The 415,645-nt window shown below is 44.7% G+C and overlaps 1 protein-coding gene across 28 annotated transcripts; it reads right to left on the bottom strand.

Moving 5' to 3' along the window:
• Window positions 1–30,552: 30,552 nt before the first annotated feature.
• PLCB4 (phospholipase C beta 4) lies at window positions 30,553–413,672 on the bottom strand. 28 transcript variants are annotated; one of them, XM_058287543.2, is made up of 40 exons: window positions 413,565–413,672; window positions 383,395–383,449; window positions 255,243–255,302; window positions 175,796–175,893; window positions 150,117–150,197; window positions 149,299–149,358; window positions 147,846–147,989; window positions 128,743–128,822; window positions 126,170–126,223; window positions 120,194–120,275; window positions 119,140–119,240; window positions 118,436–118,493; window positions 111,498–111,606; window positions 106,622–106,832; window positions 105,525–105,618; window positions 103,246–103,325; window positions 102,666–102,750; window positions 99,259–99,349; window positions 97,450–97,545; window positions 93,857–93,957; window positions 91,155–91,190; window positions 88,173–88,314; window positions 87,032–87,116; window positions 86,591–86,715; window positions 84,762–84,813; window positions 78,479–78,581; window positions 77,263–77,427; window positions 74,914–75,118; window positions 61,728–61,816; window positions 60,083–60,233; window positions 54,507–54,556; window positions 54,323–54,388; window positions 52,239–52,354; window positions 48,154–48,229; window positions 45,257–45,432; window positions 41,477–41,578; window positions 37,699–37,756; window positions 37,176–37,262; window positions 34,166–34,202; window positions 30,553–32,078 (listed from the first exon to the last, which is right to left on the bottom strand). In XM_058287543.2, the coding sequence occupies exons 4-40, from the start codon at window positions 175,877–175,879 to the stop codon at window positions 31,990–31,992; spliced, it is 3,621 nt and encodes a 1,206-aa protein (XP_058143526.1). In that variant the 5' UTR covers window positions 175,880–175,893; window positions 255,243–255,302; window positions 383,395–383,449; window positions 413,565–413,672; the 3' UTR covers window positions 30,553–31,989. The 28 variants fall into 28 exon arrangements, with proteins under 28 accessions (XP_058143526.1, XP_058143529.1, XP_071067648.1 ...); XM_058287546.2 differs by lacking the exon at window positions 413,565–413,672 and adding an exon at window positions 413,367–413,441; XM_071211547.1 differs by lacking the exons at window positions 255,243–255,302; window positions 413,565–413,672 and adding exons at window positions 265,379–265,481; window positions 413,367–413,434.
• Window positions 413,673–415,645: the final 1,973 nt, after the last annotated feature.

Raw genomic sequence — 415,645 nt, 5'->3', positions numbered from 1 at the left:
CAGGAGGCTGGAGAGGGCTCGAGGGAGACGTGGAAGCTGTCCAAGGACGCCCTGTCCACCCGCAGCCCGCATCCTGCGGGGTGAGGAACTAAGGCTCAGGTCGAGCACAGGCGAGAATACAATATTGTCACCTCTCTCCACAATGTACCTTCTTGGGATCCAGCTGTTGACTTGATCACTGGGTGGGGAGACACCAGGTGGCTTGGGAGATGCCCGCCAGACCCCAGCCCCTCCCAGGCAACGGGCACTGAGGAATCCCCCCTGGCTCCTCCAGCCCCAGCTGGGTGCCCAGCCCAAGGTGGCCACATGACCCAGAGGAGCTGCCCGCGGAGGCCAGCCCAAGACACCAGTGCCAGAAGCAGTAAACGGCTGCTCTCAGACCCCCCCATTTGGGGATAGTTTGTGCAGCGACAGATAACGGAATGCCAGGGCCGAGAGCAGGTGCAGCCTCCGAAAGGAGTTTGACTTTTAGTGCAGAGGGAAGCCTGAGAGGATGTGAAGCAGGTGAGTAAAGTGAGCTGGTCTATGCTGTCGAGGACCCCTCTGCTCCTGCGTGGGAAGCACTGTCAGGGCTCAGGAGGGGACCGCCATCCCGCAGGAGGCTGTTACAGCAGGCACAGAGCGGACCGTGCTGCGAGCCGGGTAGTCATCCCAGCGGTGCAGAGAAGTGGTTCAATTCCAGAACTATTTTGCAGGAAGGGCCAGTGCTACCTACTTATTGATTAGACCAGGAGAGTGAGAGGAGAGGACCGAGATGATTCTAAAGGATTTAAGCTGCGACTGGGTGGCTGGAGATGCCAGGTACCTGAGATGGGGAAGAAACACAGGAGATCTGTTTCGAAGTTATGTCTGAAATGCCCATTGTGCACCCAAGTGGCAGCCGTAAATGAACGTTCAGGGTCAGTGAGGAGGTTTTCACTGGAGGTTTGAAGTTGAGCATCTCCTAAGGATCCTTCTGGCCACTTCAAAGTGGGGCTGCGTTGCTTTGTCCTGCCCCTTAGAGTAGGGTCCGCTTTCCTCTGCAGATGAAAAATCTTCGTGAACTGAAATATTAGACTTCCACGCAGAGAATTATATCGTCTCTGAGAAAGGCGCGTGGCCTTTTTGGCACCTGTGAGCACTGCCTGTGGACCTGGGACGGCTGAGGGACAAGACGGTTCACCACCCACTCAGTGGCTGAAAACCGTTGAAATCTGGAAGATCGCTTGGATTCCATTTCAGCTGAAAATGCTGCCATTCTTTGTGTTTCTTAAAAGTCACGACATGAAACCCGGACCCAACACTACAGCCCAGTCCTACCTGCAGAGGTTTCGTTATTCATTACAGCTCCCATTCCTGTGCTCTGTCCTATTTAAAAGCTTGCAATGAAATACAGACCTGGGCTGCTAAGGTCCACTGACTTTTGTGGTCAGGACTTTTGTTGTCGGATTCGTTTCTCTTTCTCGCCCGCCAGCGGCATCCATACAAGAAGGAAAGAGAAAAAGGGAGGGGGAGGGCCTTAATTTTTTTCCTGATTGGCTAATCCATTAAACTTTAAGAATTGGTTTTTTTTGCATGACTGTCAGTTCACCATCTAATAGGGAAGAAAAGACCAGAAGCCAGGAGAAGGATGGGACAGATTCTCTCCGAGAGATCTCGGAGTGGGGGAGGCCGCCAGCAGACCCCTGGTTTCAGGCTTCTGGCCTCCAGAGCTGTGAGCCCGGAAGTTCTCTTGTTTGAAGCCACCTGTTGCGGTGCTCTGGTACTGCAGCTCTAGGAGAGGAAACCGCCTCCCCACCCCTCCCTGTGTTCCTTGGATCACTTCTCAAAATACTCGGAGTCAAGAGCCTTCTTTTTGGAGAACCACACCAAAGCACCCGGCCTCACTTAATTGCCATCTTCCCCTTCTTTAGGCCTACACAAGAACAGCAGGGCTTGTGGAGCCCCGGGGAGGGCAGAGGCCCCCAAAATGCCTCCGTCCCAGAGGGCTCAAGACCCCCTGGCTCCTTGTCCGGACACGGGTTCCACACCCAGGCTGCCATCTCTCTTGGCAGCAGCCTTCCTTCTAGAAAGGCTTGGAGAGCAGCACAAGCAGGCCGTCGAGGCAGCCAAGCAGCCTTCCCACCTGATGTGCTGCCACTGCCCAGGGAGGCTCCGAGGACCCTTCATTGATTCTCCTCCCCAAGAGCTGGAGAGCTGGGATCCCCCCCTCTCCCCCCACACTCTCTCCTCCTCAGTTCTCCTCCATCCATCCCCTCTTCTTCTCTCCAGCTTATCTGGGCTTCACCAAGGGCCTACTAATCTTTTCTGTAAAGGGCCAGATAGCAAATATTTTAGGTTCGGTCTGTCACAGTGCTTTATTTCTGCTGTGGTATCGTGAAAGCAGTCATAGGGAATACGTAAATGGAAATTTGAATTTCATATAATTTTTGAGTCACAATATTCTTTTAATTTTTTTCTCACCACTTAAAAATGTAAAAACCATTCTTAGTTCATGGTCCAAACAGAAACAGAAGCAAACTAGATTTAGCCCAACCCCGTCTTGTAGACTTTCAAAAGCAAACTACTGTTTCAATCTTAGTATTCTGCTACATGTCTCTTTGATTGTTCTTATTTAAACCAAATCTAATTAATATTGGGAATGCAGTAGATTCATCAAGTTCTGATGTATTATTAACAAATAAATCCTTTTAGGACAGGAACGCTCTTCCTCTTGTGTTTCCCATAGCACCCCCTGTAGAGGTTTGCCAAAATCAATTTATAATAGCACTGAAAGCAGAGAGCTTATTATTTGTTCTTTACTGCGCTAAGTGCATTGGGACTCACTCAATCATTTCCTCATTTGAAAAAGAAATGATAAAACTCGCACTAATAGGTTGCCACAACAATTAAAGGCATCATGGCCGTGGCAATGCTTTAACTGTGATTGTAAAATGTCAGGTGGCGGGGTGATCACAGTTTTGAGGTAGAAGGCCTGATGATCTCTGTCACATGGGTTCTATGGAGAACGGCCGTTTGGAGACTGGAGGGAAAAATGGGTTGTATTCTTTAATCACCCCTGCATGGCTTGCTGACCTTGGATACAAAAATTTCTCCACCTGACTCAATGCTAAGGGTCAATAATTGGAAGAGGGGGAAGGGGAAATGAGATTTTCCTTTTGAGGGAATGAAAACATTCTTAAGTGGTCTGAGCCGATAACAGCACAACTCTGTGATGAAAGGGAGAGCCGCTGAGTGTACACTTTGGATTGTACAAGGCAGAGGACTGTATAACACAGCGCACCCCACGGTGAACGATGGCCTTTGGTCAAGGACTAAAATAAACATACCATACTAATACATGATGTTCATGATACGGTGGTTTGTGGGAAAAATGCACCAAATATAAGCTATGGATTATAAGTAGCAGTAACATTGTCATGACGTTCTTTCATCATTGGCAACCAAAGTATCACAGCAATGTAAGGGGCTGCTGGTGGGGTGACATATGGCAGTCCTGTATGGGATGCATGACTGTAAAGTTATAACTTCTCAAATTTTAAAAAATGGGAAAAAATTCTCTACCTGTACAATGGTGACAATGATCTTGACTTGGCTGTAACATGGGGATTAAATGAGAGATCAAATTGAAAGTTCTGATATAGAACCTCATATATATAGCCATATAATATTCAATAAAGCCACCAAACCCTCTCAACTGGGAGAGAATGGCCTATTCAACAAATGGTGCCTGGAGAACTGGATATCCATATGTAGAAGAATGAAAGAGGATTACCATCTCACACCTTATACAAAGATCAACTCAAGATGGATCAAAGACCTAAATATAAGAGCCAAGACCATAAAGACCTTGGAAAGCAGTGTAGGGAAACATCTACAAGACCTTGTAATAGGAAATGGCTTCGTGAACATCACACCAAAAGCACGAGCAGCAAAAGAACAAATAGATAAATGGGACTTCCTCAAAATTAAAGCCTTCTGCACATCAAAGGAGTTTGTCAAGAAAGTAAAAAGGGAACCTACACAATGGGAGAAAATATTTGGCAACCATATATCCGATAAGAGACTTATAACTTGCATATATAAAGAACTCCTATATCTTGAAAATAAAAAGCTAAACAACCCATTTAAAAAATGGGAAAAAGATTTAAACAGACACTTCTCCAAAGAAGAAATACAAATGGCTAAAAAGCACATGAAAAAATGCTCCAAATCTTTAGCTATCAGGGAAATGCAAATCAAAACTACAATGAGACACCATCTTACTCCCATAAGATTGGCAGCTATGAAAAAAACAGAAGAATACAAATGCTGGAGAGGATGTGAAGAAATGGGAACACTCATCCACTGCTGGTGGGAATGCAGAAGGATCCAACCATTCTGGAGGACAGTTTGGCGGTTTCTCAAAAGACTAACCATAGATTTGCCATATGACCCAGCAATTCCATTGCTGGGAATATACCCAGCAGAACTGAAGGCAGGGACACAAACCAAAATATGCACACCAATGTTCATAGCAGCATTGTTCACTATCACCAAAAGTTGGAATCGACTCAAATGCCCATCAACAGATGAGTGGATCAATAAAATGTGGTATATACATACAATAGAATACTACTCGGCTTTAAGAACAAATACACTACAAACACACGTGATAACATGGATGAATCTTGAGAACCTCATGTTGAGTGAAGCAACCCAGGCATTGAAGGACAAATACTACATGACCTCAATGATATGAAATAAGCAAGCTGCCTCAGAGAGCTAGAGACTGGAAGATAGGATTACAGGAAATCGGGGGGTAGAGGAAGGATGTAAGCTGACATCTACATGAATGAAATCTATGATAAGCTGGAGGTAAGTATGTGTACAAGGAAGGGATAAAATGGCATAGGGTTACCTTTGGGTGGGGCTTTGGGGTTTGAGGGAGGCTAGGGATGGGCAGATGGGTAATATTGCCCAAGAAATTGGGGGGAGGGTGGGGCAACACACGAACATAGGAGATTGTCAGGTGTTGGTTGAGAGTATAATGCTGAGAAAACCTTTTCAAAATATAATTAGGAAAGTTACCTGTTTAAGATACTCGAAGGGGATAATCTGACGCAGGACAGACTCCTAGGGAATATCTGAATGCTCGTTTTGCCAGAGTGGGTTATACCATTGGGTAGAGACCCATATAATGAGAGTGAAGGTAGACCCACAACCTGGGGAGGACTAATGCCATCAAATAGAAGGAACTGTATCTCTCAAGAGAAATGGTGGCTCCCAGGGCATTAGGGCAGTTGAACAAGTTAAGCCCTCAACACTGTTGCAAGTATCTCTGAACATGGCTTCTCAAGAAATGAAGATTGACTGTCACTGTGGGCCCCAAGGGGAGGGGGAAATAGATATTGAATAGATGGAACGTAAATGTGAGGGCAAAAGAAGTGTTTCACAAGAGTACACAAGGATGGATATAAAACATGTAATATTACACCAAAAACATATAGGGGACAACAGACTAATAATGTAAACCATAATGTAAAACATAGGATAACTAAAAAATTTAGAAAACTGTATAGCCTGAAGTATAAACCACAATGTAAACCCAAATGTTACCTTGTTTGAAAGCTGTTGTCTCAATATCTGTACATCAGTTTCAGTAAATATGATATGAATAAGTTAAAAGATTATCGCTGTGGAAGGGAAAAGGTTTTATAATGGATATGTGGGAATATTATATTGTATATATGAATTACTGTGATCTAAGGCTCTTGTGAAGAGAAGCTCAATAATTAGGGAAAAAAGAAAAGAAAAAGATAGGATGTAGAATTTTTCCAAATCAATATGTATTCCATATCTAACCTTTAAACTCATCACTATATTCCATTTTACTATTAAGGGAACCTGACATTATATTGGGCTTCACTTTTCAGGAAGTTTTGGATCACAGAGTGGTTCAACAATGGCAGCGGAGGGATACTGGTATGGGATGTTATTGACAAGGGACATATGGTTGACAGGGAGTTATACAGGGCATGTGTCCAGGGTGCATGGAAATGTTTGGATATACTCATAGTGGAAACAATTAAAAACAACAGCTGGCGGGGTACTGGGTTCCTGGCGGGGGCGGGGGGGGGGCTCTGTCGTGGTCCCTGGGGGAGCAGCGGCAGTCCCCCAGGTACAATGACAAGGACCAGGAAGGAATGAGGGTCCAACAGTGACCCCCTGATACTAATGACTATGCTTGTGAGCCTCTACACCTGAAATAAGAACAAGGCCTAGAGCTGCACTCTGCCTAAGAGTTCCCTCCTGACAGCCTCCGTGTTACTCAAATGTGGCCAGTCTCAAAGCCAAACTCAGCATGTAAATGCAATGCCTTCCCCCCAGTGTGGGACATGACACCCGGGAATGAGCCTCCCTGGCACCGAGGGATCACTACCAAGTACCAGCTGATGACATAACTAGAAAATGACCTTGAATTAAAGGTTCAATGCGAACCAGCAGAATATCCCTGTCTACATATAATAACAGTAGTTAAAAATGCTGTTTGACCTAAATTAAGGGGGAAATGGAAAGGACAAATGAGTTTATATGGCTATGAGTCTCTAAAAAAGAGTCTGGAGGTTGTCAGAAGGATTGCCCTTATGCACACCTGAGCAGAGTCTCAGAGACAGATAAAGTAGATACAACCCCAGGTATTGGTTCTTTTGAGGGCTAAAGAGACCCACAGGTTCTATGGTCATGGCAGATGGAGTTCACTGCCATGTCAGTTGGCCCTTCTTTGAAGCTGGTGTTTCTGTGTGATGGAGCTGGACTCAGATGTGATCTCTTTTCACAAGCCTTTCATGCTACTTTACTGGAATTGTAGTTGGTGCTGGGGTTTAAGATATATGTAGGGGATTTGAATCTCTGGAGTGACAATATGATAGCCAGGCCCTGAGCCTCAACAGACTTCAGCTCCTACACTCTGATTTATTGGACTTACCCCAGTCAGCTAACATGGAGTTGAGGAATGTCAACCACCACACCATGGAGCCTAGAGTGCCTACAACTGAAAGCAGGAGGATTGCATCCAGTATCCATGTGGAATCTAAGCCCCCTCTTGACATAGATGTGAAATGGACACAACCAAGCCAAGGTCCACAGGAAGGAGGAATACAGTAAGGATTAGAGTGGACTTAATGATATTCTATTCATGAACTATTGTGGTTAATAATCGAGAAAATGTGGCATTGGTGTGGAAAAAGTGGCCATGGTGGCTGCTGGGTGTGGGGAATGGGAGGAAGAGATGAGATGTGGTGGCATTTTTGGGACTTGGAGTTGTCCTGAGTGGTGCTGCAGGGACAATTGCCGGACATTGTATGTCCTCCCATGGCCCACTGGATGGAACGTGAGAGAGTGTGGGCTATAGTGTGGACCACAGGCCATGGGGTGCAGCGATGCCCAGAGATGTACTCACCAGATGCAATGGATGTGTCATGATGATGGGGGAGAGTGTTACTGTGGGGGGAGTGGTGGGGTGGAGGCGGTGGGGGTGAATGGGGACCTCATATTTTTTTAATGTAATATTTTTAAAAAAATGAATAAAATTTTTTAAAAAATGAGAGATGGTTAAATGCTATTAACGTGTAAGATTAACTTTGACATTTGCACTCGTGTGTGTGGCAGAAATCTAGGATGACCTCCAGTAGGCCCACCCCGGGATACATACCTTGTGGAATCCCTTCCTTTTGAGTGTGCGCAGAACTGTGAGTAGATTTCACTTCAGTGATTAGATTTTATGACAAAGTTATTATATGACAAAGTTGATGCAAAGTTTTAGATATAATTAATATTCCAAGCCAGTTGACTGTGAGTTAATCAAGAGGGGGATTCTCCCAGGTGGGCCTGATCTAAATAGTTGAGGACTTAATAGGGCCGGGGCCATCTTGAAAGATTCTGCTGTGGGCTGGAAAATGGCAGCTGCTATGCAGTGACGAGGGACTTTGTATAGGGTCTTATGGACGCTTCTGTGAGCTGAGGATGACCCTTGACTGACAACCAGCAAAAAAAGAGGACCCCAGTCCTACAACTGCAAGGAACTGAATTCTTCCAGTGACTTCTTGAGCTTGGAACAGGAGCCCAAGCTTCTGATGAGCTGCCAGTCCAGTCCACACCAAGATGGCACCTCGTGAGATCTGAGCAGAGAACCCAGCTGCTTCTGACTCACTGTGAGATAAGAAAACTTACCACACGTTGCTGTAGCAATCCAAAACTAAATAATACAGTGTGACCTTATCGACTCACTGGGTAATTAGAGCAAAATAAGAGAGAAGTAGGACAGTTAAGGACTATTTGCTAAATGATGTGACCTGGCTTCCAGTCTGAAAAGGGCTGAGTGTGGTGGTATGGTGGGGCGGTAGCTAACTAGGGGGAAAGAGATGTTTCCTTGAGAAGGTGGGAACGGAGGGTGGGAAGTTTGCGGCCTTGTATTGCATGAAGTCATAAAAACGAAGGAGAGTGTTTCAGCAATGAGAAATTGGTTGATGGTATGGAGCACTGCAGAGAGGTTTGGACAACGATAGAAGCTGCTGGCCCTGGCTGGGTGGAGGTCATCCATACCTTGGGGAAAAGTCAGTAGAACAATGAACACAGAGCTAGTGTGAAGTGAGTTGAAGATTGAATGGGCAGTAAGGACATCTTTCCTGAAGCAGAGCAGGAAAAGAGGCAGTAGCTGGGAGAGGAGTTGAGTCAGGTATAGTTTTTTTTTTATATTAGTGAAGTTGTGTGTTTACAAAAAAATCATAGACAAAATATAGGATTCCTGTACACCACATTAACACCTTGCATTAGTGTGGTACATTTGTTGTAACTGATGAAAGCACAATTTTATAATCATACTACTAACTATAGCCCATGGTTTAACTTAAAGTTCAGGGTTTGTACGGTGCTGATCAAGGATGTTTTTAAAAATTTTATTCTATTACCATTTATATACACCTCACATTTCTCCCTTTGAACCACATCCACAGCATAACCATATGCTGTTAATTATGTTGCACAACGTTGTACTAACATCACCATTCCCTACCAAAACATTTCCGCCATTTCAAATAGGAACTTGGTACATTTTAAGCCTGAATTCCCTGTTTTCTATCCCTATCCCACCCCTAGTAACCTGTATTCTAGGTTCTGAGTTCGTTTATTCTGATTATTTCATATCTTCCTATTAGGTCATACAATTTGTCCTTTTGGTAACCTGTATCCTAGATTGTGACTCTGAGTTTGCTTATTCTAATTATTTCATATCAGTGAGGGCGTACCTTTTGTCCTTTGTGTCTGGCCAATTTCACTCAAGATGGCGTCTTCAGAGTTCATCCATGTCGTTGCACGTATCAGAACTTCATTCCTTTCATGGCTGCATAATATTCCACTGTACATATATACCACATTTTGTTTGTTCATTCATCAGTCATTGGACACTTGGGTTGCTTCCATCTTTTGGCAACTGTGAATATGCCACTTTGAAGAGCAGTGTGGAAATGTCTGTTCAAGTCCTTGATTTCCATCTTTTGGGTATATACCTAGAAGTGGGATTGCTGGGTCATATTTAGCTTTCTGAGGAACTGTCTTCCACAGCAGCTGCTCCATTTTACATTCTGCCTAGTAATGAACGAATGTCCCTATCTTTCCACCACCTGGCTAACACCGGTAATTTTCTGTGTGCATGTGTGTGTGTGTTTTTTTTAATAGTAGCCATTCTAGTGGGTGTGAAATGGTATCTCACTGTGGTTTTGATTTCCATTTCCTTGACAGCTAATGACGTTGCGCATCTTTTTGTTTACTTTCTAGCCATTTGTATATCTTCTTTGGAGAGATGTCTATTCAAGTCTTTTGCACATTTACTAAGTGGGTTTTTTTTTAAGTTGAAGGATTTCTTCATATATTCTGGATATTAAACCTTTATCAGGTATGTTGATTTCCAAATATTTCTCCCATTGTGTAGGTTGTCCTTTAACTTTCATGATAAAATCCTTTGAGGCACAAAAGTTTTTATTTTGATAAGTTCCCATTTATCTCTTTTTTTTTTTCTATTGTTGCTTATGGTTTGGGTGTAAAGAATAAGAAACGATTGCCTAAAACAAGGTCCTATAGAAGCTTGCCTATGTTTTCTTCTAGGAATTTAATAGTTCTGGCTCTTATATTTAGTTTTTTTTAATCCATTTTGGGTTGATTTTTGTATTATGTGTGAAGTAGGGGATCCTCCTTCATTCTTGTGTAATTGATTTTTCTATTTCTGTAAAGTAGGTTGTTGGAATTTTGATGGTATAATTCACCTGTGAAGCCATCTGCTTCTAGACTTTTCTTTAGAATATTTTTGATGACTGATTCAATCTCTTTTCTTGTGACTGGTTTGTTGAGTTCTTGTACTTCTTTAGAGTCAAGGTAGGTGATATGTGTGTTTCTAGGAATTTGTCCTTTTCATCTAGGCTGTCTAATTTATTGGGATACAGTTTCTCCTAACATCTTCTTATATTCCTTTTTATTTCTGTGGGGTCATTTGTAACCTCTCCTCCTTTATTCCTGACTTGATCTCTTTTCTTCTCTATGTTTTCTTTGTTAGTCTAGCTAAGGGTTTGCCAAATTTATCGATCTTCTCAAAGAACCAGCTTTTGGTTTTCTTGATTTTCTCCATCTTTTTTTCATTCTCATGTTCATTTATTTCTGCTCTAATATTATTTCTTTTTTCCTACTTGCTTTGGGACTGGTTTACTGTTCTTTTTCTAGTTTCTCCAGGTGTTCAGTTAGGTCTTTGATTTGAACTCTTCTTTTTCCTTTTTTTTTTTTAATTTTAAAAACAATTTATTGAAGTATCATTCATACATGCACATATATAAACAATAAGTGTAAAATAAAAGTTGTGAACTTATAAAACACACTTGCCTTAACTCATACAGGGCTCCCATACATCAATCCACTGCTAATACTTGCATTGTTGTAAAACATTCATAGCAAATTATGAAAGCGCTTTGTCAAAGTATTACTAACTATAGTCTGTATCTTACGTTTGGTGTATTTTCCCCCAACCCACCTTATTTTTTTCTGTTAATAAACCATATAATTTATCTAAAGTGTACAATCAATGGAATTTGGTATAATCACTGAGCTGTGCATTCATCACTTCAATCAATATTAGAGCATATTCATTTATCAAAAAAAGAAAAACAACAAAAAGCCTATCATACCTATATGTTAGCGCTACTAATTACATATCCTATGAAGTGCTTTCACCATTTTTATTTATTTCCAAACATTCACAAAAACCTTTTTTTTAAATCAATTTTACACATTTAAACCTTAGCTTTCATTCCCAAATCACATTTTTTTCCTCTGGTGACTTATATTCTAGCTATTAATTCCATGAATATGCTTATTATATTTAGTTAATAATAGCAAAACCCAGTATTTGTCCTTTTGTGCCTGACTTGCTTCACTCAACATAACGTCCTCCAGCTTCATCCATGTTGTCACGTGCTTCACGACTTCATTTACAGCTGAATAATATCCCATTGTGTGTATGCATCAGTTTCTTTATTCATCTGCCATTTGGCAATTGTGTTTCCATCTTTTGGCAATTGTGAATAAATAATTCTGCTATGAACACTGGTGTGCAGTTGTCTGTTCGTGTCACTGCTCTCAGTTCTTCAGGGTATATACCTAGTGGTAGTATTGCCAGGTCACATGTTAGAGCTATATCTAACTTCCGTAGGAACCACCAAAAAGACTTCTACAGTGGCTGTACCATTCTACATTCCCACCAACTGTGAAAAAGCGTTCCTGTCTCTCCAGTTCCTCTCCAACACCTGCAGTTTACTGTTTTGTTAATAGTGGCCATTCTAGTAGGTGTGAAATGATATCTCATTGTAGTTTTGATTTGCATTTCCCTAATAGCCAATGATGTTGAACATTTTTTCACCATCTGTATTTCTTCTTTAGAAAAATGTCTGTTCAGATCCTTTGCCTGTTTTTTAAAATGTGCCATTTGTCTTTCTATTGTTAAGTCATAGAAGCTCGCTTTATATCACAGATATTAGACCGTTGTAGGATGTATGATTTCCAAATACTTTCCCCCATTGAGTAGGCTGTCTGTTTACCCTCTTCACAAAGTCCTTTGAGGTGCAGAAATGTTTAATTTTAAGGAGGTCCTATTTATCTATTTTTTCTTTTGTTGCTCATGCTTTGAGTGTAAGATTTAAGAGATCCCTACCTACTAAGAGCTCTTTTAGATGTTTCCAGATATTATCTTCCTGGAGTTTCATGGTCCTGGATTTTATGTTTAGGTCTTTGACCCATTTTGAGTTGATTATTGTATAGGGAGTGAGATAGGGGTCCTTATTCATTCTTTTAGTTAGGTCTATCCAGTTCTCCCAGCACCATTTGTTGAAGAGATTGTTCTGTACCAGAAAAGTGGACTTGGTAGGCTTATCAAAAATCAGTTGACCATAGAGGTGAGGGTCCATTTCTGAACTCTCAATTTTATTCCATTGATCAATGTGTCTATCTTTACACCAATACCATGCTGTTTTGATCACTGTAACTTTAAAATACACTTCAAGGTGTGAGTCCTCCAATTTCACCCTTCTTTTTAAAAATGTTTTGGGTATTTGATACCACTTTCCTCCCAAATAAATTTGATAATTGATTTTTCTGTTTCTGTAAAGTAAGCTGTTGGGATTTTGATTGGTATTGCATTGAATCTTTAAACCAATTTGAGTAGAACTGGCAACTTCATGATTAGTCTTCTAATCCGTGAACACAGAATGTCCTTCCATTTGTTTAGGACTTCTTTGATTACTTTTAGCAGTGTTTTGCATTTTCTGAATACAGATCCTTTACATTGCTGGTTAAATTAATTCCTAGATATCTAAGGCTTTCTATTGGAATTTTTTTCTTGATTTCCTCTTAAGCTTGCTCATTGCTAATATATAGAAATGCTACTGATTTTTTGCATGTTGATCTTGTTTCCTGCCACTTTGCTGAACTCATCTATTAGCTCTAATATCTTTGTTGTAGATATTTTGGGATTTTCTAAATACAGGATCATGTCATCTGCAAATAGTGAGTTTTACTTCCTCTTTTTTTCCCCTCCCTTTCTTGCCTCATTGCTCTAGCTAGACCTTTTAGCACAGTGTTGAATAACAGTGGTGACAGTGGGCATCCTTGTTCTGTTCTCAATTTTAGAGGGAAAGTTTTCAACATTTCCCCTTGAGTACAGTGCTGGCTATGGGTTTTTTAATATATGCTATTTATCATGTTAAGGAACTTTCCTTATATTCCTAGAGTTTGCAGGGTTTTCACCCTGCTAGATTTTGTCAAATGCCTTTTCTATGTCAACTGAGATGATTATGTGTTTTTTTCCTTCATTTTTTTAATGACGTGTATTAGATTGATTTGCTCATGTTCAACCACCCTTGCATACCTGGGATAAAACCCATTTGACTGACATGTATTATTCTTTTAATATGCAGTTGGATTTGATTGGCAAGTATTTTAAGAAATTTTGCATCTATGACCATTGGAGAGATTGGTCTATAATTTTCTTTTCTTGTAGTATATCTGGCTTTGGTATTGGAGTAATATTGGCTTCATAAAATGTATTGGGTAATTTTATCTCCTCTTCAATTTTTTGAAAGCGTTTAAGCAGGACTGGTATCAATTCTTATCGAAATGCTTGGTATAATTCACCTATGAAGACAAATTGGTCCTGGACTTTTTTTGTTGGAAGATTTTTGATGACTGATTCAATCTCTTTGCTTGTAATTGGTTTGTTGAGTTCTTGTATTTATTGTAGAGACAATCTAGATTGTTGGTGTATTTCTAAGAATTTTCCATTTCTCTTAGGTTGTCTAAATTGTTGACATACAGTTTCTCATAATATCCTCCTATGATGCTTTTTATTTGTGTGGTCAGCTGTAATGTACCCCCTTTCATTTCTGATTTTATTTATTTTCATCTTCTCTCTTCTTTGTTAGTTTTGCAAAGAGTTTGTAAATTTTATGGATTTTCTCAAAGAACCAGCTTTTGGTTTTGCTGAGTTTCTCTGCTTTGTTTTGTCTTTTTTTGTTCTCAATTTCTTTTATATCTGCTCTAATCTTTATTATTTCTTTCCTTCTGTTTGCTTTGGGAATGGTTCTCTGTTCTTTTCCTAGTTTCTCCAGTTGTTCAGTTAGATCATTGATTTTAGCTTCTTTTTAAATACAGGTATTTAGGGCTATAAATTTTCCTTTCAGCCCTTCCTTCACTGTATCTCATAAGTTTTGATAAATTGCGTTCTCATTTTCATTCATTTCAAGATATCTACTTATTTCTCTTGCAGTTTTCTCTTTGACTCACTGATTGTTTAGGAGTGTTTTGCTTAACCTCCATATATTTGCAAAATTTCCCCTTTCCCACCTACTATTGATTTTCAGCTTCATTCTATTATGATCAGAAAATACACTTTGTATAGACTTTTATATTTATTGAGACTTGTTTTGTGACCCAGCATGTGGTCTGTTCTGGAGAAAGATCCATGACAACCTGAATAGAAGGTATAACCTGCTGATTTTGGGGTGCAATGCTCCATATATGTCTGTCAGGTCCAGTTCATTTATCATATTGACCAAGTTCTTCATTTCCTTGTTGATCTTCTGTCTAGTTGTTTTTCCTACTGATATGAGTGACATGTTGACATCTCCAACTATTATTGCAGAGATGTCTGTTTCTCCTTCCAGTTTTGTCAAGAGTTTCCCTCATGTATTTCAGGGTACCCTGGTTAGGTATGTAGATATTTATGACTGTTACTCCTACCTGGTGGATTATTCCTTTTATTAGTATACAGTGGCCTTCTGCATCTCTTAAAACATTTTTTCATTTAAAGTCTGTTATTATTATAGCTACTCTTGCTCTTTTTGGGTTACTGTTTGTGTGGAATATCTTTTTCCAACCTTTCATTTTCGGTCTATTTATATTCTTGGGTCTAAGATGAGTCTCTTGCAAACAGTATATGGATGGCTTATGGGTTTTTTTTTTTACCCATTTCTGTCTGACTGTATCTTTTGAATGGGGACTTTAATCCAGTGACACTGAATGTTATTATTGCAAAGGCTTTACTTCAACCATTTTCTTCTTTGCCTTTTATTTGTCATATCTAGTTTTCATCTGTCTTTTTAACCGTTTGGTTACTCTTTCTGATAGTCTTCACTTCTGCACTCTTCTCCAAGCCTGTCCTTTCTTTTCCTTTCATGTTGAAGGACTCCTTTTAGTGCTTCTGTAGAGCCAGATTCTTGTTTATGAACTCTCTTAGTTTCTGTTTATCTGTGAATATTTTAAACTCACCTTCATATTTGAAGGACAGTTTTACTGGATAAAGAATTCTTGGCTGGCAGTTTTTTTCTTTCAGTTTCTTAATTATATCATACCACTGTCTTCTCACCTTCATGCTTTTTGATAAGATATCTACACTAAGTCTTACTGGACATCCCTTGTATGAGATGTTTTGCTTCTCTCTTGCTGCTTTCAGAATTTTCTCTTTATCTTTGGAATTTGACATTTTGAATATTATGTGTCTTAGAGTAAGTCTATTTGGATTTATTGTGGGCTAAGTCCCTCCCTTTCCCCCTTCCTAGGGAAGTGGACCCCTGTGGTCCCCTCAGTCTATAGCCATTGGCCTGGGGCCAGAGGACCCACTGCTCTCTTCTCCGAAGGTGAGGGGATGGGTGCTGGCAGCTATGGCTACAGCTTTATTCATAGATCTTCCCCACTGAGTCTCCTTTTCTTTGCCCTTCTCTTTTCCGGGTGTTGTCCAGCCTTCCCCTGGTGTCCTAAGCTCTAGAACAGTTTTCTGGATAGTTTCTGCTTGTCCTCTCTTTTTCCAGGAGACAAGGGGATCTTGTGTCTCTTATAATTCTCCATCTTCCCAGAAATTCTCCATCTTTTATTATAATTTTTTAAATGTGCTTTTGGATTTGGTTTGCTAATATTTTGTTGAGGATTTTTGCATCTGTATGAGAGAATGTCTGCCATTTTCTTTTCTTGCAGTAACTTTATCTGGCTTTTGTATGAGATTGATGGCCTAGTACAATAAATTAGGGAATCTTCCCTCTTCTTCAATTTCATGTAAGCACTTGAGCGGAATTGGAGTTAAATCTTCTTGGAATGTTTGGTAGAATTCCTCTGTGAAACCATCTGGTCCTGGAATTTTCTTTGTTGGGAGGATTTTGATTACTGATTCAATCTCTTTGTAGTAATTGGAGGAATTGGTTTGTTGAGATCTTCTATTTCTTCTGAGTCAAAGTAGATAGTTTATGTGTTTCTAAGAATTTTCCACTTCATTTAGGTTATATAATTTATTGGCATACAGTTATTCATAGTATCCATTTAGAGTCCTTTATATTTCAATGATATCAGTAGTAATGTCCCTCTTTTCATTTCTGATTTTTGTTATTTGTATCTATCTTTTTCTCTTTGCAGTCTAGCTATAGATCTATTGATTTTTATTGATCTTTTTGAAGAACCAACTTTTTTTGTTGATTCTTTGGTTTTTTTTTTTTTTTCAGTTTCATATAGCTCCCCTCTAATCTTTATTTCCTTCATTATTTTCACTTGGTGTTTAGTTTGCACTTCTTTTTCTAGTTCTTCTAGTTTTGAGATTTGAAGTCATTCTTCATGTAGACATTTAGAGTTATAAATCTACCTCCAGCACTGCCTTCACTGCATACCCTAAGTTTTGGTATATGTTCACTTTCATTAAAGATAGTTCCTAATTTCCCTTGTGCTTTCCTTTTTAAACCATTGGTTGTTTAAGAGTATGCTGTATAATTTCCACATTCATGAAATTTTTATTTCTTCCTCTGTTACTGATTTCTAGCTTCATTCTGTTGTGGTCAGAGAAGACACATTGTATGATTTCAATATTTTTGATTTATTGATACTTGTTTTGTTACCTAAGATATGGTTAATCCTGGAAAATGATCCATGTGCCCTAGAGAAGAATGTGTATTCTGTTGTTGGGTGAAGTGTTCTATGTATGTCTGTTGGTCCAATTTACTTAGAGTATCATTCAAGTCATGTATTCCCTTATTAATCTCCTTTCTAGATGTTCTATCAATTATTGAGAGTGGTACATTAAAGTCTCCTCCTACTAATATAGGACCATCAATTTCTCCCTACAAATCTGTCAATATTTGCTACATATATTTTTGGGCTCTGCTGTTAAGTGCCTAAGTATATTTATAATTGATATATCTTATTGTTGAATTGACCCTTTTATCAGTATATAATGACCATCTTTGTTCCACAAAACTCTTTTTAACTTAAACACAAGCTCTATTTTGGTTACTGCTGCATTGTATATATTTTTATCCTTTTGCTCTCAACTTACTTGTCTTGGAATTTAAGGTCAGTTGCTTGTATACAGAAGATAGTTGTCCTGTTTTTTATCCATTCTGTCAGTTTCTGCCTTTTGACTGGAGAATTTAACCCACTTATATTTAACATAATTACTGGGGAAGTTCAAGTGATTGGGCTCCCATCTACCTTATAGGAAGTCCAGGGTTCAATTCCTGGGGCCTTCTGGTGAAGGCCAGCTGGCCTGCACAGCAAGCTGGCCTGAGAGGAGAGCTGGCCCATGTGGAGTGCTGGCCTGAGTGGAGAGCTGGCACAGCAAGATGAGGAAACGAAAAGAGACACAGAGGAGAGACAATAAGAGACACAGCAGACCAGGGAGCCAAGGTGGTGCAAGAGATTGAGCACCTCTCTCCTACTCTGGAAGGCCCCAGGATTGGTTCCCAGTGCTGCCTAAAGAGAAGACAAGCAGACATAGAAGAACGCACAGTGAGTGGTCACAAAGAGCAGACAACCCGGGGGGTGGGGGGGGCGGAATCCAATCAATCAATCTTTAAAAAAAATAAAGTAACTACTGATAATGATTTTCTTCAGACATTTTGCTATTTAGTCTTATAAGTCATACCTTTTAAAATTGGTATACTTGATGGTATTCCAGAGGTCTCTTGGGCTGTTTTGGCTTTTTATAATTATTTTTTCTTTCTTTTCCTCAGCTTACTCATTTTAAATGCCTTCTCTTGGAGTTCACTAATTCTTTCTCCTGCCAGTTCCAATCTGCTCTTAAAACCCTCATGGGAATTTTTCATTTCAGTTATTGTATTTTCAACTCCAGAAGTTTTGTTTGGTTCCCTTTAAAAATGTCTTTCTCTTACTATGATTCTCATATTGCTCATTCATTGTTTTCCTGATATCTTTTAGTTCTCTGTATTTTCTTCATCTCCTTGAACATTTTTAAGAATTTTTTAAAAAGTTTTTATTTGGCACATCCAGTCTTGTCTTCTTCATTGGTGTTTTCTGGATTTTTATTCTCTTCCTTTTGTGGGGCAGGTCATCATTTCCTGTTTCTTTCCTTGTCTTGTACTCTTTTGCACACTGTACATTCCAGCATTTTAAAATGTTAACTCTGGGATTTATTCCCTGAGACATCCGTTTCTTGATTTTGTAACCAGCTGCCTGTAAGACAGAGATCTTGTCAGAGGTTGGCCCAAGGCAAACACAAAGTGCGTGTCCTTCATGTCTTGCCTGGAGCTTGCGCTCATTAGCTGCTTTGGAATTCCCGTTTTCAGGAGTTTGAATGCCCACTCTATTTCTTGGGCGACAGACCTCTTCCCTTTTCCTGATGTTTCTCTTAGTACATATGATCAACACATATATATGTTGTTTGTGGGCTGCTACATTTTCATTCATTTGGTTATGTGCTAGTGAAGTCAAATGAGGCCCCCAAATGTTTAAGAATGATTAAGAGAATTGGCAGCAATTAGACTTCACTTTTTTGAGTAATTGAGAAAAGTTTGCCTATCCTTGATTTTAGCAACAGAACTCCATGGTAGCACAGTTGAACTTTTTTTTTTTTTAGTAAACAATGAATTTTATACATATATATACACACACACACAAATTGTAAGTGAATGGCTCAGTGAATTTGCACAGTGAACTCACTAGTGTACACTCAGATCAAGAAACAATGTTACTAGATCTCAAAAGGCCTTCCCTACTCCCCCCAGCTGGAACTGATATAGCCTGTGCATTAAAAATCAAAATTATTTCCAAGAGTACCTAGTCTCCAAGATGGCCAAATAAGCAATATAGGCCCTGCAGTCTTTGAATGTTCAGAAGGGATGTGAGACTGAATGTGTATTCAGGGCTGCCTCCAGACGATGTGGAAGATATGCTAATCCAAACTGGCTTGGATGTGGAGAATATGTAACTCACCGGGAGGAAATAACCTATCTGATACTAAGATCTGAAGAACCTAACCAAAGGTCTGTTTACCATCACTGTTAGTCTTCCTAATCCTATATCCTCTGTATAAAAGGGTCTGTAAAAGGCTGTTCGGGGCTCGGTTTTTATTAGGACAAGAGTCCGCCGAGCCCGGCCGGTGGAAATAAACCAACTTCCTTCTCGGTATTCTCTCGTGTCCTGTCCTTCGAAACCGCGCCTATCCGAATTTCTCCACTACAGAACCACCATAGCTTTGCCTGTTCTTGAATGTCATACAAATGGATCCACATGGCATGTACTCCGTCAGGCTTCTTTTGACCAGTGTTACTTCTGTGAGATTCATCCGTACATTTGGCATGGGTGTAGAGTTTGTTTCATTAGCTTAATTTTTAAAGTGCAAAATGAAAGTACAAAATAGCAGGTCATAAAAGCAGTTTCTGTATCTTTGATGTTATACTTAAATTTCTGTCTTCATGAACTGTATCTAATGTAACCATAAATCATTTTCACCAATATTTATCGGTGTTAATAAAACATTAATGCATGCAGTTTTATCTATGTGCTTCATTTTAAACACAGTTAACTCTCTTTGTCCTTCTCAGATATAGCCTTTACCGATTTCAAAGATTAAACTTTTGGAAAAGCAACATACGAGGATCACAGCTAAAACAGGCAATAACTTACTCTCTGCCAATGTGAGAGAACTGTCATTGCTGCTTTAAACTATATGTTCCCAAGAGGGACGTGTGTGTGTGTTTCCCTGAACAGACAAGCCAGATAGCGGTTTGGGTGAAAGCTTTCCATTTTGACACTGTTCGGTCATTTATTCAACGTGTGGACTTCTCAGGATCTTACTGTGCCTTCCCCAGTGAAAACTCAGACTCTGCACACTAGGCCCTTTGTCCACCGAGCTCGGGGTCGGTTTTGTGCTCCGCTCTTCCACTGTTCTTCTCGCCAGCTTCCTCTGTCCATCACTGTTGCCAAGAGTTTCATTTCTAACTCGTAGAATATTTGACCTCTTCTTTTTGATTACCGAATAGTTCTGTGGTTAAGACTCTTTTACAAAGTTCAGTCATTTTCACCCTCCTTAAAACAATAGGGTGAACAATAAACCTGCCCATGAAGCCTACAATCAACCTCGGTAAATGACCAGAAGCTGAGACAGTTTTTACGTTTAGGTCCTTGGTCTATTTTGAGTTAATTTTTGTATAAGATATGAGGTAGGGGTTCTCTTTCTTTCTCTAGGATATGGATATCCAGTTCTCCCAGCACCATTTGTTGAATAGACCAACAGGGATTTATTTTCTCACAGCTTCAGAGGCTGGAAGTTCTAGACCCAGGTCTCAGCAGGCCACACCTCCTCCGAGGTCCGCAGCGTGCTGTGGTGGCTTGCCGGCAGCTGGGCTCAGCGGCTGCCACGTGGCCATCTGCCCACTGCCTCCTCCCCTGGCTCCACGCCTCCTGCCATGTCATCGAGTCTCTGCCCAGCTCTTCTCCTCTGCCAAGGGCTCCATCCTCACTGGCTCAAGGCCCTCCCGGGTTCAGACTGGCCAGATGAGTTCACACACAGGACTGAGGGCGAAGGCGTGACCGTGTCTTTGCAGGGACAAGGTTCAATCCACAACAGCACCGTGGTCAACAACCATTTGCTTGTCAAAGTGTGACTTTAAACTCACTTTCGAGCTTACACTCAGCACGGTGTAATCCTGAACACATGCCTCCAGGTAATTATAAAAGGAATATATTCAGAAGAACCTAAAGCAAGGACTTGAACTGACATTTCACTGACGTTATAGTGGCATTTTTCTCAATTGCTGAAAGATGGAAACAGCCCAAGTGTCCATCAACCGATGATTGGATAAACAAAATGTGGTATATACATACAATGGAATACTCTTCAGCTGTAAGAAGAAATGAAATAAGGATGCATACAACAACATAGATGAAACTTGAGGACATTACGTTGAGTGAAATAAGCCAGCCACAAAAGGACAAACGCTTTATGGTCTCACTAATATGAACTAAATACAATGAGTAAACTCATGGAGTTAAACTATAGAGTATAGGTCACTAGAAGATAGAATGAGGATTGAGAAGGGGAGCTGATGCTGAATGTATGGAATGTTTAATAAGGTTGATTGTAAATGTGTGAAAATGGATAGGGTTGATGGCAACACATTATAGTGAGTATAACTAACACTGCTGATTGGTAAGTGTGACTGTGGCTGAAGGGGGTAGTATGTGGAAGTAAATGCCAATTGAAAGGAAGCTAGAGAATAATCTAGGGGCTGTACTGCAGTGATTTCAGTGGTGGATGAAGATTGTGGTTAATAGTATAAATATAAGCATGTTTTTCTTTTAGAAAGTCTTAAGAATACGGTGATACATGGGAAAATTACAACTAATGTAACTTGTGGACAATACTTAGGTAATGTAATATTTTTGCAGCAATGGCAAAGAAGATACTATATCAAAAGGACAACAATGGGGGGGGGGGCGGTGATAAGGGCATGACCTGAGATTTTTCCTTTTGGAGTAATGAAAACATTCTGAAACTGAGGTGATGACAGCACAATTCTGTGATGAAAATGAGAGCCACTGAGTGTATACTTAGAACAGATTGTGCAAAGCATGGGACTGTATAGCACAGGGAATCCTGGGTGGAAGCTGGACTGTGGTGAACAGAGCAACTATGAGAATGTGTTCTCATGAACTGTAACAAATATATAATACGAATACAGAGTTGGGGGAAAAATACACCAAATATAAGAGATGGACTATAGTTAGTAGTACTATTCTGGTAATTGTACAGGGCTGGGGAAATGAGGAGCAACGAGTTTAGGATTTCTTTTTGGGGTGATGAAAATGTCCTAAAATTGACTGTGGTGATGCTTGCACAAATTTCTGAATATACTAAAAACTATTGAATTGTATGTTTTAAATTGGTGACCTGTATGGTATGGAAATTATATCTCAATAAAGGTATTACATTTTTTAAAGAATGAGTTTAAAAGTTCCCATGGATGAATACATATCTCATAGACATGATTTATCTTTCCTCCATCAAAGGTCCACCTTTTGTCTGTCATTGTCAACATTATAAATTAACAAAAGAGGCTTTTGTATAACAGCTGGTTACTTGCATGAGCCAAAAACCAACTTGGCTAGACTTTGGGGAGTTTCTCAGGTCCTTTTGGTTGCCTCAATTTCCATTATCTTAGTTCATGGAATCATGAGATTACATAGGGAAGTAAAAGTCATAACAGAAAATATAAGCTCATTAAAGAGTTAACCCTCATAAGTCCTGCCTCAAATATTTCTGCATCTTCAGCAGTAGCACAAAGTCTACTTTGGGCTTTTCCCAGCAAAAGTCATTGAATGTCAATCTCAATTGTAGGATGTTGGAAATACCCAATAATGAAATGCAAATTATTTGTAAAGTCAACTTGAAAAAAATTCAAGATACTTGAGGTTCCTGAAAGTGATGCTAAAGAACTGCTCAAATCCTAGTAAAGCCACTGAAAAACCAGGAGCTGGCTGATTTTAGCTAAATAGAAAGTGAGAATGAGAAAAATTCATGGTAGGCTAGAGCTTCAAAAGAGAGTAAGTAACCTGATGATCAGTGGATTACAAGAGACCCAGGCAAATTAACAAATACTTTAAAATAAAAATGCTGCCCAAACTGTATAATATAATGAAACCTCATGTAAAATACAAATATGCATGATATTGCATATATGACTGTTTTTACAAAATATAAATACACATAAACTAGAGAGAAGGAAACAGAATAGCACCTGCATACGGTAGGAGAAGCATGGAGAGTTTGAGAGGTGATGAGTTTTGTTTGGTTTTGTTTATTATTATTACTAGAATAATACAAATGCTCTAAAAATGATTGAAATGATGAAGGCACAGTTACGTGATTATACTGAATACCATCGATTGTACACTTTGGATGGATTTATGCTTTACTAATATGTATCAATAAAATTGATTTAACAAAAATGTTGCCCAAGTTGAAATCTAAGTGAATGTTCTGTAAATGAGTCCCAAATTTTTACTGAAAAATTACAGCAAGTAAGCTGCATTTGATTCCAAGTATACTCTTAGAAATAATGAACAGTTTTAACTGGAAGTTTGTTAAATACAAGCCGAAATATCTCTTTTCATAATTTTTAGTTTCACTTTTCCAGGTAAAATTCCAAGCAAACCTATTTAATATAATTTTAAGTGGACTCTTGCTCATACTTGATGAGGATCTTATTATAATGATTCTCTTAAGTTTGAAGAACAATCATCCTCCAATATCCCATTTTTTTAGTACTTACCAAGAAATCATGTTTTCCCCCCTCATCTGTTCCTTCCTTTAAAGCTCAGCGCATTGAAAAAAGTTGCAATTCATTTCTCTGATGATATAGTGAAGAAAGATTTTATTGAAACGAACTTTGTTAACCAGTCACTAATATTTTATAATACATCTTATAATGTATATAATACACTTTTCAAAAATGTTTAAATCATGTGTTCATACTCTATGAAAAAATGATCAGATTACATGGCTTAAAAATTCCTAAAAGTGTTTCTACAGATTGTGTTGCTGTAATTTAAAAAGGTAATGAGACAGCTCTGAATGACTGCTAAAAACACCACTTGCTGAACACTTAGATGTGTCTGACGCTGTATTTCTTTCATTTGAAATCTCGTTTCATTCCCACGGCAGCCCAGTGAGGTAGGTGGCATTGTGCCCATTCTACAGATGGGCACTCGAGTTCAGTGAGGGTCAGTAGCGTGCCGAAGTCTCCAGCTAGTACGTGACAGAGTTAGGATTTAACCCCTGGTCAGTGTGAGTCTAGTTCAGATTGCTCTTTGCCGCACTGCTTGACTCATCTGTACGAAGGACGTTACTTCTGTTTTGCTGGTTGCAGTCTTAGCCACTTGCATTCTGCTCTGTACACTACTTAAATTTCCCCTTGAGATCTATGTGTACAATTTACTCAGCTTCCAGGTCTCTTTAGGTTGACAGCTTTTCTAAGTAGATCCTTTCGCTCTCTTCCTCGAAGTGTCACTTCCTGTCCTTGGCAGAGCTCCTCCCTTAGTTCAACCCCTTTTCCTGTTGCTAACTGTAGAGGGGGCATGGAAAAAGCTGGGAGAGAGGAATAAAGAGAAAATATTCTGCATCAAACTCTCAACCTCTCCCCGCACTCAGCATCGGCTTTCCAGTTCTTTCTCTGTCTCTCCGCAGAGAACAGGCCTGCTGATTTAATTTTATACTCAGAACTCTTCTAGATAATTACGCCTCTTAGCTGGCTCCTCTTAGCAACAGGCTTCAGAAATAAGCTCCGCTGTTTTGACATAATTCCTTTTGATTGTATGTGTGTGTTTTTGCATACTAAATTATATATTTAATTTTTCCCAATTACACCATGACCATGTATCTATTTTCTAATATGTTTTTTAAAAATCTGTTTTTTATGGGGACATAAAGATACAATAAAGCACGTGAATCTTAAGTGTACAGCTCAGCTGATGTTTTCCTATATATCACCCATGTAACCACCATCCAAGTCAAGCAATAGACCAGCGGCTCTAGGAGCCTTTCGTCTCAGGAACCCTTTACGTTCTTAAAGTTTTTGAAGAAACTCAGAGCTTTTGCTTATGTGAGTTATATCTGTCCATATTATGGTATTAAAAATGGAAGTTAAGAACTTTAAAACTTTTAAAGTTTACCAATTCATTAAAAATAACAATAAACCATCACGTTAGCATACAACCAACACTATTAAAATAACATTTTTATGAAAAAGTAACCATTTACTAAAAAATCATGAGCTGAGTGGCACTGCTTTATATTGCTACAAATCTCTTTAGTGTCTAGCTTCATAGAAGTCAGCTGGGTTCTGATATCTATTTCTTCATTCAATGTATTGTGATATATTGTTTTAGTTGAAGTATATGAAGAAACTCTGGCCTCCCAGAGATGGACTTGGGAAAAAGACCTCAAAGACCCTCCAAAAGGGTGTCGGGACCCTGTTGGCTCTCCAAGGGTCCTTGGTCCACACTTCAAGAATCACTTCTCTAGACCATTCCCATCATCCCAGAAGTCTCTCTCACAGGAAACAACTCTTCTGACCTCCTTCGGCATAGAGTTACCTGTCCTTGACCTTCATATACATGGAGTCACAAGGAAAGTGCTTTTTGTGTGTGTCTGGCTTCTTTCACTCAACATTATGCCATGAAACTCATCCATGTTGTGTGCAGCAGTACTGAATTCTTTTAAATTACTGTGTAGTATTCCGTTGTATGAATAAACCATGCTTGGTGATCCATTCTCCTGTCAGTGGACATTTGAGTTATTATTTTGAAGTCCCTGTCTTTTGATGGACAGATGTCATTTCTCTTGGAGTAGGATTGCTGAGCCATTGGCAGTCCAGGTTAGAGAAAGTGAAGGACAGACCCGCAGAAGGTTACAAAAGAAACTAGAATGGCACAATGAGATACAAGACACATCAAGTGTGGAGGCTTAATCTGGGGTCATTCAAGGAAAAGAAAACCATGTCCCACTCATATTAGCAATCCCAGTGGCTTTTTGTTTTTAAAGTGAAGTCTCTGGGGCCTCTTTCTGAGATTGTTTTATCATCTTCATGCTCCCCATGTGTGGCTGTATCAGTTAGCTATTGTTATGTAACAACCACCATTTACTATTTCCCATGAATTCTGGGGTTGGCTGGGTGGTTCAGCTGGTCTCAGCTGCATGCTCATGCATCCGTTGCCGGCTGATGGGATGGATGAAACATCTTGATGCACCTCTCCGAGCCTCCCACATCCTCCAGCAGGCCACCCTGTCCAGCAGGCCACCCGTGCCTGTTCTCCTGCAGTGACAGGGGTCCGCAGGAAGAAGAGAATATGCCCCTGCTTGAGTCAAGGCTGCTGCTATCCCACTGACCAGAGCAAACCACATGGCCAAGGCCAGAGTTAGAGCAGGAGGGCACTGCCAAAGGGCAAGGGTCTCATCGCCCACACTCTCATGGCTGGAGCGCTGATGGCAGGGACTTTAATGGGCAGTACTAGGGAAATAGAGAACAACAGTGGGCTCCTAATAAATAGTTCATGGATGAATGAATCAGGTTTGTTCAATACTGAAGGTGCGTCCAGTACAAAAGTTTGTGTGGCTAGTCAAGGTAGTTTAAGTGAATTCATGTTAAGAGTTGCAATCTGCAGGATACTAACCTTTTTCTAGAGAAAAGTCAATGCTAGGATAAAAAGCTGTGTGTGAACCTTGAGAAAATTAAGTGCAAACACTGCTTGAAAAGGGTGAACAATGAGTATTTTAGTATTTTGTTAGATCAGTATATTTCCTCACTCAAATTATATGATATCAAAGTTCAGAAAGGACCAAGGGTCAATTCTGGTACATTCTGATTTTTCATAGCGTTGGGTCATGGTGTGAGGAATCTGATATGCAACATGAAATTAGTCACCTTTGGGAAATTTTTCCAAATTTTATCTTGGTAGAGGCTGTAAGGTACCTCAGATTTCTGAGATAACCAGCTCCCAGAGATTATACCTCAATTCCCCAAACTTGCAAGAAAGTACTGCCGGGAGAGAAGAAATATTGTGTAATTTATCGCAATCGCCACCTAGTTGTTTCTTTCACGTAAAAGCAATGCCGCTGCTATTTTTAGCCATCTTCCTGCTCCCTCCCCCAGTATTTTTTCATTATTATAACCTACGGAGCAGAACGCTTTTCATGAAATGGTGTTCAAGGAGGTGTCTCATAAAAATTCATCCCAGAGGCACAACCGGGGGTTATTATGACATTAAAGATGCAATAGTCAGGTCTGTGCTTGGGGTGCTGTTAAATGCCAAGCATCAAGGAGAAGTTGCAGAAAACTGTGGCCTTGAGTTCGATTTCCAGTGATGAAGGAGACGCTGTTTCGGTGGGGAATGGGGCGTCCCTAAAGCAGCCTCCACGCTGAAACAGCACTCTCGTCATCACACTTAGCACTGACCGGGCCACACTCCTAAGTGTCTGCTGGCCATTGTGACAGTCACTCTGTTTTGAATTTTACACATTAAAGGATGTTAACAGTAAGATGAGAGGAAATTTGCTTTTCTTGAAATTGAGAAGACGAATTGAAGAAAAAAAGCTTCTTTCAGCCTTTCATTCAGTTTTTCAAAGACATTTCCTACCCAAGAGGCCAACAGACAGTGACAAATCTGTCTACTGGGCAGAGACGCCAGTCATCTGATGGTTCCTGGATACCTACCTGTTCTGTGCAAAAGGATGTGCTAAAAAGGAAGCAAACCTGAGAGGAAACTAGTTTGGGCTGGTGAAAAAGCCCCCGTGCAAAAAGAGTTTTCAAAGAGCCAACTGATGACCAATTATTTCTTGCTTGAGGGGAAGGATGGAGCACATTCTGGAGGTGGCATTTCGGGGTGCCTTGTAAGGCCTGGGAGGCCACCGTTAGGGGGTGTGGCTGGAGATGTGCTGCGTGTGTGTGGACAGGGAAGAGCCTCCGTACAGACTGGCTGGGCGAGTGGGCAAGTTGGGGCAGGAAGTGGTGCCCAGTCCAGTAACTTCCACGTTGGCCCTTAGGGAGAGCAGGGGAAGCAGCAGTCATGCGCAGATGGTAACAGGCACAGGGCCGTCGTTTGTGGGGGAGAGGAGTTTGTGTGCAGAAGGGATGTGAAGGGCAACAAAAATTCAGCAGAATGTTACCAAAAATGTTAGCGATGCGAGAAGTTGTAGAGGAGGAGGGAGCTTCCTAGGCAGGCAGAGTTCACGGGACTTACCAATAGGCTGGAAGTGGGAGCCCATGGGGTGAGCAGAACAGATGGCCCAAGGCTCAGCACCTGGGACGTGCTGTGAAGCAGGGAGGGTCTCTATTTCTTACTGGTTACACATAATGGGTCTTGAGCCATTTATTTAACTCTGATAGTATGAAGGGAAGAACTAGAGGTTGGGGGAAGTAAGGTCAAGTTTAAAAATACAGATTTGATAATTCTTTGTGAAGTATAAATTGAAGTTACATGACTCAAGGAAACAGTAAGGGAAAATATACAGAGAAGATTCTCTAAATGTAGCAAAAGATAGATTTCTTTCATTTTCGAGTTGCTTTCCAGGAAGCTCATTGCTAAATTTCAAACCCATTTCCAGGAGTGTCCCATAGTTTAGGCTTTATGATGGCTTTCTTATCCCCGTCTTTAAAACTTGTCCCCCACCTCCCTTGAAGACATGGTATTAGAGGAACTTGCATAAAGGTTTTGAAAATACTTTTAGTTTGTTTGCTGGGACTGCTGAGAGAAAGTACTCAAGACTGGGTATCTTAAAACGATAGGAATGCACTGTCTCTGTTTGGAAGCTAGTGGTCTAAGATCAAGGTCTTGGCAGGGCCATGCTTCCTCCTAGGTCTGTAGGGCCTGGTAGTGGCTCCCTGGCAATGCTTGGAATAACTCAATCTCGGCCTCTGTCGCACGGCCAGCTTCTGTCTCGTGTCCAAGATACAAGGATTTCCTCTCCTTACAAGGACACCAATCCTACTGATTGGAACCTACCCTAGTCCCATTTGGCCTCGTCTAAACTAATAACATGCTCAAAGGTCCCATTTCCAAGTAGGCTCAACATTTTGGACTGGAATATATTTTTCTAGGGAAAACAATGTGTAACAAGCACATATTTCATAGATTCCAAGATACACATCTTTTACTTAACACCTCTGAAATTGAGATGTGTTAAAGGATGGCGTCAGATTAGCTGGCAGCACACTTTCATTCTTTTGTGGTATGTAAAATAATGGTGCATCTTGTAATCAGTGGGTGTTAGATTTGATGAAATGTGGTACTTCCTGCCAGGTTTCCCCATTTTGGCAATCTGGCTTCTTTTCCACAAAGCCTTTTATTCCTTAAAAGGGAAAAAGCATTCTGCTCAAGGGAAGGGGAAGTACAGTAGTGTAGGGACATTCTAATCAATCAGAAACTGGCAGTCGGAATTCCTTTTTGGGTGGAAAAGAGGGAGAAGGGTGAAAATTTGAGATTCAAGTGCCCTAGATGCCACAAAGTCCTAAGAGTAGGAGAAGCAAGAGGCAGCAGAAGCCAAGCCAGGCTTGGGAGAGGCCCAGTATGAAGCAGGCTTGCTTCTCATGGGGCATCTCTCTAGAAAACTGCCTCCTGGAGAACACCCACAGCATCAGGAAAGCATGGTGCTAGTAGCTGACAAAGGGCCAAAGGAGGCATTTAGATGGATGGACTTGAGCTATCACCTGACTCCAAATAGCCTATAAAGCTCCTGGGGGATTGAGAAGTTCCTATATATCCCAGAAGAATGCTGGAATAATCTGGGCTCAGATGAGGGCTCTATTGAGCAGGGACCTCAAGACCCGGGGATGGCAGGGCCCACCTTGCAGGGAGCTGGGACCTGTCCACCAGCAGGGAGACTAGCCGCTCCTCTCCACTGCTAGGACACGGCATTTCCCTCTGCTCTAGCTGCAATCAGGGGAAAGAGGCAGGGAGATGTGAGTGGGGAAGAAACTCTGAACAGGGGATTGGGCTCTGAAGCAATAAATGTCCCTGATGTAAAGTGTTTTCCAATCTGGAAAAATGAGTTACGTTAATTGGTGATTGTTTTCCTTCATAAGTGAGGATGCAGGATTTGACTGCAATACGAAATAGAAAAAAAACATTTCTTTTTTGTAGTACATTTGAGTTGTGTATACATTTTAATCCTACAATGGAATCTTTTGGAAGGCAACATGTCTCACTACTGAGCATAGCATGGGTTAAGTCAAAACCTGGCTCAAGTGATAGCTCCAGAAAACATAAATATGGTGGTGAAGGAGGCTAAGGAGCCAGTGAATGACCAGAAACATGGGGAAAACGGAGTGCCTCTCAGAAGCAGAGAAGAAAGAGGAGGCAAGTGGTGGGTTCAGTCAAATGCAACAGAATGGAGAGAGAAGCTGGGCTCTCAGGAGAAGCCATCTGATTGGACGAGGAAGAGTCATTTGGATTTTTTGAAAATGGGCATCTAAACGTGGTGTTAAGTGCTGCAAGATCTGTAATCTAACGCCATTGTTTCATAGATAGAAAAACGGAACCGGAAACTTTACAGAATCCAGTTCAACTCATAAAAAAGACAAGTAAATTAGATTTAGGGGTCAACCAGAATCAGCGAGTCTTGTCATTTGGGGGGCACGAATAAGTCCCTTTTGAAAACAGTGAAGCCATCATGTATAGAAGAGGCATAAAATGAACTCATAAACTTCCCTGGGAGCAAGCACTTCACCGGTGTTAAATGTGTTTTAATATTTTATTAGAGAAGTTGGAAGTTTAATTTCAATATTGATGGTAACAATTTTCTCTGCTTTGTTCAGAGGAACACATACTTGAGTTGTACAAGCGTATACAACAACTCAGTTGGTGCTGTGTGTGCTAACATCAGTGATCTGCTGAGCTCTCGACTGCCAGGCTCCCATGCGCTCCTCTCAGCGTTGGCGACATGGCTCCATTCCCAACAGAACGCTTGTTCATGCACTGTCTGCCACACAACTACAGCAGGGCTTAAAGTTCATGCAGATTAGGACTGCAGCAAATTGTTTGATATTTAACAGACATAAAAAGGTTATTTCCTGATATGAAATTCTGAAAATCTGCATAAATATTTGTGTAAAATTAAGTTAATGTATTTTTTTCAAACTAGAACTCGAAGTATCAAGAATGCCCACATAAATCATATACACATATATATAGACTTTTCATTATGCTAAAAGTCTCAATAGTCAAAGTAGATTCTGTGCCATACATGAAGTTATTTGGCATTAGATTAACTGTGTCTCTATAGGTTAGTCTTAATTGGTGCTTGTGTAGCATGCAAACATAGTTCTAGTACTCCGGTTTACTAATCTCGTCGTGTGGCAATACTTAGATGACTTTGCTCTGTAACGGTGTGAATTAAAGAGTATAAATACTTCATACATGGTCACATTTACAAACGTTTGCCAAGAACCACTTCACGATCTTTAGGACGTAAGAGTGAACTGCAGTATCTGGAGTCTGCAGAAGCAGTCCCTAGAAAGCAATGTCCGATGTCGACTTTCTTACGTGTGCCCAACAGAGTTCAAAACACTGAGTTTTGGCACAGGTACACAGGTCGATTTATTCTATTGTTCTAAAAATTTCCATGACTTTTTACAGGAAATTAGCTTCTTATGGCATGGTAGAGACATGGCACTTACTGATGAGGTAACTTAGATATAGACAAATTCTGCAAAATTATTTGTCTAGTAGACCACCACTGCTGCTGATGAATTTGTAGACAGAGTTGGTTTTTCTCCCCCCAGTGCATGCACTTGCTATTAAATTGCTAATGCACTATTGTTGCTGCAGCTCAAACATGTTCTAAGGTATCACAAAGCAGACCCGTGAACGCCAAGCTCACTTACTTGTGATGGTATTTCATAGCAAACATGTTTAAGTTGTATTATCAATGGTTAAACTCTGCCTTACTGGGATAAGTAAAAATTTTTGTGGATCTGAGCTACTTTTGGTCGGCCAAGGAAAATTCAATACTCAACACGTTCAAAAGGAGTATATTGTAAGTCATTCCAAGGCTCTGGACCCAGGTCACGTCTGGTCTCTACGTAAAGGAAACGCAAAAGAAAACTGCTTTCCCCCGGGGAATGTGTTCAGCTGCTGGAAGGGGCTCTGACGTTGCATGGTTCTGCCACCTCAGTTAGCGTTCTGGAGTGTCACACCACTGTAGCTGGCCTGCGGTCCATCTCGGCTTCCAATTTCACCATCTGCTGCATCTCCTTCGCCTGTAACACCAGAAACAGGGCCTCACACGTTGAAATCCTCCCATGAAGGGATTAACAACCCCAGGCTCCCTTCTCTTCTGAATCTGAGGTTGTCACTACCTCCTTGCTACTCAGAGTGTGGGCCATGGGCCAGCATCTCAGGGGACCATGTTAGAAATGCAGACTCTCAGGCCCCACCCCAGACCTACCGGATCAGAATCTGCATTTTTACAAGAGCCCCCGGAAATGTTTATGCACAGGACAGTTTAAGATGGACTGGTCTACTCCATGCCAGGAAAATAATTTGACAAAGGGGCTGAGCCAGTCGCCTGCTATGTATGCCGTGTCACATCAAATTGTTTTTTTGATTTAGTTTCTACAAATTAACACATTGATTTGCCTGTGTGTAGACAATTTATCACTTTTAGGATAACTGTTGCTTATATAAGTATCATTTATTCCCTAAATAACCTGAAATTTAGTTCATTCCCAAAGGATCTGACTGCTGGAGATGTTTGGGTGGGAGCATATGACATTGCTTTCGCTGGAGTGTCCTGCAGCTTTTTAGCTGTGGGGGTCCTTGAATCATAGCACCCAAAACTATCCCTCTGGGCTGTCACTTCTCTGGGATAATTCATGCTTCACTAGGAAGTAAACCATGGTGAATTCAGTCTCATAAACTGGGACTATGTCACGGAAACAACCAGTTGGTTCAGTGGGGTGGAAAGGGGTCAGATGGGGGAAAGAGTCAGGTGACAGCTAACTGCTTGGCGACTTGGGAAAATCAATGGAGTCATTTCAACTTTTACCTTCCAATTGGTCATTTGGCTGCTTTCACCCAGCCTAAAGCGTGCACCTCCTTGGAAGAAAGATAAAGCTGCTTTTCCTTTTTAGTGATACAACACTTTGAATTCAAGGACATTTAAGAATGGAAAAGTGATATAAATCAGAGGATACTTAAGTGCTCTGCTGTTACTATGCTGCTGTGCTTGGGGATTCCCCTACAAGGGAGGGCTAGCGGGAGGGGCTGGTCACCTTTGTAGGCTGCACTACAAGAGCCTAACTGTCCCAAATGAAGTCCTGTTACAAATACAGTGATTTTCTTATTTTCACATCACAACTTTAAATCTCAGTGTGGTGGGGATGGATATACCACCACCAGAGAATTTTCTTTCTGCTTAAGTTTGTGATGGATGGGTTGCTTTACCCAGATATTTTCTTATGCTTAAAGTATAATAATACTCTAATAGAGAAATGAAGAAATGGAGAAAATATACAAACATGAAACTATGACACAAACAGTATTCATAAGAGATGACAATGAAACATTATCAGCACTGAAAATTAAATATTTTTATGTTCAGAAAATAGTAAAAAGATTCTCTATGCTTCTCCCTTTTGATCACTTAAAGATAATACAGGAGGAACAATGTGACATTAAAAATTATTCTAAGAGCTACTAGAGTTTTTCTAAGAATAGGGTAACCATTCATTCCCATTTGCCTGGGACCATTCCAGTTTTCCACAGCCCTGGCCATTTTGACTGGTGCCCCCTGTTCACTCTCAAAACCACCCTGGCACGGGTGGTAAGTTCTATAGTCACTGTACTTCTGAGAGGTGATTGGGGTCCTGAGCAGACTGAGCAGGAAGCACCACTATACTCGTTGAATGATGATTCTGCCCATAGACCATAGATCTGTCATTAAAAGTCACCAACCAACTGTTAGTGGCATGCTTTAAAAATCAACAAGGGCCATACTTGTTGGGAAAGATCTGACTCAGGGCTAGCTGTGGTCAGTCTTTTGACAACCACATGTAACACTGCTCTTGATGGCTCCTGCATATTCATTCAGTCCTGTCATCGGGGTTTCCCAGATCTGCAATGGGAAACACTGGCTGAAACGCCAACCGAATTCGTGGAAGAGTTTGGCCATTTTGCTTTGAATATTATATCAGAAAGCCAAGCATGAAACAATCAAGCTTTTAATTCCAAACCCTTGAATATTAGCTATGAACAGATGTGACTCAGCGATGGAGACCGCACCGAGAAAATACTGACGTAATTGAGAAGGAAAGCAACAGCTTGCTCATGATAGTTTCAGTCCTACCTTGCGTTTGGGACACTGCATGACAGGATTTCAAAAGCTGTTTGTACAAAAATAGTCATGTCAAAATTGAGTCATACATACAAAACAAAGAAAATAAATGAATACTGAAGTGAATTTGAGAAATGAATGCAAAACCATATACAGAAAAGCAAAAAGCTAAGAGTAAACATGTATACACCCATTAGTGACACATTTTCCCCAAATTGCTCTCCACAGGAAAAAAAAACAACAACAAAACAGTCAATGCCTACAAGCCCAGACTGCATCCCTCTCCTGCAGCTGAGTAAGAGCCCAACTGGGGGGACACCCCTCCCCTTTATTAGATGACAGGGCTGGGAACAAAAGTCATTTGTTCAAGCCTGGGTGTGCCAGGAATGGAGCTGCTAAGGTCTGAGATGTCAGGATGGATGAGATGTGATGTGGGTGGGCGTTCTGAGAAAACTTGAGGAGGGAGAAAACATCCCCACGCTTCAGAGGTTTGGAGGAATACCTGGCTGACCACGAAGGCAAGGCCGTAAGGTGGTTTGGGAAGTATGGGGTGGGAACACAGAAGCAGGCGCAGGCCATTACGACCTGAGTGGTTAACGCTCTCAGTGTTGTGTCGGCTAATTCAGTGGATCCGTCCCTTGCTCTGGGGAGACTTTTGTGGGGACTGTGAGCACTGGGAGACGGAGGAGGGTGACAGAATTAGTAAGGAATCCTGAAGGGGAATACTGTGGGAGATGTTAAACTGAATTCGTATCTGGCTTAGAAAAAATGTCTTGGGGTCTAACAATGGTTTGGGAGATTGTTCGAAAAGTTTAGAATCTTCTGGAGACGTAACTATTTTCTGCCTATGAACCACTTTGCTGGCTGTCACGGGAACCCCCCTGCACGGTTCCAGACGCTGTCTTTTCTGGAATCACTGTCTTTGGCCCCGTGCCGGTGGCAGTGCTTTAACGCACAGTCAGCCGATGGAGCGCTTTCTGACCTTACAGGTCCACAAAATCTACTACCCAGATCTGGGATAGAAGCTGTTACTCATCAGGCCATATTTGTAAAGCAAAGTTTAACCCAAAAACTCAAGGCCAAATTCTCCATGTGGTGGAAGCTGCGGTGTGCTACCTTGGATTCCTTTTCATTGACTCACAGTAAATCTTCATCGAATCTCAAGACTGCTCATATTCTGCACTCTTAAGCTTCTGACACTCAATAGCTACCACCCACAACAAATACTTTACTTAGGACATATTGAAAGGAATTACGTGAAATTTGGAACCCAAAGTCACTGTCCTCCCACAGCATCCTCTCAAGACAGCTGTCACGGACCTGATGTGTGAGAGCCAGCACTCTGGGGTCCTTTGAATGGACACAAGCCCCGGGAGGTTTTACCGTGTGCTCCGGCCCTGAATTAAGAACACCAGGCAACTGTGTTCTCCAGTTCTGACACACACCACTATCGTAGTCAGGAGTAATTTTTAGCATATTTACATTCTTTAGTCAAACTTGTTGCTAAGCAACACAATTTCTAAGTAGGTTCTTAATTTGGTTAACTGAACCCTAACTGCGCCTTACCTTGCATTGTGCCTTTCTTCTAAGGAGGATTTAAGAAATACTTTTCAAGACATCCTTGTCCCCACCCATCCCGGATCTCCCTTCTCCAGCACGAAAGGGGATTCGACCCCTTTGGGGATGGCGGCTTTACCGCCTGTTCATGTTGTTCATATTCCCATGTTGACGGGGGCTTTAAGCGCAAAACTGTAAGCTAGATCACTTGTACCAGAACAAGGCGTATCTATGAGTTGGTCAAATGTACTAGGCCCATGAGCCAATAAATATGTATCGGCCCCTTTGGGGATTTATGGACTGTTCATGAAAAGAAACATATGGCTGAAAAAGAAATATAAATCACAGAAGTATGTAGATGAAGAAAACTTCTGTCCACCATAAACCACCGACTCTTAAATGGGAGCTGAATATATCTGTTGCAAGTGCAATGCAAAAAGATACTGCTATTTTGCTTTGCTTTCTTGAAGGTACTTTTAGCATAATTCCTACTTGTTCTTCAGGGAGAACTTTAACTCTAAAAAAAATAACAACCCTTAAATTGAATTACTTTATAGAAAGGAGACAGTAGGGAAGTACAATGTAGCACAAGTACATATTTCATCGAAACCTCTTTAAGGTATCTATATGCAGTAAATGGTTTAGAAACAACTTCCAACCCAGTCACATCTCAAGAGCGCAGTTTTGAACTGAGGCTGGTATGTAAACTGGCGCTGAGGGTCATTTTGCCTTGTAAGCTAAAGGTGTTCCCGTCAAACTGAAATGACACCATGAAGACTGGGGGGCTGTGTGGCCCACTGGGGACGAAGCCCACCTGTCCTGGGCTCCAGATAAACATCCATTTATCTTGGTGCTGGTGTATGCCCAATGGCCTAATTAAACAGTTGGATTTTGGGTCACTCTTTGCATTTCTTTAGCATTTTGCCTTGCTGGGAAAATGCACCAAAAGTATGACAGCCACTCACATTAAGAGGTTTGCAGAGCTCCTGCGGCTCATGCCTTCAGGTTGGCTTATTCTAAGCCCTAGGAAGGTTTTTATACTTTATTTTTTTAGATTGAGGTTGAAAATGGGTGGTCCTCTCATCATTTGCTTTTATACATTAGTATCACTTGCTTATAGATTGCAAATGATGAGACTCTATAAACGAAAATGGAGAAAAAAAAGTTGCAACCTATTTTCTTTTCCATTCCCTTTCTTTAATGTCATCCTTAGAATGCCCATAATTTATTCAAATAACTTGATTCTTTTTATTCCCACGTACATACATTCCTTTCCCATTCCAAAAAAAAAAAAGTACTTTCTTTTCTTTCTGGATGAAACAGGAAAATACAGTAACACCAAATTCTTCTAGCCAACTTTCCACGCCACTCCTGAGGCCATGGCTAGAGCAGAAGGTTCCTACGGGCCACTGCATTTGCTGGCTGGCCACCTACATCCTTTTTATGCCTTATCTAGGTAAAATACCTGCTCGTTCTGTTTCTCTAGGAATTCTAAATGTTCAAGCTGGACCTTTTTCAACTGATCCATTTCTTTGGACTGCTTCATTGCAAGCTGCAAAAAGAAAAAAAAATTCTGATCAACTTTGGATTGTCATACTAAAAATTATGGGTGAGGGGTGACTTTTAGTTTACATTTTAAAATAATATTTTTAAAAGCATGAAAAATAGTTTGGAAATGGAGTTTGAACCCATAATTCTACTGAGAAGACCTTTTCTGCTAAAACCTTAGAAAATAACACAATGCTTATGCACAATTAAAACTTGGCTTCCTTTTGGGCATGACAAATGGGTGCCAAATAATTAGCTTCAAGATTTTAGTGAGAGATTTACTTTCACTTTCAGGGAGCAGAGAAGAGAAGCTGGAATGTTTAATGTACAGAAAAATCAAATTAAGCAAATTAGTTAGAAGTGTGATATCTAAGCATGAGTTTCTTGGCTCTAGTTTTTCAAAGGAAGAGTGCCAAGGAAATTATATATAAAGTACTTACTCTCTTTCTTTCTTCCAGAAACTTTTTAGTGTTGCTGCTGTTTAACTCCCTGACTCGCCTAGAAGTAATGGGCATAAATAATAGTTGGCATGATATTGAATGGAATTCCTGTTACACAAAGAAGAAAGCGTTAGATTCCACCTAACTAGGTGGATAGGATGGTTGCTGCCTTTTCCTAATTCTTCTTGTGAAAGTTTCAAAATACAATGTACAGAGGAAAGCAAACACCTACACACTCATCATTCTGATTAGTCAATAGTAATGTTCTGCCATTTACACTTTTAAAAAGGCAATAAGCTGTTACAGAGATCCTTCAAGCCCCTTTCAGTGCTTCTTGATTCCGTTTCCCTTCCCTCTGCCCCCAGAGGGGATCACTTCCTTAAACTGGATGTGGACCTTCCCATCCGCATGCCTTTATTTTCCAGGCTTCTGGGAAGAGAGTGGGTGCGGGGCTGGCCTGAGACTCTGCATTTCTACCAAGCTCCAAAGTGATGCTGCTAGTCTAGACTGTTTGGTGTATTTTCAAAAGTTACCTAAGTATATAATATATTGTGGGTTTCTTTCTACAACTTCTCACTCAGTTTTAGGTGGTAGAGATGTATCTATGCTGCCAACTACTCAATTATCTTAGTCTGCTATACGGCTTTTTCCATTTAAGAAGAGATTACAATTCTTCCCTTCTGCCATGAATGGAAAGTGGGCTGTTTCCAAACAATACTACAACGAACTGGTGCATGTGGCCTTGCCCTGCGTGGCGCAGAGCAGGTGCTCACTAATTACCTGTTGGTAAACAAACAAATGAAGCTTATGCATGTCTTCCTGTGCATATGGGCAAAGACTTCTCTAGGGTATATGCCTAGATGTGGACTTGCCAGTTCTAGACTTTGACGAGCTTCTTCATTATTCCAAAGCGGGTGCACCTGATTTGCACTCTCGTCCTTTCTCCGTATCTTCACCCACTCCTGGGATCATCACACACTTACATTTTGTCAGTCATTTGGTTCTGATCATGTTGTTTTAATTAGCACTTCCCTGTTACTGGTGAGGTGGGAAGTTCTCCCATGACAGAATAGATATAACTAATTCAATTTCAGCAATAGTTAATGGGATCTTTCAGGTTTCCTCTTTATCAGTCAATTTTGGATATTTTTACTTTTCTAGACAACTGCCCATTCCATCTAAGTTTTCAAATGCACTGGCAAGGTTTTTATAATAGCCTTGGTTTTTAAAAATGCTTACTCTATCTGCCCCTTTTCATTCCTAATTCCTAATTTGTACTCTCCTTCTTTTTTTTTCTTGATCAGTCTTACTAGAGGTTTACTTATTTTATAATTCTTTTCAAAGAACAAGCTTTTGGTTTTGCTGATCATCTGTCTCTACTGTTCATTGTTTTGTGTTTAAAGACTTTCTACTTTTTATATTTTTTCTTTTTGAGATCTTTGGGTTCACTTTCTTTTTCTAACTTTATACCTTCTTTATTTGCGTGCTTAACTCAGTTTTCTTTTTTTCCTTTTAAAATATATATAGTTAGGTGAAGATTTTTCATTCTAAATAATTTGCATTGTCATTCAGGTATGTAATGTCTTCTTTGACCCAAGAACAGAAATGTTTCCAGTTTCCATGTCTTTCTCAACAATCTGATTATACATTTTAAATAGTATTTCTTGGAAGTCTCATAAAGCCCACATCTGCTCTGTGTATTTTATCTTGCTCTACGTCTCCAGTTGTTTTTAGAGAACCTGGCTAGCCTCAAAGTTATTGTCCTCTCATTTCTTTTCTGTGTATATATGTGCATCTAGAAGGCAACTAACCCTTTGGCACAGAAAAATTAAAAAATAAAACCCCATCATTTGTAAATGTTTTGGAACTATCTACCACTGGAATACAAAGTTATAATCAGTTAAGTATATTAAGTCAAAATAAGGAAAGTAAATAAAAGCCTTGCCAATTACGTTATCAGTAGTTTAGTGAAGATAATTTTTCTCAAATGGGCTGAAGTCCCCTTTACAACATATTTTTTAAAAAAATGATAAAGTATTATTTATGAGCACATTTTTCATGTTTAAGTCTATATTTTACTCTGACAGTGTAAAGTAGTTCAAATTAATGAGTTTCTATCATTTCTGGAATGTTTTATTTTTGAGTCATGCTCTGCAGTGCTCTTTCCTTGTATATAAAGCCCTTAAACAAAGTTTCTTGCTTGAGACTACCATCCAGAGAATAGTACTTTGTTTAAATAAACAAGAACCAAAGAGATACTCCTACATGACGGTACAAAAATAAGCCATAATGGAAATGATTAATAAACTCCCTAGAGCCTTCTTATCAGACACAAAATGACACTGCACAGTGATTGGATAATTACTTGGCCAAAGTATTGAAAAGGCAATTCCAGGTCAAATTACTATATTCCATCGCTGGTCCATGAATTCCAAAGAGCATCTGACCTAACAAAATTTCAGCACAAAAAATGTGCCAGGTGGTATTATGATATACATTTACATTTCAAGTTCAACATTACTAATTGTTAAACACATGAAACATGTTTTAAAAATCAACAAAACTGGAGGTAACTGAACAGGGTTCCTGCCGAGACCACACGAGGAGGAAACTCCAGGTACCCAAGCGAGCAAGCACGAAGGACCCTGTGGATGGGGAGCCGAAATGGGGCTGCAGTTGTTGCAAAACTCCCTGGCAGTTCAGCCTTGAGGCTAACAGAGCCCCGACTGCCCTGCAACCCTAAACTTTTGTGCTTGTGTTTCCAGCCCAGGAGCTAAGCTTCACTTTGCTCTACACGGGGTAGGCCAGTGGGCCATAAACTTCCACAAGAAAGCCTCCTGCTGAGCAGACATTAGTTCTCCAGAGGAAGGAAATGCCTGTCCAGTGGGCGCACCCAGGCTCTCAGCTGCGGCGCTCACCCTTGGATTCTCGGAGGCTTCCCGGGACAGTGGTGAGCATCCCTGGTGCAGAGGCTCTTTGTGACCACTGGGATCCCGCGGTTCTCTCAACCCGCTCTTGGGCAGCCTGCCGTTGCCCTGCTCAGATCCCATTTACCACTCATGGCGAAAGGTCTGCACCTGGAGGTCACAAAAAACCCTCCCCCAACCCCGGGCCTCATAGAGGGAGGGACCGTGGTGGGACGGACATTCCTAAGTCTCCTTTGGGATCAGGCTAAAGGGGGCTCCAGCTGAGACCACACCCCGGCTCCCCCTCCCACTCCTCTTCTCCAGAGGGCTCTTCCGCAGGAAACCTCTTATGTGCCCTGCTGCCTGCCTTGGTCTCTGCTTCTTGTAAACCTAACCTAAGGACAAGGACAAACCAGAAAAATGGGGTGAGGGCTTCTGAGACCATCCCTGGTTTGAAGGACAGTGCAGAGCACATCAAGAAAAAAACAACCGTCCTAAGTGCTACTGTTCAGAAACGTGCCACCCACACTCTCCAACCTGAGCAGGGAGAGGTGCTGGCAGGAGGATCCAGTGGAAGGCGCAAAGGGTATCTTGGAATTATATTTATTATGCCGTGTTTTATATAATTTCATTTGTAAACAAGCAAATACAGTTTATTAAGTCTATTAAATGTCAATTAGTTTTACTGATAGCGGTAAACAGAAATCTTTGGAGACTCCTGTTCTACAGCAGTAATAAACTTCACAGCAGTGACAATAGCAGAAATCTTGGTTCTTCCTCAGTAAATCTCTTTCTATTTCAAACCTAAGTGTGTGTGGACAAATGTACACTCTGCTGAGAATGTGTCTCACCACGTGCATTCTCAGACTCACCTTTCCCGTTCTGCTTTATTCTTGATGGATTTATCTTGGCTGATGGCTTTGCTGTTTTCCATAGAAATCTTAGCCTGGTATGCTCGCATTTCCTTGCTTTCCCTGGGTATGAAAACAAACAAAAAACAAATGCCTTGAACCTTGAAAACATGCTCAAGGAAATAAGCAAGGCACAGAAGAACATGTATGGTATCACTTAGAGACTACAGATAGCAAATTAGCAGAGTTAGAGAGTGGACTGGAAGTTACCAACGGGCAGATGGATTGGGCAAAGGGGGTGTGTTTGGGGAAACACAGGTGAATTTCAGGTAATGTGAATTACATCTCAGTAAAGATGTTGGGGACAAAACCCCTATATAACATTAGGACTAGGTTCACTTTTTAAAAAAATTACTGCTCTTGAGTTATTTTGTGTTACTATTTTGTGGACAGGCAAGAAGGAGCCCCAGCCCCCGTGGATGCTGGGTCACGAGGAGCAGGAGTCGCTGGTGGAGTCGACACCAGCGGACTGTGAAGGGGCAACGATAGTCCATCCATGAAATACAAGGATTTTCCAGCTTTGACCCACTCGTTTAAGCCCATTCGGGCTGGAAGAGAGAGAGGATGTTTTAGCCCTCATGAGAACTTTCCTGTTTCCTGACAGCCCTGGGAACGAGGGGACAAAATGGTTTGAAATAAGCACAGGAAGTAGCAAAAATACACGTTTACAAGGACAAAGAGTCGCCGTGTATGGAAATATGTGACCAACACTCGTACCCTGAGATTATTTGTGCACACATTAAGTTTAGGGCACTAAAGGAATATTATTCACAAATAATTTTTCTGGAACCTATGGAGATCTCCTTAAAGCACTACCCCGAAGCGACTGAAGGCAGACAGGTTGCCTAAGTGCTGTCATTTGCTGTGCATCAAAAGGGACGGGCAGCCAATGAAGATGATTTTTTAACAAAAAGGGGGTGGGGTGTGTGGGCAATACTAAATGGTGAGTTCTTCAGCCACACAGGAGGAAGACAAATACAGAAACTCCTGGGCCCAAGAGAATACCTGAAAATTCTCCATAACGTGCACGTCAATAGGCCATTTCTTCACTCATTCATTCAAAGAGCATGGATCAATGACCAAATGCTGCTGGCAAGGGGGAGGAGGGCGGGATTTTGTAACCAGCAACGACGACTGTGATGGTAAAACGAAACCACGACCAGGGGATTGAGAAAAAGCTCAACTGCTGCTGTTCGTGATTTCCTCTAAAGGATGTCCATTTCTCAGCCATCTGTGCACTTGAGGACCCCGGTCTAGGCAGAGGGAAAGTCTGGGCCCCGAGGCTTCCCGCTTGGGCCACGACCCTCCCAGCCTCAGGATGGGCACAGGCCTGGCTCTGAGGCTGTGCCAGATGCTTCAACAAGCAATCCTGAACTTCTCGCTTCTCACAGGGCTGCTGGCTGGTGGCCCCACACACCTCCATTCCCAATGACCCCCATTTACCTTCCACCCACAGTCTTTTCTGCTCTTTATTAAGTAAAATCATGATTTGACCTACTGCATTGCCAGTCATCTTAGAGTTTTTATCAGATCCCTGAATGAAGAGGATGAGGCTTTGGGGAAAGGCCATTGTCTCCTTTAGTTAGTGGTTAGTCCAATAAAGAGTATCTATTTTGTGCTCTTAATTTGATATATTTATGACAGCAGTTCAAAGTCCTCTTCTCGTAATACAAAAAATGAAAGTTTATCCTAAAAAATGATTTGCAAATTGATTTCCTAGGAATTCACAATTAAATATTTGCTTAGATAACAAAAAGGGAAACGGACTTTGGCCCAGTGGTTAGGGCGTCCGTCTACCATATGGGAGGTCCGCGGTTCAAACCCCGGGCCTCCTTGACCCGTGTGGAACTGGCCATGTGCAGCGCTGATGCGCGCAAGGAGTGCCGTGCCACGCAAGGGTGTCCCCCGCTGATGCGCGCAAGGAGTGCCGTGCCACGCAAGGGTGTCCCCCGCGTGGGGGAGCCCCACGCGCAAGGAGTGCGCCCGTGAGGAAAGCCGCCCAGCATGAAAAGAAAGAGCAGCCTGCCCAGGAATGGTGCCGCCCACACTTCCCGTGCCGCTGACGACAACAGAAGCGGACAAAGAAAAAAGATGCAGCAAATAGACACCAAGAACAGACAACTGGGGGAGGGGGGGAATTAAATAAATAAATAAATCTTTTTTTTAAAAAAAAAAGAGCATTATTTAACTGAAGGAATTAAGCTGAACGAGAGCTGAGAAAGAGGGGGACGCCAACGTGAAAAAGGAAGCACTAAGCGGGAAGGAAACCAGCAAGCAGCAACGAAGTTGTGGTAGAGATGCCAGTGAAATCACTGCTCTTCTGGGAAGTCCAGCTCTTCATTTACAGCACTGTAAAAGGAATATTTCAGTTTGCTATAACAGGGAGAGACTAAAAAGGAATGGATTCTTCTTTGCTGTGGTTTCAGTTTCCCGGCTGCTGAAGTAAATACCATACAATGGGTTGGTGTAAAGAACTTACTGGCTCAGAGTTTTGAGCCTAGAAGAAGTCCAAAACCAAGGGGCCAGCAAGACGATGCTTTCTCACCAAAGACTGGCATTCTGGGGCTGGCTGTCAGCAGTCCTTGGGGTTCCTTGGATTTATGTCACACAGAGATGTCCTCTCTCTTCTAGTTTCCACTGGTATCCAGCTTTGAGCATCTCTTCCTAGCCTTTTCCTTCCATGCCCAGTTTCCTCTGCATAAGGGGACTGCCGCTGTTCTGCAGTAAAGCCCATCTTAACTAACATCTCCAAACGCCCTATTTAAAATGGGCTTGCACCCACAGGACCGGGGGTGGAGCTGGACATTCCTTCTGTGGGAGACACAATTCAATCCCCAATGCTGTTGACCAGGACTACCTTTCTAAAAGTCAGGAAAGTCCTAATCATGTTAAAAGGGAAAAGGAGGCTTTCTCCACCTTTAGCCATTAAGTGACCAGGATGGAATCTCTCTAGGAGCTGAATGGATTGGTCTTTATCTCCTTTCATGTCTTCTCTTCTGAAGAGACTCCAGATCATTTCTCAAAGGTGAATTCTAGCCCTGCCATTCTGTGCAGCATCACAGCTTGAAGAAGTTGTGGGCTGGACCCCCTTAGGTCCTGTGACACATTTGGTACTTATCACAGGCTACTTGTAATGCTGTGTGACGTTTCACGAGTGTGGTGTCTTGCCAACACTTTTAGGCCCTTTGGTGGCAGACCTTTTCTGACATATCATCTTGCCCACATCAACCACATGTGTTATACACAGAAAAGCTCTGTAACATCTGGCAAGTACGTGGACTTTACCAAGGGTATTTGGAAGACAAGAGTCACAGCTACAAGCAGTTGACTACATCAAAAATCAACAAAGGAGTCTGTCTTCAGCAATGTAGGGAGGGAACTCCTCATCCAATCTGCTGAAGATGAGAAAAACCAGAGCGGAGCATTTCAGAGCAGAATGTCCGCTTGAACTCCAGCATGAGCTCCTGCAGGACCTTCCAGCCAGCCGACCCCTCTGGGACACCCCAACTGAGGACGTCAGCATCACCCTTGCTTAAGTTTCTGGTCTACCCTACGGGATGTGAACTTGCCAGCCCCCAGGTCACGTGAGTCGTTCCTTACGGTAAATCTCTCCCCTCCCCGCCATCTCCCTCCCTGATGTCCCGTTGCTCTGGAGGGCCCTGGAGGGAACAGTGCTGCGGTGCGAGGGCCGCCGGCTGGGAAGAGGGCTGAGATCCCGAGCGGCCGCCGCTGTTGTCCTACCTGTCGTGGGACAGCTTCAGCTGCTGGGTCTGCTGCTCGTGGGCGCCGAGGAGCAGCTTCCGCAGCAGCTCGCACTGCTGGCTGAGGTGCAGGTCCCGGATCTCCTGCTCCTCGGCGCTGTGCGTGTTGATCATCTCCGACCACTCCTTGGTGTGCTGCGCCACGATCTCCTTCACCTGTTCAGGAGGAATGCTGTCACCTGGCATCCCGCAGGCCAGGCACGAAGTGAAAGCACACTCCTACTCGTATCTTAGACGCCCCCCGCCCCGTTCAGACACCTCTGACCTACTGAAAACAGTATGTGCGAACCCCTGGGAATGAGGGCGTGATTGCAGCTAAAAGCCAATCACTTTGGCTCTAAATGTAACCATGATGTCACCGTCTAACTGCCACACCCTGGTCTGTCTGTGCCCTCAGACCCTTTTCCGATTCCACTGGAATTCTGTCTCCTCAGCTTTTCCAGCTTCCCTTTCCTAAGGCCATGGATCCAGAAGGAGAGCGCCGTGATCGTACTCCTGGGCCATGATTTGCTGTGTCAACCCTAACAGACACTGGAGTAGATGGTCTTCCCTCCCCTTGCCTCTCCCATCAAGAGTTAGTTAATTTTGTGCATCAAAGGACATTATCAAGAAAGACAAACCACAGAATGGCGGAAAACATTTGGAAGCAATATATCTGGTAAGGGCTTGATATCCAGAACATATAAAGAACCCCAAAACTCAACATCAAAAAGACAACCCAATTTATAAATGGGCTACTGGTTTACACAGAAGACATGCTAATGGCCAATAACATAAGAAAAGATGCTCAGCATCATTAGTCATTAGGGAAATTCAAATCAAAATCACAATGAGATACCACTTCACACTCACTAGATTGTATATTATTGGAAAAAAAAATGGAAACTAAGTGTCGGAGAGGATGTGGTTAAGTTGAAACCAGAGTGCATTGCTGGTGGGAATGCTGGTACAATGATGCAGCTTTGTGGAAAATAGTTTGATAGTTCCCCAGAAAATTAAATATGAAATTTCAATCCTACTTTTGGGCATACACCCAAAAGAACTGAAAGTAGGAACTTAGATATTTAAACCCTGATGTGTGAAAGTGGAAGTGGCTGGAGCAGTTGAGTGCCTGCCTCCCACGTGGGAGGTCCAGGTTTGGTTCCCGGTGCCTCCTAAAAGACAAAACAGATAACAAGCAGACAATGAGCAAAAATAGCAAGAACAATGAGCAAGCAGATGAGGGAGCCATCTCATTCTGATACATGCTAAAACATGGATGAACCTTGAAGATATCATGTTAAATGAAATAAGCCAGACACAAAAGAACAAATATTGTACGATCTCACTTGTATGATATAACTAGAATACACACATTCATAGAGACAGAAGATTACAGGTTGGTGAGGGCAGAGCGGTTGGGAAGCTAATTCTTCATGGGTACACAGGTTTGCTGGTTTAAGGTGATGGAAAAGTTTTGGTAACAAATGGTGAAAGCACAAACTGTGAATGTAATTAACAACACTGAATTGTATACTTGAGAGTACACAACTAAAATGGGAAATGTTATGTTATAGACATGTTAATACAATAAACAATTAAGAAGTATTTCTCTACCTCCTTGAATCTGGATGGCCTTGGTGCTTATGGAAGTAGCAATGCTTCAAGCAGGTGCTTGAAGAGTACTTGCCCTTCGACTGCATTTGGAACCCCGAGATAACCATGTAAATGAGCCCATGGCAGCCAGCTGAAGGATGAGAGCCACCGAGAGTGAAAGAGCCAGCAGACAGCCAACCACCAGATGTGCGCCAGGCCATCCACCCCCGCTGACTCTCCGTTCATGGGTGAACCTTGCCAAATCAGCACAAGAGCTCCCGCAGCCCCAATTTCTGAATGCAGCCCCAATTTCTGACCCAAGTATTGTGAGCTAATAAATGGTGGTGATTTCAAGACACTAAATTTTGGCAAAATTTATTTAGCAGCAGAAGCAAACTGATACAGTTGTCAGGGTTTCCACTTTGCTCTTTATGTACCGCATCTAAAAACAATGGCAGGTTGAACAAACAATTCAAAGAAAGAGAGAGTGGCAACTTAAGACTTCGTGGCAGAATGGACACAAAATACAAAGCCCCAAGGAGAACTTCAGCTTTAAGTGCTGGGCTCGTCCTTGCATAGAGTAGGGTCTCCGGGATCAATGGCAGATCAAAGAGCTGCAGGTACATAAATGGACACTGGCTGGTTTGACCAAAAGCTAGAGTCTGGAACTTTAAGAGTTTTGGGGTTTTGGTTTATTTTTACCCCTTTTAAAAGACTATTATCGTTGGAAGACTTGTCTGTGTCCTTGACTGGCACTTGGTGTTCAGCTATCCATGTATCCACTAATGCAATAATGTCCCCCCCCGACTCCTATTTTCTTGTGTTCTGGAGAAATCTAATTATGCTCATCCCCCTAGAACATCACCTCTTGATTTTTTTCTCTTCCCAAAATTTCCGCAGCAATGTTAGGTTAAAGTAAATACCAAAGAGTTACTACTTAACCCCCAAACTGGTTGATTTTGTTATTTGTTTACTGTAACTTCTATAGGGAGGCATAGTCTGTTTATTGCACTGTGTTTCTTCTTAGCCTGGACATTCATCATTTCATTGACACTCACAAAAACCGCTTGAGGCAGACAATCCAGATGTTGTTAGCCTATTTCTACAGGTGAAGGAAGAGATTTTCCAAGAAATGCTTCATATGCCAGTGAGTCCAGAGTCAACATGAGCCCTTGGTCCCCTGGTTCGCAGACCAGCCCCGGGCTGCGGGATTTTTCTGGTTTATACTAGGTACTGCTTCTAAAATTAAAAAAATACAGTGTCTTCTGCAAGCCATTGCCATGATAAGAGACATTTTCTTACCTTAGATTTGTGATCTGATGTCAATGTCTGAATTTTAATTTCTGTTTCTTTTTTCATTTCGAGACAATTACTTCCTCTGAAAATGGAAAATTGCAAACGTATGCCAGAAGTTAGATATCTTCCCATTCCAATGGGCCTTTGCTATAAAGCTCTCTGATGAAGACAATACATTCATCAAACATGGAAGGCTACGGCTCATGGGGCAGCGACAGATTTTCTAGTAATAGATTTGCACCTTACAAAATATTATTTTTATCCTGATTGCTCAATTCAACCATTTCACAAAGATATTGCAGACCTAACAATTATTTTATTGCAGGGGCCTGCTGTTGTCAGAGTTCCCATTCTGGTTCTTGTTTTTCTTCAAGCTATTTTTCATTTATTCAATAAAATATTATTTGGGATTAAAACTGGAAAATAGGTCCTCAGTCTATTAAAAGGGATTTTTACAATTCTTTTGGTTTGGTTTTAGAGCCAGATTTTTATCTTTTCGACATGCCAGTGAAGGAGACAATACATATGAGGTAATTGCCCAGCAACCATTTCTGCTTATTTCTGTGATTATTTTTTCCTCTTGGAATGTCCACATTGTAGCTGAAACCAGAGCAAGTCCTGAGCTGCTTTTCAGCATGTGTGCTCTGATTATTTTGGCCTAAGTCAAAATCCTTCATTTCATTATGAACTGACAGCTCTTTTAAGAGAAATATTTCATAATCTCAAAATGCCGGGTCTCTCATCAAATATTTTACTTCTCAAAAGCTGGCACTGAGTTGTTTCTCCTTTAGGCTCTTATTCAGTAAGCTTCTAGCAATGGTGAACTATTCCCCTGGCTTAAATTTTACCCATAGTCTTACCTGTTTGGGATAAGCTAAGGAGTCCTGTAATATTAAAAATCGAGACTGTATTTTTCTCTCAGGTGTTTTAACTTTATTCTTCATTCTCTGGCTATGCAAAATGATTGCTGTGAATTTGAATTTTCCCACCTCCAGCTGGTCCTGACTTCTCCATCATCATCTTATCCCCACCATCGTAAAGACGTTTAATTAGAACACTCGGCATCAGACATAGTTATTTTGTGGTTAACCAAGAGCTGCAGAATATTTGAATAAAGCTCCCTGTTTCCACATCAATCCATGCCTTCAGGTGCTGAGAAGTAGGTAAGATTACAAGGAAACCTTTTACTCATTTTACAAACCGGTCCTGCTTAGGAAATCTTCAAGGACTGTAACAAGCGCCCCCCTTTACTGACTTGTAGCAACGTGGCTGTAGTAAGTCTAGGCAACCTTTATACATTGGTTAATGTTAAAATGAGAAACTCTTCTCAGATATGGCTGTCTAGAAGAAAGTACTTGATGATAGCTTTGAAATAATTTAATTTGAACATTTTTAATGTCATTAAGACTTCTATTGCTTAAAGAGTTTGGAAAAGTTTCATTTTGAACCATGAGGCAGCACTGAACCTGTTGAATTAGATGGTAGAGACTCTGGAACAAATTTATAAACTGGTCTTTTTCAGTCTCAGCTCCACTTCAGGACAAAAAAGGGCTCTAGTTGTTGACATCTCCAAGACTGTTTATAATCCAGATGAGGACAAACGTCTCACCATGCCCCATTTATAATAAGTGTGGTATCATCTTGCCCATTTAGGGATACACTTTATTCATTTTAAACAGATTTCTAAAGGCAGTGCTCATGATTTCTTGATGTTAAAAAATTGATGGCATTTTTCAGCAAAGAAACTTATACAGAGGGCTTGAATCGGAAATCTCCTAAATAAAAATTCTAGTTTAAAATGATGAAAGAATATTTCAGTCAGTCACCTGTAAAAATACAGCAATCTTTTTTTTTAAAAATAGTGATTTGTGAATAAATATAACTAACTTTTTGCTTCTTGGAGAGTACCACTAGTTGCCAAAAATTTGTTTTTTAAAAGCCTAGTAATAAGGTACATTTATACTCCTTTTCAACATTTAGACTGAAATATTATTGAATATGAGATGATTTACGTATTTTTATATATATATTTATACTATATATGTACTTATGCTATATATATATATTTATACTACATACATATTTACACTAAAGCTGCGGATTGGGCCAGACGTCTGGAAGGGTTCTAGCTCCTCAAAACTCGTTATATGCACCACCACGATGGCTAATGGAAGCCATGAGGTGGGCTTCTGAGCCCTGCCCAGCTCACTCGCTCAACACATACTGAAATGTTCTCAAAGCAGCAGGCCTGTGTTTCTGCCTCAGGGATACACAGAGAAAAACAACCTGGAAACAAAGTTTGATTGTACATAAAAATAGAAACTAAACAATTAGTGCCTGATTTATACATTCCTGGAGAATATAAATATAACTTTAATAAAGTGAAGCTCCCTCTCAGCTAGTGAGGCCTGAGGTTGGCTCTGGCATATGGAATTGCCCGCCATTTACCCTTTAGCCAAATTATGTCAGTTTCCCATCATGAAATGCGATCTTGGGACCTGACATTTCAGCAGTAAAAGAACCAATGTCCTTATTTGATGTTGTAACCTTATTTGAACATGGTAAGAAGCTTCAATTGGTCTATTTTCAGAGCCTTTATTTCCTAGGAATACCTTGAGTTTATGTCAAAGAAACAAATAGGAAAATATAATTCCCTTCTTCTTTTCTCTCATATCAAAGATTGAAGAAGGCAAGAAAAATCAGCAGTGACTCAAGGGAGGATATAAAAAGCAGAGGGCGCTCACTGAAGGAGGACAAATGGGGGGGAAAACCCCTCAGGGACACAGAATCTCACAGTATCTTCCCCGAGTATTTCATAATTACAAAGCACAAACCAGTAACTTTAAATTATATCATCGATGTGGAGACACGGGAGTTGCTGAAGGCAGGGAGAGGGAAAAGGAGGTGTGATATGGGGGCATTTTTGGGACTTGGAGTTGTCCTGAATGATATTGCAGGGACAGATGCAGGACATTATTTATCCTGCTATAACCCACTGAATGGACTGGGAGAGAGTGTAAGCTACAACATAAACTATAATCCAAGCTGTGTGGCAGTGCTCCAAAATGTACTCATCTAATGCAATGAATAGACCATGCTAATGAAAGAAGTTGTCGATGTGGGAGGAGTGGGGGATGTGGGGAGCAGGGTATGTGGGAACCTCTTACATTTTTTAATGTAACATTTTATGTGATCTATGGATCTTTAAAAAAAAAAGATAATAAATAAAGTCTATTTCATCTAAAATAAATACATACATAAATACCAGGCACCACCTTAACCAAGGGGCCAAGGTCTCCATCATCCACCCCTGACGGGCCAGGGCAACACTGGCGACCCGACAGGATGCAGTGAGAAAGGCACAGCATCACTTCTGGGGTGCTCTTGCCAAAAATGCTTAATTTCCATCTAATCATGAGAAAATGTCAGGCCAGCCCAAAAGGAGAGACAGCCTACAAAATGGCGGACTGGACTCTTCAAAAGTGAAAAACGGCACGAAAGACAAGGAGAGGCGGAGGAGACTACATAGTTGTGACAACTAAATGCAATGTGTGGATTGGATCCCAGAGCAGAAAGGGACATTGGACGAAGCTGGTGACATTTTGAAAATGCTCTGTGCTGAATGAACGGTATTGGGCCCCCGTCAGTTTCCTGGTTTTGATCACCGTGGTATGGATTTGTGAGAGGCTGAGTGAAGGGGGTGGGGGGCTCTCTGAACTATTTTACAGCTTCCTGTAATATTAAATTTATTGCATTAGAATTCTCAGAATGGTAAAGTATGTTTATCAATTATCTGTGGCTAAGATTTTTTTTTTTTTAACTCTTAGGAGTAATTACAAGGAATTAAAAGGTTTCAAAACCCTCTGCTGAGAGCCTTCCCCAACCTGAAGTCGACTGCCTCCTGGACCTGGTCTGATCTCAGGATATTTAAAGTGACTGCACCTCCTATTTTCCAGGAATACTTTATAATGATGAAAACAGAGCTAACTCTAAGTTCTCACTTGGCCTAAGCAGGCGGCTGAACTGTGGCAAAAGGCAAACTAAAACGGGAAAAAGACTTCAAAGGGAAATAGGAATAAAAAGGAAATTACCCCTTCTTCTTCATAGCCTTCTCCAGGGTTTTCTCGTGCGTCGACTTCTCTTTGTCATATTGTGCTACAATTTTGTCGACTTGCGTGCAGTGTAACTTCTGCATGGTACTGTGCTCCTGAACAGGAAGAACGCACAGTTAGAAGCCAGCTGACAGGTTTTATAACACGTTGGGCCGGCATAATCTGTACCACCTTTCCCATTATTCTCTTAATATGCAAAGTGATGGAGTAACCGAGTGTGAGCACTGGGAAGGACTTCTGGTCTCCCACATGACACAGTTTCTTGGAGAAGGGCAACCCCAACAAGGGAGCCCCCAGGCTCAGGCTGATGAACACACCACCTGCCAAGGCGGCCCTTACCGACACGTGTGTCTCCACATCACTGCCACGCATTTGCCTTTGTGCGTCTGTTCTGCTGTCCAAGACCTAGGTGGACCTTGCACACATTGATCTCAAATACAGCAGCCATATTCCTTTCCTCTTACATGCTGAATATAAATATTCGTCAAGTGACAGTTTCCAAATGCCTGGCATATTCTAGAATGCCTTCGAGGCCATCACTGCACAAGGAGAAGTCCTGCTGTGGGTGTCACCATCAGCTGATTTTGAATCTGCATCCCTTGATGTTTCCACAGACTTCCTTATCTAGAGACACCCGCAAGGGCAACAGTGTTCAGGAGTTTTGCCCTTTAGTTTTACAAATATTTAAAATATTTTCCTACCAGCTCCACACAATCACTGAAATTGGAATTGCAATACTTTGAAAATAAGTATTTCAATATAAATATTATTTCCCCCTAGCCAATGAGAAAGATCTTTTTCCACAGCCAGTGATTTACTTGAAATCAGATTTCTTTGGCTGTTCATCCTCTCATACATAGAGGAAATCAGCACAGCTGATAATACGTAACTCTAAATGATACTTGAGATCCTAGCCTAGTCTTTCTCTATAAAATCTTAGAGAAATGGGACTGTATTTGAGACTAGAATGAATAGATGCTGTTCAGGTTATATAACCACTCTCGTGGCCACATTTCTTTTTGCTTATTAAAAAAAGTGAGTGAAAATAAGTGACTTAAAAAAACAACTTTTAATTTCTTCCTAAGGAAGGCTTGACTTTAAGAAAGCCTAATTTATGAACGTCTTTAAAACCTGGTTTAAGGCTTGGGTCAGAGTAGAAAGAGGTGGGACTGTAAGATTAGTTAAAAGAACTCAGAAGTCCCTTCAAGTTAAGAAATTAAGATTTTCTTCCTCTCCTTGCCCTGGAAGGAAGAGGATAGTTGCAGCCATAGCTGTAATTGTTGGCGCTTGCAGTACTCCTTTGGGAAGGAAATAGGCCCCATATTTCTCTTCTCTCCTGAACATGGAGAGAGTCCATATTTTAGGGGAAACTGAAAACAGGCGCTGTTTGTGTGCTAAGATGTTTTTTATCCTACGGGTGACTACCTGGGCTGTCTCCAGCTGTTCTCCTAAATCTGCAACTAACCATTATAATCTCTCATAACCACCGTCAAAAGACCTCTTCTTATGAGTGAAAAGGAAGAAAAAATGTTTTGAAAGTGGGCCTCTGGGCAGGACTTCCACAGTGGGAGAAGGGAGTGGAGAGTTCTCTTAGGAGGTGCTACATGGTGGGAGGTCCAGGGCTCGCTCGCAGCCCCTTCCACGCACAAAATGGCAACCTATCGGCAGTGAGCAGGGGATTTAGGTAACTAGAGGCCGAAATTATCAGCTGATCTCCAGAAGTCAGGCTACAGAGCAAGATTTTATATAAAGTCATATGAGTTAAACTATTTTTAAAAGAGTGAAGCTTTGCTATGCTTTGGAAATAATAGTTAGAAATGCAGATTGCTAATCAATGACAACCAATTCCAAATGGATTCTATTATTTAATTCCATTGCTAACCAGTTAATAAGAAGGACCAGCTACTATCAGCTTCTAGGTAGTGTTTTTTGCTGTGGATAGTTCATCAATCCATCATGGAAATTATTAGCTTCAGGTTTTCACTAAAGAGAATTAAAAAAAATACCAAAACGCAACAAACAAAACTACACCCATCTCTGCACACATACACAGAACACCATACCTTTGCATGTTTCTTCTTTAAAGAATTGAGCTCCTTCTGTTGTTTCTTTAAATGCTTCAAATAAGCCTGTGGGAAAATAAAGAAGACCCAAAAAGAAAAAAAAAAAAAAATATATATATATATGGTTTCATTTCACAATATGCGTAACACAAGAGTGCTTGCAAAATAAACCAGGCAATTTTACCTTCATCTGCTTTAAATCTTCTATCCTCACTTGAGGGATAAGTTCAATACCTACAAAAAAAAAATTAAGTCACTGTGTATATTAAAAATTAGAAGAACTGATTATATAAAAGTCATAGTTTTGGAATCTCATCTAAAGACTCTGAAGCAGCTTTAGAAGAACGTAAACATTAGTTTCCTGGTACAAAGCAATTAACTGGGCGGTAGGGGAAATGCTCCTTTGGCTGGGCTCCCTACGAGCCTCGGGCAGGCATCCGTGTGCCGTGAGTTCGAGGGGCATTCCCAGCTGCAGCCGGCCTCTGCGGGTCCCCTGGACTCTCGGGCGTGAGGGCGCTAGGGCTGTGATTCCTTCTCGGCCGGCTGTGGAGGGCAGGGCAGGGCGCACCACGGAACCACCCGGGCCCTGCTGGGCAGGGCGGCGCCCTCAGCCTGGGCAGCTCTCTGGAGAAGGCACACCTGTGATACCCCCTGGCTGAGGCCCCCAGCAGCTGGGGACGGAGGGGGCTCCAGGCACGGGAACCCAACCCCGCAACAGCAGCTGAAACAGGTATTTTTATCTTTGTATTTCAACGGTCATCACACGGGCCAGCTGACTCCCAACTCCATTCCCAACTTAATAATCAAAAAAGAACATAACACTTTTTTCAGCTTTTCTCTCCTACCAAATTTAACATTTAAGCAGTACGTACTGGGCACGCAGTGCCTTTAACAGGACAGGACATAAGGAAATTAGGTCATTGTACAAGAGGAGGCTGCAGGAAGGGCCTCCAGCACTAGGGAGAGAGTCTAATAAGTCATCTTGCCCAGTGGTACTTGGCCAGGTGTCGTCATGTCAACCACGGTTGTAGCAGAATCCCAAACCATGCTCTGTTCACCTTAGGCAAACAAAGTGAATGTGCACGCTGTACCATAACTGATTTCCAGTAGAATCCCACAGGCTAGGGATGAATATTCCAGAAAGATGAGCATCAAGGCGCAGGCTCTTGTTCCAGTTTTACTCACTTTAAAGAGATGTGCACATCCAGCATGAGGGGGTAAGGCTGAAAAAGTCTTGGCTGGGAGAAGCCAGTGTTTAACCTATAACATCTCACGACGGGTGCGGCCGAGGGCCCCTGCGACCGCCGTCACACGCTGGCCCCCGCTGACCCCGCTTCCTCACAGCCAGGGAGCGGGAGCTGGGAGCGGAGTGCATCCTGGCACAGGTGAGCGCGCCCCACCTTTGGCCTCAGGTCCCTTGTCTGTAAGACGGACCTCTGGGGGTCTGGTGGTCTGCTGGGTCCTCCAGAGATCTAACACAGGACTTGGCGGATGGGGCTTGTGTGTGCTTTGGTCCTACTAACCTGGGCTAAGAGCAACCTAGGAGAGCACCCATCTCGCGCCATCTCCTGGTTTTGTATGCTGCTTTAAAAAAAAACATATTTTAATAAAGAAACCGCTTTTAAGAATTTTGGTTCACAAAAGTGCTTGAGTAAAAAGGAAAAAAGAAAACGTTGTACTGAGCAGGAATGGGTAGACGCTCAGTTCCGTCTATTTATCTAGATCAGTGCGGCCAACAGAACTTCCCGTGAGGGTGGAAGTGTCCTGGGTGTGAGCTGCTCCATCAACAGCCTCTTGCTTGGCCATCCAGCACCTGGAATACGGCTAGCGTGACTGGGCCGTCGGAGCTTTACTCTCCTTTAACTACCTTTATTAAATTGCCACACGTGGCTAGGCTGGACCGTGCTTGCGTCCCTGGTATGAGGGTAACAGTCAGCACCTTTTGGGCTCCAAAGATCCTGGTATGTAGTTTAACTATATAGTTTTTGTTCTTATCAATATAGCTCATTAAAAAGAACTCATTTTTTCTCTCAACCGTAATTTGGAAATTAACCAGGAGCTGAGTTTTCTTAATGCCTCATTCTTAACATGAAAAAGAAAAGTAGCACTGGTGCAGCTACTGCTGAGCCACGTCTTGGAGAAACCATTCAGAACGCCCTGACTCCTTGCTGCCACAGAGGACCTTCACAAATGCTGCTGGGCCCCACCCACATCCCTCGCCTCCCTGCTGGGCCCCACCCACACCCCTTGCCTGCCTCCCTGCTGGGCCCCACCCACACACCCCGCCTCACTGCCTCCCCGCTGGGCCCCACCCACATCCCTCACCTCCTGGCTGGGCCCCACCCACACACCTGGCCTCCCTGCTGGGCCCCACCCACACCCCTTGCCTGCCTCCCTGCTGGGCCCCACCCACATACCTCACCTCCTGGCTGGGCCCCACCCACACACCTGGCCTCCCTGCTGGGCCCCACCCACATACCTCACCTCCCTGCTGGGCCCCACCCACACCCCACCTCCTTGCTGGAACCCACCCACACACCCCACCCCCCTGCTGGGCTCCACCCACACACCTCACCACCCCACCAGTGCGGGCCAGGGGCCTTCTGCCTGCGCTGCATTTCCTTGCCTGGAGAAAGCACACATTAACCACACTTTTGACCAACTAGAATTGCAGGGGAGGTCAGCTCCTAACCAAACTGACCAGAGTTGGCGTAGGTATGCCCCAGAGCCCAGGTCCCTGGAGGCACAGCTCAGGTGTGTGTCCTCCACCCGCATCCCCTGAGGTTCTCCAAGGAGCCTCAGGGGTAACAAGTTGGAAGCACAGAAGCTTCCCTTCCTGGTCTCACCTCCCCCGCGCCCAGCAGTGCCCACCACATCTCCTGAAGAAACTACTTGGGGCAACTCAAATTAAGACAGTTGTCTATAAAGAAAATGGAATGGTGCTTCCTTCTCAGATGGCATTTCTTCCCCCAAAGAGCTCTGAAATAGTTTATTCACACCCGTTCACACACACATGGAGAGGAGTGGGAAGAACGCCTACAAACTTCCCTCTGTACTCCTGGCTCCTCTTCTTCTAAAAGCTGGTGGTAGATTGACTTAAGGCTCCCACGAAGACATGTCCATAATATTAATCCACGTTCTTATGGGTGTAAACCCATTTATAAATAGAGCTCTTTGAAGATACATGGCATGGACTCATTGGTGAAAGGGATCCTCTACGATCCAATTTAGATGTGGCTCAACTGAATCAGAGTGGGCCTTAATCCAGGTTATGGGACATCAAAGACACTGCCACGTGATGGGAGTCAGAGGTAAAGCCCCAGGGCCCCAGGGACTGTGGCAAGCCAGCTTCAGGACACTGCAGACTTTTGGGAGAAGTTACAGTCTTGCCGATGCTTTGATTTTGGACTTATGGCCTTCAAAACCATGAGACAAGAAATGCTTATTGTTTCAGCCAACCCACTGGGTGCTATTTGTCATAGCAGGTGGCAAACTAAGACAGCCACCGTGCAAAAGCCCTGACCCCTGACTTCTACCAGGCTCTACTGAGCCCAGCTACCAGACATGAGTCCTTCTAGGACTCACATCACACTGCCCCATGAACGCCAGCATCTGGCTCATGGTTTTCCTATGCAGGCGTTCTAGAACACCTAACACGGTATTTAATATCCATTATTAGAATCATTTGATTAGTAATTTCCTGGGTGCTATTAATAAAACAAACACCATACAATGGGCTGGCTTAAACAACGGGAATTTATTGGCTCATGATGTCCAGCATCAAGGGGCCAGGAAGGCCAGGCTTCCTCCCTGAAGACTGTGGTGCTCTGGGTTGGCCGCTGTGGTCCCTGGTCCTTGGTTCTCCTTCACTTGGCAATGCACATGGTGGCATCTTCTCTCTTCTCTTCTGGGTTCCACTGATTTCCAGCTCCTGGCAGCTCTCTGTGGTTTCTCTCTCTTTGCCCAACTTCCTTTCAAGGACTTAAATCCTATTGGAAAAATGCCCGTCCTCATTCAGTTTGGCCATACCTTAACTTATAATATCTTCAAAGAGAAAAACCACCCAGATAGCTGTAGACTCATGAGCAGATAATAAATGCTGACTTTTTAAAGATCACTGATTTGGGGGCACTCTCAGGGCTCCTCCACCATATCTTCCTGTTCATGTCAGATCTATGGTACAAGGCCCAGCTCAACTGGAGTTGTGCCCATGAGTCTTCCCTGGTGCCCCTGCTGGAATTAACACCCTCCTCACTCATCTCTGCTAGTCAGCCTCATTGTCCCCCGCCTGGGCCAGGCATTGTATGACCCTGTGAGGTCGCTGGAGGTATGTGGGCACTTCTTGTAGGGCCTGGTGCCATGACTTAGAGCAGGCTCCCGAGATTTCCAAACAAGAGGCCAAAGGGAAATAGAATGTAGACCCTCTTTCTCAAAGTGTCGGCTCGAGCAGACTAGATCAGCTGTGAGAACCACTTGGTGCCTTCACAAGTAGCCCTGTTTAGATGCAGGGTAGGGGGGCAAGGCAGTTCTAAACGCAAGCATGTTTTCTTCTAGAACGAGGATTATTTTTGTTCTCTGTAAGCTCGTCACACTGTAATTATTGATTTCGTGTACTAGTGAGTGTAGGATTAGAACTTTAACTCAACAGAAACCCCTCCCATTTTCCACGGCGTGGCTCTAAGAGTGGCTAATGTTAATAATGATCGGCGTTGGTACGGACCGTCCAGAGTCTGTATCATTATCTTGCTCAAAGCTCTTTTCCAGGGAAGAACAGAAAAACAGCTGCCGGCATAGGACCAAGTGGGCTGCTTTGGTGCAGTCTCATTTCTCATTTGTTTCCCAAACCTCAATGCACAGTTAGTTTCCTGCTAAATTCCTATGCTGCTTTGGTTTGGGCAAACCCGTCATTTTTTACCTTAACTGTAACATTCTGTGTATTTAAGTGTACAACAACTTGATTTCCTTACACCAAGGAAACTGAGTTCTTAAAAATGGAAAATGTCTACACTAGCTAAAAAACTACTAGAAGAAAAAGAAATTCTTATTAAAGAAAGTGATTGAGTTTAATACGTGATTCATGGTCAAGGAGGATATTTAAAATATGTAACTACCGTTAAGGGATGGGCACCATCCACTCAGAGTGGATTCCTGGCCAGTTAGAATGGAAGCTAACTTTAATGAACCAGTGTATTTCTTCCTGATATACTGGCTGAATATTTGTAGATGGGGCACACAATTATTTATGGTGCTCTCTCAATGACCTGTTGTTTCACCTACAGATAACCACATGGTATTAGACTAAAAGTGCCTAGCTGACAGTTTTACAAGTAATTACACACGTTACATATCTGCGTATGGGGGAAGATTATCAATAAGGCAATCAAGAGGTATCCCAACAATCCCCAAGCCCATTTCCTGTCTTCCAGTTGGCAGAATCTGGAAGAGAGTATGTGTTGGGGGGAGTTAGCTAACTTCACTACATAGTTTTACTCCATAAAGGATACCAAATTGAAACATTTTCTAAAACTACAGCTACTGAAATATTGGATTCAGTGTAATGGAGGTGAAGAGAAGACTCATTACCAAACACTAAAGGAAATGAAGCAGTTTGTCAAATCCATAAGAATACATGCTGATTTTGAGTTTTATGGGGGAATGAAAATTGGAGAAATTCACAATCCTGAATACCTTTTTCCAAGACCCTGCAGAAAGCGCCTAAATTTGCCCGGGCGGGTGAAGAGCCCCGAGGACGTGCCTCACCTTTCTTGGCTTCCAGGCCGGACGCGAGGGCGGCCGTGGTGGCCGGCCGGAGCTCGGAGCTGGTCTGCGGGGTCACGTTTGCTTTGGCAGTGCAGGCCTTGCCCTTCTTGTCATTCTTAGATGTGTCACTGGGCACGTCGGCGATGTCACTCTACAACAGAAAGGTTGGCGCAGTCTCGAGGCGTGCCGCCTCACAGTCAGACACCTCGCCCATTCTTTGTTTTCCTGACTCCAGATACTCTGTGCCTCTCGATTTCTTTCCTTCCCCTTCCCAGACTTCTTCCCTCCTAACGGAGCTCTGCCTGGCAGGAGTAAAGAGGACACGGCTGCCTGAGGCTTAAGGCCAAAGACCAGTCAAAGCAAGAAGATGCGACCACATTACAAGCAGAGCATGCCTTGTCTTTTTCTATAGCAGCTACTGGAGAAACTGCTGCTTCCACGTCAAATGGAGGAGTATGGTAAAGGGAGCATTGAAAGACAAACCAACAGGGAAGTGGACTTGGCCCAGTGGTTAGGGCGTCTGCCTACCACATGGGAGGTCTGAGGTTCAAACCCTGGGCCTCCGTGACCCGTGTGGAGCTGGCCCATGCACAGTGCTGATGCGCGCATGCAAGGAGTGTGCCCCGTAAGGAGAGCCGCCCAGCGCGAAAGAAAGTGCAGCCTGCCCAGGAATGGTGCCGCACACACAGAGAGGAGACACAACAAGATGACGCAACAAGAAGAAACACAGATTCCCAGTGCCGCTGATAAGGATAGGAGTGGTCACAGAAAAACACACAGCAAATGGACACAGAGAACAGACAACCAGGGTGGGGGGGAAGGGGAGAGAAATTTTTAAAAAATTCAAAAACTAAAAAATAAAGACCAACCAACAAAAAGTAGGCACTGGAATGGAAAAGGTTGGGATGCAAGTTTGGCAAAAAAACAACAATAAAAACCCATCAGTAAATGCTCTTTTTATTAATTCACTGTGCTGGGTTGGCTGGCCAGGTAGAGAAGACACAGTCAAGCCCCAGCCCCGGTCCTGAGGGCATGAACTGGCTTGTCAAGAGGTTCTCTGGTGACCCCACTAAGAGCAGACCTGAGTCCAGGCTGGCCTGGATCTCACAGGCCTGCAGTCCTGTGAGGAATGGAAACCTGGATGTACAGTACCAGCCACGGAGGCGAGGGAAGGAAACAGCAGCCACGGCGCAGGCAGGGCCGGTGGCCAAGCCCCAGCAGCAGGACGCTTTGGGCACTGGAGAGGCAGGGCCCGGGGTACCCTGATTTGGACATATGGGCGTTTAAGCCGATTGTGTATGGTGGTGGTAGAGCAGCGCCTGCAAGCCGAGGCCGCAGGCATTTCAGTAGCAGAAACATCCTGATTTTATGGGTTCCTGAGAGCATCGTGGGTGTTGTCCATTTCGTTTTGATGGGCAGGGGCTCCCGGCTGCGAGGTAAGCCCCTGGTGATGAGGCAGACACATCCCCTCATGCTGTAGCACTGGAGACCCTTGAACTTCTGGCTGACTTCATAAATGGAAAAAAAACCCAACCCTCGATAAACGTGGTATGTTAACTTGTTACTTAGTTGCTCGGTCATGGTCATCGCTGTTTCACGACCAACCCCCCCAGCCCAGCCGTCTTTAATCATCCTTGCTACTCACGGTTTCAATGCCCATGGCTCTCATTTGGTCTGCTCTCTTTTCTGTAATTGAAAGAAACTTCTTTGGATCTGACAGAGCATCCACAATATCTGAAAGAAAACCATTGAGCTGTCAATTTGCTATTTTACTGAAAACATCCAAAGACTCAGCTCATAAACCACAGGTCTTGGCAGGAGCTGTGCTTTCTGCTAAGCGTTTCCTTCTAGGACACGAGATGAGGCTGGAAAAGCCAAGCTAGTGGCAGAAGACAAGTAGGCAGAGGCGCCGGCCAGGGACCCCTGACTGAGCCTACCTTTCCCCTTGGGAAACACAAACGTGGCAAAACAAGTTAACTGCAGGGGTTTTGACTCCAGTTACTTTTGTGACTTTGAACGAGTCGACTAATGTTCCCAGCCTTGGATTCTCACCTGTAAAGTAGGGCTCATACCACTACTCTGAAGGGTTTTTGTGAGATTTCATGACATGGTGAATGTGGAAAGTACTTGAAACATAGCGGGTGTTACAAACTCTAACTTGTTTTTAGAAATAAAAGACTAATGCATATTAGGCGCCATTTTGTTTCTAAGGTAGATAAACAGGAAATATTTCTCCAGGGCTTTCTCTGCTGTTTTGCTCTTAAAAATGTTAGCATTTCATCTTTTTAATATAATGTCTTTGAAGAGCTCTAAGTGCTTTCAAAGAGTTTCACATACTTTTATGTAATTTACCAATACTATGGAAGGAATAATTATTCTCATAAACATAAAACAGTACATAAATTACAAATTTTATGTTTATCAATTCTTTCCCCAGCAGAGCCACTTTCATAATTATATTCTTTTTTTTTCATAATTATATTCTTAAGGTAATTTTTCTCAGTTAAAATTTTTCATTTCCACTTTACAACAGAAAATAATATATGTGCATGATAAACTTTCAAATATAGTAAAATGGAAAAGTCTTCCCCTGGAAATCCCACACATGTAGATAACTATTTAATCAATTTTTTGTATCCTTCTAGATATTTCTTTAAACTCCATATGGGTTGATAGTTTGGTTCAGCATTTTTTTTTTCTGAACTTCATATATTTTGGAAACACTTCTGTATCAGCAATATAGATCTTACTGCATGATTTTTAATGACTGTGTAAGTATTCCACTTTACGAATGGTTATAATTTCTTTAACGAGTTCCCCTGATGGACAGTTGGATTATTTCCAGTTCTTTTTTCTTACAGTGCTGTAATGAACATCCTGGCACATCTCAGTGTACCCTTTGCATATGTCCAGAGGATAAATTCCTAGAAGTTAAAACAATAAGGGTATTTGTCCTCTGATAGTGCCAAATTGCCCTCCACAGAAGCTGCATCAATTTAGTCTCCTACCACTGGGATAGAGGAAAGTCTATTTCTAGTTCTCACTTCTGCTTCCCTAAGAATTCTTTGCCTCATGATAGGAGGTGTGAAAAATTAGTCCTCATATCCAGCTCAGGAAAAAAAAACAGACTTTTTTTTGGAAGTTAATTTTCTAGGAATTCACCTCTTTTTTAACTTTTTAAAAATTAAATTTAAAACTTACACAAAAGTAGAGATAAGTTTTAACTCTTAATTATTAAATTTAAAATATACACAAAAGTGGAGACAGTAAAATAATTCCCATATACCCATGACACAGATTCAACAATTACAAATGTTTTACCAAATTCCATTCACCTAACCATTCTTCTCTCACCTCTCTCCTGAAAAATTTTACAGCAAATTCCAGAAATCATAACATTTCATTCTTAATTCCTTCTGTATGTATCTTTAAAGAAGGGGCATTTTCTTTCAGAACCAAACTAATACCATACCAACAAAATTGACAATAATTCCCTACTATCATATAATGTCCTGCTAGCATTAATAGTTTCCCTATTTGTAGTGTGAATCAAGATACATAGCCCACACCACGTGTGTGTTAATCATGTTGCTTACATCTGTTTTCATCCTGAATATTCCCTCCTACTATTTGTTTTTCATAATGCACAGAGCTGTTGAAGAGCCCTACCAGTTGTCCCACAAAATGTCCCACCTTCTGACTTTATCTCAGGGTTTTCCTTTTTGTGTCATTTGGCCCTGAGTCTTGCTTTTTCTCTAAGAACACTTCATGGAGATGCAGAGGCAGGTTGACCTCTGCATCGTGGAACTGCTCTTCTCTCCTCATGAGCAGTCAGAGGTGCGCATGGTGGGGCTCTGGCACCTGTGACAATTAGGCTAATGCATCACCTCGGCCAGGTAAGGGTACCCAGGTGTCTGGTCGAGCAAGCACTGGGCTAACTGTAATACAAGGTCATTTACAGTCCTCAGTCATCAGTGAGTTTATTGCATAGATGGTTGATTACATGGACGATCAGCCAGAGAGACTGCGGCCAGCAATGAGTGACGTTTTATCAGATCAGCTGAAGGCCTTGAAAGTGGAAGTGATTTCCGCGTGCACAGAGAATTCCCAGCTCTGCATGGGACAGCAAGCGTCTCCTGGGAACGCATCAAGGGCCTTCATCACACGCCACGGGCTTTCTCAGCAACTCTTTAGAATGCCATGAAGTGGACACTGCTAACTTTCTTCTAATTGGCAAGAAAACGCTGGCTCAAAAAGGCTAAGGAACATGATCACAAAATTTGTCCAAGCTGGATTTGGGGCCCAGCGGCGTCCACCTCCCAAATGCCTCCTCCTCCCGGCAGGCCATACTGGTACGGGGCAAAGCGAGGCTTACACTGCCTGCTGAGCTCTGCTGCTCGCCCCGAGGAGGGCCCGCCCCGCTCAAGCTTCCCGGGACCCCCCAGCTTAGATCCCTGCTCTGGGTTTCCCACCAGCACATGTTCGTGAATAACCCTCAGGGCTGGCTTGTTAGGAAACAAATATTTTCTCTTCTTTAATGATATACAATAAGTTGCAGGACTTGAAGAGTACGTGGCATTTTAGAGGGACAAATGGTGGCCCTTCCAATAGGAATAACAAACTATTGAAATATTAATCTGGGAAGCAAATGTGGCTCAACTGGTAGAGCATCCACCTACCATATGGGAGGTCCAGGGTTCAAACCCAGGGCCTCCTGACCCATGTGGTGAGCTAGTCCATGTGCAGAGCTGCTGTGCGCAAGGAGTGCTGTGCCACGCAGGGGCGTCCCTGAGTGGGAGTGCCCCATATGCAAGGAGTGTGTCCTGCAAGAGAGTCGCCCTGCGTGAAAAAAGTGCAGCCTGCCCAGGAATGGTGCCGCACACACGGAGAGCTGCAGCAGCAAGATGATGCAACAAAAGAGACGCAGTTTCCAGGTGCCACCGAGGGTGCAAGCAGACACAGAACACACAGTGAAAGGACACAGAGAGCAGACAATGGGGAGAAGGGAAGAGAAATAAAAAAAAAAATCTTAAAAAAAAATTTTCATCAAATGAAGGCAATAAAAATGAAATTATCGATAATCCTTATAACCAAGCTATTTTCATTTTTGCATATGTTTGTCTGCTTTTTCAATACATATTTTCCATGGTATACTTAAAATTACATAATTATTTTCCACTTGTTATTAGATTATATTAGATCTGTATAGTTGTGAAAATAATTTTTCATGAATGAATTTTTAGTGAAACTCCATTAAGTTTACGTACCAAACTATTCTACACTAGTAGATATGAAGATTTTTCTTTAATAGCAGATGACATTGCAAGAATATCATAGTGCAAAAAAAACTACTTCAACTTTTTTTTTCCAGAAAAGTAACAGTTCAGTTATATAATATAAGCAACTAATATGCCTTTTGGGCATTCCTAACAAAATTTGCTCCTAATAAGCTTTAAAACAATTATAGAAATGAATACTAAAAAGTAGAGCAGAATTAAGAGGACGATAAAGGCAAACATAAATATGATTACCGTCGGTAAGTGAGAAAAACATAGTCTGCTACTTAAATGTTAGGGACACCTCTTTCCTACAAAGTAAGGGGCTTACATTTACAAGGCCGGCCTTCTCACTGTTGAGAAGAACTCCCCGGCTCTGGAGACTGCCCAAGGCTCTTTTCCAGCTGGACTTTGGAGGAAGCGCCTAGAATCGAGTGCTGCTGATTCATCCTCTTTACCGCAGCAGTGCCTCGGGCTCAGACCCTACAGCTGAGTCTAGATGAACTAGTTGGTTCTACATATTGTCTTGTATTATGCAGACAAGCTGACTGGATGTTTTTGTCAACCATCTGCTGTAGGATTATGTAGATACAGCCAAAATCATACAATTAAATAAGATGCTACAGATTTACCCATTAGCTGGAGAAATATCATTACTTAAATCTATCTCCGATTTCCAATATTAGCAAACTATTAACTAATACAATTGTTAGTTCTATTAGTTGGTTAGAACTAACTAACTGGGGGTTATGCTGCCAGGTCCTAAAATCCTCTCTTATTATTTGGGATTAAATGAGAAATCTTTGCAGTGACATTACACATGTCTTTAAAATTTTTTTCTACAACGTAAGTATTTTTAAATGGACGAAAGTACCTCACTTATAAATAAGGCTTGTTTAAATTACATCACATGGGACAAAGAGAGTACTAAAGATCTAAATGCTTTGCACAGGCTTAAGTTAGCAGGTTATTTGAAATGGATGCGTTTCAAATTTCAAGTAACAGATCGTTCTAGGATGTCTAGTTTTGCTGTGTGGGGACAGGAAATCATTTTGCAGCTGGATGTATAGATCACCTGCCCACCTGGGCGGTGCCACAAAATTTCAACGAAGGTTGGAGAGCTGAGGACTAGGGATCCACGGACTGTCCTGGCCTCCCTCCAAGTCATCAGACAATTTTTCTGTTGGAACTCGGCTTTTCTTCTGTCCAAATGCACACACCCCTGAGTTATTTTTAAAAAGAGGGCTGCACATCAAAAAAGGAAACTATTTAATAATCGCATTTAAAATAACAACCAGAGAATGAGAAGTTGTACCTCCAATATCTCACACCTATTTACTTGTACAACTCTATCCGAAAATTTTATTTTTCCTTGCCTCCACCCAGAAGAAAAGATTTCTGGAAGGGGTTAGATACATTTGGCATATTTGTGGCCGCAGTTTTGTATATTCGAGTAAGGCTGGTGCCACTGACACTGTGCTGGGCTTCTTTCCTCTTACTGCGGGAACACTGGGGAGGAGAGTCCCCCTCTAAGCCCAGTGCTCTGCAGGGCGAACTACTGTGGCAAGAATTACCTTTGAACATTACAGGCTAGCACCCATCAGCACGTGGCGGTGCCCATCTGGGGACCAACCACGGGTGGTCCTGGTGCCAGGACTGAGCTGTGCACATAGACCCTTGACCCCAGACACCCATGAGGGGGCGGGACAATCCCCCAGGTCCTCAGAAAACCCAGCAGGGGATCCAGAACCTTCCTTCGAAGGAAGCCAGTTTGTTTTCTCTCATTTGCTTCTTTCTTTTAGACTTAATGGAAGTTGTGCTTATTTGTATTTTTAAAAACAAACAAAACACCAATGGTTCTGGTAGTTTAGTGCCATTTCCGAGAGGCCGGTGTGTCCTAGAGAAGACCTCCCACGTATGTTTCTCTGCTCCCCTCCTCCTTCCCGCCTGTCCTTCCTCACCTCCATATGGAGCTGAAAGCATCGATTTAGGCGTCTCTAAGAACGGAAGGGAGTGATTCCTTGGTACAGACTTTCAGATACTGACGTTTCAGGAGAACCATGTCTTGCCTGCTGAACCACTACTTTTCAAGGCCATTGCTGAGCGTCGGCTGCCACCCCGCGATGTCCCACCCTCCCTTGGCCACCCCCACTCCTGGCCCAGGTCCCTTCACGTTCCTCGCAAACCTCTTTCTAACTTATCAGGAGGTAGAGGCAGCAGAAAAATACACCCCCTCCCGCTTACTGGTTGCAAAGCAAGGCTAAGGAAGGTCAGCAAATCTCACAGCTATGAATTGGGGTTGGACCTTGTAGTTTCTACCCAGTGATTAAGCAAACTCTAGTATTTCCCAGAATACTAGAAGACACAGAAGGCAGTGAGGGAAAAGCATCCTGCAGTCAAACAAGGTTGGGAAATGCTCACACTCATCCCCCTAGGGCAGCCTCTGAACATCTCAAGCAACTAGTCAATAGAAAGCCTATTTAAAGTTGCTCAGTCCAGTAATTCTCAGTGGATTTTGCCATCAGCCGTCCTGCCCCCTTTCCTCGGGAGTTCTTAGAGTTGTAATTAATGTTGTCCATAGTTCAGACATGGCTATAAAAAGGGATATCATTGCCACTAGGCAAATCACTTTTAACAAGTATTTAATAGAGTGAATATGGCATTTAGCCTCCAGGAAAGAAAGGACAATGTGAGACCAATTTAAATGGTGTCGGGGTTACTTCTGCCTCATGAAGGATGCCTGTCCCCTGGAACATCTGACGTAAGAAGCAATTACCTTTGCACAGGGGTGGAAACCACCCCGCGAAGCTGCTGGGCCAAGCGAGCCAGGCAGATCGTGGTGGAGCTTAGCCCTAAGGGAGATCTGAAAGGGGCATGTCCAAGGCAACAAAGGGTGGCTTTACCTTTGCTTACACAGAATAGTCTGGTTGCAGAAGAGGAGACAAAATTTCCAGTCACAGAAGCAGAAAATAAGCACACGGCTCTGGGCGACGTTCAGATGTAAAGCTGATGACTCAAATATCTGGCAAGCATAGCCTCAACTCTATTTGTTCACCTCCCCATCATTCAGCGTCAGTAAAAGAAACACAAACCGTAACACCCATCCAAGGCAGCAGTGGGTGGGAGCACAGAAACACTGACACGCGTGTAACGGTTGCTAGCTCTGGAACGTCTCCTGCCGCCAGGGGCAGTGGCTACTAGCGATAAAGCTGTGATGGTAAATGCCATTGTCAGTGGCATCTGCTCCGACAGATAGTGTGGGAAAGAGAGCCCCAGTTCTACAATGCTCACTGGACTTGACAAAGGCAGAACGTACCCCAGCATCCAAGCCAGGACTTCTATTTTGTGTATGAGCTAGAGAAAGAACTTTTTTGTTCAGTGACAAAATATTGAAAAAAATTAAACCGAGGCTTCTCAATGCACTCCTAGTCACCCCTCTCCCACACTTTTTGTGTTGAGGTCTAGTTTCGGGCAGTTGAAAGGTTTCATCTTTGTTCTTCAGTCCTGAGATATTTTACCTCTAGGCTGCTTAGAAAGAGCTCTGCATGGAGCGCTCCGAAGCTCCCAGGCTGGCTCTCGTCTATTTCCTCGTGTGTCTTGGGAGTTTTGACACTGCAGGAATGAGGAGATTCAGGTGCTCTAAAACCCCTTGCTTCTGTTGCTTGAGGGGCAAGGAAAGAAAATGGGGAAGTGACGCAAGCAGAAGAGGGTCATGGCAGAATAAACGAGACAATCTCCTGTAGTGAGGGAAACGGGATGGCCTCAGGAGAGCACCGTAGGCAAGGCGTAGAAACAATCACAGGCAACTGCAAAAGAGGTCAATTGTCGCATCGGTATCCTTGGAGATTCATCATACTGTAACCATCACATGGTGACCTCATCCTGTGCTGACCTCGATAAATGGGTGTCCACAAGCTCCTGCTGACGTCCCAACCCAACTCAAGGAATCGACTTGACTTGGGAAAGCCTTTGGAACATTTTCTTGTTTCTATAAAATGATGCCACTTATCTGACATTGCTGAGATCCCCAATAGATTTTTAAAATTACATACAGTGTAGAGTTGGTGTTTAATGAAAATCCCAATAATGTTACTAATGCATGAAAGTTCTGAAACTTCTTAGTAGGCAGGGAATTAAGAGATTTTTCTTAGGATGATCAATAGCTTATGATAAAATAATTTACTGTAGCACTTTCCAAAAACTAAAGGGAAGGTTAGGGAGAAGAAACTACAACCAATGGATTTTTCTTTAGCTTGTTAAAAAATGAGTAACTAGGGCTAATGTTAATGGAGAGATTGCCATGGGAAGGGGGGTGACTGTTTTAAGAACTTGTTTAATCCTCTTATGAAGTAGGGCCTGCTCTATTTCAGGGCTGTACCTGGTGAGGATACTACGGTGGAAAAAGGCTGAGCATAACTCTCCCCAGGTCAGACAGGCAACGAGCTGTTGGGACCCAGGCAGTGTATTTACGTACGTCTACCAGGCCCAGAAAAAACATACAGTTCTTGAACCGCATCTAGATGTTGAAATGTATCTGAGACCATTTTAGAAATCATTAGAAAGAAAACAGATCTTATGAGCAAATTAAAATTGATTTAAATACTTAAGAAAAAGAATAACCCAATTTAAAAAATGGTACTAGAAGGAATTTTTCAGAAAAATGTATATAAGTGATAAAGAAACACATGAGAATATTGTCAATCCCATGTGTAATTAGAAATATGCAAACAAATAACAAGATATCACTTTTAGTACCATTACTGGCAAAAATTAACAAGTTTTTAGAATCCATAACGGACCACGGTGAGGCAGTCTCATACAAAATATGTAGGAGTACACACTGATCTAACCTAAAAGGTTGGGTAAAGAGATAGAGATAGTGGGAAACCCATTTAAGGATAGTATTCAAATATTACACAACCTTCAAAAAGAATAAGGAAGGCTTGTATATTGTATGTACTGATGAAATGCTTCCACAACATATTACATAAAGAAAACAAAAACATGTTTATGTATATAAAATATACGCATATATACACACAAACTTTATTATATTTATATGTATATATTTATGCTTACAAATGCACACACATGTAATTTGCATTTTATAACCCTGTGCAGCTACTGCTGTTTTAAGACACTGATATATTTATTACTTTTATTATAAACTGTTATCAAGAATTATCTAGGTAGCAGGCTTACAGGATGGGTTGCTTTAATTTTCTTTTCTGTATTTAAAAAATATATTTTCTAAATTTCCTCTGCCATTTCCATATTACCTTGCCATTATAGAAATATAAGGCAAAATAAAAATTATTCTTTATTTACAGAAGCCTTATATGCTTATTTAACTTTAAACAGTACAGAAGTATTAAGTGCAGCCCCTCTGTGGCAGGCCACACTAGAATTCTCTATGATGTCCCCAGAAGTTCCCAGAGCCCTGAGCCAGCTCCACTCAACCCTCTCTCCCACTCTCCAAGAGGTAACAGCTACTAACGTTGGATGTGTATCCTCCAGGCTTTTTCCTGTGCAAGAGACACACAGGCATATGTAAGCAGATGGTAGTGGGTTTTATTTTTTTGTAATAATGGGGTTGTTTTGCAATTTACTTTTTCTCCTCAGCAACATATCACTGGCATCTTTCTATGACTAAACATTGAGATCCAACTCATTAATTTTGATGGAAGCGTAGTATTCTGTAACATGGCTGTACATATTCAACCCCCAAGTGATGTGACCTGGGTTGTTTCTAATCTTTGTTACACAAATAATAACACGAACATTAGTGCATGGGTTTTCTGTTGGTTTGCGTTTAACAATTTGATTAAAGAAACAGGTAATTCCCTGGCTAAGTCTGTGGTGAAATATAAACGTTAGGACTGAATTAGCTTGGTTAGACTTAAGAGGTTTTACCTCTGTAAATGGATCTAAACTTGTGGGGTGATTTTAAACACACCGTACCCACTCCCAACGAAGTCGAGAAGATACAATTTACCAAATTACTTCATGCCCTGAAATGTGAATATTTTCTTTAAGGTGTCAAAGTCATTCGCTCTGAACAAAACACTCCACTTGCCGAGTGACTGTAGATCCTGAGGATGGCTTCTCGGACAAGCACCAGGTCTTTTCGTTTTGGCACCAAACACCCTTTTTGGGCTCCTCGGAAGGCAGGACTGAGGCGAGCACTTCCCAGTGGAGGCCTGGACCTCGGCTGCGTCCATGTCCAGAGAGAAGGCCCTTCCGCTTCTTTTTTTTTTAATTTAAAAATTTTATTTATTAAAATAATATTTATAAAAGCCCTGTCTTGCAGCTTGCTTGCTGTCTGCTCTCTGTGTCCATTTGCTGTGTGTTCTTCTGTGTCTGTATTTATTTTTATTTATCCCCGCCCCCCCCTGCAGCTTGCTTGTTGTCTGGTCTTTGTGTCCATTCGCTGCGCGTTCTTCTGTGTTTTTACTAGTCTCCCTTTGTGTCGCGTCACCTTGCTGAGTTGGCTCTCCACTGCATCTGCGGGCCGGGCGGCACTCTGCAGCATGCAGGCGAGCCTGCCTTCACAAGGAGGCCCCGGGATGTGAACCCAGAGCCTCTCATATGGTAGACAGGAGCCCAAGTGATTGAGCCACAGCAGCCTCCCTTCTTTTTTAAATATATAGGCAGATGGGCCTATATATTTACATGATAGGAAATGATTTTAAAATGTAACTATTCTTTTTAAAATATATATTTACATTTTTAAATAGTTTCCTATCATGTAAACTCTGGCCCATCTGCCTCTTCACTGCTGGGTTCTCTCCCCGACGAAAGCCCCCTCCACCCCCTCCTCAGATCAGAGCTCCAAATGCCCTGCGGCTGGACCGCCCTCTGGGCACTCCCCACGTAAGGGGTTACACCCTCCATGGAGATGTGGACACCTGCTCCTGTCTACAAGGCTGGGAAATGCTGGAGGGTAAGTGCTCACTGGCTCAACTTTACATCTCCTACCGCAGGTCATTCTAGCAGTAGGGACTAAAATATAACGTTGAATACATTTCTTCCTTTGAGAAAAACGCTTTTAAAGGAAGACATCCATGATATACTGTTTGTACTGGTTAAACTAGTAAACAGATGAGTTGTATCTGGCACTCTGCTGACGGGCTGCTTGGCGATCTGTGTCTAAAGCCTCACATGCGGGTATCATCGTTGATGCCACAATTCCAACTCAAAGACTCCACCTTCAGGAAACAACCGTGCACGCTCCCAAGGGTTTACATTCAGGGTTCCTTGATGCAATATTGCTTATAATAAAGAAAAACGGAAATCACTTAAACGTCCGCCAGTAAGTCAATGACAGCTCCCATAAAACGGAATCCTAGGCAGCCTATAAAAATATTATAAAAATATGTCATGACGGGCACATATTCTCCACCCGTTAAGTGAAAAAAGATTAGGGATCCATTTGCATAGTAAAATATAATTTTATTAAAAATAAGGGAAAGCAGCAAGGAGACTGGAAGTGAAAGGACTCGAATGGGAACAGTAAGGTTCTCCCTGGGAAGTGGACTCTGCGTGACCCTTATTTTATTCCTTACGCTGTCAGAATCCCTCTCTGGCACATACTTGGGCTACCCTTCCTTTTATGAAAATTTGTGGAATGAATGAATGCATCTATATGATTTTATTTAGTTGAATAAAAATCTGATGTTCAGTAGGACTTTTTATTTTTCCCCCAGAAAATGCTGGAGTGAGACGGCGCGGTTTCGCTTTGAGCTTGTTCCCATAATGCCCCAGCAGACAGCGATGCTCCAGCACGGGGGCCCTGGATTTCCCACCGCGCACGCGGGAGCCCGAGTGAGCGGCTCTCATTTTCAGCACTGCGGCACTGAAACCGCTGCACTGTGATTGCGCTGAGCCAAGATCAGGGATTTGGAAAGAGACGGTTCTTTTACTCTCTGTTGGTTATCTTGATTAATACCCTTGGGTCTACCCTTGGTTTTTTTACACATAAAGGGGATGACCAGAGAGTACGGAATAGACAGTCGTGAACGTCACATCTAAGGCTGGGACACTGAATCCCATCAATGTTACAGTAGCACAGAAGTTTCAAAAGCTCGGTTACAAAGTAAGCGGCAACTAACACGCAAAGAAAAATCACAAGACTATCTTTAAAGACGGCTGAAGATTAACTTGGATCAATACCTAACTGCCAACAGTAACAAGTGACACTGTGAATAGAGATATTTCCTTGGCATAGATCTTCACATTTTTGGACTCTATTTATATAAAGCGCTTGGCACAGAGCAGGAGCTCAACAAACTATTTCTTTCCCTTTTCTGTTTAAATGGCTCGTTTCCCTGGCATGAACTATAAAGAGTTTCATTTGAAACTGAACTCAGACAGAGGCAAAACTTTTACATCTTCCATGTTGTTTGAAAAGAGAACTTTCTCAAATGTATCATGGGTTATACATAAACCATGCGTGTGGGCCAGGACTGAATTCACCTGCAGAGGCCTCCCAGCTGAAGTTCAGGGACATGCAGGTGGCTTTCCTGTCTGCCCGGGGGCCGCGTGCTCCTAAACTCATACCTGCCTGCCCAGCCCACAGAAGCCCTCCCAGCCTTATTTCTCTTATTTCTGTTTCTGTACCCTGTGCCATTTACTATGTGTCCTATTTCGTGAGAAGCAAAAGCGAGGCCAGGAGGGAGGGGTCCTTGCCATGGCTTTTGAGCCTAAGAAATCCTTATTCAGGTTTACTGACATTTTGCACCTGCGGTCAGGTCATTCGAGTCCAGGACTAGTTGCAGAAAACTTGCCCTCCAGAGAAGCTAAACAAACCACAAAATATCCCACAACCTCCCAAACAAAACAATGACATGGTCCAATATAATAAATTATACACATGTCTACAGACACACACGTGGCTGAGCCCTGATGAACACTTCACGAGAACACGAAGGAGGTGAAAAGAGCTGGAGAGGCCACCTCGCTCTTCTCCAAGGCCACCCAGCCAGCCGGCCAGAGCTGAGGTTTGAGCCTTGGTTGAGCGGACACAGTTACTATGCTGTGCTCTTTCTTGAAGGATCAACAACAGGCTTGAGAATACAAAGGCTCTTGGTTTGCTTTTAGTTTTCTTGGCATAGCTGGGGATTATAAAAGGTGGATAAGTTTGGGTTTAAGCAAAATCCTATGATTTGGTTCAGGTTTGTGCCCTCCCATTGATTATCTCAGAAAGCCAAGCATGGTGTCTTTGGATTACGGCTGGAATTTTTTATGAAATTGAACTCTCACGGATTTGAAAGGAAATCCAGGAAGCTTAATAGCGGAGTTCAATTAAAACCATAGGTATCTATGGTCCCATATATCCTGTTGTAAATGGTTCCTTCATAAAATACATTTGCAAAAACTGATGAACACAAAAATACAGTATCTTAAAACAGGTCACTAGCAGCCTTGATCTCTTCGAGCCTACAAGGGTCAGTAGTATGTATGGGCAGACATCAACTTTAAGGGTGGAAGAAGGGTTTACACTCTGGCAGTTCAGGACCTTCTCTATCATATTCTGCACCCCAAGGCCTGACTTACCTCCAAATCCGTCAGGCACGTATGTTTTGAGCACAATATTACAGAAAATGGTTGGCAGTGATAAGGGTTTATTTCCTTCATTTCGAAGGGAGATGTGCCGGTAGCCCGCCTGCAGCCCGTCCAGGGGAAGGATCCTCTGGCCGATGAGCCTGTTGTTGTCGTCGTACACGGCGATTCTCAGGACGGCCAGGTCGGGGAGGATCACCTGTGGACAAGGGACACAACTGACTTCAAAATTAAAAGCAAAAAAAAAAAAAAGTCCACGGTCGGTTTGCACTTCCAAGGTGCCCTCGATAAGCTCCAGCGTCCAAGCACCGGAGGCGACTGCGTCGGGCTTCCTGGAAATCATCGCATCGACAATTTTTTATAGAATGGATGTGAAAGATTAATTTCCAACCCATTCCTACCCATGGACTGGGTGAGAACATGGAGGCCCCAAGAAATAAAGTGACTTTCCTAATCTCAGACTGTCAGCGACAGCTGTGGGCCTGGGCACCGGTCTCTGGCTTCTGAACCTGCGCTCCCTCCACTACCTGCGGTGCCTCGGATTTCGAGCTGTGCCTCATTAGAAACGGAGACGGTATCTTTGGAGAAACGCTTCATGCATAAAAGTCAATATACAGAGAGACTTGGAATTCTCCTAGGTTCTTACATTTCTCTGCTTTCATATTTTAGGATATCAAATAAAGTTGAGGGAAGTGGACTTGGCCCAGAGGTTAGGGCATCCGTCTACCACATGGGAGGTCTGCGGTTGAAACCCCGGGCCTCCTTGACCTGTGTGGAGCTGGCCCATGTGCAGTGCTGATGCGCGCAAGGAGTGCCCTGCCACGTAGGGGTGTCCCCCGCGTAGGGGAGCCCCACGCACAAGGAGTGTGCCCTGTAAGGAGAGCCGCCCAGCACGAAAGGAAGTGCAGCCTGCCCAAGAATGGCGCTGCCCACACGGAGAGCTGACACAACAAGATAATGCAACAAAAAGAAACACAGATTCCTGTGCCGCTGACAACAGAAGCGGACAAAGAAGGTGATGCAGCAAATAGACACAGAGAACAGACAACTGGGGCAGGAGGGAAGGGGAGAGAAATAAATAAATAAAATAAATCTTAAATAAATAAAGTTGAGTGGGAGCAGTTGGAAATACGAACACACTTTGAGTAAGACATCTACACATGCCAGCTCCAAACTGAATGAATAGACATGGAATTTGAGTTCAGACGGCAAAATTCCTATTCAGATATGAAAATGGCAACACAACAAAAGAAAAGTCAATGTTTTTTAATGCACTTTAATCAAGAATGTCTTTTCACTGATGAAGAACCACCAGGCAATTTTGACTGATCTAAGAACTGTGTAGAAAGCTAGACATTGGACTGATTATCTAATTATGTCTAGAGGTTCTAATTTAATTCCAATCTCATGAATATGAAAAGGAGAAATCAACCTAAAATTCAGTCACATTCATTCATTCTAGGTTTCCTCACATAGCATAGGGCCTTGTCACTCTTTCCTCATGAGATTGTGCAAAGAACAAGAAAGAAAACAAAGTGAAAGTACTTGATACAAATGAAAGGCAATTTAACTTCTGGAGAACAGTGAAGGATCCAGAACTGACTTCTTGTTTCCAGGGCCATGAAGAGCATAAAAAATTCATTCTGTATTTCAGGCCTTAACTTAGTCATCAAAAACAAAGAATGTCTGCAGTTAAGTTCCTGCAATTTTTAAAATGTAAGAATCATTTACTATGCTGAATAACCTGTACCACCAAAGGGCCAGCTAAAACCCATTAGAAAAACCAGGGAAGGAAAAGAGAATAATCACAGCTGTGTAGGCATCTGGATTTTTCCTGATGCAACTTCAATGGATGAAAAAGCAACACGGAAAAAGGATTAAGAGTTTATAAACTGGACATCAGCAAAGACAACGGTTTGTTCTTGGGACCCAGTGTCTGCAGGGCCAGCGCCGTGCCCGCTAACCCATGCACTGGGGTTTATTGACCTTAGTTCTGGGGGAGGCAGCTCAGCTGTCGCATCTAAAGGAGCAGTGCCTGATTCCAGCTACGGCCAGGGAAGAGCTCCCCAGTGCCACAGGCGGGAGGCATCTAAGCAGACAGCAAACCTGGGATTCGGACACTGCCTCGTAGGTGGACTCCTCCGTGGAGGAGTGAGAGCGAAAAAGAGGAGAGGCCAGACGGGCAAACAACCATGACAGCCCCAGCAGTTATGCCTGAGAAGAAGGAAACAAAGACCAAAGACACTGTGGGCTGAATAACTCAGTCCCTAACTGAGTAGTATCTATGCAGTAAAACGCGGCTCCCGCGTGAGCAGACTGAGCCTGACACACTGAACGTCCCACCTTGCGAAACACGAATGACTCCTCGTTGTAAACGGGGTTGAGGCCGTTGTTCATCACCATGCGAGTCCGGAACTCTTTCCGTATAGTGTCGGTGGGCAGCCCGTACATGTCCACTTCCACGTACGTACCGATTTTCTTATCTGATAAGAACTGCCCTGATATGACCTGCAGGCACACAAAAGGATGGATATCAGTGCAGGCATCAGATCAGCGGAGAAGACTAACCAGGAAGTAAATCCTCATTTTTGGAAAATTCTAATTATCTAAAGAACTAATGCATTTGCGCCTTATTAAACAAAAACGTTATGCAGCAGCAACCACGTGCAAAAAGCTGTTGTAGGCAGAGATTTTACCTTCCAGGACTGTCTGGTACCAAAAGGAGAAAACTATACATGAATCATACAGAGTCCGCATCTCTGAAGTGAGGTGATAGATGCAAAAATATGCATTACAATCTCCACGGGGCTGCAATTCGGTCCTGCCAAATGTATGACTGAATTATTTTAAAAGCCTTGAAAATAGGCACAGAGAACAATGCTAGGAAAAGCTTGCTACTCTTTATTCATATGGACACTGATCAGCTGTGACAATGTTAAATATTTTTAAAGATGAGTGTTAAATTCTATTTATTTTAAAGCTGTAGAGAGGCTATTTTTCATATCATTTTCAAGGGACTACAGTCATTAGTTTTTTCACATTATCTAATAGCTAATAGCTGCAAAACATCTTTGTTGAGGTTTAACATATGGTAAACTATGAGTTTTGACAGATGAGCACATTTTCATCTCTCCCAAAAGTTTCTTTGTGCCCTTTTGTAATCGATCCCTGTTCAGAGGCAACCACTGATCTACTTTCTGACACTACCTTAATTTGCCTTTTCTGGGATTTAGAATACAAAGAATTATATATGTACGGTACATGCTTTTTTGGCCTGGTATCTTTCACTCAAAATATCCATTATTTTTACTGTTGAAAAACGATGTATCTCGTAAGAAAAAAAAAGGGGAGATTTTCGGTTTTGCGTGATGTGGGGATTTTGCGACTGGACATGAAATACTCAGTTGTGACGTCCTAAGGATTCCCCAGCTCCCTCCTTGGCCCCGTCTATACAGCTCCGAAGAGCAGAATCGACCTGACAGTCCCACTGGCACGTTACAATGTTTCCATACTGAACTGAATAAAGATCGGAACGTGCCACCCTCCCACAGGTACTCACCTGCACTGAGCACGTGGCCGCGATAACCCCATCCACAGGAGTCTCGGAGAAGGGATCAAATGTCCGATCGGGCCGCCGCATGAAGTCTGGCTTGAGAAGGTACCTGGAGGGACAGAAGCATGGAAGGGGCTCATCTTGCAGCTGCTTTTACAAAAACTAAACCTCCCACCTACCTGAGGCACTGAATACTCCCTGACCCCTCTAACTTAGGAGTGAGGCTCTCAGGCAGAGGGCCCTGGGGACTGACAAGAACGTGCACGGGGGACCCCCAAGAGCAGCAGGGAAGGGGGGCGTTCTCTAGACTCCAGACGCAGGGACATCTTGGTCTTTCTGAAATGGACCCCTCGGGATCCTTTCTCTCACAAGCAAAAATGTAAAACACAAAGAACAATGGAAAACCAATTATATTAGCTAAAGTCATCAAAATATTTAAACTATGTGCTAGTCTACTTCACTAATTGTGCTTTATATTAATGAATTGAGTTATGAGATCTAACGGTAAATCTGATGTGCACAAAAATATTCTGAGATATTTATAACAATAGTAATGAGATACGAAAATATCTGCCATTTACATTGATGACAGAGTCAGAGGTAACTGCTAAAATTACTGTAGTTGTAGTTTACATGTTCACAATGAAACTAAAAGTGAAATTTCAGTTAGTGATATTTGAAAATAAGCATGTAGTTATTTCTCCATTTCTAGCCAGAGCAATTAAGCAAGAAAATGAAATAAAGGGCATTCATATAGGAAAGGCAGAAGGGAGAGTATCTCTATTTGTAGATAATCTATTGCATATATAGAAAATCCTAAGGAATCCACTAAAAACTGTTAGAGCTAATGAATTCAGCAAGATTGCAAGATATAATATCCAATATACAAAGTATCATTTGTATTTTTACAGATAGGATAGCAATGAATAGTGCAAAAATGAAGTTACACAAGCAACTGCATTTACAATAGCCTCAAATAATAAAATATTCAGGAATAAATGAACAAAAGAAATGCAAAACAAACAAAAATATTTGAAACATTTGAAAAATGAAATGCAAAATTTAATGAGAAAATGGTGGTGAAACAAATGAAAGATGATCTAAATAAATGGGAAGACATCTCATGTTCATGGATTGGAAGACTTAAATATTATTAAGATGGCAGTACTCCCCAAATTGACCTACAGGTTCTATCCCTAACATAATCTCTGGTTGTGTGTATGTGTGTTTTTCCCCCCTAGAACATGACAAGCTCATCCTAAAAGACATGGAACTGCAAGGGACCCAGAGTGGCCAAAACAACCCTGAAAAAGAACAAAGTTGGAGGACTCACACTTCCCAGTTTCAAAACTTGCTATAAAGTAGCAGTGATCAAGACAGGACGATATTGGCACAGGAGAGAAAGAACGATCAATGGAAGAGATCTGAGAGTCCCTGTGTCTACAGTCAACTGATTTCTGGCAAGGGTGCCAACGTCATGCTCCTACACCCACTTTCCATGATGCAGCCATCATGGAAAGATACATTGACCAGATTCCATAACTTCCCTGAAAACTGTCAAAAATTTCATCTCACTAATAAAAATGTTCTTCCTATTTACAAGTAGTATAAAGGAGTCATTAAATTTAAAATGTCTAACCGTAAGTAGAAAAAATCCCACCTAACACATGAGTAGTATATATAGTAAAATAGTAGTACCTTTTCCAAAACAATAAGGATGTTTTTAAATGATTAATAAAAATCCAAATCTGGGAGTCAAATATCTTATTTTCCTTTGGATCGTAATCCCTCCTAGTTTCAAATTTGGAGAAAGTCAAATTTATTACTAGCTTTTAAAACACACCAAAAAGGGATCATGAAGCATGATATTTTTCCTTTCAGAAAGTTTAATGTCACTTTTTTGGGTTTTGACAGTTCCCATTCATTGCTATTTTCTAGGTCTGAATCAAAAAAATTGTTAAAAAGTAACCCCACATTTGACTTTGATTTCATCATTAAAAAAGAATCTCTGAGGCATAGCACTGATTTTTCTTATCAAGGCCTTAGAGGGTTTAAAGTATTGCTTAATTGTTAAAGATGATTTTGAACACATTCCTATTTCTAAGAGAATGTAATACAAAATATTAACATAAAAGTACTTTCTAAGCACATAGAATAATTTTTTTTCTATATTGACCACGCTTTAGATTTGTGTGTGTGAGACACACACACTAGTGTTAGTGTTCTTGGAAAATGTGATACAGCCAAAGCTGAAGACTTAGAATGGAAATAAACAAGCAATTCCATGGGACGCCCAGCCCTGAGTCTGGCAGAGCCACCAGAACTCATGCTAGGTATCCAGCTCTGGGTGGCAGATGTGGGCACAGGTCAACGCCAAAGGCAACGGAGGGATTCAAGGATTCTCTCTGGACTTTCCAGGGCCTAGAAAGGGAAAGCAAGGGAGGGAGGGAGAGAAGGGCCATGAGCCAGGTGGGTGGACAGGCGCCTCAAGATCAGAGCATGGGGTCTTAAGGACATCCCCCCAATTTCATTACACCGTCACTCACACTCTGTTAATTCACTAGCACGAAAGCAAAAGGCTGTTGATTCTAATTATAAGAAGCCATGGATTACTAGACACATTCCAATTTAGGAATGTCATAAAATATGTATGCATCTTTGTCCTCAAAAGACTTTGTCAAAAGGGTGAAAAGGCATCAATGGGAGAAAATATTTGGAAATCACAAATCTGATAAGGGTTTAATATCCATGATATGTAAAGAGATCATACAATTCAACAATAAAAGGACAAACTACCTGATTAGAAAATGGACAGAAGACTTGAAAAGACAATTGTCCAAAGAGGAAATACGAATGGCAAAAAAAGGAAAAAGCACATGAAAAAATGTTCAACATGACTAGCAATTAGAGAAGTGCACATCAAAACCACAACGAGACATTTCACACCTATGAGAATGGCCACTACTAAAAAGTCAGAAAACTGTGAATGTTGGAGAGGACGTGGAGAGCTAGGAACGCTTATTCATTGTTGGTGGGAATGTGGAATGGTACGGCCACTGTGGAGGACTGTTTGCAGTTTCTAATGAAGTTGACTATAGACCTGCCACGTGATCTGGCAAAACACCGATGTTCAGAGTGGCATTATTCACAACTGCCAACTGCTGGAAACAACCCAGGTGTCCATCAATTGCTGAACGGATAAACAAACTGTGGTGTATACACGTGGTGTAATATTATGCAGTGGTAAGAAGGAAGGAAGTTGTGAAGGCTACGACAACACAGATGAACCTGGAGGACATTATGCTGAGTGAAACAAGTTGGATGCAAAAGGTTATATACTACATGACTGCCTGTTGTAAATAAAACATATTGTGTAAATTCTCGGAGTTAATAATTAGAATATAGGTCACCAGAAAATAGAAGGAGGGGAGAGAATGGAATGCTGAGGGTTAATCTGTGCCGAATTGGTAAAAAAGTTGTTTTTAAATCTTTGGAAATGAACAGAAATAGTGAAAGAGCGTCATGGTGCTTGTAACTGTATTTGTTTGGGTGTGACAGTGGTTGAAAGGGAGAGTTGAAGGTCATGTATATTACTAGGAGAGAAGTTAAAAAATGTAACTTAGAACTGTATAGCGTAGTGAAACCTCACAGAAAATACGAATATGGGTGATATTGCATATACAAGCTATTTTTACAAACTATAAATATAAATAAACCAGAGAGAAGGAAATACAATAGCAGCTGTGTATGGCACGGGAAGCACACAGAGATTGAGAGGTGATGAGGTTTTGTTTTTCGTTGTTCATTATTATCGGAATAATGAAAATGCCCTGAAAATGACTGAAGGGATGAATGCACAACTATGTGATTATACCAAATAACACTGACTGCACCCTTCGGATGGATTTATGCTTAATATGTATCAATAAAACTGATTTGTTAAAAAAAAGTAGGCATCCTTGAATCATAGAAATGTCACACTATTTAGATCTCAACCATCCGATGTTCCTTTCCAAACTTGAGAAGATTTGAGGGAGTAACTTACTCGACCGTGTGGTCAGGCAGTAGAGAACTCCCTCCTGCTATTCCATCTTTCGAACGAGCTTGGGATGAGCTACTGTCAGGCCTGATGAACCCACGCCTATCGGGCCCCACGTGCCCCCTGAGCGCCCCCGCAGAGGGCTCCTGGGTGGGTGACTGATGGGGCGCGGCGCAGTCGGGGCCTGTGCCTCCTGCGCACCCGTGGGGAAGGCTGTCGCTTGCCCTGCAGGCCCAGAAGGCACGGCCCTCTTCAGGAACGGCGTGGAGGAGCCCTCCGGGGCGCTCGGGCAGCCTGAGAGAGGCCCGCAGCCCACGCCTGCACAGGGGAAGCCGTGAACGCCCACCCGCCAGGGCGCCTCTGTCCCCGAGAGGCACGTCGCCCGGGTGACGGGGCAGCCTGGGCCTCCAGGCTGGCCGTGGGGAAGAGGGCACCGCTGCCCTCGGTCAGGACACCCCGTGCAGTCCGGCTGCAGCCCGCCTGGGGCCTCAGGCTTTTGGCCCCCTTGCTCAGGCACGTGAGCGTGTAATTCACACGCAAGTGCTCTGTTCTGGCTAATGAACTATTTAAAAAGAAGTAACCCTGTGTAAAGCAAGGCACTAAGCACACTCAACACGGCAGAGAAGAGAAACAGGGTGATTTGTTCCCCAAAAGAAACAACCTCCACGCACCAAACTCGCATCAGCGTCTCGTATCCAGAAACGAGTCGCCTCCCCGCGCGGAGCCAAGACGAGACGCCGAGGCGGGGATGGGAAGCTGTCGGCATTCCCGGGGCACGGGGAAGGTTCCAGGCCGGGGCTGCCTGGTCCCGGGTGAACCAGGAGAGCCACGGCTCCCTCCTGGGCTTCCTGGAGGCCCCATGACACAAGAGCTCAATCCCGCAAGGCGTGTGCGTGGCCGGACGGGTAGGAAAGCGTCGCTCGAACCTCCCTTTTGCAAAGGAATTTGCAGGTCTTGAAGGACTTCCACAATCACTCGCTCGTCCTAACCGAGCTGTCACCTGCGTGGCGGCTGCCGCTGTCGTCGTATCAGGGTTCAAAGCGCAACGCACCTGCCTGCCCGGGGCGCACAGCTAGTTCGTGGGGGAGCTGGTGGCTCGAGCCACGTGCCCGAGGCCAGGGCCACCTGCCACAGCTGCCCCGGGAACCACGCTCTCGGCACTCCCTCGGCTCTCCTTAGCACCCAGCGCTGGGGAACACTTTGCTTTTCAACAATGCTGAAACGTAATTTGGCCCTTTTCTTTCTCCTTATGTCATTTTTATTTCCTTCGAAGCATTCAGCAGAGGAAAGCGTCGCGTGGGGCCCAGCTGGGGGGGGGGGGGCGATTCGGGTGCGGCTGCGAGCTGTGCGTGAACCCCCAGGTGAGGCAGGCTCTCTTTTGGAAGGGCCGTTCCTAACCAGAGGGCCTAAACGTTTATCTTGACCGGCTGCTTTTAGGGATGAAAGGGTGACATCGGCCACTGTGAAGAGCTCTAGCAACGGCAGTGCGCGACAGGCGGCCCCTTGCCGGGCTGATCCAGAAGCCTTCCAAGGGCAGCGGTCCGGGGTCATTGGCTGGTGGGGTTGCTTGGGGACAGATGCATGGGGGGAAAATGCCCACTGCCCACGTGGCTTTTTCACACCTACAGAATCTAACTCCAAATTTTCATTTAACCTTCCACCGTGTCAGTGGTATTAGCACTTCCTATTTTACTTCTTGGTTTCCAGAGTCTAGAGTGCTGGTTAAGTAAACTAGAACAACTTTCTTCACACTGTTCCTTGCTAACTGCTATTTCCCAGACATGCAAAAGAAAGTCTCAAGAGAGAAGAAAGCTTTTTTACAGGCAGAATTCAGTTCGACTTGACACCCGTAACTTCATATTACCTTAATAAATTAATTTCATTTCCTTATCCGTCCTAGGTAAAATACGCATATTTGATGTGTGTCCAGTTATAATGCACAATGAGAAGGGATTATCTGCTACAGCTTATAAAAAAGCCTCCACTGCTGAATTCAAAGGTAGAGAATTAAACTCTAGAGCATGTGTGATGAAACGCTTATCTTTTGTTAAAAATAAATTGGCTAACTCAAACTGGGGTAGATAGGAATGGATATTTGAAAACAATTTATCTAGGATTCCATTTGTTTTTATCTCACCCCTCAAACCCATCTTAAATTCAGCAGCCCCTAATTAAAAATGACACAGTTTCATTATAGCTGTAGTAGGGTGTTCTGAAACGAGTGAAGACAGTTTAAATCCCATTACTCACCCGCAGGATCCATTATACTCAAATTTTCCCTGATTCAATTGCATCGCTAAATCTGTCAAGAGACAAAAATAATTTAGCACTTCACCTCCCTGGACAAAGACGACCCTGGAGGGGGTAACTCTAAGCAATGGGAACCAGACGCTGATGCGCGGCGCAAGGGTTGCCTTGACCTGGCTTCATTAACACCATAAAGTGCCACCGGGTCTGTGTGAGGCACAAACTCTTTCTCCCATGTGGAAATGACTTTGTGTTTAATTTAACATCTGAAAATGGGTCCCCATAAAGATCATGCTAGAATTTCTGATTTCCCACACTTGATTTAAAAATTGCATTCCATATATGAGTCATACAACCAATTGGATTTGGGAGCACAAGTGTCCAACCTCATACAGTTGGAGAGTAACTGGATACTGGTAGATGTGCATATAAAACTCAATTACAAAGACGCAAAAGATCAAGTAAAAATTGGTGGCTTATTCCCAGGGAGAGACTCAGAGAGAATTCTAGTGGGCGCTATGCTGGTAAAAGCGCAGCTTATGATTTTCCTCTTGCAGGAAAATAAAATCACCTTTTCCTCGCTGGCAAAAGAAATGGGTCAACTGATGTCTTTGTTCTCCTTCTTCAAAACATTGTGATTAAATCTAACATTACCGAATAAAACATGAGCTGACCTGGCGAAAAAAACGCTTTAGGATAATTCACTCCATCTTACAGATGCACTGACAAGACCTTGACTCCTTTTTAAGTAAGCTCAGCCGAGGCTTTTAATCTTATTTTGTGCCTACCAGAAACACCCTGGGATTCTACTGGTGCCTGGTTGCAGCCAAGTACAGCGGGGAGGTAAGGCAGGCTGTGCAGGGCGGTGACTCGCACACAGGCGCTTCCGGGGCTGCAGAGGCTCTGCGGGGAGTGGGAAATGCAGCAGCCCCCCTCACAGCAAAGGGCCTTCCAGCCAGCACAGGGAAGAGGGAGCGAGGTGGGAGAGGAAAGGAAAACACCTCCGAACTGGGGCATGGGGGGTACCCTTATGGTGCAAACTAAAGGACAGAAGCAGAAATACTGCCAGTTCCAAGGCCCATGCCGTGGAACCAACCACAGCATGGGAATAGTCACTCTTGGGTGAGTGACTGGAGCCTAGGATTTTGCTTCCTCTAATCTTATAACCCTGACCCTCGGCACGTAAACAAACCTCGAACTTTTCTTTTTAAATTTGTTCATCCATTTATAAAAATATAGTTCTCCCAGGGAGAAAAAAAATTACTTATATATGGGAAGCTGGCCTTTCAGTACACTTTAGAGGACCAAGCTGTAGACTAGTTAGTACCTCTAAGAACATATACTTCCTTGCACACTGTTTTAGCACAGTCTAAATATTCGGTGTGCTAATATAGGTCATGGTGTGCTAATATTCCGTGAAACTTAAAACTGGTCAGGATACTTTCCAAAGGATAAATGAGTCATAGTTACTACCCAAAGATACTAATTTTTTTTTCCCCAAATTCATCTAATTTAATTCTACCTCTGGAAACCAAGATAACAGATTTGATTTGAAAGGAATTAAAAATAGAAATATTATGACAGTCTAGGGAACAGTGTTTAGCTAAGCAGTTTTGACACTTAACAAAAGGAATTTTACTTTAAATCAAAATACAGTATCTTCTGTCATTGTTTTCTTGCTCTATTTTTGGTTTTTAATTCTGTTACATAAACCCAACAGCACCATGTTTTGCTGTATGTCTGCTTCCTTTAAAAAAACGCCCACAGCCACCGGCTGGAAACTGCTAGCACCATCCTGCAAAGCCTTCTGGCCGCTGGCCATGAGTTCCTACCTGGGGTCTGGTAGTTGAGTGAAACCATCTGGCAGCCAGCGTTCCAGAAAATCTGTGGCATGTAATTACTGGAATCGACCCGTCCTCCCTTGGGGTAAATGCGACTCATTTGCCGTTTGTTATAACTGTGCAATATATTAAGGAAAATGGAAAAGAGAATGCTATGGCAGAGACAAACAGCGAAAACAACAAAGGTCCAGCAAACATGTAGACGACTTAGAGAAAATCCCACATTTATGAATGATACTTAAGGGGAAAACAGCAGTTCTCTGGGTGGATTATAAAAACAACTCGCATTTGGACACACTTTCACAGCAGCTGTGCTCTTATTATTTTATTAGCCCAACAGCCACGATCCGACAGCAGCCATTGATCTCTTGTAGAGACTCCTGCCAAACCAAAAATGCACAAACCACTCATTTCGCTACAACTTAAGGATACTTCACAAATTCAATTGCGTGGGTCTTCAAGTAGCCTAGACCAACCGATTCATTAAAAGATGACATGTTATAATGAATATTGCGTTCTGTAAAGAAAAGGCAAGATGTACTCAGAAACCTGCCATTAAACGCTCATAGAAAGACAAGCAATAAATTTAATTACATTCTGAACCATGAGGCTTTGGAGGCAGATGCTATGGTTATCAGCAGCTCCTACTTTCACTAATGTTTTGTGAATGGTGACAGCAGACTTTAAAAAAAAACTGATGGATTAAAACTGGAGTCATTAAACTAATCATTGAACTCCAATTGCCAAAGCCAGCCCTGAAGATTGCATTTTTGATGATGATAATGGCTTCTCCAGCCCAGCAATGATTATGAAAAGTTTTAAAGATTTGGGGAGCTTAATTTTTGATTAAATGAGGTTTGTAGTGTTTATTGCACCCTAGCAGCTACAGGGCAAGGGTGTGCTAACGATCCATAGGCGCTTGGCGCCACCCAGTGGACGTGGTGGGGAACAATCCCGCAGTGCTGCTGCATGCCAAGTACATGTGGCTGCACAGCCTGAGGAAAAAAATAAGGTGAGAGAGTGTGAGCTATGATGTGGACCATTGACCATGAGGTACAGCCGTGCTCAGAGATGTATTCACCAAGTGCAATGAATGTCTCATGATGATGGAGGTTGTTGTTATGGGGGGAGGAGTGGGGAGAGGGGGGTGGGGGGCATATGGGGACCTCATATTTTTTGAATGTAACATTAAGAAAATACAGAAAAAAAAAACACAAAAAATTAAGTTACACCAAATAAATGTTAGAAATTCCTAGCTAAACAAAGTTAAATAGAGTTTGTTACAATTCTTGAGTGTTTAATAATCTGATGTGTGTGCTGAGAATCTCCAATTGTCTGCAGCATTTCTGCAACTCTTTTGTCCACACAATACTTTTTGTTCACAGAGCAAGTGAATGATACTCTGAGAAACATGTTCCAATAAAACTGTCCTACAGCCAAAAAAAAAAAAAAGGTGAGATGTGACAGTCCCCAAGCCCAGAAAAGCAAATGGCAGTAGGTCAGACTGGTAACTCATCAGCATAACAAAAGAAAGCAGACAAAAAAGGCTATTGCATTTAACCTTTAGTGTTACCTTCAGCCACATGGAAACCCTGAAACTTGACCGGTTGTGCGTAGTTGACCATTGTGGATAAATACGGATGAATATTCGTGGTAGCACCTACATATTTATAAGATGCCATCCACGCCTGCTCATCTTCTACAGTAACCAGGCCCTACAAGCACAAGGAAGGGAAAATGCATATATGTCAATGACAACCTACAGACTTCCTCACTAAAGACAATTTGCACATACATCATACACTTCTTTTTTTTTTTAAGATTTATTTTTCCCCTTACCCTCCTCCTCCTCCACCCTGCTGTTTTTGCTGTCTGTACCCATTCGTTGTGTGACCTTCTGTATCTATTTCTCTTTTTATCTTCTCATTTTTCTCCTCTAGGATTCAATGGGATTCAATCCTGGGGACCTCTGATGAGGAGAGAGGTCCCCTGTCAATTGTGCCACGTCAGTTCCTGGTCCCTGCTGCACTTCACCTTGACTTTCCCCTTTGTCTCTCTTTTTGTTGCATCATCATCTTGCTGCATGATTCACTTGCGCGGGCACTGGCTCCCAAGTGGGCACAGGCTCACCAGGCAGGTACGCTTTCTCTTCTTTTCACCGGGAGGCCCCAGTTGTTGAACCCAGGTCCTCCCATATGGCAGGTGGCAGCCCTATCACTTGAGCCAAATCCGCTTCCCCACTTTTTCTTTCTTAATTATGCTAAAGGATAATTTTAAGTTAACGTCTGTTGCAGTGCTAAATAATGCAGAAAGAGGAAATAAAATATTACGTTTATCTTACATTTTTAGGGTAGTTTTTGACTTTCAGGGGAGTTTTAAAAAATTAAGAAAGTATATTAAGCTTCATTGAAATGCCGTGAAATATGTACAATGGGTTTAGTTACCCACATTTTTCACAAATTGAGGTCCAGAGTTAAACTCTACTCAGAAGCACGCTTCAGAATCAGCTGAACAACTTGCTAGAAAACCGATTCCACCTTCAGACTTTCTGAGGAAGGCGATCGGGGTAAGGCCCAGGCATCTGCATTTTTAACTAGCTCCCAGGGGTTCATGATTCTGCCGGTCTGTGCACCACATTTTGGGAATAGCACATTTATCGTAGCGCTGCTCTAGAATTTAAGCCACATAAATAGTTTAGGGTGTTTTTTGTTTTTTTTCCCTAAGCTTATATTAATCTGACAGGATACACTGAAGTTGCATTATTTTGCAAAGAGGAGAAAAGAAAAAGAATATATTTCTTGGTAAAGCAGAACAAAAGCAACAAAATCAACCAAAAAAAAAAAAAAATGCCTTCCAAAGCCATGAATATTTTGCAGGGAACTTTTGAGAAGCTAAGTTCCCAGCATAGGTTGAATATGGCTGGACAATTTGCTGAGTCCCACGAATCAATTCATGAGAAAAAAAAAAATGGTCCAGTCATTTGTTGGCCTGAACTGATTACTTCATTTGGGCATTCTAAATCATCAAACTGATTTTGCCAATCAAATCAAATCCAGAAGGGTAGGTAATAATGTAATCAAATCAAACAGTGGAACTTTTTATTTTTACTCATTTTCTTTGTATGCGCTGACCACTCAAATAAAGGCAGGGGCAATGTTTGATTCCTTTCTTGTATGCTGAATGATAATAAATAACCTCGCACTGTGAATGTGGCACTAGGCCGAATGCTTTGCATGCACATCCTCCTCACTGCCAGCAACCCTGGGTAGTAAAGCTCGTTCCGCCCACAGACCACATGGGAAGACAGAGCGTGGGGACTCAAAGAGCTCGCGCATGGCCACTGAGGAACAAATAGCAGGAACCAAATGGCGATTTGTGTGTTGATAACTCCAATATCGCATGAACTTCTACTGTAAGACGGAAGTGGACTCGTAAAGATCTTGGAAGAGGAACAATGCAGGATTTATTCATAATTACCCCAAATTTACTATTTAGAACTTAAGAAGATAGAGGCTCATTCCCCACTAGACAGAACCCCATGCTCTGATGCTCTGACATGTGGGAATCAAATCATAACGCAAATTGCTGCCTGTGACTTGTCAGCCTCACCATCAATAACCCAGTAAAACCATAATGACCATCACGAAAAACTCTGATGAGGATTAAAAGAAGCTAAACCTGGAAGTGGACGTGGCTCAACTGATAGAGCATCCGTCTACCATATGGAGAGTCCAGGATTCAATTCCCAGGGCCTCCTGACCCGTGTGGTGAGCAGGCCCACGTGCATTGCTGCAGTGCGCAAGCAGTGCTGTGCCACGTAGGGGCGCTCCCACGTAGGGAAGCCCCTGAGCAAGGAGTGCACCCCGCAAGGAGAGCCGCCCCATGTGAAAAAAAGCGCAGCCCGCCCAGGAGTGGCGCTGCACACACGGAGAGCTGACACAGCAAGATGAGGCAACAAAAGAGAGGCGCAGTTTCCCAGGGCCGCCTGATAATGCAAGTGGAACAGAAGAACACACAGTGAATGGACACGGAGAGCAGACAACAGTGGGGATGGGGAGAGAAATTTTTTTTAAAAAAAGCTAAAACTGTAACTTTCCTTTCCTTACAATAAAGTTATTATCAAATAATGCCAAACAAAAATCCTAAAGTGTAAGCAATGTGAAATTAACTACTGATCTGTTCTCAAACTCATTAAGCTGATGACTATGTGTGCTGATGAATGAAATCTCTAATTCCCAATGAGAAAATGCCTGAATGCATCAAATACCCTTTAGTAGGAAAATCATTAATGATTTAGGCCCAGCTCTCTTACTCCCCTGCTATAGTTTCATGGCTTTGCCACCATTTAGTCGTCGTATCACTGTGTGGTTTCTTTTGAAGGCTTATAAATAGATGCATCAAGTATGCAAATATACCTCTAAGCAGGAAGCCTGAGTCCACGAGTCGAGGGCAGACAGAGCACCTCCACTTAGTACAAAACACAGAACGTTCAGTATCAGAGGGTCACAAAGGAGTATCAGGTAATGAAAACTAAGTGCACAAGGAATTAGTTTACCTTTTTATTGCTTTCATGTTCAAGGTCCTCTGAAGCCTAAATTAAAGAAAGAAATTAATTTTACTTCTCCAAAAGGCAAAATCTCAAATTTGCTAGCCATACATATGTAAATATTTAAATAAAACCTGCGTAAACTGGGAAACGGACTTTGGCCCAGTGGTTAGGGCGTCCGTCTACCATATGGGAGGTCCGCGGTTCAAACCCCGGGCCTCCTTGACCCGTGTGGAGCTGGCCATGCGCAGCGCTGATGCGCGCAAGGAGTGCCGTGCCACGCAAGGGTGTCCCCCGCGTGGGGGAGCCCCACGCGCAAGGAGTGTGCCTGTGAGGAAAGCCGCCCAGCGTGAAAAGAAAGAGCAGCCTGCCCAGGAATGGCGCCGCCCACACTTCCCGTGCCGCTGACGACAACAGAAGCGGACCAAGAAACAAGACGCAGCAAATAGACACAGAGAACAGACAACCAGGGGAGGGGGGAAAATTAAATAAATAAATAAATCTTTAAAAAAAAAAAAAACCTGCGTAAACTTTGTTCTTCTATTTGTTAACATGGACCAAATGCAGGCGCTGAAAAGACAGGATAGCCTAACTCGTCTTCTAAACCAGGAAAGCTCCTCTTCCTGCTGTCCGCCCCCCCACTTTGTTGGCAGTCTTTTCCCTATTCAGATGCTTCGTTACAGTGATTTAGGAAAGGGGCTTGGGAAATAAGTGACGGGGCGGCCGCCTGCCTCCCCCATCGTAAAGGTCACCAAGCCTGGGTGTTCCCTCTTCACCAGTTCAACACTCAAGCCCGGGCACTGACGAAGGCTTTACGTCCTAAGGCAGTGTTCTTGCGCCTAGGTGGGCACGCGATATTCTTGTGCAGTTGCAATTCCTTGAATCCGAAAGGTCTGCATATAAGAGCATGTTCCATTGGCGTTGCTCAGCAGGGAACTGCCCTCCCATCTTCCCCCACCAGGGAATCCACCCACCTGTCCTCACCACTGTCCCTCACTCATCCAGAATCCCCACTCCATCAGTGACCTCACCTTCAGCACCCCACCCACACCAGCCCCTCTCCTCCGCTCAACCCCTTCCCCCTGGCAAGTGTAATCTCCCTTTCTCTATTGCACCATTTCCAACAGTTTTCAAACCCACTCCAGATTCTTCCAGACTAAAAATCACATCCCCTTGACTCCTCAGGTCCCCTTGAGCCACCAGCCCCTTTCTTGCTCTCCTTCACAGCTAACCTGCTCACAAGCATTGTCTCTACTCATTCATACCCACCTGCTCCACTGACCTCTACCACTCCACTGAAATTTCTCTTTTCAAGGCCATCGGTGAACTCCAGGCTATCAATCCAATGGACACTCTTAGTCAATCACTCAGCAGCATTCAACGGTCAACCACTCGTCCTTCTCTTGACACTCTTCCCGGGACTTCCTTGGCATCACTGCCTGGTTTCCCTCCTCCTTCCCTGGCCATACCTCGTTGTTCTTTCTGCCTCTTCTCCCATCACCCTACCTTTAACTAGAGCTGAATTGGATCCTTTTGGTTTCCTCCCTCCACGGATCAGCTCATTTATTTCCATGGCTTCAAATACTATCTTCTGAATTTCCAATTTAGATTCTCTAGCCCAACCTCTCACCTATCTTCTAGATACAGGTGATGATGACAACAGTGGTGAGGATGAAGAAGATGATAGTATAGCAGCAGCTAACTCGTACCTTTATAGGGGTGACCATGTGACAAGCACCATTCTAAGCAATTTATGTGTCAAAAAATCACTGGGTCTTCATAGTGACCCAATGAAATAGTTACTGCCTTCATTTTGCAGATAAGCACACTAAGTAAGAAACTTACCCCAGGTTATACAGTTAGGAAAAGGTCCCAGAGAGTCAGAGGTCAACACTACATGAACATTAGGATGGCAACGCCCCTTAAATAGCTCAGCTATCTCACCCAGCCTGTCCCACTGGAACTCCTCAAACTCTTTCTTCCAGTCTTCCCCACTTCAGTAAATGGTCCCACTGTCGACCCAGGGGCTCATTATTCTCCTTTTTAGCGCTCGTTTTAATCTTCTTAGTAGCCCTTATCACAGTTTTTAATTACATAATTGCTTGACTGTTTAATTCTTTGTCCTCTGTCCCCATCCCCTGCCCCTGTAAGCTCCAGGAGGGAAGAAAGCAAGTCTGTTTGACCATTCTAGGTCACTAAGGCCTGGACACACGTGCTGGGCACGTGTTAGACGTACAGTAACGATTTCTCTTGTACGAATGGATGGAAATATTGTCACGGTTATTCTGCTCTAGGAGGGAGCTGCCGAATGACAGGGCCAGTTCCCTAAGGAGGGCTTGGCGTGAGATGTTCGGTGGTCAGTTTCCTGGTGACTTTGCTAGGCCAGCCCTTGTCCCTGGGATGTCCCTGTTGCCCCCCCACCTGGAGCACTGCAATGAAGGATGAAACTTAAAGGACAGTGGCCAGATGGGGTAGCAAGCAGCAAGAGGCATGACTAATGAGTAACTCCAATGTCCTTCCAACTTAGGTGCGAACTTCAAGTTCAGATATAAATTCTGGTCCGCCTGGAGACGTCGGTCCTTTTAAGCCATTGGGAAGGGGGAATTATCTAGGCTATTTCATCCTCCTGTGGTTGTCACTTGTCTAGCACTTCCTATCGAACAGCTGCTACCTCCTGAGTCAGGAAAGAAAAGGGCCGTAAGGGCTCTGACCTTCTTGATGCTATTTGCAACAGCTTCCTTGTGACCCAACTCATCCGCAGAAAGTTCATTTCCAAATTTGTACTCGGGGTGAGCTTCCTCCTCCTGGTCAGCTGCATGGAAGAAAAAAGGAAAATCCCCGAAGCCAAATTACTGCCAAGCAGTCAGAACGTGTCTGGAGTCCTAGGCAGAACATAAGCACTTCTGGAGGAAAATGAACCCAAGAGACAAAGCAAACACTTAAATATGCAATCCTTTCAAGGATTCGAAGTCTCGTTAACACTCAAGTACTCAAGGTCAAGGACAAAATCTGGTTTTTATTTGTTTACTTCTCCTGCACCTAGCACAGTGTCTGACATACCAGATGCTTAATAAATTTTTGTTACGTAAATGCCTACTTCCACCCCAGGACCTCACTGACACCCAAAATAAAGCTGCCAGCCCCTCAGGGATATTTGTTACTCAATAAAGGAGATTTCACTCTTCCACGACAAGAGAAAACAAGAACATGCCAGACAAGAAAATACATTTTATAATTTTGAACAAAGTAAAAATATCTACTTGAATTTTATTGAATTTTAATGGCTTTGGCCAGGAGCAGCGTGCTATAGAAAGAAAGACCTCAGAAGGACAGGACTGCTCCTGTCAACCATTTGTCACGCTCGGCTTAGGTTTAAAGACTCTGAACACGACCCTGGGGTGCAAGCTTGGTGGGAAGCTGGAAGTGGGGTGCTAAAGTGGGGCGCTGGTACCCAAGGAGCAAAGCCCAGGCTGGACACACAAGCAGAGAAGTACCCGGTCCACTGGTTCAGAAAGTGGCAGGAACTCAGGGATGCACCCACAGCTGTTGGTGGGAAAAGGACCGCCCAATGGAGAATGAGCCGTGTGTGGGTGTCGGATCCGATTCCCAACCAGCCGGTTCTGCAGGAGTCCACAGGTAAGAAACCTGCCTGAAACCTTGCCAGGATCAGCAGACACCCCTGAGGCTCAGGACGAGGCTCGAGCAAAGCCATACTGCCACCACTCAGAGAGAGGGAGCTCTCGTGAAAAAGGAAACATAATTTCTGAGTATGCACTCATTAGGGAAGTGAGCAGAACTGCAGCAGTTTTTTTGGTGGTTGTTTTTTTATACCTGTTTAATGTGTTCAAAGAGAGAATGCAAGAACAGGAGTGAATGAAAATCTGTTTCACTGATTCCAAATGCCCATTTCACATTTTAGTAGTTTTGATGCTGGCATGTGTCCTTCAATTAGTGGCATTTTACAACTCATCAGAAGCATTTTTCTTTCTCAGCTGTATAAGGGACAGCGGCATCTTTCAAGTGAGGGTATCTTGGATTCAGAATTTCTAGGTGTGGAAAGAGGCTGAAGACAAGAGAGAAAGACACCCTGCTTTCCTGGAACTGATACTCTAGGGATGGAAGGGAGGTAAAAATTAAAAAATTAAAAAGGTAGGTTGTATAAGCCCTGGGCAAGGAAAGAAGAAGGTCTGTAGAGCTGGAATGGGCATAAAATAAAATAAAATACCCTAGTCCAGGGTTTCCACTTTCCAGATGAGGAGATAGACTCAGGCATCTTACCTGTCAGTCTAGGGTCACAGAGTAAGAAAGACGTGGGCCTAGAATTGCCCACATTCTTAGCACAAGGCTCTTTCCACAATAATGGGCGGCCTCCCAATGGTCTTCTGACCAAGATTCTGAAACCTCCTACCTTTGTACGTCGCTGTTGTGTTCGTGATTCACGTCTGCCTCGTCTGACCTCCCCAGCAGGATGTAACCTACTTGAAGACAAGGGGCACGTCCCCTGCATTTGGTTGGGACTTCAGAACTACTTTCAAAGAGTCGTAGGAATGGATTTTACCATTTTCTGAGTGTGCATGAGTGCTCCGACACCCCCAGAAGCACATACAGTTTGTGGGCTCTCCACGGCTTGTCTGACGGTCCTTGGAGCCTTGTGTCTTTCTGAATAACTAAATACCGCCTAACCTCTGGGTAGGTGCTTTCATAGACGTAGAGCTTTTTCTATTTTCTACGGCCTCCAGGCATGCCTGCCCTCTTGAACTGGGCTTGGTTTCCCTCTTGCCAGTTGTGTTGAAGTATTTAAATTAGAGACTCAAGTCATTCGTGTATAATGGGATCACACCGTGTCACTGGATAATTTTGGCCAACTAGTCAGCCGGAAATAAAGCCAGGCACTGCTGAGGAAACCTAAGAACCACACACAAAACTGGTACAGCAAAGACTCTGCACCCTTGAAGAGACATTCAGGGGGATGATTCTGTCCTCTCAGACCTTTTCCTACTTGAAGACAACTGTGCCTGTTAATTTCCATCAAGATTTAATCAAAATCTCAAGTATATTCTCCAGTGGCCACAGAAACAATGCAATTCACACATGCATGTGGAAAGTGGGAGATTGGCCTCAAAACGATCAGCGGAATCACACTGACCCTCCTTTTTGATCACTGTATGTGCTCAGGAAACTTCCTATCTTTGGATTTCATTAGCTATATTCATTCTCCTTTTTTTAAAAAAACAATTTTAACAATTATTCAGTGTTATTAGGCTTTGGGGTGACTTGTTACGCCTAGCAGGTACTGTTTGGGCGTTGACTGTGGGGTACCGAGCATCTTCGGCCTTCCAGACTCTGCCTGCCAGGGCAAGTCTACGGCGGCATAACGCCTTTTCCCTGGGTTTGGATATGTGACCAGGCTGACGGTGAAGTCTGTTCCAGGGTTAGGAGTCTCTTTTAAGGGATCCTGAGTAAAGTTAGCTAATTCTCAGCTTTCCAGTTTTTGTCTGTAATATCAAATTTCCTTTTAAAATTCACTCCTGTTTTTCAGAGGTATGGGTAACAAATGAGAGGACTTCTGCACATATTTCTAAATTATTTAGCCAATGCCACTATACAAAATCGAAGGCGCTGGCTAAGGGTAGACACATGCGTGCAAGCCTAAGTCACGTTAATCATTTCCCATGATACACAACGAACAAGTAATTGGCTAAAAACATTCTGAAACTCTCAAATGATCCATTTAAAACCAAACATTATGGGCAAAGTAAAATGGAAGCAACAGACAACTATTCAAATAATTTAAGCAGGGTTGCTTTTGCTGAAATTACCTTCCTATATAGATAATTCCCATGCACTGGTTCTTTGAAGAAATTTGAGCTTGAAATTTTAATGTTGGATTTGAGGTTTCATTTCACTTTGTGTGTGCATACAAGCTAACCATTCACCACCTTTCCTTCTCCACAATTATCAGGAGACTGTTTCTGTTTACTGGAAAGGACAGCAACATGTTCTTTTTATTCCAACCCATCTTCTACAGCGAATGTGTCCAGGATTCTCTGGCTGTGACTTCCTACTGAACAGCTTAATACACAACAGGAAGGGAGATGACTAAACCACCAAGATCTAGAGCTTGATAAATCAGAGTTAATAATATTAGGAAAACTGCCAAAAGAGGGAGGTGGGGGCATGCATAAACCCCAGCCTATGAAGAATTAAAATGCCAGCGTAATATATGAAGGGACCACTGAGTCAAATCCATGTCTCTTATTTTAAAAGGTATTTTAGCAACTTAAAAAAAAAACAAACAACTCACCATTTTCTATTTCCTCTTCATTATCATCCTCTAAGATGTTAACTGGGGCAGCAGATTCTCCAGCTTCCATCATACTTTTCAAAGCTTCGAGCTGTTCTGTTATCAAAAACAAACAACAAAACAGATGGTGGCCTGTGTTAGATCACTTGTAAAATCAGGCTTTACGATCAACACTGAGAAGGAGGCGAAAAGGAAAGTAAACAGGCTGTTGGGGACCCACCAGGCATGGCCTGGGGCTCCCCCTCCCCGGTGGTCCTGGCTTCCTATGGAACATGCAACCACTGCGCTGTATACACTGGATGAAGAACTGCTAGAACATGGGTGGCTCGCCCAAAGCCATGAGTGTACGGCTGGAGAGAGGAACTCAGCCCCTGCGAAGGATCTAATGCTGGTAACAAAAGCCCGTTGGGAGAATTGGGCCCCAACCCAGTTTCAGAAACTATTCCAGTGAAGGTGGACTAAAAGAGAGGCAGGCACACAGGAAACTGACAACAGGTCAAGAAAAAAATATTTGCGGGAATGGGTGTGGCTCAAACAGTTGAGCGCCTGCTTCTCATGTGGGAGGCCCCAGATTTGGTCCCTGGTGGCTCCTAAAAACAAAGAAGCAAACAAACGGAAAAGAAACAACTCAGAGGAGCCGATGTGACTCAGTGGTTGAGCACTGGTTTCCCACATGGGAGGCCTCAGGTTCAATGCCTGGCCCTGGTACCTAAAAAAACCAAACATATATATATATATATATATATATATTTTTTTTTTTTTTTTTCTCCCCAAGTGATACAACTGAGGTTATTCTCCCCAGTCCATAAAAAGCTAATCAAATCAGTAAAATATCAAAGACATGTCAGAAAAATGGGCAAATACAAAGAGGCAAGGTACAGATGATACTGTATAAAGAGACGAGCTATCAAAGACATGGAAGTATGAACATAAGGTCAGATCTCTTTTCTTCTACTAGCCAGCTAACTGCCAGCCTTAAGGATCCTGCTGGGAAACAGGCACTCTTGTAACATTGTTGCCAAGAGTATAAATTGGTACACCTTTTCTGAAAAACCTTGTAACAAGATATACAATATAAAATGTGCATATGCTGCGACTAAGTATCTAATTGTGCCAATTGATTCCAAGGAGAAAGTTGCAAAAATGTACAAAAATAAACATTCAATCATTTTTACCATTTTTGCTTTTACAGTAGTGAAAAGCCATCAACTTGGAACTGGTTAAATTATAGTACATTCCATAATAAATTCCATATTGTATTTCATGCATTGGAATTAAATTGTATATAGATTTACATTCTACCCAATACAGGCATACTCAATTGGTTGAATGTAAAAATTAAAAATCAATATGTTTAACATGACTAGTTCTGTTAAAATGTGTGTACATGTATAAACATGTACATACATCTATCTATAATATATACATGTACATGTAAGTTAGGGCTTTTTTTATGATTTTGTGTATTTGCTTATTTGAATTTTCCCTATGGTATTATTTTTAAAAATAAGGAAGCTGTCATTAACTAACTTTTACATTTTCTTATACCTGAGGGAAAATACAACCAACATTTGGGACCCCTCCAAAATCTGGTATAGGAATATATGAACATGCTGTCCCACTCTAGAAAGCAGTTGATGTGGAAACTAAAAAATTAAATGGAAATACAGCAACCTTTCTCTGAAAAGAATATATAACATCACCCCTATACCCATCCTCTCCAAAACTGAGTGCTTTAATTTTTGATAACTGAATTGTCCAAGCACGTAACATACGCCTGCTTCCACTGTACGTGTGCAATCGCCTTACTTTTTTCTACTTCCGGTTTCAGCCGTTTATTTTTGATGAGTATTTTTCTTCTGAGGTCATTGGGGGACGGCAAGTGCCTGCCTGGTTCGAGCTGGAGATGAAGAGAAAGAGCTCAGTTAACGGCAGGCCGTGCTTCCTCCGCCTCGTTCCCAGCCCCGGGCGCGCACGCGGGCCTGTGGGTTGTTGGAGAAGCTGCTGGGCGGCAGGGGGCAGCGGCAGTGAGTTCCCGCCGCCCACCCCGGTGAGCCCACCGCGCTTCCCCGTAGAGAGGGGCTTCCAGCCAGAAACCCACGCCGCCTCCAGAGGCGGACCAGCCGCTCCCCGTTCCCCGGCGGAGCTGGGCTGCTTTCGGGGGAAAAGGGCCCTGTGGCTCCAACCTCGACACCCGGGATTGTGCTCTAAGGGTTCAATAAGGGAATGAAGAAGGCAGGGGTCCTCACGACTGAAAGCCAAACTCTACTGTGACTCATCCACTGGGATTTACTGGGATGCACGGCTGCAAAGGTGTCCCTCTTCTCTCTATTGCACCTGAGCCAAAGAACTCTCTTCATCTAGTTACGCGTTCCCCCACCCCCGGTCCCCCCCTGCGCCCCCCCAGTCATGCCCCCACCTTTCCACCATCCCTTCATTTTCCAAATGAAATTGTAGACCATTTATTACACACAAGGCATTCTGCATTCCTGTGTCTGCCTTAATGAAACCCTGTGCCAGGAACCCTGCTCCCTTCATGAGGCTTCCGTCACTGCCGACCTCCCACCAGAGCCAGCTCCCGTTGTTACGTTTTTAGGTTTGCGTCCTGTGGCCTGCAAAGGCCGGCGCGCCTCTGTGCAGGGAGCAGGCCTTGACCCCGTTTCTATCGGCCATGCTTCCCACCTCCAGGTGGCAGGTGCACACCTGCACAGAGAATGCAGCGTCTGTCCACGAGAGGGGGTCCCTTATCCAACCGAGAAAACAGTGCCCAGACTTTTTAAAAAAAGACTGCGGCTTAGCTTGGCTTCCTTGAGGGGCGGCCCTGAGTGAGGATGAAAGGGCCGTCTTTAACCCGAGAGGCGACCCCAGGATTCACAGCAGAGGAGCAGCGCCTGGAGGCCAACAGGGGGTGTGCACTCAAGCAGGCTACCTCGTGGGCGAGGAGGACTGGAGACACTGGGGAGCGTAGAGTTACCCCTTGCGGGCTGAAGGAGCTGGGGGTGGGGTGGGGCGAATGCCCTGGCACTTCTGCAGCTCCAGGACCAGCTGCCCGAGGGGAAGCCTTCAGGTCTAAGCTGCAGGTGTGGGTACCTGGAGGCCAGGCCACTGCAGGAGGAGGCACTGCCGCCCCTGGAAGCCAGGCCGCTGCGCAGGAGGGGGCACTGCCGCCCCTGGAAGCCAGGCCACTGCAGGAGGAGGCACTGCCACCCCTGGAAGCCAGGCCACTGCAGGAGGAGGGGGCACTGCCGCCCCTGGAAGCCAGGCCACTGCAGGAGGAGGCACTGCCGCCCCTGGAAGCCAGGCCACTGCAGGAGGAGGGGGCACTGCCGCCCCTGGAAGCCAGGCCACTGCAGGAGGAGGGGGTACTGCCGCCCCTGGAAGCGAGGCCACTGCAGGAGGAGGCACTGCCACCCCTGGAAGCCAGGCCACTGCAAGAGGAGGCACTGCCGCCCCTGGAAGCCAGGCCACTGCAGGAGGAGGGGGCACTGTTGCCCCTGGAAGCCAGGCCACTGCAGGAGGAGGGGGCACTGCCATCCCTGGAAGCCAGGCCACTGCAGGAGGGGGCACTGCCATCCCTGGAAGCCAGGCCACTGCAGGGGGAGGCACTGCCGCCCCTGGAAGCCAGGCCACTGCAGGAGGAGGGGGCACTGTTGCCCCTGGAAGCCAGGCCACTGCAGGAGGAGGGGGCACTGCCATCCCTGGAAGCCAGGCCACTGCAGGAGGGGGCACTGCCACCCCTGGAAGCCAGGCCACTGCAGGAGGAGGCACTGCCATCCCTGGAAGCCAGGCCACTGCAGGAGGGGGCACTGCCATCCCTGGAAGCCAGGCCACTGCAGGAGGAGGCACTGCCATCCCTGGAAGCCAGGCCACTGCAGGAGGGGGCACTGCCGTCCCTGGAAGCCAGGCCACTGCAGGAGGAGGCACTGCCATCCCTGGAAGCCAGGCCACTGCAGGAGGGGGCACTGCCGTCCCTGGAAGCCAGGCCACTGCAGGAGGAGGCACTGCCATCCCTGGAAGCCAGGCCACTGCAGGAGGGGGCACTGCCGTCCCTGGAAGCCAGGCCACTGCAGGAGGAGGCGCTGCCATCCCTGGAAGCCAGGCCACTGAGCAGGAGGAGGCACTGCCATCCTTGGAAGCCAGGCCACTGCAGGAGAAAGGGGCACTGCCGCCCCTGGAAGCCAGGCTACTGCAGGAGGGGGGCACTGCGGCAGCATGTCTTCAGCAGGCCAGAGAGAACCAGCAAGGGGAGCCGAGGATGCAAATACTCGCATTGCCTCTGTGTTTTTCGGTTCCCACTGACGGGCTTATGAAAAAGTCCTCTTTGCTAGATGGCCCTCTGGAATCAGCGGGGCACAGCCTTCCCTCACACCAGGCCTCTACTGCTTCCTTCTACCACCACTTCAGGCCATCGGTTTTGGGTCCATCTGCAGCCACTTGACAAGACTGGGGTAAAATACTTTACTATGATACAGTGTTGGATGCTTTAATTTCAATATTTCTCTTGATCCTCAAAGCATCTTGCGACAGCAGATCTTAACAATTTGGGAGTCGCAGATCCCTGCAAGAATGTGGTGAATTCTCTGGAATAATTATATACAAAAAAGTGTGTACAATTAGAATGAGCTCACAGACCCCCCAAGTCTATCTGTGGGCCCCAGGTTAAAAATTCTTTGCTGTAGGAAGGAATTAGCAGGTGTAAAACAGGGCTCAAAAATGTGTATACAATAGGGCCCAAGTTCTCTTTTGGAGTTGGGAGTGCAAACCCCTCTGCAGTGGTAGGCTCCCCAGCGCTCGGAACCCGGGTGCACGTTGAAGAAACAACATGCACTGCCCCTGTCTTGGATCAATTAAATCAGCGTCTGAGAGTGGGACCCAGGAAGAGGAATTTTTAAAGCAGCTCTCCAGTGATTCTAACTAAAGATGAGAACCACTGCTGAGTCTAGAATCTTGGCCAGTGCGTACTTGATAAAATTTCCAGATGGAGACCCCAAAACCCCCAAGACCTGAAGATCTTCCTAATTAAAATCGAAGCAGATGTTTATTTTATGTCTCTCTCTACACATCCTCTGAAGCAGGTTGAGAGCTTTCAGTATCAAAGAATTCAAATAAATATGAAGATATTTAGCATTAATCGTCCGGTAGTACTTGACCCTTTGGAAATGAATTTTAAAACAAACCCATTCATGCTAGAAATATGGTTTGCTAAAAATACCTACTGGATGTGATTCAAGTGCTTGTTTCAACAAGAGATCCCCAAATAGATCTTCGCAATATTTGGACATCTTGTACTGTTGATATTTGCTGGAGAGAAAGAACTGGCATTTGTAAATTCAAACATTTATTAACAGTCCCAGGATAAGAAACACCTATTCCCAGGCAATTAAAAACTCCCACTCCATAAAACACATGACTGTCTTCTTAAGGTTAATGAGATGTACTTTTAAATGCCACAAATTTTAATGGGTGGAATTAAAAAACAAGTTTCTGCCCCCAAACTCAGGGCTAGAAAGTAGAATAAAAAGTGCTTTTCAAGTTAACAAAGTCTGCTTTCAAATATACTGCCAAATCTTCCAACTTGACAGAACTTTAAGCAAGATATCCCAATTTCTGACATTTGTTCAGAGGAAGGATTTTTTTTTTTTTTTTTTTTTGCATAAGACTATGTGTCCTGACTGGAGAATTATTTGGTAGGTAAAACTTCACAAAATAAACTATTCAGTTATTTAAAAAGGGGGAGAGCAGGAATGGGGTTAGGAAACAATACTTAGAGACTTGGAATAGAATGAATCATTATACCTGCAGTGATTTTCAAAGGAGAGAATTACAGGATATTCAGATGTGACAAATGCAGTTTCCTTGATGGCTTGAATCACATCCTTTAAAGATAAAGAGCATCAATGAGACGAAAGAGCAAAATTTTTAAGGTACCTGAAACCATTCAGAGGCTAGTTAATTTGAGCCTTTCAGAAAGTCAAATCCTACAATTCAGACCTGGAGAGCCCATTTACCATGAGAAAGCTACAGGTTGAGTCCCCTTTCCTCAGCTCTAAGGCACAGTTAATGGCAAATGACACATTTTTCCAAAGCTTTCGTTTCTCCAAAATCACAGTGCTATTCACTTAGACGACATTTCCTCTAAACGGTATACCAGTTGTTCGCCTGTTCATCTGTGAAGACAAGGATTCAGAATTCAGCCATTCTCACTGAGGACCAGGTGAGCTTTTGGCACAGCTGTGCTCACCTCAGAGCCCTTTTTTCCTTCCACCGCGTTGGAGAAATTTGTTGGAAGTAAGTAACCTAAGGACTGCTAGAGGCTTTCTTTGTCCTTCCTCCGTGTTCAGCTGTCAGTCTTGGGCTACGTGCCATGAACTCAATGCAGACTTCTGTAATGGGGAGACAGCTGCAATATTCCTTGCTTCGCACTGGCTTGGTGGAGAAGGCGGTCACCAGGAGAGGGTGGTGGTGGTCAAGTGACACGGAAGATAGAACACAAAAGTGCTCTGGAACCACTTTTTTTTCTATAGAGCTTGAGTACTTGACATAACTCTGGAACGGGCTGAGCATGTCCTCTCTCTCTTCGAGCTCTTTGGAACAGAAGGGGCTGTCACAAATGGCTGCCCTTGCTCTCTGCTTACTTTTAGAAAGAATATCTTGTCTATTGAGCAAGGCTTCTAAAACCAGAGCATCATATGAGGTAAAAATCCCCCAAACTTCATGGTTTATAGCTAACCACCAGGCAAGTCCCACCCTCCATTAATCAGGAAAATATTTCACAAGCGTTATCTAGGGAAGTCCATTTGCAACTATGATGTCCAAAGTCAGGTGTCCTTGAAGCATTTCAGTGAGAGCTCCTCAAGGCTCTACGGCATTTAATTAGGCTTGCCTCAAGCTCTTTCCCAGGTGAAGATGACAGTAACATTGGTGTCCACTTGCGCTGCGTAAGAAATCCTCCGTGGGGAAAATCCTGGCTCTGCCCTCAGGTTTTCCTTGGCTCACCTTCAAGCTGAGGAGCACGGCCACCTTCTCAGCTCTGCTTCCTTGCTCAGGTCCCTAACTTTCTGAAGAAGACAGACCCTCCCTGTCAGTTCGGCCAACAGTGCAAACTCAGGGCTTCTCACGCCAACGAACTCTAGGTGCTCCTTTGAGAGCACATGCTTGACTTCACTACTGCTCCAAACTCACCACCGCCCTGGCTGAGAAGAATGATACGTGTGGATCCAGGGCCTGGGTACTTGTGCTTTTGAAAACAGCCCTGGTGATCTTTCACGAGGGCAGGGGGGAAAACCGCTGCGATGGAGGCCGCTAGACTGACAGAAACCAGTGACCTGACGTGCTGGCCTATTGCAGAACTTCATCTTTTTTTTTAAAAAAAAACTTATTCCTTGGCAGGATATCATTGGGCCATAAAATGCTTTTAGAAACCAGACTTGAAATCGTACCCCAATGTCACTGAAAGGCCATTACTAAGAGGGTTCCCTACGAGGCTCCTCTGAAGATCACTTTTTTCTGGCCTCAATGCTGGGATCAGCTGTGCATCTCTGGACCACTTGCTCAATTTCTATTTTGCGGCTCCTGTGAGTCACCGTGTTTCTTCCCTTGTACTGAATCCTACAAAGGATGGAGCCCAGTTTGTGGCTGGCAGTTTATCGGACTTCCTGGAACATCTCTAGCCTGGGCAATATTATCTTATTTTCTTACCTCGTGGGCACCAATACTCACCGTTTATATTTTATTTTCTGGATTCTATTTATTTTTTATACCACCTCAAAGTTTTTTAGGATTAATATAAAGTAATTAATAAGTACATAAGAAAATGAAAGACTATTTTAGAGCAAGTAGAGCTGGAATACTCTACCAGAGAAGCCTCATCTTATAGCACAGTCACCAGCTGATGGCAGGAAAAGCAACTTGAATTAAGCAGAGAAAATATTTTTCTTGATTTTCTCCTAAAAACTAGAATAAAGGAATATGACGGCAAAATGCCTAAGAAAATGAACAGTGTTTCCTTCTCTCCATATTTCTGCATTTTTGTAATTGTTTGGAAGAGGTTGTGGCTGTGGAATTTTAAAACTTACTTTGAAGAGGATGTCGGTACACATGGCTTTCCCGTGAGTTATTATTGGTTCTTGGTCTTCACCTTTTCCATCCCAACAGTCAAGTTCAACACATCTAGAAACAAAGTGAAATGACAACATTGATCCCTTGCAATAAAATAGTGTCTGCACAGGTGAAAATAAAGACATCAAATAATATGCTTTCTTACAGAAGCAGAAAATAGAACGAATTAACATCATCATTTTGTGGGGCAGATAGTTTGAAACTATTATTCTATTATTCTCTCCATCAAATGGGAGTCATCAAAGCGGGACTGAGACCAAGAGAGACTTAAGGGACATAAACAGTGTAGTTCTGGATAAAATATCAATCGTGACAAAGCTGCAATAAAGCACAATTTAGGGACAATTGGGGATATATGAATATGGTTTAAGTGTTAGGTGATGTTAAAGAATAATTTTGAAATAATTGTTACATGAGATAATATTACTTTGCCCATGTTAGAAATTGCTCTAATAGTTTTAACAATTCATACTGAAGAATTCAGAGTAGTTCATTTCTTTTAAAGTATTTCCATACACAAAACAGTAATGAATAAAAAAAAATGAAGTACTGGTTGTTGAACACCAAAAAAAAAAAAAAAGAATAAGAATGAAACGACATTTCTTAGTTTTCACTTTAAACATTTTGCCATACTTTAAACTCAAATATATGCCTGTTTCTGAAAAGGGAAAACCACTTTTTGGCAATTTTTATTCTTGGAGAACTCAATTTTAAAACTTTTAACACTTGCAAATGAAACTACTGCAGATACCCTTGACCATTTGTCTGTGACCAGCAGAAAACCTGGTATGACTTTTTAAAATACGCAGTTTTCTCTTTTGCAATTTTTGGGCATATTTTCAATTTACAGTAAAAATATCTTTTGACCCACAGGAGGAATCTATACCTTTCTGGAACAAATGTTGTTTTCTCAAGACTAAATGACAACTATAATCCATTAAAGACAAGCACAGATATCTCTTCACTGATCACTACTTGCTATTTGTCAGAGAAAAGTAAATCAAAATAAAGGGTGTTATGTACAAAAAACCAAACATTCATCCTGAGTTCCAACCTGCAACCAGCTAGAAGAACCTGTCTGTACATTTCTACCAAAGACTTCCCACCAAACTGTCGGCCGGTGAGATAGGTGTTATGGGAAGAGCTGATGAAATAGTGAGCCAACGGATGGTCCATTTCTTGGTAAAGTTCTAAGCGATCCAGGAAGACAGGGGCGTTTTCATCTGACATCAGATATCTGCAAAACCCATCACTTGATATGAGGCCTAGGGGGAAAAAGAAAATGTTAGTAGAACGTGTGGCTCTGAAGATACAAATTTCATGTTTCAGTCATGGAAGTGGAGGGAGCTCAAACAGTAAGAGTGAAAATCCCTTCGCTGTCTCTTTCCCAAGAAGCTTCATCATTCAGAACTTGGGTTGCTGAGTAATACAACACAGTTGCATATCATGAGTAACACATTCTGAACATAGGTGGTATCCTGCTTTCATATCCCTGAGGCAGAGGTACACAATTCCCTAAGGCAATCAAAAGTACAAGGAGATGCCCCTTTATGCCCACTAGGAGGGCTATTATCAAAAAATCAGAAAATAGGAAGTGTTGGCAAGGATGCAGTGAAGCTGGGACCATTGCACGTTGCTGTAGGGAATGTAAAACGGTGCAGCTGTGGTGGGAAACAATTTGACAGTTCTTCAAAAAGTAAATGTAAAAATAAAAAGTTAAAGAAATGACCCAGCAATCCCACTCCCAGGCATACGCCCCAAAGAAGTGAAAGCTGGGCCTTAGGTGTTAAACTGGCAGTCCTAGCAGCATTACTCACGAGAGCCAAGAGGCAGAAACAATCCTGGTTCCATCAAGAGAAGAAGGGAACACAAGATGCAGTAGGTCCACATAGCAGAGGAGCACTGAGCCCCTAGAAGGTAGTCCTGATACTGCCATGATGTGGAAGAATCCTGAAAACACTGTGCCAAGTGAAAGAAGCCAGACACAAGAGGACAAACCCCCTTACGTGAATTATCCAGAATAAGCAAACTCATAAAGACAGAAAGTAGATGGGAGCTTACTAGAGGCTGGGTGCAGAGGGGAAAAGGGAATTGTAGTGTAAACAAGATCAGAGTTTCTCTTTGAGAAAGTTTTGGAAATGGGTGGTTGCCAATGGTTCTACAACACAGCGAGTGTGATTAAAGCCACGGAATTGTACATTTAAAAATGGGTACAATGACAACTTTTGAGTTGTATATATATATATTACTGCACAAAAAAACAATAACATAAAAAAAGAGAAAAGCACAGTTTCCACAGTTGAGGGTAGTCCACCTCTGGGGCCCTTCTCCACCAGGGATGTGGCGGCAAGCGGTCCAGGGGACCTTTACTGAGCTCTGGCTCTGCCAGTCTCTCACCAAACACTCCTGGGCCTCAGTTTCCTCTTCTGTCAAGAGGGAAAAATACTGGAACCCCCTGCTCTCCAGCACTGTCACGAATGGTGAGAGTGCATAGGAGAACTGTTCTTTAAAAAGAGGGAAGCACACACCTCTAAGGCATTATTGCTCTCACAGGGAGGAGGGATTTTTCTGGAGACGGTGGCCTCTCTAGATTTAAACAGTTCACTTTTCCTATTTAACAAGCAGTGGGGCTTGGAGCCGGTGACGAGAGCTGAAGCTGAAGCGTGGGCCAAGGAGCTAGTGGACGCTTGGGCATGTTTTTCTGATATGGGCAGGCCCATGTGGGAGCCACAGGAGAGGCCATCAGTATTTCTGAATCTTCTTCTACCTGTCAATCATCAACAGGCTCAGCTTTCTGTTTTTATTTAAGCATTTTCTGAGTCACAATTTCAAGCTTCTAGAAAAGTACAGATGATAACAAAATAAACAGCCATGTACCTGTGCCACAGCTTCATCACAGCTTAACATTTTGGTGTATCTGTGTTACATTTTTTAAAGGGCTACAAACTTACACGGTTGGAGCCCCCCCATGTCCCTCATTCCATTCCATTCCCTTCCATCTTCTGGCTCCCATACAAACTACTATTACCTTGGTTTTTGCATTTGACATTCCAAACATGGTTTTGCAGCATTACTACATATGCGATTGTCCAAACAATTGTTTTGAATGTTTAAAAATGGATATGAAAGTTTTCCCACTGTATACTTCTGCAACTTGCTAGTTTTGCTCTATACTTTCTTGAGCCTTCTCCAGTTGACATATGTAGCTCTTTACTTATTTTTCAATGAATGTATAGTAGCCCATATATGAATCGATCAATGTGTTACCCATTTTGTTGATGGACGTTTAGGTCATCTCCAATTATAATAAAAAGTACTGAAATAAAAATCCATGTATCAATCTCCTTGGGCACACTCATTCATTTGAGAGCAAGTAATTTTTGAGGCACCGGGGTAGATGCAGTGGTAGAAGAAACAGACAAACATGCAATGCCTGTTATCATAGGTGAAAAGAAACAAATGAATGAATAAATAAGTAAAACAGGATGCCAGGTAAGTGCTAGGCAACAAATGAAGGCAGGAGAAGAAGGAAATAAAGAACGACCAGGATGCTGTATGGAGACGGCGGCCAGCCCCCGTCCCGCCGAGCAGGTCCCCCGCAGCTCCCCTCCCCCAGGGGAACCCCTTTACAGGCAGAAGACACAGCAGGTGCCAAGACCTTGACACTCAGGTTCAAGGACAGCAAGGGAGTGGCCGAGGGGGAAAAAGGAGCTGGAAATGAGGTTGGAGAAGCAGGCGGGGGCAACGTGTGCTAGGCTTTAGTCCCCCTGGGGGCTCAGACTTTACTCTAGAGTGCGCTGGAAGCCTCTGGAAGGTTCTATAGAGGGGAGGAGCATAACTGCATTTAACTGTAAAGGGTTCCCGCTGGCTGCTGTGTAGAGCATCAAGCTCAGGGCGCTGAGCGGAAAGGAGGACACCAGCTGGAAGTCGATGGGCACATCCGGGAGAGACGACGTGGGCTTGGACAGTTGGGTGAGGGCAGTGATAAGGGGCTTCTTCACGATTTATTTTGAGGGTGGAACTCGAGGACTGTGCCGATGTGCCGATGAAATGTGAAAGAATAGAGAAAATCGAGCATGATTCAGGGGCGGAGGCTTGAAAAACTAGGTGAATGATGGTGCCCATATCCTAGGCTGGGAAAGTAACAGACAGGTGGGGGTGGGGGGCCTGAAAGAATCAAAACGTGGGGTACATCGACACTGCAGATGCCCGCGCCACCCCGACGGAGCGCTCCCACAGCGACCTGGAGCCGGCGTCAGTTAGGACTGGGGAGTTTAAGGAAGCCAAATGCAGAGAAGAAACCTGGAGCCAGCAGCCGGGCTGAGCTCCCCTCAGGACCACCCACTCTGACACCCAGAGCAGGGAAAAGGGAAGCTTCTTGAGGCAGATACCCAGAGAGGGAAGTGCTGGGTGCACGAGGCGTGTTTTCCCACTTCACTAGGGACTGCGCCAACGCTCTCTGACTTGGTTGTCCCCATTTACGCTCCCACCAGTTTTTCAGGAGCCTCCCGCAGTACCAAATTCTCGTCCACACATGAGAACGTTAAAATGCACATCGTTTGTGAAGTGATGATGCGACATTCTTCAGATGTGCCCAAGGTAGTTGCATGGATTTTCACTGTTGAGGTACCGGGGCCGGGGACTGAACCCAGAACCTTGTCCGTGGGAAGCAGGTGCTCAACCACTCGAGCCAGATCCGCCGCCCCTTCAGAGATTTTTAAGACTTGGAAGGGCTTCAGAAATGCCTTAGGACCCTCCGCTATCCTAACACGGATCACACTGCTAAGGGCTCGCCAATCCGCACTTCCTTTTCCTCCAACAGCTCCCGGCTGCCTTCGAGGCAGGGGGCGTTTCTGATTCACCTCTTACTCCCCAGCTTCTAGCACATTGCTTGGCACTCAGCCCTCCACAGACCTGAAGGAACAGCGCAGGGGAGAGAAGTACTCTGTCTTGCAGCACTGCATGAACCCACCATCCTAAAAGCAGGGAAACTGAGCCTGAGCAGGAAGCGTCAGCACTCCATGAGAACCAAGGGAGCTGGCGGGCTCCAGGGTGTGGGCCTCAGGCGCTGTGGGCGAGGCGTGCGAAGAACCACTCTACCGGGTCCCCGGGGTAGGGACCTTTCAGCCATACTCACTGGTGTGAGCTCCAAAAGCCAAGAGGATCCCTGTTCTCAAGACGGGGATGGCGACACTCAAGGGCACGCGGGACAGAACGCTGGGCCCTCGACCTCCTTTCACTCTTTACTGAGACAAGCAGCCAGAGGCTCCAGGCACCCTGCGCTTAAATTAACATCATCACACCCCTCTCCAGAGGCTCCCCACCACGATGGGATTAACTCTAAATGTCCCACCCATGCCTTTCTTTTGACAAATATTTGAAGCGACAACATATTGATTCCAAAGTTTTGTTGAGAGGAGCAAATGTCCAGAAACCTCAACTTGCTAAATCTATTCTTAAGTAATTTCATATCATTTGCATTTATCTTCCATACCAGAGATCAAATAGGAGAAGGAGGGACACATCAAATCACGTATTAAATTTATTTGAGGTGGCAAAACAAAAGAGGGGGAGGAGGCGTGAGTTTTTATATGCCATGAAATTCTTCTCAAATCTGCATTTTTACATTTTAAGAATCATACAATACTAAAAAACTTAAGAGAGTACATGGTGAATATATCACTATCATGTGTTTAATGATACAGTAAATCTAACAGTATACCACAGGCAACATGGATGAATTTTGATCTAGGGTAAAAAATATACTACCTTAGAACAGGGGGAAAAAAAACTAGTCATTTATCAATCTTTGGCTCTAGAGAGCCCCAAAGTTTTTAAAGATACCTTTACCTAAAAATCCAAGGACTTTACATGTTACACATTTTCTTTCCCTTCCTTATGAAGAAAATAATTATTTTTCATTTTATTACCTTTTCTCTTCAAATCTTCATCAGGCTCATACATCTCAATGATCTGCATTGCCCTTTTAACATCATAAAATGGGAATAAAATTTCATTCAGTCGAGGGTCTCGCTGATGCTATGATTAGAAAATAACTCCATTTAGGTTGACATTTCTCTCCCTTGAGGTATTACATATTATAAAATATATACTTTTAAAACAAGATACTTCTAGACTATCATGTTTGTAGTTACAAAAATAGGATTTCACTGTCTTTGTCTTGCTCCCTAAAATATACTTCAAAAAGTCCAAATATTTTTTCTCTCACTGAACTAGAGGAGAAGCAGCAAAATATACATTTTTTTTCCCTTCAAAAGTTGAAGGACAAATATGGTGTACAAGTCAATTATATTGTTTTCTAGTTCCCATATCACAGGTAAAAAAACAACAACAAAAAACATTTGGCATAAATGTCTGTAACATGTGAGGTCTAAATCTTTAAATAATAAAAAAGATAAAAAAAGATCCCCAAAATATTTCAAATAATTTATTAATTTAAAGGCCAAAATAAGAACAAAAATAATAACCACCAAAAAATGAACAAATAGACAGGCAGTCATCATTTTATTTCCCTTCTATCTTTCTGCATCAATGCAAAGATTCCTTGGGCACTCTGCAAACTTCGTTTTACTGAGCAGGTATTTTAAAAGAATGAACCAATTGTGGTAACAATGAAAATTAATCAGCACAAGGATATTTACAACCTATTAATAAAAATTTTATTAAATATCAGTAGTTCAGAGATGTCTCTTTTATTCTGCGCTCTAACTCCGTCTGCCCGGAGGAAATTCTCTAGGCAGAGAGCACAGGAATGACTCAGGCGCTTGGGAAAACGGTGATGTAATTCTTTCCCAATCAGCACCTAAACTGGGTACAAGAGGGAGCAAAAGCAAGGCTGCTCCTGACTTCACAGCAATGGTGAACAGGCCAGCTGACTCGCTGATGACTAAGCTACAATCTTGGGTGCATCCGTGTGTGTGTGTGTGTGTGTGTGTGTGTCTGTCTACAGGTGGTGTGTCCATTAAACTCCTTGATTGTTCACTGTGGAGAAGAGGACAATACACTGTGTCCCTGGTCATCCTCCAAAAAAATAAGATAAATACAGCCAATGTCAATGGAATAATGGCAAGTCAGCAGATGTGAGCAAAACTGGGTCACGATATAGGGCCTTGGCAACTCTTTACCCAAATATATGCACAGACTTGGAAAAAAACACCGTTGAGAGGTACTTGAGAAACCATTGTTAAAAGTTCATATGGATTTCCCTTCCCCATTTGCTCTGGAATGATAATTTGAAAAGGGGGTGGCACAGCATGAATTCTTTCGGCCAGTGAGCAGGTGGTGTCATTTCTTAAACCACACGTGGCCTAGCCTTTTCTGGGCCCTACCTTCACCCCCCACCCCCTGGCACCGCTGCCGCCAAGTTAGGAGTGTTCACTCATAAGGAACCCATATCCTTTTTCCAAATTTATCCCAATGAAGCATGCTTCCGGTGTAGTCTAAGAGATCACAGCTTGCGATGGCTCACATCCATGCACGTGACAGCAGAGACGGACTCATGATATTAATAACAGGCCTTGGGGCCATAAGGAAGAACAGCAGCTATGGGGGGATACTGAGAGAAAGAGAATCTGGGAGGTGGACAATGGAATGCCAGGCAAGTGAAGGCATGCTACACCTTGATTAAGAACCGATGCTCTCATGCAACCACAGAGCCTGCCACCCAAGGCATCGACAAGCTCTGCCCCTCTGGTGAGAATGCCCTGTTTCCAAAACAAAAACCTTTCTGTCGGTGCGCTCCTTCGCCCATCTCGGTAAACAGTGCCAAGGAAGACGACGGATGCAAGATGGAAAAAGGGTCCTCTTTAGACCCGAATGAAGTTGTATCCCTGACTGGTCACTACATTTCTCATGGAAATTAAGTCTTTTGATATAAAGATATGCTCATCGGTCAGATGGGGGCTCCTGGAGATGATGGGGCAAATCCATATGAATTGAACAGTGAGAGCGAGAAGGGGTTCAGCGAAAGGAGACAGAACACTAAAATAAGGAAAAGGAGGCTGGGAACGCAGGCAGTCTTAGGTGCTCTTTATGTACGTAGGTGTGTACTCTACCACGGAACTACGTAAAGTGCAGGTGAGGCACTGGCGGCACCCCGCCCCCACCGCCACTTGTTAGAAACGCAATTTTGGGGCCCTGACCCACACTACTGGATCTGATTCTCTGGGATGGGACCCAGGAATCTGTTTTAACAAGTCTCCCAGGTGATCCTGTTGCACTCAAGGTTAAGAAGCAGTGCTCTAAAATACAAAGGTATGTATTTTAACATATTTGCTTGTCAGTCAACAAAGTACCTAAGTCCTTCAAGGAGAGAAGAATGCCAAATGTTTGAGATGCCCCCCGCCCCCAATAAAACCCCATTAAAATTTAGTCGGAGAGCATCCTGCCTATCAGAAGCAATGGCCAGGAAAACCAAACCCTAAGATGGATGTATCACAATCCCCTATTCCAAAAATTATATTCATGTTATTTACGTAAGTATCAAAAGCAGACAGTACAAAACTGCCATTTGCTTTTGCATCTGTCCTATCACATAATGTGATCTTCTGCGTTCCCTAAAATGTTCATGCTTCAAAAAAGCAGCACAGTGCTATCTAAATAATCCAAAGGCAAGAAAGCAAATGGTAGGTTGGTTTTAGAGTCACAAAACTACAATTTTTATATGAAAAAAATAATGAGAAAATCCCTTCCAGGTAACCTCAAAAATAATGAGATTACAGAGGTCCCCGTGAACACAAATGGCATGAGCCAAATGCCCTCGGAGATTCCATTGGCTATGTCTCAGACTCACTGCTGAGTGGCCATCAGCCTTCAGTGGGGATTTCGGGAAACAATGCATTGGGGACATTCGCTCCATAGTGCCCACTGGTTTATAAAATGAGGTTCTAAAAAGAGTCCAAGAACAGGTCATAAAACTGTGTCACATGAACGAGAAGATAACAGACACGACTCCGTCCTTCGGCCTTACTCTCCTTGAGCAAAGGCATAAACTGGCTTCATTCCCAGAGGCACTGGGAGAGTCGGCTACTGACATAAAGAACAGCCAAAGGAGGTAAAAAGGGGAGAAAGGGGTACTTGGCAACGGCAGGCTTCCTTGTAAGACTCTTAGCTCCTTCTCCCTTGGCCTGTGCATTGAAGAATAAGGATATTCTAAGTGGAAAGAGAGCCTAGGCCCTCATAGTCTTTCACAGAGAAAAAAAACCAATTTAGCCCTAACACGGTATGTCTGTGAAGCAGGGGGAGGTACCAGCAACAAGAAAATAAAGTAACCCTCCATCTCTGTGGCCATCCACTGTCTGCCTCTTCTTCCTCGTCTGGGTCAGTCTCCCTCCCCATGCAGCTCCCATTTCGGCAGGCCCTTTAGTAAGTCGTTCTCACCTCTGTGAGAAATCAAACAGAGAACAAGGAAGGTAAACTCAAATCAACTTAGTTTCTCATGAGGAACAGGGAATTCCTAATGCCCCAGAGTTAATGAGTCCTGCCACCAACAGTGATGCGGCCTGGCAGCTGACCAGTGTCTCTACAGCTCTACTAGACCCATCGCGGCTGTTTTCCTCACACAGGTGAAGAACATCTCAACACCAACGGAGAAGGACAGGAAACAGCTGTGGTGCAAAGGTAAGCTCTGCGTGGTGGATTTCCAGAGAATAACAGAAGATGCAATGCTTCTTTCAGATTTGTCCCCCTCCTGCCGAGCATTCCAAGAAGGAATCCAGTAAATCTGCCAGGACAGTGCTTCGCACATGTTACTGTGCACATGAATCACACGGGGATCTCGTTCAATGCAGGGTCTGATGCAGGAGGTCTGGGGGTGGGATGGGTAGAGGGGACCCAAGATTCTGCATTTCTGACAAGCTCCAGGGGAGGCTGATGCTACCAGTCCACAGACGTCATTTTGAAGACCAATGAGCAAGGAGATACAAGTCTAAAGCTACGACTGAAAGTAAGTTTGTCTCAGTCCATAGGATGGGACCAAAAACCATCTGTAGCAAAATCTGTGTTGCTGGTATAGGGACGGTAGGACCCCCACAGTAACCAAGGCAGGTGACAGCGAGTCCCTCTCTTTCTCCTTCCCTCTTCCAGGAGGTACACATGAGTAGACTGAGCAGACATTTTCACTTAAAAAGTGAAGGGATTTAGAAGCTTGAAGGCAGTGCAGGCAGCCTGACTTCTGCTAATATAAATAGGATTTTATTTCCTATTTCCTCCTCTAATTGATTAATGCTGGTATATATCTATCACTTCTGTTTTGTGGATGGTTTCTCTGGGTATCTTGCTGAACTCTTTTTAATTCAAAGAAATTTTCAATTGACTCTTTTTGATATATTCAGGGTAGGTAGTCATCATCTGTAAATCCAGGCCAGGTTCATGTGATTTGAATAGTTTTTCTTGTCTTACTGCATGATCTAGGGCTTCCAGTGTTATGTCAAATTCTGGTTTGTGGGAACTATGTGGCTAAAGCATTTTGAGCAGGTAGAGGGCCAAGCTTTTGGAGTCACAGACCCTTACATTTCAATCCCTGTTCCTTTCTTGGGTGAGCTTTCTCTGTCTCTCTTCATTATGGGTTTTGAAGTTGCCCTACCCAAGGGGTGCTTTTGATTTTGGAGCAATAAGAGGGGCGAGGGTAGGACTCAAGAGAGAGGATGCAATGATCTGCAGAACCTTCTCTAGATCTGCCAACCTTCTTCAAGGAGACATTCAGTTATTTGTCAGTTTCTTCAGGTTGAGTTAACTTGAACAGAAAAGGAAGAGATTCAGGCAGACATTTAAAACATTGGACTAAAAATAAAGGCTCTATACTTTCTTGGACTGTCTTGTAGTCTCTATGATTTAAAGAAATTTTGAATCACAACTGATTCCATCAGTCCCACCCAAAACTGCGAGGTGCTTCCTCTTGTTTATGAGGCCAAACAGAAAGGAAAAGAATGAATACTCTTGGCCACAGTAATAGTGTTAAAGTTTACCAAATAAGTAATTTATGAGAGAAGATGGAGGGCAGAGCAAGATAATGCGGTCAGTGAGATACATTTTAAATTTCAGTTTTGCATCTTAGATTCACAAGTATTATAGGGGTAAGCATTGGATAGACCAGCAAAAATAACCTACAAAAGAAAAAACGTGAGTGGAACAGGTATAGTTCAATGGTTGAGAACAACACTTGCCATGTATGAGGTCTCAGGTTCAATCCCCAGTACCTCCTAAAATAAAAATAAAAGATTTTTTTAAAAGTTGTAAGCTAAGAGCCCACGAATGCAGCACTTATCCTCAAGATATCAGAACTGTCTCTTTGAACAGCAAAACGCAGTATTAAGATCTCCGTAAGGTTTAATATTAAAAGATGGCTAAGGACCAGCTTCATACCAGAGCGCACAAGGGGCTGTTTTTTAAGGAAGTGGCAAACTGATGATGTTTTTCTCCTCTCCACTAAATGTCTTCTCTTTTAGTAGGAAGCAGGATTCCTGCAATCTCACCAAAACTTAAGATGATCAATGATCCAAAGTACATGAAGAAGCTGAGGGAAACAAAACAGTAATAAAAAAAAAAAATGCAGGTGGAGGGGGAAAGGGGTAAGGAAACATAACAAGGCAATTTAACTTCTGAGCAACTGAAGCATAAGAATGTGGATAATATCTGGGTAAAGATTATGAGCACAGTATTCGCATGACTCAAACCGAGTGGAGCGGAAAAACTTGAAATGCTGTCAAGTAAAATAAATACTGTATTGTACTGAAAGGATTATTCAAAAGTGGAGGCATCTGTGCAGATATAAGAATATCTTCTCTTTCTTGTTCCTAAAGTGCAAACCTATAAAATGGGAGCCACTGAGCCCTCCAAGGGAAAGAAAAGAACTTTTTTGGGGGCAAAGATGTGTTTTGTCTCTATAAACTGGCAACACCTCGTGTCTAGCCAGATGCTGTCTTTTCTCAAGTTTTCTTTTTTATGCCTCAAGATAATCTATTAACGATATGTTAAAAATGTTATTTTTAAATAAAAATATATTGTCTATTCTTCACTTAAAGTTGTTTTCTTAAAATATTAAGAAAAAAATTAATTTCCCTTTTTAGATTAATAAAAGCTTTAATGGATTTCACTGAAAACTTTTATTGGTATCCACAGAGGAAAAAAAGTTGATTTTAGCTGTCATAAATGTTGTAAACTTTACTGTTCTAAAATATTTTTCTCTTGTGCTTAAGCAAATTTTGTCGGCCAGTTTTGGTTAAGTGAATCATATTATAAAAGCAGCTCTGAGCTTGTTAAAAAAAAAAAAAAAAAGTAAAAATTTACCCTGCAATCTAATTGGCCTGATACATCCTTTATTTTCACCCAAGAACTCAAGTGTTCTGCTTGTTGTCAAAATATTCTATTTGAACCTATTATTCTTACATGCAATCCATTAAAAAACAAAAACAAAGCTTTCCAGTCCATGCATAGGTATGAGAAAAAGTTAGCAATGGAGGATCCAACTACAGTGCCATAAACTCAATCCATTCTTTTTCTATTTAATGAGATCAATAGAGAAAAAAAAAAGTACCTTGAATATCAACTTGCAAAAATGTAGGCACATTTAATTAAATGAACGTATTATAAAATTCACACGCACACAGAACGGGAGCTACACATCACAGCAAGGAACCAACACAAAGCAGTGTGCAAAGCCAACGTGTAGGAAGTGCATGAACACACAAGGGCAGCAGCTGATTTTTGCACCTGGTAAAGCCATAATGGAAAGATCAGCAGGTCAGAAGCAAAGCGGACGTTGGAGGATGAGGCGGGCATGCAATGAGGACGCGGAGGAGGCCAGCCACTGCACACAGACTTTATGGAGTTAATGTATGAAAAAGCTTACTTCATTTAGAAAGCTCACTAATTGGTCTACCGTTAAATAATCAGTTTTGTCTCCATTGCTGAAAAGGAATTTATTAGAAAAAGTAAGTTTTTGTATACGATGCTACAGTAGGTACGATTTACATGTTGACATTTGTTGACTGACGGTAACTTCTAAGCTCATTTTCTAACCCTGACGTAGTGGTGTATTCTTAAAATGGCCAGAAACCGCTTGTAAGAAACCATGACGGGAAAGGCAGCGCTCCCACTAGCTCACAGAACCTGTCTGCGGATTCTTCTTCCTTAGCGTTATCAAAAGATGTTAGGTTCAAAAACAACATGTAAGTCATCCATTTGAAATAACTGGGAATGAATGAACTTTTCAACAACATAATAACATTCCAAATACTCTAGTTAGTTCACGTCATGGGTTAATACCTAACGGAGCAGGTTAACATTGTAGGTAGTTAGTGAAGCCAATGCGGGGGCGGGGGGGGGGGGGAGGGGGCCCAGGTGCTGCCATTAACTTAGATAAAAGCTTCTCCAAGGCTCGAGTGACCTTGCTCGCTGATTATCTAAGGGGTGAAAGCGTAACCCTGGCTAAAGCGTAACCCTGGCTACAGACTCTTCAATACTACCACCATACTAGAGTAAAATATTAGGACAAAAATGTTCTCAGAGTCTAAAAGGACAATGACATGATATTTTCTCATGAATGGAACTTACATTTTCCTAAAAAGATCCTCTATATCTGTCCGAGGACAAATCTTTTGTGTCAGTTCATAGAACTTTTCATAGGTAAACGCTGCAGGCTCGATTTCATCATTCTGTAAAGAAGAAGAGTATCATTAATCGCAAAATACTTTCTTGCTCGAAGGGTGAGCATTGACAGGGTCGGGAAGCGAAGCGGTGGAGCTTGGAACCCAGTGTCTCTGTCCCTGATGGCTGATAGCAGAAAGGCTGTCACCCTTTAAACTATGCACGTGTGAGCGCACATTCCTAATTACCATGACTCGTGCGTGCAGACCTCTGGGAGAGCAGGGCTTGCTCTGGAAAACACCCCAAAGAACAAACATCTAGAAATATTTCCTCCTCCTTGCCTGGGGGAAGAAAAGTGCCTGCCTGCAAAAGGAACACTGAATAAACCAAGTCCGGTGTTTAATTATGCTTATTTTGTGAATGTTTGCAAGACCACATAAAGGCGCTTAGGATAAGCACATAAAATTTTACTTTTCAAGCTGGAATTTATATTTCTAATAGGACTTGTTAAAGCAGTAATAGGGTTAAATGATTCTAACAATCAATAAATTTCAATTATTGAAAATTCCAAGGATCATGGACATGAACAGTTTGTTTGGGGGGAAGTGCTTCATAAAATCCCACCAAGCTGGCGTGAGGATGTGACCTTGAGCTTGGCTGAGGCAGGGCTGGCAGACTGCTCTAAAACAACTTCCTCACGAGGTGTCATGTAAAAGGGCAGCCTCACTGCCATGCCTCTTACTATAGTTGACAAAAACACTTAAAGTATACTATTGAGTTTTAAACATTTCGGTTAAAATGCCCAGAAAAAAAAAGGAAGGAAGGAAGAGGGGAGGGAGGGAGGGAGAAGGATAGCAAGCAAGCAGGCAGGAAAGAAGAAAATTAACTGTCCTTTGTGTGATTGGATCTAATGCTAAATCTATTAATAGTTAAGATCAGTTTAATATAAGTAATCTGGCTTATTATATATGAGGACACACATAAAATGATTTTAGAAACACATTAGGAAGTTAATGATTACCTTTCCACTGGGAAGACCTAACTCCTTGAGCGCTTGAAAGATCACCTTTTCTGTTTTCCCTGATGCAAAGGTTCTAGTAATACTAGGGCAGAAAAGAAAAAGATTCAAGTTATTGTCCATTCTGTTTTCTAGAATGCAAAGATCCAGGTAATACTGCGGATGAGGAATAGAGGGAGAAGGAACAGGAGAATTAAGTTACCTTCCATTTCTCAGTGCTTTTCATTTCCCGAACTAGCTCCTGCAATAGCCCTCCCCTCTCATTGCCAGAGCTGCTCGTGCAACTAGATTCGATGGTACATGGAACCCTCAGTGCTTGTGACAATAGCATACCACAGGACAAAAATGATGATGAATTCTGACGCCACCAAATTACTTTCTTAGAAACAAGGATGGTAGATGGGATAGAAGCTCTAGAACAAATCCGCACTGTTGACAACAGCTGAATTTGGGGCAGGGGGAGAGGGGGCCCCTTAGAATGCAGGCCATACTTGTGCTTGCCCTTATGCTGGTTTGCACACGTCAATCGACGTGCATTGTCAGACAAAGATAGATGATAGACAGACAGACAGAATTTCAAGTTAAGGACCCATGAGCATTCTGAAATGTTAACTGCCTCAATCAAGGATGAGGGATTTTATTACAGAACTGACAGGCATTGGGGGCGGGGCAGGGCAACAATTACTCAATGTTTAAACAGAATCTTGGTATGCCCCTGTAGCAGTTTGATATGGTTATGAATTCCAAAAATAGATATTGGATTATGTTTGTGATCTGGTCTGTACCTGGGCGTGATTAAGTTATGATTAGGGTTTTGATTGGGCCATGTCATTAGGGCATTGAGACCCCACCCCTTGGTGGGTGGGGACTCACAGATAAAAGGCATGACAAAGGACAGAGTTGAGGGTTTTCTGACGTTGGAGTTTTGATGTTGGAGTTTGATGCTGAAATCTTGAGCTGGAGCCCCGGGAAGTAAGCTCACAGGGGAAAGAGAAGCAAGCCCCAAGAAGGGAGGACCTGAGCCAGGAGAAGAACACAGAGGAATAGAGACGGCTCCTTAGACACGGCAGAAACCTCAGGGAGAGAGACAGAACTGTTCACCTCATAGTCTGCCGCTGACCTTGTGGAGAGAGGCAAAGTCTAGTGAGCCTCATAGTCTACAGCTGACCTTGTGGAGAAAAGAGAGGAGCTGAGCCCAGAGGAACCCAGGAAGCCTGAACCCTGGCAGACGTCGGCAGCCATCTTGTTCCAACACATGGAAATAGATTGTGCTGAGGGAAGTAAATTATGCTTGTATGGCCTGGTAACTCTAAGCTCCTACCTCAAATAAGTACCCTCTATAAAAGCCAATAGGCTTCTGGTATTTTGCATCAGCACCAAAGACAGCCCTCAAAACATGGTATTTTTTAATAAAAGTGCTTTTAACTAGTTCAGTGAGCATCAAGGTTGGTGAAATGGGTGACACCTTAACGAGCATATTTCTTGTTGAGGATAAAAGTAGGGGAGAAAAACTTCCTCTTGCAAATGCATTGGTGACGCTCAAAATGCCCTGGAGGCTCCGACATGATATCCTGGAACTCCACCCTTTGCTCACAGGAGCACCCTGGTTGGAAGCTCATTTCTCACCACAATAATTTATATTTGGAAGTCCAGCCTCGACTCAAAGATAGCACTTACTATTGTCTGTGAAGCTTGGTTTTGGAATGCCTTCCCTGGGGACACAAGAGGACATTAACAGCATCTCCCCATTGCCACCCTGTCGTACTTCCCACTATTTGTGCTACGAGGAAGCTGAGCTCCTGAAGTAGCACTAATAGCCAGTTCATCTTGATGAGGGGGAGAAAGCACCACTTCAACTGCAGAGTACAACTTCCCAAACAGATCAGTAGGAACTCGCGTGAAAATCAGTTAGTCTGTGTTCATTCACAGCTTTCCTGATTCATGCTAGGTGCACGGATATTTCAGGAAGCACATCTGTAAGTGCTCGAGATGGTTGTATTCAAATGTGGAGATGCCTATGAGCTCTCCCACAAATCTACAGGCATGGGTGGCAGGTATGGGTGTGATACCAAGTAACCTGGTTGACGGGCTCCGGTCTCAAAGGTGCCACACCCACAGTGCCCCACTTCTATAAAATTTACAGAATTTTATACACTGAACTGGGATGAGATACAGTTTATGTAGAAAAAGAAATTACCTTTTTAAGTTCAGGGAAAGTCCTATGAAGTGTGTGTTTTTTTTCCAAAGCGTTATCTGTTATGAGAAATTACAGACACTCAGCAGGATTTGGGATGCGTGGCACTGGTAAGCTGAGGAAATGCAATCCCAGCTAACTCAGGCTTCTAGTAGGTTCAGGCTGCTCTGGTTTAACAAGATGTAAAGGGACTGAGATGGTGAAAAGTGGAGGGTGGGGCCTGCCTCGTGGGTGAAACAGACCCTGGGATGGAGAGAGACAAGAGTATAGAGAAACAGAGTCTTTAAGAGGCCAGGTCTGGGCCAGCAGCCAAGGGGCGGCGTGTGAGCAAGAACGCGTCCCAGGACTAGGGGCGCAAGCACCTGGAGGCCTCAGGGAGACCGGCTCGGACAGAGGGAGGCGCCTGTAAGAAATGTTACTGCGCCCAACGGCTCAGCAGCGCTGGCGTTGTGACCAGAGAGGGGCTCCTCTCAGGCCCACCTTTGCGCAAGACGACGTGCGCTGGGCATCCATTCTAAAGGAGAATGGGAGTCCCAGGATGGAAAACAGAAGCAAGCAAGTCAAGTAGAACATCTCCTGGGGACGTGACCACATTTCCTTTGTTCCAGGCAGCGTGCAGGATTATTCTCAGGCCTCACACTGGATTTGCTCTGGGGTGAGGAGCTGTGAGCCATGAAGAATGCGTCTGTCCCATCAGAGGCGCACGGGATCCGGTGCCCACAGGCTGGGAGCACGTCGACAGTGTCACGGGACCACCACGTGCCTTAGTGACCGTGCCCTGTATATACCACCCCAGGCCCATCGAGATCCATTGGGTGCTTTACAGCTAGTAGTGCTCAGCAACCTTCTGTTGACTCAAAATAAACTACCACCCCTTCCTCAAAGGCAACGTCACAAAAGCAAAGGCCCTTGGGCAGTGCCCAGTACAATTCGAGCCTGGTTAAGTTCTGAGTTCCAGGGGCCTCAGTCTTGCAGGTGACGAAGACATTACAGTACTCCCACTCGTTGCGTGTCCCCCAAATTAAAAGGGCCTGTAATTTCCCAATGGTGCTAACACCGCCTCTGCAGCAGTCACAGGACCCTGGAAGCGGACGTGGGTCTCCTGCCCCAGCGGGATCAAACCTTCCTCACAGCACAGGCAGGCTGGACCTTCAGGGCGGGAGTGGACTGGGAGGTGGGCTGCACGCCCACCCCGGGGGCCTCCCGCCTTCTTTCACAAGGCCGCCTCCTCGGGAACAGCCATCGCCTGGCTCCTCCCACTCCAGCCCTTCCTTTGGGCCACTCAGGGCCCAAGAGCAGGAGAAGGCAAGATGAAAGAGCGACCTGCTTCTGTCTGAGTGGAAGAGATGTGGAGTGTCTGAGGGAAAGGCAGCCTGCGTGAGGTATATACATGAGAAAGAAAAGAGAAGAGGGAGACAGGCAGTAAGACTTTCTTCACTTGTCATTCCTGCAGCTTCCTGGACACTGAATTTTGGTTAATGTCTGAGGACAAGGCCATTACCAAGCCACATAATGACTGTGAAGCCAAATCCTGAGACAGTGTGAGCACTATACTAACAGTTTCCATTTTAAAACTCCAGAACGAGAGTGATGAAATGACATTTTTAAAGTGTTTACTTTTTATATCCATTAAAACACTCAGCACCACTTCCACCTAGCCCTTGGCAGCTCATCCACCAGGAGATTTATCCACTCTTTTCTGGCTCGGTGTCAATTCTCCTTCAACTCTAATGCACTGCCCCCAAATAACAGATGTCTCGCGTCAAACACCTGTTAATTCTAAAGGCGCCCAAGACCCCAGGTCAAAATAGCTACGGTATTTCTACAAAGAAGCCAGTAATAATTTTGCATGTGAACATGCCAGATAGAGATCACTGGAATGAGAAAAGGCTTCAAAGCTTGTAGAAGAGCCTGATTAGTAGTATCCACAGCAAACGAAGCCAGAACTGCCGGTTAAAGTGCTTTGATCACAATCTACGTCTTTCTAGTTCATTCATTTCCTGAATCTTATCTTGGAAGGAAAAAGCAGACCGGTAAGAAATGTAAGAACAGATCCAACTTATACGTCTGTTCTTTGCACAGAAGTTAAAGTGCTTTCTGCAGTTTGGATTTACTACCTCAACACTGATTTTAAATAAAAATGGGCTATGTACTTAGCGACAGATGTAGGATGGTGGAATACATTAAAATAATTGTCCTGGTATTGCTCAGCTTAGCAAAGGGTTTTGAATAAAATAAGGATCACTGTGAAGTTTCTTTGCCAACCACCATCAATGAAGGCTGTTAACAAGGCTTTTAAAAAGTTTCTAAAACAGAACCAGAATTGACTTGCTAGTAAGTTATTAAATAAAAAGCTTAGAATTCCATAGAGACTTGTAAAGAACACAACAAATGCATTAGGTCTGAGACCCTGTAAGCTTTCAGTAAAAGATTAAATAAAAAGAATCCCGCCAACGGTCACCTTTATGATTTGAAAGCTTTCTATCTTCTCATAGATGTTTCAGTCATGTCAGAGGAATACTTCAGTTCATGGCTGTTATGGTATATGAAACTAGAACCACAATGACTTTTAGGATAAGTCTGTAAATTGTGAAAAGAGTAACGTCAGGGAGCTGAGAGAGACTTGCACGAGCTGCAGAATGGGAGTTCAGATCCCACCACAAGCTGCAGGGAACAAAGCCTGGGGACAGAAGGCAATGGCTGGGCAGAGAGGGACACGGAAAAGAGAAACGGCCCGGAGTGAGCAGCTCGCCCCTGCTTCAGCGCCTCGTCTCAGCGAAGCAGCCGGTGCCCTCTTCCGCTCATCTCTGCATGGCAGACCAGTTCCTAAGGCAGGACTGACCCAGCAGCTCTGGGTTTTATTTGTTGCTGTTGTTTGGTCTGCGTCTTTGCCAAAGTGTTGTCCAGAGGAGAAGTGAGCATTAACCCAGGTCCGGGGAAGCCCAGAGGATCACTGTCTCGGGACCCCACGGGTGACCCTGGCGGTGGGCTTGGGTTTGTGAATCCACGTCTGCCCCAGGCTTCCTGAAGACAGCAGGGGCTCCAGGACCTGATCTAGCGCCAGGAATTTCCAGGACAGGCTTAGCCGAGCAACCAGAGAGAGACGGGCCCGGATCTGCTAACGAAGCCCCATGCTGCCATGGCAGGGCTCCCAGCTGCACCCCAGACCTCCAGCATACCCTACGACCTGAAGGGGAGCGGAGGCGGCTGGGCAAGGCGCTGCACCCCACGCGGGGAGGGGCTCTGGCCCAGTCCTTGGTCTGTGGCCGTCACGCTGGGCAGGGTGAGGGGGAAGTGACAGCTCTGAAGAGCATGCAGGGTTGTGAGGGTGTAGCTGGAGAGCAAGGAGCAAGAATCCGGGGAGGGAGCCCAGGTCCCCGGCCCCGGGGAGCAGGGAGGCCCACGTGAGCTGCCTGCCGGGAGGACTGGACTTTCTCAAGGCAGGGCACGCTCTTCTGCTCAGACACACACTCAGACGTCTTTAAGGGGAAGCCAGCAAAAGGCATTTAAACCCTTAAAAAGGACATATCTGACATTTTAAAAAATGCTCCAGTTTCTTATGTTCTTTAACTTACCAACAGCAGAATTTACTGTTACTTAGCCTGAGGAAACAGGCAAATTTTACACGTATACTTGATGTACGAACATAGCATTCGACAAAGCATTTCAAACTAAGCTTCCAGAAACAGCTTTAATAAAAGCAACACGCTAACAGGTGCCTGTGGAAGGCCGTGTCCAGTCACACGAAGGCTGCTATGGGCAGCAGAAAGGAGCGAGCGACTTACCTCCTAACTGGGATTTTACCGCTTGTGTTGGTCATAAAGGCCAGTTTCATCCAACTAGAGAAACAACAACACCGGGTTAATGTTTCTTAGGAGCAACAGTTTCGACAGCCCAGAACATTCAAAGTCTACACACGCAAAGAATATCTACTCTGAAAATCACAGACAGTTACACACTATGAGAAGAATTTAAGGCTGCCAGATTTAGCAGGAAAAAACCCACAGAACTGACAGCTCAATGTGAATTTCAGATAAACAACTTTTTTAAGTTTACATATATTCTAAATATTGCATAGGGTGTACCTATACTAATAAATTATTCATTGTTTAACTGGGAGTCCTGTATTTTATCTGGCAACCCTAGATGAATAAGAAAACTGGGTGCTCATCTTATGCAAAACGTCCTGTTAGTACTTGCTCGGTGATTGGTCTCGCCCCTGGTTATCGCTGTTTACTAGTATGTTAAGGTGGTCAGACGAGCTCAGCCAGCCTTTCCAGGGCCTAAGGACTCCCAACTCCCAGCAAAGCACTGGCCAGACGGGCACCTTTCTTCATTCCCAAAGGTAAGAGAAGTCCTTTAACCGTTAGAAATGGTCATGAACAACTCCTCGCTGTTCCCCGGCTTTGGGGACACAGAGGGACCCAGGACCTTTATTTGTACTTTGTGGCTACACTGTCTTTAGCTAATGAGTCCCTTTCTCACTGTTTCCAGGCAACAAGATTCTAACAATCTGCAGAAAATGATGATTTTGTAAAGTTTGTCCTTTTCTTTTTTTTTTTTTAGGAGGTGCTGGGGATTGAACCCAGGGCCTTGTACATGGAAAGCAGGTGCTCAACCACTGACCTACATCTGCTCCCCAATAAGAACTGTTTTTTCCACTTGCTTATTAGTTTTTAGGAGGTACTGGGGATCAAACCCAGGACCTTGCACATGAGAAGCAGTTGCTCTCAACCACTTGAGCTACATCTATTCCCAAAGTTTGTCTCAATGGGTTTCCTAGAAGCACAAGTGACCACTTATTAAAGGGATGTTGTCAGGACAAAGAGGGAAGCAGAGGGGCAGGGAAAACTGCTGAGCACAGGTATGGTCCCAGCTGGCTTTCGCTCCCTCCCACGGGGAGCGCTGCAGTGTGGTTTTTACCAGAGGTGGCCCTGCTCTGAGGCAGGGGACTGGCCTTCTGTACCCGTGTCAGCCAGTCATTAGTTGTGGCTGCCCCACGAGGAGGAGGAGTTGGCTCTCCCAGGCAGGTGGTCCCCCTTAGGCAAAGGGCAGTTCTCTGGGGAAGCAGCAGCTCCGGGCCCTTGGTGAGCAAATCCTCCCAGCAGCTGGTGGACAGGGTGAATGCCAGTGCCATAAGAGGGATCTGGGCAGGGCACCAGTGGGTTCAGGTAAGACCTGGTATCCTGGTATGGATCCCCGGGCCCCTCAGGTAGAGGCGGGTATTCAAAAGCCTTTGATCTTTTGAGGCTCTCTCAGTATCCAGAGCCCTAACATACGAACAGCCAGTAGGTCTATTTCCTCTTACGAAAACATGCCACAGCAACTGTAGAGGAAAAAGGAGAAGCAGGACTACCCAGGACTACATAACTTCCCTCTACTAAGAGGACAGACAGAAAACTGGAGGGAGAGCCTAGAAAGCAAATTAGCTAATATCAAATGAAGAATTACTAAGAGCCAGGCTGTCAGCTGGGAGCCGTACGTGACATCATTTAATCCGCAAGGCAATTTTGTACGGCGGGCAGCCATCCACCTCTCGATGCAGAGGACGGTGAGGCACCAAGCTGAGAACACTGCTGGTTCATTCAGCAGCTAAGGGGCAAAGCTGGGTTGCACAGCCCAGAGCTGGGACTCTCAGACCTGCCATAGTGACAGCAAGTCACCCTTTAGCCTGGGGGCGTGACGAGTAGCATGGCACAGGGTCTGGTTTTGAGAAATGCAGGCTTATCCCAAGTTTCTCATGAGGGTGACCCCCTGCACCTCACAACTGCGTGCCAAGGGCCCGGGTGGCAGCGTCCCATGTCTGCACTCTAGGACAGGTCTGGATTCTGGCCAGGGAGCTGAACTGGGGCCCGCCTGCTGAATTTCAAAGGCACCTCGGGATTCCTCCTTCTGTGCTAAGCAGGTAGCCCCGTCCGGGGCTTAGTGCTTCCGCTCCCATCTGAGCAATGAGTAGCACTGCACACGTTTCTCTTGGCCCCATTCCCCATTCCCAGCTTCACACAATGGAAGCGTGAGCTACAGCAGGGTCCAGCCAGGCCTAAGCTCCGAAGTATGTAGCAGAAGACCCAGTCTGGGGACACAATGACCCCAGTCTAGGTGGGGGACTTCGGGCACTTTCTGCCATCCACCGTTCCTTCCACATAGGCTCTGGGCTGAGGGTTTGCCATGCATGCCCTGCCCAGGTGGCATAAGGAGTACAGGTGTGTGCAGGTCGACTCCGCCTCCAAGGTCAGGGGCACGGAGGGGAGGACAAGCAGGAATGTGCCTGGCCACGCACCTTGACTTCACCTCCTAACTGGACCATTTGCTTGAGAACAGCCAAGAACAAGGCAATGCCAATGCGAACGAAACTCACTGTTTCTTGAGGCACGTCATCGGGCTGACGTTGTTGGCCCTGAAGTTGTGTATGATTGATCTCAGGCCTTCTACCCATTGCTGAAAAAGAAAGAGAATGTTTTCTTGGTGAGCAAATCTGATGGCACCAAACAGCTTTTATTAGTCCATCTTTATCCATTTTGCATAATAAAAAATAAGCTCTTCACATATCCCCTTCCTGCTATGCAGCCATCCATGTTTTGCATGCTCATATTTTTTTAATGTTTTTAGGAGGTACCAGGGATTGAACCTGGGACCTCGTACATAGAAAGCAGGCACTTGACCACTGAGCTACACCAGCTCCCGTCATATTTTATTCTTAATAAACAGCTTTCATTCTATAGTGTCATTAAACCAGGGTTGCCACAAAGGAATGTCATCCACTGACTGATTTGTTAAGCTTTCTATTTGGAGCCTGTTTAAATATAACTCCTTTTTCAGTTACTGGTATTCTTAGTTATTTCAAAGCAAGATTACATAGTAAGTGATGACATATTTAGCTATTCCCATTTTAGAACATGAACGCATAGGAATTCATCAATTTTATTTTGTGATTCCACTTCAACCCAAAAGTTTGTTAATATCTTACCTGCCTGGGTTTTGCAGCAATGCCTTAAAAAGTAAAAAATTCCCTGATTACAAGGGTCCTATGAGCCAACTGCTATGTGCTCATATTATTCTTAAATAAGGAATTGGGTCTCAGTTTTAGTTCATACCATCACTCCTGGGATGTACAAGGAAGAGAAGTGAGAGTATGCATAGCAGTAAAGGAATGCTGGTCTCAAAAGGGCATTTTGCTAGAGAAGGTTGACCCGTGTGTTAAGGCCAGCTCTGCTCTTGGGGCCAACAACTGATGCCTACGAAAGCCAAGCCAAGTTGCTAAAATTAAAGAATTGCGCTCTTGGCAAAACACTTAGTAGCTAACTGATTCCGTGGGTTAAACAGAACTGTGATCCACACATAAGCTGGTACCTGACTGCCAAGGAAGAGACAACAATTTAGGATACAATTTAGATGTAAACTCCACTGCGGTGGTGACTAACCACGTCACTGTTTAATAAAGACAGAAGTCAGTGCCTCAGGCACGCCGGCCGCGGTTCCAGCGCTCAATAGCCATATGTGGCTTGTGGCGACCGCACTGGAGAGGGCAGATAAAGAGCATTCCCATCATCACAGAGGGCCGTCGGGCAGCGCTGCATCATGTCACGGGTCTAAACAGGAGACCTACCCAACACGGCCAGAGGGGGTGACTGAAATCTATCTGAGCCCTTTCACTTTCCTCCTTGTGCTCCAGGAATACCTAACAGCTGTCCCAGGGGAGACTTAGGAGCTATTAGAGGCAAACTTCTTTTCACCACCAGAAAAGGCCATTTCCTGAGGATTGTAAATAGCACCAGAAACCTCAGCGAGCATGACGGGAAAGTCTATCTTCTGAGGGAGAAGAAACGAAATAGCATTCAAGAAATGTCTCACTTCCTCCGTCAGGCTAAATGGGGACGATACCTCCCTGGGGAAGGTCAAATATCCTGTGATTGGACTAACAAACCATAGGTCCACGTGGAGGTTCCCAAGAGCATGCAGGAAAAGCACAGAGAAGCTGGCTGGCGCTAACTGGGAAGCATCTTCCCAACCTGAAGCCTCGCTACGTCTTCCAGAACACGAAACAAAGCCCGTGGTTTCTGAGCGTACGCGTGAAACAAGTTCGAGGTCCTTCCCTTCTTCGGATCCTTTCACTTCAAGCTATTTGCACACACACGCCACAAAGCTGCGGGTTCTGAGGAGGCTTCACGGCTCTCCTCCATCTTTCGAGGACACGAGGCTGGAGAGGAACCTCGTCTGCTGTGTGGGAAGGTCAGAGTGACCTTCGAGGCGGACACTTGACAGGGCGCCGTCCTGGCGTTAGTTGGTAGGAAACGCCACTGAGGAAGAGGGTGCTGCTTCTTTCTCTCATGGGGATAAGGAAAGGTGAGGGGGTCATGCCCAAGGTCACAGAGTGGCTGGTGCGAGGCAGAGAACTGCCTGCGCTTCACACGGGAGGTACTTTCCCCCCACCTGCCCGTCTCCCCTTTTTATTACCGTGTGGGAAGAGCCCTTCAAGCTCCCTTCCCTTTCACTGTACTCAGCATAACAAGGCTGGAAGACTTAGAAAAATGTGAAGGAAAAATGTGGGGTATTTTTTTGCGTTTTATTTTTTTTAAACATAAAATAGATGAAACGCCAGCAGGTGTCAGCAGAGCTCTAGAAAGTCAGAACCTTCCAGATTAGCAGACGCCCTGAAGGGCTCAGAAGTGTTCTCCCACTTGCTGGAAATAAGTCCGTGGTAACCAGCCATCCTTCGACGGCCCGGGGACACGTCGTCGGGATTCGGGGCCGCGTGCTTCTAGAAGGAGCGCGTCCCGGCCACACGCGAGGAGGCCCTGCCTGCCCTGGACGCCCGTCCCTGCCGACGGGGCCCAGAGGCGAGTGCAGCGGCCAGGCCGGCGGCTCCCGGCTTTCCCGCAGGATCTGCACCGCTGAAGTTCGCCCATTTACTCATCTTTTCCAGTTTTGGCTAAATGAACCCAAAGCTTAATGTAGCCCTTTTAATCAGGAAAAAAAAATTCCTCGGAGAGACACCAGAGGGCTGTGGCCGGAGAGCATCGAGGGGAAGGGGCAGCGCCGCCCAGGATTCTCACCTGCGCAGCTCCCGGGTCTCCCTCCAGCAGGCTTCACCTGCAGGGGAGGGCCTTTCCTAACCTTGTCCCAGGACACTGGGACCAGCAGACGGAAAATTTAGAGACCCCTAGACAAAACAAAACGACACCCGAAACAAGGAATTTGTACTGAACGGATATAAATTGCCCTTGGTTTCCTTTAAAAACATTTGTATGGTGTTGTTTTCAGGTTATGAAAGCTACACATGCCCTTTGTGGAAAAAATGTAAAGCAAAAAAGGTATAAAGCAAATGTACTCATTAACGCCAAAGCTATCTTAAGACGCAGCCAGTGCCACCTCGCTGTGTGGCCTTTCCCACGCACACAGCGGTCTGCCATCCCGAGGGTCCCGTCATCAGTCGGCACCGCTTCAGGCAGAGCTCCTCCTCCTTCACCTCAATCTTATCTCCAGATTTTGTTCCAGAAGCATCCCTTTTACTCTTTAGCCAAAGATGCACATTTTCAAAGAAAAAAACAAGAGCCCTTATGACATCCTCTAAGCGGGCCGTGTAACTGTCCCGGGGAAACATGGTAGCCTCTTTCTTCATTTCTTGGTGTTTGGTTCTGTGTTTCAGGGAAGACAGTTCTGACGGAGACGGTGGAAGCATCTTAACCAGGCCTGTTCAGAAGTTAACTAGGCACTTGCTACCCAACATGTCATCCAGGGACTGGCAGCCACAGCACCAACTGAGAATTTTTTTAAAATGCAGGTTCTCAGGCCCCACCTATTGAATCAGTCTCTAGGGATGGGAACAGGAAAGCTGTGAAGGAGATTTCCGGGTGACTCTTTTGCAAGCTCAGGTTAAGAAGTACTGTTCTAGACCTGTGCTGCTCAAAAGTATATCTCCCAAACAGAAGCTTCAGCTCTACCTGGGAGCCTGCTGAAAACGTACACGCTCAGGTCTCATCCCAGACCCACAGATCAGAACCTGCATTTTAACAAGATGCCCAGGAAACTCACACACACCGTGCGTGGGAGAAGTACTCATCTAGCAGTGAGCCTCCTTCCACTGTGCATCTAGAAAGATCTGAGTTTGGTTTCCTACAACACCCTCAGCTCAGGAGATCTGCTCACCCAGTGACGGCCCTGGAAGAAGCGCTACATTGCTATTTGCCCTTTGCTTTAGTCACGTCCCTCCCATTCAGGCTGAATGAACCCATGCTTGCTAGAATGGAAATTCAGGGGGCTGAAGAGGCAACCGGCTGTTTATTGACCGTCACCTTCCCTATGTATGAGCTGTGGGGATAATGACTGTGATGGGGCCACCTAAAATATTTAGAACACGGGAACACCTTAGTACCTGAACTCCAATCTTGACCTATGCAGTTTTGTTTTGTATTTTTTTTTAAGTAAATAAATGGGTATAATAAAAAGCCAGAGCATATTTTAATTGGCTATTCCCAAGGAACTTAATTGTTCTATCAATTAATTAGTTTTTGTCTGTTCATATAATGTTAAGTCAGGAACTTACATAATTTGGAACACAGGTTTTGACCTGTTTACACTATGAGTTCTGAAAAGAGTAAAGGGATAAAAGGGAAAGAAGATCCATCTCCATGCACACGGGCAAAGTATGAAGCTTTTCGAGAAAAGATTTCCACAGGGGATAATATTGTAGTAAGACATTTTTAAAATGTGCTCAGGATATAAAATTGCAACATAGCACAAGTCTTCAGGTGTACTTTCATATTTAAACAAGAAATGGTTTAGTCAGGTTCTTGAGCTTTAGACTGCGACTGAAAACAGCCAGTGGCTCATCTTCTGAAGTAAACAGACACTGCAGGTAAAACTCCGTGGTTTCTCTTATGGGCTATATAAGCAAGGGGAACGAAATCATTTCATGTCAGTTAGCAGAAGATTCGTTCGTATTGTTAATATTTAACTGAGCATAGGCCAAGGAAAGGCATTTCCAGCTGATACAGGTTAAAAGAGAATGATGGGGATGGTATATATTAATAAGACTAGACTAGGTCCCAGCTCCTGTGCACATTAGAATCACCTGGGGCGCTTGTAAGAACTCTCACAAGGCCTGACCCACTCCTGGGGATTCTGATTCACTTAATCTGAATGTATTTGGACCACTGACTTACTTTTTAAACACTGCATATAATTCCAATGTGAACCTACAACTGAGAACCCCGGAATTAGATGATGCAGCTTAAATATCTATTTTAAGTTAATGTGCATTCAGATACCCTGGGAATTTTGCTAAAGTACAGATTCTGATTCAGTAGGTCTAGTACCCTTGCAGAGATTTTGCATTTCTGAGAAGTGTCCAAGAGCTGCCATGTAGGCATCTGGGCTTGCACGCTTCTTACGGCCTGTCTGTGCAAGGATGGCAGGGCTCGCACACTTCCTACTGGATGAGAATGCATTCCTCCCACCCATCAGGCCAGTGGTTGTCAGAAGTGTGGCCCCCCCATCAGCTGCACCCCATGGGAGCTTACTAGAAATGCCAAGTCCCAGGCCCAATCCCAGGCCTACTGAAGCAGTAATTCTGTGGGTGGGCCCAGAAATCTGGAGTTTCAACAGCCTTCCAGGTTTGCATTAGGCCAAAGCACCCTGTGCTGATCAGACAGAAAGATAAGGGAAGTGGGTGTGGAGGTGGTCTCCTGAGAACAGGCTTGTCTTGTTCGGTTTCCCCTCTATTTTGCTGAGGTATAACTTACAAAATTAAAGGGGCTATGAGCTTTTGATTTGAGGTTTTCAAATGCTAACTCACCAGCTGTAGGGTGGGTACTTCAAATTTTAAATCCTCCTCTCCAGGGTCTGGATTAAAATAGACTCACCCGTGCATCACTGTGAGGGCATGAGGAAGTGTATTAGAGAAAGCTACGGGCCTTAGGCGGCCATCGAGAAGCTGGCTCACAGGATGCTCTGTAGTCACAGGAAATCCAGAGCTGGAGATGCTGCAGCATGCTATCACGCAGCAGGGAGACGGTCTGGTGACACCGGTGGGAACTAACAGCTTCCAATCACCGGCCGGTTGCTCAGGCCTGCAGGCTTCTTGGAAGAACACTCAGCTCTTTAGGTCCAGGAGACAAGGCAAATGTCTATTGCTCAGAACTGGGGCCCAAGTCGCCCACAGACAAGGACTTAAACCCACCGCCTAAGTGTCTAGTCTTCAGACCTGGGACAAAGGCTGGAGCCAGCACAGCAGGAGGAGTAACCAGAGGCCAAGGGCCAGCATTTCCAAAGTCTTGGTCCCCCGTGGCATCTGGCCCAGGTCTGAGACATGGCTCGGCCAGAGGATGATGAAATACTCAGCACTTTTCAAATAGTAGCTGGTGGATTAGAGGACAGAAAGGCTGGTGGTTTAGGCAGGGATTGACAATTAACATGAACATCTTACCCTTCAAGCATGCTCATCTAGGAGGCTAAACCCAACCTAAAATTAAAAGGGAGCCAAACAACCAGGGTTTATTTTTGTAGGTCACAGACCAGCTTTGAAATCATGTCAAGAAGAAAAAAATAATTTCCCTCTTTCACATCAACTACTTTCTCCTGGCTCTACTAGGGAGAGACAGGAGTACAACTACAGAGAACCAGTAACACAAGCTACAGTGCCAGTGTTGGAAACTCACTTGTGCCCATGGTTAGAAGGACAGGCAGTGATGGCAGTGACATGGAAAACAAAGCAGGTAAGGAAGCTGAAGTTCACCCTAACTGTTGCCCCAGAAAGAAGAGTACATTATGGAGCCTGAAGAACCTTCCGCATAAAAAGAGCTGCGCATGCAATCCTACCCACACAAGCCCCGGTGATAAATCCACGATGGAAGCTTAAATCAGTGAGCCCGAGATGATGACTCTCCTAGAAACTACTTCTGAAACTGATGGCCAGACAGCAAAGGAGTTTGTGTAAGATGAATAGAAACACAAGCTAAGAGTAATCTCAAAAGCCGTTAGGAGTCACTTAGAACCCTCATACATTCTTCAAATCCGAAGAGAAGAACTGAGAAGGAAAATAGCAATCCAGGCCTTTTTAATTGACATAGTACGAATGCCTTTCAGAACAGCCAAATTTGTGATTTGCTGTCCTCTGCCCCCAGAGCAAAGCTGGTGGAGGATTAAAGGAGCAACATGGTGAGTGCCGTTTGATTCTCAAATCCCTTTCAGAGCAGGGCGAATGAGTATGCTAACAGGAACGAAACTGTCACACATTAGGATGGCTGGCAGCGTTTGAAAGATGGAAGTGGATAAGTTTAGACAATATTTACATTTTGCTCGTCAGAATTAGTTTAGTTACTCACAGATAGTCAAAACAGCCTGTTGTTACCATGGCAACACCAGGTAGTGAGGTAAACAAGGACCTTTAAATAGTCACCAGAAAGGAAACCCAGGTTGTTTTTGGCCATTGCTTGGAAACTGAACCGCCAAACTGCCTATGCTGACTTGGTTCCGATGTGTTATTCCTAAGAAACACCTGCTGCACTGCCTACACCTAATTCTAGACATTCCACAACAGTGTCCTATAGGATCTATAGATTCTGGTCTCAAATATCTACCATACTTAATTCTAAACATCTACCACCTTAAATATACTGTTATGTACACCATAATCAGGAGGAAAAGATATACACATACACGCACACATTCAGTAAACATAATGCAGAGTGTTCACTTGTGCTTGCCTTTAGAAAACCAAAACTGTTCTTTAATGTCTCGAAGTTCACAGAGCATCTCTATTCTCATAAACCCAGAGATCATGCAAAAAGAAAATAAGGTATTTTATTTTTTATAACATGAATTTGGCATGCATTCAGATACTCAAAATAACTGAAGAATTTTTAAATTTTTAGAAAAACCAACAGCATCATCCTATGTCAGTAAGAAACCACCAGTTCGAGAGTGTTATCTTTGGTCACAACTCTATTAAATTTGCAAAAACCTGGTGGTAAGGGATGAGTACATGGCTGGTGAATTAAGTGTGCCCCTGAAGTTGTGTTCCTCCTGACCTGTGCTACCAGACAATGTAGGCAAATTAAAGCGTGCTAAAATGAATACTGTTTCACTATGAAGACACACTGTTGAGTCTCTGTGATAAATACAATGCATCAAGGAGCCCTTGGCTAACTCCTGCTTAAAGCAGCAACCAGTTAGTTCAGGTAAATCACACCTACAGACAACCCACAAGCTAAGCAGGGCTTTCAATGTAAGAGGAACTGCTACGGCTCCCACCGTGGGGCTCCAGTGTGGTGGATGATGGACTTCCTACTTACACGGGAGAACGTGGCAGGAGGGAGGCAGGGACAACACACAGAACACGCATGGTAAATGATGAGTACATGAGCGTCGAGCGGACGCCCTTGTTTGGATACTTCTGGAGACACACTGGGCAGAATGCCTGTGACAGCCCTCAGTGACTCCCTAACGCTTCGGAGAACGCTTACGGTAAAGAAGCCCGTGCAGACGAGGCTCTGCCACCCCACTAAGCATGGCACCGCTTTCCATGTGCATGGTTTTGAGGAGTCCACTTTTCTGGGCCCCCATTTTGGGAAGTGCTGCTCTATGACTACCTCTCCTCTTTAAATCAGGACCTAAAAAGTACGTTTGAACCACAGTGGAGCAGGTAGAAGGGCTGTTCCCGCCTCCTTCTCTATGCAGGGGAGGAACGAGTCATCTTGTGAGCGGCAGCGCAGCATGGTGGTACAATTCAGAGACAAGAGTGCAGTCACTGCCTGGGTTCAAAACACCAGCTGGGCTGGCTGTGCAATCTGGGACAAGTCACTCAGCCTCTCTGGGCCTATTCCCTCCTCTATGAGACAAGGATAAAATAATCATACCCATCTCATAGAGCTGTTGTGAGAATTAAATTATACTTGCCAAGAACTTAGCAGCGCCTGGCACCCAATATAGTTTTTACAAAGTTAGCTGCTGCTATTATTTTATTATTATTATTTGGCAAACTTTTTCTGTAAAGGGCCAGACAGTATCTCTATCAGGCTTTGGGGCCCACACATGGTTCTCTGCTGCGTATTTTCTGCGGCTGATTCATTTTTGAAAACTTTCAAGTATAAGCACCGGTCAGAGCACACTGGCTATACAAAACCAGGCTGCGGGCTGAATGGGACCCACAGGCCACCGTGTGCCAACTTCCGGCTATGATTCTTAAATTACTTGCTCCAGATCACGGTGCTTGGTGACAAGGAGCCCTTCCTGCCTCCTCAGGCCTTTAATTACACCCCGCAGATTAGATGGCATGCGCCCCACACGCAGCCCCGCGCGGCAGACGCACCGTGTTCACAAGTGTAATTTTGCTCGCAGTAAAAACTGGTTCTATAGGGAAAATGGAAAAGCAGTTTAAAGACAGTGACATTTTTCTCTTCCAGGGACCACAAGGTGAAATCCAAATTTCCTATCATGCTTCTGGTGCAATTAAAGTAATTCTCATGCTATGTGCCCTTGGTGGAGTCACTTGACAAGACTTGCCATTTGGGTAGAAGTCGCTGCTTTGGGCTGAGCCTAGAGCACAGAGTTCCTGCCTGTGGAGCTTGTAAGTCCCTGGAAAGCCGCGATGGGAGAGGCTCCTGTGAAATGAAGACTCCCTGGAGGACTGTCGCCTGGGAGGCGTCTAAAAGAGTCAGAGCTGATCACACCGAGAAGAGCCACCTCCAAGATACGGGGACTTAAAATTATACCGAAGTCCAAGACAAAGTTTTAAAGACCAAAAAAAAAAAAAGCACATGAAATTTTTCTAAATGATAAAAAGTAATATCGTAAGTTCTATCAACAGTATGAGCCCAAAGGTGTATAAAAGAAAACCGTGGGCACGAAAAAAAGACCCTGAAGGGTGGGTGCTGGGCAGAGGGGACCGGAGAATAACCGTTGGGTGGGCTTTCTGTGGGGTGACCTGGAACTCAGGAGAGGGGCTACCTGTGCAGCAGGGCAACTGGACTAAATGCCTCTGAACTGTGCACTGCAAAACGATCAAGTTATGTGAATTTCACCTCAAGAATAAAAAGTGCATTAACTGGGCAATTTGCTCTGGGGATCTCTGTTGTCTTCTTTTTACTCTTCTGTACCTTCTAAGCGACACCCATGAGCAATACGCCTTTCGCATCCAGGACCAGTAAGCAGCATCAGCTGCACCGCCCACACCAAGGGCTCCCGTGGCCTGCCGACGCGTGGCCTGCCGACGCGTGGCCTGCCGACGCGTGGCCTGCCGACACGTGGCCTGCCGACGCGTGGCCTGCCGACACGCTCAGGGCCGTGGGCCAGGAGCCCAGCCTCTGCACAAGGCTTCCTCCTCCCCTCCTCCCCCCACTACTCAAGGAAACCTCATGGACGAGTGGATGAAACACCCTGAAAACAAAAGAAAACCTCCTCCAGCTCCAGTGTCCACCCTCCAGGGCACGTGTTTGGACAAGCAGCTTTCCTCTTACATAAGTCCAGCACCAAGGAAATTGAGAGTGAAAAATCCACATGTGACTAGGTAAGAGAGACCCGAGCCTTCCAAGGAAGCACAGGTGTTGTCAGAATTCAGGGCAGGTGGGATGGGGACGGTACTGCAAAGGCCCAGGGGCTGACGACCTTCACACACACCAGGAGCCCACAGGAGGCCGCCTGACAGGTCCTGCCCAGGACAGCTTTAAAACAAATGCACCGTCCTTCTCCCGGACACAGTCAGCCTGCCGCTGGCAGCAGCGCCGCGCTCGGGCTACTGGACTTCCCGCTGGGTCTCCACCTTAGCCTCCGATCTCGCCTCCTCTGACACCGACACCGAGGACAGCTCAGTTCCTCATGTTCTACCCAGGGCTGCTCCGGCATGGCTGGTGGTGGCGATGCGCCTCCGATCCTGCAGGCTGGGGCTGCGGCCTGGGCTCCTGCATTTCCAGCAGGCGCCCAGACGACAAGGCTGGCCCCGGCCGTCCTCGGGACAGCGAGGCTCCCGCCCATGTGACTGCTCAGGTGCGTCTTAGCAGGTGCGGCTGGTGGGCGCCCTCCTCCACAGACAGTGCCAATTACAACCTGCCCACACTTCCGGGGTGGTGGGGCGGGGAGGTCCAAGCGCCTGGGTTTGGGTTCAAAGCAGGCCCCCTTTGCAGCCCAACTCTCCAATTTCCCCAGTAAAATGTTCCAGCCAGCCGGCGCGGTGCTGGCTCCTTCCTTCGCTCCTGACCTCTCGCTCGGGCCATCACTGCATCTATTTATTACACATCCAAGGTGTGGGTTTTAAAGTCAGAATTACAGCCAGCACCTGGCATTTCAGCAGAGGGTCCACTTGAAACCCAAATGCTAACTAAAACAGTAAGTATTAAGTGAAACATGGCAACAAGCGTCTGAATACCAGGAGTCAGGAAGGGGGTGTGAATAAACTAACATAGTCTTCCCTCGGCCATTCTCACAGTTACACGACCTTTTCTTTTTCAATTTCCCGCGGGAAACAAGCAGCAGCAAAGGGAGAGAAGGCGCAAGACTGATGCCAGCCGCCCACTGGAAAGGATCAGGTGGGAGTAGATCCCTCATGAAAGGTCTGGAGCATGTGGTGTGAGGGAAGCTTATTCTGCCATCTTGTCAAATCAGAAGCAACGCAGACCAGGGGGTCGATACTCAGCCCCATCCCAGGAATACGGTGCGTCAGAAACACCAACACTGGAACACACACAGGATGCGGCTCCGTTGACCGACAGGAGTCCGGATTTTTAGCTTAGCTACCTTAGCACTTAGCAGACACGGGGCGGCAGGCTGGCTGCGTGGACACACCGCGGCTCACGGCTTTGCCCAGACATGCAGGATGGAAATGCTGATCAGAGAGCGTGTCCACAGGCTGGTGGTTGTCGGACGTCACCCAGGGGCTCGTCAAGTCACAGCGTTTCTGAGACAGTTGGGCTGGGGCAGGGCCTGAGAATGTGCAAATCTAACAAGTTCCCAGGTGCTGCGAAGCTGCTGCTCTGGGCACCACACCTTAGGACCACAGGCAATGCCACTGAGCACCTCCCTCCCACATGGAGGTCCTGGGTTCGGGTCCCAGTGCCGCCTGAAGAAAACAGACAACAAGCAGGCAAGGAGCAAAAACAATGAGCAGAAAAAAACAACAAAAATGAGCAGACAATGATCAAAGAGAAGAGGGATTCAACTCAGGAGAAAACAACAACCAAAAAAACCCAAACCAAAAACAACAAAAAACTAGATTTCAAGAAATATCATTCTGACATTTGAACAAATGTTAAAACAAATGTATTTCTAGGTCCTAGAAGTGAGTTCACTTTGAGCGTTCTTTTTGCTGTTCTTACTTCTGTGGGTACTAATCAAGGGCTATCTGTTCATCTACAGGTCAACATACTTGTACACTGTAGTCATTCAATTTGATAAAACTTGTTTGGGCTCAACATTTGGGATTTTTTATTTAAAATGATTTGTAGGGACGCGGATTTGGCCCAACAGTTAGGGCGTCTGCCTACCACATGGGAGGTCCAGGGTTCAAACCCAGGGCCTCCTTGACCCGTGTGGAGCTGGCCCACACGCAGTGCTGGTGTGCGCAAGAGTGCCGTGCCATGCAGGGGTGTCCCCCGCATAGGGGAGCCCCATGCACAAGGAGCGCACTCCGTAAAGAGAGCCGCCCAGCGTGAAAGAAAGTACAGCCTGCCCAAGAATGGCACCGCACACACGGAGAACTGAGGCAGCAAGATAATGCAACAAAACAAGACACAGATGCTGGGTGCCGCTGACAAGAATACAAGTGGACACAGAAGAACACACAGTGAATGGACACAGAAAGCAGACAACTGGGAGGGGGGCGGGAAGGGAAGAGAAGTAAATAAAAAATAAATCTTTAAAAAATAAATAAAAATAAAATTATTTGTATGCTAAAGAAATGGGCCTCACACTTGGGCCTGCATCAGAATCACCTGGGAAAGGCTCATTATAACAGATTCCTGGGCTCCTTGCCCAAGTTTCAGATTCATTCATTCAGTCGTTCTGGGGAGGGACCTGAGAATATGCGTTTCTAAGAAGCCCCTGTGTAATCCTGAGGTCTCTGTTCCGATCCCCTTTGGGTAGCGCTGTGCGGACTAGCTGAGGGGCAGGAGGTTCTACAGATGTTAGCAAAGCCACGAGGGGGTACCCAAAAAGGACCCTGGTTTTTCTTTTTTTTCTCAGCAAAGAATAAATCCCTTCCCCAGGAATAATTGCAGTAAGCCTTCTATTCAGCCTAATTCAAGTTCGGCAAAGTGATTCTGACATTCAACCCTATTTGCTAAACTAAGGCTTTATTACCTGTAATAAATCACCTGACGGCTTTTTTGCATACAGAAAACAACTTCTATAGTAGTTATTCACGTGCTCATTTGATTACGTTGTTACAGAGCATCATTTACAGAGTTTGCCAATATTTACAACATGCATAAAGTATAATGAGCAATCTGGAAATTGTCTAAGCTCAATCCAAATCTTTGCATTTTGAATCTTCTAACAGCTTCTTTATGTATTCGAAGGAAAGTTAAACTTGGTATAAAATAAGACTTATTTGCAGAGATTTTCTTAAAAATGAGGGTTGCAATGCAATCTTAAGCATAGCAAACCTGCAATCTTTAACTTAATGAAAGACACCTAGCTCTCTTCAACCTACCAGAGACTGCAGTCCTTCCAAGCCAGTTGCACTCAGAGAGAAAAACCAGAGTTGCTTTTCTAAGGGAAGGTGTTAAAATGTTCAGTATTAAATTGTTTGCAAGGTTTAAGGTAAAACAGTGAGCAAAGAGATGAGGTGATTCAGAAAGCGGGAGAAAAGCTTTCTGTGACAGACAAAAGTAGGAGAGCCTGGGTTTGGGGTAAAAGTGGCAGCAATTTGTTACCAATTTTTCTCAATAGAGAGCTTTTTTAAAAATATATATCCACCCCCCACCCCATGGCTTTTATTGGGAGCTGTCTGCTCTCTGTGTCCATTCACTGTGCATTCTTCTGTGTCTGTATTTATTTTATTCCCACCCTCCTTGTGGCTTGCTTGCTGTCTGCTCTCTGTGTCTATTCGCCGTGCTCTTCTGTGTTCTTGCTTGTCTCCCTTTTTGTTGCGTCACCTTACTGAGTTGGCTCTCCACGGTGCTTGCGGGCCGGGCAGCGCTTCACGGCGCTTGCGGGCGAGCCTGCCTTCACAAGGAGGCCCTGGGATGCGAACCCAGGGCCTCCCATATGGTAGACGGGAGCCCAACTGACTGAGCCACAGCCGCTTCCCGTCAATAGAAGGCTTTTAAGGAGAGGAAATGAAAGCTAAAGTTTCTAAGTGGAATGACAGGGAGGAATTGGGTAAGCAGCATATAATGATCTAAACTGGAAAGCCTAAGACTCGAGTCTTATCATAGCGACACCCTGAAAAGTGACTCTGAAAATAACACTGTGGGATCTCAGATCTTTTTGTTCCCCGTAGACTATCACTGAATCAACATTTTCCCAGTCTTGTTGTGAAAAGATCATTTTACTAGCTCTTCTTACACTGAAACTAAAAGTTGAGGTGGATAGCATTCATGGATATGCATATTTATGCCCTGGGTTAGAATGTTGATTCAGTCCACAGGTATTTATTGGGCACTAACTAACTGCTGGGCACAGACTAGTCTAACGCTGGAACCCGCAGTGACCAGACTGCAGCCTTCCCGTGGTGAGGGAGGAAGACAACACGGACACGACTGTGTTAATGGGGCTGAGAAGAAAAACAGAGCAGGGGAAGGGGTCGGAAGCACGGAGGGGGTGAGATGGCCAGCCCCTGCTACTTGTATGTGTTTGTAGCTTGTAGAGCAGACTTGGGAAAAGTGAGGGAGAAAGCGTGGCAGGTAACTGGGGGAAAAGCGGGTTCCAGGCAGTGGGATCAGCATATGCAAAGTCCCGAGTCCAGAGGAACACGGGGCGGGGAGGGGGGGAGAGGGAGATGAGGACAGAAGAGGAGAGGGCCACAAGTCGCAGCTCTTTCAAGGTAGACGTGGTGGGCTTTGAGCAGCAGAGAGATGGGGTCCAAGTTACATTTTAAAAGAACCCCACTGGCTGCTGCTTTGAACATAGACTAAAAGGGACAACGCCAAAGCAAAACAACCAGTTAGGAGCCTTCTGGAGTGTAGCGGGAGAACCGATATTGGCCTGGACCAGGATGTAGGAATGGAGGTGGTGAGAAGCAGATGGCCTTGGACACGTCTTACAGGGAGAGCTAAGCGGCTGCTGAGGAAATGTTCACAGTCTTAGCAACTGAAAGGACGGGGCTGAGAGGGGGAGAGGACTGGGAGGGGCAGACGAGAAGGGTGAAAGGTCTGGGTTTAGACTGTCAAGTTTAAGATGCCGTTAGACATTTATTGAGTAGGAGGAGAAAGTTATATGGACTTGAACTTAAATCTTCTAAAGAGGGAGAATGGCCAGGCGAGCTTAGCTGCTTTTTAAGCAGAGAGGGAAACTGAAAAGTGCTACAAAGATGTCTTAGAATGACATCATTTATTGATAAAAGTGCAATATTTTCAGATTTCAAAATACAGAAAGTATTTTGTATTTATTTGACATCTCAGCTCTGAGAAAATCAAGATTTCATATAAAATTTCACTGACTCTTAAAATACTCATTTGAAGCCACTCCCCGAAGTTCAGAAAACAGATGAACTGAGATATGGATGGACGGATAGAATGATATGGTAAATGGGGAAAAGCTAAAGTTGGCGGCTCTGAGTAGCCAAGGGAGGTATGTTGGAATGCTCCAAATGGGTTTTGTATTATTTTTACAATTGTTAGAAATAAACTTTCTTCCCTAATCTCACCAGTCAAACCAAGACTTGTCCAAGGTTCCAAATTGTGCAAAACACACTGTCCATCCAGCAACTGCTGAACCCTCCATTAGTAAGCTACTTCCCACTCCAAGTGTGTGCTTACCATGAGTCACTCAGGTTTGCTTCCCCACTTGTTTATGGCAGTTGTAATAAAGAAACTACATAAACCATTTAAATATTCTTGTGGAAAGAAGGAGCGTTGTTGTTTCTCTAGCTGAACTTCTGAAAAGACTTCTTCACAGGCCAGTTGCTAAAAACTTTTTCCCCCAAGTCTGTATGGATAACTTAAAATATTAGCAAACAGGCATATCACTGTAGGGTTCTGTACTCAGACTACTCTCTGGAGTGTGTCTTTGGGGTCTCAGGTCTACATTAAAGAAACCAAACTGGGTGTCTGAGACCACACATTATGGGTGTGGTACAGGCAAGAAATATACAGAACCCAAACCAACAGACCACACTTTAAGAGACAGCTTCAGGCCTAACAGTGAAAGACTGGCCGACAGCAGCCTAACATTTGCATGCCGCAGGTTAAAACTGAAAGCAGGAGAATTGCATCCAACATCCATGTGGAATCTAAGCCCCCTCTTGATATAGATGTGGAATGGACACAACCATTCCAGGGTCCACAGGGTGGAGGAATAGAGTATGGATTATAGTGGACTTCCTGATATTCTATTTAAGAACTATTGTGATTAGTAATCGAAGAAAATGTGGCACTGGTGTGGAAAAAGTGGCCATGGTGGTTGCTGGGGGTAGGGAGTGGGAAGTAGAGATGTGATGTGGGGGTGTTTTTGGGACTTGGAGTTGTCCTGGGTGGTGCTGTGGGGACAGTTACTGGACATTGTATGTCCTTCTATGGCCCACTGGGTGGACGTGGGAGAGTGTGGGCTATGGTGTGGACCCTTGACCATGAGGTGCAGCGGTGCTCAGAGATGTATTCACCAAGTGCAATGAATGTCTCATGATGATGGAGGAGGTTGTTGTTACGGGGGGAGGAGTGGGGTGAGGGGGGTGAATGTAACATTAAAAAAATAAATAAAGACAAAAAAAAAGTACCGAAGGTCTCTAGGCATTGTTTTTCAAATGGCTACTTGCCCTGGCAATTGAGATAAACCCACCAGGATACAGCTTCTTACTGAACAGGCTAAGAGGCTTTCAGAGCCCCAATTCTAGCTCCACTCGTGTTCAAGTGGTGCCACCAACAGAGAGGCAAACACCATCTCCAGGACACTGGCAGCATTCTCCAAGTCTCACATGAGCCGACCATTTCTGAATTGTCACCATTCTGACCTGAGGTAATTACATCTGTGTGTATTTTGTACAAATCCTCTCACTCAGATGGCCTGTGTGTGCCAAGGAGAGTTCACGTACAGGGAGCTGGAACACAGCAGGGACGGAGAAATGTTTCTAAGGCTGGAACGGGTAAATATTATGGCCTGGATTAAAAGAGTTCTTTTAGGTTTTGAAATCAGGAAGTGGAAAAGATTATCCACACACATGCATATTTAGTAAGAACTTTTGTTTAATATCATCTTCAAGTGTCAATCAATAAAAAGGGCATGCTCTAATAACTATGGACTGTCTAGTTTGGACAGTGAGTTATAATGGTCTAAGTGAAATAAAAAATTCTAAGGAACAGTTCCTAGGAGGTGAAACATTTAAGCAGCTTTAATATGAGTAGGCTTAAAAAGTACTGGGTTTGAATTTTAATATCAAATTAAATTATTTTAGAGTCTACACTTTTTTGGTTAGTTGCTCTGGTATTTCAGGGGAAGAGTCCCTAAAAATAGACAAGTCTGGTTTTTCAGTATACTCTCCACCCTACAAACACACGTAAACGCTACTTATTCATGAACAGAGGTTTTCACTATTGCTCTTAAACAAACTGGGCCAAGACTGACAGCAACCAAATCACAGAAAGCAAAGTCATTCTATTAAATAGCATTTCCTGGTCCAAGCCATCCTCCCAGGACGGACTTGCAGCCTAACGCTGGGCATCAGGAGGTGTGCGCTGTAGACCCTGCCCCTACCTGCAGTGTCGCCTTAGATGAGTTCCTTTAACCTTTCTGGCTTCATTTTCCTCCTCTGAAAATTGAAGTGGCAAGAACCCTAAGTTCCATTCCAGTGCTAAAATTCTGCGACTCTGTGGCCATAACAGCCAACACCCATCAAAGGGCTTTCAACGAGAAAAGCTGTGCACTAAATACCATCGTCAGAGCAGATATGTGTGTATTATTTCCATTTACATACAAAGAAGATGCGACTCAGAGGAAACTCGGATAAAGCAAGGAAAAGACCAGATTTAGGAGGACGATGTCAGACTGCCTCTTCTAAGAGGGCCTGACTTGAAACGAGGACACGCGGGTCTACTGAGCTGTTCCTCTGCAAAGCTGCAGGTGGCTAAATATCTGTATTAGATGAACAAATCTCTTTCTTTGTGGGTGGGCAGCATGTACTTCCGGGACTGAATGCTTCTACGGCAAATAGTGTCTACAAAGACCTCCGTAGCAACCATGGCAAATCGAAGGCTTGAACTCCGCAATGCAGGAACAAGGCCTGTTCAGGTCAGCGGGGTCAAAGAAACCATCCAACTCGGTGCAGATGTGAGCAAGTAATCAAAGAACTTGAAGGCACTGCAACTCTCTTCCCCCAAAGTGAGGTGACCTGCAACAGGAGCACAAAACGGACAGAAATGCCACCGCAGGGACAGAAGCAAGGGCTCTTCTGTGACAGCAAGAGCATCCATTCTTCGCTCCAAAGCCCTGAGGCCCGGAGCTTCCCAAATGTCACTGCACGGGCAGTCAAACAGGGACTTTGCTAAAAATGGAGATTCTGATCAGTGGTGATCACTTGCCAGGTTGAGGACGTGCTAGGTACAGTTTTAGAAGAGGGATCTTAACCAATCATGACCATTACGCTTATTGGTGGGGAGGTGGGGGGCTCTTTGGATTTTTTAATCATTTGGACCTGCGCTGTTCAATGTGGCTCTTGGCATGTAGCTACCTCAGATTGAAAATAAACACCAGATTTTGTATAAGCAAAAGAATGTAAATTTCTCAATAAGTTTTACATTGATTTCACATTAATACAATGGTATGTTGAATATATTGGTTAAATAAAATATTTGATTGAAACTAAGTTCACCTGTTTTGTTTTACTTTCCAAATGTGGCAACTAGAAACACTGAAATTACATATGTGGCTCGTATTATTTGTCTACCGGACGGCACTTACCTCGACCCCTGCTGCTCTAACTGTGCTGCTCAGGGCAGCACCCTGGCACTGCCGGGATCCCAGCAGAACTGAGGCCGTGTTAGAAACGGCCCCAACCTGACCGAATCAATCAGTCTGCCTTCTAACAAGATCCCAGATCATTCCTGTGCACATGCACGTTTGAGAAGTGCTGGGCTAGTTTTTCCTACAACTTTCCATAATATGTATACATGAGTGACCTGGAAAAGGGTGTTGTGCTTACTGAATTTTCAACACAAACATTCCAGCAAAGCAATGGCAATATAGAGGTTTTAAATTAAAGTGTTATGAAAATTTAAAATATATATTACAATCATCTTCTGCCTAAAAAGTACCCACACACTGTACACAGAGAGGGCTGGGGTGGGGGTGGGAGGGAGCTGGCTGTTACACTGAGGCTACCTTAGTTACTTCTGGATTTTCAGCCACCATGTAAGTGAAGCTGATGTTCACCAGGTCGGTACCACTGCAGACACAAACTATCCGCCCTTCCAGATCATTTTCTGATTTTCCAACAGCTTCAAGAGCAGCCAAGATTTTGGGATCCTGAAAAGAGGGATACATACAGGGGAAAAGATGTATGTCAGATCACAGAGCATTAAGGAAACATGGTAAAAAAAAAAAAAAAAAAAAACTAGTAATATTTTATATACATATAGGAGATATATAATAATATACACAGAGTAAATGTTTTCTATATAAAATGCCCAGATATCTAGCATTATTCTAAAACCCACTGAGGTGAAAGCTCAACACTTCATATGCTTGAAATCATCTGATAAATTTATAATACTATTGACTTTAGCTACATGGAAGGACGTTAGAGTTTTGGTTGTAGTAATTTGTGGACCTGGAATACGGCAACAGGACGGGAAAGGCCCTGACTGGGGTCTGTTCAGGTCCCCAGAGGTCAAAGGGTCTCTCGGCACCGAGGACAGTCTGGGTACAGCTGGCATTGCCACAACCAGCTGTCAATCCCAGGTCACTCTCAAAAGCAAGACCAAGTCTTTCAAGTAGCCTGGATTACAAAGGAGTGCTCTCATCTTTAGAAGCCAAGGCATCCTCAAATGGGAAGGAAGCTGTGTGAGTTCAGCCTAATTAGGAAATAAAAGAGTGTCTTTGTTTTCCAGAAGAACTCAGGAGAAAATGCCAACACGCGGTTACCCAGAAACTAGCTCATATAGAAGATGACAGCTTTGTATGTTTGTATTTTTGTTTTTAAAGTGAGGAATGTAGTATATTTGTTTTGGACACCTAAAAGCCTGCAGGTGTATTATAGAAAAGGAAAATAATTCCACAACCAGAAAATTCTAAAACAGAAATGCCTTTTAAAATCCTAGCACCACTATGCAAATAACTTCTTATTCAAACAAATTAATCGCTGTGAAAAGGCTGATTTATACACTCTGTCATTTCTTCCTTTCTCAGGAGCAAACTGAGCCTTCCAGGGTGAGCTCTGTGAGCAGGTGCACAAATAGGGAACTACCTGAGAAATTTACACTTCCACGTCAATCACAGACCAGAAGTGAATCACTGTTGGCTTAAAAAAAAAAATTTTTTTTTAAAGCAGGGGTGGGGAAGGCTTGTCAAATTGATTTCTGAGTTAAGGGAACTGTTTCTTTAAGGCTGGTAGCACCCAAGCATCGTCTCCTTCAACAGTTAACAGCATTTTAAATACAGCTAAAGGTGGACAATGCAGTCCCAGTTAGCCAGCCGCTGCGGATAAGGCTCCTCAGTGGTGTACGTCCTCAGTGCCCAGCTGATGCGGCGCGGCAGTAACGGGTCAGCCGGCATTCTGGAAGCCGCTTCCAACCTCAGTAAGGCTGTGCCTAGAAGAGCCCACCCATCACAGCACCTTGGGTGGGGCTCCCGACCGAATACTGTTGATGAGAGAGCATTCCAGCACTTGTCCTTCCTGGAGAGAGAGAATACAGGACCGCACGTGAGCTCAACCACTGGCAGAACTTTAGCACAGACATGGTGCTTCACAAATGTCTGTGACGATGGCGATGAGAGCAAGGCAGAGGAAGGGGTGAAAAACAATCATAATCTCCAACCATCAGAAAGTCAAGACCCCAAACGTTCTATTTCAAACATATGTATATGAACACAATGCCAAATAGTAATTGATAAAATGTTAATATATACAATATTATGTATGTATATCACTAAGTTTGCACGTATAGATAAAAAAGTAAGGGGGGATAATGCTCGCTTGTTTATAGCTGTAAGTCTGTTTTTCTTAAATTCAGCTCAAGCATTCAGTAGTGGTGTACACGGGGCTGTGCATGCACTTGAGGACTGGGGTTAAATAAGGTGAACACACACTTGACGAACCTTTCCAGTGTCAGCTTGAAACATCTCTTCTTGCAGGAAAACTTCCCAGCCCCCAAGATCAAATCAGACTAGCCTGATGCTCTGGCAACCATCTGAACTTGTCACTCAGGACTCAATGACGCGTAATGGACTGGGGACGGCTGACTGTGCTCCTAGACTGGAATCTAGGAGGACGTCACTAGGATAATGTCCTTGATCCCCAATGCCTGGGCACATGCAAGTACTTCTAAGATCCTGAATGAATGAGCAAGCCCAGGCTCTGTGCCCTCCAGAGGTGCTCTGTCTACTTGCTGAGAAATTAAGTTGCCCAACCCAGACAGCAAGGTAATGCCTTACCTTGCCTTCACTTTTCCAGGTCAGAAAGAAGCCGAATTCATCCACTTTGAAGAGACAGTTGGGTTCGAACACAAAGGATTCCTGTTGAAAAGAAACATGTCCATCCGCATGACACACCATTTTGAATCTAATAAAAATGCAAATGGCTTTTAGCCCCCAAACAAGGGAAACTGAGAAATCATCTTTCAGCCTCCTGAACCGAATGGTCAGGTTTCACATGCTGAAGTTTTTTCACTGTGGAAACTTCATCCATTCTTGTTTTGGAAGACTGCTCAATGTTACACAGCGCCTCCCTTAGAAGAGGGCTACACGAAACCCACGCCCGTCCTGAAGGGCCGAAAGAAGGACGTTTCTCCAGGATCTGGCTGAAGAGGACGGGCCTCCCCATTTCCAGCCCTCTGGGCGCCCTCTACATAAGAAATGCCAAAAATCAGGAGATACGTTTTTTTTAAAGTCACTGATTTTTCTCGTCTGCCCAGTTCAGCCTATCGAGGGTTCGTGAGAACCCTGCTGAGGTTTCCGCTTTTGGAGCTTCACTTGGTGTCCTGTGGACTAGCTGCCTACTCAGTGCAGCAGTCCTTGGCCCACCTGCGTCGCCGTCACCTGGGAAGTGGACAGGCCTGCAGGGTCTCGGTTCCGGCCCAGACCTGCTGAGTCAGAGCCCCCGGGCTGGGGCCAGCGAGTGGGGACCCCACAAGCCCTCCCACTGATGCTGGCGCACACCAACCCTGGAGAATGACTGCTGTGGACTCTGACAGCAGCAACTCAGGAGAAAATGAGAATCAAAATTTGAGTCAACAAGGGACATCAGCCAAGCTTGGGGACACCAGAGCGGATTCCCAGTCTTTAGTAAGCAAGCAACCATTGTGCTCGAGAGTGCCTTAGGACAATTCAACACCAACGAGAGAGCAGGTGTTTCAGAAACGAGCCCGGACGTCCTGCGCCCCGTTTGCACTGCACCCAGACTTGGCACCCGCGCTTCCACAAATCCACTAGCACCAGTCTTCCCAGACAACTGTAATGTCCCTACTAAGGGCCCGTCTGGTAGAAGGTGGAAACAAACAGTAATCATAGGATTAAGCTTTTAAGGGCAGGTCACTCTTAGTTTCACCCACCAAAAGGCATCTCCCTAAATGCCAGGGAAGTACCAACATTCACCAAAGTAAATCCAACGTCAAATACTGGGCAACCAAACGAAATGTCAGAATTCAGAGACCTGCTGGGTCCAAGCAAAGCTAACTTCTATTCTTTCTTCCACAGCAGCCAGACTGAGTCTTTAAATGTTTACTCAGCGCACTAAAACCATTCAGGGCTTCCCATCATCTACGGGGCTAACTTCCTATTCCTATCCTTGGCCTAACAGATCCTGGACAGTCTGAATCTCCAGGTCTTTCTGGATTTTCCCTCACTGGTGCCTTTCTCCTTCTAGGTCACTAGAGCCATCAGCACATTTTTCCTTGAACTTCTCAAGCTCTTTGTAGCTTGAGGGCCCCACTGTACTTGTAGCCCCTCCTGCCCAGAAGTCTTCCCCCTGCCCTTAACCTGGGTGGCTCCTCTTCATCCTACAAAACCTCACATCACGTAACCCCTTTTCAGGGAGGCCTTCCCTGACCTCCTTAGGTAGGTCTCTCATTTTCTTCTCCATTTAAGTACCATGATATTTTCTTCCTAGCACTAGTCAGGGCCCTGCAATGGTCTCATCTCTCTGTTGGTTTACTTACTTCTTACACCCGAATGCAACCTCAAGGAGGACAGACACCTGGAAGCAATCTTCCCACCTTTGTGTTCCGACACTTAGCATATCAAAGGCGCCCTAAGGCTATGCATGAACTAAACAACTACTAAATGGTACATTTTCCCCCAAATTGGCTATTTCGTAGCAGGCCAAAATGTAAAACAAACAAGAGGTTGCTCCAGGTGAGGGGGTCAGCCCTTGGGAAGACGCTGGACAGGTGAATAAATACAAGGGCACAGGGCCCAGACTGTCTGCCTGGAGGGAGGGAAGCTTTTTTTTTTTTGACTTCTACAAACTCATCTTAGCAGTTGGGGGTGGCCTCGAGTCACCTCCCAGGAATCCCTGTTGGACCAAGAAGAAGTGATTGAATCCACTGCAAAGAAACTGTTTTCAAAGCAGGTTAAAAAATCTGGGCAAGGAAGGGAAAAAAAGAAAAAAGACCAATAGTAATATTAGGACAGAGAGAAAGGTAGTCCTCAGAAATAGCCTGGCATTAGGTTCTACACAGAACAGGCTGCCAATTTGCCTCTGGGTTCCCTAGCAACAAAAGCAAAGGGGGGCGGATATCATTTACCAGGTGCACGCACAGTCCATAAGATAAAAGCACATCACTTGTCAGGAGCAGCAATTACCTGAGGAGAAATCTGCCAGTGGGGCCAATGGGAAAGACAGGCTTCCCGACAAAACCCGGTGATAAACCGTTCTCAGCTCAAATGTGTTCCCTGAAAACTCAGCAGTGGTGAGGGTGCCTGGCAATCAGCCATAAGGGGCTGAAACACAACCTTGTTTGGGTTTCTCTTCACTTCCCACCAGCAAAGACTGACCCTCTGGAGAGAAACGTCGCAGGACGTCTATTGAACAGCAGCTGTAAGGTTCACACTGACGCCAGCTGGTCAGAACCTGGGCTCTCCCCACCCCTTCCCCTGACCAGACCAGTGCAAAGCTGTCTTAGGTGCTACTGCCAGGAAAGGTTTCCTCCTGATCTGGGCACTGGAAGGGAGATGAGAGAAGGAAGCTGGGCTTTCTCCTTGGCACATCTTTTTGCTTTGCAGTTAATAAATGGTAATACAACTCTCTGGTAAGGAAAGAGATTGTGCTAGAACTTTTTTCAGGAGCCCGGAATTCAATTTTCATTTGACTCAGTTAAAATTCCTCCCAGTCACACTTAAGAGCTCATCTAAGCCAGCTGTTTTCTTAATCCACTGGGGGAAACAGGCTAGAAGGGGAGAGGAACTCCTTTTATGAAACTACTGGACAAGTGGGGGCCAGAGGGCATTCTGTTTGAGAGGTAGAAAGAATCACTTTTGCTAAAATCACTATTGCTGGAAGCTATTTCTGGCTCAAGGATCCCTGTGCCTTAGACTGCTACCAGCTTCCAAAGATACTTACCCTTTTGCATCGAGGGCAGGATGTATTTTAAAGGTGTGTGTCTCAACATTATTTTTAGTATGTGCTTTCCCCCGATACATGCTGTTGCAGAATTATTCAATATCACAACCTTTTTCAAGGATTCAAGTTACTTTAAAGTTGACCTAAACTAAAAATATTTCTCCTTTATTTCAATTTAAGAAGTTACTCTGTTCAATTTAATCCTCTTTCTTGTAAGGAATGGCAGAGAATCCAGCAGGACCAATATCTTAATTGAAGAGGAGGGAGGTAATTGGTAGGTATTTCAGGTAATAGGTAGCTGATTTTATTTTAATAGTGATTTGTGGTTATTTCCTCCTCTCTCTCCCATCATCATTACCAAGTTAAGGGCAAAAAACTCTCTCTCCACTGTAGAGTTCAGCATCCTCAGAACTGCAGAGCCAAGGACCACTCCCAGTTGGGGGCGGTTCTTTTGGACTGGCTGATAAAAGCACCATCTCCTCTTTCTATATGCGTTAGCTGTTCAGGGGCGTTCTCCTTCTCCTGCCTGGTGGGGAGGTCGTAGAGCCAGAGAAAGGGAATGAGGAGCTTTCACATTCTCCTCCGAAAAGGACTTCCCAGGAGCAGCGCTCCGGGGGGCCTGGGCCCCAGTCCCCGTAGTTTGGGGTTCCTGGGTTCGAATGCAGGCCTCCTCACCAAGCTTCAGTTTTCTCACCTGTAAACTGGGGAAACTGATTCCAACCTCAGAGAATGAAAATTTAAAAACTGAATACCTGGGGAAGGTAAATGCCAAATAACACAACGGCGACCATTTCACTCAGGGCTACTGTGCGAAGCCTTTCACAGAGAACCCCTCATCTCCCGAGGACTCTGCGCGGTTTCAGTCTAGATCAGCCGGGTCCAGCAGACCTTGTCGATGACGGCAAGTCTAGACGGCAGCCACGAGTCACCTGGAGCTCCGCGGCATTCGGAATGCAGCCTGCAGGAGAGAAGCCCTGACCTCTCTTACTTTAATTCATTTTGATTTTCATTTAAATAGCTACGTGTGGTCTGCAGTTACCATATCGGACAACGCAGTTTTGGAGAGAAGGAAAGAAAAAAGCCCAGAGGAGAAGAAATTCTTCAAAACTGGAGTTGAAAAGCAACAGGCCTGGGGGTCAAGCTGGTTCCTCCGATTCCAGAGCCCATAGCTGTCATACTGTCCCCCCTGACAGAGGAGGCCCCCTCCCACCTCCCACCAAGGGACTGCTGATGACTCGTAGGAAAGCTGTCTCCAGGGCTCCACCTCTGGCAAGCCTGGGGCTCCCTGCCGGGCTCCCTGCTGGGCTCCCTGGCTTGATAAACACTGGGAGGCAGCAAAGGGTCCTTGTCAAGGTCGGGGAGACGGGTGACGTCTGAGTTAGGAAGAGGACACGGGGGACCTTATCAAATTTAAGTCACGGTATAAACTCAGAAGGACCTCAGAAGCCCCGGAGAATCCTGGGAGTGCTTCAGCCCGGGGGTGCCAGTGGAAGAGATGGGGTTACCATCAGATGCTCGAGTTCACGGCCCAGCCCACTCCTCGTGGCTCACTGTTTTCAGTGCTTCATTGCGGGGAACTTCCCACGCGCCACACCTAGTGGGCCCTTTTTATTCTGCACCCTTCTACCCCCCAGATAGAACTGCCAGCTTTAATTCATTACATTAAACAGAAAGCCCTTACCCTTGAACCAAGGCAGCAGCACTCTACCTGGGCCGCCCCCACCACACGAAGCCTGACTGGAGGCATGTGTGCAAATTCACTCTGCCGAGGGCCGTATTTTATAGCCACTAAAGGTGATTTCCTGACAATTCCTCAGTTTTAACTAATCTTAATCCTTTTACGACACAACTGTTAGAAAAAGAACCTTAAAAAAACCAAAGTCTTTGGTGATGGCATTCGTGCTGTCTTGGGTCCTCCGGAAGTTGAACTTACCCTCCTGGGCATGGCTCCCCCTTGGACAGGTCCAGAGTGTCACCCGTTTGCTACAAAGGCAGCTCCTTCCCCACCCTGCTTTATGGAGCCCACGTGCTCCTGGCCTTGGGCGTCGCAGCTCACCCTCGTCGGGAACGCTAGCTGGGCGCTCCTGTCCGTCCAACACACCCTCTGCAGCTTTTGCATCCCTTTCCTCGGCCTTTAAGTCTCCAAACCGATGTTCCTAATGGTTAGGATGTTTGAATTGAAGAGGCCTCTTCCCCGTCTACCAATAACTGCTGTTCCACTAGAACCCGCGAGGGGCGCAGTTCTAATCCCATGAGCAACCTCAAAGGCCTGTGGCATCTAATACACAAATACTCCTGCTACTCCCACCACTGCATCTACTATAACCAGCTCACTTGGACAGCGCTTACTAAGTTCCAGGCAGTGTTCTAAGCTCTTCGTACACATTAGCCATGAACCTCACCCCAGGCCTATGTGGGGAGCACTATTATTATTCCCATTTTACAGGGGAGGGCTCTGAAGCATGGAGATTAGGTATCTTACCCAGAATCACCCAGCTGGTTGGGACTGTTGACTACACTGAAGCACACACTGGACTCATGCCGGCGGAGAGTGGATCAGTCAGCTGAAGCGGTGCTGATGCAAAATACCAGAAACTGGTGGTTCCTATAAAGGGTATTTATTTGGGGTAGGAGCTGACAGATACCAGGCCACAAAGCATAAGTTACTTCCCTCCCCAAAGTCTATTTTCACATGTTGGAGCAAGATGGCTGCCGACATCTGCCAGGGTTCAGGCTTCCTGGGTTCCTCTGGGCTCAGCTCCTCTGTTTCCTCCACAAGGTCAGCTGTAGACTATCAGGAGAGTGACTCTGTCTCTCTCCCTGGGGCTTCTGGCATGTCTAAGGAGCCATCTCTACTCCTCTGTGGCTCAGGTCCTCTCTTCCTGGGGCTTGCTTCTCTTTCCTCTGCATGCTGACTTCCTGGGGCTCCAGCTCAAGGTTTTAGCATCAGACTCCAACATCAAAACTCCAAAATCAAAAACCCTCAACTCTGTCCTTTGTCACATCTTTTATGCCCTAATGACATGGCCCAATCAAAGCCCCAGTCTTAACTCAATCATGCCCAGGTTCAGACCAGTTTACAAATATAATTCAATATCTATTTCTGGAATTCATGAACCATATCAAACTGCCACAGGGAGTATATACCCTAGAAAAACATGCTCTTAATCAACCCATTCCCAGGAGGTGAACTCTTAGAAACAGCAGCTGCTGCTGAGGTTACTTCAGACACAGCACGGCCCAGCTGAATCAGGATGGGCCTTAATCTTATGACTGAAGGTCTCTTAGGAAGGGTGGAGAGAGAGCAAGCAAGGAGCAGCCGGAGCAGAAAGCCAGCAGAACCCAGAAGAGAGAGGAGAAGCCAGGAGAGGCTGCCATTTAACAGGGAAGACAAGGAACAAGGATTGCCAGCAGTCAGCTCGTCTTCTGGGGACAGTGTCGCCATGTTGATGCCTTGAATGTGGACTTTTCTTAGCTTCAAGATCACCAGCCAATAAATTCCCACAGTTTAAACCAACCCATTGCATGGCAGTTGTTTTGGCAACTAGGAAGCAAATGTTTTTTGTACCAGAAGTGGGGTGCTGCTCTTGCAAATACCAAAAAGTGTGGAAACTGCTGGGAGAACCGCAAGGTGCTTGATAGAAAAATCCTAGATTGCTTGAAGTACTTCCAATGAGACCTTAGAAGGAAATGATGAGTGTACTATTGGAAACTGGAAGAAAGGCAATCCTTATTTTAAAGTGGCAGAGAACTCGGCAAAATTCTGTTGTTGGACGGAAGGAAATATTTCCAACCCTACTTCAGCCAGCCAGCTTCTCCTGGGGAGTTCACTGAAAACCTATATTGGAATGCCCAGCTTGCAGCCTGCCCTATGGAATTTGGACTTGCCCATCCCCACCAGTTCCATGAGCCAATTCTTATAAGTCTCATAATATTTACTATATATTTTGAGGTTTATTATAAGAATATATGCTGTCAGCTGTGCTTTCCTGGAGAGCCCTGACTAATGCAGGCAACTGCTGTCACTCCCCAAGGAGGCTTTGCTGTCCTCCCCATCACCGCACACCAATTACCACCAACAGGGATTAGAAGGGCCTCTGAAGGGTTTCACTTCTAACTTCTGCGCTTCTAGGAGATTTACGAAGGCCTCCTTGTGAATCCCAGCCACGTACAGATTGAAACATTCTGGATTTGTGATAGGCTTGTATGGGGGAGGAGGTGTTTTCCACTACCTCATATGGTCTGTTTAGTGTAAGAATTTTTTTCCTCAGATCCTAGTACCAAGAAAATCTCTGTCTTTCCTAACCTGTTACACTTTTCCTTGCCATGAATCCTACGACTGCTTCTCTTTCCTGCACTGCTTTGACTGGCAGGAGTATCAGAAGCAAGTCTGCAGCTCACTTCTGCCGACTTTACCGAGCATTTCTGTTGCCCGTTAAGTTTTTTTTTTCCCCAAACATTGACAGACTTTATTGTGAGGGTGTTCCCACCTGGGACCCAACCTCTTAAATAAAAAAGTACATAGGAAAGAAAGGATTTAGAAGCTTTTGTAGACTATCTACAAGCTGGGCCCCCAGGGCAGGAAGGGGGGATGACTGCTCAGCGGGCTGGAGGGGTGGAGGCATGGCCCCGGCCACCTGCATGCCCACGTCCACCCTGAACACGTAGGTGGGGTGAGACGCTGTTAAGATTGATGCCTGTTAATTTTGCTCCTAATTTTTGATGTCCTTCCCCGTGTTTATTTTCCCCCTCAACCTAAACTCTTATCCTATTCGTTTCATCTTATAGTATGTATTTCTGCATTGCATCTTCCTTTGGAAGGCAACAAGCATACACAAATAAGCACAGAAACCAATTCATAACAACAGCAACTACGGGCCCTTTACCCAGGAAAGTTTCAGTAATGTGGCTGACACCACAGGCTGTACTGAGCCCTGGCTGTTTCATCTTTTTTTTTTTTAAAGATTTTATTTATTTATTTAATTACCCCCCTCCCCCGGTTGTCTGTTCTCTGTGTCTATTTGCTGCGTCTTGTTTCTTTGTCCGCTTCTGTTGTCGTCAGCGGCATGGGAAGTGTGGGTGGCGCCATTCCTGGGCAGGCTGCACTTTCTTTTGCGCTGGGCAGCTCTCCTTACGGGGCTCACTCCTTGTGCGTGGGGCTCCCCTACGCGGGGACACCCCTGCGTGGCACGGCACTCCTTGCGTGCATCAGCACTGCGCGTGGGCCAGCTCCACACGGGTCAAGGAGGCCCGGGGTTTGAGCCGTGGACCTCCCATGTGGTAGACGGACGCCCTAACCACTCGGCCAAGTCCGTTTCCCTGTTTCATCTTTAAAGCAGGCACAACAACAAGAAAACCTATTTCACTGGTGAGTTCTGGGCACTGACATAACTGAACTTAGTCAACTACTATTAATAACATAATAACACAGTAGTATTTATTAGTGTTGCAAATATCAATTAGTACTCCAAGAAACAACCCCTATCTCACAGATGAGGAAACTGATCCTAACAGTGGCTCGGCCAGTCTCCCCAGCAGAGGCAGATTATTCACTGTAAAGCTACACCATTTTTGCAGTGAATTTTTGCTACATGGGTCTTTACAGAAGGCAAATGTGTTAGCCGCAAGCACGAGGGAGAGCCATGGAGTAGAAACCATTATTGCGCGTGACTGGCTGAAAGTATGGTTTCTGCACTGGGATGTCGAGTTGCGTGTGTTCTCGCAGCCTCGGTCTATGCTTGGGCAGCACAGCTGCCACCAAGGACAGGCCATCGCAGCGTCATTTCCGCTTTCTTGCCCTCCACAGGCACGCCGGGGTGGAAGGGCTGAGGGAGAGGACCCCCAGGCCGGGAGGCCCCACCCAGCACGTCACAGCACACTACTCATGGCCAGAGGGGAGCCGAGGGAGCCTCAAGTTTTAAAGGCAGAAGACCTGCGGTCTATCGTGCCTTCTAAATTCTATAGACACAAAGGAAAATGCCTGTCCCGCAAAAAGCAACAATGAGCATGTAAAGCGCTCATTTCAGCAGTGACAGAAACACGGCACAGCTTGATTCTGGTGTCAAGAGGAAAGAGGAAATCCACTCATTTCGTTTTACTCTTATCTCAGAAATGAAGAAAATGACCACTTTGTAAGTGACCTGGCTCATATGATGACGGCCACTGAAAAGCACCGAGAGGAAGCTGCCACCTTGCCTCACTGTCCATGTTATGTTGGAGAAGGAAACTGAAACTTGTCCTGATGGTACGTCACACAGCTCTCCACTCTGCCAGAATTTGGTCAACTCAATTACGATGTGAATGTGGATGGGAAGAAGTGCTCAGCTGAGTCTGGAGAGCCAGGATGTGTCCAGTAGTGGCCACCCAGGGTATGGACCTCTACCTTCTCTTTAACTTGAAGATGCTAAGTCCTTCGGATTTCATTTTAAGGCCCCTAATTTGAGATGCCAAGCTCTCTGCACCTGTCGCTCTTCATCCACGTCTCTCATCTCTGATGTGGGCCTTTCAGGACCATTCCAGATGCTCTGGTTCTCAAACTTGCATATGAGGACATTGGGGCCATGCTCCCCGATTCTTGGCAGAGAGCACTTAGAGACGTGATTCCTAAGATATTGAGCAACTACCTCTCAGCTTGCAAAAGGAAGAAGGAAGTCCGCAGAACAGGTCTTTCCGAGGAGTAATCACTCAAAGCAACTAAACCATTGCCTTGGCCAAAACAAAGTATCTTAGCCTGAGGAACCAAAATTAGGAGAAATTACAGTGAACCAGTTTATTCAGAACTGGGGGTGGGGGACCTGGGGGAAATAAAAGGTTCTTGCGATAAATACCTATTCCAAATGTGTTACAAATCCCCCCACTGCCAACCAATAAATTCTACGAGCAACAGGAGATGCCCTTTGCAGGCTTGCTTGAAACATGAGCACAAGCCAGTAAATCCTTCTTTACAGTCAAGCATTTCTAAGTAAAACACTATTGTTCCAGAATAATAAATTACATTGTTCAAGTAATTAGAAACACAGTGGCAAAGAAGAGGCAGGTCTAGGGAAGAGCATTTTTAACTATGGCTATGTTAAAATAACACTGGTCTATTGAGCCATTGAAAGGAAAGGGAGCTCAAATAGCTTTCATGGAATTCCCCTTTGTATACATCTCCCCCTTAATCCAATTTTTAAAAAGCTTTCCTTCACAGATACCCCCTTCCACTTTGTCTTCTGAAATAGCTTATGTTTAGGCCTCAAAGACACATTGCAGAAGTTACTAGAACGTGCTCACAGGGACCACTGCCACCACCTGGAGAAGTCTGCAAAGAATGTACAGCTGGTGTCAGAAAACTCAGCAGAGGCAAGTGTCCCTCCTACAGGGGAAGGGCTGCCATGTCCTTGGGGGGCACAGGGGAAGCAGAGAGCAGACTGGGAAGTAAAAGGGAAGTGGGGGAAGTGGACGTGGCTCAACTGATAGAGCGTCTGTCTACCATATGGAGGGTCCAGGGTTCAATCCCCAGGTCCTCCTGACCCGTGAGGTGAGCTGGCCCACGTGCAGTGCTGCCATGCACAAGGAGTGCTGTGCCATGCAGGGGAGCCCCTGCGTAGGGGAGCCCCAGGCACAAGGAGTGCGTCCTGCGAGGAGAGCCGCCTGCGTGAAAAAAGCGCAGCCTGCCCACGAGTGGCACCGCACACACAGAGAGGTGATGCAGCAAGATGACGCAACAAAAAGAGACGCAGATTTCTGATGCGGTGGGATAATGCAAGAGGATGCAGAAGAACACACAGTGAATGGACACAGAGAGCAGACAACGGTGGGAAGGGAAGAGAAATAAATAAAATCTTAAAAAAAAAAAAAGGAAGTGGGAGGAGGGACAGATGGGGAGATCCTTCAGCCGAGGTTGCAGGAGGACTAAGCGCTGGGAATGGGGGCAGAGGCCGGAGGTCTAGGTGGGCCGAGCTTCACTGCAGTAAAGTGCTAGAAAGGCTTGCCCAGGCCAAGGGGGACCCAGGGGCAAAGGAGAGGAGCAGGAGCGCGGCTCTGCTATCTGCCCTGCTCAGTCCCCCACCGGGAGCCCCGGGGTGAGGGCTGCGGGCTTTTGGGGTGCCAAAGGCACCGCCGAGGGGGCTGTCCACTGACTCCACTCCTGAGAGCGTGTTTCTCTCACAAGGAGACTGAAGCGGCACCCCTCCAAGCTGGCACAGACCGGGGCTCAGTTGCCCCTTCTCCAGACCCCCAAAAGGTTCCCGTTAGATGGAGAGCTGGGCTCTTCTGGGTTCACTCTGGTGGACTAGCAGGAAGATGGTTTTATAATAAACTAGCCGCATCTTATCGTCTGCCTCCCTCTCTATCACACTCTCTCGCGTGATGGTTTTTACTCAAGGACGTTCAGTCGAGAACCTGCTGGAGCTCTTGTTTGACACCTCCTCCAGATGTTTCTTGTCTTTCCGGTATATCTGCAGTGAAGGCAAGGTTGTGCACTTGACTTTTCTATTTTACTCAATCTCAGGAGGAGGGGGAAAGGCTACTATTTTAGGATCATTTATTTTCATGGCGGCTTTGGGGAAGGGTCTAAATGAAATCCAGTAAATGGAGATGTAAAAAAGGATCTCCAGTTCCAGTTCTCTGGGAGCCCTTACAATTCCTAAAATATTAGGGAAGTGTAAGTAAAAATAAATTCGTTGAGCTGGATATGAAGGAATTGCTGGATTGGATCATAGCAGGCACTTACTAAATATTTAAGTGAGTGGATGAATAAATCCACTGCTGGATTTATAAAAACAAATTCTCTGCACTCATGGCTTACATTTGGGTGGGGGGAAGAGGGCTACCAATGAACAACAACAACAACAAAACAGCGTCAGTGGTGATAAATAAGATAAAACATCCAGAAGGGTGTGGAGGCTGTGTGTGTAGGTCTGTGCACAGCGATTCTTTGAAGGTGCTCATGGCACGTGAGCAGGACCTGAAGAAAGGGAACCGTGCAGGCAGGTGACAGACGACGAAGGGCAGCCACCAGAGGGGGCTGCTGTGCCAAGGCCCTGCGGTAGGCCTGTGCCTGGTGTGTTCAGGGTGCATGGAGGGAACAGTGAGGTGGGGTGTCATTTACAGGACCTGGAGGCCACAGGAAGGTCCCTGGAATTGCATGGCATGTGGTCGGAAGCACTGGAGGTTGAAAACAGGAGAGGGCATGCTCTGACAGTCCAAGAGGACCCGTCTTTCTTATTCCTCATTAGCGCTGTACAAGGTAGGCATGGTCCCTGCTGCTTTTCAGGCAGGGAAGCTGCGGCGTGGACGGTTTAAGACTGCCTCATGTCCTTTCTCATGAGTAGAAGAGCCACGTTTGAGCTTCTTCTGTTAAACCCATGCCCTTAACCAACTACTTGTATTACAAACGTTTGGAAAGGGCTCTTTGGCAAAGATTTACCCTAAATACCACTTAGTACAAAAGCCCTTTATTTGCAACTAACATTCTGACAACTTGGCTTTGGTGAGCATCCAAAAAATAGGCTCCTTTTTCCCTCTCGCAGAAGAGGGTTGCTTGTTCTTTTAGGTTTCCCATTTATGAGAATCCACGGCAGAGCAGCGGAGGTGCCAGCGAAACTGTCCTCAAGGTAACTCCACAGTAGAGAGGGTCTGTCCACCCTTACCTGGGAAGCTGTCCTGGACCAACTACTTCACCTCATTAACTGTTTTTGACAAGGCACCATTTCAGACAATTGCTTACTAGTTATGGCTTTCAGAGAAAGTTTTAAAACCATGTGCTCACTATCTCAGAATCCTCAGGATTGGGGAATAAAATATGGATTAGAATGGACTTACTGGTGTTCTACTATAGGCTTATTATGATTCTAGCAATGGAAGAAATTTTATCATTGACGTGGAAACAGTGGCTACTGGAGTTGCTGAAGTCAGGGAAAGGGAAAAAGAAGTATAATATGGGGACATTTTCAGGACTTGGAATTGTTGTGAATAACACTGCAATGACAGATAACAGGCCATTACATATCCTGCCATAACCTACAGAATTGAGTGGGAAAGAGTGTAAACTACAATGTAAACTATTGTCCATGCTTAGTGGCAACGCTCCAAAATGTGTTAATCAATTACAATGAATGGGGAAACGGACTTGGCCCAGTGGTTAGGGCATCCGTCTACCACATGGGAGGTCCGCGGTTCAAACCCCGGGCCTCCTTGACCCGTGTGGAGCTGGCCCATGTGCAGTGCTGATGCGCTCAAGGAGTGCCCTGCCACGCAGGGGTGTCCCCCGCTAGGGGAGCCCCCCGCGCACGGAGTGCACCCGTAAGGAGAGCCACCCAGCGTGAAAGAAAGTGCAGCCTCCCCAGGAATGGCGCCGCCCACACTTCCCGTGCTGCTGACGACAACAGAAGCGGACTAAGAAACAAGACGCAGCAAATAGACACAGAGAACAGACAACCAGGGGTTGGGGGAGGAATTAAATAAATAAATCTTTAAAAAAAAAAATTACAATGAATGTACCACACTAATGAAAGAAGATGATGTAAGGAAAAGTGGGAGGTATGGGGAACAGGGCATATGGGAATCTCTTATATTTTTTTATGTCACTTTTTACGTGATTTAAGTATCATTTAAAATATATTTAAAAAAACAAAACCATGTGCTCAAATTATCAGAATCAATATTAAGGATTTAAAAACAGGTGTCTATTGATTGAAAGAAAATATGTTCCCTTCATATAGCACATTTTACTTAGTTTTTTTTTTATTAGACTGCAGAAATTCTGGTTAATACTTTTCTATCCTTACAGGCTGATATTTATTGGTTTTAAGCAAAGAGGCATTAGCAGACCCTTTGGGGCACTTGGCGGTAAATCATGTGCAAACTCACTTCCTTCCATTCCCATTCTCCTAATAGAATCTGGTTAAGAATCCCTAAAGTGGTAGTATAATAATGATGGCTCCAAACAGATAAAGCAGGCAGGTGACTAATAGTTAACCAGATCTTTGATTCTGTTTCCATTACTGAACTTTAGAATTTTTGACAGAATGTTTTGACATCATACATATTTTAAAAATTGTTTCTTTGCCAATGGCCAATCTGAATTGTGACACAGGTAGCTGTGACTCATGCATACTCTTTTCACCAATTCATTGGCTCTGAAGTCTAGCACCGTCATTATCATACGTTGGACAGTTGGCAAATGCCCATCTGATCTGAGCTTCTCTTTCCTCCTTGTAAACTGTGGGACATAATCTCATTTAATCCTCACAGCCTCCTCAGGGGTTCTGGAATTGCTTCTCACCTCTCTGAAGCATTCAGCCCTTCGACCCTTTGGGGGAAAACAAACTCTTTCACTCAACGGGCTTTTCGGTTTTCCTTTGTCTGCCTTGCTGTCAAGAACTCTGAGTGGGTAAGCTTCACTTCCTTCTCAGTAGGCCCTGCCCTACACCCAGTGGTTCTCACACTTGAGTGGGCTTCATCAGGACCCCCTGGAAAGCTCTCAAAACGCAGACTGTGGGACCCTCCTCCCAGAGATTCTGATTCAGTAGGTCTGAGGTGGGACCTGAGAATCTGCATTTCTCACAAGCTCCCAGGGGCTGCTGACCAGGTAGGCCACTTTGAGGCCCACGGAGGCCACCTGGCACGGAATTGCTCTGCTCAGCCCGTGACTGGCTGTGAGACCCCAGGCGGGGCTTTTAGCCATTTTAATACGCACTTTCGTTACCTGTGAAGTGAGGTAAAAAGACCTACAGAGCAGTAGGTGTGGAAAGCACCTTCCCTAAAAGCCACTGCAAACCAGCAACAACAAAAAAAGCACCTTTGGAATTTTTAGGAGCAGAGGGAACTCACACGAAATTGCTTATGTTTAAAGAAACTACTTGAAAATTATTCACCTTAAAATATGCTTTCTCCCCCCTCTCATTCGACTGCTCACTAGTTCACAACTGAACGACCTCGACTTAGCCGGGGCCAGGTTGCGTGCATTCCAGGGCAATTCCAAAGAGAACATGCAAAGGGAGTGGAGCCCGCGTCCCCTGGGCCCGCATCGCCCCTGCCAAGCAGAGTCCTGGCCGTGGCTGCGGCTCACCTGCCACCCGCAGACATGGTCTGACGCAGCAAATACGGACTGTCCCGTGGGCACTGCAGGTGGAAGGAGGCAGCAGGGAACCTAGCACTGGACTTTTAACCACTGCGAAGCTCTTCAGCACAGCACAGCACAGCACAGGACTCCTCAGAGCCTTGGAGAGCTCCTCAGCCAGGGCTGGATACATGAACTGTACTGGGGGGAGTGTTCCAATCCTTCATTACTTTTTTATGCCCCTTCTACTTGCTTTGTTCTGCATTGTTTTGTTTTGTCTCCACAAGCTCCTTATCAGTCCAGGAGGACCCCAGACTCCTCTCTAGAGGAGCCAGCTCCCATCTCCTTCGCCTGTCCTTCTGCATCCTTAAGTAGCCTGAATCTCAAGTAGTAGAATTTTCCATGAGACTGACTCAGACGTTATTTCACTGGGGAGATACTTCCACTGCCCCAGGCACTAGAACTCTCTCCTACCTTTGCAAAGAAATGAAAAGCAAACCAAAAGAAACTTCTGAAAGAGAAGAAACATGAAAAGGAGAAAGGCAGGAAAATGGTGGAGAGGAGCATCCTAGAAAAGAAAGAAGGGGGGATTAACGAGAAAAGGAAGAGAAATAGACTAAAGCAAAAACAATCACTTTGTAAGAGAACACGATGAGCTAAAAGGAATGACATAAAACTGAAATGATTTCATCATCTCCATCAAAACCCCTTTGAGACTCACGGCTGGGTGGCACTGTCCCCATAGCTAGGGGTCAAAAACTACAGACCATGGGCCTCATCCAATCTGCTGCCTGTTTTTCAAAATAAAGTTTTATTGAACTATTCATTTACATTTGCCTGTGGCTGCTTTCATGCTACAACTATACAGTTGAGTAGCTGGTTGGCAAAGCCTGAAATATTTAATACCTGGTCCTGTACAGAAAAGATGTGTTGACCTCTGTTCTAAGACTGAAACACGAGATGATCTGCTACACAGGGGAACCTAACTTCACTGTGGCTGACTGCAAAACGGGTCAGAACCTTCACCTTTCTCCCCGTACCCACAAGCCCTGCACGGTGACTTTGCAGCACCTCCCATCAGGAGGCACTCAAGGCTCTGGCTTTGTGACTTGGCTAATGGAATGCAGCAGAACCTTGGCTGTGCCGGAGAGCAGAGTGGGGTGGGGACGAGATCTGCCAGCTTGGGCCATCCCACGCTCGTCAGGCCCCACGCAACTCGGTCAACCCTCGAGTGTGTCTGGCGGACCCCAGGCCAGCCTTCTGAACATGACTTGGGGACCACACGGATGGCTGGGGACTTAAACCAGGAAGTTTTGCAGCGGTTTCCTAGGTAGCAAAAGCTGGCCCAGTTATGAATAATCGAGCCCCTCTAACCCCTCCTCCCTTCACAGTCCTGCTTCAGGAGCTGCCCTTTCATCCCTTCACTCCAACGCTGATGTCCCGTCTCCTAGCGGGAGCTCGACCGGGCCTGCCCTGCCCCGTGCGCCTCCCTGTCGTTTTCCCCACGCTCCGTCGGCCAACCCTGAGCCTGGTAATTCCTCCCTGGGGAAACTGTCTATAATTCCAGCACCTTTTATTTCTCAGTCTTCCCAATTCCTGGATATCTGTCTGCACACTTAGTCCTCCTCAGTATCCACCTCATTTAACCAACCCTTCAGTGCCGCATCCAGGCTCACCTTTCCTCGTGGCAGGTGGGATGGAAGGGCGGGCAGTCAACGTGGCTACGGAAACTGCCCACAAGTGAAGGAGTAAATGTGCACCACAGATCCAGGCAGGACCAGCCCAGGATTATTCCCTCACTGGGTTAGGGCAGGGAAAGAAAGGGGAAGAGGGTCCAGGCCATCGATGTCAGTGCCACCAACAGGAGGCTGATCATTAATGCAAAGAGCTGAGCGGTAACAGCTCTTGGAGGCTCACAGGGGTATCTGTTGAGCACTGGCTGAGCACCCCGGGCAAGCACTAAGGGGCCTTCAGGCCGAAGAGGACACGCACCCACGTGGGCCTCGGTCACGCCGACAAGGACATCCTCTGGAGGGGGTACGCTGTCCTCCTTCAAGGAGAGACCTGCGCCCATGCACACAGGTGGAGGGATGTGCTCAAGGTCATTCTTTGGAAATGGCAGGGATTAGGCTCAAACCAGACTCGTCCTCAAGTCCAGTTACATTCCGGAACTCTTCAACCTAGAGACCTGATTTGGACATGGCCTGTGTGGATGACAATGAGCGCCCGGCTTCGGGGCATGACTGCCAGATGACACTACCTGCGCCGGCACGTCAAAGGCCGATCTAGAGGAAGGAACAGGGCCGGGTGTCTTTTCAAAGGCCTGGATGACGCGAGCGGGCTGTGCCTTTGAGCCAACTGATTACGTGACCAGGAGTCTGACAGCTTTACTGCGTGAGGGGGGAGTCACGGGGCCGCCACAGCAGGAAAAGTGGCTGAAGATAGGTCTGCCAAGATTGTAAGGATAGAAACTGCACTCTTCAGAGCCACCTGCCTTCACGCTCCTTTCCTAGCACAGAGGCTAAGAAAGCTGCCCATGGAGCGCCGGCCAGGAGCAGGAAGAAGGAGGAAGCCCCCGTCCTGCCTTCAAAGCCCCGGAGTTCTCGCTGCCACATGCTCATCTCTCCTCCCTGGGCTTGGAGCCCCCACCAACCACTCTCCACTGTCCACCAGAGTAACTGTTTAAAAACGGCTTCCCGATGAAATCCAGGTTCCTTGGCCTGCTCCACACAGCTGTCCTCACATGTGAGCATGCATCAAAAATCCCTTGAGGAGCTAAGACTCATACTGCTGGATCCATCCCCAGGGTTTGATTTGGTAGATGGAAGGGTTGGGCCAAGAATATGCACATCTAATGAGCTCCAAGGTGCTGCTGCTGCTGGCTTGGGGACCACACTTGGAGAACTGCTGATCAACTCCAGGGGCCTCTGCCTCCTTCCCAGGCCCGTTCTCACTGCACCTGCTCCAAAGGTCATTCTGCTTTTCCAACAGATCGAGCTTGTGCTTGCCTCAGGGCCTTTGCATTTCTGTTCCCACATCTTGGAATGCTTTTCCCTTAACTCCTGGCAGAGCTGGCTCCTTGTCATTCAGCCATTACTTCAGATGCCACCTCCCAAGCAAAGCTTCTGTCCCCTCTCCCTGCTTTCCAGTGTTTGCCTCCCATCACTTTGTGGTGGTGTGTTTTTTTTTTTTAAGATTTTTATTTATTTATTTCTCTCCCCTCCCCATCCCCGCCCTGCTATCTGCTCTCTGTGTCCATTCACTGTGTGCTTTTCATTGTCCACTTGTATTCTTGTCAGCGGCACTGGGAATCTGTGTCTCTTTTGGTTGCGTCATCTTGCTGCATCAACTCTCCATGTGTGTGGCACCCCTCCTGGGCAGGCTGGACTTTTTCTGCATGGGGCACCCCTACATGGGGGACACCCCTCCGTGACATGGCACTCCTTGTGTGTGGCAGCACTGCACGTGGGCCAGCTCACCACATGGGTCAGGAGGCCCTGGGCTTGAACCCTGGACCTCCCATGTGGTAGGTGGACACTCTATCAGTTGAGCCACATCTGCTTCCTTCCCGTCACTTCTTTTATTCAGATAGTAGCATTTAACACTAGAAATTTCTATGCCTATTGACTTATTGTCTGTCCCATCACTGAATTGCCAACTCCCTAAGGACCAAGACTTTGTCTTATACACCACTCTATCTCTGGCTTCTAGAACAGTGGTTGGTACTATTAAGTAACTCTGCTTCTGGAAAACTAAGATTATTTGACTTTGTTAAGCTGTTACATAGCTTGTTATAGCCTAATGACTTTAACGTGAAAAGTCACACCTTATACAGTATGATATACCTATATAAATTTGTACATATATACTCTTACCTCTATTTATAATCAGAGTATTCTAATTGCCATAGTGTTCTTTGCTCAAACCCTCCTGCACAAACAGGACTTCAGTTCAGACTAATGAGACTACAATATCTTCTTCCATCTAGGTTTGATCAGTAACTAATACTCGGATCGCTGGCTAATAACATGGCACCATCACTGTTGCAAAAGATAATTCTTTGGTGAGGGTTCCCAACCCTGCCTGCATATTAGATTCACCTGCACATATTTTTTGAACTACTGATACCTGAGCCTCAAATCAGACCAGTCTGATGGCACTTCAGGAGGTGCACAGGCATCGTGTGTGAGGAGCTCTCCAGGTGACCCGAACGTGAGGTCAGCCTTGAGGTGGAGATTTAGCGCATGGGCCAAGGGGTCCAACACCAGCCTTCTGCGATCCGAGTTCATGAGTGAATCCAAAAGTGGTAAGAGAGCTGTGACGTACCCACTTAGAAAATCTTGTAAGAGTCTAAAATAAATCATGTGGCATGAAACACCTCTTCCTAAATAAAGAATATTTCACGTTTAAATAAAGTGTTTCTCTACCCCGAGGAAGCAGTAGCACCACCCCTTGGAGACGCTGAGCTCTGGGGCCTTGGGCAGGAGCTCCCTCTTCATTACGCCCACCAGGTCCCCCTGGGAGTAGAGGAACGAGAGGGGAAGACACACCCATTTCTTCCCCCTCTTGGCTTGTTTATTGTGTTTAATATGTTTACTGATTCTCAATTGCCCTTCTGTTCAGTCTGTATTTCGTGATTCCTAACGTACACAAAATGCTTCTCAGGTACTACAAAAGCTATGATGCCATATACCATTTTTGATTTTGGTTTTCCCTCAAATCACTTCCAATGAATGTAGGAGGAAAGTGTGGGAAGCTCAAGGAAGTGCTGCACACGAGCTCGCAGGGTGGCCCGGGCTTCAACAGGGAGCAATGGGGATGGAAACCATTCCAGGGAAAGGACCACATCGGGGAGCCCGCCGGTGTGTCCCTTCTCCAGGGTCCTCCTTGCCTTGCATCAGAATCCCCCCGGTTTCCTGAGCTGGAAATCCCAACCTCTTTTTCTATTCCTTAATCTCCTTACCCTCTACATCCACCAGATTAGAAAACCCTCAGATTCATCTCCATACTCGAAGTCTCCAGTTAATTCCCATGTGTCTGTCTGCCCACGAGGGCCTCTCCACCCTCCCAGGTGGTCCACGTAACCACATCATCCCCGTTTTCCGCCCCTCACCCAGACCTTACCATGCCCTACTCAAAGTTCCCTAGAGCTCGCAGGGTCGAGCGGCGACGGTCTGGATGCCATCTATCACTTCAGCTCCTGCCATGTGCCCAGTGGAACTCACCATCACACAGGTGCCCCTGCTCGAGCAGAGGCTCCCCCCTCACCTTAGCCCTGGGACCCTCCGCCCACTCATCAAGCCAGCCTCCGAAGAGTCCTCCACGCACAGCCCTTCCTGTCCTCTCACATGCCGTGGAGCACACACCTCCCGCATCCTTTAGTGTCCGTGTCTGAGCAGGAAGGTGAGGGCGAGGGTGAGGGCACCTGGGACCGTGTGCTGAAGGCCTGGACTTTCAAACTGAGATGTCATATTTAGTTCAGTGGATAACAAAGTCCCATCAAAACGGGTTTGGGTTTGTTTTCACTTACATCGCGCTGGGATGCACGTTCAGTTCGCATTGGGATGGAGGAGAAGGGCTGGACGTGGAAGAGAGCGGGCCTCAAGGTACGAGGGCCTTGGCTGGACTAATTATCCAGCGGGCACTGGTAGTAACAGGCTCCGCGGGATAAAAACTCAAATTTCACTCTGATTAACTCAATTTCACCACTTTTTCTCCCCCACTCCAATTCTGAAATTATACTACTATTTTATGCCTGCTTTTAATACTTTAAATAATACACATAAGCCTCTGTTGCATGCACCACAAGTTATCAACATCATCTCCCACTGAACATCTTTCCCCTCTGGTCTTGACCCCCATCTCCCCCCAACATGGGGCTGTTTCCTTCCTTTACAGAGACAAAGCTAATGGAGCTTTCATTTATTTTGTCAATGACAATAGGTGTTTTGTCGACATGTAGGAAAACTATTGTCATGATTAATACAGTTATGATGACTTTGGAGATATCCTTCACTGACAATACAAGGGCTGTGCTACCATTTCACTTCCTACTGAGAGTCTAAAATCATGTCCCTGTAGGTACAATCTAGTTTATCTAAAACTTGGAAAAAAGATTTAAAAAATCTATATAACCTTTCAATTTTATCCTGGAGTGCTAATAAGCTCACCCAAGAATTATTTATTTCTCTAGAAGAATATACCTTTGTTTCACTCACCATTTACTATTGTTTATAGTACACTTATAATTACTATTTATTGTTTAGGGCCCAGATTCTTTGAAGTTAGATGGATACGTTGCAAGTGTTTTCTGTTCTATAGAGGTGCAAGGTATTTGTGTCTGGCAGAAGAGAGAACTCCAAAGGTTATAATTAAATTGTCCCGTAGGCTAATAGCCAGTTTTGTATCTAACTTATTTCAGCTTTGCTATCCTAACTATGTAAATTATTCCTCACAATGCTCTAGGAACTAGCTTTACCATCCTGCTGGTGTCTGTGCTGAGAAATTCAAGGGATTGTTAAGTCAAAGACATTTTGAGAGTCATGTTCTTAGCTTTTTGAAATGATCCTTGCTTCCCTGATAAATGACAGGTGGTGTGGAAGCTTTCCTGGGCATCACTGTGTGGCCCACAGTTGGAGCTCAGAACCACCGTGGAAAGAGGCCAAACCCAGCCCAGCTCCCATGCTGCCCTCCTCAGTTTCTACTGACACAGCCCCTTGATACTTCTGTGGGTCTGGCTATTCCAACCATTGCTTGTTTCAATTTTCCCGACAGGAGTTTCAAGTACCAGGTGGCTCATAAGTGTTTGTGGTAGGGTGGAAGTGGGCAGGAGGGGAGGGGAGAGAGGTAGGGAGAGCAGATACGAAAGCCAGGGCTTTGCTAGAAAAACGCGCTCCATCCGGGCAGCGTGCCTCAGGTACTCAGTCCAACGGGGAAGGACAACCCCAGCTGGGAGCGGGATAGGACGTTGGGGCTGGCCACCAGGGATCCTCGTTGTCACTCTGACCGCTGCTAAGCTGCCACTAAGAGGACGTGGCTGGCCGAAGAGAACTGTGGGTTCCGATTCAGTGAACGGAGAGTGACTTCTTTCCGTGGGGAAAGGACAATGGTATTTTTAAGATCTGGGTGTGGCTGGCTGTCTAGAGCGACACTGTCCAGTAAGACAGGCACGAGCTGCAGGTGGTCATGTAAATAAAATTAATAAGAAGCTCAGGGCCTTCCACTAGCACATTCCAAATGCTTACAGCCACGTGGCGGTGGACAGAGCACCTCCCTCCTGGCAGATGTCCTGGGAGAGCACTGCCCTGGGAGCAGGAGTGTTCTCATAGATAACGCTGGAAAAGTTTCTGCTTGTTTTCAATACCTGCATTGTCCTTTAAGGTTATGTAAAAGGGAAGTCCTCCGGAGATCTGGACCAGGGAGTATGAGGTGAAAGGAGCTACACTGTATCGCTCAGGAGAAGAGGCTAGAATTTTCAGACTTGCTCCTTTGGCTGGAGAGGAAGGGCTTCTTTTTTTAATGGGGGGAGGGGAACTTGGGGAGGGGGGAAAGAGTGAATTGGAGAGGCACTCTGGGGAGAGATAAAAGAAACAGGAACCTGCACCTGGATGGCAGAGTGGAGTGGAAGGAGCGGGAGACACCCCTAGGCAGGGCTGGCTAATGCTGAACCTCAATTTCCAGCGTGAGCTCTGAGGTTCGGTCATAAGTCTGTCCTGCCCTGGGCTTTCATTCTCCTCTGTTCTCACCAATCACTGAATGTGGAGTAAAAGTTTATTTTTTGCAACATCCCTGTGGCCCTGGGACTTGCTGATACAATGGGATTAGGGCAGGGCTTCTTAACCAGGGGTTCGTGGGCTTGAATTGAAATTCAAAAAACATTCATCTTGTAGAGACATGTTGGTGTGGGTGTCATGTATTTATTAAATAATGCCCGGTACGGTGTGGACTGAGTCAGGGGTCCGTGGTTTTCACCTGACTGGCAGAGGGGTCCATGGAACAAAAAGGGTTAAGAACCCTTTTGGGAGAGAAGAGAACTGAAGCAGCCCACAGTCCTGGTACTAAGAGATAAAAAGGCCTTCAAAGATAAGGGTATTTCCCACATAAAAGTCAGTACGGAGGACTTCTTGGGGTGTCAGCGAGGTCCCTAAAATGCCAGGGGAGGGGTTCTTGAACCCACGAAAATCAATTTAAAGGAAACTCAGGAGACCACTTGAGTGGGAGACATTTGGGTTGCAAGGGTTTTAACAGAGCTGCTCTGCCTCTCTTCTGCAGTAGAAAAATCTTTATTTTGCACTGAAGAAACTTGTAAGTTGGAAGAACCAGATTTAGAAGTGGCTTAGAAATACAGTAAAATGCCACAATGTATGCTGCCTGTTAAGTAGTTTCTGAAATTCTGATTACCAACAGAGAAACCCCTCAGTATTGCAGAAAGAATAAAATACTGCTTAAATGCAGTCGCATATGACAAAATTATATATATACATACCTATATATATACACATACATATGTGTATATATATATTCTTAATGGTGCCTAAGTTTTCTTCCCTTTATTTAAATAGTAAGTGCTCACCCATTGCTTAAAGCACTTCCCAGCCTTCTTTAAACAAGTACGTGGAACATAATTCACCTGAAATCTCAGTTTACCTGAAACTCAGGCCTCGAGACAACACCAGCCTTCATTCGATGCTGGCAAGCACCTGTACCATTTACACAAGGAGCCTCGGCTATGATGTTTTCAGAGTTCTGTTTGTTTTTTCTAATTCCTGGTTCTCCCACTTGCTGTCAGCTGTCATTTCTCACTGCTGTTCACACACACACTGTGTGTGCTTCCATTTTCTGTTGACTTGAATGTTTTAAGGGCTATGGCTGCAAAGAAATGCATCGGGTAAGGTTGGGATATCATAAGAAAAACTAGCTCTGAGCAGACTTGGCTACCCAAGAGCCTACAGTCCAGCTTGAAATATGACTTGGTTTTCTGATTTGATATTTTGTTATGAAGAGAGATGTTTACTTTATTACGTTAAAGCTTTTTTTGCCTAAAATCCTAATAAAATAGCACTTAGAAAAATTGAAATCGTGGCTCAACTGGGTGTCATACTTGTTCAAGGTTTATTTCCTTCAAACTTTATCTGATTTTCAGAATAACCTGGAAGAAAAAGCCCCTGGAAGGCTTTAGCATAGGGGAACAGTATTTTCTAAATGTGAGCTACAATGACTAATAACCCAAGAAAACCAATATGAGAAATAGGGACTCAAATGATGGTAAGGCACTGGTTCATCACACCATGCTTCACATTATCAAACATATAGTACTTTCTCTAACAGGTTTTGCTTCCATGACAGTAGGATACTCAACCAGTGATTACATTCACTATGTTCAAAATTACCTTCCCTGAATCAAGAGAAGAGCCTGGGAAACTGTCTTAGAAAACTGCAGATCTTTTGGGATGCTCTAGCTGCCCCTGGGCAAGATAGTTCTGTCATCAGCACGTGATAAAACCCAATGGCCTTGGTCTTAGCAACACTAGTACCCAACCAAGACCAAGCTTACCTGAAAGACTTGGAAGTGCACCTCACCTAGTCCTTGGCTCACTCTGCCAAGTTGTGTAAAATGGTTACAAATAGTCCAGTACAACCACCTACTCTGTACTCTCCTGACAACTATTACAAAAACCCAGAGAGTGCTATGATACAGACTTTGGAAAAACCAAAGCAGCAAGTAGTAAGCCATGTGAGCCCACAGAAGAGCCCCTGAAAAGATGTCTTGGCATCAGGCTATGGGGAGGGCCCATCAGCTTCCATTTGCATTTCACTGATTGTGAAAGGAACCGACTCTGACTCCCAATGGCCTCTCAACAAGTTTTACATAGAATTTTGCCTTAGAGGCAACACCAATTTCATCACATCCTTCCTCAGGTCTTCAGAAACGCAATACACACTGAGAAAAACAAGGTACTCATAACACGAATGAGGCTTCAACTCACCTAACCCAGCCCCTTCTAATCAAATGGGTGGCCCAAAGCCCTCTGTATCCAAAGTCCAGATCCCACCTCATACTTTGCAAGGCACAAACAATAAATGACAGAAGCAGGGGCAGGCAAAGCTTTGGTCAAACTGATATATATATAAATGAAATGAGCAAAGCAACTGAGTGGCACAAAGGTCAATTGCTGTTATTTTGATACAAAATAGAAAATTTTATGTAGAAGCATGCCAAAAGCTAAAACTGTTCCTACAGGAACCCCATTTGTAAACCAAAGATAATAATAGCAAGTAACTTAATAAGGTAGCTGTGAGGAATTAAAGTAATAGCCATAAAGGACTGACTTAGATGCCTGTCAGGCACACTGAGGCTCAATAAATTATAGTATCATGACTCTATCTCACAGCTTGCCTCTTTGAAACTTGTAAATCTCAAATGCAGGTGTTCTTCTTCATGTCAGAGACTATAATGAAAATTAAATAATTATCGGAAGGTTTTGAGAGAAAAGGTTAATAATATCTCTTTACCTCTTCATATCTATCAAAAACCGCTCCTTCTTGCAAAAAGGAGGAGACTTCTTTCTGCCAGTTAAACTCATAAGGTTTGGCCATGATTTTATTCAGACCTGAAATGAAAAAACAACAACAAAAAAAAACAAAAAAACTCATTAGTAAACAAAATTAAATAACGAGTGAGGATCAAAGGTTAATCATGTTGTATTTGTGTCTGTGAATAGTTTTCTTCATATCTTTGGAGTCTAGACATTTTCTTCTTCCCCTCATGAGAACCCAACTTTCTTCCTTCTTGGCTGTAAACCTGGAGAAATAACATCAAGAAATAGCAGAGGTGATCATTTGGGAAGCTTCCCTTTCTTCTCCAAATACCATAACAAGATATTCTTTTTGAATATCTGATGGAATCGTAAAAGGAGAAAACCATAGGCCCAAATCTACATAAAGAAGAAGCTGGCTGTACTGCAAATAGCCAAGAGTTCAGAGGTAACAGGGCAAACAGAACATGACTTTGGCATAAGTCTGGCTGCTATCTTCCAAGTGAGAGAAAGGGTGACCCGGAAGTGAAGGGCAATCAGACCACATGGCATGTCTTCCAGGATACTGAACACGAGGAGGCAGTGGGGCAATGACTGCACGGTTTTAAGGAACATACCTGTAGATGTGAAAGTCTGTGACCAATCAAATCATGTTTTAACTTTTAGGGGGGAAATACAGATATCTGCAAACTTGCCAGGAATCAGAAAGAGTTAAAAACCAACTTGGAAAGATTTAATGTATTATATATTCTGTCAAGAAGAAAAATCTAAAGAAGAGACCCGAGAAGTAACAGTGAGAAAAAGAAAAGTAAAAGAAACAATGGAACTTATTCTCCAGAAGGACTGTATAAAAAAGTGAAAGAATAAAAGAGAAAAAAATAAAGGAATACCAGTCTAGAACCCAAATAAATCCCAGATTTTATCAATATGGGAGCTCTGACAAGTGAAGAAGAGAGAGGAAGGAAGAAAGGAACAAAGGCTCATAAAATCACTTTTGGAATAAGATACGGACCCAACCCTTGAAATTCTAGACATTGATATAAAATAGAAGGTTAATATGGGTTTTAAATTTAAGAATTTTCCTATAGTAAAACAAAAATGGAAACTATAACTTCCAGTAGTGCGGGTTGGCAGGGAATGGAAGAATCTTGGGTGCTTTTTAAAAAGAAAACAAAAGGAGTGGGAGGTTAGGAAAAAACCATGATAAATGAAAAAGAAAATAAAATGACAACACAGTAATTATAATAAATATGAACCAATCAGTTAAATTCACCTAGCAAAGACATAGGCTTTAAATTTGGAAGATTATGCTTTTTAGAAACATTTACAAATATAAAAAAATTGAAAATGAAGGGATTAAAAAAAAGAAGCAACTGGCACATGCCAAGAAGGAAAGGGGACAGGTGTAACAATAGTGATTAGGCAAAATAGACTTCAAGGGAAAAACCAAAGAGGCACAGTGATATATCACATTATGAAAAGGGGCAATCAAGATGATTTAAATGGTTTTTAACACTTAAGAATGTTACCAAACAGCATCAAAACATATCATGCAAAAACTGATAAAAATACAAAGGGAAATTGGCAAAGTCACAAATGTATTGGGAAACAAGTGTCAGAAATGAAGGAACGTAAAATAAAGAATATTGAGTATCTATCACATTAAACTATTTAAATGACTCAATTTAACAAAATCGAGAGAGAATTACCTAAAGAGCTTAATTCTTTCTTTATATACATATGTTTATGTACATTTACTTCTCTACCTATTTGCACCTAGCTACCCCACATGCATATGAAAATCTTAAAAACTGATCACAAATAGGCCGTTGAGGAAGTTAGGCTTTTTGTGCTCACAGACCACATTAGTCAAACATACAAACTGATGATCAACAGAGAGTGAAAATCAATACATATGGGAATTGGACACATACTTCTAAATGAAAAACTTTCTAGAAATGAAATAGCACATTATCAACTTGTGTAAATATGCAGATAAAAATAATAAATCAATGATCAAGAAACGAGAAGAAAAGTTTTTTTTTTTTAAATATCCATGTTAGATATATCTTTGGCAAGTATTAAGAGAGGAAAAGGGGGAGGCACAAACAACATTCATAATGAAAAGTGGGATACATAACTACAAAGAGGAGAAAGAAAAAAATTTTCAAAGACTGCTATGTATATAACATTATATGAAATATTTGAAAGCCTAATAAAGTAGATGCTTTTCAGTGATAAATCTGGTTCAAGAATTTGCAGAAAATGTAAAAAGACCAGTGGCCTTGGCAGAGAAGAGAAAAAAAAAGATTGTCCTAGATGGTTTTACAGATGAGTTCTAGCAAATCTTCACGTTATAGGTAATGCTATGTACCTACCTTTTCCCAGAGCACAGGAGGAAAGAAAAAAGTGAAGCTACCTGACATTTCACAAGTCCCACACAACCCTGATATTTGAAACTAATAACGACAGCACAAGTCAACCCTCATGCTCACTGGAGAAAAAAATATATCGCTAAAATATGAACAAATCTATTCCAGATACTCAAGAGTAAAACATGACTTTTCAACATTTAAAAAAAAATTCAACCTAACTCCCTACCTAAGGGGATTAAGGAGAAAAATCCACTTTGTGTGCATGCTGGTGTACTTGACAAAAGACGTGGTCAAGCTGAACGTACTGGAATTGGAGGTCTCTACAATTAAGGGAAATAGGAAGCAACAGTGTCATACCTTTTACGTAGACACCCGCACACACACAAACCTCCAGGTAGATACAGGTTTATGTGTGCGGATGTCTAAGGAGTTCTGGAAAGACCTCTCCAAATTTGGGATCCTGCTTATTTTTAAGGAAGGCATAAGGGTTGGGGCTGATGAGTCATTTTTTGCATTCTCTCTGTGCTGGATGTTTTTACTAGAACTACCTATATTTTGTCATGTTCGCTGTTTGTGTAGTGAAAAGAGAATGTATATTTCAAAAAGGAAAACAGAAAAGCTGACGTCACACAAACAGGCAGAGGCTCTATTCTTTGGCCCCAAACCACTTAAAGTGGACTAAGCCTCTTAGGTCAGGTTTCAAGGTATCTTCTTCACAATGGCAACTGCTGCTGCTGAAGGGGGAGCGACACATTTCGCATCACTGACCAGCTGGCCCTGGGGAATGGATGAAGGGTCCTCTTAGCAGCGCAGTGGACGGAGGAATGACCCTACATTAACCCCTGGGGGCCAGAGCGGCCGGCTGCCCCAGGCGGGGAAGCAGCCGAGCTTTCCTGCCTCACTCCTGCCTCGGTCCCGCTGGCGCGTCCCCGTCTTTGGATCCCACGCTGAGTGCAGGTGGGCCTGTCTTCCTGCCACCCTGCTCCTGTCTGTCTTTCTCTGTGACTCCCCATGTCCATTTCTCAGTGTCTGTCTGACTCACACACGCAACACACACACAGACGCCCTTGACTCCGGGCAGCCTAGAAGCTTCTAGCCCAGATGACGGGCCTGCGTGCCTTCTACGCCGTATAACAGGTCTGCAGAGAAAAACAGGCTTGCATGGGTGACCTGTTACTAACGAAATGCAGGGAGCCCAGTGTGACGTCAAAGGCAGATTCAAAGACATAACCAGCCACGTGGTGGCCTCCCGGCTTGCCAGCCTGGACAACGCGGGTGGAAACTCGTACCCTCTGCAGACCTTTGCGACGTGGCCCAGGGTCTCCCTGCTGCCCACCAGCCCCCTCCCGCTATTTCCCTGTGGTTTTTACTTTAATGAGAAGGGCAATAAGAGGCCTCTGATATGGAAAGGTTATATCAAAGATGACGGTGAAAATAAAGGTTATGTCAGTTTGCATCATCTTTCCTCAGTTTAACTCTGGTTTCTTCGGCATCTTTCCAGCGACAGGGCTTAGAACGTAAGGACCCAACGCAAGATGCCTCTTGGATGTGGCTACATCCCCGGGACAGCCACCTCTAACCCTGGGCCTTTGTTTCATTCTTTGGGGGGAAAGGAAGTTGATGTGGGGAGGTGGGTAAGGGGGGAGGAGGGGGAGGAGGGGGAAGAGGGGGAGGAGGGGGGAGGGGGAGGAGGAGAACTTTGATCCTAACCTCTAAGGAGAAGGGAAGAGGCTTTTGGGCAAAGTGACAATGGAGGATTCTGAATTTTCCTAATTTTAACCGGGGCAGGGGGCTGGGGGGTGGTGCACTCTCTCTGAACTGCTTCCTGGGGTGTGGCACTAGGGCAGTGGCTGGCTTGTTTTATGCAGAGGGTACCATGATGGCCTAAGACCCGAACGTGTCCCCCCCAGCCGGGAGTGCTGAACGGCAGTGGAAGCCCAGGGACCGGTTTGGAAATGGGAACAAATGACAGTTCATGTGGCAGCCCAACCGACTCCAGAGGAAGCTAAAAGCACAGCAGCCACTTCTTTCCAAAGGCCTGGCGCGGGGAACTGGCCACTCCACGGCGCTTTCGCAATCCTCCAAAGCCCCAACCACAGCTGATGACACGCGCTCCCCGTGCCAGGCCTAAGGCCCCTGCGCAAATGCTCTAGCCTGCTCCAAGGCCTCCCAAGGCACTTTCAGGCTAACTGCCTCCTCCATCTCCTGCACCAGGGGCCCTTAACCTTTTTTGTCCCACCGACCCCTTCGCCAGTCAGGTCCAAAGCACGGACCCCTTCCCAAGTCCACACTAAACCGTGTACTATTAATAAACAGGTCACACCTGCACCAGCACGTCCCCGTGAGGATAAGGTTTTCTGGATTTCACGTCAAGCTCATGGGCCCCTTGTTAGACCCCCTGCTGCAGGCCAGCCCCAGCTCACCACCCAGAGCCTACCGGCATGGGCTGCCCTCCCCTCGAGGAACCGGGGGAGTGAAGACTTCGCACAAAGCACGGCAAGGCCCTGCACCTTCTCAGTGTCAACACCGCCAGCACCCGCTGGCAGGAGGCCAGGGGGCTTTTCCACGGCGCCTTGTCTCCAAGGCCTTACGCACCTGGAGCAGATCAGCTAGTGCTCAGGCTGCGCAGGAAAACCCCTCGTCTGTGGGGGGCTCGGTCGGGGGGCAGGGGAGGGAAGGGAGAGGAGGGCGGCCCGAGAGGCCTCGGCACATAGCAGGCAGCTGGAGCTCCTTCTACAGAGGATGAGAAGGAAAGAGTTAATAAGAGGGCCCGCGGGCTGCAGGGAGGGCTGCTGGGGGCTGAACACTCAGGCAAGACCTGCTCATTGCCCATGAGGTCGACCTGTCCCCTTCCGTGGGGTAAACTGAGGCTGGGCAGTTTTGTCCCTCGGCCTGCTCTGCCCTGCAGCGTCTTTTACTCTGCTGTCTTGTCTCCCCAGCTAAACTCACAGGATGGTGTTCAACTCTGCGCCCAAAGTGCCGGGCAGTGGTGGCAAAGCTTCAGCCACGAGGTGTCCTGGTAGAGTGGGCAGAGGGCGGTACCTGACATCACCTGGCCAAACAGGCTGAATGCCCCCCCACCCCCTCCCAGAGTCTGTGACCTTATCCCTGGAATACGTGGAAGCTGCCATTTATGGCAACAACAAAAAAAGGGCTTTGCAGGTGTGATCAGGTTAAGAACCTCGAGATGGGAGAGTATTAGAATGGGGTTCGAATGCACTCCTGAGTATCCTCACCAAGTGGAGACGGAGGGACATTTAAGGCCCACAGGAAAAGGGAAAGCAACGCGACCACAGGGCAGTGGGGGCGAGGGCCACCAGAGCGCAGGGGACAAGGGCCACCGCTGCCCCAGCTGTCAGACCTCAGCTCTGCCCACGGCCTTTGAGAAAGTCTGTCTGTTGTGTTCACACACAACACCCTGGGAAACTAACACCACAGGTCACAAAACAGGTGCCCTCCTGCAGCTGCACGTCCTACACCAAGGCCCAGCAAGACGCCGGAGCACTCTGGAAGGCGGGGAGGCGCTCTGCCTGGAGGAGAAGGGGCACTCAACCTAAGTTTGCTCAACAGAACCAAAGAAAGACAAAGATGAGCTCAGAATACAATGTCACCTTGAACTGATTTCAGATCGTTCTGTCCTTTGATTCCAAAACCCCTTTGAGGAGTAAAGACACCGTTTCTGCAGTGTATCTTTCTCAGGATCCATATGTCCTTTAACAGTTTTACACCTCAGCATAAACACAAGCTTTAAATAAACCCTGCAGTGCCCCCCAAGCCAACTAAGACAGTTCTCATTTATTTCTATTTGTGAATGAATGAATTCAGTGGAAAAGGCATTTGCTTCCACTTGATAACATCCTCCCTACATAATTTTCAAGTGAACAAAAAATGCAGCATGACTCAGTTATGAATCTTAAAACTTTTCTTTTACTTTCAACCTTATGACAAGGAAGTTCCATAAAAAATTAATCCCTTCCGCATCCAACCGTACAAATCCCATTAAACCGAATAAACCATGACCTCATATGAGCCCATGATCAGAGCAACCAAGGTTGTTTTCCAGGAGAGTTGGGATAAAATTTCCACTGACCAAAAGCAAATTAGTCAAATCTATCAAGCACATTTCAGCGCCTTGCCTGTCAGTCTTTAATAAGATATCCGTACATTTCTAAGAACAGATCAGCAGCCATCATCGGAACATCCAGAGCTTTAAAATAAACGACTTTACTTCAAGAAAGAATCTAATCTGACAATGATGTATAGCATCATTAATGGTAATCTTCCCTATCTGCTAAAAATACCTCCATTTTCATCAAGCCATTAAAAATCTTTTCAAAAAGCATATAAAGGATGAAGGACTAAGAAAATGCTGGTGAGGACTGGGGGCTAGGGCATTCTGGTATACTGTAGTGAAAAAGAATGTCAAGGTATTTTTATAGCCTTAAAATATCCATATTCTGTGGTCTAGTAATTCTATCAGTAGTGTTTACCCTAAATAAAGACATCCTGTTGTGCTGTTTATGATTAAAAAACATTGACCTTGTACGAGCATTGCTAAGCAACTGGTTAAATACACTAGAGTATTTAAATATCCTGTGCCCATTAAAAAGAATGCTTTAAAGGAATAGCTATTTGCTTAACAATAGCAAATTTATAAGAGTTTCTAAAATATTCATTTGTCCTAAAGCAAATAAAAATGCTCTCATAATTGTTAAGCATGTAAAAAAGCATGTTACAAAGTGATACACAAGCATGGTCCCAATTTATTAGTTGTTATAAGCATATTGTTTATATTTATATAGTTACAGAAGAAAAAGACCTATACCAAATATAAACTGTAGATACATCTGAGTGATGAGATTTTAGGTGAGATTTATGTTCTTTAATATTTAATTACATTTTCAAATATCCACAATGACTATACTTTTTATATTCGGGGGAAAACGTTCTCTTAAAGTAAAGGGAAGATGACATTTAAGAAGATCTTATTTTTCCATATAAATCAAATTTTAAATAATGTCTCTTTCCACTGGAATTCTTGACAAAAACAAAACAGCAGGAAGAGACCAATAAATAAAGCTGTCCTGTCAGGATTTAAAACCACAACTGTACTTCTGGACACACACCAGTTGTGACCATTTCATATTCACGACTTAGTAAAAAATTACTTAGTAAGAGTGGCTACAACCTGGATATGAATTCTGAACCCTCTACTATACTTATATTTGGAAATAAAACTGATTACAGTGGTGCTGGATTTAGCCCTTAACAGATTCTGAACTCCGGGAAACCTATGACCTTTGCCATGATAAATCTGTTATAAAGTACCACCTGATTCAAAATAATTTCCTAGAGTTATAAAAACACAAATCCAATAGGAATAAAATGAAAACTGAAGCAAACATCAGCTATTTGCCTCTGTCCTCTGAATATTCACTATAATTAAGAGGCAAGTGTAGTTTTCTTAAATTTATTAAAAATAGCTGAAAAATGTCTTTATAAGTTTTTTAGATACATTTGTGGTCATATATTATAGTTTCTTTATACGAGGACTTTACATAATTTCTAAAAAAGATGCTTAGTTATCTGGGATATTTTAGAGAATCAGCTTACCTTGAATATAATAAATAACCGTTAACATAAAATTCAGTCTACAATGATCAGTTTTCAAGGAAATTAGACTAATATCTTCCAGAGACATAGATGTTTCCCTTGGAAATGCCGTGTGGGTTCTCACGCCAGCCCTTGAAGAGCCTCCTGGGCGTGCTAAGTAGCTGAGATTGCATTAAATGTGATTGTGTGGGACTGGGGTCACCTGGCCCTGATAATCCCTTGCCACTCACCTCTTCCCCTCGGCAGGGCTTGGGAAGAGACTCCAATTTAGGGAAGCGTGAAGCCAAGGAGGGCTCAAAGGCAGAGGGTGAGAGGAGGGGGCCTGTCTATCTATAATATTCTTTCATGTTTTGCCAGTCCCTGGCTTACACCAGTATTTTGATCTTTCAGAAATACAAGGGAAGCGGATGTGGCTCAACTGATAGAGTGCCCGCCTACCATATGGAGGGTCCAGGGTTCAAACCCAGGGCCTCCTTGACCCGTGTGATGAGCTGGCCCACACACAGTGCTGATGCGTGCAAGTAGTGCCCTGCCACAATGGAGTGTTCCTGCTTAGGGGAGCCCCATGCACAAGGAGTGCACCCCGTAAGGAGAGTGGCCCAGCACAAAAAAAGTGCAGCCTGCCCAGGAGTGGCACCGCACACACGGAGAGCTGACGCAGCAAGACAACGCAACAAAAAGAGACACAGATTCCCAGCGCTGCTGAAAGAACGCAAGCAGACACAGAAGAACACACAGCAAATGGACACAGAGAGCAGACAACGGTGGGGGGGGGGGGAGAGAAATTTTTAAAAAAGACATACAAGATACCACTTGCATATTAATATTTGTATGATAGTGAATTACAGAAGTGGCTGCTAAAAAGGGCTGTTTGACAGGATGCCAGGTAGAGCGACCTCTAGTACTAGCATGTTCATGTGAGGTCATAGTCTGGGCACAGGGACATATCAATGAACAGGACTTTTCTCTGACTCCATGTAATAAGCCAGTTTTAGAATTGTTTTTGTGTTATAAAAATTCTTCAGAGTCAAGACGCCCTCTTTCTTCTCTCTCACGGCTCTGAAATCAAGTACCAGTGCTCTCACACTAAGTTGTCATGGCAGACAGAAAGCATCTGATTCCTGCTGAGTGCGTAAGATGGACAGTGCTACCGCGACAGCCTGACAAACCAGGCCACGAGGCGATCCTGGCACATCTGGACACAGGACCAGAGGGACAAGCCCCCTCCCCCCAAGTGGAAGACACACCACTCCTTTCAAGCACAGAACTAACAGGCTATCTGTTACATTTCACCCTGCACCAAAGCCACCACCTGTCCCTCCGCAGGAGGTGTTAGCCAGGCACAGGGGCCTTTGAGCCAGGCTCAGCCCTGCCCATTGCCACACAGGGGTTCTGATCAGGTCTGCGGAAAATGAAGTCCAAATAGCACCATGGACAGATTACGTTCAACTGCAGGTGGAGGGCATGACGGATGAGAGAGGCAGCTTTGCTCACGGTGTCCTTAACTGGGCTTCCTGGGAAGGAGCCTTTGTCCTTGGAAGGCCCCGGAGTTCCAGGGTGTGGAACCGTGAGAATGGGGGCTTGCACTGACCCCTCCCTTGACCCTGAAATGACCCTCAAACTACCGGCGGTAAGATGTGGATGGCCAAGGAGAAGACTTCAGGCAAAGACAAGAGCAGGTCGAGGTCCCCCGGGCTCCCCTTGTGGTTTTCTAAGCATAGCACCCGGGCAGCAAACGTGCCCGAAATGCAAATCCTCGGCCCCCACCCCAGACCTTCTCAATCATCAAGTCTCGGGGTATGGCCTGGAAAGCCATGTTTGTCCAGCCTCCCAAGTGATTCCGATGCAAGCTGAAGTTTGAGAACTCCATTGCTTAGATCAAGTCTCGATCAAAATGGGAAAAAGCCTTTTGATCTTCATCTGTGGTCCAGGCCAGCTCACCAGGGCAGGAGGCCTGCTGGGCATTTGGGGCTAAAGCTCCAGTAACAGCCCGTTTGTCTAGAATGTACACCTCTCTCAAGAAGGCCATGGAAAATCCAAGGATACAGAGATTCTGGGTCCTGGTAACTTGCCTTTCAACCAAGTCTAAGAGTAAACACTAAGGGCCTCAATTAATTGGCAATTTTCTCACCCATTTCTTTCAAGCCTCATCTTCAAGGGTTAAGTGAGATGAAACTCCTTAGGGATGACAGGGGATTTGAAGAAAGCAAATAAAGGATGACTGGCTGAGCCATAACCCAAACTCGGGGCCAACACATTTGTTTGATCTATAATACAGAGACTGAAGTCACTTAACAGGTAACTTCAAGCAATTCCTTGTTTGGGCCTAAATTTTTATAGTTACATAAATACTAGCTATGACTGTTAATAGTCCTAAGATTTCAGAAAGGAAAGTTTGGGTAAATATTCAACCAGAAAACTGTCTTATTTAAGGAGCTATGAAAATAAGCTGGGAAGGAATGTGAGCATTCTAGAAGAATCGTGCCCTTGCATTAACCAGGAGTTCATCCTCTCTCGTGTTGTCTGACTTGATTCGTGGCTCCAAACACACTGAACCTTTCGTATCTTCTTCCCTCTATCTGGAACATTCCTCTTCCCTTCTCATTCCTGAACCTCTCTCCTAAACTTGGGGATACCTTTAGGTATCGGGTAGAGAAACTGGGTACCACTCTGTGTTCTCATTTAGGCACTTGCTCTTCCCTCCTTGTCGTTATAACATAGGTAGTTATTTATCCATATCTTCACTAGACCAGGAACAATGAAGACAGGGTTCACTCTTGAGGATGTAGGTAGTATCCAGCACACAGGAGCTGCTCAGTACACACTGAAAGAATGAAAGAATGAATGGGTGGATGTCCTACTATGTGGAGGAGTTCCCGGCAACCCTGGGATAGATGGAGTCAACTCCGCTAAGTCGAATCAAAGCTTTGGCAGAAGACAAACTCTCGTCTTCTAGACGCATTTGTCATTTTTATGTATATCTGCCCTCCTCTCCAGAAAAGTTGAGATGTTGTTCCCAGCATCTCGCTCCCGACTTATACTCTGCTGGATCTCCACCTGCAGAGGGTTCCATTCTTGACCTGGCTCTGCAGTCTGACTGGGCCCATGAATAATTCCTGAGCTGGACAGCCTCCGGCCTATCCTGAGGTTCTCTTATCTCTTATGCTGGACCACCATGCTTTGCCTTCGTTTGCACTTGGCCTGGCTCTGCCACAATTACCAGGCAAAGTGTCACCAACACGAATCATACCTGGCAATGGAGAAAGCTCTCTCTCGAGGCCTGATTTTGCCTTAATTATCTAGATATTTCAAGAGATTTTTTTCATTACTTGAATAATCTGAGCCTTGTGTGTGGAGTACGCCTGAGAATTCCAGGATGACACTTCATAACACAGGGAAACCCCTTGGCACTAGGGCCAGGCACAGCTTCAAGGGCTTAAAGGATCCATCATTTTCAAAACAACTTTATTTATATAAAAATCCATGTACAATGGACTTAAATTTAATCAAGATTCCTTGCAGTGAAATAGTCTAAGTTATTTTATACAGGAACTGAAAGATGAGGATATAAGACTATGAATATGGAAACTCAGGTTCTGAGCTAAATGTTCTCCAAAATTAAGTTTTCCTACATACACACGTACATACATAGAGGGGTACCACATGACCTGAAAATACTCTTTGGCCAAAAAGATATGATCTAAGTAAACCTCAAAATCCCACGTAATTATCTCCTTACTCGTGTTCAAAATCGTTCTACCTCAATTCTTCAAAAGCTTAAACTAAGGACAGGGATGGAATAAAATAGAGACAGAGAGGAAAATTACACAGAATCTAAGGCTTTGGGAGTTTTTGTTTTCTCTATGTATTCTTTTTCCTATTTTGAAATTCATCAAAAGATTCCCAAACCTACCTTCCCTTTTCTTAAATGTACACAGTATGGGGGTAGAGATCCTTAATTTCAGTGAATTTATGGGAGAAGTGGTATCTCTTCCGTTTTTTTGGGGGGGGGGGTTTGTTTGTTTTGTTTTTTGAGGTACCAGGGGCCAGAGATTGAACTCGGGACCTTGTGTGTGGGAAGCCAGCGCTCAACCATAGAGCCACGCTGGCTTCCCTTAGTCGGCCTTTTCATTTGTCCTGCTTTTTGTTGTGTGTTCTTTTTACTTGTTTTTCAGGAGGCCCTGGGAACCGAACCTGGGACATCCCATGTGAGAAGCGAGAGCTCAACCCTTGAGCCACATCCACCCCCCTCTTCAGTATTTTTAATCCAGATGTGGCCTTAATCATTTCAAATTAATCAGGATTCTGACGGTGTGCAGTGGTTTATATAAGTGAGTGTGAACACAAAAACTAGATGTGCATACTGGACGGTCTTTGGTGTTGCCTGACAGACCTGCTGGGAGACTAACACATTTTATCTCCTTCACCATCACTGGCCACAGAAACACCAGCACCTGCATGGCACAACGGGGAGTTGGCCTAATGCGACCTCAGAAAAGTGCATTAGAAGGATCCAAGTTGCATAGATCTCTAATTTGCTCACACCCTTAAAAAAAATTGGGTCTGAGATTATAATTGCACTGTTTCCACAATTAACATTAAATTAATCTGACCTTCTACATCCTGCTGAAATGGAAACTGCATGGCAATTGGAGACAGACGACCTTGAGTCCATGTCCAGCTCTGTCCCCACCAGTGTGTGACCTTGAGAAGCCCCTTAGCCTCTGTGAGCCTTAGTTTCCTTGTCTGTACAAAAGAAGCTGAAAGCGTCATTTCCCTGATTCCATCTAGCTTAGTTTGATTCAACATTGCTAAGACTCTTAGTAAACGAAGATGTTATTTAAGAACCCATATATGGCCTTCCCGAAATATATCTTATTTCCTAAAAGAAAGCCATATTCAGATGGTTCCAAGTAAAATTAAAAACAATGCATCACTATTGTGTATTGTCGAGCAGCCGGGGCCCTGACACGGTGACATTTTCTAGAACAACTCTAAAGCATCAAAGCACGCTTTCAAGATGCCAAGAGCTTGCCCAATTCTTGTAAGGTCAACAGCCTTTCAATAATTGTCCCTTTCATAAGATGTGTGCTTTCAGTGGACTATTTTAAAATGGGGTTGCTTCCAGCGCTTACACAGAAACCGAAGACGTTCCTCACTCTCAACAAGGCCCAGGGGCAGAGGGAAGGATATCGGAGGTCAGAGGGTTGGATCTGAAGCGACTCCCAGGAATTCACGTCGTGCTTTACTTGAGCCAGCGCCTCCACCTTCTGAATCAAGCTGGAGCAGCAAAGCCCCCGCCCTTGAAGAGATGAGCCCTGGGTCCCCTCAAGTGCCTGCACTAATAAGCTGGGTTGGTAAGAATTCCCGTGTCCTCGTGTCTGCAGTCAATTACCGCGTTTCTTCAGGGGTAAAGTCTGACCCAGAATATTCTAAAATGCTACAAGACTGCAGGCAAGTTTCAAGCACACACCAGAAAGAAGTCAACGGTGTGACCCGAAGACCAGGCTGGTGCTCTCATTCGCTGGGGAAGCCAGACTTCCTGCGGTAACGAGACGTGCAACGCGGTTCCCGTCCCCACCCAGGGTCAGTGCTGACGCCCCCCCCCCCCCAGGGACTCGGCCCACAGCTCGGCAAGGCCTCCCAGTGAGGGGATCCGACATCGAGGCAACGTTTCACATGTTACCGAGTGTCCTTGTGCCATCTCTTCAAGTCTGAAACCCAACTGGCTCAATGGAGACAGTGAAGCTCCGAGAACTGAGATTCCCTCAAACTCTGGTATAACTAGAACTTAAACCACCCGGGACTTAACTCCACGCTCTGCCTGACACTGGCTCCCACGAGGAAAGGTTTTTAAACTCAGGAAAGCACTTTAGAGGGAGAGGTGCCGACCGAAACACGGCAAGTCATCTTTTCCTGGGATTGTATTTATGCTGCTTTAGTAAGAGGTAGTTCAAACAAAACTAGGGATTACTTCAATAAAGGAGATGCCGATATAACCCTCGCCATCCAATTTCCTGCTTCAAAATACCTGAACACAGAGATCCTTGTAACATCACTGGAAACAGGAAATAGTTTACATTATCCAAACGAAAAAGGAGTTCAAATTTCTATTATGTTTATTTTTGAAAATACCCACCTAAAATGATTATTTACTTTAAAAAGATCGCCATGGCTTTAATTCTTAGTTTTTTTAAAGGGTGTTCCAAACATGATTGAAAAATGTTAATTTTATCAAAACAGAAGGATCTGGCCACAGGGTCCATGACATTGGCCTACAAAGCTATTTAGGAATATTTGTAGTAGGAAAAATGGTGGTTGGCTATATTTAACACTGGTTAAACCACAAGTGTGATTAAGCCTCTAGATATTTATATTTATGTTCTGTCCTATTTGAAACTAACCCCCCAAGGTAAAATGGGCACAGAAATGGATTCAATTATGACCATCACATGAAATCAGGTTTTGTGGACAAAACGTCTGTCGCTAAGTTAATTATTATGCCCTGAAGTTTTAAAGAGAAGGCAGTTTTCTTGACAAAGAAGAAGGCTTTGTTCATCTCACCATTTTTCTAACAATATACTCACTGGTAACTGCTTTAAAATATGGATCTATCTCAAATATTCAGTTCCCATTGCCTTTCTGAACTGCCGAACCTTTCAGTCTTCAAACCCGATGGTCTTATCTCAGTGTCTTCAGTGCCCCCTTCCCGTTCTTCTGAAGCCTTGCTGCTCTAGAACTTGACTCCCTTTTTCCACCACGGCTATTCCCAGCTCCTGCCCACCCCCAGCCTTCCCCTGTGATCTGCTCTTGAGCGTTGGCTCAGTGGCCCCCTCCCGTGGACACCTGGTGGTCCCACCATTCCCATGTCCTTCCCCGAACCCCACTCCCTCAGGTTCAGCTGCCTTGACTTCTCCACCTGGGTTCCTCCCAGAGCTCAGGGCTCAGGAAGATGTGGTAAAAGCGAGTGCAGAGATTGCTGTGGAGATTTAAAAAAGGAAAAAGCAACTAAAGGACAAAGGCTAGAAGTCACCTGAAATTCTGGTAAATACCAAGCTTACTAAGCTACTGGTGAGGATGCTGAGTCCTAATGCTATCTTAGAACATTGATCGAGGATGGCAGCCATCTCCACAAACGCTTTCAGATCCCACCATCGATTAGAGTATTTTGGACATTTTGGTGCCACAGTTTTAGGAAGTGTTACCAATAAAATGGAGAGCTGGTCAAGGACACGGAAGTCATGCCATCTAAGCAACCACTGATAAAAGATTCTGGGATTTCAGGGTTAATCTGAGGCTGAGCCTGTAACAGAGGTGGGGGTAGAGGCCAAGCAAGATCCCCCCAGTGAGCCGAACGAGGTTCCAGTGTCACTGGCAGAGCTGCCAAAGAACCACCTGCTCGGATGGCCCGCCCGCTCCCCACCTTCTCACTCACCGACCAGGGCACGAGAGCTGCCGGCACGCATGTCCGCTCACGTGGAAGAGGGAGTAGTATAGATACTTGTTCCTTCAAAGGAAATGCTATGTGCCACGTAAGAGAAGATTTTAAATCAACATCAGAAAAATAAGATAGGAATAAGAAGGGAGCGGTTTCACAGACTAGATGGTTCCAGTCACTTAAGGAATTTGACTCTAGGTGGCTACAAGGGCTGTTGTGCTGGGTGGGAGATGGGACTAACTGCCCCTCTAATGTGTTTCAGAACACAGCTGGGTTAGTACACGTGGCTAGGGCACCATCAGCCTCTTTCCAAACTCCTCTGAATCAAGGGAAGTCTAAACAATCCCTGGCTTCGAGTATGCAGTGAAATGCTTTTTCATGTTTGTTCTGTACAAGAATATTGAGTAAAATTCAAGCGTTAAACAGCTAGATGCAGGGTGACTGACTAGGGAATGCCTATCTGGTTTTGCATTTGCAAATAAACTTGGAGCCAATAAAAAGCACAGCTTTCTACTTGTTAAACAGTCATCATCTCCTCCTTTATTTGTGGACTTGAGACTCCTGAAAGTCATGCCATCAAGATCGCAAAAGGCATTTCAGAAAGTAATTCACCCTGACCGCACTTTGTAAGACTTTTTTCCACCCTAAACTAGAACTGACAAAAAAATATTGTGACGTCAAAGCAAAGGGCTTTGGATTTTGGTCATTTTTGGTCATCTGTATGCAAGTCTCTGGGAAACAAAGAATTTCAATTTCAGGATACCAGTCAACATTTAAATTTGCCAAACATTCATCATTTTATCAACTGTATAAGGTACCCTTATCCAACACTTGTCAAACTGCTGCACACTGCTATGTTGCCAGACAGCTGCCACTTGCCACACCACTCCCCCCCACCCCACCCCTGCTGTGTGGTCTTTTAAAAGCTAGAAAATTTTACCAGTAAGTTTCAGGAATCTATCATAACTTCTTTTAACAGCATGGAGGCTACTGGAATTATCAAGACGGAAGGCAACTTAGCAGAAATTAAATGACAGTAGTGCAAAAACAGGTCTCTGAAAATTCTGTCTGTTCCCTAGTTTAAACTATGGCAATTACTGTTGTTTAGCTTAGAGAAAAGGAAAACACGAGAGCTGAAGAAATGAGATATATGATAAACCCTGAAATGCAGATAAATCACACGCATGCTTGCTCCAGAAAGTTCCTACATCTTCTGCAGTTTATATCACAAACTAATTTTATTAAGGTTTTATGGAAAGGTCACTATTGTATTTCTGTAATATTAAAATCTATCTGAGCATACAGAAATCCCCCATGATCCTGAAGTATTAACTCAAAACTAAGTTTATTAAGGTTTGGCCGTGACTCAATATTAACTGTCTCCAAATATTACAACCATTGCTAAATCAGATAAGCAGCGGGATATAGAACTGTGGATCATAAACATAAAATCAGGAAAATGGCATCACTGTATATTAGTTCTTAGAGACTGACTTTAAATATACTCTGAAATTGTGGGGCAGCTTATCAACACAGCTCAGTCTGTGACAGCCTGTCATTGTACAATGGAACGAGACAGAAACGCGGGGAAGGTCTTGGTAAGCGTAAACTGATATTTTTAAGACAAATTCCGAACTCAAGTGTCCAACATCCCCAGTCCCTCCTGCCTCCAGTGCCCTCATCTACGAGTTGGGAGAGGAATACCTGGGTAGGTTTGTATCTGAGTCCTCGGTCACTTCTCACATGTCCCGGGAAAGGTGCAAAGTGGACCTGATGTCATCAGACCAGCCGAAACCCATTACTTGTTCCCAAGTGAGATTACTGCTTTAAAAAAACCAAGTCTTCCCTTTAACGGCCCTGTGGGCGGTTCGGAGGCTCCCCGGGGTTGGAGAGCGCTGCCTGAAGCTGACAGAGCACCACAGCTGCCTCAGGTCTCGCACAGAAAGACCTGACAGCCCAGAGGGCTGGCAAGGGACCGAGGAAGCTGCTTGGCCCTCAACCCTGGGCCCGGGAAGATTCCAGATGCTCTCCTGGCTGGGTGGCCAGCCAGGCCCCAGGGCACCCTGGAACCCAGGCTCTTTCCTTAGGAGTCCTCTGCAGCGCTCAGCAGGTGATCAGCACTCTCTTCCCAGGACGTCATGACTCGCACTCACCTCCCTGGTGTGGGCGGAAGGCCTAGACTCCCTGCATCTTGTGGTCGTGTTGTAAACTAAAGGGAGCCCTTCAAGCTACAGTGTTAGCTCCTGTCCAAGGACTTCCTCTGCAAATCACGTTCTACACCTTACACAACCACCGCAGCATGGGCCTTTCCTCCCTTGGCCTTCTGGAATAAAGAAAAGGAACACACAGGCTTTAGGGCCACAGAAGGGGATGCCACGGATGTAAAACCGTAAGCCAGGGAAGGTGCCCCAAGTGCGACCACCCCAGCTCAATTCAGGCTCCTCCACCATCCCCTGGTGACCATCTCGTACACTGAAGAAGACGAAAGTGTAAGGGGTAGGGGTGCAGACAGCCAGATGTTTTATAGGTTAATCACATCTTCAACCTACAGGATTACTGAACTGTCGGCATCTACACTCAGGGAAGATAAAGTAAACGGAAAAACAAAAAGCACCCAAAAGCCATAAACTCAAGGCTCATTTCAAGAACTGAGTACACACCAACCTACACCCGACACCCCACAATGACAGAGCCCATGTGGACTCAGCCTAGCGGCAAAAATACACGCAGAGATGAGGTGATGCCTATCCAGGGAAGACGAGTAGGAAGGCTTTTGGGGGGAGGGCTGAGTTAGGGTGTAAAGGATGAAGATTCTTAAGTGGAATGGGTAAAGAAGATCCAGTATTAAGAGATAGAACACAGAATGTTTGAGAAGTTGGAGGACCAGATACCATCAGCAGGCAAGGTACTACTTTCTTCCTGAAATTTTAAACTTCAGAAAACCCTTAAGTAAGCCACTTGCCTCACTCCCCAGGATCCCTATTAAAAACCCTTCGGTGGGGAAGCAGCTGTGGCTCAGTCAGCTGGGCTCCCGTCCACCATGTGGCAGGCCCTGGGTTCGCGTCCCGGGGCCTCCTTGTGAAGGCGGGCTCACCCGCACGCCACAGAGAGCCGCCTGGCCCGCAAGCACTGCGGAGAGCCGACTCAGCAAGGTGACACAACAAAAAAGGGAGAAAAGCAAAAAAACACAGAAGAGGGCACAGTGAATGGACACAGTGAGAAGACAGCAAGCAAGCTGCAAGGGGGGAGGGGAAATAAAATAAATAAATATAGACACAGAAGAATGAACAGCGAATAGACACAGAGAGCAGACTGCACACAAAAAGCCACAAAGGCAGGGGGATAAAAAAAAATCCTTCAGTGACTGAGGGTGGGTGTCTTTGAAAATATCTAACATTCACGGGCATGAGCCTGTTTTGTTAAGGGTAAATAAGTGAGGTGTAACAACCAGTGCAGGTACATGGAATACCTAACTGCACTGGCTTTCTTCTCCATCCTCCTCTGCAGCTGGATGGAGCCACATGATTCCTTCTGGCCAAAGGGCTCTGAGTGAAGAGGAGTGTTCGTTCTGAGCCAAAACATCGGCTGCTTCTGCTCTAGATCTACTGGATTGGTAGATCATTCGCAAAAATGGCCACTAAGTCTTTTCCCTCCTGTATCATACCCCTTTGCGATGTGACTCTGCAGCTTTTCCCACCTAGACGAAGAAGATTTCTCCATTCCTTGGGTCTAGGTTGGACCTGGGTTGAACATTGACTTGCTTTGATGCAGGCCAGAAGCTTGAAAAGCACTCATGCATAAGGACTGGCTGTCCTGCTTCTCTTTGGAGCTCGAGGCTACCGTATGAAGAAGTCTGGAAAGCCTACCTGAGGGCGAGAGGCTACATGGCGTGATGCCTCGGTCAACCTGGACATCAGGCTAAGGCCCTGACTCTGGGAATCATGTCAGCCCAGATCAGGAAAACCACCTAACTCACATACCTGTGAGAAGACAGGCATGACTGTTTTTTAAACTGTGTGGTTTGCCACACAGTAAAAGCCAATGGATACACCTGCTAGGATAAGGGTGCAAGGACTGAGAGTTCTCCTGTGGCTCTAGCGGATGAGTGCGCATTCTGATTATGTTATGATTAAATCTGAAATGACTGCTGATAAGAGTATTAAGGGACTTCCGGGAAGGAAATAAAATAAGGGAACAATTAGAAACTAGCAAAGTAATCCAGGGTGGGAATATGAAGTCAGTTACCTGTGACTATTTAAGACAAGTCCTTAAAATCGTACCATCATTTTTCTGGAGGAGACTATTAGGAACACAAGTGTATCCATCTGATCGTGAGTGGCTTGACAGAAAGGTTTGCGTGTCATTTGTCTTTTGAGTTGCCGCACTGGGTTCTCCCCACACTACACCTAGCAGCGTGGCTGGTACTTTAATAGGTGGTTAAACAGTCTGATGAGTAAGGGGATAACTAAATGAGGAAAGAAATGGCTTGATTATGCCATGTGAGCATGTGACGACGAGAGTGCATCCACATTTAATCTCTTACCCCTTGTGATGTCAGGCTTTGCCCCCCACCCCCAAAAAATAATTCTCTTTATGGATCCTTTTCTGTTGGAGGAATAAGTAAGGCAAAGTTGTGTGATAAGAATCTCTAAGGCCCTGAGAACATACCCTTGAATAAAGAGATGGTCTTGGTTGACATCAGGAAAGGTCAGCTTGCTCTTTGGTCTGACGAAAAGTGCCCACTGCCTGCTACGCAGTGACGTACCCTGTTAGCTGACGACTTGGGCGTTCTCTTTCTCATTTCATTTGACTCTCTGGGTAACAAGCACAGTGTCTAATACACAATAAGTAGTTTCTATATTTTGTGGCAGAAGAGACTTTAAAGTTACAAGGGAGGAAATATACCATGTAATTCAGAAGAAGCTGAGAACTCTTCCAGTGATGGAAATCTTTAGTTGATTTTAATCCTTCATGAGAATGTATTCATTAAAGAACAATGTATTGGTTTTCCACACAGGTCAGGTACCTTGCAGGAAGGATGACGATATACCTGCTTTTGCAAAGCACACCCTCAAGGGCACGAGGCCTATAGATGGAGTACCAAATGAGCTACTTCTGCCACCACTTGTTACCCATCTACCATTTACTGAGCACTAATCAGATGCATTTTTATAGAGCAGAAACTGTACAATAGCTATTCTCAACATTTAGCAGTGTTTCTCACTTTTGGATATTTTGCTGAGACTGTTAGCAAATTAACATGTAGATTAGTGATGTAATATTAATTGAAATTTTAGGGTACATTTAACATTTCAGTGCCTTTTTTTTTCTCCATTAAATAAGAAGGAAAGATACCAGCCACCCAACCAAAGACAGTTTTACAGAGACCCTAAAATGTACTCATTTCCAGTTTAATTCCACAAAATCATTCAGGTTCATATTTCAAGCTAAATATATTCCATCATTCTCAATAAAATAACCTACACTCTTTTGAGCAAATTTAGAAAATACTGTGTGGTAAGCAAAACATTTTAGAATTTATTTGTGTTTATGTATCTATTTAGATTAACAATGCACATGAATTACTTTAAAACACTCCTGGACTGGAGAGTTTTCATTTGTCATTTTTACCTAATAGACCATGAATTATTTTGAATGTGTTACTATATCTAGCCTACAGACCTGCCTCATAGCAAGAAAAATACTGTTCCAAAATTTTAGCTTACGTGCATAATATCACTGGCTAATTCACAGATGAATAATACCATTAAGTATTGATTTTACTTTCAACATGTAGTCTGCTCCCACATCTAAAATAATTATATAGGCTGTATGATATGCTATTATTCCATCTATTTTGCAAATGGAGAAACTAAAGCAATAAAGTCACTTATCCAAAGTCACAAAGCTACTAGGTGACCCCACCTTCCTTCATTGTATCTGCATGAAGACAGCTTCCTGCCTGGGTCAGCAGACTCAGCTCTGAAGGAATTCTGCTCTCTCCAGGAATTAACACACCGGTTCTTTTAAAAAGTGAGGCTCCTAAATTGGGAGCATGATTTAATTTAATTCCAGAGAGACACTTTCAAAGCAGCATCAATTGTGTAAATTTGCTGAACTTTTTTTGGCCCCAGGAGCAGATGCTTCTTTGCCCTGAGCTAAGCGTCTCCTTCCCATCTCCTTCCCTGCTGAACCAGAACACAAGTGGCCCCAGGTGCTGGTATCAGGAACCCGCGTGTGTTCAGCAGAAGGAACCGCGCTTCTGACGCACAGTCTGCTGGGACTGACGAGGGATGCAACAGCCGAGAACTGCTGGGTGCGGGGACGTTCACAGGCGGGCGGCATCAGAGGGGGAAGGGCCAGCGGACAGCATCCGCGTTCACAGCACACAGGAACGAGCTACAGGCGTGTATGTGACAACACTAAACACCATTCAGGCAGGCATGAGCTTTTTAGTCTTTTTATTCTCTAAGGGGAATTTCTTCCTGGTTGCTAACTCCAACTGGATGAAAAACCATGGAGTTACGGCAGCTTCCTACCCTGCTCCTTGCCACGTCCCCAGTGCCCCTAGAGGAAGAATATCCTTGTTCTTGGGTAGGTGGCCCTGCTTGCTGGCCCCTCTGCAGAAATCCAATGCAAAGAGACGAGGTTTTTGTTCTTTACTAACAACCAAAACTTCCCTGGGCAAAGGGAGGAGGAACCGAATGGCTTCTGAAATCCTGGATTTCTGAAATGAAAGTCAAACTCAACGAATCCCATTCTGGGGTCCAAGGTAAGTGGCCCATTCGACTCGGAGCCTCAGGGCATATGGCCTACAGAGCCAATTCATCACCCTGCACCCGCCCCCCCCCCCAAACTGCTGTTTGTATACAAGCGTCTTCGGGCTACCATGGCACCCAGGACCCTAAGGAGTAAGTCACCAGCAAGTGCCTTGGCTTTGCCACCTGCTAAAGACAAAAAGGGCTATGGGACCACCCTGTCTGCAGCAGTGGAAAACAGAACGCCCCAAGCCCCCATCAACACGGGTGGGGTAAAGCCAAGTTGAGCAAAGCCACACAACAGTACAAGACCATTAAAGGGCTTTTCCTAACATGGGTAAAGGCTGGATTATTTTAAATGAAAAGATAGGATGGAACATGAGTTCAACTATTTGAAATACACACAGAAACAAAAAGCAAAACACGTAAGAGGAAAATATTCACGTTAGCCAGTGGTTTCCTTTGGATAAAGGTACCTTGCTGAGCTTATTTACTTATGCACTTTCTAATTTTTTAAATGACCATATCTTACTTCAATTTTAAAATCTCCATCTTCATAAGACATTATCACGATGATGAACACTTTGGAAGTGGCTTAGCAAGTCGACTGTTGATACTTCTGAAGTTTGGCTTCCATATCTCAAATTTCAGCTGAATTTCTTGCTGGTCTCTTTCCTCTACATTTTTCCTAATTGTTCCCTTCTACCTAAAATGAGCCCCAACCTCACTGATCTTCCCATCTTAAATGCTGTTTATATTTTGAGGTCTGGCTCAATGTAGTGACTGATGTTTTCTCTGATTCTCTTTCCCCTTGAATCCTACAGCACTTTAAATATACCAAGGCAACAGATTATTCCATTAGTACCACAGTTATTTCAAACTCATAACATGGGTAAATGGATGCATAAGAAGCTGCATTCATCTCTGCATGGTTCCTTCAATATAGGAAGCATTCAAATACAGATAAGACACAGAAAGGAATAAATTAGCAAGTTATTTAATTTTGTAGTCCATGCCTAGAGATTTTTCCATTCTCTAGCCAAACGTCATACCCCAAGTTTCAGTGTCCAAATCTTAAAGTTATGAACCATATTCCTTACATTGAGCAAGTCCAGCACATGAATTTCTTTTATATAATTGCAACCACTAAGGTAAATACAGTAAAACTATTACAATTACTAGATGTGTTATGAATCTCTCAATTTTGTGTCCACCTGGCACAGTGTAATCCTTCAGTATATGAAAGATTAAATGAATATAAGCATTTTGAATAGGCATAAGCAAGAGGACCTGTTGCTCTTAGGGCATCTGCCTTCAGGTTCATTTTGAGTCTTAGTCGTGGTCAGATACTTACAGCAATTATAGCGTATCTTGGTTTGCCAGGGCTGCTGTAATAAACTGCAGACATTCCTTATTTTATTGCACTTCATTTTAATTGCTTTGCAGATTTTTTTTTTTTAAACACAAACTGAAGGTTTGTGGCAACCCTGGCCTAACAATTCTATCGGCACCATTTTTCCAATAAGATGCACATGTGTCCTGTCACATTGTGGCAAGTCTCAGAATATTTCAAACTTTAATTATTTTATCTGTTGTGCTAATCTCTGATCAGTGATTCTTTGTTACTATTATCATTGTTCTGGGGTGCCACAAGCTTGCCCATAAAAGATAGCAAATACAATAGATAAATGTGTGTTCTGACTGCTCCACCAATTGGCTGTTCCCCAGTCCAGAAACAGTGATACTGAAATTAGACCATCTATTAACTCCACAATGACCTCTAATTGTTCCAGCGAAAGGAACGGTCACACGACTCACTTTAAACCAAGGGCTAGAAATGGTTAAGCTTAGTGAAGAAAGCATGCTGAAAGCCAAGACGAACCAAAAGCTAGGGTTCTTGCACCAGTTATCCAAGTTGTGAATGTAAAGGAAGAGTTCTTGAAGGAAATTAGAAGTGCTATTCCAGTGGACCAATGAGTGACAAGAAAGCAAAACAGCCTTATTGTTGACATGGAGAGCTTTAGCGCTCTAGAGATATCAAACCAGCCACAACATTCCCTTAAGGCAAGGCTTAATTCAGAGCAAGGCCCACACTCTAATTCTTCAGAGGCTGAGAGTGGTGAGGAAGCTGTAGAAGATAAGTTCGATGTTGGTTCGTGAGGTTTAAGGAAAGAAGCGCTCTCCACAGCATCAAAGTGCAAGGTGAAGCTGCAAGTACTGATATAGAAGCTGCAGCAAGTTATCCAGAAGATAAGCCAAGATCATTGATAAAGGTAGCCTCACTAAACAACAAATTTATCTTTCAAGCTTTCCATTAGAAGAAGATTATAGCTAGAGGAGTCAATGCCAGGCTTCTAAGCTTGAAGGGACAGGCTGACTCTCCTCTTAGGGACTAATGTAGCTGGTGACTGTCAGTTGAAGTCAATCTCATTTACCATTCCCACAAATCCCAGAGCCCTTAAGAATTATGCTATATCTACTCTGCTTGTGCCTATAAATGATACAAAGCTTGGATGAGAGCACATCTGTTGACAACATGGATATCTAACGTTTTAAGCCCACTGTTGAGACCTACTGCTCAAAAAAAAAAAAAAAAAAGATTCCTTTCAAAGTATGACTGCTCATTAGCAATGCACCTGGTCACCCAAGAGCTTTGGTGAAGATGGACAACTACATTAATGTTGTTTTCATGCCTGCCAACAACATCCATTCTGAAGCCCATGGATCAAGGAGTCGTTTAGACTTAAGTCTTATTATTTAAGAAATTACATTTCATATGGCTATAGCTGCCATAAACAGTGATTCCTCTAATGGACTGAAAGCATGCTGGAAAGGATTCATCATTCTACATGCCATCAACAACACTTAATGATTCATGGGAGGATGTCAAAATAGCAACATTAATAAGAGTATGGAAGAACTTGATTCCAACCCTCAGGGATGACTGTGGTTCAAGATTTCAGTGAAAGAAGTGACTGCAGATGCAGTGGAAATGGCAAGAAAACTAGAATTAGAAATGGAGCCTGTGGTAGTTTGAGATTATTTAGAATCACAAAAAGGGAATGATTATGTTCGTAAACTAATCTATTCTTCTGGGTGTGATGCCCTTTGCTTGTATTAGATTCACCTGAGGTGTCTTTGATTAAATTGCCTGTTAAGTTTGATCTGACAGCAGGGCATGACTCCGGTTGAGTCCCTGCCCCTCTGGTGGGCCTATGTAAATGGACATTCACTCAAGAAGATCCAAGGAGAGAGAGAGCTCTGTCATGTTTGATGCTGGGGCCCAGGGGAGAGATGAGCCTTTTGCTTGATAGTTTGCAGCTGAAAAGAACAGAGCCGCTGAGCAGCTGAAAAGGCTAGGAACACTGACACAGGAAGCCCTGAGATACCAGGCAGAAAGACAGTCCACTGTCTTGCTTCAACACATGGCAGCCGACTTTGCTGAGAAAGTACCTCTCATGGTACCTTGAGTTGGGACTTTCCATGACCTTGAGACTGTAAACTTTTAACCCAAATAAATACCCCTTATAAAAGCTAACCGATTTCTGGTACTTTGCATCAGCCCCCCTTTGGCAGACTAATACAGAGCCTGAAGGTGTGGCTGATTGCTGCCATCTCATGATAAAACTTAAAACGGATGCGGAGATGCTTCTTAGGGATGGGCAAAGAAAGTGGTTGCTTCAGATGGAATCTACTCCTAGTGAAGATATTGGAAACTGAGGCACAGTGGCCTCACAAGGAGAGACGTGCTGTCTCCATGGCTACGCCTGCAACCTAAGGAATGCGGTAATTAATTAAGAGTTCCCAGCAAATGGGATGAAGCTGTTAAGGGCTGAAAGAAAAGATGAGCACATACCTTTTGTAGTGAATAGAACACTCAGACTTTGTACCTTGAGATAAGATTTTTTAAAATTCCTTAGACTATGCTGATAGTTAACTGCATGTTGCTGTTTGTTGTCACATAGGCTATGTGTTGCTGCTTGTTGTTACATAGACTGGGGTGTACAGAGAGCCCCTTGTAAATAATAAAGTTGTCTGATGAGTCTCTACTCACAGACCCCCTGATCCCAGGTCCCTCGCTCGTTCTTTCTTTCTTTCTTTCTCTTTCTTTCATTCCCGATAACCTTCGGGTCCAAATCTCCAACATGAAGATACAGTGAACATTGTTGAAATGAAAACAAAGGATTTAAAATATTACATAAATTTAGTGCACAACGCATCTGGCAGGTTTTGAGAGGATCGTCTCCAATTTTGCAATAAGTTCTAGTGCGTAAAATGCTATCAAACAGCATCACATGCTACCGAGAGATGCTTCGTGAAAGGAAGACTCAATTAAAGCAGCAAACTTCAAGGCTGTCTTATTTTAAGAAATTGCCACAGCCACCCCAACCTGCAGCAACCACCACCCTGATCAGTGAGCAGCCATCAACATCAAGGCAAGACCCAGCAAAAAGATTATGACTCGTCGAAAGTTCGGACGATGGTTAGCAATTTTTAGCAATAAATTATTTTTTAATTAAAGTTTATACATTCTAGCCATAATGCTATTACATGCTTAATAAACTAGAGTATACTGTCAACACAGCTTCCACATTCACTGGGAAACAGATATTTACATAGCTCGCTTTACTGAGATATCCGATTCATCGCGGTGGTCTGAAACCAAACCCACCATTTCTCTGAGCTATGCCGCACCACAGACTAGTTGGTGTAAGCAACAGAAATTTACTGCCTCGCGGTTCTGGAGGCTGGTGTCTGTAGGTCCCTGCTTTCCCTCAGAGGGGAGAACACGTTTTGCGCCTCTCTCGGCTTCGGGTGGGCGGCGGCCAGTCCTGGGCACTCCTTGGCTTGCGTGGCGTAACTCAGTCTGCCATCACGTGCCCATTGGTCTGTTTATACCCAAATTCCCTCTGTATAAGGACACCAGTCCTGCCGGATCGGGGCCCTCCCCGATGCTGTCTGGCTTCCTCTTAGCTAATGTCTCCCAACGTCCTACTTACAAACGAGTCCACATTCACAGGACTGGGGGTAGGTAGGACAGGAACGTGTCTTCCTCGGGGGTACGACTCAACCCACAACGCAAAGTTAGACTGTTTAATGGAATCCCAGCTCCCATGTCTGCTGCCTGGCAGATCCTGCGCAGCTCCCTCAAGCTACAAGCTGGAAGCAGTGATAACGCACCTGGTAAATCCGGTCAGGGCCATATTAGAAAAACACATGCAGAGGGCCGAGCTCAGCACCCACCAACAAGGAGAGCTCGCTGAGCGAGGCAACTATAATCACGACTGGCAGAGGCGCTGCAGGCCTGCTCAGGTAACCCTGGGCACCTTAATACGCAAACATCTTTGCTCAAACTACTTCCTAAAGTGTCATTTTTTGAGTTTTAGAAACAGAGTTTTCTATGCTTGAGTAAAACTCCTCAAAAACTCGGAATAATTCAATTTCTCATAAATTAATCCCTGCCTGGAAGTACAGCTAATGGAACATCAATACCAACTCTTTTTCAGTTCAACTGTAATGAAAGACATGAGCAGGAGAATGGCAAAGCCCTTCCCTGATTTACAGAGCATTTCGGCTTGCAGGAGAAGTTAACTGAGGCGCACTGAAATCTGGCAGTTCGCAAACCACCCCTTCCATCCCACATGGCCAGGAGGCAGGGTGTAACTGGTGACCCCATCCAAATGTCATTCAGCTTGGCTTGCTCCGACCTTACCAAGTTTCTATTCTCCATGCCCAAATCTCCAAGAAGGCACGTCGGCAACATTCGTGCCTAGGGGCTTGTGAGATTTAACTGAATAAAAATAGCATAAAGTTACCTTCTAAGGCAACAGGCACGTCGCTGGGGCTGCAAGTGGTCATTTGCTGGAACATGCCCTGTCCTGAATTTATCTTAAGAAAAAGCACACAGGGTGAAACTATCAAAAGAGCAAAGCCCCCAGAGAAAGGTTGTGTTTCAGAGCAGAAGTGCAGAAGTGTCCAGGCCCTGTGTGCCCTTGGGCTGCCTTTAGGTGCCACCGCCCCCACCTGGGAAGGCCACGCAGGACGTGTCGCAGTGTGCAGGTCCTTTGGTGAGTGCCCCACCCTTCGACCTCCCCCCACCAGTGAAACGTAAACTAAAATATCACACATCTCACCAGGGACCTGGCCACATAAGAGCAACTCTCCCTGACCTCGGACATTTGCGACTCTGGCCAGCAGCCGCCCGTCGCGACCGCGGTGCTAGCGGTTGATAACCTGGAAACTGCAATGTGGAGTCGGCTCAGGTGGGCTGACCATGTGCATCGTGTAGCTGGTTTTGCCCTAACTCTCCCCTGTAGCAGGGAAGCTGGGCTGGCCAAGGCTGGGAACTCAGGACTCGTATGTTCTCAGGCGAAGAAACAAAGTGGCTCCTTTTAGAAAATCAAACCGCTGCCCATGAGCGAGAGTAGTCTAGTTCTCTCTTCTTCCGTTTTGCTCAGCCCTTTTGGCCTATCTTCGGGAACAGCTCAGGCTTTCCAAAAGTGGGCTGAGCGGTCTTTTGACCTTATGTTGCTAAGTAGCCTTCTCTAGGTGAAACATGTTTACTTTGCATAAAGGCTGGATTTTACTCAACTGGTCATTCAGTTGTGGCTAAGGCAAAAGCAATTCTTCTCAAGCGAAGAAGGAAGATGGTCATACAACATGGTCAGGCTGAGAAGCTGACCTTGCCCAATATCAACTAAGACCGCCTTTTTATTTTAAGGGTACACTCACCAAGGAATCTGGCAAACCCACTCTCTAAAAAATGAATTAATAGCTCCAGGACAGTGCTCGCTTACTTGTTTTGTATAGAAGAACCTAGCAGTACATGGCAAGCCACAATAAAAACGTCCTTCCCAAGTGCTAAAATGAGGTTTCCCAGGATTACACATAACGCACAAATGGAGTGAGTGAGAAAGAGCGAGACCATGCTGAGAGTCTAAATGGAAGGCCGCAGCCTTTGGACACGTTTTACAGCCAGCACCGTGAGGACTGGAAGCACCGGCAGTGCTGTGGACTGCTCAATGCCAGTCAGCGCCCCCGTCAGCAGAGCAATTCTATGTCCACTGAAGCACCTGATGGGGTTTAGCTACATAAAGTGGCAGAGTAGAGGCCCACTGCAACAAATTCCTGTAGAAAGGGGGTCACTCTGTGCCTCTCAATCTAATAAGCACACACTCTAGGAGCCCCAGCTATTACGGGGAGTCAGGATGTGAAATCTGACTTCCAAGTCCCGGCAGGTGTGACAAAGGATTCTTCTACCTCTTTGCCATTGGCAAACCTTCTTGGAAGATGCCCAATGTTTCTCATTAGTATTTGATCCACAAAGCATTTTATGCAGGATACATTATTTATTCATACCTCGCATTGTTAAGAATGAATTACGATTTATGGAGTTGAGTAATATGGATAAGCAAGTATCATCCTAATTATAGAACCACTTAGTTATAGATGCACATAATTCTATGTATACAAAATAGCACTGACAAGAGTCAGCCTCTCCTAAATGTCCTTAAGCTTAAATGGAAAAAAAAAAAAAAAAGCTAAAACTTAGTGGTTAAAAGCTTAGACTTTGTTACCAGATAGTCCTGGGTCCAATTTCGTTTTGAACAAGTTATGTGAATCGTGGGAAAGGAACCTAGCTTTTTTCAACCCCAGCTTCCTAAATTGTTAAATACTGATACTACCACCTACTTCATAAGGTTGTGGAATAAAGAATGTAATGAGCAGGGTGTCTGGGAGAGAGCGAGCGTAAGCAGGCTTCGTGGTTTCTTTACCACTGACTGTCCGGCTGAGCCTGAGAAAGCAGAGCATTCTTAAGAGTTCTGCTTTTCAAACAAAACACAAAGTGGACAACCAAGAAACTTGAGATAATGAATGTGCACAGAACCCCTTAAGAAAAGAGATGAGCCTAAATCCTCCAGAGCGAGGTAAGCCAGAAGGTGAATAATTCCATTCTGCCCAATAATAAGGCCTGCGGGAGCCTGAACCTGGATGATGTCACTTATTTTTTTAAGCCGTTGGCTATTAGTGCTTTCTCCTGTTGTGGTTGATAAATCGGTTTTTAAAATGAATCATCAAAATATGCAGAGGTCTGTCTAGAAGAAAGGATCTGTAAACACAGCCAAAAGTGATTCTGCTTTTTTCAAGTGAAAATTTGGGTGGTCTTCACCGGCCTTTCAATTCTAGCCTGGCACCTACTAACAAATAATTCACTTTGAAAGAAGTTCATCTTTTGGAAAACTCACTGAGGACATATGAATGAGGATTTGATACATTCTAGGTAGCATACTTGATGTATATAATAGAAAGGAAAGATTCCTTGAGATTTGTCTAGTTATACTCATCCCATTCAGGAACCATAATTAGACTACATGACCTGATTGTCAATAAAGAAAATTTAGTCTGAAGTCACTAAGGAAAGGGAAGACATTTACTTTCTTCATTTGTCATGATTAAGAGACAAAGCAGGGTTCATAATATTTATGATATTGTAAAGTTATGAAATTTTGAATAGGGAACATGATTCTATCAAAATACAATTCATATATAGTACATATAGTAGAATACTACTCAGCAATAAAAAGGAACAGATACAGACAAATCTCAAATGCATTATACTAATGCAAGATTCAAAAGGTTACACACTGAATACCTCCATTTATATGATTTGCTGGAAAAAGTAAAGCTATAGTTGATGGAGAACAGACCAGTGGTTGCTGGGGGTTGAGGGGAGGGAGAGTGCTTGGCTACAAATGGGCAATGGAAGAGAAATTTTTGGAATTGTTCTGTATCTATGCTAGTGGTAACAACTCAATGTATGTGTCAAAACACAATAATTTTACAATATGAAAATTTAAAACTCAATTTTTAAAAAGAAAGCAAAATTCACTTTACTGAGACTTCATCTTTAACTATTTTAATTTTTTTTCTTTTTTTTTTAATGTTACATTAAAAAAATATGAGGTCCCCATATACCCTCCAGCCCCCTCATCCCACTTCTCCCCCCATAACACAAACCTCCTCCATCATCATGAGACATTCATTGCACTTGGTGAATACATCTCTGAGCACCGCTGCACCTCATGGTCAATGGTCCACACCATAGCCCACACTCTCCCACAGTCCACCCAGGGGGCCATGGAAGGACATACAATGTCTGGTAACTGTCCCTGCAGCACCACCCAGGACAACTCCAACCCCGAAAACGCCCCACATCACATCTCTTCCTCCCACTCTCTACCCCCAGCAGCCACCATGGCCACTTTCTCCACACCAATGCCACATTTTCTTTGATTACTAATCACAGTAGTTCATGAACAGAATATCAGTAAGTCCACTCTAATCCATACTTCTATTCCTCCATTCTGTGGACCCTGGAATAGTTGTGTCCACTCCACATCTATATCAAGAGAGGGTTTAGATTCCACATGGATGCTGGATGCAATTCTCCTGCTGTCAGTTGTAGGAACATGTCACCTCCATGTTATCTGAGTGGGGTAAGTCCAATAAACCAGAGTGTAGGAGTTGCAAGTAAACAGGTGTTCTCATGAACAAAAAGTGACTTTGTTGTTAAAATTCCAGGAGAATGTTTTTTTTAACCGTAGTATATATTACATAATGTTTCTGTAAAACTCCATTCCACGATTCCTTCGTTGGGGAAACCAGAAAGCAAAGAACAATATTTCCAAGACTTCACCGCTGCTGGGTTCCCCAGTTAGCAGCAGATAAATGACGTTAAGGCAGTGGCCATCTTCCTGCTGCTACTGCTTCTGGCAAGAAAGACTTGAGTTGCGATAGCAACAGGGGTAAATCCTTGACTCAAAATTCCTGTGGCCACAATACTCCCAGTTCTCCAGCCTTTGGGGGCACTTTGTAAGCACCCAATCCCATGTATTAAATCCTTTCTGCTTAAAATGCCTGCAGTGGTTTCTGTTTCCTGCCTTAAACTCTTGATAAAAGAGCCAGTTTATTTTTAGATGCTAGGATCCCTAAAGATGAGGACTATCTGGAAGATTCAGAGAAGCTCAGCTTAAATTCAGAAATCCATGGGCAAAGCGAAGCTACCTTCTGTTTTACCGTTTTGGACTGACGATGTGTTGGTTTAATGCATTCTCTTCTGTTGATGCCACCCCCAACACGGACAAACACAAAGAAACCTGTTTATTTTCTGATCACCATCGGCATGTTCTGTGTAGAGTCTGATGTCCATTATACTTGTGGATTGAAAATGTGCCCTTTCCTCTCTGCTAAGTAGTGACTAGATTGGTGAAGCCTGAAATAAGTGCTGCAGACTTGTTTAAAGAAAAACTCCCCACAAGGGTTGGCAACACAGCCCCAAGTCTTAGGAACAAGCCTCGTTTTCAGATGCCTCGGGGCAGAGCTGCCTGCAGGGTGACATCCCTGGGGGGGATCCCATGGTGGTTTCCAATACGCTCACCCACCCCACCGTGCTCCCCCACCGAGCTCAGATGCCACATCAAGCGCAGCCTGACGAACCAGCACCAGCGTGAGATCACACGCTTCAAGGAAGTGAGGCGGTACGGGGCACGGACGTGTGGCTGCAAGCTCCCTGCACAGCAGGCACACGGTGCAGACTTCCTAAAGGAACGGAGGCGCCAGGCACGGAGTGTGGGCTCTGAAGACGTGGAGAGGGCATTTCCGTGGCTCTTTACCTCGACAGCGGGGGCTTCTCGTGGCAGGGATGCGGGTTGTCTTCACCCCTCCACTTCCGATGACAGAGTCCTGATGTTCGTCCTCAGGTCTCCCTTCCTGAACTCAGTTCCTAACATTCCGGGGATACCGACACCAGAAGGGGCGCTCGGGACATGAGCTGGGATGTTTCTGGTTCGGGAATGGACAGAATACTCAGATCTGCCCAGCCAGGATTCAGAGGCCAAGACTGGTTTTGCGATACAAGGGAAGCAGAGCCTGCCTTCTGCTAGGTTTGCAACTCTGGGAATGTCAGCCTGGAGCTGTCAGTCACTGCCAGCGAGGCCAGAGACCTCTCCAAACACATGGAAAGACGTGGGCGTCCCCTCAGCCCCACAGAGACCCTGGAACCAGCTGTGTGGAGACCACACCCTGCAGCCAGGTGACCCAAGAAGTTACCTCTTCTTGATTAAAACCCTGAGAGCCAACCTACTGTTTGATTTTTACCTTCACTGAAGCATTAGCCTTCAGTCCAAAATGTATATTTTTTGTGCATATTTTCATGTGTCTAGAGCTTCTTTCATGAGAGTCTTCCATTAGTTGTAGCCCCCAAAAGTCGAGAACAGCTTTATAGAGACAAGCAATATTATCAAAAATTAAATTGTTTATAGCATGTTCTTGCCACAAATAAAATGAGCTTGACTAATTTCCACTCTAAATAGGGGGAAAAAAAAAAAAAAGGATATGGAGGAAAGTAAGTAATTAACCAAGGTAGGTTAGGGTTTTTATGATCTTTGTAGCTCTAGAAATTCATATTTTTGTAGAAATCACCCCAAATCGTAACATATTGAGTGGCACCTGTACCAAATGTAGCTTATAACAATGATTTAATTTACAAGTTGATCTCACAGATGATGTAATAGTTGACAAGATGTCATAATTGGCAGATACCTAATGAAATGGTCTCTTTAATGTAGTTTCTCATATTTTAGAGGCAGTGTTTTTTTGTAAGAACTCATACATTTTGAGAAAGGCTGAACACTTCCTGGTACGTAGGAACTGTGACTGCAGAGCTTACCTGGTATTTCTAAGAGTAAGAGCATGCACACAGTGTGCTGTGCTCCACTTTCATCCACTTCATGCTAAGTTTGCCCTGTTCTTTCTAAGTGTCAGGTGCCTCTGCGTCACCTCGAGTGGCCCCAGCACAGGCCAGTCATCTGTTAATCTGAGAGTTCTCTGCTGGAATGAATAGATTCCAAGCAGTTTTCCCTTTTAGAAAGGAGTTTTGTAGTTCAGTGTCAACCTAATTTCTTGTTGCACCTTCAATGTTCATTTTCTAATTTACAATTTTATAGAGAATGACAAAGACATAGCACTGAAAGAAAACAGCCCCCCAATACTCCGCCCAGATCCCATATTTAAAAGGGGGGGACAGATTTAAAAAAAAGAAGTTTAAAATATCTAAGTAATAGAGTCATACTGAGATGGCAGCTTCACAAAGGGGGGGGGGGTAAAAGCACTAAGTAATTGTCTTCAAAGAATGGGAAAAAGGCTTAAAGTAAAACATGAACTCAACAGCTACACACTGAAATTGAAATAGGGGAAGAGCAAACAAAGGAAAAAAATTCAGATTTGGGGTTGCAGGGGTTGGGAGGGAGCAAGAGTTGATGGGGAGCGGAGTGGTGGCTTCTGAAAGGGTATGGGGTTTCTGTTTGGGTTATGAAAAAAAGTGATCGTGGCGATGACCGCACAACATGGTAAACCCACTGAACGCCCCTGATTTGCACACTGACATAAACTTTACGCTGTGCGTTTTACCACAGTGAAAAGCGTTTTTCTGCATTTGACTTTAGATTCTGATTTGGTAGTTCTGGCATGGGGCCCAAGACGCTGCAGTTTTTACTAGTTCCCGGCTGATGTTGACGCCATTGGTCAGGAAACTACACGAGATATGGCAAGGCTCTAGATTTCAGGTGAAGCAAGGAGATACTGAAATTGGCTTTTTTATGCATTACCTTTAAGTTCACTTTCCCACATACCTATCATCTTACTTAAGTCATTTAAAAATTTTAAAGTTTATACTTGGGCTCATTTCTTGGTACCTCCTAAAAAAAAACCCTCTTCAGGAAGCAGATTAGCTCAGGAGCTCAGTGGCTGAGTGCCCATTTCTCAGGTACAAGGTCCTGGGTTCAATCCCCGGTACTTTTGAAGGAAAAAAAAAAGGTATTAAACTATTCTTTTATAATCTCCCATACACAAAAGTTTCTGCTTACAGTAGGTGATTTCCATTCACTATAACTCTTTTTTCCAGGGATTTTTAGGGCAGTGGCCCTTGAACTTCAGCACACCTCAGACTCTCCTGGTGAGCTGGTTAAAATGGATTGCTGGGACCCACCTGCGGAGATTCTGATTAACTCTGGGGTGGGCCCTGAGAATCTGCATTTCTAACGAGTTCCCAGGGGACAGGGCGGCTGCTGGCCCCGGTGCACAGGGTGACCCATCCAGCACCTCTCCTGGGAAGTTTCTGTAAGAATCAATGCCAAGGGAAAGGCTTTAGAATTGCACAATGACCGAACACGGGAGCGCAGAGGACCGAAGGCTTATTTTTCCTTTTACCAAGGCCCCCGTTTTTTAAGAAACGAAAGGATCCCTCCCCTTGGGTGAAAGAGCTGGTAGGGGGTACAAAGTAGGGCTAGAACTTTGCTGTTTCATTGCTCCCCCCAGAGTCTCACCACATTTCTATTTTTCCTCTTTTTCAGTGCTTCCTGGATCATTATTTATGGACCACCAGAGTCCAACACTGACCACTTTAGTCCCACCAGCTATTTTCTTTCCAGTCATGATTCCAAGGAAGTGTTTGACTGTGGCCCAACACCTCTCCTACCAGAATTTTATTTTAAATATTCAGATTCTTAACTTTGCCCCCATACTACTGCACTAGCTTCCCCGGAGGATGTACCTGGAATCTGCATTTTGACAATCTTTTGTACTTACCGCACCTGACCTGTTAGCGACACTCAGTTTAATCAACGGGTTAATAAAGTAAAGGCTTTTAGCCTTGGCGGTGCGTTAGAACCCAGGCTGCTGAGACCAAGTACCCTGGAATCTCTGGAAGTGGGACTAAGACAACAAGAGCGTTTAAAGCTCCTCGGGTCAGTCCAATGTGCAGCAAGGGTTAAGAAACACTACTACAAAATTTACACATACTTCTGTATTTCTACCCAATAAAAGGATGCTCGATTTCCAGTCAAAATAATTTTGTCTTAGTGAACATGGAAATTTTCCACCTGGTCATTTTGGGCTTTACAAAGCAAGGATTTTTATAGAAGAATTGTAGGAGTTTTTCCGATCAAGTTACTAAATAATAAAAGCTCTCCTGCAAATGAGCAAATTGATTTAACAGTAACGGCAGGGTCATAGTGACACATTAGTTCCAGGACTCTTGAAGGAAGAAAAGTGAGAAACTGCAGGAAGACAGAATTCCTGTCAAATAGAGACTGATATTTATCCTTTCAGACTTCAAAGGCCCAAGCACTAACGGTGGTGGATTTCTGACTCGCTGCCAAAGACGTTCTACTTGGCGAGTTTCTTGGAGGTGTCTATGTCTAAACAAACTATCTAGTAATTTCTCCGTGAACAGTCAGTTTAGCTCACAAAGAGCTTCAGCTTCAAAAAAGATGTCAGAAGCTGGAGAGCTGGACATGCAGACAGAGGCAGTAGAGTGATTTATAAGAGATGTTTAGTAACCTCAAGACGACTAAAACGGACTTGCCGAGGCTCCCTCAGCAGTGCTTTCGACACGCTGACGGCGTGGCTCTGCCTTCCTCCCCCCAGTCGCCCTCTGCATGGGGTTTACACACAGTGCGTCTCTCTCAAGCAGACATCTCTCCACCCTTGTCCTGAGTCCCGGATTTCCAGCAGAAACACCTTCAACAGGGAGCTTGGCGAGGACAGAAGGCTCTCAAGTGAAGCTCAGCTAAATCAATTCATCTAATTGGGGACTAGTTCCTAACTCGCTTCTCATTTAAATCCACGTTTCTCAAATGGAAGCACCTAGACAATTGCCAAGCTCCCATCCTGAAGGTCTGGGGTAGGATAAGAGCCTCCACTTCTAACAAGCTCCCAGTGATACGAATGCTGCCGGTCTGTGGCCTGGACTTCAGATAGCAAGGAAGAAGGCGCTAGTCTTAGGAGGTGTAGCCATTTGATATAGTTATGAATTTCAAAAACAGATACTGGATTAGGTTTGTAAACTGGTCTGTACCTGGGTGTGATTAGGTTATGATTAGGGCTTTGATTGGGCCATGTCAGTAGGGTGTTGGGTCCCACCCCTTGGCGGGTGGGGACTCACAGATAAAAGGCATGGATGGCAAAGGGCAGAGATGGAGATTTGGATGTTGGAGTTTTGGTAGGGAGTTTGATGCTGGAGTCTTGAGCGGGAGCCCTGCAAGTAAGCACACAGAGGAAAGAGAAGCCAGTCCTAGGAAGAGAGGACCTGAGCCAGGAGAAGAACACAGAAGATTAGAGACGGCTCCATAGACACAGCAGGTCCCCGGAGAGACAGAGCCATTCACCTGATAGTCTACAGCTGACCTTGTGAAGAAAACAGAGGACCTGAGTTCAGAGAGAAGCAAGACCTGGGAAGAGAGGAACCCAGGAAGCCTGAACCCTGGCAGACGTCAGCAGCCATCTTGCTCCAACACGTGAAAATAGACTTTGGTGAGGGAAGGAACTTATGCTTTATGGCCTGGTATCTCTAAGATCCTTCCACAAATAAATACCCTTTATAAAAGCCAACAGACCTCTGGTATTTTGCATCAGCACCCTTTTACTGAACTGGAAAAGCCAATTATGAAATTTATTTTGAAGGGCAAGGGGCCCTGAATAGCCAAAAACATAGTGAAAAAGAAAATCAAAATTGGAGGAATCAAGTTATGTGACTTTAAAGCACACTCTAAAGGTATAGTGGTCAAAACTGCATAGTATTGGCATAAGCCTAGACATACTGACCAATGGAATCAAATTGAGAGAACTAATAGAGACCCATGCATATATAGCAGACTGATATCCAACAAGGGCACCAAGCTCACGCATCTGGGACAGAACGGCCTCTTCAACAAATGGTACTAGGAGAACTTGATATCCATAGCCAAAAGAATCAGAGAGGATCACCATCTCATGCCCTATATAAAAATTAAGTCAAGACGGATCAAAGACCTAAATATAAGAGTCAACACCATAAAGATAATATTAGGGAAGCATCTACCAGATACTATAGTAGGAAATGGTTTCATAATGTTTACACCCAAAGCATGAGCAACAAAAGAAACAAACAGATAAATGGGACCTCTTCAGAACTACAACTTTAGTGCTTCAAATGAGTCTGCCCAATGAAAAGGTAACTTATTCAATGGGAGAAAATATTTGAGAACCATTTATCCGATAAGGTTCTGATATACAGCATATATAAAGAAATCCTACATCTCAATAATAAAAAGGCAAACAACCCATTTAAAAAATGAGCAAGAGATTTGAATAGACACTTTTCCAAACAGGAAATACAAATGGCTAAAAAGCACATGAAAAGATGCTCAACATCACTAACTATTAGGGAAACGCAAATCAAACTACAATAAGATCTCATATTAAACCTATTAGACTAGAGGCTATTAAAAAAAACTACAAGTGCTGGAGAGCATGTGGAGGAAAGGGAACCCTTGCCCACTGGTGGTGGGAATGTAGGACGGTGAGACCACTGTGAGGATGGCAAGGCGGTTCTCAGGAAGCTCACTACAGAACTGCGATATGATCCAGCAATCCCACTACCAGGTATATACCCAGAAGAACTGAAAGCAGAGACATGCACTGATACATGCACACCAATGTTCAGAGAGGCATTATTCACTGTTGCCAAAAGGTGAATGCACCTCAAATGTCCATCAATGGATAATTGGATAAGCAAAATGAGGTATCTACATGCAATGGAATATTATTCAGCTGTAAGAAGGAATGGAGTACTGGCACATGGGACAACACGGATGAATCTTGAAGATCGTTTATTGAGTGAATTAAGACAGTCCCTAAAGGACAAATATTGCATGACCTCACTGACATGACCTAAGCATACTGAGCAGACTCACAGAGACAAAGTCTGGAAGACAGATTATCAGAAAATAGAAAGGGAGTAGAGAGTAGTGAGCTGATGCTCAATCTGGGCAGAACCTATGATAAGGTGGAAGAGAGTGGTTTGGCAGTGGATGGGGGTGATGTGAATGGGTTCCATGGTGCTGGAGGGTGAGGGTGAGCTGGGTTGGGCTACCCATGGAACTGGGGTGACTAGAGGAAGGAACAGGTGAACTCTGGGGAGGCAGAGTTGTCTGACTGAAAATACAACTGTGGGAATGTTCTTTTGGTAAATATGGCAGGGAGGGTCAATGGTGCAGGACATCAGTGGTGGGAGGGTGTGTGAGAAAGGGTGCACCTGGGGCATGCTCCTATGGAATATACATGTTTTCATCTTGTCATAGGGTGTTATTTCAGTCGGTGGAGACTAACACAATAATCAACAAAATATTAAACTCCCATCCTGGGAAGTCCTGCTATGTCCTCAAATAGAAGGGCAATAAAAGATAACAGACCAGTATGTCAAGCCCTCAGTATGAATGCATGTAACTATGAAACTTATTCTTGTAAAACTGAAACTTAGCCTTATAATTTTTATTGCGTATGAGTTACTTCCTGAAAACTTCCTTGTTCCTCAAATGTGGCCTTTCACTAAGCCAAAATCAGCAAATAAGTGCACCACTTTCCCCCCATGTGGGACAAGACCCACAGGGATAAGCCTCCCTGGCACTGAGGGATTAATACCAAGCACCAACTAGTGATGCATTTGGAAAAAGACCTTGACCAAAAGGGGGAAACATCAAATACAGAAGAGTTTTTATGGCTAAGTGATTTCAAAATGAGTCAGGAGGTCATTCCAGGTTACAATTACACATGTCACAGGCAGATCTCACTAACTGCCACTGGGAACAAAGCCTCAAATAGGGGTGCTCCTGAGGGTTCTAGAGCCACCCAGACACTATAGGCAAGGCACACAATTCCTTGAAAGCAGCACCACGTCAGTGGGTCTTATCTTGAAGTATATGACATCCTATTTCCTCAATATAACAGAGTTAGACTCATTTATAATTTCCCTCCAAATGATTCTTCAACCTCTTTTATTTGAGTCTATAATGAGCACTATACCCATTAAATATATGTCTCAGAGACTTAAATCTTTTGGTCTGTTCCTATGCCGGTTAAGCCCAAATCTCAGAAGAGTTGTGGCCAATACCTACTCTCCAGTTCATCGGACTCAGGACAACTAACAAAATGGTGATGGTGGTCAACCCCCATCCCCAAAAATAAAGTATCTACAACTGCAAAGTAAATAGTTCCTTCTATCTTCCCCATAAGATCCAAGCCCCCTCTCTATCTGAGGCAGTGTTGGCATCACCATCCCAAAATCCTCAAGGTTGAGGAATGAACAAACATAAGGGGGAAATGCAATCACGAGCAAAGTAAACTTATTATTGTAGTAATGGAAGAGCATGTAACAGTAATATGAAGAGAGTGGTTGCCAGAGGTTCTGGGGCGGGGGGGGAGGGAATAATAGGTAGAACATGGGGCATTTTTAGGGCATTGGAATTAAGTGAAAACCACAATGTAAATTATTGACTTGGTTAGCAGCAATTCTTTGATATGTAAAAATTATACCACACAATTGTAAAATTGTACCACACAATTTTAAGATGCTACTAATACGGGAAGACATGGGAGGGGGACAGTTTATGGGAATCCCTTATACTTTCAATGGAACTTTTCTATAACCTAAAACTTCTTTAAAAATAAAGTTTATAAAAAAATGTTGTAAGGCTGAAAGCTTTTCCAATAGGATCAGGGAAATAAAGATGCCTGTTTTCATCAGTGGTATTCATCGTTGTCCCAGATTTCCTATCCAGAGCAATTAGGCAAGAACAAGGAAGAAAGGCCATCCAAATTGGAAATGAAGAAGTGAAACTATGTCTATTTGCAGATGACATGATTTGTATATAAGAAGTCCTCTAGAATTCACAAAAATTCTGTAAGCGCTAATAAAGTCAGAAAAGTGGCAAACAAAAAAAACCATGCTTACAAAGAATACTTAACATGAAAAGCCACAGTGATGTTCTTTGGAAAAAATACACATACATGATGTGTATCTAAACTCTGTAAGTATAGTCATACATGTTAATACATGTCTAGGAACATCAGAAATAATACAAAATGTTATCAGTGTATCTAGATTGTGGTAATTTACACTTCGTAATAACTTTCTAAAATATTCAGTGCACATACCCATTTTATGATTAGAAAGGTAAACAGCAAAAAAATATGGTCTACATTAAGTAAATAAAATGAGTCATGCATCCCCTTTGTTTTGCTGTAGTGCTTGAAGAACAGTTCATTATATTAACATAATTTGTCCACATGCTTCTTAAATTGTGTTTTGGAAATGAAGACCCCTGGAAGATGACTGCTGGGCTATTTAAAAGTGCCTTCTATTGAGAGGAGGATAAAGAATCAGTTTCAGACTGGATTTGAAAGTGATGCCTCTTACCTCGGACTGGTATTCAGGTTTGAGATGAAAAATAAAGGCTTTACTTTGTATAACTTCTGAAAAGTTATAAACATATTGATTCCTATCTTCTAAAGTACTGCTTTCAAGTCTAAGAAAGCCCTGGTTATTAGAACATATTTCAACACTTCTTTAAAGGATTCTTCACTGGAAAATACAGAAAATGCCCAAAATTAAGTTATAATTCCATGACCATTTTTATGAAAATTTAAAACAGAACTATAAAGTCCTTTCCTTCTGTCCCTCCAAGCAGATTTCTAAACACAAACCTAGTCATTATAAAAAATAAAATGACATTGGGTTATACCGATTTCTTTGCAGTTTGCATTTTTCAGAGCATGTAAAACATTTCTCAAAGGGAGACACTGAATCAAGGGAACAATTTTAAGTTTTAACACTGCCAAATTACCTAAATAAGACAAAAGACTATACAAGATTTCTTCTACTTTAAAACTTTCCTTTAGAAAACCATATTATTTTATTATGAAATAAAAACAATCTGGGAGCCTGGGGTGGGTGAGATGAATAGGGAAGGGAAAAGAACGGAGAAAAAGCAAACAGTGTCTTCAAAGTGAAAGGTAATGTTTTTTCCTTGACCTGGGTGGTGGTGAAGGGTGCTGGTTATTCCTAATGCCAGTCATATTTTAAAGCCTTTGGAAACTGCTCAATATTTGATTAAGTTTTAAAATACACAATAGGGAGAAGCAGATTTGGCTCAAATGATAGAGCGTCCCTACCGCATGGGAGCTCCAGGGTTCAAACCTTGGGCCTCCTGACCTGTGTGGAACTGGCCCACGCGCAATGCTGATGCATTCAAGGAGAGCCATGCCATGCAGGGGTGTCCCCCACATAGGAGAGCCCCATGCACAAGGAGTGCGTCCCATAAGGAGAGCCACCCCGTGTGGGAAAAAAAAAAGAAGCGCAGCCTGCCCAGGAGTGGCGCTGCACACATGGAGAGCTGATGCAGCGAGACGATACAACAAAAAGAGACATGAATTCCCGATGCCACCGACAAAGAATACAAGCGGACACAGAAGAACACACAGTGAATGGACACAGAGAGCAGACAGCTGGGGGAGGGCGTGGAGGGAAGGGGTAAGAAATAAATAATAAATTTAAAAAAATAAAATAAAATACACAATAGGCATAAAGCAAAAATACTTCCTGCCCCATCTCACCCCTGCCCACCTCTCCCAATGGTGTAAGAAAAAAAAATTTCTGATTTCACTTGTTCCAAGACACCTCCATCTCTAGATCAGTGCAATGCTGTTAAATAGAAGTATAAGGTATGCCACCTTAGAAATTTTAAATTTTCTTGTAGCCACATTAAACTCTTCTGAACTACCCCAGATAAAATTTAGAATTATTCTAGTGATTACTCTCTTTCCTGATTTCTTTCTTTCTTCTGAGTCAGTTGGTATTTTTGTTCATAAGGATCCTTCTCTTTTAGCTTTTTGTTTTTCTCTAATATCTGCTTATTCTAGTTTGTTCTGTGTGAATGATCTGGAAGCCAAAAATTAATCCAGATCCGAAAACTTATCTGAATGCCATCTCCTTCCTTTTTATTCATCAAAATGTAGACCCTTCAATTTTTGGTCACCCCAAAAATAGTTTTTGGATCTCTTAATCCTTGTACCCCTAAGAACCACAAACCATTTCAATTAAAAACTAGCCTTTCTTGCCGCACTTTTCGAGTGTGGCAGGAGCAGGTCTTATTTGACAGATAAAGGATCACAGTGACAACTTAAAGATAATGGTTGTATTGAGGCAGATTCTGGGATTAATTCAGTACCACAGAGTTTATTTAGCAGAGAATATAATTTCACTTACATTAAAGTCTACACAGTCACTAAAATGAATGTATTTCTTTTCCTACCATCCCTACTTGTGCCATTTTAGGATACCCTACTAAAGCAAATTATGGTGGTCTAGACTAAATTAAGAGCAAGTTAGTGCCCTGTTCCCAGAAAGAGTGTGGACACAACCCCGGAGGTCGGGAATCCCGAGATCCACAGGTGAAAACTCAGCCAGTCCCTGAGTGCCAATTTAACTGCTTCTCTCTCCAGCTTATATCAGAGCCACATTTTAGGGAAGCACTAACTGTTCCCTCGTAAAGTACTCTGAGTCCAGCCCCACCTGGCCGTGAAATCTTGTTCTAATGTGCAATCACCGTCTAGCAGAACCCAGGCTGCTGACAGAGCCAAATGTGCAAGTTGTCTTCCATTTATTTCAACTTTGTTCCTTCCTCTAATCTCACTAACTCACACATGAGAGGTCACATTTAAACAGTCCTACGAAATTAAAGTCCTGAGGAAAATAAGTTTCTGAAGAAAACCATTCTCCAGGGATTATAAAAGCACATTACACATTTATGTAAAAATGTGAATAATGTTCTCTCATTTAAATTTCCAACTCAGATGGAAAACAAGCTGCTAACACTGGAGATAGTTAAAAAGGTATGCTGCCCAGGGGAGAAGACTATATAATGCTAAATATCCATAATGAAATGTAACAGCCACCAAAATAAGAACAGATGCTTCAGCAGATGGTGCAACTTGCCCACCAAGCCACCTTTTCTCCTGATTGAAGAACTAGAAACACTTGCTTCCTGAGACTTCCTCAGAATTAGGGGTAGCCTTGTGACTCTGTGTAGTACAACAAGAGGTATGCTGAGATTTGGGGATAAGTTCTTGCTTTTGCTTCCTGCCTCCTTCATTTTCTGTTTGCCAGGAGTGTACATGGGAAGACTGGAGTTACAGCATTCATTTTGCAACCACGAGGCAGTGCCCATCAGCATGAAAGATTACCCACTAAGGAAGGCAGAGACTAAATATGGACAGAGGCTGGATCCACGAGGGAATCACTTAGCTCTTGCGTCAGTCCTGGACTACCTATCTCTGTACTTCTTGTTACGTGGAATAAGAGCCTATGCGTTTGAGCATTCTGTGGTTCCCGAAACTCTTACTAATGCACTGCAATATCTGAACCTTAGGGCCCCCACAGCCATCTGTATAAAAGGACTTGAATGCTTATGAAAATGGGATGGCTTTTCTATAAGACTTCCTTTAGACCTTAGATAAAAGCCTATGATCTCTTGCCCAAACCCTTGAGATATGTTTCGGAATTCAGAAAGGTAAAATGTCTATTACATTTCAGCCCCCACAGGTCTGAGTTACTCTTTAGTCCAGAAGCGGCCAGTGGGCCAAACCTCGCCTGCCACCTGTTACAAATGCAGTTTTACTGTAATACAGCCACACCATTTAGGTACCGCGTACAGCTGCTTTCATGCTAACAGTGGCAGAGTTGAGTAGCTGAAGAGACAGCGTATGGCTTGCAACACCTAAAGTATTTGCTATATAGCCCTTTACAGAAAAAGTTTGCTGACTCCTGTCAAATATTAGTATTTAAGCAGTGAAACATATTAATAAACACTCAATGTGGAATAAATAAGGACCACGTAGAGCCTCTTTGACAAGCATGATTTTGCCAATGCATTTGTGCCAACTTGCAAAAAAAACCTTAAGGCTTTCAGAATTAAGGAAAAAGGACTGTGGGCCTGCAGTAAGGAGGAGAGAGAGGTTTGTCAAGCTGGCCTAATTCACCAGAGCATTCTTTAATTGTTTGAAGCCCAGCATGCTTTAAAAATTCTGTTGCGGGAAGGCCCTAAGGGATGAAGAGGCAGCATATGGCAGGAAAAGAACACCAGCTGATGAGGAAGAAGAAAGATTTCCAACCCTAGTGCCACTGACTGTAGGTATACACTGCTCTCTGGATTTCTGGTTCATGTGACAGATTTGAAAACAAAGTATTAACTGACTTTGCCTAAGACCACAGAGGATGGTGAGATTATTTGTGACAGTGCTACAGACACTGCAAGGCACAGCACACCTACATGTTGTGCATATTAGTAGAATTAGAACTATTTCATTATATATGCAGGCATAAATATATATTTTACTAGATATGAGGTATATTTAGCTTTCCTTTTTACTGGGTACAGTGTTTGCAGAAGAGCCAAGATATTTTGAAGGCTCTGTACGAAAGGATATAAAATCTCCTTGATAAGTTTTGTATATTGATGACAGGTTGAAATTATAAAGTCTAGATAAAGTAAGTTAAATAAAGCCTATTATTAAATTCTACCTGCTTCTTTGCATTTTTCAGTGTGGCTATCAGGAGATGTAAGGTTCCATTTGGGGCTAGTATTCTATTTCTGTTGGAAAGCACTGGTCAAGACCAAAGTCAGTGGAGGCTTTCTCGTCACACATTGCCAATAATGGGTCCAGTGGGTGGGTATGTGACCCCATTCTAGCTGCTGATGAAAACTGAGGTAAGGCCCAGCAACAGGGACTTCTGAGAAAGAAACTGCCGCCTAAAAATAAGAGTCACGCAGAGGGAGAAAAAAAAAGAGCCCTTCTGCCCCTGCCTCTTTCCCATCCTGTATTAAAATGCAGCTGTGAGAGACCATGATGCATGCAGCTGTGGCAGCCTTTCACCACCAAGAGGTGGCAAGAGTCTGTCCACGAGGCCACCACTGCACTGCAAATCCAGATAGGACCACCTCCGCCTTGTTTGTTACAAGGGAATGCCCTAATGGCTGAAATCAGGTTTCTTGAATGGTACCGAGCACAGGAACCACCTGGGGACCTTGTTACAGCAGGTACCCACAGCATGGCCGGGTGGGGCCTGAAGCGGCAGTTCTAACAAGCTCCCAGGGTACTGACACTGCTAGGACAAAGACCACACTTTGATTAGCAAGGATTCAAAACAAAATTACTCAGGGTTCCTAGGACATGCTTTCCTAATTGCAAGGCGAACATCCGCCCGCTAACTACAGCTTCATCAGCATGTGCAGCTGGCGGCCTCATCCTGCCTGACCCCCACAGGTCTACAGCTGTCCTGGGAGGAGAAGGGCAGAAGGCAAGAGTCCTCGGTCACAGGAGTTAGGGAAAGGCTGGGCAGGAAAGTGTTAACACACTTCTCTACTACTGGACATTGTACACCTCGTTTACTAGCGCAGGCTTGAATTTTGGAAGTATCAGACTTAATGGAACCCTTCCTTTTCAGAGAATATAGAGTAATGTGCCATAAAGCACGCATTTTGGAGAATGCTGCACTACTTAGATTACAAGTAAACAGAAAATGTCAAGGCCTACAAGTCATGACGGCCAGAGAAGACAGGGCAGTACCAAAAGTACAAGGAGCACCGAGTTTGGGGTAAAGTGATCTGAATTCAAATTACTCACTGTGCCGTGCACATCACATACTAGCTGCGTGATGAGCAAGTCACACTCTGTGAGCCAAGTTCCTTGCCGGTAAAATAGGAAGATAACACCTGTATAACAGAACAATTGTTTGAATAATACAAACTCACATGCCGCAAACTGACACATGCTGAATGTGGCACAGAATTAAAATTTTAGACCTATACAAACAAGAATGTATCATGGAGTAGAATATGTAGCTCACACAGCCTTAGGTAACACCTGGGATCAAATCTTGACTTCCTGAAGCTCTTGAGAGTTTTCATCTTCCTCTGCTTCTAAGAATATTTCATTGAGAAATTCCAAGTGTTTGGACGTGCTTGGGAAGCATAAAGCTCTGAATCTGGGAAGGCCTTCTGTGCGACGACGGGGTACCACCTGGGCAGCATGGGCTGCCAACCTGGCAGGTGTCCACCCCCCCGGTGTCACCACCACTTTCCAGCATTCGCGGGTTCAGGGGTGTGATGGCAGGACGCCCCAAGGTCATAAGCTTTCAAGCATCTGGTGTGTTACACGAGGTGACAAGAGGGTGATGGGTTTCAATGCCAAAATATTACAGAGAAAAATGGGTGCTTTTCAGTGGGTCATATTCTTTGACCAGTGCAATTACTTGCTGCTTAGAGACAATGGCACGTAAGGAATATTCTTTCATGGTCAGTGCCAATGACACCCTGCCCAGTTCTGCCACTCCTTTTTCTACACGTCTAAAGCCGACCATCCTGCCTTCTAGCTGGTACGTTCTTTGGACACAGCTTACATGGAATGGTTCACTTCTCAACAAGTGTTCACCCTATTCTTTCAGCATTATGATACAGAGAGGAGACGGGGTGCTGTTTATTCCAAAAGTTAAAATACAAAAGGAGAGAAAGCATGCACGTGAGCCAGGTCGAGGCAACGTATTGCTAAAACCGTGTAAGGGGCTCAGAGAGCCTTTCTCGTTTGGGGGACTGGGAGGCAGAGTGATTGATGGTCCCCCGAAAGGGGCCACAGCCCAATCCCGGGGACCTGTGGCCGCTATGCCGCCTGGTGAATGGGAGCCCGGGGTACTGAGGGGTGCGATGGCTGATGAGGTGACCCACAGCTGGGAGATGGGGCTGGGTTGTGGCGTGGGCCCCTGTAATCACAAGGGTCCTTACACGGGGAAGAGGGAGCAGAAGTGTCAGCAATGGACGCAGCACCCTGAGGGAAGCGAGACAGGCCACTGCTGGCGCTGAAGATGGACACTGACCCTGAGCCGAGAATCAGGCGGAAGAGCCGAGAACACGCACCTCCCGGGCTCCGGGAGCGGCAGAGCCGCCTTGGCTTTTCCCAGCAGGAACTGTCTTGAGCTTCTGAGCTCCAGAACCGCAAGATGATGTCTTTTTTTCTTTAAGCCGCTAAGCTTGTGGTCATTTGTCATAGGACCAATTGGATGAGGGAAAAAAAAAAACCTTGAAGCCAATCTTGGAGACAAAGTTGTGATACTCCATAAATTAAAATAAATATATAGTTCTCAAAGACATTTAGATTTACTAGGTCAGACTGAAAGTTTCAATTCAATGCCCTTTATACAGTCAAGTGGTGTGTGCAAGTGAAGCTCTCAGAGTTTCAAATGATGACCACACTTACCCCTAGTATTATAAACTATCCCTTTACCCCGTAAGAGGAAGCTATTCAAGTTAACCTGGACTATTAAAAGAGTTCCAATTTTGGTAGCAGTTTCAGCCAAATCAGAACGGCTCTGGGTCTAGAGGATTTAGATGGCTTGGAAGATAGAAAAATGTGTCAGTCACATGAACTGTCAGAGTTCAAGTTTCAACCACAGTTTACATACACAAATATACTGCATACATGCCTAACATCTACATGCAGGTACAGTATGTATGCAGAGTAAGAGATATACATCTCGCCTTCATAACTACCAGAGCCAATAGGTCATTGATAAAATTAGAAATGGTTCTCGGAGTTACAAGAGCTCTATGTCAATTTGCTTGACTATAAAGACAAACGTCATGCTATCATAAGCCAGTGCCTTGGACAAGGGAATGCTTTCATTTTTTTTTTTTAAGATTTATGTCATTTTTATTTATCCGCCCCCCCCCCCAAGATGGTTCTTGTCTGTCTGCTCATACTTAGCTCGCCTTCTCCAGGAGGCATAGGGAACCAAACCTGGGACCTCCCACATGAGAGGCGAGTGCCCAACAGCCTGAGCCATATCCGTTCCCCACAGGCTGCGGGGTCTGCTGGCTTGTGGCATCTGCTCGTTGCAGCGGGGGCAGCATCTAGCTCTTCGTGGCGGGGGCAGCGTCTAGCTTGTTTTTGTGGAGGGAGCGGCATCTAGCTCAGTTTTTTTGTGGCAAGGGAAGCATGCAGCTCATTTTTTGTCATGGGGGCAGCATCTGCTCATCTTCTTTAGGAGGTACCAGAACCCGAACCCAGGACCTCCCGTGTGGTATGCGGGTACCCAACTGGTTGAGTCACATCCGCTTCCCTCATTCTTTTTGAAACAAACAATTAGGAATATTTTTGCATAATTTCTATTGCTTCACATTTCATCTTGGCCCACAGAAACTAGAGCCCGTGCCACCCAGGTGAAGCAATCCAAGAGCCAGGTGCCTGGGAGCACCTCTGTCCCCTTCAGAAGGTCTCTGCCACGTTTACTGCGAGTGCTCTATTATGCAGTTTATTTCAGATGCAAGTTGCCTCCAGCCCCTTTGCACGGAGGTAGAGGGATTTGTTCACAAATGAATATTTGTGAACTGTACTGGTGAACTGTAACATATACAAGAAGTTGTCAGCTTAGTACCATCAGGGAAACAGTTCAATTAAACCACTGAACCAAACAGAAGTATGTCTGAGCAGGTGGACATGGGCTACAGGTTACAGCAGGTCCTCCAGAGCTGAGGCCTCAGTTCCCACAATACGGGAGGGGATGCAGAAACGTTTTCCACCTGCACTTGAAGTTTGTGGGATTACTCAGAAGGGGTAAGCATAGAAGCCATGGTGTGCAAAGGGTCCTGACAGCCCTGCCTACCTGTGACTCTGTGAGCTATTTTAAAATATTTAATCCAGGATCAAGCAGACATCACGGCAATTGAGTCACTTCTGAAACAAGTTTTTCCAAGCACATTTTACCTGGAATCCACAGAAGTCAGGGAGTCCATCAACTTGGACAGGGACAAAATTACATTGTTATTTATACTAACCTCTCATTGAAAGAGTCTTCATCAATTATGGTTGTAGGCAACAAAAAGCATAAGATTCTGTATATTCTGTCACCAACATAAGTCACAGGCATTTTAACATCACATTACAGTCGAAGAGCTCAAAAGTGCTGCTTCTTTTGTCATTACTTTGAAGGTGTCGTAGCTCTTGGGTCTGATGCTAAAAGTTGTCTGCATTATTAACGCATCACATACATTACTGTATCACAATTTTAACACTTAGGCAGCTGTAGTACAGCCAACTGACTTCCTTGGTAAGCCCCTGTAGCTCTACACACTTTAATAAACACTGTTCTGAGAAGACGCCCCCAAATGCCAAAAGAGTCCATGGCACAAAAATATTAAAACCCGCCCCGAGCAAGGCCAGTCAGTAAACCAGATTCAATTTCAAAGGGAGACTGAGAGCTAGGATCACAGATGAAAAGGCAAAGCAATCGAAGTGTTTTTTCTGCTATGAAGTCATTTACTCACTCACGCAGCTCATACCAGAGTAAACCATGCCTTCAAATCACCATGGTAGGTGAGGACGGAGAGGCAAGGACGAAGAAAGCAACCCTGTCCTCGAGGCCCAAAGCCTGGCAAAAAAAAACTGTACAGACAATTGTGCATGGACAACGTTAATATAAGGGCATTAAGTATTACATGAAAGACCTAATACTAGCCCTAACTGAGCAGCGTTGAGAAGTTTTAGCCAGAAGTGAGCAGCAATGAGTTACTCTGTAGAAGACGGGTCTGAGTGCAGCCGTTTGTGTCGTGTGGGCTGGAGGGAAGCTGAAATAATCAAGGAAATGAGTAAAAATAATTTGAACAAGAGATAACAGAGGCCTGGTGAAGTGTCCAGAGAGAAAACGAGTGGTGACTCAGAGCACAGAGCTGTGCTATCTTTACACGTTTGGCTTCATCTGACAAGTCAAATGTTACACGTTACAAGAAACTGTTTAGGCAGACCAACAACACAAGGTGCAGGCCATCACACAATCCTTTAACAGTGTTCACCAGCTCTGCAGTGCCAGGGGAGAACGTCCAGGCTGTACTGCTAAGTGAAGAGCTCTACAAACGCATATGGCACCTGAAGATGGAAGCAAGAGCCTTTGATTTTTTCATCCCTCCTTCTAGCCACATCTATATTAGTTTCCCGTGGTTGCTGAAGTAAGTTACTACAAACTGGGTGGCTTAAAAGTTCAGAAAGAGAGTCTCTCACGGTTCCCGCAGCCTGAGACCGAGGCAGGGCTGCTCTCTGTCCAGAGTTCAGGGGAGACCCCTTTCCTTGCCCTTCTGGCTTCCGGGGCAGGGGTGGCATCTTCTTCTTTACCTTCCTTTTGGTCTCTCTCAAACCCCTCCGTCTCGCTCTCACAAGGAGGCCCGTGATACCACTTGGGGCCCACCTGCGTAACCCAACACAAGCTCCTCCCGTCAGGACCCTCCCCGTAGTCGCACCTTTTGCCAGTTCCGTGGAAGTTCCCTCACCAGCTCACAGGGGCCAGCGCGTTCACGTGAACCTGGGGGGTGGCCTTCAGCCCAGCAGGACAGCCCAGCCACGCGCTCAGCAGGCAGCTCCCCTCCAGAGGCGGGGCCGTCCCACCCCTGAATCTGGACTGACCTTGAGATGGGCCGGGCCACAGGATGCAGAAGCGACCTTGGGCCAGTTCCCCGCCTGGGTCTCCTGAGTCCTTGTCTGTCCCTCTCCCTGGCCCCCCGCTCCTGCCACCACCACATGAACAGGTCGGGAGAGGCTGCCAGCCCGTGGTCCAGCCGCCCCGTCCTCGGCCACACCGCCAGCTCCCACCGCCCCTGCCAGCCGCCGCAGCGTGAGCTCCCGACGGAGGAGAAGATGCTCCACTGTCTCCTGCCATGCGTGGGGCACCCTGGTGTATTTTCTTTACTGAAAGAAGAACAACGCCCACCATTTATTGTTGGAATCTGAGGACTGCAAGACTGAGTATGGTTTTGCAAATTCAAAAGGGAGCTTCCCTTGAAGAATAAATTTAAAAATTGCTGCAAAACAACAGAAGGAGTTTAACTTTACCAAAACACTCATTGGATCGATAATCAAGCAAATGCACTAGGGTCCCGAGGAGACAGCTTGAAGCACTGTTCTGACAGGGCTTCTGGATGAATCTTCTGATGCGTTCTTAATGTGTAGACCAAAATCAAGCATGGCAAGCAGCCAGCGTCACCTTGAGGAGACAAGGGCCAACTGGCTGGTTTTCATCTCCAAAGTTAAGTTTCTTAAGTAATCTCAACTGGATGCATAATTCTGATAAAAACTAATCAGATTAAAATTTTTTCCATGATTAAATCTCTGCCCTTACTAGCAGAACTAAATTGACTTGGAGTTCAAGTTTCTCAAAAATATTTTGGAAATAGTCATTATGTTCTCTGTGACATTATGTGGCATTCGTTTACAGCTTTTTCATTGAATTCAATTTGCAATGGAAAATGAAACCTAATTCTCTCGGGGTTTCTGGGAGATGTGGGAAAGTTCATTTGGGTAGAGAAGAGAAATGATTCATGACTACGATGCAGTCATTACGTGGAATGCTCCCCCTGAGAGCTTAAACCGACACTTCGAGATGAAGGCCAGGGAGCGGGACAGGGAGCGCTGCTCTTCTCCCGTGCACGACACTGAACTGACCGTGCAACACCAGCTTTGGGCTGTAACAACCTCTGAATGCCCAGGACAGAGATTCAAGTCCTTAATAGCATAACGAGCACTACATTCCAGACAGAGGTCTTTATATTTTGTATGTATAAACTCAATTAAGCTTCAAACCACCAGTGAGATATTAATTAAATAGCAACAGTTTCCTTTTTACAGATGAGAAAGCAGAGGCACCACGCAACTGGTCCCACCGCTAGGAAATGGCATGGCTGGGATTTGAACCCATGGAGTCTGGTTCTAAAGCATCTTCTTAACAATTCTGTTTTACTGCCTCTCATTCATATCCATGTTCTGAAAAACAAGCCTTCCAGATAAACCCAAGTTCAGAAAACAAAAACAAAGGACAATGAATTTTTCAAGAAACAATGGCACAAAAGTTACAAATTCAAACAATCTTTCAGAGGTTGTAAAGGAGCTGGAGAAATCATCTTCTCCAGCTCCCTGTTGGCAAATGCTTCCCTTTAAACACTTTCCGCCCAAACACAGCCTTTGGAGGACTGGCTACATCATGACCACCGTAAAGTTTCAAAATGCATCTGCCTACCATTAAGAATCCCAACATCACTTAGAAGAGATCCTTTTAAAAGAAAATCCTCTAAATTCTTAATCCCACCAGTACCCTTCTTTCTGGCTTCAATAGGCCAATTTCTTTAACCTTCCTAGAATTTGTCCTGCTAATGACTGCTCTTCCTTAAGCCCTCTGCATCTTTCCTACCCACCTTTTTTGGGTTGCTGGATAAAATACAGGCCAATCCATTACATTGGATTTTCAAATAGTAACGAATAATTATTTTCGCATAAGTATGTCCCCCAAATCACACAGGATATATTGATACTAAAAATATTACTCGTTACTGATCTGAAACTCAAATTTAAGTGGCCCTCTTGTATTTTCATTTGCTGAATCTGGCCACCCTTTCTTTTCCCCTGAAGTATCAATTCTACTTTCTTCCTTATTTATTTACTTTTTATTTTTTTAGACCCCACGTCTTTTAAACGGGTCAACACCAAGTGCAGTACTCTAATTCAGCTGTCTCCAGTTTCAGCTTGCCTCAATCACCTGGAGCACTGTTAAAACGCAAGCTCAGGGTCCCCTCAGGAGTTTCTGATTCAGTGGGTCTGGGCTGGGACTTGATCATCTGCACGTGTAACAGGTTCCCACGTGAAGCTGATGCTACAGGTCTGGGGGCCACATTTTTGAGAACCGCTACTCTAATTCCCCGATTTAGAAGCTGCATGAGGAAGGAGCGGCCCCAAGCCCCAGCTAAACTGCAAAGTCCAGGAAAGAGCTCAGAGGTTTCATCTGCCCCACCAGCACTCAATCCCCTTATCAAACAAGGCCTGAACTCAAGAGGGCCCCACTGTTTGTACTGGATTCGACTTCCTCCCCACCAGAGCCCCCACAGAATGGGAGCTTTTAGGGCTCAAATGATCACCCCGAGGCAAGCCTGTCCAAGGGCCCAGGAGCCATCCCTTGTTATCAGTTGCCCCTAAGGAATTTATCCCTAGGCCCCAAGGAGGAGGCCGCTGGGGGCATCTGATTCCCTACCTTTAAAGCTGACCTTGTCAACTGACAGGTAATTGACAGGTCCAGGATCAGTCTCCAGACGTTGCCCAATTTGAGCCAGGTGAGTCTCCCACACCCACGAATCCGACCAAGTAACTCAGTTACCCCAGCACCACATTTCACCTGTGGCAGACTGACCCTCCGTTGCCTCCACTCAATGGCCTCCCTCTCTCTGTTCCCTAACCCTGACGACCAAAAGAACGAAGCGGGAGTGACATGCCCGCGCCACACGGGGCCTCCAGGGTCTTCCTTGTCCGGCCTCGGTCCACAAGGCCAGCCTTAGCACAGGAGGCCACGGGCAGAGGCGCGTTCTCCAAGCCGAGGCCCTCCTAGACCAGCCTTCAGGCGGTGGCCCAGCAGAGCAGCCCGCCAAAATGCCCAGGGCACACATGGCTCGAGAGCAGGACGCCTGTGTACCGTTACAGACGGAAGCCCTGGGGTTCTTCCTTACCCACGACTGTGGCCATGGCTAACTGATACAGTGCCTGGCACTCCTCAGCTCCCCTCTGGTTCCAAATACTTTGTCATGACTCTGCCCGCCTCTGGCCAAAATGTGCTCTCGAGGGGCGGGGCTCGCTTCACTTGGGTCCCTGGACCTTAAGTCTCCCATTTCCATTTCCATTCCAGACCTCGAAGGCATCTGCTGATTCACCCCACAACCATATTGGGTGTTGGGCAACACAAATCACAGTTCCTTCAATTCCTTTCAACGCTTGGTCAATTTTGTTTCTTTTTCTGCTCGTGGCGCAGTAGTGTTTTTTTTTTTCCCCAGGAGGTACCAGGGATTGAACCCAGGACCTTGTACATGGGAGGCAGGTGTTCAACCACTGAGCTACACCCACTCCCCTCATTAGTTTCTTTTATTGGTGTGTTTTGTTGTTTTGTTTTGTTTCCTGACTATAGGTTATTTTTTCATTTTATAATATTAGAGGAGTTGGAGGTTTACAGAAAAATCATGCAGAAAGTAGAGTTCCCAAATCGCCCCCTTCCCCCTCCCCGTCACAGTTTTCCCTATTACTAACATTTGCATTAGTAACAACTAGTGCACCACTATTATGATGTAGGTTTTGATGGTGTGATGTTATTATTTTTCCATAAAAGGAATAAAATAATGATCGAAGACCAGCTTCTCTGAAAGCTGGAAAAGCAAAGGAACTGAGCAAAGAGGCAAGATAAACAGGGAGGGGGGACGCTGCACCCCTGCCATAAAATGACCGCTGACACCAAAGAGCCCAGGAGAGCCTCCGCTCGAGGAAGCAGTGCCTTTGTAGTTAACAAGCCTAGAGCCACTGGTCAATTTTCCTACTTATTTTTATATTTACTCCTGTTTTGCTTATATTTCAAAGAAAACTAAGCCTAAATATTTCTTCCACAAGTATTATCTTGCATTCTGTAACCTTAACAGGAAGGAATGTAAGTTTTCCGTGGATCAAACCGTTCATTTCTTTGCTTCACGGGGAAGCCTACTCAACTCCTGTGTTTGCCCTCCCTCTCTCCTTTTCCTCCAAAGGCATCCTTAATGAAATGAGAATAGAGGAATAAAGAAGTACATTGGCTAGTAACGTTGAAGAGAAGGCCAATAAGACCAGAAGCTAGAGATTAAAAAGCAGGTGCTAGTACATTACTGGAGAGGACAGCAGGGAGTGTTTTAGTCCCAAATGTGCAAGGAGGGGATGGGGGAGTTTGAGCTCTGCAAGGCTCCAGGCTTGGAGCTGGCTAGTCCAGAGGACGGGGGAAAAGTCAAGCTTAGACACAGCAAAGAAGGCTTAATTATGGTTACGAAAAAAGCAAATGCCCTAGCACTTGACAATGTGGGAATTCTGTTAAGAGAGTGGGAGTGAAGGAAGAAAGCTCAAAGGAAGGACAGTGGATCAAACACCGTCATCTTACATTGCGTGGAGTCAAAAGAGACTTTCAGATGTTAAAGGGATAAGAAGCAGAGGTTTAGGAGTGTTATTTAAACCAACAGAGGCCACTCGCAGAAGAACCATAAATAGTAATATAATTATCAAAAATCAAGGATATGCACTATTCACAAGAGCCCAAAAACTGAAATAACCCTAATGACGAATGGATAAGCAAAATGTGCTTTATGGGTACAACGGGATACTGCTGTCACAAAAAGAAATGAAGTTCTGATATATGCCATGCCATGGATGTATCCTGAAATCGTTCAAGTGAGAGTAGACACAAAAGGGCAAATACTGTACGATTTCACTTGTCAATTAATAGAGACAAAGGAGATTAGCAGTTACAAGGGGCTGAAAGCAGGGAAAAGAGGAAGGTGCAGAGTTTCTCTTTGGGGTGATGAAAAAGTTTTGGTAATGGATGGTGTGATGGCAGCCCAACACTGTGAATGTAATTAATGTCACTGAACTGGACACTTAAACATGGCCAAAAGGCAAATTTAATATTATACATGTGTGTGTGACAACACATTTCTTAAAAATAAGATACAAAAAAATCACGATTGTAACTTACATGAGTTAAATCCCTATTCATTAAACGAGTCAAGAGCTCACATTCAAAACTGATCAGTTGAGTATAAGACATCTGTGAATACCACCTGGTTACAGCAGTAACCACCAGAAGTCTTAAAAACAGAAATCAAATGATTATCTCCCAGGAATCGGGGCAGAGGTGGGGTAAAGGAATTATTATTTGATCTTTTTCCATGTGTAGCATACATTACTTTCAGTAACAAGAGAACTAAAATGGTATGGTTTCCCTGCTGAATAATCATTCAGCACTGATGGCTCAGTTGGCACTCTGGAGGTGCAGGTAGGTATTTTTTTGAGATAAACCAGAAAGCCCCACAGATACAGCCTGATCGTCTTTGAGTGCCATCATTTCTAGCACGGAAAACTGCACTAAAAGCCTCAGGAAAGAGCAACTGCTGACGACTTCCATTTACCTTTCATATCCTGGACAGCCCGGGAGGACGTACCATGGGGTCGGGGTCGGGGTCAGGACAGACAGCGGCCGTGCAGAAGCGGGAGCTGCCTGGTGACCAGGTCCCCGGCAGAAAGGGCTCAAGGGAGAGCCGGGATTCGCCATCAGGGGCCAGGCTGCCTCCGGCGCCCCGGCTCCACCCGCACGGGCAGCCCCCTGGGGTGCTGGCGCCCCGCCGTCCTCGAGGGGCAGGCCCAGCAGCCTGCCTCCCCCGACCCAGAGGAAGTCCACTTGTGCTTTCAAAAGGCGCCTTCGCGGGGCGCTTGCTCGTGTTGAAGTGCCAGCGCGCGACGCTAGGCGGCAGGTGCAGGGGCTGCGTCCCCCGGTGCCGGGTTCTCCCCACAAGGCCCCCGCTGCAGAGCATCGCACTCCAGCAGCCCCCGATCTGCTCCCGTCGCCTCCTCGCTGGTGTCCTTGTTTGCTGCCCCCCAGCCCTCCCTCCAGCCCCCCAGGGCTGCCACCTGATCAGTCACAGGGCACGGCTCCCACCGGGCGCTCCACTCCTCTCCTGGGGAAAACCTTTCTCGGGCTCATCACTGCTCACAGGAGCGTCCCCCAAGAGGGTTTCAGGCAATATTAACTTCAATTCGTTCTTAAAAAGAAAAAGACTACGAAAAGAAAGGGAAAGAAGGGATCCCATGGAAAAAAGTTTGGAAAACACGACCACAAAGGGCATGAGCATGCTTCAGGCTCTGGGACCCCACGGTAAAGAGTAGCATCTCCCGTGTTCTAATTCGGCATTTCACTTCCGTGCAAACACACGCCTCACGCCCATCACGACTCTTCTTTGTCCCGCGAACTTCAGCGACGCTGCTGGCTCGGATCTCAGAAGCCAGGGTTGGGGGGTGCTTCTGGAACGTGCACGTGTGTAAGGCCCACCTGCAGAGCTCAGGAACCCGCAGGGATGGGCCCCAACCCCGGGATTGGGGGGGAGGGGGGTCTGCCTGGTGCCAGAGCCCAGACAACGCCTGGAGCAGGAAGTTCCTCCTGGAAAAATCCAAGCCCGGGGGCAGTGCACTCTCCATCCTCCCCTCACTGCCCTTTGGTTATCCTACATCCTATATCCTAATTGTCCTTTCACCCTCCTCTTCTTCAGGATCTGGAACAAAGAGATGCCTGGCTGTCTCACTGCTTTGCCTTCTTTAGAGGCTTCAGAACTTTCTCTCCTGGTTTACAATGGCTTATTTGCATTGCTTAACTTCCACTGCAGGCTGGAAGCCGGAGGAAGGCATATTCTGGGTCTGATTTGTATTTGTGGATGACAATATCTGGCAGAATGCTTTATAAATAGGAAGGGTTCAATGAGAATTTGATGAGTAAATGAATGTACCCGAGCAAAAGCAGCTGATCTGAATTAGGGGAGCTCCTTATTAATTCTAAATTGCAAGAGGGGTGTGAAAACCCTCTCTGTGTAAGTAAACACTGCCAAATTCAATTCAGTGAGAATCTACCATCCACCCCTGAGGGCTTAGAACCAGCTGCCACATACGGTTTTGCAGGTTGTTTATGGCACTACATTAGCAGTTGCATGTAGTAACCAGCTTAAAAATACAAAAAAAAGATCCTGCGGAAGGCGCTAACAAAGGCTACGCTGCACGGGTGGGCACACACAGAGGCACAGAAATCTTGATTTGGGAGGTGGCCACATGGAGGGCTGTACACATAAAAAGTCTGGAACTGGGAAGTGGCTGTGGCTCAATCAGTTGGGCTCCCATCTACCATACGGGATGTCCTGGGTTCGTGTCCCGGGACCTCCGTGTGAAGGCAGGCTCACCCGTACACTGCAGAGAGCCATGCAGCCCGCAAGCGCCGCGGACAGCCTGCCTTCACATGGAGCGGTGACCCAACGAAAAGGGAGAAAAGCAAAAACGCAGAAGAACGCACAGCGAATGGACACAGAGAGCAGATAGCAAGCAAAAAGCCATAAGGGGGGTGATTAAAAAAAGTCATGAACTATTGTGCATTTTCTCACAATAAATTATACCCCAATAGATAAAACACAGTGGAAGAAAAGCAAGCAAAAATATATAATGCAGAGAAGTCCATATTTTAAACTTCGTATCTCATCGTAATCTATTCCTTCTTTCTGAAGACCTATGGGAGAGCCTGCATTATTCCACAATTTGTATTTTTGTGGCACAGTAAATGTAACATTACGGGATCATTTAGGCAAGATACTAGAATAAAATCTATTACATAGGTGTGATATCACTTTCTGGGGGCAACACATAACTAGAACAATCTGTATGCCAGCGGGTAAATAAGACATACTTCAGGTGATGTCTTATTTCCCATGACAGAAATGATCTTACTCTTTTGTTTCTACCAGGCCAAGTTTTATCCAAAATCATATAACCTAAGCCTCGGTTAGAGGAAACAGCCTCCAGCCGTTGATCTCTTCTGACACTGTTGGTTTCCATAGAAACTCCTGCCGAGTGCTCCGGCTTGTCAGGAATCAGCACGCTCCCATCAGTTCAGGAGTCCGGGGAAGCCCTGGCGGGTGCCTGGCTCTGGCAGCTCTGCTCCGGTGCAGGAGGACAGGCGCGCTCTGCCTCCGTAGAAGGGAGCATGTCACCTTTATCAGAAGCGCGGTCTCCATTACTGACACGCAAACGGAAGACACAGAGCTCCTGGCCAGCCTGCCTGGTCTAAGCGGGCTCTTCCTGGCAGAACTCTCCTAATAAACGTCCCTGACACTCACATTTGAAAAAACAAACGAACCCCCAAAGCCACAACCAAGAGGAAAGCCGGATACTAGGAAAGGGAGCCTGTGTCCCCGCCAGCTCCCTGGTCACATAATCCCCGCGGTCCCCGAGGGCAGCGCCGGAGGCTGCAGCAAGAATCGCGGACCCGGCAGGAGGCACACGGCCACGGTCACTTCCAGCCTCTCGGCTCTATCCAGGCCGCTCGCCACAACCAGGGCCTCCCCAGCAAGTGGCAAGACCGTGAGGGACCAGGAAGCAGTGTGGGGAGAGCTCACCCCGAGGCAAGGCGCCAGCGGGCAGCGCCCCGAGGGGTGGGGACGCCTTGTTCCTTACCAAGCGCGTTTACTGCACCAAAATTCACTGCTATTCGCTTAGGATTCGGGCACTTTTCTGTGAATGTTATACTTCAGTAAAGAGATTTTATAAGCAAACAACAAACTGGGGCATCGAGGCCACAGCAATATTTGGCCTGGGACAAATGACAGCACTCAGAGCCCACGGCGGTGCCGCTGCATAAAATTGGAAAGCTACAAAACCAGCGATGCGAAGTGGAGCTTGCATTCGTTCTTTTTTAAAGGTCTGTCGGTGAAATGTGCCTCTCCCAAGCCTTTCCTACCCACTTCACGCGGAAATCACCTGGAGTCTGCAGGGGGCATTTATGGGGTGGTCTGCCCGGTAACCCGCTCCACATCGGGGAACCTGCCAGCCACAGCTGGGCTAGGCGCTTTAGGGCCGTCTCAGGGGTTCTTGAAAGGGGGATTGGGAAAGAGGCGCGTCTCTGTCTGCCCGAGTTTGACTGTCAGAAGCCCTGTTCTCCACTCTAGGGAGAAGAAGGCTGGTCTACAAAAACAAGAGAGAACGCATTCTTTTTAATCAATTGCAGTCAAAGGAGTCTACAAATGATTATATAATTGTCTGTGATAATATACCTCAATACAAAAAGACCCTTGACTTCTTTAACCTCCAATGACATCTTCAGTCACCCACCCCCACGTGCATCTGCTTGACACTGTCACCACCAGCCCCTGTACTTCCTTCCCTGCCAAACCATCTATCTCCTCGACCATTACAACAGTTCACAAGAAACAAGCCATTGACTGTCGTTATCCAGGACAGAACTTGGACCCCCCCCCTTTCCTTCTTACATATCCAAATCCAATTGTCCGTTATGCCCTACAACCACTTTTTGCCTCACTCTCCATCATTACTTACTTTATTAATTATCCAAAGATGGTTCTACCTATCTATGAAGCAACTCTGGCCATGGGGTTGAACCAGGCTGGAGAAAAACTCACAGCCACACTGACGAGTCTCACTTTAAATTTATGACCACAAATCTCATATCAGACACTGTCCAATAATCCCTCTTTAATAAGTTTCCTCTTCTATACTCTCCAAAACGACCATCACCTAAGGTTTCCTCTCCCATGCATGCCCTTCCTGTGTTTCCTTTTCAATGATAATATTTTCCCTACCCCAACTTCCTAAAAGTGTCAGCAGATAAAGACTTTACTTCCTCACCTCTTAGACCACATAATTAGAATCTCCCCTCTTGTCAAGGTTATCAGTGACTCCCATGTTGTGATATTCAGTGGTCACTTTTCTGTCCCTATCAGCCATCTCAACTGCATTTGACCCAACTGATCACGTCCTTCTTCCTGAAATATTCTTGTCTCTTAGGGACAGTAACTCTACCCTCTCCTACTTCTGCCTGATCTCACCAACCTCCGCAGCCAGCACTCCTTGACCATAAATCCAAATGAATCACCTACCCCATCCCAGTTAGGCTCTAGCCTATCATTCTGTTTTATTTTCTTAATGGTTATTGCTATATGAAATTATCTTGCTTTTCCATTTGTCTACTTCTTTATTATCCATCTCCAGGAAGGAACTGTTCTTCCCCAAGATTTGGGATTTATCTTGTTCACTGCTCTCTTCCAAGTGCTTAGCAAAGTACCTGGGGCATGGCGTGCAATAAATATTTGTTAAAAGAATGAACAAGAGACATAAAGTAAAAAAAAGACAAAAAAACAAACATTTGGAAAACACTACTGAAGAGGGAAATATAAAATTTTTCCAGATCAGTACCATTATCATTTGCTATTAAAATATTAAAGGATGAAATCTGAAACTCACTTCTGGGTTATCAAAATAAAACTAAAATGAGATACATATTAGTCTCTCCAAGTAAACTATCATTTGGCTAAGAAATGCAAATCAAAATCTGCTTCCATTTTAGCCTTACCAGCCCTTGACAACATAAATCACTGTCTCTAACACTCTGAGACATGATTGACATCTGGAATTAATAAACCCTTTGATGCTAAAAGAAAAGAAATTGCTCTAAATTACATCCAGCATTGAACCCAAATAAACATATGACCAACATGTTTTTTTCCCTCAGTTTTATCTTCTAAACAATCAGAGACTGGACTGACGAAACAGGATTTTAGAAGAAGCTTCTGCATCACGGTTCTGGATGCTTTCTGGACTTATTTCCTTCTGCCCCTTCCAGAATGCACAGAGTGTACATAAAATATCTACTTACATTTAGAGCACTCTCATCTTCATCAAAAAAATAAGACTTGATTGGCATGAATATATGATCTATGAACCATAAACCTGAATTTTACTCCTTTGCACAGCACCAGATGTTGAAAATGACCTGTTAATTTTACCCAGCTATAGCCACCAGAATTTAACATATAATTGAAATTTCCATACTTCCATTAAATAATTCCCAAAATTTGGTTTAAATTAACAAGATGTTGGTTTATTCACATAAGCCAGGTCTATAATATGATGAAGCTCTAAAATGCTGACTTGCTTATTCTCACTGTTGCACCATTTCTAAAAATGGACAATCAGAAACAATTCTCAGCCTAAAAGTTGCTTCTAGAAAGCAGTATTTCTTAATCTTTTCAAGCCCCTGCCTCCTTTGATGATAAAACTTTCACATTACCCTAAAGTAATGTGTGTATTCTGAGAAATAGGGACAATTCTCCCTAAATTGCCAACTTTATTGAGGTATATAAGTTATATAGCAAAAATACACCTGTATTACTACCAGCACAGTTAAGATATTGGATATTTTTCCATAAACCCAAAAGTTCCTTCAGGCCTCTTTGCAATGACCACTACCCCACTTTACCCCCAACACATGCACACATGCACACAAACACACGCACACACACCCACTCCTGCATATACTTGCCGGTTGCAAGCAACCACTGATTCGCTTTCTGTCACTACATACTAGATTTGCCTTTTCTAGAACATCTTATAAATCTTATGCAGCATGTAGCCTTTTTTGTATGGCTTTTTTCACTAATCAGAATGTTTCTGAGGTTCATCCAAGTTGGGTTTGCATCAGTAGTTTGTTCATTTTTTTTAATATTGTATAGTATTCAATTGCATGGATATACCCTAATTTGTTTATCCATCACCTGTTGGTGTATATTTGTTTGTTTCTACTTTTTTTTATTATGACTAAAGCTGCTATGAACATTCATTTACAAGTCTTTGTGTGGCTATACATACATTTTCATTTCTCTTGAATAAAAAACCTAGAAGTGAAATTGCTGGGATCACTTATAAAGTGTACATTTAACTTTATAAGATTCTGCCAAACAGTTCTTCCAAGGAAAGGTACTAAAAACTGGGTTCATTTTTCTTTCCAAAGATAAAACTTTACTAGTGAAATTTTCAGGGTGTGTACACCAGTTTCCCTTCTCCGCCCTGCCAGATGCTACTATTTCCTTGTCCATCTCCATGGAAGTTCAGCGTCCTAGATCCTTCTCACAATGTGACAAAAGAGCAGATGACATATACAGCATTATTTATATGAATTAGAGGGAGGGTTCCCTTAGCAGAAGCCCCGTGTGGGTATCAAGAACTAGCAGATCTGGTGAGAAGGATGGAACCCTCCCTGGGTGTTCATACGGCAGCACATTGTCCCATATAAGGTGTTTTGGCTGAATATCCTCAAGTACCCTTTCTCTAGACAAGAGCCCAGAGACCCCACTTCCTGTTCCAGCTTCCCAAGGCCTAGCTCCATGGGATAAAAGCCAGATGTCCCATTGGTCCAGGTGGGCTGTGTCTGGAGTAAGAGCAGGACACTGAGCTCTCACTCAGAGCTCTCCCCACCACCATCTCTCCCCGTGATCTGGATGAGTGATCTGGACAGACCAAGTGGTGCAGAAAGTAGGATGCCGAGGGTTGAAACAAATGTCTTAATTAAACTACTTGGGAAGCAGATTTGGCCTAACAGATAGGGCATCCGCCTACCACATGGGAGGTCCAGGGTTCAAACCCAGGGCCTCCTGACCCGTGTGGTGAGCTGGCCCACGCGCAGTGCTGATGCGCACACGGAGTGCACTGCCACGCAAGGGTGTTGCCTGCATAGAGGAGCCCCACACGCAAGGAGTGCACCCCATAAGGAGAACCACCCCACGCGAAAAAGGTGCAGCCTGCCCAAGGATGGCACCGCACTCATGGAAAGCTGACACAGCAAGGTGACGTAACAAAAAGAGATACAGATTCCCAGTGCCGCTGACAAGAATACAAGCGGACACAGAAGAACACACAGTGAATGGACACAGAGAGCAGACAATGGCGGGGGCGGGGAGGAAGGGGAGAGAAATTTAAAAATATAAATAAATCTTTAAAAAAAAAACACCACTACTTATCCCAGTTTGGAAATGAAGAACTAAATAAATGGGCCGATAATTCCTTTCCAGATGCTTCTGGTTTAATTCATAAGAAGCGGTAAAGTCTGTTATGAATATGGAATATAAGAAGTCACAGAACTTTTATAGTCAACTAATCCTTACCTCCTTCACAGCCACCAAAGCCTCTATATACTTATTCTAATGTTGCTGTTATTCCTGATAGATTTTCTAGAAAAACCATCCAAATTCTCCACACCTCCACAGTCACAAACTTTGCAATGTGGCTTTGCAACTCCTCTCTACAAGAGGTAGATCTGTCTCATGACTTCTTGAATCTGGGCTGACCTGTGATTTGCCTTGGCCAGGAGAATGTAGCGGAAATAATGGTCTCTCTCTCTCTCTATTTTGCTGCTGCCATGTGAACAAGGCCAAATTAGCCTGCTGGAGGACAGAAGACACATGGAGGGAAATGAGCCATCCCAGTTAAGGCCATTCTGGAAAAGCCAGTCCTCAGGATAACCCATCAGTTGACCAAAACACACAAGAGCCCAACAGAGAGCAACAGAATTCCAGCCTAACATTCCAGCTCACTGATTTTTGAGCTAAATAAATGATTGTTGTTTTAAGCCTTTGGAATAGTTTTTTTTAATGATGCAAAAGCTACTGATACACTGATCATCTGGGAAAAGTTTCTTTCCCACTAAGCATCTCAAATTGCACCTTAGATTCCCCTCCCACAACTTTTACTTGTTCCTCATGACCCTGAGTTTTGACTCATTCTCTGACTCTTTCTTCTAACTTTATCTGTGCTCTCTTTCCTCTTACAGTACCTATAAAAACCGGTGCAATAAATTTCCCCACTTTTTCCCCTTGACTAGCACTCTCAAAATTCCTTAAGTTTTCAAAAAAGTGTTTTAAGCACAACTAAATCATTTTGCCATTTAAATATCTGAAATGTATGAAAAGGTACCAAATAAAGGAAAAAATAATGATTTTGAGGAAACCCTGAAATAAGGAGGTAAACCTTCCACCTCCAGTGCCACGCCAAGCGGCCCCTGCTACCAGTACGGCAGTTCTCCTGCAGCATGTGCTTCAGCTACCAAACCTCTGTGAAACGCACTGGGCGCATGCAGGAGAATGTGCCGTTTAGCTGGCTGCACAGCACCCCAGCACCCTTCCTCTGCTAGCAGAATTCCTGATTCCATTCAGAAGCTGAGAACAGCAAAGAGCCTTGTAAACTGACTTGAATGTATCTATCCATGTAGAGGAGTTTCTTTGTGCACCTGCTTGATAGGGTTTTACCTGCTCGTCCTCCTATTCCTGTAAGGAAGCATATCACCGTGACCCAGTGTCTGGATTTGGTCCCAGGCTGTAGCCAACGAGCCCCAAGAATCTCAAAACAGCTGCTCTAGAGACCAACCTTTAAGAGCCACCCCTCTAAAAGAGTTCACAGAAAAAATGAAGTGCCTGCATGGTAAGCTGATTGCCAACGTGGTAAGCTGAGTGCTCAGGCAAATGCCTGCGTGGTGTCTGCATGGCGAGCTGAGTGCCCGCGTGGTTAGCTGAGGGCCTGCACAAGTGCCTGCATGGTGAGCCGAGGGCCCACACAAGTGCCCGCGTGGTGAGCCAGTGCCTGCATGGCAAGCTGAGTGTCCATGTGGTGAGCCAGTGCCCGCGCAGGTGCCCGCATGGTGAGCCAGTGCCCGTGCAGCAAGCTGAGTGCCCGCATGGTGAGCCAGTGCCCGTGCAAGTGAGTCACGCAGCAAGATGGTGATGCAACAGAAAGACAAAGGGGAGCCAAGGTGAAGGGCAGTGGAGACCAGGAACTGAGGTGGTGCAATTGACAGGGAACCTCTTTCCACCTCAGAGGTCTCCAGGGTTGAATCCCAGTGAAGCCTAGAGGAGGAAAATGAGAAGAGAAGACAAAAAGAGACACAGATACAGAAGATCACACAATGAATGGACACAAGCAGCAAAAAAGCAGGAGGGGAGAGGAAGGGAGGGGAGAGGAGGGGAAGTACAGGGAAAGAAAAAAAATAAAAATATGTAGAAAATAATGACTCTTAAAAAAGAGAAGAAACAATGGCCACCACTCATGGTGCACATCCTGGTGGCAGGTACTCCAAGAGCATGGGGCACGGGTTTTTCTTTATACCGTTGTGGTTTGCGTCAGACGAGAATTTGATCCTCCCAGCGATGCCACAAGCTCCTGCCACAGCTTTGACCACGCTCTTCCGCTGTCGCAGAGATGAGTTCGGGCTGACCTCCGACTCAGGCCTGTGTCATCTGTTGCCCCCCACCCACCCAGCCCCTGGATCTGTTTCCTGGTCTTCTTCCAGGCCGGGCTCCCCACCAGGCCTTCTGCCCGGGTAGGCTGCACTTCCAGAGGCTCCAGCTCCGTCTTCCCAGCCCTAGAGGTCCCCAGAGCTCTGAGCCAAGTGTCCCTTCCCGCAACCTGAGACCGCAGCGAGGAGAGCAGCAATCTGTCTCTCTCTCACACACACGGACATGCACACACACCCAAAGTGGGCCAGAAGCTGCCTCTAACACCCATGTACATGGCCCTGCTCTTCTGTCCTAAGCCATCTCTTGCTGCCCTGTTTAATTTGTCTAATCCAAGCAGTTCTTCACTTAAAGTCATTTGGTTTTTTTCACTTCATGTTCTAGGCTCCTAAGTGTTTAATAATATATATACAACTACGCAAATAAACACACCTAGTTACCTGCTTTTAAAAGAACTGTAAAGAGGGTCTCCTTAGCACACCTTCCCACTGTCAAAACGTCTATGGATTAAAGCAGTTTTCCCCTGCCCCCACCCAGGACCCGCTGCTCAGCTTCCATGAGACGAGGACACCAAGGGCCATCTAGCTGGAAATGCTTACAGAGCAGTTGCTAAGAGTTCACAGCTGAGTCAGTTCCAAAGGGGAACTCCCCCACAGTCCCCGCTACTCTCAGAGGAATGGAGAGGAGACACCCTGGAAGCAAACATGCTCAGCCCAGCAGCCGGTCCCAGCAGCCACCTGCCCGCGCCACGCCCCTCCTGACTTCTGGATTCTGACGCCCGCCTACAACCTGTTTCAGATGAGAGGGTTTTCTTTTTGTTTACATAATGGAAGACAACTCATAATGTGGAACGTATGTCAGGAAATGGAAAGGTGGTAGATTTGCTCTTCTGCACGCGGCCCCTTGGAATTCTGAAGCACCCGCTATACCCTCAGGCCTGAGCGCTGGCTTTGCTCTGAATGCCGCCAACACAGTTCTCGTCAAGGTTTCCGGGGTGACCTTAATCCAGAGAAGCCTTTGGGTTCTACTGAGCTGTAGAAACCCCACACACGTGGCTATTAAAGGGGCCACTGCTTTATCCCAAGGTGTGATGCTGCAGTTCAAGAATCACCGCAGAACACAGTGATGATAAAAGCAGTGGGAGGAGGTGCCCCAAAGAGCCAAAACAATATTGAAAAAAAAAGGAATAAAGCCAGAGGACTCTAGAAAAACTATTCAAATTCTCCATGCCTGATTTCAAAACATAGTACAAAGCTATAGTAATCAAAACAGTGAAGTATTGGCATAAAGATACACATATGGAATAAAACTGAGAGTCGAGAAATAAACCCACACGTATACAGCAAACTGAATTCCAACAAGAGTGCCAAGACCACTGAATGGGGAAAGAATAATCTCTTCAACAAATAATTCTGGAAAACCTGAATTTCCACAAGTGAAAGAATGAACTTGGACCTCTATCTCACACCATATACAAAAAATAACTCAGATTAACAACCTAAATATAAGCACTAAAACCATAAAACTCTTAGAAGAAAGCATAGGGGTACATCTTCATGACCTTGGATTTGGCAATGGATTCTTAGATATGACACCAAAAGGCATAAGCAACAAAACAAAAAACAGATAAACTGGTCTCCATCAAAATTTAAAGTGGTTGTGAATCAAAGGATATTATCAAAGTGAAAAGAGAACATACAGAATGGGGAAAAATCTGCAAATCAAATATTTGATAAGGGTCTAGCATCCAGAATACATAAAAAACACTTTCAACTCAACAACAAAAGTTCAAACAACTCAATTTAAAAATGGGCAAAGAGGGGAAACGGACTTGGCCCAGTGGTTAGGGCATCCGTCTACCACATGGGAGGTCCGCGGTTCAAACCCCGGGCCTCCTTGACCCTTGTGGAGCTGGCCCATGCGCAGGGAGTGCGCCCCATAAGGAGAGCCGCCCAGCGCGAAAGAAAGTGCAGCCTGCCCAGGAATGGTGCCGCCCACACTTCCCGTGCCGCTGACGACAACAGAAGCGGACAAAAGAAAAACAAGACACAGCAAATGAACACAGAGAATGGACAACTGGGGGAAGGGTGGGGGGGAATTAAATAAATAAATAAATCTTTAAAAAAAAAATGGGCAAAGAGGGACAGAAGAACACAGTGAGCCCAGAGGTGGATGGGAATTGTGGTTGATGGTACAGACGCGAGAGTGTCTTTTGTGAACTAAAGATGATGTACATCACTACTGCAGGGTGGTGTGAGTGTGGAGAAGCAAAGGGAAAAATATACAACTGGTGTAACCTATGGATTGTGGTTAACAGCAATACTGTAATATTCATGCATCTATGTCAAAGATGTACTATGTTGATAATGGGGGACTATGGAAAAAGCATGCCAAATGTACACTATGCACCATGGTTGGTGGTAACAATCTGATGATATTATCTTATAATCGTAATCAATGTTTTACCATGGTGTGGTGTGTTGGTGAAGGGGAGTTGTGTGGGAATTCTACACATGTGCATGATTATTTTTGTTAGTTCACAAACTCTGTAATAAAATATATTTAAAAAATATAATAATAGGGTGGGTTGGGGGAAAAAATACACCAAATGTAAGATATGGACAATAGTTACTAGTAAGATTTTGATGATATTCTTTCATAATTGGTAACGAACTTGTCATAACAATGCAAGGTGTGGTGGTGGGTTGACGGATGGGACCCCTGTATGATGTTATACATGTTTGTTTTGTAAGTTCACAACTTTTACTATATGCTTATTGCTTAAGTATGTTCATGTATGAATGATATACTTCAATAAAATTTTTCAAAAGCCCTATAAAAAATGGGCAAAGAACTTGAATATACATTTCTCCAAGGAAAATACAGAAATAGTGAACAAGAACATGAAAGCTCAACGTTCGTTGAGCTCAAAACACCATTAATTATTCAAGAAATACAAATCAAAACCACAGTAAGGTATAACTTCATACTCAGATGGCTGTAAACAAAAAAAAAAAAAGAAGGGAAAATACATGTTAATGAGGATGTGGAGAAACTGGAACATGTATTGCTGGTGGGAATGTAAAATGGAGCATTCACTTTGAAAAACTGTCTGGCAGTTCCTCAAACAGTTAAATACAGTTTCCATAGGACCCAGCAGTTCTGCTTCTAGGTGTATATCCCAAATAACTGAAAGCAGGGTCTCAAACAAACGCATGTACAAATATGTTCGTAACAGCACTATTCACAAAGGCCAAAAGGAGGAACGAGCCCAGACGTCCATCAGGGAATGAATGGATAAGCAAAGTGTGCTATGTACACAGAATGAAGCATCACTTGGCCAAAGAAAGGAATGAAGTACAGACACACCTTGGAGATTTGGTTTGGTTCCAAACCACTGCAATAAAGCAGACATTGCAAAAAAGTGAGTCACACCAGTTTTTTGGTTTCCCAGTGCATATAAAAGATATGTTTACACTGTATTTTTTATACTGTAGTGTATTAAGGTATAATAGCATCATGTCCAAAAAAACGATGGGCATATCTTAATTAAAATACGACACAGAGACATGACAGGAGCACATGCTATAGACTTGCTCAATGCAGGGTAGCCACAAACCTTTTATTTGTTAAAAAAAAAAAAAAGTAACAATGCAAAGAGCAATAAAATGAAGCACAATAAAATAAGGTATGTCTGTACTGAGGAGTCATCCAACACCATGGATGAACCTGGAAAATGCTCTGATAATGAATGAAGCCAGACACAAGGCCACGTACTGAACAATTCCATTTATATGAAATACCCTGATGAGGTAAGTCCATAGACACAGGATGCAGATTGGGGTTTGCCAGGATCTGGGGAGACAGAAATGAGACCAAGTGCTTGTGGGAGCAAGGATCTGCCTTTGGGCTGATGAGAATGGTTGCACAACATTTTGAATAAAGTAAATATCACTGAATGGACCATTTTTAAATGGTTAATTGTATGCTGTGTTGCACTTCAGTATATATATACTTTAAAGCAGAGAAGAAAGAAAGGACAAGGCAAAGCAGCACAGGTTTTCAAGTAAGACTGAAGCCAACACGAGGGCAGAAGGACCCCCAGGGAAGTGCTGGCTCCAGGGACTGGGAGGAGCCAAGAAGTAGAGGTAGTGTGAACGCTGGCAAAGGGGGCGGCTCGGCGACAGAGGTGGTCTTCATAGCAGAAGAGCAGCTCCTGTACGCAGTCGAGAGTCCACAGCAATGTAACTTCAAGGAGTCCTGGAGGACAGAGCATTAGGTAGGAAAGGGGCTCTAAAGACAGGACAACAAGGTATTGCATCTCCTCAATGCAGTCCGTGCAGAAGAAGGAGTGTAAGGCTAGAGAGGAGAAGAAACAGGCTGGGTAACCAGAAATTAGTTCCAAGCCTTGTGAAACAGCCTTGTTTTATATAAACATGCACGGGGAAGGAGAGGAAAGGAAAATGGGAATGAAGACACAGTGCTTACAGTAACACACACCCTATTTTTGCACAATCTCCTTGTGAATACTCCCAATAAACCAATTAAGTGGATGATACTGTGCCCATTTTACAGGGGGAAACCAAGGTCCCAAGCTTTAGAACTCACGCCCTTTCTACCGTGATACACCATGATGCATCTGGCCGGGTGAGAAATTATGAAAGTTACTGGAGCATCATCCAGTTTTTCAGGAAACGTCTAACTGCTTGGGGAAGCGGATGTGGCTCAACATCTGCCTACCACATGGGAGGTCCAGGGTTCAATACCCAGGGCCGCCTGGCCCGTATGGTGAGCTGGCCCACACGCAGTGCTGCTGGAGAGCTGACGCAGCAAGATGACGCAACAGAAAGAGAGACACAGTTTCCCAGTGCTGCACGGTAAGAATGCAAGCGGACGCAGAAGAACACACAGCAAATGGACACAGAGAGCAGACAATGGGGGGGAAGGAGAGAGAAATAAATCTTTTAAAAGAAAAAAAGGGTCTAATTGCTTGGAGGAAGAGGGTTTCTGTTACACTTCCGGATCAAGTCAGATAATATCTGCATCTATACAAACTCTAGACCACGGTATTTTTATTTGAGGAATATTAAGCCTCGCTCCTGTGCCTTGGTTTCTTGCTATTTATTCTTTCCAAGAGGACTGCTCTCTCGTAGAACCTGACCACTTGCTGCAAAACCACAGGACCTCCTGGCATCTGGGAAAGGTCAGCAGATCATGTCAGCATTCTAACCGGCGGGGCCACTCGAGTCCTGCTCAAACTGCTCTCTTCCTGCTTCTGTGACACTTCATTCCCCCACAGGCCACAGAATATGGAAAGGAACGAAGCAGCTGATCTGGGAGGTGGTGGCAGCCCAAGGTCACTAGCTGGTTCCTGTCCTGAGAAGGTTTATTTTAGTTCTCCGTCCTCAGCAAGCCGCCCTTCCCACCTAAGCACCCCACAGGCAAGATGACTGCTCTGCTTCCCACTCCAGAGAGGCAGGTGAGGACTTTTAACAGGGAACTGTTTCCACTGGTTTTAAACATTTTATTGATATATCCTCCAAAAAGGAAAAACAAATGACCAGGGAACTAAGGTGATTCGGTTTCGTGCTTCTCCCATTCTGCAGAGTCAGACCAAACAAAGCAAATATTTCCACTATGGGGAGAAAAAAAATCCCATTCAGAGTTAGAAAAGATTCAGGAACCCCAACTCAAAATGGGGTAGGGGGAGGAGGGAGAGTATGCACAGGGACAAGAAATCTTGTTTTTGCTGCTGCTGCGGCAAGAACCCTGGGGACATGGCACACAAAAGCCTGTTCATGGCGGCACGTTCACAGGCAACTCGGAAGAGCCCAGGAAGGAACCTGGAGATCCAAGGATGGGAGCCAAGCTTCCAGACAGCTGTCCTATAGCAGACTGTTAGAATGGGTGCATTCTCCTCAAACCTTAAGAGGAAATGGGCAGCGAACAAATAACAGCAATTCAAACTTTTAAAAGTTGGACTGAAAAAAGGGATAAGCCTTAAGCATTGATTAGAGAAGAAAACTGACTTCTTGTTTCCAAATGTCCCACACTATAATTTTCAGGCGTGTGCTTTTCTTCTCCAGGGTTTTGTAAGTAAAGTTTCAAGAATTTCCCCATCATCCATTCTTCTATCCATTTTAGCCATCTCATTTTTTTTTTTTTACGTATTTCAAAGTAAATAAGTCACGTAAGGCAGTATAGATAACTCATCCCTAAACTCTTCCACTGCTGGCAATTAATCTTTTCTAGTTCAGGCTGTGACTTCCCAGAGGAAGAAGCATAAGCAAAGTAAGTGACAGCTCACTCTGCACCTCGTTTCAAGGTTCAAGTTGAGGTAAAGATGCAGAATTTCTAGAAAAATCAGGAACCACAGCATTTAGCAGAATATGAGCTTTAGCAACTCCTAGGAAAGTCATCTTTCCAAAGTCAAGGTGCTGGCCCTGCACCAGACCTTCCTTCCAGTCACCTGGTGAGGAGAAGCCCAGCTGGCCACAGAGAACACGAGAGCATAGCAGCGAGCAAAAACCATGCAGTTGGCCGAGAGAGAGCGAGCCCTTCTCTCTCCTTGGTGGTAACAGGGTTCCCTTATGGAAGAGGGTTAGAGACTGCTTCCCAGCCTCTGTTTTTCTCTCCCATCTTCAAGACCTCCACAAAAGAAGAAAGGCAGGAAGACACTGTGGCCTGTGTGTGCCCACCACTTAGTAGATGTCTCTAATCATAAAGCTCAGCAAGGATAATGAAAAATAAATGAAGGCCAGGCCTGGCCATGCGTCATGAAGCTTAAGACCTTCTATTCTCTTCCAGGCTGTCCAGCCCAGCTTACCAGGTAAGGGGAGAAGACAGCTTGCACAGAAGCGTGCCAGGAGCTCATGGTGTGATCAGGACAGGGCATTCCCAGGCATGGCTCCAGGTGGTGAGGTGTGGGACAGCTGTGCCAGTGGAGGGGGACCCTGTGGCTGGCTCTGTTTTCTCAAAACAGCTGCAACAGACTCTTCTTGCAATGTGGCTTTCACACTCCTCCCACGAAACGCAGGCTCGAGTACCTTCCTCTTGAACCTGAGCAGGTTGTGACTCACTTGTAACCAAAACATGGTGATGGAATGATGCAGCACGACTCCCAAGGTCAAGGCACAAGGTGAGGCTGCTTCTGCCTTGCCAGCTGGCATAACTGCACTGGGGCCCCGAGTCGCCGTGGAGGCACCCCACCTGCCCTGCAGCTGCTGTGCTGCGAAGCCCACATGGAGCAATCCTGAGCCAGGGTGGAGAGAGATGCCGAGCCGGGCCCCGCTGCCCCAGCAGAGAGCGAGAGACCTCAGACCAGAACCGCAGGGCCAGCCCTTCCCAAACTCCTGGCCCACAAAGATAATGCTGTTGTTTCAAGTGACTTCAATTTGAGGTGATTTCTTACACAACAACAGATAAGGAAATAGACCCAAACATATAAATGGGATTACAGTGATACATGCCATGCACTGCAAGGTCCAAGTCTGAATATCAATTTGGCCACTGGAGTACTTAGCACTCCGACCTCATTAGTTTATATGGGAGTAACCAAATTTTTCTAGACTATTACCCCCACACACTCACACACATACTTACATATTTTTCCCATTGCCTAAAATGCCCTCCTTTCCTCTTTAAAATCTTTCTACATGCTACCCTTCATTTAAGCCCTACTTTCTTTCAAAAATTGACCCTAGAATTCCTCACTCATGGAGGGGATCAATGATATCCCAGCTGCCAGACCCAATCATTTTAATCATAAATCTTGCCTACAAGGTACTAAGTCCAAAAAAGACTGATCACTTTCTTTGGTTAATAGTGCTGCCTCATTGTTTTACTGAATACGATGGACAAGCTGGGAGATTCAGGAACACTGAGAAAGAGGGAGTAAGCTTCTTACCAGAAAATATATTTTCTATATATTCCAAAAATGCAGTGATACTGGCAAATGTAGCTTTTGAGCACTGGAAAAATATAGCTAGTCTGAAATGAGATGTGCTGTAAATATAAAATACAAGGATGAAAAAATGTAAAATATCTCATTAATAATGTTTACACTGATTGAATGTTGAAATGAAAATAATTCGGTATATCAGATTAAATGTATTATTAAAATTAATTTCACCTGGTTTTATTTTATTTTTAATGAGGCTGCAAGAAAATCTAAAATGGCATATGGGGCTCCCACAGTATTTCTCTGGACAGGGCTGACCTAGGAGATTAGGTGAATAATTGAGAACTTTTAATGCTACAATGAAGGGAAGGTGCCTGAGGAAGCACCACAGATTTCCCCAAAAAGCTGGTGAAAAGAAATTTTAAAGGTAAGGGTGGCATTCTGGGAAACTCTGTTGCACTCCCCATTGGAGTAGCCACAATCCCCCAAGTACAAGGGCAAAGAACAGTGAAGAAAGACAGTCCAGTGATGGGCCCTTGATACTGATGACTATGCTTATGAGTCTGTGTGCTTGAAATTTCAACTAGGCCTAGAGCTGCAGGGTGCCTAAGAGTTACCTCCTGAGAGCCTCCATGTTGCTCAAATGTGGCCACTCTCTAAGCCAAACTCAGCATGTAAATGCATTACTTTCCCCACCCCGCATGGGACAGGACTCCTGGAAATGAGCTTCCCTGGTGCCGAAGAATTAGTACTAAGTACCAGCTGGTGATGCAACTAGAAAAAGACCTTGAATAAAAGGGGGAAATGGTAAAGACAAATCAGTTTACATGGCTAAGGGACTTCAAAATGAGTCGGGAGGTCATCAGAGGGATCATGCTTAGGCACATCTCAGCAGGATCTCAGAGACAGCCAAAGTAGATACAACCCCAGGTACTGGTGCTCCTGAGGGTTACAGAGGCACCCAGGTCCTCCAGTCATGACAAATGACTCTGGAGTTCAGTGCCTTGTCAGTGGACCCTACTTTGGACTTTGTGCTCCTAAGTGTGATAGAATTGGACTCAGATGTGACCTCTCTATGCATGCCTCCTCTATCACTTTTACTAAACCTGTGCTTGGTGCTGGGTTTGGTGTATGCTCAGGAGACTTGAATCTCTGGGCTGTCCATGTGCCAGCTGGGCCCTGAGCCTCAGCAGAGTTGCAACACCTACTGTCCAGTTCGTTGGACTTACCCAGGTCAGCTAACAGGGAGGTGAGGATGGTCAATGACCACACAAGGGAACCGAGAGAGTCTAATGCAGGAGAATTCCATCCATCAGCCATGTGGGATCTATGTCTCCTCTCGATTTAGAGGTGGAGTGGACATCAATATCCCAGGGTCCTCGGGATGGAGGAATAAAATATGGACTTACTGGTATTCTACTACAGAATTATTGTGACTCTAGCAATGGAAGAAACTGTATCACTGATATGGAGACAGGGCCCCAGGAGTTGCTGAAGGCAGGGAGAGGGAAAAAGAGGTGTGATATGGGGTATTTTTGGGACTTGGCGTTGTCCTGAATGATATTGCAGGGACAGATGCTGAACATTATATATCCTTCCATAACCCACTGAATGAACTGGGAGAGAGCGTAAACTACAATGTAAACCTTTATCCATGTGGTGCGGCAGTGCTCTAAAATATACTCATCAAATGCAATGAATGTACCACACTAATGAAAGAAGAAGATGTTGACGTGACAGGAGTGGAGGATGTAGGGAGTGGGGTATATGAGAACCTCTCATATTTTTTAATGCAACATTTTGTGTAATCTATATATTTTTTTTAAAAAAGATAAGAAGAAGAAAGAGGAAAAAAAGGCAAGGGTGGAATATTGGGAAATAAAATAGTAGTTAAAGGAAACAAGGATGAAAAATAATGACATTAATACGACTGTTTGAAAATGTTTCTAGCAAGAAAATCATACAATACACAGTATCCTTAACTCTTTTTTGAGGACATGGAAATCGTTATCCATGATGACATACATTGAAGGAAAGCTTTGGAATTTCAGCTTTTGTTTTTCTAAATCTAATATATGTAGAAATTATACTCACTGAAAACTACTCAGGTGTCTCCCAACACTGCGATCACTTCAGGACTTGGATTTCTAAAGCAGCTGCTTACTGCATTCTCAAGGGGAGAAAATGAATGTCTATAGCTTCTGGGTGTGCTTAACTTACATCAAGAAATGTCCTAAGTGATTAAAAAAAAAATTGCCTGCAGGAACGAGGAAGCCGGTGACATGGCACGTTGCTTTCTAGGGCAGACATGCTCAGTGTCCCACCCAGATGCCAGAGGATCCCTATGAGTTGCCTGAGTGCCCGCTGCTCCCTTGGGTGTGCTTTGCTTCTGGCACCCACAGATGCCTCTGGAGGAATGCCCCTCGGCTCCTGGGGCTGCCCTGCAGGTGGAGGCGTGCTGGGACGCGGAGCCCCTCTCCCACCAGCACGGCCAAGGTCTGGCTGGTGGAGGACCGTCACTGCCAGCTCCCTCGCCTTGCGCTGGAGCAACTCTGGGGCAAAGTTCAAAAACCATTTAAAATCATACAGAAAGGAAGAAAGCAACCCCAACATTAGGTAAATCGTAAAAGAAAAAACAAACACACACCAGCATATCCTCTAAACTAAAATACTACAGGGGAGAAGTGATCAAGGGTTGCTTTCTTTCTCTCAACAAAACTTGAAGACAGAACTTTGGGTTTGACTGGACTAATAATTCCTCTTTACCAAGAGTCACTCTGGGCTAGAAATGCAAGGCTTAGAATAATTCATCCAAAAATAGTCATTTTGTCCTCCATCTAAAGCTTTTCAATTTTAGGAGTTTGTTGTGTAAGAACGATAAAAAGCTAAGTTGAATGTGACATAAATAAGCAAGATCTTCCACACAGCAGAGCAGAATACCTTATGCTATTATGATAAGAAGGAATATAGATTCTGAATGCGTATTGTGGCTCTTGTGGGCCTGAAGAGCATTTAGAGCAAATGGACCATCAGAGCTGATCACTGTTGGATTCAGGAGGAAAAAAAATAGGACATTTCAAACAAAATCAGAAAAGTTCAGAGTCCATGTTCTAGATGTTTCTAGTTTTGTGTATAGGAAAACATTATAAAAGAATATTTCAGTGCAATATGTATTTTAAAAACTCTCATAACTCAAGTTATCTAACAACTGGTGCTAGTGTAGAAGTCAAATGGTTTTATTTTTAAGGGGCTAGAGGGAATACAGAAATAAGTTCTCCGTTTGGGAGGAGGGTGCGACCACAGCAAAGAGAACAGCCAGATGACATTTGGTGCTCCAAATCCCACCGGGCCACACTGGGCATGGGGAGGGAAGGAGCCCACATGCTATGTTAGCTGTCCCAGAACCTCAGGCCAGCCACGGTCTTTGTTAAATCAAGTGCATGTAGTTCATACCACTTAATTTAGAAGAATTTTTTCTTCGAACTTAAAATGTTCTAAACACAACCTCTAAGTTCTTTTTTTTTTTTTTTTTTTTGGCTCGAGTCAGTGTTTCACTAGGCACACAATTCTTTATAGGAACCATTCTAATACAGCTGATGAAAAAAATGACCTAATTAAGGACAGTAAGACTATTATACAGGGAAAGTAGATAGTCCCGAAAAATGAAACGCAGAAAGAGTAAAAAAGCAGATGATGTGTCTACACTGATTTCAATCCCTCGAGAATTATCCAGCCCCCAACTCTGCTTTGCTTATGAAGACATGTTTATGAGTCATCCTTGGGGAGCAGTAAAATAGAACACACTTGACTAAAAATAGGTAGGAACATTCAATAATAAATCTACTTTCTTGATATTCTCATGTCATCATTAAATACTGATCACTCGGAGAAGTGTCAGGTTGTTCTTGTCTTTCCTTCTCTCACCAAAAGACAGGAAGAAAACCAGCCACAAGCACTGCTGTAAGATAATGATGTGTCTGACCTGACGTGCCACACGCTGAAGCAAACAGCACCGACTTCCAATGCGTGGGACCTACAGGTTACGTATCTGGAGGGATAGTGGAACTGCTGGGTATCTTTCTCATGTGATCATTTCAAATAACATCTTGGCTCTTGGAGTAAGAACTAAGACCCAGTCCAAAGTTTTTACTTATAAAACAGCTACTTGATTAAGGGGTCAGAAAAGAACAACATCTCGTAGTCACAAAGACTCTGGCTTTAGAATAAAACTTCGGCAAATTTACAAATTAAGAGCCAGTCATGTAACAGTATTTCTGGGTCCCATTTTTATATTTAAAGGTTTGTCAAATGGAAGTTTAGGGGAGCACTGGAAGGATTTATTTACATTATCCCCACAGGGAGTCCCCACATTCTAGATGACAATGAGCCGAATTTTGATTTTTCAAAATTTCAGTAAGAACATTCTCAAAAGCTGCAGAGGATTGGAAACAGGTCATGTACATTTCTCCTCCAAAGGAACTGCAGAGAGCAGGGGTTTAACATCTGATGCTCTCTAAATGAGGTACAAGCTGCAGAGCAAGTAGGAAATCCAGCAATGGTAGTGCGAGGCTGGTAGTGGAAGGAATAAACCCTAACTAGAAAATGCTGGAAGATTATGCTTTGACAGGTGGGACATCAGCATGAGTAAAGGAATCTGTTTACAAACAGAAAGCTCAAGATTTCCACGACCTTAGCCACTCTTCCCCCTGGGCTGCAGGTACTCACCGGGCAGCCCTGGACCTACTGGCGGTGACGTGCCCTTAGTCAAGCATGCAGCGCGGTCCTCTGTGGAGCAAGCAGACACAGACAAGGCAAAAATCAATAGGAAGGACTTCTTGACATCTCATGGAGATAAACCCCCCGTGCACTTCAGAATCAGAATGTGCAGTATTTTTAAAAAAGAGCAGAAAAAATGCATTACTAAATGAGTGGTATGTTTTTAAATGGATGCCAAGGGTACCCAGCCACAAAGTCAGAAGAAAGATTACTGCTGTATTTGGTCAACGGGCTGCAGAATCCCCCCTCCCACCTAAACTGCAAATCTATTATTAAACTCTTAATCTATCAAAATAACTAAGCAGCAATTAAACAAGGCTATCTAAAATCTTCTAGAAGTAAATATGAATTGCCTTTCTCTAATTGATAGCATCATGTCCTTAGCTGAACTATAATTGGAAGAAACCTTTTGACAGAGAACAATGCCGAACAGGAAAGATTTGCTATAGAATGGTGTCTACAAAAGGAAAGTGTTATTAATTCAATTGCATGCTCCCGTATTATCTTTGTTAATACGTTGTTTATGTAGATTCTGGATTTGGCATTGAATTGCTGGTTTCGAGGAGATGTATTTTTCAAGGTCTTTTCAAAAAGTGGTGAGGAAAGTTCCAGGTGGTGTGGGAAATCCACAGAAGAGGGAGCCCGTCTGCATTTGGGAAGCAGGTGGGGGCAGAGAAGCTGACAATCAAGATGAGGGAAGACAATGTTGGTAACGCTGTGCTCTGCAGGGTCCGGGAGTGAGCCCCAGTTTCAACGGTGATCCACACCATGCAAGACTGGGGCGAAGCTGGGTCTGTTCAGAGGGCCACAGGGAAGGCTGTCAGGGCTTTGCATGACTTTCTAAACCTTCAAGGAGTGTAGTAATATGTGTATGATGACCCCACTGTGTTACAGCAAACCTCACGACTCTATACATAACATTGTCACACACAGGAAACATATGTGGAGGGATAACAACTGATTCCCTAGGGAGAAATAGTATTAAAGGGGATTTGAGGAGGGGCATTTGCATTTATTCTACACCATTATGTAATATTTCACTCTGAAACAGAATACTTTTATAAACAAAGGGGAAGGGAAAAAAGACTCCAATTCATCCAAGACTCTCTGTAGACAGAAACATTCCATTTTAAATATACAGAATTAGAGAACATACAGCACCATGGACATGACTCTACCGATTTAGTGAATATTATCTATGATTCAGGCTCTAGCAAGAATTGCATCATCATATTTAAAACATACATTTAAAACTCTAAAATGTATGTGCTAATGATTGTCCCCATTTAGAAAGGGGAAAACTAGAAGTTGGGTGATAATCAAGAACTGCACGAAGCTGGCATTCAAACCCAGGCATCTGGGCCATAGTTCGCTCCTAGGGCACTATTTCCTTCATAGTATTTACCGTATTTTCAGCATTACATTTATATTTGTAATAAAGTATTAACATGAGACTAAAAATCCCATGAGGACAGTGACATTATATATAGTGAAAACATTATGGGCATCCCCAGCACCTAGCACATGCCTGGCAGATGTGCTCAGTAACAGCCGAGTTATCAAGGGAACTGGCCAGAGCTGCGAAGTTAACTACATAGCTGGTTTATGTGTCTTTGGGCTATGAAACATGCTGAGGTCCAAAAGCTCACTGATTAATGATCCTACCATGCCACACTCTTCATCTTGAGAAACCACTTGCTGCCCAAGTTTTACTGTAACCCAAAATGTAAATATCAGAAATATGCTTTCTCTTCTCTACTTCCCTGGTGACAAGGCAAGCAAACAACTGCTGCTTTGCTCTGTAGGCCTTTCTAATGTGTGCATGGCTGTGATGTGGGAACATTTGGGAAAGCCAACATTGAAATACTTAACTACAGAGTGAAACAGTATGAACAAAGAAGTGAAGCAATTAATAGCAGTTTATCAAAACCTATTTAGTTACTGATATATTGCTGGGCAAACTCTTGCAATTGACTTGGTATTTAGTATAGGTGACTCAAAGCTTCACCTACCAACTTTTTCTTTCTAATAGCATTACTCTGGGTGTTGTGGGGTATAAATGGGATCTCGGGTTCAGGAGAGACTCTATGCATGAGTAAGTGTGTGTGTGGAGGGGTGAGGTATGTGTGAATATATGTGTGTGTTAGTCTCCATTTGTGTGCTTGTTCTTTTAAAAGAAGAAAGATTCCTTCCATAACATACAAGGAATCCCATTAGTTAAGTAAACAAAACCCAAATCACAACATTCTACTGGTACCGGCAGCAACAAAAGCTATTATTCCACAATGACACCAAGAACATTCAATGGGGGAAAGATAGTCTGTTCAACAAGTGTTGCTGGGACAATTGGATAGGTACACGTAAAAAATGAAGTTGGGCTCATACCTCACACCATAAACAAAAATTAGCTCAAGAGACCCAAACATAAGGACAAAAACTATAAAACTCTCAGAAGAAACACAGTAAAATTTTATGACCTCTGGTTAGGCAATGGTTCTTTGGATAGGAAGGAAGGAAAGAAGGGAGGGAGAGAGGGAGGGGGGAAGGGAGAGAGAGAGAGAAAGAGGAGAAAGAAGGAAAGAAGAAGGGGAAGGAGGAAGGGGGAGGGAGGGAAGGAGGAAGGAAGGAAGGAAGGAAAAGAGATAAATTTGACTTCAACAAAATTAAAAAACTTTTGTGCTTCAAAGGATACCATCAAGAAAGTGAAAAGACAACTCATGGGTGAAAATCTTTGCAAATCATTCATCTGATAAGGTATGTGAATACAGACTATATTAAGAACTCTTACAAAACAACAATAAAATTACAAACAACCCATTTAAAAATAGGCAGATGATCTGAAGAGATATTTCTCCACAAAGATATACAAATACATGAAAAACTGCTCAACATCATTAGCCATCAGGAAATGCATATCAAAACCAATGAGATGCCACCTCGAACCCTCCAAGGGGGCTACAATCAAAGGACAGATAATAACAAGTGCTGGTGAGAACGTGGGGATCGCTGAACCCTCATCCATGGCATGCGGGTTCGTAAAATGGCGCAGCCGCCTTGGAAAGCAGTCTAGAAGTCTTCTTCAGACGGCGGAAGAGAGTCACCACATGACCCAGCAATTTCACTCCTGGTATGTACCCAAGAGAAATGAAAGCATATGTCCATGCAAAAACTTGTATATAAGTAAATGTTCACAGCAGCATTGTTCATAATAGCCAGAAAGTAGAAACAACCCAAATGTCAGTCAACTTTTAAACAAAAGTGGTATATCCACATAATGAAGTATTATTTGGTAATAAAAAAGAACGATGTTCTGACGCATGCAACAATATGGATGAACCTTGAAAACCTTCTGCTAAGTGAAAGCAACAGTTACAAAAGACCAGGTGCTATGTGGTTCCATCCATGGGACGTGTCCAGAAGAGGCAAATCCACAGGGAAAGAAAGGAGATGGGGGGCTGCATGGGGCTAGGGGGTGGGGGCAGGGCAGAACTGATGATGGGTGTGGGTTTTTTTCCAGGTGACAGAAAAGCTCTAAAATGAGACTGTGGTCATGGCTCACAACTCTGTGAACAGGCTATAAATCACTAAACTGTACACTTTAAATGGGTGAGTGAATTACATCTCAATAAAGCAGTTAAAAGAAAGGGCTGCATTTCAGTGAGTTTGCCAGAGAGTATTATTTGGCTTCTTTCAAAAATGACAAAGCACTTATTCACACTCTTCAAATAAAACACAGTAAGTGATGTATATTTACATTTTTAAGAAAGTTAACATTGTAATTTCCCATGGGATTCCTTGTGATGGAAAATACACGATCAGGTTTTATCTTCTCCCACAAAAGAGCCCAGTGATGGAGCAGCCTCCGAGCCATAAGCTAGCACCAACCCCTCACTGCAAACCACCACTAAAGACGACACAGGGGTGGAGGCGCAGTCTATCTCAAAGCAACGGGCTTGAGCCAAGGGTGAAGTTTTTCTTTCTCAGCGGGGGAAAAACAATAACTTGCCTTACACAAAAATGCCAAGTATTTGAAGGTGACATTGTCAGGCCTGTTTTTTGTGAGTCTATATACTGAACACAAGAAATATTCAATATTGAGATTTTGTTTCCCAGCAAAGAAGAACTGGACAAAATTGAACCAAAGCAGATCATTTCACTCTGATCTACTATTCAACATGGAAATTATTGTTCTGCACACAAACAGCATGTCAGAAAGCAACTGTTACTTTGGTGCATCAGATGACCTAAATTCTTTAAGGCATAAATCAATAAGCATTTATTTCAGTTCACATGGTGGTCTCCAGGTTCCCAGGGCAGCAAGACAGGCAGGCCCAATGCACAGGCAATTTCCAGTCCTCTGCTTGTGTCACAGTTGCTGCCAGGCCACTGGGCAAAGTAAGCCAGATGGGCAAGCCCAGATTCAGGGGATGAAGCTACAGCCCCACCTTTCACGGAGCCTTACACGTCCCAACGGCATCGATACAAGAGGGGATCACCTTTGGGGCCACTTGTAAAATCTACCACAGCACTGTTTCCCAAAGGGGAGCAAACTCCCATTAATGGTCCATGGAGACAGTTGACAAGTTATTACTGTCTATTACTGATGGTACAGTTCACAGGTACCAATGGTACATGGAGAGATAATACCCAGTGCATGTATATTAGTACTTACCCTCTGTTCATGGCATCACTTTTGCCTTGACTATAGGTAGATTACTAGAATTCTAGTTATTTATACTTATTTACCATAGCAATGTTACCAAATTACCCTAGTTATATCTATCATTGTTGTATTCTCAGTTTTTTTTAGGAGGTACTGGGGATTGAACTCAAGACCTTGAAAATGGGAAGCAGGCACTCAACCACTTGAGCTACATCTGCTTCCATGTACTCTTTTTAAACAAACATATTTAAGTAAAAAAGATGAGTAGTAAGTTCAGTTGAAACACAGATTTGGCCAAATCCACAAATGGATCCTGTAGAACCCAAGTCTAGAACCCAGTGGAGGACATTAAATATATATTAAAGTTTTTGAGAAGTCAACATAGGGATCTTGTTAAAATGCAGCTGTTGTTTCAGTATCGTTCTAGGATGGGGCAGCTCTCATGAGCTCCCGGAGATACTGATGCTGGTCCCTGAGCACATGCTGAGTAACAAACACACCAGAGAAGTTCCAAGGCCTGGCCGTCAGAACTCCCGAGCACGGTCATTCACCCGCAGGGCAGGCTCAGGCTCCTGGCTTCACCTTTCTGCAGATCCGTGATATGCAGGTGAAGGTGGGACCCAGTGCAACACCTGGATCAGAGTTAAATGAGATGAGAGTTGCAAGGCCCCCATGGTGGCGCCAGCCGCATGGTGGGCGCCAGCCACGCCCACTCTCATTCTTAGCTCATGACTTTGTCTTAGCCAAAGGGCTGCTGATGCAAAGTACTAGAAACCTGCTGGCTTTTATAAAGGGCATTTAGTTAGGGTAAAAGCTGACAGCTCCCAGTCTGTAGAAAAGTCCAACTCAAGGTACCATCAGAGATGCTTTCTCACCCAAGTCAGCGACTGTTGATGCTGGCGCATGCCCAGGTGGTGACGCAAGATGGTGCCAACCTCTGCCCAGGTCGCTCCTTCCTCTCAGAGCTTCCTCTCTCAGGCTCAGCTGATCTGCTTCTCCTGGATCTCAGCTGCAGGCTGGCACAGGGCTTGTCTCTAGGGCTTCCTACATCAGTCTGGCTCATCTGCTCTCTTCCCAGGGTCAGCTGTAAGCCCTCAGGCAAATGGCTCATCTCTCCTCCCTTCTGTCATGGGGCAGGATCAAAAATGAGAGCTCTCTGTTCCTGTCCGATGGTCCGTTTACATCAGACACAAGCGACTCAGGCTGAGTCCTGTCCACCAACGTAGTCAAATCAAGAGCCCAAAGCAGTCCTATCCAATAATCTAATCAAAGACCCTTCAACTGGATTTAATGTGATCAAAGGGTATCGCACCCAGAAGAATAGTTTACAAATACAAACTTTCTCTCTTTGAGATTCATAAAATAATCTCAAACTGCCACAGACTTCCAGAAAAGTTCTCAGATGGCATCATGGGTTTAAAAAGGTAAATGAGTGGGCCAAAAAAACAGTGTGTCAGCGCAAACCATACCGTATCACAGCATCAAGTCAGAGAATTTAGAAACTAGCTTCACCAATGTAATCATACTTGATAGTTTTCACATGCAATATTAATATGCTTCTGTCTCATCAAACTGAGCACCTACTGTGTGCCAGACACTGTCCTTGGCTCTGGGGATAGAGCAATGAACAAAACAGAAAAACTTCCCAGTCTGTACCAAGCTCACACCCTTGGATTCTTAGCCTCCCACACTGTTCCCACGTGCTCACGCCTCTGGTCTGCCAGTGCAGGTGCCCGGGCCTGAGCTGGCTGCATCCCTGCCTCTCTGTCCCCATGGTGATCTTTTAAAGACTGAGCTGGCTATCAGCATTTTAAAAACGGGAGGTTTCAGTAAATATCGGGAAGCCCAGCTTCTCTTGGAAATCTGGAAGATGCCTCGACGGTGCTGCAGGTAACTCAGCCAAAGCTGAGAGGCGGCTGTCCCTTCAGACAGCCTTCCTTTGCCAGGTCCCACGTCCCCGCCCTTCCGGTCACCCCCTGCTCAGCCAACGCCCGCACCTCGAGTGAGTGGCCCGGGAGTTAACGGTCCCTGCACGCGAGTTAGTGATCCCGGCAATAGAGGCATATCCAGCAACACTGGAAAGCAGGGTAGGAAGGCGATTCCACCTTCCTTCTCTGCATATTTTTCCTTTAAAATCCTGTAGTAAATGTCCAGCCAGAGAGCTTTTTGAGCCATTCACTCCCCCTCAGCTAAATCTAACTGCCCATTTGAGAAACCATCCTAAACTCGGCCTAGAAAAATTACAGCTCTCCTATCTGTCATCTATGGTGGCCAAGTGGCTCTAAAATGGAAAATGGCGGCTCTTTATAGGAGCTCATTTTGAGTTATTTTATGGATGTCATTCTTTTTCTCTAAATAATGGTGATGGCTTTGCATTAACCACTTAACATTTTTATGCCTTGCTTCCCTTGTGTATTAAGTTTCAACTGCTGCATGAAAAACTGCCACAAACGTGGTGGCTTATAGCAACACCCATTTTTAGCTGGTGTCCCCTAAGTCCGAAGACTGGGTACTACTCAGTTGCTGCTCAGTGTCTTACAAGGCTAAAATCAAGGAGACGGCCACGCAGGAATCATCTGTTTTCAAGCTCAGCCAAATTCACTTCCTTGTGATTTAAGGACTAAGGCCCCCATTTTCCTGCTGGCTGTCAGCTAGGGATAAGCTTGCATTGCCAAAGTCAGCAGGGCAGAATCGCAGCAGTGGATGCCATGAGTCAGTCCTGGGGATTACACAGGGTGGACCTCAGGGGCTGGGAATCTGGGGGCCATCCTGAGAGTCAGTCTACCACACCTATAACTGCTGGCATGCATTTGCCACCTGTGCTGGCCCTGGCTGGCACCTGAGGTCACATAACAAGAAAAGTCAAGTCATCAGCAGAAAGGCTGAGTAACAGTTGAACTAGAGAGGGTATTTTCCACCATTTGCCAGCAGAGGAGTTCATGTTCTTGGGAGTCCATTTATCTAACCTAAGAATGCATGTATTGGGAAGTGGATTTGGCCTAAAGGATAGGGCGTCCGCCAACCACATGGGAGGTCCGCGGGTCAAACCCCGGGCCTCCTTGACCCGTGTGCAGCTGGCCCACATGCAGTGCTGATGCGCGCAAGGAGTACCCTGACACGCAGGGGTGTCCCCCGCGTAGGGGAGCCCCACGCGCAAGGAGTGCGCCCCGTAAGGAGAGCCGCCCAGTGCAAAAGAAAGTGTAGCCTGCCCAGGAGTGGTGCCGCATAGTAAGATAACGCAACAACACGAGACACAGATTCCTGGTGCCACTGACACAAGCAGACACAGAAGAACATGCAGAGAATGGACACAGAGAGCAGATGGGGCGGGGAAGGGGAGAGAGATAAATAAATAAATAAATAAGTAAGTAAGTAAGTAAATAAAAAATATTTTTTAAAAAGAATGCAGGCACTGCAACCAACACCCAATCAATATGAGATGTTCTCGCCTTTACCTTAAACTGAACCTTGTGAAACTCAATGTGTAAAAAACTGGCATTCTCTTTAAAAGAAGAAAAGAAATAAACTAGCCAAAACTCAGCATTTACAAAGACAAAAAAAGTTGTTTTGTATTTTATTAAGATGCAGTGTCCATTCTTAAAAACTGAAAAATATCAAAAAATTTTTGTCATTTTGCCTTTCGTCACTATAATAGGTGTTGTCTTGTATGTACAGTGGCAAGGCAATCTCTTCCATTTCTTCCTCAGTATCTATATCCTTTTTTATATATATATATATCTTCAAAACAGTTTTAGGTCACAGTAAAGTCACATACACAATACAGGGAACTCCCATATACCCAACATCAAACCCTTTTCCCCCTTCCCCAGCAATGATCTTTTTACATGTGGATGTTACATTTGCTGCAACTGATGTACAGATATTGAAACACAGCTACTAACCATGGCTCCATGATGGCTTACACTATGGTTTACATTTTAGACTCTACGCCTTTATAAATTTTTGGTGACATTTAACACGGCCTGTATCCATCAATACAGGATCGTGCAGAACATTTCCACTGCCCCCAGTTACCTCCTCTTCCAACTATTCTATTCCTCTCTTCCTCTCCCCTTGGGGCCCACAGTGACAAACAAGCTTCACTGCTTGAAGGACCAGATTCATAGATACTTGCAACAAAGCTGAGGGCTTAACACACTAGTCTGTCCTCCCCACTGGGAGCCACCCATGCTCTCCAGAGACACCCTCCCCTCTGTTTGGGAACATCAGGCCTCCCCAGGATGGGGGCATAACACCTTCCTGCTCATTGCATGGGTCTCCACCCACTGATACCACACACTATGACGAGGTGAGCCCTCACATACTTCCCAGAAGCCTGCCCCTGTGCCAGATGCCCCGCCTTAAGCACCTTAAACGGGTAGTCCTTCCTTATATTTTCTAAAGAGTTTTCTCAACATTATAGTTTCAACCACATACCCGACAATCTCCTGTGTTCACTTGCTCCCCCTCAACCCTCCTCCCAATTCCTTGGACCATCTGACCCATCCTCCCACCCCAGGCCTGCAAAGCCCCACCCAATAGTATCCCTATGCCCCTGTCTTACCCCTTCACTGGAGAGAATGTAAACTACAATGTAAACTATAATCCGTGCTGTGCAGCCATACTCCAAAATGTACTCATCAAATGCAATGAATGTATCACACTAATGAAAGAAGTTGTTGATGTGAGAGGAGTGAGGGGTGTGGGGCCTGGGGTATATGGGAACCTCCTTTATTTTTTAATGTAACATATTGTGTGGTCTATGTATCCTTAAAAATAAAAATAAAGAATGAAAAAAAAAAAGATGCAGTGTCCAAATGACAACATGGACTGAAATTTTCAAAATTAAATTAGGTTATTTATCTACAATTTGTCAACTAATTTAACTGATTTTTCACTCTACTGACTCGGCTATTTGGAAGTTATGTTGAAACAACATATATATAACTCCAATAACATTAAAAGGAAAAGTATAAAGATAATTCAAAGCTTGCTTAATAATCCACTAGCACATGGCAGATTGCTTAAGATGTCTTTTCTAGAAAAAATAAGAACCTTTAAGAAATTTCCTTTCCCATATAGGTTTGGTTAAAAAAAAACAACTTACCCGACAGGTTTGTAAGAAGCAAAGAAATAACAATTATAATAATAATTAACAATTAATGAGCTATTACTCTATCTGGGAATCATTCCAATATGTTCTAAGCATATCAACTCACTAAGCCTCACCAGACTCTATGAAGTAGAAACTTTTTACAGATGAGGAAATGGAGGCACAGAAAGGATACGTCCCGTATCTGGAGTCACGTGGCAAGTAAGCAAAGGAGAAGAGTCAAACCCGGGTGGTCTGGCCTCAGACCTCCTTCCTCCTAAGAAGCCTCTACCTGGAGCAGGGGCTCCTTCCCCTGCTGTTTGGCCTTACCGGGTGGTGGCTTAGCATATGCATAGTACTTAGATGGCCCTCCCGCCTGTGGCCAGGAGAAGGGTGGAATTAGTAGACTTCTTCAAGCAAGCTATTAAGTCCCCTAAAAAAAACAAAAAACAAAAACACAAATTAGCACGGGCTTCGTTCCAGCCCCTGTGCCTTTTGTGGAAGGGGAGCGAGGGAAAGGTAGTGGATTCCTTCTTTCTCTTTTCAACCTCTTCCAAATCCTATTCCATTTTTCTCCATTATGAAATGGAGAGATAAGGAAAATATGGAACACACGCAAAAGCTAACTCTAGAAGCACGGAAGAAAAACCAATGGCTCACTTTCCTGTTGTAGCAAAAAGTGAGAAAGGAAACCTCTGCGGTTCAACGACCTCGAGCCTTGCCGTCAGTCCCATCCATCCCCAGCAGGGGTAACACGTGCCACCAGCCAGAGAGCAGGGACCAGCAGAGTCCTGCTTGCAGGTACAAAGCCAGGCTCCCGGAGGGGAAGCTGGGGAGTGCAGGGTGGTCACATTTTGACATCTGCACTGAAGACACACTAGCCTTCTAAGGCTTACTGCCCCACCTCAGTAGGACAAGCCCACATTCCGATGGCATTTACTCAGGATCGTTCCTGATACGTGCAAGGCCCTGACCAAGACAGTTACTGCCAGGAGGTGAGAAACAAGACTTATCCACTGATCGGGTTTCCCACGGCTCAACCCCAGCTCCAGGGTCTCGTTGGACACAGAGTAGAGAAATATAAACGTGTTTTGCCAGAGAAATCTCCCTTTTTGCTGATGCTTTGGGGGGGTGTTGGCTTCAGGTCTGGGTTTTTATAGGGTTTTATTGGTTAGAACTGCTCATGCTACCTAATTTGACGTACAACAGCCATGCATCGCAGCCAGCACACTCAAAAATGTTGGAGATGAGACCGAAACCTCAAGCTTCTTGGCGGCCTGTGGCCATGCGTGATTCCTCAGAACATTCGAGCAGGGTCTTGGTTTCGGGAGCCTGGAGGGATGCCAACCCAGGTAATTACTCTCTGCCTATCTAATTTCCCCAGGCAATTTTAATTGAAAACAGTATTATCCTTTCCCACAGCTCCACTAGGCTCTGAAGCGTCCCTTTGTCCTGCTTCTCCCTTCACCTTAAGCTAACTGAGCTGCTTTCTTTATGAAGCTTGAGTTGAAAAAACATTTCTGGATCTCCCAAGAGGGAAAATATCCAATAACTATGAGCCAGTTAATGCGTCTCAAGCCAGTGTGCTGAGTGCTGTTGGCAGGGCTTGCAAGATACCCCTCCTTGCTGTCTAACGTAAAGAAGTTTCTCCTGTGGACAGAAATGCAAAGGTTTTCTTACTGAAAAATGAACAAGAAAATAAAAATTTTAAAAAAAGAAAAAATCAACTCAGGGGAGGAGAAAGGGAAAATGGGGAAAGGGAGAATGTCACCAAGATGATTTTACTCGCCTGAAATAATTTTTTAAAAAGGCACTGTTGCTTTGTTCTTTCCAAATATTACTGACTTAGAGTTAGCAGAAGAAAATGCACCATTCCACACAGGAATATTTAAAGCTCAAAGAAACTGCAGAAACAGAAATATATATTTTTGATTACGTGCAGCAAGTATGTGCTTAGTGATGTCCAACTGAAAGAGTGACAGCCACACATGTGAGTGACACGTGTACCTTTCAATTTTCAAGCAGCATCATTTAAAAAGTAAAAAAGGACCATGGAATACTACTTCAGCAATAAAATGGAGAGAACCACTACATACGTAACAACACGGATGGATCTCAAGAAGATTTTGCTGAGTGAAAAAACCTAATTTCAAAAGGTTGTATATTATATGATTCCATTTCTATGACATTCTTGAAAGACCAAATTATACAGATGGAGAACAAATTAGTGATTGCCAGAGGATGGGAAGAGGGGAGGGAGGCAGCTGTGACTACAAAAGGGTAGTGTAAGGATTCCTCTCCTGACAGGTGTGGGACATAGAAATTGATGCAGGTGATGAAATGGCATGAACTAAATACACACAGAACCAGGTGCACGTGAAATGAGGGAATCTAAATATCATTCGTGTGTTGCATCAACGGTAATGTCCTGGTTTTGATATTGTAGTATAGTTTTGCAAGGTGTTATCAGTAGGAACAACTGGGTGAAGGATACACAAGATTTCTGTATTAAAGCTCACAGCTGCATGCAAATCTATACTTCTCTCAAACCAAAAAGTTAAAAAAAGAAACCAATATTTAATTTTAATAAATTTTATTTAATCCAATATATCCAGAATTTTAACATTTCAACATGTAATTGATATTTGAAAATTGGGATATATGACATTCTTTTTTCATGCTCAGTCCTGAGAATTCAGGGGGCACTTTCAGCCTTGTAGCACACACCAACGCACACTCAACACATCTCACGTGTTCAACAGCCACGAGGCAACAGGGACCCCATCCTGGCGAGCAGAAGTACTTTAAACAAAGCCCATCGTCCATTCCCCAAGCCCTGCCGTGGCGCGTTCGCTTTATCACGGCACACCCTTGCTTTCTGGAAGTGTCTTACAGAGCTGGTTCATAGTGATACCCTATGTGGGGCTTACAGCTTGAACAGCCACTGGAAAACCGGGTCTCTGCCTGAGACGCAACGTCACCGGCCGTGCCAGCCTGAACCTGCTTTGCACCACAGTTCCATACAAAATGAACTATCCCCTAGGAAAGAGACCTAATATCTTCTAAGAAATAGCCCCTAAGCAGGAACGGCAGCATAGTGTGGGCTCAAAGACTAACATTTTTAACTATTTTTAACCTTTAACTTTTTTTGGTTTTGTTTTTTTTTTCTTCTCTTTACATCCCTATTGCCCTATAGTGATCAGAAGTACAATTATTAAAATAAGAAGGCCTTGTGGGTTTGTTCTCCAGAGGCACGGAAGGGTGAAACTCGATTTTCCTCCACAGGCATCAAGGGGGAGAAAGAAACAAGCGATCGAATGTGGGATGCCAGCTTTGAAAAATACCTAAAAGTAGGCCAAAGCTGTTAGGACCCTGGAAAGGAAACAGGGAGCAGACCAGGTCTGTGAAGAAACTTGAGGGCTCAGTCTCAAAAAGACCAGTGCAACCTCCAGCCCCCGTTCACGTGGGAATGAGATGAGAAACCGCTACCCCCAAATGGCATCCCGTGGAGTGTGAGAAGAGAGTTTTGGAGTGGGGGGCCTATCTTTGAGGACCCAAGTTAATTAACCTCTCTTACACCTGGTTTCCTAGTTTGTAAAGAAGCAGTCATTTACCTTACTCGTTGTTGTGAAATTCAGTGGAAAACTACGTGAAAAATGCCTATTATGTTCCTGCAACCCAGAGCGGGGTTAGTTACAGTCCTCTCCCACGCCTTTATTTCTGCCTCAAACTGTATGCCACATATAGAGAAAATGATCTGAATAAATTAAACCAAGAATAGCAGCATGAGAAACTCAAGGGCTGCTTCTCCAGAGTAATGCCAGAGAGAAAAATATTTCAATTTAATCTGTTATGATGCAACGGTAATTTGAAGGAAAAAACCTTGCTTGGTAGGAAGCTGATTTCATGATCAATCTAGGTCTATGGCACTCGTGGGAGAGCTCTAAAGAAGAAGCAGGGTAATGGACCTCAGGCAGAGGATTCAAAACATCAAGGAAAATGGAAACAGATTCTTACCAGAGAATGGAAATGGAAATATGGGTCTCAACTCAAGAACTTTCACACGTTCACACTCATTGCAAACATAAAAAGGATCTTCTAACCAGTAAGTAAGAATTTGGAAAAGTATGGTACAGCTCACAAGAACTTCAAAACATTGAAGTTCTCTTGTTATAACTTATATAACTTTGGGATTGGTGTTTGTTTATCTGATATGTGGGGGGCTGGTTTTGGTTTTTTTGGCCACGGACAACTGATCAACCATCTGTTCTATGTATGCTATAGTACACCATGACCTGGCCAGTGGGCCCAACAGACCGTGGTGGAGCAAGCACTCAGTTTCTACAGAGGGACAGAACCTCGCAAACTATTCAAGACTCGGAACACAGCTGCCGTGGCCGGGACCCTCTGAGGGTACCGCATTGAAAAGAAGGGCCCCAAATGCACAGCCTAGACGTATCTGGGCACGACGGCCTGCTCTGGTTCTTTTCCTGTTCACCTGTAATTCAGTCTTATGAGGGGACAAAGGCAGCTAGGACAGGCAGGGTGTTTCCCTGGTCTTGGGCAGCACCTCCACCTGCTGCGACGCCAGCCCCCTGAGGGGTTCCCTCTGAGGATGGCACACAGATCCCGGGAAAATGTGGGAAGGACTTCTGCCTGGCTGCTTCTGACATGTGAGTCAAAGTCCACCAGATCGCGAGGACCCTCTCTAGGAAACCATGACAACCAAAGTAAAATGAAACGGGGACCTGGGACAGCAAATCAGGCATGCTCACCCACCTATGATATTCAGGTAGAATGGATGCCAGGACCCAGGGCAGAACTGGCTTATCAAAGAATTACTTCTCTATTTTTAAACTCAGATACCATGAAACTCACTCTTGCTGGTGTACAGTGCCACGAATTTTGACAAATACATACAGTCGGTCACACAACTACCACCACAATCAAGAAATGAAACACTTTGGGAGCCGAAGTGGCTCAAGCCGTTCAACACCCACCTCCCACATGGGAGTTCCCAGGTTCCGTTCCCAATGCCTCCTAAAGAAAAACAACAAGCAAAAAACGAGCAATGAGCAAAACAACAAGCAAAAAGACGATGAGGCATCTCAGGGGGCGGGGATGGGGAGCGAACGGTTCCATTACCCCAAAAAATCCATCCTGCTACCCTTTGAAGCCAACCTCTCCTCCTAGTTCCATGCAACCACTGATCTGTTTTCTTTTCCTTAATTTTGCCTTTTTGTGTGTGGAATCATGTAGTATGGAGCCTTTCCAGACAAAGTTTGGCTCCCTTCACATAGCAAGATGCATTTGAGATCCACCGACGCTGATGGCGGCATCAGCAGTTCATTCTTTTTCACTGCTCAGTAATATTTCATTGTCTGGGTGTAAAAGTTTGCTCCTCCATTCCCCAGTCGAAGGACATCTGGGTTGTTTTCAAATGTTTTGGTGATTATAAATAAAGTCACAATAAAAATTAGAGAACAGATTCTAGTATGAACATAAATTTCTTTTTTCACTTGGGCAAATACCCAGGAGTGGGATTGCTGGGCTATAGGTAAATGTATGTTTAAAATCATAAGAAATTGCCAAACTGCAATGCAGCTGTACCATTCTGCACTACTACCAGCAGTGCTTGAGAATCCCAGTTGCTCCACATCTTCTCCCACTTGGTACTGTCAGGGCTTTACTTTGTTTTGTTTCTTCCTTATTTCAGTCATCATAATAGGAACGTGGTACTATCTCATTGTAGTTCTAAAATTATGAATCTTTGAGATCTACCAGATTTCAGAGTACTGTGTATTACATATCAGTAATAAATTATTTTGATGATAAGACAAGAAGCCCAGACAGTTAAATAAGCTCACTCAGTTACAATAGCCAGAAGAAGAACTGATTCTAGGAGAAATGTTCCTTCTACAAGTTTGCATGTATGTACTTAATATCTACAAATATTAATCCTACATCCATAACCATAGTCATCACGTCACAACAGACTCCTATTCAACAATAGGAGATAACTCTCCTCTACGTTTCCAATATACAATACACACACAGAGTTATACCTTACTATAAAGGGCAGTTGGTCAAGAATATTGATAGGTTAAATTTAATCACAAAGAGAAGAATCCAAATGTTTCAGAAAAAAAAATATTCAAAATGATACAGAGCATTACTTTGCATATAGGAATGAACTGATTTCAAATGTTAGCTGTTATAAGAAAGATCTCTGTATTTCAACAACTTACTGCCTCTCTATTCTGTTACTGTTTGTATTTTAACTTAAAAAAGCTAAATATATGATTTAGAGTTTTTAACATGTCTGTTTTTTACCACTTTGTGGTAATATTTGTCTATCTTTTGATGCAGAGGACCATGTTATATATTTCTTATCTATTCCATACATGGGACAGGAAATTAAATGCCTTTCAATAAAAAAAAATAGTAATTTCACTCACTCAACAAATATTTATTGCATTCCTAGCAAGCTGAGTGGGAGTGGTTGGTATTTTAGATAGGGGCTAAGGAAGGAGGTCTCTAATGAAATGGCATGTGAGTAAAGGCCCGAGAGAAGAGGGGGATCAGGATGACCCAGGAGACAGCAGGTGCAAGGGTCCTGAGGGGAGCTGCATTTTGCATGGTTAATGAGACAATGTGGCTCAAGCAGAGTGAGCAAGGGGGAAACTGGGAGAGGAGTTCAGAGAGGAGACAGGGAGCCAGATCATGCTAAAACACTGACTGGACCTGAAACTTGGTTAAAGGGTAAGCAATTAGAGCTTTTGAGCAGCAGAGCTGCATGGCCCAACTTAAGTTTTAAAGAATTATTTTGTCTGCTTTTTGGAGAACCAATGATAGCAGGGCAAAAGTAAGCAGGGAAATCAATTAACAGTCCAGTGGAGTGAGACAGTGGCTGGGTCGATGGTGGTTAACAACAGGAGGTTAAATATGTACCGAATCCAAAGTGGCTAGATGCGGTACATATTTTGGAAGTAGAGACAACAGGACTGGGTGATGGATTGCATGTGGAGTGTAAGAGAAGGAAATGACGACTCCAATGCTGAAAAGTGGCATCAAGAGAGGTAAAGAAACAACGATCACGTAGTCCAAGAAACAATGACTAATTTCATTCTAACAAGGATCTTTAAGAAGTTGAAACCCAGTGACCGTATTGACTGGTATCCAATTTTTTCTTTGAGAGTCAAGAGCGAAGGTAGGAAACTAAGACCACTGTATTTAATAACTAACTTTTAGAACATTTGCTGCCAGCACTGAGGGCAAGTCTGAAAATTCTGAATACAGATTACAATCAGAATACCATTTTCTCTCTCCTGCCCTTCATGACTTTTATGTAATATATTCCATATAGCTCCTAGAGCTGAGTTTGACAGGAATATACAGTTGAATGGATTAACAGCAGATAAACAGGTTGCTTTAAATGTAAACAGGGGAAAAATAACATGATGGAGAGCAAGAACAAACATGCAGGAGATAAGGCTCAAAATAACTAAATTATCATTTCAAAAGTTGCATATTCTGTATCAACTGCCTGAAATAAAATCTGGATGACCCAGAGTTTATAATACAAATTTTTGTTCATTCCTCTCGGAAAGTTAAGGATACTGTCCAGACCAAAAGCATCTGTTAAGATAACCTGATGTTTCGAGACTGAGTATAACGATTTTAAAGAATTTCAAGATGGTTTTGAAAGACCAGAGAGGGCAGAACTGTACAAGGCACTGGACAGCGGTCCTTTCGATCTCCGTGTTCCCACCACCTGAGAGCCAAGGGTGAAAGCAGCAGTCAGTGCCGTGCTGCCACGGTTCTCAGGAGCCCATCAAAAACGTGGGATACGGAAAACACCTGTTCAGAGTCAAGTACTCGACATACTGCCCTTTAGGTTTATTTTCAAAGTTACTGTACACAGATTCCCACATCTTACAGTGTTTAACACATTGAATGAATGAATGAAACTCTCTACCACTATTATCCCAGGAAAACCTTGGGGTAGGAATTAATATTTTGGACAGGATAGACAGGTAAACACACCCCATTTTTACATTCTCCTTTTCCTAAGAATGGCCTAATGTACCATCATAGTTCTGATTTTGTTAATTTGTCAAGGGTACTTAATATTATAATTTTGAAACCTAAAGAATTAAAAGAAAAAAAAACAAAGAGTAGAGACCATTTTGGAATTTCTTAAGCAGGTCAAAGTACTGCAACATTTAACTATACTTATTAATAGGGTCCCCCTGGAAATATATCTTCCTGCCCCCCAACACAGCCTAAACGTAGAGACCAGACATACCTAAGCACCTTTGAAATCCTAAAGCGCCCCCGTGAAATCAGAGGCCTCATGTTGCCACTCTCTACGTGGGCGATTCACCGAAGGTTGAATGAGGGTTAGAAAGCCCTCTACTATTTCCACAGATGGCCTTCAGGAAAGAGAAATAAGACGCTCAATCAAAATTCAGGAACACAGTGATGTGAGAGAATTCATAGCCTGTTCTTCAATTACAATTTATCGACATGCTGTCCCCTCTGCCGCTCACAATTAGAGTGCAATGTTCGTGATTTCATCCCTGGAACCGGGATGATCTAAGGACAAATGAGTGACTGAAAATATCCCCTAGCATGACTGCTCAGCCCCACCACTGCAGGAATTCCCAGTTGAAAACCCTCACTCTATTTAAATAGTGGCACAAAGCCGCACATTTATTTGCATCGTACAAGTGATCGTTCAGGAGACTGAAGCAGCTGGCCAAACCATCTCGCCCTTATTTAATTTACCATTCTCCTCTCACATTAGTTCTGCTGCAGAAAGAGGAGTGCAGTTTCCTCCCAGTAACGCCCAGACAACTCTGAACCAGAAAGAGTAACGGGGCTCTCCTGGGTCCCTGCATTCCAGCAAGAAACAGAAGCAGTAGGGGGTGCCACTGAATGGAGGCAAACCGACCCCCTTCTCTTCCTCCTGTCGTCAGGGCAAGAGAAATGGTGACCGAAAGTGCACTGCGCGGTTCTCTTTGGTTTCAATGTTCTTTTACTGGGTCTGTTTCACCCCTTAGATAAAACATCACTTTTTGGATAACTCAGCAAATGCTGACTCAGAACAAAGTTAAGAGAAACTTCAGTGTAGACGACGTAGTACCTGCCTCTAGGTTCCGAGCCCACGGCTCAGCCTGGAGATGTCGAGCACACCTGCCGGGGCACGCAGCGGAGGCCTGCACCGTCAGGAGAGAGGACAGCTCACCTTGGGCCGGGGCTCCTCTGAGCCGTGCAAGGACTGTTTTGAGACGGGGATTTGAGGATTTAGACCTCTCCACGAAATTCCTAAGCAGTTCCCAGTGTGGTCTAGACTACAATGTCCAAAAGAAATAAAGCGCTAGTTACAAATGTTAAATTTAAATTTTCTAGTTGCCACCTTAGAAAAAGTGAAAGAAACAGGTAAGATTAATTTTAACAATATATTTCACCCAGCATATCCAAATTATTATTGTTTCAACAAGTATTGAATATACAAAAATGACCGGTGTGATACTGTACTCCTTTTTTTCATACGAAGTCAATGCACTCCAGTGTGTATCTCACATTTCAAGCTCCTCTCAGTTTGGACTGGTCCCATGTCGGGGTGCAATAGTCACCTGCAGCCTGCAGCCATCACACTGGACAGAGTGGGTCCTGGACCCCAGAGTGGGACTCTGCGGGAATGCCTCACAGGGAGTCCAAGAGCTGTGAGTTGGCAGTGACAAAGTCTGTTACGACATGACCAGAAGAAAAGTCCCTGGCCTGGAAGCTCACAGGGGTTCTTTAAATTCTTCTAATAACCGGAACATAAATTGTTTCTAATCATTACAGCCTGAGGTATTTCACCCAACACCTCAATGTGCTTAAAATAGGGAAATTCTTATTGTGTTGCCTTTGTGGAAAACATTAATTTACCGTTTTTCCTACTACTACGAGTATCTTGCTTTTCTTGACATCTTGCATTCTCTTTAAGCCCTGGGCTCTGTTACTACAGCGTAGATCAAATTCAAGTTCAAAGTCAAGTCAGAACTCCAGCTCTCATCTTGAAACCCAGTCATGAGCTAATCTTTCTAAAATAACACTGTCACTTACTGAAAACCTCTACAGCAAATATTCTGCTAGGCACTTCGGGGATATCATCTCCTGCCCACCAAGGGAAGGCAGAGTTACCTTCAAGACAGTCAAGAAAACTGACCTTCAAGGTTTATAACCTGCCCAAGGGCGCCCGGGGGCGATGAAACCCAGCTGTGTCTAACCCTCATCTCCTTGACATTCCACAAGCCTTCGTTGCCTTGTTTTTTCAGTGAAGCAGCCACCACCTTCTTATTCTAAAAGGGCCCACCTGAATGCAAGCATCTCTACATGGGCTGAATTCTAAACATCAATTCTTACTTTATTCCTCTGGGAACAGAAACCAGTGAGAAAACAACAACCATCTGTCACTGCCGAGCTTTTCAAGAAGCAGAGGAAAAGAAATCTTCTCCAGCCAAAGTCCCAGTTAAAGAAATTCACTAAGTACCTCCCACATTCCCCAGTCCCTCCCACCCAGGTGTCTATTTACGTGCCCAATGGTCATTTCAATTGCAAATTAGAGGTCACCCTGGCAGAAGGTCCTCCTTTTCCGTTCTCGGGGAACTCTGCTCCCCAAAGTCATTAGTGCAAACTTGTTTCAATTGCTTTGACTCTGCCTGCACACAGATTCCTCTGTGGGGACCTCTGCTATTTCTAAGCTTCTGCTCCCCTCGCACAGCCTGTTGCTAAGGAGAAGAGTTCTGCCTTTGTAATCACCGCCTGAAATTCATCTGCCAACCCCCCCACCCCCAAGTCCTTTCCTTAACTTCAAGGGCCCGTTTCTGCTTCAATCTGTAAACTTTGCCTTTTGCACCCCAAGAAGGCTTGAAGTGTCAACCTCAAGTCATAAACAAGGTCCACTGATGCCTGCTGCTCCGATGGCAAATTCAGTTCTTTCAGGGACCCCACACCTGGAGGAACCCTCTCTGAGCAACTGTGGGTTTGGGGAGAGAAGCAGCATTTTATGTAAATACTCAAACCGGATGAGAAAGACCGAGAACTGCATGGTACTACAGCAAAGCACGTCTTCGCGAGGAACTGCCTCCCCGTACAATCCAGTTCACCGGGTTTGGGGAAGACCTCGGCCTCTCCGATGTCAGTAGGAAAAGGGTTTCCCGCACCAGAAAAAAATTCAGGTTCATTCTACCTCCATAATGTCCTTGTGCTCAAAGCAGCCAAGCTTTCCTCCAGGTACAGCTTTGTTCCCATAGTCAAGCAAGACCCTAAAGCAAGACCTTACTCCTCCAAGGGGGGCCGGGGCCGGCCAGCACCCGCATCGGGCTCGGGCGGAAGCGTCTGCAGTGTACCACCACCCCCAGTGAGTCACATCGACGTTAAAGCTTCAGAGGCCCTGGTCCAAGACACAGCTGCAACGAAGCTGACCCATGAGTTCATAAATTACGGGGCAGTTGGTGCACTCTGCAATTTTTCATTTAATTCCCATTAGGCTAGAAATTGTGGTGCTTTTTTAAGTCTTATTTTTCTCACCTAAAACTGGACTGAAAATAAAATAGTTTCCAGAGGAAAACCAGCTTTCTTCATGTGCTTCTACAATCCTGCAGCCTCTTCACTCAATGAAGTGAGAGTTTAGACTCTATGACCCCACTGCTTACACAAAGACACATTAATTACTAAAAGATGAGTCATTGTTTTTCAAGGGACCACATGGACAATGCATGAAATAATTGCCAAAGAATGTAAATAAATAAATGCATTCTTATAAAAGTCCTACATATTTTCTTTTCATGATCACTGCAAATTCTGTTAGGGTGACTATGAGAAATTCAATTTTATTAAATAACTGCATCAATTTAAACTGAAGCAAGGAAATGCAAAAAAAAAAATGTTGATTTTAAAGCTTCAGGAAACTATGTTTAACAAAATATGTAGCTAAAATATCCTGAGTTCTTCCTTCAGCCGTTTTAAGGTCATACATTTCTAAGACCTAAACATTTTACTACCAACACCTATATATTTTATTAGACAATATGTATCATTTTGAAGTCATTTTATTATAATCAATTCTCTTCACGTTGTTTTCCCAGCAGGTTAGTAGGAATCATATTTTTCCTAATGTGAAAGTTTATATTTTACTTCACAATCCTACTTCAGACTGTTATTGTTTTTATTTATAGCCGTTTAGTAGTGTAAAAACATGAAGAAACATGAAGTTAACAATGAAAAATGTAAAGAGAATAATACATACCACCCCCTTATTAAAATGCAAGGACACTGTTTTCCACACTTTAAAGAAGGTAATCATTTTGCTTAAAAAAAGAAAAAAATTTCTTTTTCCAGGAGGTACCAGAGAATGAACCCGGGACCTTGTACATGCGAAGGAGCGCTCAGCCACTGAGCTACACCCACTCCTCATGATTTTGCTTTTGATGGTTTTAACAGTCTGATTATCAAAGTCCTAAGACTGAGAAATCCTAAAATTCTGTTGAAAAGATGACACAGTATTAAAAAACATTGTCAAGGACACCAGAGCCAAATGTCCGAATGCAAACAAAACTCCAAAAGGTGATTTGGAGCTCTTTCATCCTGCGCCTCTTACATACTCTGTATGATTTTAGAATTGTTTTTCTCGATGGACGATCCCATTCTTGAAAATAGAAAAGGAAAGCAAAAAAGGACACATCCCACCCCCACCCCCTATTCCTTTTTGTTTAAAAAAAGATGGTCAAAGTCAAAACCCCCAACACATTCTGGCTCTTGGGCCTCTCGGGGAGCTTCCAAACCCCTGAAAGCCGCCAGCTCCTTTCCCAGCCGCTGGACCGACGGGTGGATGTCGCCTGGACGCTGCTGCAGGGCAGCTGGCTCCAGCCTCTCTCTTCCTTCGTCCACAGAGGAGAGCGAACAGAACAAAGGACCCAGGGGTGCTACCGCTCCACTAAACAGACCTGGGACAGCACCTGGACAGATGGCCAGAGCATAAACTGCGTATGGGCAGGGTCTAAGCTGGTCTGGGCCCTGGGGACTCCTCGGGGCCTGGCGGGGCGTCAAGCGGCATCTGTTCACAGCGGCGCCCACACATGGCTCCCAGCTCACTGAGCATCCCACCCGCAGGCAGCACCTCATCTGCTCCGCACGGGCCAAGCAGGGGCACGGCGCTGCCCTGGTGCTCAAGGGAGGGCGAAGCAGGGGGCCAGGAGAGCCGTTTCCTGCACGGATGGGGCTGCTAAGGCGGCTGTGCCCAGGCGGGCAGCCTCAGTGCTGTGTGGCACGGCAGGCCAGTCAAGCCGAGCTGGGAAACGGGGAGCACCTACAGGAGGGGGAGTCTGGTTGCAGGAATCCTTCTGCTACAAATAATAATAATAAAAAGCTCAGCTGCTCTGCACATTCGTTCATTATGTGAGGGAAATGAGCTCAAATGCCAATTTTACTGTGAAGCAGGGAATGCCTACCAAGTACTCCCGCTTGCAGATCACGTGATGGGCACGGAAAGGGGAGGGGCGAGCGTGCCAGAGAAAGCACTGGGGAGGCAGCGGCCCTGGAGGGAGGACAGCAGGAGCCAGGCGCAAAGATGGGGGCGCGGGGGAGCTCGTGAGCAGGGGCTGCAGAGCGAGGCCCACCCTAGCCCAGGGGGAGACCCCGGCTGGACGAGGCTGCCCATGGAGCCCGGGGGGCACAGCGCTGCCCTAAGACCACACACTGTGCGGCAGCCCGCGGCCCCCTTCAAGAAACCCGAGGTGCCCTGACCTCTGGGATCCAGCTGGTCAGTATCACCTCCCCGTTTCCACCCCCCACCCTTCAGCCCCTTCCCCTGAGCACCCACCCGTCCCGTATTCACCCACGGCTCCCTACTCCAAGCACTTGTGCTTCTCTGCCTAAGAGCTGCCTCTGCCGGGGGCTGGGTTCAGCCTTGCACAGGCGGGAGCTGGGAGACCCCCAGAGCATCCCTCAACCAAGACAGAAGGGAGCGCATCAGCATCAGCCCCTGCTGGACTCTGCCCCCTGGTCGACTCGCCACCCCAAAGTCAGGCAACACCCTCGTCCTTCTGGGGGTCAACAGGAGGCTTGTTCCACAGTCTCCCAGAGGTGCCCAGTTGGCCTGCACCCCGGGCGCCCCCTGCAGCAACCTCCTGGATAACACCCGTTTGGGATTCCTTCCTTTCTTCGTCTCACTCTCAACTCCCTATTCTCTCACCAGAACTTTCCGGGATGACCTCCCAAATAAACTGTACACAATCACACCTGTGCCACGGGGTCTGCTTCACAGGGAACCCAAATGAAGACTCTGCCCATCCCCAGCTCCTAGCACAGTACCCAGCACATAGTAGGTCCTCAGTAAACCTGCTGAATGAATGAACCATTACAGGAAACCCTCCCTTTGGTGCTGGCGACAAGGAGCATTTTGTGCTTCACTCACCCAGCGCTTCTCTTCACGCCCTCATTTCCAGCTAGAACAGACTCTGAGAGGGGCCTGGGTCTGCAGAGCCTCCTACTGGGCAGCCATGCTAATTACAAGAACCGATCCAGACGAAATAAGTGGAATAATTTGAAGTCAGTGGACAGACGCCTCAATCCTCAAACTGCACTGAAGCATTTAGAAAACTGGACTTCCTGAGAGTGCTACTGAAAGTCGCTCCTAAATGCCCTCCCGATGCCAAATCCTCGCGCTTCCCTGGCTGCCCTGGATGCTCTGAAGCCGAGAACCAGCACCAGGTCTTAGGGTCAGGATCGATGCATGATGTGCCCACTGCAAAAGGAAAGCTGGGGCCCCAGTTTAAACCTCATTAAAAACGTCAAGATGGTGACAGCGGAGCGTCAAGGCAAGCGCAGGGTCCCGTGTGACAGTCCAGCGCACGTGCCCATGAAGCCGGCCCTCCAGGAACCCATCGGGGCCTCCAAAGGACCCTGCCTGGGTCTCGATTATTCTCAGAGAAAAGGGAAAGGGGGGTGTTCCGTTTCATTTTCAGTTAGGTCACAACAAGCCTGTACAGCCCGGAACAGCACGGAGGGCTGTGGGCAGCGGTTCGGGGCAGCGCCGCCCACATCCCCTTCAGGCTCCCCAAACACATGCAGGGTCCGGCGCGGCGCACAGCTGCCGCTGCCTGCGCACGGGCTCCCCCGGCTAACGGCTCCCTGGCTCAGTTGGCCTCTTGAGTCCCACAGTTTAAACACACCATTACAAACCTGAAAGGCCTAAGATGCCAGAGGCGGTAAAAGGTCTCAGAGCCTCGTTCAATAAATCCATTCAGTTTAACCACTCAAGGTTGGGGGGGGGGAGGCCCGGCTAAAAGGTCAGAAGAGTGAGGCAGAAAGAGGAAAGGGGAACAAAAGGGCCTGCTGGTGTCAGAGCCACACCTCAGGCACCTGCGCCGTGGAGGAGGCAGGCAGACTGAGGTGATGCCAGGACACAGCTGTGACCAGCAGGGGCAACGGCTCAGCGCCCGTGAGGCGCTTAAGGCTGGAAGAAGGGTGGGGTGCTGGTGGTGGAGGAGAAGCAGCCTGCCGATGTGTGGAGCCGTCCAGGAGATGAACCCAGGATCCAACACGATGACCACGGAGCCTCGTGTTTTGCCAGGCATCTGGGAGTGACTCAGAGCACACTAAAACCCAGGATCGGTTCCCGGAGCCGCCTAACGAGAATACAAGCAGACACAGAGGAACACGCAGCAAATGGACTCAGAGAGCAGACAATGGAGGGAGGGGGGAGAAATAAAATAAATAAGTCTTTAAAAAAGGAAAAAGCCCAATTAGCTACCCCAAAAACATGAACAATAAAAGACAAAATAGGTAAATGGGACATCACCAAAATTTAAAATTTTTGTGCATCAAAGGACTTCCTCATGAAAATAAAAAGTAAAAAGATAACCTACTGAATAGGAAAAAATCTTTGGAAATCACATATCCGATAAGGGTTTACTATGCAGAATATATAAATAAATTCTACAATTCAATAATAAAAAGACAACCCAATTTAAAAATGTGCAAAAGATTTGAATGGACACTTAACCAAAGAAGATAATACAACTGGCCAAAAACACATGAAAAGATGCTCAGCATCATTAGCCATTAGGGAAATGCAAATCAAAATCATGAAATACACTCACTAGAATGGCTACTATTCAAAAAAAGAAAATAAGTGTTGGCGAGAATGTGAATATAAAATGTTGGTGGGAATGTAAAATGGTATAGCTGCTGTGGAAACCACAGCAATCACAGCTCTGGGTATATACCCAAAAGAATTGAAAGCAGGTGCTCAAACAGATATTTACACACCAATGTTCATAGCGACATTATTCACTATTGCTAAAAGATGGAAGCAACCAACATGTCCATCAACAGATAATGGATAAACAAAATGCATACAATGGCATATTATTCAGTTGTTATAAGGAATGAAGTTCTAATACATGCAACAACATGGATGAATCCTAAAGGCAGATTAAAAAAGGAAAATTATTGCATCATCTCACTGATACAAAATAATGAGAATAAGCAAATTCACAGAGTCAGATACTAGAATACAAAATTTCTGTTTAGGATGATGGGAAAGTTTTGGTAGTAGATGGCATTGGTGGCAGCACAACACTAAATGTAATTAACACTGCTGAATTATATATTTGAATGTGGTTAAAGAAATTATAGATTGTATGTTACTAGAATAAAAATATTTTTAAAACCATAGAAGTGACAACATAAATAGTGAACCTTACTGTCATCTATGGACTATGTTAATTGTGTAATTATACTAATAGTTTCGTCAACTGTAGCAAAGGTACCACACTAAAGCAAAGAGAAAATTTTGAGGAGGGGATATATATGAGCACTCTGTATTTTATACATGATTCTTCAGTAAGCCTAGAACTTTTTTAAAAAATTTGATCTAACCTAGCCACAAACATTGTTTACCTGGTACACTGGTTGATTTGTTTTACTATAGAGAATACTTTTTAAGGTAATTCTCTGTTTTCAATCCCACCATAAATTTTTTTTTTTAAAAAAGAGCATCTCTGTTTGAAATGATGCATTTACCAGAATTTCAATGCATGAAAAATCACTCTACGGTTTACCCTCAGCCGGGGACACAATACTGCACTATCGGTCATGCTGGGGCGCTCTAGAACTGTACAAAATCACTGTAGCACCTGTGGAGGAGTGAGGAGCTACCAGTCAGTTCTGGATCAAAACCATGGTTCTGCTCCTTCTAGGTTCTGTGGCTCCGGGCAACTAACTAGCGTCCACAAGCAAAGGGTCCTTTACTGTAAAAGGAGAAAAGGACGACCTGTCTGGGTTATTACGAGGGAGAAAGAGATAACGGTCAAGGTCAAAACCACAATCTGCTCAAATCAAGCTCTCGACGTCCCCAGCAGCCTGTGTCTTGCCTGCATCCTCTGGGTCTGGGCCCAAGTCCCGAGAACTGTGTTTTAATTCTTTTAATTCCAAAGACCTAGCCGTCAGCACATCCTTGGGGCTCATTACTGAACCTCTCCGGAATCTGATCGCCCCTGTCCTGCCCCAAGAACCCCACTCTGTCTCAAGGACGGCTGCCTCCGCCCCTGCTCGCCCTGAACATCCTCTTCTGGCTATTCTCAGCACAGGAGCCAGAGTGATCCTGAGGCACGGAAGAGTCACGCAGAGGGCAGCCGACGCCCTGCCACCTGCAGCATCACCTACAGCAGGTGGTTCTCAGCCGCCGGCGAGTCTGCACCCCGGAGGACGTTTGGCACTGTCTGGAGACATCTGTGGTCATCACAAATCGGGGCAGAGCTCCTGGCATCTAATGGGCAGCTTCCAGAGATGCTCTGAACCTCCCACCAGGCACAGAACTGCCCCTGGTGAGATTACCCAGCCCAAACTGGCAGCAGCGCTCAGGCTGCGAGGCCCTGCCCCCAGGGGCCGGCGGGCACCCCTCACGCCCCTGGGCTCCCCTCCTTCTCCTACCTGTTCCTCTCCAGGCCGCTCTTCCTCCACACAGGGCCACTGCACGGGCCGCTGCTGCACCCAGAATGTTCCTTCTGTAGATATCCATAAGGCTCATGATCTCACCGCCTTCAGGCCTCTGCCAGGCTCTTATTTTAAACTGCAACTCCCCTCACTCCTGCCCTCGCATTTTCCGCCTCCTTGTCCCTTGCTTAATTTTTCTCCATAGCACTGTCACCACCTGGCCTACTCATCTTGCGCTTGTGATTTTCTGCCTCCACCTGTAAGTTCCCTGATGGTGGGGACCTTTCGCCTGATGGTTTCACTTTTATATCCCTGGCACACTGTAGGTGCTCAATAAATATTTGCTGGAATGAACGAATGAATAAGTGAATGAATGAACAAGTAAATATTATTTTCTAAATATACCTGAAATGTAGCTGGGAGAAAGTTTCTAGTTTGAATAAGTGAGAAAGGATATTTTTTAAATTTTTTACCAGGGCCACATGCAAACCTATTTGATGTCAAAACACAGAAAGCTATCAGAGTAATTCCCAAATGTTCCACAATGCTACCATGAAATGCACGGAGGGTAGTGACGGGAGCCCCAACCACCCGTTCCTGGAAATTCTTTCTACTGCAGTTCACACACGTGAAGGGTTACACCACTGGGTAGTGTTTGCCTCCAATAACTGTAATTTGCCAACCTAAAAACTAGCATGTGATGTTGGAAAAATGCAACTATACTTATGGAGGATAAAAAACAGAATATTTAAAAATCAGGACAGTTCTGGGAACTCTGGGCTCTCCGATACTTTTATTTCCAGAGCCCCTCCACCACGGCTTGAAGAAATACGGAGCCCCTACCCGGCAACGCATGCGCTGTTCAACATAATGTAAAGAAGGCGCAACCCTCGCCCTCGGGGGCCTTCCAGGCCAGCACGCTGTCGGGCTGGACCAGCGCACGCTGTGAAAACAGAGGCAGGCAGTTTCAGCGTTCTGAAACAGGAACAGAGAAGGGGTCCCCGGGAGCCCAGGGGAGTGAGTGGCCTCAGCAAGTGGAGAGGGCAGGGAAGGCTTGGCGAGGGCTGCCGTCCCTGGTGGTCCTTGAAGAGGGCGCGGTTGTGTTTCGGAAGGAGTGAAGTCTACCCATTGGGCAGGAACAAAGGTCACCTGTAGGGAAATGGCAGGAAACGAGGAAAAGGTTCACTGTAGCCAGAAGAGAGGATCTGAGAGCCTGAGGCCTCTGGCTCCGGCTCAGTTAGAAAGGGCAGGCGGAGAAAGGGCAGGCGGAGAAGAACACAAAGGCCAGGGGCAGCAGGGATGGGTCTGCTGGACCTTCCCAGGATGTGGCAGGGCTGGAGGGAAAGGAGCCGACTGAGAGAAGCAGGCTGGGCAGAGAAGCAAAAGATAACGACACGGTTCTAGCTAGACCGAGAAGGAACCCTGGTCAAGGGAGAAGAGGGCCAGGCCTGTGTGGGAGGGCGTGGGCGGTCCCCTGGAAGCAGGAGAGGCCGCACCTCACCTTGCACGGGGCAACACCGCCTGAACTTTTCCCACACCCAGAAGGTGCAAAAATCATCGAGACGGGAAGGCGCGCAAAGAGAGTTCATGGACACCGTGACCTCAGCGGCTACTCAAACGTACAATGCCCCAAGCTTTTATGCAGTTTATCAGCTGGTTTCAGAGAAGCAGAATCCAAGGTCCAGGATTATTTTTCCATAGACGTTAGGGTGGCCCTTTCCTGAAAAGAGACTCACCCCAACCGTAAGCCTCTAAAACTCAGATGGAAGTTTCTAGATTGTGTTGGCAGAGGCTAATCTGGCATTAACAGAGCAAAACAATTAGAATGGGTCAGAACAAATGCTATTTTTTTAAAATTTTCTTTTGATGCTTATCTCATGAGTGAATATGTAAAGGGTGACAGACACACTGAAGCCAATACAAGGTGAAAACGGCTGTAAGATTTGACAAATCTGTTTTAATTTTTTGGGAAAAAAAAAACAGCCAGCTCTGGTCAAGGGACAAGAAGGGTCAATCCATCACCCTTGAAGAGCATTTATTTAGTTTGACAACTATTTACTGAGCGCCTGCTATGCCTCAGGTGCTTGGGACACAGTAGCAAGCAAAACAAACCCCAGCATCTGTGGGCTTACGTCCCAGTGAGGAGAGAGGAAGCAAACATTAAACACATCAAATAGTTAAATTATACAGTATGTTGAGAGGCGGTGGGGGCTATGGGGAAAGAAAACGCAGAGCCGGTTATGGGATTAATATTAATAAGAAGGCTGGGTTTATAACTGAGCAAAGACTGGAGGTGAAGGGAGAGCAGGCCCTGGAGAGGGAGCAGCCAACTGAGGCAGTGTCTTAGCCGCAGGGTGCTGATGCAAAATACCAGAAATCGGTCAGTTTTTATAAAGGGTCTTTATTTGGGGTAGAAGCCCACAGTTACCAGTCCATAAAGCATACGTTCCTTCCCTCACCACAGTCTGCGAGCCTTCAGCCTTCCTCTTCCTCCCAAGGCCCGGTGGTCCCAGCTTCTTCTGAGCTCAGCTATAGGTTGGCATAAGGTTTGTCTCTCTTGCTGGAGCTTGTTTCTTTCCGGGGCTCATTTCTTTTTGGGCTTTCTCAGCTGTTCAGGGCTCTGGTCTCTTCAGCTGCAAACTAACAGGCAAACGGCTCAGCTCCCTCCCAGGGGCTCCAGTGTCCAAAACTAAACTCTCTGTGTTCTCCTTCTCTGTGTATTCACTTCCCTGTCTTTGAGTATCCATTTATAGAGCCCACAAAGAGGGAGGGGGGTGGGTACCCAAACCAAGTCCCCCTAATGACGTGGTCAAATAAAAGCCCTAATCTTGATTCAGTGAAGTAAAAGTGAAACCCCTGAATCGAATACGCCCAGAGGAACAGATCAGTTTACAAACACAATCCAGTATCTATTTTTGGAATTCATAAACAATATCAAACTGCCGCAAGTAGTCTGAGGCTTCCGTGGACCCCAGAAGAGAATGTGTCTTTAGTACCAAGTCCATTCCCGTAGGTGTGAACCTGTCTTAGAGGGACCTTTTGATTAGATGCTTCAGTTAACAGCCTGTGATTAGATTACCTGAGTAAGGTGTGACCCAGGGTGGTCTTAATCCTCTTACTGGAGCCCTTTATAAACCGGATGAACACAGAGCGAAACCCCTGGAAACACAGAGAAACTGCCAGAAGCTTAGAGGAAGCCACAGAAACCAAGAAGCCAAAAACAGCAAGTCCCGGAGGAGAAGACACCACACGCACCTCCCATTTGATGCAGGAGTCCAGGATCGAGGGCAGCCGGGATTCGGTGCAGAGCGCCGCCTAATGTCTTGATTTGGACATTTTCACAGCCTCAGAACTTTAAGTCAGTAACCTAATAAATCCCCATTGCAAAAGCCACCCCATTTCTGATATATTGCTTTCGGCAGCTTTTAGCAAACTGAAACACCAAGGAAAGACAGAAGGGATATGCTGGTGCGTTCACGGCACCACGAGGAGGCCGGCATGGCTGGGCAGCGAGCAGAGAGGAAGGAGCGCGGCAGGCAGGCGCCACCCAGCAGAGGGCCTCGCAGGCTCTACAGAGGGGCTCTGGGCAGGCAGGGGCGGGGTCCGACTTGCGCTTAATGGGTCACTCTGGCTGCGGATGGAGAACAGACTGGGTTAGAGGGGAGGAGGGACAATCCTGGAAGGAAAGGGACCAGCCATCCAGATGCATGAGAATGGTGGCTCATGTTAGGTGGCAGCAGTGGGAGTGGCGAAAAGGAACTGGGTACATTTGCAAAGTGGAGCAGACAGGATTTACCAACATGCCACATCTGGGGGTGGGAGAAAGAAAGGCATCAAGGAAGATTCTACGAACAAGACCAAGCAGTATGCCTTTGGTAAATCCCAGTAGAAATGCCAAGAAGTACCTAGAAAAGGAATAACTCACTTAATGAGGCTTCTCTTTTATTACCTCGTAGTTAGTAGGGCTCCATTCTGGGGAGTTTGTCCACCTTCAGGAAGCAAAGCACTCATGGCCAGCAAATTTCACCCATGTGTGAAAAACAATAGCGGTTTGCAGGAGGGTAAACATTACATAAACCAACATGTGTTTCTAACCAATAAAAGAAGGTTTGGGGAGTGGACGTGGCTCAACGGGTGAGCCTCCCCCTCCCACACAGGAGGTCCCAGGTTCGGTTCCTGGTGCCTCCTGAAAAAACAAAAAGCAAAACAAACGAAAAAACCAACTCAGGGAAACTGATGTGGCTCAGTGGTTGAGGGCACAAGGTTCTGGTTTCAATCCCCAGTACCGCAAAAAAAAAAAAAAAAAAAAAAAAGGGCGGCTTAGTGGTATGCATTGTATGTATACAACAATACATAAAAGCTCCTTGCAGCCCATCATTCAGCCCATTGTGGCAATGTTTTCTTCTTTAAAAGTCAACTGATTGCATAAAAAATCTTGTCTCCTTGCCATAAAAATCAGTTACCAAAGCTAAATAAAGATCAGGAGGCAGGATGACAGATCATCACCCCCAAGCAGTTTCTTGTGGTATTCATTTAAGCCAAAAAACACAACACAAAACCCACGGTCATGGTAATGCTATTGATTGGACTCCTTTTTAGAACTAAAGAGACAATGGAATGTTTTTCCAAACAGAACACACTCAACGACATCACGCTGTGGTGTCCTCCGCGTTGGGCGTGTGTCACCCAGAACTTCAGAGGAGCAGCTTTCTAAAGGTCCAAAAACCACCCTGGACCTGACACTGAGCCAAATAAAGCAAGCTTCTCAAATGAAACAGGAAAACCCAAATGAACTGGAGTCAAGAGAGAAGGGAAAGGGCAGTGGCCTCTTTTCCATGCTGCCATCACCACAGACAGTACAGCCATGCTCATCTCCGACCAGGGACCCCCTTCGGAGTCACTCCAGGAAGCACTGGGAATTGAAGATCGATCCCACGGAACAGAGTGCCTGCTATCTTGAATCTCACCCCTTCTCTGAGATACCCCATATTCAAGCACATTCCAGTTGCTTTATATTTTTTAAATTAATTTTGCCTCTCTTATAGGAAACCGAGAGTAAGAAAACCTGAACTTGCAAAAATAATGTAACAAGGAAGGTAGTTCAGGCTAAGGAAGATTCTTTCAGTTTACAAACATATTTACTAAAGAGCTGCTTGTCTTAATACCTTCACAGATGAATCCACTTTTATGTAAATGGAAAGACCAAAGACATAAATGGATTGAACTTAATGAAATGTCAATATTCAATCATTTCTACCTACAAAAACAGCAATTTCATATGTTTCAACCGAAGACTTTCTAGTAAGGTATCAGTACATCCGATCTGAAATTAGTTTCTCAATAACACACATGAATGGAAAAGTGAGATTCAATATTCCCTAAGTCAATTTGCAACTTTAAAACGTTTGTAGATAATATTTCCATAAACCATAAAAAACATTTAAAGCATCACTCATCACTCCCTAACTGCAGCTATAAACAAGAGAACTTTAAAACACCTGATACACTGGATTGGCCCGGCTTATCTAAGCATGCCTGGCTTGATGGCCCCTCTGGACAGGGCTCTCAATCAACGTCAAGGGCCCAGCAGCTACTCCTTCCACCTGCCGGCAGGAGAAAGAGCCCCTCCCTCGCCGGCAGGCCGGGGCGCCTGCTCTGCTCGCTTTGGAGGCGCTCTGCGGGCTTCTGGCTCTGCGGGAGCCCTGCCAGCCCTGCTTGCTTGCGTGGCGCACGGCACACAGGAAGGAGGGACAGCGCTCCTCACCACTGCACTCTCACGACGCAGTCTGGAAGCCACCCCGGGACCCTGGGCCGGGACACAGGAGGCGGCCGCACAGCCTATTTCCATGGGTGGGGGGTCCCAGCCGGACTCCCGCGTCCCTGGAGAAAGGCGCATTGAGTCTGGGGTCTTCCCTGAGCGAAAGCCTCAGGCCCCAGTAACACATTCTTCCCCGGTAAATAACGATTTAAAATGAGCAAGCACGCGTGATGAAAACTGCCTGTTTATTTTTTACTTTTCCTTCCTGTGTCCCCAAAGCCTTAGAGCACAGACAGGGAGAGCCAAGCTGGAGCCCACGGAGGGGCAGGGGCTGCAGCTCCAGGTCTTACAACGGAGAGGCCCGCGTGGCAGGCAAGCGGGGACAGCAGTCACTCGAGAGTGAGAGCCCCCTTCCCAGGCTCTGACAGGCCTGCGCCCGCCCCTCAACCCCTAACCCCACCTGAATCTCCCTGTCACAGGTTACTGTGGCCCTGCTGTTTGCAGGGGAGGAGAGGCAGGTAAGATGCCCAAGTCTGTATTCAGTATATACCGCAGGTGCATGTTCTATAAGGCTCTGTGGGCGTACAGAGATGGCCTTGGGTGAGGCCCACGAATAACTCGGCAAACCCCCCGCAGCCTCCACTTATAGACAAAAAAGTTAGAGCAAGCCTCCCCGAGGTACTTCAGCTTGGCCTGATGTCGTTTCCAGCCCAGCCGCCTTGAGGGGTCCTTTGAGAATGCCCAGATGTCATAAGATAGTTTATTCTTGGGATGAAGCTAGAGTTATGAGCACAGTAGGTTTTATGGCTATAAAATTAACTACAGCTCACCATGAATTCATTTATGCAAAATGTAGTTTGTGAGCAGTTACCATGGGCCAGACTATGGGTGAGATACAGTGGAAACAAGAACAAAAAAGTAGATAAAGCTGCCCACCCTACCCTCTACTGCTTCCTAACATCTATTACTTACTCTGCCCTTCCTTTCCTCACGTCATTTCAGGAAGTTAGCCCAAGATCTGAAAGCAATTCCCAAGTCCCACAATATTCATCTCCTAATCACCTTTAACTCCTCCACCCCCCAAAAATTAATAGACAGGGGCCCTTTTGGGATCCTGTATTTGTGTTATTCTAAGTTTGTGTTATTCTAAGTAACTCTAAACAACACTTTTTTATTCTTTTTGTTCTTGTAATGAGGCTCAGAAAGTATAGGGGGAAAGATACGTCATCCAATAATCCTTGAGGAAACACCTTTGTCTGCTGGGCAGTATCAAAACTTACTTTAAGACACACCTTGGATGGTGATCGATATGGCAGGAAAACAATGCCTGGCCCACTGGGTCTCCTCTGTCAGCCGTGCCGTGACATTTGGAGTCTGTTTGCAGAAATTAATTGAATCAGTGCCAAGCTTCCTTGAAAAGATTAATACTGTGAACACAATGTCAGTGCCAGGGGGCTGCACACCGTATATGAGGCCAAAGACGTTTGATGACCTTTGATAAATGGCAACCGTTTGTACATCTCTGGCGGCCTCAACTCTGTAGTTGCTCATAGCTTGGTCAAGGTCATAATTTCCAAAGAACCTTCTTCAACAACATGAGGAGGCACGACATATGGGCCCTGCAGCTTAAGTGCCTCACTCACAGTTGAGTTGTCATCTCCACAAGCCACATCTCAACACTTAGGTAAAAACTTCAAGGACATTTGTTCAATTATTGCGTAAGTATCACATTCCAGACTCCCTTTTACTGAGACAATTTTTGGGAAATCTATATCCTTTTTTTCCCTGCAAAATTAGTGGATTCCTTGAACAGGTGAGAATGGGCATGGCTGTGATCTTCAGACATAGGAGGAGTTGTCAACATCGATGTGAACTGCACATTCTGCGGGGCCCCAAGTTAGCAAGAATATCCAACTTTGTGTTCAGGGCAGCATTACGTTAGAAATTGTCTTTTTCCCCTGTGCAAAAGAGCTTGAAATGCCTAGGATTTTCTGCTGGAGCACAACTCAGGCTAAAGCGAAGTGATGCAAGAGGCAGCTCTCAAGGACCAACCGCAACGTACATTCTTCCATACAGCAATCCCACACGATCATCTAACAAATCCTCTAAGCTGCAGAATCCAAACAGCAGCACCAGGTTTCTTTTTTTTTTTTTAAGATTTATTTTATTTATTAATCTCCCCTTCCCACCCCCGTTGTCTGTGTCCATTAGCTATGTGTTCTTTCTGGGTCCGCTTGCATTCTCAGCGGCACCCAGAATCTGTGTCTCTTTGTGTAGCATCATCTTGCTGCATCAGCTCTCCATGCATGCGGTGCCACTCCTGGGCAGACTGCGCTTTTTTTGCATGGGGCGGCTCTCCTTGCAGGGCCCATTCCTTGCGTGTGGGGCTCCCCTACGCAGGGGACACCCCTGGGTGGCATGGCACTCCTTGTGCACGGCAGCACTGCACAGGGCCAGCTTACCACATGGGTCAGGAGGCCCTGGGTTTGAACCCTGGACCTCCCATGTGGTAGGCAGACACTCTATCAGTTGAGCCACATCCACTTCTCAGCACCAGATTTCTCATGGAAGAATTCTCCATCAAGCAGCTGATTTTACTTGTGAAATTTAAATCTCTGAAAAAATGAGTGCTAGTGCTCATGAGAAGAATGCTTTCAACAATGCCACAGACTGTTTTACATAATAACCCATAGTGATGCTGAAGGGCAGAGAGAATTTTATTATGACAAATATTTCTGCCATGAGATTGTTAAGACAAGGCATGCTTCTGTTCAGAACCTCCTATTTCACTTTGATGCAGAATGAGAGATTTCAGCACAAAGAATCCAGGGCATATACTGATTTATGTCCAAGGTTTAAGAACATTATGTTCCTAAACAAGGTACTTAGATACATGTGTTTCATGGAGAATGTTGTATTTGCAAGTTTACCAATAATTCCTGCACATAGTTGTCCTTATTTTCAATAGACTTGTATCATTCTTGCTAGAGAAGAGACTAGATTGGTTTGTGGTGTGTTTTGTTATAATTTTTTATCTAAGGCAAATAATTCCAGAACTTGAAACAAAAGGGAACCTGAAGGCATCTATTTCAACCCCCCAATCCTGAGGAAGGGCAAACTGAACGATAGAGAATTGAAAACAAGCAAGCTTTAAATAAAATGCTCCTTTGCTACTGCTTTCTCACACCCACAACAGCACACGTGTATCTTCTCAAAGGGGCCAAAAAGCCCCCAACACTTGTCTGTTAGTATTTGGCACTTCTAACTCAACATCCAGTGAAAGAACACTCTGCTCCTTCCTCAGGGAAAAACCTGGGAGAACCTGTTATAGTAGTTTTCTACATCTGGCCTAACAAATCTCACAAATACTGTGGCTTTAAACAGCCCAACATTATTATCTTACTGTTCTGCACATTAAAAGTCTGACACAGGTCTCACTGGTCGAGTCGAGGTGTCAGCAGAAAGGACTGTGTTACCTTCTGGAGGCTCTCGAGAAAATCTGCTGCCTTCTGTCCAGCTCCTAAAGGCCACCTGCATTCCTTGGCTCGTGGCCCCTTCTTCCACCTTGAAAGCCAGCAAGGGTGAGCACAGTCCCTTCCAGGCTTGGAATTTTTCCTTCCACTTCTTCCATCATCCCTTCTCTTTCTCTTTGGCCACAGCCAGGTCAAGCTCTCCACTCTTAAGCGTTCACGACTGGACTGGGTCCACCCAGTTTATGCAGGGTAACCTCCCCTATCAAGGTCCTTAGCCCTAATCACATCTGCAAAGTCCTTTTTGCCATGGAAGGGAACATGTCTGCAGGTCTTAGAAATCAATACTTGGGCGTCTACGTGGGGCCATATTCTAGCTACAAAATCTGCCAGTCCTTCTCATCCTCATCTCATTAAATGGTCCAGCCAACCATCTGGTGACCAAGTCAGAATCCTGGCAGAAATCCTAGGATTAATTCCATCTACTTACTCCCCATGCCCAGTTAGTAATTAAGCACCATCAACACCAAAATCCTGACTGTCATGTGCTCTCCCTGATTCTTCACCCTCTCTGCTGTGCCTGATGTTAAGACCTCATTGTCTAGAACAGACGCCTGCACTTTGTCCCCCAAATTCTTCACCTCTCTTCCTTCTGGCACAAGCCCTGATTTTTTTTTTTCAGGTACCCACACCTTCCTTTCTGAGGCCATGTGCTTCAGGCGAGGCGTGCTCCGGCCCCAGTTACAGAAGATGTGTCTTGACTGGTGGCAGCTCCTTGTGAGGTCCTCTGCTCTCAGGGCTTTTCTTTCAATCTGAGAGCAACTACTGTCCTGAACAACCAGCCTGAGCCGGAGATTTCTGGGGAGGTGAGATCATTTTTCTTGTTCTGCCAGCCAAGCTGTGATGACGGTTTCTGTACAATGCTGCAAAAAACATCCTAAGTGGTGCATCTCTCATTAAGATGACTGTAAAATTCTACTCAATGTTCTACTTGCCCCTTGTTTGCCATCATCACCAACTTCTATTCTATACCCTACCCATCATCCATTTAAAAGCAGAATACCTTTTCAAGCCCACTAATCTTATCGCATATTCTCCTATTCAAAATTAGGAGTGTCCCAACACCCATAAATGTGGTTCTCAAAAACCTGTGCTTCTACACTCCATGAGAATCTAGGAAAACTATATAATCAAGGTCAATTTTCAGTTAATATGATAATTTTTTCATCATAGAATTTAGGTAATTTCTGGCATGTTGTAAATGATATTTTAAATCAAACTACTGTTAAATCACTCTTAGATGTATTCCCTAGAGTAATAACACCATAATGATTTTTTAAAAAGATTTATTTATTTATTTATTTATTTACTTCTCTCCCCTTTCCCCCTCGGCCCCCCACCCCGGTTGTCTGTTCTCTGTGTCTATTTTGCTGCGTCTTCTTTGTCCACTTATGTTGTTGTCAGTGACACGGGAATCTGTGTTTCTTTTTTTGTTGCATCATCTTGTTGTGTCAGCTCTCCGTATGGGTGGCGCCATTCTTAGGCAGGTTGCACTTTCTTTCGTGCTGGGCGGCTCTCCTTACAGGGTGCACTCCTTGCACATGGGGCTCCCCTACACAGGGACACCCCTGCGTGGCACGGCACTCCTTGCGCGCATCAGCCCTGTGCGTGGGCCAGCTCTACATGAGTCAAGGAGGCCCGGGGTTTGAACCGCGGACCTCCCATGTGGTAGACGGATGCCCTAACCACTGGGCCAAGTCCTCATCCCCCATAGTGATTTGATACCCATAACTGTCCATTTAAAAATACATAAACAAGCTCTGCTTTGACATTTATGTTTTATCATTCCTTTTTTTCTTTGAAGTCCTATTTCCCTTTCACTTCCCCTGTAGAATTTTATCCTAATGAATATATTTTTATGATTAGAAATGTTATTGTTTCACCTATCAGATATCTGTCACAAAATATTTATTTAGTTCAGAATTTTTTAAGTTTTAATTTATTTTGAATGTAGCCCAAGGGTGAAACAATTTCTTCTGAGTTATACTATGGCATTTACTATTAGAATATTGAGAAAAACCACATAAATATAATTTTATCACTACAATTATTGAACATATAAAGTAAAATTTTATTTGAAATGTACCTCTTAATAAGATGAATAGGGCTTTTAAAAACTAAGTAACTCTTCTATGGATGAATATTACTTAATACTAAAATAAAGGTTTCAGCATCAATTTAATCCTATTTTTCATTTTTCTATATTTAAGTGCTGATAAATCATTTTGGCCTAAATAAGTAGACAAGCACAGAAGAGTTTAGCTGTAACTGTATCACTCAAATCCCTGAGCTTCTTTTGAGTTTTATGCCGCCTCAATGATCCGTCATCAAAATTATTTTTAATTACCTATCAATCAAGACATATCCAAATATGCCTTCCGGTTTGTCATAAGCAGAGGTCCTTGTGGTTTAGCACTGGGAAAGTTTACATCATAGGACCATGCATCATATTAAGATTCTGGAAAAATGAGAGGAAATCCGTCCTCTGTACAATGGAAGAAGGGAGAGCAGATGCTTTCACAGGCAGATCGATTTTAGGAAAGAATTTATCTAAAAATGGAGAATCTGGAAAGTTCTTCCCTTAAGAGCCTCCGAGCCCCTGCATGGATCCCATTAGAACATGTTTGTGTGCACCCAAGAGGTTATCTGTTTTAGTTTCCCAGATGCTCAAGCAAATACTGTGAAATGGGTTGGCTTAGGTAATGGGAATTTATTTGCTTACAGTTTTGAGACTAAAATAACATCGCAATCTGGGAAGCGGACTTGGCCCAGTGGTTAGGGCATCCGCCTACCATATGGGAGGTCCGCGGTTCAAACCCCGGGCCTCCTTGACCCGTGTGGAGCTGGCCCATGCGCAGTGCTGATGTGCGCAAGGAGTGCCCTGCCACGCAGGGGTGTCCCCCACGCAGAGGAGCCCCACGCGCAAGGAGTGCACCCCGTAAGGAGAGCCGCCCAGCATGAAAGAAAGTGCAGCCTGCCCAGGAATGGCACCGCACACATGGAGAGCTGACACAACAAGATGATGCAACAAAAAGAAACACAGATTCCCGTGCCGCTGACAACAGAAGCGGACAAAGAAAAACATGCAACCGATGGACACAGAGAGCAGACAACTGGGGGCGGGGGGAAGGGGAGAGAAATGAATAAAAATAAATCTTAAAAAAAAAAATAACATCTAAATCAAGGCATCAACAAGGGGCTGCTTCCTCCCTGAAGATTGTGGCGTTCTGAGGCCAGCTGATGGCGACGCTTGGTCCACGCTCGTCACGCGGCGCTGCCCACTGGTGCCTCTCCTGGCTGCTGGCGACGTTTGGTCCACACTCGTCACACTGCACTGCCCATTGGCGCCTCTCCTGGCTGCTGGCGACGCTTGGTCCACACTCATCACGCGGCGCTGCCCGCTGGCGCCTCTCCTGGCTGCTGGCGACGCTTGGTCCACACTCGTCATGCGGCACTGCCCGCCGGCGCCTCTCCTGGCTGCTGGCGATGCTTGGTCCACGCTTGTCACGCGGTACTGCCCGCTGGCGCCTCTCCTGGCTGCTGGCGATGCTTGGTCCACGCTTGTCACACAGCGCTGCCCGTTGGCGCCTCTCCTGGCTGCTCGCGACGCTTGGTCCACACTCGTCATGCGGCACTGCCCGCTGGCGCCTCTCCTGGCCTCTCAGTCCCCTCCAGGTCCCAACCATACCCAGCCTCTTGCTTCCTGGGGCCTGTTCTCTCTCTGCCTGGGCTTAACTCCGCATGTAAAGGACTCTATCCAGCAAGAGGAGGAAGGCCCGTCCTCACTGCGCTGGGCCACGCCTTCTGAAAGTCACCTCCTCCGAGGTCCTGCTTGCACTGGGTTCCCACCTGCAGGAATGGCGGGGATCCAGAGCATGTTCTTTCTGGGGTACACACAGCCTCAAACCACCGGCCACCACCATCTCTAAAGCCAGACTGAAAACTGCTGCCTAGAGGAGAAAGGCAAAATGCCTTTGCCTATGTACAGCGCTCCTCACGGTCTGATGCAGGCACATGCCCCACTCCCCACCCGTATCCTCTCTCGACCCCCTTCCTTACCACTTGAGAAACTGAATCATACTGGTTCTAGTTTTGTTTTCATGGGAGAATATGTGTCAAAAAGACTTCCTCTGTTGATTACACTTTGATCCCTAGCCTGCTGCTATTTTAGACTCAAGACATGAGTCACCGAAATTAATACCAGCACCTTGCCCCCAGCTCAGTCCAGTCCCTGGGACTCTGCTTGCTGTATGCCATAAATTAACAGCAGCAGCTTAACAAGCAATCATATGTCCAGGATAAAACCTATAAAACAAACCACCCAACCATGTATTTTATCTCCACACTTCAGGAAAACTCATCAACAATCCCAGCACTTCCTTTGATAGATGGAATTTCTCTTTATTTCTCTGCTCTCCTATTTCCCCTTCTAACTGACCCTTCTGAAGCTTTCCCTAGTATTTTCCTCCCCATCCCAGGTATAGACTTATTCCCACTCCTCTTTTACAGCACAGTGCTGTTACTTCTACTCAGATGTCTTCCTCATTCTGTTTGGTATTAGGATGACTTGTCTCCATGGTGGCCAAACCCACTGGCTTCTCTTCCATCCTTGTGAGATTCCTTATTGGATTCCGCAGTCCTGACCCGAAACTCTCCCACTCTCAGTCCCTCCCTCTTATTCCTTTTGACCACTCTTCCTTAGTTTCCTTCCTTTGTACCTCCTTTTCCCACTGCTTGTATCAGAGTTTCTATTTTGCATAGTCCAGTACCATCAGGCACAGGTTTGGCCACGTGAGCTAACACCAAATCATGACAGTTGCCTCTGCCCAATCCGAAGAAAACAGAAATCAACCACAATTTCCTTATGTTAGGGTTTCTATTATTTTTCTTACAGATCTGCCAACTGCCACCGCTTAGCTGTTAGTATCAGCCAGCAGACGATGAAAAGGAACAAACATTAAGGAAAAACAGAGAAATCACTGATATGGAGTCTAAGAGTTTCTTGCGTATGCTCATAGGTTGGGATTTTATCTTATGTATAAAATAAGAACTATGATATAATGAAAAATATCCAATTTCTATGTGTGTGTGTGTAATGTAAATATACATATTAGAAATAAACACAAAATTAAAATTTTCTCTTATTTGTTGGACAGCACAACTTGTAAGAGTGACCCAGCAGAAGGCGCAACATTGCTGGTGGGAATGTAAAATCATTCAACCATTTTTAGGCCAATATGGCTTATACAATTAAGCATGCACCTATCATATGACCCAGCCATTCCATTCTCAAATATTTCCCAAGAGAAATGAAAGCATGTAGACACAAGGATTTGTACAGAAATGTATACAACTTTATACCCAATAGTCCAAAAGTGGAAAAATTCATATATCCACCAAGGGAATAGATAATTTGCGATATATCCCTACAATACTACTCAGCAATCTTTAAAAAAAACCTACTAATACATAGACCAAACATAGTGCAATCTCAAAAACATTATGCTGAAAGAAGCCAGACAAAAGGGGTATATGATTCCATTTGTATGAAATCAAAGGAAATCTACAGTGATAGAAGCAGAGTAGAGGTTATGTGGGGCCAAGTGGGAAGGATGGGTTGAAAAGGGGTTCAGCCAAGCTCTTTGGGGCAACAGAAGGTTCCACATTGTGATTATGATAGGAGTGACACTGTGAACCTATTTGTAGAGACTCAACCAAATGCAAAATGAACACTAAAAATGGATGCATATTATTGCAAGTAAATTATAGCACAGTAAAGTTAACATTTTTTAAAGGCCCAAAGCACTTTCCACTATATTTGAAGACAATATTAGGGATGGACTGATTTCCTTGAATTCAGGTTTATACGGTAGAAATGAGACTTACTTTAAATGGCACAGAGTGAGGGAAGGAACAGAAAATGCTTCTTTCATACATGAGTAAGGGGGCACTTGGTTTTAAAGATTTCAGTGAGTCAAAGCGTTAACACTTACTGAAATGTGCCCTCATGTTAGGATGGGAAAGAGGGTCTATCTGAGATGAAAGCAAACTGGCAGGTTCCAGGAGTAAGATCTGTGCCTAGTTTGGCATAACTTGGGCGTTTAGCCCTTTGGGGAGACTCTTCAGCTAAGAAGGGTTATTCTTCCTGACACTGAGCCACACGTGACTACTTCCAAGGTGAGACAAGGTGACTTGGGACAGTTTATTGGAGTTGAGAATATTCAAGGGCACAGTTTATTTGAATTGAAAATATTCAGAGGGCACAGTTCACTGGAGCTGGCATCCTCTGGGGTCTAGGGCTAGTGATGAGATCTGGGGGATGAGACCTAGCCCAGTCCCTAGAGTGGCAACACAGTCAACAATAGGCAGGTGGTTCTTAAACTTGACTGTGCATCAGAATCTCCTGGAGGGCTTGTTATCACACAAATTTCTGGGCCCTGGTTCAGCAGGTCTAGGACGGGCCTGACAATCTGCCTATCTCGCAGGTTCCCAGGTGAGGCTGACATTGCTGGTCCAGGGAAACGCTTTGAGAACCACTGCGGTGTGCCATGGTCTACTGAACCAATGCCTTACATAGCTCCAGAAGAGCCTGCCCAAGAGATTAACTAAGAAAAGGACTAATTAATTTATTGCACCATCTATATTATCAGCACTAACAACCACAAAAAAGGTCAAAAGAGAAAAGTTCATGATTTTTGGAACAGAGGCTAGACAAATTATTCCTGCTCCGGATACTTTGTGTCTAGATGGGTTTCTCCCAATGCTTCGAGCACTAAGTAGCTTCTGCATTTCTGACATTAATTTTGCCACTCTCTTATCAGCAGAATGAGTATTATAATACGTTCTGCCGATAGAGGACAGAGTCACAAGGTCAAAACGTACATCATTTTCGATTGTCAAATGAAAAAGACATGATAAGAGAATTGTGAGGGAAAGACTGTAGGGTGAAAAGCAGAAATCATATAAAACATGGAGAAACAGGGAAGAAAAACGCAAATCACAATAGCACCAGAAATTCCTCAGGGGAATGAAATAGAGCTTCAAGACAGTAACAGCCAAGGGACTAAGGAGGGAAAATTAAAGGAAAATTACAACGTAAAAAAGAACCTGAAATATAAATAATCAGGTACAATGAAAAAATAGGAGGACTGGGTGGAACTCTGGGGTTGAACATCTGCTTCACATGGACGAGGTCCCAGGCTCAATCCCTAGTACCTACTAAAAAAAAAAATAGTATAAACAAAAACAGAAGAAACACCAAGCCAAGAGGGAAGGAAGAACTGCTTATTCTTTTTAATACATTGCTTAGAAAAAAGATATACTAATATACGGTGATTTGTGAAAAGAGGGAAAACAGACCAATTTTTAAAATATTTCAATCCTATTTGCTGGATAAACTCCACAGAAATAGAAATCAACTCGAGTTGTTCAATACCCCAGAGGTCACAGCCACAATGGGTCAGATGTATCCCTGGGGTAGGCAGTACATAGCCACATCTTATTCCCCAGCATCTGTGGATATGTCACCTTACGTGGCAAAAGGGACTTTGCAAATGTGACGAAATTAAGGATCTTGAGATGGGGAGATGATCCTATACCATGTAGTAGGGGAGGGCGAAGGGGTGGGAATCAGAAAGATCCTTAAAAAATGAAAGAGGGAGGCAGAAGGGTAAGAGAAGGAGATATGATGACAGAAATGAAGAGCGGTGTGGTCACAAGTCAAGGCATGCAGTGGCCTCTGCACACTGGAAAGGCAGGGACGGGTCACCCCTACAGCCCCCAGGAGGCTCACTGCCCACAGACCCATTTTATACTGCTGACTTCCAGAAGTGCAAGATGGCAGGTTTGTGCTCTTATGCCCGAGAGGGTGGATTTTGTTACTGCACCAACAGAAAACTAATAGGGAAGTCGTGGGGTGCTGGTTGAACTGGAAAGCCTCCTCCAACAGGGAGAGCCAGACCAGATTTTGCCAGATCTTCCAATTTATTAGATGTGGAAAATCTGTTTGCATTTTATTTATTTATTTATTTACCCCCCCTCCCTTGCCTGCTCTCTGTGTCCATTTGCTGTATGTTCTTCTGTGTCTGCTTATATTCTCATTACCCGGCTCCAGGACTGATACTGGGTGCTTCTGAAGTGGGAGAGAAGTGATTACTCTCTTGCACCACCTCAACTGCCTGTTCTGCTACATCTTATTTTCTGTCCTCTGTATCTTTTGTCGTGTCATCTTGCTGTGCCAGCTCTCTGCATTGGCTGGCACTGCTACACAGGGCAGCTTTCCCGTGCTGGGCGGCACTCCTGCACGGGGTGGCATTCCCGTGTGGGCCGGCACTCCTTGTGGGCCAGCTCACTGCATGGGCCAGCTTACCCTGGACCTCCTATATGGTAGACAGGAGCCCAACTGGTTGAGCCACATCCATTTCCCTCTTTATGAGTTTTAATCATTGGATACCTTTACACTGGGCAACAACCAACACTGTGCAAAACCAGCAAAGCATGACCACACACTGACCATTCCTCTTTTACTGTCTTTACTGGACAAGGCCAGTCATGTGATGGATGACAGGGATGGACAGGGCGCCCTGAGAGCAAAGCCATTCAGTAGCTGACCTTCAGACATGACATCTTCCTATATTCCAGATAATCAATGTGGCCATCCCTCTTTATTCATTCGGGGGGGGGGGGGGGGGAGGATGGGGAGGATTATTTCAGAAAAGCAAATTTGCTCTCTGCAGAGGAAAGGCATTATCCAAGGGCTAACTGGTAAGATTATTACTGAAACATAACTGGTAAGATTATTACTGAAAAATGTGAAACGGGCATCACATTTAAAAACAAAGACAAAAAGAAACTCAAAACTCCAAATTATTCCACCTTAAGTAATCCTTCCGTTAATTATATTCTTAGGGCAAGTAGATAGAAAAAGGTTTATCAGGTTTGCAGAAAGCAGTGGCCTCTCTCTTAACATTCTGGCAATCGGTCACCAGTATTTATTGAGCAAAGGCAAACCAAAACACTAAGAAAGGAACAGAGAGGCATAAGGTGAGCTTCTTAGATGAATTCACAACCAGGAAGGCAGGCTGACATACGAAACAGCTGGCGATCAACCAGGAGTCGTCATCAACCCTGAAGAATGATGTTGCTGCAGCACGTGTTCAGGATGGGGAAAGAGAAGCCAAGGTCGGATGCTACAGCAGCCAGAGAAGCTTCAGGAAGGTTTTATGCTGAACCTTTGAGGATACACAGAATGCATGTACAAAAAAAAAAAAGATATTCCATTCAGCAGAGAATTGGCTTGGGGTATACACTGAAAACCATGAAACTATGAGAGTAGACTCCTTAAAAAATTAGAAGATGGAGTTCTACAATATTAAGAAATGACAGTGGGCCGGGGGAGGCAGGCTGGGGAAAAGGGGGTTTATTGCACTTGAGAAGGTCCCAAATTTATGGATGCTTCTCTTCTGCCCTAGAATCTTAAATTTGTAATTGATGCTGAAAATATATTAAAACCTGCATAAATGACGGCACTTTGGTGTATGATGAATTTATAACAAGTGCCAGCGCTCCACAAGATAAGAGAGAAGATAATTGAGATTTCTTTCCTATTCCACTGGGACTTGAAATTATGACACAGGGAAACAGTCACCATTCCCCAAAGTACTCCACTTTATATTACATAATTCATGGTTGTAAAAATAAATGCAGATATATGCCTCTGGTACCTCCAATTATACCATAAAATAAAATATTTAAGCATGCAGAAGTCCCAGATCCTGTTTTGTTATGTTTTTTACCCAAAAGGAAGCTGCTCAGAGTTATAACTTGAATTTTTTTTTTCTTAAAACATGGTTCTTTGAGTTATTTTATGAGAATTAACTTCAGCAAGTGTTTGCAAAAATTATTTTAGCATTTCATCTCATGGAAAGGCAACTATAAATTAACTAAACTGGAAAACAGAAACAGAATAAATATGCACATGAGGATTTTTTTGTTCTATAGGAAATTAACTATGTATTAGCCCTAATGAAATCTATCTAGTCTCTGGTTTTAATTTCTGAATACATACTGTTGAGTATTTGTTCAGTTTGGTTCTAAGGCTCACACACTATGCTTTTCAAAACCATTGTGGCATTTCCCTGCATCCCTTTATGAGCAAGCCAACATGAACTTTCTATTAAACGAAGTATCTTTAACAATCACTATGAATTTCAATATAGGAGTTGGGAGGAAGTGTCTAAGTACCTACCATCTTATATCTCTAACTCTGAGTTTATACTATATGAATTTTCTCACGGAAAATATCTGAATAAGTCTATTGTAATTCAGTATTCACTGGCAAAATATGCCCATATATAAATAACAAATGAAATAGCTGTGTGGGTTTTTCTGAAGGTGAATCCCATATTCCATTGAAGTGACTGGTGAAAACAAGCAAACCATAACAGGGAGCGCCTTGGCACCTTTTAAGAACCCAGTTTATGCATTTTACAGTCCCTGAACCACTTCATGGTGCTATGGAAACTCATCTATAATTGACTATACACTTTCTGCTACACTAGTTCCTTCCTAGCTATTAAAAAACTGCTTCTTTTGACCAAAGAAATTGTGGGATATTTTTACTTTCTAGCTCCAGGGTTTTTCTGAGAGCCCAGTATTTCAGAAAGTTGTTTGTTAGAAAGTTGAGGTTTTATACAGTTCTGTGCATCCACCTCAGGGCAGATTCAATTCCACCACAATCCTCTGCAGAGAACCTGAACGTAAAGGTCACACGAATGTGGAACGGCGTGCGTGGAGATGAGCGCAGGCAGTGTCTTCCATTTCTGAAGCAGCAGTGTGAATCAACATACAGCTGGGGCTAAATTATGGACTGACTAGAACACACCCACAAATACAATCTCAGGAAAGAGACGGCTGGCCTGAAACAGAGATTTTCCTCTGTATCCAGAGGCACCAGGTATGCCAACCCAAAGACATCTTAGAACGCGGTTCCTTCCAGGTCTCCACCTGGCTATCCAAATTTCGTCCCTACCCATCTTGTAAAATGGCAGAAGAATCAACAAAGTCACTGGCAAGTGATCTGCGCCAAGTAAAAACCAAATATTCTAAATTACTCTGGTTAAAATTTTAATTTTGTTATAATTGGACATCACAAGTTAGTCCAAGCAAGTTAGCTTATTAGAAAATGTGCCTATTTCTAAGTATGAAAATAATTTATACGAAATAAAGTTGATCAAAATGTAGTTAAAAAAATAAACTGACTAGAGATCACTTATTTGAGTTCTTCTTTAGGGACACATGAAAGAGCACAAGAGTTGGGATGGCACATGATGGAACTTTCTGGGGTGAAGGTAATGTTGTCTCTATATCCTGGTGGGAACTGGGTTTGTCAAATGAAAGTGACGTTTGTCGACATTCAATGCATGTACAATTAGGATGTATGGCTTTCATTTTAAATAAATTTCATTCCATTTCACATAAAAGCTGTCAACAAATACTGAACTCTAGTTAATAAACATCATGCTGAAGAATGCATACTGGTGCCTGCAGTTTATTTTGAAATGAATGGAAAGTAAAATGGATTAAGAGATGCATAAAGGGACGGGTGAATGAATGGGTATGTATTAATGGAAGTAAAAGGTTAATGGAATCGCAGTGGTGAGAATAACGTTGTTTGTGGTAATACACTTTCAAATGAACATATGCTTGAAATTTTCATAATCAAATGGAGAAAAAACATATATCAGGAAAGGAATTCTCAAGAGTTCAGTTATCGCACTCCACCACCACTCACTTCCTTTCCTTCCAGACTTCACAGCATCTAGAACCCTGGCAGAATACTCAAGTAACAAACCAGAAGCATATATCTAACGAGCAGAGGCAGGGAGGGTATTTTTAAAAAGAGCAACTGTCCAAAACTGGTTGATTACAGACTGGAAAATTGAGGGTTAGATGAGAGGGAAAGAAGTAGCTTCCCACAGATAAAGTTTCTATATTTAAATCCATGGTGAGCTAAAGTGGGGCACCTGCTCGCCAGGTGGGGCAGAAGATGCCACAGAAACCTCAGGGGCATGACACAAGCCAAACCCAGAACACATAAAAAGCCCCTGCCTGCTCACAACTGACAGCAGGCGGGAGGAGCGGGGGCCCTTGGTGGCTTGCGGCATCACAGAGGGAGATCTGAACTAAGAAGCAAAGGCTGTCGGTGATAGCGTGTCCCCGAAAAGCGTGGCTGCAAAGCGCCCAGAGGCTACCCACGGCGCACTCCTTCCCGGGAAAACAGCAGGCCACGCCTCATCAGCTGTAACCCCCAGGAAGGGGCCACGTCCACAGCAGCTCCAGTCACTACCCCCCATTCCCAGCCATTTGCTTCGCAAACTGATTGCCTGGTACTGACTAGCCAGTAAGTTAAAAAAAATAATCCAAGAGTTACTTGATACCGTGTAGCTCCTCTCTAGGCACAGTGAAGTCCCTGAGCCAGCAGCTGGGAGCTGGTTAGAAATGCAGAGCCCCAGGCCCCACTGCAGACCCGCTGTGCTAGAATCGGCAGTTTATCAAGATCCCAGGCAATTCAAATGCACATTCAGGTTGGAGGGTGCTGATCGCACAACAAGCCTGCAGACCAAGCCTCAGCACCCCAAGTCTTCTCCCTAGCAGCTTCATCTCCAGAGGAGGGGTCAAGAGCCAGGCCAAGTGCACCGGGCACCTGTCTCAGCGAGCATCTCCCCTGGACAACTGCTTCCTCTCTGCACTGCCTCCACCTGGATCAGGAAACGGCACCTGGTGCTGAAGCCTGTGCAGAGTCAATAAAATTAGAAGGCCTGGACCTGTCGTGAATATTCTGAAGTTCCATCGTATCTGGAAATATTCCATATGTCTTTGGTGAGTGAATCACTCGGCATGTAACTGCTCTTTACTTGTAAAAAGAGCACAAAATGTTTTCTCTAAGAGCTAACTGCCAAACAAGTTCTCAGGCTACTAAGAGATTGTTTTTATGTTCAAATGATATCCAGGGCTAGTCATGGTACACACAAAACTAAAGGCTCTACTTTTTCTTTTGAAATTACGTATATTTTTAAGACATTCTTCACTGAAAAAACAGTACATGAAATATGCAAACTGCATAAATGGAATATGTTTCTAAAGCCATCTGAAGGCAATTATTCTGTTATAACCACAATTTTCAGACTTCAGCATCACTTCTTTGGCCATGAATATATGCAATTACATGAAAATGTTTTCAAAAATAAGATTACCAAATATACAAACCAAATAATTTGGCATAACCAGTGGTTTATTTCCACTCTCTTATTTCAGGAAGGTATTTTACATTAGTTTACCAATTGATTTCCAATAAATAAGTGCAAAGTATATTTTCATTCTGACATATTTAGGAAAAGAGACATTTTAAAATAATAATTTTACCTATTTGAATACAGTTGAAAAAAATGGCAATTAAAGCAGAAAATATTTAAATGTCTCACACTTTCACTATTAAGAAAAACCAACAAAAATGAGTTGGCTTTAAGTAATAATTCATGCATGATAGGAAAAAATAGTTAATGGCCTGTTTTATTTCATTAAAGTATTCACAGAAAGTATTATCAAAAGACTGGTTAGTTTTAAAGAAAGTGCTAAATGTAAAACAGACACACAAGTCATACTGATAAATATCACTAACAATCTATTTGAGATACAAGTTAAGTTTAGGGAACTTTTATTAAAGAGACATTAATTTTTAAAATCTATACTAATTAATGCCAGATTTACCACAAAATAATAGAGTCTAATGCCCTCTGTTGGCTTAATTTTTATTAGAACTTTAAAGGGGAAAAAATCAATATTCAAAGCATAAAAGCCTTCATGAAAAGTTAGGGGCTAAGCAATTTGAAGAGAGCGAAGTATATTGTCTTTTCTACCACTGCATACACCTGTTTATCTTCAAGGGCACAGATATAGCACCGTGACAGCCCTCGTACAAGCTGAATAACCCCATAAACTTAGCACAGCATCTCCCCTCGGAAGTATCGCCCGCTCCCACAGAGCCATCTGCAGGTGCTCTCTCACCTGTCCGGCGGCGAAGCTGGAGCTCCCAGGGGCAGCGGCTCCACCTGCAGGTGCTCTCACCTGTCCAGCGGCGAGGCTGGAGCCTCCGGGAGCGGCGCCTCCACCTGCAGGTGCTCTCACCTGTTCCGCAGCGAGGCTGGAGCCTCCGGGAGCGGCGCCTCCACCTGCAGGTGCTCTCACCCGTCCCGCGGCGAGGCTGGAGCTTCCGGGAGCGGCGCCTCCACCTGCAGGTGCTCTCACCTGTTCCGCAGCGAGGCTGGAGCTCCCGGGAGCGGCGGCTCCTGCGGGCACGCTGGCGTCGGCTGAGCACCGCAGGGCCGCGGCAGCTCCCGGACAAGCCTCTCCTTCCGGAAGGGTGCAAGGGCCGCCGCCGCCGGCGAACAAGCGGACCCCGCAGCGACCGCCCCTGACAACGCCTCGGGCAGGGGCCCGCCCACCCCCAGCCCGTGCGCGGGGCTGCGAAGGTGCGGAAGGCGGGGGCTCCTCCCGCAGGCGGGGCGACCAGGCCAGCCCTGCAGCAGGGCCCGGGGAGGCGTGCGTTCCGAGGCCCACCGCCCCCCTCCTCCTGACGCGAATCCCGGGTTTTCCTCTACCCAAAGCCACCGAGTTCCAGATACAAACGGAAATGCAGGAAACGGGCCAACCTGGCTATGAGCTGTTGAAAACCTGTTTGCACCTCCACCTCTGCCTGCCGCCTTCTGCTCCGCGTCCTCCTTTACAGGACCTTCCAGAGTTCAAGAAAGGGAATCAAACTTTCTTTTAAAAATTTAAGCTACTAACAGGTCTGGCATAGAGAAAAATAAATAATAACTGAGATCTAGAGATTATTCCCCTGGCATGGATAGTGAAAAGTTTTTGTCCTATAAATATACCTCAACAGGATTTTAAATCTATATCAAATTAGAACACTATCACACACACACATCAATAACTCCCCAGATTTATCCATCCAGAGGTGTTATAGTATAAAATCCAGCGTTTCCCAAAATATGCCAGAGAAAGTAAAATCAGTGTTTGGCAAACCTAGGTTCCACGGAAGTTTTAAGATGTTCAACCTAATCAATACGTGGAATTTTATACTGCAGGATTTCCCTAGATTTTTAATATGTTCATATTTATTATGAGTGGATAAGAAGAGGTATTTTATGCCTTGTTTCCAACAATTTATTTAACCATGGACTCCTGCTTCAAGGGGCATCCTGAAGAAGTGTACCTCGTGGGACGAACTTGGGAAATGCTAGTCAGCTCCACATTCGAACACTCATCGATTTTATTCAACAAGTCTGACGTTGTGACAAGTTTTCAAAACACTTAGAAAAGTTCCCCAATTGCCCCAAACTGCAATTACATCTCAGAAGTTACAGCATGATGGGTTTCTAGATTTCTCAGGACTGAATATAAGTATGTTCTACCAACGGAAGCCCATGGCATGAAAGCGCAGTGCTGGAATTTAATGGATATCTACTACCCTCTCACGTTACCCTAAGAACATACTATGCCTTTCCAGGGACCCCACCTGCACCGTCAACCTTTTCTGCCTTGGCCTTGCAAAGCCACCTGCTGGGGTTCAAGAGAGATGCATTTTGATCTTCCTTGGATTTACTCCAAATAAGACCAAATTTGTCAGATATTCTTAGATTCTTAACATTTGGGAATTAGCCATTTCCTACTTTTAATGAAGATGTTTTTCTTCCTCCCACTTTTAGTTATTTTTGTCATCTCAGCAGTTTCAGGGAAGAGTATAGAGCAGACATACTTCGACTCAAACTTCCTTTAATAGAAGCCCCCACCCCTCTATTGTTCTGATTTTCTTATTATTTGACACATTTTCATTGTCTCTATCTCCACAGCCTCTTCCCTTTCTAACCTGGTGTAAAATCAGTGGTATGCTGAGACAGCTCCCTCGACCTGTGGGAGGCAATTGTGTTCTCTCCTCTACAAGTTCAGCATGTCCAGCTGGTAGCTTGAAATTGACCATGGAGGGAATACTTACACCAGGGAAAATAGCAAATACTACAAACCAGAATTTTCCTGCCCCCATCCCAAGAGCCAGTTGTTAAACATTTACCAGCACACCACTGGAAAAGTCTGAGAATTAGGAAACCAGCTTGTTAAAACAGTATATAAAGGAAGGATGTAAAAAATTCTTACTGAGAACGAGAAAAAACTAGTATTTTCGCTTCTTTTTATTTTATTAACTTGTTGCTACTCTGTCTCATCTATGTGACACTGCCAGGTAAGCCACAAGACAGGCATCACCATAATTAAATACTATCGACCTGTGAACACGGACGGAGGCTGGTTTCTAGAGTAGATGCCATGCTTTCCAAATCCCTTTCCTGTATTTACCTCTCAACGGTACATCAAAACTATTTTTTGACCCTCATCACTAAATAACTTAAGTATCTGCAAAAAAATTAAAAAACTTTAAAATTCAAAAAATTTTAAAAAAGAAAGTAGCATATTCATTTGCTGTGACATGGCAAACAAGAAACCTTTTTAGATAGACTGATATCCCTCCTTTCCTTCTTCCTCCCCACTCAATCCCCAAAACACACAAAATCACCACACTTTTTGGTTTTCCTTTTTTTCCAGAAATCCTATAAAGACCAAATATCATGGGCCTTCCAACCATGCAAAAGATTGATCTTAAAGCCAACAACTCATTATATACTCAGGGTAAAGCCAACTCATTGCTCCAGGGAACTAAGGGCAAATTAGCAGAGAACATTCTTTTAAAACGCGGTAATGTCATTATAATAAATACAAGCAAAATTGGTGCACCTGGGTCCTCCACTTAATGAATCAGGAAACAGAAAGAATGAAAACAAAAACAATGCAACAAAAAGAGAAAAGAACAGTCTGTGAAGAAACAACCAAAAATTCAATAATGTCTGAACTAATACGAAGCTGGTCAATGTTCCTCTAGCATTTCATGCTAGTTGTGTTGAACATTTATTTTTTTCCTGTATTATTTTATAAGTAGTATAAGTATTATTGAGTTCATTGTATTAATATTTTATAGTTATCTTTAAAGTTAAAATTAAAGCAGAATCCATAGCACAACAAAAATGCTTACCGAAGTTCTTTTGCATGAATAATATTTTATTCTACTCCAAGGAAAAAATACACAGAGCTTGATATAAGAAATCCCTGGCATTATTCAAGAGAGATATCTCCATTTTAATCTTATCATTTAGAATCAATACAATTAAAGTCATTGCACTGAATATGATTTGTGGACTAGCAATGCTTGGTGTGCAAGTCTAACTTTCCCATGGTCACCAGTCAGATGCTGGTAACCAGTTTCTCCAGGTCTGCAAGATCAGCTGGCAGCCGACAGCATATGTGACAGGCAAGAGTGTCACGTCACACTGGAGTGGGACAGACCTGGCCTGGCATTGCAGCCACTGGACTGGACCAGTTACTTAACCTCTACATTTCAGTTCTCTCATCTCTAAAATAGGACAAAAATACCCATCTCATCGGTTTACTGAAAATATTAAAATAAGAAAATTTACATAAAACACTTAATAATGTCTGGTACACGGCATGTACTCAATAAACTGGGATAAAACTTACCATTATCTAGTTTTACTGCTTTTGCATAATATGCCACCTACTCGGATTGCTGCCACTGAGTTGGAAGGAATTACAGCGGTTTAGACGTGTGCTTCTCACATTTTGATGTGCATAAAAGTCTCCTGGGGATGCTGCTAAACACACAGACTATGACGCAGGAGGGCGGAGCGGGCTGGAGACTCAGCATTTCTAACAGTTCCCGGTATGCCGTGCTGCTGGCCCAGGTGCGACACTTTGAAAATCAAGGGTTTGGACCATCTAGGTATTTCCCGCCACCTCATACTCCGACATGCAAACACACACACGCTCACACACACACACACTGAGACACAGCAAGTAAAATTCAAAACACTGACTCCACAACCCAATATTACCTTCCTGTAAAAGAAGAACTCTTCCTCTCAAAATGGTAAAAAGAAAAATGTAAAAAAATAATTATGAACCATTCACGATGCATGCTAAGCACAGAAGACGATTAACAAGAAAGGCAAGGGACGAATTAACCTGTGGAAAGAACTCGGGTTTCTGAACCAGACAGACCTGGCTTCAAATCCCAGCTCCATGACTTACTGGCTCTCAAATCCCACTGGCTCAAAGATATCAGGTATCTCCAGTAACAGCTTTCAAAAAATTGAGATTTCTCCGCCCTGACATATAGTCGGTGCTGAGGCCACACTTCTGCTCCAGCCGTCACTGCTTTCCTGGCTCACTAGCCAGAACTCGGGCTTGCCTTCTGCCTTCACTCAGCCGGGGCTCTTGGTCTCTGCAGCAGATGACCTGCAGGCTTGCTGCTACTAAAAGTCCTTCACATGCTATTTCAATCTGCCAGCATTAGTCATCTCCCAAGAGAAAGAACCTTATTTCCCACTCCTAGTATGTTCTACTCAGCCTTGAGACCTGAAGTCTGGAAGCAAACTACCTGTTTTCCATGTACACGGCTTCTCCCTTTTCTCCTACTTCCAGGCTCTCTCTCCTCGCACAAAGAGCAAGGCGTGGAGATGGTCGCCACCTCGGCCACCATCTCTCAAAAAGCCCATGCCTGCCTTTCTCCATCAGGTGCAGCCAGCCACTCACTCCAAGGTGGTTTTCTGTATTCTTTTTCAATTCCCCAAACTGAAGCTGATTGTGTTTCTTAAGGAAGCTATAAAATGTGCAGTCCATGTGCACAGACGCGTGTGCACCTGCCAGTTCTGCTGTGGTTTCCTGTCATCAAGCAAAACTATAAAATGACAACGTACCAGTTGCCCAATTTCACTGTGTTCCCTCGTTTATTTGACACACATTTCCTGCATGCCCACCAAGTCCTGCCAGGCGTGGGGTAGACAGTCAAGGCCCATGTCCACGGGATCCTAACTATCCCCTTGGAACGTTATTCCCAAAGCCAGGGCACACGCCCAGCGCTGGTTCTGGTTTCCAAAACCGAGCCCAGGGCCCAGTTAGACAACCAGGGGCTGCATCTAAAGAAGCCACAGCGAGGCTGTGGAGAGACTACCCCGGCAGCATTCCCTGCTGGTCAGATGAAACACATCCTGGCACCGCCAGTGGCAACCTGCAAAGGAGGACGATGGCCTCCTGGTGCTGGGACCAGGCCCCGAGGAGCTTCACCACCTCCTCCTGCACCGTGCCCATCTCTTCTCCCTAACCACGTGCAACTGAACAGACCTAAGAGCAGTCAGACGCTCTCTGAGGTTCACCAAGCACAGGGACCAGTAGACAGTCACGACAGGGCACCCGCCGCGCAGCACAATAATACTTTGCCACCTATCTGCACAAAACTACACTACTTAAAAAAGAGAAATGGGGAGGCCGAGCAAGATGAAGCCAGTCTCATTCACCATCTTTCAGTCTGCTAAACTTTCCTCGAGCCCAGCTCTCCCTGCTCCAGGGCTCTCCGTACATAGAAGCTGTATGGCTACCACAATCACCTTGATATAAAAAGTCGTACAATGAAAAAGGCATAGGAAAAATGTAACCAGGATACATAAAAGGTATAATCATCAGTAAAACCAGAAGATGCAGATTAACTTATTGTTCACATAGCGGAGCCCTGATTACATCCAGGGATGGCTTTTAGAGAGAGGCCTGCGAATTAAAAAGGAAAACACACCAAGTCTCAATGTGTCTTTTAACCTGGGAGATGAACGCGAACACTGCTGACTTTTCTCCGTACAGATCACAACAGAATTCTGTCCTAATCACTGATATCATCTGGAGACATAACATGCAGCTCTAAGGAGGCAGCATGGCTCTTTAGAAGCCAAGGTCACTTGCATAAAGGGAATGGCACATTTCACTCATCTATGAGGAGAGGAGAGTAATTTAATGCAGAAAGGGAGACTATTTCCAATGATCTCCAGCAAGTACTCGAAAGCTTACGGCCCTCTAAGGTTTCAACCAATGGAGAAACACAAGGCTCAAATTAAAACCATTTCCTAAGAGGTTTGGTTTAAAAAACTCAAGGGTAAGCACACCTTCCTATCAATCACTTGAATTAAAGCCACGCACCGCCCGCTCCACCAAGCAAGCCGAACAGATCTTCTAGGCATAGGTGAGCCCGCCTGCAGACTGCGGGTTGAGAATTCAGGTAGGCGCCCTCCTGGGGCTGGCGGAGCTAACACGGGCCTGGTTCGCACCAACATGCCTCTGCGTCACGGTCCCCAAGCGAACTCGAGTGAAATCCTCAGATTTCAGACCAGTGATTCCCAGGGCGGAGGGGACGATGTTAGGTGCAACCCGGCTTCGGCTGGGAAACTGGGGCTCTCCCGGGGGAGCGGCTACCTTCCCCCTTTGACCTCCCTCCACCTCCCTCCGGCGGCGCCTTTCAGAGCCTCAGCTTTGTGTGATCGTGACCTTACACCCACTCGAGCGCTTGCTAATCTCAACCTCTCTTTTGTAAATCTGTCTGCCTCTCTCAATAAAGAGCGGACAGGCCTCTGACTCAGGGTTTTGGCAGGCGGTGGCATCGACTCAGGATTGAATAACACTATTTGGCTCTCATTTTTAAATTTTTATGGCTATCCACTACTTGTAGCACATAATAGTTTTCCATGTAAGGTAGTGAGTTAAGGTTCTCTTTTGAAATGAATTTATTTATGGTAAAAAATAGGGAAAATATTAAGTAAATAGTACAAGTGGCATACGCTCTTGGCTAAAAGCTCGAAGGTGGTATCATGCTGGACAGACTTGGAAAACCCTGTTCTACAATAGCTGTGGTGTCGTGATTAAAACAGCCTGGCTTTGAATACTAGCTTTGCCACTTCCTTGCTATTTGACTTTAGGCAAGTTGCTTAAAGTATCTGTGCCTCAGTTTCCTCATTTGTAAAATGGAGATAATGGTAATACCTACTTCAAAGGGTTACTGTGGGGATAAATGGGTTACTAAGGTAAAGTGCTAAAATGATACTTGGCATAGGGTAAGAATTCAATACTGATTTATGGCCTTTTTGTGGGTAAAAAGGAGAGCTCGTTTTGTTTTCAAATTTGTTTAAAAATGTAAAAGTCCAGCTAACTGAAGACTGTTTCAAACCCAGGGGCCCCCCCCATAAGGCAGAAAATCCAGCGCACTCTCTTGAGTGCCTCATTCTAGCTGCTTTTCCTTCCTATTTAAAGATCTTACTATTTTATTTCCTTGGAGTTAAAAATGATTCTGCCCTCCTGGACCCACAGGATGCCAGCCAAAGTGCATTTCCAACCAGGCACAGGATTCCTTCAGCAGTTTAACATTCCGCCTAATTCAAGCAGTGTCCCAAGAACTGCTGTTTTCTTGAAAATTGCCAGAATAAATGGCTTTTCGAAAAAGATTATAAACACTTTACATGAATAAGTTTTAAAAACCTGTACGATTATAGAAGGTAAATGAATCTCTCTTCTTCATCTTCTTTTTTGTACGGTTTTCAGCGTCAGTGGCTTCCAGAATGCCTCTGTTTATTCACATAGTTTAATTTGACCCCCTGAATGAACATGGGGGAAAGCCACGCCACAGCCAGGCCAGTGCTGGCTTCACTCCGCTCAGGGTAACAGGCCACAAGGCCCCAGAGGGCAGCCGGGGGAGCTGCGTGGTCCAAGGGCCTGGACCACTCCCCGCTGCGCCCAGCCCCCAGCTGGCTCTCCTCGGGCTGGAGGAGCATTCCCAAGAATCAACGCGAGCTGACGCCTCTCCTCCCGCAAGGGATGGTCTTCTCCAGAACCCAATCAGAGGAGAAAGAGGAGGAGAGAAAGAGGAGGAGGGGAAGAGGAGGAGGAGGAGAAAACAGCCACAACTAATACCAGTGTAGGAAAACGGTTAACCATGAAATTAACGCCGATTGCAAATGTAACCTTCAGGAAGCCCAGATCCCAGGAATCCCTCAAAGAACAGATAATGCCACCGGACTGAGTGTGAATGTCATACGTATGTGGAGAAATAGCTGTGTCAATTGCCAGGGTGGGTCATGAACGAAAGTACCAATTTTTAAAATCAATGTTAAAATTTAAATTAAAGTTAATTTTTAAAACCTAAGTCATTATTCCCAACAACTCTCTCAATTTTATCAGAAATAGAGCTTTTCTTCACTTGGTCAGGGTAAGCAGGGGGCAGGACTCCGATGCCAGAGTGCCTCGGTGCAGGCGTCGTCTCCGTGTGACCATGGCATGTTTCTTTTTTTTAAAATATATGTATATAAAAAACATGACTTTTTTGTTTCTTAAAGCTATCTTCTAAAGTATAATAGTACAATCCTGAAAATGAGACTTTAAGTATGGACTGAATCATAAATCCACTTATGATAAAGGAAGACACTCAGAATGCCTAAGGAGAGACAACGACATCGTATTCTCTTGAATTCAGCATTCTTTAAAGTGCTGCTAACTAATCCTGACATCCCACAGCCCATGTGAATAGAACATTGAAAAGACTGAGTAAGGGGACCCTCACCATAAACTGAGTATGATGTATGATATTGGCTGGCTCTCTCCTTACTGATAACTTCTTGTTTTTATGAGTCTTGTGTGGTTGGGAGACACTCGACAAAGGCGACAAAGAGCAAGGGGGCCCCATTTTGTTATAGTCGGTTACGTTATGTTTATGTCCCATCTCTTACTTCCTGTCAGATGCGCTACAGACAACAAGAGGAATAGAAAGATACGGCTGCCCAAAGAACAGATAATGCTATCCACCAGCTAGTGATTTCACTGAACGCTGGGGGATCAAACAAGCCGAAGCAAGTAAAGATAACTGACTTAATTCCATCCACACAGCTGCCATCAGGGGTTCAGGGAAGAAGAGTTTTGACTGAGTGTGTGGGATAGGGGAGAGAAGGAAAAAGGTAGGGGAAGCATCAGACATTCACACAAATGAAAATTGTCCTCCCTGGGACACTAGAGTAGATTTATTGCCAAAACGGCCCCACTTCTCCACCTCTTCCTCTGTTCACACCCTCTTCAACGTGACTTTGCAGCTCTCTTCCCCAAAGAGTGAAGGCTGAATCTGGGCTGACCCTGTGACTTGCTCTGGCAGAAGTGAGGCTGTGTCAGCGCTGAGGCTTGGCCCCCAGGGCCTCGCGGTACTTACTCCCCTTCTCTCGGCCACGCAACCTCTGCAATCAGCCCAGGCTAGCGGCGAGGAGGAGGGGAGACCATGCGGAGGAGAACTCAGAGTCCCAACTGCTGTCAGCCAGTCCTGCCCAAGGACATGAGCGAGCCCGGCCAAGATCAGCAGAGCCACCTCCCAACCTCAGCTGACCACAGATGCGGTCAGAGCCAAGGCCACAAGAACCACAAAAAAAAGCTTACTGTGAAGTGGTTTTTATGCAGCAACAGCTACCTGGCACAGCCATTTTTTCTCTCTCAATCCCTATGCCAAGCACGTAATGTTTCCCCTACTAATTAGAACCTCCAGATAAATACCAACCAAATGAGGTTCCTTAAGACTCTAGTTCCTTGAGGTGTTAAAAAGCTTTACATAGGGGGGAAAAGGAGGTGGTCAAATAAATGAGGGAAATGTTTTCCTAACTCTAAACTCTGCTAAGACCTCACACAGTGCATGGCACATGGTAGCTGATCAATAAGTACTGCATAACACCAAGAAGCGTGCTTCTCCGGACTTTATCTCTATGAGATGCTCCTACAGTAAAGGGGGCCAGAGTCAAGCAAATTTGGGAGCCCTGTATGTCCAGGCTGCATACCACTCAGGACTCTGAGAATTACTGGGAAACACACACCAACAAAATTAATCTTGTGATGTGGTTTAATACTAACATTTCTAAAATTCTGGTTGAGGCATTAGTATTATAATCCTACATATATCAGAAACTGCTAAGGGAGCTCCAATTTTATGCAGGCATGTGCCCAACTAAAAGACCATATTTCCCATCTCCCTTGCAGGGAGGTGTGGCCATATGACCAAAAACAGACCAATGAAATAAAAACTGAAGTGCTAAATGGGATTTTTAAGAAGGCTACAGAAACGGAGAGCACTCCAAAAGCTTGAAGAGGAAGGGACACTCCTTATTCATAGTAGGAAGCCAACATCATTTCATAACAAATCCAGATAAAGATACCATGAGAAAAGAAAATCAGAGACCAATGTCTCCTAAGAATATAGATGTAAAAATCATCAACAAAATGCTAGCAAATCAAATCCAAGAGTACATTAAAAGAATTATACACCATGATCAACTGGGATTTATCCCGGGTATGCAAGTGTGGTTCAATGTAAGAAAGTCAATTACTGTAATATATATTAACATAATGAAGGAAACAAACCATATGAAGATCTCAATTGGCACAGAAAAGGTATTTGCCAAAATCCAGCACTGCTTCCTGATAAAGCACTTAGAAAACTAGGAATAGAAGAAAACTGATAAATGGCATTTATGAAAACCACATAGCTACAACTTACCTGAGTGTGAAAGACTGAAAGCTTTCCTTCTAAGATCACAAACAAGGCAAGGATATCCACTGTCACCACCTGATTCAACATTATCCTGGAAGTTCCAGTCAGAGCAATTAGGCAAGAAAAAGTAAATAAAAGGCATCCAATTGGAAAGGAAGAAGTAAACCTTTCCCTATTTGCAGAGGACATGATCCTATATACAGAAAATGCTGAAAAATATTTTTAAAAAGCTCCTAAATCTAATAAATGAATTTAGCAAAGTGGCAGGGTACAAGATCAACACCCCAAAATCAGTAGTGTTTCTACATACTAGTAATGAACAATCAGAAAAAGAAATTAAAAAAAAAAATTCCAGTCATAGTAAAAACTAAAAGAATCAAATAAAAAAATAGAAAAACAATCAAATATCTAGGATTAATCTAATGAAGGATATAAAGGACTTATATAGAGACAACTACAAAGCATTGCTAAAAGAAATAAAAGGGAACCTAAATAAAAAGGAAAGACATTCCATTTTCATGGATTAGAAGACTAAATATTGTTAAGTTAATTCTACCCTACGCGATTTACAGATTCAACACCACCTCAATCAAAATTCCAACAACCTTTTTTTGCAAAAATGGAAAAGCCAATCATCAAATTTATATGGAACGGCAAGGGGCCACAAACAGCCAAAACCATCTTGAAAAAGAATAAAGAATTTGCAGGGCTCACACTTCTCAATCTTAAAATGTATTACAAAGACACAGTGATCAAAAGAGTGTAGTACTGGCACAAAGACAGACATTTAGACCAATGGAATAAAATTTAGAGTTCAGAAATCAACCCTTACATTTATGGCTAGCTGATTTTCCACAAGGGCACAAAGATCACTAAATTGGGAAAGAAAAATCTTCAACAAATGGTTCTGAGAAAACCAGATCTCCATTTGTAAAAGACCCTTACCTCACATCATATTAAAAACATCAACTCAAAATGGATCAAAGACCTAAACATAAGGGCCAGAACTATTAAACTCCTAGAAGAAAACAAAGGGAAGCAACTTCAGGCCTTTGTATTAGGCAATGGTTTCTTGGACTTTATATCAAAAGCACAGGCAACAAAAGGAAAAAACAGATAAAGTGAGACCTCATGAAAATTAAAAATTTTGCACCTCAAAGGACTTTATCATGAAAATAAAAAGAAAACCTACACAATGGGAGAAAATATTTGGAAATTACATATCCAATAAATATCTTATAGCCAGGTTTATATAAAGAAATATTTCAGCTTAACCACAAAAGACAAACAACCCAATTTAAGAAATGTGCAAAAGATTTGAATAGACATCTCCCCAAATAAGATGTACAAATGGCCAGAAAGCACGTGAAAAGATGGTCAACATTATTAGCCATCAGGGAGATGCAATTCAAAACCACAATGGGATACCATTTTACAACCATTAGAATGGCTGCAGTTATTAAAGAAAAATTACAAGTGTTGTAGAGGATGCCGAGAAATAGGAACACTCATTCACTGCTGGTGGCAATGTAAAATGGTGGCACTGCTGTGGAAGACAGTTTGGCAGTTCCTCATAAATACAAAATTACCTTATGACCCTCCATCCTACTTCTAGGTATATACCCAAAAGAACTGAAAGCAGGGACCTGAACAGACATTTGCATACCTATATCCATAGCAGCATTATTCACAATTGACAAAAAATGAAAGCAACCTAAGTATCCATCAACTGATGGATCATAAAAAGGAATCAAGTTCTGATACATGCAACAACATGGATGAACCTTGGAGACATCATGTTGAGTGAAACTGGCCAGACACAAAAGGACAAATACTGTATGTGCTCACTGATATGAAATTAGAATAAGAAAATGCATAGAGTCAGAATCTAGAATATGGGTTACCAGGGGAGACACCAGGGATAGGTAATAGGGAGTTAAGGCTTAAAATGTACAGAGTTTCTATTTGGGATTATCAAAAAGTTTTGGTACTGAATGGTGGCAATGGTAGCACAAGATTGAGAACATAATTAACAGCACTTAATTATATATGTGAATGTGATTAAAAGGGGAAATTTTAGGTTCTATATGTTAGTAGAATAATTTTTTTTTAAATCCATGGAACTGCACAACACAGAGAACCCTAAGTCAAAACATGGACTATATTTAATAGTACAATTATAAAAATGTGCTTTCGTCAGTTGTAACAAACGGACCACACCAACGCAAGGTGTTAATAATAGGGTGGCATATGTGGAAGCCTGTATTTTATGCATGATTTCTCTGTAAACCCACAACTTCTCAAAAAAAAAAAAGCCTCAGGAAGCTTCTTTAATTTTTCACGTCCACCTCCGAATCATCACCTTCTCCTGGAGGGGTAGACTGAGTCACGCCCCCCACAAAGCCAGGTTCACGTCCTAACTCCGGGCCTGTGGGTATGGGCTTGGCAAGGAACAGGCTCTTCGAATGCCCTATCTGGATGAGGACAGACCGAGTCAGGGCAGCCCTTCATCCACATGTCTGGACTCCTTATCAAGCAAAATGCAGGTGCAGGCAGTGGCAGGTGAGAAGAGACAGAAAGGTCCCCAAGGGACGGAGGCCGGGGCAAGCCAAGGAAGCCAGGGGCGGTGGCAAACCACGTCGAGAGCGTCACGCTGGACTTCTGGCCTCCGGATCTGTGAGCCGACGGACTCCTGCTGTTTAAGCCAAAGAAGAAGGAAGGAAGAAATGGAGGGCCCTGACTCGGCTCAAAGGGCTGCTTTCTTCTAACTCCTTCCCGCTACGAAACTGGACCACGGACACGACGGCCTGCCCTGCGCTGGCCCTGAGTGACCTCGCAAACGGAAGCCACACGAGAAGGACGGTGGCAGAAGACGGAGCCTGGGCTCGTGATGAGACTGCAGCACCACCGACCGCCTCGCTCCACGCTGCTCTTCCATGAATTTCCACCTTGTTTAAACCACTGTAACTTTGCATTTTCCTGTTACAAACAGCCAAAACTAATCTTAACCGAGACATCACAGAAATGCTGGTCATCGGAACACGGTTTTAGGAATTCCTGGCTTACAGCTCCCTTGAATTCTCATCAGTATCACATAACAGGATTGAGGAATCATCTTCTCCTCTACAGAACAAGAGACACGACTTTTATTTAGATATAAAGAAATAGTGGGGAAACGGACTTTGGCCCAGTGGTGAGGGCGTCCGTCTACCATATGGGAGGTCCGCGGTTCAAACCCCGGGCCTCCTTGACCCGTGTGGAGCTGGCCATGCGCAGTGCTGATGCGCGCAAGGAGTGCCGTGCCACGCAAGGGTGTCCCCCGCGTGGGGGAGCCCCACGTGCAAGGAGTGCGCCCGTGAGGAAAGCCGCCCAGCGTGAAAAGAAAGTGCAGCCTGCCCAGGAATGGTGCCGCCCACACTTCCCGTGCCGCTGACGACAACAGAAGCGGACAAAGAAACAAGACGCAGCAAACAGACACAGAGAACAGACAACCAGGGGAGGGGGGGAAATTAAATAAATAAATAAATAAATCTTTTAAAAAAAAAGAAATAGTGACCCGGTTTGTTCCAGTCTCTAAAAATAACGATAAACACCTACGTATAACCTGCAGCTCATCTATTACCTGCGGTGCTTTACTTGAGCATGACAATAGTTTCCTGATGAAGGGAAGAGAGACAAGTATTTGACAGAGCAAACACTGAGTGAATACTATCCATTCACTCCTCCTTCCCCGTATGCATCTCTCAGAAAATGAAAACGTACCTGGCTTCCCATTTTGACTTTTCCTCGTAGCTCCTCTTTAAACATCCAATTATGGAGAAATTTGTTTGTTTCCTCAGGGAAATCCAGAAATTAAATCACCTTGCCAACAAGGGCCAGGAAAACAAATCATTTGTGTTGTGGCTGAGCCATAAGGCTCACGTCGTAAACACAAGCGAGTCTGCACAGCTTCGCTCTCACAAAGCCATTTGGGGGAAGATTTTGATGGCAACAGCTGAAATGTTTCTACCAAAACAACACCTACATTTCGCTCGAGTTATTTTCAGCAGAGCAGGCTTCCCCTACTGCTGTTTAACTTGTTAAAATGAGTAGTTAAAAGCACAGGCTCCCAGTGAGCCTGGCAGACCCAGCAGGGGAACTTCTCGGGCACTTCTTTGCTGTGTGACCTTCTGCAGGTCACTGAACCTCTCTGAGCCTCAGGTTCTCATCAAGGGGAGGGGAGAACAGGGAGGTGTCGGACCACTAGAGAGTCATCCTGAGGACTGGGAAGACTGTATTTAGCGCCGTGACAACGTAGTCAGTGTTCACAAACTGGAGCCATATTAATTTGCATCAAATTGGATGCTAAATACCATGACAAACCTGGAAACCAAGACACAGGAACCTCGGGAACAAAAACAAAACACAGGCGCCAGGGCCACATTCATACAGATATGAAAGCACAAATGGGCTTAGCAGTATCTGTGTGGAAAGCACAGAAGCTTATTGAGGCAGGCGGGGTTACGGACTAGAGTCAGCCAAACCTCTCGGAACTGCTAGACCAGAGGTCAAGTCCACAAAGCGGAGCGCCCCCGTGGAGTTCACCCTAACGGCGACTAACGCCTGCCGGGCGCGCCCACCGGGCTAGGCCCTTCTCCTGGGTGGCCTGCATCCACGAGCCGCAGCCGCACACCTGAGACGCGCCGTGGACACCCGGAGAGGCTGCCCGGGTGCCACGCGGTCCCGGCGGTCAGCCGCTGTCCACACAGCAGACTGGAAACAGCAGATGTGACGGGAATCAGGCGTGCACGAGAAGGCAGCCTCAAAAACCGTCACTGGTCCAAGTAGCCAGTAAAGAAAAGTGGCTCGAGGGCTCTCAAACTGAAGGACCGGTTGCAGAGGTGACAGAAAGGCGGGGAGGCCACCAGGGGACAGCAAGGCGGCTTGCCCAGGCAGGGGGGACAAGGGGAGGAAGTGGTGTCGTCAGGGCCCCAAGGCTGGGGCTGGCGGGCAGGCGGGGACCACGGAGAAAGGGGAAGTCTGGTGGGGGCAGAAGCAGGAGAAGGGACGGCTGCTCCTAAGAAGGCAGACAGGCTGGGAGGCCTCCCCTCCTCCCGCCCTCCAGACTTCCATCGGGGCTGCCCACTGGCCACGCCTGCCTGGACACAGAGCGCAAGGGAGTCTGGGAAATGGAGCTCCCTGCCACGCGCCGGAGAGCGGGAGAAGGTGACAGAGTGGAGCTGGGGAACACATCTGTATTTGAGCAGCCGGAAAACAGAGCTGCTCCCCTGACTGTGAGGAAGTATTGGGGGAAAAATCTGAAAATAAAATGCAAGAATCAAAAAGCAGGTCTGTCTGTAGCAATTTAGTTAAATGGCAGGCGGCCCTGTGCACTCCGGCAGCCCCTGAGCAAATACTAACCACAGCCAAATGCCTTACATTTACAGGGCTCTTTACAAGGCACATGCCAGCAAGTTACCTCACAGTTCAAAAACTGATGGGGTGAAAAGATGAGGCCAAAAAACTTCTAACTATTCTGTTTGGTAAATCAGGGAAATATGTATACATATATATAAAAAATATTTTAGAAGTATTACCTCCATTAAAAAACAGCTAGTTTATTTGATTGTGCTAAAATGGGTAGATTTTCATTATCTGAAAATTATACTTATGTAGAACAAATTGTTTCCCACCACTGTCAGCTAAATTAGGTGTTACTGTAGCGTCTTTTCTGGAAGGCTAGCTCTGCCTTCAGAGTTTTATCTGCTGTTTGACAAGGTATGAACTTGAACACAAATTTTTTCCTCTCTTCCCAGAATTCCTCTGCTGACTTCTCTGATGCAACAGAAATTACTTGGGGAGGGATGGTGAGATGGGGTAACTCAAAGGAAAATAAAAATGTTACCAAGGATCCAAGGTTACACTGGAGAGTCAGCAACCACTCATGTTTAACTATCCTTACACTTTGCTCTTCCAAAGATACAAGCCAGACAGGATCCTTTCTAGCGTTCCTCCTTTTAAATTATCTCTATTACAGTCCCTTTGGGAAGAATGCACCCTGTTCATGTATGAAGACTGGAAGTACCTGTCATGCCCTCTCCCTGCCCCAACAGCTTTGCTCCTAGCTGGCCGTGCAGATTAGGTAGGCCAATTAACCTCCCTGCCCCCGTTTCCTCATTTGCATCCTGACACAAGAACTAGAAGATGGTCACAGCCTTTCATCTCTGAAATGGAATGATTCCACGGAAAGATAACAAAAGCCCTTGCAGAACCAGATGAGCTCACTGGTGGTCGACATCATCCAAACATTGACGGGAGAGGCTGCTGGTCAGAATTAAAAGCTCAGTCTGCAGCCTCCGCCTAAAGGCAAGTCTGACCTCATCCCTTTGTTCTTGTGGCCGTGATCTCACCCAGCCCTTCTCGAGCTGAGATTCCCGACCCCACCCCCACCCCATATCCACGTCTTTTGCCACGCATGTGACCTTGGAGTTCCTCCCGGGGCAAGTGAGCGGCCACGCTGCTTCCTTTGGCCAACGGGACGCCAGTGACACGAGGCAGCGAAGGTTTGAAAAGCGCTTGCACAGCTGGACTTGCTCTCAAGTCGCTCCTCTGCCGTGGCCAACAAAACCTGAAAGGTGGAGCATGCTTGAGGACGGCAGGCAGGGTAACGGCGATACACTGCCCCACCCTCTCCCTCTCCAGCCACTCCGATCAGCCACCAGCCTTCTGACCCCCAGACACGTGAGCTACGATCAACCAGCCTCCTGCCCGTCCTACAGATGACAGAAACACGCCTGAAATCAGGTGAAATCAGCCAAGCCCAGGGTGAGATCGGGAGAACCCCACAAATCTATAGCTAAATAAATCGTTTTTATTGCTGTGTGCAACTGGGAATTGGGGGCTGCTTGTTAGGCAGCATTACTGGGGTAACAGATAGCTAATGCATTTCCTTGGAATATTAGCCATCAGCCAGGCAGTGATGACTATTTCCAAAGCAAAGGCACCCTACCTGCAAAAGAAGTTTGGGAAAAGCTGCACACCTGAAACTTCCTTTACGGATCCACAACGCACCTTTGTGCTCCTAAGGCTCAGTCCCATAGTAAAGGAATCTATCTTACTTTAGCCCACGATTCTCCCAACCTCTCTGGCGCAGATCCTCAAGGATTTTCTAATCAAGTTCTCCCCCAGGCTTAGATCCCAGGTCTGCTTTGAGCCTCTATACACACTTCTTGCTAGTCAGGCCACATGTTTTAGTCTTCTTCTAGGAGAGTTAACAATCTTTAAAAAGAAAAGAAAAAACTGTAAAACACTTTTTTTTTCAAGGATTCGCTTCATTCACTCATCTACCCTTCCTCGTTGTTTGTGCTCGCTGTCTGCTCTGTGTCCATCCCCTGTGTGCTCTCTGTGTCTGCTAGTCTTCTCTTTAGGAGGCACCAGGAACTGAACCTGGGACCTCCCATGTGGTAGGCGGGAGCTCGATCACTTGAGCCACATCCACTTCCCTTTAAAACACGTTAACATCATGAAAGCTTACATTGTTTATAACCAAAGTCTATCTTCAGCAGTAAAAGCAAATACTCCACAGGTATCTGAAACCCAGAGAGAATCTATTTCTAAATTGAACTTTATTATTAAAAGTGTAACAACGACCTTGCCATTTTTCTCAACATTCTCCAGAGGTTCCCCATTGCCACCTCCCTGCACTGGTTTACAAGGCTTTGATGATCTGGCCCCAGCTTCCTTATCCATTTCAATACCTGCTACTTTCTTTCCCTCCATCTCCTCTCCACCACACACCTACTCCAGGGTGTACATCTGTCCATTCTGAATTAAATCCCATTGCCTCAAATTGGCTAGGAGTTCTGAAACTCCCCAAAGTTTGGTCGTTTTTTATGTGAACATGAATCATGCAGCTTTGAAATAATATGATATATGCACACTAATATGGTCTCACATTAATTCAAATCAAGGTCAAGTCCCCCAAGACTTTAAAGTTTTTCAAGCTCTGTAGCTTAGGAGCTGGCTTGGCCGAGTGAACTCTTCACTGAGTGGCCATAGGGTGGCGCCATATTAGCTGGTAAATGGAAATACCATCTTTGGTCAGCACCAGTCTTGAACTGTGGGAGTTCTGAATCTGTAAGGACTTCAGAAATACATCCTTAGATAAAACGTGACTTTCAGAACACGGAGTTTCTTCTGCTGGAAACCCTTCCTCACCCCTTAACCATATCCAACCCCAAACACACACCCAAAGCTCATCTGGCTCACTTCCATCCATCCTTCAGGCATCAGCTGAAAGAGCATTTCTCCCTGGAAGCCTTCCTCAAGCCCCCAGGACTGGGCTGTAAGATTTCCCCCGTGAATGGATTTTCCCTCCTGATTTGAACATTTTCCCACTATACAGGCCATCATTTGGTCTAGATTCCTTGGTGGGAGGGAACCCATCTTATTCATATAATAGGTCCAGAGTCCAACATGGTGCTCACTGAGCATTGGGTGAACGGGTAGATGGATGGGAGGCAGGGAGGGAAGGAGGAGAAATGAACAAAAGGATAAGCCCTTGAATACAACATGACTGATTTATACTGCACCTTTCCCGTTATCCTCTCCCTGCCCTCACTCAAGGAAAGCGAATTACAAGCACTAGGCAACTGTGGGAGGAAGAAGACAAGCCAAACAAGGCCTTATAATCCTATGAACTGGATAAGAGCGATCATTATGGCCTGAGAATTAACATAGATCTACGTTTTTTGAAGCAAGGGCCTTTGTCAAAAATATGAAAGAAAACTGAAAAAAAATTTTTTTTTAAAGTAGGGCACTGCAGTGTCTTTTCCTAACCAGAGAAAATCTGCAATACTTTTTTTCATTATTTGGAAATAAACATTTTACTTCATTTGTTGAGAGTGAAGGGTTCACTCCAAGAACTGTGCTATGTAATGAAAATGACCTTTTTGATGGAGCAAACAAAGAAGTAGTGAAGGGTTTTCTTTGGAACTCAGTGGATTCAGATTTCCTGCTTCCCATCAAAATTCACCAGGGAGCTATTTTTGTTCTTATTCATTTTTACCTTGATTACACCATGGGTTGCAGAAAAATGAGTGCAAACACGACTAAGACATTTTTAAACCAAAAAAGCCTTGTCTCCCTTGTTTCTTCTCACATACCTTTTGACCCCAAAATGAACCCCCGATATGCCTCAGGCACTTTTACGGAAGTGCTAGCAACACAGCGCTGCCCTTGATTTAAACATCCTCCCGCCGACACCACGCAGTGTCGTGGGCAACGGCACACGGAGGTGGAGCCAGGGCTGTGTGTGTACAGCCTTGTTCTCTGGGACTTCATTTGATCTGAACTTTCTTTTGACCCCAAGGCATGATATTTGAAAACAAGGGCTACAGTATTTCCACAAGCCAGGAAAGGCAGAACAATTTTCTATGGATTGCTTTAACCCTAAAGATAAGTGCAGGCAGCATCAGTTGCTGAAGTTTCTGCGCTCCCCCTGTGCCATGTCCCCCTACTTTCTGTACTCTTTCACAGCCCTACCTAAAACTAGAAATAAGCGCCTGTCCACCTAGTTGTGCCATCAACAAACAGGACAGGGTGGCCACGGGGAACCCGGGGGCTGGTTCTTGCTAACCTCCGCCTTCAGGAAGGGGATGGCCCAGCTCCTCGGAGCAGCTCTGCCCTCTGGAAATCTGCTCAACCTTCCCCAAGAATTCCTTTCTGCCTCCCACAGGCTGTATTCCACATGCATTCCTTCAAAAGACATCTGCATCCCCTGGGAGGAGATGAAAGTGATACCAAGCAAAATAGAAGGCATGGACTTCTCAAGTAAACGCTCCCAAAAAGAGGGGGGGCGGGGGGGGGGGAGTCATTTTTTCGCTTTGCTCTTCCCTTTCTCCCCTTACTACCCCTACAAAGTTAAAGTCCTCGAGGTTGCCGATTCTCTTTATTTATAAAAAGGACCCACTGTGGTAAGACGTCAGGACTCCTTTTGCAGAAGGGGGCTGGGCCGGTCACCCCCACACTGTGACCCCCGGCCGCCGGGACGCCCACAAAACACAGCAGAATCCATCCCGCGTTCCCCTGCCAATGTTGCGCCTTAATTGGCTATGAGCAGTTACATTGGATCCCAGCAATTTCTGTACCCTGTAGAGTACAATCTCCTAAAACATCAGCTGAGAGCTTAGGGGCCAAATTTGTAAATAGCAACAAATTAATAATAGTGCTAATAATGAAAGAATTGCCAAACTGCTACATGAACTCTGAAACCCAAAAAGAAAGGATCAAGTTAAATGAAACAAAACTCTTCTTTCACCACCCCCTGCTTGAATTACTTTTAAATGTTTCATTTAGTAATGGAAGTTTCTGGAACTAGAGAAGATATAAAGTTAGGATTTTATATTTCAGGCTCTATTCACTTATTTAAGAGTGACTGAGCAGTGACTATGCTCAGATATAAAGATAAAAATGTTCTACGGCTGATGTCAAGGAAGTCACCATTTTACTTAAGAAGAAGCTTCGAACAGAATTTGCTCATTCACTCAACAAATGTTCACGAGGTTACCTGGCCCTGTTCCAAGCACTGGGATGCTGCCGTGAGGAATAGAGAGAGAAATTCCTGCCCTCATGAAACTTCCATTCTGGACAGCAAGACGGACAATTCACAAATAAGGAACTGGTCTGGGGTTTTAGAAGATACTAAAGGCTATGGAGGAAAAAGGCTAAAGCAGGGTGAGGGGGCAGGAAATACAAGTAGGGGTTGGTGGCAACTTAGCAGGAGGGTCAAGGAAGGCCTCCAAACATAAGAGACTGGAAGGAGGTGAGGGAACAAGTCCTGTGGCTATTGATAAGAAGAACTTTCCAAGCAAAGGCGCCTCGTGCAAAGGCCCTGGGGAAGCACAGCCAACGTGTATGAGGAACAGACACAAGGGTGAGAGGAGTAATGGAGGAAGTAAGAGTTAAAACAGAGGGGATCCTGCCAGGCCCAAGGCCCTTGTAAGGGACTGGGAAGAGCCTTTGAATGAGGTGGAACAGCACTGGAAGTTTGGGAGGAGAGCAATCTTGATTGACTTAACATTTTAAAAGGCTCCCTCCAGCAGCTGTGCTGGTACCAGGCTACAGGCAGGTGAGGGTTTACACAGGGAGGGCAGCTAGAAGGCTACTGCAGAATCCAGGTGAAGGAGGATGGTGATCGGACCCAGGCAAGTGATGAAGGTAACACAAGCTGGCTACATTGGGGGATGCTTTGAATAGAGAGCCAACAGAATTGTCGATGAACTGGATGCTAGTATTAGAAGGTAGAGATCCTCGATGCTGGTATTAGAAGGGACAGATTCTGGATGCGATTATTCAAAGGTAAAGATTCATTCAAAGATAGAGATTCTAGATGGCAGTCCTGGAAGGTAGAGATTCTGGATGGTAGTACTCAAAGGTAGAGATTCTGGGGGCACAGATGTGGCTCAAGCAGTTGGGCTCCCATCTACCATATAGAAGGTCGAGGGTACGATACCAGGGCCTCGTGGTGAAGGCAAGCTGGCCTGCACGGTAAGCTGGCCCACGCAGGATGCCACCCTGGACAGGAGTACCACCCTGTGCAGGAGTGCCAGCTAACATAGAGAGCTGATACAGCAAGGTGACACAACAAAAAGACACACAGAGGGGAGACAATAAGAGACCCAGCAAACCAGGGCACTGAGGTCATACAAGAGAATGATTGCCTCTCTCCCACTCCAGAAGGTCCCAGGATCGGTTCCCAGAGTCACCTAATGAGAATACAAGCAGACACAGAAGAACACACAGTGAATGGACACAGAGAGCAGACAATGGAGGGATGGGGGAGAAATAAATAAATAAATCTTTGGGGGAAAAAAAAAAGGTAGAGATTCTGGATGGTAGTATTGGAAGGTAGAAATTCTGGATGTCAGTATTCAAAGGTAGAGATTCTGGATGGTAGTATTGCAAGGTAGGGATTCTGGATGGTAGTTTTAGAAGGCAGCAATTCTTTTTTTCCCCAAACGCTGTTTAAAATGGCCAGGAAAACTCCAAATTTGTGTTCACTGCGTGTTTAACCCAACAGCTTCTGATGATGCTCTCATTTACTTCTCCCGTCCTTAGCTTTCAACTGACCCAGCATTACCTGCCACTGCTTCTAAGATAGTTCACTTCTCTGGTCCAGTCAACCTTAGCATGCCGGTCCATCCCCAACCTGGGTATGGGTGGTCGAGGAACTAGCTTTCTCTCCACCCAGGCCTCACTGCTAACCTTGCACCATGACCCCACAAACCCTCCGCTGTGCCTGGAGTGTGACAGCATCCCTGCTCACAGTCACGTCTGAGCTTTCACGCACACAGTGCAATGCCTCATCCTGGGCGGGCGTCAACTTCAAGGTCATATACCAACTTATATTTGTTTTTAATGCCCTCCACTGAAACACATTATTTGACATATATTTACTGAACTAAGTTATTTCAGTGAGATAAATTAACTGAAACAGAACTGTCCTCCATCTCACCCTCTGAAAACAGGAAACAAAAACCCTAGAATTCAAAGGGTATTGAAAAGTTAGAGCCTTTGAATAAAACAGAGTCTCAGTTATTTCTTCCTCCACCTTTCTGTTTCCCTTCTGCCATTTTGGTTCTTCCAACAACTTTGAGATCAACGTTGTGCCACAGAAGACTTAAGGCAGAGAGTTACGGTCAGGGTTATCTCGTGGAGATTACTTTCACAGGCACACCACATCACATGTCAGAATCTAACTGATCCTGGCTTTCACACAAGCAAGTTACTGCTTTATGGGAGACACACAGGAATGGAATGAGCAGTTCTGGTCCCACAGTCACCAAGTTGGGCTATTGCTGAGATCTCTGGGTTGGATCTGGGGCCACAGGGTGGTGGAAACAAAGAGAAAAAAAAAAAAGGCCCTCAGTTAAAGGGCTTGTGGGTCATCTCCTGGCAGGAATCCCTGCTCCATCTGGAAGCTGCCACTCGGCCCCACCAGAAGGTCCTCCCTGCAGGACTTCACAGGCTCCAGCACCTGCCGTGAACCCTGCATGGCCAGCCCAGAAGGGGGAAGGCAGACACATTCCTTTGCCTTCTGGGGGAGACAGAGAGTGAGCAAGTAGCCTAACAGGAATGAAATTACAGGCTGTGATTAATGAAACGGAAACAGAACAGGGGTTGCCACTTAATCCAGACAGTTCCGAGCTTGCCAACGGAAGTGATATTTGAGTGGAGATTTGAAGAGAAAGTTAGAAGTTACCTGATGGATGGGGGCTGGGAGGGAGAAGATAGCCTTCTTCCTTATTTTTTAAAAACATAATAAACTATTTTTAAAGAGGTTTTAGACACAGAAAAGTTCCATCAGAAGTATAAAGGGGGGTGGCAGACTTGCCCAGTGGTTAGGGCGTCCATCTATCACATGGGAGGTCCGTGGTTCAAACCCCGGGCCTCCTTGACCTGTGTGGAGCTGGCCCACGCGCAGTGCTGATGCGCACAAGGAGTGCCGTGCCACGCAGTGGTATCCCCGCGTAGAAGAGCCCCACGCGCAAGGAGTGCACCCCATAAGGAGAGCTGCCCAGCGCGAAAGAAAGTGCAGCCTGCCCAGGAATGGTGCCACACACACGGAGAGCTGACACAGCAAGATGATGCAGCAAGATGACGCAACAAAAAGAAACACAGATTCCCTTGCCGCTGACAACAACAGAAGCGGAGAAAGAAGACACAGCAAATAGACAGAGAACAGACAACCGGGGGGGGGGGGGAAATAAATAAATAAATAAATACATAATATTAAAAAAAAAAAGTGTAAGGGATTCCCATATACCCCTTTTCACATCTTCCCCTATTAATAACATCATACAATCGTGGTACATCTGTTACAGTTGATGAATAAATACTGAAGCACTGCTACTTACCAAGACCTACAGTTTACATTGTGGCTTACACTTAACTCCAATGTCCTAAAAATGCCCTATATTCCACCTATTATTCTCTCCCCCGCCCCTCAGAACCTCTGGTCACCACTATCTTCATAACAATGTTACTTATTCTTCTAATACTACAATATTAGTAAGCTTACTTTGTCCATGGCTGCATTCCTCCCTTTTATTTGTTCATTCTTCAACCTGGAGGATTTGGGGATGGTGATGACCACTCTGCTAAGATTGAGGTGGGGCTTGGAACTTATGGGGCAGATGGAAGGAAGTGTTTTGCTTGCAGGTGTAGATACTGTTTTGGGGGATGGGGATTGTCCATCTTCATTTTGTTAGTTGTCCTGGGTGAGTCCAATGAACTGAAAGTAGGTATTACAACTCTGCTGAGATTCAGAGCTCAACTGGCATATGAACAGACTGAAGATTTAACTCTCAGACATATATTTAATGGGTACAGTGCTAATTACAGGCTCAAATAAAAGGGGTAGAAGAATCATATGTAGAGAAATTATGAGCCTAACTCTGCTACATTGGGGAAATAGGTTATCATATATTCCAAGTAAGGTCCACTGACAGGGTGCTGATTTCCTTGACTATAGTGTTCAGATGGCTCTGGAGCCCTCAGAAGCATCCGTATTTGAGGCTGTGTTCACTGTAGCAGTTAGTGAGATCTGCCTAAGATATGCATAAGTTTAACTTCTAGAATGACATCTTGATTTACTTTGAAATCTCTTAGCCACAAAAACTCTTCTTTATTTGATATTTTCCCCTTTTGATCAAGATCTTTTTCCAGATGCATCACTAGCTGGTGCTTGGTATTAATCCCTTGGTGCCAGGGAGGCTCATCCCTGGGAGTTAGGTCCCACACCAGGGGGGAAGGTAGTAAGTTTATTTGCTGAGTGTGGCTTAGACAGCCTTCTTCTTGTCATGGGGACATGGAAGGGCAAGGGGGCAGAAAGGGGAGTGGTGCACTGAGGAGCTTTAAAAAAAAAAAGTGAAGCTGGAGAATGAGGTAGAGAATGTATAAGAAGAGAGTATAAAGTTAGGCAGCAGGTAGGTCAGGAAGAGCTTTGTGGACCAGGGGAAGGAAAATAATCTCTAGCCTCAGAGGAATGGGCAGGCCCTGAGTTCCTCCAAATAATCCTTTTTGTACTAATGTTCTCTGGTCATCTGCCACTGGTTACTCTGGCCATGGTCCCTTTGAGAAAACCCATCCCTCCTCAAACCCTCAATGAACATCCTTAGTAGCACAAGACTTGGCCCTCTTAACCAGATGAATGAACCAATCTTAGCCAGGCCACAGCCCAGCAGCCAACATCAATGTCTCCCTGGAGCATTTGAGCTTAGTGGCATACAGGCTACAGAAAATTGGTGAAGACACTGAACTAAAATTGGTGAAGACACTGAACTAAAAGTTTCCATGAAGAGTTGGAGCTGGGGCACACACTGGCTGTAGGTGGGGGAGGAAGGGAAGGAGGAAGGAAGGAATATATAGTTGGAGATTGTCACTCTTTTTACTGAGCGGTCAAGGCTATTTCCCCTCTCCTAGAAGCTGGGCGCTTTAACTAATAGAATGAACTCATTTAGAGAAGTTTTGGGGCTTCTGAGCCCAGCCTTAAGAGACAAGCAAATTCTACTTTTCTACATCTGTAATGCCCCTTATCAGAACCGAGGCCCCCTGCTGTGAGAAACCCAAGGCCAGTGGAGAGGGACCACATGTAAGAACCGGAGTGCTCTGGCTAGCATCCTCGCTGGTCTACCATCCTATAGGTGGCGTCCATTGCCCACCATAAGTGAGTCTTCTTGGGCACTCCAGCATTCCTTTAAGTTTCCAGATTCCTGCAGCCCCAGCCAACACTGCATGGAGAACTGTCCCACTGTGCCCTGTCAGCCCACAGACTTGTGAGGGATATCAAAGGCTTGCTGTTATTTTAACACATTAAGTTTTGGGTCATTTCTTACACAGCAACAGATAACCGAAACAGAAATAGAGCAAGGTAGCCGATAGGAAGAAGAGAGCAGTTACACAAAAGGAAGCAGAGATGCAGCCCCCTACATGATAAGCTTAATTCTGAACCTTCTCACTCAAAGTCCACAAGACCTGACTGGGCTTTGTTCTTGTCCTTGCAATTGATGAGACCCAAGTTTCTTGGTTATAAATGGGCCTTTAACTTGAACTGGCTTAGGGAATGTCCTTTTCAACTACAAAGGCTTTGACTATAACACCCATGTATTACAGTCACAGTTTTGCCTCCTCAAAGAACTCTTGGTTATCAGGGTCTAAGTGTCCTGCTTAGTGAGCAGCATCCGGATGTTTACCATGTCTTTTGACCGTGGTGTAGACAGCAAGGACTTCACCAGTAGCCTCCCTTAGGGTACCGAAATTAGACTCCTGCAAGTCCAGGGACTACAGTGATTAGAAGGAATGAGGCACAGGTCTCTTAGGGTAGGGCTATCAGACATGTTCTACTAAATAGGTGAACGTAAAATACAGATGCTAACAAAATCAACAATAACTGAAAAAGTAATCACCATATTCCCAAATCCATCACATGCCTGTATTTTAGATGCTTACAAGTCAATGCTGTAGCAATGAGTTTGGTATAAGTGCACACAAATCTGAGCAAAAGTACGTTGGTGAAAGATACCAGTGGGTGTCTCTCCCTACTTTGAGACGCTCGTGTATTAAAAACATTAAATAAGTAGACTTACCAGTATTCTACTATAGACCTTACTGTGATTCTAGCAAATGGAGAAATTACATCACTGATGCAGAGGCAGTTGCCACTGGAGGTTCCGAGGGGAGGGAGAGGGAAAACAGGTGTAACATAGGGGCATTTTTGGGACTTGGGAATTGTCCTGTATAACACTGGAACGACAGATACAGGCTCCTATACATCTTGTCATAACCTACAGAATTGTATGGGAGAGAGTAAACTACAATGTAAATTAGAATCCATCCTTAGTGGCAATGCTCCAAAATGTGTTCATCAATTGTAATAAATGTACCTCATTAATGAAGGATGTTAATGTGGGAAAAGGTGGGAGGTGTGGGGAGCGGGGCATATGGGAATCCCATAAATTTTTTACGTGACATTTGTATAATCTAGGTAAACTTAAAAAAAAAATGAAATTAAAAAAAATGCACTGCTCAGTATTTAGAACACTTGCTGCATGAGGTCTAGCCATATGTTTCTTATTTAAATATCTAAAGAGTCTTTTTTTTTTAAGGTCATTTTTCTCTTCCCCTCCCGTCCCCCTCCCTGCTGGGTATTTTTGCTTCTGTGTCCATTCACTGTGTGATCTTCTGTACCTATTTCTCTTCTTGTCTTCTCTTCTCGTCTTTCTCCTCTAGGACTCACTGGGATTCAATCCTGGGGACCTCTGATGAGAGAGGTTCCCTGTCAATTGGGCCACCTCCATTCCTGGTCTCTGCGGAGCTTCACCTTGACTCTCCCCTTCGTCTCTTTTGTTGAGTCATCATACTGCTGTGTGACTCACTTACGCCGGCACAGGCTCACCACGTGGGCACAGGGTTTGCTGCGCGGGCACTCACGTGGGCACTCGGCTCACCACGCAGCAACTTGGTTCGCCAGGCAGGCACTCGTGTGGGCACTCTGCTTGCCATCTGGGCACTCAGCTCGCCATGCGGGCACGCACGTGGGCACTGGGCTCACTGTGTGGGCAGGCACTCGCGTGAGCACTCTGCTTGCCGTCTGCGCACTCAGCTCACTATGTGGGCACTCAGTTCGCCTCATGGGCACTCAGCTCACCATGCGGGCACTCGCGTGGGCACTGGGCTCACTGTGTGGGTACGTGGCTCCCTATGGGTGCTCATGCGGGGACCCAGCTCACCAAATGGGCACTCAGCTCGCCACGTGGGCACTCAGCTCGCCGTGCAGGCACTCGGCTCACTATGCGGGCACTGACTCGCTGCGTAGACATACTTTCCCTTCTTCTTTTTCACCAGGAGGCCCCAGGGACCAAACCCAGGTCCTCCCATATGGTAGGCAGAAGCCCTATCACTTGAGCACATCCGCTTCCCTAAAGATTCTTAAAGACAAATTGTTTTTGCTTTGCTTTGTTTTGTCGACACTCCTACACTTCCGTGTGTATGTGCTCTGTGTATGGCTCTGTCAGTAGTGGTAAGGATTAGAGTACCATTCTGTCCCTTGGTTTCACATTCAGGCACTTCCCCAAAGCCACCAGTGTTTGGCTAAATCATGCGCCTCACTGATTCTCCATCCCACCAGGAAATTCCACACCTTCTTAGATGCCCCATTACACCCCACGCCCCACTTTTCTGCCAGATAAGCTCATTCTCATCCTTCAAGACCCAACGCAAGGTGACAGGGTATGAAGCATTTTACCTGTCACTCACTAAGGCCCTTGCCTTTTCTTGACAGAAGTAACTACTCCCTCATCTAAGTATGCATAATACTTGGTCTACACCCACAATACTTAAAATATTTTTCATGATTATTTGTTTGAACTTGTATTTTCCCAACTACGTTGTGACTTCCATGAAAGCAGTGATCACATACCATTCATGACTGAATCCACAGTGATGGTCGTGGAAACACAGGCTGACTGAGTGCTTTCTGTTGCTATGGCGTGTTATTCTAAGCAGCCTGAAATGCATTTTGAACCAGCTTTTAAAAAAAAGCTCAAAAACTGGATTATAACCCATTAAATGGATAAGAAATATAGGGAATTAAGAGGTAAAGACTTAAGTGTCTAAAATTAGAAGCCATGAGACATATCTCTGAAATTTCTAGATGGATGGATTCACTTACTCTGATTTATTAAATATTCTTTCTTAGAGAACCAAATACATTATAATTAACACAATACATGGTCATAGTAAGAGAGAGCTTCTAATATTCAATTCAGTACTCAAAGAGAAGAAAAAAAAATTTTAAACCCAAAGCATTAACAATATGCAACCTAAGCCACCCTCCCAAGATGTCTGTTACAGTAAGGGTCCCTTCCTTGGTTAATGCACACTACATTTAAGGCTTGAATACAATTCATGTTTCATTATCTGACATGTCCATAGTGTCTCTAGCTTTTTATTTCATTCGGTTCCTTTCTAGAGAGAAAACTCCTCCAAGATGGTGTCTCCACCTGGTCAGCAAGAACCAGCTGGAATGCTCAAATGGGGCTACGGAGGGACTCACCAGGGAATGGGCAGGGGCGAGGCACTGAGTCATGTCCCCCACAAAAGGCATGTTCAAATGTTAATCCGTGTTCCTGTGTGTGTGAATCCATATGTGAACAGGAACTTTAGAAGATATTAGTTACAGTGTGGCCAAACTGAATTGGGTGAATTGATCCCTAAGATTGGAAGATTTTTTTTACAAAGAGAGAGAATTCAGATGCCGTTAGTTAACAGAAGCCCAAAGGCAAACAAATCCAGAGGAAACAGCAAGAGAGGAGAGGGAAACTGCTAAGTGACGGAGGACTATCACCAGAGAATGCTATGGGCTCGGGGAGAAAACATGGCCGTACTCACATCTTGATTTTGGACATCTAGCATTCAAAACTGTGGGGCAATAAATGCTTGGTGTTTAAGCCAACCCACCGAGTGGTATTTGTCATAGCAGCTCCAGCAAACTAAGATGGTGGGGATAAGGGAAACCATCCAGGGATTGTAAAGCGCCCTAGGTTTGAAGGGGCATGAGAACAGTGCAACCAGAACCCAGAAAAGGCAGCTGCAGCCACTGCGGAGGGCCTCCTCAAAGACCCTGTGGCTTCCAGAGGGGTACAGCCACAGCACCGGAGCAGGAAAAGAATTCCGTCCTCCTCCCTCCAATCTCGTTCTGGGACCTCCCACTGCCAGAACCCAGCCAGACGAGAGGACGATGCACAATGAAATCCCAGGCTGCAGCACCAGAGCAGGCTAGACGCCATGGCCAGGGGCTCTGCAGGCACAAAGAGACAGTTTCACATTCCCTACTTGTTTCTCAGTCCTGTCCTTCCCACACCAGAGTGCTGGGCGGACAAACGGAAAGAATTAGAAAGAGACAAGGCAAGGCATTCGTCGACGTCGCACTCGCCCAGGAGCATTCCACTTGTGTTCGCTTCCCATTTCTTCTGAGTGTGTGCTGAAGTTGCCGGGGACCTGCCTGTAGCAGTGTGGTGTTATTTATGAACTCCAAAAACGTATACTGGATTGTGTTTATAAACTGATCTGTACCTCTGGGCGTATCAGATTGTATTAACTTCAGAGATTTCAACTTTGCTTGGTGAAATTATGCTTAAGGCTTTGATTGGGCCACGTCAGTAGGATGTTGAGTCCCTGCCCCCTTGGTGGGTGGGGACTCGCAGAGGAAATGACATGGCAGAGGAGAAGCTGGAGTTTTGGATGCTGGAACCCCAGGAAGGAAATACACAGAGAAGCAGATGTGTAAGGAAGGAGAGAAGACTCCATTAGACACGGCAGAGGCCCCGGGAAGAGAGACGAGCCTTTCACCTGACAGCCTACAGCTGGCCTTGTGGAGAGAGCAGAGCAGCTAGCCTGGAGAGGAACGAACCCTGGGAGAGGGACAAGACTCCCCCAGCCTACAGCTTATACTGGAAGAAGCTGGGATAACGGAGCCTTAAGAGAAAGAGGAAGGCTGGGCCCTGGTAGATGTCAGCAGCCATCTGGCTCCAACACAGGGCTACAAACTTTGGTGAGGGACGTAACTTACACTTTATGGTTTTGTGTCTGTAAGTTCTTCCAAATAAATACTCTTCATAGAAGCCAACAGACTTCTGGAACTTTGCATCAGCACCCCTTTGGCTAAGACACCGCCCATCTCCCACGCGTGTTCCCTCTGCACTCAGCTTCCGTGCACACTCTAGGGGCCTTACTCAAGGACCAACCAAGACTCTCCAACTGTGGACTTTCAGCTGCAAGGAGCTAGGAGCGCGGACCCAGGAGAAGCCCTCAGGGAGACGGGCTTCGAGAAGGAAACACCAGCTCCTCGCCCATCCACTCGGACAACTCCAAAGCATGTCACTGCACTCCAATCCTTGTCTCGGGACTGCATTGGGAGAAGCCCACAGAGATGACACAGAATAACAATCCAGCACTCTGACAGTACTCATTATAAAGTGTACATGTGTGTACATGCATACGTGTGTGTGTTCATGTATGTGTTACAGAGTGTGCCTACAGTTTTTACTCTACACCAAAGTAAAAATGTACCATACTTGGAGAAAAAGGTTTTACTTCTAGTCCCCAGTTTGGCATGTGAACTAGAGCTGTGAGCTTCAGAGCACCTCAACCTTACTGGGGCCTCAATTTCCTCATTTGTCAAATGAACTTGGATAAGAGGACCTCTAAGTTTCTTCTTCAGTTTTGAAGCTGGCTAAAAATTTACAACAGCAGTAAAAGGTATATATACCAAGGGGTCCAGTACTGGACTGACACAAACTCCATTCTTCTGAGTGTTTTCTTAAACTCAGATAATTGAGAAAAAGCCTAAAACACTTTGTCATCACGAAAAATACCTTTTAGAAATTAATGAAGGGGAAGCGAATTTGGCCCAGTGGTTAGGGCGTCCCCTACCACATGGGAGGTCCAAGGTTCAAACCCCAGCCCTCCTGACCTGTGTGGAGCTGGACCACGCGCAGTGCTGATGCGTACAAGGAGTGCCGTGCCATGCAGGGGTGTCCCCCGCGTAGGGGAGCCCCACGCGCAAGGAGTGTGCCCCGTAAGGAGAGCCGCCCAGCATGAAAGAAAGTGCAGCCTGCCTAGGAATGGTGCCGCACATACAGAGAGCTGACACAACAAGATGACGCAACAAAACGAGACACAGATTCCTAGTGCTGCGGACAAGAATGCAAGTGGACACAGAAGAACACATGGTGAATGGACTCAGACAGCAGACAATAGGGCAGGGGGAGAGGGGGGAGGGGGAGAGAAATAAATAAAAAACAAATCTTTAAAAAAAAAATTAATAAGGAACTAAGCCTATCAACCAAAATGGCTATTAGATATTATTTTCAATCATAGTAACTAGATTTTGCAAAGTACTGCCTGTAAAAGTAAAAAATAGCTCTGAGACAGCATAAATATAATCAACCAATTACTTTAAAATTCACAAATCTTACATAAATATCCAATGACTATCCTTTTAATGCAGTTCAGAAAATACCTATTAAAAACTGGAAGACTGGAAATGTCTTCTAAATTAACGCCCTCAAGAGAGAAAATGTTTTGAGAGCCGCCTTGCAGTTCTGGTTCGGCCAGGACTCCACGGTCTCTGGGCGAATCGCTTCACTCCCTGCTCCCCCAGCTTCACACAGCGCCTCCGCGAGAGGCGGAACCAGGGCGTTCCATTAATATTGATCACCTGATGAATTAACGAATCGCCCTCAGCCTTGGTTTTATTAAACAGAAAAAAAGTGGGAGGGCTGCACGACCTACATCATCTTGACAATCTCTCTCAACTCTAATATTCCCTCTTGAAATGAAATCGAAGACCATGACTCAAAATTCCACAGCTTAAAACGATTACACTCCTCTCTTGAAAGCTACTGCTGTGTGCCAAGAGCAGCCATCCTACAGCTGTGCTTACCTACTCAGGGGCAAAGCCCCCGGACCCCTAACAATCATAAAGCGATTCTTAAAAATCAAGTATGGATGGTGGGGATGGTAGCATGTCGTTGTGAATGCAATTACCGGCACTGAAATATAGCCCAATATGAATACGGTAACAGAATAGATTTTGTTTTAAATCCAGGGAACTACACTACCCAGTGAACCTTAAGTTAAACCATGGACTTTAGTTAATAATATAAAAACGTGCTATCGTCCCTTGTAAGAAATGTTCCACACCAGTGGAAGGTGTTGCTGGAGGGGTGGCCTGTGGGACGCCTGTGTTTTATGCTTGTTCTGTAAACCCACAACTTCTCTAATAAAGGGGGAGAAACATGCCTGCCAAGTCCTATGACACCCCTCCCATCGGGAGGCTGAGTCCATGTCCTCTCGCCTTGTCCCTGGGGGGGCCTCTGCGGTGGCCTCAAATGAAGAACGGGACGAAGTAGCGCCGTGCGGCTTCTGAGGCCAGGTCGGAGGGCAGGCCGGGCCCTGCTGGTCTCTCTCGGGCCATGCACCCTGGGAGTCCTGGGCTACCATACAAGGAATCCAGTTAACCTGAAGAGTTTTCACCCAGAAGAGATTAGAGACAGACAGAGAGTGAGCGAGCGAGCGAGGGAGCATGCGCCAAGGAGCCCGGCTGTGTGGGTGCCCCCAGCCCAGGGTCAGGTACTGGGTTAGCTGACCCCAGTCATCACCTGACAATTGTTTCTGCAGGAGAGACCCAAAGCAAGAACCACCCAGCTCAGCTAACTGAAGACAAAATAATGAAACGACTGTTGTTTTATTAAAAAAAAAAAACTGACACGCAGTGCCGTGGCCTGCATGCGCAAGGCCACGCTTCTAGCTCTCGTGTTTTAAACGACGGCAGAACCCACTGTAACCCGGGGAGGTGGGAGGCCCGCAGGCAGGGGTTTTCTTGGAAGGCAAAGCGGCCTCTTCCAGGCTTGCGGCAGGACTGACCCAGCGCATGTGACCAGGGGCTCAGAGCCCCCTCCAGGCTGGCAGGAGACCTCCCGGCTCCTTCACATGCCATCCGGGCTTCAGAGCGAGGATGGGCTCAGCGTAGCTCAGGACAGGCCAGGCACGGGCAGAGTGGGAGGCTCGGGGCCAGCGGCCACGCGCTCTCCGGAGCAGGTCCCCCACCTCTGTGCGCAGGCCCTCCACCAAAACTGTGCGCAGCAGAGGGAGCTGGCATCCAGAGTGGCTTAGGGCTTCACCCGCTGGCAACGAACGCAGAGCCAGGGGTCAGCTCCAGCCCCTGTTCAGTCCTGGTCTCACTTGAGTTCTCACCCACTCACTCAAGTACTAACTAGGTGGCTTGGTCCCAGCTTGCCTGGAACCCACAAACTTTGAGTTTCCCTGGGAGGCAAAATGCCCTTCTCTGACAACCACTGCCTTGGGGCAGGACAGAACCACGGCAGGGTTCTGGCTGGGCAGAAACTGAGTCAATAAATAGAGAATTTCTATGACCCAGCAATTCTACTTCTAGGTAGATACCCCAAAAAAACCTGAGAGCAGGGAGTCAAACAGGTATCTGCACACCTGGGTGTCCGTTTGTAACTGTTTCAGATTGAAGTGGTCTGTCTGGTGGGAGGGGACTCTGCTTTCCAGCAACCCACCCTAGGACAGGACCGAGTGTCCAACGGCAAAAACGAAGAATGCCCCGAACCAGGGTGAACCAGCCAGGCCTGGGGTGAGCTCCCCAATGAGCCCAATACGTCTCCAACAGCAGTGACTGTGGAAGATTAAATTGGGCCACTCCATATTCAGAGAAGGATCGGAAGACTCCAAACTAGCAAAGAATCATTTTTCTAAGAATTAGAAATAAAATCCATATTCAGAGAAGGACCAGAAGACTCCAAACTAGCAAAGAATCATTTTTCTAAGAATTAGAAATAAAATGCATTTGTAGGCCATTTTCCAAAGGAGCTCTAATAAATTTTTTTGATGAATGAGGCTCAAGAATAGCATTTAGAACTGTGCTGGGCTCAACAAAATATTTGTCAAATGAATAAAATATAACCTAGTGGGACAGGAGAAAGGGGCCTTGGAGATCTACCCCAAGGATTTCTTGTATGTTCTTGGAAAAACTAGTGGGAAGGAAAGGGGTACAGGGGGGTGAGCTTTTGCATGGATGAAAGTTTCTTCTGCAGTTAAAAAAAATCTGCTATAAATCTATTTCAGCACCCTCATTACGAAAAGTGACAGTGTCACAACCAGAACTCAGATTCAGAGAGAAATATTAGCATATACAAAATTTATACTTGTTTATTTTGTTGTCATCAACAGTCTTGAAAAACGGCCCCTTGCCCTCTTGAATCAAACACCAACAAATACGTTAAAGTGCCCCCCACCCCTTTGCCATCATAGCCCACAACATGAACTTGACCATTATATAAAGATTTCAGTATTTTTCATTTATTTGGAAATCTTTTTGTACTAAGGGGATTATCACCTAATCAGATAGCCATCAAATCAGCAAAGGAAAAACCTTGAAAGTCATTTAGTCCAAAGATTAACAACCTGAGACCCACAGACCACCAAAGACCTCTGTGGATAAAATCATGGGTTCTATAAACTTGGATGGGAAAAATAATTACATTACTATTTTCACTAAGCTCTAACTGAAGTTAACCACTTCCTCCAATTATGAATATAAATCACAAACCACAAAAGTATTAGCAGCACCAGTGACTGCTTTCAATGAAAATTAAAATATTTTCATAACACATTAGAATTGTGGCAGAGAGTAGATGCTGCAAAATAACATTTGTGGCTACCAATAGAAATTTTAATAGTGATTACTGTCATTAAATGCATTAAGGCATACATATATTATCATATAATAAATGTATTTACTGTTTTTAGATCTGTATTTCAATATAATGGTTTTCTGTGCAGTCCTGTGTGCTTTATTTTACACCTTAAAAATTAAGAGAAAGGGTCTATGTAGACTTTACCAGATTGCCAAAAGCATCCATAAGAACCCTTGAACCACATCTCTCACCCCACAGATAAAGAAATATGACCCTGAGAAATAAAACAGCTTGTGGAGGTCCCATCACCATTCAGAAGCAAATCTAAGCCTGAAGCCTCATAAAACCTAATGAGGAGTTCTATGTGATACCCCAAGCCTTGGAACTATTAAACCACGAACATAAAAACTGGGGTGCTCCTGCTCTAAAGCTTTACCAAAAGATAACTGAACCCTGAGATTAAATAACCATTAGTGTGAAGACAGGGAAAAGCAGGTTTCCTAATGGTTAAGATTTTACAAACGTCCATCAAGTCCTCTTAGGCTCCCCAAGATTCGGGTCCCAGCCATTGGAGAATCGCTGTTCTCTGCGTAGGAGAGCCACGGTGGTGGAGAGCCAATGTCCAGGGCCAGAGCACGTCGCTCAGGTGTGTTGGTGCAGACTCACCATTTCTCTCCACCACCTGCAAGCATCCTACTCGCTAGCCACAACTAACCAGCTGCAGACCAAGCACCCACACTCTCCTGCCTCCCTGCACAGTTCACAAGGGCCCTCCTACCTTCTCTCCCTACCAAAGGTCCAAGCATCTTTCATATCCAGATACATGCCACTTTCTTCCTTGTTTTCGTATGGTAACGATGTTTGTCTCGATACTAGACTGCGAGCTCCGTGAAAATGGGCAGGGGACGAGGACAGGGGCAGAGCAAAAGAGGGCTGGAATCTACTGGTTAAGGTAAAATGACCAGAAACTGATAATTATGGAGCATAAATGCCAGGTTACTGTTCTGAGCAACTGACATCTCCTACCTCACTTAGTCTTTCAACCATCTCTTGGTGGTACAGTTATGAGCCCAGTTTCATAGAGGAGGAAACTGGGACACAGTGAAGTTATTTTTAAGCCAGTTGCTCAAGAGCACACAAATCGGAAGCAGCAGAGAGGGATGCAAACAGTGGCCCTACCTGCCGAACATGCCGGCAGGGGCCAATCTCACGCCTTCATTTTCCCGCAAGCTCAGGCTGTCGAGGTGAAGTGGCGGCTCTCAGAGGGATCCTAAGGTAAAATTCAGAGCTCAAAGGCCAGGAGACTAACGTGCTGGTCCCTGCTTTAGTTTAGATTTTAGAAGAGAGGAAGGGAAGGAAGGGCTGAGGGGAAGAGAAGGAGAAAGAGAATGACACATTAGTCCATGGAACGTCTGATAGATGAATTGGTCAGTCTATAAATGGACAGAGGGTGAACAGAGAGGACTCATCAGTCTCAGATAGCTCCAGCACAGCACACACCTGACCCACAGCAGAAAAAGCGTTACTGCTCCTTGAATAGGAAAAAATGTCAAGACAGGTTCTTCAGACAAGCCCGAAGTGCCTCTAACTATCTAACTTCACAGGACGCAGCCAAGAGGCCGAGAGGCTGAGAGGGTGAGCTGCCTTCGCAGGAAAACCTGAGGGGTTCCTTCCACAAAGAAGAGGCCCCGTATTTCCTCCGTGGAAATGAGCCCCGCTGTTCGCAGGGGCCTAATGAATGTAGGGCTCTGTGTTGTACTACGGAACAATGACTGCGTTTTCTTTGGCTTCAGGTTCATTTCTTGCCTAAGTCATCACAACGTCAATTTTTCCTACTATGAAAATGGTTATTTTTTCCCAAATAGTTGCCATTGTGCAAATTTAACAAAGAGTTCCAACCTCCAACTTAAGAGATCAGATAAGCTGCGGCTAACCCAGGGAATTAAACCGCTTTGCACAAACATCCTTCCTGAGTTTCAGGGGAAAACAATCCAAAGAGAGAAAACTAAAGAAAACATCTGCTGGGATACTCTTTCGACAACGTTAAGGGGAAACACTTGCGGTGACATTGCTGTTTTCTGGAGCTAAAGCTGCTTTCTACTTGAAGAGTTAGTCATTTGCTGTAACTGGCTAGCCAACACACCAATTAAAGTGATTTCGCTTTTAAACCCAAAGAAAGAAGCCTTAAGCAGGCATTCCGAAGCGTGCAGGCATCTTCCTCCCACCAAACCTACTCTGCTGTCATACAGAGCGTCAACGATTTATTTTTAGTTTGGGCAGGGTGCTAGTTAGATAAGCAAGCCTGGGGCTTAGCTGCTGTGGTTCTGCACGAGCTGCCTTACACAGGTCGGCAGGTAAATGCTCTAACTAGGTACTACCGTAACAACTCCCACAGATGAGGGTTCACACCTTGCTGAGATGCCTGCGTGCCCCAGACCTGCCGCTTACACTCCTCACTGCATGTTCCTTTGGGGTAGCAACTCTGGTACGAGAAATTTAATCTGTTTCAAAGCACATTGCTAAATACAAAATTTTATATTAAAAATACAATACACAGAGAAATGTCAAAATGAGCCAAGAACAACAAACTACACACAACCAAGATGAGCCCCAGAGGCTAAACATGGTAGCAAGAAACAAGCCTCTTTATACAGAAAATGACTATCTTAACCAACCAGAAACCGAAGTGTTTGCAGAACTGCTTGTCTTCTTTCTTCAGGAACTAGCTCCATGCACGGTAATTAGATCAGGAGATTGCGTCATTGAGATGGTCAAGAAACATAAAGGGAGCTTTGAAAATATATTGTAAATTTAAAACGCTAAAAGGACAAAGTTCAAATGCTGATGCGAACAGGCTCAACCTTCTTCCTGAACTCCCAGCTCAATGGAGTGGGAAGGCAGATGTACTCCACTAAGATTCTACAAGGGAGCAGATGTGGCTCAAGAGGTTGGGTGCCCACCTCCCACACGGGTTCAATTCCTGTTGCCTCCTAAAGAAGACAGAACACAACGAGCAGAAGAGAAAAAACAATGAGCAGACAACAGGCAAAAACAACAAGCAGACAACAAGCTAAAGAAACAAGGAGCAGACAACAAGAAAAAACAAAAAACGAGAAGGCAGCAGATGAGGCTCAAGAGTTGGGTACAAGGAAATGGACTTGGCCCAGTGGTTAGGGCGTCCGTCTACCACACGGGAGGTCCGTGGTTCAAACCCCAGGCCTCCTTGACCCGTGTGGAGCTGGCCCATGCGCAGTGCTGATGCGCGCAAGGAGTGCCGCGCCACGCAGGGGTGTCCCCCGCGTAGGGGAGCCCCACGCGCAAGGAGTGCACCCCGTAAGGAGAGCCGCCCAGCACGAAAGAAAGTGCAGCCTGCCCAGGAATGGCGCCACCCACACTTCCCGTGCCGCTGACGACAACAGAAGCGGACAAAGAAACAAGACACAGCAAACAGACATAGAGAACAGGCAACGGGGGGGGGGGGGGGGGGGGGCATTAAATAAATAAATAAAATCTTTAAAAAAAAAAAAAAGAGTTAGGTACATGCCTCCCACATGGGAGGTTCGGGGTTCAGATCCTGGTGCCTCCTAAAGAGAAAAAGACAGACAATGAGGAGACGAACACAAACAACAAGCAAGCAGACGAGGGAGCATTTGGGGGGGAGGATTATTTATTTAAAAAGAAAAGACTCTACCACCAGTATCCCCAGGTCACTGCTGCTCTCCAACAACAGAGCATCTCCAGGTGTGAACAGTAGCCAGGGTAGACTTCTGCAGCTCTTTTAGTCTGGGCTCCCCTGGAGCATACCTGCGGTGGACCGAATTGTGTACACCAGTTTGGACATGTTTTTGGTCTTGGTCCACATCTACCAGAATGTAAATAACTTCTCTTCCCGACGTTACTTCAGTTACCGTGTGGCCCAAGTGAGTCAGGTGGGGCTTTAATCTGATTATCTGAGTCCTTCTAAACAGGGTAAGTCAGATGAGAGAAGCCAGGGGAGCGGCCAGAAGTCCGCAGAAGCCGGGAGTGAAAGGGGAGGACACCGCGTGGGCACTGCCACGTGGGAGAGCACCGGCCCAGCAGGGAGGCCGCTGAAACGGGGCCAGCAGGTCCCGTTGTGAGGCCCATCCACAGCGCGGTATTTGTTCTAGCAGCCGGGAAACTAAGCACCACCCAGGTGGAGTTTTGAGAGCAAGGAGGCTGTTTGGGAAGCGACCCCAGGAAACGCCAGCAGAGGAGTGGAGAATTGGAGGCAGGGAAGAGCAGGCAGCGAGAAAAGCTGTGTTTTCAACTGTGTTATGAGACTCCACGGGTGAGAGGGGTCTAATCCCCCTGGGGCGCTCTGGAGACTGTGGGTGACACCCTTCTCCGAGGTATCCCATCCGAGAGGCACAGGAGCTGGGTGGTTATAACCAGTCCCACCGCAGTGAGGGAGGAGAGGGCGCCGCTCCACGCCCACAGCCCAGCAGGGCACGTAAGGAGACACAGGTGCAGGCAGGTGGAAACCGGGCATCACATCGTAAGAATCAAGGGGACCTGGGCAGGGAACCCCAAGTGTTTCCCAACTCACTCAGAGGCCTCCCTCATCTCCCGTCACATGCACACACACTGTTAACTCCAAAGAGATGGGGGGGGGGGCAAAAGAGGCCCAAGGTCAACCCTCAAGGTCAACCATGAAGATGAAGACTTGGGGAGGGAGATTACTCTATTAAAAAAAAAATCTGCTAAATTTTGTGGTTTTTTCTGATCATAAAACCCTGGATGAAAACTTACACGATGCCTAAAAGCAAAAAGAAGAACATGCAAATCATCCGTAATCTCATCACAGGAGCAGATGACTCAGGATGAATGCCGGGAGCACCAAGTGCCAAAAGGACAGCTTGGAAATCAGACGGCCTGCGCCCCCACCCCGAGGCCAGTGGGCTGCGCTCCTGACCAAGGTGGGACTCCCAAGCCCTCTGGATCTCATCTCCTTAAGGTCAAGGGCAGACCCCTGGGGGCTTTTTAGAAATGTAGAGTCTCAGGCCCCACCCCCGACCTGAACCAGAACCTGCATTTTAACAAGGGGCCCAGCTGACTGGTACACAGGCCAAGTTGGGAAGCACCCACCTACCCATCCCTTCTGCAGCACAGCCCTCTCTGTCTGTGACTCTGAAAGGCTTAGAGCTGCTAACCCACTTTCTCTCACAGAAAACAATCCCCTGTCGAGCTTTAAATAAGGCAGTACATTAAGTGGCACACAGTAGGTGCCATATAAATGCGTGTCAATATTTTTAGTACCAGGATTGCATACAATGCCATCTGAAAGAAAACCAGTGGAAGGTGGCAGCAAATTAGGCCAATTCCATCTGAAATAAAACCTATTGTAAAGGCAAGCTGAAAGAATAAAACAGTTTTCTCTCAAGGTTGAGTGTTTCTTTCGTAATACAGTTTAATAGTCACACTTTTTTTCAGACCTCAAAAAAAATGAACATGAAATGACATGTTGAAACTTGCACTGATCCCCTTGCATTTCCATGGCTGCTGGTTTGTTTTGCTTAATGTCCTTTTTTTTCTTTGATTCATGCCTGATTTCAAACAAATAGGACTTTGTTAGCTTTTGCCATGATGCAATTCTAGTAAGTATGTTAGCTCTCTTATCCACAATGAGAATACAATTTTTCAAAAACAAAAAATAAAATTCACCATGGTGCAGGGTTCTCTAACTCTGGGGAACGCTACCTACTTTTGCTAGGTTTGAAACTTTGAAAATACAGAGGGAAGAGTCAAGGGGTATGGGGAAAGGAAGATAGTGAGTTATGAAGCAGCCATCTATTTTTAATCTTAGCACATAATGGAAGATTTACTATATGATTATAGTTTGATCCAACAATTCTGCTTCAAGTAATTTACCCTAAGGAGGTGAAAAAAAGATTTATCTTCAGAGAATGATATTACTCACAGCTTATAAGAGAAACTTATTTAAACATTAGTTTACAATATTGGGTTAGTTAAATTAATCTCATTCATTCAAAACACAGTATAGTATGCCATTCAGGATAATGCGTGTATAGAAGTAGAGGTGACGAGATGGAAAATGTTCATGCCTTATTTTTCAATTTAAAAATACAGGTTTGGGGAGCAGGTATAGCTCAGTGGTTGAGCACCTGCTTCCCGTGTATGGGGGTTCAATCCCCATACCTCTAAAAAAAAAAAATGCAGGTTACCACCGAGTACGGATAGTGTAATCTCATGGCTCTCTCACTTTTATACACACACCTGCATGCACACACATTTTCTTTTCCCTGCTTGGAGCACTCTCCCCCCAGATGACTGCACAGCTGCTCCCACCTGTCACAGACACATCCCCACGGAGACTCACATCCACAGGCCCCCGTGGACACGCACACCTGGGCACTCTGGTGTCCCCTTCTTGGTTTAAGCTCTCCCCAAGCACACCCCTGGAGCGGCCTGCTGCCTGCCCTTGCAGCCAAGGAGGCTTGCCGGCAGGAAGGGGGAGGATTACCTGTTCCTGGCTATGGCCCCGTGCCGGGCGCTGCGCCTGGCGCCCAGCAGATAAGCAGCAAATATTACCTGAGGAAAGGGTGAAGACTGAATAGAAGTGTATGTACCTATGTGTACAGAGAAAAACCAAGAAACCAGAAGGTATTCCTCAGAATAAATACAGTGGCTATGGCTGGATGGCGACAATACTCAGCTTTTTATTTTCTTCTTCATGCCACGGACTCAGTTTCATTCTATGAACTTCCTCTAAAAAGAATAAAAGATACAATCCCTCTTCATACATGCCTATGTAGCTTGGTGTGCATGTACATTCACACTTACTAATGAGAATATCCCTTCATTTCCCCATATCGTCAGGTAACACATTTCAGAAAACAAGGCACTATTTTCCTCTCCCCCTCAGTGCAGCAAAAGAAACACGGGACAAGTGGTTAAAACACATACACACAATGAATCCACTTTTGCTTCTTACCATGCAGACTTTTATTAAGTCACATGCCAAGCATATAAAATCAAATGGTATAATCCTAAATAAACCATTCCTTATTTCATGAAAAATAAGGTTTGGGTTTTATGAACTATATTGTTGTATTTGGCAATTACGGTAGGAAAGGCCAGTTTTGCAGGAGTCACAACAGGCATCCTATTCGTTTCCTTTTACTGCATTAAATCCAGTGACTGCTCCAGGAGGTAAAACTGGATCACAGTGTTCTCCTCGGTCTGAAAGCAGAATTGCCATCAAGAGTGAACAGACGAAATCTGTTCAGCAGAGGCCACTGAAATTAACCAGGGCGGCCTCTGCATTAGAGCATCTATTTGGGAGGCTTAAGATGCATCATTCAGGGCAATCTTCGGTGTTTCTATTTTACGTTCTTACAAATCATATAAAACGTCATAATCCGTAAACTTAAAAATCCAATTGAGGGTATATAACAAATTGTCAATTTCAAAGAGGATACTTGTCAACTAACACTGGAAAACCAAGTTCATAAAAGAAATAAAGGTTTCAAGGAGAAACAGAATTGCTCTTACTGCTGTGCTTCAAAGCAAGGGGGGAGCGACTTCTGGGGAAGCGCCAGAGCGGGCTGTGAACTGTCCGCCCTAAGACCCCCTTTGTTCTTCCATGACCTGAGACCCACCTCAGCTCTCTCCAAGACCCTCTTCCTTAACTTTACTCTGTTCTTAAACAGCTTTCATTCACTATCTATAAAGTATCAAATGACTGTTCTGTAAACGAGGTCTTTCCTTTTATTTGCCTTAACCCACCAAGCCCCTCCGTGTTATTTAACTCTGAAAGAGCATCATTTAATTTTGTAATTGATTTTTTATTTACTCTAGACCAGGGATTGGCAAACTACACAGCCCATGGGTCAAATCTGAGCTGGCCCATCATCTCTTCTGTGATGCCCATAAGCTAAGACTGGTTTTTATATTTTTTAATTTTAATTTTTAATTCAAATCTCACTCTCCATGAATAAAGTTTTGTTGGAACACAGCCACAGCCTGCTTTGGTGCCACAACACCGGAGAGTCGAAAGAGAAATCATATGGACCACAAAGCCAAATATAGTTACTTTCTGACTTTTACAGAAAAGGTATGCTGACTGCTGGAGCCTGCGTGATAGGGATAGACAAATTAGGTTCTTTCTATGCTGCTTTATGGATACTTTTAGAAAAAGAATGGGTCAGTTATGTAGGAAAATCTAGTGTCTGTTCTCATCATCTACCTACCTACCTACTTACCTATTACCTAGAAAATTACCTATTTATCTTTGTAAAATCTTGGAGGAAGTATGTGAAAGAACACTCAGCAAACTGCTAATGCCAGTGTCTCTAGGGAGAAATGTGAGCTTGAAAAGACAGTGAGAAATTGAATAATTGAGTAAAACTTCTGCTTTTCACTCACCTGTACTGTTTAATTCCAGCAAGCAGGTACTATTTTATGATTAAAAAATAAAAGAATGAAACAAAATTTAAAGGGAATTTTTCACACACCAAATACTGACCTTTCACAAGATGAAATTAAACTGTGAAAAATTTTTTAAAAAGGAATTCTAGGGGTTTCTTAGAGTGGCAATTTTAGAACTGGTACATTAAAAGCAAAAGAAAGGCATCTTTAACCATGAAAAAAAATGTGAAATGTCATTCGGTTATGACCTACTAATATACAAGCTACAGAAAAGCCTTTTATAAGTGTGCAGATTTTGAAAAGGCAAAGCATTAGTCAGAAATTAAAGGGATACAGGTAATGTAGAAAATATATTTTGATAGGCTGAGGGTCACTGAGTCACATAAAAAGACAAGGTCAATTTTAATATTTTCGATGTCTATCCCTCTCCTCACTCCAAAGTATCAGTTTAAAACTACTTAATAAAGTAATGCTGATCCATGACTCTTGGATTGAAACGGTATTTGATGCGGGACAAGGGCTACCACCGCGGGCATCCATGGCTCTGGGACAACTTGGGCCGTGTGACCCCTTTGGAAGGAGAGGCCACAGGCCAGGGCCCCTCCAGCTGGGACGGGGGAGGGAGCCGCTCCAGGGCTCCGCCCGCACACGCCTGGAACAACCAGCAAGAATGGGCAGGTGCACCCCTCACAACGCTCCAGCAAACAGGTAAAGGACTGTGGTTACAGAGAGAGCACCGAACCAAGAAAAAGACTTCCTACAAGAGTGGGGTTTTCTCCACAGCAACTAATGAGGTTAAGCAGACATACAAGTGGGAGAAGCTATTTTAATGGTGCAAGAACTCAGGGCTTCTGTTCTTTGTGCCTTCCCTTGGCTAAGGGCATTTACACGGCATTAAAAACAGCGGCATCCTACAGTTAGTTTCTGTAGCCTGGGAGTCAGAGAAAGCCGCCCCTGATGGCCACTACCTTGGGTCAACTGAAAAGAACCAGAATATAGATTAAGTTTTATATCAATATTTAATATTTAAACTGAAGTTATCAAGCTTTAGTCACAGAAGTGAAAATCCTCGTTCTTGGGAAATGTACATGGCAGTTTTAAGTGTTCAAGGAGTGTGATGTGTAGAACCTATACTCAAGTGTTCAGAAAATGGGTTGATAAATAGATAAAGACATACACACCGGGAGGGAGGAAGGTAAGTAGAAAAGATTAGATGATAGACAATAGATGATTGATAGATGATAGATGATAGAATGATATGGCAAATATGACAAAATGTCAAAACTGGGGAATCTGGAAACCTGGTGGGAGGACGGAGAATATAGAAGTTCTCTGTATGAGGTTTCTATATACCTGCATCTGTCCTGTAAGTTTGGAAGTATTTAAAATAAAAAAGAAATGTTGGGAGGCAGATTTGGCGCAATGGATAGGGCATCCACCTACCACATGGGAGGTCCAAGATTCAAACCCAGGGCCTCCTGACCTGTGTGATGAGCTGGCCCATGCACAGTGCTGATGCATGCAAGGAGTACCATGCCATACAGGGGTGTCCCCCACATAGGGGAACCCCACATGCAAGGAGGACACCCCATAAGGAGAGTCACCCTGGGCGAAAAAAGTGCAGCCTGCCCAGGAGTGGGGACACACACACGGAGAGCTGACGCAGCAAGATGACTCAATAAAAAGAGACACAGATTCCTGATGCCACTGACAAGAATACAAGCGGACCCAGAAGAACACACAGCGAATGGACACAGAGAGCAGACAACTGGGGGGGGGGGGGATAAAAAATAAATCTTTAAAAATAAAAAATAAAAAGTAATGTTGTTTAAATAACAAACTTTGTATAGCCATATGCTCAACAACACACCTATTACTTTTATGTTTTTTTCTTTATTCATTTTTTTAATATTACATTAAAAAAATATGAGGTCCCCACTGTCTATTACTTTTAAACCAAAAATAAACCCTTTCAGAGGCCAAACACTGTACCCAGGCGGGCATGATGAAGTAGACACTCATCTAACCACCCCATTTATAATTCAATTTCTGTGCATTCATAAACGCTGGCTTTTAAACTGCCAACCAATTGATCCCTTTAATGACAGTCAGATGCACAATAATTGACAGCTCATTACAACAAGCGGCCTCAAGAGTAAAGCATATCTAATGGTCTGTAAATACTCTAGTCTCCAAACTTGGGCTAAATTAAAGCAAGCAAAACTAATCCCTTCCTTACATGCACTTGATTTTTGAATGCCTGCATGATATAAGATTATTCAAACAAAATTACTTTTCTCATTCCTAATGTCTAAAATTACTGCATACTTAAATATGCAGTACTTAGTTATTAATTAGGTTTACCTAATTAGTCTATGTTTTCTTATAAAATACAATATGGCAATTTCTATATATCCACATCTTGAAGAGCACAAATGATTTTATAGCAAGTGGAGCAGAAAATATCTAAATAGTCAATAACAGAAGAGTGCTGAAATTAGTTGCAGTTCATCATGATTTAAAAGTATGCAACCATTAAAAGTTACGTTTAAAACAAAATCGAGTGGGAAAGTACAATAAAATGTTAAGACGAAAAAGGCAGGATAAAATTATATGCTCAATACAATCCAATTTTCTAAAAAATATACAATATATATTAGGTGTGTGTATTAGTCAGCCAAAGGGGTGCTGATGCAAAATAACAAAAATTGGTTGGTTTTTATACAGGGTATTTATTTGGAGTAGGAGCTTACAGATGCCAGGCCATAAAGCACAAGTTACTTCCCTCACCAAAGTCTATTTTCACATGTTGAAACAAGATGGCTGCCGACGCCTGCGAGGGTTCAGACTTCCTGGGTTCCTCTCGTCCGGGGTCTTATTTCTCTCTGAGTTCAGGGTTCCTCTCTTCCCAGGACTTGCTTCTTCCTGGGCTCAGGGTTTCTCTCTTCTTGGGGCTTGCTTCTGTTTCCTCAGTGAGCTTAATTCCTAGGGCACCAGCTTAAGGCTTCAGCATCAAACTCCAATATCAAAACTCCAATATCAAAAACCCCCAACTCTGTCCTCTGCCATGCCTTTTATCTGTGAGTCCTCACCCACCAAGGGGAGGGACTCACATGCCCTGATGATATGGCCCGATCAAAGCCCTAATCATAACTTAATCATGCCCACAAACAGACCTGATTAACACATAATCCAATATCTATTTTTGGAATTCATAACCATATCAAACTGCTACAGTATAATATATATATCAAGTTTTAGTGATTATTTATGGGTGTTGAAATAAAAGTGGTTTTAATTACATTTTCCTGAATTTTCAATGTTAACTAGAATAAGTACTGTTTCTACAATCAGCAAAAATCTTTAAATAAAATTAATGTCTCTATCCTGTTGGAAAGTATCAAAAATTACCACTAAATATTAAACTAATATATCCACAATCAAGGCAACTTGTTGAATGTACTTCATGTTTAATTTTATCTTCATGTAAAAATACTGGCAAAGAAAAATAAATATTCAAATAAATAACATTTTTATACACAAGTTTTGGGAAAAACGAAGTTGGCGAGCATGCTGCTGACAATAATTAAAACTGAAACATACAATGTTTTGTACATTGATTATTCTCAAATTTTAAACCTAACAGGCATTAATCCAGTATCAGGAACAAACCTTAACTATGGTCAACTTGATGTAAATTAGTGGAAATTTTAAAAACAATCTACCAAACGGCATCCATCCCTCTGCTAAGACTGGCGCCCCTGGCCACACTGCAGAGCCGGCTGTGCGGGGCACGCCGTCAGAGCTCCGCGGTCAAGAGCTGTTCCCACTGAAGCCTCATCTCTGCCTTTCAAGAGGAGACCAAACAACGCCCCCCTGAAGAGCTTCATGATATTACATTAGCACGTTTTCTAATAGTGTGTCTGATAACTGGTCTACCTGTCCTAAGAAATCACAAGCAAGCTGGTCCAGGTCGGAAACAAGTATTCATGACGCATATGATGTAAGCTAAGGGGAAGGAAGGAAAAGAGAGAAACAGCAACTCAGAAAGATTGCTAAGAAATGAGAGCAGATAAGGAACCGTGGGGCATCTCTTCAGAGACGCCCAAAGCCAGTGGAGAGGGCGAGAGCCAGGAGAGAAGCTTCTGGTAATTGGGAGGGTGGGAAGGTGGTTCCTGAGAGAAAGACAGTAAAGAGCAGCTAGAAAAGAAGGAAGGGGCAACAATATAGAGCAGAGAGCAGGCCATGCCAGGGACTCTGGGAATCAAAGAAGCATCTGTCCACTCCAGTGCTCCCTGGGTACTTTGGAGGGGGGAGCACAAAAGGGGGCTGGGGGCTAATGCCGCACTGCCTCCCAAACTGATGGGCTAGGGTCTCCAAAGACGTGTGGAGGGACATCTATAGTGGAAAAGCCTCAAGAAGTTCCAGACAGGTATAAAGAGCCAGGGGACAGTCATGACAGGTGAGACCACCCAGGTGAGGGGCAGGGCCGTGGCTGGGGTGCAGGTGTGGTTCAGCTGTGAGGCGGGTATAGCACTGGTGAGGCATAGGTCAACTCAGGGGGAGAAAACAGGTGCGAAGGGCAGAAGGTGAGTAAGAGAACAGGCCATTTGTTTGGGGAACACACAGTTTGGGAACGTAAGGCAAAGCTGGGCGGGACGTGGAGGTACCCCAGCTCCGAGGCGCCTGGCCGCCGGTGAAGGGATTTGGACTCCATTCTCCAGGCCATGGAGAGCCATGGACAACCTGGTGGGGTGGCTGTGGGTTCAGGGTGGCGCCCCGAGAACACAGGGGAGTGGCGGTGGGCGGGGAACAGGAGAGTGCGGCAGAATGTGGGGAAACCAGCAGGAGGCAAACGAGACCACGCAGGTGAAAGGTCAATGGGACCCTGAAAATGGAGCCAAAGGGGCAGGGGAGAGATTCTGGAGCTGGAGAGGAAAGGAATTGGTCGTTCCTGGCTGTGAGGAGACAGAAGTTTAGAAAAGGAGCATGCTGAGGGAGTACAGATGAAATGCAAATGTGAGTAGGATCATGAGAGCAAGGGGAGCCCCTGCCCCGCCCTCCCTCTTGGCATGACTATAAATCAATCAATGACTGACTGATGACGGAAGGCATTGGGGGCACTCACTCTCCCAATGCAGAGGAGCACTGGGAGGCACGGGAAACACTGACGGGCTGGCAACACCCTCCTCTCCGGAGAAGAGGACACTGGGCTTCTTGGAGACACCTCACCCCACCTCCCTAACAGGCCGCCATGTGCGGAAAGATGAAGGAAAAGAACCCTCATCCTGCCGAAGGCCGCAGAGTGGGTTGTGCTTTAAAAACTAGCTTGGTGGGAAAGGAATCTCCTCAGGAAACAAGGCACGATGTGTTATAAAACTTACCATACTGAGTAAACACTAGCAGATGGATGCCAGCAAGTCTTTAATTATCTTCAAGTCATTATGCAGTCATTAACCTTGACAAATTAATAAAGGTGAACTAATAAACCTGTGCACTTGCATGATTTAAAAAGTTCCAATGACAAAGGACGTACATAGCTGTTCGTCAAAGCATTTAAATGGGCTCCTGTCCATCCTTCTTTAAACTGCCTGGTAAAATTACTATTGAGCAGGGTTTTTTCCTCCTTTTTCTTTCAACACTACAAGAGAAACTAAGATAGGTTCCAAGCTGTTAAACTATTTGTGATGTACAAGTCATCATCATACCTGGAGACCTTTACAAAACTTTCATTTCCCAAATGTGACAGATAAGAAGTGCTTTTATAGCACCAATAATGATTTTTTCCTATGGGAACTTGCCAATTATAAGCTGAAAATGGAGAAGGACCATACTGGATATACATTTAGAACCTCCACGCACCAAAATTACAGCTGAAACATGTAAGAATCATCCTTGGAAGGTAGTTCAAGTGAGTCAGAAACTCACCTAGAGAAATACACACTAAAATAGGAGTAGGGTGAAAGATTTCTTCCCCTGAGCTCCTTAGCACAAGGCCCAGTGCACAAGAGAATGTGACTGCGCAGGGCACAACTGCACTCGCCTGTGGTCTGGATCTAAGTTTCTAAATATTATCAAGGTTGCACTGGGGGAAATTAATCCATGACATGTAGTCATTTCAGAGACACACAGGACCTACAATTCAGTTTGCCATCAAGGTTTTACCAACTCACCAGAGCTCAGACACCTTGGGGACTGGCTTGTCTTTATAATACTCTCAGTGCCTAGTAGGGCGTGTAGTCACACTTGACAAACTATTTGAGCACCAAAAGAGAATATCAGTATATATAGTATTTACGGTAACTCCCTGCTTTTCTCTAACAATAAATCACCCTTTATGGGAATCTACTTGTATACTCTTAATGTGACTCAGATATTCATTACTGACACATGCTAATGTGAAATGTGGCTAATCCAAACTAAGATGTGTTGTTAAAACAGACACCAGATTTTGAAAACCTAATCTGAAAAAAAAAGAATATAAAATATCTCATTAATAATTTTTTCCCAGCTTTCACAGAGCTCAACTCAGTTTTTGTTGTTGTTGTTTTATTAGACAAGTTGTGGGTCACTAATAATTTTTAGGCTGATTACATGTTAAAGTGACTATTTTGGATATATGGGTTAAAATTTATTAATATTAATTTTGCCTTTTCCTTTTTACTTTTTAAATGTGCTACTAGAAAAATTAAAACTACACATGTGGCTCACATACAAGGCTTGCCTTATATTTCTTCTGAGAGCAATATCATAGGGTATATGGTTATATCCAAGACAAACAAACAAGGCCCTGTTCTCAAGCACTTTAAGCTCTAGTGTAATGATAAGGATAGATAAATAGAAAGCAACATGGCATGTTTTCAGATAAAATAATGTGAAGAAAATAAGGCAGGGTAAAAGGAAAGAAGGTGAACAAACAGGGATATTTGAGACAGGGCAGCCACGGAGGGCGAGGCGACATCTGAGCAGGAACATAAAAGATAAATGGCCAGCCACACCAGATCTGGGCAGTGCTGCAGGCAGGGAGGGCTGCAGGCAGGGAGGGCTGCAGGCGCGAGGTCGGACCGAGGCCGGCGAGGTCCACCAACAGGACGGTTGGTGCCACTGCGCCACATGGAACGAGAGAGGGGAGAAGGCAGCAAGAGCCACCGCACGCAGACCTGGTGAGAGGCTGGGGCTCCCGGCTGCATCTCGCGGAGGATTTTCAACAGGGGAAAGTACAAGGTCTGATTTAAATTTTCCAAGATCACTCTGGCTGCCTCGTAGAGGGTAGGTGACAGAGGGGCAAGAGTGGACCCTCCCACAGCGTTCAAGTAAGGGTTCCATGACGCAGAATCACCGGGTGACCCTAGCGCTCAAAACGGCTGGTGGCAGACAAGAGGATTCAACAATTGTGGAGAAACGTGGCAACATGCACTGGGAGCTGTAAAAATACGATCGCTTCTGTTGACAGAAATTTCAAAAGTGTATCCTAAAAAAGTAATTGGAAAGAGAAAAAATAACTACAAAGGGGTGTCCTGCAATATGTTTAAAATAGAAGAAGTCAGCAATTTCCTCGTGTGTAACAGTAAATTAAATGATGGATGAAATATTAAAATCACAAGCGCGTCCGTGAAGCTGCATGTAATAGAACCATCTACATAGGAAATCCAAAGGAACCCGTCCTGCTACAACTCATGGAAGACTTGAGCAAAGTCACAAAGACACTCAAAATCAACACTTCCATATATACCAACTACAACCAACTAGAAAATGTAGTTTATAAAAAGTCACATTTTCAACAATAACTCTAAATCCTACAGAAAAAAGCTGGGGAAAAAAAGGGCAAAATGTTTTAGAAAGAAATAAACAATTTCCTTGGTGGACCTTAAAAAAGACCTAAATCAATAGTTTAAAAGAGATAGCATATCCATAGATCAGCAGACTCAGTATACTCAAGATGTCCATTCTTAACCCCATCGAACCGATAAACTGCAAGTAATTCAAGTCGAAATTCCAAGAGAATTGTTCATAGAACTTGTCCAGCAGTTTTAAAAATTCATTTGGAAGAGTAAAAGAGCTAAGAACAGCCAAGATTCCCACCCACCGGATACCAAAGGTCATCATAAAGCGTAGGTGGGGCTGAGACGAGGGTGCGGCCACTGCGTGCCCAGGGCCCGGGGCCAGTCCTCCAGTCCCTGCCCCGGACACCTCGTCTTGGCCCCATGGAGTGGACTTGAGGCTAAAGGGAACAAAACCAATGGACTAGAACGAGAGCCACAGCAGCCCAGCCAGGTCGATTTTTAGATGACACAATACTGCACGTGCATGTGTGTGTGTGTGTGAACACATACAGGTCTTACACTCACAGGTACAATGAACACATGTATGAGGCAAGAGTGTAAACACATGAACGGAAAAAGAAAAGCAGCACCCAGAGGAGAAGAGCACCTTCCGGGGAGTAAGAGAAACAGTGCCGTGAGAGGAACTGGGTGGTAATATCAATACACTCATCATTTTATATGCTTTTCATAAAGGATTGGAAGCCACAAAGAGACACACAGACACACAACTGGAGCGCAGCATCAGAAATGCTCATTTCATCATTGTGAGTGAAGAATGATACAAAACTGTATATATATTTACATTTTTCACTATAAACCCGTGTGATCTGTTTAGGGCAATGGAATTGCACAACAAAGAGATCATGAATGATTTTCTTCTATTTTCCAGACTCCTTGTATATTAGTTTAAAAGTAATAGTTAATATTTGGTAAAAAAAAAAAAAAAAAAAAAGGAATATTATAAATCTAGGGAAGAAAACAGATTTAGAGCCTATAATTAAAATACATGATTTAGGATAAATTTTATTAATACCAAACAGCAACATGTTGTCTGCAAGTATTCACTAGGATTAAGGAGAATCAAGCCCCTCAATAACTCAAATTAAATGAACAGATTCATATTAATCACACCAAATGTACATTTTAATTACCTTATAAAAGGCTTTTAAAATCTTCCATTGTACTATATTATATAATAATAAAATTGGAGGCATTTTATCACTTTATAAAACACAATCTAGTTAGTTATATATGTTTTATACATACATATATACCTAGAAATATCTTATTTACCTAAATAAAAAAACCGTTCATGCCTCACTTCAATTTCTTTGAGAACCAACAGCACTGTTCTGGTTTTATTACTTCAGAATTTACTAAACGGATAAGATAGGATTCACGGGAACTGAAAAATATTTTTCAGACTGATTATTCTCAGCCTAGGAACTAAACCTCAGGAAAAAGGATTACTTCTTAGAATGAGGAAGACTATGCGGGGAGGGCAGCGCAAATACAGTCCTTCACCTTTGTTCAAGCAAAAAAAAATCAACAAAGGCTATTATTTGCAGAACTCAGGCCTCAGCAGGTGCGAGGGCGCGGAAGGAACGCTGCGGCCAGTTCCCAGTGATGGGCAGGGCTCCGGGGAGCATCGTCCAGGCAGCACAGGGACCCGCGGCCGGGGCCAGCTCACCCTCCCCGGGCACCCGATCGTGGGTCACCACAGGCCAAGGGTGCGCGTGCGCAGGAAAAGGCCACTCCTCAGGCCCTCCGGAGGCGGCGAACTCTGGTTCCGGAAGGCAACCCCAGGGGTCCCGGAGGGGACCCTTCCCTAAATGGGACTAAGCCAGTGAGGGCTGTGAAAATCTCAGCTGACCTCGGCTCCCACCTGCTTCTCCCTCAGCACCCACACAGAGCCCGCCCAGCTTCCTGCCCAGGTCGCCCGGTGTGAGGAGAACAGGGAGTCAGGGACAGGTTTCCACTTTAGCACCTAACTTCAGCCAATGCAGTGAGCTCAGGCTGGCTGTCATGCCCGTCCCGTCAGACCCAAGGCGCCTATTCACATTTTCTAACTTCTCCTTTAATTTTTTTTTTTTTTTTTTTTGAGGCACTGGGGCCAGGGATTGAACCCAGGACCTCACATGTGGGAAGCCAGGGCTCAGCCACTGAGCCACATCTGCTTCCCTAACTTCTCCTTTGAACACCACACGAGGCCATCACTGCAGAGCCCATCTGCACCCACCAGAACGCTGGTTAACAAGCAGGGTCCTACCTCGACCCCAGTCATCCAGAAAGGCAGGCCTCCGGGCAGGTCAGAGGCCACACCTCTCTCAGGTCGTGCCCACCTCCACCTGCTGCGGGCAGCACAAGGCTGGGCGCCAGGCCCGCCCCATTTGTGTCATTCTATTAATAACAGGGCACCAAATAGAATTCCACATTAATACAATATGGATTACAACCCAGGGCATTGAAAAATTTAGAATCAAATGGAAGTTCAATCATGTTTGGTATTATTTCAGCCATCTGGTCTATTTGCATAGTTAGTAACTTGGTTATTCGAAAACACCTTAGCATTTTACAAATTTTGGTTATTAAAAAACTAGTAGTCCACAAAGGCAACTAAAGCAGCTCGAGTAAGATACAATGTTCTCCAATCCCTCAACTCCCTGGACTTCTTGACCAAGGTGAAACGGTTTCTTTGGAAGCTCCCACTTATAACATACCTAAAAAACAGGAATTCAGAACACAGGTGACACGGGCGACAACAAGCAACCGTAGGACGCAGACTGCACAGCCTGCCTGCGCGCTGCACAGGGAGAACGGGAGGCTCCCTCTCCCACTCGCCAGGGAGGGTTCAGAGCCGGTGCCGCGGGGAGCTGCCAGGATTTTGCACAGCTCTTAGGGGCATTCCTAGAGGTGCCCCTGAGCCAACGGAGCGGACGATTCGTAATAGCAAACATCTCAGGCATTTTAATTTTTATTACCGATTTAAACTAGGTAAGCACAGCTCTCAGGGAAAAAAGGAAAACTTCATTATCAAACTTTTTTCCCTTTGAATGAACCCATTCATTTTTTTTTCTAAGTATAAGCTGCCGGATACGGCCCTGTATGCTCAAACGAATGGTGCTCAGGACGTACAGACAAGCCCACCCACCCCAAGCCATGCATCTCAAACCTTAGCAGGTCTCGCTTTAGCTGCTTCCGGTTGCAGGCATGAGGTTTTTCATCAGTCAGCTCCTTCCCAAAGACCCGCCTTTGTGGGAAGGGAAAAACCTCACACTGAGCACACTGAGAAGCTGAATTAAAAAGGGGAGGGCTGGGGGGGGCGAAGGAAATTGTTATAATTACAGGAGAGCTTTTGCATGCAAATTCAGTCTTCCTCAGGGACATTTGCATACTCCCTAGAAGGAATCCCCAGGCCAAAAGTACACATTATGCTTTTTCAGCTCCAATCTTTAAAACCCTATGCACTTGCTGAGGATTTGCAGAAGGAAGAGTTGGCTATGAACGTGCTCCCTGCCTGGCCCAGATAGGTTGTTTACAAAAGGAAGGTCTTTACAACATGGTTTATAATATTTTAAAGGTGCACTGTCACTGCCAAGAAATTGGCAGTTATCTTCTGACTGAGATAGCCAGTAGAAAGAGGAGGGGATTTTTTTCAACAGGTCTCCAAAGCTTATAGAAATCCTTGTTCATAAAGATAGACACATTTAAAATGGCTTTCTTCTTGGATTCTTAACGCTGCCAACTAGACAATAAAAAACGGTGACAAATGTGGTTAAAGTCACAGGCTCAAGGACATTTTTGTGACAAAAAATATAAAGAATAAGTGAAGGGAACATCCAAAATAAAAAACACTTTTTAAATCAGGTCTAAATTTGAGGCAAATATGTATCTGCCTTTAATTGTAGGTAAGTATTTGAGATAACCAACCATGAGGGAAAGGTGCTAGTAATGCTTCCCAGTAGTGGAGTTTTCAGAAACATTAAATACACATTTCTACTTCACAAAGGAAAAATACTTTGAGAAGTATTGTTACTGGATTTTATTTAGATTCTTGGCAGAAATGAATTTCAAGAGCACGCTGGATGAGTTAGGCCAGTAATTTATTCAGGTAGGGAGGGATGACAAATGGGAGAAAATAACAGTTCAGGGGTCCCAGGAAGAGAGGAAGAGGGTGAAAAGCGATAAAGAGGGCTGATTTACAGGCTACAATTCCCTATTATAGATTATAAATGCCCAGGTTTAGTTGAGTGGCCCTGTGGCAGAGGAAAAATGGTGAGAGCGGTGCACAGAGGGAAGGACTGGTCCACAGGCAAGAGAGCACAGAGCGCTCAGGCCTCGTGGTCTGCTTTATAAACTGTCAATTATCCCACCCCTTTGCTGACAGCAGGGGAGGGGCTCCAGCTGTTTGCTGTTTGACTGATCACACCACCATGAAGGCCCAATGGTGAAGTCCTTGGGGAATATCCCGGGCTTCTCCTGGCTTCTCGAATAAGTCTTTGTTCTGGACGGCAGAATCTTGGGGCTGGGGGTCTCCCAGCAGTCATCTCGGGGTTACTGATGTCCACGTGGACTCTCTGCCAGGTTCCAGATCCATCTTTTCATTTCCTATCCTACCAGCCTGCTTCAGTATTACCATTCTGGATCAAAGTAATTCTTTCTGTATGGAAGAAAGTCCTAAAGTTTCCATGAGAGTTACTTGGAGCAGACCATTCTTCTCAAAAGAGGCTATTTTTACAATACAATAAACAAAATGCCCTATTCTGAAATGAACTGCCCACCGGCAGGAGAAAATTAGCCATCTCCATTAAAAGCAGCCTATTTCTGTCAGATCTTTCCAAAGCAAACAAGTTAGCAATGGCTTCAGTAACTGTGCTTCCACAAGCTTCAAAAGCAGTCGTCCAAAATCAAAGGTCTGTCGGAGCGCGTGGGCGGAGGGCGGAAAATAAAATGAATATAAACATTTTATACCTCGGAACCTTTCAAGAGTCTCTTCAAGGGCTGAAACGATCAGTAACCTGGGTTAGGCCGAGTGTGCCCATCTGTATAAATGGAACATTTTTCAAAAATAACAATGAGGGAAAGCAATTTTTTGAGAAGTATTTAATGAAGTGGAAAACGTTCATTATATGTGGCAAAAGCAGGCTGCAGATGCATGTGGTCTCAATTTTAAAAATAAACAAAAGCAAAATGAAATCCACAGGCTGTCTGCAAAACACTCCTGCACTGCTAGCAGGTGCCCTGCGCAGCAAGCTCCATGCCCAGTACTTTGGGGGCAGGGGCTGACACACCTCCCCTTCCCCATGGGAAGAGCCCCGGAGCACATTAGCAGGGCCTGGTCCAGAGGAGGACAGAGGGGGCAAGGGAGACTTAACCCTGCTCACGCTGGCCTTTCCCACGCATGTGTGGTTTATGGAAAGCCTTTTTCCCCTTCCCGCCACCTATGAACGGGCTCGTCAGCTCCCCTTGGAAGCAGTTTTTCCAACATAATTGACCAATGGCTGAATGAATACAGATATATCTGGAGATTGATGAAAGACCCCAGAGGAGAACACTAAAATAATAACAGTGATTTATGAGTTGTGGGATTTCAAAACTATATGAACTTTCCAAATTGTCTGCAATAAACATGTATTACTTTTATCATTGAAAAAATATACCACTTTGAGATACCGAAAGTGCTATCATTTTCTTCATTTTAAACACTTCATTCATCTATAGGCAACTGGTGAAAAGCACCCGGGTTGGCACTTCAAGTGCCAATACACCAAGTTGGAGAAGAGCAGAAAGCTCTGGCCAGCTCCTTGCTGTGTGCAGCCCAGCTGTACAAGAAATGCACTCAGCTAAAAGACCAATCTCAGATTCCTGGTGTCCTAGGAAAATAAATGAACAGGGAGCCCAGCCCTGGCACAAGATGAAGGAGAGCCCAGGCTCTCTAATTTCCTGTTTATTCTCTCAGCTGCCAACCGTTACACAGCAGTCTTGAGAGAAATGTAAAACGTGTAGGGATAACCTAAACATCCTTTGGTGTCTTTATTTCTCCGGCAAAAGAGAGTGTAAATAGAGGAGGGATACTATCTTGAGATATTCTGAGTATGTGAGGCCAAGGTGCAGGTATCCAGTGAAAGATTTTAATATCCTACATCTTGAAGATTCACTGAAGTAAAGGCTAATTGGTGTAAATGTTCTTTTCCATAAAAATAATTATTTTTGTGTATGTTCTTCAACTATAGTTTTTATAATTCATATTTTAAAAAATCATACAATTCCAAACAATATGGTCAAAAGGCCATATGATGTTATCCTTGACAGTGAATTCATTTTCTATGCCAGCTTTTAAAATGTACTACAATGGAAAAAAAAAAAAAGGTTGAGTGCTGTTGAGTGAAATACCCACTTATTAATAATAGAAAAACTGTAACTTTCCACACCCTTAAAACACAGATGCACAGGACATCAGACATGGGAGAAAGAGCCGAACAGCCCTCCATGCCCATCACTCCCTTTCCTAAGACGGTGAAGTGGCCCAGGCAAGGGCACACTGCTGGCTAGAGGCAACACGGAGTCAGGTGACGGTTTCCAGAAGACAAAGGTTTTGGAGCCATCACTGAAAACTCCCTGAGTTAATTAACACAATGACTGCATCTCAGCCCTGGCAAATACAAAGAGATAATATTTATGTGAGAATGAACTTACTCCATCTGTGCCTGGCACACACGGCTTCCCTTCATTGTAGCAGGCTTGCATTTTAACTGGTTCTGCCTGTTTTCCAAATAACTCTTGGCTGCTCTGGAGCCAGAAAAAAAAAATCCTTCTGTCATTTTATCTGAGCTCAGCTCTCATAATTTGATAAGCACGAGAACATGAGCAATGTGTGCATGTGTGGATGTGTGCTGGGGCAGGGGAGAGACGGTGTTTCAAAACGTTTATTAAATCAAGACAGCGTCTTCATTTTCTCTCCCAAACTTGTGCATTGAGACTCCACGTGATGCTTGGGTTTGGATTCACGGCAGGGTCTTCCCCCCGGCCCTCTCATAGGGTCCCCTGCCAGAACAAACCATTGCCTGGCCTTGTCCACAGGCCCTGGCACTGAAGCAGGTTGCACAGGATTAAAAAAAAAAAAACAAAAAAAAAGAATCCCCGTGAATTCCCTACAAGGGAAAATAGTGACATTTTCCTTTCTACATAGAGATTCTACTAAAATTGTATTTTAAAGTTTTAATATTTTTATGACTATTTTCTACAGAATGGACAAAACGTGCAATCATTCGTTTATCAAATCAACTGCCTGGAGAAGAAACTCTAGCAGAACTACTGGGTCACTCTTTTAGTACCACCGATTTACAAACACGAAGTGTCTTAGACCTCTGAGAGAGGTGTTCACACTTCTGCTCAGTAGGGGAACACAGTATACTGCTTTAAGTATCCGGAATGCTCTTCCTCTACGGAGAACGTATAAAATATCATGTCTCTTCAGGCTAACGTTAGTGCTAAAACATGTCAACATTTTTTTAACAAGTTCACCTACACGGTCCGTCTCCCAGGATCAACTGCCTCGAGTGCCCCCTCCATCCTCCTGGGTTTTCCATTTTTCTCTTTCTTTGATAACCTCCCTCCCCACAACTGACTTCGCCCCCACTGGAATTCACTGCCAATGTGTCATCCGAGCTTGGGCAGCTGCACCTGCATCAACCGGCTTTATAATTAAATGAAACGATCAGACGGGACATGGAAAAATTGCCTGTCAGTAATCTGAGTTTATTTTTCTTTCTTTTTTGGCTGCTATATCCTATTTTAATTGTAGGGTACATACTTGACATTCCTGACAAAGAAATAAGAAGACACTGTTCCCTTTGAATTCTTAGAATAACAATAATTAGCATGATCACCGCATCATCTCCACGCTTCACAGCTCACGTATCCATCAGGAATTCAAGATGACGCATCCTCTTGGTGAGACACCACCCGCAGCACCCCGTCTGGTCAAGCCTCTCCTGGCTTGGCACCCTCTGACCACTCGTTCCTTGGGTCAATGAACACAACACGAGCCTGGCTTTTGCTCCCGCTCCGCTGACTTTCTTGTTGCCGCCCGGGCACGGGCTCCTGCCCACCTCCCTCTGCGGCGGTAGGCGTCAGTGCCTTTGGACCCGCTCCTCAGCCCTCCGCTCCTTCCTCACGCAGTTCTTCAGTGACCTCATCCAGACTCACAGCGCCTGAACGGACACATCTGCAAGCTCCGCCCTCTCCCTGAACCCAGATCCTTCCAGCCAACTGCCGACTGCTTGTCTTCACCTGGATGTCTAACAGGAATCTCCAACTCAACCGCCCCAGTCTAACAGGAATCTCCAACTCAACCGCCCCAATCCAAACTCCCGGGCTTCTCCATTCACGCCTCTTCCCAATGCAGTCTCCCCAACTTAGTAAATGGAAATTCCATCCTTCCAGTTGCTCAGGCCCAAAACCTTGGAATGACTCCACTGCCTCTCCCTTTCTCGTACCCCTCACTGAATGCATGAACAGAACCCACTGACACTAATTTCAACAACCCAATCAAAAAATGGGCAAAAGACTTGAAAAGACACATGTCCAAAGAAGACATCTAAATGGCGAATAAACACATGAAAAATGTTCAACATCACTAGCAATTAGGAAAATGCAAATCAAATCTACAATGAGATAGCACTTCACACCTATTAGACTGGCCACTATTCAAAAGTCAGAAAACTACATGCTGGAGAGGATGTGGAGAGCTAGGAACGCTTATTCACTATTGGTGGGAATGTAGAATGGTACAGCCTCTGTGGAGTTCCTGAGGAAGTTGAACATAGACTTGCCATGTGACCCTGCAATACCACTTCCGGGCACATACCCAGAAGAACTGAGAGTAGAGACATGAACAGACATCTGCACACTGATGTTCAGAGTGGCATTATTCACAATTGCGAAAAGTCGGAAACAACCCAAGTGTCCATCAACTGAATAAGATAAACAAATTGTGGTTTATACACACTATGGAATATTATGCAATAGTAAGAAGAAATGAAGTCATGAAGCATACGACAACAGGGATGAACCCAGAGGATATTATTTTGAGTGAAGCAAGCCAGACACAAAACGACAAATACTGTATGATTGCCCTATCATGAACTAAATATAGGTGTAAAAGTCATGGAGTTAATATTTAGACTTTAGGTCATCAGACAATAGAAGGAGGGTAGAGAATGGAAAGCTGAGGGTTAACCTGTGCAGAACTGGAAAAAAGGTTGTCGCCCAAGTCAATCTCATCCAGGGCTTCCCTGGACATCACAAAACCTTCAGCTCTTCTTACTGCTGGACTTGAGCCCTCACAGTCTATCTGAACTTGGCCGCTGAAGGGGAACTCCCGAACCATAACATCGAGTCACTCTCAAGGTCAAGTTCCCGTGGCCCCCACTTCCCTAAGAGCAGGAGGGCAGGTCTTCAGAGGGCCTGGACAGACTCCCCAGTCTGCCCCTCCTGCCCCCCTGCCCTGATCTCACGCTCTTGCCCCTCTTCACTCCGGCTGCACCAACCTCCTCATTCTTCCTCAGACACAAGGGCCACTTCCTCTTGGGTTTGCTCTGGCCGCCCCCACCCAGCCCAGGAGAGACGCGTGGCCCGACCTAAGCTCTCGTGGGCCTCCCCTTCCGTGCTTTCTGCCAGTGCGATGCCCCGTGGTCCCTCTTCCCAGCAGTCACCATACCTGGTCCTCTGGTCTGTTGTTTTGTCTTCCCACTAGAATGGACACTTCAAGCAGAGTCTTTGTCACTTATCCCCTCCAAAGCCTCAGCTCTCAAACGGGCCACACTGAAGGGCCGCAGCTGATAATTACCCAACACTCGAGTGAATCAATGTTCCTCTGGAACCTGTTCTTTTTTATTTACAAAAAGCCGTGTCGTTTTCCACATGAATAAACGTACATCTAACGCAAAGGAGCAGGAATGGGAGGGAGATGGGTAGAGACGAAACATGATGGGCCATGAGTGGGTAAGAGATGCAGCTGGATCATGTCCTGTGCTAGTCTTTCTACTTTTGTATATATTTAAATTTTCTATAATAAAAAATTTTAAGTGGAGCGGGTGTGGTTCCGTGAACTCCTGCTTCACATATACAAGGTCCCAGTTCAATCCCTGGTACTTTCTAAGGAAAAACACATTTTTTTGAAATATACATTTGCTTGATTACTTGTAATAACTTACAGTATTCTACTAGCTCTACCATAACTATTTAACCCTTACCCTACTGAAGCATATTTGGGTGGGCTCCATTTTTTTTTCTCTATCACAGAAAGTACTAGAATAAATATTCTTACACAACTCGGATTAAAGTCTTGCAATAAACTCCTAGAAATAGATGTCTTTGCATCTTAAAATGATCATCATCGTTAACTCTATGCATCACAATTCGTGAGACTTAATCTTATGTGCAAAGGGGAGCAGGTGCAGCTCGGTGGTTGAGCTCCTGCTTCACATGTACGAGAGGTTCTGGGCTCAATCCGTGATACCTCCTAAAAAAAAGTAAAACCTAAGCAGATGTGGCTCAAGCGGTTCAGCACCTGCTTCCCACATGGGAGGTCCCGTGGATTCGGTCCCTGGTGCCTCCTAAAAACAAAAACAAGCAACAAGCAAACAGACAAAAAAACCAACTCAGGGTGGTAGATGTGGCTCAGTAGTTGAGAGCTGGCTTCCTATATACAAGGTCCCGGGTTCGATCCTGGGCCCCCGTACCTTTAAAAACAAAAAACAAAAGAACTACATATAACTGCCAATCACCCCTTCAGAAATTCTGAACCAATGTATGCTCGCACCAATAACGCTTTAAAGCAGCGCCAACTCAAAGCTCCCAGTCTGTGACTGTTAATTACTGGTCCGCAATGAGAAAAGCCCAGGAATTGGGAGTAAACACTTGGAAATTTTCATGGCAATTGGACCACGTAAATACAAGTCTTATGAACATTTAAATAATAATAATATCTGAGGTTCTATTTTGCACTTTTCATTATATTTTTCTGGTTATTTTTTATTATTATAGTTTACTAACATAGCAGGCAAACACAGACGAGGGAGCAGATGTAGCTCAAGTGACTGAGCTCCTGCTTCCCATGTATGAGGTCCCAGGCTCGATCCTCGGTACCTCCTAAAAACAAACAACAAACAAGTCTAACTGGGAAGCGGATGTAGCCCCGTGGTTGAGAGCCTGCTTCCCACGTACAAGGTCCTGGGTTCAATCTCCAGCAGCTCCTTAAAAAAAAAAAAAAAAAAAACAGGGAAAATGGTCCTTTACAAATTTGAGAAAAATTACACTGCAGGACTTGCTTCTACCCACCATCATCGATACTAGTGATTTTTTGTTCTTTGTTCTATTTGTCATCATTTATCATTTCAGTTGCCAAGGAACAATATAGCACTGTTGGTTTGAGTTTTTGATTGCTGGCAGGTTTGCATACTTTTCATATGTTTGACCCCATATTCATTATGAGTTACCTGTTAATATCTTTTCCCCACAATTCTATTAAGATGGCCATCCTATTGATTTGTGAGAGAGCTCTTTGTACTTGGGAGACAACAGCCTTTTGATGATGATATATTTTGCCAATATTTTTCCAGCAGATTGTCTTTCAAACACGTGTAGATGGTTTTTCACTACACCAAAATAAAGATAGATTTGAAATATCATGTATGTAGCCACATATTTTTATCCTTTCCTTCATGGTTTCTACTTAGAGATGTCTTCCCCACCACAAGATTATAAAATTATTCCTCCATATAATTGGCTGGTCCATTTATAGCCTCCCTCACAACACTGATAATTTTGATCCACCAGAATTATTTTTGCTTGAATAGTGCAGTAGGGATACAGCTTTATTTTTCCAGATGACTAAACAGGTGTCCCAACACCTTTTATTGAATAATTCAACTTTTCCTACCAATCTAAACTGCCAACCTTATCATATGTTAAATTATCACACATACTTATCTATAAATAGATTCTCTATTTTTTATTCATCGATGTGTCCTTGAACCTACCACTGTTTCACCATTGATTTATAACATTTATTAATATTTGAAATGACAAATGCACCTCATAAATATTTCTTCTATTTTTGGAAGTTTCACAGGTTCATTCTTCCAAGTGAACTTCAGAATCAATTTGCCAAAGTCCCCAGTAGAAATAACGATTTTACTAAATGCACGGTTTCACTAACTGAAACTTGTATTTTGGTGATACCATACTGCGCCTTGCTTTCTAGGAACAAGGTCTATCTTTCCACTTATTTGAAAGCAATTGTACGTCCCATCACTGAGTTTTGTAGCTTTCTTCACTTGGTTCCTAAACATTTCTAGTATGTTACACTCAGCTTCTGTAGGGTCACAGTCACTGTAAGTGGAATATCTTTTTTTAAAAAACTATTTTCTAACTTATGTCATCAATCAATTTTCACTTACTTTGTAGTCAACCAGCAACCCTAGTCAACGCTCATAATGCCTAATAGATTTTTCAGGTGAGTCTAAGTATACTGTTAATTCCATTCACATGCTCATTCATTCACTTAAAAAATTATCAGGCATTTGTTACATGTATCTCAAGATATTAGTCAATTAAAGATTAAAGTTACAGAGAAAATATGGACCCCTCCCCAGAATCATAAAATCCAGTAGAGTGAATAAAATATATATACACATATTTGTTACTGAATAAGAGAGAAACTGATAAATCTTTAAAAGGGTTGCAGTTGACTTGTAGTAAGGGAGACTAAAGGACAGACTTGCAGAAGCAAGAAGAGCTTAAGGAAGACTTCAGGAGAAAGGCAGCATTTATTTTGAGCACAGAATAATGTTACAATTTGAAGAGATCAGAGGGATAATATTCCAGGAAGAGGGGGAAAAAGAAAATATATATATATATACATATATATATATGTGATCAAAAGCAAAAAGTGAAAAAGTCAGATTAATTTTGGCTGAAGTACAGGGTATGCTAAAGAGAGATTATGGTAAATGGATAAATGGATCATTCTGAATGTAAGATTAATTTGCTGCTTCTTTGTTAAAAAACGAGGAGCTACTGGACAAGCAGAGCTCTGTTTTAAGAAGGTGGATCTGGCGGCAGGATGTAAACCCTGAGTAATTCTGGGGTGAGAAGAACTGAGACAGAGAGAGCGTGTTGGTTTTAAATTATCATCCCCAAATCCAGGGACAGTCCACCCACCGAGAGGCTGAGGGTGAGATCTCTGAACCCCGCTGAATCCGGGTTCTGCAACCGATTGGCCAACATAAATGAGGAGAAATGACGCTGGGCCAGTTTCCTGACCCAGACCTTAGGAAACTGGCCCCCTTCACGGCCACTCCTGGGATGCTCATCCTTGGAACTCAGCTCATGGCAAGGCTGAGCGGTCCATGGAGACGGCCTTAAGGAGATAAAGTGAGGTCCCCGGTCCTCAGAGGTGACCGAGCTCCCAAGCAACGGCCAGCACCAGCCTGCCAGGCAACGAGCGAATCACCCGGGAAGCAGTGCTCTGGCACCCAGTCAAACCACCGCAGCCGATGCCACAAGGAGCAGAGCCCTCCCCGATCTGCAGATTCGTGATGGCTGTTGTTGTAAGGTCATTTGTTACATAGCAATAGTAACTACGGCAGAGACCAATTAGGAGATGCTGACAGCAGTTCAGATGAGTGAGAGTAAGAAACTGAACTTGCAAAGCAGCTATGAGGTAAAGGGGAAGAGGGTTAGATGCCACTGATATTCTGAAGTTCCAATGAATAGAAAGAAGTGAGCCTAAAATTAAAATTCAGCCCTTTATTTATTGCCCTGAGTAAGAATGAACTAGGTATAGTTATTTACTAAAATTGGGGAATTGTACAGTGGGAGACTAAAATATTGCAAAGCAAACAGTTACGTGCATGTACTCGCTACCCACCCCTGCACCCTCCACTGAAAGACTTGCCCGTCACACAGGTGTTGGGTTTGACCATGTGGCTTCCATTGGCAGGTGGTACATGAGCTGAAATGACAGTTGCTCAGCTCCAGGCATAGGCCCTGAGAGGCACTGCAAATTTCTGCCTGGTCTTTAAGCTTCTCCCATCCCAAAAGAGCATGCCCAGTGCAAGTCTCAGGAGAGAGAGACAAATCACAGCTTGGAACCAAGCCCAGTGGAGCCCGCCAACCTGCAGATGCATAAGCAAAAAGAAACCAAATCCCAACCTGCAGGCATGTAAGCAAAAAGGAATTATGTAGAGTTGAATACCATTGGTTTGTTATACAGAAATCATTGTGCCTGATAAATATATTTATTAATAATTTTTTAATTACCCACTGCTCAACATTTCATTACAAATATAAAAGGTCATAATCCTCATTACCATCCCCTAAAGATGCCTCTCGTTTAAAGAAACACAGAAGTATACGATATTTTAAATGCTTCCATTTTGATTAATTAGGGGATGTAGCTCTTTGTAGAAGGAAACAAAAGAGAAATCTTTTAACAATAATAAATTATGCAATTTTCTCTCACCTTTGATTTACTACTGCAATCGCATTCACTGGATAGGAAGGGGGCGTGGGGTTCTGGTCCAAAGGGATAAATGAGATAAAACAAGATCCTCTAAAGACAACTGCAGGGCTTTAGTGCAGAACAGCAGCTCTCCAAGTGAAATGCCGGGACCATTTTGAAGACACCAGGAGGTCAAAACTATTTCCATAACAGCACTAGTGTCTTTTTCTTTTCTTTTTTTTTTTTTTTTAATTGATTTTGTAAAAATATTACATTAAAAAAAAATATGAGGTCCCATTCAACCCCACGACCCCCACCCCACCACTCCCCCCCCAGCAACACTCACTCCCATCATCATGACACATCCATTGCACCTGGTAAGTACATCTCTGAGCATCTCTGCACCCCATGGTCAACGGTCCACATCAAGTCCCACACTCTCCCCCACTCCATCCAGTGGGCCCTGGGAGGACTCACAACGTCCAGTGATTGCCCCTGAAGCACCATCCAGGGCAACCCCAAGTCCCAAAGGTGCCCCCACATCTCATCTCCTCCTGCCACTCCCCACACCCCTCAGCCACCATGTCCACTTTTCCCACTCCAAAGCCACCTTTTCTCTATGGACCTTGGATTGGCTGTGTCCATTGCACCTTTATGTCAAGAGGAGGCTCAGATTCCACATGGATACTGGATGCAATCCTCCTGCTTTCAGTTGTAGGCACTCTAGGCTCCATGGTGTGGCGGCCGTCCTTCTTCAACTCCATCTTAGCTGAGTGAGGTGAGTCCAATAAATCAGATTGTAGGAGCTGGAGTCTGCCGAGGCTCAGGGCCAGGCCATCACACTTTCAGTCCAGAGATTCAAATTCCCTAAATATATCTTAAACCCCAACACCAACTGCAATTCCAGTAAAGTAGCATGAAAGTCTTGTGAAAAGAGATCCCATCTGAGTCCAGTTTTATCACGCAGAAACACCAGCTCCAAAGAAGGGCCATCTGACATGGCAGTGAACCCCATCTGCCATGACCATAGAACCCGTGGGTCTCTTTAGCCCTCCAAGGAACCAGTACCTGGGGATTGTATCTACTTTATCTGTCTCTTAGACTCTGCTCAGTTGTGCATAAGGGCAATCCTTCTGACAGCCTCCAGACTCTTTTTTAGAGACTCGTAGCCATATAGACTCATTTCTCGTGTCTTTTTCATTCTCATCCTCTCACAAGGTAAAGAGTTCTAGAGGCTTCACCATGCTTAGCTGTTGCACTAGACTGAATGCAGAAGCAAACAGGAGATTCCAAATAACTTCTATCAAGCCAATCCCTGAAAAGATTCGCAAAAATACATGCCACTCTTCTCAACAAATATGCATACATACCTTGCATACCGAGGCACGGCTATCTTCAGGTGAAACAAGAGGGTTCAAAAAACATGGTAAATCCTTTTTAAAGTATTATTTATGTCATTGAATGGTTTCGTTGTTGCTATGTAAATTAATAAATATTTTAAATGTTCCCATCCTGCTTTCTAATATGGCAAATATTATAATAACTACTGATGACATGAACAAAAGCTGTTTAGAACCCCGAATAATTTTTAGGCATTTAAAGAAGTCCTGAGCCCAAAAGTCTGAGAGGTACCCTATGTTGTGAAAGGGAGTACACACTAGAGTGTGTTAAGAAGGATGCTGAAGTGCAGACTTGATAGGAAGTAGAAGAGACGGCAGGTATAGGGTTCCTACAAGAGCAAGTCCTAAACATGGTTTTCACCTTCACAGCTTAGACAAAAAAGCAAGCCTGGCATGCCTTTGACGATCTGGTCACAAATCATCTCTCTTAGCAAAGCACCTTCAAACCGTAGAGAACACAGCAGGGGGAGAGAATCCTCAGCTCAGGGCACACAGCACGCACTCACCATGGTGGAATTTTACTCAAGATACTACAGATCCCTTATAAAAATACTCTGGCATTATTAAGAGAGAAAAACATGGAGAAGTACTAAGACGGCAGAAGTAAACTGTTAACTTCAGCAGCAATTTGTGCTTTAAGTACTTTTTCCCAAGGGACTCAAAACATACAATAACATGCACAAAACCTCTTAATAACCTCACAAGTTCCCAGTGGTTATTTCCACATTTTAGAAGAGGAAGATTATATTAGTTAATACCCAGTAAACTAAAAAGCAGAAACATTAAATCCTAAATGCCTCATCTCTGCCAAGGGCTCATTCACACATCACGCCAAAAGCAAAACAAAAAATATCTTGACCAAGCACATATGAGACTGTTGAATAAGCATCAAATACTTTTCCTCTCTGCTGTAATCTAAGATTATTTCATATAATCCTTTCCCTCTTTCCACCTTCATCATCTGCCTCTACAGCCTACGTGGAAAAAGTTGACTTTCTATACATTCATAAAGTGAAAATCAGTCACAGACCTTGCATATCGAGGCAAGAGGACTAAAAATGCACTCAGGGAAGTGGATGTGGCTCAAGAGATTGAGTTCCCGCCTACCACATGGGAGGTCCCTGGTTCACTTCCAGGTGCCTCCTAAAGAAGACAGATAGCTGGCGTGAGGGGCAGGCACAGCAAGCTGATGCAACAAGAGACACAAGAAGAAAAACACGAGACAAAACAAAGCAGGGAACAGAAGTGGTCCTGGTTCGGTTCCTGATGCCTCCTAAAGAAACAAGGAAGATGGACAGACACAGCAAGTGAAAAACAACAAGCGGGTAGGGGATGAACGACCGACTAGAGCAGACTAACTAGTTTTCTACTGTAGACTTATTGTGATTCTAGCATTGGAAGAACTTTGATCACTGATGGGGAGGCAGTGGCCACTGGAGGTTCTAGGGGAGGGAGAGGGAAAAACAGGTACAATATGGGACATTTTCAGGACTTGGGAATTGTCCTGAAATTGTCTGTCATTACAGTGACAGATACAGGCCATTATATATCTGGTCATAACTACAAGACTGTGTGTGAGAGAGTGTAAACTACAATGTAAACTACAGTGCCTGCTTTGTGGCAATGCTCCAAAAGGTGTTCATCAATTGTAACAAATGTACTACCCTAGTGGAAGATGTTGTTGATGTGGGAAAATGGGGGAGGGGAGAGGGTGGGGCATATAGGAATCCCCTATATTTTTTATGTAACATTTATGTAATCTAAGTATCTTTTGAAAAATAATTAAGTATATTTTTAAAAAAACACTCAAAATGCTGGGTCTACATTTTATAAAGCAGGCAGTTGTTTTTCCAACGAGACAAGCAGCTCTCTTCTCACTTGCTGTCGGCCGCCTCCTTGCTCTCACTGGATAACTGGAGCTCCACCTCTCAGGGGAGGGTCCTTACTGAGAAGAGCGGCAAGCGTGCCCATCCAGCTTTCTCCTGGGACCTGCAGGTGCTCCATGTCAGTCAAGAGCCGCCTCCGTCGGGCTCCCTCGGGCCTGTCCCCCCACCGTCCCACAAGTCCAAGGGCCCCATCAGCTAGCCAGAGGACGGCAGCAGGCTGAACTATCATGCCTCTAGCAGTGGAAGAAACTGTAGCATTGACGTGGGGACAGTGGCCATGGGAGTTGCTGAGGACAGGGAGAGGGAAGAAGAGAGGTGACGTGGGGCATTTTCTGGACTTGGAGTTGTCTTGAATGGTACTGCAGGGACAGATGCTGGACATTATATATCCTGCCTTAACCCTCTGAATGACTGGAGGACAGTGTAAACTACAGTATAAACTATAATCCATGCGATGCAGCAGTGCTCCAAAATGTATTCACTGAATGTCATAAATGGGCCATAATGGTGAAAGAGGTTGATGTGGGAGGGGCCGGGGGGAGTGGGGCATATGGGAAGCTCTCATTTTTTAATGTAACATTTTGTGTGATCTATGTATCTTAAAAAATCCCTCATCCAGAAATAAATAAATAAAATAAAATAAACAACATCCAATTTGAAAAAAAGGCCTGGCCCAACAGGTCCACGCGGCCTCTGCTCCCATTCTGGGGGTGACGAGAAGGCTGGGCAGCTGTTCCCCAGCAGCTCCGTCTCCCAGGGACCGTGAGCGTGGGTTATGGGGGACAGCTGGTAATTTCTGTCCCCGGGAGTGCGTGGTCCCACAGCCAGGCAAGCCGCTGACACGCTAGCGAAGAAATGGTTGCCCAGAGAGGTCCCCTCATGGGCAGCATCCAGGCTCCCCTCCAGGGGCCACGTCGTCACGCACAGTGAGAGGAAGACGATCACCGCCACAGGCGCCAGGAGGGAAACCCACAAGGCGACCTAAGGGGCCCAGAGCGCGACCTCCAACGACACGCCGCAGCCCGTTCTTTCTAGAAAACAAGCAGAGTAGCAGCGCGACCGAGCCAGCCTGCAGGAACCGAGAAGGGAGCAGCTGTGCAGAGGATCGGAGCTGGCTGTGAGTGCAGGAAACAGGACTACAAACATCGCTCTCTGCAAAAGAGGAGCCGTTCCATTAGCAACCAAAGTGGGGTGCTGTGGTCTGCGATCTGTATGCTCTCATCGAAGGGGACCCCTTTCCATCAGAGAATCCCGGGACCTCGCGCCACGAGCAGAGGGGATCACCGCTGTCTGGTCTCTCTTGGGTTCTGTCTGGAGTTTTTAGTGACGCTGTGAGTAATCCATGGGCAGGTGACACCAGCTGAAGAGAGGAGCTAGTGTGGGCTCCTTCTGTAACAGATGGAAACGAAACCACTTTCCGTGGCATCCCTCTTTTGTCCTCAAGTGGCTGGCTCTGTGACATCCTCTGTCCAAGCTGCTGGGCACTTGCCACCGCAGGCAACGCTGCTGCTCACCAATGACGGGCAGAATTCTAAACCATCTTCTGTTTCTCAGAGTCACTCGCTCCAGAGGAAGATGGGGAGTCCTGCACCCTCTAGGGCTGGCAGAGGCAGGAAACACACAGTGGTCCAGCCTCACCCCACGATGCATTTCCCCAAGGTCAGGAACAGGATGCAGATGTGACGCAGCCCAAAATGTGATGCACGACCACTACACGTTCGGAAAAATATTAACAACTGAAACGGGCACACGGACCCTGCCATCTGCCAAGGCAACCGGAAGGGCTTATGGGCAGAGCAGTGTCCTCCCCACATGGCAACTGGGGACTCGCGTCCATATAATCTCCCAAGATTCCACCAGCTGGACCAGGCTTTGCCATCCCCACTCAAAGCCAGGATCCGAGGGGCAAGGCTCCCGCAGGTGTTCTGGAGTAGTCCCAAAATGTCAACCATCCCCAGCACCGTCAGAGAAAACTGTGACGACGGCAACGTTCTCCATCTGTACTGTCCAATGTGTCGCCTCTTGTCGCCTCTTGTCAGCCGTGGACACTGAGTTGTAGCTAGTGTGCCTGAAACACTCATTTTTTAATCTGAATTTAAACACCCCATGTGGCCACTGGCTACGGCATTGAACGGTGCAGGTCTAGCCTTCTAGGCAGCCGGTAACCAACCCAAGTTCCTCCATCGCCCCAAGAATGCAATCCAACATCGAATAAAACAAACGTGGGTATTTCTTTCCTCTAACTGTTCAAAAGGCCCTGGCTTGGTAGGATCACAGGTTTAGTCATCACCTGAAATACCTTCATTACGTCCTAGAGCAAGGCTTCTTAACCAGGGGTCCATGAGTGTTTATTGAAATTCAGAGGAAACATTATTCCTGATAATGTAGCCTGATAGTCTACAGATGACCTTGTGGAGAGAGGCAAAGCCTAGAGAGCCTCATAGTCTACAGCTGACCTTGTGAAGGAACCAGAGGAACTGAGCCCAGAGGAACCCAGGAAGCCTGAACCCTTGCAGATGTCGACAGCCATCTTGCTCCAATATGTGGAAATAGACTTTGGGGAGGGAAGTAACTTATGCTTTATGGCCTGGTATCTGTAAGCTCCTACCCCAAATAAATACCCTTTAGAACGCCCGGGATTTTTCTGGTGTTTTGCATCAGCACCCCTTTGGCTGACTAATACAGAATTTGGTACCAAGGAGTAAGAAAGTGCTTTTGCAATTACCAAAATGCTGGAATGGTTTTACAAATGGGTAAGTGGTATTTTTAGAAGGAATTTTGAGATGCTTGATGGAAAAGGCCTAGAAAGCTTTGAGGAGACTGTTGATAGTAATAAGGATGCTAAAGAGACTTTTTTTTTTTTTTAATTTTTTAATTTTTTATTGACTTTGTAATAATATTACATTAAAAATATATATGTGAGGTCCCATTCAACCCCACCCCCCCAACAACACTCGTTCCCATCATCATGACACATCCATTGGATTTGGTAAGTACATCTTTGGGCACCTCTGCACCTCATATACATTGGTTCACATCATGGCCCATACTCTCCTCTATTCCATCATGTAGGCCCTGTGAGGATTTACAATGTCCGGTGATTACCTCTGAAGCACCATCCAGGGCAGCTCCATGAGACTTTTTATGATGCCTTCGAAGTAAATGATGAAACTATTATTGGAACCTGGAGGAAAGGCGATCCATGTTTTAAAGTTGCAGAAAATTAGCAAGATTAACTCCTGGTGTTTTATGGAAGGCAGAATTTGAAAATGATGAGCCTGGGCATTTTGCTAAAGAAATTTCCAAAGTAAACCTAAAGAATGCAGCTTGGCTTCTGCTTGCAGTTTATAGCAAAATGCTAGATGACAGAGATATGCTTAGGACTGAACTGTTGGGCACAAAGAAAACAAAACCTAATTCTGGAAATCCCAAGCCTGGAAATCAAGCTCCCAGATGAAATCGCCCCATTGGAGGACTTAACTAAACTTGAAACTGGTAAATCAAGATTGAAGTTACAGTCATCTAGGAAAGACTTGTGGAAAGTCTTGCTATCTGATGGCTTAGACCCTTGCTTCCTGCATACTAAACAGACCTTTTGAGAGAGCTGTATGGACAAAACCATTGTCATCCTGGAATAAAAGGGACCTGGAAAGGAGACACTGAAGGAGAAAAAGCTTCAAGAGGAAAACCATGGAAGGTGAGATCTGGAATTAGGACATCACTTTGGGCAAAGAAAGGAACCCACCCATGTTTACAGAGCAGGTGAGTTTGCCCCAGCAGTTGAAGAGGGTGGATGTTCCCACTGGATGTACTGGGAGAGTTTTGCTGCCCCAGGGTACAGAGAGGGTGGAACACATTCTGCAAAGGTTAGGGCGGTGAAGGTCAGCACCCCACAGGTCTGAGAGGGGTAGACCTATCCCCCAAAGGTTAGGGAAGGCCAGGTGGTCAACTTGTTGCTCTGAGAGGGTTGAGCCTGTATGCCAAAGGTTAGGGGGAATGTTGTCTTCACATCACTGTGCTAGGGGGTTAAGACTCTAACCAAAAGATTGGGTAAGGTATGGCAATCACCCCAATACTCTTGGAGGGAGAGGTCTGGAGCTTGGTCAACATCCAAATGCTTGATGAGGGTGGAACCAAGAAAATGGCCACTGGGCAAGCATGTGTTAAGGGTGGGTCCCCATATGGCCCCAAGGAGAAGAAACCATCTTCTTAAGAATGACTCTCAGGCTTTGAAATTGAACAGAGGATTCCCTGCAGGTCTAATGAACTGTAGAGAAACCATGAGTCATGTTTCCCTCCCAATTTCTCCTTACTGTAATGAGAATGTTTATCCTTTGTCCATTTGTGTATTGGAAGCAGATGAATTGTTTTGTAAGTTTTATAGGTCTATAGCAGACAGGACTTTGCCCCAAGGCAACCTGTATTTCTTTAAATTGATTGTGATATGATTTAGTACTTGCATTGTTACTGATTTAAGGTTTTTCCAGATATTGTAATCTCTTTTTAGAATTCAGAGGGTGGAATGTAGCAGTTTGATAGGTTATGAATTCCAAAAATAGATATTGGATTATGTTTGTAATCTGATCTGTACCTGGGCCAGACTGAGTTATGATTAGGGCTTTAATTGGGCAACATCATTAGAGTGTTGAGTCCCCACCCCTTGGTGGGTAGGGATTCACAGATAAAAGGCATGGCAAAGGGCAGAGGTAAGAGTTTCTGATGTTGGAGTTTTGATGATGGAGTTTGATGCTTAAGTCTTAGGCTGGAGCCCCAGGGACAGAGACAGAGCTGTTCACCTGATAGTCTACAGCTGACCTTCTGGAGAGAGGCAAAGCCTAGAGAGCCTCATAGTCTACAGATGACCTTGTGGAGGAACCAGAGATGCTGAGCCCAGAGGAAACCAGGAAGCCTGAACCCTCGCAGGCGTCAGCAGCCATCTTGGTCCAAATAGACTTTGGTGAGGGAAGTAACTTATGCTTTATGGCCTGGTAACTGTAAGCTCCTACCCCAAATAAATATCCTTTCTAACGCCCAGTATTTTTCTGGTGTTTTACATCAGACCCCTTTGGCTGATTAATACAGGGTCTGTGCCACAAAAAAGGGTAAGAACGCCTGCTCTAGAGCAATAGTTCTCAATCTCCCTGATTATGAGGACCCATTTTTTCATGTCAAAAATGATGATTAACTCTTTCTAATAGTGGTTGTGCCTTAATTCCTGTCAATAAAGGAAATGCATTGCAGTAAAAATCTGCTTTTAGTTCATGGCACGTGATACTGATGACTATTTCCTAATCACAGGAGCAGCGATGTAGTTTGTAAAGCAGTCGTATCCTCGTCCAGGGGAAGCATTCCTTAGTCAAAACGCGGGCACTCCTTGGTTTTCCATGGACTCCAGGACCTTGCTGGACACGCCAGACCCTCCACACAGATAAGGCACCCTCTGCTAAAGACCGTGCCCCCGAGCATCCAGCTATCTTGCAGATATGTGGGTTCTCTTCACAAGAGGGGCTTTGGATCAGGGTTGGGGAAATGAGAAAAAGCAGCTTTCCTTGTGCTTTTTCAATGTGTATCTGGTAACAGAAGTAAATTACATTATAAATTATTTATGCTGCAGTTAAGTCCAATTATCGTTCCAGCTGCAAGGAAGATCAAGGTCTAACAATTTAGAGCTCCGAAAAGTGTATTTTCATGACTCAACATTCATATTGTGCTCATCAGTTCTCTTCCTGTCATTTAATCAAAAATTACCCTCACTCCCTTCTACAATTAATTCATGTTTCTGTGTCATCTGTGTCAAAGTCTGAAGAAATAACCCGAGCCAAAATATTAAAAAGCAAATATTAAAAATTTGCTTAATAATTTTGCAGCCATTTCACTGTAAGTAATCTTCATACAGCAGATTTTTAAAGTCCAGTTTTGAAGCATATTTTGAAGCATATTAGTTGCAGTCTCTCTGTTGGGACAGTAGTTACGTCCAAATGCTGAATTTACACTGGTGTTTCAGTTTATCGTAAGTAGGCCAAACTTTCCTCTCAGCTTCAACTTCTCTACATGCAATTCAGGCATCAGAATATTGTTGGTTCTCCACATGAGATTTCCAGTAATCTAGTACATGTCATAAGTTCCCCTTTTTGCCATCTAGAGGTGGGGGCTGTTTCCTAAGATGTGGTAACTACTTTGGGAGCTCTGCCAGAGAAAAGAGCCAAGCCGCTTCCAGGCTGGAGACGGCCACAAGGTGGACACGGGATGGCAGGATGGAGATGAAAAGACCCTGTTCTGAAGCTGACAGGAGGAGGAGGAGACAACCCCATCAGAGTCACAGAACTGTAATGATGAAATGGGGAAGGACGTTTCTACACCGTGGCTTCTCTGCCTGGAAATGATCTAAGAGCTAAACTCTCACAATCTGAGAGCAGACTACAGGGAAACACTGACGGACGATGGCACGAGGTCAGGCCTGACTCTGATTTTGGAACACCCCCAAACCTGGACAGAACCCAAGATTTGGAATGACAGCCCCATCAGACCCACCACAGCAATCATGTCTTAGGGATCCGCCAGTTCCTGCAGATATTTTTCTAAAAGAATCAGAATCAGAATCAACGTCCTTAAGTATACCTTTCAGAACAGGCGTGCTGGCAAGTGTCCACTCACGTGACAAAGGAAAAGACATTATATAAAAGCAAGAGCAACTTTACATGAGAAGCCCTGTCCATGAGCTTTAGAAACCTCTTGGAGATTCTCGGTAGATTACAAAGAGATTCAATAAACTTAAGAATCCCCACAACCTTGTTGTAGCTGATGAAAATAGTAAGCCAATCACATTCGATGATCCAAAAAATAAACTTGCACAAAAAACCTGAAGCTACAACAACTTTTACTGGCCGCAGACTACTTTATACTTCTATACTCCCTGGGCTTTCTAGAAAGACATCACTCACCGAAAAAAGAGGAGCATATTTCATCAGGAAGAGCTGAAATTAATCTTTTTCAACAAATATGTTATCTACTGAGAGACATTCACTTATTACACATAACATGCACTGACTGCTAAAGACAGCAACTATTCTCTCAAAATAGTCACTCTTTAAAAAACCTGGCAAACCCAAATGTTGAATTCAGAAAACTAAAGCTGAGGTTTGAAATCCAAATGGCATGCTCAGCAGCATAAAAACTGCTTCTCGATTAAGTAACTCTGGGTTGTAAGATAAAAAAAATTTTTTTAAGTCATAAATTCATTTTTAAAAGTATATATGCCTACCTTTTAAAGGATGATCACATTTCAGGATTCCATATCATAGAGAAATCGTCTTTTCCTATGGGGAAATAAAGAAGAAAGACTATCCATTAGTAACAGAAAGTGGCAAACATGAACTTTTGAGATCTGCTGTAATCTCTTCATGTTCTGGTTTTATTTAAATTGTTAAACAAATAAAAAAATTTTTTAATTGGACAACATAATTTTTCATTTCTATCCAAGTGAAACAGTCTAAAGATTTTGACTCCAATGATTTGATTTCTAAGAAGTAAATAGTTAAAATCAAAAGGGGAATGGATTAAAATAAATGAAAGCTTTTCATAACTAGATATAAAATATTTAATATACATCTCTGCTAATGACATATTTTCAAACATTTTGTTTAATTCCATGAAGTCAATGTACAAATGAAGAACCAAATGTATAAAATGCCACTCAAAATGAGGTGAAAAGGGAATGGGCAGTGGCTCAAGCAATTGAGCTCCTGCCTACCACATGGGAGGTCCCGGTTTGGTTCCTCCTGCCTCATAAAGACGAGCAACACAGCAAGCTGACACAATGGGCTAGCACAGCAAGCTAATGCAACAAGAGACAAGGAGGAAAACATAAAGAAAGACACAACAAAGCAGGGAGCAGAGATGACTCAAGAGATTGCCTCCCACCCAGGAGGTCCCAGGTTCGGTTCCTGATGCCTCCTAAAAGACAAGCACACAATGAACAGATACTGCAAATGCAAAGCAAAAGGGGCTAAGGAGAAATAAATAAAATAAATCTTTTTTAAAAAATGAGGTGGAGAGGTTCTAATAGCTGTGGGGGATAAAAAGGAAGGTAACAGAACAGTAAGTTTCTATGTCCTTTGTTGATTTTTTTTTTTTAATTGTCCAAGCCATAAGCCATATTTTGGGCTCTATTTTTCTTAGTTAAGATTTTTTGGTTAGGAAAAATATATAATGGAAATTAAATCAAAATAGGACCACTCTGACTTTATTTTACTGTATTACTTTCAATAAATAACTGACATACAAACCTACTAGTCATTAGCAAATACTAAATATGGCTTTTCTGTTCAAAATTATTTTGATGGAGATGATTTAATATTTTAACTACATATACACAAGCCCAAATAAAGAAGTAAGTGGTCTAAAGTTTAATACGTTAATCATCTATTATAAGCTATACTGAGCCAAATCTAATAAAAAATGACCAATAGAATAATGTCCACAAGGAGGTAATTAAACTGCCAATGGGGATGACGACGTGTAGATTCAGAAACAACAGCCATGATTTCTGACCCCAAAGAACGCCAAAGACTGGAAACGACTGCCAAGGCATAATTTCAAGGTGGTAACAGTCCAAAGCCATCACTCTTAAACATATCAAATGGGGATTCCTACATTCACCTGTGCTTGCTTAGGCTGCCAGCTTCTTTTCTTTTTAAACTTTCAATAAGAGACTCTCCTAACATCTGCCTGAAGGGAGTGTGAATCCTGCAATCCCAGCCAAGGTTGAGGAGCACCCTCTTGACAGTTCTGGGCTCCGTTCAAAGCTGACTCCATCGGCTGCCCCAAGTAAACCAGCAGCCGGGACCTTTCCTCTCCTGCTTTCCGTGGCTTCGGTGTCAAGTCAGCACTACTCTGCCCATCTCACTGCCAATGGAGTACAGTTAGGACCTAGGCTCCTAGCTGCTCATCCCACTCTCTGAACTCACAGGGGTAGAGAATCTCTGCTAACAAGAGAAAGCCAACACAGAGCCACAGACTTCTAAGGAAACATGGGTCAGTGTGCCGGAGCCAAACCTTCCTCCATGGCACACAGTAATCGTTGGGATGGTCCACAACTGCTGTCCAGAAATAGGCCATCTGGGATTTGTTTCAAAACAATGTAGTTGGTTTGTTGATGGGGAGTGAAAATGAAACAAAAGAGGCCAGAAGTTCATTGTAGGTTACTGATGAATATATGAAGGTTCACTGTAATATCTACTCTGCATTTACGTATATTTTTAATTTTCCATAATAAAAGTTAAAAAAGGTTATCCAACGAAAATGATGTATGGAAACACTAGAGGAAAGAAACACACAGATCGCAAGTATCACAAGCTTTTTGTTCTCCAAACACCCCACATACACACCAAGAAAGAAAAACCTAGAGAAATAAGCTAAACAAAAATTTTAAAAATCAAATATCACACTAGGAAAAATGAACAGCTTATACTTATGGTATTTTAAACATAGTAATAATGGCCCTGGGCTTTCTTTTTTTTCAGTATTTCAAAAATCAAATAAAAAGTATATATTTACCTGTGATAAAGCTTCTTTTTAAAATTATTTCAAGTACTTCCACTCTGAATTAAATGATCTCAACACAGAAACACAGGTTATCTCATGCCTGTCTGAAATTGTTGGCAGTTAAATAAGCCTTTGATTAATATAAATGGGGAAATGGATGACTTATTAATATCAATGTGACCTGTTTCATGAAAGGGAAGAAAAAACCCTTCTTCACAAGAGATGGAAGAAGAGGCAACAATTAAAAAAAAGAATATCGTTTATTAATGCAAGCTTTGGAACTGCAGATATAAACTACCCAACCTGTTACCTACTTCTGCTGGCTGAGCATGTCACTAGGAAACAGCCTCAAGATGCGTATTTCATAGGTTATTCCGCTAACTTTGGCTGTTATTTGAAAGAGACAAGAGGGGTCAAGCGAGGCCAGCACACAGTGTCCACCGCGTGCAGGGAAGTCACACACAGGGCCACCTTCGCAGCCCGGAAACTTGGCTTACTGACCCCACCAAGCACTACCACTGTAAGCCTGAGCCTGGACGTAAAATAAGGAGCAGCTGGGCCGAGCCGGCAGCGAAGGAGAGCCAGCGGCCGGGCAAACCCAGGCTCCCTCAGCACACAGCAAGCTGAGGACCCAACGCTAAATCCTGGCCAAGACGTGATGATAAACGGGAAACAAGTAGTCCACGGGGTTCTATTTTCTTTTTCAAGTTCTCCTGTCCTAAAACAATCTGTTGCCTTTCCAAATAAAAAAGCCAAATTCTGAGTAGGAAATCTGTCTGACTTAATGGATAGGCACATAAAAGCTGGAAAAGGGAGTATTATGGGAAAACCAGGGCGCCTTGGCCTCAGGAGGCAGGGTTCCAAATGTATCCAGGAAAGGATCGGGGGGTCGAGAAGGGAGTGTGTGGGTAATAATTTCAAATGAGTTACATGACGGAGGTCAGCTCAACAAAAGTCAATTGTTCTCAACTTGAAAACCATAGCTCTAGCAATTTACTACATGAGCTAAGGGAAACTTCCATTAGCTTACATCCATATGCAAATATTTTTCTTTCATGCAGCCATAATTTGAGGTCTAGTTTTATTAAATTGGGAATGGTGTATCACAAGGTCTTATGTATCTAAATTCTATGTCAATAAATGAATGAGTGAAATAGCAACAAACACTATCACCAAATCATGAAATCTAAGACAGAAGTCACTTGAGATAACAAAAATGAAACACTCATATTTAGCAGTCATAGTAGTTTGGTATTATTTATGAATTCCAATAATAAATACTAGATTCTGTTTGTAAACTGGCCTGTTTGTCATTAGATTGTATTGGATTCAGAGGTTTCACTTTTACTTGATTAAATAACAATTAAGGCTTTCACTGGGGTACATCAGTAGGATGTTGAGTCCCTGTTGGTGTGCAGGGACCCACAGAGAAAACCACACAGCAGAGGAGTAGGAGTTTTGAGCTGGAGCCCAGGAAGTAAGCACACAGAGGAGCAGGGCAGTTGAGCCTGGAGAGAAACAAGCCCTGGGGAAGAGAGGAACCCAGGAAGCCTGAACCCTGGCAGACTTCGGCAGCCATCTTGCTCCAACATGTGGAAATAGACTTTGGTGAGGGAAGTAACTTACGCTTTATAGCCTGGTATCTATAAGCGTCTACCCCAAATAAACACCCTTTATAAAAACCAACCGATTTCTGGTATTTTGCATCAGCACCCCTTTGGCTGACTAATACAGCAGTCAAGACTGATTGTCAACCCAATGTTCACAACCTCGACTTTGCCCTGGTGGCAATATGCCAGGCTGAGACGGTTTGTTCCCCAAGACTCTCTCACACCGGGGAGTGGCCACGGAAAACAGCTTTGACCAGCGAGATGGAGAGAGGGAGAGGGCTCTGAGAGCTCTGCTCTTGTGTTATGAGCAGGTCTCCGTCCACCTCTCCTGGGAAGACCTGCTGGGAGGCGCTGAGCTGTCTTATAACCTTGAGGACAAAGACAGACAATAAGGAGCAGAAAGAGAAAGACTCTTGTTCTCTGATGACAATGCCAAGATGCTGCACCTGCCCAACATGCTTAGATGCCTAAACCTGCTTTTCACGTCAGGTGTGGCAAAGGTCTGTGAGTTTAAGCTGCTGTTTTGTATCATTTGTGCCTAAAAATACTCTAACGAAACACCAGATGTAGGGAAGTGGGCTTGGCCCAGTGGTTAGGGCGTCTGTCTACCACATGGGAGGTCCACAGTTCAGACCCCAGGCCTCCTTGACCCGTGTGGAGATGGCCCACGTGCAGTGCTGATGCACACAAGGAGTGCCATGCCACGCAGGGGTGTCCCCGCGCAGGGGAGCCCCATGCGCAAGGAGTGCGCCCTGTAAGGAGAGCCGCCCAGCACGAAAAAAAGTGCAGTCTGCCCAGTTATGGTGCCACACACACGGAGAGCTGACACAACAATATGACACAGCAAAAAGAAACACAGATTCCTGTGCTGCTGACAACAACAGACGCAGACAAAGAAGAACATGCAGCAAATAGACACAGAGAACAGACAACTGGGGTGGGGGAGAGCGGGAAGGGGAAAGAAGTAATAAATAAACCTTTAAAAACAAAACAAAACAAAACAAACACCAGATGTAATTTCCCTTTCCTGCTCCTGGGTGCTCAGAAGCTGCTCCTATCGCCACTAACTGATGCTCCATGTAACTGGTCAGTTACATGTCCGTGGTCTTTGCTGCCCTCATCGGCAGTCTCCACGTGGCAAGAAGACGCTTCACGGGAAGGTGAGCAAGTGTAAGGGAGAGCAGTCCACAGGAAAACCTGAGCCAAGCCACACTGCACTCGCCCACGGGCCACTACATCTTCACACGCGTGATGTAAGAAAACCCAGAAGTGACAACAAAGACAAAAAAAGAGCGTAACACTATTCAAGTGGTCAAAAAAACGGAGTCTCTTGTAGTTTATGATCGTCTTCAAAACCTGTATGCCTCAACGCAGCAAAGTAAAGAATCAGACGCATGGCTGGATTAACATTATAAATGAGACATCACTTAAAAAACCCCAGAACACAGAGACATGAGGTCACCTCTCGAGGCCTTCCGGGCTGAGCTGGTTCAGATGCCCCCACGCTGGGCTCCTACAGGACCTCAGGAATGCAGTGCCTACGGAATTTAGAATTCTGCAGCATTTTCTCATCTCTTGCCAGAACATACACTCCCCGAGGGCAGGAAGGCTGGCCCGCAATAAGTATTTACAAATAGACACGCAGATTACTTTTCCAAGAAGAAAAAGGCATCTTTTCATGAAAAGCACACAATCCTAAAATAAAAAAAAAACAAACCCTGCAGAATCTTTTTCAGAATACAGTAATGAGGGAAGCAGGTGGAGCTCAGGGATTGAGCATCTGCTTCTCATATACACGGTCCCGGGTTCAATCCCTGGTACCGCTAAAAGAAAAAAAAACAAGAATGTAGTCATGAGTTGGATGAACAGTTCATCTGACCCAGCATGACAAAACTTCAAATGTCTACAGAAAGAAAAGAACTTCAGTCAAGCACTGGCTATGCTAAGCCAGGTGACGTGGCAGGTGTGCCCCTCCAGGGTCTCACCCTCACAACCCCCAGCTCTTCACCGGAGTCCCCACCTTCAGGCAAGGGCACATTCCACGGAAGCCCAGGAACGGGCCTGAGGTCACTTAGCTGGGAAAAGAGCAGAAGGCAGAGCAGAGACCACACCCAGGAGGCCAGCGCTCACGCTTCCGCTCCGCCACCTGCGCCCACCGCGGTCTTTACAAAGGTATCGTTCATAGGGTGGACACGCACAGTAGCTGACAGCACGTTCACAAGAACCTTCCCTTTGTGACCCAAAAGCAGGCGCAGGGCGCGGCTGCGCTGTAACCGCTGCAGCGTCGCCGTGCCGCGTCGTAAACCGGGCAGACGCCACCACCGCCCGGCCCGTCTTCCTTGGTGAGGATCTTTAAACCTGTACAGCTCGTTAAGGAAACAAGAGCCACCATGAACTTGAGCGGCCCAGGGACTGCGGAAAATAAAAAGACGCGTCCGTGGCCTCGGTTTCTCTCGAAGCTGACCAGCTCTCTCCCTCTAGCACTTGGGCGTTCAGGTAAAGTCTAGAGAACAGGAGGTAACTGCGACCCTGGAGACGCTAACCCCTGGGAGGCTTACGGATGATTTTTTGAGAGATATTGGATGGATTGAAGCAGTTTAAAATAATAGAGACTTCTGAGTCAAAAGGGGAAAGAGGTCACTGCAAAAAGAAGAAAAAGGAGGTCTACTGCCAGAGACTCCTAACACTTCTCCCTGAAAAAATAATACCTCTTTGAAGTTGTTGAAAATCTTTGTGACAATATTTATCCAGTAAACATCTTAATGAAATAAACTGTTATGACTACAAAGACACATAATTTTAACAACCTCATAAATTCTTATGAGAAGAAATAGACTCTCCACCCCCGAAACATTTGGTAATAATTTTTATACAATATGTGCACAGTCTGGGATTTCCATGTGTTGATAGAAAAGTTAACTGCAGTGTATTAGCCTCAACATGAGGCTCTTTGCTCTGCCACTGCAGGCTAAACCTTGCCAGCACTTGTATAACGACACAGAATGTTTTCCATGCCATCAATTCTACCAGGACAGCCATCTAATATCCATTTGGGAAAAAAATGCAAATGTGTTAGAAGCCAAACTTATTTTGGAACAGCCATTATGTGATGTAGCAGGATTCTCCAGGGAAACAGATCCAACAGGATATATGGATGTATGTACATAAATATTATGAGATTTATTACAGGAATTGGCTCACACAACCGTGGGACTGGTGAGGCCAAATTCCATAGGGAAAACCACAACTCGGATGAAGGTTTCAATGAATTCCCCAGGAGAAGCTGGCTGGCTGAAGTAGAGGTAGAAATTCTACTTTCTGACTTGAAATTATCAGTTCTCCCTTTAAGACATTCAACTCATCGGACAAGACTTCTCTCATTGCTGAAGGCAATCTCCTCTGTTGGTTGTAGATGCAATCAGCCATAGATTCAGTCAAGTGACTAATGACTTAAATCTACAAAATATCCTCACATAACAATCAGGCCAGTGCTGCCTTAACAACCACTGGATACCATAACCTGGCCAAGGTGACAGAGGAACTTAACCAACTCATATGATAAAGCAGGTTTCCATTTTTTTCCTCCCCTTCCTACTAGTGCCTATTATTTAAAATTTAGTATAAGGATGCTGAGTGTTTTTCCAAATAATGGCTGAATTATCTTTTAAAAGATAAATATATTCTTATTTTTGGCTAGCCCTTTTCAAAAATCTCCCATGACACCAAAAATTAGTATTCTCAATTAAGATTCAGTTTTCATGCTATAAAGTTACTGTTCAATGTGTTCAATCTTTACCAAAGATCAGCAGAGAGGCTTCATAAGGACAGAAACAAGATGGAGATACTTTTCCAAAGGCAGTGTCTGACAACACTTAGTAGAACTCTGTATACTGCTTTTAAAGTTCTGGCTCAAAACTCCAAACTTTCTAGCAAAGCAGGACTTTCTTGTGAATGCTGACCTTGCTTAAACACATTAACATCCCCCCTTATATCTGACCCCACAATCGGAAAGACATTGCCCCATTTATGAAATGAAATACCGAGGTCCACATTAAATTAACTGCCATAAGCAGTTCCAGGGCTGGGATGAAGAACGGATTTAAGTGTTAAAATACATCTTCCTCTGTCCCAGCTAACATCCCTTATCTGTTCTTCTGTGGTTTAAATTCTTAACTTACTAAGGCTCAAAAAATTTTAGGAAAAAATCTAGTCTACAAATAAAGTTTGAGGAGTTATATTTAACAGATTTCTGATTATATTGGACACAATCTCAGTGCATATAAAGTCAAGCCATGAAAGAGAATTCCTAATCATTTTTAAGAGAAAAATAAGTGATCTGATTAAATACAGATGAAAGAAAGTTTTGCTAAAGACCAGCTTTTTAAAACTTGTGGGAAAAAATGTGCCAATAAACAAAAAGCAATTTGGTATATATCAATGGTAACCAACTACTATGATTAGATTAAGTATGTTTGTCTTCTTTGTGCTTTTCATTTTCTAGTCATCTCTATCTGCTCCAAAAATTGAGGAAAATTACATTTCTTGTTCCAAACTGTTCTCCTTTATCTGTGCTATTTATTCTTTGCCAACTCTTAAAATGTATAGATGTGGTTCAACCAACTGGGCTTTTGTCTACCATTTAAGAGGTCCAGGGTTCAATGCTTAGGGACTTATGGTGAGGGTAAGCTAACCCATGTGGCAAGCAGCCCACGCTGCAAGCTGGCCCATGCAGAGTGCTGGCCCACGAGGGAATGTGGCCCCGCACAGGAGAGCCGCCCTCTGTGGGAGTGCGCCCACTGTGGGAAAGCCACCCCACGCAGGAGTGCTGGCCGATGCCAAGAGCTGGCACAGCAAGAAGATGCAATAAGAGACACAGAGGAGAGAAAATAAGAAGACGAAGTAGAACAGGGAGTTGAGGAGGTAAAAGAGAGTAACTGCCTCTCTCCCACTCCGGAAGGCCCCAGAATCGATTCCCAGAGCTGCTTAATGAGAAGACAAGCAGACACAGAAGAACACACAGCAAATGAACACAGAGCACAGACAATGGGGGGGAAATAAATAAAATAAATCTTAAAAAAAAAGCATTTGAGGTAATCCCCATCACCTGTTATAGCTATATTGGGATTATAAAAATATGTGTGTGTGTATATATATACACACACACATATATAGTATACAAACATGTTTATACATATATATAAACATTTTATATATAAACATATACATATTTTATTTACATATAGGTGACCTATACTGTTTAGGAATTTCTACCAGGGGTGCCTGTCAATGCAGTTTCAGGTTTTCCCTACCTCAGCACCCTAACCAACTTGATCGAGTGATCTACACAACAGTTTTGAATTGTACTTTTTTCCACTTAAGTGACCACTTGTTTTACCAAATCAGTAAAGGGTACTCTGGATTAGAAACTCCATCTTCTTATTACATTAGTCATCCTTACTTTCCCCACAGACAAATCATGAAATCGTCATGAACAGATTGATGAAGCATCTGTTCTGTTGCCAGTATTTCTCCTTATTGTAGAGGGAGGAGACTACAGAGCGGGAGCTCACGAGTTCTAAACACAGCTGAAAGGATAACACTTAAGTGGGCAACTTGCTGTTTAGAACGTAATCTCTAAATTCTTTTAACCGGAAGTAGAAGGGACACTGTCCTACCGCCTCAAATTTTCAGCTTAAGCCTCAGTCCTGAAGACAACAGATGATAAGTCCCTTCCCACGCCCAGGGACTTACGACAAGGTGGCCAAACCAGTCCCGAAGTCATCACCTCCAACGCAGAAGATATTTCTTCAAAGTGAATTCTTTTTTTTTTTTTTTGAGGTACCAAGGCCGGGGAATGAACCCAGGGCCTCATATGCAGCAAGCCGGCGCTCAACGCCTGAGCTACACCGGCTCCTCTTAGACAGTTTTTTTCCATTTGTTTGCTTGCTTGTTTTGTTTTTAGCAGGTACCAGAGATCGAACCCGGAGCCTCATACATGGGCAGCAGGTGCTCAACCAATGAGCTACATCCAATCCCCTAAGGAGAATTCGTAGGACCAGAGAGGGTTTTCCTTTCCCTTCCTCCCTCCCGGTTCTGGGACAAGTGCCCCCAGCAGCGACCTGCCACTGTACCTGGCTGCACGCTTGACCCTGAGAAACTCATCACCTGCTCTATGGCAAATAAGGGAGCAAGAGTCCCGAGCACAGGGGATGCCGCCCGCCACAGCAGAGCAAGGCAGGAGAGCCATGGTGCAGGTGCAAATGGCTACGGTGCGGAGTCTGACGGGTGCAGGAGGGCATCCCCTGTGGACCAGGTGGGCATTGTGGACAGCATTCAGGCTGGGGTCACTCTGAACGCTCCCCTCCCACGTGGGCTGCCAGGACCAAGGCAAGGAAACCCTCGAGTGAGGCTCTCCTGGAGGAAGGCACCTAAGGTCCTCGGGACTCGGCCAGGATTACACTGCCCACACCGGGCACGGCGCTGATGAGCCCTGTGGGGTCGCCCAAGAACCCGAGGGCACTGCCATCGAATCAAAACCTCGGCTGGTGTTTGTCCTCAGGTCTTGGGGAAGCAACCTGCGAATCTCTGGAATCTCCCGAGCTAGGAGGGACTTTTGTTCTTCTTGTCAGACCCAAGACCAGTTCATGTGCTAATGAGAGGATGGTGGAGCGAACCACACCTGCGGTCTTGGGGATGGGCGACTGGAGAGACCAGCCATGGCATTAGGGGTTGGGGCTTTGAGCCATATCGTATCAGCCCAGCTCCCCAACCTCCGGGAGGGAAGGCACCTACAGAGTGTGCTCAACTCCACGGCACCGATTCACCAGTCATGCCTTCATACAAGACTCCACAGAAACTCTGGACACCTGAAGCTCTCTTGGTGTCCACGACTGAGAAAGCACATCGCCGCCGGGCCACGTTCTGACTCCACGTGGAGAGGACTGAGACTGGTGTCTGAGGCCCTCCCAGAACTCACCCTCCGGGCTCTGGCTTCTTACTTGGACCCTTTCACTACAGTAAATCTACAATAGTAAGTATCGTGCTTTCAGCGACTTTGGTAAGTTCCAGTGAGTTGTCGAATCCATGCAGTGGGGGGAGTCCCCAAATGTGCAGGCAGTTGCTCAGAAGGGAGGGTGCCTGACATGCATGCAGAGCTCTGCACTTAACTTGTGGGGTCTGGCATCGGTCTGCGTACAGTCAGAAATGAACTGAACTGAGTGGCCTGTTCAGTGGAACAGCCCTTTTCTGATTGACTAATGACTGCAGGAGTCAGAGTAGATAGGAGGAGGCGGAAAGAGACGGTTCAACGAGGAAACACCTTTCTTCCTTATTGTTGGTCCCTAAGCCAGAGGTCAGGTCTGTGGATGGAAAAGAGGAAACGCTATAAACTGACGGGAGCACGGAAGTTTTGATTTACGTTGTATTACAGTTCTCTAATATTTGAAAATTCAGTTCTTCTAATACTTTAAAGTAATTCTAAAAGCTATGGACCCACAAATATCATCCAAGAGCAGGAAGGAAAGATGCAACAGAGTACGTATCAAAGTAAAAGCAATTTTCTATTTGTATTTTACTAAATGTGACTCAATCAACAGAGCAGTTACACTAAAAACTATAAAACCTAGGAAAGGTTTTCTTTTTTTGGTCGTAAAATTAAATCTGAATGACAACTGGGACTATACAGAAAATCAAATGGAAATTTAATATGCTTCATGAACTTTTAATTTCAGAAAATATAACCATACCAACAATACTTTAAATGTAAATGCACTAAAAACTTCAATTAAATGGCAAAGATGGTCAGAAAGGATTTAATAAAAAGGAAGTGGATGTGGCCCAAGTAGTTGGGTGCCTGCCTACCACACGAGAGGTCCCAAATTCGGTTCCTGATGCCTCCTAAAATAGCCAAGCAAGACAGCAAGCTGACACCACAGGCTGACACAATGCAATGACACAACAAAGAGGCACAACAAGGAAACACAATGAGAGATACAACAAGCAGGGAGCGGGGTGGCTCAAGTGATTGGGCACCTCCCTCCCATATGGGTTCAGTTCCTAGTAAAGAAGACAAGCAGACAAGCATACAGCAAGCACAAACATAGGGGGGCAAAAGGGAAGAAATAAAATAATTCTTAAAAAAAAAAGGTAAGGGGAGCAAATGTGGCTTAAGTGGTCGAGCGTTAGCTTCCCACATGGGAGGTCCCAGGTTCAATCTCCAGCTCCAGTACCTAAAAAGGGAAAAAAGAGAACGAATGAACTATATGCTGTTTGCAGGAAACACACTTGAAAGAGAGATACACAAATAGCTTGGAAGTAAATACACGGGAAAAAATATATCATGCAAACTGGCTGTGGCAACATAAGACAAGAGGGACTGGGGAAGCGGATGTAGCTCAAGCAAGTGGGCTCCTGTCTACCATATAGGAGGTCCAGGGTTCGATGCCCAGGGCCTCCTGGTGAGGGCAAGCTGGCCCACATGGTGAGCTGGCTCACGCAGAGCGCTGGTCCGCACAGGAGTGCTGCACTGTGCAGAGTGCTGGCCCACACAGAAAGCTGGCGCAGCAAGATGATGCAACAAAGAGACACAGAGGAGAGATAATAAGAGACACAGTAGACCAGGGAGCTGAGGTGCACAAGAAAATGATCACCTCTCTCCCACTCCTAAGGGTCCCTGGATTGGTTCCCGGAGCTGCCTAATGAGAATACAAACAGACACAGAAAAAGAACACACAGCGAATGGACACAGCAGACAATGGAGGGTGGGGGGAGAAATAAGTGAATAAATAAATCTTTAAAAAAAAAAAGACTGCAGTACAAGGAGGATTACTAGAACAAACAAGGAAAACTTACGATGATAACAGGGTACATCTGAAAGGAGTCCTGCAAGCCCCAGGCCTCCACATAAGAGGAAAGCACAGGTCAGGGGGCACGACTTGCTCAAGGACATACAGTCAACTACAGCAATGGCCAACTACAGTTCACGTCTCCCAATTCCCTTTCCAGAGCCTTCTTCATGCTACCAGTGCCCCTAATCTGAGCTCATCCAATGCAAAGCAAGCAGTCTACTCGATAAAAACCTCAACTCGGGAGCTATACAAATACATGGTCCCAGGGCGAGAGAAAGGCGGCAGGATTTTGAGGACAGTCTGCCTTCAGGTTCAACTTCAGTAACTTGCCAGTTGTGTGGGTCTAAACAAATTACTTAAACGAGCCTCAGTTTCCTTGTCTGTAGAATGGGGATGCAACCACCCATCTGACAGGATTGCTATAAAAAATGATAATGAGGAGAAGGAGGTCAGTGATTTGCCCGGCATCACTCAGCCAGTCAGAGAGGGAGCTGTGACCCCCCCAATCCCCACTCCTAACCACCTTGATAAACTACTTGCCAAATGAGTTTCCCACAAATGGGTGTGCCTAGCAGGATGCCTGACCTTTACCAGGCACTTGAAAAATGTCAACCGATGCTAGACTTGAGAGAGACTTTAGAAAGGCAGTTGCTGTGTGGGCTCCTCACCTAGATAAAAGGAGTTTCGGATGATCACATTTTTCCTATCACCTCTTAAACTCCAAACTGAGTCACGCAATGAACACATACCATCCCTCGCAAAAAAGTTTACAACACATCGTTTTGTTCAAAGGGAGAAACAGAGCTTCTCCCAATGTTGTCTGAGGTTCTAATAACCAAAGAGTCACAGCCTCGGGGTTGTGTGCACATGCTTCAGTTTGGCGGAAGAGTCTTCAGAAAATAAACTCCTTCCCATGGTAAGTCTGTGCTGTGTAAAGCCAAACCCTGCATAAAATCTTGAGGTATCCTGACAGTTTTCTGGATTATTTTTATTATGTATTGAAGGGGTTACAGGACTAGGGATTCACCATCACATCAGGCTTTGCATTTTCAGAATCCAGTCAACTATCCTAAATGTCAAGGTTAGTCAAGGTCAGTGTATTTTCAGCCAAGAAAGTAGGTGTTAGCAAGGTAGATGCCCATTATGCCGCCTCCCATAACAACATGAAGTTTAAGAGTAAGACAAAACTTGATAATTTATGTTAAAAAATGCATTGCTTCGATACCAATTTTAGAAACAGCAGAAAGCATGCAAACTCAAATAGGACACAGAAAGCTATGATATAAGGAAGAAGAGTAGAATAGCAGCATGTGGTCAGGGTTCTCATCTGACATACTCATTTTAGGACACATTTAAAAGCCTTCTGTGTGTAAGCAACCACCCAATTCTGGGTTAAAAATTGAATACGATTTTCGCTCACTTGAAAGAGCCAAATGGCTCATAATTAATGTATTCAAATAAATTCAAATGACCCCAATGCTCTTGTGGTCACTGAAATTTCATGCACATACATAAAGGACTTCAGAGATTTTATTACCTTAACCCCATCTTATGCTGTAGCTACGTCAGGGTCTGGGAAGAGTGTTTAAAAATATACATATCATATCTACACTGTCAAATTTCTGGGTGATTTAACTAATAAAATAATGCCATAGCGTTTAAAAACACTTTCAAATCATGATAACAATATAGTGATATAAGTAGGTCATAAAAATAAAAACCATATGTATTCATTTAAGACAAATTAATGTAATGCTTTATACTCAAGATGGCTTTATATCCAATTTTTATATCAAGAATATACTGAATTATACATCATTCAGTATGTTCCCTGATTTAAAATCTGCAATTCCCAAATATCTTATTTCTAGGTCAGTGGATAAACTTATATAGGAATTAATAAATAAAATAGCTCATTCATAGCACCTCAATTGCATTCTTGAATTATTTTCCTCACAAACACCAAATGAAGCACTGGGTGAAAGTCTTATGCTAATTTAGTCTCCACACAAAACAATCTCACAAAAGGAAATCACGGAGACTAACTAATGAGAAATTAAAATATTTTCTGGATTCCTGTTAAAATGATAAGAAGAAAGAACTAAGACCATTTTATTTTGTTTAAAATATATCAAAAAATTAATAGGGAAAATCAATAATCAAATATTACTTATTAAAATAGAAAATGGAAATGACTAATTTCCAACTTACAGGAAAGGTTAAACTTAAGATGAAATGTTCCAATTCTAAGACTCCCAAAAATAGGTGTGAAACGCACATAGCACAAATAAACAAAAAAGCAAACAAAAAGAAATACGGGATTTAATTCCTGCCGATGAACAGTAACACTTCTGAAAGTTTAGCGAGAGTGAATATCTTGTCAGCTAACTCAGAACAGAGATCACCTTTTGACATTAGGAATTATTATTTTGAAATAATACATGTTTTCACTTATTTATCATTCTAACTTGACCGTTCTTTCTAAACATTGCGAAACACATTCCTTTAAATAACTGATTGAACAAGCAGGTATAAAGTGCCTACTGTGTGCTAACTATTGTGCTAGGTGTTTGAGGAAACAGAAATAGGCAATCCCAGCCTGAGGGCAGGCTGTGCGCGTGTGCTCGACACTGGAAGCCACACGAGTTAACGGCGAGCTGTGTCAGGAATGCTACGGCGACGGCTTCAATCCAAAGCAGAAACAGTGGAGCTAAAAAGTCAGTTCTGGTACTTGGGGCTGCCATTTCTTTTTCCTTTTGGTTCCTGTATGGGCAGGACTGCTTTCAGCTGCAAGTCAAAGAAACCCCACCAAAACCGCTTAGTCCAACGGCCACCTTGTCCTCAGCTACCAGGACATTCCCAGTGAGCCCCCAGGCCCAGCATAGCCACCCGGAGAGCCATGGAGAAGGCAGGTTCCCCCAGTCCTGCCAACCTGGGCGGGCAGCCTCCCCGAGGAGCGTGGCCTCAGGACGGCGGCTGCGGCCCCCTGGTAGGCGTCAGTCCAGCCCCGGCGCGAAGCGAGGCCCCGGGCAGACCTGGCCGCGAGGTGGGCGGCAGGGGTGGGCACCCGCACCGATGCCTGGAGCCGCCCTCGGCACGGCTCCCCTGGGGAGGCAGGAAGGCGGGAGGGCGAGCACCTGGGGCCCCGGGCCTCGCCAGGACCCGCCCGCGCCCCAGAGCACCTGCTTCCGTCATGTGTCCTCCGTGCGCAAGGCGAGAGACACCTGAGAGACGGGCGGGGAGAGCCTAAATAGGGCTGCAGGGGCTCGGCCTGCTCTCAGAGAACCCAGGAACCACGACCTCCCGGCACACACCGTCTCGTGTGTGTGTGTGTGTGTGTGTGTGTGACACTTATGGGGCTACAGGTCTCGGAGAACCCAGGAACCACAAACAACCTCCCAGCACACACCGTCTCGTGTGTGTGTGTGTGTGTGACACTTATAGGGCTACAGGTCTCGGAGAACCCAGGAACCACGACCTCCCAGCACACACCGTCTCGTGTGTGTGTGTGTGTGTGTGACACTTATAGGGCTACAGGGGCACCGTCTCATGTGTGTGCGCATGTGTGTGTGTGACACTTATAGGGCTGCAGGGGCTCGGCCTGCTCTCGGAGAACCCGGGAAACCATGACCTCCCAGCACACACCGTCGTGTGTGTGTGACACTTCCCTCCCGAGGGGCTCACACCGTCCCGTGTGTGTGTGTGACACTTCCCTCCCGAGGGGCTCACACCGTCCCGTGTGTGTGTGTGACACTTCCCTCCCGAGGGGCTCACACCGTCCTGTGTGTGTGTGTGACACTTCCCTCCCGAGGGGCTCACACCTGGCCTGAAGGGGGAAAGCAGAGATTCACCAGCACTTGCGTTGCCTGCGTCCCAGGCCTAGGACAGTAAGGAGGCTGCTTTCAAGTCCAGGAGGAAGTCAGTTCCCGCTTCCAGGTAGTTCACGTGTTCACCCCCCTAATGAAGCGGGCTAAAAAGTGGGGCAAAAGAAGGTTTGCAAAAGGCCCCTGCTGCTCCTCCTGGCTACCGCTTCGTCTGTTAAATCTGTTGGTCTGCCTTGCTGATATGAATCTGAGCCGAGAAGATAGAAATGAACATGTGACAGAATGGTTCAGGAGAGCAGGACATGCATTAACACCAAATACCAGATCCACACAAATTAGCCGTGCTTTTCGACTTCCTCTTTTCCCTGTGGTCACTGCACAAGAAACCCCGGCCCCACGTGTTACAAATGACAGACGGAAGAGGAACTTAGCAGGTTACTTCATTCTTTCAAAGGGAATGAGAAATGGACAGAATGAGGCCAGGCTCAAGCCTCTCAGAGGCCCAAAAAGGCTCTAAATAAATGTACAGATTCTCTATCTGTATTTCCAAAATGCTATCGTGAAGTATTTTCTGGGCAGCTGCAATAACTAAATGATAATCCTTCTAAAGGTTTGCTCCACTGAAATTTGAATAATGATCTATGTAATCATTAATTTAGTTTTCCAGCACTTTTTCAGCACAAAACTAAAAGAAATTTGCTGAATAATTAAATAGAAGCCAATTATAAAGAAGAAACCTCTTAAACCCTGCAAACACTCCAAGCTTGAGGAACTGTGTTAAGACAATCAAAGCCACTATTTTTATAAGATTCAAACCAAAGTCATAAATAAAATGCTCCCTCCTGATTTGGGATCTGTAAAAGAAAGCTCTTTTTAAAACAATATTCAGCAGAATATTTTCTTCCAATTAATTAACAGATTTCTTGCTTTCTCTCTTGGCACTGATAAATTCACAGTTCATTTTGAAAATAAAACACTACAAGAAAATATATATAAAGCATTTTAGATTATTGAGTTCCACTTAATAATCTGATTAAATAAATGTTTTTCCCCTAAGTTTCCATCCAATTTTGAAACAAAGAAATTTCTCTGATTTCTGATTCAGGGTTTTAACATAAAAAAAATAAGCACAGTCCAATTAAAATCAAATTCATCAAACAGAAAAAACATTGTTAAGAGCGTGTCCACCAGGAAAAATGATAAACTAGCTTCAGATAAACTGTCTTCCTCCGGAGAAGGCAAATGGCTCCTCTGGTTATTGTATGCTAATATATTAATACATACAATATCGAAATTTCTGTTATCAGAAATAGTGAATATAGAGTTTTCAAACTGCTGGTCATCTTTCCAAATTGACCATTCTGCTAATTTTCAGTGACCACTGTAAATAATCATGGAATGCTTTTTTCCTCCGTAATAAGGCTGCAAACGATTTCAGTTTATTAAACATGGCATCTCTTGCTTTTTTATCAAATTGCTTTCCTCATTTACTCAATCTGAAGAGTTTGCAAGAAAGGCATTTCATTATTCATTCTTTCAAAAGATACTGACTTAGTCTCTAATATGCACGAGATTCTCCCAAACCACGAAAAGTCTGTGGTTAAAATTTGCAAACCATTTCAACAGGACAGAAGTGGGGCGCCCAACCTGGAATAGAGTTGAAATCAGGGAAGGCTTTGTGGAGAAGGTGGCAAGTGCGCTGGGTCTAGAAAGGCCAAAGAATTCAGCCAGTTGGAGAAGGGGGTTGAGTGCAAACCTTTCCAAGGCACGGAGGCAGCAGCCTTAAGATTCCTGGGATTTTAGCACAGCTTAGTACACAGGATGCACATGAAAAAGTGAAAGCTTCATTGCAGAGGTCCCGCTATGGACAGATTGGACGTGGCAAGTTGGGGGAAACAGAATTTAATGCCCAAATCAACAGGGAGCTGTTGAAGCATTTTTGAGGTAATGTTGTAGTAAGATTTGTTTTGTGTAAATCACTGTAGAAGAATGCAGAGAATGCAGTAAAGGGGCAGTAGATGTTTACTTGTTCATCTCCTCCAGTAAACTGTAAACCTCTCACTGTTATGGTACCTGATGGTCACTAAATAGCCAACAGAACAAATGAAGGATAGAATATTGAATAAGAAAAAGAGAGCCCTAGGAAGACTGCAGGGAGGGTTAGTGAAACAATGAAAACATGAAATGATGAGGACAGACACTAGCAGTGGCAATAGGAATGGAGAGGAACGAGCACAAATGAGAGACATGAACAGGTTAAAAAAAATCGTTTCACAAAGATCCTGAACCCCGGATGAGGCACAGGTTTGGAGTCCGCGTGAGGACTTCTGTTTCCAACACACTGATTTGAAAGTACCCTTAGGAGTTCAGTGTCAAGATCTCCAGAAGTCGAGAAGTCAGGGATCAAGACCCCGGAGTTTCCTGTGAAAAGGCAGCTGTAAATACGGTAGAAGGGTATGTAGAGCAAGAAGAGCCAAGGCAGCGCAGAGCCCTCTGGAGGGCACCATTTTAAGGTTTGGAGGAGGCGGTGCTCAGGAAGCGCTAGATGAAATAGTGTGGGAGAGACTAGCGAGCCCTCAGGTCGGGGGCTTTGGCAGCCCACAGGGTCATCGCAAAAACGGACTCATCTAGTGCAATTCCTTCAGGTTGGAGAAGTGATGTGACTTTCCCAGAACTGTCCGCCCAATGGACTTTGAGAGCCGCAGCCCAATAGTGAGGGACTTGGTTTCTTACATCATAAAACTTGGAGGTAAGAAGAGATGAACTCGGATGTTCTTCCCAGCCATAAGATTTTATGATTCTAATCAGTTGTCATCGCTTGTCCACTGGGGATGAGAACCCAAACCAAAGAGAGCCGTCTTCACCTTTGCAAACAGCAGAGCCAAGAACCCAAGGGAACAAGTGAGCCTGAGATCGCCCAGTCTTTCGGCCACATTGAACAAATGGGGAAATACGGCTCATTCCTTTCTACTTAGTGATGCTAATGATTCAGTTAAATTGACTTCTTTGAAGGAAAATTACTGTTAATAACCTTAATTTCCTCCTACTCTCTTCCCCCAGGCACCTGACATTTTAGATAACATATTTTCATAAAATATTAAAAGGAAAGGAATTCTATCTTAGGTATCCAACTCCACACTGACAGTCTTTACCAATCCCCTCTGCCTCTGTCCACAGCCTACCCTCTTTGTTCTTAAGACACACACAAAAAGATTCCCCATCTGTGCACTTTCAAAGAAACCCAGGCCATTCCAATGACACTACATCTTTTTAAAATTGGTCGTCTAAGGCCCACCGCAAATCCTACTGGTACCGGCCGGGTGGCACCGTGGAACTTCCATCTCCGTGTGGTTGAAGTGTCGCCCTGTAGCTGCAGTTCTCTTTTCTTGGCTCATCAAGCCAGACCACGCGCTTTCCACCTTGGCCTGACCCCGCCCGACACACCTGTGCTCCAGGCAGCAGGGGCAGGGCGTGTCCCACCGCTGGCTCCCAGCCCAGCTGCTCCAGGTCCCCCCTGCTCTCTGCCCGCTGTCTGGGTTCAGCGAGTGGAAGGCACCAGCCAGGGTCTGGGGGCAGGAGGGTGAAGTGGCGTAGTTATTCTCCCGCCATCCCGACCCTGTGCCTGGCCATCCCGACCCTGTGCCTGCAGGGCAGGATGCAGCTCGCGGCCCCTTCCAGGTGGATTCTCCCCCCTCAGCCAGCGGGCAGTGATCTGCTCTCCACCGGTGTGTGCCCTGCAGCTGCCCTCGGCACCCTCGGTTTGCATGAGCCAGCTGCACCGCGGGGCGCTGCAGGGGACGGTGAGAAAGGGACCAGGCAGTGCCCTCCACTGCAGCTTTCACGGGCGTTTTCAGAGGAAATTGCCTGGGAACTGTGAAACACGAAAGCACTTCCACTGGCAAAACCTAGTACAGACTTTCTTGAATATGCAGGATTTCGATGCCACGGAAATAGGGCTGAATCCTGCCGTATTTCTGCAGTTTAGAGTGTGCTGTAAAAATAAACGTGCAGAAGGCTTACAATCAAAACCTGAATGTCACTGCCAGCCTAACCAGAACTTGTCTTTAAAATGGATATCTGGAGAAACAGATGAAAGAATGGAATCCATCTTCAAAAACAGAAACAATGTTTCATTTTCCTGCTGTTTATTCACTCAAGATTTACTAACCCTGATACTGTGATACTTTAGAGAGATTCCAAGTCTTTCAAGGGAGGTTGTAAAATTCTGAAATTTAACAAATAATTCACTTATATTACTGATAACAAATGTAATTATCAAAGTTGCCACTTCTGAAAAAAGTTGGGAGTCTGTGACCTACATTTCTCTATTTTTCCCTCTCTCTCTAAATGAAAATCCAGCATAGTTCCTGATCTCTATAAGCCTTTCTGTCTATATATCATTTCTAAAGCCCACAGAGTTTAACTTCAAAATCTATTATATAATAAAACTCAATAAAATAGCACTATCTCTGAACCTTCTACTTCTCTAAGTGGACAGCAAAAGGGATTGCTAAGTATCTGGAAGTCCAAAACTACAAATACCCTCTGGAAAGCATTTTTAGCCAAGAAATTAACTTTTCCAGGTCACTATCAACCTCTGGTCTGTATGTGGGCCCTGTAACACCCTGCTTCTCTGTCCTCAAAAATTGAAGGGGCTTAGCATCTCCCTACGAGAAGTCTAGAATTCCACAGCCAAACAAGCAGAGCTCATTAGAGTACAGATTTTCAACTCTCTGATTCCACAAGGTACCTCTTTACCAAAGAGTTTTTAAAGTAACCCCTTCTCCAGCTAATTTCTTTGATTACGTATTGTATTTTCAAGGAGGTTTAAGGACATAATTATTTCTAAAGTCATTTCCTGGTATACTGTATACAACTGAAATCTGACTGAATTAGTGAAACGACAGAACAATCTGGGCCAAGCTTCACTTAGAGGATGTGTTCGGATGCATAATTTGAGGTTTCACGAGATAGAAATTCCATGGGGAACTTGGTAAAAGGCAATTTGGCAGTGCTCTCTCGATATGTAAAAAGTGCCTACCCTTTTGACCAAACAGTTGTACTTCTAGGAATTTAGTTACAAGAAATTCTCAGACATGGGCACAAAGATCCTCAACCGTATGGTTTGCAGTAGTGAAGAGAGAGAAATGGTTAAACAAAGTATGATACTAACGAATTTTACGTAATGTTCAAAAGAACAAAATCACTAGTTTACTGACATGGAAAGAGCTCCAAAACATACAGTTAAGCAGACAAAAGCAGGTCACAGAAAAATTTATAGAGTATGATCCATTTTACATCATAAGAAAAAGATATGTATATGTACATACATGTGTATATGCATAGAAGTAGGGGTGGAAAGGGGCACTCTAAGCTGTTGCCAATGGTGATAGGTACTTAACATTTTTGTTCTCTATATTTCTGCATTATCATCTCAGTTGGAACATATTAACATCTCACATATAATTTTAAAAGCCAATGAAGGCAGCAGACTTGGCCCAGTGGTTAGGGCGTCCGTCTACCACATGGGAGGTCCGTGGTTCAAACCCCGGCCCTCCTTGGCCCGTGTGGAGCTGGCCCATGCGCAGTGCTGATGCGCGCAAGGAGTGCCCTGCCACGCAGGGGTGTCCCCCACATAGGGGAGCCCCACGCGCAAGGAGTGCGCCCCGTAAGGAGAGCCGCCCAGCGCGAAAGAAAGTGCAGCCTGCCCAGGAATGGTGCTGCACACATGGAGAGCTGACACAGCAAGATGACGCAACAAACAGAAACACAGATTCCCGTGCTGCTGACAACAACAGAAGCGGACAAAGAACACGCAGCAAAGAGACACAGAGAACAGACAACCGGGGAGGGGGGTGGGGGGATAAATAAATAAACAAATAAATCTTTAAAAAAAAAAAGCCAATGAAAACAAAAGATTAAAGGAAATTCCAGGTAGGGTTTATTGTGAGAGAAACCCATCTCAAAGGGACTTTGCTTTGCCTGGATCCAACGTGAGCCAAAAGGAGAGTGAGGGTTGCTAAATGGATTGCACCTTGAAACACTAATCTGAAGAGACAGAGCTATATTCTATATGTCCAGCACAAACATAGCACATGAAAAATACCAAATAGCAGAGGAAATGTTTTGTAACTAGAGTTCAAATCAGTGACACCCTGTGTCCCCACAAACGAAGGATCTATCCTCCACACTTAGGTTTTCTTATTCTAAAGGATGACCATAAAATAAGAGAAAATCAAAACCTGCCTCCCTCAACTGTGTGTATTTACTAACATTTTAGAAAAAATGGGGGGGGGGGGGTAGGAGCAGGAGAATAAGAAGAAATTCAGAACTTGAAGTCTATGTACACTGGAAATATATGGTCATAACAACCTTTCCGAGAAATTTAACAGCAAACAAACAATCAAATTGCATGAATAAAGAAGACACTATACTTGAAGACAGAACTACTGACTTTTTTCCGAGTATACAGTATTTCCAAATGCCAACGGTTGACACAAGTCTTAGAATGAGAATGCACAGCCCACTTCAGTTCCACAAACGTGTCCTGTGCGGCCATCCCATGGGCTGATGTGTCTGTTTAATTTTACTTCCCCCAATTTTAAAACGAGGAGATTTCATGCTCAAAATAAATCTGTTTCTCTTGAAAATGCAGAGGTGCAGGCAGCCTATTTCCCTGGCCCTGCTGGGGGAATCTGCAGTACCTGCTTGGCAGCAGCAACCAAGGACAGGCAACGGCCCCCCGAGGCCCCAGGCCCCTCGCTCCCTAAGGTCCTTCCACGAGCAGGTGGGCCGGTCACTTACCTGGGCCTTGGAGGTGGTAGACTTTGCCACACCTTCACACACCATGAGGAGCCTCACCAGGTAAAGCCGACCCTACAGAAAACTCACTTCCCCAGGGTAGCGTTTAGGAGCCTCCCTGTCTCGGACCGCCAGCCCCACGCACCTGCAGAGACGGAGACACCTGGACTTGCGCGAGGACACAGCGCCTGACCTCAAGGACCCCGCGCAGTTCCACGTTCGCAGCAGGGTTGCCAGAAGCCCATCCGCCACACCTCGGCCCGGCCACTTAAACAAACTGTCGCACGACTGCTTAGAGTAGCAAGTCTTTCCGCAACCTGTACCTTAGTGGCAGGTAGCATGGCGTGAGGTTAGAAGTTGGAGTTCTGGTGGTCGCCTCCCTGGGTCTGAATCCCAACTGTAACTTTAACTCCCTGGAGTGACTCCTTAGCCTCCCCCAGCCTCAGTGTCCCCAAATAAAAAATGGAGATTTAGTACCCCGCACAAAAAAAAAAAAAAAATACTACTGGGAGGATTAAATGACAAGGCACATTTAAGTGCACAATAAATGTCCCGTTTTGTAATTGTTATTATTGTTATGTAAAGCAGTGAAGCTGTGTGCTCTCTCTGAAGCCCCAAGGACAAAGGGGAGCCAGGAGGACAGTTCTCCTCCCCACCCAAACACCGGAGATCCCCAACATCTTCCAGTGGACACCTCTGATTCCAGGCCTTTTTTTTTTTTGAGGTACCAGGGGCTGGGGAAATGAACCCGGGACCTCGTATGTGGGAAGCTGGCTGGCGCTCAACCACTGAGCCACATCAGCTCCTCTGGGTTGGTTTTTACATTTGTTTTTGCTCGTTGTTTGTTTCCATTTTCCTTAGGAGGCACCGGAACCGAGGCCGGGACCTCCCGTGTGGGAAGCCCGCGCTCAACCTCTGGAGCCACATTCGCTTCCCCAGGCCTTTTTTTTTTTTTTGTTAAATATTTATTTATTTATTTATTTATTTATTTATTTATTTATTTATTTCTCTCCCCTTCCCCCCCACCCCGGTTATCTCTTCTCTGTGTCTATCTTGCTGTGTCCTCCTCTTTGTCCGCTTCTGTTGTTGTCAGTGGCACGGGGATCTATGTTTCTTTTTGTTGCGTCATCTTGTTGTGTCAGCTCTCCGTGTGTGTGGCACCATTCCTGGGCAGGCTGCACTTTCTTTCCCACTGGGCAGCTCTCCTTACAGGGCGCACTTCTTGCGCGTGGGGCTCCCCTACGCGGGGGACACCCCTGCATGGCAGGGCACTCTTTGTGCACATCAGCACTGCTCATGGGCCAGCTGCACTCGGGTCAAGGAGGCCCGGGGTTTGAACCGCGGACCTCCCATGTGGTGGACGGACGCCCTAACCACTGGGCCAAGTCCGCCGCCCCCCAGGCCTTTTTTAAAAGCCTAGCTGGGAAATACAGATACCCTGGGGAGAGCATTTGGCTCCCTGGATCTATTTCAAAATCCCAGAGTCACAGACTTTTGAGGCGGCCCGCACTGAGAAAATGCTCAGTCCCTCCATCCAAGTGAAGTGACAGGGTGAGGCAAGTCCAGAGGAAGATGTGACCTTCAGGGTGGCCCTGTGGGGTAGCTGGAACTTTCTGTGCCGGTGGGCAGCAGAGCAAGTGGCCCTTCTTGTAAGCTCTGCAGGGACTGGCTCAGCGTGCTTTAAGTGGACAGGTCAATGGCACGAGACCCCGGGAGGAGGAGGAGGAGCACGTAATACTAGTACCAGTATTACAGAACTACTTCTAGGGTAGTAGCAGTAGAAGGGATGACAGCAGTCACGGCAGCAGGAGTCACGCAACGCCCATCCCCACTCCCGGCGCAGTGCCGGCACCCTGGCGCTACAGGGTAGCACCTCCTATACTACAGAAGGGACAACTGACACTCAGGTCACCTTGCCCGGGGTGCTGAAGGCAAACCCACCATGCAATTCTCCCCTGGAGAAAGCGCCTCCCGAGCAGATGGCGTGGGCTGTGGACAGCCTTTTGCGATCTGGGGACCCTTATGGACCCATCTCAGCACAGAACTTTAAATGCATAACACTAAGTTCATAAAAGTACAAAGGAAGCCACTTAGGTTGAAATATAACTTATCGAAACGCTGTTCTTGAAGACACCAATCATTTCGTGCTTCTTTATCAACTTGAAAAATACCACCGTCTAACAGTGCCTCTAATACCTGTCCTCACCATCGGCTGGAAGTGAGTGAAAACAAAGGTGTAATTTGTTTCCCAGCTACATCCTCAGGAGCAGACTTGAGGTGAAGAAAGCCTGTTCTTGGGGAGAGAAGGAAGTCAACTGCACAGCTAGAGATCCATGAGCTCTTCTCTCTGCAGGAGCTGCTTAAAATTAACGACTTCAAGTTACTTTTTTTTCCTCCTATTTCTAAGGAAAAGGCTACTTCAAAGCATTCGTGTCCGGGAAGGAAGAACACCCTTTAACTGTTCAGAAGGAAAAGAATGCTTTAAGAAAAGCAGCACGAGCCCAGCCCAAGGGTAGTTCAGTAGCTAGAGGTGAAATACCCACTCTCAGCACACACCAAAGGATCACGGGAGAGACGCGGGGGACACTCCCAATTGAGGGGAAGAGAGAATGCTATCTTATTCTCACAGGAGCAGGGGTTCTTAACCAGATCTCAGGGGGTCCGTGAGCTTGACTTGAAAAAAATCAACTGTCTTTACCTTCTGACCTCTAACTGAAATCTAGCATTTCCTTCACTGACGAATGTATGCAATAAATTACAGTAGTATGCAATTCGTTTCATATCACATTACGAGTTGTCGCATACCTTGAAAAATTTGCCTACCCTCATCCATACTTAGAAATGACGGTAGTTGTTAGACCTGACGCTAGTGGAGTATCCTAAAACTATCTGCCGCTACATTCTGTGAAGGGGTTTTCACCTGATTGGCAAAGAGTCTGGGGGACAAAAAAGGTGAAGAGCCCCTACACCAGAGGTTTTCTAAGTAGTAGGTAAAAAGGTATTCGGGGAACACCCTTCTTCTGATTCTGTCCCTTCCACCTATTTTAATTCCATAAAGAAAGGAAAAGAAAAAAAGTAGATGGAGCTCGTGCCGCAGAAATAAACCCTCTTCTGGTCACGCGTTCTCTTGGACACAACAATTTCCTAGTGGAGCTCTTCAAGGTGGGACACGGCGACTTTCACACATGTCCCACCTTCAGCGTAGCAACAGCACCCAAAGGCAAGAGCTTCCACCAGACGCTAAGAAAGTGGGATGTGAGGGTGGTGGGTACAATTACGTGAAACCGGCCTTGTGAAAAAGGTGACTCTGTGAAGATTTTTTTTATATACAGGCTTAATTCTGGCAAGGACAGGGTGAACTTCTCATTCACCACTCAGCACTGCATTATCACCTGGGTCTAATTCCCCTGGGCGTAAAGTAGCCCTGTTTTTGTATCCGGTTAGCCATCAGCCTCTGCACATGACAAACCTTTATGGCATGCTTAGGGCACAACTAGATTAGACAAGACCACAACTGGAGGAAGCATTTCTATGTTAAAGGTGGCTTTATCAAAAGAAAAGCTATTAAACAGAAAAACACTAAGGGATGAAAGAAAGACCTAGGAAGCGTTATTATATTTCCCAAATATGATAGGGAAGTAGGAAAACGTGGAATGGACAACACTAAGAATTCAGACGCCTTCTCACAAGCAGTTAACACTCGAACACCGACAACAAAACCTCCCAAGACCCGTGCTGCAGGTCACTGGAGACGAAACGCTATTTTTACTCCTCTATAGGAGGGTCCGGATTTCTGAGTGACAGCGATGTGGCCTACAAGTTCATACTGTAAGGCGAAAAACCACTATTTTAGCAACTTCAGCCTGGACAAGAAATACCAACAGTGATCACTAGAAGCATCTCCATTCGTCCTTGACCTCATTCTGTATATCAGACGCAGAAGTTCTTGGTTTTGCAGGATTCACTGTGATAGTCGGTTTAATCAAAACCTGGCTTGTCAGTCAAAAGGCACGTGGCCTTTCATCCCTTATCTTACAAGTGGTCATAAACACTGATAATTCAGGCTTAATATGGTATATGATTTTGAGTTACAAAGATTAGGTTTCCCAAAAAATGTCTGAGTTCACTATTAATGGCATGTGTGGAGAACATGAGAAATGCATAATCCTTCTCTCCCATGACGGGACTGCCTAAGTGCCCTGATTCAAAAAGATGAAAGTTCATTCTCAGTGTAAGATGTTTAAAATAAAAATCCAAGTAAACTTGGCATCTGATGGCTACCCAGTCTTTAAAAATTAATTCACACAGATTGTACATTAATTCTGATATCTGAGTTTGCTGGCTGCATCTGAAAACTTGGGAAGAAAATACAGTCACAAAACCCAGACGTTAACATTATCCTTTCACAAATTAGCATGCCAGTGCCATCATTATTCAGAACGTTCAAGGAAAACAACACAGCAGTACCAAAGCTCAGTTTTATTTGGGGGAGGCATGCATACTAGGCAAGCACTTAGTCATCACTGCAATTCTGAATAAATCAAACCCCAAAATGGAATTAGCAGCAAATCCTAGGAAAATACCATGTTCATTTGGATTGCCAAATATAACTGCCCCACGTTGCCAGAATCAGCAGTAGACATTAATCTAAAGACTGTTGGATATGGACTTAGGAAAGACAAAATATCTGCGCTAGAGGAACTAGCCCGATCTTGGTTGGGGACTAAATATTTGAAAGAGGTGGTTCTGATTTTAAAAGTTCATTTCTGCAGAATCTTTCTAGTAACCCTTAACACTTTTTAAACATCCATATTTCACTATCTCATAAGGCAAAAATACGCTGCCTCAAGACTCCAGGGCATGTAAATAGTTTAACATCACTCACATTTTCAGGCACACGAACATAAAACTTAGAAAGGAGTATTTTAGAACAAAGCTCTTCTGTGTGGGTGCACATTTGTAAAAATTAAGGTAGAATTATCCCGACAAAGGTAAATGTCTACCCAGTGATCAAATGGAGTCTTGGAAATTCTGTTTTGACAGTTACTTGTAGAACAGCATTTTCACCAGTGATTAATTCAGAGCTGGGTAGTGATATCATCAAAGCTGAATCACAACTAAGTTCAGATGATTGAGTAATAATAATATTGTTGGAGGAAGCAAAATCAGCATTCTAATACATGATAGGATAACCTACAGTATTTTGTATTCAAAGGGTTACTAGTTTGGGCAGCAAAAGTATCATGTAAATAAAAATGCCAATAAAATGCTATTCCATTAAAAAGCGAATCTTTAGGAAAACAGGTGCTTTCCCAGGATGGCAATCATTTATTAAATTTCTATAGTTCAAATAGAAGATGTCATAGTAGACCAATACACCAGCTGAAAAACATGCGAGATCGTCTTATGAAAAACACTGCATTCTAGATTACATAACATGTGTGGCAGAGATTAAACCACATGCGCCTGCTGAACTAGATTTTTGTTTTTTCTGTCTGATTCTATAACTTAGGCCATGAAAGTTTGAAAAGTACAGAATACTGGGTTCGCAGTTCAACCACCAATTTTTGAAACCAAGAACCTTGAAAAAACTAAAAGGGTAAAGTTAAAATTCTGCACACACACACCATTTTTCTAGTCTGAAGAGCACTTTCTTTCCCTCCTTCAGGTGCCCAGGTAAAGTCACTAGGTGCCTCTCCTGGCCCTATTTACTTTATAGATCTGGTTTTTCTTTAAAGGGGAAATCCTAACTCTATTTCAAGATACTTCACGGCTGCCTATGTTCGGATGACACTATTGCCAACCAAAAAGAATTAACCGGGTATCTCCATGGCCCATAACTCAATTTACAGACCATCATAAATGTTTTGGCCAGAATTCAATTTTAAACAAAGGCTTTAGAACAAAAGCTGGAAACACTAAAGGAGGAAAAAAGAAAAGAGTAGGGGTCAACTCTCAGATCCATGCACATTTACAGAAATGTGATGGAAAACGTGCATTTTTCTCTAGATGGTAATTTTATAATATTTTCATGATTCTAGATGAAGTTGCACTTGGAAACTGGAGAATTCCGTATTCCCGCACTTCCATTCTGTCCCGTCGATACAGTCCGAAGTAATGGACCACATAAACATGGTCTAAGGAGCTAAGGACAACGCAGTTTTAAAATTCTGAAAATAAGGCAACCTTTGGGCTCCTGCACGTATACGCTTTGGGGATGCTGGAACGCTGCCCCAAGGAACGCTGAGCCTCCCCGTGCCGCTTTCAGCGGCGACAGTCACTCCTTCCAGCGACTTCCCTGCGAGAGGCAGGGGACCCGCACGCACACGCCTCTCAGGCGCTGCTCGGCGCCAACTTCCAGCCAGAAGCCCCGCGCACACGTCGAGCGGCTCTTCCCAGCCCTCGCCTGGGGCACCCAGGAGGCGCCGGCTCCAGGGGAAGGGGGTGGCGCGGGGTCCCCGGGCCCCGCGCGCGCAGGGCGCCCCGCAGCCCGCGCCCGGACCCGCTCCGGGCAGGGCATCCGGGTGCGAGCGCGCGCGGCCGGGACGCGACGCCCACCAGCCCCGGCGCCCCGGCCGGCGGGAGCATCCTCGGAGCGTCTCCTCCTACCTGTCACCCTCCTGCCGCCGCTGCCCGGGAGCCGGCCCGGGCCGCCGCCGGGAGCCCCCGCGTGTGCGCGCGGCCGGGGGAGCGCGCGGGGCTGCGCTCTCTGCCGGGGCCGCCCGCCCGCCGCCGGCGGCCCCGCGCCGCCGCCCCGCCCGCCGCGCCCCGCCCCGGCCTCCCCGCCCCCCGGCGCGCGGGCCTCACCGGGTCGAAGGCGGGGGTCCCCGCGGCGTGACCGGCGCCCCGGGCTCCGCGTCCCGCCGCGCCTCCGGCCCGGCCCGCGCCCGCCGCCGCTCTCGCCTCCCGGCGCCGAGCCCGCGCGGCCGCCTCGCAGCCCCAGCCCGCCCGCCTACGGAGCATGCCCAGTGCGGCGCGCCGGCCGGCGGGGGTGGGCGAGGGCCGGCGGGGCCGGGCGGGGGCGCGCGGGGCGCCGCGGGCCAGGGGGTGGCGCGGGGCCGGGCCGGGGGCGTCCGGGGACGCGGCTACCGCGCGCGCTCGGGGGGCTCCCCGGGACCCTCCGCGCGCCCCTGCCGGGCGGCCCGTGCCCCGAGCTGGGGTCGGGTGCGCTCAGAGTGCCCGGGGCGCAGAGCCCCGGGAGCCCCCTCCGGTGGGAAAGCGGCAGCAGCCGGGGGTCGAGGGGGGCGGGGGGAGGGACGCGCGAGGACCGGTGTCCCCAGGCGGCGGGAGGCGGCGGTGCCTGTGTGTTTCTATTTTGTTCCATAAACACAAAGGGCTGCCATGCGTCAGGGCGAACCGCTTGGGCTCTTTCAAGCCTTGGAGCAATCTTAACAATGAAGGACTGTCCTCTCTCTTTTTTGTCCCCGAGAAGTAAACTGAGGAACAGAGATTCAGGGGTCCCAAAAAGTCTCCCCCGCAGGTGCAACTTCGGAGACTCAGTCCCCCAGACGGCGAGCCCTGCGCTGTGGGTGCTGCCCCGGGAGCTCCCCGCTCTCCCCCGCCGGGCAGCGGCCCCAGGTGGCCCCAGGTCACCCCACACTAGCGCTAAAGCTGCTCCTTCCAGCAACACCCGGTGTGAGGACCCCGCCCCGGGCGGGCGCCCTCCTCCCTCGGCCACCCCGCCTCCTCCCCGCCGGCCGCCACCAAAACCCGGAGACGTGGCACCTGCGCATTGGGGACCGGGGCCACGCTCGGAGCTGAACTGGGCATGCCCAGCCGCCAGAGCAGGTCCAGCTGGCCTGGGGGACAGCTTGGGCTTGACGGCACGTGCGGCCTGGGGGACGGAGGGGCAACGAGAGCGCCAACAATCGGCCAGGCTCCGACAGGCGGGGGCAGACGCAGCAGGCTGCTCCCCGGGCACCTGCTGGCCGTTTCCAGGCAGGACTGGGGAGCTGAGTATTTGGGAGGGGCCTGGGGACTCGCTGACAACTAACTTCCTAGTTAACTGAGCACCTGCAAGTGTAGGTGAGCCTGAAAATAGCCCCTGAAGAGCCGAGCCAGCCCGCCTGCTGTTGGAAAGCCACAAAGGTGTCCTAAAGTTTCCCTACAAGATAGGAAAGGAAAGAGTTCCCAGGGAAAGGCTGGGTGGCTCTTTACTGTTAAGGAGTCCTCCACATGTGATCCTGAGTGATGCCAGAGGGTTCAGGCCAGTCCTGAAACTTCCACATGCCTACCTGTCCCCTGGGGACCTTGTTAACCAGCAGCTTCTGATTCAGTAGGTCTAGTGTAGGGCCCAGGATTGTGCATTTCCAAAGTCTTCGGATCAGACTTTGAGGAGCAAGAAGTTAGAGCCATATTTTAGGCTGATTTTCTATTTTATATATGGAGAAACTAGGTTCAGAAATTTGCCTGAGGTCACGCAGCCAATAAAGAGTATAACTGGATTTGAACCCAGTTCTCCAGACCTTCCTGTGTTGTTCCTGTATTCCCCAGGGCAGCAGTCATAGGCCGTTGGGCCAGAAGCTGTCATATCTGTGTCTTATTTTTTAACAGTGGCACTTAATGTAGCCCACAGTACACCCAGATATGCTGTATCTGTTAGCCTTTGCTGTGTAACAAATCACACCAAAACTTATTGACCTAAAACAATCATTATTCATGAACGCACAATTCTGTGAATCAGCAGTTCAGACAGGAATTAGCTGGGCAGTTCTTCCACTGTTTGTTTCCTCCTGGCCCCACTCAGGCGGCTGTAGGAGCTCATTGAGGATGACCAGGATGGCAGGTGTTGATCTTCGTACAGCCGCTTCTTGTGGTGGGTTCCTGGTTCCCAGCACCAAGACAAGGCAAGTGTCAATTCAAAAATTCATCATAAGCCTCCATTTACT

This window comes from Dasypus novemcinctus, chromosome 24 (genome assembly GCF_030445035.2).
Source record: "Dasypus novemcinctus isolate mDasNov1 chromosome 24, mDasNov1.1.hap2, whole genome shotgun sequence".
In the NCBI taxonomy this organism is placed as follows: Eukaryota; Metazoa; Chordata; class Mammalia; order Cingulata; family Dasypodidae; genus Dasypus; species Dasypus novemcinctus.
This window is presented reverse-complemented; position numbering and strand designations above follow the sequence as displayed.

Bases quoted from the DNA above. Each gene is read 5' to 3' on its own strand.
- PLCB4 (XM_071211543.1), bottom strand. From the start codon at position 191,272: ATGCGTGCCGGCAGCTCTCGTGCCCTGGTCG. The intron at 97,546-99,258 runs GTAAGGCGATTG...TTTTGATAACAG, and splicing joins GAAACCGGAAGTAGAAAAAA to AACAGCTCGAAGCTTTGAAA. The intron at 45,433-48,153 runs GTAAGAAAATGT...CCTCCTGAACAG, and splicing joins CATCAGATCACAAATCTAAG to GTGAAGGAGATCGTGGCGCA.